Below are 532434 nucleotides of genomic sequence, written 5' to 3'. Positions count from 1 at the left end.
GTGAGCATTAATTACAAAATTACAAGCAATTTTGTGCTGCCGGTTAATATCAAACAGTGTATTCTTAATTTTTTTTTTTGTAATCCTCAATGGACACACACGATCAATAAATTAACCAAGTGATGGATGTTTTTATATTTTTATTTTATTTATTTTTATTATCCCATGCTGTCCTTGTGTATATGTAGACATAAAAATGTAAAATACATCAAACGAAAAAAAATAAATTAAATCAAAAAGAATATAATAAAAGATAAAAAAATTAAATACATATATGTAAAGGTTATAATACGTATAACGAGATGTATAATTAATTTAGTAATTTATGATGTTTGTACATCAGTTGTTGCTTGCTACATAAAATATATTTTTTTTTTTTGTGTTAACTAATTTTTGCTCATATCAGACAGTTTTTTAAAATTATGGTTCATCGAAATTCGAATGTTGTGAATATACGTTTATCATTGTTATACACTGTTGCTATGTATCATGTCTAATACAATGCAAAATTAGATAATAATAATTACACATAATTAAGATATATGAAGACAAAGATAGATGCTTGTATTGTCACTAGTTAATTTATCAAAATAAAGTTTAAATATATATAATTTTATTTACATATGATTATTGTTAAAGCCAATGCCCCAAGTTCATTATTAATAAAAATATTTTTTTATTTTAATCAGTACTCACTTATTAAATATATAAATATGTCAAAAATTTAATCAATACTAATTATTGTGTATTGAAAAAATTAATATTTGCCAATTTTATTTTATTTTAATTAATAATTTTATTGATAAAATTTATGAGTTTATTGTTTATAAAAATGACAATTTGATTTTGATAAATTGTTTATAAAAATGTCTTGATAGCTTTTAATAAAAACAACGGATTTATGAATATATAATTAAGTGAATTGATTAATTAGTTATTTTATCAGCTGACGTAGAAAAAAAAACAAACAAAAACGATTTTTGCCAGACTACACTGTTATATAAATGTTAATGAGTTCTTTAGATAATTAGTCAATAAAAAACATCCGATCAACGTACTTCGTAAACGTGGATTATTTTTATTTTAAAGTTATATAAATAAGAAATTTTAATTTTAAAAGAATTTCTTGTTGGTGTTTTAAATAAGTGAAGCAGTATGTCTGAATTTGATATTAAAAAGATAAAAATTCATGAAGGAAAAAATGATACAGATTTAATTAAAAATATAATTAAAGAAACTGAAAGTGATGATCCATTTTATATTCTGGACATTGAGGACATCATTGAAAAACATAAATTAATTGTAGAAAAAATGCCACGAGTAGTGCCTCATTACGGTAAACAAAATTCTTCTATAATATAAATTTTTTATTTACCATTATTTATGATGAAATATTTTTATTATTAATTATTTTTAGCTGTTAAATGTAATCCCGATCCAACAGTGATCCAAACTCTTGCAGCTATGAATGCAAATTTTGATTGTGCATCGAAGGTATAAATATTTAATTCTCTATTAAATTCATTATTTATTGATACTAAAACTTTAAATAATTATTTTTATTTTTTCTATTTAGCAAGAAATACAGTTGGTATTAAAAATGGGTGTATCAAATGATCGTATAATATATGCACATCCTGGAAAAGCTCCGAGTCATATTAAATTTGCAAAAAAAGTTGGTGTTGAAAAAACAACAGTTGACAGTAAAAGTGAAATATTAAAGCTTAAAAAATTATATCCCGAATCAAAGTAAATATTTTATAATAATAAATTTAAAGGTGAATAAATAATTAAATGTTTTTAAAAATATTTTTCATTATAGATTATTAATAAGAGTAGCTCTTGATGGTTCAGCTGATCAGTGTGGAGTGAATTTCAGTGAAAAATTCGGTTGCGAAGTGACAACTGAAGCAATTGAACTAATGGAATACATGAAAAATCTTAAAATGACATTACTGGGTTTTTGTTTTCATTTGGGAAGTCCTTGTTTGGATACATCTTCATATGGAAAAGGAATAAAAGTGTGCAATAATTTGATAAATATTGCCAAAACAATGGGACACATTGAAGCTAATGTTATTGATATTGGTGGTGGAATTCAGGGCCAAGATACTGATTATTTAAACAAGGTAATAAAATTAAATTGTAAAAAAATTAATTTACATATTTTATCTATATTTTATTATCATTGAATTATTTTTATTAAAGTTGGCATTATCTATTAATGATGCATTGAAGCACGTTGACCCTGAAATTGAAATAATAAGTGAGCCTGGAAGATACTACGTTGAATCAGCTTTTACATTGTCAGCCTGTATTATTGGTAAAAAAACTATTAAAAAAGATGATAATATTGAGAAATTTTATTATGTTAATGATGGTACTTATGGAGCTTTTATCGAAGAATTACTAGACATAAAACATCGAATTCCCAATTCTTTGTATTGTGTAAGTATCAATTGTTTTTTATTGATAAATTTATTATTTTAATAGCAATGATAATAAAATTTAAATGGATTTTTATTAATTAGCAAAGTAATAAAATGTTTGTATCAACAATTTGGGGACGTACTGCTGATCCATATGATATTCTTGTTAAAAGTACACCAATGCAAGATTTTGAAGAAGAAGATTGGATGATTTGGAAAAATATGGGAGCTTATACATCTTCACTTGCAACAACATTTAATGGATTTATTCCAGCAAGTGTTTATCCTTTTATCAGAAAATCATCTCTGTAAGTAAATAATATTTATTCAATTAATTTATAACTTTTAAATTTATCTAATTAATTTTATTCTTATTGATTTTTTTATATAGAAACTACGTATTGAATGAAATGAAAAATAATATTCATTAATAATATAAATATTAATATATGAAAAATATTTAAAAGAAATAAAATTACCTTCTTAATTGCAAATATATATTTTATATTTAAAATTTATTCATCTGTCATTATTTAAACATGGCGTGAATAAATATTCAACTGTCGAGATAATAAATATTAAAAATTAAAAAAATAAATAATTTTTTATATCAATATTAATATATAAAAACTGGCAGAGAGTAAACTTACTTTGATATCATGTGTATTTGTAAAAAATCGAAAAAATAAATAAATATTAATTTTTATGGGCATCGATATTATGAATAATTTGTTAACGTGTATAAAGAATTATTATAAATCCATGATAACGTTTGAACATAACATGTGAATGTATATGGATTGAGAGAAATTATTGTATGCATTGTATACCAGGGGCGATATTATTTCTATATGTGATATTCAGATAATCCTAACGTGAATTAACATGTGGTATTTCGTATCGTGATTGTACTTTTTGAATTCACTCGTTACAGTATATTTCAAGATGAAATAAATCGTATTAAAAAAACGAAAAATGAAGCCTCGCTTCGATTTATTTGAATTTATGTATGTTGTTGACCCATTGCTAAGTGACTTTCTTTTTTGTTGCATTAATAAATTGAAATAGTCAGAAAATGTAAGAAATATAGAACAGACAAAGAGGTACTTGAAGAATTAAGAAAAAGTGCCATTGCTTTTTTTCCGGAACTATTTTGAAAAAACCATTAAAATTTATAGGAAAAACTGAAGTTTTGTATACCGAAGAGGTATTTCGTAATGTGGAAAATTTATCTCTTTTCTAATTTTCTGATACTCTGATATTTTAAAACTTCAACTATGTATTTTCTTTTTAAAAAAGACAAGTTCGTATCAGAAACATAGGATAAGCAAAGAAGTTTTTGATATTTAATGGACAATATAACCGTGTGGAATGATTTCAAATAGTATAAATATATATTTTTAATTTTTTAGCTTGGAAAATAAAATTCAATTTTAATTTTGATAAATGATCTAAATCTCAACAGGATATAAAAAAATAAATTAATTAAAAGTCGAATATTCAAAATAAATTTACATAAAAATATAAATTGTTGATAATTTTTTATTTTTTTAATTCTTTCATCAACAATGTGAGAAATTTCTCACAAAATTTTGTAAACAAAGTTGGAGGGTGTTTGTATCAGTCGTACCATATCAGGAAAAGGAAGTAAGACAAGATACATGTGACTTTTCAAAACAAGAGGCAAGGTACATAATGTAAAACTAGAATGAAGAAGGAACATTGATCACAAAACAAGTATATACAAAGATTAAGTATCGTTGAGTAAAACAATGTAAATCGTTGTGAATAACTAGTAAATGCGTTTGTAATGTCATGTTGTGATTGAGACACGTAGAATAATATACAGTTTGTTTGATTAAACTGATTACATCAAGTCACTTGGATCAAACAGAATTCAAATATATATTTAAAAAAAAATAAACATGTAATGTATTCGGTAAAGTAGACATTCTTAAAATATAATCAATTTATTTTATGAAAAAAAAGGACTACTAATTTATTTTAAAATTATAAAATCATTAAAAATATTTTTTAAATTTAATTTTTCAATATAAATTTAAATAACATAATTTTTAATAAAATAAATACTATAAAATCATTCAAACTTGAAAGAGTAAAAGTAAATTTATGAGGTAAAAATAAAAAAAATTTATAACCAGAAGCAAGTCGTTTTCTTGACGGCCTGTCAAGATTTACTACCATGATATCACTTGGTTCCTAAACCCTTTCTAAGATTGATGCTTTGTTAGACTTATATTCCACACTGTCAATCTCATTTTCTACTAAACTCTTTTTGTATTTTTATTCTTATTTTTTTTTTTATAATATATATAAAATGGAACTTTAAAAAATATATTATGTGTTATTTATTGATCTAATAATTTTACCTATTAGTGTACATCATATTTGTAAGCTCATAATTTTTCAAAAAAAAAAACAGAACATTACTGATGAATATTTTATCATTCAACGTATTATTATTTAGAGTATATATATATTTTTTTTTTACTTTGTTTTATATTTATAGGCTTTTTGTGGACATCAATCAAGTGAGATCTATGACCAAACCAAACTCACCACGTACCTTCCAATTTATTTTACCCAAGGTCAATTTTACAAGCTCGTTTTTTAAGTGTACACAAGTATATTATATACATGTCTTTTTACATACACAAAAGTCAAGTAAATTCAATTATATAAACTTGTGACAAACTGAAAAAATAATTTAAAAAAATTATCATTAATTAATTGTAAATAAATCAATTCAAAATTATAATTACTGTAGAATACACCAGAAGAAACCAATTGGAAGTTTTGTAATAAATTCAAGCTCCAGGCAATTGATATTGCAACAGCATCATACAACATGAGGTCCTCTATTTTTAAACAAAATCTTGTTCAAAAAATAAATACATCCTCAAGGACACATACTCGTCCTTGACTCTAAATAACATGAAATATTTTTTATTCATTTTATTCACACATGTGTAATGCCAAAGAGAAGCCTACAATTAATTTTACGGCACTCCAAACGAGACAAGAAGTTACAAAAAAAAATCCATAATAATAAGATATAAAAAACGAAAAAATAATCATTATCAACATGATCAATAAATCACAAGTATACATGTAAAAATCAAGTTTATTTTACCTATCTCTCACTTCGGGGATTCTCTTATTTTGAATTAATTATCGTTACATTTTTAAACATTGTATTTTAATTTTTATTATAATATTATTACTATTTTTTTTCTTTTTTTAATTTCCACTCTGTTGAGAGAAGATTGTTATGCAAATATATTTTCATGGTGTAGGAAATAATGCAGTGGTTGGGATGTTAAAATAACCAAGGGAAAAATATTCTATCATAAAAGAATTTTTTTTTTCCTCTTTTAATCTTTGTCAGGGTTAAAATAACCAGAGATAATAATAAAAAAAAAAATAAAGATAGAAAAAAAAAAACTATACATTTAAACAAAATAGATGAAAAAAAAAAAAAAAAATTAAAAAAAAAAATTTGTACCATGTAAATGACGCAAAGAAGAAGTTCAATCGGTGGTTTGGCTACTGTGATTATTTGTAACCGGATGTTAAAATTGTAGTCAACATCAGCCACATGCTGGTAATACCAGCAAGGATAATTGACTATAACTCAAAGAAAATAAAGCGACAAACGGTATACAAAATATCTATATTCATATATACATTTTATTTTATTTTATTCATTTGTTTTTATTTTTAATAACCCGAATGAATTAACCTTTCAACCTCTTATGTATCATCTTATGGCTTCAACAGTTATTTTAACATATTTAATTTTCAGTATATGTAAGTAGGTAATATCCTTGACAAGGATTAACCTAAACATTGCTACTTTACAAGTATTAAACAACTGTAAATATATTTTTCTCAAGATTTGAAATAAAAAAACTATTAAACAAAATTGATTATAGTTTTTTATATTCAAAAATTTTTTTTTATTGAAGATAAGTATTTCGGTTAAATCTGCAAACAAAGATTAAGACTTAATCCTTGATGTAAATTTTTTAACAATAATTTTAAAAATAATCATACAAATATAAATAATTTATTTTAATTTTATTCTTGATAATTAAATTTACGTGACAAATTGTTTTAGAAATATTTTTTGTTATTATTATATTTGAGTTGTTTGTTGTTTTTAAAAAGTTTATTTTATTGCTTTATATATTTTTCAAAGTACAAATAAAATAAATTAAATAAAAAGCTTTTTTCATTCTCTATGCTTGATCCATAAATCTCAAAGGATTATGCAACTAAACGCAAATTGTTTTATTAGCAGCACAAATTTTTCAAAACCATTTATATTCCAGCTGTATTTTTTTTTTTTTTTATATTTGTAAATTTAATTTATTTGTCTCTATATTTTATATGGACATTTACATTTCATTTAGACCATTATAAATGAATTAAATTTAAAAAAAATTTAAAGGTAAATTTTTTTGAATTATGACAGGTTATTTAATGTGGAAATATATTTTTACGAATTTATATCAAGAGTCAATAATTCATTCACAATTATTATACAAATGTATATATATAATAATAATTTTTAATAATTGCAGGAAGTGCAAGGTACTCATCCATATTTACCATAATAAAAAAATTAATATAAAAAATAAAATAAATATATACCGGTGATTGCACCCTGCCATCAAACTAAATAATATTCAACCTCTGAAACAACACACAAAAGAATATTCATAACGAAAAAAAAAAAATAAAAATATAGACAATAAAAGTTAACCTCGTTGAGAGTAAAAATTTTAAAAAATTTATTCATAAAAAAAAGCAAATAAATAAATAAAAAAATGAACGAGTTTGTGAATATAAAAGGAATTAAATAAAGGGAAAGAAAAAAAATTTATTTTCATACATTTAAATTGAAATAAATGCAATAGTTTGTCATGAAATTTACGCTTTCAAAGGACTGGTTGAGTGTAATTTATGTCTGTGATTTAAAAAATTGTGCATTCCTCACTAATTGCAGTTTGAAGCTCCATATTAAACTCGTAGAAACTGAATTTACATAGCAGCTTATAGTGTGGTTTCTTTATTGTTTTTTTTTTGTTTTATTTTATTGATCTTTTTAGTTTGTTTTTTATCAATGTAGATGTTTTATGTTTATATACCCATTGAGACAACTTTGACCAAACATGTATTAAAACGAAATAATTTTTATTTATTTATTTGTTTTCTTCATATACTACAGCAGTTATACACAATGTTTCGTTTTATTTATTTTTATTATCTTTGTCATCACCTTTGGTTACACTATGAGGTCGTGGGAAAGAAACGTTATGCTCGTGTCCTGTTTGTCGGTATATATACTGAAATCCTTCGTGAACTTAATCTTATCACGATTTGATTCGCCTTCGTGGTGGTCAGCTTGCAAACTTTTTATAAAAAGAGTTTTTTTCGTCACAGTATTCATTTTCTTTTGGCTCTTATATACTTTTCAGTTAAATCGATTCGTCACTCGGTTGACAGGACTATTGATCTGACAATATCAATGCACTATATAACTTTTTGATTTTAATTTAATTTTTTTTTTCAGCAACTAAGTGCAAAAAAAGATTGTCCAAAAAAATTACCTGAAGCTATGAAGCTATATTTTTTTCCAAGGAAATAAATTCAATAAGAAATAATTTAAGAAAAAAATCTGAGAGATATTTTTTTTTATTCTTGAGAAATAAATTAATTTAAAAGAAAAAAAAAAAAAAGACAATATCACTTGTAAAATATCGATAATAATTAATATTTAAATACAAATTTATTTGTTATTTTAAAAAAATTTTTCACATATAAAACTTATTGTATTATTATTTTGTATTTTATTTTTTCAGATAAAATTGATATATAATATTTTAAAATCGTGTTTAATAAATTTTAAAATCGATATATAATCAGGGGTTTTAAATAAATTGTAAGTTAAGTGATCTAGATGACCCTCATCATCATCCTAAACACAAACTATAATTTATTTATAAACCGCAATAAATATATACATAAATACGTATTTATTTTTTTTGTTTTTTTTTTTTTTTACATGACATTTAGATACTGAAAATTTACGTCATGTATCATATTGAAATGGGATGACAGATTTCATGTTAAAGGTTAATCGATCACTAATGATGATTCTTGTCGACCTCGACGACCACACAATGTCAAGATAATATTTAAAAACCGGTATGGAGTTTATGATTGATCATTCAAAATTAACATGACGCACTATACGTTTATTTAAAAAAACGTAGCTAAATTTTTATATCATTTTACTAAAAATGAACAAAAAAAGTGTAAATAAAATTTTTAAAAATGTTTACTTTAATTTTTATTCTACTATTTTTTTGTTTAAATAATATATAAAAATAAATAAATAAATAAAACACTGTAGCAAACAAGAATTTAGTTACATTTTTTTCAAAATTTAAAAAGCTATTTTTGCACCGACACCGATAAATATAATAAATATATTTAAGCAACTGATGAAATAAATAATTCAACAGTGAACAGAATTTTTCGTTGCATGGTATATATATTTTTTATTTTCGTTTGTTTATTCTTATTATTATTATATCCCACCGTTTAGCCATGCCAAGCAACTTCAAACCTTCACCGCCTGTAATCACATAAAATTAGTTCAAAATTAGGTACCACATCGTAATAAGTTTTGCCTTTTAATCAGCAACCAACCGATGACCACATATGCCACCTAATACTCCTACAGATCATCCCGCGATCATATATTTTATTTCTTAAAAAAAATTTTTTTTTCCTTTTATTCTGCTTTTACTTTTGATTTATCTCTTCTTCTTCTTTATTTTTATTTTCGTTTTATTTTTATTCGAGGACATGAACAAAAATTTACACCCCATGATGCACATCTTGATTTCTTCTTAATCTTTTGATTATATATTTTTTTTACATCTGACAAGTCTGCAAAATTTTATAAAGACTCGGTCGTTGTCTTTTGTTCAACACAACGATGTATAATATTTAATGAAGACATTTATTTTCGCAATAATAAATTTCGATGTGACACGATTGGATGGTGCGAAATTCCAATCTTAATAAAAATTCAACGTTGTTAAAAGTATAAAAAAATATTTTTAATTTTTTTTTTAATATAAATAAAAAAGTCATCAGACAAACAAAAAAGTTATTCAACACCAATTTAATATAAAATTTAAGTATATATTTTTTGAATTTAATTATTTTAATTTTAACAATATTGAGCTAGAATTTTCAACATCCCGAGTGGAAATTTCAGTCCGATTCGGATCCAGGACGGATCCGGTTTACCTGATTACATATCCGAATCGGATCAGGCTGGCCGGATCCGATTCGGACTGAAAATGTAACGCAAACTAATCGAATCGGATCCGGTGAACCGGATCCGGTTACAATAAGGACACCGTGGCTAAATCGGATACCAAATTATGTATCCGAAATTACATTTAAATCGGATCCGATTTTACATCCAAAACGGATCCGATTTTACATCCAAATCGGATCCGATTTTATATTTAAACCGGATCCGAATTTTGTTTTAAAAAAATTTTGATTTAAAAAAAAAAATATATTTGCTTTTTTCAATTATTTTTTTAACAATCATAATAACAATATTTTATCTTAGAAAATTCAACCTAAACTAAACTAAAATTCCGGATTTTGCGGGGATCGATCTCGGGGCTATTCTGTTCAAAGTCGGCAACTCTATCCTATTGACCACGGCGGCGTACGTGGAATCCATAAAATCAAAAGTCCTTTACAAGTGTAGAAAGTTATTTCAAAATTACAATAGAAAAACTTGATATGATTAATACTATATATATGCAACAATGTATTTTTTATTATCAAAAAATAAAATGACATTCTGAAATTGAATTTTTTTTTTTTTTTTTTCAAATACTTCTAAGTTGGATCCGTTTCAAATTAGGGAAGCCGGATCCGGTTAGCCTTAGCCAAACCTGACTAAACCCGGAGATAACTTTTAAAAAAAATAAGTCGATTAAAGTCCGGCAATCTGGATCCGATTCGATCAGGAAAAGTGAAAAGCCGGATCGGTTAGCCTTAGCCAAACCTGACTGAACCACAGATAACTTTGAAAAAATAAGGTCCGATTAAAGTCCGGCAATCTGGATCGATTCATCAGGAAGAGTAAGGAAAGCCGGATCCGGTTAGCCTTAGCAAATAATGGATCCGAAAGTCAGGAAACCAATTATTACCTTAGCCATACTGGATCGATTCGATCAGGATCCGAATTCAATTTCCACTCGGGATATTTGTAATTACAATAAAAGCAATGAGTTTTTTTAATCAAAATATACTAGATAAAAATTGATCAGTAACGGAACTTTAAACGGCACAATATATTCTACATTAAACAGAATGTCGTATTGCAATTATAATTCTCTGTTAAATTTTTTTTTTATTATAAATAATATTTTTTTTTTTTTCATTAATAACTGTTTATTTAGTTTATGTCTCGTTAGTGATTAGTCAAACGGTTAAATCTTTGAATGAGAGTATAAAAAAATATATTATCCTTGTTGATGAACAACCAAGAAATAAAAATAATATATATATTGAAAAAATTATCAATAAAAACCGTGCATACTTGTCGATCTTGGGTGAAGTATTTCTGAAGAGATTTAAAGTGGACACGCACCATTGCTCGTTCATTCATCCATCGATTATTATAAATGGGGTCGTTGACGTATGCTTCGCAAAGTCATTGACATTGCTCTATATAATACAAAAAAAAATTAATTAATTTATTAAAAAATTGTGTATGAATTTATCTAAATGACTGATAATAAAATTAATTAATTAAATAAATAAATAAATTTACTTTGGCTTGATATTTCTTTTAATGTTTTTTTTTCTTTTTTTTTATTTTATTAGTCTATCATAGAACTTTTATATATAGAATATTTTTATTATTATTATTATGTTTTTTTTTTTGAAATTCAATTAACATAAATTTTCCTTTTATTATAAATTTTTTAATTATTATTTAAAGTTGCAGGAACAATTATTGAAAGTTGTCATCATTGATTGTCTCAATAAAATTTTTTAATAATTTCGAGAGAATCAATTTTGTTAATATTAAAAAAAAAATTTTTATCGCAGTATGTGATTTTTCATACTAGAAAATATATATAATTTTATTTAAATTTTTTTTTTTTATTTATATTAACCTTATATTTATTTATATTACCTTAGATTTTGCATGACTTGTGTAAAAAATTTATTTGTATATATCAATCAACTTCGAAGGCCTCGATCAATGTGTATTTTTTCATCTTTTCCTCATCTATTTTTTTTTTTTAGATCTTCTCTTCACATAAGTACAATATTTTTTGCTGTTTTGTCTGTTGTTTTGGTTTCAGGCAAAGACCGAGAGAATAACGATGAAACTGGTTCTTGTTTAAGCATCCGGAGGCAACCAATGAAGATGATATAAAGACAGAGAATATATACACAAATGCCTGAGGAATAATTTTTTTATTTTTTCCATCATTCTAAAACGAACCAACACTAATTAGAGATTATAAAAAAAAAAACCATAAATATTTATAGAAAAAAAATACATTTAAAAAAAGAAAAAATGGCACGTGACTCAGTTGATGATGAACAACAAATAAAATCTGAGGGTTTGTTTGTTATATCAACAAGAAATTAGAAGACATGATGTAGTGGGATCATTAGTAGGTGTGATGAATGCATGTATTAATTCCTTTGATCATCATCCAGCATCTCAATGAACTTGATTTTTTAAAAAACTAAAAAAAAAAAAAAAACAGTCTTTCTCCTTTTGATAAATTTTACAAAAAAAAAATATATAAATAATAATTAAATAAATGATGTTGATAGAAAAAAGAATAAGTGTATTTTAATTTATTTGTTTAGTATTTTTAATTTTATAACAAAGAATAATAATTATTAATTTGTTTAATATGAATTTTTTTTTTGTCTAGTAAACACATTGAAGTTATAAACAATTTTCTTTATTTTAAATTTCATTTTTTATATTTAAAACAATGAGGAAAAAAAGAATATGTTTATGATAAAATCAGGGCAGAGTTTATTCATATACCATTAACATTATTACCCACTCATCAATTTAATTGCATGAGTATATTAATTAATTCATATAAATTATAGTAGACAAGATGACTATGGCAATGATGGTATATTAATTTGCAATCATATAATTACGTATGATCATGAATTTAACCATGAATATTAACATTCAGTATACATAATAATAATTGAATAATGAAAATATTTAATAAGTCATTATTGATTTTTAAAAATTCAAGTAAAAGTCAATTTAAAATTGTCAATATTATTTTTTTTTTCTTTAATTCATTCATCAAGTTTTTTTTATAAATCAATAAACTTTTTTTTAAAATTAATAAATGTATATACAAATAGAAGAAAAAAAAATGGAATAATTAATACCTCATTTAAGATCAATATCTTTAAAATGAGTTTATAAATTTATTTGTACATAATTGCATGAATATTTTCAATCGATTTATATCAAGATGTAAGAATAAATATTTTTTATTTTTTTTCTATTTCAAATTATATCATTTTTTTTGTTTATTTATCAATATTATTTAAAAAAATTATATTACTTTTATTTTTTTTTGAGCATTCAGTTGATGCGGAAATGTATATGAAAAATAGTGAAAAAAAATAAATGAATAAATAAATAAATGATTTAAAGTTGAATTCCTTGATATAAATATAGACATGGTTGATCATATACAGTGGTGCATCCAGTACTTATGCCGGCTGTTAATAAAAATAATACAGTAAAAAGAATAATTATGATGAGGATTGGCTAGTTGATCAACAACTGCATCTTCAAGTTGTATTTATTTTTAAATCACCAAGTGCAAAATATCTGACCACATGTCCATATCATGAGCTTAGATTTATCATTGTGTTTGTAAACTCAGTTGTAATATTTATATGTAACATAACAACTACCACTATCAAATATATATTCTTGTAATAAATATAATCCAGATGGTGAATAAACAAGTCACGACAAGACACGAGTTACTTGTCAGTTATTGATGAGCATCACTGACTCTAATCATCCATTGTCTTGATATAATCATGATGATCCGTTATTTTTGCAGAAACATTTTCTCTCATCAACTTGCCCATCCTTAATTTTTTTTTCTCTTTTATTTTCTAACATAAATATAGCTAATTAAAAAGTAAAATTTATTCGACGTAATATTATGTAAAAAAATCCAAAAATAATTGATCATTACTAAATTTTTTTTGACTATATGTTAATTGTTTTATAAAAAAATATATATACAATCATTTGATTAACAAATACATAAATTAATATTTTTATATTTTAAAAATATAAATTTTTTATTTCAATAATCATGGGCTTGTTGAAGAAAAACTGTTAAAAACTTTATGACTTTATAAAGGTCTGGCAATTGTATTTTTATTTTTACAACATTAAATTCTACTATATGAATAAATATAATTTTTATTTATTTATTTAACATCTTTATAACATTTGTAATATATTCTTTAAAAATTTATGAGATAAATTCACACAGACATTTGTCGATATGATATCAAACACACAAGTCATTACACAAGTAACTATTTTATGTCCGATAAAATTATTATACTTAAAACTTCAACATTATTTTTTTTATTTTTATAAACATTTATCACTTTTAAAATTGCTAAAAAAAAAAAATTATCATGATAAATCTTTGAAAAATAAGTCTATTAAGTTGTAATATGCTAAAAATTTTATCATAAAGAATCTTTGAAAAATAATTTTATTAAGTTGCTATGTAAAAGAAAAATTGACTTGTGATAAATAAAATTGTAAAAATAATAATATTTATTAGAAAAATTAATTTTAAATATTTTTTTTTTTAGAGTAGTTGAAAAAGTAAGTTGATATATATAAAATAATATTTTTGTTCATTCAAAAAATTTATTTCTAAATTAACCATCTCTGTAATTTAATTATAATTTATATTTTTTCTTATTATTAGTATTATAAAATTAATAATATTCCTTTATTAAATAAGCTATCCAATAAATATGATATATTTTTAAAACAAATAAATTAATTTAACGATAAAAATAATAAAACAAATTATTAATTTCTACTCATGTAAATTAATTAGATGAATATTATTATTTTTTTATTATACAAAAGTATACAAATTAGTATTCTTGAGAGACTTAAATTGCAATAAATTATGTGATCTGCATAAAATAGCAAGATGGCATGCTTGATCAGAAGCATCATTGCGTTGGAGTCCAATGTGCGTCCCGTCACAATTTTTCACAGTCGTTTAAGTCGATCCTTTTATGGCAACAGCTATAGAACTCTGCAAACTTGAATAAAATAATAATAATCATACTAATAAAAATAGATTTAAAATTACAAAAAAAAAAAAAAATTAAAGATTGCGATAAAAGATTGAGACTTTTTTGCGGCTGCAATGAAAAAGCCCAGGGCAATTCTCGATTCATTTTCACTTGATTTTATTTTTTTTTCACACTTTGAATTACATTGAGAAGCATGATAAAAACATTTACTCATTTTTTTGTGGCATTTAACGAATTTTAATTTAAAAAATATAATACAAATCATTCGGGGTTATTTAATATAAAAGAAATTTAATTTATTTTTTTATTTATTTGTGAGTTTTTTATTTTTTATTTTTAACATAAGCGTAAAAATTTTTTGACATAAACGAACAAGACAAATTGAGTATCATGATTTGCTGTCTTGCGAATTGAATTGGACTCCAGCAGTGCATCGCTGAGGATAAATGTGGATGTTGTGTACTCAAGTATCTTCATTTGCGGTGAGTTGTTGAGACCGATTGCTTCAAACGTTCTTTATCTCATTACTTGTTTTTTTTTTTATTTTTTTCATTTTAACCCTCTATGGACAGAAACATTGACAATATAAAAATTCATAAAATAAAATAATGTGTTTTAAAAAAAAAAATTGAATCTTAAAAATCCAATCATAGTCATTGCATGAAAAAAAGAAAAACAAATTAATTCATGATATGTACTAGTATAACAATAATAAAATTGACCAAGTAAATAATTTTTTTTTTTATGTATAAAAGAGAAAATTGAATTTCATGTTTTTGTAAAATTAAATTTCTTGGTATTATTATTTGGATTATTTAAAAAAAATAAATCATTCAAGTATTTATACACCACTTGGGAATTTAAATTAAAATGCCATGAAAATATTAATTATTTTATATATTTATAATATTTAATATTTAAAAAATGTCCAAAGAATGATAAAAAATTTGTTAAAATAATGACTGCTATAGGATATATGTTAAAATTAAAAATAAAATAAATGAAAAGACTGTTCGTTTAGTAGAAACACACTGAGGAAACATGCTCGGCATACAAATTGAAATCGAATTCAGCACGGATGTATCGAGTATTGGGTATATATCGAATGGCCTCCAACGTTCCTTTGTACCATTTACGGAATTATGCTATCGTCTTGCACGAGTTAGCCATTATCATTCTTTGTCTTGCATATAGAAATTTTAAATTTTCATATAAATTTATATAAATAAATAGGAATATAAAAAAATAAACAAATAAATAAACTGGTAAATATGCAACAAGTAGATTTAAAAAATTAACAAAATTCATTTAGATTGTGTCTTACTGAGTATTAAAAAATATAATTAACATAAATAGCATAATAATCAGCTCAACCCATTTTCTATTAATTAAATATTTTTATTTTTTGCACGTGTCATTGATAATTTTTTTAAATTTATTCTTTTTTTTTGTTGATATTTGAAAAATAGGAATAGAAAAAAAAAAATATTACTAGTAATTTAACTAGTAGATAATAAATATTATTATCTAATATTTTCTATTTGATAATACTGCTACTGAGTTTTTTAAAAAATGAAAAAAACGTGTAGAAATAATTTTTAACTTTATCATTTTTCGAGCAGTTAAAAACTGCATGTTTTTTTTTGTTTTTGATAATCTTTTTTAAGGAATACATATAGACACGTTTCAGTTGATTGAACTCTTGTGAAATCTATGTATGTGTACAATACAATACACAACTGGTATATTTTTTAGTTCTATAATAATAGGATTTTATATTTTGATCTTATAGAATGATATAGAAAATGTATCGGAGATTATAATAATAATACTGTAAATTTATAACGAAGTCGTGACTCTAAAAAGAGAGCCAGCAAATTATATAAAACTTTAGATTTAATTCATTGACGTTGAATTTATTTTTTGCTTTTGAATATCAAGTATGACTGTAATTAGTTGATTAATTAAATATATAAAGCACTGTTATTTTATTAATGATACAAAGTTTTGTTATATAATTTTTGAACTAATTTTTATCTGGAGATAATTATTGTCGTTTATATATAACAAATAATTTGATAAAAAAAAAAAATAATTTTGTAATAGAATTAAATAATTTTTATTATTAAAATCATTGTTTATTTACTTTTTTTTTCTTGATTAAATTAATGCAAATTTAATAGACAGTAGGCAATAAAATATTTTCTTTTTTTTTCTTTTATAAATTTTAATTTCAAAGAAATTAAAAAAGTAAATAAAAACATATGCAACTAGTTGCCATTGGCTAAAAAAAAAATAATTTAAAAATAAAAAACCAGTTATAGGAACATCGAAAGGCATAACTAACGTGATCGTGAGCCAATTTATTCTTAACTTTTTTTTTTATATAAAACCTCACAATTTAAATTATTCCCGGAGGATAAAATATACATTTACATATACTTTGGTACTTGAAAATTTTCATGAATGCAATTTCAATGATGTTTGTATTCAAGTATATTAACACGTTGTACAATTTTGAATGTTTATAATGCTCAACAATTGCTCAGCAGCACGTCGTTTTATGAGTGATACTCGAAGTGTAATATACAATTTGTTTCGTTTATTTATTTATTTATATATATGATTTTTTTTTTATCGAGTCTTTTAAGTACAGGTGTAGTTGCTCGTAACTCGAGTCGTACAAATTCATTTCATATTGTGACTTGAAAAATAAAAATAAATAGAAGGCGTGTTGAAATGTCTGGTTTGAAGATTAAAAAAAAAAAAAAAATAACTTTTAAAAACTAAAGCAGTTATGTAAGCTCGAAAATAAAAAAAAATATCACTTGGCCATATTTATTATATTTAATTTTTACAATTAAAAAAAGTGTAATAAAAATTATTAATTAATTTTTTTTTTCTTATTTTTTTAATAAACTCTAAATTTAAATTACGAGCACATTGGCGCTACGCGCCTGTATCTATACCTTCTAAAAGGTTCATTGTTCATTGATTTTATAAACACAAGTATTATCATAAAAAAAAAAAAGAATGAATAAATTGACGAAAAATTTTTTTAATTTATTTATTTACACATAAATCACACATAATTCACACGTAATTTTTAGTCTAAAAACATCAGGATTGAATGTTTACTGAAAAAGTTGTGCTACCTTAATATGTCAATTTTTAAAAAAAATATAAAAAATATTAAAAAAAATTTTTTTTTTGAATTATTTCTTCACACATAAAAAACACATAATTCGCACAAAATTTTAAACCCAATCGCATCAAGATCTAATAATTATTAAAAAAGTTGTGCTAGCTTAATATGTCAATTTTAAAAAAAAAATATAAAAAATATTTAAAAAAATTTTGTTTTTAAATTATTTCTTCACACATAAAAAACACATAATTCGCACAAAATTTTGAGCCCAATTGCATTAAGATCCGATGATTATTGAAAAAGTTGTGCTAGCTTAATATGTCAATTTTTAAAAAAAATATTAAAAAAATTTTGTTTTTAAATTATTTCTTCACACATAAAAAACACATAATTCGCACAAAATTTTAAGCCCAATTGCATCAAGATCTAATAATTATTAAAAAAGTTGTGCTAGCTTAATATGTCAATTTAAAAAAAAAATATAAAAAATATTTAAAAAAATTTTCTTTCAAATTTATTTCTTCACACATAAAAAACACATAAATCGTGCAAAATTTTGAGCCCAAGTGCATTGAGATCCGATGATTATTGAGAAAGTTGTGCTAGCTTAATATGTCAATTTTTAAAAAAAAAAATATAAAAAATATCAAAAAAAATTTTGTTTACTCCCTCTTTTTTTTTGTTTTTTCGTTGCTAACGAAATAAATAAAAAAATAATAGAAAAAGGCAAACAGAAAGAAATTCGTATGAGAGTAAGTGAGAAAAAAACAATGACCAATCAAATGTCCGGAAGACCGATGATGTTTGTCCTTTTTATATTAGGATTCAATTTTTTTTTTTATTTTACTTTTTGTCATCATTTTATTGAATTGAAAAATAAAAAAAAATATCAAATTTCTATTTAGAATTTTCACCTTTTTTCTTATTACATTCTTTAAAAAAATTTATAGAATTTATTTAAATTATTCAACAAATATACCTACTTACCCACACACACACATCCATTTGTAAATTATATAAATGTATTTGAAAAACTAAAATTATCTTGTAAAGTGCCTCCAGGTGATATAATCCTCAACTAGAAAAATATAATCATGCAAATAATAAAAATAAAAATAAACGAAAAAAAAAAAATAATAATTCAATGATAAGTTGAATGTATATTCAATTTACTTCTAACTGTAACAAATTGTAAAAAAAAAAAATTTATAAATTTACTATAATTGAGATATTGAAAATGAATGAATGAATGAATTTTTTTTTTTTTTGTTAATTTCAATTTTAGATAAATCTACATAATTTATTATTGAAATTGCAAGAAATTAAAGAGTCCAGATTTGTATGGATAAAATGATTCAAGATTTGACTGTGTGTATATTGATACAATCATTGACTTTATCAGTGCTATTTGAAATATCGATACAATCAATTTACTATTCATTCAAACACGTATAATATAGCATCATCATTTTATTTATTTTTTTTTCCACTGGTGTGATACAGATGTTCGACACTAATATAAATAAAAAATTAAATTATAAAAGAAAATCAACTATTTTCTTTGTTGATATATACTATTATTTATATTCTTTGATTACAAAATGATCTGATTAAAAACTTGGTTAATTTATTTACCTCTGTTTTGCCTATTTAATCATTTTATATATTTTTTTTTTATTTATTTTTTCAATGTCAATATCTTAAGAACTGGTTGGCAAAAGCCTCAGGCATTTAAAGCTATCATAAAGAATTTTTGCTAGACTATATTTTAAATTTTTTATTTATTTATACATATGTATATTTTTTTTTTTTTATCATACCAAGATGATGCGCACACATTTATACATTAATATTTAATAAATATTGATAACAATTGTTTGTAATTATTAAACATTTTTATAACATGTTTATGTGTAAATTTTTTATTTAAATATTAAAATTTTTAATGATTTAGATTTAGATATTTTTATGATATAATAAGAGATAATTTTGTTTTAATTAAACTAAACATTTATCAAGTGATTTGAATAGAAAATAAATAAATAAAATAAAAAATTTATTTGGTTTATTATCAACGTGTTCTGGGAAAAGAGAAATCATGAATTAATAATGAATATGTGATTTTGTAACGGATCATTATTCACTGTCAACAGATAAAATTTTAAATAAAATAAATAAAAAAATAGCATTGAAAATCTCTTGATGACTGTTGAACATTGTCCATAGTCATGGACAACGTGACACATTCAGTGGGGTGTGCATTTAACTTCACAATCAACTTTATAAAAAATATATATATATTTTTTTTTCACATTCAATTCAATATATATACATCTCTTGTTCACTTTGTTTTCTTGTCTTTAACATGACCACTCCATGCTACTCTTGTTTCGTTCCACTTTGATTGTAGCAAATGATTCAAATATACCAAGCAAAAGCATGCAGTCTTTTTACTCTATTGCCATGGCAGTTATATATTTATTGGTCACATACTTTCTATGTTTTTCGTAAATAAAAAATATATAAATAAACAACAAGCATGAAAAAGCCCATTCGTAAATGTTATGTTGTAAATTTTTAGATTGTAACAGAAGACAAGATAAAAATGAAAATAAAAAAAATATACAACTTGGTGATTTTTCAACTTGGATGATTGATTATTTTGCTACCTGAACTTGAAACTTTTAAATGATTTCAAAAGACACTATCATTATAATTTTTAACAAAATGATTGATTTATCTTTTATCCTTGAGGCAAAAATTTTGTCGTGATGTCATCAACGTGGTAATTTATATTAATACTTTCTAAAATTATCACAATTTAAATCTTGATGAAAATTACTTGTAGCTTGGTTAATTTTTTTTTTTCATTAAATATTGATAGTTTCTTTTTTTTTTATTTTACGAGCAAATTCGCGCGCTACGCGAGCCTGTATCCATAATTTTTAAAATGTTTATTGTTTATTATTGTTGTAAAAAAATGCATTATAGTAGAAAACCACAAAAAAATATATTTTGCTTCTTCAAAATGTCCTTTATTTAATTAATCAAAAAAAAGTAATTTATTGTAAAAAAAAATATTAAAAATAAAAAAACCAGCGGAAAATTATGAAGTTGAAGTTTTTTAAAAGTTGAAACAATTTTTTTTACAATTTGATTTATTTCGTTAGCAACAAAAAAACAAACTATGTCTCTTTTTTTTTTTGTTTTTTTGTTGCTAACGAAATAAATAAAAAAATAATTTTTTTACATGGCAAACAGGAAGAAATTCATATGAGAATAAGTGAGAGAAAAACAATGACCAATCAAATGTCCGGAAGACCGATGATGTTTGTCCTTTTTATATAAGGGTATCTGTTGTTATTAAATTATTTAAATTCATAAAGAAAAAAAAAAACATCTCAGCTTTAATTTAAAACTCAATTTATAAAGTTTAAAAATATTAGTTTTTTTTTTCAAAAGTAGTTATAAAGTTTAAAAATACACATCCGGACATGGTTGGTTTTTTTTTTTTTTTTATAACTTGACTTTTGGCTATTATCACTTGTTGAAAAACTTTCAAGTGTTGCTTTGAAATATATGTTACAATAGTATTTTAAGTTGAACGTCTTTTTTCCTTCAAAGTTTTTTGGCTCTTACATTGTCGACAAATAACTTTTTAATTTTATTTTATATATATAAATTTTTTTACTATGTTAAATCTTTACAATTAAATTTTTATATTTAAAATTATCGATTTGATAAATTTATATACCTTTTTTTGTTATTTATATTTTTTTTTTTTTGGCAAGTTAAAAAAATATTAAAATCAACATGAAACTTACGCCTACAAAGTATAAAAGGAAGATAAAACGTCAATAAAGATAAAACATGTACAAGCTAGATGAAGATCAGGGCGTGTTGCACGACTTGTTGTAAATAATAGCTATATGAAACATCATGAGGCGGAAGTTGCAACATGTTACAGCATCAATCTAATAATGATTTATAAATGATTGGCGTATCCTGATATCGAGTTACTTTATATAAACTCAATAATATCAAAAATATTGTTCTTATACTCAATCTTCTCAACTTTATCATTTGCATTTTTGATAAATTTTTCAATCTGATATATAATGTGTACAACAACTTTCAAATATTAATCAATCATTTTACATAATTTATTTTATACAAGCATAACGGTTTAATCGATTATGTTATTATTTTTTTAAAAATATATACAATGTATATTTAATTTTATCATTAAATTATTCAGCGATATAATGAAATTTAAAAAATTACAATTTAAATTATACATAATTTATTGAATTTTAAATTCAGTTTCATTTTTGTTTTAATTTTTTGATTATTACTTTTTTTCCTATGATTAAACTGTCATGAAAAAATGCAAAGTGATAATTTTTGTGTTATCTGAAATTAAGAAGTTATAACTGACATATTTTTTAAAGCTGTAATTTAATAATGCGTGTATATAAATTTTTTTTTTAATTAGTTTATTATCAGGATAATAAAAAAATTGCTCTAATTTTTTATTCATATTATTATCTTGTAAATAAAGAAAAAAAAAAATTATGAATTAATTTTTAAAGTAAAAATTTAAGATGTAATATTTTATTTTTTAATAAATGTAATAATAATTTTTTAAATATTTTATTGAATTTTGAAACGTTTCACATAAAAAATTCAATGAGTTTTTATATTATTGAAATTCGACTTGTAAAATATTTCCCATTATCAAGATTATTGAATTTTTATTATTTTGTTATTCAACGAGAAAGATGATAAAAAAAATTATTAACCACAATAATAAAACTCATATTAAAATGAAAAAAAAAGGTTTATGTAAAATTGTAAATTTATTTGATTTCAGTAAAATAATAAATTCGTCGTAAAAATATTTTAAAACATTAAATAAATTTTTTTTTCACATGATATAAAGTGTAAAATATACAATAATAATTTCTAGTGTATTTTATCTTTCCGTTTGGACCTTTAAAGAATCGTAAAAGCAAAATGTTGTAAATTTAAAAAATAGTTTTGCAAATGTACACATTGCAAAGAGACCCATTAATTTTTCACCTCGTGTTGCTACTAAGATGATTTATTTCCTTGAATTGTCTTCTCCAATGTTTTGTCTTACCAAAAAAATATAAAACCCTAATTTTTTTTTCAAAATTATTACATTAAGTTGTCGTCCAAAAATAAATAATAAATATCTAAATTTCTCACTATGAACAAAGCCATAAAAAATTCATTTATAAAATTTGTATTTTTTTTCTAGTTTATCATTATAAATAATTAAAAATAATTATTAATAATTAAAAATATAAAATGATTATATAAATACTTTATTAAACAATAACTTGTTTAATTAATTGTATATAATTTTAAATTTTTCAAATAGAAAAAAAAAAATATTAGATACAGTGTTAGAAGACATTCTTATTATATACATAAATGAAAATTTATTAAAAATATTCAAACACGTGCCACATTGACAATAAAAAAATATATTTTTCACAGCGGAAAATCGCTTATCGATTGACATTGAATAGTACATCTGTCATTATATATATATATATATAATCAATTCTACAAGTAAAAATATTTCTTTTTTTCTGGATTTAATACACGTGTAAGAGAATTCACATCGCATATTCTTCAAGTATTCTGTATTCCGGTTATTTTGCTTTATGGACTCTTTGGAACACCACTGTAACTACTGTACATCAAGTCACTCAACTAAACTGTCTGATAAATAAATATTAAAAAAATATTTTTTTAATAAAAAAAAAAAAAAATCAAAGTAAATAACAACACATACTTCATAAGTAAAAATTGTTGGTATGTATAATATTTTTATAAATTATATATTTTAATTTTTTTTTACTATATTAAATATATTTATAATTTTGTATTATTTACTTATGTATTTTTTTTTTTTTTTTAATTTCTTTCGTTTTTTTCATGCACATTTTTTAAATGTGTATGAAAACATAATGGAATGTCGACTTCAGGGTGGTCTTGCGTGAAGTACTGTTTCAATTACATGTTTTTATTATTATTATTATAATATTTTATTTTATTTTTTGTGAGTTATTTATTTTTAAATTTTATACTTAAAAATATATATATTAATTTTTTAATTTATAAATTTATTGAAGTTGAATTTTCATTGTTTAAATTAATGAGTTTATAATTTTTATTAATGAAAATTGTTATTCGATAATAGAATCATTTTATTTCAATTATTTTAGAATAAAAAAAATGATTTTTTATATTAAATTTTTAACAAGTCAATTTGTTTTAATCAATTATTAATTTGATATCGAATTGTGATTTTTTTTTTGTTATTTTCTTTGGTTTTTTTCATAAGATTAGAAATGGAAGATGCAAAAGATTGATCGACTTAAATCTTATACCGTGAAAAATATCTGATTTGAAATATAAAAAAAATAAGTATTTGGTATCCTTCAATTTCATGAGCTTTTCATTCTCTATATCAACAAACATTTTTCATCGACTTAACAATTTATTTGTGAAAAATATTCTTCACGAATAATCGTGACAAGAGTAAACCCACACACTCAACAATACATGACTTTATAAATCATTGTGTCCGATAGAAAAAATCTATATATATTTACCAGAAAAACAATACGAAAAAACAGAAAAAAAAAAAAAAAAATTAATCGACTAGCATTTACAGTAAGTTGAGCAAATTGAGATAAAATGTTTCATATTTTTATAAAAAATTACTTGGATAATTTATAGTATAAATCAATTTTATTTTTTACAAAAAATAAATTTTTTAAAAGTTCATATAAAAAAGGAAAAACCAACGAATGACATTAGTATTAAAAAATTATTTTTGAAAAATAAATAGCATTAATTATTAATCTAATAGTATTGACATTAATAATTTATTAAATATTTTATATAACCAAGGCAAAGTGATCAATATGATCATCGACATCATATTGCTAAATTATTTATATACTATTTTTATTTATAAATTAATTATGCGTATTACAATATTATTATAATACACTTTTGTATTTCAACTTGGTGGTCCATCAAATTATAAGTGATATTTGTAATTATTATTTATTGCAATGACAACTTGTTGGATTGTTGGTTATATTATTATTTCTTTTTTTTTTTTTCTCGTGACACCACACCCCTCATCATCATCACCATCATCATCATTCTCATCATGTTTATATTATTTCTGTCATGATGGTGTAAAATAAAAAAAAAAAAAAACAATATTCTTAACCAGCTTGTTTTTCATAACCGACAGTGATTTAACACGCATCAACGACTCTTATTTTTACATGATTAAAAAAATATCATGATATGTATAAAGCCAAAAAATAATAATAATAAAAATAATAATACAAAAGGTTTTATATAAAAGTAGCAAGTCAAGTAATACCACGAAGATGATTTTTTTTTCTTTTTTGAGAATGACGACAGTTGGTGAAAAAAAAGGACTAGTACTAAATTATCTTTCATACACTGTCCTTCATGACCTTCATACACGTATTCTCGTCACGCATCGTATAATAATTCTTGTTTAACCGCACTCTCACTTTTATTAGTTATTTATTTTTTTATTTTTTATACAAAGCTTTCTGTGAAAATTTCAATTTCAAGCAAGTTGTTTTAATTTTTCTTTTGTTTTTTGTCAATGTGAACAATCAGGTATTTACAAAGACATCAAGACACTTAATATATCATGTTGCTTTTTTTTATTATTGGTATTATTTCGATTATCATAAAAATAGAGCAGTTTTTATTTGAAATTGTTAAAGATGTTGTTTTTGATATGAATTTAAGCCAAGTTGTAGGTGTAGATTTGTACTGTAATGTATTAAGCCAATTTACAGAGATTTTCTCACGTTTATGGTACGATGAACTATCGCACCGATACAATGTACCAGATTATATCAGATTGAACAATAGAGTCGATAATGGTAAATTGTCGTTAGGGCAAAAAAAAATTTTCATGTAAAAAATATTTATATAATGTTGCACAAGAAGATTACACTATGAAATAAATTTTTCGAAAATTACTACGAGTCTACGACCAAAAAAATATCTTACGATAAAAAAAACTGCTGCAAACAAAATTTATTTTTTAAAGATGGAAAAAAGAGATGCTTTTTTTGAATATCTGAATAATTTTACATACAAAATATAGTATAAAATAATTTTACAATTTATAAAAATTCATGTCAACTGACTTAATTTTTTGACTTAGATTTTTGAAAATGCAAAAAAGGCTAAGTAAAAAATTCTTTCCAATTCTTTCCAATTGTTTCAAAATTTTGACCAATATTTTAAAAGCTTAATGAATAATATCAATGTTATATTTAACCCATAAATAAAAACATGAATTATATATAAATATTTTTTTTTTAAATTTATATTTTTAATTATATTTTTTTGTTAATTAAAATTAATCTTGTTTTTTATATACACTCTTTAGTTTTAATATGTCATTGGACGTATACAAATGCTTCCACGTGGTACACATATTTTCTAAAAATATAATTGGAAAAAATTATACCCGAAATAGTTTTGTTTTTTTAATAAAAAAAATATCATAAAAAAAAAAAAAATTTATACTTTTTTCATAAAAATAATATTAAAAAAAAAAAGTTATTTAGTTAAATAATAGTAATGAAAAAAGTGTTGTTTTTTTTTTTTTTTCTCATTTCAAATTCTATTGTCTTCAAATTAGATCAAATATTTTATTTCTACTTTTTTTTTTCATTTTCATGTCACTCATGAAATCCAAGAAAAAAAAGTATTATCAATTGATAAATTATCATACTGAAATATTATTTTAAAAAATTGTTGAAAGCCTTATAATTAAAAATAATATTCCAACAATTTTTTATAGATATAATATACTAAATATACAAAAATTAAAACAGCAATTATCTGATCAATCAACAATTCCTTCGTCAGACACGCATATGTTAATTAAACTTGAACAACTTAATTTATATTTGACAAACTAATTTTACTTTTTACATATATCTTTGATGTATATTTATTGACAGTATAATTTATCACGCATACAAAACGAAAGTAAAACAATTGCCGCTTATTGGAAAAAAAATAATAATTGAATAAATAAAAATTAAATTGAATTAAAAATAAATTAAATGTGTTGACACAGTGTTTTTTTTATTTTAAAATAATATATTTAAATGGAATATGCATGAGGTTCGTTAATATGAGTCTTTATTACCATCAAAATATTTGTTAATGACAATAATAAAATTTATCATGTTGGTGGTTCAGTTGCATCATCATGAATTAAATCAAGACCTTGAATAAAATACGAAGCATATTACTTACAAAGCACACCACTATACATATTAATAAACTAGTTCTTGTACCATTTGCCATCGTTCATTTTTTTTAACATAAAAATTTTAAAAAATAAAAATTGCCAAGATACAAATTAGAACCTGTCCACGTTACCAAGGCTATACATTCGGTCTCTTTCTCACTATCCAGTCAATTTTTTATTTTTATCCTCTTCGTTTATCAACAGCTTGATGATGGTTTTTTTTTTTTTTTATATCAATCTTCAAAATATATATACACATATTATTTTTTTTCGCGCCTACTTGTATTTTATCATGATATTCTCCTGTCATCACAGGGTAAGAAAAAAAAAAGATAAGTCGCGGTCATTATTGATAATAGTGGCTTTTAAATATCTACTTCATTTATTCGTCTGGTTTTTTTTTTTTTTTTCTTTTAATTTTATTGTAAAATTCGTTTATGGCGCCTACAAAATAATACCAAAAAAATTTAAATAATAAATCAATTTATACTTGTCTTAAAATATTAATTATAATTAAAAATTATTAATATTTAATTTTTTTTTTTTTAAATAAAATATTACTTTATAAAAACAAAAATCCAATCATTTATTATTTTTTTTTTATTTTGCAGTAAAAAATGATTTGCTAGAGTGAAAATTGTCGGATTACGAGGACAAAAATGAACATTCTCAGTCATGTACGTGAATTGAATTCAAGGTAATGTCATATATAAGAAAGTTTTATATATAATATACATTTATACACATATCCACATATACACATGTACATGCGTACTCATATGTGTATGTATAATATGTATAATATGTACAGCAAGAAAACGGTAGCTGATTCAACGTTATTTTAATTTCATGCTAATCTAATGCTAATCTTTTCAAACTGGAGATTACAAAAGAAAATAGTCGACATGTTACTCTTAATTAAACCTATCACTTGGTACTTAATGTTAATGTTCAACTAGTATATTAACTAACCATGCAATATTATTGTTGATAATGTTGTTCATAATTTTTCAGTACTAATCCATTGTTACGTTATTGCATAACCATTCTCAAGCTTTTCTTTTTTTTATTCTAATTTAAATTATATTACAATTATTTTTAATTATAATAATAATAATAATAATAATAGAATATAATAATAATTAATTTAATATAAAAGAATAATTGATTATTTTTATTGACAATTATTATGATTGGTTATATCGAAAAATATAATCAGGTTAACGATAAGGAAAAAATAACCATTTTACAGGAAAAAGGAAAATCATGTTCTATTTTAACCTTAGAGTTACCTTTTTCTTATTCTCAATGGTATCTTAGAAGCATATATACATTTTTTTTTTTATGTTTTTTATTTTTTGTCCCAGTTGGTATTGCGTGACCGTCGACATGGGATCCAATTCCCTCATGAATTCCATCATAAATTTCAACCATACCAACCATATTTTTATATAATTTCTTCACCATGATGATATTTTTATTTCATAAATAATTTTTAAATAATTTAACTGTTAATTTTTAATTAAAATCACAAAGTATTTAAATTTTAATTATTTATTTATCTAATTTAATGTTATAGAAATTTATTTTGAATAATTTATTCAAAACTGCTTGAAATCAATTTACACTTGATCTTGATGACATTTTTTCAATCACATAAAATTTCCATTTTTATATTTATTATTTTTTTATGATGTGTGATAAAAATAATATAAATATTTTATTATTTATTTGACTTTTATTAATTTTACCTATAATGCATTCTGGGTGATTGCATTTTTGTTTTTTTTTTATTTTGTTTTATGAATAAAAAGGTATATAATAAACCAATAACTTATGCAAATATATAAAGAAAAAAAAATTCAAAACTTGAATCATTGGGATTTAAAATATCCCGTATGCGATTCATACTGAGTTTATGTACAATCCGTAGGCTTTCGTCTGGCTTTGGGTCCAACATGGATTATTCACATCCCACCAATTTAGAAATATATATGTATATAATACATCCTATTTTACTTTGTTCATTGCACTGGATTTCAACACTTTTATATATGAAAAATCTTAGAGTGGTATATACTTTTTGTAAAGAATTGTAATATAATACTCCATTTTCATGGCTTTATACTGCTTCCAATATCGTTTATGTATTTTATGATAATTCTAAATCATGATAAGAATGTTGCATTCTCCAAGAAAAAACACCTTACTCTATTTAAAAATAATGAATAAATTATTTTTGTGTTTTTTCGTAAAATTTATGTTATCTAATATTTTTCTAAACTTGATAATATAAATTTATTATCTTTTGAACTTTTAATAATAATATTTTAAATATTTTTTCAATTTAAAATAATAGAATAAATTTTTTCTATTATTTTAAAAGAAAAATAAAATGAAAAATGTTTTTTAAATTAATTTTTAAAAACGACAAATAAGCTAAAATTTACTTTTTATTTTTATTTATTATTTTTTCATGATGTTAATATTTTTTAAAAATTTTACTAATACTATAGAAAGATAATAAAAAAGGAAAAAAAAAAAAAATTCTAATAAAAGTCTTGAAACTAATTTTCAACTTTTTTATAAAATGTATAGTTCTTAAGAATGTAGTGTTTAATTTAAAACTTGAATGCCTTAAATGAATTGCACTGTTAAAAGTAGACATTGTAAATTTATTGATTATAAGATACATTGAAAATGCATTAACAACTGTCGGCTTTTTTATCATATCGTTAAATAAAATTCTCACTGAGCTTATCAAAGAGCTTTTTTTTCTTAATTATTTTATTGATGATACTATTTATATATATTTTATCATTAATTTGTTTAATTAAATAAGAACAATTTGAGCATCAATAAAATATCAATATCATCATTACAAAAAATAATCTTTGATACTTTATATATAAAACGTGTCCATTGGACTCAAACATGCCGAAGAAATAATTTCCTTTTTTATTTCCCTTCAATTTTGCGATTATGACAAGGAAGAAAACCGAAGCCAAATTGATTTACCAAGAAGTCTAAGAGGTTATATTGAATTAACTTTTCTAAATTGCTTGAGTTTTACGAAGACAACATGTGTCATTCAACAGCATGTTGTTGCAAATATATATATATTTTTCTCTCTTGGTTTATTTGAAAAATAACATTCGACACGGTATTTTCTGTCTCAAGCTGATGGTGCTTTCGATCAACCATCGACTATACAATTTTCAATTTTTTTTTCTTCCGTTGTTCTTTTTGTTGAGTAATTTTTTTTTTCTTTTGTTTAATCTTTTGTTTTATACACTTTATTTTGTATACACTTTTACTAGGCACCTTTGAAATCTTCCGACATGCTCGACACAATGACAACCGATAGACGCCCCCTTCAACTCGTGCACAGTGATCATCTCTTTTTTAATTTTTTTTTTTTGAACTCTTTTTGTTTTAATGTTCTTTTAGACTGTATAAAATGTCTACTGGAGCGAAAAGCAGGAAAAAATAATATACGATAAAAGTGAAATCCATTTGGTATCTTCATTCAATGTGTACTTAAGTTATTGCTTTTTTTTTCCAATGCGGGTCAATCGTAAAATATTTTCATGTGAAATTTACTCTTCTTGTGCAACCATTAAATAAAGAAAAAATCATATATCAATGACCTAGAAGTTAATGGTTAAATATACACTGTGCTCAAAAATCCATTATTTATTTATACATGTATGGCATAATATGTATTTTTTATACTTCCATACAACTTTTTACAGGTAAAAAAAATATGTCATTAAAGTAATAATAATTTTAAAAAAATATAAAGCACATGTTTAAAAATAATATTGAAAAAACATTGTTTTTTTTAAAAAATATTTAACAGCTTTGTTAAATATGACAGATGTCCAGAATTAAATGCAGTTAAGTACAACAATTTTCCATAATATAAATGCACATGACTGCACAAAATTTTTACAACAATATAAATGGCTGTGTATGAACGCCTTCAACAATCTTCATCACCTATGGATGTAATATTTACTGGACACAAAGATATAAAAAAACAAGAAAAAAAAAAAAATGACAAAATTGCTACTCCCGTTTTAAACCAGCAATTATTATGTCTGACACCATATATGAGAAAGTACAGTGTTCTTAATCCATCGTTGCTGATAATGCTGGTCGTTTAGATGAAGCTTGTCGTAAATTGACTAACGTGATATTTTTTCCCATTTAAATATGAGGGATATATATATGCTTAAGTTATAAAAAATAAAAATGAAAAAAAAATTGAATGTAATAAATAAGGATGTGATGGAACAACGATAATACTGCTAGGTAATATTTAAAAGCTCAAGAGCCATCTATGTTAGCTATAACAAATTTCAAATGTTATAATTTTCATCTAGTCATCAGTGTAATTATTATGTAAATTGGCAATATTGAAGCTGTGATATGACAAGTACAATAACTAAGATTGTCTCGTTCATCAAATTTAAATTTAATATATTATAAATCACAATACTGATTGAGATAAATAAATGATTATCTCATTACTCTTTCTAGTTACTTAATTTAAAATATGAAAAAAAATAAAGAAAAAGTTAATTATAATGAGAATAAATTTAATTTTATATTTATTCAGTGTATTTATAATTGAGAATTAAATTCATTTGCATAGTAGTATTTAAAAAATTTGAATAATTTCAATATTTTTAAAATACTGTTGAATCAAGTGAATTAATTTTAATTTAAGATGATATTGATTTATAAATACTAGACCAGTAAATGAATTGATATTTCTTAATTAAATATTTTACAAATTTTTAATAAATCCACGTTATCTGATAATAATTGCAGTCGAATTTTTGGATAATAATAATGACAATCAGAGTGTCGTAAAAAATTGCATATTAAAAAAATCAATGATAAAAATTAATAAAATACTGAGATAATAAATACATATATAAAAAAATTATTAGCTGATTTTTCAACATTTAATTTTAAAAATAAAATAAAATATTTATACATTACCTTGTTTATTTAAAAAATTAAAATTTCATAAAACTTGATATGTAAATTTAATATTTATTTGGCTAACTGTAAAATCCTATAAATCTGCCAAATGCAAAATACAAAACCACAATTCATCTCCATGTATATAATCATTGTTTAAAAAAAAAAAAAAATTTAATTACAATTATTAAATTTTTCAAATAACATAAATAATATTCATGCATTGTTTTTCAATTAAAACAAAGGAAAAAAAAAAACTATAAAATTAGTTTAAAAGGTATAAAAATAACATAATATTAATATATAAATTCAATAAATCATGGTTATTACAGTTTTAATATGTGATTAATGATAAGATATTTTATTATTGATATAAAACATTTTGACCTCCATGACAACAAATACTTTTTCATCGTCAATAAATGAGACTATCGTCTATCTCTCAATGCATACGATGCATACACATATATAAATATGTACATAAATATATTAAAGTGCTGCAAGTATATACCAATGTAAGCGCCAATCGGTCGCCAATTATGAGAGAAAATCGTTGGCCGTCGCGCGTCCAAGTTGCGGCAGATTTGTATCAGGATATAAATAAACGAGCGTCACGAGCGATGTAGCTAAGTGGAGTGGTTTCGCCTTCTTTTCTCTTTTTTTATCTTTTTTTTTCCTCTTATTCATCTTCACGCAACCTTACAATTTTCAGACTACCACTCTGGCTTTTATCTCATTTCAAATATCCGTGCTCTTCTCTGTGCATGTATGCTCTCATTTTACTTAAATCCTTTTTTCTTTCATCTCACTTGTACATTTTATTTATACTCTTACTTTTATTTATTATTATTATATTTTGTTTATATATATTTTTTTTTTTTTCAATACTTTGTGCACCCCATCATGCTCATATTGAAGCTATATAATGCCCCTTGGACATTAATCAACTGGCAATTTATGCTGATAAATCAATTTCACTGATGAAACAGACAATGTTCATTTTCATTTAATTTTATTATTGTTATTATTTATTTGTTTATTTTACCTCTTTTTTTATATATATATTTATATTTAATCAAACTGATTTAAAATATTTATTATACTTCGTTGAGAGCCGACGTGGTGATAACCTAGTTTTTCTAATACTTTAGTACAGTGGGGAATAAAGTGCGGGAAATAAACATAGCTATTGATCGGTACTTTTAGCTAAAGCATAGAATCCTGATCCAATGGTAGACTAGTCGTGAAGGGTCGGTTGTGAATTCATATATATATGTGACAAAAATACATTAAGATTTTAATCAATATTTCTACCTAGGTTACCTTGATTTTTTTTAATTTTATTATTTTTTATTAATTTCATTAATTTTTTTTATCAAGACTGCATGATTATTGTTGCATATATTTAAATTGATTGAATTTTTTATTTTACAACTTTAAATGATTATAGAAAATACATTTAAAATAATTATAATTAAATTTTTTTTTATTTTTAATTGTAATTAAATTTAATAACAAAAAAAAAAAATAAAAAAATATTATTTAATAAAATATCAGACATAGTAAAATTTTATTTTATATATAAATATGTATTTTAAAATATTTTCTTTTGGATTTGAAGTTGTAGTAGTGAGGTATAGCGTAAAAACCTCAAAGGAATGAGAAAAGTTACTTGATCGTTAAATTCATGGTGAGTGGGGTTGTGTTATTAGACCGGTGAGTACATCTATAGTTTGACGTTCTTACATATATTCTTGGCATAAACATGGTATATACTTTAATGGAGGCCGTAATATCTTCAAAATAGACAGTATGCTAAAATGGAAAATTTATTACACTTTTACATTTTTAAACATTTTTTTTTTTTTTACTTTTAATTTTAATTTATTGTTTGACGTTAATGATTTTTTTTTTTCAAAGTCGGAAAAGGCGGTGATAATCGGAATAAATAATTTTTTGCTTTGCTCCGATTTTACTTCGTAATTCTACTTCAGCAGTATGCGGAAAAAATCGGAGAAAAAGGTAGAAATATCAGAGAAAAACAGAGAAAAATTTTCACCAGGGCATTATTGTTAAAATCATCATAATAAATTGGATTGAAATTAACAAAACGATCTTCGTTTCTTTCGTATTATCATAATCATTAAAATTTTATATTTTTTCTTGTATTTTAATTTTTTTTTTTTTTGATGTTGTTGATATCAGTGGTAGTGTGTGTTTGTGGCTAATGGAGAATTGTATACTTCAAAAACTTATTCATTATTTGTATTGCTGGTTTTTATCACATCGTTTTGGTTCCGGTAACTTTATGTTTTTCTAAAATTTTTCAAGTGGGAAAAACATATTTATTGGAAATATAAAATAAATTGATTTTATATTGAGAAAAAATTTAGAAAAAATATAAATTAAATTAAAAATACACACAGTTTTGGACATACTAAAATTAAATTTAAACGAAATTTACAAAAAATTAAGAAAAAATTTAGAAAAAGTTTAATTTTAGTATGTCCAAAACTGTATATCCATTAAATTTAATTTATATTTCCATTTTATATAAATTAAATATATTTTTTCCACTTGGGAATGATAAATAATCGAGAATTCTTTTTCCTTTTTTTCTGTTATATATTTTTTTAACCAATATTAAATATTTGCCAATTCTTGAACGTGCATTGTACCTGGTATTAATGTCTTCTTGTGCCAATAACGCTATACCTGAATTTTGGTTTTTCAATTTTTTACTCGATATCACAAGAATTCAATTTTTCACCTCGCATCACAATAATTGTAAATTCAAAAAATCTTGTAATAATAAAAAATACATTTCATGTTATATCCATTAAAATAAAAAATACCGCACGCAAGTCTATTGCATTTCTTTTTATTTTTCATTTCTTTACAAGTAAAAACATTTATGTAGTTTTGTAAATATACCATGCAATGGTCATGCATACACTCGTCTCAGCAAAATTATCGTAATCGTTTCTTATTCAAAGTACCCATTAGTAAAATACTTAACAAACCGGAAACTTACAATTATCATTATCATCATCATCATCACAATCAAGTGTTTCTATTTGAATAATTTAAAAAATTTTATTTACAAAATCACATTAATTATACCAAAAATTCAAATTTTCAAATGAAAAAAAAATTAATTACTATTATTTATAAAATCTATTGTTAAATATAGATATAATAGAAATAAAAAAATTTTAATGTTAGCCATTAAAAATAAAAAACCAAATAAATAAATATAAGATGAAATAATCTGAACGTCTATCCTACAATTACAGGTTGTGAAGCTTTGGTTGCGTTACACCCTTAAGCCTTCCTTATATTCCCCAGGACAAACCAATAATTTTATATGTTTCGTTGTTTTTACTTTTTTATTATTTTTTATTAACATCTTTTATTTTTTAATCATACCAGTATTTTACATGTATTAGTCTAACTACTTTTCAGCTCACCTCACGAATACTGTGCATTCTAGAAAAGAAAAAAAAAAAAACATAAAAAAGGTTTTAAAAAAATTATAAGAATAGGTCATTGAAGAACATGAGCTTCATAATCATTTAAAGAATATTAATGTCAGAATCTCATTTACATTATGGCTTCTTGAATTGAAAATTTAAAAATCCATTATTTTACAAAACATTTTTTGTCTTTTTTATTTTTAGAATTATTTTTAAACATTTGCATTTATTTATCTGTTAAGTAATAAATTTGAAATTCAAATATAAATTTAGTTTTATGAGAGAAAGAAAAATAAATAAATAAATAACTGGCATTTTACATAGTACAACCAAATCGTCATACCTGAGTATCAGAATGCCAGGAATTTCAAGAGTCGAGTAATTTTATTTGTCCAAAATTTTAAATATAAATGTAAATTGTCGTCATGTAATCAATAACAGCACTATGAAAATAATATAAAAATAGAAAAAAATAAAAAATGATTTATTGTTTTACTGTTTTTCTAATTGTTATTATTAAATTTGAAATAATGTCATTTAAATTGAATTGAACAATTTTCAATATATAATTTAATAACAAGAAAATTGTTAATTGTTTTACAATTGTAATTCCATTAGTAAAATAATGTCATTTATCTTCAAGCTGCATTTAAAATAATTAATTTTATTTTTGTTATTTTAATGATTATTTATGTATTATTTTTTAATTTTATTTTATATATAAATTAAATTCTACGAATGTTGACCACGTACGGATTGTTTATTGTGACGTGAATATTGAAAATGCTCGTTAAAGGGCCAATTAATTTGTCAGTCAGTGTATTTTTTACAATGAAAATAAATATATAAACAATAATAATAATTATAAAATTATAAAAAGGAGACAAACGAGCGTTACAAATGGGTTAATCTTGAAGTTGCAATTAGTTCTTGGTAATAACGCATACCAACAGGTGGAATGAAACAACTAAACCATCACTTTTAGTTAGATGATGATTAAAAAAAATTAAAGATATTCAAAAAAATATCTTATATATATTTAAAAATATATTAAAAACAACTTGACGAAAACAATCAAGTCCAAAAATGGTAACATCAGACAAAATCATTTGATCGATTCTACTTAAAACTATATAAAATTTTGTTTTTTATATTGAAAAATTTATTTTTTTTTATTTTTTTCCGTTTCATTTCTAAGCAATTCTTGAAGAGAGGTCATTTAACTTGAAATATTTACACGAAGCATTGAGACAAAGTTGGTTTGACTTGTTGGTAGAGGGTTACGATCTCTGCCGCATGACGATATTCCCAACAAATTCTTTTTTTTTTTTATTCATCGTAAATCGAAAAGTTTAAGTGCTTGTTAAATCTCCACGACGTTGGAGGTATATTGCCGTTTGACCTGTGCATCTTGATGAGAACTTTTTCTGAATTATATACCATTTGATCGTCTGGTGTAAAAATGCCAATAAACAAAATCGATTTGATCATTAAATTTAAATTACCATCGAGGTGATTAATATTTTTTTTTTCCTATATTTTATCACTGAAAAAAAATTAATTATTGTATTTATATCGAGGATTTATTTGTAAATGAGAATTGAATTTAATTGCTCATTTAAAAATTGAAATATATATATTTCAAATATTTTTAAAATACAAGTAGAAAGAAAATGAATTTCATTTTGAAATGATATTAATTATAAATATACTAAAATTGGGTTTATAAATTAAAAAAATATAAAATTATAATTTTTTTTACCAAATCAATTGGTATGATGAAAACAGACTCTTACTACTTAAAAAAAAAAAAATAATCAAAATATTTAAAATCGCATTTATCCAATTTTAAAATAAATTTAGAAAAATTTAATTTTTCTTATTAACAGATAATAGAAATAATTCCATTAAAATATAAAATAAAAAAATTACATAAATCGTAATGAATAAAATAATTGATCGAGAATTTTTATGATTAAAAATAAAAAAAGGTATATAAAATAAAAAATTATATATGAATTTTTTAAAAAATTCAACTTATTGCAATGTTTCAAGGCAATTTGTTGAAATTGGAAAAGGCGAATATTCAGAATCATTGAAACGTGAGAAATATCAGTATGAAAATTGGTTGAACATATGGGTATATCTTATCTAGATAAGAAGAAAAAAATTATTTAAACATAAAAGAGTTGATGATAGAGGTCATGAGTATAATAGAAGAAGATAGAAAAACCTTGAAAATTACGAGAATAAAGTTTTGTGGAAGAGTTGGTAATAAGAGACTTTGCCGATTAGAGTTTGCATGGATTTTATATACATAAGTATATATATGTACAATTCTCTTTCTGTAAATCAATCTTGATGGAAACTACTACTATTCTTCCGACAAGCCATTCGTTGAACCGACAAACATTTTCATTAAAAAAAAGAACAAAATTCTTTTCACAAAATTAAATTTAAAAAAAAAATAAAAATCTATTCCAATTAATTTTTTTTTTTTTTTTCATTAATAAAATGTTAACATTTTAAGAAAAAAAAAAATAATTAATTTAATCCTACAACAGGATGTATATTACAAACCAAGAATATTATTATATATCTTTTCAATTTCATTATCAATATATAAATTAAAAAAAAAAAAATGTTAAATATTAAATAAATTATAAAAATTTCAATGCCCATTTATACAATATTATTGAAGGTGTATTCATTTAATAAAATAATTCATTTTCTCTCTATCGTATTATATACAACATGAAAATGAGTCGTTAATTAATAATAAATATATGCAAAGGTAGTTGCGTGACTCCAACAGTTCAGTGTCTCTATCACCAATACATATATAATTAAAATGAAAAATACATATTCATATACACAAACACCTGCTACTTTAAAAACACCATGATCGTTAATCGTGTGCACTCAATTTTTATTATATTTCATATTTTTTTTTTTTCATTAACAATTTTATGTTTAACTTACCGTGACAATTTTCTCATTTAGTTTATCATGTTTTTTTAAATTTTTTATTTTAATTTAAGACAGTTTTTTAACTAAATTACCTATTTGTTTATTTATTTTTTTTGTCTGTTGTACTTTTGGCTTGTTTTGTAAATAAAAATAATAATATAATATACATTGCGTCATTTTTATTTTTAATAAAATTGTCAGAAATTATTTTATCGATCTTGTCATTTTTTTCGTTCCATCGATTTTAATTTTCTGTATTACGATTTCAATGATCGACCACCGCTGTGAATGTCAAGCCAGTGGTCACTCTCAACCATAACACAGTATTAATTTTTTTTATTTTTTTAGTTTAAATATCATGACATGTATTTAACAATATTATCCAATAAAAAATTATATAAATAATAAAATAATTATTCATGCGTGCTTCAATAAACATATTGAATTGAAAAAAAAAAATATAATAAGCATTTACAACTAGTTGTTATTATTGTTAACAATAATGATTATTAAAAAATTTATTTCTAATTATTTTACACTCAATATAATTTTAAAAATGATAATTCTCCAAGACCAAGAAAAACTTGGCAATACTGTTAATAAGCATTTCGAGTTCGTTGATCTATCAACTACATCAACTGGATCATGTGCATTTTCGTCGGATCAACGTGGGCGTCCATCAGACGTTCATCTATTTTTTTTTTTTTTTTTTTATAAATATGTGAATTTTTTTTCATTCTTATGAATGTATTTTTTTTTTATCTCTTTTATCTTTGTCGCTCTTTTTGAATCCTACGAGTTTAAGTTGTAAAGAAAAAAAAAAATAAAGAATATGCTAGCAACATATCATGAAGTCGGAGGATAAAATAAAGCACCATCAGGCTACGAAGGCGTGGATGATAGTCTAAGTCGAATTGGTACGAGGTTGAATGCCAGTGTTATGATAAAAGAAGATGTGTCTTATCCATCGTATATACATGCACACACCAGACTCATATGCAACTTATCTTCTTTCGTATATATATAACAAAATAAAAAGAAGATAAAAAATGAAATGAAAATAAAAAGAAAAGTTTTTTTTTTTTTGCCAAGTATTATTTTTAAATTCAAAGATCATCAGGCATGGTCACGATCATCACCTCGACTGATTTATCAACAAAATGATTCGTGTATAAAAAACCACTGTATGTTAATTTGGTTGGCTAAAAAAATTTTTATGTCCCGGGTTGGAAATTTATATTTTTACATAGAGATTATAAATATTGCTGTGCTTATCATTGTCACAAAAAAAAAATACACAACAGAGCATCTCCAGACGTGATAATTGTTTAGGTCAATACATTTATTACTAAATAAGTGCAGAACCAAAAAAAAAAAAACCTGAATCTTTTTTATTATAATAATGATGAAAGCAAGTTTAACAGCTTTTTTTATTATTTTTCTTTTTCTTTATTCTACACAATTAATTTGTATAAATAAATAAATGATTATAAATAAAAAAAAACTGTTATTTAATTATATTTTTTTATATTCTCTGTTAATTAAATTCATTGAAATTCAATTAAAAATCTTAAGCTTAATTTTTTTATGTTTATGTTTTCATTGATAAATTGAGTAACTTTTTCATTTATTGTATTTTTGTTTTTTTAAATTATCATCATTTGTCATTAATTGATAAATAAAATTGAAACAAGTATTTATATGAGGAAAATTTTTTATTTTATACTTTAGTAAATTTTATTTTGTCAATTTAAAAGCTATTATATAAATGGAACCGCCATCAATGTCTAAAATTGTTTAAAAAACTAAATGACTATCAAGTATTAAATTCATTAAGTATCAATAAATTCCTTGGTGTCTGGTAGTTGAACACACATACGTACTTGACTTTACTTTATCGACTTAAATTGTTTCTTATTTTTATTTGAAATGTAGAAAAAGTATCACATGATATACCGACACCAAAAGATATACCCGCAAGAATAAGGCAATGTATATGATTTAAAAATACAAACGAGTGTGTGTCAATGGCTTTAATACTTTGAGTTTTGTTGTCGTGTCAGGTATGAAAAATTCTCTGAAGCGTCCAATTGATTTATATGCTATATAACCAATCATTACAAGAAACAAGTTTTGTTTATACAATGTTTTTTTCATGTCTCATTGACTATTTTACTTTACTCTCCATTTTTTTTTTTTTTTTAAATTCAATCTTTACTTCGAATATTTTATTTTAAAATATTTCGTATTGTACAATCAGGTTGATTAGAATTCAAACAACAAACAACATTGAAGTTAACATCTCTTGAAGATGACGAATTAATCCTGTAGAATTTTAATTATATTCATTGAATCCCAATTTGGCAATCATCTGCCATTGTTTTTGGAGTTGATTTTTTTTAATTTTATTTTACAAAATCACGTGGAGCAAGTGTTCTGTATATAATTTAATTTTTTTTTTAATTCATTTTTTTATACATTATTATCAGTTAGATTGTCTCTTTTTTATTTATCAAACTCAAAAAAATTTATTTCAATGTAAAAAATATATTACAAATAAATTAAAATATTTTTAAATATTATAAAATTATTTCTACAATTTATTTTGTTTAATTAACCTAGAAATTAAAAATTTTGAATCATGTAATATATTATAAATTATTCATTTATCAATAATGATGTTTTTTTTTTTTTTTTCCAGCCTGAAGATATAGTAGAAATAGTGATAATAATGTTGAACGAATGTTGAAACCAGGCGCCGCAATACCTTCTTTACATAAGCTGTCATATATTTATTTTTTCTCTAGACAGAAAAAAAAGAAATGAACATTACGGTAGCTTGACTCTATAAGGTGAGTGTAACGATCATCTCTACTGATAAAATATGATACGATCTGATCATAGAAATCATGATATATAATATAATATCCACAGGACATTTATAAAATAATCTCATTACTGAATTCAAGTTTATTTTTCTTCATGTTATTTCAAATAATTAGTGACGAAACTGTATATATATATAAATATATATTTGATAATCTACACACTCAGGTCTCAGACCCAACAAGAAGTATCATTTTTATATAAAAATATAATTTTATTAAATAAAATATATCAACTATAACAAATTGCAATCTTGTTGACTGTGGTAAAAATTATTTTTCGTCATCCATGAAATTTTAATTTTTTTTCTACATCATAAAAAACATGTTACATTGTAACCAGGCTATCTCATTTCATCTATCAAAGTGTGTAATTTCATGCATTTGTTATTATAAGGATTCATAAATTTTCCAGAAAATTTTTATCGTGGGAATTGCAACATCAAAAAGAACTTTTTCCATATTTTATTTATTTATTTATTTTTTTTCATTTTTCATGTATATTTGAAAAATATTTCACACTGGTTGAGTCTTATGATCAAACGAAAGTACTGAATTTCCTTAACGTTGTGTGTAGCCAATAAAAAAAAAAAAAAAAAAGCCATCAACCACAGAATAGTTGTATTTTTTTTTTTACGAGCATTTAATTTACCTACTTGTTATTCTTATGAGGGTAACCACCATCACAAGTCAAATCGAGCAAAACAATACATTTTTTTTTCTACAAAGAAAATGACAAAACAACAGTTATAATTATTATTCTAAGAAAAAAAAAGAATATAAAAAAAAATTCAACAAGATTCCTATAATCATCTATGTTGAAAAAAAAAAAAACTATAATAATAATAATAGCTATTATCAGACGATACAATTAAAGTACTGTTTAAGGAAGAAATTCCATTTGTTGATGACACTTATATGTGGTAACATTAAAAATAGACAGGTTTTTAATACAGGAAGTTGTTATATATATATAGTTAAATTGATAGCTCTATTTTATCATCACAACGTGGTTTGATCTCACGCGTATCTTTGGCTCGTTAGTTTAAAATGACCACCATGCTTGGTATTGAATATAAATATATTAAAATAAGTTGAATATATTTCCTCATTTCATATTGCATTAGAATAGCTTAATCAGTTTAATTCTTATCTCAGTATGACATTGCAATACCCAATTTAATATACATTGAATTTATTGAATAAAAAAAAAGTATTTTAATTTGACAAAATAAAAAAAAACTTGCTGTGCAAACAAAGAATAAAAAAATTATTTTAAAATACCTATAATGGAATTGATGGAAAAATAGAAATAAAAAAAAAAATGATTAAACGTGTTTTGTTCGGTTAACTGGTCACGAATCAACAAAAATATCGTCTCGCGCGTTCTTCAATTAAAATAGTTTCATGCTTCTATCTCTCGTGAAGAATACGAGAACTCTCTGAAAGTCTGAATACATGACAGTCATGTTGTCTTTGGTGTAGACCAAATTGAATTTATACATGTATATACAATACTAGAACGTAGAAAATCACTCTTTTGCTGATGGCGTGCTAGTGATCTCCCATTACTCTTTATCTGTTTTATTTATTTTACTTTTTTTTTTTTTATTTGTATTATTTTCTTAAGCAAGTAAATGTAACTGGGTAATTAATAAGATCACTGATGGTACAGTATAAAATACAACACAAAGCTGTTAAACTTGTAAATGTCTTGAGTTAATGTGTATGTGGTGCATAACATTTCATCAAGAAAATAAGGTCCTCAATATAATTCTTATACATATAAGTAACATCGATTTTTCAAAGACGATCGTTAAACAAGTAAAGCAGTGTATTGATACACGATAATAACAAACAATTTAATTTCAAATAAGAGATAATTTATTCAATGCTAAAATTTAACTGCACTCTTAAAAATATGTGATGTAATTATTTTATTTTTTACTTTAAAATTGCTTTTCAAAGATGGTATATAATTTTTTTATCATTTATTCAATTTGATCTGTATAAAAATATATTTTTTAGTGGAAAATTGATAATTTTTTTTCAAAAAAAAATGAATAAAATTAAAAATTTGATAAAAAACAAATAATAATTGTTTATTTAATAAATTTTTAATAATTTTTTTTACTCTTTATCCTTAATAATAATATGAGTAAAAAAAATTAATATTTTAATTTGAAAAAACAAAGATTATTTTCATATTAAAATTACTATTGATTTGAGAGATGAATTTTATTTTTTGATTAATTTAGTTTATTTGTCTAAGCTACTGTTATCAACTTTAATTTTTGTAATTTATGGAGATGTGTATATAGTTGGATATCCTTATCGATTTTTTAAAAACACTTTGGTAGTTTGGTACAATCTTCACTCTCATTATGAACAAACGTGATGTCTTTGTCTGATGATTGTATTCATGAAATTCAAACTAACTTTGACCATGATTTTAATCTCATTCTCTTCTGCATAATTACAATTAAGAAAATATCATATATTTTATGTACATATTAATTACAACTTTATCTTTTTTTTTTTAGCCAAAATAAAAATCATCAAGTTTATATTAATTAGTATAGTCTTGATTATCCAGTTTTTTATTAACAATAATTATAAATTAATAAATTTATATTTTTCCTTTTTTTTTTTTAATTTATTATTATAATTTTTTTAGTTGATATAAGTAAAACATGTTTGACCTTGGTTAAATTATGATAATAAAAATTTATATCATGTGTATTTTTATATGCTTGTTGAGTATAATTTATACTTGTGTATTTTTTTTTTTTTTTTAATTATTATTTATTAATATATAATAAATAACATTTTGTCATTTCAAAGCATCCCTTTTTTTTTGCCGAATTATTTTAACATTAAATATATTTACTGAGTTTAATTTAACTTGATAGTTAGTTAATGAAAAAAAATAACTAAATGATAAATTTAATTTAAAAAAAAAAAAAAAAAACTCACGTATTTGCCGGTCACGAGCGTGCTGTATAAGGGCCCTTTAAATATTCGTGAGCGGAAATGGCAAAATGTTTGTCCCTTCAGACTTTTGCCTTTTTTTATTTTTCTCTTTTCATTTTCTTGCTTTTTATTTATGCCTTTTTTGTTTTTATTCTTTTCGTTGTATATATTTTTTATTTTTATCTCATTTTATTTACAGTATATGTACATATATGTTCATGAAATATATAAGCCACTAACAACAGCGGGACGCGCGCCTCTTTCACTAATTGATCGGGGTTAGCTTCTTGTATGTATTTGTACTCCTCTACATATATGTGTATACACATACATAAAATTATTTATATATATTTTTTTAATAAAATTTTTTGTCTTTTCAATACAGTAATTAAAGATGACGAGATATTAAAGCCACGAGAGAAAACACGACGAGTTTTCTTTTTACTTTTTTCAATACAAGATGATGCACTGGTTCAACAACACTTGATTATATTTACAATATACATATAATAATATGTAAAAGTACAAAAAAAAACAAAAAAAAATTAATTCATTAATCAATTAACAACTTGGCTAGTGCCCCAAGGGATTATACTTGCGCTCATATAAGTTAGTTAATTTCTACAATATTTAATTTTGGATAAAAAAATAATAATAATAATTGTTAATTATTTTTATATATATAGTACATGACCATAAAATGTTTTTTAGTTTTTCATCATATTCATTAAATCAACATGATTAATTAATTATTATATTCAATGTTGATTGATGAATTGAATTAAATTACGAAAAATTAAATGATCAGGTGAAAAAAAAAAACTGAAATTTTTTTACGTTTTCTTTTATTGAGATATATAAAGGCTTTAAAAAATTGATAATTTAAAAAGCTAATTGATTTCTTTAATTTTTTTTTGTATAGTTAAAAAAATTATACAGTATATTAGGTAAAATTTAATATTATCTTGAATTTTAATTATAAAAATCCATCACCCAAAATTAAATTACATAAAAATTTAATTTTTTTCATGTTTACAATTTGATTGTTAAAAAAATATTTTATATTAATTTAATGTTCATCAATGTTTTATTGATATTAAACAATTTGGTTGTATTTATTTTCTGTCTATATGATCAATGACAGTTTGATTGTTGCAACAACAGAAAGCTAAATTGAATTATAAAAAAAAAAAAAAAAATATATAAAAAATTTATATTAATGAAAATAAAATTTAAATAAACACAAACATATGATAAAATGAATTATATTCATAATGTTAAATAGCATATATGTATATATATATATAATGTAAAGATGCTCGTCTTTCTATTTTCTCTTTGGTTAACGTCACGGTACATAAGGCCGATGCCCCCTGACCGTGTACCGTAGGTCAGGATGCCCGAGTAACTTAAAGCGAGAAAGACAAACACTTAAAAAAATGAAAAATGAAGAATTGTTTTCTATTTTATATAGTTAAAAATATTATTATTATTTATTTATTTTATATTTCATAATATTATGATAATTGCTTAGATTAAAGAAGCGTGATTCATGAATGACCCCCCATAATGTCAGTGAGATTTAACATGGTTCAAGTGTCAAGATATTTAAACACACTTACACTGAAATTATGATGCCTTCAATTATTTTTATTTTTTATCTGTTTAATCATCTTCGACAATATATTCAATCGATCTTCAAGAATGTTGTTAGATTTTACATGTAAGCACAGCTTGAAATAATTTTCTTTTTTTTTTTTCTTATTATTATTTTTATTATGGATATATAATAACTTTTAGTGATGAAAAAAAGAGCCTTTTGAAAATAATTTTTAATATTAAAATATTCATATTTTTTTCATGACTGGATGAAAATTTTTTAAATTTAAAAATTCATTTGTAAATTATAAAAAATGAAACATTCATGTTTTTCTTTTCTCTGTTGGAGTATTTTTTTTTTTTAATACTATGTAAAAAAATAATAATAATTTTACAGATTAAACTGTAAATTATTATATTTTATTTATGCAACGTTGATTCAAGCAAAATTTTTAATGCCGATTTGAGGTTCAAATTCGAAATCCAACCCTAGATCGACGTATGAATTTTTACCTGGAAATATCCTATTAAAAATAATGATATATATGAAAATAGAAAAAAAAAAAAACATTGACATTGCTTTATTGTTTATCTTTCTTCACCATAATCAAAACTTGGCAGAATCATAAAGTCCATTGTGACAAAGGACTCCTGCAGTTCTTTTCAACCGCGTGAATTTATTCAACTCTTATCGAAAGCCTCGAGGATCATCGCGAATACCCTGTCAGTCGTTCAAAAAAATAAATAATACATAAATAAATAAAAAAATAACCTTACAAAAATAAAACAATATTGTTCTTTTTTTATTTTTAATAATAAAAAGAAAAAAAACTATATATATATGTTTTTTTTTTTTTACTTTGTAAGTTCAGTATGAAAAAGATCTTGCTAGATATTTTATCCGGATATGTGAATTTTTTATTACATCATGACGTCAAGAGTACATTTGTGAATGTACACTCCCAAACAATATACAAAAGCCACAAAATACATACTGCTAAAAATATTTATTCTGTCAAAAACTTTTCAAAAAAGTTTCTTGTTTATTTCGTATACATTTTTAGTTTAAAAACTTTTTTAAATTCACCGGAAATAACTTGTTATGTATACTTTTATCTTGATCTTTTTTTTTTAAAGTATATCCGTAAAAATATTTACAAAAAAATACAAAAAATCTCAATCAAACTCTTGTATTATTATATTTTTTTTTTATTTTAATAAAAATTTTTTTTTATAAATAAAATTGCCAAAGGTAGAGTGACTTGAATGGGGTTGGTTTGTCTTCTTGATATTTTTTTCTCGAATTATTTTAACAATGAAATAATAATTTAATTTTACAATAAATTGTCTAAAATATATCAAGTAAAAATTAAGTATTAGATGGTGGATTCTAGTGTTGTTAATATTACTTGAATGAATTATTTAAAAAATTAATTTTTATCAGTCAATTCTTAAGCCGGATATACTTTAAGACTCGCAAAGATACAAAATGCAGTGATTGAGTGTATATATAGTACTATATAAAATAAACTAATATACACGAAGCAATGCTGATGCTGGTGAATAGTTGAGGTTCTCCAGCTGGTAGCGAGATACGACCGCCCGCAGTGAGTCACTCTTTCGATTCCAGTACACTGCATATATATATACACAGCTTTTATTTATCCAGTGTGCAAAACGGTCACCGAGCGTGATAACCCTCAGCACGATTAATTGATAGAGATACCCGTGACCTCAACTTGGCTATTCATTTTTTTTTTTATTTCTTTTTTTTTTTTGATCATCTTACTTGACCTTTTTCATGGAAGTTAAAAAAAAATAAATAACATCAAAGATACATCAGGTACAAGCCAACTTCAAGTCCCGTTACAAATAAAATTTTTTTAAATTATATTTTTTTATAACTTGGAAAAAATATAAAAGTGAAAAAATCATTTTTTCTTTTTTATTTCAGATGAAATAAAATGAAAACTAATAATAGTTTGTTAAATTTGAAAAAAAAATTGTTTATTATAATGAAAAAAAGAATTTTCTATTATCAAAATAAAAAAATATCCTGATTTTATTTGATAGATGATTATTTATTTATAAATACATGTATATTATTTTTGCTTTTAAAATATTATTTGTATCTTTTTTTTTAAATAAACACTCGAACATGAGTTGTCCAAGTCACGATGTATATAAATAAACAACAAGTTGATTTTTATTTTTGTTTATACTTATTCTAGACCAGAATAAATAAGAATGCATTTATAAAAACGACAAACGTGACCGATCATGACTGGGCTATGAATTTGTGAGAGCCATATTATTCAGTGTCGAAGAGAAATCAATGCTTATATACAAAATATTTTATTCACAAATCACAATCACGATCATATAAATAAAAATAATGAAAAATCACTTGACATTGTACACAAAGTTAAATTGAATAAAAAAAAAAAATTATTATAATTTAATTATACATGCATTGATCATGAAAAACTTCAAATCATTGTAATGGACATTGTTATCTCAGTATTTATTGATAAATCGTAAACTGGAAGTATCTTATTTTCAACATATACAATATTGAAAATCTTAACCTTGAAAATATAATGATGACTGGAATGCCAATGACATAATTTTTTTATTTATTTTTCAACAAAATGAATAATAAACTAAATGACATTTAACTTATTTAAATAAATTACACTTTTGTGTTGTTGTTACCATTATATTTTTTAACTTGTTCTTTATAAGGCTGAGCTGCCTGTCATTTACAACAAATTAGATCAAAAACCCCTCAAGGCATTTTAAAAATAAAAAAACCATATAATTTTTTACATGTTCAACAATGTTGATTATCAAGCTTACATATATATTTTTTTTTTTTATCAATTTATTTATAATATTGAAAATTTCAATGGGCATCACAATTCACATAAGATTTTATTATAAAATTGCCGAGAATTCAATCAATTATTATTGAATAATAAATTTATTTAAAATGGATTGATTTTTTTTTTTTTTTATATTTAAATAATAGCTGAAAGAATGAACATATTTAAAAATTTATATAATGAATTACTATAGAACGTTTTCGATGACTTATCGAAATGGCTGAGGGAAAATTTTCAATATAAAAATTTAATTTCTTATTTCTTATTCGAACATGTACCATAGTTGCAAGTGCACGATTTTATTTTTTTCAAAAATATATATGACTAGAGAAACACAAGTTTATCGTTAATTTTTATTTTTTATATATAGTTTTTTTTTTTTTTCATAAACAAATGCGAGATGATGGTCTAGTCTCGTGAGGTCAAAACTTCTCAGCCGTTAAAAAGCGAAAATATGTATGTACAACGAAGTCAGAAATAAAATCGTGCAGATAAATACGTGTTCATACTTTTCCTTCCTCTTCCTTTATTTATTTTTTTTTATTATTATCTAATTTTCTTTTTTTTTTAATTCATTTTCTTCTCAATCTTATATTATTTTTTCATCACTATTTTAATATTTTATACTATGTATATTTCTGCAAAAAAAAAACTTGTTTTTTTTTTTAATAATAATAATTTTATTTATTTATTTATATTTATTTATTTACTATACTTTGTGAGTGTTCTTATTCACGCATGTTTAAAATACGCCTCAGGACATTCTATTTGTTTTTAAAGTTTTTTTTTTATTTCTAACAAAAACAGATACCTCCTGGCCATAGTGTGATAAACTCTAATTTTATTTTTATATAATAATATATTTATATATATTTTATTTTTAAGTCTGCTGTATGCAAGCCATGAGTATATTTTATATCGTGTATACACGATAGTTTGAAATTTTCCTGTAATTGCATAATTTCATGTTGGGATCTAGGAAAACCCGGCAGTAATTTTAGCTAGTTATTTTATTTTTTATATATTTATTTATTTAAATTGTTTTTTATTTACAGTGTTTAGTTGATTATTATGTGAAAATACATATATTTTATGTCAATAAAATATTGGGTGATACCAATATACAGTGTTAAAGAGCACGTGCGATTTTTTTTTATATATTTATCTTTATACTAAAAGTGAGAGGAACACGTTTCTTTCACATGCAATAACAACGTTAAAAAAGCCAAACCGATAAAATAAAATATAGCCGCCCGGTAGCATTGTTATCCACTGTATTTATGTTGTTATTTTTATTTTTTTTCTTAGTCATTTTACCTTTATATATATCCTTCCAACACTCTTCGACAATCCATCTTGTTTCTCACAACCTCATCACACACACACTCTCTCTCTTTTCTCTCATCTCACACCGCAAAAACACTTGTAAAAGTTAACGACTTGACCAGTGCTCAAAAATAATTAAACACCAACATTTTTCATTGAAAAATGTTTGAATATAGATGTTCATACAATAAAAAAATATCTTCTGAAATTATGGCAATTTATTGCTCGTCAAAAGTATAATAATATTGAAAAATATATATAAGTTAAATTAGTTTCCAAGATATAATGAAATATATCCGGGTAAATAAAATGATAAATCATAATTCTAATAATTATGTTATTTTTAGAAAAAAAAAAATTCTTTTTTCATTCAACTCGTTTTAAAAAGTACAAATAAATTTGTATTTCCGGGTTGCTTTTTTTTTAAATATCCATATGTATATTATTTATTTATTATTAATATAATTTTTTAATTTTTTTTTTGAAAAATTCATAAGAAAGTTATTCATCAGATGAATATATTTATATATATTTATATTGTTGAATATAAAATGAGGATAACATTTCGCCCTCTGGGTTCTCACGAGAGTGTGGATAGCCTAAGTGTATTTATCGAGAATGAAAGTTTGTAAGCAACATTCCTCAAGGTCGTCGCTCTTTAATGAGAGCTCTTTTCCTATAGACGAGCTATCTGGAAGCTCATTGCTCAAGTGCCTGGGAAAAATTGCAAGTAATGGAAAGTGCCAGATAACTATTCACTTGCCCATGGGCAAAACGTAATCGAACATTGTCCTAATATCGACCATTTAAATATTTTTTTTACTTTCAAATTATTATTATTAATAATAATTAATTTATACAAAATATTTAATCTCTATAATTTTGTCATTTATTGCCTAATATACTTTAAGTATTTATTAAAAAAAAATAAATTATTTACTATACATATAATCATGGAAATTTTTTACCTACAATTCAAAAAATTTTGAATTAATTATTTTCTTTTGTCTGGCTATATATAGATTTTTCTACTTGATTTTTTTTTTCATTTTATTTTTTGCTTATCTAATTGAAACTTTTGTACAAATAAAAATCATAAAATTAAAATTTTCCAATTGAACAATTACTCCTTCAATTCCAAATAATTTTATCAAAACTTTTTTTCTCTAATTTTATTGTAAATAAATTCATTAAAATTCATACGTTAATAGTTTTTTTTTTTATTACAAATAAAATTTATTACACAATTTTACATTTAATATTCTATTTACACAAATGTAACAATAAATAATAATAATGCAATGAGCATGTTAATGTTGAAAAAAAATTTAAAAAATAAAATACTAATAATATTGAATTATTGACAATAAAATAATAGATACTACAATTGAATATTGTTTTTAATAAAGTCATTGTGTATACGTATGTGTATCATCAAAGTCACTGGTTATTTATTTTATTACCAAATCATTCCATATTCGGTAACCAACGACATCAAAAGACTCTCACCAATAGCTGTTATGTACCTCCATTAGCCATTAAAAATTTTTTTCATTATTACTATTATTATTATCATTTGTTAATTTTTTTTTTTTTTGCTTCTGCTTTTGCTTGAGGATCGATCGTCATTTGCCTTTATGACTTTTGCCGAGAGACTTTTGCCCACTGGGCTTTCGAGAACATATATACACGAGCGGCTACTTCACACAATTCTCGTAATTTTTTTTCCTTTTTTTATCACAACTCGAGTACGTACCTACTCTTGTAACTGTATTTAAATCTCTGTCGCTCGTTTCATGTCATCGTTTCATTATTTTTTATTTAACTTTTAATTTTTTTTATTTATTTTATTTATTCTTATATTCTGTATGTTTCTTGTTTAACAAATGGCTTGAGGCTTATTTCAATTGTAATTTAAAAAAAAAATATTATATATAAAATATCGTTAAGTGATTTTCATTGATATACTTCAAATTCTTATGATAAAAATGAAAAAAAAAATGAGCTTTTATCTGAATATATATTTGTTTTTTTTTTAAATATATATTTATCCTTGTTATATTTGTATTATAGTATCACTTTTCTATCATGTACTGATTCTTGTACCATGACAAGACACTGGTGCATCATTAGATGCGTCTTGCATTACAAATGATGTATTCAACATGGCTCACATGTATTACAGTCTTATATTCATTCATTTTATTTATTTTCATCTAGACTGGCATTGATGGTCTACTATCTTCCTTCACAACTCATCGTATTATTTTTTTTTAATTTTTTAAGATTAAATTCATATGCGTGAGTGTATGAAGGTATTTTCAATTTATAAAAAATAAATATATTTTTTCTTATCAACATATGTATATCATCATTATATTTCAACGAAAAACATCAAAGGCTGTAGCGCTCCAATATACAATCAATGTAATTTAAATAATTTTTATATTTATACAATTTATTCAAGAAATATAATTTGATATTAGTTTTTTTTGTAAGATTTTTGTAATTATAAATTTTATTTTAATTAAAATAATTATTTAGTAGTATTGAATGGTTGGATTTTCTCAGTTGGAGGTAAGAATTTTAATATTTACATGAAATTATAATAATAATTAAATTTTAATTGAGAAAAAACTTGCTACTTGCAAACTTCTAGTGATCAAGTGACATTAAAATTCCAGATGATCTTGAAAATTAGCTACTTTTTTTTCAGTATTGAGGCAATAAAGTACTGAACTTTCTAGATATATATATATTTTTTTTCCACGATGGTAGGTGAAGTATATGAAGTGTCAACTCATACACATATCACAAAACCATCGTGGCAGAAAATAAAAAATTATTAATTGCTCCCTACATTTAAAAATATTTTTTTTAGCTTATTTTTTTTTTGCATTGAGTCCTCTGAGATATCAACTAATTTGTGTGATTAATTTTGATTATGAACCCTAAAAAAAATAGTAACCAAAAATTAAAATTTGAAATAAAAAAAAAGTTAATTTTTTGAGTAAAATTTTTGAAATTTATCATGTGAATTTTGCTGATTCAAATTAAAATTAGTTTAGTATAAAAATATGATAAATTTATATTGGTATTTTTATAACCAGTTCGTTGATAAAATAAAGGATAATTTTTGTAGTTGGTTTGTAAGTTGTTTGTATGTATATACTAGCCTATGGGCTGATGATTGAAAGAGGAAAGACAGACGTAATAAAAAAAATAAAAAATGGAGAAAGGCAAAATAAGTTTTCTCTATGAAAGATTTACTAGTTCAGGTTTGTGTTGAGACGCCAGGAGTTAAGTGCAATACCAAGTGGGGTCCAACATCTTTCTGTATAGTCAGATCGCTACAATCGCGTGTTAACCTTCTCTACTGGCGCAGTATGCTTTCGTCCTTCGCGCAAGCAAGATTGCGCCAATCGTGGCGCTTACAATTTCAACCACGTGTCATCATATCGATCTAATATTTAACGCGCCAAAAAAAAAAAAGAAAAAAAAAAAAACCCCATTTATTAAATCCGTTTAAAAGCTTGAAAAAAAAATATAAAATTTTTTAAAAATTAACTTTTGACAATAGAAAAAAGTGAAAAGAAAAGAAAAAAAAATATAATTAAATTTGAATAATATTATTGTGAAAATTAAATGGAATAGAAAATTAATAGTGATTATTATACTAATTTTCAAGTGAAAAAAATAAAATTATAAATTACATAAAAGTTTCTGGATATTTTATTTTCAACACCATTAGACATTGAGTTTAAAAAAAAAACTTACACATATATATTTCTGGATAATGATTTTAAATTGTTAATCTCAAGTTATCAAGTGAAAAAAAAGATAAAAATTATTATAAATTATCTTCAATCAAGGGTTGACTTGTTAAAAGCATTAGTAAGCAATTTATGCGACCACCCTTACGTCAACTATACATTTGATTTTTTAAAGTTTATAATTTTTTATATTTTTTGTTTCACTAGTATGAAGTACAGTGAGACAGGCTCCACCTTCAAGAAGCAATAACAATGCAAAATCATTACTCAGATAGAGTACTTTGATATCACGAAACATATACATTATAATATATTCAACCGGTACTGTGCCGAGTTTAATCTTTTGATCAGTTAAAAAAAAATATCATTTAAAATAAAAAAAAAAAAAGAGTAATAATAATAACAATGAACAATTTACGTTTATAATAAATTTAATAAACGATAATAAAATATTCATCACCAATGAATAAGTTGATTTTATAAAAAGATATTATAAAACTTGAGTGAGATACGATGATTTGTGTTATATTATGTCAAGTCATTTGATGACTTGAAAACTCTTTATAAGTAATTTTTACCTTAATTATGTCTGACCAATGTAAACCAAGTAAAAAAAAACTTGATCGGGTTGTCTCACTTGAGACTAAAAGACAACTTACTGGAAAAATTGATTGAACTTTAATCAAATAAACAGTGGCTTAATTAGGACAATAAAATCCAGGGTGCAAGCACCACTTTTTTTTCTCATCTTTTCCATTTAGTTTTATCCATTTTTTTTTTTTTTTTTTTTTATATTAAGTGGTATAGAGAATCAAAAGCCGCACTTGGATATTTGTACTTGTTGAGAGCCATAAATGGATCTGGCTGGGTGGTGCGCAAAACGCGTTTATACACACACTCTGATGAACAGTTGATATCGCGTGGGTTGTCTAGCCCCTTTTGATAAAACATTAACAATTTTTTATTTTTTTAAATTTATATAATATTTATTTTTCATCTATATTAAGCTTTTCGTTAACACGCAACCAAGTGAGTGGTAATAAAAAAAAAAAAGTTTTATAATAAATAAAAAAAAAAAAAAGGTGAAGTGGTTATAATATAACATAAAATGATGTATTATTTGCATAAATACGTGGGTTTAATTTTTCTATTTGAATAATAGAAAATAAAGCGTGGGTATTTAGTACTATTGTTGATTCAATAAACAGTAAGAATTATGTGGGTAGTTTATTTCAAATTTATTTAATAATGAAGACGGAAGTTGTAAGAAATGAAAAAAAAAAATTGTCAAAAAATAAATTAAATTTAATATATATAAATGTGTATAATATATGATAAAAAATTAAATCAGTTGAAAAAAATTATTATAATATTAAAATGATGAATAAGTGGTATTTTGTGGTTATGTATTTAATTAAAATTTAATTATAAAATATAAAAAAAATGATGATAATTGTGGTTTTAAAAAATTATAAAAATATTTGTGTTATGAAGATTTTAAATTTTTAAATATTAATATATATTTTTCTTTCAATTTGTGAGGTAATAAAGATATTGTGTATTTGTTATAAAATGATTGGAATTTATTGTGTTTAAAAAGGGGATAAATTGAAAAATATATTTAATTTAGTGTTGAGATTTTAAAATAAAAAAATTAAGTGAATATTTTTTATGAATGGAACAAGGATCATCAAGCCGGAAGTTACTTGTGGATTGAGACAATAGCATGTTAGTTGTTGGTATGAAACGATTATGCAGAGTTGGACTTGCTGCAGTCCTTGCGACGGCACTTTGCGTACTTACGCTTGTTGACATGCCATTGCAGCTACCTGAATCACAAACAGATTCTCCTCCCACGTCTGGTAAATATTATCACGCATATATTTATATTTATGTAACTTAAAAATTTTTTTTATTTATTCATTATTTCTATTTATTTTAATTATCTTAAACTTGTTATTATTTTAAATTATTTTTCATGCCTAGAATCACGAGTATGCTTTCATGCTAAATTAAATTGTATTTATACTTTTTTTTTTTTTTCTACCAATTTTAATTCACTTTAATTTGTTTTAGTTGGTTTTTTTTTTTTTTTTTAATATATACCTGGAAAAAATAAATTCGATACGCCCAACAAAATTAGTCACAACTTTAGTTCACAAGATGCCGCATAAAGTATTTAAAGTTTGAAATATTATATCTCACTTGTTGTATATAAATAAATTGCCAGGTGTATATTCTTATCAAACATTTGTTGAAAAAATAATTTAAAAATATATAATTTAATTTTTAAAAAATTGTTAATATTTTTAAATTACAAATTTTATAATTTAACTTGATGTTTATTATTATTGAATATTTGCATAATTTTTATTTTTCAAAAAATCAATTTAAAAACCTAATTAAAATTATTTGCAATGGAAAAAAATAGCCAATATTGAATTTTGTCATTTGATTTATTTTATTACCTTTTTTTTTTCATTATTCATTTATATTTTTATGTTCACATTCATTTTTTATTTGTTTTTTAACATATGACTCAAGGGAATTGGATCAAATTCCATGGGATTTTGTTTATCGTTAAACAATACTGTAGAATTCATAAATATACAAATATAGTATAAAAATTAAAAACACAAAAAAATCAATTAAAAAATAGAAAAAGAAAAAGTTATTTAATCCACGGGGGCAGATTCATTACCTGTCCGAATAAAGACCTAGCATATATGCGTATATAAATACCACATCCTCATGGGATCAGAGGCAAAAACAACGTAAATATAATCAAAGGGATCGTGAGTTTTTCATCAAACGCATAAATCTTTGGTTGCCTCTGAAGTTGGAAGAGGGGATTCAGCAACTTCGTTAGCTACATATAATTTACGAACGAACAAGTATAGTTTATTCGAGTTAACCAGATGACATTGCCTCCTTCCTCTCTCCCTCTTTTTTTTTCTTTAAATTTATTTATGTATATTTATTTTTCTTTTTATTAATATTTTTTATATATTTATATTCATTTTTAAATTTTACTATAGATATATCTATTTATAATATATTAGAAAAATATATTTAAAAAAAAAATTGATTTATTAGTTTGATGTATAATTTTTTTTCTATAATAATATTCAAGATCATCAATAAATTATTATTAAATAGTTTCTCAGTTGCTTATTAAGATTCTTGATGCATTTGCTTCATCGTGAGAGTTATACTAAATATATATACACCTGCTGAGAAAGACGGGATGCACTAACGATTACGATTGATGTCTCGCATAATTGAGACGTGTGATTCAAGTGTCATCGACTTTATATTCCAACTCTCTATCATTTTTATTTTTTTCATATATATACTTGAAATACATTTATTTTCCAACAGCTGGTTATAGACAAATATGATTGATTGTTATATAAAAAATTACCTTTCATCTTAAAAACAATATACGATAAATAAAAGTCATCTAAAAGTCATTCAATATCACTTATATTTTTAATACCATATTAATAATGAAAAAGTATTTGAAACTTTGATTTTTAATATGTAGTTTTTTTTATTACTTTTTTTTCGGTATGATAAAATTGATATTTATTTATTTTTTTTTTCTTTTACGATCATACGAGATGTGAGAAATCCATTTGGCAAAGTTGTAACGCCTTTTTTTTTTTTTTCAAGTATATTTTCATATACACCTTGAAAAATAACATTGAACGTTCACGAGGTCAACGAGAGGTTTACGATCACTCATTCTCCAACGATTTGATCTAACGTACATTTAAATTTTTTTTTTTACCGGAAGCATATATGTACTTACTTTATATGTACAAAGAGATAGAAAATAGCATCAGGTCAATGCTGACTCACGGTTTGCAAATAAGACAAATATATATTTATTTTTTTTTTGAGGTTGTACATGAATCTTTTTACTCGACAGCATACAGATATATATTTTGTGTTGAATTGATCCCGGAAGTGGCCTTTAAAGCTCAAATATCAATGTGTTTTTCATACTAAATTATGATATAATATTTAAAAAAATTATTTAAATTAATTTAACAATGTCAATGAGTTAGACACTGGCCGAGTCTTTTTAATAAATAAATAAATAATAACAAAAGCTAAAAAGATTTAAAATTTTTTAAATTTACTTATTGATTATAATTATTAAAAAAAAAAAATACTAATAAAAATATTTATTTACTCATTAACAAATATAAAATTCTACAAATATAATTTATTATTTTATAAAAAAAAAAAAAAATAATAATTATAATAACCAGTCAGACATAATAATGTATCGATGATGTTTCATAATAATTTATCCATCTGAAAACCATAATTTTCATGTCACAATATAACGGTACAATCACACGATGAAAAAAAAAAAAAATAAAATTATTATATATATTTTAAATTAAATATTTATAAAAGATAAAAATGTTTTTTTTTTTCATTAGGTATTGAGCCTCCAGGCACAAGAAGTATCGTAGCATATTCATGGGCACGTAGATTGGCACTGGATTATCGTCCCTCACATGAATGTACATATAATGGATCAATATCAGAATCATCAACAAATAAATTGAATATTGTACATGAAAGTTGGACCGAAACAATATCAAATAATTTATTTCTATACAGTGGTTACTTGGATATCAGAGTTACTGGTTATCCAAGTGTCAGAGTGATTGGCGTTAAACGAGAACCCATGACATCGGGAATTCTTTTTTGCACTATTTGGTAAGTCTGATTAAATCAGTACAATTATTTTAACTTGACTCTAGTTGGCACATTTATATATATATAGTTAATTTACTTTCAACAATTCAGTATATTTATTTTATATATTTATACTTGATAATCTGATTGAATGAGTATGGTTCATGTGTAAAATAATGGTGGTCCTTTTGTTGAAAGACACAAATACGACAAAGCTGATGTATACTAGATTCAAGTGAGGATAATGAGGCACATATATTTTGTCCTCCACTGGGTATTATTCACTTGGAAAATATAAACATTAAATAACTTTACCTGCGGTTTTGTGTTTGCATGAAGATTCATCGTACCAAACAAAAAAAAGAAAATAAAAATTAAAATAATAATAAAAATAAATTCATTGCTTTGATAAAAAAGAAGAAAAAAAAAAAAATGAATGATTTTAGTTTTTTATTGTTCTGTCTTTTTGTATTTGACTACTAAGCGTAAGGGATAATTGGCTTGTATCATGGTACCTCCTCTATATGCCTGTCTCAAATGACTTTTTAATGTTTCAAACTAACATTTGCCATTGGAATCGGTTTAGCCGCGCGGTAAATTAAAGGCTTACTTGGTGGTCGAAGGTGTCTTTCTTTGGTATAATACTATTTCCTTACTGTCTTGTCGTGAATATTATTATTTTTTTTTTATTTTTATTTTTTATTTAACAAAAATAATTGCATTCTTTCTTGACTCTTGACTGGTATAGATATTCTTTGTAAAAAATATTTCAACAACAATTTACAATGAAAATTTTATTGTATAAATACCATTAATGCACTATGTGTGGTATAAAAATGGAAAAAAATAAAATATATACCATGTTACACACACTTGAACAATGTTCTATTTTCTATTCTTAAAAATATTCATGTACATTGGCCTTGTATGTTGTATTTTTTATTTATTTTTATTTATTGTATCTTGTTGTTTGTCTTGTCATTATTTCACTCCACCATAAAAATTAACTGACATACGAAAAGACATTTTTAAAATAACACTGTTTTCATAATTAAAAATACGCATGATTATTATTTTTTTAAATTTAATTTTACAGGCAAAAAGATCATGATGGAATACATTCTTATAGTATGGAAGCAATAATATCAGATATTTGGTTGGATGAATGGACAACAACATCAATTGGTTACACTGGTATACTTATAACTTGTCCACTTCCAGATCATGCATCACATCCATCACATGTATATATTGGTACAACATCATGCTATAAAAATCCTAGTCATAGTTTAATAGTCAAACAACCCCTGAATATACAAAATAAAATTGATTTTACCCTATGTGTAAAAGGTCTTGATTTTGATAAAGATATTAGTCAAAAAATCATAGCATTTATTGAGCTATCACGTATACTTGGTGCTGGTATGATTTATATTTATGTATTTAATATTCATAATAATGTTAAAAAAGTATTAAATTATTATGAAAAAACAAATATTATTAAATGGTTTAATATTAATTTACCTGGTAATTTACCTAATGATAAAATTAATAGAAGAAAATTATTTAATAAAAATATATGGATTAAAAGAAGAATGGAATTAATACCATATAATCATTGTTTTTATGATAATATTTATCAATCAAATTATATTATACCAATTGATATTGATGAAATGATTATACCAATTGGTACTATTAATTGGTCACAACTTATTATTAATGAAAAAAAAAAATTAGGTAAATCATTCAATGATTATGCATCATATGCTGTGAGAAATGTATTTTTTTTTCCAGAATTAAAAAAAATAACTAATAATAATAATAATAGTAGTAGTAATAACAATAATAATAATACAAATAAATTTAAAAGTGATGATGACGTTGCTATTGTTGCTGATAATAATAACAATAATAATAATGATAATAGTATTGATGAGGAAAAGAATGATGATGATGATGATAATATTGAATATCTCAATTATCTTGAAATTTTAAGAACATCCATTGTATCACCTGAAGGTGATTCAGTTAAAAGTTTTATTTCAACTAAACGCACACTCACTGTTCACAATCACTATGCACTTATGACTTTAAATCCATCAACAAGACGCGCACATCATTTTGATCCTGGTGATGTATTAAAGCATCATTATAGAAAGTGCGATGGTGAACATTTTGATTGTAATCTTATGATGAATGATGTTACAATTGATGAGTCAATATTACGATATGCTGAAATACTTAAAACAAGAGTCAAAAATGCCTTATTTAATATTAATGCTTTAATAGATTAATTTTATTGTAAATAAAAAAATATGTATTTAAATTATTTTTAATTATTTTTTCAATTATTTATCTATTTTATTATTATTTTCATTATAAATAAATTAATAATAATATGCATTATGACAATGCCTTGATGAAGATTTCAACAAGTGCATTGCAATGGAATGCTGAGATATTTTATAATGAAACAATTACAAATTGCATGATGCTTGTTGTTAGATGCTAGATTTAATTGTATTAAAATTGTAATATATACATCAAAAAAAAATTATATAAAATCAACAGTCAATTAAATTATGATTTTATTTATAAATTTTTATTATAAAAATTGTCACTTTTTTTATATTTTTAAATAAAATATTTTAATAAATTTTTTTGATTATTTTATTATTCAATATACATGTATATAAAAATGAAATTTGACATATTTTTTTTCCTGATTTCAATGTATTATATAATGCAAAGTATGAAGAAAAAAAAATATATAAAATTTAAATGTTCAATATGTGAGTTATTGATCAATATTTCTATATTCAATTTTTTTGTTTTTTTTTTTCGACTGTGAATATTTTTTATAATTTATTATATTACTTAAATAATTTCGATAAGTAATAAATTGATTAGAAAATTTTTTAATAAACAAAAATTAAATCTTTTCTTTAAATAATAATTTCCCTATTTTTTTTTTTTCAAATATTTAATTTTTTTCCTTCCTATCATTATCACGTGTGACACGCAATAAAAAAAAAATCAGGTCACAGAGTTATACTGTCATTAAAGTACAATCAAAGTGAATTTATACAGAATCTAAAATTGGCTAGAATACAATGGCTTGTTCGTTGGATGTACGCCAAAAATAAATAAAAAAAAAATGATAAAAATAAAAAATAAGCTGGAATTAGATATAGAAAATCCTCGTAAAGACAAATCAGAAAAAAAAAAAAAAAAATCCAACAACATGGGTGCTAAAAGAGTTGTGGAAAATTGTAAGTTATTATATACCGGATGATTCTGCTTCAAGATACTCGAAGCGTAGGGGTAGGTCAGCTTTGGTTCATATCAACAAGACACCCTTTTTTTTTATTCTTTTTTTTTTTTTTCATTTTCAATGTATGCCAGAAGGTCCTGAAAGTTATTTCAATTTTGTGTTGTGGTGTGAAATGAATTCGGGTCGAAATAACAGACATGCGCTATAAAAATTTTCATCAACTACCCTCTGGTTAAAGCACGTGGACCGACAGTCTCTCCGACGCGTTTGTCTGGAATGCTCAATAAAATTCATAAAATAATAAATCAACTAAAATTAATTGAATAAACAAAAATAGAAAAAAAAAAAAACAAATACAATTTATTAAACTAAATAAATCGACAAATGAAAATTAATTTTTAATTTGTATTTTAGTTTTATTTTTTAGTGTTTTAACGGTGAATTAATTGACAACCAAAAAAAAAAAAACAAAGACATGTTATTCAATCAGGCGAAAAAAACTCATTTTAATGGCTCATTGAAGCGAAAAATTTGAAATTAATTAATTTATAAAAATAAAAATAACGTAAATTATTTGCTTTTTTAATTTTTTTTTTTTGATAGGAAATGTTGTATCTTGTTGGTGTACAACCAAGACACGGTTCACTGAATGATGTAAAAAAAAATATATTTAATTATTTTGTAGTGAAAAAATGTAGCCATTGTTTTTATAAAAAATTTTAATTATATTATAAAAAAAATACAAATTAATTATATGAATTGTGTTGTGTTATAAAAAAAAAAAAATGAAGTTATTTCAATTGTTAATTTTCAATTAACAAAAGTGTCAAGATATGAAAGTACTCAATAAAGATCAAAAGAATAACATGAAACACAGTAGTTCCTGGCCGGAACGAGCAGTAACAGTTAAAGTACAAGTTGATTCAGTATCTCGTGCTTATAAAATACTACAAGAAGAACCACATCGTATATTGACATCTGAAAATGATATTCATAAACTTGAAAAACTTGTTTCAACCACAAAAACAAATAATATTAAATTTAATATTTTATCAAATAATGAATTTGATAATACTGAAAAAACATCAGTAAAATCATTAAATAAAAATATTGAATTTACAGATGATTTTATTAAAATTAATAATTCAAATTTATCAATAAATAATGATTTATTAATTCCAACAAAACCAATTACACCATTGATTGAAAATATATGCTCAACTGATGGATTTATAAATGAAAAAAATATCATTGTATCAGTAAATATTGAAAATAATAATGATTTAACAAAAAATATATCTACAAATTTAAACGACAATACAAAACCACCAGTTATTAAAATTATTGATTATGATGATGCTGGTACATCAAATAATTGGGAAAGTAGACACGCATGTGCAAAATGTAAATCAGATAGTTATCTTGAATTACAAGTTGATCCATTTCGTACACCAATTGAATTGCCAAAAAATAAAAAAAATTATGTTGAAAGTGGTACATTTACAGATCGTCGTTATAGATCAAGATCAACAACATATGATTTTCGTCCGGGACTTGATAAAACATTTGGTAGAAGAACAAAAAGTTTTGGTGGTGATTTTAGAGATAGAATTGATACACATGAGTTATTACCATTATCAAGACCGACAATTGATCATAGAAAAGAAATAACACTTAGAAGACATTATTATCCAGAGGGTGGTTGGGGTTATATTATTGTAACTTGTTCAGCACTTGTACATTTTATTGGAATTGGCTTACAACTTGCAGCACCAGGAACATTTCATATTTCAGCTGAATTAAAATTTCATCATCCACCTCTTCATTCAGCAGGTAAAATAATTATAAACAATAATAAATATTTATAATTAAAATATAAATTTTTATTTAAAAAAATATTTGTTTATTTGTTGATAAAAGTTTTATGATACGCGATTGATTTTCAAGTAGCTACAATCTATAAATAACACAGTAGTTAAAAACTTTTTTTTTAATTTTCTATTTTAAATAATTTAAAGGTCTTAAAGTCACGCAACGTTGTGGAAAATTAAATATATATATATAGCATGTTTTACGATAAACTTGTAGATACGAATTCATTAATAATTTTGACTTAGATGATGTGGTATAAATTACGTGGGTATATATATTTTGATACGCTTGGGGATACACTCAACTTACCATATTCCCAATATGATATTGACCGTAAACTAATATAAACTATGATAACTCGATATTACATGATATATATATTTATGTATTTAAATATAACGAAAAAAAAATAAATAATAATTTATAGTTATTCACAACACGTAATATCTAATCAAAAATAAAATTGACGCAATTACTTATGGCTCATCTGGATGATGTATTTGACGAGAAAATTAATGAATAAGTATAAAAAAATTACAGCTATCTCATGATAATGATTTTTTTTTATTTATATGACAAATAAATAAATATTGGGCTCATGTTGGCATCTTTTTTGGCGGATACACTATTAACATGCAACCCCTGGTGTAACATCCGTCATTTGTAATACATCATCTACTGAGGAAAAAAAAAAACCTTTGTAGAATTTCTCACACCTATACACTATCGAATTTATATATAAAACACAGTAACAAAAACAAAACTTGAATCATAAAAAATATTTCACGTAAATGAAAATAAAAATTTTTAAAAAAAGTTTTTTTTTTTTTTTATTGTTTGCTATAAAAAAGTTTCTATAACAATGAAAAAATAATTTATGATAATAATTTATTGCTAATTTGATAAATTAATATATAAATAAATAAATAATAATGTTTATTAATTTATTAAATGTTTAGAATATTAAATTTATTATTTTAGGTATTTTTCATCATTAATTTTAGATAGATAACTTTTTGTGAAAATAAAACAAAAAAATATAAAAATAATATTGTTGTTGTTGTTGTTTGAAACAAATGCAACAAATTTCTTGATGCTACAATGATGCAAATAATCTAAATAAATAGTTTAAATGAAATCGTATAAAAACGTTGGTAGTATACTAAATACCAAGTACTTTCGATTTAGTTAGAAATTTCTTGTCGTTTAATAGTGCCACACGTACAACAAATTATTTCATGTACAGAATATATAATAATCAACATATTCGTAATACAATTTAATGTTATGACTTTCATTGTTCAATTGAACGTATTGAATTACCTCCATTATTTTCTTCAGTATTAAACAAACCGTGGATAGGATTAAAAATAATCCTGAAAAAAAAAAAAAAATCATTTCTTTACAATTTAATTAATAAAAATACTTAACACTTGTTATTTGTAATTTTCACGTGTAAAATAATATTAGTCTAATTCAAAAAAAGAAAAAAAAAAATATTTAAATTTATTGGAAAAAGTTTATTATCAAGTTTTGTGTGACTACAAGTTTTTTCTTTGCAAATTTTTATCTTTTGTGGTAGTTTTTTTTATTTTCTTCTTCTTTTGATACATTTTTATTTTATTTATTTTTTCTTTAACCAAACTGAAGAAAAGTCTTTGGTATGTGACAGCTGACTAGATAAAAAAAAAGTTTTGTTATTCAAGTACGAGTCAAGTATAGTCAGAAGATGAAAATCGAGACGACACCAAACTCATGTCCTAAGGGACACAAAAGACGTAATTCATACATTGCTGCAGTAGAAAAAAATAATATATACCTTGAACCATGTGAAATAGTACGACGAAAAAGTGTTGATTTCAAATGGAACGTGCAAAAAAAAAAATTAACAAAAAATTTAATGAACAATGAATTTGAATTATCATCAGAGTGTTCTTCATCATCAAAAAAAGACTGTCGTAGTTTAACTAGAACACCATCTTCATTAAGTAGATCATCATCATCAATTCATGATGCAGAATTATCAGAAATTTATCTTCCATATTCTAGGGATAAACATTTAACCGATAATGATGAAAGAAAAAATTCAACAGATAAAAATGATGCATTAAATTTGACAAAATTTTCATCATCCAGCTTATCTATAAAACGTAATGATTCAGGATATTCCATATCAACATATCAAAGTATTCTTGCTCCATCTTCAAATGTACATTCTGCTGAAACATTAGATAATTTGTCATACAATAATTCAAACAACAATAATAATTATAATAAAATTGATAAACGTAGAAATTCTGATCAAACATACTCAAGATATAATCAAAATCGACAACGTAGATTATCTGATCAATCATTTATAAAGTTTGATAATTATCATGAAAATAATAAAGCTCAAATGACTAACATTTCAAATATGTCAATTTTAAAAAATAATAATACGAAAATAAATGAAGAAAATATTAATTTAATACGTCGAGATTCAGAAACAAGTATTAAAAGTTTAAGAAAAGATAGTATTTGTCAAATAACACCAAAAATTATGAGAAGAAGATTTTCTGAACAATTAATACTAGAGGGAGGATTAAGATCTGAAGCAGAATTTGAAGATTTAATTGAACAAGATACTGAAGAATCATTTACAGCAACAAATGCAAGAAAAAAAGTTACACTTAAACGACATTATTATCCAGAAGGCAACTGGGGATATGTTGTTTTAATTGTTGCAATTATTGTACAATTACTTTGTCATGGTTTACAATTAGGATTTGGAGTTTTAATGATACCAACAATAAACAAATATCATGTATCAACACTGGATACAGGTAATATATTTAAAATTATTTATATTTAATTTTTAATGTTAATAATAATTCGAAAATATTCACGAAAATTTAAAGTAAGTCATTCAATTAAAACTTTGATAATTGCTTAATAAAAATATTCAACAAGTCATAAGATAAATTTATTTTGAATTTATAAAAATAATTGATTTAATTTAAATAATTTTTATAACAGTTAATATTATTTTTAGTATTATTAAATTTATTTTTAAATATGTATTAATTTAATAAACTTATTGATGATCAAATGGCATTTAAAATTGAACATTTAACATTTATTATTAGAAAAAAAAATTTAACGTCACTGTATCAAAGTGAAGTTGGCAAAAATCCATATAAATTTAACAGAATTATTAAATACAGAGTAGTATAACTGTGAACACATTGTGATTTACGTGTTTCCCCACAATTTGTGCCAAACTCTGTTTTGATACTTACTTGAAATTTTGTATGACATTATTCCTTACAATCATCTAGCAGTTATATAAATTTTCACTATTATATATAAATTGCACAGTTGGCTGTATGTTGCCATCGAGCTTGTATACACTTTATAGATATATGTCAGTTCATAACACAGCTAATAAAATAAATTAATAAAAATGACCACAAATATAAAAAAAAATAAAATGAAAATATACTTGTCCATTTGTGGATTTATTAAAAAAATATCATAAAAAATAATATTGATGAATGAAAATATATAGCTTGTGTTATTTTATTTTTTTATTTCAGTATCACTAAATTGCTCTCTAAATCTCGTGTCATTGCCAAGACTTTGCATAAAATGTTTAATATCCGGCAAGGATATACAGTAAAAAAATAAACAAAAAAAATAATAAAAATATAAAAAAACAGGTAGTATAGGTATGATCATTTCATTTCTCCATATCTGTGACAAGAAACGTTTATTATACCAAAAAACATCAAGCACAAAACACATAAAAATAAAAACACTTTACCCCCTGGCTAGCACCATTAATCACTAGACAAACAAGGAAAAATGAAAAAAAAAAAACTAATAAATAAATCTGTTCATGGAAAATGTTTTATGTTTGTTATTTGTATTTTTAAAATTATACCTAAAAATAGCTGATTTTAATTATAAACTAATATGTCTTTTATAGTAGTAAATAAAAGAATATATATTTAATTTTTTTTTTTAGTTTAAATAGTCAAATACTTAGATGTGACAGTCTGACATAAAACATTTCATACTACTTAGCATTTAGTTAAATTTTACAGTGATAAAAAAAAAAATTATTTCAACTCTTGTGGTATAAAAAAAATTATAAATATTTTATAACAAATGAATAAAAAAATTGATCTCATTGATATTTAAATTAAGTAGCACATGCTACACGTAAATTGATAAATATGTCAAAAAATACGTATTAAAAATAATACTAAACATATTTATTTTTCCAAATGACAGAATGATAAATTACCTATTGATTTCAACTAATAAAAAATGTATATTTTTATATAATTTTCTTGAAAATAAAATACTGAATTAATATGGAACAAATATATTCAAGGTTACAAGTTGTTTAAATTTTTTTATCAATATATATAACTGCTATTGAAATATTATTACGACTTGTATTATTATAATTTTTAATTATTAAGTATACTGTTTTAAGTGTAAATACATAATAGCTGTTGTAGGTTTATTTGAGTTGAATTAATCAACACAGATGCCTTAAATTTATACATATTTTTTTATGTTAAAAGCTTTGATAAAAATACTTGATAAAATTTATTTAAGAAAATCGAAAAGTCTACTTAACAGCCAATCTTAATATTACAATTATAAGATAATCTGATTTTCCATGGCCTTGACCTAAAAACAGATAGTCTAATATAGTATCGTACCTTATTCAAACCACGTTTCAAATTATAACAATTTCAAAATCAAATAATTATTTTGGAAAGAATGTCTTTGTGGTAAAAATAAATAGTCAACATCTGTGAATATTTTAATTAAATATAATAAACATTTTTTTTTTAAATAACTTTTTAAAAACGACTTTTTGATATTTGATGGTATAAAAAATGAGAATCAATTTTTACTTCTTGGTATTGCTACTTGTAATGGACTATTGGCATCCGGTATTTCTTGCAAATATATATACTGGCACTTAAATGTTTCACTTGACGTATTTATTATCGAGACAGACCTCGCCCCATAATGATAATGATCGTAAAGTGCAAAAGTATTTGAAAAAAAAAATATATAGTACGTATATAATCAAGTAAGTCTGACATTAATGCCTGAAGCTTGAGTTGAAAATAATTTTCATTGCTTTTCAACTTTAAATTACTAAATACAAATTTAAAATAAAAAATCATAAACAAAGATTTATAAACTATTATTGATAATAGAGAAATATTTGTTTTGTACATATAATATATCAGTGGGAAATCGATTGAGACATGAGGTGTTTTTTTTTTTCTTCTTGTGCATTGACTGAGCTACTGTTGGTACAAAAACGACATGACTACTTAAAGCTCTATCTACCATTTCTACCTTGTCGACTTGAAGTAAAATGTTGAATATAGTTTCATACATACTGCCACTTTGATAAATTTAAACAATAATAAAATTTGATGTACGTACGTGATGTCGTTCGCAAAAAATTCATGCATATAATTAATTAATTTTTAGTTGACTACAAAAATTTTAATATATTTTTCTTTTAGAAATATAATATATATTTATTTTATCATGAAACGAAAATTCATTCTATTTGTATAACGAGAATATTTGTGCATTGCTTTCACGTGGTTAAAATTGAATGACCTTGGTTATTCACGTGATTAAATACTGATAATTATATGATGTAGAAAAAAAAAACGTTTTTAATAATTGAGATATATTATAAGGTGCCTAAAAAAATTACAGTTAAGTCAATAGTTTTTCTTACTGAAATAAAAATGTAAACAGAACAAATACTATTTTTTATCAAAATTTTATTTATCACTACATGTGATCACAGATGTATGTTATTTTTTCATCGAAAACGTATGAATGTCATGACATTTGGTGTATATGATCTTGAAAATTTATGTATATTTAAATATGCATAATTGACTTTGTAAATTTTATTGAATTTAACATTTGATTAACTTTTCTTAATTTATTTATACAAGTGTAAAAATAATCATTAAATAATTATATTTATACGTGAGACGATGAGCGTAGTCTATAAATTGGTATTGAAAATACTATAAAACAAGAGTCCAGATTAATAAGTGGGCTTTGCTAGATGTGAAATAAATAACATTATTGATTCGTGTGTAGATGGAATAAAGAAAAATTAAATTATTCACACAATAGAGAGGTTGATATTTTTTTATTGGGAATTATCATTTTATAAAAAATTTAATACAGTGAAACAAGGATATCTATAAATAAATATTGGAACAATTAGTAATGCTAGTTATAACATAAAAAAAATGTGGAAAATAATTGTTGTTGTGAGCATTATTTCACAGTGTACAAATGCCAGATATTTTGACAAAAAAAGTAAGTACAGTGTAGCATAAATATACGAGGTAAATAAAAACAGAGTATTTAATGAAGATCTATATTTTTTTCAGAGAATGAAACCGTCAATACTGTTTGTCCATCTGAAGGAGTTTTTGAAATAGAAAAAGAGTGTAGTAAATATTTGGTATGTACGCGAGATCGCGAAACAGGTGACATTGAACATACAATAAAAGATTGTCGTGATGGATTAGTATTTTCAAAGTATCGAAAAAATTTGTGTGTTAAACCAAGCACATCTCAACGACCAGAATGCATGGATAGTCGCAACATAAATATATCAAATGACGAATCACCAGTATGTGAAAAACAAGGATTAATAGAAAATAAAAATGACTGTGAATCTTATTATTTGTGTACGACAGATACTAAAAAAGCATGGATACTAGTAGGTCCATACAAATGTCCAAACGATAAAGTCTTTGAGCCACAACGTAAGACATGTGTGTCTCGTTCAGCAACGACTCGTGAAGAATGTAAAATTAAGGAAGAAGTAACAACAAGCTCTTCCAGCATATTGACGACCGTGACGGAACAAACTTCACAACCTTCAACTGATGAAGTGAGCGATATTGGAAGATCTAAAAAAAACAAAATTGAAGAGAAACAAGAACAAAGTGAACAAAGATCGGATAATGGAAATCCGTCTGAATTTAAAACTATTGAAAACGCAACGAATGAACCTGGAAATACCAAACCATCTGCAGCTGAAAACATTTCAAGTCCGACTGAATCTGGACAGACTAAATCATCTGTATCAGAAGATACACCAGGCGTAACTGAGCCGTCTGTAAAAAATCAATCTGAATCGATTGTATCTGAGAATACGCCAAGTCCAGTTGAATCTGGAGAGGCTCAACCATCAGTATCGGAAAATACACCGAACCTAAACGTCTCAATAGATAATAATCAATCTAAGGAATCTGAAACGTCTGTAGCTGAAAATACACCCAGCCCTAGTGATTCCGGAGAACCTCAACCATCTTTAATAGAAAATACACCTAGTCCAGACGTCTTATCCGATGAAAATAAACCTGAAGAGGTTGACCCAGAAAATACACCCAGCCCAGCTGAATCTGAAGAAGCTCCACCATTTGTATCAGAAGATACACCAAGCACCGCTAACTCTGGAGAACCTCAACCATCTGTCATAGAAAATACACCCAGTCCAGACATCTCATCAGATGAGAAAGAATCTGAAGAAGCTCAACAATCTGCAACAGAAAATATAGCAAATCAAAACGTCTCAACAGATAAAAATCAATCTGAAGAATCTGAATCACCTGTATCGGAAAATACACCCAGTCCAGACGTCTCATCAGATGAGCATGAATCTGGAAAAGCTCAACCATCTGTTTCAGAAAAATTACCTAGCCCAGATGAACTATCAGCGAAAAATTCATCTGAAGAATCTGAATCTGAATCGTCTATATCTGAGAATACACCGAGCACAGCTGGATCTGGAGAACCTCAGCCATCTGCTATAGAAAATACATCGAAACCTGACGTCTCATCAGATGAGAAAAAATCTGAAGAAGCCCAACCGTCTGCATCCGAAATTACACCCAGCCCTGCTGAATCTGGAGAAGCTCAACCATCTGTATCTGAAATTATGCCAAGCCCAGACGTTTCATCAGATGAGAAAAAATCTGAAGAAGTTCAATCATCTGCATCTGAAAATACACCAAATCCAGCTGAATCTGAAGAAGCTTCACGATCCGTATCTGAAAATACACCGAATCCAAACGTCTCAACAGATGAAAATCAATTTGAAGAATCTCAATCACCTGTATCTGAAAATACACCCAGCCCAGCAAATTCTGAAGAACCGCAAGTGTCTGGGATAGAAATTACACCCAGTCCAGACGTATTATCAGGTGAGCATGAATCTGAAGAAGCTCAATCATCTGTTACAGAAAATTCACCAAGCTCAGATGAACCATCTGCGAAAAATCAATCTCAAGAATCGTCTATATCTGAAAATACATCAAGCCCAGCTGAATATAATGAACCTCAGCCATCCGCTATAGAAATCACACCCGGCCCAGACGTCTTATCAGATGAGAAAAAATCTGAAGAAGCCCAGCCGTCTGCATCTGAAGACACACCAAGCCCACTTGAATCTGAAGAAGTTCAACCATCTGTATCTGAAATTACACTGAGCCCAGACGTCTCAACAGATAAAAAAGAGTCAACAGAAGCTCAAACATCTGCATCTGAAAATACACTGAGCCCTGCTGAATCTGAAGAAGCTCAACCACCTGTATCTGAAAATAAATCAAGCGAAAACGTCTCTATAGATGATAATCAAAATGAAAGAACTGATGCGTCTGTATCTGAGAACACTCCAAGCTCAAACGCCACCTCCGATGAAAATGAAACTCAAACATCTGTATTAGAAAATACTGCAAATCCAAACGTCTCAACAGACAATAATCAATCTGAAGAGTCTGAACAGTCTATAACTGAAAATACACCTAGCTTATCCGATTCTCTAGAACCTCAACCAGCTATTGTAGAAAATACACCCAACTCAAACGTGCATGAATTTGAAGAAGCTCAAACATCTATACCAGACAATAAATCGAGCCCAGCAGAGTCCGAAGAAGCTCAAGCATCTGTAATAGAAAATATACCTAGCCCAGACGTCTCATCAGTTGAACCTAAATCAGGAGATGATCAACTACCTGTTATTGAAAATGAACCAAGTTTAAACGTCTCAGCAGATAAAAATCAATCTGAAGAATCTGAGTCGTTTGAATCTGAAAACACACAAAGCCCAAACGCTGCAGCAAATGAAAACGAATCTGCAGAAGCTCAACCATCTATATCTGAAAATACGCCCAGTCCAAACGCTGCTTCTGATGAAAAAAGATCTGATGAATCTCAAGATTCTGTGTCTAAAGATACACCGAGCGACTCACTCGATGACAATGAATCTAGAGAATCTCAGCCATCCATATGGGAAAATACACCAAGCCCAGCAGAATCTGAAGAAGTTGCGTCACCTGAATCTCTGAATACACCCAGCCCAAACATCTCAGTCGATGACAAGGAATCTGGAGAATCTCAACCATCTGTAATAGAAAATACACCAAATCCAGACGTCTTATTAGATAAGCAAGATTCTGAAGAAGCTCAACCGTCTACATCTGAAAATACACCAAGCCCAGCTAATTCTGAAGGACCTGAACCATCTGTAATAGAAAGTACACCTAGTCAGGATGTCTCATCAGATGAGAAAAAATCTCAAGAAGCTCAACCATCTGCACCTGAAAACACACCGAGCACAGATCAATCTGAAAAAGCTGAACAATCTGCACCCGAAAATACATCCAGCCCAGCTAATTTTGGAGAGAGTCAACCATCTGTCATAGAAATTACACCCAATCCAGACATATCGTCAGATGAAAAAGAATCTGAAGAAGCTCAACCATCTGCATCTGAAAATACACCGAGCTCAGCTAAATCTGAAGAAGTTCCACCGACTGTAATAGAAAGTACACCCAGTCCAGACATATCATCAGATGAGAGAGAATCTGAGGAATCTCAACCTTCTGTTTCTGGAAATACTTCAGAGCCAGCTGAATTCGAAGAAACTCAACCATCTGCGGCTCAACCAAGCACTAATTCGCCAAGCTCAGCTGAATCTATAGAATCAAAATCACCTGGTTCTGAAATTACACCGAACCTACCCGAATCTACAGAAGCTCCGCCATCTTTGATAGAAAATACATCCAGTCCAGACGTCTTATCAGATGAAAAAAAATCTGAAGAAAATCAACCAACCGCTACAGAAAATACACCCAGCTCAGATGACTCATCAGATGAAAAAGAGTCAACAGAAGCTCAACCACCTGTACCTGAAAATACACCAAGCCCAGCTGAATCTGGAGAACTTCAACCATCTGTATCTGAAATTACACCGAGCCCAGACGTTCTATCAGATGTAAAAGAATCTGAAGAAGCTCAACCGCCTGCATCTGGAAATACTTCAAGCCCTGCTGAATCTGAAGAAGCTCAACCATCTGTACCTGAAAATACACCAAGCCCAGCTCAATCTGGAGAAGTTCAACCATCTGTACCTGAAAATACACCAACCCCTGCTGAATCTGAAGAAGCTCAACCATCTGTACCTGAAAATACACCAAGCCCAGCTCAATCTGGAGAAGTTCAACCCTCTGTATCGGAACACACACCAAGCCCAGTTGAATCTGAAGAAGTTCAATCCTCTGTATCAGAACACACACCAAGTCCAGTTGAATCTAAAGAAGTCCAACCCTCTGTATCGGAACATACACCAATCCCTGCTGAAACTGTAGAATCCGAATCGTCTGTATCAGAAATCACTTCAAGCCCAACTGAATCCGTAGAATCTAAACCCACTGTATCTGAAACTACACAAAGTTCAATTGAATCTGAAGAATCTAAACCATCTGTGTCTGAAATTACACCGAGCCCGAGTAAAAAACCCGCGGATGACGAATCAAGAGAAGCTATTGTACCTGTAACAGAAAATTCTTTGAGCTCAAGTGAGTCTGAAGAAACCAAGCCATCTGTTGTTGACAGTACACCAAGCTCAGCTGAACCATCTACAAAAAATCAATCTGAAGAAAATATTACGCCTTCAGTAGAAATTACACAAAGCCCAAATACATCTACAGAAACTGAAACGTCCTGGTCTGAAGAATCTTCAAGTTCTAGTGAACCTGAAGAAGCTGATTCACCTGAAAGCGAATCACAAGATTCAAAAAGCTCAGAATTTCCAAGCCAACAAAATTCCAGTGTACCTCAAGTATCATGTCCTCTGGGTGACTTGACAGGAGAACAAATTCCTTTGGTTTGTCCAACTGGTTTCCGCCGTCATCCAAAGTACTGTAATCTTTTCTATCAATGCACAACTACAATGGAACTTGACTACAGTATCACAGTCTTAAGATGTCCAGTCAATACTATTTATGATACAAAAAAAATTCAATGTTTACCACCTCATCAAGTCAGTGATCCTTGTAATGGCGCCGTGGCTAATGAAGACTTGTCCAGTCAAACAACTGATCAATACGTGCAATCTGTAAGTTTATGTTATCAAATAATAGTGACTTCTCTAAATCCACTGTACTCTAATTTAAATATATAATAAATTTTTAAATTTCAGCTTACTGTCAGTGAAAACATTTTATGCCCAAGCGTTGGCCATCATCCTCATGATGTAAATGGATGCAGTGATGTATTTTACAAATGTTTTTTGAACAAAGGACTCATCGAAGGCTATCTTCATAAGTGCAACGAAGGCGAGGCTTATTGGCCCATTTCACGTCGTTGTGTTGATGCCAAAGCAATTCCTCATTGTAATTAAATCTCAATCACTTGACTTTTGATTCTATGATATATAAAGATAATAATTTTCAATTAAACATATCATTAACGATATAGTTTAACTTGTAATTATTAAATTTTATTTGATATTTTTTATAAATTTTAATGTCACACGTTAATAATAAAAATTTAATTGAATTTGCTATTAATCAATGTACGAATTTATTTGTCTTTCATATTGACTGATCTGTTTGAATTCAGTCGCTTGACTTTGTGCTCCACTACTGTACATTTGTGTTAGTCAAACAAAGGAGTATTTAGCTGTCGGTTCATTTGATTTTAGATGAGCTTCTCTTGTTGAATTCCTTGGAGAATAACCTCATTTCTTTTACTGTCGTCTATCTGTCTTTTATTTCTCCTTGTCTACTAGTTGTACTGAATTGTAAAAAAAAAATATATATATATAATAATACGAGCAAGTAGCATAATTGGAACAGAAGCTTGTCTATTAACTCAGAAGCGCATGAATAGCTTTGAACTCGTACAATTTTTTACTTGTTATTATAAAAAGTTTCAATTATCTACAATGCCATTGTAACTTACAATTTTGATTGACCTAGATATATGAAAAAAAAGGAAAATAATTCATTGCATTCTAGACTCAAACAAATGATAATAATAAAACAATTGTTTGAAAATAATTTATAAAAAACCCCATCATCATAATTTTATTTTTTATTTACTCAATGCAATTTCTACAAATCAACAAATTTTAAATGTCTTTTTAATTTATTTTTGTTCATTGTATGAGCAGACGTTTTATAGAGGGAAAATATGCTCTGTTAATAATACTTTTTTTTTTTTTTTTAATTTTAAATTCACTGTTGAAAATATTAAGAGCCATTAAAAAACCATTCGAAGCTGTTTCTTTAGGAAAAAGTGTCTTTGTTAAGTTTTTACGTTTCACGACTTTTACTATAACTTTTTATATACTTCACAACTCTTTCGTTATTCCATTTTAGTAGGCCGGAAGTTATATATATATGTATATATTTAAGATGACATTAAAAATAAGTGTTGATGACAATAATTTTTTTAAAATACGATTCATGATATTTTTAAATTATCAGTAACCATTAAAAAAAATTTATATTATAAATAAAAATATAATTCAAAAGCTCAAAATTAACATGTTAAATATATAAACATCTCATGCTTCATAATTATTTTTTAATAAATAAATTTTACAAGCTCAATTGGGTTAAGTATCATTTTTTTTTTCGACAAAAAAATCTTTTATTTTTATTGAAATCATTCACATTTAAAACACACATATTGCGCGTTGGATTTTAAGACTGTCATAAATTATAACAACTCAGTGCCATCACTGTGAACTTTTCATTTACGACTTTGCAAATTTCTCGTACAAGTCCATAACCAACAGCTATGTTCATCAATTGTCACAGCTGCCAAATAATTATGGCATATATAGTTTTGCAATTATACATTTATTGATTCATCAAATTAAAGATATAAGAAAAATTTTTATATTCCAAATTAGTTCAAACAAAAAAATTCAAGTTATTATTTAAAAATAAAACAATGAAGCATATATAAATTATGTAAAGACACATGGAAAAAATAAAAATTCCAGTAAAATAAGACGAAAAAATATGAAGTGAGAATATAAATTTCGTAAAGTAAAAAAAATTACTCTGTAATCTGTTGGCATCGGTCTTTCAGTTTGATCATTTGTTTTCCAATGTCATAAATCTTGTCACTTTCTTCACTATTTTAAAATTTTATTCGAGTTAAATTTTTATTTATTTTCTTTTAAAATATTTTTACATTATATTGTCATATATTATTTAAAAAAATTTGCATAAGTATTTTACTTGTCGAATAAAATTGAATATTCTTGGCAAATCGATTGATACGAATCATTAGTGTAATTTATAGCAACATTGTGATGGAGAATAGATGTGCTGATGTATTCATTGTTATTCAGTACAAATAAATTTCATTATTTGAAATTTTATTTTGTATAAATAAATATATTTTATTTTTTCTTATGTTTCTATTTACTTGTCTTTTATTATCTCAAGAAACTAGGTGATTCTGTTGTATATAGAAACTGAGTAAAGTATAGACAAAATGCATGTGATACGTGTAAATATATGTGCAACTTTATACACTGAGACATTTCTTGGCGCAGTTGTAGTAGGTGAGTTTCATGGTGAGTCTGGCATCAGTCTGTGAAATCGCGCGTACTTCGCGGCCTCGCGGTATACACAACTTGCTCTTGCTTCCGTTTTGTATTATAAAATTCATTTTTCATTAGCAAAAAGAAAATAATATCTAAAGAAAAAAAAATTCATTAACAATCATTAAGTATATTATATATTTTTTACATTTATTTTTAATTAATTTTTAAATTTTAATTAATTAATTAAATGTTAATTGTCTTGTAATATTATCACGTGGAAATTTCATGATTATTATTTTTTTTTATCTTGATAAATAATTGAAGCTATTTATTTAATTTAATTTTTTTTTTTCATTTATTTCATTATGGCGTTTAGTTGATTAAATTTGAAAAAGTGAGATGATAAAATTGCAAAGACGTGAGAATTATTTACTTGTTTCATTGACTTAGAAAATAACTGGTGAAGTGTATTTTGTCAGTCTGGCATATTTCCAACATGAGCTTGATGCTATACAATAAAATTCACTGACACTTATATTTATCTTGTGTGTTTATTTATCATAATTGTCGGTAACTATTACTCAAACAATGTCAGATAATTTTTAGTTTGTTCACAAGTATATGGAAATCAAAAAAAAAAAAAAAAAAGACAAATAAATTTTCATATTATTATATTAAAAATATTGACAATAAAAAATTGTGTATTGTTGGAGAAAAAAAAGGGGGGAATTCGATAAAAATTAAAAATTTTGCAAACGACACTTACTGAAAAATTGTGTATATAATTTATAGCAATTTATTCTGAAAGTTGCAAGCGGGCCCTCAAAATTTATAGCATGAAAACGTTGACAATTTGGTATGCAATGTGAGAATTTAAAAATATTCAGTACTTTAATTAAAATATATACAATGATAATCATCATAAAATTGAATTAAAAAAAAAAATCTCAAAACGATTAAATCTACAAAAAAAGAAAATAAATAAATTGTTTATAAAAAATTTAAAAAAAAAAATGTTTGTGACTTGAATTTGGTAATGTCAATATCTCGTGCATTTTCTTGGCCATTATTGGGTACAAAAACAAATCAATGTACCCATGAAAAAATAAATAATAAAATTGTTGAAAAAATTCATATTATTGATGATAAAAATGAAAAAATTAAAAATCAAAAAATTATTCATAATGTCAGTCCTCAAGTCCAAGCAAGAAAACTTTTGTGTAGACATTATTATCCGGAAGGTGGTTGGGGTTGGGTTATCGCGGTGGTTGGTACACTGGTTCATCTTCTTGGTTCCGGTGTCCAACTTTCAGTTCCAGCAACCCTCACACTTCCGGCTACCATCAAGTTTCATCATCAACCCCTTCATACTGCAGGTAAATTATTACTATTTTTTTTTTTTCTATTTAATTTTTTCATTATTTTACTTGCGATATTTAGCATAATTATTTTTATCACTATACTTGAAAAATATTAATGTAAATTATTTATATTTTTGGTAAAGTATAATATACCAGTTTTTTTTTCAAGATAAGCCTCATTTAAACCTAAGCTTTTATAAATGATAATTATTCAAACTTTTTAAACTACTTTTTCATTAAACATCAAGTTTTTTTTTTCTTTAAAAAATATATAAATGTGGGTTTATATTAAAAAATTAATTATTCAAAGCAAAATAATTTTAGATTTAATAATAAATAAATTGATAAATATATCATCAAAATTTTTATGATTAAATAAATATTAAAAATTATTTATTTAATAATAAATTAAAAAATAACATTATTATTTTGAGTAAAAAATATTTTTGTGATTCATGAAAATCCAGTTTAACGTGTTAACACAATTACTGTTGTTAATTTCGAAAAAACAGCTTCTAAATTGTCCTGTAATTGGCATCTCGTGAAAGACGTTAAAAATAAATATACAATTAAATTTAATAAATATAATTTTCCACTATAAAAAATTGAATATTATATTAAATTTAAATTGTCATATATTTTATAGAATCAATCTAAAATTGTAAAATATAAATTATAATTAAGTTAAAAATGATATCAAATGTCGCACATGAATTAACAATTTAATGCTGACAACGAAATAGAAGTAAATCATCATTGGAATGCTGTAAGCATTAGACTGTCTGATTTTCCAGCATTTTCACAATATATATATATATATCAAGAGTAAAACTAGAGTGAGCGGGAAATATGATAGTTCAAAGCACACAACGTGCCGAGTTATTCAGCAACACTAGACATGGAGTGTTGTTGCGTCGGCGCGTCATCTTTAAACATTATATGCTGTATGTACATATATATATAGATATATAAAATTGATGATATATACCTATATGTACGTGTACACAAACAGGATAACATACAACTCCCGGGAGGAATCAGCGCAACGAATGATGAAGGGAGAACCAGTGGCAGTCAACAACATCTCAGACACTACACTGAAAAAAAAAAAAATATATATATAATTTAATGGTAAAAGGATAGATGATATTTCTACCATAATTTTAATTCAATACATAATTTTTTTTTTTTCTTCCAATCATCAATAGATATAGAAAAATTAAAAGAAATCATTTTTATTTATTTAATTATATTTTTCTATTTTGTTTATATATTTATTAGAAATTACGTTTGATTGATTGCCCAATACTTTGTATTTTTTTTTTACTTTTTTTTATTTATTCGATGAGCAGCCTGATGAGATAAGCTAGACGAAATACTTGTTACTAAATAAATTCAGGAAAACAAGTCCGAATATGTACGGACTCGATGGGTTGGCTCTCGAAAATCACCGTGATTCAAATATTATAATAATTTATAGAAATTATTAATTTAAAAAAAAATTAATAATTAAAGTATTTTAATAGTATTACATAGTATTTAATAATTTTTTAATTAAATTTATTAACTAAAAGACCCCAAAAGCAAATTAGTAAATTTGAAAGAAATTAAATTAATTAATTTGATTATTTTTTAATTAATTAATAGTAAAAAATTTTAAATAAAATATTGAACTTACTTTAAAAAGTATTTAATGATTGTCATGAAGTTTGTAAATTATTTAAAAAATTTCATAAATATGTCATGTTATTTTTTATTTTGTAAAAATATAGATTTATTTATTTTTATTTTTTTATTTTTGGTCCTAATGGATTCACTGGTGTTGGGTTTTATAATGTAGTACATCCTCGTCTGCAAAAATAAAATAAAATTTATATGAGACAAGAAATTCAAATATCATGGTTGTTTTGAATACCACATGTTTTTGTGCTGAGTACTTTTGGCTTTTTTTTAATAATAGATTATTTATTTTTTTCATGTGATAGAAATAATTTCATACACTTATATTTAAATAGTATAAATTAGAAATAAATATTTTTTTAAATATCAAAAATTTCACAGATTAATAAATAGTATTCTTAGAACGAATAACGATGTATTCTTGTGTTTATCAACGGCGCCAAATAAATACCATAAATTCCAATTCAATAAGCGACTGAACGACAATCATGAATTCCAAGACAATTTTTTTATTTTCTTTTAAATATACATACCGTAAATATAATAAAAAAAAACAACAAAAAGTTAAATATCATATGACATATTGATAAAATACAATATCGATGAAAAAAAAAAAAAAATAAATCTTATGAATTCGCGTTTAATTGGATGATGAGCTTATACGGTTATTCTTATATCTATGCACACGACATTATATAGGAGGAGACCATTCGAGGTAACTGGAAATGACAGATTCAGTCACTTTATCTTTTGCTTATGCTACGAACCATTCACGGAAAAGTCCGGTAGTATCTATCCAAGCATTGGTAATGCCGAAAAAAAATAAATAAAATAAATAAGACAAACTTGTCCTGACAAGAACTGGGCGCACAAAAGGCCGGATACCGCATATATATACACCTCAGGGCAATGAACAAAATAAAAAAAAAAAAATTAGAGTACGTATCAAGTTTATTATTAATAAAAAAAATAAAATTCATTACTGTTTTTAATTACATTTGAAGTATCATTATAATTCTTTTTGTTTTTTTCAATTTTTTTTTTTTGAAAACACAATGCTTAATCAATATTAAATGATAAATATTTTATTTATAAATATATAACTGATGACTGTATATAGTTGAAGGTTAATATTATTTTTTTATTATTAATTATTGTTTGTTTTTTTTTTATTTATTTTATTTTTCATATTTAATAGGCTAAGTATATAGAAATTTTTAATGTGTAGAAACAGTGATGTATTTACTGTATAGAGAGAGTCAAAATATTCTGAGTCTCTGTGTAAATTCGATGCACTAACAAAATACATGAGTCGTTGTATAAATGGCCATCATCAATCATTTAAAGTCATGATAAATGTCCAAGTTAAAATTATGTTTCATAATCATTGTAAATAACCACCTCCTGTATGTCTATAAATATTAAGTATTAAATATAACAATAAAATAAACAAAAATACAATGGATTTTTTACAGTAAATTTGAAAATATTAATTGATAAATAATATTAATTTATTTAAATATTGAAAAATTTTCATTTAATTATTAGAATAATAAAATGATTTGAACTTTTTTAATTTGAATTATATTTTATTTATAAATATAAATAGAAAATATTTTATTTTTTTTATAAATAAATTTACGAATTCAACTTCGTTTTGAATTTTTTTTTTTTTTCAATTAATCGTTGGTCGGTAGTGTAGAGCTTTTTTAATAAATGATACCAAATAACAGTACGATACCATCTGAAACTTCTATTCAAAGAGAGAAAAAGTTCAAACTCAAATGACCACTTGTCAATCGATCATTTACAATTTCATTTTGATCATTGCAATCTCATTTTATTTATAAAATTATACCAAATTAACTTTTTAATTTATATAATTAGTGGAAAATTTTATTTTTCATTTGATTTAAAAAAATTATTATTTACTTTTTAAACGGTATTTATTTATACTGGCTGATGACTATGTTTATAATAGGAAAAATAAATTTTAAATATATCTATTTATTATGTAAAATTGGATGCAGTAGGTCAAACGTTTTTTATTTTTTCTAACAGTGATATATTGCATTTGATGATTGCCGCAAATGTTAAATCACTGATTATTTTCTCATGCCTATTAAATATATCTTAGACATTTAAATATTCCATTGAAAAAATAAATTTATGCATGGAGCGTTTACTCTGATATATTGATGAATTACAATTTTTTTTTTTATTCTCTAAAATTGAAAATAAAATAAGACTTAAAAAATATTTCTCATATAAAAATTTACATGTTATTCATTTGTTTGTTATTTCAAATTTTTATTAAGTTATTTATGTCAAAATTAAAAAAAAAAGAAACATTTTTTCATACAAGTGTTTAACTATTTATACAAGTTTATTTTGTTTTTTTTTTTTTTAATCAAATAAAAAGTCAAGGACAATTTAAATATATCCCATATTTTTTATATAAGATATTTAAAGAATAAAAAATTTTAAAAATGATGAAATAAAATATTGACACTTTTAAAAATAAATATGAATAAAAAAAAATTGCATTTGAAGATAAAATGTATATACTTATAGAATGACACATCCAATCACTGTGATTGTTCAGTCACATTCACAATTTTTCGATATAAACAACACAATGAAATTGATAGCTCTAACAATACCACCGGATACGAATTTTACGAGTACTGAAAATGAGAATTTATATTACACCTATATATATATTTTTTCGTTGTAAATTTCTCAATTTTTTTTTTCGTTTTTTTTCTTTTCTGTATCTAGATTTGTCTAGTCATGTTTTTAAGCGTTTATTTAAAAAGTCATTCAACTCAGTCTGGACATCACTTACTCACTTTCGTCTGTTGGCTGTTTGAAATTTTACTACTGATTAATGATTTACAGTAAAAAAAAAAAAAAACAAATAAAAACACAAGAGCCGATATATTTAGTGAATCCAAGATTTAATCATTCATAAAAATATATAAATTTTACATTTACACAAGCTATCATTTGTGTTTTATTATTCTAACTTATTTGTTGATTAAAAATTTTTTTTTTTTTTGTCACGAATATTTTTGATTCATTCAAGTAATTTTTCTTGTGGTGTAATCGAAAAAATAGATAAAAAAATTGGAAGAATAGTTTAAGGAAATTTCAAAATTGAATAACTTGGATTTGTTGGTTTTATTATATTCTTGGAGAGTAATTTAAGACAGACACTACTTGAAATTGAGAGTGACTTCTGATTGGCATGTTACAATTTAAGCTTTCTGAAGACTGAAAAAAATTGTTTTTATTTTTTTTTTTCAATCCAATTTAGCAACGAGTCTGATGACATGACAGAATTTTTATATATCATCTTCAAAATTCAAAAGAATAATAAAAATAATATAAAAATACAAAAATGTTTTACAGTAGTCAAGAATGTGCTCACGTTGAATTTTAAAGTCAATGGAATTTGTCGTGAAACAAAATATGCATGTATATTTATTTTTTTTTTATATCAATACTAAATGTACTCTGATTTATTGCTTTTTTTAGTTAATATAAATTTAAATATATCTTAGAAATTGATCAATTTTGTAACAGTGTTTTTGTAATGAAAGCTAATGGAATTTTGACTTCCCGAAAGTGTTTTTTTGTTGAGCCACATGACGATTTAGCATTTATTATGATCATTTTTTTTCTTTTTTTTTGAATCCCCATAAGAAGTTGCTGAAAGGTTTATGGAAATAAATTTATATTCTTAAGCTTGGAAAAACCTATTCAATCTTTTTTCGATAAATGTGAAAATTCTTTTAATAGCTGTTTATTATACTTTCATCAGTAAAATATTCTTTATAAAAAAAAAAAATATATACAATGAAATGAAAAAAATAGAATACTAGAAATTTGAAAAAATAAAAAATTATAAAAGTCATAATTTGGGAGTGTCTTATTTGATCGTTTCAATTATTGCACACGAGAGACGAGAATTTGCTCGAGGGAGTACTTAACTATATAAGAAAGGGAAACCGATGGTTAGAATGACTTTTAAAAAAAATATCCTCCTCTGAGATTTGTTAAAAAAAACAAGCTAAAGTTTAGTCCAAATTTCTTGTAGCTACAAGTTTTATAAAAATTATAAAACCTCAAAGCAGGTCACCGGACTGTTGCCTTTTTTTAAAAAACTTTTAAACACTAAAAATCATATTTTCCATAGTTTTTTAAACCAAAAAATATAACTTCAATAAACTTTAAAATATTTATTTTTTACTTAAAATTGTAAAAGTTTATATCTACACTTTGTTAATATAGCATCATATATTTTTTACATATATAAAAACTAGTTTATTATTTTCTTTGTTATTGATATTACAATTTATATTTTTTACTATTGAAATTTGTAACTTGTATGACTTTGTTATATTAAAGATTTGTTTCTTAAATCATAAAAAATCATAAGCTATAAAAATAGTATATATTTTTAGTTTAATACTCACCACGTACATAGTTCAATAGCCCTGAAGAGTGAAGTAAAATCATTCTTAAATCTTTGTATATGGTGATGTTGTTGAAAATGCAGTAGAGTTAAATATTTTCAGTTTCCGACCCATCGTTTATCGTCAAACATGATATTTATTTATCTGTCAGTTTTTATCAATACCTTCGTCTAGACATATGAAAAATAGTCACATCATAAACTTGGTAGATTCTAGAAAAAAAAAATACATATAATTTAAGTAAAAGCAAGTTTTGGTCACTTGTAATTTTATCATATTATTATTGTTTTATTTAAAAATTCCCAATCAAAGTAAAATAATTAAAAATAATTATATTTTATTAGTTAATAATATTGTTATTCAATTATATATAATAATGTTATATTATTGATAATTTATTGCTTGACATATGCAAATAATTTAACAAGGTATATTTTTAGAAATTGATATAGCAGCAGGTGGATTTATTATGTGATTTATATGTGATATTTGTGGGGGACAATAACTGCACAGTCGCAGAGCACATATCAGTAAGACCAACATTGACTAGTGGCTGATCACCAAGTCTCATATCAGAATAAACAACAGTCTTCTAGCAACTCGCGTAGCTGGCACACTTGCCAATAATATATGATAACACTTTTACCCCCAATAATAGTGCAATCAAAACGCGTTAATAAATATGACATAGTAATAATTAACAAAAAATTATATTCTATTGTTTTTAAACAACTTTATTCATACCCTAAAAATTTTATTAATTAAAAAATTTTTCAAAATAAAACGTTCATGTATTAATAGATCTTTTAAACATAAATTTTTTGTTTCTTTTGTATTCAATTTTAATTAAAAACGATAATATTTACTCATTAATATCTGAGTGTCAAAAAATGACCTAAAATTTTTTAATATATGTCGAAAAAATATAGGTCATTATTTTTGAACAAACTTATATCAATTAAGTTGATAAAACTCTCGAAAATAATTACTCAAAAGTGTCATGTCTCAATACGTAAAATTATGACAAATAACACTCGACAATATAGAGCTTTAAATTAGTTGTAATTTGATTAATGATGCAATATATTTTCGACAACAAAGAATAGCATTTATTTTTTAAACAAGATCAACTGTATAGAGAAAATATATGTGACTAAAAAACGTTATAGACGTAAAAAGAGTTGTAAAATATTGGATATTTATTGCTGAGATTTAAACTGATGAATAAACGACCGGAAATATTGTAAAGAAAAAATAAAACAAAAATATTTATCAAGTTATATATTAAAATTTTTGAATAAAAAAGTTTTATGATTTTGTATAGATATATATTTTTTTTAAGTACTTGTATCAGTCACGGTGTCTAATTTTTGCCGTCCGGTTTGAGTATATATACGCAATCGTAAATCAGCTCACGCTTAGGTAGGTGGCCCGCGCGCACGAACTAAAATGAAAAAAATGATCTGTATCAGTTGGTTGGTGTCTGTGGAATCGGGCTAGTCTTTTACCCACGCGGTCTCTGCTATATACTCTACTTTGCTGGAAAATAAAAAAATAAATTTAATAGACAAAAAGACAAGTGACATCAACAAATGACAATGAAAAATTTATATATTTTTAAAATTATGAAAAAAAAAAAAAATTGTGTTGTGTTGTAGTAAAAAAAATATAATTTATAATGAACAATAATAAATCTGAAAATGTCAATAAGACAAATAGCGATGTTGTTAAAATATTAAAAACTCCATCGACATATGTATTCAAGCCGGAAATAGTAAAAGTAACAACAACAACAAAAAAAACCAATAAAAATGAAGAAAAAAATGGTGAACTTTGTCGTTTATTTAGTAAAGGTAATTGGAATATAAATGAAACAAATAAAAAAAGAGATATTATTAATTGTAAATGTAGTAGATCATTATTTTTAGCACATGATCATTCAAATGAAAATATAAAATTATCAAAAACACAAAAAAAATATTATGTAAGTAAAATTAAACAAATTGATAATAATGAAAATTTAAATATTATTGAAAAAAATCATAATACAAATTTGAATTATCAAAGTAATAAAAATCCAGAATGGAGTACAAGAAATCCACAAGAATATTATCTTCCAAATTATTGTAGTGATAAAAAAAAAGATGAGCTAAATAAATTATGTAAAAAAAATGAAATTAAAGAAAGCTCTAATGATAATATTATTGGTAAAAAAAAACAATACACAACAAATAAATGTCATTCAGAAAATTATCATCATGAATCAATGTATCGTCATCAGAGTAAAAAAAAAAATACTAATGATGATGTTAAATCAGCAGAATGTCGTTGTAATAAAATTTCATATCGTCAAGATTCACCATATCCAAGTGGAAATAACATTTTAAAAAAAGGTGATTTACATGGTTATCCATATAAATTGAATAGAAAATTTGATAGGCCAAATGATGCCACCTTATGTACATCATCAAAATGTTGTAATATTAAAAATAATTATATACATTTAAATGGTGTAGTGGCAAAAGATAATAATGATGATAAAACGTTGGAATTATTTGATGATAAAATAATGACAAATATGGGAAATGTTTTGTGTAGAAGTAGATCATTACCACAATTGTCAAATCATGATAGTGGTGTTGTTAGTGGTCAAGAAAATGCACTTGCACGACCAAATTCAAGACTTGTTGCTGATTTACGACAATTACTTACTTTAAAACAACATTATTATCCAGAAGGTGGTTGGGGATGGATCATTGTTATTGTTGGTGTTTTAGTACAAATTTTATCACATGGTATTCATGGTGCTGTTGGTGTGACACTTCAAAATGTCATGATTAAATTTAACATGGAAATATATCGTGAATCAGGTTAGTTATTTTTCGTTAATCAACATCTGAAAAAATATAAAAAGATTATTTTAAAACATTTTATAATTTTATTTGCAATTGATAATTTAATTATTTATTTTATTTATATATAAATTTAAAATACTTATCAAAATAGTATTAGAAATAACAAAATTTATGACAAAATAAAACTTTAGATATATTCAAACGATTTAATGATAAACTCACTAAAAATATAAACTTTTTTTTTTTGCTTTTAAGTAGCTTTTTTTCATGTTTTATACTGTTTTTATCAATTGGTATTTAACCTCAAGTTTACCATCATAAAATGTGTTTTTTTGTTTATCAATATGTCTGAATCTTCTAAGGCCAGTTTACAGCTAAAAATAAATAAACTTTAAACTTGTAATTTAAACAAAAAAAAAAAAAAAAGCTCAAATTTTCATAGAAACGCAAAATATATTATATTTTTTTTTTCATAAATTTTTAAAATAATAGATAACATCTTTATTTAGGTAATTTTAAAACTTGACATGTTGATATTCAATGAAAATATCAACTGGATATTTGCCAAGTAATTTTATTTTTATACTTGCATCCTTATTTTTTTTTATTTGTTAATTTTCTGAAAAATAAAAAATTCATGTGTATATTTTAGTATGTTTATAAATCAATTAATATTTTTAATTACCAAAGGAATGTAAATATAAAATCTTTAATTTATGACTGACCCAAGGCACTTTGCCATGTAATAAGTGTATTAATCAACAATTTGTCAGAATATAAATTTACCGTTAGACTTCAGATAATATAGACCTTTTTCGGTCTGTCTGTGAAATATATAAATTAAAGATGAGTATGACGCATTTATCTTAGGAAAAAAAAAAAAAAGCTTCAGGCTATTTGAAACAACAAATCGATGAGTTTATTATACCTATTTGAGTACACTCGATCACTGAAAAAAAAAACAAAAAAATGTGCTCTTGTCTTGCTGTTATCTGAAGAGAAATAAGAAGAAAAAAAATTATTTATTTGATTTTTATTTTTATGCTTGGAATTTCAAATAGACATGATGTATAAAAAAATTATTTAAAATCACTTACTGATACTTGCAAGGTTTATTTAAGGTCATTCAAAATTGACAAGTATTGGAATTTCAGTAGTAGACATATTGTAGATTAAAACTGTCGAATAATATAGTATTGATTTATTGTTAAAATTGATCAAATAACTGGTCCAAGGTAGACGAAAGCTGTTCTCTTGTCTATATAGAATAATCAATATCCAGTTACGTACTTGGTTTATAGTAAAACCGGTATTTGATAAGTCGATTAATTCCCTCAATGATAATCCATCTTACAAATTCTACTAGACATGTTCCAGACTTTTGTTTGTTTTTACTATAAATCATATATGTTCCTGAAAATAAACAGAAAAAATTATTATATCTTTTTTTAAATTATCAAAGTTCATTTATATTATTATTAAAAAATTAAAATTTTTCTTTTTAATATATTCATTTTCATTTTAAATATAAATTTAAATATAAAGGGAAAAAAAAAATTATTTATCTTTTTTATTAAACTTTAACAATCAAAATTTACAACAAAATTTGTACTTAAAAATTTTATGAAATATTAAAATGATAAAAAAAATATATATAATAAAATAAAAACAAGTGATGGTAAAATTTTATAGACTTTGCAAATGATCATTATATTTAATGATGGAAAAATAAAATATAAAAAAAAAGAGATTTCTGTTAATTTAACTCGACGAAAAAATATGAGTCGTATATTTTATAAAAATATCTCATCAGTAACAAAAATAGTATTATTTATACAAAAAAAATTTGGGTGATAAAAAATATATTTTACGCAGAGACCACACATATTTTAAATTTAATATATATTTTTTTTTTTTTTCAATATTGTTTGTGGGTTATTTAAAAATAAATTTTTCAATTAAGTTTAAAATTTGTTGTTTTCATTACATACAATTTAAAATAAAATGAAATTTTTATTTTTATAAATTAAAAATATATTTTAAAATAATATTTTTGTTTGGATAAAATAATGTAATTGACAAGTTTACTTTAAGATGTTTTTTTTTTTATTTATTTTGAATTTAACAAAATAAAAAAATAGTATCACAATTGTATTCGAGTAATGCTATTGTTGGATTTCGCTTAACCGTGTGACCATTTGATAAAAATTTTTGTCCACAATAGAAGTAGAAAATGTCCCAGAAAGCACCTCAATTGGAACTTTCTGTTTCATTCAATGGATGTTTCTTCGCGGCTCACCAGTTAAATCGATTTAAAAAAAAAAAACAAATAAAAGATCAACACAATTTTACCGAACCAATATCCAATATTCTCAATGCACCAATTCAAAAAATGAAAAAATAAAATAAATAAATTTTTTAAATTTTCTTGACCTAGAATTTGACTAAGTCACACAATAATTTTCTTCATATAAAAAATACAAGACAAATTTAGCATTTTCCACTCATGCTTTTTTTAACATACAATATCCTCAACAATATGAGCAAGCAAGCATGAAAATAAGATAAAAATTCTACACAATACAACCACGTATTTTTTGCTCAATTTTTTTTTTTTTTTTAATAAATTTAATTTAAATTTTTAAATGATAAAAAAAAATTTTTTAAATATCACAAAACACAAAATAATTTAAAATTTTTATTATTTTTATTTAAAAAAAAAAAAGTAATTAAATCAACAAATATTCACATGATTTATTTAAAATAATAAACAAATATTTGTAAAATATTTTTTTGTTTCAAACACTTGGAGAATAACCCGAGGCAATACAGTAAAATAATAAATAAAATTGTCTTAAATGTCAAAGCCACTCGATAGAGAGATAGTTTATTTTACGATGTTACCACTTCGAAGGATTGTCGTCAACTGCGAAGAGCCGTGTATATTTTTTTTTTTTTTATAAAATCAATAAATTCGTCGTTGGATATTTCTTATCCATATCGTGTGTAAGACACGCGATACATTGTCTTTACCTATCAATTTGACGAAACGAAAGAGGGAAAGAAAAAAAGGGTAGCGCGGAAAGTTTCAAGACATAGCACACATGCATATTAAAAAAAGAGATAATGATAAGGTAAAGAAATATATATCCCCATGAATTGAACGATAGAAATATTCTTGATATATTACAAAACGAAAAAAAAAAAAAAAAAGACGAATAATTTTTTCTTTCTTTTTATTTCATAAAATTTTACCTAGTCATTATAATAAGTGGAAGGGTTGTTCTTCAAGATAGTGCATATTTTTTTTTTTTTATCATTCGTCGTATAAAAAAAAAAAAAAGAACGTAAAATTGCATTCCCAGAAAATCAACCCTTCTTACAGGGTATATACTAATAATACAGAAAAAATATATGAAAAAAGAAAAGAGAAAAAAAAGTACGACTGTCTTTCTGTTAAATTTCTTTCTTTTTTTTTTTTCGGTGCATGTATTGATACACATAGTCGATAGTGTCTTTACATATTGATTTGACATACTCTAGAGAATAAAAAGAATAAAAAGCTCTACTATACCAACTATGTGGCAGTATTAAAAAAAAAATTATCAAAAAAATTATTACCACATTGAGAGTTTAATTAATTTTTGTTTTTGATCATGTCACTTTTGTCATACAGTATTATTATGCTACGTGTCTTAGGACTGTGGTATCCAGATGATGATAATATATCTAAATGGAAAAAGAGAATTTATATGATTTATACATTTTTATTATTTTTAATTATGTATACATTTACATTATCACAAATAATAGCATTGTCCAGTTGTATGAATGATGCAAATGAATTTACAAATGCAACATTTATGTCATTGACAATGTTAGCTGCATGTGTTAAAATGTGGAATATGATAACTCATCGTAAAACTATTTATAATATGATTAAAATTTTGGAAAATAATACATTTAAAATACGTGATGATCATGAGTTGAAAATACAAAATGAACAACACCGTCGAATTAAGTAAGATTATCTATTTTTAATTTTTAAATGATTTTTTAAAATGTTATTAAGATTTTAAATTTTAATTTATATGAAAGAATATTTACAATTGTGTACGGGTTATTAATTGAGTCAACAGTATCAAGTTTTACAAGAGCTTCAATTATTCGTGATATACCAGAACGAGATTTACCTTTTAAAGCTTTGTTACCTTACAGTTTGTCATCATCATTTGCTTACTGGTTTTCGTATATTCATCAAACTATTGCTCACTACTATGGTGCAAGTATTAATGCAGCAATTGATGCTCATTTTGCTTCTTCATTGATAGCAACTTGTGGTCAAATTAAAATTTTAAAATATCGTTTTCAATCAATGCATCAAATAATTGAAAAAATCAAGATACTAAATAATGAAAGTAGAGAAAAATTGAAAAAAAAACTTTTAATTGGTTGCGAGATACATCACTTGGCTATTTATCAGTTGAGTTTTACTTAAAATAATTTTATATATTTATTAATTTTTTATTTTTCTCTAATATTGCGTCTACGATTCTATTATTTTTTTTTTTCAATAAATCAAATGAATATTAAATGAAAATTTTCATTGGATTAGATCTTAAAGTATTTTTTTTTTTTTTTATCATAACGTTTATAATAAAATTCAGTAATTTTTTTATTCTTTTCAAATGAAATTATGAAAATAATATAAACTTTTCATTAAATTTTTTTTTTTCATTTAAAAAAATGTGATTTATTACAATAAAAAATATTTGAATAATTAAAAATAATATCTATGTTAAGAATGCATTTATAGGTATATTTTAATTTCATTTTTAATAATTATATTTTATATATTTTATTTCATTAATGTAGATTTGCAAAAACAACAAATAATACGTTTAAAATTCCAATATTTATTCAATACTTTGCAAGTGCTTTGGTGCTGTGTGTTAGTACATTCAGTTTGTCGCAAATAGAACCATTAAGTACAGAATTCATATCATTATTTATGTATTTAATTTGTGTATTAACTCAAATATACATATACTGTGATTGTGCCACCGATGTCTATTTCGAGGCAAGTATATTTTTATAAATGGGAAATCAAAAGAAAACATGTAAATTTATTTTTTCTTTTCTCTTGACAGTCTGATAGTATTAGTACTAGTATTTATAAATCTAATTGGACATCACTTTCTGTATCTAATCAAAAAAGCTTAATAATAATTATGGCACGTACTCTGAAACCAATTAAATATACAAGTGGATACATTGAACTGTCTCTTACTTCTTTTAACAATGTAAGAATTATTTTATATTTTTTGTATTATACATATAAAATTAATTTTTTTATTGTATTTTATTATTTTAAATTTTCAGCTTTTAAAAATGTCTTATTCTATATATAATGTACTCAAAAAACCAGGATAATTTTTTTTTTTTTAAATATTGTTAGTATAAAAATGAAAGTAAAAATAATCACAATTAATAAATAAACAATTTTTTCACTTATGTAATTTTTTAAATGACTAAATATAGTTAAGTCATTTGTATAATTTTTTTCTTTAAACGAATTATTACTATTAATTTGTTTATATGAAGAAAAATAAAAAAATTAATTTTAAAACTATCACAATCAGTAGAAAAAAAAATTAAAACTTTAAAATTTTATGTGTGATGTCACTGATACGATTAGCACTTGCCTATCACCAAGTTTTTTTTTTTACGATACAGTTACTTCCGTGGTCTTTCAATGACTGAGGAAGGTAGCAAATTTTTTTTTCTATTAATCAATAAAGCCATATGAATTTTCACAATATTTTCTTTTATATGCAAAAATTTTTTTTTCTTCATGTCAAAGAAAGCTATATTATATATAAGGGTAATTGTAGAGTACCTTTCAGCATAGATGAAAGAATAATATCAGACCTATCATTATCTATCGGATGGAAAAAAATTCACGAAATATAAAAATATTGTCGACATTTCAAGCTCTGCTATTATCATATAATAAATGTAAATATTGATTTTATTTTCTTTTACTTGAATTAATTTTTTTTTCCTTATTTCATGTAAGATTTTTTTCTTATTTTTTTTTTCAACCCTTCAATATTTTTATTTCACAATTTTATCGTCAAATATATTTTATCATTTTTCTGTCCGTTTTATTGATAAGTCAGTGAGACATGTCACTTTTATCGTACAGTATTACATTGTTTCGTGTCTTTGGATTATGGTTCTCGGATGAATATACTTATTCATGGAAAAATATATTATATTTTTTGTATAATATATTTGCAGTTTCGACTCTATATTTATTTACAATAACTCAATTAATATCATTATTAAATACTTTTGATGATCCTCAAGAATTTACAAATGCATCATTTATGGTGCTAACATTAATTGCAGTATGTGCAAAAATATATGACATGATATTAAATAGAAAAACAATAGGAAAAATGATGAAAATATTAAATGAAAATACATTTAAACCTCGGGATTCTGTTGAACTTAAAATTCAAGCTGATTTTCATTTTCAAATTAAGTGAGTAAATATATATTTAACTTGTTATATATATTAATTTTATAATTTTAATAGGCTATTGACTATTGTTTATGGGATTTTGTCAGAATCAGCTGTATCAAGTTTTACAAGAGCATCAATAATTCGTGATATTCCAGATCGTGAATTACTTTTTAATGCTTGGGTACCATTTAATTTATCAAAACCATTTTATTATTGGATGTGTTATATACATCAAATAATTGCTAGTTACTATAGTGGTATGTCTTTGATATTTTTTTTAAATTCATAAATGAATTATAAACTATTATTAATAACAAAAAAAAATTATTTTGTTTTTTTATTTTTTCATTAGCAAGTTTTAATGTTGCTTTTGATTCATTTTTTCCGGCATTACTATTGGCTACTTGTGCACAATTAAAAATGTTAAAACATCGATTTAATATTATTGATATTAATGTGAAAAAAAATATCAAGTTAAATAGTAAAAAAAATCATTGGAAAAAAGAAGAACGAGAAAAATATTCTTTAGTTGATTGTGTTAAACATCATTTGGCAATACACGAGTTGAGTTTTTTATTTTTAAATTTAATATTAATATTAATTTTTTTATTAATAATTATTATTAATTTTATAATTATTTATTGCGTTATATAAAATATGTGGTTATTGTTTAATATATAGATTTGCTAAATTATCAAATGAAATATTTTTAATTTCAATATTTTTACAATATTTTACGAGTACAGTTGTTTTGTGTGTTAGTACATTCAACTTGTCAAGTTTAAAACCTTTGAGTAAAGAATTTACAGCTTTAATTATTTATTTGTCTTGTATGTTTTTGCAAATTTATATGTTTTGTAGCTGTGCATATTTTGTGACAATTGAGGTAAATTATATTACATTATAATTTTTTTATATAAATTTAATTTTATATATACATATTTGTTGTTCTTTTATTTAGAGTGAGAGTGTTAGGACTAGCATTTATGAATCAAATTGGTTATCATTGGATTCAATTAATAAAAAAAATTTAATAATTATAATGACACGTACTCTTAAACCAATAAAGTACACAAGTGGACATGTTGTTGAATTATCTCTCATGTCATTTACAAGTGTAAGATTTATTTGATTCATTCATTTATAGCGTAATTAGTTATCATTTTTTATACTTGATATGACTTTTTTTTTTTTTTTATTCGGTTGACAATTTTTAATTAACTTTTATAAAAAATTTATAATCAATTTTCGTATTTTCATAAGTTGATTAAATAAAAAAAAAGATATATTTAATTGGAATAAATAATAATTAAAACTCTATTTTTAATTTTAGCTACTTAAAATGTCATACTCAGCCTATAACTTACTTCAACAGGCAAAGTAAAACAAATACAATAATTAACTACAAATCATGTAAATTTTTTACATAATTTTTTAATCATCAATTGATCTAATGCTGTCTAAAATGTAAAATTAAATAAAAAAACCAAGTAAATAGTAATTATTATAAAATAGAGGAATGTTTCCAAAACATAAGAAAATTTATTGTCGATTATTTATCAACAAAAAAACCTTAATAAATTCATAATAATTCATCTATAATAATTTAAAATAAATTTTCGTATAGCATAACACTTTATTTTTTATAAAGTCTATATACTTCCAATAAGTATCACGTCAACGTGCTTGAGTCAATTGAGGTAAAAAAAAAAAATTATTTTTTTTTTCTGACGATCGATAGTTACAAGTCGCAATATTTATCTTTTCTCACATTGTTGCAAAAAAAAAGCTTGTGGTATTAAGGTAATTGTCGGGTGTATATTTCATCGGTTAAAAAAATACGACAAACTGACATTATTACTTATTTATATACAGACGTATATAGAGACATTTTTCGACTTTGATAATAGCATAGGCGTGTATCTCTTATGAAGTCGCAGAATTTTTTTTTACCATATTATCTTATGGCAAAAAAAAGGGTTTACGTTGACAATTTTTTCCCTCCAATTTTACTGATATAAAAAATTTTTCTTCACAGTAATACCCGATTGCAAAAAAAAGAAAATTATACCTCACGTGTTTTTTTTATTCTTTTTTTCACTACTAGAGACTTTTTTTTCTTTTTTTCTACCAGTAGTAGCATGTCAGTCAAAGCTTAAAGAACACTTGTCAATAGCAAGTCAATCTAAAGTCGGTGAGTCCATTATTATCATTAACATCGTCACAATAATTTTTAAAATACATATAGAACAATTATCGGAAAACAAAAAGCAATAACACATACATAAATAATAATAACATATATTTATTTAAATTTGAATTCGAAACATTGTGTCATTTTTTTTTAACAGCCTTAATATATACATACATATTGTGTACAATTTTTAAAAAAATAAAACACTATCTTGATGTCAAAATATTCTGAAACAAGAGAAATTTTTTTTTTCATCTAAAATTTATATAGACTAATTCCATCAACATTAAATGATTGATTAGATTGCATTTAAAGAAATCTTTAAAAAGCTGATTATAATGTATTTTAAAATTAAATTGCTTGCATCATTTTTTCTATCCAATCGATGTATGGATGAACACGAGTATACAAAGGAGGAAAATTAGGATCCCATATGTCAATTGAAATAATTCCAACAACTCGTCGTCCGTTCATAACAGGACCACCAGAATTACCCTGCAGTATATCAATTTGAAAATCATCATACATATAATTAATAATAATTATTTTAAAATAATTGTTTAATTACCATTGTTATGAGATTAGTTGGAGATGAAAGTATCAAACAGTGTTGAGTTGGATGAAGGTAATCAATTTGATTACCATAAAATTTTGTTCGACATTTTCTAGGTTCAAGTGTTTTAACCTCAAGTTTTTGAAGATATCTTGACAAAACATTATTTATTGGATCAACTCCCCAACCTAATATATATTTTTTACCATTTGGTTTTGATGGTGGCATGTAGGCTTGTTTACGTAATCCATTGAATTCTAATTCATTTGCTAATTTAAGTATTGCTGTTAAAAAATAAAAAATAAATAATTCATGTAATTAATATTGGTAATTATATTATTAAATTATTTATTACCGATATCATTGATCCAATAATTACGTGGATCATAATTTTCATGAAATAAAATATATTTAACTTGATTAATGGTAGAAATTCCATGTTGATATTTATCATTTAGATCACTCGTGCCACTTAGTATCTCAAGATTTGCATAAAATACATAACGATCAGATACGGAACAACTTGCAGCAGTTAAAATGTGATATTTTGAAATAATAATACCACCACAAATATGAATATTTTGATATTGTATCGATACCTGATATGGATGATTCCAAATTTCAGCATTTGTTCCACCATATATTTTTTTTGGTATATTTCCATCCACAACTGATTTAGAAAAAATAATAGATAAAAAAAATATTTAATTTATCAATATAAATTATTAATAATAACAATAAAAACTTACCAGAAATAAAAAATCCTAAATATAATATTAATGTCCAATTTTGAATGATACACATGATTTTTATTAACTCACAATTATTCTAAATTATTTTTTTTTTAATTAAAAATTATATATATGATTGACTTGCGTTGAAACATTGCCTCTTATAGCTAACACTTTGCTTAAATGTATATTTGCAATTGTCTAATAAATTATATCCATGTTAAATTTCTTATCTTATCAGTGATACTATAAGTTATCACTATTAACATGGACTTTTTTTTTAATCAAATAAATAGTAAATATTAATTGTACTTTGACGAAATGTATTTTAAATTCACATTAAATGTCATAGTATAATATAAAAATTTTTAAACATTTTATAAATTTATTACCAATTTCAACATCAAAGTAACTCGTGACTTTTAAGAGCATCATTGTCAAAATTATATTTAGTAGGTAATTAAATAATTCAAATTAGACTTATCAAAAATTTTTTTTTAAAGGTTGAAACAAAGTTAATATTGATAAACATATTTGATATATAAAAAGTATATTTATCTTTATTTTTAGTTTTAAATTTGATCATTATAATATAGACTTTAGTATCATGTTATCGTACTTAACATTATTAAATGACAACTTTATTACGCAACAAATTTGACAAAACAAAAGACCAAATTGCATCGATGTTGTTCTTTAAATCAGCATTGACATAGAGCAATCGATTCAGTGATTGTCATTTATATGTATTTATTTTTTTTTATGCTAAAAAAACACACAATTCAGTGTGAGCTTGTTTTTCGTAAAGCAATTGAATTTATTTGTAATAATTTTTGTCATGAACAGACAAGCAATAATCACTAATAATAAAAAAAAATTTCTAATTAGTTTGTCAATTTAAAAACTGATAATACTGAATTTAAAAATTAAAAATTATTAACTTTACAAAGTTAAGATAAAAACATTAAATTAAAAAAAAATTTATATATACTTTTTTTATGTATTTAAGAAAGTTTAATTTTATTTATTTATTTTTTTCTTCCGGTCGTTTTTCTTTAATAATTTTTTTTTTTACTTATTCTTAATTATTTTCATCCAAATTTAAGCAATTGGCTAACAAAAACCAGACACTCAAAAAGTATATAAACTCATAAATCTGACTATATTAAATTTAATGGTTACCACATTGAAATTTTCACTTTAAGTTTTCAAATTAACGTATGATGAAAAGTAAAATAAAATTTTAAGAAACTAAAATAAATATAAATAAATAAATAATAAAATCAGTTTAAATATAAATATTATTAACAAAAAAAAAGGAAAATTTATTTATTTTATTTAAATTTAGTAAAAGGAAGATACCTCCTTTTCGCTATAATATTTTCATTCACAATTTTATATTCCCCAACGATTTTATTCACCGTCAATTTACTATGCCACATATATACATTCAAGTCTTTAGAGTGTGATACATAACACGCAAACATAATATGAAAAAAAAAAAAAAAACGAGAACGATTATTTGCCTTATTATTATCCTTGCCATTCAATAAAAAAAAAATCGGTTAAAATATGACACCATTACGTTACAATGAAATAAAAAATTTAACCCAGTTTTTCACCCTTTTGACCATTTGTTTTTTATTTAATTTTTTTATTTTCAATTTTTTTTTTTCAAGTATCGGATATCTAATGCAAGCGCATATATTATTATATCGATATTAATGAGCTAGGTCATGATAAAAAATGAACAATCATTTATCTTTGCTTGTAAAAATATTTAAATTGATGATGGAATAAATTGTTCTTAATTTGAATATTACTAAAAAATAAATAATAAATTTAATAAAAAAAAATTTATACCATCAGTATATTTAAACGATCATTTTATGTCTCTGTAATAAGGTAAAATATATATGGATATTTATAAATGGGTAATGTTGATTATAAGTTTTACAATACTTTTTTTTTTTTTTCTTGAATTTTTTTTGCCACTAAATGTTATTTATTGAGCTTGATAAAAAGTTTTTCAATGATGGAATCAGCATTGATCTTATCGTTGACAACATTTGTTATCCTTACAATATATTTAAAAAAAAAAAAATTTATACTATAATTTAAACTGGTATTATAATATGATAATAATTTTTTAAATGACAACTCAAGTACGAAAATTTAACTAAATATTTAAAAATCATGTATTTATGTTAATGAGCTTGTATTACGAATGGTAATTGTTTCTGTTATTTGCCTAACCATATGCTAAAAACTGTTATAAGATGTAAAAAAAAAAAACAATTAAATTTTCATTGAGAAAAAAAAAACAAGTAAATAAAAATTCAATGTTTTTATTCTTGCAAGCTTTTTAGATAATTGAGTCGTTAATGTTTTTTTTTTTTATCATTATTTTTCTTCTTGTAATAATTTTTTTTTTGTGAATTATTTGCACTCTAGTGGATCACACACTTTTGTCTTGAATTTTTTATATCAAAAACAATTATTCATAGTGTAAAAAAAATATAATGGTATATTTTTTTCTATAAATAGAATAATTAATTTTAATAGTTAAAAGAAATATATAAATTTTATGGCTAATATATTTATCATGGTTAATTTTTATTAGACAATAATAATAATTTACTTTTGCTTACATTTTACGAGAATTTTTGAGATGTCTCTAAGGTATATTTTACTATTTTTTTATTATTTTTTTTTTTTTTGTTCATTTGGACACAGCATTTTTTGTTTGGTCGACAGAACAAAATAAAAAAAAAAAAATTACAAGTGGAACAAAAGAATTTGCTTTTATAAGCTTTTGTGAAATTTTTCTATTTTTTTTTTTTTTTTTAGTCATTGACTTAAATCTACCCACGCAAATATACAACCACGCAATTCTGCTGTCATTTGTATGTAAATACACGACCAACTTTGTACCTCAAAACACTCATTTACAAGAAAAAAAAAAAAATAAATAAAAATTACATTTATTTCATTCTCATTGTACCCTAATGAACACTTGCCATTTTTTTTAACATTTAAATTATATATTTGAATTTTTTTAATCATGAAAAAACAACAATAACTTGAGTTAATAAATTTTGTTTTTTCTAAAACAAAATAGTTATTAATATATATTGAAATCGAAATTAAAATCAATAATTAATTAATCAGTAAAATTGTTTGAAAGTGCATCTAAAACTTTTTCAAGTAACTTGAACATTTATCAAAAACTCAACGTATAAAATTATCTCTTTCACTAGCAACGATAAAAATTTATAAAAAGAAAATAAAATTGAATAGATAAAAAAAAAATTTCTGACTTCTTATATATTATTAAATGATGAAGAGAGCTTAATAAATTTATGGATCACCCTTGTCATGATCATGTCAAAAGCAGTTCCACTTACACACCTGCCAATTTCATGAAAAAAAATTCAGTCAAAAACTTTTTAATAATGTATCAAAAGAATATTTAATCAAATTCTTCGTTTTCATAATTATAGAAATAAAATAAAATTCTTGTTTTTTAACAAAAATTAAAAAATTATTATAAAATTATTTTTTAATTATACGTAAGCCTAGTTTAAATTGTTATGTATTTGTTTTTTTTTTTTATTTTACACAATATGATAAACTTATAAAAAGCTCTACCTTACCGATGAAACCTGAGTAAGATAAAATATATATTTTAGCTGATCAGCAGATGAATTCAAAACTAGAGATTTCTGCATTTGCAGATAAAATTGTAATCTTCACACTGAGCCAAAGTTATGGTAAATTTAAATGCTAAGAATAGAAAGATAATTGAATATGTATTAAACATCTTGAAAAAAAAAAATTCAATTTGTTTGATATGTCTGACTTTACAACACAACTATGAAATATTGTCACGAAGTGACTACCTCAACTGTCGATGGATGACTGCAATGGGTTGCGTGTTTTTCATTCAATCGATAAAACTTTTTCCTTACATGAGTATATAAGAAATTGAAATAAAAAAAAAAAAAAAGTCTATCATTATGGATGGAGTAAATTTTTTCTACAAAAATGATAAGGGAGGTTTTCTGTCGATATCCAAATATTCTTCACACTGTCATTAAATTAAAAAGAGAAAAAATTTGGTAGAGGTAAAAAAAATTGTATGGACTTTTACTTATTCGAATATTCTTTACACTATCATTAAAATAAAAAATAAAAAATTTTCTTAGAGGTAAAAAAAATTGCAGGGACTCTTAGTTATTCGATGACATTGTATGACAGTATAAGTAAATTGATACTTAAGTCAAAGAAGTATAGAAACTATATCATTATAGATAGGGTTGATTTTTTTTCTACAAAAAAAATCATACGGAAGGTTTTCGAATATTCTTTGCACTGACATTAAAATAAGTATCGGGGAAATTTTTTTCAGAGAAAAAAAAAAGAATCGCGTGCATGCAATATAATACTTTGTTGAACTGAGGCTTGACAAAAAAAAAAAACTCATAGCTCCTCAAACACTCACATTTATACAACAAAAATCGAACACATAAAACATTATCTTTCATCAACTGAATATCTCAAGAATAAAAAAAAAACACTTGTCATACGTAAAACTATATTTGATATTATAATCATGTCTATGTTATCATACAATATCATGATTTTTCGTTTACTCGGACTGTGGTATCGCGAAGAGAATAATTTCACATGGAAAAGATTATTCTACAAATTTCATACTACTTTTTTAGTATCCATGTTTTATACACTTACGATTTCAGAAGTTATCAGTTTGTGTGGTTCACTTGATCCAAGTGAATTTTTAGATGCATCATTTTTATCAATAACAAGAGTACTAATATGTTGGAAAATTTATAATATATTATCAAAAAGCAAATATATAATTCATATGATAAATACATTGGAGACTGGTTCATTTAAAGCACGGAATTTAGTTGAATCATCAATACAAATTCAATTTTCTCAGAAAATTAAGTAAGTATTTTTTTTTATTGTATATGAATACATCATTCAGTAATGTGTCAAATTATTTATATAAAAGGTTAATAATAATTTTATATGGAGGATTAATTGAAATCACAACTACTACAATTATATACGGATCAATTGTGACAGATATTCCTCAACATAAATTAGCATATAAAGCCTGGTTACCTTTCGACATATCGAAACCAACATTTTATTGGATTGCTTTTATACATCAACATTTTAGTGGTTATTGTGGAGGTTCAATGATTGTTGCATTTGACACAATGCTAGTCGGTTTAATGATTTCCATTTGTGCACAACTGAAAATTTTAAAATATCGTATTTGTCATGGCCACAATACATTTACTGAAAAAAATTATCTGATTGATTGTATTGAGCATCATAAGGCTATATATGAGTTGAGTTAAATATATTAAAAGGAAAAAAAAAATATTTTATTAATAAATTTTTGATTACACTTTAGATTTGCTGAAATGTCGAATAAAATTTTTTCATTTTCAATATTTTTTCAATATTTTGCAAGCTCAATAATACTGTGTGCAAGTACATTCAAGTTATCACAAGAAGAGCCATTTACTGAAAAATTTAATAATTTATTATTGTACTTAATTATTATGTTGTTACAAATATTTATGTTATGCTATTGGGCAACTCAAGTACAGGTCGAGGTAATACTTTATATAGCTCCATATATTATATATATTAATTTGTATAATTTTAATTAATTGCTACAAATAATAAATGTATCATAAATTACTGATCAATTCATTTTCAAAATTTTTTCTTAAATACGGTAATTTATGATATTTAAGAAATTTTTTTATCATAAATATTTCGGTGTATCAATAAATATTTCGGTGTATCAATAAATACTTTGAGTTTAATATAACTACTTTAGAGTGAAAATATTATCACTGGAGTTTATAAATGTGATTGGCCATCATTTTCAATTGAAACAAAAAAAAGTTTGTTGCTAACGATGGTACGTGCTCGCATACCTATACAATATTCAAGTGGATACGTTGTCAATTTGTCATTAGCCGAATTTACCAATGTGAGCATTTTTTTTTATTATTTTTTTTCATAGAAATTTATTATAAAATTTATTTATTGTTTTTTATAGCTATTAAAAATGTCTTATTCAATTTATAATATTCTGCAGCAATCAAATTCAAAAACTCGATAGAGTATACATATATTATTCAATTTAAGAAAAATATTGTTCAAGATGTTAATCGAAATAGTATTGAAAATAATTAAACTAAGGTTTATCAAAATGACTTACTCTTTTAAACTTTCATGTAATCCATAATGTAATAAACTGATAAAAGTTTATATAGTATTGATAAATGCACTCAATTATTGATTAAAAGTATATATGCTTGAGAAAAAATAATTATACTTGATTCAACTAATATAAAAGGATTCGTTATAGGTCCGACTTGATTTTGCAAGAAGTATATTTTTAATAACGTATCAAAAGAATATTTAATCAAACTCTTCTTTTGATAATTATAGAAATAAAAAAAAATTCTTTTTTTTTTTTTAATTAATGTAAAATTATAATAAAACTATTTGTTAACTGTACGGAAGCGTATACTATAGTTTAAATTATTTGTATTGGGTTTTTTTTAATTTTACACAGTATGATAAAATTGTAAAAAGCTCTACTTTACCGATGAAAATTTAGTAAGATAAAAGATATATTTTTGCTGATCAACAGATAAATTTAAAACTAGATATTTCTGCATTTGTAGATAAAATTGTAATCTCCACTGAGTCGAAATTAGGCTATAAATTTAAATTCTATTGATAGAAAAATATTTGAATATGTATCAAACATCTCAAAAAAAAAAAAACTCAATTTGTTTGATATGTCTGACTTTACAACACAACTATGAAATATTGACTACCTCAACGACGGATGACTATGGGTTACGTGTTTTCAATCGATAAAATTTTTTCACAGTATATGGAAATTGATACTTTTGAAAAAGATCAAGAAAAATATTTATTGGAAATATAAAATAAATTTAATTTATATTTAAAATATATCATAATTAAATTTGAATTAATTTGATTATTTGTATAAATTAAATTTAATTTACATGTAATTTAGTTAATCATATGTTATATCTATACAAAAGTAAATTTATTTCATATTTTGAAAAATATAAAAAATGAAGTCAAATTTTTGGCAATGTCGAAAAATTTTATAAATTTATTTTATGTTTTGAAAAAATATAAAATACATTTACTTTTTGTATAGATATAGATTACATATGAATTAAATGTAAATTACATGTAAATTAAATTTAATTTATATTTTTTAAAACAATAATTAAATTTAATTCACATATATTTTAAATATAAATTAAATTTGTCTTATATTTCCAGTGAATATATTTTTTTCACTTGGGTACATGGAAATAAAAAGAAAAAAAAAGACTCTATCATTAGGGATGGGGTAAATTTTTCGTGCAATAACAGGGGAGGTTTTCTGTCGATATTCGGATATTTTTTGCTCTATCGATCATTAAAATAAAAAAAGAAAAAAATTCTTAGAGGTAAAAAAAAATGCATGGACTCTTAGTTATTCGATGACATTATACGACAGTATAAATCTATCATTAAAGATAGGGTTGATTTTTCTTCTACGAAAATTATTAGGGAGGTTTTTTGAATATTCTTTGCACTGACATTAAAATAAGTATCGAGGAAATTTTTTCCAAAGAAAAAAAAGAATTGCGTGCATGCAATATAATACTTTGTTGAACTGAGGCTTGACAAAAAAAAAAAAATTCATAGCTCCTCAAACACTCACATTTATACAACAAAATTCGAACATATAGAACATTATTTTTCATCAACTGAATATCTCAAGAATAAAAAAAACCCTTGTCATCCGTAAAACTATATTTGATATTTTAATCATGTCTATGTTATCATACAATATCATGATTCTACGTTTACTCGGACTGTGGTATCCTCAACATAATAATTTTACATGGAAAAGATTATTCTATAAATTTTATACAACTTTTTTAGTATCAATGTATTACGCAAATACAATTTCAAAAGTTGGAATTTTGTGTTCTTCATTTGATAATCCAAAGGAATTTTCAAGTGCATCATTTTTATCAATAACAAGAATACTACTTTGTTGGAAAATTTATAATATATTATCAAAAAGAAAATATATAATTCATATGATAAACACATTGGAAAGTGGTTCATTTAAACCACGAGATTCAATTGAATCATTAATACAAATGCAATTTTCTCAGAAAATTAAGTAAGTACGTTTGTTTTTGATTGTACATGAATACATAATTAGTAATGAGTTAAATTATTCATATAAAAGGTTAATAATAATTTTATACGGAGGACTAATTGAAATCACAACTACTAAGCTTGTATACGCATCAATTGTGACAGATATTCCTCAACATAAATTAGCATATAAAGCTTGGCTACCTTTTGACATATCGAAACCAATATTATATTGGATTGCTTTTATACATCAACATTTCTGTAGTTATAGTGGAGGTTCAATGATTATTGCATTTGACACACTACTAGTTGGTTTAATGATTTCCATTTGTGCACAACTAAAAATTTTAAAATATCGTCTCCTTCATGGTCATAATACATTTACTATGGGAAACGAAAGTAAATCTGAAAAAAATTATCTGATTGATTGTATTGAGCATCATAAAGCTATATATGAGTTGAGTTAAATATTAGAAAGAAAGAAAATATTTTTTATTAATAAATTTTTTTGATTACACTTTAGATTTGCTGAAATGTCGAATGAAGTTTTTTCATTTTCAATATTTTTTCAATACTTTGCAAGCTCAATAATACTGTGTGCAAGTACATTCGCATTATCACAAGAAGAGACATTCACTAAAAAATTTAATAATTTAGTATTGTACATAATTACTATGTTGTTACAAATATTTCTTTTGTGCTACTGGGCAACGCAAGTTCAGGTCGAGGTAATATTCAATATATAGGTATATCTATATATATATATTAATTTGTATAGTTTTAATTAATTGCTATAAATAATAAATGTATCATAAATTATTGATAAAATCATTTTTTTTAATTATTTATAAATATACAGTAATTTGTGATATTTTAGAAATTTTTTTATCATAAATATTTCGGTGTATTAATAAATACTTTGAGTTCCATATAACTATTCTATATAGAGCGAAAATATCATCACTGGAGTTTATGAGTGTGATTGGTTATCGTTTTCAATTAAAACAAAAAAAAGTTTGTTGTTAGCAATGGTACGTGCTCGCAAACCCATACAATATTCAAGTGGATACGTTGTTAATTTGTCAGTAACTGAATTTACCAATGTGAGCATTTATTTTATTATTCTTTTTCATATACAAATTTATTTAATTATTTATTTTTTTTTTTTTCTAGCTATTAAAGATGTCTTATTCAATTTATAATATTCTGCAGCATTCAAACTCAAAAACTCGATAGTATATACTATTCAGTTTAGAAAAAATATTATTTAAGTTGACAATCAAAATGTTATTGATAATAATTTGCAAAAACTAAGTTTTTTCTGTATGACTTACTCTTTTAAAATTTGATATAATCCATAATGTAATAAACTGATAAAAGTGTATTGTACTTTGATATGCACTTAATTATTCATTCAACGTAAATGCGTGAAAAAAAATAATTATATTTGTTTCAACTAGTATATCAAAGGATTCGTTATAAGTCCGACTTGACTTTGCAAGAAGAATATTTATTAAGAATAGCACCACGAAGTGACTACTTCAACTGTCAAAGAGTGACTGTAATAGTTGCGTGTTTTATTTTCCAATCAATAAAATTTACCTCTCGCAATATTTTGTCTCTATATGTTTTATAAATCATACACGATATTACAAAAAAACTGAATATCTAAGAAAAATAATTCAACTGCATATGGCAATAAAAAAAGGCTATGATTATAGATAGAGTAAAATTTTCTTACAAAAATGATAAGGAGGTTTTCTGTCGATAGCTAAATATTCTTTACACGGTCATTAAAGTAAAAGGAGAAAAAAATTTCTCAGAGGTAGAAAAAAAATGCATGGACAGTATAAGTAAATTGATACTAAAGTCAAAGAAATATAAAAATTATATCATCAAAGATAGGGTTAATTTTTTTTCTACAAAAATCATAAGGGAAGTTTTCACGTATTTTTTGCACTGTCATTGAAATAAATATCGAGGAAATGTTTTTAGCAGTAAAAAAAAATTTGTGTGCATGCAATATGATAGGCTGAGAAAGAAAAAAAAATTCATAGCTTTTCTAACACGTTTATACAACAACGTTCGAACATATAGAACATAATTTTTCATGCAACTGAATATCTCAAAAATAAAGAGACTTGTCATAGATAAAATTATATTTGTCATTATAATCATGTCTATGTTATCATACAATATCATGATATTTCGTTTTCTTGGACTATGGTATCCTGAAGAAAATAATTTCACATGGAAAAGATTATTCTACAAATTTTATACAGCTTTTTTAGTATCAATATTTTATACACTTACAATTTCAGAAATTGTCAGTTTGTGTGGTTCACTTGATGACCCAAATGAATTTTCAAGTGCATCATTTTTATCAATAACAAGAGTTGTTGTTTGTTGTAAAATTTATAATATATTATCAAAAAGAAAATATATAATTCACATGATAAACACATTGGAGAATGGTTCATTTGAAGCACGAAATTTAGTTGAATCATTAATACAAACTCAATTTTCTCATAAAATTAAGTAAGTATTTTTTTTTTTTTTTGATTGTATATGAACACAAAATTGTAATGAGTTAATTTATTCAAATTAAAGGTTATTAATAATATTATATGGAGGGCTAATTGAAATTACAACTACTGCAATTGTTCACGCATCAATTGTGACAGATATTCCTAAACGTGTTTTACCATCTAAAGCATGGTTGCCATTTAACGAATCAAAACCAATATTTTACTGGATTGCTTTTATACATCAACATTTCGGTGGTTATTGTGGAGCTTCAATGACTGTTGCATTTGACACAATGCTAGTTAGCTTAATGATTTCTATTTGTGCACAACTAAAAATTTTAAAATATCGGTTTCATTATGGCCACAATACATTTACTAATGAAATCAAAAGTAAATCTGAAAAAAATTATCTCATTGATTGTATTGAGCATCATAATGCTATATATGAGTTGAGTTAAATATCAGAAGAAAAGAAAATATTTTTTATTAATAAATTTTTGATTACACTTCAGATTTGCTGAAATCTCAAATAAAGCTTTTTCATATTCAATATTTTTTCAATATTTTGCAAGCTCAATAGTATTGTGTGTAAGTTCATTCAAATTATCACAAGAAGAAGCATTTACTAAAAAATTTAATAATTTAATATTGTATCTTGCTTGTATGTTATCGCAAATTTTTATTTTTTGCTATTGGGCAACTCAAGTACATGTCGAGGTAATATTTTAATTAATTAATTTTAAATACAGCAATTTATAATAATTTAGAAATTTTTTTTTACTAAAATTTTTGAGTGTATTAATAAGTATTTTACGTTTAATATAACTACTTTAGAGTGAAAATATCATTACTGGAGTTTATGAATGTAATTGGTTATCTTTTTCAATGATTACTAAAAAGAATTTGATGTTAACGATGGTGCGTGCTCTAAAACCCATACAATATTCAAGTGGATACATTGTTAATTTGTCATTAACTGAATTTACCAAAGTGAGCATTTTTTAATTTTTTTTTTTCGTAAAAATATATTATACAATTTGTTTACTTTTTATGTAGCTATTAAAAATGTCTTATTCAGTTTATAATATTCTGCAGCAATCAAATTCAAAAACTCGATAGAGTATACATATATTATTCAATTAAGAAAAATATTGTTCAAGATGTTAATCGAAATAGTATAGAAAATAATTAAACTGACTTACTTTTTCAAACTTTCATGTAATCCATAATGTAATAAACTGATAAAAATTCGTATAGTATTGATAAATGCACTTAATTATTGATTAAAAGTATATATGCTTGAGAAAAAATAATTATACTTGATTCAACTAATATAAAAGGATTCGTTATAGGTCCGACTTGATTTTGCAAGAAGTATATTTTTAATAATGTATCAAAAGAATATTCAATCAAATTCTTCTTTTGGAAATTATAGAAATAAAAAAAAATTCTTTTTTTTTTTTAATTAATGTAAAATTATAATCAAACTATTTGTTAACTGTACGGAAGCGTATACTATAGTTTAAATTATTTGTATTGGGTTTTTTTTAATTTTACACAGTATGATAAAATTGTAAAAAGCTCTACTTTACCGATGAAAATTTAGTAAGATAAAAGATATATTTTTGCTGATCAACAGATAAATTTAAAACTAGATATTTCTGCATTTGTAGATAAAATTGTAATCTCCACTGAGTCGAAATTAGGCTATAAATTTAAATTCTATTGATAGAAAAATATTTAAATATGTATCAAACATCTCGAAAAAAAAAATATTCAATTTATTTGATATGTCTGACTTTACAACACAACTATGAAATATTGTCACGAAGTGACTACCTCAACTGTCGACGGATGACTGCAATGGGTTGCGTAAGTTTCATTCAATCGATAAAATTTTTTCCTAACATAAGTATAAGAAAGTTAATACATTTGAAACAAAATGTATCTACATTGAAATAAAAAAAAAAAAGTCTATCATTAGAGATGGGGTAAATTTTTGCTACAAAATTGATAGGGGAGGTTTCCTGACGATATCCAAATATTCGTTACATCGTCATTAAAATAAAAAGAGAAAAAATTTCTTAGAGGTAAAAAAAATCGCATAAAGTTTTACTTATTCGAATAGTCTTTACACTGTCATTAAAATAAAGAAAGAAAAATTTCTTCGAAGTATAAAAAATTGCATGGACTCTTAGTTATTCGATGACATGTACGACTGTATATAAGTAAATTTATACTCAAGTCAAAGAAATAGAAGCTATATCATTATAGATAGGGTTGATTTTTTTTCTACGAAAATCATAGGGGAGATTTTCCAATATTCTTTGCACTGACATTAAAATAAGTATCGAGGAAATTTTTTTTCAGAGAAAAAAAAAAAATTACGTGCATGCAACGTAATACTTTGTTCAACTGAGGCTTCAGAAAGAAAAAAATTTCATAGCTTCTCCATCACATTCATACACCAATAACCAAACATATAGAACATCATTTTTCATTACATATTTGAATACCTTAAAAACAAAAAAACACTCGTCATACGTAAAATTATATTTGACATTATAATCATGTCTATGTTATCATACAATATCATGATTTTTCGTTTACTCGGACTGTGGTATCCCGAAGAGAATAATTTCACATGGAAAAGATTATTCTACAAATTTCATACAACTTTTTTAGTATCAATGTATTACGCAAATACAATTTCAAAAGTTATAATTTTGTGTTCTTCATTTGATAATCCAAATGAATTTTCAAGTGCATCATTTCTATCAATAACAAGAATAGTAATTTGTTGGAAAATTTATAATATATTATCAAAAAGAAAATTAATAATTCATATGATAAACACATTGGAAAATGGTTCATTTAAAGCACGAGATTCAGTTGAATTATCAATTCAAAATCAATTTTCTTATAAAATTAAGTAAGTATATTTTTGGATTGTATTCGAATACATAATTGTTATGAGTTGAATTATTTTTATAAAAGGTTAATAATAATTTTATATGGAGGATTAATTGAAATTACAATTACTACAATCGTTTACGCATCAATTGTGACAGATATTCCTCAACATACATTAGCATATAAAGCCTGGTTACCTTTCGACATATCGAAACCAATATTTTATTGGATTGCTTTTATACATCAACATTTCAGTGGCTATTGTGGAGCTTCAATGAATATTGCATTTGACACACTACTAGTTGGTTTCATGATTTCCATTTGTGCACAGCTAAAAATTTTAAAATATCGTCTTCATCATGGCCATAATACACTTACTAATGAAATTAAAAATCAATCTGAAAAAAATTATTTGGTTGATTTTATAGAGCATCATAAGGCTATATATGAGTTGAGTTAAATATTAGAAAGAAAGAAAATATTTTTCATTAATAAATTTTTTTGATTACACTTTAGATTTGCTGAAATGTCGAATGAAGCTTTTTCATATTCAATATTTTTTCAATATTTTGCAAGCTCAATAGTACTGTGTGTAAGTACATTCGCATTATCACAAGAAGAGCCATTTACTAAAAAATTTAATAATTTGATGATGTATTTAATTTGTATGTTATTACAAATATTTATTTTGTGCTATTGGGCAACTCAAGTTCAGGTCGAGGTAATATTTTATATATATTAATTTGTATAGTTTCAATTAATTGCTACAAATAATGAATGTATTATAAATTATTGATAAAATCATTTTCAAAAAATTTTCATAATACAGTAATTTATGATATTTTAGAAACTTTTTTTGTCATAAATATTTCGGTGTATTAATAAATGCTTTGAGTTTAATATGACTATTCTATAGGCTCAGATTATTTACACATTATTTGTATGTACACAGTAAATTTATACACATAAATATTTTATAGATTTAATTTTACATATAAATATTTTACACATAATAATTTTTACCAAATATTTTACACATAAATATTTATGTGTAAAATATTTATATGTGAAATTAAATGTATAAAATATTTATGTGTCAAATATTTAGTGTAAATGACTATGTGTAAAACTATTTAGTGTAAATTATTATGTGTAAAATTATTATGTGTAAAATTAATTGTGTAAAACTATTTGGTGTACAAAAAGATTGTGTAAAATAAAAATGTGTATAAATTTACTGTGTACAAATAATGTGTAAATAATCATTGTGTACCCTTTCAATGTGTAAAACTAACTCTAAGCCATTCTATATAGAGTGAAAATATCATCACTGGAGTTTATGAATGTGATTGGTTATCATTTTCAATTAAAACAAAAAAAAGTTTGTTATTAACGATGGTACGTGCTCTTAAACCTATACAATACTCAAGTGGATACGTCGTTAATTTGTCATTAACTGAATTTACCAATGTGAGCATTTTTTTTATTATTCTTTTTCATAGAAATTCATTATGCTATTTATTTATTGTTTTTTATAGCTATTAAAAATGTCTTATTCAATTTATAATATTCTGCAGCAATCAAACACAAACAGTCGATAGTATATACTATTCAATTTAGAAAAATAATCGAAAAAGTATTAATAATAATTTGCAAACTTACTCTTTTAAGATTTGATGTGATCCATAATATAATAAACTGATAAAATTGTATTGTATTTATATATGCACTTAATTATTCTCTCAAAGTAAATGCTTGAAAAAAAATGATATAATTGTTAAAAGATCTACTTTTCCGATGAAACTTGAGCAAGATAAAAGATATATTTTTGCTGATCAGCAGACGTATTCGAAATTAGAGATTTCTGCATTTGCAGATAATATTGTAATCTCTCCACTGGGTCGAAGTTATGGTAAATTCAAATGCTACTAATATAGAAAAATATTTGAATATGTATCAAACATCTCGAAAAAAAAAAATATTCAATTTGTTTGATATGTCTGACTTTACAACACAACTATGAAATATTGTCACGAAGTGACTACCTCAACTGTCGACGGATGACTGCAATAAGTTGCGTGTGTTTCATTCAATCGATAAAATTTTTTCCTTACAAAAGTATAAAAAAATTGATACATTTGAAACAAAATGTATCTACATTGAAATAAAAAAAAAAAAGAGTCTATCATTAGGGATGGGGTGAATTTTTGCTACAAAAATGGTAGGGGAGGTTTTCTGTCGATATCCAAATATTCGTTACACTGTCATTAAAGTGAAAAGAGAAAAAATTTCTTAGAGGTAAAAAAAATTGCATAAAGTTTTACTTTTTCGAATATTCTTTACACTGTCATTAAAATAAAAAAAAGAAAAAATTTCATAGAGGTAAAAAAAATTGCATGGACTCTTAGTTATTCGATGACATTGTACGAAAGTATAAGTAAATTGATACTAAAGTCAAAAAAATAGAAACTATATCATTATAGATAGGGTTGATTTTTTTTTACAAAAAAAATCATAAGAAAGGTTTTCGAATATTCTTTGCACTGACATTAAAATAAGTATCAGGAAAATTTATTTCAGAGAAAAAAAAAAGAATTGCGTGCATGCAATAAGATACTTTGTTAAACTAAGGCTTAACAAAAAAAAATTTCGTATAGCTTCTCAAACACTTACATCTATACAACAACGTTCGAACATATAGAACAAAATTTATCGCCAACTGAATATCTCAAAAATAAAAAAACACTTGTCAATTGTCATACGTGAAACTATATTTGATATTATAATCATGTCTGTGTTTTCATACAATATCATGATTTTTCGTTTACTAGGAATGTGGTATCCTGAAGATAACAATTCCGCATGGAAAAAAATATTCTACATATTTTATACAACTTTGATTGTATCAATATATTACACAAACGCAATTTCACAAATTATTATTTTGTTTGGTTCACTAGATGATGCAAAGGAGTTTTCAGGTGCATCATTTATAACAATAACGAGAATTCTTGTTTGTTATAAAATGTATAATATATTATCAAAAAGAAAATATATAATTCATATCATAAACACATTGGAGACTGGGTCATTCAAAGCACGAGATTCAGTTGAATTATCAATTCAAACTAAATTTTCTCGGAAAATTAAGTAAGTGTACAAAAAGTATGTTTTTTGATTGTATATAAATACACAATTGTAAAGAGTTCAATTATTTATATTAAAGGTTATTAATAATTACATATGGAGCATTATGTGCAACTACACTTACTGCACTTCTTTACGTGTCAATTTTGGTAGATATTCCTCAACGTAAATTAGCATTTGAAGCCTGGTTGCCTGTCAACACTTCGATACCAATATTTTATTGGATTGTTTTTATATATCAACATTTTAGTGGTTATTGTGGAACTTCAATAAGTGTTTCATTTGACACAGTACTAGTCGGTTCAATGATTTTACTTTGTGCACAACTAAACATTTTAAAATATCGTCTTCGTCATGGCCATAATAATAATGAAATTGAAAATAAATCTGAAAAAAAATATCTAATTGATTGTATTGAGCATCATAAGGCTATTTATGAGTTGAGTTAAATACTAAAAAAAAAAAAAAAAAATAATCTATTAATAAATTTTTATTACACTTTAGATTGGCTGAATTGTCAAATGAAGCTTTTTCAAATGCAATATTTTTGCAATATTTTGCAAGCTTAATAGTATTGTGTGTAAGTTCTTTCCAATTATCACAAGAAAAACCATTTACTAAAAAATTTAATGATTTGATACTGTATTTAATTTGCCAATTGTTACAAGTATTTATGTTTTGCTATTGGGCAACTCAAGTACAAGTCGAGGTAATATTTTATATATATTAAATATTAATTTGTATGATTTCAATTAACTGCTACAAATAATAAATGTATTATAAATTATTGATGTAGTCATATTTTTTTTTTATTTTTTTAAATACAGTAATTTATGTGATAATTTAGAAAAAAATGTTTCATCATAGATATTCCGGTGTATTAATGAATACTTATGTTTAATATAATCATTTTAGAGCGAAAATATCATCACTGGAGTCTATGATTGTGAGTGGTTATCACTTTCTATTACTACAAAAAAAAATTTGATATTAACTATGGTACGAGCTCTCAAACCTATACAATATTCAAGTGGATATGTTGTTAATTTGTCTTTAACTGAATTTACCAATGTGAGCATTTTTTTTTATTATTCTTTTTCGTAGAAATTTATTATACAATTTATTTAATTTTTTTATAGCTGTTAAGAATGTCTTATTCAATTTATAGTATCCTGCAGCAATCAAATTCAAGAACTCGATAGTATTATTTAATTCAAGAAAAAAAATTTTCAAGCTGATAATCAAATAGATAATAATTCGCAAAAACTAAGCTGACTTACTCTTTTCAACTTTGATGTAGTCCATAATGTAGTAAAAGTTTATAGTATTAATAAATGCACTTAATTATTGATTAAAAGTAAATGCTTGAGAAAAAATAATTTGATTTATTTCAATTGATTTAAAGGGATGTGTTACATGTCCGACTTAACTTTGCAGGATTTATATTTATTAAGAATATCACCACGAAGTGACTACTCCAACTGTCAAAAGGTGACTGAAATGGTTGCGTGTTTTATTTTCCAATCAATAAAATCTACCTCTTGCAATATTTTATCTTCATGTTATATAATACATACACGATATTTCGAAAAAAAAAAAAATATCTGAGAAAAAAAAATTGATACTGCATATGTCAATAAAAAAAAGGCTATCATTAAAGAAAGGGTAAAAATTTCTTACAAAAATGATAAGGGAGGTTTTTGTCTATATTAGAAAAAAAATAAAAAATAAAATTCTTAGAGGTGACACGTATTTCATGCACTTTCCGTTATGCGATGAAATTGTGAATTCATACTAACGTCAAAGAGATAGAAACTATATCATTAAAGATAGGGTTGATTTTTTTTCTACAAAAAAAAATCATAAGGGAAGTTTTCGAATATTCATTGCACTATCATTAGAATAAATATCGGGGAAATTTTTTTAGAGGTAAAAAAAATTGCGTGCATGCTGTATGATAGGCTGAAAAAAAAGAGAAAATTTCATAGCTTTTCAGGCACTTATACATTGATACACATATAGAATATTTCGAACATATAGAACATGATTTTTCGTCAACCTCGAAAATAAGAGAAACACTCGTCATACATAAAATTATATTTGATATTTTAATCATGTCTATGTTATCATACAATATGATGATTTTACGTTTGCTCGGACTGTGGTATCCCAAAGAAAATAATTTCACATGGAAAAGATTATTTTACAAATTTTATACAACTTTTTTAGTATCAGCATTTTATACACTTACAATCTCCCAAACTATCAGTTTGTGTGGTTCACTTGATGATCCAAGTGAATTTTCAAGTGCATCATTTTTATCAATAACGAGAATTGTTGTTTGTTGTAAAATTTATAATATATTATCAAAAAGAAAATATATAATTCACATGATAAACACGTTGGAGAATGGTTCATTTGAAGCACGAGATTCAGTTGAATCATTAATACAAATGCAATTTTCTCAGAAAATTAAGTAAGTATTTTTTTTGATTGTTTATGAATACATAATTGTAATGAGCTTGATTATTTATATTAAAGGATATTAATAATTTCATATGGAGGATTAGTTACAATTACAACTACTGCAATTGTTTACGCATCAATTGTAACAGATATTCCTAAACGTGAATTACCATCCAAAGCTTGGCTACCATTTATCGAATCAAAACCAATATTTTATTGGATTGCTTTTATACATCAACATTTCGGTGGTTATTGTGGAGGTTCAATGAGTGTTGCATTTGACACGCTACTAGTTGGTTTAATGATTTCCATTTGTGCACAACTAAAAATTTTAAAATATCGTCTTCATCATGGCCATAATACATTTACTAATGAAAACAAAAGTAAATCTGAAAAAAATTATTTGGTTGATTGTATTGAGCATCATAAGGCTATATATGAGTTGAGTTAAATATCAGAAAAAAAAAAAATATTTTTTATTAATAAATTTTTGATTACACTTTAGATTTGCTGAAATATCAAATGAAGCTTTTTCATATTCAATATTTTTTCAATATTTTGCAAGCTCAATAGTATTGTGTGTAAGTTCATTCAAATTATCACAAGAAGTACCATTTACTAAAAAATTTAATAATTTAATATTGTATCTTGCTTGTATGTTATCGCAAATTTTTATTTTTTGCTATTGGGCAACTCAAGTACATGTCGAGGTAATATTTCATATATATATGTGGCATTCTTAGCCAAGTCACGGGGTTTGCGGCCTGACCCTCTGCGATTTTGCTTATTTTTTGATATGTTGTAGATTTTGGCCTGAAAAAAAACCCGTATTTTTTTTCTTCGATTTTGGCGCCACCATCAAATGATATTCAAAAGCCCCTTTTTGCTGAATTTTTATCACAGATTCGAGGATAAACAAGTATTTATTTAAGTTTCAATGGGAAGTATTTTTTCGATTTTTGAAATTTTGATTTTTTAAAAATTAATTTTATTTTTTTTTTATTTTTTTAGATAAAAATGAAATTTATTGAAATTTCCATTCTTTCAGTTTTTGAGAAACCATATAGTTGGTTTTTTCACTCGATTTGTTATGTGGTTTTCTCAAAACTAAAAGAAATTGGAATTTATATGAGTAAATTTCTTTTTTATTATCACATTTAAAAAATAAAAAATAAAATTGAGAAAAATTTTTCAAAAATCAAATCAAAATTGAAAATACTTCCCATTGAGTGACTCTATTGAAAGGCTTAACAATACGTCCTCAACATAAAAATCAAAAAAGTGGCGCTTTTAGATATCATGAAACGACGTCCCCAAAATTGAACAAAATACGGTTTTTACAAAATCTACAACATATCAAAAAAAAATTTAGGTACCGTCAAATGGTTTGGCTAAGATCGCCACATATATTAATTTTTATAATTTTAATTGATTGCTACAAATGATAAATTTATCATTAATAAATCAAATTATTTTTAAAAAATTTCTTCGAATCCAGTAATTTATGATAATTTAGAAATATCTATTGTATTAAATATTTCAAGTATAACTTCTTTAGAGTGAAAATATCATCACTGGAGTTTATGAGTGTGATTGGTTATCACTTTCAATCAATACAAAAAAAAATTTGTTATTAACCATGGTACGTGCTCTCAAACCCATACAATATTCAAGTGGATATGTTGTTAATTTGTCAATAATTGCATTTACTAATGTGAGAGTTTTTTTTAATATTCTTTTTCATGGAGAAAAAAATTAATTTATTAATTTTTGTTTTATAGCTATTAAAAATGTCTTATTCAGTTTATAATATTCTGCAGCAATCAAATTCAAAAACTCGATAGTACTATACATATTAATATATAATTTAATTTACGAAGAATATTGTTCAAGCTATTAATCATAATAGTATATTGAAAATAATTAGCAAAAAGCTAAGATTTTTAGGATGACTTACTCTTTTAAATTATTATGTAATCCATAATGTAATGAACTGATGAAAGTGTATTGTATTTATATATGCACTTAATTATTGACTCAAAGTAAATGCAAAAAAAAATGATTAGATTTATTTCAATTAATATAAACAGATTTGTTATTAGCCCGACTTTTTAGAAGTTATATTTATTAACAATATCACCACGAAGTGACTACTCCAACTGTCAAAGGGTGACTGAAATGGTTGCGTTTTTTATTTTCCAATCAATAAAATCTACCTCTTGCAATATTTTGTCTCTATGTTATATAAAACATACACAGTATTACAAAAAAAAAAAATGAATACCTGAGAAAAAAAATTAAACTGCATATGGCAATAAAAAAAAAGCTATCATTAAAGATAGAGTAAAATTTTCTTGCAAAATGATAAGGGAGGTTTTTGTCTATATTAGAAAAAAAATTTTAAAAAAATTCTTAGAAGTGAAACGCATTGCATGACTACTTATTCGACAGTATAAGTAAATTGATATATACTTTTACAAAAGTCCATATCATTAAAGATAGGGTGAATTTTTTGTACGCAGAGGTTTCCAATTTAATAACAGAATATTTTTTTGCACTATTATTAATATAAATAAATTGAGGAAATTTCTTGGAGACAAAAAAAAAATTGCATGTACTGTACAAATGTATTTTTTTTTTTTTCTTTTTTTACTAGATACAAAAAAATATATAGAACTCGTATTCATTTACTAACCACCTGAGTGTTAACATATATTTTTTCAAACTAAAGTTTTCTGTTCGTATTTTTCTTATCTTGAAAGTAAATAATTTTCATTGTCATTTTTATTCTTATCATGTCGATATTATCATACAATGTCATGATATTTCGTTTACTGGGCTTATGGTATCCTGAAAATTCAATCACAACGAGAAAACTTTTTTTTTACAAATTATATACTGGATTATTGGTAGTGACACTTTACACATTTACACTTTCACAGTTAATTAAAATGTTTACTTCTCTGGATAATCCAGATGATTTTTCAAAAGCATCATTTATGTCAATAACAATGACAGCAACGTGTTTTAAAGTTTATGATATGTTATCTAAAAAAAAATTACTAGCTCGTTTGATAAATACATTGGATAATGGTTCATTTAAATCACGAAATTCAATTGAATCATCGATACAATCTAATTTTTTTAATAAAATTAAGTAAGTACCATGCAAGTACTGTATGTAAAAATAAATGCATAATTTTTAAGCATTTTATTTATTTATAATTGTTGTGTATTGAAAAATTCAAAGTTTTATAAAATAATATAATTTGTCAAAGGTTATTAATATTTTTGTATGGAACGTTGAATGAATCAACAGCTACTACAATAACGTTAGCATCAATCATTCGTGATGCTCCTCAGCGTGCATTAGCATATAAAGCTTGGTTGCCATTTGATGAATCAAAACCAATATTTTATTGGATTGCTTTTATACATCAACATTTCGGTGGTTATTGTGCAGCTTCAATGAGTGTTGCATTTGACACAATGGTGGTCGGTTTGATGATTTCAGTTTGTGCACAACTAAGAGTTTTAAAATATCGTATTCATCACGGCTATAATACGGTTACTTATGAACAAAAAAAAAATTATGAAAATGATTATCTTGTTGACTGTATTCAACATCATAATGCTATATTCCAGTTGAGTTTAAAATTTGAAGTAATACAATCTTTTATTGAGGTTTTTTTTTTTTTTTAAATATAATTTTGATTTCATTTTAGATTTGCTGAATTGTCAAACTATATATTTTCAAAAGCTATATTTTTCCAATATTTTGCAAGCTCAATAGTGCTGTGTGTGAGTACATTCAGTTTATCACAAGAAAAAACATTTAGCAAAGAATTTAATAATTTAATTATGTATCTTGCTTGTATGCTATCACAAATTTATGTACTATGTAATTGGTCAACTAACGTACATATTGAGGTAAAATTAAAAATAGAATATTAATTATTTATTAATTTTTATTTATGAATGAAGAAAAAACAAATATTTATTGAAAAAAAATTAAATATATCATTTCTGTTTACCGTTGAACACAATTTATTCAGATATATGTTCGAAAAAAATTTAATAATTATAACTATGGTACTTTGTAAAAATAATAATACGTTTTTTATTTTTAATAATTATTATATATTTTAGAATTACAATAAAAATTTCTCAATAATCTCAATATTTTAATAATTATTATTATTTTGATCAACAACCCTAGAGTACAAGTATTGCTACTGGAGTTTATGAAAGCGATTGGCCATCATTATTAATAGGTTCAAGAAAAAATTTAGTAATAATGATGATACGTACACTCAGGCCGATACAATATTCAAGTGGATATATTGTTAATTTGTCTTTAACTGCATTCGCAAATGTAAGCATTGTTAATCTTCATTTATTTTAAATCATTCTAATAACTTTTTGAAATTTTTTTATTATTAGCTTTTAAAAACGTCGTATTCGGCATACAATATTCTCCAAAAATCTAAATCGAGAACTGAATAAAACAAGTGCTGATTTTCTATGTTTTGTTTTTTGAACAATGTTATAACGAATCATTATGTTTTTAATTTATGACGTTAATTGTGTATAATAATTAAGCCCTACAAAAATTATTGTTTTTTTCATACTTAATTACTCAAAAAAAAAATTATATTTTCAGTACACCTTAATTGATAATTGTATCACTCAAAATGTTAAAAAACTTGACGATTTATCGAATGTCCGACTTAATTCTGCAGAAATTTTATTTACTCAGAAGATCATCACGAAGTAACTACTTCAACTGTCAAAGGGTGACTGAAATGGTTGCGTGTTTTTTTTTTTTCAATCAATAAAATTTACCTCCTGCAATATTTTGTCTTCATATCATTTAAAATATACTCGATTTTACAAAAAGAAAAATATTGATACTGCACATAGCAATGAATAAAAAAAAGCTATCATTAAAGATAGGGTAAATTTTCTTCAGGCAAATGATAGGGGAGGTTTTCGTCTGTATATAGAATATTTTTTGCACTATTATTAAGATAAATATTGAGGAAATTTCTTGGAGACAAAAAAAAAATTGCATGTACTGTACAAAAGTCGTTTTTTTTTTTTTTTTTTTACTTGATACAAAAAAATACATATAGAACTCGTATTCATTTACTAACCACCTGGGTGTTAACATATCTTATTTCAAACTAAAGTTTTCCGTTCGTATTTTTTTATATTGAAAATAAATAAATCGTATTGTTATATTTATCATGTCAATATTATCATACAATGTCATGATATTTCGTTTACTGGGCTTATGGTATCCTGAAAATTTAATCTCAACGAGAAAACTTTTTTTTTACAAATTATATACTGGATTATTGGTAGTGACACTTTACACATTTACACTTTCACAGTTAATTAAAATGTTTACTTCTCTGGATAATCCAGATGAATTTTCAAAAGCATCATTTATGTCAATAACAATGACAGCAACGTGTTTTAAAGTTTATGATATGTTATCTAAAAAAAAATTACTAGCTCGTTTGATTAATACATTGGATACTGGTTCATTTAAATCACGAGACTCATTTGAATCATCAATACAATATGATTTCTCTAATAAAATTCAGTAAGTAACGTGTAAGCATTTACAATTATTGCGTGTTGACATTAAATTAGAATGTTTATATTATTATAATTCGTCAAAGGTTATTAATAATTCTGTATGGAACGTTGAATGAATCAACAGCTACTACATTAACACTAGCATCAATTGTTCGTGATATTCCTGAACGTACACTAGCATATAAAGCTTGGTTACCTTTCGACATATCGAAACCTATATTTTATTGGATTGCTTTTATACATCAACATTTTGGTTGTTATTGTGCAGCTTCTATGAGTGTTGCATTCGACACAATGGTAGTTGGTTTAATGACTACAATTTGTGCACAACTAAGAATTTTAAAATATCGTATTTATCATGGTCATAATATAGTTACTTATGAACAAAAAAAAAATTATGAAAATAATTATCTAGTTGACTGTATTCAACATCATAATGCTATATTCAAGTTAAGTTTGAAATTTTAAGTAATTTTTTATTAAGATTTTTTTTTGAAATATAATTCTGTTTTTATTTTAGATTTGCTGAATTGTCAAATTTTATATTTTCAAAAGCTATATTCTTTCAATATTTTGCAAGCTCAATAGTGCTGTGTGTCAGTACATTTAGTTTATCACAAGAAAAAACATTTAGCAAAGAATTTAATAATTTAATTTTGTATCTTGCTTGTATGCTATCACAAGTTTATATACTTTGTAATTGGTCAACTAACGTACATATTGAGGTAAAATTAAAAATAAAATTTTAATTATTTATTTAATATATAAATATATAAATATGGTACTTTGCAAAAATAATAATAAATTTTTTTTTTCTTTATTTTTATCAATTATTATGTATTTTAAAATTTAAAATTTTAAAATAACTTTTAAATTTTTAAAAATTTATTGTAAATTTTAAACTCCATTTTCTTTTGTCAATAAAGACAGAATAAAAATTTCACAATAATCTGACTATATTAATAATTATTATTATTTTGAATAACAACCCTAGAGTACAAATATTGCTACTGGAGTTTATGAAAGCGATTGGCCATCATTATTAATAAGTTCAAGAAAAAATTTAGTAATGATGATGATACGTACACTCAGACCAATACAATATTCAAGTGGATATATTGTCAATTTGTCTTTAACTGCATTCACAAATGTAAGCATTGTTATTATTTATTTTTTTAAAATCAATTTAATAGTTCTTTTAAATTTTTTTATTATTAGCTTTTAAAAACTTCGTATTCGGCATACAATATTCTTCAAAAATCTAAATCAAGAACTGAATAAAATAAGTGCTGATTTTTTTCTAATTGTTATGTTTGAAATTTATGACTTTATATATCAATAATAATTAAGCTCTCAATATTTCGCTATTTTAAAAAATTAAAAATTATTTAATCAAATAATATTGTTATTTTTTTTTATACCTAATGAATAAAAAAGATTATATTTTTTATACAATTAAACTGATCATTGAATCACTCAAAATCTTGAAAATTTTACAATATTATAATTATAATTTATGTAAAAATTATAGGTATTTTTTTTATTCGTTTAATTTTTGTTTTTTATTATTTAATTTTAAACTTTGTTTTCATTTCATCGGTGGCAAAACGCCCCCGGTGGCTCACAGATATTTCTGAAATATTCACCTGTCCAAAAAATTTGCACGCGAACGTTTCAAAAAAAAAAAAAATAATTGTAAAGATCAAAATGTACATGTTCAAATAAAAAACATATACAGGTACATATTTTTTTTTTTTTTTTCAAGAGATTGAGTGAAAAAATAAGTAGTATTTAAAAGCCTCAAGCTTTGTCGATTTTATTTTTTAAAAATGAATAAAAAGTTGTTATCAACAACGTAAAAAAAATAAATTTTTTTTTTTTAATCTGTACACGTGTATTTTTATGAAAATTCAATATTACAATTTTAATTATTTTGACAAATAAATTTTAAAAAGTATCTATTAAAATAAAAATAAATAAAAAATTAATTCAAGTATTTATAACGTCGAGAGAAATAAAGTGATAACTTCAAGACCTGTCTTAACTAGCCACAATAATTTTTTAAAAAAATCAAAGTTACTTTTTTTTTACAAATAAAAAAAAATAACAAAAAATAAATATGATTAAATAATACAAGAAAATAAATCAATCACATTGGAATTCAAAAAAATATCAATGTGAATACCTTACTGTCAAATGTTGAATTATTTTTAAAAATGTGTTAATGGAAAAATAATAATTTTATAAATTCAACTGACAATTCAATTCACAACTGATTGAAAAATTTCTTGATGAATTTAATTGCTTTGAGTTAATGAGATATTATTTTTTTTTTGAAAGTTGATTAAAGTTTCTACTTATATTCAATTTAAATACGCTGAATTATTTAATACTCAACATAAATATCTATATTGCTAAATATAAACTGTCGTTGACATTTAAAATAATGTGACTATAGTTTTATCTATCGTTAACAAGCAAAATAATTATTGTAAGGGATTTAATACCATGTGTTATTTACGATCACCATTTGATTGATCAACATTTCAACTTTTTTTTTTTCTTCATATACCCACTGGCAATTGTTTTCTTTATTAAAGAAAATTTTTTTTAATATAGATAAATATATATTTATGGAATTTACCCGATGGCTTATTTATTTTTCCAGTCGTCTCATTGACATTCCCAAGAAATTTTATAACAACTAAATACAATAACTTTTTTATTAAAATATAAATACAATTTAAAAAAGTAATATATAATATCTTGAATAACAATTAAAAAACAATATAAATTTTTATTTATATATTTTTTATTAAACTTTTAAAGTTATTATAAATTTTAAATGTTGGAAAAAAAAATTAGAGCATTAAATTTTTTTAAAAATGCAATATAAGTATGAAAAAAAAAAAAATTTTAAGTAAAAAAACTTGTGTCAGATTGTGCACAATGGATATCTGTCAGATAAAAAAAACTTGCGAGAGATTTTGTGAAAAGCTTTTGAACTGTGTCCAGTGCAGTTTTCACGTTATATTTATGCTCATCTTATGTGGCTTTTATCGCACTTTAACTGAATCATGGATGGCAATTTCTAATGTATCTAAAAAATAAAAAAAACCTCAAAAGATATCTATCAAGATTTCCATTTCATAGCTTCAGAAAATATATATATATTTTTTCATCTAAATAATAATAATAATGATATTATTATATAAATAAATGTCATGATAAAAAAATCCATTAAATATATATATTTGAATTTTATACAGATAATGCGATTGATCGATTTTAAAAAATCACAAAAACGTGAATACTAAAAATCTAGTCTCACTTTTATAAAATGTACAATAATAAAAGCAATTCTGAATTTATATATATTTCTACGTATAAATTTGTAGAAAATTTTGCTATAAATTGGCTGCTATAATAACGAACGAACGAACGACTATTAAAATAACTGATAAAATTCTACACAATCTCGCTTTATATATTTTCCAATATATTATCATACAAATTTTTATGATAATCCTATTTTTTAAATTTATTATTATTTATTTATTTATTATTATCAAAATTTATATATATATTCATTTTTAAAAACTTTGATAACAATTTTTTAAATTAACGCATGTTTGAACGTATTTATCCACGTATGTATAAATTTAGTATAGAAATTACGTGTTTTTCTGGGGGCTATAATAAAACTGCTATAAAATAAATCAAATTATTTTCGAAGAAAAAATCAAATTTTTAATTATAAAAAATAGAAAAAAAATTCATTTATTTATTTAATTATTTTAAACATTATTGTAATTTAAAAAGAAAATAAAATAGAAAAGCATAATTCAATAGTTATTAGGAATAATTTAATTCAATTGAAAAATAAAGAAATAAATAAGCTAATAAATTATTTAATTAATCAATGAATAGATAAATTGATAAATTAATAATTCAATAATTAAATTAATAAATAAAAATAATATCAACTCAATTGTTCACGTAAAATTCACGTATAAAATTAATTAACATAAAAAAAAAAAAAACTCCTTTAATTAATATAAAAAAATTATGTCTATCATATACAATCCACGTGGTATAAATTGTGTTTCATTGGTCCATGATTTCCCCTCCGTATACTGAGCTTGCGGCATTCGCACATTCTACCGTTTTACTCTCAGTCAACGCTTGGCGCCGGTATCTCGCATTTGCACTGTCACATTATTATTCTCACTGTATATTTGTAGCTTTTTTTATTTATTTATTTTTACACACGATCAAAGTGAAACTAGGTAAAATAAGCATAAATTTTTATAAATTCCATGTGACATAAATTAGGTATACTTTTTGTGGATAATTATAGATGCACGTGTGAAAGTAAAAAAAAAAATTAAAAATGTGAATTTTGTGTGCTAATTATCATCAAAAAAATATAATAAAAAATTTCAAATGATTTTTAAATAATCATTATCAACACCTCTAAATTCATTATTCATATATTCTCATCACTAATTGTTTTAATACCAACTAGTACATTTTCTTATTCAGTTTTAAAGAAAAAAAAAAGAAATTAAAAATTACATTCTATGTAAAATTAAACAAAAAATATAATTATTGGTAATAAACTTTTATTAAATTTGGGTTTATTGACTATACAAACACACGGTTCACGTGATTTCAATTGAAATTAATAGCCAAGCCAGCTGCAACAATAACAATTCTACGATTTAATTAAATAATTTAAATGAATAAAGTTACCATATTATACTAAAAACCTTAAATTACAAAAAAAAAAATCAAATTTAATTCTACAAACTATATAAAATACTTCAATTGAACGAGAATAAAAAAAATTAAAAATAACAACAACAATAAAAACTATAAAATCGTCTTCAAGAAAAAAAGAGAAAAAAAAAAAAAATTTATGTGTTCAAGTCAAGAGCCAAACTGTTTTTTATACTTGATGATATTTATTTTTATCATTATTTTATTTAATTTTTTTTTTTAATCTCAGCAGAAACGTGAGAATACATTCCACCAGTTTAATAAAAAAAAAAAAAATAATAATTATATTCGACATTTAATCCCAGGTGTATATACGAGATCAATCGTAGAATCCGATTATATTTATTTAAGAAAAAAAATAATTAATTTCTTTTTTTTTTTTTTTTCATTAAAACATCCTAAGACGTTCTATCGCAAGGACAATTTTTTGATCAGCGGCAAGTTGTTTATAAAAGTATAACAAGTACTTTACTAACGATGGACAATCAAGTGAATGATATACGTAAAGACAGAAATGTAACAGTCACTCTTGCCTTATACGACAGTCGAAACAGGGCTCCCTATACACTATGCCTCATTTTCAAATAAGGAGTGGTCTATTCCAAGAGAAAATACTCTGATATTTTATATTTTTTTCCCATTATTATAATATTTTAAAAAACAATTTAATTATATTTGCAATTATATATGAAATATAGCTAGTGACACAGAGATTATAATTATCATCACACACACACAAAAGTTTAACACATTGGTACAACTGACAGTGTCACTTTGAGTGACATAAAAGTGTCGCTAAGAAAATGTTCATTAGAACTTTGTAAGAAATATATATATAAATTTAAAATAGTCAAGTTTAATTGTTGAAAAAAAAAAAAAAAATGAAAGAAATTCATCAACATGATCATCATCTTCCTGGATGTGAAGACAGTGGTGTTGCAACATCTGGTGAACTTGGTGATGCTTCATTTTGTGGTGAATACGATGAAGTTATATGCGAAATTAAAACAAGTAATAAAAAAAATATTTTAGATACACAAGATCCAAGGTATGATATGCAAAATTAGGCTATATATATTTCATTAAAATTATAATATAAATATAAAATTTGATTATAAAAAAAAAAAAATATCTTAGGTATATTGCAAAGTGTACTATTAAACAACACTATTATCCAGAAAGTGGTTGGGGTTGGATTGTCGTTATATCAAGTGTTATGGTACAAATACTTAGTTCTGGTATTCATGGAGCTACTGGTATTTTGCTTGTTGAGTCTATGAAAAAATATCAACAAAATATCATCAGTGTAGGTATGTTCAATCAACATACTCGATTGTCCTTTTTTTTTTTTTAAATAAAAAAATATTATAGATGATAAGGTTTATATAAAAAGTGGAAGACAAACATTTTGCCAAGAAAAAAATAATGATAATTTACTTGTTACGCGTTCAATGATCCAAGGGTGTTTAACTTTTGGTGAAAAAAATGAAAAAAAAAATGTGATTGGACATTTTCTCTGTGTTTTTTTTTACAAAAAATACTTTAGGATTTTATAAGACAACAATGAAATTACTATTTTTGATGAGAATACCAAGTTGAATGGTCTGAGCATCATGCCAAGTTTAAAAAAAAAAAAATGATAACATAGAGTAGCATATTTAAATTATTTAAAAAAAAAAAAACAATTGGATATATTATTACGGTTAAATTTAAATTGAAAATTTAAAAAAAAATGAAATCATTAAAGTTTTTAAATCTTTACATTGATTATATATAATTAAATTTTTTTTTTTTTTTCACACAAAAAGAAGAATAGATCAACTAATTTATAATAATTCATAAAAAAACGACTTTCATTGGCTTTACCGTATTATCGTAAGATTACCCTGATTTTTTATTCACCCCAAAGGTGTTTTTTTTTTTTTTTTTTCTTTCTCTGATTACGACTGGTTCTCGCTATTGAATCACGCGATCTGACCAGTTTTTTAAATACACATTAAACATGTCTACTATGCCGATCTTTTGATACCGATTTTTATCATTTTTTTTTTTTTTGCTCATTTATTTAACACAAAATTCGCATTACTATTTTATTTATTTATTTTTTTTATTATATGTATTTTCATTTTAAAGTATAATATATAATAGCAAGCAATTTAATTTATTATTTTCATTCAAACAGGAAGAGGAAATATAGTAAACAAGTTACAATTGATTCACCCCAACTATATATGATAGCCAAAAAAAAAAGTCACAAAGTAAATTTTAGTTCCTCACATATTTTTACGCATGGTAAATGATTTATTGTGAAGCTTATAAATTGACAAAGATAATATTATTATTTTCCTTTTTTTTTTTTTGAATTTATGATGTAATACAAAATAGATAAGATATATTACATAATAATTATTATTGATTACGATTAAAATGATGAAAAGAAAGAAAAAAAAAATTGTCATTAAATTAACTAGGACAAGATAAAAGATTAAATAATAATTGCATTACTACAAAAGGTGGTTTGAAAGTTTTCTTATCTGTCAATTTAAATCAATGTATCAGTAATTGCCAAGAGCAATATGCACTTGCGAATTGCATCGACAATTTTACTGTAAACAACGTGCCGCCCTCAATATCCATTTGCATAATGATTACAGTGCAGATGCACTTTAAATCAATGAAAAAGAAAAAAAAATTCAATACAGATTTTACTTTATTTATTGCCACTTTTTTGGATTATTTGAATAAATATATTTTTTGTCTTTTATATTTAATTAACAATATTTTTCAATATGACACCAAGTTAAGTACCTTCTCTAAGGAAAATATATATTTATTTTTATGAGATAAAAAAAAGTTTTAAAACGACAAAACTTGTCACTCCAATTGGGATAAATAAAAAAAAGTTGCAAAAGTTGTGTAATTTATTGTTTAAAAAATTGAAAATATATGAACAATATTTTGTCATTTTTTTAAAACCGGAAGAAAAAAAATAATAAATAATAATACAATAATTTAAAATAATATTTTTTATTTTCAAGATATATCTCAAAGTTCCATGAGAATATTGCAAAGTGTAAAGTCAAGAATATTGTTTTTTACTTGGCAAATATAGTTTTACTTCTCAAACAATGACACTGTTTTTTTTTTTTTTATTTCAATATAAATGATGAGTCATTAAACTTTTTCCCTAGGCAACCAATTTAAGAAATTAATCATGATACTTTTAAAAGATCAGACAATATGACATCACTTTTTCACTTTAATATCTCAATTGAAACTTAAATATTGTCGATATAATAAAATAAAGATAAACAAAATGAAAAATCAATAATGAAGTTTTATGATTTTATAAATTCAATAGACACACACACTGTAGTTTATTAAATTATAATAAAAAAAAAGCTATTCAAAGTGGATGTTACAATAAGAAATAAGAAAGTTATTTATTTATTTTTTTCAACTATTTATTTTGATGACAAGTAGAGCTTGAGTTTGTTTCGAGTCAAGCACAATTACCAACTCGTTGAATAAACTTTTCAAAAGTGTCATTATATATACATACAACAAAATATTAGTTGAGCAAGTTGTTATCCATAATGACGAGCTATTTTTTTTTTTTCTTATTATTTAACAGTTTTTTAAATGAGTTGAATTTAATGATTGATGATAAATTACAAACGCAAACAAGTCAGTTTCATTTTATATTTACCAAGAAATTGATTACATTACTGAAAAAAAGAAATAAAAAAAAAAAAAACTGAAGCAAAAGTTGAGCCTCAGCTAGTTTCTCTTAACCATATTTATTTTTTTTTTTTGTTTGAAAATAAAAAAATAAATAAAATAATATAAAAAATAAATGGTTAAATGTTTTTTTTTATATATAAAAAAAGCCGAAAAGAAAAACATTAACACAAAAGGGGTTTATTGACTCTATCTTAACTCTCAATAAAATACTTTTTTGTCTAAAACACGATTTCAGAGAAGAATTTTTTCTTGCACTATAACTTTATATCGACGAGATCATGACCACAAAAAAAGGGTCGAGTATTTTTTTTTATATAATAAAATAAAAATAAAATAAAAGGGTGATAAAGACAGATCGTAATGTGTTATATTTTTGAATGAATTGTTCAATCGTAAATCATAAAAACAAAATCAATAAAATTGTAATAATATTTTTTATCATTAAAAATATATAATCAATGAAATCATTGTTGAATTTATATTATTATCTGTGAATTTTATATGAAAATTGTCATTAATCAAATATATATTTCTCGTATCATTAGTTTTTGAACTTTGACAAGAATCACTTTCCAAGTTTTATTATTTATTTGATATGCAGATTCACTTGATAGCCCTCTCAGGTCGTTCTGGTTCGTTTAATTTTCGTGATTTTTAAATTTTAAGATGCTCCAAAAGATATGAAGTTTCTTTAATGGTCAATATAATGAAGTTTCATATGACTATGTTAAACTTAAATGACTCATAACACTAATCACATATTTTTTTATATTATTTTAAAATACAATAAAAACTTTTTTAAAACAATTATGATAATGTGAAAATATAATAAATGTAATAAAAATTTTTCAAAACTATTTTACAATAAAAAATATACTTTTGTTGTTATTTTTAAATTAAAAATTAATAAAATTAACTTGAAAAATTTCGATTTAAAAATCATTTATTAAAAACAATAAATTATTTGTACTATTGATTTTTTTTTAAAGAGAAATTTTATACAAGATCAAAATTAATTGATCGTAAAAGAGAATGGATGGAATTTTATTTTTCAAGGAATCTCAATTGATTCAATGCACTTTTTTTTATCATACCAATAATATTTGTGTGTAATAAAAGAAAAAAAAAAAATAACAGAAAACGTTCCAATTGATTAATCGAGTGTCACAAAAATAAAATAGATTGGGATATATATAAATACACAAACATCTATCGATAAACTTGGAGGAAATTGAAATGAAATTTTTGTAAAAACGGACTACCAGTCAATCTTGTGTCATGATAATTTTGATGAATGTATTTCTTTAATTAAAATAATAATAGATATAATAATAAAATAAACAAAAATATATTTTTAAAAATGAAATAATTAGTTAAAAATAAAATAATTATTATGACACTCAACATAATAAATAATCTCATATAAAAAGTTTAAATTGTTTTATAATTATATAAATAGCATCATTAATTGCACGTAATTAATGAGAATTATTTTTTTGTTTGTTCTTAGGATGGCTTGGTGCAATGTCAACAGGTGTTGCTTTACTGGTTTCACCAGTGACAATAGCTTTTTGTCGAAGAAAAAGTACAAGATTAACAGCAGTCTTTGGAGGACTTATAACTGCTCTTGGATGTTTATTTACATCTTTTGCATCGCAATTTCATCAATTATTTTTTAGCTATGGTACTGTTGTTGGTAAGTTGTTAAATAATTTTCAAAAAGTTGATGTTATTATGTTCAATTGTATTTACTAAAAAATTAAACAAAAATCTTTTTATCCATAGGTATTGGTGTTGGTATGACCCGAGATTGCAGTACACTAATGGTAGCACAATATTTCAAACGTAAACGTGAATTTGTCGAGATATTTATAGTTTCTGGTAGTGGATTAGGTATTGCAGTTATGTCAGCATTTATCAAAGGAGCTGTTAGGTATTCTAATATTATTTAAATCACTATTTTATTGCTAATTATATATCATCAAAATATATATGATAATTTTGTTTTATTATTATCCAGTAAAAATGGTTGGAGATTAGGACTTCAAGCAGTAACAGTTGTCGTATTATTAACATTTTTTCTTGGCACATTTTATCGAAGTGCATCACTATATCATCCACAACGACGTGCAATATTACATTTAAAAAATCAAAAACGTAAAATAAAAGATAAAAATAAAATTGATGATAGACCACCATTTTTTGATTTTAGTACATTAAAAAGTAAAACTGTACGAATTTTATTATTATCAACTGGAATTTCTGCATTTGGTATTAATACACCAATTTTTTATTTGGTAAATATTATTAATTTTTTAATTATAAAATAATTTATAAATAAAATTATTATTCATCTAGACAATAATTATAATAGAAAATTAATTAAATTTATTTTTTTTTAGGCTCACCAAGCTGAAGAAGAAGGACTTGGTGATACAGTTGTTGTTCTCCAAGCTTACCTTGGTCTAGCATGGACACTTGGCTGTGTTTGTTTTGGTCTATTAGTTGTTCATCACAGTGTTGAATGTAGAATAGCACGTCAATATTTAACACAAGCAGCAGTATTTATGTGTGGTCTTTGTATATTGGCATTAACAGCAGTACATGGAAATTACAATGCATATGTTATGTTTACATGGATATATGGTATTTTTTGTGGTGGTTATCATTACAGTTTAAAAATGTACACATATGAAAGAGTTCGTGCTAGAAATTTCGCTAAAACATGGGGATTTGTACAGTGTTCACAAGCAATACCAATTGCAATTGGTGTACCAATATCAGGTATTTAAAAAATAAATAATATAAAATTTTATATAAAAATATTAATAATAATAATTGTATTTAATTTTTTGCAATAGGATATATGAATATTGGATGTGGTGGAAAAGCTGGTTATTATTTCAGCTCAACTTGTGTACTTGTTGGTAGTTTTACATTATTTTTTATTGATTTACATAAAAGAAATTTATCACGTCACAAACATACACGATCAAATGGTACAAAGCATCTTTGTGTTGCTGAAAATTGTCCACAACGAAGAAGATTATCATTTAGTCAAGAACCAGATAATGATGGTACTGCAACTGGTGGTCCAGCAACAGCTCTTGTTATGGGTACTGAAATTTCACCTGGACAAGGTAATAAGCGGCCTCAAAAATAAAATCTTGTATTTTTAAATCATATAGATAATTATTGTCTTAATTTGTTTATACAGGTGAAATGATTGATGCATTGGGAGTTGATAAACCAGAGCTAACATGTATTTCAGAAGAGGGAATTGCTGATATGGATTTACCAGATAATATACTTGATGATTTAGATTATATTGGTGATTGCATAACATCATGTAACAAGGTTGAAAATTATTTGATGCTATCAGAGTTTGAAAATAATCTTATTGCTGAAATGCCAATTATAATGGATCGTAAGGGACGTAGATGGTCTTTGGCAAGATCTAAAGGTACTCAAGGGAGTCAAGGAGGTGGTAATAATAATGCCAACAAACTTGAAGAGGATGATGATATTAAACCAAAATGGCAATTGATGGCTACTCCTAATAATAGACTCATTACTGTTATTGATGAAGCTAGCACGTAAGTTTTTAACTTTTTAAATTGCATTTTACAATAATAAATATAATTATTTATTTTATTTTTATTTATAGGTCTCACATTGAAGGTTAAAATGGAAATCAACTGATTCTTCAATTAAAACAAAGGCATAATTATACTTAAAATTTTAACAAATTAAATTTCGACTGGAGTCGTTGAAAGTAAATAAATTATTTATTTATTTATTCATTTTTTTTCATGGTAAAATTGTGTATTAATTATTATGATAATATTGACATTAATTATTTTTAAATAATCTATATAATTGAGTCAAAATAATAATTCTTTTTTTACTTTATTATAAAGTTTATTATTTAAATTTTAATGTCAATATTATTGAAATAATAAATACTAATTTTTTAATCAAAAAATGAATAAATTAATAATGAAAAAAAGTATTTGTTTTTTTTTTTTTTTTTAAATTAAAATTGTTACTCAAACAATTGTTAGGCAAACGCGCAAATAAATGTTTTTATTTTAAATTTATTTAAAATTATTATTGTAAGCTATATATAATATAATATATTAGAACGTTGAATTTTTAGAAAGATCATTTCTTTCCTTCAAAAAGACAATAAATGCAATTCAACGTTCAAATAAGTTTCCTCTTCATAAATAGAAAATTTTTAGAAAAAAAATTAACAAAATTTATTAATGAAATTATCCGTCCAACAAATGAGATATTTTCCAGAAAATTTAAAATATCTAAAATCGTTAATATTCAATGTTGTTAATATAAAAAAATTTAAAAATATTATATTTAAATGTCGTAGTAAATTTGCGCGTGTTTATTATTTTTTTTTTCTAGCTAATTAATTAACAATTCTCAGTGTATGTAGTATTTCAATTGCTGATTTTAATAACAGCATTTATCTCATAAAATATATATTACATGAAAATAATTAAAAGTCATCAATCGACGCTCATTGTGCAATAATTTTTAATTAATTAAAAAATAATATTAATCGAAATTTAAAAAAACATTAGCTATGAAAAAAATTAGTAGATATAATAATTAATATTATTTACAACTGGAATAATATTAATTTTTTGTAATTATTATTATATTTTTTATTCGACAAAACCTGCCATTTACAAGAAAAAAAAATAATTATAATAAATAATGTTTGTTTTGAGATATCCATCACTGCCGAGTTGAATTTTTTCTTATATCCAATAATAATAAAATAAAAATATGTAAATTCGAAAAAAATATTCAATACATCGCTGATTTATCATAATATAATTTTCAATACGGAAAAAAAACAAAAACAAAGGAATAAACAACATAAAAAATGGCCGCAAAAAAAATTGATAATAATGATAATAATAATAAAATATCCTAGTCAATGATAGAGTAGAAAATATTTGCGTAATTATTATTTAATTTATAAACAAAATATATATTGTCAATATTAAACAAGCATGTAAATGCATATTATGTACCAATTGTAATAATGATAATAAAAATAAAAAATGAATTAAACTTACCCAAATATTGCGTCTCAATTTTTTTTCTCTTGGCATCAATTATTTGTTCAATTTATTTGTCAATTTATTAATAACACAATTAAAAACACTTGATAAGAAACTTTTTTTTTGAAAATATACTATTTAATAAATTTAATACATATATTTTTGTATTTATATTGTCAATTTGGGTTATTTATTTCATAAAAAAAAAAAAAGAAAAAACACGAAAAAACTAAACACATGAATTATCACTTTTTTAACTCACTTACTCACTCACAATAAATAAATAAACTATTCAATTAATTATATAAAAAATATAAACAACGAATTTAATAATTAAATATTTTATTATTAACACTTAATTGTCGATTTAATAAACAATTAATAAATATGCTCTTTACCGGAGCAAATTAATTAACAAATGGCTCCGAATCGCTCGAAAAAAACAACTGACGATCACCCGCCAAAAACACACGCACACAATTTTTTTTTTATTTATTTTTTTTTTTTTTTCACAAGCGCTCGATGCGTAATAAATTTGAACTAATTTAATTCGTAACGGACGTAAACAAATGTTTTGAAATTAAAAAAAAATAAATAAATAAACGTCAAACGTTAAAACTTACTCCAAAATTAATAATTAATAATAATTCAAGTACTAAAATATAAAACAAAAAAAAAATTGATTAACATTAATAAACTATAATAAAAAAAAATATTTAATATGATTATTGAATTTAGTGTTGAAAAATTAAAGTTGTATTCAGTGTATTTTCAATTAATAACCTTAAAAATAAATTAAAAATTATTATAAACATTAAAAAGTGGATTAACAATGTTGTTATTAATTTTAATGCTAAATTTTATAGAAATATTTGCCTCAAATGGTGATAAAATACTCAAAGAATTGGGTGAAAAACAATATTTAACAATAGTTGGTAAGATAAACAATTAATTTATAATAATAACTAATAAATAAAAATAAAATGTACAATTTTTTTTTCCTTAGAAAGATCAAATTCTCCAATTTATGGCACATGCTGGCACAATGCATTAAATAAATTAAAAGAAAATTGTGATAATTTAGATGAAATTGAGCGTGTATTATTGACTCTACGTATGATAAATTGTTTTCTAGATGAATCTGGTCATGAGACATATGATTGTCATGAAAAAAATACAGATTATGAGAGAAGAAAATGCATGGGTAAAATGTCAAATCGTGCATTCACAGCATACAGTGAATTTTATACTCATACAACAACAACATGTTATTATATTAGTTATGAAATGAGACAAAAACAAAGTGAACAAGCATTAAATAAATTACATGAAACATCATCAATAATGACTGATAAAATAAATGAAGCAAATGTCATACAAAGTATGATGATGGAAAGTCAAAAACAAGCATTAAAATTACAAAATGAATTATATGATCAAGGTAAAAAATTAGAAACAACAATTAAATTATCAGAAGCATCTGTTAATTCAATGGTTACAAAATTTGAAGAAACATCACAAAAACAACAACTAATGTTATCTGAAATATTTATGTATATTAAAACATTTCAAGAATGGATTATTGGTGAAGTATCATGGTTTCAATCAATATCATATTTTTTTATAGCATGTATTATTTGTGGTTTATTTAGTTCATCTAAAAAAACATCAAATGCTAGAATGCCATTATTTATTATTTTAAGTGCTAATGTTATTGTTGAAAGAATGCTTGTACAATATTGTCATAATTTACATGATAATGATAATTTACAAAATTCTAAAATACATGTTGGACAATTGACATGGTCAGTTAGATATTCAGCAATTTTATTATGTGTTATTATATTAATATATTATTATTATAAATATCGTGATGTTCAGTATGAAAATAACAGAGCATTATTAAGAATTGAAGAAAAATTAAATAAAATGGATAAATCTTGTACAAGTAATATGGAAATTGTTGAAAAAATATGTCATTCACCAAAATATAAAAAAGAAATTATTATATTTGATGATAATATTAGGATAAATAATAAAAATAATCATTATTTAACGAGAAGTTGTGTCAAGAGACTGAAAAATTAATTTTAATTATTAAATTTTAATAATTGTAAATATTTATATGTATATTTATCTAATAATTTTTTATTATATTTCATTTTTTTTTTAAATACAATTTATGGTAATGGATATTTAGCAAGAAGTTGATTAATTTGTTTGTATTTAAGATTTTTAGCATTTGGTGTTAATGTACCTTTGAGTGCTTGTTCTTTACCAAATTTTTTATTTTTTAAAAATGTTTTATAACAACTCTGAAAATTTTGTGCTTCTTTCATACACATTTTGTCTTCATTACCATTTTGATCAAGACAATTTAAAAGAAGTGATATCTCATAGAGACAGCCTTGTTCTGAAATATTAATTAATAAATTAAGTATTTTTAAAATAAATAAATTATATTTTTTGTTTTTAAATACCTTTGTTGTGTAATCCTTTTCCACTGACACGATCTCTCAATGCTAATGGTAACATCATCTTGAATGGTACTTTATTTTCATTTTGTGGTACCCTGCCATATTTTAAAAATACTATACTCGATCTCATCTTGATATTTATCTGTCAATAATTTTAATAATACATTTTATTATTTACTCCAAAAAATACATTGTTTTATTATTATTATTTTGTAGGTTACATTTTACTTGTTTCTTAGAAACATGAATGTTTTTTTTCTTATAATATTTACAGCAATTATTATTTATTGCAACTGTGATCTTCTATATTAAGCTTACACTTGTTATTAATAATTAATTAAAACCATTCATATTTACATAAATATATAAACAATTAATATTATTGTTAAACTCACCAAAATTATCTTCTTGTTTTTATTAACAATATAAAAAAGCTCTATGAGTTTTTACATAGATGGCAACATGAGTATCTTTTTAGTCGTAAAAAAAAAAAAAAAAATATCAAGGTCAAAGGAGAGAAAAAAAAAAGACAGTGATTTGATTCATGATGTAAATAAATGTAAAAACAAAACAACTAAAAATTAATATAAATATTATCTCATGTAATAGTAAACATTATAATTTTTTTTTTTTAATTAAAAAAATAACTGATATTTTCCTTGATGAATTTTAATTTCTAAACTTTTCAAAAAGTTAATTACAGAGAAAAGAATATTAGAATAAATATAAAAATAGAGTAAATAATAACAATGAGATTTGTAAGATAAAAAGTGAGTGGTCTCCATTCTTGTTCCAAATATTTATTGATGATGTTTCATGATATTACTTTTTAGCTTTGGTGCTGTTGTCTGCTACTGTCTCTCGAAAGACTCAACAAATTGTGATTTGTGACGCATTCCACATCATCCTTTAGGCCACTTCAGCCAGACACATCTACATAACCTTGGTAAACATATAATTTAATAAACCTTGATAAACAACATAAAACAATAAATAAAAAATAATTAAAAAAAAAAAACATTGTGATTTAATAGTGAGGATAACTCATCAATCTTCATTGATCTTGCTCATCTTGTTGATCAATAATTTTTCATTGATATTATTCAACCGGCTTTTTATCACCAACAACAATGTCAACAATGGAAAGCTGTAAGTTAATTTATTTTATCAATTAAAATTATAATATACAACAAATTATAAATATTTATTTCATCAACAATCATTTTTAGATTATTTTAAAAATTCTAAATAATAATTATTTTCGTTATTAACCTTGGCATATCTAATAACAACTAATTTAAAAAGAAAATTTAAAAATTAATTATTAATAAACTGTTTATTAATAATTTTCTTATTATTATAAACAATCTCAGTAATTTAATTAAATTTTTTTAATATTTGAAAATCTATTGAAAGATTAAAATAATTGATTAAACAATTGAATACATGATTGTTAAAATTAAATTAATAAAAAGTAATAATTTTCTTAACTTTTATGAATATTTTATTTTAATTATTAATGATTAAATCAGTAGTGTCATCGGCATCACGCCATTCGGTCAATAATCAACAAGTCAAATACCACGTGTTTAATGAATGCGTTAATATTTATAAATTAATGCTTATCGCAAATATACATTTTAACCGAAAATCAACTTCCGTTTTGGGTCAATGACAGTATCAATATTCATCATCGATAAATAAATTTAAAAAACAAAACTTTCTTCCAATTTAAAATTTTTAAATATCCTTTTTTTTTTTTCTTTAATTTATTCATTTATTTCTTTGTTTTTTTATTTATTTATAAAATAATAATAATTGTTATTTTTTTGAGTATTTTTTTATTATTATTGATGAATTTTTTGTATAAAAAGTACAAACAAATTTAAATTATTTTAATCATAAAAAAACATTCATTTACTTAGTCACTGACAATTTTTTTTTTTTCTTTTTTCATGACTATTATCATTTTTGTTATTAAAAATAAATTTATTTCTGTATTGGTAAACATCTAATGATAAGATACTTTTGGCTAATTGGTATCAAATTATTATTATATTACTAACAAGTAAAAATTAAATATTATTATCATGACAATGCAGATTATCATGTCCCTTCTCTTGAAGATCCTCTCATCAATTACAAGAATAAAAAGATTTTTTTTCATACCGTCAATTTCAACAACATGTAATTATTTTCATTTTAATAAAAACACTTGAATTTCAAAGTCCCCATCTATTTTTAATTTGTGCATCGACAAAGAAACAACTTTTTTTTTTCAATATTTTCTATTACGATGAAAAAATTAAACTTTTATTATATGATAATTAATTCAGAAATAAAATAGTAATTTAATTTAAAGTGAGTATATATTATTTTTAAAAAAATTCAGAATTTATATTTATATTTAGATTTCTGGGTCAGTTTTGACATGGATACTGATTACTGAGCAATTTTAAATACAAAATACTACAAAGTATTACAAAGTGGTGCAAAGTATCTTGTAATATTTATGTTGAAATACCAGATGTATCATTACAAATACTTTTTTTTTTATGATACCAGATCTGAACATTGGTTTCCAACAAAACCACTAAGAATATTATATTTTCTTTTTTTTACTTAAAACAATCTTGATATAATTATTAAAAAAAAAAAAAACTAGTTACTACAAAGTTTTAAATTTTATATGAAAATTTAAATAATAATTATTATTTCTTTAGCATTATGATGATTCATATATAAAAAAATTAAAAAACTAATCTTCCAAGTATGGGCAAATAAAAAAAAAAAAGTTAATTTTTTTTTTCTTTTTAATTCACGGCCAGTGATGCAATAAAATTGTTTTTTTTTATTTGTATTAGATTTTTTTTTTTCATTTTAACATGTGTGTGATCATACGACGAAGCATGTGTGAACGTCGCGTGAGTTTCACTGACTTGGCATAATCGAAATAATCGTACGATCATCAGTTGATTTCTAGTTGCCAAGGTGTTTGGAAGAATTTATAAAAACTCTTAATCACAATAACTCAACTATCATATTTTTTTTTTTTTCAATTACAAGTAGTTTTTTTATTTTTATTTTTCATAGCATATTATCAGAAACAATAATCATGAACGGAAATATCACCAGTAAGTTTCGATAAATATATTTTTTAATTTCTAAAGAATGAAAGTTTTTTTTTTTTATTTAAAAATTAATTTTACATTTGAAATAAATCATTGAAGCGTTTAAAATTAAAATTTTGTAATACAAATGATTTTTCTACATTGAAAAAAAATAAAAAACATCTTTAAAAATTATCTTTATTATTAAAAAATAATGAAGGTATTAAAAGTGATCAATTATTAATTATATTACAGGGACTTCGACAGAGGAGACTCTTCAGCTCATCAGACAATCACTTAAAGAAGACGAGATGGATCGCCTGGAGGGACATCATTTTGATGGTCAAATTCCTCATGTATTTATTACTCTTGGTGCATCAGGTGATTTGGCTAAAAAAAAAATTTATCCAACTCTTTGGTGGCTATTTCGTGATAATTTATTGCCAAAAACAACAACTTTTTTTGGCTATGCTAGAAGTAAATTAACAGTTAAAGATTTGCGACAAAAATGTCATCAATATATGAAAGTTAAACCAGGTGAAGAATCAAAATATGAAGAATTTTGGACTTTAAATAATTATGTTGCTGGTTCATATGATTCAGAAAGTGATTTTATAAAATTAAATAAAGAATTAGAAAATTTTGAAACTGGATCAAAAGGAAATCGTTTATTTTATTTGGCTTTACCACCAACGGTATTTGAAGAAGTAACTGTTCATATAAGAAATAATTGTATGTCAAAAAAAGGATGGTCAAGAATAATTATTGAAAAACCATTTGGTCGTGATGCACCAACATCTGAACGTCTTACAAATCATCTTGCATCATTATTCGACGAAGAACAATTGTATAGAATTGATCATTATCTTGGTAAAGAAATGGTACAAAATTTAATGACACTTAGATTTGGTAATAGAATATTTAATCCAACTTGGAATAGAGATAATATTGCTTGTGTACAAATAACATTTAAAGAACCATTTGGTACACAAGGACGTGGTGGTTATTTTGATGAATTTGGTATTATACGTGATGTCATGCAAAATCATTTGTTACAAATAATGTCACTTGTTGCTATGGAAAAACCAGCATCATGTTGTCCAAATGATATAAGGTAAATTCATATTTTTCATTTATATTTTAATTATTATTTTATTTTGTTATTATATATTATTTTTAATATTTAATAGAAATGAAAAAGTTAAAGTTTTAAAATGCATTAAACCATTGGATTTAAATGACGTTGTACTTGGTCAATATATTGGTAATCCAGATGCAATTGAAGAAGATGAAAAACATGGTTATCTTGATGATCCAACTGTTCCAAAAAATTCAACAACTCCAACTTATGCTATGGGAGTTTTAAAAATAAATAATGAACGTTGGGATGGTGTACCATTTATTTTAAAATGTGGAAAAGGTAGTTTAGTTTATTTTCTCATTTATTATGTTATAATTATTCACCTTGAAAAATTAATACTGAATAAATTTTAATATTTATAATTATATCATTATGATTAGCATTGAATGAACGTAAAGCTGAAGTACGAGTACAATATCTTGATGTACCTGGTGATATATTCGATGGTCAAGCTAAACGTAATGAATTAGTCATTAGAGTTCAACCGGGTGAAGCATTGTACGTTAAAATGATGACTAAAACACCTGGTATTACATTTGACATGGAAGAAACTGAGCTTGATCTTACATATGGAAAAAGATACAAGGTATTATTTTTTTATATTACTATTATTATTAATTAATAGGATTATAAATTTAATTTGTTTTTTATTTTAGAATTTGAAATTACCTGATGCCTATGAACGTTTAATTTTGGATGTTTTTTGTGGATCACAAATGCACTTTGTTAGAAGCGATGAACTCTCTGAAGCTTGGAGAATATTTACACCACTATTGCATCGTATTGAAAATGAAACAATCCGTCCAATTACATATAAGTACAAATCAAGAGGACCAAAAGAAGCCGATGAAATGGCACGTAATAATAATTTTGTTTACTATGGTTCATACAAGTGGAATGAACACCACTGATAATATCTTTTTTCTTTTTTTTCTTTTTATTTTTAAAATGTTTATAAGTCATAGAATTTATGATTCAATTAATTCATATTTATATATGGAAATTAAAACATTGAAAAAATAAAAAGAAAAAAATTAATTAATTCGTTCTCATGCTCTGCCAGAAGCTAGATAATATTTTTTCATAGTTTATAAATCAATGGCATTTAAAAAAAAAAAAAACAATTATTATTTTAGTAATTTTTCATCATTTTTATAAAATAATATTTGAATATTTATATTTTCATATTTTTCAATACTGTTAAAATTCGTAGATATATACTATCGACGTTAAAGAAAAAATTATTTTTTTTTTTTTGATAATACTTCAAGTGTAAGACAATTTTGTATGTTAAAAGAAAAAAAAAAAAGGAAATTATTAAATTATATTATCATTGAAATAAAAATACAATTTTCATAATATTAATTGTGTATTAATTACAATTATAAATTAATTGATATATATATATATTTTTTTAAATTAAAAATTATTATTTGTACATGAAAAAAAAGGGTACATGCCTAACAAGTTGACATGTTTTATTAAAATTTATAATTAATCTCAATAGTTTTTCATTTATAATTAAAAATAATTTACAAAATTATGGATGACATTTATTTTGCAACGAAAAATAAGTAAATTCAATTTAAAAAAAGAAAAAAAAATTAAGCATTTGTTTCTTACTTAAACTATTTGAAACAATTTTTTTTTTTTCTTTCAATAATTATAGAATTTTTAAAATCATACATTCAATAATTTCATACGTTGCACATTCATTCAACTTTACATTTTTTTATTTTTTCAATTAATTTTTTTTTCGCTAAAAAAAATTGATATATTTAAAAAGTTTCGAAATCCTCGTTCTAGTTTTTATGAATAGCAAATTACCTAGAATTTTTTTTCTTCATAAAAACTCGATTTCATAATAAAAAAAATGTAGATAATTGGTTTTCATTATTTTATACATGCACGTTTTTTATTGTAGAAAAAAAAAAAAGTTTAAAAAAACACCGAGAAGAGTATTATTAACTTCAGGTTAAATTTTTTCATATATACCTAAATATTTTAAATTTCACAATTTCTAGATTCCAATAATTTATCCCAATCAATAGCTGTTTGAAAGACTTCTTGTTGTAGCCATAATTCATAGTGTTGTTTAAATTCATCAGTTAATTCAACATCAGCACCAAGAGCTGATGTTATTGATGTATCAACTGGCTCCATTTGTTCGTCTCTATTTGAATTTAAATATCGTCGATTATTAAATTGATCAACACAAGCACGAAGTGCACATTCTTCAGCTTGAAAATCCCATGGTCTTGCTTCAAGATCTGTAAAAATAATAATTATTAAATTTATATATAATTGATTATAATTAATTAATAAATTAATTACCATTTCCATAGGCCCAATCATCATTCAAACGATGACGAACTTTAGCATAAATAACACTAATTGTTTTCATATTTGTTTTACGCCATTGTCTACCAAGATATTTTGTTTGCATTTTTAAAAGTTTTAATACATATAATTGCATCATAGCATGTCTTACTTTTAGTGTTCTTTTTAATATTGGTGCTGATTTAAATACAACAAGCATCATAATTCTGCTGTGTTTCCATTTAGTTAATTTATTTAATATACGTAATAGATTAATGCATGAAAATACATTACGCCATGAATATGTTTGACTATCACCAAGTTCTAAATTTTCAACAGTTAATTCAGGCTGATCACCAATAACACAAATTGGAAAATCTAATATTGGAATAATATTTTTAGCCTCAATATAAGCAAGAATATTTTGATTTAAAAATTTTAAAACAAGTGGTATACAATTTGCAAATACTAAATGTTGTGACATAAATTCAAATTGATAAATATGATTTAATTTAAAATGTTTAAGTAATAATAATAGAACAGCTGATACAGCTTTAACAATAATTTCTTTATGACGATTAACATCAATACCAAGTTTCATTGATTGTAATACAGTCATTGGCATTTCTTCTGGTAATACATCAGCCATAATATTAATACTATCTGTTTTAGCTTTACTTGTTGGTGCAGCAGCAAGTAGTATTTTTAATAATGCAATCATATATTGTGGAAGATTTGGTAATATTGCTTGATATAATATTTCAGTTGGTGTTTGTCGTAATGGTGGCTCTAATGTTGTCATTGGATTTCTTGCTATTTCTTCTTCTTTTTTTATTTGTATTTCAGCTAATGATGTATACATATGTTTTTTTAATGTATTAACACCCTCATGTATTGGCTGTGGTAAACCAACAAGACTATCTGTATCATTATCTAGTTTATATCCAACAAATTTAAGACGTGATACATCAAGAAATGCTGATACATCTTTTTGTCGAACTTTAGGTGTCCATGGTAAACTTTTATTTTTAATTGGCTGTTGTGGTGTATCTGGTCGTGGTTGTTGTTGTTGTTGTTGCTGTTGCTGCTGCTGTTGTTGTTGTTGATTATTTGGATCTTCATAGTATGATTGATATGTACCAACAGATGATTGATCCATATATACATTAATCATATCACCAACATTTTCATTACCACCACCACCGACACCGACACCACCACTTGAATCTGATGATTCTGATTCATCCATTGCAAGTGCTGGCTCATCAAGTGAACTTTGTTTAACTAAACTTCTACGAAATGGACGACTATTTGAATTATTATTTTTTTGATTATATTTAACAGCTTGTGTATCTAATAAATCAGCAGCACTTGTTGGTGGTGAACTTGCTCTCATTGTTCTTACAATTTCAATAGTATCTTCTTGTATTGTATCAAGACCAGCTTCATTACGATATACTTTTTTTAATTTTCTTAACTCATCAATACCACCAAGTGATACAAGTATTAATTTCCATAATAATAATAGTACTTTTTTCATTGGAAAATGTGGTGCTGAACCACTACAAAAACATGTTACCATACCTAAAAGTTTAACAATTAATAAATCCTCACCGTATGGTTGTGTTAATTCATCTTGAAAACTTTTTATATTTTCTGTATAAATACTTTTATCAAAATTTTTAGTTTCTTCTCTCATAACTTCAGTTATAATATATAATACAGATATTATAACACGTAAATCAACTGAATCAGCAAGACTAACTGCTAATTTTCTCATTGCTGAACTTGCTGCTGTACTATTTTCAATTTCAATATTTAATAATTCAACAAATGCTGAAAATACACCAGCTTCATAAAGCATCATAACATTTATTTTTGTCCAATCTTGTTGTTCTTTATCTGATTGTACCTCAGCCCAACAACCTTGTGCTAAATAAAGTATACAACGTGCTGCTTTCATTCGCATTTGTTTATTTGATACTTCAAGCTGATCAAGTAATTTTAATATCATTGATTTTTGTTGTGATTGATTTTGATTTTGCCACCAGGGTAAAATATTATAATCTGTCATTTGATCTTCAAATGCCTGTTTTAAAAAAAATCATACATTTCATTATTATTAATTAATATTTCATAAAAACTTTCAACAGTTATTTGACTTACTTTAAGATTAAGCTGAAGTTCATATTGCTCAGTATAACTATATAACTCAGCAATTTCATTGGCATGTGTATCAGCATCATCATAAATAAAATCCAAATCAGAACATTCACCTCCATCCTTTAATGAAAAGTATTCAAATATAATTTCTTTTTTATTTTCATCATGTAGGATTCAATATTTATATTATGAAAAATAAAAACATTGAAATGTCAAAGTCAAGGTTGGGCAATATTGTTTATTTAATTATTAAAAATTGTAAATAAATATAGGTAGGTATATTTATCAAAACAAAACAAATATGTAAATTGAATAATTCAATTATATACTTACATCGGAATCTTGTTTTTGTCGTATAAAATCATCATATACTTTTGGAAAAGCACGCTTTCCATTACCATTTGCATCCATTGTCAATCCTTCACCATTGGTATTATTTAGAAGAGGTCGCTGATAGTAGTAGCTTTCCTCCGCCATATCTCCCTTGTTACTTTATTTATATTTATATATATGTAGATATATATTTATATTATTATTATTATTAATATTATTATCAATTGACATTTGTTATTAAATGAATTTCAATCAAATATGATGTTGGCTAAATGTCATGACAAATGATTGATTTGTATGATGATAATTTATTGTCAGTACCAGTCTGTACTTCATCACTTTAATGACATTTGACAAGAAATAAATATGGAAGATGATGGTTTTTTTTCAGTATGTGTGCGTGAAAAAAAATGATTTTTGATTTTATCAATAATTTTTAATAACTATTAACTCACAAATGAAAGTTGTCCATTGTGTATGTATCCATTTTTAACTCATTTTTTAAATCATACTAATTCACACGTTATTATTTTTATACTCCGTTTTGTTAATTTTGTTCTCCAAAGACAATGATTTGTTGTTTTTTTTTTTTTTTTTTTTGTTGACAATAAGCTGAATCGATTTACTTTTATAGTTTCATTAAAGTTGAAAGACACTAGCGCCAAAAAAATATATCGAATAGTTTACTGCTAAAAGTCATCACTAGTAATTTTATTTAAATATTATATTTTATTTAATAATTATATTGAAGTTAATTATTTCATGAAAGGTGTAATTTAAATTAAAATTTTTATTGATATAATACAATTAAAGGAGAAATCGGATCGTGTGAATATATCGTTTCTCCGATATTCATTTTTGAAAAATAAATATCGTTTTAAAATTGTATCGCGATAGTCAATATCGAAAAGTGAATAATGAATGAATCATTACTTTGTAGTAATAATGATGATAAATTATGGCGCCTGTCATTTAATAACACCAAAGTGACAGTGTGGAATTTTATTATACTGTCAAATCAATTTAAAATTAATAAAAATATTTAAACTATTGATGTACACACAAACAATCAAAATGCCAGTCCAAAAGGATTCAAATATTGTTAAAATTGCTGTTGAAATGGCAGATCAAATGCCACAGCTTATTGAATTTAATCAAAAACAACCTTTGACAGGAATAATTCAGGTAGTTTTTTTTTTTTTTATTGTTAAACTACTATTTATTTATAAATATATAATTAACATTTTGATTTAAATTATTTTTAGGATCTTTGCAATGAATGGGATCTTACTGATCCAGAAACTTATTCATTACAATTTTCAGAAGTAAATAATCAAAATTATATAACTGAAAAAAATCGTAATGAAGTTAAAAATGGAAGTATATTACGTTTATCACATTCACCATCAAAAACAGCAAGTGATGTATTATCAAAATTAAATTCTGATGTACAAGATGATAAACAATTAGGTTTTACAAAATTAAGTACACTAAGTACAGATATAACATTTGCTCATGAATTTATAAATAAACAAGGTCTTGCATTGATAATATCACAAATTGAAACATCAAAATTAAAAGATAATTGTCTTGCAAATGCTCTACTATCATTTGTACAATTAATGGATCATGGTATTGTATCATGGGATATATTAGAACCACCATTTATAAATAAAGTATCAAGTTATGTTAATAGCCAAGCAACATCACAAGATACAAAAATTATTGGTTCATCATTAAGTATACTTGAAAATATTGTATTAAATTCATCAAGTAAATATAGCCTTGTTGAAAAAGATGTTACACTACAAAATCTTGTAATGCATTTACAAAGTATGAGTACACAAATACAACAAAATACAATTGCATTAATAAATGGTTTATTTTTAAAAGCTGATATTAATAAAAGACGTATTATTGCAAATACATTACAATCAAAACAAGTTAGAAATATATTTCTATCAAATGTATTACAATCAAGTGGTAAAGTTGGTACTGAAATGGCACATCAGCTGTATGTATTACAAATGTTAGTGTTAAGTTTATTAGAACAAAGAATGATGACTAAAATGGATCCACAAGATCAAGATGCACATGATAAAATAAAAGAATTACGTAAAATTGCATTTGACACTGAGGGTTTTACAAATAATGATGTATCATCAAGAAAACAAGGACATGCTAAAGATTATAAAAAACTTGGCTTTAAATCAGATATTAATCCAGCATTAGATTTTACTGGTACACCACCAGGTATGTTGGCACTTGATTGTATGATTTATTTTGCTAGAAATCATACTGAATCATATACTAAAGTTGTACTTGAACATTCATGTCGTGCTGATGAACATGAATGTCCATTTGGTCGTACAAGTATTGAACTTGTTAAATTATTATGTCAAATATTAAGAATTGGTGAAGCACCAAGTGAACAAAGTTGTCAATATCATACAATGTTTTTTACTCATGATAATCCATTTGAAGAATTTTATTGTACTTGTGTTATATTATTAAATAAAACATGGAAAGAAATGCGTGCAACAACTGAAGATTTTGTTAAAGTATTTTCAGTTGTTAAAGAACAAGTAACACGTGCTATGAATCGTTCACCAAATAATTTTGATAAATTTAAAAATGAACTTCAACAATTACCATATTCAAAAATAACAAATTTATGGCAACAAGAAAGAACAAGTCGTGAAGAATGGGAAAGTCATACTAAAGCTATTGTTGAGCTACGAGAAATTATTAAACCAGAAATACTTGAACTTATACAAGAACATAGATTAAAATTTCTTTTTGATGGTACAAGATTTACAAAATATACTGATAAAGGACAAAGAATAAAAGATAAATTTTGGTATGTACGTTTATCACCAAATCATAAAGTATTTCATTATGGTGATTGTGATGAAAAATCAGTTCCATCAATTGATGATCTTCTTATGAAATTACCAATTGTTGATATACGAGATTTTAAAACTGGTCGTGATTGTCCACATATGAAAGAATTAAAAGGACGAAAAACAACTCATCAATTGGCATTTTCATTAATTAAAGATCCAGTTGAAGCATCAGCTTCAAATTTAAATTTTGTTGCACCTGATGAAACAACTTATGATTATTGGGTTGATGGTATCAATGCATTATTAGGTAAATTAATTATTTATTGCTATATACTACCTTTTTAACAATGTGTATTTTAATTTTTTAATTTTTTTATTATTTTAGGAAAAAAAATGACAAGCAAAATAACAGAAAATGATCTTGAAACATTACTTTCAATGGATATAAAATTGAGACTTCTTGATGCTGAAGGTATTGATATACCTCAGGATCCACCACCAATTCCAGAACCACCAGCAAATTATGAATTTTCTTATCAGTAAATTACGACAAGCTTACATTAATAAGATTTAATAAATTTATTACATTACTTTATATATATTAAAAAAAATTAAACAGATAAATCTTCATCGTATTTTTACAAATTCAACATCATTATTTATCAAACATTTTAAAAAATAATCTAGCACCAAAGATATTTGCAATTAAATTCATAAAGAATTTTTTTTCTATTTATATATATTTGAAATTTATTTTCTACTCTGTAAACCTGTTTTTTTTATTTTTTTTATAACAAACTTGAATTTTTTATAAATAATTTTTCACACAAGTTGGTGCCAATGCTTAATAATTAAAAAAAAAAAAAAAGAATTTTTTGTATTAATATAATCCAAATAATATATATTTAAGAAATAAATTTATACTCAATATTATTAATTAACAAAATAGATTAGAAAATTTATTTACGATTAATAAAAATATAATTAAATCTAAAAAGTCAATCGATTATAATTTATACAGCAATAAACTAATGAAAAGAGAAAAAGACAGGCATCATTTTTTTAACAAAATAAGTATTTATTTCAACATTGATTAAAGTTGATGAAAAAAAAAAAATAAATCATTAAATTTTTTATAACATATGTAATATAGATTTTAATTTCATAGTGTTTTTTTTTATTTATTTTATTTTTATGCGTGTGTGACATTAGTGAGTCTTTCAAAGCACCTGAATATATGTATTATTTTTTTTTCTTACACATTATTAACAAGCTGATTATTCAAAAAAAAAGCTTTTACGTAAAAAAAATTAATGTAAAGATATTAATTTAAAGGAAAAAATTAATTAATTAATTGTTAATAAAATATCAGCAATTACATATCTTCGGACAAAATTTGATAATGTTTTGGATCAGTTGTATGATGATCCGGTGGATAAAGAAAAAATTCAATAAAATTAAGTACTGGACCACGACTAAATGGATTAAGATATTTTCCTTTTTTGTCTCTCAAGTATGAATATCTCTTGTAATTAACCATTTCATTTGTCGTTAAATTCATACAAGCATGTAGTACCTAGTTAAAAGATAAATATAAAATTTAAACAATTTTCAATTTGATAATAAAATTAAAAAAAAAAAATATAAATAAATATTTGATAAACGATTTAATGTTACACTGCTGATGAATATGGTTTGTATAATTAAAGTTAGGCTTACTGATGTGCATGTTAGAATCCAACCGAGTCCGCAAAAAATAAGCGCCTCCATCAGACCCAACACGTACATCAACTGCATACCCTCAATCGAAATGCAATAACAAGCGAAGTACAATGTAAATGTACAATTTATTGCCACACACATTACAAATAGAAAGAACCACATTCTGCAAGTAATCATAAATTTTTTATAATAATAAATTAATTATTTATTAAATATATATATCTTACCTTTATTATTTATTTATTTTTAATTTAATTAATAAAATACTTACCTATTTCTTAGACCAACGCAATTGTAGATAAAAGGACAATGATGATCAAAATAACTTACACAACGATTACAAACTAAAAAATAATATTAAATTAAAATAAATTATTCTTGTAACTATAAATTTTAATAATTAATTAAATTTTATTAATTTACCTCTACAGTGTTTTCCACGAAGTGGCCTGAAACATCTGCAACTATGACATAATCTTGATAAAATAACATTTCGTTTTTTCCATTTATCAAAGTATGGTATCTAAAAAAAAAATAAAAATAAACAATTAAAAAAAAAATTGTCTAAACATTAAAATAAAAAAATAAATACCTGATTAATAGCTCTAAAATAAGTATCACTATTTTGAGGTACATAACCAGGATCTCTTCTGTTAGCAACAATCCAAGATATCCACATGATAATATTCCAATAAATAAAACAATAATGACTACCACGTAAATAATCCCAAGTTAATGGAATGCATTTTAATAAATACATAGGATAACCCCATAATAAAACTGATATCATAAATAATAAAAGTGGTCCTTTACTATTACCAGCACCACCAAATAAAATTATCCTATTATAAAAATAAATTAAAATTCATCATGTTATACAAGTTATTAATTATTATTATAAATAAAAAAAATAATTTACCATAATTCATTGATTGGTGGTATCCATCTTGATCTACGTTTTTGTTCACTCTCAAGTACTTCAACAATATCTGAATGACGATGTCCTCTTGCCAATTGTAATGGTGTTTTACCATTTTTATCTTTTGGATCTAATTCAACTTTACTTTTTTGTGATAATATTTTAACACAATTAACATTACCAGATAAACATGCAAGATGTAATGGTGTTGAGCCAAAATAATCTGGTTTTTGTAAATCAGCACCACTGTATATTAATAATTTTATTAATTCTGGATGACCTTTATATGAAGCCCAGTGTAATGCTGTATCACCATTAATATCAGTTAAATTAGCAAATGCACCAGAACCAAGAAGAAATGCTGCTGTTGCAAATTTACCAAACATTGATGCAGTCATTAATGGTGTTAAACCTTTAAAATCAGCTGCATTTACAGCAACACCAGCCTTTTATAATAAAACAAAATTTTATATTAAAATTAATTATAAAAAGAAAAATTACATTTTTTTATTTTCTTTATTATTATTACCTTTAAAAGTATTTGAACAATTGCACTGTGTCCTTTTCTACATGCCCAATGAATTGGTCGTGGTCCTTGTGTACCAAGACATGATAAATCAACTGGTCCATTTTTTTCAACTAAATAACGCATTACCTCAATATTTCCATCTAAAGCTGCCCAATGAGCTGGTGTATAGCCCCATTTATCACGTGCACTCAATAAACTTAATCCATTTTTTTCAACCAATTCTTCTACTATTTCTGTTTCACTGATGAATTAATTTTATAATAAATAAATGAGTAAATATATTAGCTGGAGTTTTACATTAATAATTGTTAAATTAATTATTCGTTACCCCGCACGAAGAAGTTCAAATATTTTTTTTGTCTCATCACTTGGATCATGACCTGGTGTTGCTTCATCAGTGTATATATTTTCATCTGATCTTTTTGTTAAACTTGAATTGTGATTATTGTTACCGGATATTGGATTGTTGGGAAGATGTCCTACCATGTCTGGATCTGGTGATAATTCCCATACTGATCGTGCTGCACCTGGCCCTGTTACAGGGCTCACTGGATACACCTTATATTATATTTAAATTAATTTCATTTTGAAATGAAGATTATTTTTTTAATGTTAATTTATTTACCTTTGAAAGAGTTGCCAGTTCCGTATTACCACGATCAAAAGACGTTCTGGAATTATTTACTGATCTTATTTTATTAAAAAATTTGTTAATTTTAACTGGTACGGTTGGTTAACTAAAAAATACCTGGTCCAACCATAACTGGTTGTTGTTGTTCATCAAATGATTTTCTTTTAAAAGGAGATAAAAAATAACAAGTTGCAAACTTTTAGAAAAATTAAATAAATAGATAAATGATATATAATATTAATTAATTTAAAATAATATTTATTGTTTAATTTTTATTTTTTAAATGTACTTGTAAGGGATACAAGTTTAACAAGTTTAACTATGTTACACTTGCGCATTTGAATCAATAATTCTTACAAAAGATATCAAAGCGCTTGCGTATTTTAAAAATATCATAAATTAATTCACAAAAAACTAAATAACTGCAGATGATTTTTTTTTTTTTCCTGAAATCAGGTCATAGTAAAATAACAGAAATAGTAAAAAATTTTCGATTTAAATTAATATGTTTTTACAGCTTGAGATAATTATCAATATATTATTTCATGACGATGATAAATTGATAAATTATTATATCTTGACTTGTCTCGAATAAAATAAAGAAACAACAAAATTATTTAATGATGATGAAAATTTAAGGATGATTTTTGAATTTTCCAAAGACAATTTGCAAATTGTAGCAAACATCCAGAGTCCTAAAAGAAAAAAATATATATATTATTATTATTATTATTATTATTATTATTTTAATTAATATATTTAACAATGAATTTAATTAAAATTAAACTTACGATGTTTTTGTTTTTTTTTTTAAACTGCATTCAAAATACAGCTGGGGAAAAAATGGCTGTGTGCCAATATAAAAATATTTTTTTTTTTTTCCTCAATTTGTTTATTTATAGTTTGTCAATCAATATATTGATTAGAGGTTCATTATTATGTAATTTAAGATTACTCAGTGATTTGAGTAATTGAGAAAAATTATCTAATAATTAAAGTAAACAAATTAAAAAAAAAAAAATTAGTTATAAATGCGCGCAGGGGCGCAGAAAATTGTGCGCGCGAGAGAGACCAACAACGGATTGCCATATATTTTCTCTCCCTCTCCTTCTCTCTCTCTTAACACATACACACATGATAATTGATAAACATATGTATATAATCATATGCATATATTGACATCATTTTATTTGTGTATTTGTGTGAAATAGAAGCCCTAACATGGCAGCTCGATCGAAAACAATTCAATAAAAATAACTACATTAATATGATAAATTGATAACGCAAGTATTTATTGGATTAACATAAAGTGTCATTTAATTTTAACAATAATAATTAATAAAGGTAATAAAAAATTATCAATATATTTATAATAAATAACGTTTAAAATAATAACAGTCATTTGGAGCTTAAAAAAAAAAAAGTAAATATTATCATCTTTTTTTTTTTTCTTTTTTAGGGAATTATTTGTACGGTGGATATTACATACGTATTACATACACAATATTTTTATTTAAAAACTACAGTATAGTATCTTACTAAACTATTGTTTTTTTTGTGTGCTAGTAGACCAGTGTTTTTTTTCTCTCTCATTCTTCCAGTGGAATTCAAACTTTTGTAACGGTCGCCAAGTGTCATCAAGTATTTTATCAAAAATAAATAAAAATATTTACTCCAAAATAACAATTTATTCAACAAATTATATAGATTATAATAAAGAGTAAGTTGTTTTATTATTTTTAATATTTAATAATAAATAATAGATTTTTTTTTAATTTAATTTATTTGGTTTTTAGGCCAAGAGTATAGCTGTATATGTAAACAATTTTTGTCGATGAAAATATATTGAGTATTGACACTGACACAATTTGTTATTGATGATTTCGTTTTTTTTATTTTATTTGCAGGTAAATTGATAGTCAATAATGGAAGATCCAAATGAAATGCTTGTTTGTGCAACGGAATTTATAAAAGGTAATAATTTATTTATTACAAAATTTATTTTTTTAACTAAAATTTAAAAGAAAAAAAAAAACAATTCAAAAGAGAATATTTTTAATTAACTCATTGGTATATTGAAAAAAAAAAAAACGCCTATTATTTATGTAATATAATGGATTGAAAAAAAAAAATAAAGTATTAAATTATAAAAATAATTTAAGTAGGCGTAAACTGTTTAAGGGAACGTCAAGGACTTGTTAAATTGCGTTTAGATTAATTGTATAACATCAACAACAAAAACAAAATATAGAATGTGGGTTATTTACAATGTTTAATTTTGATTTTTAATTAATTTTTTTTAGATCGTTTTTACTTGGTGACATTGCAGACAGATATCAAGCCAAAAAGTACACTTGATACTCATTATTTTACAATTGATGATGAGTTAATATATGAAAATTTTTATGCTGATTTTGGACCACTTAATTTGTCAATGTTATACAGATATTGTGATAAAATCAATAAAAAATTAAAATCCATTGCATTGAGTAAAAAAAAAATTTTACATTATACAACATTGGATCCAGAAAAAAGAGTAAATGCTGCATTTTTAGCTGCAAGTTATGCTGTAAGTAAATTTATTAAATATAAAATATTATATAACAGCAATAATAATATTGATATTTTTAATTTTTTTTAAATAGATATTATACTTGGGTAAAACAGCAAATGAAGCATATGATATGCTTGATAAAAGTCCACACAGCCCACCTTATGTTATGTTTCGTGATGCATCATTTGGTACTCCATGTTTTCAAATATCATTGAGTGAATGTCTCAGTGCAATTGATAAATGTTATCATCTTGGTTTTTTTAATTTTGATGATTTTAATCAAAAAGAATATGAACATTTTGAAAGAGTACAAAATGGTGATCTTAATTGGATTGTTCCTGGTAAATTTATAGCATTTTGTGGTCCACATGCTAAATTAAATAATGAAAATGGTAAGAAAATAAATTTATAATTAAATAAAATATATAATAATCATGTTTTTTTTTTCTAGGATATCCATTACATGCACCAGAATCATATTTTACATATTTTAAAAGAAATAATGTAACAACAATTGTTAGATTAAATAAAAAAATATACGAAGCAATGAGATTTATTGAAGCTGGCTTTGATCATAAAGATTTATTTTTTGCTGATGGTTCAATACCAACAGATTCAATTGTTCGTAAATTTTTAAAAATATCTGAAAATACAAGTGGTGCTATTGCTGTACATTGTAAAGCTGGTCTTGGAAGAACTGGTTCATTAATTGGTTGTTATATTATGAAACATTATCATTTAACAGCACATGAAACAATAGCATGGATTAGAATATGTAGACCAGGTTCTGTTATTGGACATCAACAAAGATGGCTTGAAGATAAAGAAGAATATTTACATACATTAATTGATGTACCATTAAAAAATATTAATGGTAAACCACCACATCAATATGGCATATATACAAAAGCTGGAAGAACAAATGATGGTTATTTAACAGCAACAAAAACAAATAATTTAAATCATGATAATGTTTCAAGAATAATGCATCGTGTTGATGGTATTAAACTTGATGATAATAATTCACCAACAACAAGTACAACATGTACAACAAGTAGATATGCATTAATGACACAAGGTGATAAATTAAATGAAATTAAATTACGTAGAAGAGGCACATCAAGTAATTATTTCAATGGAAATTCAATTGGACAACCCTCTGTTGTAATGTAAGTATTGCTTTTTTTTGTTTCTTTTATCTATTTCTTGTTTTTCCTTTTTTTTTTTTCGTCGTTCTTTCTTTCAATCGAAAAAAAAAAAAAAAGAAAATCCATAACTTTCAGTCCGAATTTGGGACTTCTGCAAGCGAGAAACCAGAAAAGTGGATTAACACCACTTGTTGGATCAAAAAAGGACACAAATAAACGTCTACTTGCGCGTTCAACAACAACAACACTTGTTAAAAGGTCCGTTTAATAATTGTAAACTTGTTGGATTTTGTCAACTGTTAATATAAATTTTGCTTTATTATTTGCATTTCATTTTTATTTATATTTATTTATGTTTTTTAATAATTTTTTTATTTTGTGTTTATCATAAATTTACCATGTTGTATATATAAAATGAATTTTTATTATTATTAAAAAGCCTTTTTTCGTATTATTTATTATTTTTCTATATAATTAAAACAGGATTATTATTAAATATTTGTAAATTGATGATGGTAGTTTTTGAATATAAGATACTTATATTTTTATTTTATTTAAAAAATATAGAGCAACAAGAAGAGTGGCAGGAAATTGCAAGCCATCATCTTGTTTTGTTAAGCCAAAAACAATAAGTCCATTAATGACAAATAAAACATCAACATCAACATCAATTAAATCTGGTGGTAGTCCAAAATTAAGTGGACGTGTTAGAGATACATTAGCTGATAGTCGAGATGCATTATTATCATCAAGTAATCATGCAATAACACAATCATCAACACCAGGAATGGTATTGAGATCAGCTGATCGTGTCAGTAGATACAACTCACTACGACAGTAAGTTTATTTTTAAATAAAATTGTTTGTTTTTATTGCTTTCCATTAAATTGAAATACAAAGATTTTATTTAATCAATATTATTATGTAAAAAAACAGTTGAATAATTCAACTTTTATTAACATAAAGCATGATCATTTTATTTATTTGTTATTAACATTAAAAATAAAATAATAATTATTATTTTTTCTCTCAAGTTTTATCAAAAATTAACGATTATTTTCTCACAATTGTCAAACTACTTTAGTATATAATTAAAATACAAAAAATAATAATTATAAATATTTAAATTTCTTCTTATTTTTATTAATTCTACTAGTTGATTTTTTTTTATTTGTAAATATTAAAAATACTCAAGTATTGAAAACTTGAATTTTCAAGTCAATCGAAATAATCGTTAATTGTTAATTAAACTTGATGATAAAAAATAATAATATGAATATTAAACAAGTGAATAATATTTATGTTATTAAAAAAAAAAAAATCAAATAACATTATAATGACGTTATAATACAAAACAAATGATGTTAGAATATATAATGACTTAGTTGCTTGTGATAAAATAATAATGCCCCTTGATATGACTAACTAAACCATATCCTGGTTTTGCTTTCGTGTCTTGCAGTGCGCGCACTACAATTAGTACGAAAACAGCATTTATCAGATGATTAACCGATATTCTTAGTGGTGTTGGGGACGGAGAAATGATAACTCGTACTTCACGACAACAAAGAAAATCACACAGATTAAATCCAATCATCCAGTGATTCATATCAATTATCAACAACGATGCATACTACAATTCACTCTAATTATTAATAATAATAATAATAATAATAATAGTTAGCTTTAAAAAAAAAAAACAATGAATTTATTAAAACAAAAAGCTTTCTTAACTTTTAATTGTAATTTTTTTTTTCTTTTTTGTTTATTAATCTAGCATAGCTATAAGTATACTATCAAAATGTACTATTATAATATTTTTTATTTTAAAAATATTCAAATAATCATTTAATTATCATTAATTCATTTTTAAAAAATCAAAAAATAATAATTATACATACACATTACTATTAATTTAACTAAAAATCATTTACAAAAACATATTTAATTTAAAAAAAAGAAAAAACTGTAAAGTAGTTGTGATAATAATAAATATTGAATTTTTTTTTTTGCACATTCATCATTGTATATACAACAGTGTTCATAAAATATCGTTGTAATACTCACTAAGCAAAAAAACAATTATTAATTCGTTTAAAAAAATTGTAAAACTTGATAATTTTTTTTTTTTCTTTTTGTTTATAATTATACTCACGTGCAAACATAATATCAATATTATAAAAAATTATAATTTATATTAAATTACGTATTAGTTCAATAGTAATAATAAAAATCAAGTATTTACACATAATGATGAAAGGAAAAAAAAAAATACATGTAATAACTGTTTCTCATTAACTGTATTTAGATTTTTTTTCTTAAAAAAACATTAATTGTAAAAAAAAAATATATATATATAGAAAATAAGCACAGAGTATAAAAATAAAAAAAAAGCACACTTTTACAAATTTAGATATTAAAAATGTCTAGATAAAACATGTTAAATTGGTACTACATAATAAAATATATATATGATTGATAAAAATAGTAATAATTTCTGTTAACATTTTGTTAATTTATATATCTATACATTTATAAAAATAAAATACTAAAAAGACAAATAAAAAAAAATAAATAAATATGATTTATGTTTATTATTATTTAATATTTCACAACTGTACAAAAATGAAATAAACAAATAAATGTTTCGGTATGAAAAAATTTGTAATAAATATTTTATAAAAAAATATAAAAATTATCATTAAGTACAAATGATATTTATTCATCTAAATAACAATAATAATTATTATTTGATTAAAAAATATATTAAATAAGTTACAAGTGCCATCCAGTGACTTGAAAATCCAAGCTGTGACCATTTGTTAATTGTGTGAGAATAATCATAGCCAGTATTTTGAATATTTGATGTATCAAATACAAGACCCAAATAAGCCAAATGAAATACTGATAATATTAAAAATCCAATATTTATAATTACAATGAATATTGAATTTTTATTATTATATTTATGATGACATTTATTATGTTTACATTTTTTAGCAGCTATACAAGCATCAAATGTGTTAGCTAATATATTTCTTAATTCATATTCAACATATGTATAAAATCCAAGACTCAATAATACAGCAGACAATTGAAAATTCATACCATGAAGTAATGAACTTGTTAAATAAGTCAATATTATTGATATAAATTTACCAAATTTTCTCAATGTTATACGAAATACATCTGTAAAAAATAGATAATAATAAAAAATTAATAAATAAAACTTTTAATATATGTTTGTTTTTGTTTTACGAAATAGATAATAATAATTTTTATACATTGCTTGAGCCAATTGTGCATTGGAATATTCCAGGAGACAACAACTTGTACTAATGAACGTGGTAATTCAATGTCAAGTGGTTTTGTTACTGCTGATAGTGATGATGTGAATCCACCAAGTAATAATAAGCTAAATGAAGTAAATGATATAAAATAATGTGATGTTCTAAATGCTAAAGCATCTCTATAAGCCAATATCCATCTAAAAAAATAATTAAATAATTAATACATAAAATTATTGAAAAAAAAATTAAAAAAATTACCTTGAATGATAATCTGGCAATAACCATGATAAAATACAATTTGAAATACCCAAAAAAATCAAAGCAATTATAATATTTTTAATACCATTTAATATATTTGATAAAATTATCTTTATCAATTCATAATTGCTTTTTGATTTTTTATATTCTAATGAATTTATGTAGTCATTAAATGGTATCCAAGGACCAAATATACAATTTGTTGAAGAAAATATATATCCACTATATGCAAATATATTTGGAAAATTATTATCATCCATTTTATCAACAGATATACTTATTGTTTTCATAACAGCTAGCATAATAACACCTCTAATTTTATGCCAATCTTTTGGATTCATTGAAAATTCACTAAAATAATAAAAAACAATAACAAATTTTCATTTAAAAATAATACTCACAACTTACCAGTATAAAACAATTATTAAATTGAATAATAAAATTTCAATTAATCTTTTGCATTTTATTGTTATGTAAAAAGATCCATATGACAATAATACATAAAGTCCAAGTAAATCTAATGATTCTGGTACATAACGATGAATAATAAAAATTCCAATAACAATTGAAAATATATGATAAACATTATGTGACAATTTTCCTGTGAAAAAAAATAAAAAAATAATCAAAAAATTATGATTAATATTTAAAAAATACAAATAAATAATAAAGTAATTATTAAATAATAATTATCTTACTTGTTATGATAATACTAGAAATTATATTGAATAATATTGATGATAAAATTAATGGCAGTAAATATTCAGCAGTACCATAAACACTAAATGTTAAACAATATTTATACATATCATAAATACTTTCAGTTTCAAATTCTTCTTGGCCATCATCATGTCCACAAACTCGGTGATAACCAACATCATCATCACCACCTAAATATTCATATGGATTATAAATTTCATCATCAATATCATCATACACTTCTCTCAAGTCAACATCCATTTTTTAATTTTTTATTTTAATATATTTATTATTTACAATTAATTATTTATCAGTTTAATAAATTTTTCATTTAGATGCATTTCTTGCATGCCTTATTTGTTGTACAATAATAATAATAATCATAATAATAAATGAATAATAATGACATTTATTTTTTAAATTTCTACCTTATCGATGAAGTTTTTTTTTTTTTTCATTTGTTTATTTTTATTTTTATTTATTATTGTAAATGGAAAATAAGAAAGTCATTCATTTTGTTGCAAACTACAAAAACACATTGGTGTTTTTTATATTTTCATATAATTAAAAAATATAATTGATATATAATTATTAATTATTTAATTTATAAATATTTATTAATAAACGCATTTTTGTGTTTATTTATGGTGTGTTGTGTGTTTATTTTTTCAACTGTCATCTTCATTATTATATTTATTATAAAATTAATACATAAATAGTATATATAAATTTTATAAACAATAAATATACCTAAATAAAAAAAAAATATATTGTACATACAGCATACAGGTATGTCTATTGACATTTGACAACCACAACATCATCAAACTTCACAGTGTGTGCGTCTACCCATCAAAGAAAATGGTTGACGCACTAAAATTTTGCAAATAATAAATATAAATATAGGATATATCAATCATCATCATCACAATAATTAATAATGTATGTATTAATAAATTAATTAATATTAATTATAACAATTTTTCATTGTTTAAATTTGTGTGTTTTTAAGGTGCAATAATGTCAAGTGTTTTTGTCGTGTGATTTTTTTAATAATAATATTGACAGCTGTCGACGCGTCAATTTATCGGGTTTGTATTTAATAATTTAATCATTAAAATTTATTTATAATTAAAATATAATTCATTACTATATTTTTGATAAATCTAAAAAAAAAAAACTCATTGACAATATACATTTAGTGTTGTTTTTTGACAATTATTTTTTAATTTTTTTTGTTGAAAAAAAAAAAAAACGAGTATTTTTTATTTTTATATAATGTGATTACAATAAAGATAAAAAAATATATTAAAAATAATAATAATAATGAGTAAATATATATATAAGGAGAAATAAAAAATGGCCAAGGGAAGCTACCTGTCATTTTGAGGAGTATTTTTACATTAGTGTTTGTGTGTACATGCGATTGAGACGATCGTGGCTTTCCCTGGCAACAAGTGTCGATTTTCAACTCCGGAAACAATGACTTATCGACAAACAACCCACGCTCCATTATCCAGATTTTTTTAATTTATTATATTCAAAATTTAAATAAAAAAGTAAATTTTAATTAAACGCCTATTTATATATATTTTTTTTTAATAGTTTTGTTTATAATATGCGTGCTTGTTAAACAAACTTGTGGACGATCAAAAAATAATGATCATCTTGTTGAATGATTTTAGTGTAAATTTTAAATATTTAATTAAAAATAATATATAATATAAATAATAAAAATATGTTTTTGTTTCAGTGTAAAAGTGTTGGTTTTTAATTATATGAAATAATTTTAATTGTTATTGATATATGAAGTTTGAAAAATGGATAAACGACAGGATGCACTTGCTCCATTTTCATTTGGTAAGTTATTTTTATTAATTTCGTTTTTTTTTTTTTTTTTTCACAGGAATAATTATTAATTTAGATAATTAATTATGTTTATTGAATTGTCAATTATTTTATGGGATATTTTTAATTGTTTGTTATTGTCAAATTGATAATTGAATTTTATTTATTTTTTCTCATTAAATTTAGTAGTTGTGAATTTGTGGCCTCGAAATTTATGTACTTGAGAGTTAAATATATATTTTTTTTTTGTGTTGGTGTATATATATATACATTTATATTGACGTGTGTTGGTAATGTGAAGGGGTGTAAGGTGGTAAACCAGTCGAGGGTTGTGAATCAATTTCCAAACTGTGATATAAATTGACAAATAGCAACAGTATAAAATTTAAATATATTTATTATATATACAAAAATATCAAATTTTATAAAATCAATCTATTTTTATTTGTTTTAAAAAAATATAAAATCATAAAAGTTATTGATTTGTTTTTGTAAAATTCTTGTCCATGACATACAAATTTATCAAGTTTAAAAAATAACATAAAATTTATTTTTTTTTTCAGTGATTTAATTCATTACAGCAAATTTTATATTGAAAAAATGAAAAAAATCATCAAAAATTAACTGTTATTATATCATTAAAATTACAATCAAATGTAAATACATATTTTTTTGTTTTTTTTTTCATAATTAAATTAAAGTCTATAGATTAATATTTATTTTTTAATTTAGACATTTATTAATTTTTGACCTTGATTAATATTATTTTAAAAATATAAGAATAACAATAATAATTTAAATGTTATTGTTAATATCACGATAAGATATAACAACAACAAAAGTAACACAATGAATGCATCTCGGTGACCTGGTTTCTATTATAAATTCTTGTTATTCGTGCTAAAATTAAATACCTTAAAAGAGATATAAACGATAAACGTAGTTTCCATCGTACTCAATTTTATAAAAATAAAAACATTGTCATCTTGATTGTTGAATTAATATTAATTAAAAAATCTAAAGAATATTAATAAAAAATATTTTTTAAATCAATAAAACACCCATTGTCATCATGAAATGATTGAGAAAATTTAAAAATAAACTTGACCTCTTAAAGACTTGTTAAATAATAATAATAATAATGTTTTATTTTGTTATTTTTAATTTTCTAGATGATTGTCCAAACAGCGGTGAAGATAGTGATGAGGATGTGATAACTGATTATATTGGTTCTGAATTACCAGATTGTAATGATCCATCAATAATAAGCAGTGATAATTCTGTATTAAATACAAATGTAAATATGGATAATAAAAATATAAATTATAATACAAAATATGAAATGACATTAACACCAAGTGTTAATGATACTAAAAATACAACAACACAAATAAATATTAATAATCAACAAGTACCAATTGTACCAACAATAAGTATAACACCAAATTCACCTGGTTTTAATGTAACATATCCAATACTTGAAGATAATTTACAAGAATTACATGAAATAACAAAATGGATACAACGTATGAGAATAACAAAATTTGAATTACCTAAATTGAATAATAATAGAAGGCTAAGTTCATCATGTCCATCATTATGTTCACAATATTTAAAACAAACAAAAAAACAATTTGGTTTAATTGATAATATAAATAATAATTCTGATCCAGATTTAATTAATAATTGTTCAACAAATAGTTCACCAACACACTATCAAAATGGTAATAATAAAATTAAAAATGATTTATTAAATACTGATAGACGACGTAGTTGGACTGATGTTGAAAAAACGAGAAATAATAGACACAGAAATAATGTTGATGATGATTATGATGATGTACATAATCATTTACAAACTCAACCATTACGACAACGTAGTATTAGTTTGAGCAGTTTGGATAGTGACATTGATCTTGTTATTGATAGTAAAACATCAACAGTTAGTGTTGCTAATAGATCATGTAGATCACAAATAAGTACACATTCTTTAAATGAAGCTGATTTTGTTCAGGTATATTTTTTTTATATTTGAAAATAACTTGATAATTAATTGATAGACTTTTTTTATTTTATATAGATTGATTTAAAAGAAGTGGCAGCAAAAAGAAAAACCCAAAGATTAATGGAAACAAATAGTCTCTTACCCGGTGCACCAGGATCACGTTTAACACTACAAAAATCAATTTCAACACCGTCAATTGTCAGTCCAGCTGGTCAAAATAATGCTGAAACTGAAATACATAATGTACCATCAGTAACGTAAGTTTTTATATATTTTTTTTATAATCAAATTTTTAATTAAACAAACACTGCGTTTGTTTTGCTTTAATCTGCAATTTTTTAATAATATTTTTAATAGTAATTAAATTTAAACATAAAATAGAGAGACTTTGATTTTGCATGCATAGTAAAACAAAAAAAAAAAATATTAATTTGATTAATTATCAATTCATTTTTTTAAATAAAACATTATTTATTTATTTTAAATTATCTTTTTTTTTTTTTCATTTTTTTTTCTACAAGTATATACCTATATTTATATTTTTATTATTAGTTGATATATAATTAGATTATGATCATGTGTATGTTTGTAATATTGCACCAAAAAAAAAAAAAAAAAAAAAAAAGAAAAAAAATTTTTGCACAATCGTGCATGACAGCAGACGGCACGAAAGAAACGAGAAAGGTAGTGGAAGTGAAACTGAGACTGAGGATATTCATACAGCTCATGGTCATGCATATCATGAAGATTTGATACGCCAAGGATCGAGTAATGTTCAGGCATCTCTCGAGGAACTTGTGACCGAGTGAGTAAAGTAAATTCACCGAGGTTTTTTTGGTTTTTTTTTTTCATATATTTTCATTTAATCATAATAACAAGAGAGAGACAGAGAGATTGAGAGAGTAAATAATATAGTAAATAAATAAATAAACGGTCAGTATATTAATAATTATATTCGCTTATTTTTAATTTATATATATTTCATTAAAATAATTTTAACTAGCTTTAATGCTTGCAGAAAGAAAAAGAAAAAAAAAATGATATTTAAAATATTTAAATAATTAAAAGAAGTAATATAAATGTTGAAAAATTATTATTTTTTAAATAAATTATATAAATTTATGTCATTTTTACAGTGGAGTTGTTTATGATGATCATCATTCTGAAAAAAATCCACGAAGAAAACGTGGTTCTTTATTTTTTCGTAAGAAAAAGGTAAATAATTGATTTTTTTATTTTGATAAATAATTGATAATAATTATTAATAATTTTAATTTTTATATTAAGGATAAAAGTGTTAAAAAAGTTAGTCCAGATATTGGAACAACATTGAATCAAAATCAATCATCTAAAGAACAAATAACAAGTGATTTTTTAAAGTCAAAATGTATTGCAACAAAAAGTTCAATTAAATCAATATCAAATGTATCAATTGCTTCTGGAATTGGTCATGTTAAAAGAGGATCAACTGTGTCACTGCCACCACAAAGTTTAACGCGTTCAAACAGGTTAGTTTATTAAATTAAAATTTTTATATTTAAACAAATTTTAAATATTAAATATTAAATTATATATTATGCATCGAATCGTCGTTATCGAAATATTTAACGCACGCATCAGTTACACAGTCAGACTGACCCTAAAAGTCACTCTCTTATTTTCAAAATATAATACAAAGAAAAAGAAAAAAAAAATTAAAAGGATTGCTCCAAGGCTCAGCCTGACTTAACAGCTTTTTAATTTTATAAAAAAATTCATAGTTTTAATTTAAAAAAATCAAATAAAACAAATAATAATTTTATCAATAAATTAAATATTTATTTATCCATTATTATTGATTATTTAGTTTATAATATAATTTGCTAAATTTAGTCAGGTCAAATTAAATCAATATAAATTTATTAACCAGCTGCACTATAAATTTACTAATTGAATTTTCAACTAAGCTTTTTAAATGACAACAATGTATTTAAAAAAAAAAAAAACAGAGTAAAATAAAATGACCTCGTGGTAATAAAATTAAAATCATTTATCTTATAATCAATACACACAATTCGGTCAAGTAAAAAAATATTTAAAAAATAATAAATAATTGTAGTAAAAAAAAGGTAAAAAGACAGTAAGAATATTTTAAAAAGAAACGTTATAAAAAAAAAATATAATAGTAAAATAAATAGTAAGCGCTAATGCAGTGTGTGCTTTTTCCTTCCTCCGTGCATTTCCTCCCGTTGCGAACGAATACAAATGATATTAACAACAGTAAAAAGGATATAAGCAACAAGAAAACAGTTACGAGTTACAGCCCTTGGCGACGTGTAGCTACTAAACTTGGAGTCAAGTAAGTCTCCCCAGAATATATCACTGATGTGTTTGATCTTGACTTCTTTTTAATTAAAAAAAAAAAAAAAAAACATCACAAATTGCAAATACTGTTGATAATCATTATTTTCGTTGTTATTTAAACATTTTTCAATTTTGTTTTTTAAATTATTTCACAAAAATTTTGCACATTATATTATTATCTTGTTGAAAAAATTTATTCTACTTATTCATTAAGTTTATTTTTTTAATCCTGTATATATATATATTAATTGTCCTGCTATGCCTGAGCTATTATTACGCCTGCTATATGATAAATATTTTCTATCTTATAAAAGTTTTAATTTAAAAAAAATAACTAGGATCTTGATTTATTATTTATTTTTTTTTCTTATTTTTCATTTTAAATGTTCTGATACATATTGATGTTGTTTTTATTCTATAGATAAATGTATTTTTTTACAGTTGAAGCGGAAATAAAATAAATAAAAAATAAAATAAAATTCAATTTATTATATTATACTAAATGTAATAAAAATTAACATGATATAATTTATTTTTTTTACAGTCAAACAATTAATGAGGAAAAAGATTGTGATATTGCTGGACAACGTGAAATATTGAGGTGAGTGAAAAGAAAATAAAAAAACAATTTAAATAGGTTTTATAAATAAATAAATAAATAATTGTTATTATTAAAAAATAGTGGTAGTGAAGAATTTGATTTTGGTGATGATGTACATCGCATAACAGTGGATGACATTGAGGGTCTTGATCCAGAACTTGGATTAAATTGGGAAGAGCCAGATTCTTGGAGTGCATCATATGGTCGTACTGATGCATTACGTCGTGTTGATAATAATGAACGTGAAGTTAAACGTCAAGAGCATATTTATGAATTTGTATTAACTGAAAAACATCATTGTTTAGTATTACTAGCAATGGAAAGAATATTTGCTGATGGTTTACGTCGTAATTTTCGTTTTGGTATACAAGATATAGATAGAATGTTTCCACGTTTACGTGATTTAATTGATATACATTTAAAATTTTTATTAAAATTACGTAAACGTCAAAGTTCAAATGCTGTTGTACCAACAATTGCTGATATATTAATTGAACAATTTTCTGGTGATAATTCATCACGTATGAAAAGTGCATATGGTGAATTTTGTAGTCGTCATCGTGATGCTGTTGATTCATATAAATATTATTTAAATAATGAACCAAAATTTGCACGTTTTGTACGTCTTTGTCAAACAAATCCATTATTAAAAAAAAAAGGTATACCAGAATGTATATTATTTGTAACTCAACGTTTAACAAAATATCCATTATTAGTTGAGCCATTAATTAAAACTGGTACAGTTAATATGGAAAAAGAAAATTTACGTAAAGCATTATTATTAGTTAAAGAAATATTAAATGATGTTGATGCATGTGTTGCTGATAAACAACGTGAAGATAGAAAACTTGAAATATATAATAAAATTGATGCAAAATCATTTGCAACTCATCGTGGTGAAAAATTTAAAAAATCTGATATATTATCATTTAATAGAGTATTAAAATTTGAAGGTACTGCAAATTTAATGCAAGGACGTAATAAACCAACACCAGTTATGATACTTGTATTATCAGATGTATTAATATTTTTAGCTGAAACACGTGATCAAAAATATGTATTTTTTGTACCAGATAATAAAGCTGGTGTTGTATCATTACAAAAATTATTAGTACGTGAAAAAGCTGGACAAGAATCACGTGGTATTTATTTAATAAGTAGTAATCCATTAGAACCAGAAATGTTTGAATTAAAAGTTATTAAACCAAAGGATAAACAAAAATGGATTGATTCAATACGTAAAGCTGTACAAAATTGTCCACAAGAATTTGATAATGATGATTGTAATGATGATGATTCATCAATTGGTAATAATAATAATGATTTATCTGGTACATCAAAATCAGGTTATTCATCAGTATCAACAACATCAACATTAACACTTGATGAAAGACAAAAATTTATAAAAGCTAAAGAATTACGTATACAAAAAATTATTGATGATTTAAGAAATAAAGATATTAATCAAGCATTATTACTTGAAGAAAAAATATCATTACAAATTAAATTATATTATGCTGCATCATTATCAAATGATCATTTATCTGATAGTGAAAAAATTGATAAAATTGATAAAATTGATAAAATATGTAAAGACATAAATGATTATACAAAATGGACTAGAAATGAAGGTGTTGATTTAGCACAATTATGGCAAGAAGTTGTTGTTGCTGTACAAGAAGCAACAAGACTTGCAACATCATTATCATATTGTATACATAGTAGTGGTTCATTATCACGTAGTTTAAGTTCAGCTGGTGAAAGACATACTGAAGCATATATACCACCATCATTATGTATACCAAGAAGAGCTGAAACATTTGCTGGTTTTGATCATAATAAAGAACGTTATCCATGGCGTGATTTAAGTAATGTTGTACAAATACAAAATACAAATGATAAAGATATTATTGATCATGAAAAAGATGATGATTCAACAACAAATGATAATATTATTAATGAAGAACAACAACAATTGGCTGCTATTAAATTATCACATTATGTTTATAAATTATTTAGCTTAATAAGTAGTCAAATGAGTACAATTGATATATTAAATGCACAATTAACAACATTTAAAGATTGTACAAGTGGTAGTGGTGGTAGTATTGGTAGTATTCATAATATAAATAATAATAGTAATAGTAATAATTCAATTGTTAAATCATCTAATCAAAATAGACCAAATCCAAATCGTCAATTGGAAGAATTACGTAATTTACAAGATCAATTAACACGTGAAAAAGAAGCATTTCGTGCAACATCACAACAAGAAAAATTACAAATACAAGAAGAAAAAAATGAATTATTACGTTTACGTGAACAATTGGCAAATGAAAGACGTGATGTTGTTGAACAACGTGATCAATTATTTCGTCAAATTGAATCATTTGAAAAAAAAGGTGGTAAATATGTTGCATCATTACCAGCACATCCATCAAATCAGTTATCTGATACAAATATAATACATACAAGAAAATCATTACCAGACACAAAAAGAATACCAGAAAGAATACCAATCAATTTAATAAGTGCAACAAATCAACAAAAAGCAACAAATAATTTACCACCAATTAAACAACAATTACCACTTAAATTAGCAAGTGGCAGTAATAATAATAATAACAGTACTAATAATAGTAATAATAATAATAGTAGTAGTAGTAATACGAGAAATAGCTGTTCAACAATTATAAATAATAGTCCAGATCGTTATGATCGTCATACAAGAACAGGTAGTAGTCCAGCAGTTGTATCAACATCAGCATATTCATCACCAGAACTTGGTAGCAATCATAATAACGGCTCACTTGGATCAACAAGATCATTGAGATCAACAAGATCACAACCAGAACCACAATATCATCATTATCAACAACTGCAACAACAGCAACATCATCAACAATTACAACAACAACATTTATTACATCAACAACAACAACTACACCAACAGCAGCAACAACAACAACAACAACAACAAAAACCTGAACCACCGCAACAACCACTTGATGAAGAAATTATGTTTTTCTGACGACTCTTTCGTTTTGGTCGAAAAAATCAGCGTCCACAAAAACCGAAAAAAATAAAAACACCACCAACATCACCAGCAACACCATCACCAACAAGAAATCAATCAAGAGATGATCAACCGAGAAATCGTGTAAAGTCATTTTGACTTTTAAATTTTAATCTTTGCAATAATGATTAATAATTAATCTACTTTTGAGAAAAAAAAAAATTTTAAAAAAAAACAAAAAAAAAAAACCATTAAAGAGAAATAAAAACTGCAAATTAATCTACCCGAATTAAAAATGAAAAGAAAAGTATTCCAAAAGAGTATTTATGCTGTCGTACATTTTTAGCGACATTGAATTATTATAAATAAATATATATATATATATATATATGAAAAAAAAACTTGAAAAGTAGCTCATCTTGTTGCTTAGTCTCATCGTTAAAATTTGTTAAAACTGACTGAAAAATTTTCTAATATAAATAATTTGACTAGTACACCCATAAGTATAAAATACACATCACGTGTCCTTGTTAAAATTTACCTTGTTTTTTTTTTAATCTTATGGAATGTTTATTAAACAAAAAAAAAGATTATTAAAAGTGGAGGAAAGCTATATATATATATTATAAGCTGTGTGCATTTATATTCAACAATTATTATTATTTAAAAAAAAGCATTTTAAATTCAAAATTCAATACCAAAAAGATTAAAATTGCATGCTGCGAAAACTTGATCGAAAAATCAAGGAAAAAAAAACCTAATCTGATAAAAAAAAAAATATAATAAAAGACTTAATATTATTGTAGATGAAATTTTAAAAACCCAAGTTCGAAAAATTTAATAATTAAATATAAACAGCTGAGTTTTTCGTAAAAGTAATAATTAGTCTTGAAATTAAAACAAGTTAATAAAACTTATATATAAATGAGATTATAGTATTTAACTACAGAGCTGAATTAAATTTAAAAAATAATGTTAAAAATAACAAAAACATAAAAAAAAATAAATAGAATTTAAAAAACATGAAAAAACATAATAAAAAAAACAATTGTGCCTCAAATATTTAGTTTTCTCAATAGTTGAAATACTTGAATTAGATAAAACCATATTTTCTGAACTTTACAATTTTAAATGTCTTATCAATTCAACTATTCATTAGTATCATTTAAAATTTCAAAAAATATTTGTTAATGAGAAAAAAAAAAAATAATAAGCAATCGTCATTTTAAATAATACATATTATACGAAAATCAGGAAAAAGGCTGGATTATCTACTGCCATTGTTGCTGTTGTTTAAATGAATATAAATTAATATATTTTTTCTCGCAATAAACAACAAAAAGAATTAAATTATTGCATTTATTATTATGGCAATGGATTGTCACTGAGATTGTCAAATAAAAAGCTCATTAAATATATTTTATTTCATTTTAAAAACTGATAAATCAATCATCTGCAAAAATGCTACAATGTTATTTAAAAAAAAAGAGTAATAATTAAATTAGAAATAATAATATATTAGAAGTACGATAACTTTCTCAATACTAAATCGTGATGACAATAGAATTTGCTGTTATATTGTTAGTAGATAATCTATCATCGTGTCAAAATAATATACTTAAAACTTTGTTCGCATCGTTGTGTTTGCAAAAAAAATTAAAAAAAAATTGTCGTTATTGAAAAATTGTATTTATTAAGTATTAATTAATAAGTTGAACTATAAATTTTAATAAATATAATCGAAATAATATTTTAAAAATTCATTATGACAAGCTCAATGAATTTATATTTAAAAAAAAAACAGATGTGAATAAACGAACTTGAATATAATGGAAAATCATAAACAAAAAAAAACATTCCAATAATAATAATTAGCTCAAAATTATATTTAATCTTGATCTCTTAAATTCATAATATTTTTAGAATAAAAGAAAAGAAAACAATTGTGTTACATCACGTTAAAGAGGTTCAATGACATTTGATATGTCGGTTTATAATTTAACAATATATATTATTCGTTATTTAGATTAAAAAAAAAAACTCAAATGAAAATATTTGTTTGAAGTTTAAATTATTGTTAAGATTAAGTAATATTTTATCGGCCTATTTTTGCTCTTTTAAAATTAGAAAACTTTGCCTTTAACATTTATTTGCGTAAACAATCTTTTTCATGTGAAAATTAATAAAAAACTAATAATTAATAATTTTATTAATAATCATGTTTTAAAAAAATGAAATAATTGGGTATAAATTCGTAAATAAATAAGAGTATATTCACTGTGTCTTTCACAATATATATTTTATGAATCACATATTTTTGTATATTTTAATTTTTACTATTTCGAATTTACACTTGTATAAATCTTTCTCTATTGTGATATTGTGGACATTGATAATAATTGCCCAATACTTAATTTACTCTTTTTTAAAATTAAAAAAAAAAAAACACTGTGTTATGGATTGTTTGATTTGAAAAAAAAAAACAACTAATAAGCAAAAGTTTAGTATTTATCTTGCATTTATTTTTTAATTTTTTCTTCAAAGACTAATTAATCTTAATAATTTTATCAATTTATGTAAACGTTTATTCGCAATGAGCAGTGTTGATGAATATCTCTACTTCCACTTTTTTATACATAAAAAATAAAAATGAAAAAAAAAAAAAGAATATACTTAAATAATTTGCAATATGTTAACGATAAAACAGTTTTATATTATTCCTGTTAAATCGTGTATAAAAAAAATTAAAAAATCGTTGAAATACTTACATGAAAAAAAAAAAAATTAAATAAACTATATTTGAAAATAAATAAAAAACATGAATAAATTATATATATATATATTGAAGCTTATCGAGGCTTGTTACTATAACAAAAATAAATAGATAAATAACATCTTGCTGACCATTTGTCAAACTATATTTTCTATAAAGAAAAAAAAAAAAAAAAACAATTTAATAATAAATAAATAACTAATACTGTTTTTTCTTATTATTGTTGTGCTATAATGTGGAAATTTACATTTCCAAAAAGCTAGACATTCTATTTTTTTTATCATCACAAAAAACTACCATCATTTCACAAATTCATCAATAATAATATTAGCTGCCTCAAGAGAATATTTATTATAAATGTACATATGAAAAATTGAAAATAAAAATATTAATACAAAAAAAAAAAACAATTTAATAATAATTAAATACAATTTTTTTTCAAGTTTATATTTATTGTAAAAAATATTTTTTTTTTGTGTATATATATGAACGTGCATTAAAACTATTATTTTTTTTTTTTCATATTTTTTAAATTGATTGTTTTATCAAACATGAGGTAATTATTATTATTTTTTTTTTAATATGGTTTTGCACGATTTCCTTTATCACGAATGCTTGTTTTTCCATTCAATTTTGATAATGATTTTTTTTCCATTCTATTGATAATTTCTTCTGTTGGTTTCCAGATATTTAATAAGCTACTTTCTCCCCCAGTTACTAGACATCCACTCTGTAAAATTAAAATATAAGTGAAAATCAATAAATAAAATTTGTCTTTGATAGTAATTATAAAGATTTGAACGAAATTAATAACTAAGTGTTAAAATTTATTTAAATAATTTGATATCTATCATTTTCAAATGAAAAAATTGCTCTATAGAGATTCATCAAATTAAAAATTAAAATATATTTTTTTGTTTTACCTTAGTGTGATACCAACTATCACGAACAAGTTGTTCATTCTCTGTAAAATCTAAATAAACTTTAAAACCATCTGACTCAACTGCCAGTGCATTTAAATTCTCACTGTAAAAAAAAAAAATATTACCAATTAAATAATCGATTTTTAGTGTATTAAAAAAATTAAATAATTTTATCTGAATTACCTTTTTGGAGTGCTTGAACCAGCAAGTAAAAATGGTTCTCCATCAGAACGATTATGCATGTTAATTAAATAACAATTTTCAACATGTTCATTCTGTGAAAAATATAAAAAAATATAAAATATTGAAAAATCAAAATTATTTAATGCTAATCGAAATAATAAATAAATAATTACATTTAAACTTTTAGCAACAACTGCACGATCATATTTACCAAATGGTATTGCATCTTCATGATGCCATAATTGTAATTCATGTGTATGTGTTGTACACCATACATCACTGTTATCCAACCATCCAATTTTATCCTAACAAACATAAAATATAAATTAATTAGTCCCAAGTTTGATATAGATTTGTTAATTATTAAAAAATATTATTGTTATAAAATACATACCACTGATGATTCAGTATTAAGACAAATTGTTAATGCAGATTCTTCACTTGTTTGTGTTAAATCAAACATATTTATTAAACCATCAGTACTTCCAGATAATAAACAATTTTGTTTTTCTGGATGAAATGATAGACTAGTTATATCATCAGTATGAGATTCCCAATAACCACCAAGTAAATTTGTTGTAACATCTGCTGTTTTTGAATTATTATATCTAACATCCCAAAATAATATAAATGCATCACCACCAATATGTTCTGTCCCAGCAGCAAGTAATTTATCATCAATACTTATATCAAAACTTGTCAAAGGTTTTAACTTTCCTTCAGCTGAATTATCTGTTGTAATAATAAATGTATTTTGTTAATATTTATATATTGTTAAATGGTGCTTTATTTTCTTTGTATTTTATTTACCTTTAAATTCACCAACAATTTTTCCTTTAGCTCGTAAATCACAAACAGTTGTACCACCTGTACTTGTTGCAATATAAAGAATATTTTTTGATGTTGTACTGAATTTTGTGCCAACAATTGGTGATTTATTATCAGTTAATGTTGCAATTTTTGTTAATTTTTCACCCACATTGTATACAACACATGAATAATCTGACATTCCAGTACATACTCTAAATTCTGGTTCATTGCTAATTTATAAAAACAAACAAAATCAAGTTATTAATAATTTATTATTAGTTTTTAAAATTTTTAATGCTCACCTTTGTGTTCCACTGAGATTTAGAATATAATTGTCTTTTGAAGACACTGAATCTGACATTGACAATATCATTTCACGTTTTTCTAATAAAGAATGATTTTTATTAACATTATCTGGTGATGTTTTTAATGAACCATTTAGTTCATTATTCTTGGGCATTTTGATGACAACAACAAGTACTCTTTATCAACAAAATAAGAATCAATTGTTTAAAATAAAAAATAATTTAATTCAATAATTACTTGGTTTTTAAATGTGTTTTTTTTATTTTTTCTAAATTTGTTTTATGAATTGCAACGTGTTGGAGTAAATTATTTGTAAAAAAAATGGTGGTTATGTTTTGAAGACTGTTGTATGAGTCGCCAAAAATTTATTTGAGTGTACACCTTTACGACTGTGTGTGTTTACATAAGAAATTATTTAAAATACTGCAAAAAATTTAAAATAACAATGTGAACAATATACTCATATCTTGATAGAAATATAAAAGTAAAAAAAATATTAAATGAAATTATGAAAACGTAGTCATAGAAATTATGCTTAGTGAAAAACATAGAGCTCAGTAAATTGCAGTAAATCTTGATATGTTTTAAATACAATATATAGAAATAAAAAAATCCATAAAAAAATATAATTCTGAAATGATAAAAATTACTGCAATATCATTTCGAATTTCTATTTTGAATGTAAGTATATCCATTTAAAAAAGAAAAAAAATATTTTTCAAAGTATTTTGATGAATAAAAAATACTTGATTAATTTTTAATGAAAAATTTCAATTACATCGATTTATTGAATATTTAAATGGGCTACTAAAAATTGCCAAAAAAAAAATCAACATTGACACCAATAATTATCATCAATCCATGTCTTTTCCAGGTAAATTTTAGACTAAAACATATAAACTAAGATGATAAAAATCATCAAATTTATAAATATTCATATACATACATGAATCAAGTTTAATGAACATAAAGAAATAAATTTACATTAATATTCATAATATTTAATAAATTGTCATATCTGATTTTATTATCATTATCATTCATCTGTGATTTACGTATCTGTTTAATGATTCGTCAATGTGTTAATTATACTATATGCTCATGATTCTATTCTTTCTCGTTTCTCTATCAACATTTATTTATTGCAATTACTGAATAAACTAAACATAATGTCATGTTCAAAAAGTCTAATACTATGTGGTTATTGACATTGTTAAATTGGTATAACTTATGAAAAATTTCATTTATAAAACGTATATATTGACCATTAAATTAATAATAAACTTGAATAATTATGAGTCTTATGAATCCACGTTTAATTTGAAATATGTAATGATACTGTAAATAAATAATTCAATTATTCATATAATTATTATTAAATCTTAAAAATTAATTACATATATATTCATTGAATAAATGTGATATTTATATCTTATAGTATAGTACCATTAAATAAATGTATTTTGATATAGAATGAAAATTCAATATTATATATTATCATTGTATTTAGACTAAAACAGACTCGAAATACTAAAAGAACATAGTGGAACATGATAGAAATAAATTACATATCTATTTTTTAAATTTCATTCATTCGGTGCGCATGATCAGCAACGTTTACTATCGTCATCTTCCTCTCTCCCTTTTTTTTTTTCTCTCACATATTTTAAGAATAGGGTGCGCTGTTGGTAGTCTAAACATGTTTATACAGGTTTTAACAGATAAAACTGGATAAAACGTAAGCATTGAAAAAAAAGCGTGTCTGCCTTGTCTGTGGACTGTGACCACGTAAAAATTTCACTACTATGGCGGATTTTTGAGTACTAGAGAGAGGTGTACGCGAGACCTTGAATTAATTTACTATTTTTTTTTTTTTTTTTTTTTTCTAATATCCCTCAGTTTTTTAAGAAACACTGGATCCCTTTCATATAATTTTTTATTTTATTTTTTTTATCTTCTCATTGTAGAAATAAAAAAAGCAAAAAAATTTCAATAGTGTGTATGTATGTATATAGTGTTAGTGAGAATGGCGTTAGTGTGAACCAAGCGTGAATATTATATTTTTAATATATATATAAATTCATTCATTATTATTATTTAATTAAATAAATTTTAAAAAATTTTAAAAATACCAAAATGAGCCTTACAATAAGTCCATTAAAACAAGCAAATGGTATGTATATTTATTTTTCAAAAAAAAAATTAAAAACAAATGAAATTATATATTAATTATTATCAAGGAATAAATAAAAAATTAAAATTAATTTCATTCAATCGTAGTCTCATTGAATCCTGGCGTATGGAAGCGGAGTAATTCATCATCCGATGGTATTTATTTAATTTTAAAAATTAATTATTGATATTACATGTTGATAAAGCTTTATTAATATATTTTTTGACCTCATGGTTGGTTTGATTACAGATGATAATCATCATGAAAATGGTAATAGTTATAAAAAAACAAGACTTAGCTATTGTTACAACGTCATACTCGAAAGTGAATCATCACAACCAAGTGATTTAGACAGTGATAATGAATCAATTTATAGTTTGCAGGGTCAAGAAACTGGTAAGATATTATCATTAATTATTATTATAAAAATAAATAAAAACTTCAATTTATACCTATATAAAAATAATATTAACATTATTTAATTAAAGAATATGCAAGAGATACATCTGATACATCAACCAGTCCAGGCACTTGGATAACATTAAGTGGTACTAATTATCAATCAATGGATTATGAGCCAGATTCAGAGTCTGAATCTGAAGATGGAATGCTGATAACAGCTAGAGAATATGAACCAGTTTCTGAATCTGATACTGGAAATGATGAAAATCCACTGATATTTACATCGTCATCAGAAAATGAGGTAATTAATAATATTGTCTAATAAATATTTTAAATTATTAAATTGATATTTAATTATTATAATTTATAATTACAGGAATATATTGCTCCAAATGTAATATTTGAAATATTTCAGTCTGATACTGAGTATGCTGATAACAGTGATGACAGTCGAACATCTTATGACAGTGAAATATCCCATACAGACTACTGGAAATGCATCCAATGCAATGCAACTCAAAATAACCCTTTGTTTCGTTATTGTGAAAAATGTTATAAATTGAGAAAAAGTTACTTTACACCACGTCCAAAAGCGAAAGGAAAACGCGATAAAACAGATAATAAAAATAAAATTAAAAATGACAATAAAAAAGATAAATCAGAAACAATTTTATCACAAGGATCAACCGTAGATTCAGGTGTTGCATCAAATGCAAGCCAAGAAAGTCAATCGAGTTCAATAGGTCCATATAATAATATTGATAATTCAATAAATAATTTAACTGAATCAATGATATCATCACCATCATCATCATCATTATCAATATTAAGTTCATCTGTTATTAAAAATGATGGTGTTGATAATGTTGATAGTGTTGATACTGTTGATACTGTTGATTCAGTTGGTAATAATGAATCAGTTGATTTTGATGCTGTTAAAAATGTTTGTAAAATGAAAAGAAGTGTTAGTACATTGAGTGAAGGATCAATTAGTGGTCAATCGGTCATCAATTCATCACAAAATTCTAATGAAAATGACAAAAATTGTATGATATGTACTGTTGCACCAAGAGATGGTGCATTTGCACATGGTAAAGATTTACATATTTGTTGTTGCTATAATTGTGCTAAACTATCATGGAAAAAAAGTAGATATTGTCCGATTTGCAATCGAAAAGTGACGAATGTATTGAAAGCTTTTTTTGGCTGAATAAATAAAAAAAAATAAATAATGATTGCAGTTATTAAAATAACTGACAAAATGATTTGTATAATCTTTTTTTTTTTTTTTTTTTTTTTTAAATAATTAATTGGTATTAGAAAAAAAAAAAAAAAAAAAACAAATACGTTTCTGATTTCGATTTGAACACTTGTTGTTCAACATTATTGTGCAAAAAAAAATATCGGATTGTAAAATAAATTTATTATGTGCTATATATTATTGAAGGAAAAGAAAGATAATTTTTTTTTGTTTTTTTCAAATTTAATAATTTTTTTTTTTTTTTAGACTGTGTTATTGTTCCTAATCAATAAGGAATGATTTATATTTAAATATTAATAATTGATAATTACATGTTATTATTTATTTTAGAAAAAAAAAAAATGGAATAGTCAATGATGTTAATCGTCCCACTCATCAGCGTCAACTTGTGAATCATTATCACTTATTGCTGAATTAATATCTTCACTTGGCTTTGGTGGTGGAGGTATGAGTCTTGATATTCTTTCCAATGCACTCATGCCACTTCCATTAGTACCACCACTACCACCACCAGCAATACCTTTTCTTCTAAGGGATAATTTTGCATGAAGATCAGCCATTAAATCACCACCAACTGATGCTGAAGACCATCTTTCTGTTGTTGAATCAGTTGGTTTTTGTTTTAATTTAGCTTTACCAATACCACCAGCAGCACGTATCTCTGCCATTAAATTTGTCCTGTCATCAACAGGAGCAATTGGTATTTTAATATTATTTTTAGCATCAACTGTTTGATCTGTTGATGATTTTTTTATTATTGTTAATGTTGTTGGTGGTTCTGGTGCTACTGGAGGAGGAGGTGGTGGTGGAGGTGGAGGCGGAGGTAATGTTGAAGATGATAAAGGTAATGTATCAATTTGTGGTGAAATAACAACTGTTGAATTTTGTTGTTGAATCAACTCAGAAGATTTTGGATGAGAAGGAGGTGGTGGTGGTGGAGGTAACACTGCTGTATCACTTGTAACAATATCATCACTAATATTTGGAAGTTTTGATGATTCTACCAAATGATCAATTGATACATCTTCAGGAAGATCAACTTTAACAATTGGTGATGTTAATGCTGATGATGGAGCAATTGGACTTTGTGTACTGAGATCAAGTACAAATTTTTCATCATCAACAATACCTGGAAGATCAGGAAGTAATGCTGGAACATTTATTTGTGGTACCTGATTTAAAAAAAAAAAAAAACAATAATTATTCACAAAAGAAAAACAAAAATAGGCAAGTATTATTTACATATATAATTAAATGTAAATAAATAATATTTTAAATTACCTCTCCCAGTGTTGGTGCATATAAATATGATGGTGAATCAAAATCTAATGAATGCCAAGGTTGTGAAATTGAATCTGGTGCATCTTGAATTTCTTTGGTATTTATTCCAGATAAATGATGTACCGGTGTATCAGATTTCAAACATTCATTTATCAAAAGTGCACTGACTGATGACACACAATCAGCTGATAATAATGATGATGATTCTTTCATTTCAATATTTGATTTTTTATCATTTGATGATTTAACATAATAAAATTCTAATTTTTCTTTTAAATTAACTTCTGTTGAATAATAATTATCATTTTTTGTTCTATCTATTGATGATTGATTATTATTTAATTTTTTTTGTGATTTATTATTTAATAGTATTGATTTTTTATCATCATCAATATTTATTATTGTTTTGTATTCTTGATATGTTGAATTTGCTGGATATTTTGAATCTGAATACATTTTTGTTGCTTTCATATTCATATTATTCTGAAGATACTGCAATTGATCTTGTATTCGACATGTTTTTTTTTTAACATTTTTCAATCTAAAAAAAATTAATAAAATTATCAATAATCATCTGGTAGTTTTCATTATTTATTTATTATTAAATTTAACCTTTTTTTATAATCAGCAAGTCTGCCATCAATTGATTTAAAAATATATGAAGCTGCTGATTGTAAATCATCAAGACAATTTGCTATTTGAAGAATTGTATCTTCATGTCTAGCATTGTTATCAATAATTCCTGATAAAAAAAAAATAAGAGTAATCATTTGTATTTTAATTAAAAATAAATTTAAAAAAAAAAAAACAAATTAACTAATGATAGTAAAATAATTTTTTCAATTTATCAATCTTTACCTATTTCAATTTTTTCAAACATTGTTATTGTTTAACACTGACAACAAGAATAACAATTTAAATTTGACAATATATTTGTCTAACCTATAAATGTCAACAATATTTAATTTTCATGTTTGTTTGTTAATTGTTATTACGTTTCACTTCTAAGTTTTAAGTTTTTAACAACAACGTTATTTATTGTTGGACAATAGGAACGTAGTGGAATATGAGATCTATTACGTAGAGAGACAAAGAGAGCATGAGAAAAAAAGAGTGAGAGAACAAAAAAAGTACTCCAAAAGTATCAGAAAAATAAGGAGCAGTCTACTGCGAAGCAAGCAAAACGTATCTAACAAGAAAATGAGTGGCTAAAAAAAGAAAATCATGTAAATAAACTTGAAAATAAAAATAAAAAAATTCACATATATTTTTGCATCATATTGACATTATCCAAAAAGTGCTGGTAAGTTTAACATCACTGTCAAAAAAAGAAATAAATTATTATTATTATTTATCTGTTTGTTAAATTATAAACATTATTTAGAAAAAATAATATTTTTTTATTTGACTCTTTTGTCCCCTTTAATACTTAATAAATTGTCACGTATACAATACTCATTAAAAAAGCAAAAAAGAAAATGTATAATTTTGTTTTTAAAAACAAGTTTACTGTGTATAAATTTAAATATAAAAGTGTTAATAAATATGACGTGTTGTTATTGTGTGTTGAATATAAGAAAAATAAATTTTTTTTTTGTTCATTTATTGTTGGTTAATTGTTGTTTCATTTTTTACAGTGGACAATTGTCATTGAGATAAAAAAATGGCTGATAAAAATCAGGCTAATCAGCCACAACCAATTGTTAAAATTGGTCATTATACACTAGGTCAAACACTGGGTGTTGGAACATTTGGAAAAGTCAAGAGTAAAAAAATTTAAAATAATTAATTATTATTTTCTTTATTTATTTAATTTGATGTAATTGATGAATTAATTTTTTTGTTTACAGTTGGTGAACATGTGTTAACAAAACACAAGGTCGCTGTTAAAATATTAAATAGACAAAAAATTAAAAGTTTAGATGTTGTTGGTAAAATACGACGTGAAATACAAAATTTGAAACTTTTTCGTCATCCTCATATTATTAAATTGTAACTATTAATATTTATTAACTCTTTATTTTTCTTTTTAGATATTTGAATAATATATTGTTATTTTATTTTAAAATTTAATAGATATCAAGTCATCAGTACACCAACAGATATATTTATGATAATGGAGTATGTTTCTGGTGGTGAATTATTTGATTATATTGTTAAACATGGTAAATTAAAGGAATACGAGGCAAGAAGATTTTTTCAACAAATAATATCTGGTGTTGATTATTGTCATCGTCACATGATTGTTCATCGTGATTTAAAACCAGAAAATCTTTTACTTGATCACAATTTGCACGTTAAAATAGCTGATTTTGGTATGTTGATAATATGAAATTATTATTTTTATTATTATTGTTATGTTGTGTCGATTATGTTGATTATAATTGCATCATTAGGTCTTTCAAATATGATGATGGATGGTGAGTTTTTAAGAACATCATGTGGTTCACCAAATTATGCTGCACCAGAAGTAATATCTGGTAAATTATATGCTGGACCAGAAGTTGATATATGGTCTTGTGGTGTTATATTGTATGCATTATTATGTGGTACATTACCATTTGATGATGAACATGTACCAACATTATTTAGAAAAATTAAATCTGGAATATTTCCAATACCAGAATATTTAAATAAAACTGTTGTTAGTTTGTTATGTCATATGTTACAAGTTGATCCAATGAAACGTGCAACAATTGATGATATTAAAAAACATGAATGGTTTCAAAAAGATTTACCAACATATTTATTTCCATCACCAGTTGAACAAGATTCATCAGTTATTGATATTGATGCTATTAATGAAGTTTGTGAAAAATTTAATGTTAAAGAAGCTGAAGTACATGCAGCATTACTTGCTGGTGATCCACATGATCAATTAGCAATAGCATATCATTTAATTATTGATAATAAAAGAATTGCTGATGAAGCAGCAAAAGCTGAACTTAAAGATTTTTATGTTGCATCAAGTCCACCACCACCATTACCAGCACCAATTGCTGCTAGTCCAAGTGATGGAATAAGTAGTCCATTAAGACCACATCCTGAAAGAATTGCACCATTACGTGAACGTCAAGGATCATTATCAACTACACAACCACAACCACAAGGTAATCGTGGTACACCAGTTAAACGTGCTAAATGGCATTTAGGTATACGTTCACAATCAAAACCAAATGACATTATGAATGAAGTTTATAGAGCAATGAAAGCACTTGATTTTGAATGGAAAATTATTAATGCATATAGTGTACGTGTACGTCATAATAATAAACTAAATAATCGTTTTAGTAAAATGTCATTACAACTTTATCAAGTAGATTATAAAAGTTTTCTTTTGGATTTTAAATCATTATCTAGTGATGAATCTGAAGATTTTATAAGAGGTATTTATTATAATTAATTTTATTTTTATTACATTTAATTTTACATATAATTAATTATCATTTTTTTTATTTCAAGATGACTTTATAGATCCAAGTGGACCACCACCACAATCAACTGGTCATCATACTATGGAATTTTTTGAAATGTGTGCTGCACTTATAACACAATTGGCACGATAAAATAATTATAATTTTTTTTTTGTTTATTCTTTTCTTTTATTATTATTTGATAATTGAAAACGTTGATAATTTTATTATTAAATTAACTGGTTTTTAATATTTCATTATAATTAATTTTATTTTATTTCTTTTGTTATTGCCAAGGTTGAGGCATGTAGGGACTAATTGTTTATAAATGTAGCTTATGTGATTGATCAGAATGTACCTTAATGAATGAATAAAATTTACTTGATTTTTTGTTCATTATTATTTTTCATTTATTAATAAAAATTATATTATTATTTTATAAAAATATACATTTGTTTATTTGTATGTTAATTGAGTTTTTATATTTTTAATATTATTTAATTACATAATGTTGTTGGGGCTGAAGCTGGTTGTGGATTTCTGGTTGTTACTGGCAAATCTGTTCTTGCTCGTCGAAATAATAATACATGAGGTTCTGAAAATTATTTGATTAGTATATTTTTATTTTTAAATTTATAATTGTATGTAAAATTAAAATACCATACCTGGTGTATGCATCATGTAGTGAACCCAACCAGGACTTTGTTGTACTCCAAGATTTCTCCATTCAGTTTCTGTCATTAAATGAGATTTTGGTACATTTCTTGCCATATCACTTGACAGTATGACATGTCTAAAATAAAAACAAATAAATAATTTAATTTTGTAAACACTAATATCACAATATTTGTCTTAATTTTTTATTAATTTTTTTTTAAACAAAAACTAACCTGTACTCGTATTTATCATCATTATATTTTTCAGAATACTGAATTTGATCACACATGTTTATTTACTTGATTAAAATTATTATAAACAAATTATTATATTGTTATTGAAATATAAATAAACAAACACAAAATTGTATGTATAAAAGATAAACCAAAATTTAACACAATTTTTATATTTCAAATTTTAATCCACTATTATTTATTCATTAATTATTAATGAAAATAACAAATTAAAAAAACAATCAACAATTGACGATTTTATGTTGTTTGTGTATTTTTTTTTGGCGTATAAATAAACAATAAAAAAAAAATAATAACAAATTATTTTAAACCTGTTCTATTGACTGTCGGTAAATTATTTCTTTTTTTTTTTTTTCAATCAATTTTTTTTTTTTTTTCTCTCGCTTTCGTGGCATCAATTTTTTTTTTAATAATAAATAAAATATAACGGAGTTTACGTTACGATAAAGTACACATCAAAATATATTTAGAATATAAAAATTAATTACTCAAAAAGTAAGGAAAAAAAAAAATAATAATAATTTAGAATGTCAGATCATGTGATGGCTGATGACCGGTCATAAATTTTGTATTTTATTTTTTTTTTAAACACAATTACACAGTTAAATAATTCGTACATCATATAGGTAAGACATATGTGTTATCATAATAATACATAGTCACACAATTGGGTGTGTTTTATATAGTGTGTTATCTTATAAAAAAAAAATAAAAATTGAAAAAACTACTCCAAATAATATACCAATAATAATAATAACGAAAGCAATGAGAGAAAATTATTATTATTTATTAAAATAATAATAATAGCCTGGGTGTTTATACGTCTGTTTCCTGCCAACTCATCTCATTGTTTATATTTGTTTATAATAATAAGTGTTGTTGTTGTTGTCGTCATCGTCGTCGTTTTTAATATTATTATTATGATTAATTAATTTTATCATTGATTAATTATTGACACTGTGTTTGTATATGATAATCATGTAAAATATTAATTTGAGTATAAAAAAATATGGCATGTTTAATGATCACATCATCATCATTAATAACAAACAATTACATTATGTCATCTGTCAAATTATGAAAATATATTATTGATTTAAAAAAACAATATAATTTTAATCATTTTATTATCTTTTTGTTTTTATAGAATATAAAAAATGACTAGTACAATGATTAGTAGTACTCCAGAAAATTATACAAAATTTTTTGAATCACTACAAACAGATCTCAAGACATTAAGTTCGGAAACGAAAAAAAAATATCCACAAATAAAAGAGGTATAGATAAAATATTTGAATTTTATTATTGTATTCTTGATTAATAATTATGTAATTTAATTTTTAGTCATGTGAAGAGGGAATAGCAAAGCTCAGAACAGCTGTAAATAATCCTGGTGCATCAACAATATATTCAGTTGTTAATCAAATATTATATCCAGTTGTACAAGGATGTGAAAGTAAAGATTTAAAAATAATAAAACATTGTCTTGGTATGATGCAAAAGTTAATAACACAACAAGCAATTGATCAAAAAGGTGCTAGATATATAACAGATACATTATGGGGTTTAATGGAACTTGGTATGGAAGAAGTTAAAGTATTACAAACAGTTACATTATTATTGACAAGTAATACAATTGTACATGGTGATACATTGGCTAGAAATTTAGTACTTTGTTTTCGTTTACATTTTACAAAAGATTCAACAACAATAAATACTGCTGGTGCAACAGTACGACAATTAGTATCATTAGTATTTGAACGTGTTATATTTGAAGATGATGAATTAAATAAATTAAATAATAAAAATAATATAATTATTGATAAACAGCTTATAATTGATGAATTAAAAAATTTAAATGGACAATCACCAAAAGAACTATCACCATGTGCTGCTGATGCATTTTTAATGTTTCAAGATTTAGTACAATTAGTTAATGCTGATCAACCATATTGGCTTATTGGAATAACTGAAATGACACGTACATTTGGTCTTGAATTATTAGAATCTGTATTAACAAATTTTTCATCTGTATTTATAAAACATCCAGAATTTAGTTTTTTATTAAAAGAAAGAGTATGTGCTCTTGTTATTAAATTATTTTCACCAAATATAAAATATAGAAATTCCGTACCAGCATCAGTACAACAAGCAACACCACTTGATAAACCATATTTTCCAATAAGTATGAGATTATTAAGAGTTGTATCAATATTAATACAAAAATATCATTCAATTCTTATAACTGAATGTGAAATATTTCTTTCATTAATTGTAAAATTTTTGGATCCAGATAAACCAACATGGCAACGTGCATTGGCACTTGAAGTATTACATAAAATGACTGTACATACTGATTTATTAACAAATTTTTGTGAATGTTATGATTTAAAACAACATACAACAAATATATTTCAAGATATTGTTAATAGTCTTGGTGCTTATGTACATAGTTTATTTATAAATCCATCAATAAATAGTAATTTATCAGGTAATAATTCATCAAGTGGTGTTATGTCACAACAAGGCTCATCACCAACTTTACTTGCTGGTTTACCAGTTGGTCCTGGTATATCACCACAACCTGGTTTTTATTCACGTGGTATTTGGCTACCAGTTGTTGCAACATTTACAAATGGTCAAGCTAAACCAGTATATCTTGAAATGCTTGATAAAATTGAACCACCACAAATACCAGATGGTTATGGTATAAGTATTGCATATGCTTGTTTATTAGATATTATTGGTTCAATATCATATGGTATTATTGGACCACCAAAAGAATCTGGTAATTCTGATAATAATTATAATCCAACTGAGACACAAAAAAAACTTCATATACAATTAATAAATTCAAGTTGGTGTGGTCTTTTAGCAGCACTAAGTCCACTTGTTGATGCAAGTACTGATGAATCAGCAACTGAAAATGTTTTAAAAGCAATACAAACATTTGCATCATTATGTGGTTTATTAGAATTACAAATACCACGTGATGCATTTATAACAGCAATATGTAAAGCATCATTACCACCACATTATGCATTAACTGTATTAAATACAGCACCACAAGGTTCTATATCATCAATTAATTCTAATAATTTATCATTAACATCAGCTATATCAATAACACCAACACCATCATCATCATCATCGTCATCATCCTCGTCATCATCACCAACAACAGCAACAACAACACCAGCATCATCATCGTCGTCAACATCAACATCATCATCAACAACAACAACACCAGCAACAGCAGCAGCAACATCAACAACACCTGGTACAACAATACGTAGTGGACAGCAACAACAACAACAACAACAAGAAACAGCATCATGTCAATATAATCCATCAACTAGTCATTTAATGGGTGATGCACTTGATTATAGACAACAAGTTGTTGCTGTTGGTACACCATTACCAACATCATCATCACCAATTGGTAGTCAACATCAAGGACCAGTTATGTTAACAGCAAAAAATTTACAATGTATGAGAGCATTATTAATGCTTGCACATTGTCATGGTAGTATACTTGGTAGTGCTTGGCATTTAGTATTAACAACATTACAACATTTAGTATGGATACTTGGATTAAAACCATCAACTGGTGGTTCATTAAAAGCTGGAAGAACAGCAACTGATTCAAATGCTGTATTAACAACAGCTGTTATGGCTGATTTACCAGTTTTAAGTGCAATGTTAAGTCGTTTATTTGAAAGTAGTCAATATCTTGATGATGTTGCTTTGCATCATTTAATTGATGCACTTTGTAAATTAAGCCAAGAAGCTATGGAACTTGCATATACAAATCGTGAACCATCATTATTTGCTGTTGCAAAATTACTTGAAACTGGTATTGTTAATTTATCACGAGTTGAAGTATTATGGAGACCATTAACAAATCATTTACTTGAAGTATGTCAACATCCACATATTAGAATGCGTGAATGGGGTGTTGAAGCAATAACATATCTTGTTAAAGCATCATTACAATATAAATATAAAACACCATTACGTGATAATCAAAAATTACAAACATTATTACTTGGTCCATTATCAGAATTATCAACAGTTAGACATGCTGATGTACGTCAACGTCAACTTGAATGTGTATTACAAATATTACATGGTGGTGGTGAATCATTATATCATGGATGGCCATTTGTACTTGGTATTATTGGTGCTGTATCTGATAATCATAGTGAAAATTTAGTACGTATTGCATTTCAATGTTTACAACTTGTTGTTACTGATTATTTACCAGTTATGACATGGAGATGTTTACCATTGTGTGTTGATACTGCTGCTAAATTTGGCTCACAAACACAAGAATTAAATATATCATTAACAGCTGTTGGTCTTATGTGGAATATTAGTGATTATTTTTTTCAAAATCAAGAAAAATTATCAAATTCATTAAAGAAAAATGATAATAATAGTACAAATGGTACAAATTTTGTTCAAACAATTAATGTATTTCCAGATTTTCCTGGTACAATTAATATGCCAACATTTGATAAATTATGGATGTGTCTTTATGCAAGACTTGGTGATCTTTGTGTTGATAGTAGACCAGCTGTTAGAAAATCAGCAAGTCAAACATTATTTTCAACAATATCAGCACATGGTGGTTTATTAAATCAATCAACATGGCAAGCTGTATTGTGGCAAGTATTATTTCCACTTTTGGATAAAGTTAGAAATTTATCAAGTTCAGCAAGTAATGAAAAAGTTGATACAAGTGGTAATATATTAATACATCATAGTAGAAATACTGCACAAAAACAATGGGCTGAAACACAAGTATTAACATTGAGTGGTGTTGCTAGAGTATTTAATACTAAACGACAATTATTACAAAATCTTGGTGATTTTCCAAGAGCATGGTCATTATTACTTGAATTTATTGAATATTCAGCATTAAGTAAAAATAATGAAGTATCACTTGCTGCATTAAAATCATTTCAAGAAATACTATGGTTACAAAAAAATGGTGATAATAATAATAATAATAATATTGATAATAATTTAAATAAAAATAATACAAATGAATTTGATAATTTATGGGTTATTGTATGGCGTGTATGGTTAAATATTGGTATTGAAAGTTCAACACCACCTGTAAAAACAACAACATCATCAATTGATAATAACAATGATATGAATTTATGTACAAATGATATAATATATGTACCATCACAAGCATTTTTATCAGCACTTGTACATATATTTCCAGCAATATTTCATAATATTAAAAATAAATTAAATAATAATGATCTTGATAAATTATTTATGGTATTAAAAAATGTTGTACAAGTACCAGTACATGGTGAATCAACACCATATATATTACCAACAATAACTGATGTTGTATTAACACAATTACAAGATGGTGTATTACAATCAATGGAATTATTACAAAAAGAAGCATTAAATAATTATCCTCATAATATGAATAAAATGATTAAATTAATATTTATACAATTATTAAATTTTTCAAAATTATCATGTATATTACCGCCGACATATGGTAAATTAATTGTTAAAAATTATCCAACATTTATACGTGGTACATCATCAGTTGATTGGGTTACAATGAATTATGTACCATTTGGTGAAAAATCATTGTCAATGGCTGTTGCATTATATGAAAAAACAGCATCTGAACAAGTTGTTATTAATGAAAATATATTAAAACATATTATTGAAGCATTACGTGTACCATTATCAATGAAATATTCATGTCCATCATCGACGACATGGAAACTTGCTGTAACAAGTTTATTAACTGTTCTTCATACTGGTTTACCATTAGCTAGAAAATATAATGATAAATTTGAAACAATGTGGCCAATACTTGCTGATACACTTGATGAATTTTTATTTCCAAAATCATCATCAACAACAACAACAACAGCAACAATACCATCATCAACTGGAGCAGCAGCAGCAGCAGTAAATGCATCATCATCATCAACAATACCAACAGCAACAACGACAATGAATATTGAAAGAAATTTAGAAGAAATACAAGCTGATGAAGCTGTTGATTGTCAAGTTATGGAATTATTACGTGATCAAGTATTACCACATTCAAAAAATATACCACAAGAATTTATATTTAAAGTTGTTATGTTATTAAATAAAGGCTCGATACATTCAGCAACATCATTTAATAATCATGATTTATCAATTAATTGTGAAACAAAATTACGTGAAGAATTTGCTAAAACATGTTTTGAAACATTATTACAATTTTCATTGCTTGATGGTTTAAATAATGTTGCTGATTTTTCATTATCACATATGACAAATGATACTACAAGTAATAATAGTAATAATAATCCAACAACAACAACAGATATTGGTAAATTTGATTGTGATCAAGGTGGTGTTGCCGGTAGATTAGCTGTAACAGCATTATTACACAGATTTCAAGAAGTATTATATCGTTTTATTGAAGATGAAAAAAAAAGTGGTAAATGTCCATTACCAAGATACAGATTATCTGAAATATCATTTGTATTAAAAGCAATTGCAACACTTGTTGTATCATTAAAAAAAGCACCATTAAATAAAGTTGATAGATCTGTATGGATACAATTAATTGCTCTTTATCCATGTTTAGTTGAATGTAATATTGCAACAGCATCATCACAAGTATCAAGATCATTGCGTGAAGCATTAATGGAATATCATGATTTATTAAAACCACCAAGTGAAACAATATCTGTGTCATCAACAAATGGTGTTTAATAATGTTTTTATAATTTTATTTGTATTGTTATTTCTTTTTTTTTGTAAAATTATTTAATAATAATAATATATTACTGATTAATTAATAAGTCACCAAAAAAATAAATGAAAATAAGTGAAAAAACATTTTAATAATTAATATTCAAAATAAATCTATAATTGAAAAATGAAATATTATAATACTTTGTGGTGTGGATGAAAGTTCAACTATTGTTTTTTAATCATTTAGTAATAATATTATAACGAGGCCTTAGTCGAATCATTATTTTTCATCGTTGTATACGAATTCATGAAAATCATTAAATATTTAAAAAAAAAACTATAGAAAAATGAGATCAAAATTTATAATTATTATTATGAAAATTTGTGTATATGAAATTGACATCGAAAAAGTTTTTAAAATTATTTTTTTCGATTTTGTTTATTAATTTTTTTCTAGTGTGGGTGATGAATGTAAAAATAAATAAAAAAAACAATATAATTGTAGATAAATTTACATTAAAATAATTGTTAGAAAATTTAATGAAAATAGTAATAATAATTATTAAAATTATAATAACAATAATAATATTTTGAGTTGACTAGTTTAGAGATTGCAATGCTTATCAGTTTTACAAATAATTATGTATTTAGTCGCAAGTTTTTTTTATTTTATTCAGTCATTTCTTTAAAGATAAATAAATTTTTTTTATTTATCTTAATTGTTGTTTTAACAATTAAATATATAAATTAATTTTATTATTATTTTAACGATATTAATAATTTAATATTACCTGAAAATTGTTTCTTCGCTGGTGACGCAGAAAAGAATAAAAATAAATTAAAAAATACAATTTTAAATATAAATAAAATCTTCTCTATTATAAAAACGATAATTTTCATTGATCTTTTGGACATTTTATTGGTCATCGTCTTTCCCACTGATCTCTTATTATTTGTTGTATATGTATTTAGTTTTTTTAAATTTCAAATAACAAAAACACAATTATATATTTTTTAAATATTTTTTTTTTATATTAGTAATATGTTTCATTATGTAATATCATAATTTATTTATTATTAATTTAAAATTAATATTACCACATTTTTATTTATATTATTATATTCTATTTATTTTTTTCTTTGCATACTTAATATTATAGCTTAGCTGTATTGCTCACTTTTATTTTTATATTATTAATTCTATTTATATTTTTTCTTTGCATACTGTAATATATATATGTTACTAGCTAATATGTGCTGCACTACTTACGCTTTGAAATTACATTATTACTGTCGTAACATAAAATTTTTTTTCGACTTACCACGAAGTTGTCATCATGTATGCCCATTTCAATTTTATTATCATCAGAATAATTGAGTTTATTAATAATATTAAATGCTTGTCTGTATGATCGATCCCACGTGTGTCCCCAAAATGTACAATTTTGTTTATTTAATGTTGCAAATATTATTGAATCAGTAAGGTAAAGATAATAGGACGTCCATGACTACAAACAGCTTGTTCAATTGCTTCAATTAATATTTCAATAACCCAGAAGAAAAAATTAATTATTATCATCATCAATATGTATATTACAATTATAAATTATTTATAATTAATTTAAATTAACCTCACCATTTTTTGGTATACCAATAATTAAATTAACCCGTGAATTTTGAATTGTTAAACAACCTGGTTGACTTCTTCCTCCATTGAGATAATAATCTCGATGACCTATACTTAAAAAAAAAAAAAAAGTCAATTATTGAATTATGTAAAATTATTATTTATAAATTTATTATTAAACAAAATATATATTTTTAATTTAAATTTAGCCTGTTTTACAAAGTTCGATTTAAGGGATTTGGACGATTTTTTAAAACGAAGAGCGAGACAACATTTCTTCTTTGTTTTTTGTCTTTTTCGCACTCATAGAAATAGTGTGTTTCTAGAAGTCATCCGCAAGAGGTCTCTAGTGATTTTTCAATAATTTCACATAAAAATCTATTTTTTCATACTTTAATTATTAATTGTAAAAAAACTATGCTCAAAACCTCTTTTATTTTTTTTCTATATTTTTATTTTGTCTCATTTTATAACCCGATAGTTTTTTTTCATGATGTCATATTGTCGATTGGAGATATTGGTATTTTATCGGATTTTTTTTTTGACAAAAATCGCATTCTCCATAAGAGCCAATGTTAAAAGTTGTCAACTTTAAAAATTAATAAAAAAAAAAAAATCACATAAAATGTATTAGTATTTCAAAAATCTACTGTATAAATTTCATTTCTTTCTCATATTCCGAAAAAAATCGTCCAAATCTCAAATTAATTATTACATAATATTTCTATAAATAAACGGCAAATTTTGGAACTAAAAACATTTTCTCTGTCGTCACCGTGAAATCAGTCATAAGCCTCACTCTCTCGTGAACACTTGTTGAGTCGGCAGCAGTCGGCAGATATTCTTCATTCTTCAAACGAGTTTCAGCGTTTAACGTTTATTTAACCACGTTGTAAATTGTTAATTTAAAAAAGTCATTAATTAATTAGTTTAATTATTAAATAATATATTAAAATTAATTTTTTTGAATATATATATTTTATTCATCATAAGTGTAAACATGAATTATTTTCAAAACTATATTCCACAAAATTATCAGGTATGTAAAAACGTATTTCACACGGGTAGTTTATTTATTTTTTTAAAAAGTTTGTTTCTCATTTAAATAATTATACTTAAACAATAAAATTTATGAATTATTTAAAAATTATTTAAACTAAATAACTAATATAAATTTTGTTATTTTTTTTTGCTCCAGAATCCAGCATTTCATCACGTACACTATAGTTTACCATGGCCCAATTACACTGTCACCAATAGGATGTACGAATTATTAGATTCAGTGCAAAAAAGAAATGGTAATGGTGTAAATTATGCTTATTGTGGTTATGGTCTGAATAAAAAAAATTATGGAGTATTTCATAACAATTTCAATTATGGTGCTCCAAATTATCAGTGGATGAACAATAATGTCGGCCGAAATCGATACATACATCCGAATAATAAGAAAAATAGAAATTGGAAAAATGCTAGGGTCACTTCGTCATTTTCACCAGCATCATCACAATCATCCTCCCCGACACAAACATGGACATCACCGCCAGAGCAATCAGTGGCAACTGCGCAACAAGTTATCCCACATGGCAATGGTGCAGAATCATCTGATAGGATGGAAATCATAAAACCACAGCTGTTGTTTCAAGATAAAATTGATAATTCATCTGGTTTATGGATGCCAAAATTAACAGAAAAGCCAAATGCTATTGAACCATTATTATTGAATGTGGCAATAAATAAAAATGGTAAATGTAGCATTCATCCATACAAAGTCGAACTTGAAAAATTTGAAATTGCTAAGGTTCAATTTGATCCATGCTCAATCAAACGGTACAAAAATATTAATGACACTGATATGGTTTTTGTCCAAACACACAGTGATTTAATTTCACTAGTAGAAAAATTAATGAAGTGCCGTGAAATTGCAATCGATCTTGAGCATCATTCAAATAGATCTTATCAAGGTATTACTTGTCTGATGCAAATATCAACAAGAAATACAGACTATTTGATTGATACACTATCACTAAGATCTGATCTTCATGTACTTAATAAAATATTCACTAATCCAAAAGTTTTAAAAGTATTACATGGTGCCGACAATGACATATTGTGGCTTCAACGAGATTTGTCATTGTATATTGTCAATATGTTTGACACACATCAGGCAGCAATTGCATTAGATATTCCACCTGGCAAACGTAGTTTTTCAAGTTTATTATCAACTTATTGTAATATCCAGACCGACAAACAATATCAATTAGCCGATTGGCGTATTCGTCCATTGCCAAAAGAATTAGTAGAATATTCACGCATGGACACACATTTTTTATTATACATTAAAGATGTGATGAGTAATAAATTACTTTTATTAGGCAAAGGACAAGAATTGCTTAAATCAGTCTATCAAAAAAGTACTAATATTTGTAAGACTGTATATAAAAAACCAATATGTGATGATAATAGTTTTAAGCGTTTTTATAGAAAAAGTGGAAAAAAATTTAATGAACATCAACTTTGTGCATTGAAGTTGATGTATTATTGGCGTGATAAAATTGCTAGACAAGAAGATGACAGTGTAGAATATGTTTTGCCAAATAATATGATGATAAGTATTGCTGAAAAATTGCCAAATAGTATTGAAGGTATTTATGAATGTTGTACATCAGTACCACCATTAGTTTTAAAAAATATTATAGAACTATACAGTATTATTGTTGATGCAAAATGTAAGATACTTTTGACTATGTAAATAATAATTATGGCAATAATAATTATAAAAAAGATACTATTGTAAATAATGTTACTATAAATAATAATAATAATACTACTGTCAACAATAATAATGTTTATAACAATAATAATACTGTTATAAATAACTATGGTAGTAAATTGGGTCAACAAAAACCTATTTGTTTTCATCCAGGTGATTTATCAATGAGCGATGAGCCCCTAAATGTAAAAGAAAATATAACAGTTAAAAGTGGAGATATGATTAAAACAATGTTATCTTATGTATGGCCAAAGAAAGTAAATCTAACATCATCAATTTAAATTAATAATATTATCTAATATATATTTGTAATTAAAGATAATTGATAAAGTAAGTCGTGGAATTAATTTTGTATCAACAGCAATGGTATTTAAAGTTGTACCAACTGTATTTGAGCTATCATTAGTTAGTGGAATACTTGGTATTAATTGTGGTTCAAAATATGCTGCTGTTGCATTTAGTTGTGTTGGTATTTATTTTTTTTTTACACTTGCTGTAACTCAATGGAAAAAAAAATTTTATTAAATTGTTGATTCAGCTGTTACTATAATTTAATGTACAATTAATGTATTTGCAACTGTTGATGATGCACATGATCTTGGTGCTGCTATCAGTAATTTGTAAATAATAATAAAATCTTCTCTATTATAAAAATCACAATTTGATCTCTTATTATTTTTTGTATATTTCGTTTTTTTAAATTTAAAATAACAAAAACACAATTAAATATTTTTTGAATATTTTTTTTTTTTTTTTTATTAATAGTTAATATTAGTAATATGTTTCATTATGTAATATCATAATTTATTGATTATTAATTTAAAATTAATATTACCACATTTTTATTTATATTATTTATATTTTATTTATTTTTTTTCTTTGCATACTTAAAATTATAGCTTAGCTGTATAACATTTTTTTTTTTTAGAGCAATTTTAAATTGCTCACTCGGAAAATTTTTTGTCGACTTACCGAGTCAGCCTGTGTATTTATTTTATATTTTCAATATTCCGTTTTTAATATTCTTCAATATTTATATATATTTTTTAAGTTTAAATGACAATGTAAAAATTTAATCTTTAATTTGACAATTTTTTACTTTATTTTTCCTTGTTTCTTCGTCATTTTTTTAACATCTTTGTAGCATATTTTTATCAATGGTGAATTTTTAAATAATTTCTTTTATCACGCTTTATAAAGAGATAATAATTTATTTATTTTATATTTTCTTTGGATTTTTAATTAGCGTGGCAATTCACAGGCAAACGATTTAACAATTTTTCGTTTCAATTTATGATTAAATATATAATTAAGATTTATTCAAAAATTCGCCAATAATTTATGAAATTAAATTTATTATAATATTATTAGTATTTGATCAAAAATTTTTCTATTTTATTCTAACTTTATATTCTATTATTTTTAATACATTATTATTCTGTATTTTTTTTAGATTGAACAATATTTTTGTATTTGATTTTTATTTTTATTTTTTTTATATAATTCTATATTTTCAATTAACTATATTTTCTTTTCTATTTGTATATTCTAATTTATATATTTTTAAATGTAAATTTAATCTTGTTATTTAAAAAATACATTGTATAATTAAACAAGTTCTGTTTTTTTCTAAATCGTTGTTTAACTTGTCAACTTTTTATCTGTTTTAATTTGTTTTTTCACAACAAAAATGTTAGAAATTGTTCAAGAGAGTTAAAATTTTTTATTAAAAATGGTCGAAAGCATTGTTTAATTTAATGTAATAATTATTTCATACTTAATAATATTAATCAATAATTTTTGTGTCATTTGAGGAGGAAAAAACAAATAAAATATAACGGTACTTAGGCCCTATTTGTGTTTCAAAAATTCTCATTGGCAATTTCGATGGAAAATAATTTATTACAATAATGATATTTTATTATTCAAAAATTATTATTATTTAAAATCATCAATTCACTTTGGTTCATTTTTATAACGTTAATAATTAATTATATTTTATATAATTTTTAAAGTTTTAAATTTTAACTTGATTGGCATTTTTTAAAGTTATTTTATAAACATACTAATAGACGATGGAATATTTTCTCGAATAGACAATACACTAGAAACATTATGCTATACATATTAGAGGAAGATACAAAGATTTTATTTTTTTTTTAATAATTGTTATCATTGAGTTAACAATTATTTATAACAAAAAAAAATTCGTGAGCTTTGAGCCAATACTATTAAGAATTTGAGATGAGCCAGATCAATATAACTATTTTTTATTTTACAATAAGTTTATTTTATTTTCGAAATAAAACATGTCGAGCTCAACGAATTTTTTTTTCTTCATATTGCTAAAGCTAGGATCACTAAGACAGATGAAGTTCAGAATGAACCCTACAATAGATAATTCAAGTTTGTTTTTTAAATTGAAAATTTCACAAAAGCATTAACGGTGTTTGTTTGGTTTTTTTTTTTTTTTTTGTTTATATTTTTGTGATGAAGATATTGAGAAAGACAAGTATTTTTTTGTTTCGACATGAGTGCGTACAAACGATAATATCTAATTCAATCACCTGACACTGCAGCCATTTGAAAAACCTTTGAATATTTTTTAAAAATCTTTCGTTTGTATTTTTTTTTTTTTTTATTTTTTTAAATATATAATAAATATATATATTTTTTTTTCATATAAAAATTGTACGAACGCAGGTGTCGATTGTGAAAAATAGCAATAAAAAATATCTCAATTATTGGAAGCACTATCTAACACTTGTATATGTATAACAAACGAAAGTTTTTTTTTTTTCATTTTTAGATATTCGCTCGTACGCACTTATATCGTTAGTTTTTAAATTATCATCTTTTTTATTTTTTAAATTTATTTTTTATGTATTAGCAGTGATTGTTTTATATATATATTTTTTTTCATTTTTAAATGCAAAATGCATAACAAAAACAAATTATTATTATTTCGATACTTTTTTTTTTTTTTATTTATTTTTTTAATTATAATATTATTGGGCTTTTTTTTTTAATTTTTTTTTCAACACTATAAAATATTCCTCGATAACTATGCAACATTGATACGTCTATGAATTTTTTTTTTTTTTTATTTTTAATTATATTTACAAAAAACACAAGTTTTTAATGATTTTTTGGATTTTTTTTTCGTTATTTATTAGTTCTATTAATAATGTGTGTTTAATTATTTTTATGCTATTAATTTTTTAAAATATTTACTCTCAAAACATGACCTTTTATTTTCGTGTTGAAAATAAATTCATTATATTTTCATTAGCGACATTTAAAGTAACGAAAAAAAAAAACACAATTCACCTGCTTTGAAACTGATTCAATTGATTAATTGATTAATTATTTCCTTTTTTTTTTTGTTTATTAATATCTACATGCCAATGATCGGATTAAGATAATGACAATTCATTCGTTGAAATTTTTTAACTATTATTCTTATTATTATTTATATATATATATATTTTTTTTACTAAAAACATTTGTTATTTATTTATAATTTAATACGTATATTTTGTTTGACAAAATTATCCATTTTGTTCCACAGAAATGCTTCCTTAATTATTAAAATTTTCTACTGACTTTTTATTTATTAATTTAATTTTTAATTACTATTTCATTCACAATATTTTCATTTATTTATTTAAATTAGTTTTTAGTTAATTATTTTTTTTCTTTTATTCATTTTTCTAATTCGTATGAAAAATTATGTGGTAACATTTTATATTTATTCAAACTTATTGATTATTGTATTTTTTTTTTTTTTTTTTATTTATTTATTTATATAGGTCATGTTTCATAATTTTTACGTAAAAATACAAAAGTGATTATCAGTAATTCATCGTGTTTATTAAATTAATTAATTTGTTTATAATATTATTAAAATTGTTTTGACATTTTTTTTTTTTCCTTTCAAATTTTACATTTTTTTATATTTAGTATACAATAAAAATGCTCGAGCATTGTTGTTGTTGTTATTTAAATTATTTTAATTTGTTTTTAATTTTTTTTTTAAATTATTGGTAACAATGTTGTTGAGCTTATGTTGATGGACGACGGGCTGTTTGGAATTTTTGACCCGTTAAAATCTGATAGATCCACACAACAATTATTATTATTAAATTTAATCTATACAATCATTAAACAACAAAATTCAATTAAATTAAAATACTTTTTTTTTTTTTTTTCTTTTTCTTTTATATAAAAAAATTGGCATTATTATTTTCCCTGTACATTGTCGTTGATAATTATTTTTTTTGCTTTGATTATTTTTAAAATTTTTTACATACCACTCGTTTATTTGTGCTTTTTTTATACCTCTTATTTGTCATGAAAATATTATGACATAACTGTTTGAAGATGTTTTTTTTTTTTAAAAAAAATTATATTTTAACACGTGAATTTTTGTATTTTGCCACGGGATGTCGAGGGTCCTTACCAAAAAGCACGTCATCCAGTCGCCCGTAGGTGAGAAAAAGAAAAAAAAAATAAATAAAAAAATATTTATAATTAAAAAACAAAATTAACGAACTTAGTTTAAAATATTATTTATGTTGCTTCTATTACACTTTTTTATTTGTTATTTTATTCAAAAATTCAGTGTGTTTTAACACTAATGAGCGTATTTTATTATTTTTCTTGACGTCGTTTACATTTTGGTATAAAAATTATTATTATTTTAATATTATTTCAAGAAATAATACAAGTTAAAATATTATTATTATGCTGAATGAAATTTTGTGTAAAAATAAATGACAATAATGATAAAAATAATATGTAACCTGGCATCACTTTGTAGAGATCGATTGAATAACTCGTCCGACAAAACTTGATGTACTGCAGTTTAATTTCCTGTTTGAGACGCGTGTGAAAATCGAAATTGACAATATTTCTTGTTACTTGTGTTTTGTGTGTTTTGTTTTAAATTATTTTTTTCTTTTTTTTTTCTATCTTTTATGTTATCACATTATCACGGTCGATGTTAGTGTCCAGCGTTTTTTTTTTTTTTATTTTTTATTTATACGTTCAACACCAGGTAATTTTTATTTTTATCAATATTTTTTTTTTTTTCATTTCTAACTGAACAATTTCTGTCTGAATTTTTAAATAATTGATTTTTTTAAAATAAATTACACATTTCATGCAGTCCAGTTTGAGATTAAACCAATTATTAAATTTTAATTTTATTATTTTCATTTTTAAATTAAAAATAGCAATTAAATTTTCAAATTTTTTATGATTTTAATTTTCACGAAAATATTAAAACAACGTCATTATCAAAATAATAATAATAATTTTTAATTTATAACATTATTATTTATTTAAAAATAATAAAAAATTTAATTGATTGATAAATCATAGTGTTACATATCCTCTCTCATTCCACAAATAAAAAAATTATAATGGTAAAATAAAAAAAGTAATAGAAAAAAAATACTCACGTTTTCTACTTCATCACTTTTCCTTTTTTTTTGTTGAACATAATTTTTTTTTTCTTCTGTTCTTTTCATTCGCATGCACACTTTTCCCAACGGCCATTCTAATTTTTCTTTATTTTGTTACTTTCATTTATTCTTATCATACTTATTATTTTTTCTTATTATATGTAAACAATTTTTTTTTTCTCCTTTTTTTAACATACCTATATTTTTCATTCTTTTTGAGATTTTTTTTATTTCTCATCATATTTATTTTTTCATTCTTTTACGCAAAACACAAACAAACATTTTTTAATATTCACCAAGACATATCCAACTGTACCAACAACTTGAAAAACTTTATTTATTATATATTATTTTTTTTGTGCTTTTATATGATTTTTTTTTTTTTCCTTTTGATTTTATTTTTCTACACGATTTTTTTTTTACCCACCACCCAGCCATATACACACAGGCATAAACGCATACAATTTTTTATATTTAAAAAATTTTTTTTTGAGGCACGAGGAGTACACTTCAGCTGAACAATCGATACAACATTCAAACGCAATTTTTTATCATAAACTATACATTTAATATCCACACATCCACAAAAGACAAAGAGAAATAGAAAAAAGAGAGAAAAAAGAAACAAAAAAATCATAAAAAATAATATCACGATATATATTTTTTTTTTGTTTATTAAATATTATTGTTATTATATTTTTTATTCGACTACATTTTGAGCATATCCCGCGGCTTTTTTTAAAAATTACATGGTTACTTATCTTTACATCGTTTATATATTTATATTTATATATATATTTGTTTTTTTTATAGTCTTATTGGATAAATTTTCATTGGGAAATTTTTTTTTTTTCTTTCCCGATGAATATCTTGCATAGACAAATTTTTTCTCTATTTCAAATTGATAAAGTTTTTTTTACCAATTATTTTGGGAATTTTTTTTTTTCGCTTTTCATTTGCTATAATTTTTTTAGATTTACGTTCAACTTATAAAGACCCATTTTTTTTTATATTGAAATTTATTTTTATATCGTTGCGCGTGTATTTTTTTATTATTTTTTTTTGTATGGGGTTTTTAATGAATCTCATTTGGGTAAGTAAATTTTCTCGTTCACTGTAGAGTCTCTTTACGAGTATATATATTTTCTTTTTTAAATTTTGACTTGAGTGTTGAGTAATGATGATGTTGAAAAAATGAAAGAATATTTAAAAAAATAAATAGTAATGTAATTTTTTTTTTGGCAATCAAAGAAAAATAATTTTCAAAAGATTTAATGGATATTGAGAAAGTATTTTTATTTACGTAATAAATAATAAATAATTTAAAAAATCATCCAATTAAATCTAATTCAATTCCATTGTGTTTAAATTTTATTAATTAATTTTATCATTGATATATTAATTCGTTAACAATATTTATTTTTATTAATTTTCGTTTTTTTTTTTTTCATCTTAAAACTCGCATAATTATTTAATATTATGTTATTAATTATAAATTAATATATTAATTTTTATAATTTATTATTTAACGTTGAGAAATATTTATTTATCAAATTTTTGAATTTTATTATTATTCTTATAGAATTTTTTATCAATAAATAAAAAAATTAACAAAATGGCTATTAATTTTTGTATATATATTTTAATTTTAATATTTTTTTCGCTATAAATTATTATCATCTAGTGATAAGTTATTTTTTTTCGAATCATCAATAATAATTATTTTATTTAAAGCTATATAATTCATGGATATTATATTTATAATGACTTTTTTAAATCTCAACGAAGAAAAATTGTAAAAATCAAATGAACAAGTCAAGTTTTTTTTTTCGCTTTATTTTATCCTATTACCGTTGGTAATTCATAAATCATCATTTTAAAATGTCAACACAAAGCATACACTGATTAACTCATTAAAATTTTACATTACTCTTATAATATCACTGGTTGAGCTTTTCGTTTCAAAACATATCCTGGATTTTCACGTCAACGTACACTAATCGATGAAAATTACTTTTCTTTCATCATGTCTATTCCATCAATTAAACTTTTTTTCTTATTTTTTTTTTTTTATCTATTTATTTTTTTTTTTTCTATTTTTCATTGCTGTTATTCTACCAACACACGTACAAAATAAAAAAAATAAAAATAACATAAAAACTTGGTAGATAATTTTAAAAAATAAATAAAAATTTTTAAATTCATTTATTTATTTATTTATGTCAAAATATTTCAACTGAAAATATTGTTTAATCATCATGACATGGCAGTTAAAGGTTTATCAAAATAAAATTATTTTTTTAAACAAGAAAAAATATACAAAAAATAATGCTGTTTGAAATAAAAAATAAATGAAAAATAAAAGCGCGTTTGGTATTTGTATCACGAACGATATCAAAGTCTTGGGGTAATGGGGTGATGCAAACACCATTCGATTAATTCCTCAATAATGAGGTACTGGTCGAATTGATCTTGAAAGTTCTTGTTAAGAATTCTAAATGACTTTTACTCAATGGTTATAGCTGCTTGTTCAATAGCATCGTCAGAATATTAGATAAGCCACTTGAGTGCTCATAAAGACAAAATAAAAATACTAAATTTTTTCTCATATGATTTTTAATAAATCATAATAACTAAACATTGTTTTTTTTTTTTGAGCAAGTAATTATTATTAAAAAATAAAAAAACAAAATTAAATAAATTATAACTAGTTTATATTAACTACCATTATTTTGTTAAATAAATTTTAATATTAAAAAATTATTATCAATAGCCATTGAGTTTTTTTTTTGTTTTATTATTATTATTATTTTTTTTTTATTGCTTAAATTTTTGCCAATTTTTCAAATGAAAAGATTTACGAGATAATTTTTCTTTGAAATCTTTTACAAAATAATTAAATAGTGGATAGAGAAAAAAAAAAAAAATGTAGATAGTTGATGAGTCAAGAAGTTTTTTAAACTGAATTTAACAAAGTTGTGAGAAAAACTCTTTTATAAAATTTTTTTCTAGAATTGTATAAATTTCCCCAAGGGCTAACATATACATTTTTTTAATTTTTTTCCCTTTTTATTATATATCTTATGTATCATCACATCTACATATATTTTTTTCTCTTTTAATTTATTTTAAATTCATCATATTTCATTAAAAAAAAAAAACAATTCACTATAATGACTTAGTGTTGAAAAAAAATAATTCAACAATGTTTTTTTTTTTCGTTTTGAATAACGCGATTAAATTTGTCTGACAATAAATGACGACTGGTCTCAATAATGACGATAATTTCGAATATTCAATTACGCACATTAATACATACACACACAGTCATACTCATGTTGACATTTAAACCCAAACACATTGATACTAATACACGATACGATATGAAAAAAAAATAAATAAAAAATGAAAAATACGAGACAAATTTGCATCGATCATCATTAATATGATTCGAATTACAATAACGATTTTTTGATCAACGCCGTTCAACGGATGACGATAATGTTAATATAATTTAATTTTAATTTAATTATATTTATTTTTTCGGAATATTGAATTTTAATTTAATCCTAAATATTAATAATTTTTTTTATTTATTTAATAATCAAGTATTACTTAATTTATAATATCGGAACACTTCATCGTCATTGAGGTTTTATTCATTTATATTTTTTTTTTCAACAATATCTTAACGTTGTTTTTGTAACTTAAATTATTTTCCACCCTCGATTACCAGATTGATTTAGATATTGGACAAAACTGACACTTATTTGTCAGATAATTTTATTATTGATTATATTTATTATATTTATTATTGATATTATTATTATTATTTTTAATATTAAAATTATTATTTATTTATATATATATTTATTAAAAATTTTTTATATTTTTCAAGTCATCTTCAAGCCCAGCATATGAGTTAGGGTTGACAGGAGACAGCAGACAGTAGGTTTTTTATTTTTTTTATATTCTCGACTTATTCTCAAACGACCCTTGCAAATTTTCATCTTTTACTCATATATTTTTAATATATATATATATATATATATATATTTCTTTTTCAATTTAAAAAAAATGTCTTTTTTACTTTTTTTTTTTTTCTCATTTCCTGCTCTTGTGACTGTTGAGGTTTCTCATCATATTTCAATTTTACTTGGTAAATTTTTATCATTTGCCCCATTAAATTTTTCATCTGTGATATGATAAAAGTCAAAATTAAGTTGATGAATATGAACCGAAAATTAATTTAAAAAAATATTATTTATAAATAAATTTTGTTGTATATTAAAATACACTTTGTTTTTTTGAGATAATTAGGGTTAATTGAATGATTGAAAATATTAAAATTTTAATGAATAATAAATACATGTGTTATTTGTCAAGGGACAAGAGTGACAAAAGATTGAGTTGACATATCAGTCCCTTAGCACCAGTATAAATTACGTAACTGGCCTTAACAACCATCAACTGAAATTTATTAAGCTTCTAATAGTCCCCTATTCAGTATGAGCACAATCAATTGATCATAATTACGAGCTATATCTTAACTACAACATTAAATCCTCTGTATGGACTAAAAGCTTTGTCTATTTCCATCAAATAAATCAAATAATAATTGGTAATTTATATATTTTTTTTTGAAAAAAAACATGCCAAAAATAAAAGGTGATTTTATTATCATGCCAATTTACTTGGAGATAATATTTACCGATGCTTTTAATTTTTTTTTTTTAAATAAAATAACTGTAGACATTTTATGAGCTTTATTTTTATGTGTCTGACAGACTAAAGTTTATACTACTTGTTAGAGAAAAATATTAAAAATACTAGAAATTGAAAATATATTTAATTGTGATAGAATAAAAAAAGGTAATTTAAAAGACTATTATTTTGGTTAATTGTGTTGCCAAATTCAGTACGTGACAGCAATATCCTTGATGGCATTGAATTGACTAAAGACTGTCGTGAAAATTTAATTTTAAATGTGATTTAACATGCCTGTCGTGTCCACAATTGTTGGAATAATAATAAACTGTCAAGACAATTGAAAATAACAATGAATCTTCAATCAAGTATACATGACTTTTGATTAAAATTTTTCAATTATTGTATTTAATCTTTTTTTTCATTTATATTCTTTGTCATGTTTTTAAAATGGTCAGTCATATTAATTGGATATATATAAATTTTTTTTTTTAAATACTGACGTGAATGTTTATGTCAATGACAATAAAACAATATTTTATAAAAATGTTAAATTACTGGTAAATGTCGTCTGTCATATTGAGCAAATAAAATACAAAAAAAAAAAATAATATTTTTTGACTTTTTTCATTTTCTCACAGAGAACATCATCCTCTCCAAATTTATGAATAATTTTTTTTTTTTTTTGATCTATTTTACCATTTTTATTATAAAATATATTTCTTTATGCGAAATATTTTTTATTTTTCCCAACTCAACTGTCACACTTGAGCTAAAACAAGAATAAAAATAAAATATAATAAATTTTTTGTTAAAATTTCATTTCCACAAAAAATAAAAAAAAACGATAAATAAATTAAAAAAATATACAAAATTTGAGTTTGTTTTTTTGATATATCATTTTGATGATTGTATATTTACAACTGTCAATAAATCATCATTTACTATTATTTTATCGATTAATTTTTTCATCTTTTTTTCTCCATGATATTATTATTTTTATATTATAATAATAATAAATATTTCTCGTTCGATGATTTGACGAAGAATCTTCGAGACTGATGAGTATAATAATAATTCTCCACAATTTTTATTATTTTTTTAAAATATTATATTCCTTTTAAATTAACTGGCAGTTTTTATTTTTAATATTGTGCATCGACATTTGTTTTTTCCAATAATATATACAATAATATACATAAATGTATTTTTAAATAAATATTATTATACTGTTTATTTATTTAAATCCTCTTAAAATGATGATGATATTTTATAATTAATTGAAATTCATTTTTAATTGGCAATATTAGGAGGATTTTAATGTGCGACTCTTTTGCATCATTTGTGGTCCCATTTGAGTCCTTTGTGGCACATTGAACATCTTTTAAAAAATAATAATAATTTAGTAAAATGGTTTTATGGTTTTTTTATTTTTCAGTGAATTTAAATGATGTTATTTGGGACAAGCTCGTTGAATGTTTATACTATTACTATTATTATATTAATTATTTTTAATTCACTTTTTTTTATGATTAAAAAAATATATAATAAATAATTAATGATAATTATAATTATTATAGTAAATGGTTGAGCCGATGCACAGATGTCGTGGAGAATAATGTCGAGAATTTTGAAAATAAATTTTTATATTATATATATATACACATGAAGAGTTAAATTTTTTAATTATTTGAAAATATTATTATTTTACTTGGTTTTATGTTTCTTTTTATTTTCAAATAATTTTTTTATTTTTCAAAAAGTATTTTTTGTTATTTATTTTTTTTTCATTGGAAATTTGAAAGAAGAGTTTTTCTTCACTTGACACGATTTGACTTTTGAACGAGTTGTTGTCGATATATCTTCACACAGTTTTTTTTTTTTTTTTTTTTAAACTTTTATTATTTATTTTCTTTTTCTTCGTTTTTTATTTATTTATTTATTATTTTTTTATTTTAAAATTGGAGCAGGTACCACGAGGTTTTGAAGGCATAGAAAAGTGTACAATTTGTTTTGTACATTTATTTTAAAACTGCAATGTTCAACTTTCTCGAAACTTTTCACTTTAGCTATTTTATTTATTTTTTTTTTTTATTGCCTATGTTTCCTCGTGGTGTGGACTATTCCACTCCGTCTACTTCAATAGTTCACAGCCACTTTATCTCGACTCATACGACTCGTTCTCTCGTGTCTGTTGAAAAGAAAAAATACATATTTTCTTTTTTTTTTTATTATCGTTTATTTAGTATTATTTTTTATTTATTTATTTTTGTAAAAACAATAAGCTGGATGACATATTTCTTGACATATTATTATTATAATTAATAGTAAAAATAATGATAATTATTGATTCAAATTTACCTGGTGTTCAAAGGTGATTTAGGTCGGAAATATTTATTTGCTGGGCCTGGGCAGCTTACTACTGAACGATAATATGAGGCGCTGATAGTAACACTGTTATCGTTGCAATCACCGTAAACATTGTGAAGAGTATCAAACAAAGCCTGAAAAATAAATATACAATTATTTTAATTAAAAATTAATTAAATTTTTTCATTAAAACCAAATGACTTTTGATTTTTGAAATGCAATTTTGGATTTTATTTTTTCGACATACCTATCAACAACCATAGCTGCAAATTTCCAATCACTGATAACTTCAGCTTCAACATCAGCTCGTTTCATTCGTTTTGTTATAAATTGTAATTCTTTTAAAATCGTTTGTAATTCTCTTTGGGTACCACTCAATGGTAAAGACGCAGTGGTCTCTTCAACTGTCGCTGGTCGACCAGGTGTGTCACATACCGATCTATTTAAATTGATTATATGTATCAGTGAACATTGTATTTTCATGCCAACTGGTGAAATTCCATTGAGAATACATGCACATACATATATAACAAGTGAAACATACAATTTAGATGTTGATATATCAACCAAAATACACATAAATCTTTCCCTCTCTCTCTCTCTCTCACACTTCAATCTGTGTCTCATACTGGACAATTGATTTGCAGCTCAATGAATATCATGTTTCACACGAGTGAACACAACCAAAATTCTCATGAATGAATCTCTTTTAAACATTATATTTTTAATTTTATAAATTCATTTCTTTCTATTTTTATTATTAAATTTAAATTTATAAAATTAATATAGTATTTATTTTTTAATTATAGTCTATCAAAAAATTTGGGATAAATTTTTTTTTTCTTTCTTTTTCTTTTTATAAATTCAAGAACACTGTTTAACTTTAACTTTGAAATAAGTTCGTGTAATTACAATGTATAATATATCACTTAAAAAAAAAAGAAAAAAAAAAAGGTGTAAACGAGCTTGTTCATTTTCTAGAGCCATTAGTCTATTGAGTATAATAAATCACACTTAAATTTTCTAATTATTAAGACAGTGGTACTTGTTAATTATTAGTAGTCTACTTGTTATATGAATGTATTATTTATTTTTAAATATAAATTGAAAATTGATTTTATTCTGGCTCAAGTATTTGTCTCATTAAAATAGAAAGAATTTTCTTTTTTATAAATAGATAGTTGAATAAAAAAAATATTATATTTATATGTTAAACCATACCGTGTATGTGCTGATCCGATACTTGTGATAGGATTTAAAAATCTATAATCATCATTCATATCGACGACATTTGCTATAAGACTCTTGCTTGATTTATTTTGTCGTTCCATTTCTCGCATTTTATTGCTTAGTTTGATGCCTTTTCTTGTTATCTTTTTTCCTGGTCTGTTCATACGCAATACCCATGGCAACCATTGAAGTAGTACAGTCTTTATCTACAATAAAATATATAAATCAATTAATGTATAAATAAATAATTGGCTGTTAATTATTTTATTATTTTTGATTATTAAAATTCTATATACATATATCAATAGAAGAAAAGTATTTTTATTCAACAAATTGAAATTTAACGAAGAATCAAAAATAAATTGTAACAGTTTTTAAACGTGTATTATTAAAATTAATAAACATATACATTTATTGTTACGACCATTGTCTCATTAGTGATAATTAATCAACACTCAATTACCCATTGTGTCATCTCGTGATTGTCGGCGGTTCTGTGATGATAATTGAGCACGAGGACAGTCAGCACCACACTACTTGCCACCATGAACATAATGCAGTTGAAGTATGTACCTAGTTTACGAGGAATTTTCGTTTTTTTTTTTTTTTTTAAATTCGAAATTCCCCGGAAGAAAGAAAAATGAAAAATAGCGATTAGTCAGTGAATTTTAAATAAATTTAAATTCATTTCTAGAGGAGTGATTTGTGTGTGTTCGTTAAAAGCAAGCTCCGTTAAGGATTTTTTTTTTTTGCTATTGAAAAGTGAGGGTTAAAGATTTGTTGTTTATTTTTTTTTTTCGTCTGACAAATTTTTTACTGTAGGAATTTGGTTAAAGCAATTTTTTTTTTTTTTTTTTTCAAACAAAGGTGAATAATTAGTTTGGTAATTATGATTTTTCATTATTTTTTTTTGTATCACGCATTCACATCGGGGATTCATTCTGACACAAACATACATATATATTTTTAAAAAATCATTTGGCTTTTTTTTTTTTTTTTTTATACATAAAATAACAAAAATAAAAAAATAAAAAATAATATTGTGATAAAATTATTTGTTTTAATTAATTGATAGATAATAATAAAAAAAAAAAATAGTAATCAATTTAGTTAAAAATTTGAAAGCTTTATAAATAATAATAATAAATATTATAAATAAAAAAAAAGATTAAAAATATAATTAAAAATTAGTTTAGAAAAAAAGTCAAAATTGAATTGTCATTTATTTTGGTAATTAAATCGTAGCATTCTGTACGATAATTCAAGTGCGGTGACATCAAATAATATTAATTATATTTTAATATTATATTAATATTTACGGTGAGCATGCAACAACAATATAATATTTACACAGTGAAGAACAACATCAGCAATCAATTGACTACTTGTACTTATCAATAGTTGGATGCAATTATTATTTGCTCTCGTTAATTGTTGTAACGTATATCAAGCTGGCTACAATTATATCGCAGCAGTATTTTACATTTTTTAAATTATTTTCATTACCCCTTTAATATTCAATTCAATTAATAATAATTATATTCTTCTTAACTTGAATTTGTTAATTGTAAAAAAAGAAAAAAATTAAACACAATAATTAAATAACTTAAAAATAATTAGAAAATAAAAAAGTTTAAAATTATTCTACTTAAAAAATTTTCAATTCAAAGTCAAAGAGAGTTTTTTAGTTTAAAGTAACGAGACAATTTTCTTTGCATTAAATTTATGGGTCAGAGTTTCAGGTTCGTTAAGTCGCTGGATATTTTTTTTTTTTAAACATTTATTTATATATTTTTCTTTTTGATTTTTCTCAGTGTCTATATATATATTTTTTTTGAAGGAGTTTGATGCTCTCTGAAAAGATAGTTTCAAGTGGCACTTGTTGGTTGAGCGAATACAGAGTAGAGAGAAAGAGAGAGTGTAAGAGAGAGAGAGAGAGAGAGAGAGATGGGGGACAGAGAGATAAAGAGAAAAAGAGACAGAAATTTATGAAATACGTTGAGAGGCTATATGATGAACCAACATGGAATTTAATAACACTCGTATCACGAAACAGATTTTTTTTTTGTTTTTTTCAAAATTTCTTATACGTTGCCTCTGGCCACAAGATAAAGTACATATTTCACTATAAACTTTTTTAAAAAAAAATTAAATAAATAAGTAAAAAAAAAAAAAATATATTCAATTTAAAAAAGTTTAAAAATTTTGTTCGTTAAAATAATTAGAAAGATTTTTTTTTTTCTTATTTGTGGTATCATGATTTTTCAATAATTTACATGGAAATTCGAATAAAATACATAATGAAAAATTCGAGAAAATGGAAAAATGAATTCTAGGAAAAAAACTGTAATTTGATTTTTTAAATTGAATTATTTTAATCGTATATTTTTATAATATCTAAAATAATATTTAAAAAAAAATACTTGAATTTAAAGTTGAAATTTACGTCATTACTGTGACATTTGGCAAAAAAAAAAAATTTATCTCAGTTGATCTATTGTTTGAGCGAATAAATTTTATCATCATACTGAAATTTAACTCATTTCAATTTCAAATGTTCATTTCATTTTATCATGTTTTCTATTCTTTCAAATATTTCATTTGTTTTATGATTTTTTTATATTTTAAAATGAACGTCTATTCAAAATTTATCATAATTTCTTTTACCAAAGTGAATTTTAAATTAACTGTAATATGAAATAAATTAATTTTATAATTTAACTTCTATAAATCAAATTATTTTTCTTTCTTTTCATTTTTATAATTTTTTCTATTATTTTAATATTTTTTTTTCTTATTTTTACCAGCAATTACTAATTGATCTTTTATTTTCAAAATTTATAAAATTTTCGAAGCTTTGAAGTGAGCTTAAAAATTAATAAATTCAGCAAAAAGCTTAGGTAGTTCACATCATTCAAAGTACCAACATCATTGCTTCAAAATAATATATTTAAAATGTCAATGTAAAATTTTGAAATACATCTTATTATATCTATTTTAAAAATAAAAAAAAGCCCCTCAATTCAATGTGCAACTTTTATTCATATAATATAATATGTATTTGTTCAACGATAAAGTTTACGAGTTTTAAAATAATAATCTTAAATAAGTTATTAGTTAAATCAGGGGTAATTTAAAAGATAGCTGAAAATCTCCATAAATGACAAAAAAATATTGATAATAATAATAAAAAAAAAAGAGTAATAAAAAGAGTAGAATAAAAAAAAAATAATAATAATAAAATTTCCAATACATAAAGTTGAATTTCGTTTTAAGAATCTTCATGAGTTTTGACAAATTTTTTATCTATATAAATATTTTCTTTTTCTTTTTTTTTTTTTGTTATGATGAACCTGGTTATATTTTTTGGAAGTGTATGTGTAAATGTATTTGTAAAGGGTCTATTTTATATTCCGGAAATGAATGAGACATGAAAACTTTGTGATAAAATATATCACATTAGCGATAAACAGCAATGTCAGAAGCACAATAAAGCTCCAGGCTTTCAAGTAAATATCAAATGAAAAATAAAAAAGTTAAAATGAAAAATAAATAAGAAATATTTATCGTTTAAATTAAGAAACAAAATAATAAAGAAAAATAATTAAATACTCATAATAATTTTATAATATAAAAAACTTAAAAATAGTTTTAAAAATTATAAATAAAAAAAAGTATTTATAAATAATTGTAATATTTATTTAATTTTCTTTTTTAATATTATTTTTAGGTATAAATGTATTTTTATAAAAATTTTGAGAAACAAAAGACTTTAAATTTTCCGCAATCAAATTTTTATAGTAAAAAAAAAAAGCTGTAATGAAATAAAAAAATTCTTTTATGATGTTGAATGTGAAATTAAGTATTTCATTGTAGTATTTTTAAGAATAGAAACAGATGGGCCAATTCACAGCATTTTTTTTCAATTCATTTTTTTTTTTTTCTTGATCTCAGTATAACAAACTATATTGTGATTTATAAAATATATAATGTATTTTTTTTATATTTTATTATTCTTTAACAAATACGTGAAACTATTAAAATATTTATTTTGTAAATAAGAAAATTTAATCTAATAATTTTTTGTCTTTGTTATTTAAAAATTAAAAATAAATATTATATATTTTAAAAGGGAGTTTTAATTTTTTTTTTTGGGCTTTTCATAAGTTAATTAATAATGTTTTTTATAATGGGTCAATATTTATTATACAATTTCAGATAAAGCATACAAAAAGCTGTTTAATATTTGACTAAATTTAAAATCAATATCTATGAAAATATATTCAATTTATTTTTGTTAAAAATGTGAATGAAATCCTTAACTTTGATCATTTAATTTTGCTAAAATCCGCAAAGTTGAATTTAAGATTTTTTGATTTTACTTTAGTCAAGTAAAAATATTAAAAAAATATACATATAACTGTATCAATTCAACAAATGTGTTCCGGTTTAAATTACGAGTTTGACAATATTCGATAAGAAAAAAATTTATACATAAAAAAAAAAGAAAAAGAAAACAACAGCCAGTGAGTCAAAATAAATGGGTAGATTTTCATCAAAGATAAAGAAAAAAAAAAAAATAAAAAAAAATAAATAGATCCAGTCCCCGAATATTTTTCTGGGTCGTTGGTGTATTTATTTCATTTTTTTGTTCCATTGGGACACATTTGTAGTTTTTTAGGGGTTAAAAAAAGAAAAAAAAAAAAAAAAAAAACTTGAATAAAGCAAAAATAAAAGAAAGAAAAGAAAAAAGAGTAAAAGGGGAAAATACTTTGAGTTTTATGATGGTTAAGAAAAAAAATAGAGTAAATAGGGTGCAAAATATTTCAAGATCAATACTGGGGTAAATGTTCGGACATTAATACTTGCTATTGGCAGTAATAATTAGTTGAAAAACGCACAAGAGAACAATGAAGATGAACATAAACTGGCATTGTGCCAATTCATCTATATATATTATATATTTATAAGGCATTTTATAAAACTCACACAATCTCTTCTTAATTTTCTTCAATCTTTTATACCTCAAGTATTTTCACATTTCATAATATTCTCATGAGAAAAACTTTTTTAATTAATAAAAATTGTGGTTCGAAAAAAAATATGCTGCAAATTATTTGTAACATTTAACGAATTCTTTCTTTCATTTTTTTGCTCTTCAAGTATTCTTTATCGTGTAGATGATCAAAAATTAGGAAAAAAAAAAAAACCGGTAAATTACAGATATCACGTAAGAAATTGCCTCAGTACTTTAGTCAATTAACACCAAGCTATATATACTAACTTGACTTATTAAAATCGTAAATTTAAAAATGCATAAAACTTGACTATTTAATCATTACTTTAACAAATTTTATTTCTATCCAATCCTAATTTTAAAAGTATAAAATTTAATAAATCATATACTAATGATTATTATAATTATTATACCATATGAAAATTAAAAACTAAAAATTCATATTTACATAATTGTATTATATATTTATGTAAAATTTTTGAGACATGATTGATTAAAAAGTTTATGATAATAGAAATGAGGTAAAATTGTTTTTTATATATATGAGTTAAATGTCACGGGTGGTTTTTTGATAAGAGTCTGTGGTTTGTGGTTGGTTAACTTTTGAAAATATAAAAGATGAAAGATGACTGTGTTGGTAAATTTTATGTATGTATTTTTACAAAAATAAATGTTGGTTTATCTTATCGTCAAGAGTTTTTTTTTTTTTTTATTTTGCTCTCACCAAATATACACCATCATAAATTTTATGAGAAAACGTGTATTTCCGTCCTCTAATTTCTCTTTCTTCTTTACCTTTTTCACTCTGCTGTATACTAAGTCTTCTTGGCAGGGACATTCATTAACATTGTAGCACCTCTTAATTTAAGCCTATGGTACTTGTTACATATATGTACAATTTAACCTTGCTACATGAATAAATAAACTCATTTATGATGACAATATATTACCTTTTAATTTTTCTTAATAAAACTATATCAATGTCATCAATGATATTACATAATAATATGACATTTTTTTAAATAAACTAATTTTTATTTCATTTTTATTATTTGCTATTATTATTACTGCCATTATTTTTTATTTTATATACGTTTTTTTTGTTTCATTTGAAATTTTTACAATATACAAAGTGCAAATATTTTCTCATCAGGTTTTTTTACTTTTTTTATTTTCTGTTTATTCCGTGAGTTCAATGAGTCTTTATTTCTTTTGAACGAGTACATTGAAAAAAAAAAAGAGGAAAATTAGCTTTTTCATTTGCGAGTAATAGGGATTTCGAATTGCTTTGAGGAAAAAACAAAGACAAAGTCTGATCGACTAGACTTTCAAAGCAAATCTATTCAAAAAAAAAAAAAAACGCGAGAAAAAAAATATTGTTAGTGAAAAAAAAACATATATATATGTTAAGTAGAATAAAGAGAGTTAAAAATCCATAATGGCTTAACGTCAAAGAAAAAAAAAGTTGTTTTTGCTGCTGGTGGTTAATTGGGTGCCACTATGATAAGAAAACTTTTTGAAAATTATGAAAATATAGTTTTTAAATAGTGAGGAGCGTGAGTGAGCGTAGAGAGACAGAAAGAGAGAGAAGCAAAATTATATATGAAAAAAAAAAAACAAAATAATAAATGACAGTAATGTAGTAGAAAAAAAAAATAATTATAATATTTTTATACAATTAAAAACATAACTATTAATTAAAAAATCATATAGAGAAATTTTTTTATATGATTATAATTATAATTACGGAATTTATCAGGTCAGTTGAATAATGAAGTATGAAAAATATATCAACATTGTTGAGTTGATTAATCATTACTGTGCATGGCTAAATTCGTAATAAAATTTTGATTATATAATGTGCTTAATTTATACAACAACATAATGTTGATTGTTAATTTTACATTATAAAATTATTTTAAATAATTTCTATGATAATTTTCATAAAAATATAAAAAATAATAGTAATTTAAAATTTTAATTAAAAGAAAAAACAATAAAACAGAAAAAAAAAAAAAATAACAAAAAAGTTGTTTTTTCTACTTTTTAATTATAAAATATAATTAATTATTTTTCAAACTAAAATAATTTTTGAATAGATAAAAATTTATATTCAAATTGTTATATAAATAATATTTTAACGAGTTTTTTAAAAAATTTTTTTCAGCTAATAAATATTAAAACAAAAAATACACTATTTTAATTATATTTTTTATAGTTAATTTTATAAAATTTATTTGCCATTATTATTTTGTCAATGTCGTTAATTAAAATTATCAATTAACTTGATTCAGTATTTTGTATGTAATTTAATTATTTAAAGCATAAAATTTTTCATATAAATTTTAATCGTTTAAAAAATTTTTATATAATTTTGTATTACGAATTTCGATAGAATTAATGAGATTAACGTTTGTCAATTCAATTGAAGTCATGAACATTTAATTTGTCAATCATTAATTGATATCAAGTATGTTTTTATTGATTTTATTTATTTCAAATATTAACACTTATAGTTTCATCAAAAAAAAAAAAAAAACTCACTGTACTCGAAAGCTGATTGTTCATTTCTAAAGTAATTTCATTATACTTGCTAATTTCAATTGGATAACATATTCAACGTTTACATTTTTTATTTTTCTATTTTTTAAACTCATTATATATACTTTTTTATCATGTATTTATGTAAGTAATACAACTGCTGATTTTAAATTAACGAGTTTAACAAAAAGAAATATCAAATTTTTGATTGCTAAATAAAGAAAAAAAGTGTTATTTAAATTGTAATTTTTTTTTTTTCTTTTTTAATGTATCATTGTTTATAGTTTATCCTCAATTTGAATAATATGAAATGTCACTTTGTTGAGAACTAAAAAATTCAAATTTCAGGTTTTTTTTTTTTTATTGTAAAACTTGTTTACTAATAAAAAAGAGAAAAAAAATAATTGATTATTTTAAAAGTTAATTGTATATATATTCTGGTTAAATTTTTGACGTTCTTTTGATGTTTAAAGTGAACATGTGATTTCAGAGAATATATCAAATCAACGACAACCGCAACCACAAAGTTTAATTTGACCTGTCACCTGAATTTCACGTTATGAAAAATAATTTTTTTTTCAAACAAAATTCATATTATTATTATTATTAATCATGAGTGTTTGATCAATTTTTAAAAAACCTAACATTATTGTACAAAAAAAATTTTAAATATACATAAATTTGTTATAAAATTGTATATAAAATTGATTTTTTAAAGTTAGTTTTTGTTTATTTCATTTTTATTTATTTAGTTTTACGAGAGAGAAATATTATTTGATGTATTTTATGAGGCTATTTTAGTGGCATATACGTGAATCAAGTTGACACTAGACAATATTAATTTTAAACATGTACAAAATGGTATGCTTCAATAAATATTATTTTCGATAAAGCAATAAGCCATTCATACCTCATAAATAACATTTGTTTATTTAAAATTATTTATAAATATTGAAATCTTATATATTGAGTCGTAAAAAATATTAATAAAATACAAACTTTTAGTGATTTTTTTTTTCAATTTCAAATTAAGGCAGTATGTAAATCCCAAAGTAGGACGACTCTTTGGGTGCAAAGGGGCACCCTAATAACCATAGTTCAAAAAAATAATAAGCGCCCCCTAATGTCTAAAATTTTTATACTTGACTGCCGCGTCTTTAGAAGTATGAGTGTGGGCAGCCCGTATTTACACACACTAATCTACTTCAGCAGATTTTCAATGCTTCGCCCGGTACTTTTTGACTCTAAACTTTTGTCTTAAATAATTAATAACTTTCAAAATCCGTGGTAGAAATCAATGATTTTTTTTTTATTATTTTCGTAATTTAATGAAGTATAAGCTGTAGTAAAATGAAGGTTTTCTGTGAGAGCGTTTTTTCAATAGAAGGGAAAACGTGACAATGCTTCCTATGCGTGTGTAAAAAGTGCTAATTGTTGTCAACTTTGACCCTAATTATCTCACTTAAATCATGGTAGAAAATTACAAAAAAAATTTGATAAAATAGATCTTTATTTCAATTAAAAAATAAGCCTTCTTTGATCAAAATCTGTGAGAGGGAATTTTTTTTCAATATTTTGACATACCGCCTTAATACATGAATGAATATTTATTTTAAAATATTTTATTTATTAAAAAAAGTTATTTTATATTTTTTTCATTTATAATATGTATGGAATAATAAATTTTTATTATTGACTATCAATGTTTAATGTATGTTTGAATAATAATATGTTATTTTTTTAGTAGACTATTTTTTTTATATTATAATTTTGAATTTTTTAAATTTTAGTGCTTCAATTAGTTAATAATGAAAATTTTTAAATTTTAATTTTCAAATTTGAATGTATGCTGTGTAAGGGAATTATAAATTTTGTTGAATATCGGTGCGTTTACTTTATTTTATACCGTGTTTAATTTAAATGCTATATATTTTATGTACATATATGGATGTTCGAGCTTTTGAGGGAGAATTTTCAACAGTATGTTTTATATTTTTGACTTCTTTTTTTTTTTGCTATACGATCTCAGTCTATGTCAGGTTCAAATATTTACCCGATGCCTACCCATTTTTACTTTTACGTAAAAATACATGTCAACTAGCTATTCAACATTTTTTAAAAAGGAAAATATTTTTCTATCATTACTTGATACTTTTCTATTTTTTTTCTTTTCCATAATTTCATGAAAAAAAAAAAGTATTATCTTTTTACTATTAAAATAAACTTGTAAATTGAAAAAATTAAAAAGTAAAGTACTAAAAAAATTTAAAAAATAAAATCTATAATAAATAATTTATGTTTGATATTATTATTATTGTTTATAAAAAAAAATCAATCAAAATTGATTAAATAATTTAAAAACACATTAATAAATTGAATAAATAAAATGGAAATAAAAAAAAAACATTTAGCTACAATTTCTTTTTAAATTGCAGCAGTTTGTCTCGTAACGGTTATTCGATAACAAACGATGGCAAATATCTGCTCGCAGATGTTACCAATACATTTTCGATTTTTAATCTCGACAAAGATTAACGTCTTTCAGTTGGTTCAATTTGAAATTTATTTTTTTTAATTTCACATTTTAAATTTTAACGTTTTTTACAATTTTATAATATATTTTTTATATTTTTTACTAACAATTTATATTATTTAATAAATACTAGTTTAATTTGAATTTATTCATTTATTTTTTCATGTTAATGATGAATGAAAAAAAAGTATAAGAATTTTCAAATACTGCCTGAAGCATAAACTCTTTATCCTATGCATATGTCACTTGATAAATATAAATTTATATATATTTTTCTTCTATTGAATAATCTAATGGTATTTGACGTTTTAAAATATTGCTATGTATTTTTTTTTTTTTCATTTATAAATCAATCTTGTTTTAAAAAATGAATTGATGTCGATAGGCTCTTTACCTGCCTCTTACACACCGACTATTGTTGTTGCTGTGGTTTGTTTTATTTTTTTTTATATTTCAAATTTTTTTTATTATATTTTTCCTTTATCCTCTTATTTTAAATTTCATTGATTTATTTTTTTTTGCGCGCAGAGAGTAAAGCGTTGTATTGATGACGATGCAAAATGACATCATTGTTCAAGCTTTTTTAAAAGCAATATTAAAGCCAAGGCATGTTTTTGTGAATATGGCGATAGTGAAATAAGTGAAATTGGAAAAATAATTATCTTATCATTATCAATGAAATAAATAAAATAATAAAATTAAAATTTATAATAATAAATCAATGAAATTAACTAAAAATTTAAATTATTGTGAAGGGGTGAGTGAGTGAGTGATTAAGTGATAAAAAAAAAAAAAAAAAATTATATTTTTTGCGACAGTGCAAAAAGATTTATTCCTATGTGGGTGAATAAAAATTTTTGTGATGGTGATTATTAATGCATGATGCTGCTTTTGATAATGATACTATCATGGCAACTAAATTATATTACAAAGACTCTTTTCTACATGAGAAATTTCATTTTATTTAATTTTTTTTTATTTACTATAGTAAATAAAATAAAAAATAAAAAAAAATATAAAATTTACAAAATGGTTTTCTTTTTTATTTAATTTTATTTTCGTAATTTTCTATATCTGCATAATTTATTTTTTTAATTGATGCAAAATATTTTTTTATAATTCATGCATTCAATTGCATATCTCATCAAATTATTATTAAATATTATATAAATAAAAAACCAGTAAAAAAAGGTTGAAAGATAAAAAATTTTTTAAATTTTGCAGATAGAGATTTTAAGCTAAACTCATTATGAAAAAAAAAAAAAAAGAAAAACGAATCAATGGAAACCATGAATGTTTCAAATAAAAACAAAAATGATCAACAAAAAAGAAAAATAAATGAAAAAAAAAAAACAATAATAATAAAGATCAGATAAAAGAAATAATGAAAAATAAAAAAAACCAAAATGCTGATTTGAATGTCAGTACGTTTGTTGAGCGAAAAAAAAAAAATTGAATGAAAACAATTGTGAAAGGTTTTTTTCTCAAAAGCTCTATTTGACAAATTTTTTTTTATTTTTTTATTTGAAAGATAGGAGGATTGAATTTGGTGGACCAATGGTTGGTCAATCGAGGGGGAGTCTCATTCATTGTTGAACACACCCATTGTTCTGAGTAAAGTGCAACGTTCATGAACTTTCTATGAACATGACAGAGAGGATTTTAAATGAAATGTAAAATTGATGATATGATAGTGTAGAGTGAATACAAGAGATTTTGAGACTAAAGAGGATAAATAATAATAGAGAGAATTTCAAAGTTTTCCACTAGTCAACGAACATTGTGTATTGAGATTTTGCATGCGGAATTTCGTATCGTATTATCACGATAAAGAGTAAAATTTACTGAAGACAATGGAAATTTGTAACCCCTAAGGGGGGTGGTAAAAGAGGGTTACTTGATATTCAAAAGTTTCATAGTAAAAATTGCAGTATTATATTTATTCCTTTTATTTTTTGTTTATTTTTTTTTCAACCCCCAAGCTATTATGTTGTAAAGTGCCAAGGGCATGAGACACTTGCAGTGTATAAAATTTTATTTATTTATTTTTTTGGTAAATATGTGTCTTTGAAATTTTATTTTATTGAAATAGATAGTAGTAAAGAAAAAGCAAAGAAAAAGTTTTCACTTATTTTGCTATAAAATTTTTGTGAGGTCACGTTTAATGGCAAGTTTAATTGAAATAAAAAATTAAATAAATATATGATAATGAAAATGAATGGGATTTAAGTAAAATTATTTAATGGAAAAAAATTTAAAAGAAATAAATTATTGGTTGTTTTTATTTTCTTATGTTACATGATAATTTTTTCTTTTTTTTTTTTTTTTAAGTTCTGATTAAATCGATTTGCCATTAGACGATCGCTCGATAAGGGATGGATGGAATTTGGTAGGTACCTAGAAGTGGCAGCGCTTCGGAGGTTCGTGTCAACATGTGGGCCACCAGCAGCGAAAACACCGTCTGTGATAACAGGATCGTTATATCTGCAACATCCGTACTTTCGCAATTTAATTTTTTTTTTCCTTTTTTGTAAATACATATTATTTTGATAAGTCAATTGACAAACTACATGGTTATTATTATTTGTATTTTTTTTTTAAAGATTATACAGTACTTTTTTTTTTTTTACCAAGTTTAAAAGATGAAAAAGTTATTTTTAATCTTCAAGTAGAATTGGTCAATATATGTACCGACAATTCATGTGATTATTATTATTTTTTTTTTTATATTAAATAGTAAAAAAAAAAATAAAATTTCCTTTTTTACCTGGTTCAAGAGATGAAAAATAAATGATTAATATTCAAGTAGAATTGGTCAATATATGTACCGACATTTATTGAATTTATTTATATTTAATAATAATTATTTGAATATATATTTGACTGGTAAATTCATATGAATATATCAATGAAAGAAAATAATTTTTAGCCAACAATTTATAAAGATGAAAAATATATTTTTGAATATATTAATATTCAAGTAGAACTGGTCAACAAATACACCGACATATACTGAATTAATTGTAAATAATTATATTCAACTTTTAAATTCATATGACAATAAAATATTCTTTTCGTTTTTTTATTTTAATATACATTTAGTTATATACTCTTGATAATCAAGTAAATATTATTGAATGAAATATTTCAAATTAAAAAGACATTTAAAGTTGAATGTATTAGTCTAAAAATTCCTGCCCACCACCCTCTGTACGGATAAATATTATTATTTTTTTTCAGTTTAATTTTTCAACAACAAAACAGTGAATATTATTATTTTTTATATTTGACTATTTTTCTTTTTAATTATAAAATATTATTTCGTTAATTTTCATTAATTTATTTTTTACAATTAAATTTCTTTATGTGTTTTTTTTTCCACTAATAATTATTAATCTTACAGTTTTTATTTTTTTTTCTATCCCATTAATATAGTTTATAATTATTTTTCAAATTATATTTCATTGCGCTCTTTATTTTCATCACAATATCAATTTTACTTTATCGATATAAAAGTTAATTCATATATATGAATAAAAAATAAAAACTGAGTACTACAATAAAGCCGAAAATATTATTTGAAAAAAAAAAAAAAAATAAACAATAATATTTATTTTATTCATATATTTTTTAATACTATTAAAAGTTGTTTTGATTTTTTAGCCTATTATATGTATTTGTGATATCATAATTAATAGAAAACAATTTTATCAAAACATAAATAAATAATCGTCATTGTTCAAATTGCTTTTCTATTATTTTAAAAAATAAAATAAATCATAATATCCAATGAAGATTTATAGTAATAATAAATAATAATAAATATAAAAAAATAAAATATATACATATTTATTTAACAAACTCATGTGTATTTATAAATAAATATATAAAATGTATAAAATAAATAAAAAAAAACTAAAAACAAAAGAAAAAATATGAGATAAAAGATGGATGAGAAAATCCGCAACATACAAGTGATATAAATTTATGAGAGTATTGCGTTACCTTGATTGCTTTTAAATTGAAGTTTATCAGGTTACGACCTACATATCGAGTCACCATAAAACCCACACACACATATACAAATATTATTTTTAATACAACTATAATTATCGCTGTATAACACATATTCTTTGATATTTTTTATCTCAATAATTGCACTCTCATAAAAAATATCCCTTCGTGTATATTCAATTATATTTCTTCTTTTTTGGCTTTTTAAAAATTCTTTTTTTCCTATATAGATAAATCAGAGTGCTACTGTCAAAGTCAATGGTACAATTATTTCAGATTGAAAATCAAGCACGTTTCCAAGTCAATTTTATATTCATCAGTGGCTGATTTATTTTTTTTTTTTATTTTTATTATTGCTACTTTTATTATAAATAATAAAAAAACAAAACTTATTTTTCCGAGTTTCTGTATTATTTTATTTTACCTAGTTATTTTTTATAAATATATATCTGTATGTGTGGGTTGATGTGGTTGACATTGTACAAGAGTAAGAGAGATAAAAAATAAAAATAAGATCGATCGATTCTTGTTCATCCAGGGAAAAAGCATCCGTGGATTTTCACACGGGGTTAACGCTTGTTGTCACTTCAATATAGTATCGCAAAGAGGTCGGCACTGTCGTGACACACAATGAAGATATATTTCATCCTTGGTACATCAACATTGACGGTGTATACCTTTTTTTTTTTTTTTAAACTTTAAATATATAATAATAATAAATACCGAGGCTTGTGTATATTATTATTGATTCATATAAATTTGACTTTTGAAATATATAAAATTTTTAGACTTAAAAAATTCATATTATTAATAATCAAAATTAAAATTATTATTACATTTTTCAACTCTAAATAATAATTTTATGTATTTTAAAAATTAATTTTTGTATTTGTAATAAAATAATATATAAATTATTGTTAAAAATTGTTTTATGGTTTTTTTTTTTTTTTCTGTAATAGACTGTTGATTAAATGACTTGTATTATTATATATGTATACTATGAAATAAATGGTGAAACTACGATGTTCAAATTCCCTTGAGTATACTGAGGTAATTTTCCAACTTATCTTGGCAACGTAGCGATGACAACGAGAATACTGTTGCTTCGTCTATGTTGCGCTTCAATTCATCCGTCTTTTTTTTTTTATTTATTTTTTTCTTTTTCATTTTTAGTTTTAAATTTTCTTCTTGTTCAGACACTCGCAATCTGTTTGGTACCTATTTATCTCACCAACTCAGATAAATTTTTATTTTTTAAAATAAATTTGTTCAATGCCTGCATATGATTATTATCGAAATAATAAATATTATATTTGAATTGCTATTTAATTTATCAGTGTTTGATAAAAAAAAAAAAAAATATGTATCCACATTTAAATTTAAAACTTCTTTTTCGTTGGAGCTTAACTAGAGATCATGTGTGAATTTTAGGGACATAACTCGTCGTTATAACATAAATATAATCAACATGTGTGATGTGTTACATTAAAATTTAACCAGACAAGTGAAATTGATTCGTTGGGTGTTGGAATTTGAAATATATATCCATGTGTATATGTAATTTTATATACTTGATATTCAGCTGGTACATGTACATGTAGAAAGTACATACTGCACATCTGGCTTTAGTACCACACCATGTGATTACTTAATATGACAAATTTAAGACAAGGAAATTACCTGATATATGTGTGTTAAATAAATTTTGTAAATTAAGTTACTATAACAAAATATAAAAGCTTTATTTTATTTTATCAGAGTTCATCTGTGCCAAAGGCTCAACTTTTTTCAAGTTTATTTTTTTTTATCAATTGATTAATCAATTTTAGCTTGAAATATTTATTTAAAAATTGAAAAAAAAAATATATATTAAAAACACAAATAAAAGAAAATTATGTAGAATAAATAATTATTATTATTTGTATATGAAAATAATAAATTTTAAATAATGACGATGAGGTACAAAAATCAGATAAGTAAATTGATTTTTTTTTTTTTTTCATTTGATAAAGATTGATAAGAAAAAAAAAAAAAATGATAATAAAATTGTTAGACGTTGAGTTAAGGGGTCTTTGATGCAGTGTATTCACATTTATCGTTAAAAAAAAAATGTAGCTTAATCTCAACTTGATGTATCATACAGTTCATCACGAAAAGTTTGAGGGACTTTTTTCTTTTTTCCCTTATTTTTTCTTGCCTTATCTACTCTACCCCCCGCGGTCAAAGATATCCGCTTGATTCATTTGACAATAACAAACTGAAACTACTAGCCAGAGTTTATCGACAAAAGATTTTCATTTTTTATTTTTTTTCTTTTAAATTTCTTCAATTATTCTTCTTTACTGTCTTCAATATCCTGCATTTATCAAATTCCTTGGAAAAAAAAATATCCATTCATAAAAAAAAATTCTAAAATAGTAACTCTGAATATTTAATGAACATCATTATTATATTTTACTGATAATAATTATATACTTCAAATCTAATTTATAAAAAAAAAAAAATTAATATTATTATTTAATGATAATAATGATTGCAATTATTACTCAACATTACGACAACGTTGATGATAAAGAGCAAAAAAATTACAACAAAAAGTATACCACAAATTTGTTATTACAACTCACGATATATTAATTTAATTTTTTTGTAATTAGATAAAAAAAATACAGGATTATTATTTAATAAAAAATATATATATATTATCAAACTTCGTGCATAATTTGAATACGAAATATATGTAAAAAATAAAAAAAAAATTTATAAAATAGATTTAGCGTGTTTACGTGGTTGCACACGATATATATTTGATATAATTAATTTATTTTTAAAATGCACAACTCGTTGTGTAAAATTTATTAAAAAAAAAAGTAATTAATATTTTATTAAATGCAAACGTAAAAGTGAGATCCTCAGCACGAACATCATTCCAACATCAATATTCAGCATTACACTATACACGTGATACTGAAAACGTTGAGCGTAGAAGGCACAGTGTCACAGGCAATGTTCGAGAATTTATAACAAATATAATTTAATTTAAATAAATAATATTATTAACAAAATATATGTGTATATATTCAGGCATTATTTTAGCAAACTCAAAGTGATGTAATTATAATCATGTACTTATTTTGTTAATATTAAATATACAAGTATATTCAAGTGGATTTAATAAAAATATAAAAACTAAAATAATTAAGTAATTGTGAAATTATATTATAAGCAAATTTTTTAATTAAAAAAAAGAAAAAAAAATTATATATTGTGACAAATAGAAGCGTGACAACGATATTAAAATTTCTTTTTTTTTTTTTTTTTTGAGCACGTACATTCACATACACTCACACACGCACATGGCTTGTGATTTAAAAAAAAAAAATTAAATTTATAAACAAAATAGAATGATTTTTAATGTTAAAAAATTAAATTTGTTAATTTTATTAAAATTTATTAACTGGATTAACAATTAACGAAAAATTTGATAACGATTTGTCTTTTTTTTCCATTTCTTTTTTGAGAATCATGATAATTTAAAAATGGCTTTTTTTTTTACATGAAAATTATTATTATTTTATTTTATTTTATTTAATATTGCCATATTATTGTGTTTCATGCAAAAATTTATAGTGTCATAGTGAAACATGATGCATTTATAAATTTAATTTATGATAATTTTCTTTAAATTTTATATTTTTTAAAGTAAAAAATTAAAAAAATTTTATGACACTTGTAATTAGTATCACATGGAATTTTTATGGTACATGAAATATATTTTTTTTTTTTATTATTTATCTTGCTTTGAATTTACTTTGTTTGTTTTTCATTTTTTTTTTTTTTTCAATAATTATTTTATGTGAAAATAATGACACATTTTGAGAGCAAAAACGAAAACAATTATAAAAAATTACTTTGGACAAACGCCTGTATGAATATTTTCACTAAATTTAAACTCTAATTTTTTTATTTTGTTTTTTATGTTTTTTAAATATAAGATAAGCTATTTTATCGACAAAACGTAAATGCAGGGTAAGTGCTGTGAAATCGTATGTCAGCTTTCATATTTTTTTACGATTAAAAATAAAAAATAAAATGACATTATTATTATTATCATCATAATTTTTAAAAAGTTGTTTTAAAGTTTTACGACATCTGGATTCTCCATTATATTATCCTCAACATTTACCCCGCAATTTTTCAAGAAAGTTGTAATTGATCTACCACAAAATTATAATAACAAAAAACTCGTATCAACGAGCTCAAAAAAATTCGACAATTATAAATTTATTATTATTTTTTATCAACATCTTGAAATAAAATAGCATTTCTTTTAAAAATAAAAAATCATTTGCTGAATTTCTAAAATACTAAATAAATATTTTTTAAATTGTTTTTGATTTTTATTTTATTGGAATATTTTTTTGATAAATTGAAAATGTTTATTTTCTTTTTTTTTTTCTTCTCAAATGCAAATTTATTTATCACATGTAGGATGACGTATAAAATAACCAATAAAAATTATCCATATATATATTTAAAGTTATTCCATTTCAAAAAGCTCAGTAAATAAAATTACATTTTGTACGTTGCAAATATATATATTTTTTTTCCATTTCTATTTTTTTCTATTGAAATTGAATTTTTTTTTTTCCTATCAAAAAAATCAATGGTATATCTTGCCTCTAAACTCAAGCACCTTATTTTTCAAAAAAATTTCTCACCCTGGATTTACCCTATCATGTTCGATATACCGTTAAGAATATTTCCAATGAAAAAAAAAAAAAATAATATCTTGTGAATTTTTCTTTGAAAATGTCAGAAAAATTAGTATCGTTTTTCTCGGCGATTTTTAACAACAATATATATTTTTCCATTCACAGCTTTTTCAAAATCTATTTATAATAAATAAAATAATATATAATATGTATTTTATTTTTTTTATTCATGTTCTTTTTGTGATCGTCATCCGGGCAAAGAGAAACTTTGAGAGAATCCGGAGGAAAATATCAACATAAAAATATGAGATATAAGACAAAAAAAAATCAGGATATTTGAAGACAAACTTCTGAGTATAAAAATAGAATTCATATTTATAGAATTTATATATTACACTGCATGAGTAAATACTGATACTTTTTTGTCTCGAAAATCACAAAACCTTGATCCCTTGCGCTTCTATTTATATCAAATATCAAGTTATTAAAAAAAATATAACAATGAATATTGATCCTTTGTAAATTGATACAAAAGTTGAGCAAAAAAAAAAAAAATCAATAAAATTTATTTAATAACAACAAAATGCTATATACAAGACAAAAGTTTTCAATGAATAGTCTTAAATTTCAAGTCTTAAATTTAATATGAATCTATGTTAAGATTTTTTCAATTTCAAGAAAAAAAAATATATTTCATATCCATGTCTCATTATGAATATTATTATTATTATATTTTTAAAATAATAATATTTATTGATTTTAAATATTGTGCATTTGTGTGTATCAAACAGGTGAAATATTAAATTTAAAAATTGACATTATATTTGTATATTTGTTAGTCAATATTTAAAAAAAATTTAGCACAAAGCAACAGTACAAAGCAACAGTTTAATAGAATGTTGACACGTCAATTGTAAATAAATAAAATAAATAAAATAATTAAAATCAAATTAGAAAAAATGTCAAGTATTGTTTGATAAAATTTGATAGATAAAAATATTTAAAATTTTTATTGTCACATTAATTGAAAGCTTATAAAAAAATGTATATATGTAAAATAAAAAAATGAAAATGAAACTGTTTAACAAAAAAGAGATAGCAAAAAAAATGATTAAATAAAATAATATTTTAATAGTTGTATTATTGCCAACAATAGCTTAATTGTATTTGTGTGTAAACATGTATTTTTAAAAATGAATGTATATGTTGAAATTTCAATCGGAAGTATTTTTCAATTTCAAGCCTCTCATTTGTCCACTCTCTGCCTCACTATCCCTCATCAAATCAATCTTTGATCTAAATTTTTATTTTTCACTGTCCAATTGAAACTCAAATTGATCACCACTTAAAACTTGTCAAATTGACAATTCTATGGAAATTGATGTGAATTAAAAAATACTTTTTTATTGATTTCATGCTTCATAGAGTTTTTTATATTCCTTTTTTTATTTATTTTTTCATTAATTAATTTATGTTTTATTAAAATGACAATATAACAAATTAAAAATGAATAAATTGTTAAAAGATTTATAAATAAAATAAATCTTAAAAAAGAAATAAAATTAAATAAAACATGTAATAGAGAGGTAGATAAAAAAAAATTATAAAAAAATAATAAGACATTAGTTGGTTTTATGGGTGTTTTGCTTGTTGAAAAAATAATGTTACATACTGGACATAGATATAAAAAATTTTCAACAATTGTATGTATACTGTAGTTATTTTATTATTGATAAAAAAAAAAATAACCAAACAAGTAAATAAATAAAATAGAAAAACAAGGAAATAATAGTAAAAAGAAAAAAAAAACCATGACAGAGTTTTGTAGTGAAAAGTAGATGGAAACAATATTCCTGTTGGATAAATAAAACGATTGGTGTATAGTGAAAAATAAATGCATATGTATATTGAAGTTTTAGTACACCTGAACTAGTAAGAGTTGGAGTTTTTTTTTCGGTGCACATGAAGCAACCAATGTATTTTCTATACATGTATAAATAATATACATATTTTATTTAACTGTGACCAAGATGGAGGCGAGTATGGTTTAGTACATCACAGCTTAAACCTATATTCATATACGTGACTCGATTTTTTAAAAAAGTATTTTTAAAACACTTGAGGGATCAACTTTACTGTTGGATATAAAAATAAAAAAAAAAAATGAATAATACTAGATCTGATCTGATGTATTTGTTTTTTTATAAATATATAAATATTTTATTTTTTTTTCTCGTATGTATTTGGTTTTTGTTTGTTTTGAATTTTTTTTATGAGATAAATTTTTACAGGTGAGGGTAATTTCAGTTTTAATATGTTTAACAAATTTATATATAGATATATTGATTTCTTAAAATTTTTTCTCGTAAAAATGAGTAGTTGAATAATTGAAAGTTTATTGCTATATATTTTTTGATTCTTTATTTTTTTTATTGAGAAATATTTCTCTTGATCAAAGTTATAACTTATTCGCTTGCTTGATATTTGACTTTTTTTTTTTTTTTTAAATATTATTATATTTGTTCTTTTTTTTTGGACTTTTTAGAGTTTTTTATTTTTTGTTTTACAAACAGAATATGGTAGGTAATTTGTTTGAGAAGCAGTCGAGTGGATAGTGATCATCCGGGTTTTGCTCTTAGCGATTTTATGAAAAAAAAAAAAATTCATGTATTCAAAGATGCAAGCTTGCTGCATGAGCAGGCAATTGAAATTTAAAAAAAGTCGTTTTATTAATTATTTCTTCACTCATTATTTATTTTTGAGGTGATATTATTATTATTTTTTCACTTAGATAAATACATGCACGTGTACAAATACAATAAGCAAGTGCTGCAGTAATCAACAATAATTTATGATAAATTTTAGAGTAAGTAAAAATATGAAAGAAAATTTATGAAAAAGTTTAAAAACTGTAATTGTTTTTTTTTTTTTTCATGATTAAGTGTTGTTGTCATTATCGTACAGCCATTCATTCACAAAAAAAAAAATTATATTTTGTATTTGGATTATAAAAATGAATTTTTTTTTTTTTTTATATATTTTTTATTACTTTTTTTATGTGAATGTGAATTTTTGAAAAATAAATAAAAACTCAGTAAGCTTTTGTCTTTATTTTAACTGAAAATTTTGTGAAACTTGGTGAAAACTAAAATTATATTTTAATTTATATATATATCTATATAAAATTTTTATAACAAGAGAAAATTCATTTCAACATTTCATGCTACAATAGAGAAAAAGCCACAAAATTTATTTTTAATTTTAACCATCAAATTTATACTTGATTGCTTTATACCACTAATATTTTCACCAGTTTCTCGTCAAAAATAAAATTTAAATATTGAAAAGAAAAAAAAAAAACAACTAGTTTCCAATTAGCTATGAATTTTTTTTTTTTATAAAAATAAAAAAATTTAGTCATTGGTTTTGTTTATATATTTGTCGGGACAATAAACACGTATACAAAAATGAAAAATAAAAAAAAAAGCTCCATGACAAAAATTGAGACGTCTAATTTTAAAAATTAAAAAAAAAATAATTTTTATTCCTAAAAACTTGATTTGATTATTCAATTTCAGTTGTTTTTTTAGCATATATTTTTAATTTTTTTACTCAACAAGTAAATAATTAAATAAACTAAAATGAATTTGTATTTTATCAAGCGAATAAACAGACTAGTAATTTAAAAAAATAATGAATGCATTAACAGGGAAAAAAAAAAAAAGAAAGTTTGGTATTTGGATGACAAAACTTGACAAAACTCCTTCTTCAAACTTTCTTCTTATTTTATTATTATTGTGAGGGTGAAAACGTTTTTTTACACTAGAAAAAAAATGAAAAGTTGGCGAGCTTATTGAAGAAGGCGAAAGGACAAATAAAAAATAGACGCTAAGAAGGTTTCACGATCGTCAAACATTTCATTCCGGAAAGTAAACAATCGTTTACTTTTCTGATCTCATTGTTCTATACTTCATTTTTCATTTTCATTCTATTATTATTATTATTATATTATTTTACTTGTTTTTCAAAGCTCAGATTTCATATTTTTTTTTTTATATTCTTGGCACAGACATTCGAGAATGTTTCTAATAAAAAAGAAAAAAAAAAAACTTTTATTTTTCCGGATAGTTCAATGCAAATGTAAAAAAAAAAAAAAATTAAAAAACAACTTGTATGCATTTTCGTGTACTATTCTTTTCACTTCCTCATACCAAAATTATATTTTTATTTTCTATTGTTTTTGAAAAATATAAAAAAACTGTTTTATATTCATTTTAAATCAATAAAATATTTTTTTTAAATTTATTTTATAATCAAATTTTTGTCATGGAGCTTGTTTGAAATTTAAATATTTTTTTAATTTTATCAAAACAAAGTAAATCAAATTAAAAGTTTCATTTACAAAAAAGAAAAAAAAAAAAAACGAAAATGTTTGTTATGGAGATGTATGGTTACTATTAAATTGTTGTTTAAATGTTTTTTTTTTTTTAAATAAGATTAATAATGGTCAATCAAGTACCTAACAAAGGTATTGCGTCGGAGACCTGTGGCAGGGTCTCAGCAACGAGATTCAGGAACACCGTGAGCGATAGCAAAATGGTCACTCCTGAAACAACATGATCGACCAAAAATTGTCTCTTCAATAAAAAATAAATAATAAATTATTCATTAATGAATAATTATAATTATTTACTCAATAATATATTATAAAAATTGAAAAAAAACTTTTTTCCTTTTTTTATTTTTAAATGATATAATAAAAATAAAATATATAGTTTTAAAAAATAAATAAGTTTAAATATATTTTTTGTTAATAGATATATTTTTTATTGTGAAATTATTGTTACACAATACAGATCTCAATATCATATTTATTTAAAATTAATTGTAATATCAAAATATTTCTTGATTTTTTTTTTATTTTTGTCAATAATAATAATAGAGTTTTGTGTGCGCAACATCAGCTTATGGTATTATAATTTTTTTCATATGTTTGATGAATGTTTGAAGAGATAATACTCTGTACAAGTTTTGATATATATCTAAAATTTATATATATATATGATATGTGTGTATGAAGCAAGCCGTTTGCATAAAGTTATGAAACTTGAAACTTTGGGGTAACGTAATCACAGTTGGTGCTTTTGAGAATGGCACACGATAAAGTTATAAAGACGATGAGTATGAAAGAGTCACTTAACAACAACTAAAATTCACCAAAATAATTATTAATATTACTTTGAAAAAAAAAATATTTATATGTATAAGTAGTGGCTTTTAATTATTAGAAAATTGATTTACCTTTTTAGACGAAAATATTAAAAATAAAAATTGATGTAAAATAAATGTATAAAAAAATTATAAAAAGTAAATATGGATTTTATTTAAATGACTTGATATTTTAATTTTTATTATGCGTAATATATTTTAGTTATTATCATTGGTATATGATAATTGATTCAAAATTGCATAAAGCAACGTCAGAATAAAGTTGTTTAGTATACAAGAAGTTGAAACGAGAATTTGATGTGAGACACATTGGATTACTAGATTGTGTTTTTAGATGCTTGTAACAATAAAACTTGAGAGAAGATGCAGTGCAACTCTCATTATTCACAAAACAACAAAGCAACTCAGGTACACAAACTTGTTACAAAATAAATCAACAATAGTTTAAAAAAAAAATCAAACAAACAAACGTTAAAATTCAAATGTTTATTTGATTATAAAAATTTAAATGTAAACTCAATTGCTTTGAAATTTATATTTTTTTTTTTGTTATTATTATTTGAATCATGTGGCAAGTGTAAAACTTATCGCCAGCTTGTTGAATCAATTTTTATTTATCACCGATTCAGATGGTAAATTTCAAAATAATCTAAAAATCATTATTTTAAAATTTATCATAAATTTTATTATAAAATACTTGAATATTTATTGAATTTAAGTTTACAAAAATTCTACATCAAAGTCAAGATGGATTATTGAATTTTTTGTATTTTAAAATGACAAAAAATATATAAAATGAAAAAAAATGTAGAAAATCATAAAAAATGGTTTTGAAAATAAAGTAAAAAAAATATAATAATAATAAAATATAGTTTTAAGGGGAGGATTTAGTATATGTATCTCAACAATGCACAGTGAAGAATGAAAAACGGTAATCCCGGGTCCAAAACGTGAGTTGGAATACGAGCAAGGACTTTCCACAAACACTCGTGAGTCTCAGTATTTTTTTTTTATTTTATTTTTTTTATTTATTAGTTTTATTTTAACATTTTTTTTTTATATGGAACACTCTGCTTCATCTAGTTCTTTTATTTATTTATTTATTCATATTTATATATTCATTTATTGTTTTCTATTTTTTTTTTCCCTGCATATTTATATTATTGTGTTTTTGTATTATTTATTTCATATATTTTCGCCAATTTACTTTTAAATTCTCATGTAACTTTTAATTTTCAATCGTAAGTTATTAATTTTTTTTTTGCTTTATTTTTAATTTCATAATTGTGCACACTGCTATTATTTATTTCGTAAGATTATAATGATATTGAGATCTGCTTGTGTTTGATTTGGTCACTTACCTTTTGTCAGAAAAATAATACCTATTTATTCCAAAAGTTTGTGTTGTTTATTATATTTTTTTTTTTTTATTAAATCAATTCAATATGATTAATGATGATAAAATGTATTTATTTTTTTTTTGTTCCTGAGAAAGCAAGTGCTTTGTTAGACAAGGATATAAATTATTAAAATGGCTGCTATTTTTCCTGCAAGTAGTATGAATAAAAATGAAAAACATTTGATGAATTTTTTAAAATTTATTTTACGATGGTGTCGACAATGTAATTTATATTTTAAATGAATTTAATTATTTTTTAAATTTATTTATATTACCAATGATTATATAAATTAATTTTTTATTTTCTCCGAATTTTTTTTTATATGAGTTTGATTGTATTCAAAGAAAATCGATTTGTCATAAACACAGAATTTTATTTTTCACGCATGTGTGCACTATATTGGCATACTTATTTCATTCTATATATAACAAGTATATATTTGATGGACGCAATGATGAAAATTTCGAGAAAACAAATCAACAAAATGGATTATACTGAGAATAAAAAAAATAATAAAATTTTCATACTCATGATATAAAAATGAAATTTTTAATTTATCAAATGCTTGATTTATTATAAATAAAAAAAAATAAATCATTCTGTCATTTAATTATTTTTAAAAATATATAAAATGAATGAAATAAAATTTTTTTAATATTCATTAAGTGATTGTTAAAAAATGTAATTTATAAATTGAAAAAAAAAAATATTTTTTTTCCAATAAATTATTGTTATAATCAATTTTTAATTTATTAAAAAATCATAAATATATTGTATTTTCATTTTAGGTGATTTTAAAAACCTTTTTTAGTTGAAAGATAAAATTGTAAATTCAGTTGAACTAGTTTTTTTTTTTGTAATTTTAAATATTTTTTAAATACACAGTAGAAATAGTCAATAATTGGTCAGACGAATATGTCTTATTGATTTTTTTCCGTATCTCAAACGTAAGTCAAACGTAAATTTAATTTTTTATTTTTTTCTTTAACCAAACATTTGATTTTTTTTTTTCCTTTCTCACTTGGTATATTTTTCATTTCTCTAAAATTCAACCAAGCATTCTTAAAATTCTACTGCGTCTTGTCACGCGATTCAAGTGTGCTCATTTTTTAAATTTTTTTTTACACTAAACAACGCTTTAAGCTAAATTAATTTATCGTCAATCATCAATTTAATCAATGAATCACGCCTATTGTTGTCGACATTTTATCAATAAATAAAATAAACAATTGTTTGACAGATAAACAATGAAAGAAAAAAAAACAAACCTAACAAAAGTAAAAAAGAAGAAAAAACCTTATTAAATTTTAATTTATTTTTTCATTTTATTTTCTTTGCCTGATTTATTTTCTGATCAATTTTTTTATGCATCTACCGTTTTCTTTTTTTATTGCAATCAAAGCCAAGTATTTTATCACTGTCAATGAAATCCAAACAAAGCTTTAACTCGAAAGAATTAATTGGTAATACGATACAAATATATAAAAATAAAAAATAACAAAACTATTTGATACCATTGATTAAAAATAATAAAAAAAAAAATCATTACTATATTTAATTTGTGTGACTTAATTGACAAAGCTTTGATACAAAAGAAAAATAAAAAAAAGCTCTATTAAAAGATTAATTGAATGATTAAAAAAAAAATTAATTATATTGACTTTAAAATAATATTTAAATAAATTAATAATTATTAGTTTAAATATTATTATTGTATTTAAAAATTTAATTACTATGATTAATAAAATTCTTTATAAATATTTTTATCATCGGATCAATTATTTTAAATTCTATCGGTATTTTAATTAAAATTTTCCTGCAATTATTTAAAAATACACTGTTAAATATGGAATTAAAAAAAATAATAAAATTATTATTGTTATTATTTAAATAATATTTTAAATATATATTTTTTTTGTATATAAATTTTCACAACCAATTTATTTATTTAGATTTAATTTAAATAAAAGAAGCTTAATAAAAATCAAATAATAATTGCTTAAAAAAATTTCAAAAAAAAAGCATTATATTTTCTCTCTTTCTCAATATCATCAATTATGATGAACGGATATATCCTCACGCTCCATTTTTTTTGTACTCTCTCTTTTTTTTTTAGCACAAAATATTTGGAGTGATCTCATGGGCAACTTGATGATATGATACCTACTGACGTATTTTGAACCTTCAAGAAACTCATGATAAAATTATCGATAACATCAAGTCATCTTGCGCGTTAATCGCTGTGAAGTTTTATCCGTATAATTTATATATATATTTTATTTTGATGATTAATTGATGTAACCACTGAGTCATTAGTTGGAGAAAAATCAACGATAAAATTATTGACATTCAAAAAATTATACATAACATAATGATCACAGGAAGCTGAGTAACTGATTTTTATTTTTAAATATATTATTATTCAGAGCACATTTTATTTAAAAATCTAAATGTAAAATCAGTTTATACTTGCATCAATCTAAAAGCATCGATTGACTGTAAAACCACATGACTTTGCAGAATAAAACAATACAAAAAAAAATGAACAGGAGTCAATCATCCAGTACCATGCAATTGAATAGATTTTTTTAAAATAAATAAATAAACTGTCTGTGTTTTTATTCAAAATAAGCTCAAAAAATTTATCATCAAAGTAAGTTGTGAATTGATTTTTAAAATTCTTTTTTTATCTTGAATTAGTTCAATGCATTGAACTGAATCATCTGACTACTGGTCAAATCACTCATGCAGTATAAATCACTGAACACTCATATGCTTCTAAACACTATAAATACCACTCTCTAATTTTTATCTTTCCAATTTTCATTATTTCTCATTTTTTCTAATTATCAATTTTTGATTTATTTTTTTTTCTACTTGTATAAAATTATTTATTCTTTCTTTGTTTTTGTAATAAAAATTTCATAAAAAAAAAAAAAAAACAAAAAGACACTTATTCCCAGAGAAAAAATAATATTTTTATTTGCTTTTATTTTTCATATTACCAGAACAAAGAGTAATGACTATTTTTTTTCTATTTTCAGCTTCCTACGACCAACAAAAAAATATTTATATTTTTTATTTTGTTTTTCTTATAATACATAATCTACAATTTTTTTTTTTTGGATGTTGGATAAAAATAATCGTGTAATGTAAACACAATAGAAAGGATAATTGGTTATTTTATTGGATTTTTTTTTTCTTTATTCTGGTTAATGGTAGTTTTAAATGAATAAAATAAAGGTTTATATATATTCAATGGAATCAATTTGATTTTTATATCAAAACTACTTGATTTTGTTTTTTTTTTTTTACCTATTGGTGGTCTAATAATTTATAGCTGGGACACACCTATACATTTTACATAAACATTTAGAAAAAAGTTTATTATTTTATTTGCCAAAAAAAAAAAAAAAATTATAACTAACACTCACACATTCATACAAACATACAGATAGAGACTTTCAAAGAATATTGACAATATTGATGTGATATATAAAAAATTACTCTTGAGTGAATCATGAGATAAATGAACTGGGAAAAGTTTGACGATGGATAAAAGGATTTTATTTTTATATGAATTTATTTTTTTTTTATTTTGGAATGATAAAAAAAATAATTAAAATAAAATTGAATTTTAGAAACGACAGAAGTTGAAAGTTCAATACCTATTAGTGGAACAGCGTCCGACGTTGTCGGCATGCTCTCAGCAACGAGGTTCAAGAAGACTGTCAGCGACAGTAGAATGGTTACTCCTGTGAATACCGAAATTATTGTATAATTCACATCTGATAGCAATTAATGCATTATTTTAATAATCGCCTTTGATTTTGTGGACTTGATTTATTTTTTATTATATATTATATATTATTTTTCTTCTTGCGATATTATCACTTCTTCATCTTCTTCAATTTTCATTATATTTATATCAAATAATTTTTGATATTTATAATAATAATAATTATTTTTTATATTCTTGAAATCAATTATCTGATTGATGAGAATCTATTTTATTAAAATAGATTTTATTTGAAGATGGTGCTATGTATGTTATTGATGACGTTGATGAATATATTTTTAATTTTTGTTTATGTAGATTAAAGATGAATTTTTGTTTTGTTTTTTTTTTCAAAAATGTCTATTAGAGGTTTTAAAAACGATATAATATATCAATGTATAATTATATAAATAAATGTAAACACACATTCAAACACACACACACATTTATACACAAATAAATTTACATATGGATATTTATTTATTCGAAATATTCTGTTTGCTTGCTTCAGTTTGATATTGCGGAGTATCATGGTGACCAAACGAAGGATTTATGATGAATTTAACTACAAAGAGTTACTGTGTTTATTTTCAAACATAATTATTTAATTTTTTTCATTTTTATTTTTACTGTTGAATGGTTATTTTTTTAGTATTGAATTTTTCTTCTGCTGATATATATTTTCAAGCTTTTTGTATTTTTGAAAATATAAATTCTCATCAAATTATCAGCTAATGATGTATAAATATTATTTTATTTATGTATGAAAATGAGAATGAAATTATATTAAATAAACCAAACGGAAATTAATTTACCAGTTATAATAATTAATTGTACAATGATTGTGTAAAAGAAAAAAAATGAAATAAATTAATGTAAATTGAATACGACAAATTGAAATCAAATTAATAATGATAATTTAAAAATATTGTTTTTTTACTAATTAATTTTAGACTAGTTTGAGTGTTTTTTTTTTTTATAACTTTCATAACATTTATCAAGTATTTAATTAGAATTCTCATAGTCAAATGATTTTACTAAAGTTTGGATTTGCCTTTAAAGTAAAGATCTTGTGACCCTCCACGACAGTCTATATATAGTTGGTTGGAAAATTTAACATGTTCATAGATAAGAGAATATAAATGTAAATTGTCTAGTGTATGAGTTTGAGGATGTGTGTGTGTATTTGTATTGTTTCATTTGTATGTAGTGGTTTGACAAACCGAATGTAGAATGTAATTTAAGAGAAGAACAATTGGTTTAAAAAGAGAGAGAGTACATCTACACAATTTAAATGGTTTATGAATAAAATAAAGTTTTTAATAACTCCATGTTCAACGTTAAAATAAATACTGTCGTATGAGAATTTCAAGGGTAAGTAAAATTTACAAAAATAAAAAAAAAAAGAATTTGTATATTTTTTTGCAAATAAAATAATAAAAATAATGAAAAAATATCTTTATCTTTCGTTGCAAAGTATAACCATGTATCTGTCACTTTGTGAAAGCTTGTATAAACTTGATAAAATATAAAAAAATAAAAAAAAAAGTGAAAGGTTACATGAAAAGCTTAGTAACCATGTTTTTTATTTACAGTGACATGAACTTAAACTGTTATTGAAATTCCAATCTTGTCTTATGTCAAAAAATGTCAATTTTCACTCGTTTATTATTTGAAATTCTTAAAAAAAATAATATTTAGAGTTTATAAAAATTTATAAATAATTATTATATAATAGTTTTTAATATTTTTTTATGAAATTTTTCAAGCTTTATAGTGAAACTATTTTATTATCGTTAAAGTTTAGAGACATATTTAAGTCACATGTTGACTTGAAAAACAAATTTTTTGCTAAATTACTTGACATTCTATGGAATTTAAAAGTATTTTATCACTGTTGTCTTGTCTTGATGTTGAATTTGTTGAAATATTTTCCAATTAAGTGTTCTAAATTTCATGTTTCATCATTTAATTTTCTTGAACCACAAAGATTTGGTTAATTTGTTGAACCAAATTAAGGATACTATAGGACTAAATTTGAGCTTTGCCTTATTGAGTTTGCTATACTTGAGATTTGAAATTAGCTAAATTAATAGATACCATAAATAATCTTGCACAGATATCTCAATTTTACTTGTAAATAAATATTTAAATTGTTTTTCATAGAATTTATCTCTTGTCATTTGATTGAATGTAAAAATTCAATTGATTGTAATATAAATTTTTCTTCGTTAATCGAACATATGTTTGAAAAAAATATTAAACAATTATATATTGACTTAATCAAGTAAACGATAGTTTAGATAATTTACTAAACTTTGTAATATATTAATGAGGTATATTCTAAGCTATCACTATTCTCAATGATGATGACGTACATGCAGAACAAGTTATAAATGAAATTGGATTATAGTTAGTTACTCGTTGTTACCATATAACATTATTCAACCCACACACAATTGTACAAGTTTCTTGAAATAGGATTCAGTTGAGTCAAAGTTACAAGAGCTTTACCATAGGTTACACTGTATATCTAATTAAATAAATAATATAAATAAAAATAATGTGGTCAGTTTGTAATGTTAGAAGACTTAATTGTCAAATGACATGCAACCTGACATTCTAATGCGATTTGATCTTTGCTAAATAACACTGTAAAACCATTTTAATTATTATTCGATTTTCAACAATATATACATTTGTAAAAGTAATTCAAAGAATTTCAAAGGTATTATTAAATTTCTTCGATAATCATTATCTTTCAAGTACCAAATTATCTTAATTTTCATTAAAATTTATCGGATTAAATTGATCACTTTTTAATATCTTTAAAAAAAGTTTAAAATTCATTTAATAAAAAATACTATTTAGAATTTTTAAGAATGTATAAATCAATGTTTTATTTATAATTAAAATAGACTGAAATTTTATTAGTAGAGTACTGATTTTTTTAATGATTTTACAGCAGTGATTCAATAAATTTATTTGCTCGTTTTTTTTATTTTTATTTTAACGAAAGTAATACAGTGTAAAGGTAATGACAGCAATTTAAATTTTACAGTTTCTGACTCCAATTTAAAAAGCAAGCAATTTTACTATATATGCTACAAAACATCTGGCACCACTACATTTGTGGTTAAACCAATCGACCACACAATATACAACAACATTAATAAATCACCTGTTCATATGTATACGTATTTATTTTTATTTTTGAATTTTTTAAATTATATATTCTACGAAAAACAAACCAGGTTTCGAGCTTGTTCCAGGAAATTGGCTCAATAATATGTTCAATTTTATTATAATTATTATTGTAAAATTGAATGAAATACCAAATGCTATTAACAATTCGATTGATAAATATAATCATAATATTGACTATATCAAATTACTCGTTTTTCAATTTCAATTTGAGGTTAATTTACATCAATTTTATTGATTCTATCTAAAATATAAATATCGTTTATTAAATTTTTTTTTTGTTATTAAAAATAATTCGTTTTTTTTTTTTTCAAATTTAAATTTAATTATTTTAGTAAATTGAATCAAATATTTTTCAAATAATTAATTAAAAAAAATATTGCAAAAAAGTTTATACAAAAATTGAGATACTTTTTTTTAACTTGAAATGTTTTTTTTTTTTTCAATTATTACAAGTTTAAAATGTAACTCGTTTGATGACTAGTAATTATCGTAAAAAAGTAAAATAATTGTAATCGTAAAATGTGTATATGAGTTTAAATGTCAAATAAAAAAAAAGCTGTAAATTTAAAACCAAGTGAATGTAGTGACACAAATAAAATGTGCTATGAAATGTATAAAGGTTTTATTTTTCCGTTTGGCCATTTTTTTTTTCATCTTCTCTTTTCAATTTTCATATATATTTTATTTTCAACAAATCCATTGATGTTTGTAAGATGTCTTCTGTGTTTTTACTGCCTCCAGTATATCTCATTTCTCAACAGCTTTTTAACGCATTGTTTTAATGTCCCTTAAATTATTTTTAGTTTTATTACATAAAAATTCATGAAAATTAAAATAATCATGAGACGTCATCATTATGATTTTTGCAAGACTTGTTCCAATTATCCTTGATGAATGAGAGAGACAAATTTTAATGGAAAAAAAATAAATAAAAATAAAAATTTCACACTGAGTAAAAAATTTTTTAAATTCTTGTGTGAATATTTTGAAATTCTCTGGCAATACGATGAAATAACAAAAAAAAAATATATATATATACCTCAGTATAAAGTATATTTATATAATAAAAATAAATAAAAATAAAAAAATAAATAAGAAGATAAGTTCAAGAAAAATTCAAATCACGTACGCATACGAATTTTACTTATTTCACATACATGTATGTCTCCACAAACATAAAAAAATATAATAATATTGAAAGAAAAATCAGATAATCATAAAAATAATAATAAAAATGATAACGAAACACATGTATACACTCAGAGAAAAAATACTTATTTTCTGATGTTATCATGATGTTAAATCCGATCCTGTTGCATAAAAACCCATTTGAAGAAAAAAAAGGAAAGAGAAAAGAAAAAGCTGTAGTTTGTATCAGACATATATCGCGAAATTTTACGAGCTTGAACGTAACACGAAATGAGTCTTCTCGTCTAGCATCAATCATTCTTGCTTACATATATTCGTGACAAGAATGTGTAGTTTTTCTATTTACTTTATACGCATATATACATTAATATAAATATACATCAGTGCAAAAGATGTCATATTATCTGCAAAGACATATATGCACACACACTTTAAAATTTAAAAACGAATTCATATCACTGAGTCACTTTGTATACAAATTACACGAATGAATAAATGTTAAAAAAAAAAAATTTATGATGAATATTTTTACGTCAATCGTCATCAATTGGTATTTAAAAATAAAAAAATTTCAATAGAATTATAGTTTAAATAAAAAAAAAGAAAAAAAAAACTATAAAATTCATCAATAAGTGAAAATATTTTTGTTGTTTTTGTTAATTTATATATTATTTTAATGTTGTTATAAATTTTTTATATAAAAAAATTAATTTGATTAATAAAAAAAAATTATTTGTGCCTAGAAAAATTATTAGGGTATAACATTGATTGAGTCATTTTTTAAACTTTATATATTTAATTTTTGTTAATAATTTTTTAAAATAAATTAGATTAAAAAATGACTCAAATTTATCAATGAAATAAAATGCATATAAAAATATATCAATTATATATGATAAGTCAGATAAAGTGGTTTTGTTGCGCTTTAAATTGTAAAAATAAATTTAAAAAAATTTTATCAAGCAAAATTTATGATGTACATGCAGAATATGATGAATTACATTACCTAGAGTGAGTTTTTCTCCGGAATCAGGTGGTAAAGTGAAACCAAGTAATGCCATACTTGATATGAGTACACATGGTACAATGAGATTGAAAAAATAGTACAACGTCCGCCTGCGGATGTGTATTGTAAATGTGACATCAACATATGGCTCTGGACAACATTGATATGTTATTGTGTTTTTTCTTCCTGGCATTCCTGAAATTTTTTAAATTATTGTGCTCTGGAGCATTTATTTCATTACAATACTAGAATAAAAAAACGAAAAGAAAACGTCTTACAATTAATTATATATATTTGTAATTTTTATTCATTGAAGTGTTAACAATGAAAGTGAAAAAAAAAATATAATTATTTTTAAAACTATTCTGTGGTAATTTTTTTTTTTTTTCTATCACATTATTTTTTGGTATTATTTTATTTTTTTATGAAAAAGTTTTTGCGGCGAAAAGTGGATAAAATGTCTCGACTTTAAGGGGATAAAAAAAAAAACGATATTGAAAGTTATATATTCCTTATCGCGAATAACTGTGCAACTGAAAGGAAGGGATGAAATAAAAAAAAAATTCAGAAAAAAAAGGAAAACCTTTAGGAGTGAATGAAATGTCGACGAGTTTTTTTTTTTATTCATTTCACTAAAAAATATCTAATTTTATCAACAGACGTTTCTATATTGTCTGCAGGTATCTTTTTTTTTTTTATACATTTTATTCTGCAGTCACGGTTCAATTTTGTCTTTTTTTTTCTGTCAATTTGGGTTTATAAAAATATAAAATATGGTGTTTTATTTTAAATGAATTATCTATTTATATATTTATCACGTATTTGTCATGTGGAAAAATTGACTAAAAGAAAAATATGATTAGAAAATATATATGGTATTGATCGAATACATTAAAAAAATTTGAATAACTAAATGAAAATAAGTAAAAAATTAGTCAAATTGTTGAAGAAATTTGTGTGGAAATTCATTGCAATAAATATTTTCAGTTAATAATAAAAGAATTGAGGAAACTGTATATAAAATTTCTGTATATTTTAATATTTTCGACATAATTTTCTTGATGAGAATCCGCTAAATCCTCGCCTGTCTGACTCTCCAAGTAGTACGAATCTCATATAGTCAGACAAGCGAAAATTTGCTTGTTTCTACTCAGTGCAGACAATCATGGACTTGACTGTTTAAACTTATTTTAGTAGTTGGTTAAGTAACCATAATTTTTGCAGCATTAAAAAATTATTATTACAATCGTTAAATATTTTTTTACACCCGACTAAAAGCAAATTTTGAATAGATAAAAAGTATAATGAGAAAAAAAAAAATTATAAATACATGTAAATATATTTAAACGCTAGTTTTTTTTTTTTTTTTATGATATAATCTATGGATTAATTTTGTAAACTTTGTGGTTTACTGCTTGACTCAAGTTTTGATATAATATATTAAAAAAAAAAAATATATATAAGTATATATACTTTTTTCTTTTCCTTTTTGGTCTTTTACAATCTTTTTTTCATTTGTATAAGTTAAAAGTTTTTTTTATAGTTTGTTAGTATTAATTTTTTATTTTTATAGAAATGAAAGATGAAAAAGATTTTAATTTTAAAGGAAAATTCAGACGTTTAAATTATCACGCGCATAATTACACACCTGACGAGTGCGTGGCTAGTCGTAAAAGCCGCGAACTCGGGTGCAATCAGACTCACCGATGAGGTCCCATTCTCCATTTGTGATGAAATCAGACAAGTCACCTCCTCCCTCTGAGTTGAGTACGAGATCAAGCTAATAATTAAAAATTTTTTCAAGTTATTATTATGAATTAGAGTTATTATTATACATACAAAACAAAAAAAAAAAACACAAATAAAATTGCGATTATTATTATACTTCATGCAAACATTGACAAAATACAATTAATCTACATTCGTTAATTTTATTTGAACTAAAATTTAATACGCAATTTAAATTACATGCTTTTATGAAAATAAAAAAATATATAAAATGCTAAAAATTAAATTAAATATAAATGAAAAAATTAAATAAATAATAATCATAATAGTAAAGTTTGTATTATTACCAAAATTATATTTTATTTTTATAAATTTTTATTTTTAATTAACTTTATTTCATAGAGAAATGATTTTATTGTAAAAAAAAAAAATGAATAAAATTTTTTAGAGTTTCATTTTGAATGGGATTTTAGTGTAAAGTTAAAATTTTGTGTTAATTTTTTTTATTTATTAAAAAAAAGGTAATTTATTTTTTGTGACAAAACTGTGATATTGAAGCTTTAAATTTATATTTATTTTTTTTTAATTTACAGCTTGTTTTTTTATAAAAAAAAAAGTAATATTTTATATACAAAGGTAAATAACTTTTTTAATTAATGAATATAAAATTTAATTGTTTCAATTATATTATTTTATGGTGATAATATTGAATTACGTGAGTTTTGTTGTTATTTGTATAAAGTGTGAAAATTAAATAATTATATTTTCAAAAGTTAATATTTGTATATATGTATGTATGAGATTACGAACAGTATTAAATTATTATATCTGGGTAAGATCGACATTCTAATCACGTTAAACGTGCAGGTGTTTCTAATGGCCAATGTGTCAGCTGCATGAATTATTTTCAACAAGAACATTTATTGCAGAGGGGAAATACATTTTCATATTGAAATGCGTGTTATTTTCTAAGATATTCAAACGATAAATTATCAAAAATATACCTTTCAATATTAAATTTTAAATATTAAATAAAATATATATTTTATATCTCAAATAAAGGCTTAAAAATTTCTCACAGAATTATCTTTAAAAATATATAAAAAAATAAATACATAATGTTTGCACGAATAAAAAAAAAAATCAAGTGATAATAATTGATCCTTCAAATTTAAATTTTATAAAAATTAAAAATAATTCTACACATAAATCATGCAAACAAATTATTATTTTATTCAAGTTTTTTTTATGAGAAAATTTCATTGTTATAGGTAAAAAAAAAATATTAATTGTCGATTAAAGTCATGTATAAGTAAACGACAGATGTCAATGTACTTTATTATATTTCTTTTTCAATAATATATTTTTAATTAATATAGAAAATAAATTGAAAACGCTGAGAACTCATTAAAACATTGATAAAATAAAATTAAAAAAACAAAACCTCACGATTTATATGATTATTTATTTTTTTTCTCGTTGAAATTTTCTGATATCTTTAAATTGAATTCTCTATTTCAACATGTTACAATATTATTTCTACAAAATGATAAGATGTTTTTACTATTTTTTAAAGTATGTTATTTATATTTTATAATTATTCAAATATGTATAAATTTAATTTGTTATTTTGGCTAATATAGTGTGATAAAGGTTTAATTGTGAGTGAGTGAAAATGCAAACTTGCAAAACATCATCAGCCACAAATTTATAGCCATCTAGTCTGACTAAACCCGGGCATATTCACTTAAGCACAAGGCTTAGGTATGGACAATATCTATGCAGACAAGTATACGAAGAATATATACCACCTGTGTGTCCAAACCTAGCCCAACACACAACAACAACAACAACAACATTCATGTTTCACAATCGAAATTCAAACTAATGTATTTTGGCTTGTCTACAATGACCAAACTTTTAATTAATTTTCAGTAAAAATTACTACAACAAAAAACACCCATTTTTTTTCTATTAATTTACATAAACTAAATAAAATAATAATAATTTAAATTAAAACAATTATAATCAAATTTTTAATGTAAAAAAAAAAATCATTTAATTATTTGTTCTCAGCGTTTTAATTGATTTGAAAAAAAAAAAATATTTTTATTTTAATTGCCTTTCATACAATACAGATATTTTATTGTATAGATATTTTTTTTTTTTTTTTTTTTACTATCCATTGAAATATGTCGATGAAAGAGTGTCTTAAATTTAATAAAATGTTTTTTTTTTTTAAAAAAAAGTTGCAATAGAGTAAATGAAAAAAGAAAAATTGCCAAGACAAAACTTGCTTTTTTTTTTTTTTTTATAAATTTATTAATATTAACTTTTTATAATTAAATATTATAGAAAAAAATCGGAAAATATTTTTATTATTCATATTGATATTATTAAATAGTGAAGTAATAATAATAATATAAATAATAAATATATTTTCAAGAAATTAAAAGATGCAGCCAAAAAATAAATAAATAATTCAAGCTTGATTATAATAATATTAACATACAAATAAAGTTGTAAAAAAGGTTTATAATAAATACATCTTAAGGATACAAGTTTAAATAAGTGGGTAAGTAGTTAGTAGAGTCAGTTAAGGGTGTATAATGTTTGGTACGTGATTTTACATGAGTGCCCAGGCTCACGTGCACTGTAATCTGCCCTTCTATTTTTTTATTTTTATTTTTTTGTTTTTTTGTGTTTTACCCTTTTCCATGATATTCAAAAGACGGTGCGTTTAAGAGAGTAGTGATGTAAAACAAAGAAAGCAAAAATAATATTTGTAATCGTCAAGAAATTGTCTGCTGATACAGTCAGTCACAAAATATGACGATCAACATAAAAAAAAATATTTGTAATTTGTCAAAATTTACAATTATATATAATTTTTTTTATTTTTTAAATTTGTAAATTTATTTTTAATTAAAAAAATAAGGACGAGTTTTATGATCAAATATTTTTTAATGTATGTAATAATGTCATATTAAAAATTGAATTTATTTTACAGCTGGTTAACATATTGTGTTGAAAAAAAAAAATCTATATTTGCCTTGTACAAATACTCGATATATTTTTTTCCCTATTTCATGATTTAATATTAATTTAAATTTTTTTTTCAATGTATTTAAATTACTATTGATAAAAAAAAATATATACATTTATTTTTTCTAGTCGTGAAATAAGCTCATGAAAAACTGACACATGATGAATTGTTTTAATTTAAAGTTGCATATGTCGACAAGTGGAAAGTAAAGAAAAAATTAAAAAAATAATGTTTTTTCACTACACGGTAGAAGTGTGATGAACACGACGAAGAAAAAAATACCCAGGGATACAAAATTATACCCTTGTTGTGAAAAAAAAAAATAAGGGTAAAATATTAGGATGAGAAATTGAAATGCAACAGGTTTAAAACCCGTTAAAACTACTATTCGGATTTCTTAGTTTTAAGTCATTTATGATAAAACTTAGCATCAAAATATTTTATCAATGTTTTTAACTAAATTTTATACAATATTTTTTTATTTTTTTATTTTAATATAACCTATCTCAATTTTTAAATATAAACCACTGTAATTTATTGTATTTAATTCCCGAGATATGAATTTAAATTTATAATAAAACCAAAAAAAAAAAAAATATAATTACTAGATTTAAATAATTTATATAATTTTAAACTTTATACCATTTTTTTTAGGTAAACCTATTTACTAGTATTTTTTTTTTCTTTAAAACTTAATTCTTCTTTATTTATAAGTAAGTATATTTTTTTGTTTTTAAATTTTATCAAAATATGTTGTATTTATACTAAAAAAAAAAAAGGTCAAAACTACTTTGTATTTTTTTTTTTTATTGTCAACTTTTATTCCCCGAGATAAAACTAAAAGAATACCAAAGTTTATAATATGAAAGTTAGGCTGTGACGTGGTTTAGAAAATTGTCAAATTTTCGATGGATAAAAAATGATAAAAAATAAAAATAAATAAAGAAAAAATTTATATATGTGTGGTCTAGTAAGGGAGTAGATAGAAAATGGCACATTGGTGCCAAGGGTTGTATGACACTCCAACAACTTTATATGGTCTCATATTCTTTGGGGTCGATACACACACCCGGTGCACACTTTTATCATCAAGTATACATGTGTGTGCATCAGCTGATGTTTTTTTTTTTTTTTTTTTTTCACTTTTTCTTTTCAAGTCACGTGAGTACATAGAATACAGTATATATACTTAAAAATTTGTAGTATAACGTTGAATCACCTGTCGCATGAGAATACACTTTTCGTGACTTTTTTACTTTATCAATACAATTTTTATACACTCATACTGACTCACAAATAAAACAAAAAAAATATATATTGTATTTTATATTTTTGTCAATAAGGTGCAAGTGTAAATTTGATATTCTTTTTGTAAAATAATAAAATGCATAAATTTTTTAAAGATTTTTTTCTATCCTGCAAGTGTTTTTTAGTTTTTGTTTTTTGCCTATTTTCATTTTATAAAGATGATAAATTAATGCTCGTTTCAAAAGCAAAATGTATACATGAAAAAAAATAAATAAATATATTTTTTGTTATTTTTTAAAACTATAATATATAAAACGACAGAAAATTGGGGAAAAAAAAATTGTATACACTTGAACAAGTAATTACTAAAAATATAAAAAATACGCTCCAGTAAAATTGTCTAGTTTATAAACTGAATTTTTTTATAAATATATATATATTTTTTTTTTTTGACCGTTTGTGTATTTTTTTTTTTAAACAATGTTTATCTTATAGTGATAACAGTAACTACCATCAGTTTGTTGTATCTTAATTTACATTATTTAACATAAAAAAGTAATGCAATGAAAGGCATTTTTTGAGATAAATATGCAAGTTTGTACAAGGCAAATACGAAACTGAGTTTGTAGCGTAATGAGTACTCTGCACTCTTCATGAATATATCTCGTATGTGAACTGGCAACAATTATTTAATGACTAAACTTTGATTATAGTACATTGCACATTCGACATATACAATATTACGAATAAATTATTTTGATGATTAAAAGTTAAACTTTAGTTTAGATATTTTTTGTATTTTTATAATATTAAGAAAAATAAAAAACATTAATTTAAAAATATTTTAATAAGAAATCATGTTGATAATGACATAAAATAAATGTTGAATGATTTTAAAAAATTATCTCGGTCGTCTGTTGGCATAAAAGTGTCACTCTGCAGCAATGGACTCCACCAATGTGAAAGGAAATTGGAATATCGATTTAAATTTGATATTTTTTTATTTATTTATTTTAAGGAAAGCAAATAAAAGTGATTAAAAGCAATAGTATGTTTAAAAGTAGTCATGTAAAAATAGAAAAAAAGCTATTAAAATTTCAAACCAATTCGGCAAAAAAAAAGTTTTTTTTTAGGAAAAAGAAAAATTGTGAAAATTTAAAAATTGTGCGCACGTTTTGTTTATTTTACTTTTAAATATAAGGAAGAAATTAAGGAAAAGTTTAAAAAAGTTTGCAACAATTAGCCAAAGAATTTACAAATAAAAAAAAACTTGAACTTGATATTTGAATGAATAATTATTGAAATTCACTTCAATAAATATAAAAAAATAAATAATTTAATTTTAAAAAAATTGTATAAATAAAAATATATTGTTAAAACCTGAAAATAATATTTGAAAATATAAAAAAACAAAACGATTGAAAATTAAATTTTTCAAGAATTTTTTTTTACTATCAAATGACCGGAAAAATCAATTCTGCATCAATTGATTTGGATAAACAATATACTCATGTGAATATTTTTGAATTTGGAAATAAATAAATAAAAAATTCTAAAAAATAAATTTAATATATAAACCTTTGAATAACGTTAAAATAAATATTCAAAAAAAAAAAAAAACCGGATATTTTTGGCAAAAGTTAAAACGCTCAATTTAAAAAGTTTAAATAAATATTTTTGGCAACAATTAGATTAGTTTAAATTTCTTTTATCGATCATCAATATTTACTCAAGACTTTTGGCACTTAGTTTATCATATATTGCACAATTTATTTTTCAAATTTAATAAATATTCATAGAGAAAGAAAAAAATAAAAAAAAAAGGTTAAAATAAAATGGACAATGAATTTCAAATGAATAATTTGTATATCAAGAAAAAATATTTAAAAAAAAAATAAAGCGACGTTAATCGAGCGATAAACTTTGACAATCTTGGTTCAACATAAACTTTTTTATACAAGTTTAAATGTGCATGTGTTTGTAAAATTTGCCCTAGAGGTAACATCAGTTCGGGGTCAGGCAAAAAAAAAAAAAAACCAACTTTACCAAAACTTTTTCCATTTTTCTTTTTTGTTATTTAAGTATCTTTTGTAGTTTTAATAGTACTTTGGGATTTGAGACTTGAGTTTTGATGGCTGTCGTTTACTTTTCAAATTGATATTAAAAAACATCATAAGAAATTATAAATACTCGCTTATTATAATGAATTAATAATTTAATTTTTAAGTATAGACTCAACTGATGTGATCATAAAAAATTGGATATTATGTACTTTGATTTTTGGAAAAGAGAATTTATAATGTTGAGTTAAAATAATATTCTCTTCATTTGAACATCAAAGCCGATTTAATTTTAACAATCCTACATTTCCCTCGAGATATTTTTAATCTGACTAAACTCATACAAACACACACAAAAAATGCATCAAATTTTTTGTTATTATTTTTATTTTTGAATATAAAAAAAAACCATAAATAGCCGTCGTTTTTTTTACTATGCAGATTGAAGATTGAAAAATATATTTATCACTCGATGAAAAAAAAAAAAAAAAAGAAAATAATTTTTTTAGTACATCCGTGTGGTGGAGTGTTATCTTTACTTTGTTGTTATTCAATATTTTTGAATAATGATAAACTGTGCAATATGAAAAGTTCCTTGGCTATTGTATGCAATAAAAATAATCTTACTAACGGTTCAAAGAGTCTTTATAGATTGATGTACTTTACAAAATAATAATATTTTATCATAAAATAACATAGAGAAAAGAAAACTTTTATATTTTAATTTATAAAAAATCATAAACATTATGGTTTTAATATCAATATATATAAAACAAAGAAAAAATATTTCATTTTTTAAACTAATGGCATCTGTGGTTAAATGAAAATTAATTAATCTATGATGCCAAGAAATAAATGGGTTAAGTTTATACTAAGGAAATGGTGGAATCGATAGTAGAGCTTTGCAAAATATATGCCCCATGCAAAATTATAGTTTTCAATTCAGTCATAATCACGCGGTGCCTATTTTAATTTGCCAATGTATTTGTGTAATTGTGTCACATGATTTAAATAGTATTGAAAAAATTAAAAATATCTCAAGAAATGATAAACATTGTATCCATTATAGTAAATATTTGAATGTTGATAATTTCGGTTTATTTGGTGGCAACGGCCAACGAAATCCAACTAAGCACTTCATTTTTTAATTAACAAAAAAATACATATTGGAACTTCAAAACAAACGCAAAAACAAAAAAAGGATAAAAAATAAATTATTAAATTATTTAAACTGATTGCAATGATCAATAAATTAATATTTATTTATGAAAAAATTTTATCGTGGTGCGTATAAATAAAACTGCCAAACATTATCAATAGCGTTAATTTTAGACTGTCATAAATCTGTATCCCGTGAACATAAAAAAAGCATTACATCGTATCTTTAATGTCACAAAAAAATAAAAGTAATATTTTTTTATGTACAACGAAGTACAATAACACAGAACAATAATCACGTGCTGGACAAAAAACATAACAATATTTAACAATTTAAAAAACCAAGTAATCGAGGATGTGTGTTTTTTTTTTTTTTTTCTTTTAATTTATATTTATGTATTTTATAAAATTATTTATAACATTGCAGTATATACAATGTAAATTTGCATTCAATTGACAAAGCAAAAAGACATACGAGAGTGAAAAATTAGGGAGAGAAAGAGAGAATTTAGAGGAAATTTCGTAGCTTCATTGAGCGAAATAATTCATGCGACGATTTATACAACTGACAATTGTGACGGGTGTACAAGATTGATCACAAGATGTATATGTGTACAATGAACGTGAGTTATATTCACAATGAATTAACTCAGTGATTCCATTCACATGGGCTCATTCATAATCCTCCATCAAAAAAGACAATGGCTTTAACGAAATATCATTGTCAGACTAACGACCAACGATCAATATAAATTCCTCTATATAAAAAAAACTTTGATATACATTAATTTAAATTGAATAAAAACAAAAACTCAAATAAAACTTTACAATTGTTTTTTATATTTTAAAAAAAATATAATCTAATTTTAAATAAACTAATTAAATGAAGAATATTTAAAAAGACATTTTTATTATATAAAAAAAAAACATAACCACAAACTTGGAGTTTTCATTAACTTTTACAAGTTTTTGGTTAAACCATAGTTTTAATCTGTCGGATTATATTAAATACAGGAAAATATAAATATAAATTTATATTTATTGTTAAATAAAACTTATATTCAACTATCAAAATTCAAAATTTCAAGAGACAAAGAAAATTATGATAATGATTGATGAATCATGACAAAAGAGATTTGGGTTAATTTAGATTTTCTTGACATGATATTAACAATTAATTTATAATTTATATTTAACTTGTATTATCTAAATCATTAGCAACAATACAACATTAAATTTAATACGACAAAATCAAACTGACTAATTGGATTAGCTTTGATATTATCGAGCCATCCTTATTTTACTTTACGATGTCTTTAAAATTTTATAAAATAATACTCCAATAAATTTGAAACTCTCTACACGTATAATCAAAATTTTATGATTTTTTTTTTAAATAAAAAAATAATGAGCTTTTTTAATAATTATATTTGATAAATTATCAAATATAATTATTAAAAAAGCTCATTATTTTTTTATTTAAAAAAAAAATCATAAAATTTTGATTATCAATGATAATTTATAAAACTTGTTAAATTGTTTTTCATTTTTTATGTAACCACACATCCTCGATATTGTTTCCACTTGATTTATCCTTATAAAATCCATCGATCACATTAATAATAATCATAAAAAATTGAAGAAAATAATTTTTAATTATCTGCATATTTAATCTTGAAGCTATTAAGCGTTAAAATAACTATGGTGTCAATTGTGTTGCGTTAGTGTGTTAGAAAAATATACACACACATGTGAAAAGTAAATAATAAATATACAGAGATAATAAAAAAAAAAAAAAAAAACAAAGAGAAATGAGAAACATGTAGACAACAAAAGCAATGATGATATGATTGAGACAAAAATTTTATTATTATAGTCAAAATTTGATGGGTTTATTCGTAAATTGCTTCCACTGACGACGATAAAATTTGCAAAAAATTCATCAATAATAAATTGTTGTATGGATAATGAAATTATCATTATTTAATTTAATACAATGACATTAAAAATTTAATTAAAAAAGAAATATACTGTAATTTATTTTATTTAATGTATTTATGAAAAAAAAAAATATATAAATTTAATAATATTTATAAAATAAAGTTTTGTAAAAGTAGTATAAGTATACAGTATCGTGATCTTTAAATTGCATCTATATGAATTATTAAGTTGAGAGTGTTGACTGTAATTGCAAAAGTTTTGAAAACAAGAAAAGTTTGATGTTGAATGTGCCAAATGCGGTAACGCATTAGAACAATTTTGTCAAGTGAAAGTTGTCAAAGTATAAAAAGCTTTTAATGATAAAAAATAAAAATAAAAAATCTACTCAAATAAATTCATATAACAAGTTTCATCGTTGAATATTGTGTTATACATTTAACTAGTTTAATATATTGAATTTATTATTATAAATAAGAGTATGATATATATTGTGAAATATAGTTTTTAATGTGGTGAATATTGCTTTTGAAAATTTATTAAAGATGACTGTGGTAATAGGCAAAGAGTGAGAAAGAAAATTAATGTTTAAGAAGAAGATAACTCTTGATGTGGTAATTGTGATGAAGCTTATGGTATAGGTGACAAGGCTTTACGTAATTTTAGCCAATCTAAATTCGTCATTTTTGGCAGCTACTATATCTATATCATCACTCTTCTATCACTGTTCCTATTAGTTGCATAGAGATTGAGTACTTAACACAATTTCATCGTATAATTATAAAACAAAAATATTTTATTTTTCAACAAATATTATATTCAAATTCAGATGGGAATTTCATTATCATCAAGCAAATTTCTTCATCAATATTTATCGACTAAATTTAAATATTTAAATACCTTATTTTTTTTTTATTTTATGCTATGTAATAATTTATTTATATTATTTATACTAAAAATAATAATAATCTCGTATCTTGATCACGTATTTTTATATATACGACAACTTTTTCAACATCAAATTTTGCTTGCATTTATCACAGAATTAAAAACGATTTTACATAAAAATATTATGAATATAAAAATATAATAAATTCATAGAGCCATACAATTTTTACATGTAAAAAAAAAAAATATCTGTGATAAATTGTTTGAACAAAAAAACAAATCAAAAAGGATATAAAATAAATCTGCTTGATTTAATAAAACGAAAACAATACTATATTTTTTTTTCGTTAAAAAAAATACCAAAGTAAATGGGATTCATTTAAAAAAAAAGTTATTTTTTTTCAAACCTATTAACGTTTAATATAATTATTTACCCATTCGAATTGGAGTAAACATTTAAATTGAATTTATAAAATATTTTTCAAGTCGTCAGTGGAAATAATGAACCGAATCAAAGTCAATAAAATTTCAAAAAATATTTAAAATTTCAATGTTAAATTATAAAAAAAAAAATTAATGATTTTTCATGATAAACAATAGGATGCGTGTGTGTGTGTTTGTGTTTTTTTTTCAAGTGTTAGTTGGACATTGGATACCTGATATCCGTCGTAGGTCCAGGATCCGAACTTCATGTCACAGTGTTGGTCGTCGAAGGGGAACCAGGCTGATGTCAAATTTTTAAATGTTAAATATGATTTAAAAATAAAAATAATAATAATGAATAATTATAAATAATCATAATAACTCGCCTATATCCATCTTGCAAGAACTCCGAAAAATCCCAGGTGGTACATACAGGCAATTTCCGTTATGTGTGACCACCACGTTTGTCTGGTACGTCCCATCAAAACCCTCTTCCGCACTATAGTTCATTCGTCAATCAAGATCATTGTTTCAAAAAATTAAAAAAAAAAAATCATTATTCATAAACTCGTCTTCGTCAAACGTACCTTTTTTTTTTATTACATATTTTATTATTATTTTTTTTTTTTTTAAATTTATAACAATGATTTGTTTTATTTAAATAAATTCGGGAAAATTTTTATGTAAATATGCAGATTTTTTTTTTTTTAATCTGGTTAGATACTTTTGTCGTATCACTATCATTAAATGTTTAATTTTTTTTTTTTTTTATTTTTGTCATTAGGTACATCGTTAATCTGACTTTATTTTAAAAAAAAAAAAAAAAGTTTTTTTTTTTACTCTCAAGCTCGATAATCTCCGAGCATCCGAGAGAACCGTATAGAAGAGAATTACGATTACACAATAAAAAAGTAATTTAAATAAAAAAAAATTAAATAAATACAAAGTGAAATTTTCTAGTTAATCCTAAAAAAGAAATTGTGAAATATTTTTTAAAATTTTTTAAAGCTCAACGTGAATGAAAAATATTGTGTCCAGAATTTGACAGATATTTATGACCATGGATCTTCCATGTCGAGAGTTTTTATATATATATTTCTTTGCATTTATATAATTTAAAAGATGGTGGTTTTAAAATATTTTTGACTATTATTTTTTGGTATTTTTATTTTCAAGAAATTGGGTATTTGGAATTTATTGAAGCATACCATGGTAAGCAAAGCAATTTTTGTGGTTGTTATCTATTTATATTGCTTTTAACGGATGTTAAAAAACAAACCAATGACATGTGGTCCAAAAAATCAATAGCATTACACAAAAATGTGTAATATTGGTACATAAAAATGTGCTAAAAATGTCAAGTAACATAGTTTAAAAAGTTATGAAAAAAATAAATAAGAAATTTGTTTACCGAGACAAGTTTTATCGAGCGTTGATGTAATGAACTTGTTCAAACTATTTCAATTGTTTTTTTTTTTTATAATATTTATCAAAGTAACTACAATTTTAAATTGCTAAAATAAAAAAAAATATTATATTATCATCAATGAATTTCAAAATAATGTTTGTGCTTTTAAACTTCATGGAACATTAGTTTTTATAACATTTTCTTCTCTCAATTCAATGCCCACTATCTTATCGAGCTTTTTATTTATTTTTTTTTTTTTTGATCATGTATAAACAATTTTTAAATTTTTCGATAAATATCAAAATAGTTTTTAAGTTTTGAAAAATTATTTATAATAAATTAATAATGATTGCATAATTATATTACTTTAATTTAATAAAAGAAGAAATATATATTTCTTAAATTATCATTAAATACTTTGCAAGGTAATTCCAGTCTTGTCATGAAATCCAAAATTAATTTATCTAATTTTAAATAATTCAATCACAAAATCAATATATAATTTTTTTCTAATTTCAATTAAACTTGATAATATGTAATTAAAATTTTGTATTTTAATGAGTAATAAAAATTATAAATAACCATTTTTTAAATCAACAAAAAGATTTTTCTCCGTTTATATATAAATAAAGCAAAAAAAAAAAAAAGAAAAACCAAGTATTTTAATTTCAGTGTTTTTTATTATTACACTGTCTTGACCATTCTGACCACAATTAAAAATTGAAAAAAAAAAACAACACGTTGTGGTTTCCAATACCAAGCTATGTAATAGAGCCATAGTGTTATTTCATCTATACATATAACACACTTCGGTGGTTTCGGTATATTAACACAGAGAAAATATCAAAAGATAACAATCGAAGTTTATTATATAATACACGATAAATTATATAGCCAACATCAAAACCATTTCATCATAATGAAAAGCATTATGTTTATATATTTTTTAATCATCATATGTAATATCCAATCAGCTCTATTTTATAATTAACATAAATTATACAAATGATTGTATATGATTATTCTAAATTATGTTGATGAATGTAAATTTCATAACAGTGCAATAATAATCATTGTAATTGTCTAGTCAATAATAAATTTAATGACAAATATTTCAGTATTCAATTAATGATTAATAGTCATTTTAAATTATTTTCACAAAGTTATTTCAACATTTTATGTGTTCACACATAAATTATCCTTCGAAATCTATCTGAACAACGAGAATTGAAAATCATTTTTTAAATTATCTTTTTGTTATTGAAAAAATTTTTAAAAAAATATAAAAATTTCATGGTAATTGTTTTTGACATTTAGGTTTTTTTGATAATTCAAAATTGATATTATTATTTTATTTTTTTTAAATTAAATTTAATTTAATAATGTTTGACTAGAAAAAATTTTTTTTCTAATAATGATCTATTGTTTCTTTATACTTGTGAAATTTTAATCTAACCTATTCAAAGTCTATACATGAAATTGTCCACGATGACAATGGAAAAGTGAGAATGTATTTTTGGTTTAGCGTAAAAGTGTCATGGTTTTCATTACTAAAGACAGTTTTATGTACACACTCTGAGAAACATTTATAAAAAGTTATTTTTTATTTTTGTTATACTTGAACAATGACTCACACAGCATAGTCATTGTCTGAATCTATTGTCCTGTGTTTCATTTTTATTTTTTTCTATTATAAGTATATTTTTTTCTTTTATATTTCTTTTATTTAGAAGGGTTAAAAACAGCAATGTTCACTCGTGCAATGAAAAGTGACCGAGAAATGTGCAACAAGTAAAATATCTTTTTGTCATTCTCGTTATATTTTTTATTGTAAAAATAATATCACATGGTTTAACCATATCTCAACATAATAATCAACAAAATTTAAATAAATATTGTCAATTTGAAAAATGGTTATTCATAAAATTTATGATATTTTAATTATTTTTTTCTATTTAATTATTTGTATCAAAAGAAAATTAGAAAATTTTTATGTAATTTTATTTTTAACGGTATAGTTGTACGAGACGAGTTTATTTTATGATTCAAATTTTATATTATAATATTCTTTTATTTAAAAAAAATTTGAGTATATTTTTTTTTTTTCTTTAATTATATTAGCGGGAGGTTTTGCGCTGATTCTGCCAGAGGGCTCACCTCTTAATGAAATACACATCAGTCCGTACAACGAAAATAAAAATTAACATTTTAAATCAATATTCAACATATTAATTATTAATAAAAAAAAAAAGTATTATTATTATTATATAAATTGAATGTTTTTATTCGTAAATACTTTGTCTGATGTGAATTTTTTTCTTTTTTTTTTGTTTAAAAAATTAAAACAAAATTAATTTTGAGAAACGAGCCCGTGGTTGAATCTGACGATGGCCTGCAAACGAGGGCAGCCTGACATATTATTTAAGTAAACAATTATTAATATAATCAATTCTCATTCAAAATTATTTTGACAAATTTTTAAATAATCTACTAAAATTTTAACTTTATACAAAAATAATTGCTGTATCAGACTTTTTCAATTGTTTATGTGGAAATCTAATTCAATGCTACATAAAAATAATAATAATTATTCAAATTTATCAAATAGTATATGTGTGTGTGTATAATTAAAAGGTGGTCAAGTTGAAAATATTTATTGCAAGCTTTATAAATTGAATGCGTATATTGTGATGAACATTCGCATATATATTTTGCACATAAACACAAATGAAAATAATAAAAACATAAGGTGTAAATTAGATTTCACAATGAAATTTAACAATTCTACGAGACAAAGTGGCTCATTCACATGAATTGTATTTGTTTATAAATGTGAGTTGGTTACAGAATTGCATTGTATGAAATTCAACCAGACGGTACATCAAATTTATACGTTTGGCTGGACTCGCAGGATGCACAAAGTGCGTGTATATGTATATAGGAATTAAAGTGTCTTGTCTCTCGGTTTATATATATACTAATGCAAAACAGAAAATAAAATAATATTCCATGTTCATACATTGAAATAATTTATATACTTAGTTGATGATTTTTTTTCTTTTTTTTTATTTAAAAACTCATGTGACTAATGGAATTTAAAATGTTATTTTTGCAAAATTATTATTGTTTTTTTTTTTTTCATTTTATTATTCTATTTTTATTTGACATTGTATATATGAAAAAAAAAAACAAATAAATAAACTACAATGTTCTTTTTTGAGTCACAATAACTCAACCATGTTTTTTTTTTTTTTTTGAAATTTTTAAAAATATAAATTCTGGATAAAAAATAAATTATTTTGTTTATATATTTTTAGTTAAAATTTTGAGTATTTATTGATGAATCACAGAGTGCAGATAAATTTATAAAAATATAAAATTCTAGTGGACAAGACTTTAATTAAGTTGAGAATAATTTTATGTCCTTTGATAGTCAACTCTCTGTGTGTATTTTAACCACAGAGAATAAAGCAATAAGAAAGATAGAGTGAGTTTGACTGAGATAGAAAGATAAAATGATTTGGTTAGTTGAACGGATGGTACAAACAACTACAACATTAGCCTTTTGCTACTGTCAACTTTGTTGTCTCTGCATCAGACAAGCAATAATCAAAGTTTTTAAAAAATACTAAAAAAAAAAAAAAGTGAAAATAAAATTCTTCTTTATAAATTTATATCAATAACTCAATTTTTATTTAATAAAATGAAATATAAATGCATAATATATTTTTTTTCAAGTTTCAAGTTTTTTTTGATATTTAAATGTCAGTCATCAAGTCATCAAGTATATATTATTATCACTTGTATACAAATTATTTGAAGAAACTTGAATAAATAGACATGCAATTGAAACTTTATAGTTTGTGGTATATATAATTTGATGTAAATTTATACAGGACTTGGTATTCGTCAGTCTCTTTGATGGAAATTATTACGATTTACCGCAACAAATTTCACTGATCTGATATTATAACCTATGGGCTATGTTAATTAAATTTCACATTGGTTTAAAAGTATTTTTATCAGAGCAGCTTCTTTTCGATAAATAAAAATACAATTTAATATTTAAAAAAGTCTGATACAGTTGAAAAAATAATAATAGGTATTGTAAAAAAATTTCAAAATAAAAAATATATTATTGTTATCAAGTGTCAAAATAATTCGGATAATTATAGAGAATTGATTGATTATACAAACAATGAATTATAATTTTAAAAAAAATCAGTGATAAAGTATTTAATAAATACTTTTTCCCTGATTTTTTACAAGTCTCTAAATATTATTAGAGAAGAGTTAAACCCTATAAAAAACAATTATGTTTATTATTGATTAATCGAAGCAACGATTACTTCACCTGGCATGATTAACACTCAATGTTTGCACGTAAGTATGATTATTATTTTTTTTTTTAAATATTAATAATTACACTACCATTCCTTTCTACATTAAAGAAGAAAGAAGATTATTTATTTTCTTTTTTTTCTTCTTTTTTCAAACATTAATTCAAAAATATTATTTTTTTTTTTATTTATTTATTTAGTTTTTTTTTATTTTTCTTTTTCAAAATTTTGTTTGAAAAAAAATTGAAAAAAAAAAATTCAAATACAAATAAAACATTCTAGTAAGTAATATGAATGAGATAATAATTATAGGCCATCGTTACTTCGAACTTTACGATTACTTTTAAAATACAATGCGCTCTAGATTCAAGTCACGAGCTTTGACAAAATTCTCTTGTCACGTATTACAAATTAAATCTGTGTAAATTTGATTTTTTTTTAAATTCAAAAATTTAAATACAATATCACATTAACCAATAATTTAAATGTTGTTTTTTAATTTACAAATAAAAAAACATGCTTTAATGAATGAAAAGAAGAAACAACATGACAAGCGAATTTTATCAATAAGTATCTACAAAATTACAATATAATATTTCATGAGAATATTAAAAAAAAATATATAAATACTGTAAATTATATGAAAAATATAATTACAATACTTAAATTTATTTAATTACTTGTTACTTAAAATCTAAATTGTGACAGGGGGAAAAATATTTAAGTAAACTCATGCACATCCGAATGTAATACTCGATGATAATATTAATTTTTTTTTTTTTTTTTGTTGTAAATTAGAAAATTAGATGCGATGCAACTCTGTTAAATTTTTTACGTACCATTTTGTTCATTATATTGTCTACAATTTTAATTATAAATTTTTATTTATCAATAAATATTTTTGATGTTGAATAACTTTGTGATTGAAAGAAAAATACATAAGTTTTCTAAATTATTTATGTCTGAGTAAATTGTATGATTATTAAATTAATTAACAATTGATTATCACAAAGCTATAAAATTAATATATCATTTTCACGTTTTATTATCTATTTTATCTTATTTCATATCAAATATTTATAAAATTATTATTAAAATATATTTTAATATTATTTTTAATCAACAAAATATATTTTCATTGTGTCACCTCAATTAAGAGAGATGAAAATATTATTAAATTAATTGCTAATTATTTATTTTCATTTAGAAAATTATGGATTTATTTAATTGGGTTAATTTAGTTTGATAAAAAAAATTAGTATTGGTTATTGCTGTAACGAGCATGTAAATTTATATTTTATATTATGTAAACATAAAAAAAAAAAAATATTAGTATGTTTGATATTAGAGAGCGGGTTACCTGTTGTACATGAGGACATCGGGTTTCCACAGCTTATTTGGTGTTATCCTGAGGCCTTTGACACCACCGTAGTCACTTTCGTTCCACTGGAGATTGTAATCTGTCCATTCCTATAATACAAACAATATAACAAAACTATATTAATTGAATTGTATTAAAATTTTTTATGCTGTAATATATCATTGTTAATAAAATAAATTGCATTTTACTAAAATTAAAAATTTAATTTAAATGAATTTCTGAAAACATTCAGCAATTTTTTAACTTTTATATTAATTTTATATTGAAATTTTATTGTAAAATGGTTTTATCAATTTTTAATTAAATTTTTCATGGAAAAAAATAATAGTTAAATAATTGTTAATAATATTTTAAGAATTATTTCAACAATGCTGCATAAAGACAAAAAAAAAAAAAAAAAACAATTTACTAGTAAATTGATAACTCGTACATAAATTATTGTAATGACATTTTATAATAAGCACATGTTAGCACATTATTTTGGCAAGCTAACCAATATGAATCATTTCAAAATTTAAATTGAAATATATATATATGTATAAATAAATGTGCATAGGTGGTAATACAGCTACAAACATATATATACTGGTTTTAACAAAGTGCTAGACTAAAACGATCGATGTGAATATTCCTCAGTGCCATTGGTATTGGTGTTAATATCATTTAAAAGCACCATTAAAGCACCAAGAGAATCATATGTGGTAAAGTCCAAAATTATATATATATATTCAACATTGCAAATACAATCAAGCTTGAATGTGAATGCAAGTACAAGCACATTCTACTCAATTTTCACAAGAGCACCAATACTTATGTACAAACATGTAAAGTGTATCATTATTAATAATTATTATATTATATATTTTTGATATATTAATGCAATATATTTTTTTCACAATAAATTTTATCTTTATAAAATATTAAGTATAACTATAGAACAAAAAAAAGAAAGAAAAAAAAAAAAAAGGAGAAACAGAATAATCGTTTAATAGGAATAGGATAATAATTTGAGAATGCATCAGTAATGCATTTTTTTTACAATAAATATTTGATAATTAAAATTTGATTATCATTAATAAAAAATTAATAATGACTTTTATTTTTTTTTTTGTTATGTATTTTATTGGATATTTAAAATTAAAATTTAATTATTTTAATTTAAAAAAAAAATAAATAAATAATGAGTTTTTTTTTTTAATGAAAAACTTTTATACATATATGTTTATAATTAATTATAAATAATGAAAAAATTCATAAAGTTCAATAACTCAATTATAATTTAATAATACTGATAATATGAAATTTTTTATTAGTTTTTAAATAAATTTAAAAAATAATAAAGATTTAATATTATTAAATTTTTAAATATTATTTTTTTTTTGATATTGATTATTGTATAAACAAATATTTATCAATATAATTCATATAGACAAAAAATTAATTATATTCAAAATAATAATAAACATTGATTTTAAAATTACAACATTATTTTTATTTATTATTATTTATTATTTTAATTTTAATTGAATAATATTAAATTATTCAGATGAAATAAATATAACCGATTATATTACAAATTAACAATGACAAACAATTAACAAATCAGTCAATTGTCGTGTAAAATTATTATTACGATCAGTGATTTGTACCAATGTGATATATATTTAAATGATGATTATCAAATGGATAACATTTTCACTATAATTATTAATAAATTTATTGTTTTTCATTATATATAATGTATAGAGATGATTATGAATATCAATGACAATTGTCATTACTCATCAGGTATTTATGACAAGACTTTTAACATACGTGAGTAATTACAAAATCATAAAGCGAAAAATATTACTGCATTAGTAATGTGTCGTCATATCAACGGTTTAATTACGCTTCATGAACTTTATTATGTCGATAAATGTCCTCACATAATCATCAAGAATTTTGTGCTAATCTGTGGCTGATGCTTATCAATTTACACGAAAATATTCCTCAATTAAAAATACTCATGTTTATTATAGTTGAAAAATAAAAAAAAATAAAGTTTGTAAATTTTAAATAATTTTTTGATCAAGTATAAATTAATTTGAAAATTTTGCTATATAGTTATTAAATTAGTCTCACTTGAGTTTATGAAGCTGTTGTAATTTTCCGAATTTCGTGATACAATGGACTGTAAAGTCTACTTTCAAGTCCCACTTGGACTGAAACCTTTACCTTCCCCAAGGAATAACTTCAATCTCATTTGCCAAAAGAAAAAAATAAAATAAAAATAAGAATTCAATTAGATAAAAAAAAAAAAACTAAGTTAAATAAATTATAAGAAAAAGTAATTTAAATATTATTACAAGTTTGTTTTTTTTTTTTTTTTAGTGTTTATTATATAAAATAAAAATATATCTATCACGTGATGTTTCCCTTTATCATGTCGTAGTGACCCTTCCGCTCCATTTTACTTTATCCAACATCGGCAACTGGTTGCAACTCTGCTTTCACTACATCACTTTGTTCAGTTTCCGTTCTCTCATCATCACTGGGCAAACAAAAAGAGACAGAGTTTAAGAGCAAGAGAGAAAGCAAGAGTATCGAACGACCCGCAAATATTCGCCCTTGTTCCATCGAACCCATCCGATAGCCTGGACAATTGTTATATCACAAATATATATATTTTCAAAAGCTCCAGGTCAATGCCCATTCAAAAAAATACAAAAAATTTAAAAAACCGTTAGAAAATAATAACAATTTTTTTTTTGGTTTTTAAAAATTTCTCATAATTTATTATTAATTATATATTTATCAAAATAAAAAATTCATTTATTAATTAACTCAGATTAAATAATAAAAAAATAGATTAAAAATTCTTTTGAGAGCAAAGCAATACAAAATCTAGTTGATTTTCATCATTATATATTGACAAAATTTATGTGTATATACATAAATAAATAATTCAAAACGGAAGCATCGATTTTGGAAAATGTATTAGAGCTTATATCCGCCATGGCTCAATATTTGCCTTATCCATGAATAAAGTGAGAGAGAGGAAAAGTGAGAGCGAGAGAGCTTACAGCTCTCTGTAGCTTTGATATCATATCTAAAATTGCATGACACAATCAATGGAAATATAATAGCCCTGTTGTCTTCATATCAATCGATCATAAAAATAAATCAAATTCATATACAGGGTTTTCCATTTTTTCATAAATATACTAATGGGTTTTTCTTGGAAAATATTAATTTAAATTTGTATAGGCTTCAAAGAACAATGTTCAAAATAAAAATAAAAAAAATTAATTGTAAATTTCTGCAAAGAAAGTAAAGAAACTATTCTCATAAAAATTTATAGTTTATAAAAAAAGTTTCTTATGAAGTAATTGAACAAAATAATTTAATTAAATATTGAAAAAAAATAATACAAATGAATAATTATTATTGAATGATCAAGATGACATTAGAGTATATGATCAATCACGTATGTAAGATGCTATTTAGTAGTTTACACATGTTGGATATACATATATCCTATCAGTTGAGTAATCAGTAGTAGTACATGTCTTGGGTCAGACATAATCAGTATTGTCTATCATGTATATATAAACGTATTATCTGTAAGGAATGATTAATGAGAAAGATATATATACACGACATGCTTAACAAAGACGACAATAGACAGTATTACAACGTGTAAATTCAAATGAAAAAATAAAAATAAATCATCATTTATCATCAATACTGTTTTTAATGAATGAATTAGTTTTTTTTTTTTTTTTAATTTATCAATTATTGAGATATTATTGATATTGATTGAAATTGAATTAAGGTGAAATTATTAAGGTAGTTATTTTTAGTGGTCTTGGAATTTGAAGATTGAGGGGAACCACGATTATGTCAAGTGAGATCGTTGGGACTCCGATGCTTGGATCGTGTGGATCCTCAAATATGTCACTACGTTCTCAATTGATGAATATGCCTTCCTATCAATATGTGTTGGTGTAGATGTATATATGTAGCACAGGGTAAACTCAAGTATGTTCGTAAGGCCGATGAAATTATTGGCAGCCACGGGGGATAATTAGATTTATCGGGTTATGCAGTGGTACAGATTGGCTGGGTTTCAATTTATAATTCAAGTGGCTTTACTTTGCGATAGATTATTATATTCAAGGTGTTACAAATTATTTCATTTATACATCAATTTAAATTAATTTTTTAATACAAAAATATGCTACGATAAAAAATATTAGACAAATATATTTTTATATTTATCAAAAAATGAATAATAAATAATTCAAAATAAAATTAAAATAATATACAAGTTTTTATTTAATATCTTAAAGAGTTGTTGGATATATATTTTCAAAAGTACCAAGTAGATAAAACTCATTAATGACTTTAAAGTTTTCTCAAACTTTTATTTACTTAGTTTTTTTTTTTTTTTTTGTATCTTTTAACTCGTTGAAATAACCAATTCAAGTGGATTTTATTTAAAAAAAAAAAATCAAGTATTGGCTGAGAATTGAACTTGATAGACGATACAAAAATATAAAACTTATTTATCATTTTTTTTTTTAGTTGAATGAATATAAAAGAAATGAAAAAAAAATAATTTTATACAAAATTTATTAATAATTGATACTTATGAATTGATTATGATTAAAAATTTTTTTTTTTAAATTTGTATTTGCAATTGGCATGTTTGATATATGAAATATGTATAATATGAAAAATTAATTTGTAAACAGCAATCTATGGATTAATATGAATTTTTCAAATATGGTCAATGTGAATTACAATGTCAAAAATTAAATTTACGAAAAAATAATTTTTTTAAAATTTCTATTTGATAATTTACTCGAAAAAAAAAATCTACAAAATAGTATTATTTATTAATAAACTAGGTATTTAATAGATGAATAATTTTATATTTAATAATTGTCATATTTTGACAATAGAAAAAAAAAAAAAAAACTAAAACAATTGTATTTTAAAAATTTAAATAAAATATATTTCATGGTATTTTATTTAAGTTGAAAAAATAACTCTGAATGAATTTAAATAAAAAGTTAATTTTTTTTATAAAACAAGTGAGACATAATGAGCAAAAAAAAAAAAAATATAATAAAAAGTAAAGTTTGTCACGACAACACTGATGAGCAGTAGTAGTCTCTTGAGTTCACTTATGCATAAACTTGCAGAATCAAAGAAACTAAGTGTATACTATCACTGTATATATCTATATTAAAGAAAAGCTTGGTAAATTATGATTTTATATATATATATTTAATTCTGTACAAAAAAAAATTAATAAGAAAAAAAAATACTTATATAGTTTGAAATAACTCTTGAATATAAAATTTTATGATTTAAATTAATAATAAATAAAAAAATCTGTCAAATAAAATTAAAAAATAGTAGTTTTTAATCAACAAAAAATTACTATTTGAACAATCAATCAATTTATATTATCAAATTAATTAATAAAAATAAATTTTTTTAAATTAATTCTCAAATAAAATTACAAGAATAAATTATCATTTTTTTTCTTTTGTAATAATAATTGTTCTTAGGAGTTATTATGAAATGACTAATTATGAAAATTAATTAATTTATATAAACATCAAATTTCTATAATTATTTCTAGTATTTTTTTTTTTTTTTTTTTTTTGAATGCAATCACAATTTAAATAATACTACTGCTTACATATTTTACTTGTAATATAATATAGCCTGATTAAAACAGTATTTTAGTAAAATTTGTTAGTCACAACGTGATGAGAGAAAGGTCGACAGTACGTGACTTGTATGAACATAAATTCTTACATGCTTGTTACAATGATAATACAAAAATTCATTAATAATTTAATTATTTAATTTTAAAATTAAATTCTTCATAAATAAATTAAATTATGTCAATTTGTATTTATGATTAATATTTTTATTAATTAACAGTATCATTAATTATATTTTAATCAAAGATTACGAGTCACTTTTGATGGGTCATTATTAATTAATTTATTTTCAAAATAATATATTTATATTTGGCAAATGAAGGATCATTCAATAATAAAAAATTCAAAAGAATATATGTGCACTTTGTAAATCTATATAAATGTTTGTATATTAATGTGATCACGTGGTAAGATGTGGTGTATATTTTAGAGTTAAAAAATGCACTTAACTGAGATTAGATTTTTATTTTATATTTTTTATAAAAGACCATGCTCAATTGATTTATACATAGCTATATATTTCTCAAAAGTTTTGTAATTGTGTTAAAAAAATACTGTCACCGTTTAACAACTTATATACCATGACATCTAATATATTTTGAAAAGTATCTATGAGTTAGTTTTGTTAACTAGAATAACTTGAAAAATAAAAAGTCCGATTCGATTACCCATTGAACAGAAATAAAAAAAAAAAAGCTCATTCGTTCTCAAGTGGTTTATATATCTTCACGTATATATATTATATTTTTCCCAATGGAGTGTGTCTACATGGAAGATTGGAAACAACATACGACACTAAATCAAATATCAAAGTAACACTATTACCGACAAAATAAAAATCGTTGCTGTGAGGAAAAAAAAACAAATTTATATAAAAATAATATATAACATATCGACTGGCATATTGTATCAAATTTCAAACTCAATTTGACACTTATTGATTAAGTATCTTTAACAATTTAATAAGCTAAATAATTTTATCAAATTTATACATATACAAAAAAAAAAAAAAAAAATGGAATTCTTTTTTATTAAAATTCTCCCAAGAAAATGCGTTGGTAGATATTTTTTAAATTTTCCAGGCAATTAGAGAAATGTTTCAACTATTCTAAAAAAAATTTTCTCCCTGGGCCAAGTATTATTTATTGCAAAAAAATAATAAATCCTTATATCAAGATTTGTTTATAAAAAAAAAAAAAAAAATAATTTAAAAAATTGAAATTTCGGTTTTATTAATTAAAATTCATCAAATAAATTTCAGTATATTATAAGAACAATAATTTGCAATAAAAAATTAAATAAAAATTGATAATTATTACTTAAATTTTTTTATTTACTTTCATATACCCAATTTATTTAGTTTTTTTTTTTTCAAAAAACAGATTTTGTTATTCTATACGTATCGTTATATATCTTTATCGAAATGTCAATATTGTAATATTTGGCAATTTTTGTAAGAGTGTTTGTGAATGATAGAAAAAAAAAAAAAAGTGGCAATATAGTAACATGAGATATGCCAAGTTTATCTCATCCGGTGCCGGCAAGTGACAAGATGATGCATTCAGCAATTTTTTATTTTTTCATATAATACTTTCTTCAATTTTTTTTTTTCTTCTCTATTTGTATTGTGTCACCTTTTATACACACCATAATATATATAGTATATAATTTTTTTTTTTTTTTTTTCAATACTTGTCTGCGTTTCTGTGACCCACTCGTCACTTTCAAAAAAAAAAACTTTAAACCTTTTTCTTTTTTGCTCTTGTATTTATTTTTTCTCTAAAAACTAGCGTGGATTTTATAACACAAAGGTAATGGCATTTTCATAGTATCTCAACTACTTGAGTATTCTTTTCATTATATTTAATTTTTTTATTTTATTATTATTATATTTCTTTTTATCATCTTATTTTTTCTTCTTTTTTTACATTGTGCTTATTCATTTTTAATATAATATTCTTTTCCAGGTACTGAGACCATTAACAGTCTTCATTTTACATTTTTCAAGTAACGAGCATGAAAGCTGTGCAAACTCACTTGCAATTTAATATTATATTTTATTTCTATAAATATATAAGTATATAATAATTCTAATAAAATAGTTTAATTTTTTTTTTTTTTATCAATTTAATTTATTTTTATTGAATAGATTAAAGCAAAAAAAAAATCATTGTATCCAAAAGAAAAAAAGAAAAAAAACATTCATGGAATTTAAGAAATAATATGTTTCAAAATTTATTTTTGATTTTTTTTTCTAATTTATAATTGAACTAAATTAAATAAAAAAACATTTATCAAATTTTTTAGAAAACAATGAAAAATAATACTGTAATACGATAAAAAAAAAAAAAATGATAAATAGTTGTTTTTTTTTTTGTAATAAAATATAGGTTGTTCAATTTTTTGGTCAAACAGATAAAAAAAAAAGAAAACAGAAATTTTTTATTTGTCTATATTGTCTATGTATATGTGTATGTATATATAATATAGGTAGTTGTTTTCGCACACGTCCCAAGAGTCATTCAAAACCTGTTGCTGTTGTTACTTGGTCGAAAGTGAGACAGCCAAAGTTATTCTGTCTAATAAAAATATATTTACTTAGGAAAAATTTAAATACACACAAGACTATAACTGTCAAATTACTTGTATATGAATATATAATAATAATATTGTACAAAAGTGGTTCTTGAGACCCTTGAAAACGATACCAATATTCAACCGTCTCCATTTTTTTTCAGGACACTAGACAAAAAAAAAACAAATAGGAAAAAATATTTTATCGTTGGATTAGGACTTTTAGAATTTATTAGGATTCTTTTTCTATTTGTTTAATATTTTTAACCTTATAAATTATCAATGATGTTAATAAATTATAAATTTTTTATTTATTAAAATAAAAATTTGATATTATTTTTAATTTAATAACGAGAAAATAAAATATTGAAATTTATTTTCATATAAGAAAATTTTACTAGTATACATATTTACATTATCGTTGAGTGATATCCAAAAATATATGCACAGCGTCAGATGCAAGTAAGTACCTTATGATAATTTAACAAAGCCCAAGGGAAACGTGATTTTCTGTATACCCATCTAGCATAAAAATTTACTCTCATCATAATACAATCACTATTTTTTTTTCTTTATTTCTCTTGTTTTTTTCTTGATCTCGTTTCACGTGATTTCCATGCCACATCGTTGAGCACATACCTCTTGTCATTGTGTAATTTTCTTTGGCAAAGAATTGTGGTAAGGTGAATGAGTGTACCTTTGAACCTTTGATTCTCTTTTATTATTTTTTTTTTCTTTTATATTATTTTTAGTAAATTTTTAGTAAGTTTTTGGCTTTGCAATTTTCTTATTCTCCTAATATAAAAAGGACAAACATCATCGGTCTTCCGGACATTTGATTGGTCATTGTTTTTTTCTCACTTACTCTCATACAAATTTCTTTCTGTTTGCCTTTTTCTATTATTTTTTTATTTATTTCGTTAGCAACGAAAAAACAACAAAAAAAAGCGAGTAAACAAAATTTTTTTTGATATTTTTTATATTTTTTTTTTTTAAATTGACATATTAAGCTAGCACAACTTTTTGAATAATCATTGGATCTTGATGCAATTGGGCTCAAAATTTTGTGCGAATTATGTGTTTTTTATGTATGAAGGAATAATTCAAAAACAAAATTTTTTTGAATATTTTTTATATTTTTTTTAAAAATTGACATATTAAGCTAGCACAACTTTTTCAATAATCATCGGATCTCGATGCAATTGGGCTTAAAATTTTGTGCGAATTATGTGTTTTTTATGTGTGAAGAAATAAATTTGAAAGAAAATTTTTTTTTTATTTTTTACATTTTTTTAAAAAATTTACATATTAAGCTAGCACAACTTTTTAAATAATCATTGGATCTTAATGCAATTAGGCTCAAAATTTTGTGCGAATTATGTGTTTTTTATGTGTGAAGAAATGAATTTGAAAAAAAAATTTTTTTTTATTTTTTAAATTTTTTTTAAAAATTCAAATATTAAGCTAGCACAACTTTCTCAATAATTATCGGATCTCGATGCAATTGGGCTTAAAATTTTGTGCGAATTATGTGTTTTTTATGTGTGAAGAAATAAATTTGAAAGAAAATTCTTTTAAATATTTTCTATATTTTTTTTAAAAATTGACATATTAAGCTAGCACAACTTTTTCAATAATCATCGGATCTCAATGCAATTGGGCTCAAAATTTTGTGCGAATTACGTGTTTTTTATGTGTGAAGGAATAATTCAAAAACAAAATTTTTTAAAATATTTTTCATATTTTTTTTTTAAATTCACATATTAAGCTAGCACAACTTTTTCAATAATCATCGGATCTCGATGCAATTGGGCTTGAAATTTTAGGCGAATTATGTGTTTTTTATGTGTAAAGAAATAAATTTGAAAGAAAATTTTTTTTTTATTTTTTAAATTTTTTTTAAAAATTCAAATATTAAGCTAGCACAACTTTCTCAATAATCATCGGATCTCGATGCAATTGGGCTTAAAATTTTGTGCGAATTATGTGTTCTTCATGTGTGAAGAAATAAATTTAAAAGAAAATTTTTTTTTTATTTTTTAAATTTTTTTTAAAAATTCAAATATTAAGCTAGCACAACTTTCTCAATAATCATCGGATCTCGATGCAATTGGGCTTAAAATTTTGTGCGAATTATGTGTTTTTTATGTGTGAAGAAATAAATTTGAAAGAAAATTTTTTTAAATATTTTTTATATTTTTTTTAAAAATTGACATATTAAGGTAGCACAACTTTTTCTATAATTATCGGATCTCGATGCAATTGGGCTCAAAATTTTGTGCGAATTATGTGTTTTTTATGTGTGAAGAAATAATTCAAAAACAAAATTTTTTTAATCATTTTTCATATTTTTTTTTAAAATTGACATATTAAGGTAGCACAACTTTTTCAGTAAACATTCAATCTTGATGTTATTAGACTAAAAATTTCGTGTGAATTATGTGTGATTTACGTGTAAATAAATAAATTTAAAAAATTTTTCGTCAATTTATTCATTCTTTTTTTTTTTTATGATAATACTTGTGTTTATAAAATCAATGAACAATGAACCTTTTAGAAGGTATAGATACAGGCGCGCGTAGCGCGCCAATGTGCTCGTCTTATATAAAAAGGACAAACATCATCGGTCTTCCGCACATTTTCCGGTCATTGTTTTTCTCTCACTTAAAAATTTCATTCGCAATCTAATAAAATTTTGTCATTTTTCAAATTAGAAAAGAACAAAAAATTATCATCTCATATATATTATGAAGTTATTAAAATATTATAATAATATTCTAAGAAAAACGAAAAAAAAATTAATAAGTTAATTGTATTTTGACTGGACTAGTATTTATTTAACAAATTGCATTATTTTAATTTTCAAATTGAAATTGTTATTACAAATTAAATTAATTAAAAATTATAAAAAAAAAAAAAATGAAGATAATGTAATTTAAATTAAAAAAAAACATCAGTGTATTTGAATAACAATGACAATTTATATTTTAATATTTTTACTCAAACAAATATTAAAATATATGATGAATAAAAAGAAAAAATATTACTTCATTTAATTTAATTATATTGTGTTATATAATGAAAATTATATAAATAAAATTTAAAATATTTAGAGTGTATAATTTAAAGAAAAATTGTAAAATATAAATATTTTATATTTACGTATTCTACTTGATGGTATAAAATTCTACCAAAGTAGTGTTATTTTGTCTCATCATCTAAAAACGTGAGTGTTACGAAAACGTTTTCAACTTCATCTACATTTGCTAAAATTTTATAAAATATGACATACTGTGACACGTATATACATCATGCATGTACGTGATGATCAAGTAAATTACACAGTACAAAGTCATCATGTACTTTGACACATAAATTTTCATAAGCACTATCATTAATTTTTCTTTTTTTTTTTATATTTGAATCATCATATAAAAAAAAGAGAAAAACAAATATTGATAGCAAAAATATTCACTTACTTATTATATAAAATAAATTTATCAAAACATGTTATCTTTTATTTTTATTCAAAGAAAATAACAATTATTTTTTATTTGAGCTAAATCTTTTGTTAATATTAGGGTCGAGAAATAGTCAAGTAAGACAAATTTAGATGAGATTAAATGATTGAGCTGTGTTCATACCGTTAACTAAATGTATGTATATTAATAATAATATTTTTATTACATAAAAATATAGTGGGCAAGAAACGACAAGTTTAAATTACCCTCGTCATAATTGGCTCTAGATAAACGTTCTGCAAACGATCTCAACTAGCATTTGTCCCTCGAGGTTGCAATGTACTAAGATTTTTTATTTTTACTTTTTTCCTTATTCTTTTTTTTTTTTGTTTTACTATACTCTCTTTTCTTAGCTACTATATTTTTTTTATTTTTTTTTTTTCCTTTTTATTTTTCTCATGGGAATTTTTTTATCTATGCTAAAGGCATTTTTAATGCATCGATGAATATAACCCCGAAATGTCAGTTGCAAAAAAATCACTGTGTCTTTGTATTTTTTTTTTGACTATTATAGTGATTTTTTTTTTGTTTCGTCAGTTGGTAATTCCAAAACGTGGTCTCTTTATGATGAGAAAACGATGTCACATGACGTTAAGCTGTTCTTTCATCATGATATACTATATAAATATATTTTTTTTTTTATTTATATGAACAGGAAAATTTGACTGGATATTTTTTCTTGCTATTTTTTTTTTCTTGAACTTGGTAAATTTTTTTTTTATTGTTGTATTCTCTTTGATGTATGGGAATCGGGATTAATAATAAAAGCTTTGATATATGTGATGTTATATAAAGAATGATAGTTGGTTTTTTTTTTTAATTTTTTTTATATCTAAATGAATATATATACAGTTTAGAGAAAAAAAGAAAATGTATTTCATAAGACTTACCAATTTGAGCCATGCGTTCGTTGTGAGGATTTGATTTTTTTCATCCTGTTTATGAAAAAAAAGAACAAATAATTAATTTATTTATTAATAATTAATAATAAATAGTGTAAAAGTATATTTAAACTATCACCCCTTATTTTTAATTTAACGAGACTGATTTTTTTGTTGGATACTTGTATTGGAATTTTTTTTTAAATACGGTACTTTTTGCCAAAAGCCCCATATTGCTAAAAAAAATATTTTTAAGCAAAAATTTCATGAAATTTATCTTCTAGTATTTAGACAACAATTAAGTATAATTATCCTAAAATTTTCAAAAATTAAATTCAATTATTTTTATTCTTTTTCTATTTTTTCTTTTATTTTTGAGATTTTTTTCCATTAAAAAGTACAAGAATAATTGATCGAAAATTTTTTTGTATTTGTGTTTATGTTGCTTGATAAATTGTCATTTTTCACATAAAACAATAGTAATAATTTGTATTGAAAAAAAAGAATTTAAAATATATAGAGCAGCGTGATTTTTATGCTCAACATTGAATATATTATCATGTGTATAAATTGAAAAAGATATAACGAAAAAAATTGAGATAAAAAAAATAAGATATCATGATATAGCAAGACTGTTTTCTTTTGCTGAAAAAAGACGTAGCTTTGTGGTACTAGTATAAATTCAAAATTTACATTTCAAAGGAAAACAGATGCAGCACATTTTTCTATGCTCTCCATTTCTGATCTTTTATATCCATATATTTTTTTTTTATTATTTTTTTTTTTCATTTCTTTCAATGGTGGTTTTTTTATTTTTTGTTTTTTTTTTTTTGGTCTCCATATGTTTTTCTTTATCACTGACAAGACCAAGTTTTCTTATATTTACCTATTAGCTTCGTGGAGGTAAAAGAATTGCAATTTATGAAAAAAGTTTTTTGTTTTTTTTCTATATATTCATTCTTAAAAAAATATTCAACTTTTAGATAATATTAAATATATTATTTATTCTTGTCAAAAAAAATAGAGAAAAAATTTTCTTTTCTACACTCAACCAAACAGATATTTTTTGTACTTTAAATATATTTAAAAGTTTGCAAGTTATTTATTAAAAAAAAAAAAAAAAAATGTTTACTTTTGTCACGAAATTCTATCTTACAACTTTTTAATTGAAAACTTTTATTATTTTTTTTTTTTATTCAAAACAAAAAAAAAGTAAAATATCTAACAATTAAAGTTTCTCAATTACAATTCAATACGATAAATATATGAATATACTTATAGGAAAAAACAAAAATCATGTTAATAATAATAATAAATAAAAAAAAAGTAGTAGCCAAGTTTATGGTTAAAAAAAAAATTAAATTATCTTTTGTTTTTCTAGCCGAAAAAATAAAAAAAAAATACTTGACTTTATAAAATTTAGTGAAGTAGAAATTGCTCGTTAAAAATAAAATAGTGCTCGTTTATTTTATAAACTAGTCTAAAGATGTAATTCCATCGAATATTTTAAAGTTATTTTTTTCTTTTAATTTTCATTAAAAGTACATAATATATACAATGTGATGTAAAAATTATGAAAAATTATTTACAGTAAAAAAAACTTGTATATAAATATAAATTAAAACTTTCATATTTATTTTTGAAATACATGTCGTAATCTTGGAACTTAGAGTCAAATTACTTTTCAATATTAGCATAATCCAAGTGTTGGCATTATACATACTGAGTTGATGCTAATCATTCATAATATTCAATTCGAAATTCATGACCTACAAGAAAACTTTGGCTCAATCAATCTCTGCTATTTCTACTCAAATGACCTCGACATAAATCCCTCAATTCAATATTATACATGATAAAATAAAAATAACATAAAGATCAAATATAGACAACTGCAAATTTTATGCAATTCAATAAAGTAGCCACTAACAGATTCGTGCTCGTTTGCATGATTATATTCATATAGTTACATTACTCCATGCTATTATTGCTTGTTTACTATATAAACGGAAGAAAATTTATCGTTCTTATAATGTTTTGGAGTGAAATTTACTGTACTCGAAGTAATTATATAAATATCCAAGGAAGGAAGATTCAATAAAAAGTAAATTATATACCCTATTAGTAATTTATATTACAGCAACGAAATAAAATAAACAACATTATTCGTTAAAATATTTGTAAACAACAAGCAAATAAATTTAAAGAAAAATTTTACAATAAAATTTTTTTGATTATTATTGGAAAAAAAAAACAATTTATTGCAGTATTTTTTTCCCATACTGTTTTTAATAAAAATTTGAAAAACTATAGTCAACAAATTTTAAACATTATTTCAAAAGAAAAAATAGAAAAAAAAAACCTGTTGAAGGTATTTCTTTTTTTTAAAAAAACTATAAAATTTCTGCTTGACATTGATTGATTCAGCTTTATAAAAATCTTGAATCTAGTTTTTAATTTAATTTAATATTTATTTTAGTATCTAATGGATTATTATAATGTAACATTTAAAATTACGACATCAAGTGTAGAAGCATTTAAATGTAAAACGATATCAATCAAAATCTATTTATAGATGCATAAATTGAATAAATATTATTAAAAAATAAATTGAGATGATGAAAAAATATGTCAAGTAATATATTTCTAAATAATTTGTATGAATAAGTTTTTGTAAAAAAATATTGTCAACGAGTTTTCAAAGTAACCGGATACATTATAAATCAATTGTTGCAGATTAGTATCTCAAATATCTTACTTCATCTAGGTTGGTCTAATGTGCAAGTTACTTTACAAAGTTTATCGCTATAGAAATAAACTTCTAATGCATCAAAATAGTTTAACAAGTATTCAACAACATTTCCCATCAGTCATTGATCCAACAGTTCCATTGAATCAAATTTTTATTAACTATAATTAACCCAATTTATAAAATAAACATTTTCAAAAAGAAACCATAACATCATATTGCTGAAAATATTTTTTTTTTAAAAGTTTTCATTTTGTTTTTTTCAAACACATTATATGTAAAAACATGTTTCAAATTATGTCTTTAATAAATTATCACAAATGAAGATTAATTACATGTTGTCAAATTAATATTATAAATTACTTATAAAATAAATTTAGCAACATACATTTCATTTAAAATATGAATTATTATGAAAACAACTTACCACATCAATTATTTGTTGAAGGGTTATGCCAAATTTAACCTCAAGTGGTTCACTTTCATTGGCAACTGGTCGTTCAAGAGTATTGTATTTTGCCAAAAGATCATTCAACAATTGTCTCTCATGTGCACCACAATTGCTTTCTGTAAAAAATTAATAATAAAATAAATTAGTTTAATTTATACTTTAATAAATATAATTATTATTAATCGATAAATTGTTAATTTAATTTATTTTTTAATATTATTGACCATTGGAATTTTAATGAACCATCACGTTGAATTGTAATAAAATAAAACGTGCTTTAATATAACTTGTATTTATACACGCATTAAATATTACTAAATAATAAATTTAACAAGATTTCTCTCTGGACTTTTACGATTTTAATTACGTTGTATAATATAGCATTAAAATTATTCAAGCTGTTTATTATTACAGTTAATTTTATTTGTTATTTTATCATTATTCAATATTATTATTTTTATTAACTCTTATATAAAATATATACAATAAAATTTTGATAAAGAATATTCATACTCTTGTTATATGTATTCTCATTGTAAATTTATATACATTCGATAATTACAAAAAGCATCTGTATAGCCAGACAAACGTCCATTATTTTATCCCCAGTGGCTCGTTTCTTCCAATAGAGTTTGTAACTCTACTCTCGCCCGCGGTGTTTTAAACTGCCTCACGAATACAGATAAATATAAAAATAAAAAATAAAGAAAAATACAAATCAATAAATATGCTTCTCTTGGGTACCCGAATATTTGTAATACTTTTTATATACATTTTCAAAAACAAAAGATGAAAAAAGTATTGAAAAAAATCTTGCTTCAGAGTGCTTGGATTGAAAGTTTTTTTTTTTATTTTTTTTGTTACCTTATATTTATACTATTTGCTAAAATCTTGAAATTTTTTTATAAAAATAAAATTCAATGTTCCAGTTGTATTTGCAAATCCAATTTTTTTCTATTTTTTTTTTTTCATACATAAGGGTTACACATAAAATAAACTAAAAATATAAAAAAATAAAAAATAATGATGTATAGATTGTATGCATGGGGATGGAAAGAAATTGACTTTCGAATGAGCTATTGCATTTGTCATTGTAGTGGTGAATGTGTACGAGGTAACAACTGTAAATTTGTGCTTTCGATGTTACAAGAATTATTGAGGCAATACAAATCGTCGCCATTGGGGAACGATAAAGATCCAGAGAGTAGTTTAAATTTTTACGTTGTACTCTTGTATTTTTTTATTGTTTTTTTTTTTTTTTCTATTTTTCATGTCACGGAATAATAAAAGTATTGTTTTAAACTTGAAACATTATTGTCTGCAATACTAATCGATGGCTATTTTTTATCTTTAAAAAAAAACACAAAATAATTTATATAAAAATAAATAAATTGTGTAAAGGAAAAAAAAAATTGTATGCTCATTAGAAAGTAAAAAAAAAACGAAAAATTTCACATAATTTTTTTCATTTTAAATGAAAATTTAATTGACTCTTCAGGATGTTATACAGAAAAAAGTATTTTTTTTATTTTTCAAACGAAAAACAAATATTAAACTTGATGTTGAAATTTTTTTTTTAAATATTCATCACAAAGTTATTCATCTAAAAAAAATATATTTTTGTTTTTTTGAAATTAATTTTATTTGTTAATTTTTTTTTTCCCTTTCATTATCTTGTACAGATAAATATTAACAATATTAGTATATATAAACATAGATGCGCAGAATATTTAAACGCATCATCAATGATTTATATTATTTTTTTTTATTTTTAATTTCCATTGCGTCGACTCACTTGTGTCTGTGCACGAGCGCGCAAAATCTGCGCAATCTCATACACAATTAAACCGACCTAAATTACAAAAAAAAAAAAAATCTACATATATTTATTGTATACAATATAAATATAATTTTGAGAAAAATAATAATAATAAATATATGTTTAAATAAGTCAAATTAAAGCGGAAAAAAAACAAAATAAATAGTTTAGTTTTTTAAATTTTTTTTTAATGAAAATTTCAAGTTAATACGTAATTAAATAAAAAATAAAATAAATCAAATGAGATATACTAGTTTGACGATGTAAAACAATGAAGATAATCTGTAAAAACCAATGAAGCACACGATGAAACTGGAAAGCTCCATTGATCCACTACTAAGAGTCTTGTATTTCAGACTGCCTTTCGCTTATACTGCAACTTTGACAAGAGTCTGTGTAAACAGTTTCCTCTTGAATGCTGCGGATTTATACCCTCGACACCTTTTGCATATGACAAGTATGTATACACAAGATGATAACCGGAAGTTTTTTTTATTCTTGACGTACAAGACAACACACAAACACAAACACACATTATAATTATCATAAAAATAATAATAAAAAAATTTAAATAGCTTATAAGTTAACTAGCAGTAAATAACAATTATAATTTTTATAATTTGAAAGTTTTTTATGAGGAAAAAAAATGTATTTATATTTTCTTTAATATAAATTATATGATTGTTAATTATATTTTTTAATTAATCAATTTAATTGATCATTTTAAATTGACTGTGGTTTATTTAATAAAAAAAAAAAAAAAATTATTATATAATTATCGATGGATAAAAAAATATTTATGAAATGAAACTAATTTTTTAATCTTGTTTTATTTTTTTATATTAATTTTTTATTTCCACGAGGGAAATTAAATATTAATTGATTTTTAAATGATAAAAGAGGTTTTTTTTTTTGAAAAAATATTTGACAAGCTTAGTTGGTTTAAAATTTATTTGATGTAAAATTAATGAGCTGCCATGAAAATTCTTAAAAAATTCAGATGAATAGAAGAAATAGAAAGATAAAAAAAAGAAAAAAATTGTAAGAAAATTATAAAAAAGTGCTTAGTGTATAGCCAAGTGTTGACTGGACTTTTTTTAAACTGGCACATTGGACATTGCCAGAAGCTTGTTTGTTGAATAATCTAAAGGTCAATGCTAATAAAAAGTTGAGCAGTAAAAAGTAGCTCATATTGTACTTTTCACTTTCAATTTATTTATTTTTTTTTTTTTCTTTTTTTCCATAGACAGAATGACACACACACACACACGCACGTTAAAGTTTATTCATCACACTTTTTCAAGACTCTGCTCATATCGTTAATATTTACTGATGTTTGAGCAAATTAAATACCTGTTTTTTTTTTTTTTTTTAATTCCCACAAGTAGTTTGAAAATTCTACAAAGAATATTCATGAACATAAAAAGACATAAAATAAATAAATATAAAATAACTTGGAATTTAAAAATGTTAGTAATATATATTTTTTTTAGTACTATATATATTGAGAAAAAAAAAAAAACATTTACTAAAATGAATATAAAAAAAAATATAGAAAGCACTGTGAACAAGTGGTGAAAGAAAATAAAACTGTATAAGATACTCTTCAAGAAGCAACTAAAGACTCAAGTATCATCAATCCACTTGAAATACTCATCTCAATTGTCAACCAGATTCTTTTGAATAAAAGTGCATCAACAAGAAAGAAAAAAAAAAAAAAAAAAACAAATTACCCTTGCTAAAAACCAAAACAATACATTCAACTTTCAAATAATTATTATTCTTTCTCCTATTTATTTAATTATTCATTAATTAATTATAAATATTTATTTATTTTTTTTTACTTTCAATATAAATACTTGTAATGTCACTTTAATTAAGTAATTTTTGTATTAAAAAAAAAAAGTTAATAACACTCTGCATATATATACGTACAGTCATTATTTCCTTAACATTAAATTTTTTTTTTATTTTTTGTTTTTTTAAGTCATTTGCTTTTGACAGCTTTCACTTGATAAGTAGAACTTTAAGTACAAAACTTGTCACTAACTACCTTGCTCTTAAAGACAGTAATAACAACAATGAACTAAAAAACTTATTTCTTTTTTAAATAAATAAATAATATTTTTAAAAAAATAGAGTATTTTAATGCTCATAGATATAAACTATATCAGAATATAAAATAAATGGAATAGGAAAAGAAAATTTGTCAACGAAGCAAATTGCTGCTACAGCAGCTCAACTGGAATAAGTACTTTATACCAAAAATTTTCTAATAATATGCATCAATTGAATATGAAAATGATGACATTAAATGATTACATAAATTATAGCCACTAGTATTAAAGTAAATTATTCATAAAAATATTTAAATATTAAAATGAAATTTATAAAAAAAAAAAAAAGTTTTTTAAAATTGTCAATAAATTTGTATAAAGTAAAATGTAAAAATATCAAATATATTATCATAAATACAGCAATTTTAAAAATATTAATTTAAAAAAAAAAAAAAAAAAAATGGGATTTAGTTTAATAACAGTAATGGAAGCAACAAAATTAAATAGTAAAAATTGAATCGTGTGTTTTTTAACTGAACAAGAAAAAGAAGTAATATATATAAAAAGTTTTCGAGCTTTTACTCTTAAATTTCAGTTGGGCGTAGGATTCTCAGTCACGATGAGACATGAATATTGGATGAATATCTTATCTGTTTTAGTACAAAATCGAAAATAAAAAAAAAAATGAAAAAAAGTTTTAAAAATACTGGACGAATCAAATTTTCTACACTTTTTTTTTATTCTTTTCTATCATTGTTTTTAAAACTTTTTTTTTTATTTAATTTTATATTAATCCTATTTCAGTATGTTAACTTTTTCTATTTAATTTTTTTCTAGTTTATTTATGTATGCTTTGAAAGCAATGAGAGAAAAACCACAAGACAATCGCTAACCTCATGGTTACTCTTCCTGCATCGACACTAATTAACTTGAATCCAAACAAAAGCTCAACAAAGTTTAAGTTGAATGAAATTGAAAGACAAAAATAAAAAAAATAATTATATATATATATATATCGAAGACTTGAATGTGGTTTACCACGTGAGTTTTAGATTTCAGTCGTGCCACGTGAAATTATCGATTGTGAGTTGGTGTATTATAAGAGTGCCTGAGAAAGCAAGAAAAAAAACTTTTTACAAAAGAATAAAAGAAAATGAAAAAGAACACAAAGTAAATATAACAAAAAAAAATAATATAATAAAAAAAAAAGTAGAGAATACTGTTGAGAAGAAGGAAAAGCTTGTTGAGTTTCCGTTGGCACATTTTCTATAAGTTCAATTTTAATGAAATCGATAATCAACATTGTACTTAAACTATTTTATCAGTAAAAAGAAAAATATGAAAAATTAATAGAAAAAAAAAAAAATAATATTAAATAGAATTATTGAAGAAATTACAAATACAAAAAAAAAAAAAATTATATAAAAGTTTTTTCTTGATATTCAAAATTATTGCAGAGAAATATGTTTTATATTTAAATTAAAATTTTTTTTTTTTGTATTTATATTCAATAATCGATTCTACGAAATACTTGGAGTATTCTGGTATTTGAATTTTTCTGATAGATCAAGTGGAAAAAAAAACAACTTGATTTGCAACTTGAAATATGAAGAAATAAAAAAAAAAAGCTCTCAATAGTTTTCACAGAACGTTCAGTTATTTTTTTCCACTTGACAGAGAGAAAAAAAATATCATTATTTTGTGTTTTTTCATTGCTATTAAAAATTTTACATGATATATATAGACGAATATATGAGTGCCCATAGGAAAATACACTACAGTATATTGAAAATGTTCAAAGTAAAAAAAAGGTTTAGCTTGCTTTCGTTGAAGGGTTCTTTAAGCTCTCTAGAGTCCTTCAACGAAAATATTTGAACGTCTCTTTTTAACAAAAATTTAAAATATATAATTAAATTAAAAATATGTAAACATGACAAATATGCAGTATGAAAAATCAAAAGAACCTTCAATCTTTTTATATATTTTAAGTTGTTGATTCAAATAATATTACATTTTTTAAAACACTTATATTTGTTTGTAATTTTAAATATATATTTTGTGTACATAGAATTACTTTTAAATGTACAGATATAAATCGAGTTGTGATTCTTGAAATTTCTAGAACAAACATCATAGTATATAAGACCGACAAGTGTCGACCAAGAGAGTATCTTCTTCAACTTTTGTTCTGTTCACGTGTACACAATGTCAAAAGTGATATGAACCTCGTGAATGTTGTATTGAATACTCGAGTTCATTCAATGCGATTGGTTCACACAACATTACACCTCACACATAATAAACAAAGAAAATTATAATGTCAAATATAAAATTGTTATTCATTAATATATCCCCATACCTAACAATTCAAATGATTAATTTAAATTTTTGAATTTTCTATAGACTCTTCTAATGACAAATCCATACTTTGAAAATTAATCAACTTAAACTGTCAAAGTTCACAAATTATATACGACGACACCATGACACATGAGTATATAGCAAGTGCATCAAGACATCAACATAAGAAATTACAAATTTAAAGATATTTTTCAATGATTTATTCATTAGTTATAAATTTTGAATAAGCTCTTGTACAATTACATTATATACATGTAGCTTTTTGGCGCACATGAGACAAAAGCCAAACTATATGCATAATGATATACCTTTATCTATTGGATATATCGTGTTAGCTACAAGTGCTTTTGGTACTTTTGGTACTTTTCTCCATGTAAACCGACAAAGTTACTTTATCACAAGTTGAATGCAAAATTTACAGTAATACTGTATATCCATATTTGTGTGGTTTTTCTATAATGCTTCAATAGCTTCAATAGCTTCAAAATAACGTATAAAATTATTATCATATACACACAAAATAATCATTAATATATTACAATATAATGATAAAGTCAATAAAAAAGTCAAAATGTAATTTCATTTGATCTATTTTAAAGTAAAAATAACTGTCATTATTTTTTAAAACTTAATGCTTTTAATAATTCAACAATAAAATATGTTGTATTAAAAAAAAAATTATTATTATTATAAAAAAATAGGGGTGATATTTAAAAACAAATGAATTTTATAAAACAAAGTAAATCAAACAATCAAAGACCATTGTTGTACTTGTTTGAATATTTATCTAAAATTGAATATTAAATTTTTCAAATTTTTCAGATATACAATATTTACAGAAAAACAATTAAATATTTTAATTAAACATTAAATACCTTATAAATATAATTAATACTGTGGTTTATATTATCAAACTTTCTACAATGCTCACATACCCTCATGTACATTTAATGAATATTTAATTTACATACATGACATGAAAAGCATGTGTACATTTAATGTTAAATGAGTATAATATGGGTAATATTCCATTAGAGGGTCACATATAGTGATGGTAGAATTTGTGCCGAGTATATAAAAGAGTACAAAGGAAACGACCAAAGTGTTGTTCATAGTATACATGTCATGATGAAAAGTAGTCTGCCGAGAAATTCAATATATATATATATATAAATATGGCTTTAATGATAACGAGACTTGTGGCAATGTATTGATGTATGTATTCATATGATATCTATCATATATAATATGCATCACGTACACATTTATTTGCGGATGTACAAACTGTATGTATACACGTGGATATTTTTATATCAGCATCGATTGAATCAATCTCATTCTCTGTACACTTGTACATATGGACTTGTAAATTATTCAACTTTTATAAGTTCACTGACCCTTTCTGCTTATTCACCTGTGTACGAGCCGAGAAACTTTAAACAAAACTTATTGCAGAAATGTACATTTTTTTGTTTTCCTTTTATTTTTACAATTCACCTTGTTTTTATATACGTGAGTATTTATTTTTAATCCCATGTAAGCTCATGAAAAGAGTGAACAGCAATTATATACATGATGCAGTGTTTTTTATACTCAATAGGGTTTTTTTTTTTTTTTGCTTTTTATTATTATTGTAAAATAGACATGAGTTTAATGAGTAGGTGGACAGAATGATGTGGAAAAAAAAATTACCCAAACGGGTTGTATAGATTCAATAGATACTGATATATTTATGGCATGCAAAGAAATTTTCTTTTCATTCAACAATAATGCTTACAAATATAAAAAAAATGGATATTTTTTTTTTCAACTCTTTTTTTGAAACTAAAAGAAAAAAAATAACACATTAATTTTATATTTTTAGAAGTTTTATATTGGATTATTTTGATGAATAAATTTTGATGGAAATGATTAATTATTTTTGAGTTATTTTAATACTTGTAACGTGTTACTGATCACAGCGAAGACAAGTGAAAATAACGTTACAAGACAATAGAAAAGAAAAGATACTAGAATCATTGGATAAATTGAAAACAGTAGAAGAAGCAAGATACAATTTCTTTCGTATTATTTTTATATTTTCAAATGTATATGTAAAAAAAAAAAAAAACAATGGTATCTCTATCGAATGAGAAAATGACAACTTACATTTTCAAGACATCTTGAAAATAAATATCCATCGATAACGTATTGTTCTGCCAATCTAAAAAGCTTCAACATTTCACACCTCATCTGATTTCAAAGATAAATTATTTTTTTTCTTCTAAATTTCTTATGACAATGCATCGACATGTTGAATTTTTCATTTTAATTTATTCAAAATTAATGATTGTCATGAATAAGGAATTATTTTGAAATAAAAAATTTGACTATTTTCAAAAGAATAATTAAACTCATAAAAATTAATGATAAACTTTGGAATTATTGAAAATTTTTAATGTCAAAAGTTTTATAGTTTAATATTGACATGATGACATGATGACGTTAACTCAATAGAAATGTAATATGTATATATGCAAATGGGTTAGACGAGAACCCATAGAATAGATATTTTTTTATTTTTTAATTTATTCATAAACGACATAGTTGACATGTTGATGAATCAGCCAATGGCAAACCTCACATTGACCATATATATTTGACAATTGAATCATTCAATTTATATAATTGATAACCTTCAAACAACAAAATTCATTGTATACATATGTATTATCAATGATAAATTTAATTGTTTATATAAATTTATCATTGTCAATCATAATAATAAATTAAAATTTTTAAAAAATTAATATTATTTAGACTGTAAATAACAAAACAAATCAAACAATTTAGTAACAATCATCAAGGGAAAAGAACGAAATAGAGATAGTCAATTTAGATTTTCACTAAAATCTCATTTCATTCAAAAACTCCTGGGATATCAAACTAAAATTCAAAGCATTAAATAAATTTTATTTATTTGCTTTATTTTATAACTTTGTTTTACAATTTAATTAATTTTATTTACATATATTTTCTTTAGTTTAAAAATTTAGTTGTTTTTTTTCATAATATATTACATAAATTAAAAAAAAAAAAAATTACTCAAGTTATTTAGACAATCAATAGTCAATTTAATTAATACTTATTAAATCACATGACTATGTAAATATTAACAGTATATAATCGAATAGTAAATCAATATAAACGTGAATTATTCAAACACTAAAATATTGAATATATTTACGAGATGTTCTCTCACAAACTGACAACTTGAATGATTATATTGCATAAACTATACTTGAAAAATAAATATTAACTTTACAATAATTACATTTTAGTGTAAAAAAAAATATATTATATATATTTTATATTTTTATAGAACTATAGAAGAAGTGCCTTGAAATATTTTTTAATATTTGAAATGAAAAATATTAAGAATGACAGTATTTCCAAGTGTTTATTAATTATAGTGTACTCATGTGTTTAATACTTAAATCCAATACATATGTATGTATTTCCATCACTTGAAAACTCATGAAATTGTGAATGGTCTTGGAATAAAATGACAAGATGAATCTCATCAGTCACGAGAATCTAGTGTGCTGCACTGCTTGAAATGTAGCCAGAGGCCAAGAGCCAGGAAATGTCGTTTAGATAGACAGAATGAACGAAAAAGAAAGAAAAAAAAAAAAAGGTAAATAAAATTTAATAAATGAGAACGAAGATTTTTGGAGAAACTACTCAGGAAAAGTAGAGAATAACCGAGTGCTTTGACAAATACTGTGAAATGTAGTTTATTTAAAATAAACGAAACAATTAATTAATAAATTTATTATTTATTTTTTTATTTTTTTGTATTTTTTTTCAATCATACCAGAGAGATTTTTATTAAATAATAATAAAATTTTTTTTTTGCTAGATGCACTGAAGATTTAAAATTTTTTATAATAAACAAACTGGTTTTTTTTTTTCGATTTCATTTCAAATTAATTAACCGTAATTCAATTATTTTTTTAATTTAAATATAAATGAAAAATATATTTCAGTTGTTATTATTGATGTATTTTGTTTGATGAAATTTAAAAAAAAATATAAAATAAATTTTATAATAAATCAAACAATTATTTAACATGAATTTTATTATTAAATTTTTTTATTTATTTTTTTTTTTATTTTGAAATTTATGTATTGGAAAAAATGGAAAAATAATTTTCAACAGAGAGAGTTAAAATTATTTTCAAGTAAGAGTTACTGTACGTGATGGGATTACTTATAATTTTACGTATAGTTGGTAAACTATTGAGTTACAAAGAGAACTGGGAATAAGTTCATGTGAAAATAATAAAATAAAATAACGAATGTATGAAATACAAAAAGTATTAAGTATAAAATCGATTGAAGAATCAAAGAGTGAACAAGAATAGAAATAAAAAAAATAATAAAAGTCAAGAAAAAGAGTTATTCCTTTGTGAGTTAAACCAGGGAATTGCTTGCAGTGATTTTTCTGTCTTATATTTTATTTTCTTGTACAACGTGAAAAAATAATTTGACAACTTTTCTATTGACAATGTAAAATTGTAATTTTATTAAATGTCAACTTGAATTTTTATAAAATAATATTGATGATCAATATTTCAAAAGAGCAAGTAAATTTGAAATTTAAATATTTAAAAAAACAAAATAAATTTCTAAGAAGTTTGCTATAGTTAATTAAATAAATCGTTGTTATTTTTTGTATTTTAAAAATCAAAATAATCATCAAATGAATTTATCATTTTAATAACATTAAAAAATTTTAAATAAGAAACAATTTTTTACTTTTTTTTAATTAATGATTATTAATGACAGTGATTATAATATTTTTAAATAATTTATCATCATTTTTACAGTGACACAAACACTTGGAAAAAGAAGTTTTAAAAACCATAAATATATGTATATCATTCGCAGGCAAAGCTGTCATTTCCATAAAAAAAATAAACGATGAATAAAAGAAAAAAAAAAAAGAAAAGTTTTTTAATAATAACAAGGCAAGCATTTAGGACTTAATCATAATAAGAATCAAAGAACTTGAAAAGCTTTGTTTTTATTGCTTTCATACTTTTAATGAAATATTGTTAAAGTTTTTTTTTTTTTATTTTTCAAGTCATTGAAAAACAAATGATAAAGTTAATGCAGTTGTATGACAAATATTCGCGTAAAACTTGCTAATATTATTTTAGCTGAATATCATCAACGAAATAACACAACTACTACTTGACCTGGTAAACAAAACTCTTCGTATAATATCAAATATTATTCTCGTTATATATTTAAAATTAAATTGGCGATATTTGAAATATTTTGTAGAATAAAAATACTAATAAAAAAAACTTGTATTTTATAATAAAAATACAAGTAGTAAAAAAAAGTTAATATAATAAAAATTGAAGTTTTTTTTTTCTAAAAGTAAATTGCAATAAAAAAATCACAAAACAGTAAAATAAAAATTGTCATGTTTTTGTTTTTTAAAAAATTCATATTACACAAAATCATAAAATTGAAAAATGTTAAAAAGAAAAAAAAAACAATAAAGAAAATTGATCATTAAAAACAAATAAAAAATTATGTCTAAATTTCATTATTTTTTATTCATTTATTTTCTATTTTATAAAAGAATTTTTTATATTTTTTCATCAGAAAATATCTAGCCAAACTGGGAGTTTTATTGACACGAGAATTTCAGCAAGAAAAACTTAGAAAATTTTTTGTGTAATATAAATAATTTTTATATTTAATTCTGTTTTATTTATTTTACACAACTTTTTTTTATTTTTATCAACATTGTCTACAGTTTTGTGTAAACAAATTGTAGACACATGTTAATATAAAATTTGCATATCATCATTTTCGAATATCAAATTTAAATTTTATTTTTTTTTTTTGCTTGTTTGTTGATTTAAAAAAAAATTATACATGCATGTATTTATTAAAATATTGCCATCAAATTTAATCAGATTTCAATTCAAACAATAAACCTTGTAAAATAATCTGTTTAAAATTTAAATAATAATAATAAATTAAAGTTATTTGCATTTTAAATTTAAACCATCGACAAAAAAAATCATGATATATATTAATATCAATTCAAAAATAATATTTTTTGTTATTTTAATGTTGAAAAAAAATAGTAAAAGAATGAAAAGTGAATCAACAAATGAACATGCTAACCAACCAGAAATACAATTATTTACATCGTCGCATCTGGACATCGAGACATCCTTTTTACAAATGATAAAAACTAAAGAAATATATAAACCCTAGTTGTATCCTTGAAAAAGAAATACATTTCCGCACTATTGTCATTCTTATTTACTCGAATTTTTTTTTATATACACAATATATATTTGTTGGCTTGGATCCAACGAGTTCAAGTTATATATGTGCCAACTACACTAAAGCTTTTTAGTTTTATTTTTTTTAGAACCCGGAAAAAGTGGTCACTCCATTTGGATAATTTGACATGATATTTATAATAATTACAGATAAGCTAAGAAAAGAAACAAAAATATATTCAATTTTAATTTATATCTCAATTATAAAATATATTTCTTTATTCATTTTATTTTTAAGGGATAAATTTAAATAATATATGTAAAAAAAGTTTTAATTAACTTTGAATTAAATTTTCAAAAAAATATTATTATAATTGCTTGAAAATTAGTTGGCTTAATGTGAAGAAATAAATTTATCCTTACACGTATATATCAGTAGAAAATTCAAGATTATATTCTATACATGTTAATCCTTATACAAATTAGATAAGACAAGTTAATCGGAGGTTGTCATTAGTTTTCTTTGAATTACCAAACCAATTTAAAATCTACAAACACCAAAATATTATCTCAACATTATTTCATTTATTTTCTAATTATCATATCGTTCTTAAGGCATCTCTAATTTTATACTATTATCAAACAATCATAAAACAAAAATTTTTATAAATCTTGTAAATATAATTTTTATTTTTTTTGTATATAAAAATCAAAGTAATTATAATTAGGTAGAAGAGTGTTTAAACAGTATATTAATTTAATATTAATATTTAACCAAGTGCCATTGAAGCAAAGAGAGTGGATATCATGTAAATACAAGTTATGAAAATGTAAACCATTTCAACTAGAATAAATTTTCAATTGCTTCGTGTCTTTTTGTAACCACACATATGTATTTAGTACATGAAACTAAATATAATACGTTTAAATGAAAATAATATGACTGTCTTTTTATTTCTAAATTTGCTCAATTTATATTTTTTATTAAAATTTATTTATATATAATAAATAAATATGGAAAAAAATCAATTGAAATATCAAGTGAATATTCGAGTAATATACTCTTTAAAATAAATTTATGTAATTTGACCATCAACTTGACTCGAAAAATGTATTTCTTTTCTTATTCATTTTATCAAAATTTATTTTTCACAATGAAAATTCTTGATATTGAATAAAAATCTTTTCTTGCATTTTGAATTTTATGCTCAATGAAAATTTACTTGAATTTATTTTATTTTTCCTTCATGCAAATTATATTTTACTTATATTTTTTTACAATGGTATTTAAAAAATACAAATTTTTTCAAGTCATTAATTTATATATTAATAACTTTAGGTAAAATTTTTGAAAATAAAATTAATGAAATGCAGGGTTTACTCAATTTTTTACAAAACAATAATATAATAACATCTGTTGAAAAAATAAATAGATATTTAATTATACTCAAGTTATTTAATCATAAAAAGAAGAAAAAAAATTAATGTTTTATTATATCTAGTACTTTAAAAAATAATTTTATTATAACTAATAAATTATTTATAAAAGTTTTATATATAAAAAGTTTGAAGATTAGGATAGAAAAAAAAGGGTGTATATGTATTCTATGCACAAACCAATTTCAGACTTTTCTGTAGGTTTATCCCGCGGGTATTCCCAGTCCGGCAATGCCCGGGATTATTGAGATCCAATAACCAAGAGTCTCCAACATTGAATGTGAATGCGCGCGCATATTATTCTCGTACCAACAATTGTACTATATATCGTGTTTCTTATTTTTATTTTTTATTTTTTTGGTGTAAAAAAATTTAAATATATGAAAAATATTATTTTAAAAAATATTATGTTGAGTGAAATGTTTTTTTTCTTTTTCTTTCTTTTTTAATTTTACTCAACAATGGGCAATATCGCTCACAGCCTATTGAATTGAAGAAATCATGCCTACATTGTTTTTTAAAAAATTTAACAAAAAAAATATAGTCAATAGTCTGAATATTCAATGTGTTTCTAAAACCAGGTCGTTATCGGCTACCATTTTTTAATTGCAGAATTTTCATTGTTGTTTTATTTTTAACATTTTTTTTTTTGGGTTTGTTTTTATACGAAAATCAAAGAATGAAAAATTCAAAAAATTAACAGAAGAATATTAATGAAAGAAAAACATAAAGTCAATTGTCTAAGTATTGACAATGTCATTTAAAAAAAAGGAAAAATATATAGGTTGAAACTTGTTTACGTATTTTGATCGTTCACACCTCAAATCAGTGGTAACAAAAATTTTTGCACAATGCAATTGTAAATTAAAAATATTGGTTTTTTTTTTTATATAAAAGAAAATATTAGTTACAAGTATATTTTGAAAAATATATATAAATGAATATTTTGGATGAAAAAAACTCGAGTATTTTTAAATAATTATTATCGACATTTGACTCTTGAGAATTTCTTTTTTTTTTTTTTTCAAAAAAAAATATCGAAAATGAATATTAAATTATTCAAAAATGTCAAACGTTTTATAAAATTAATTTTAGACAAATCGAAAAACAAAAAATGTCTTCATATGGCTGTGTATATATATTTTATAAAAATAATTAAAAATTTTTAATAACTTTCAAGTTTTTTTTTAAATTAAAAATAAAAATATTTAAAAAAAAAAATTGAATTTGTAATTTTTATTTTTTAAATTCAGTTAATATTCGTTGGGGATATGTGAATAAGCATATATTATAAAAATCGATATTCAGATGTAGAACCAATTCACGATGCATGATTATATTATTTTTACAATAAAGAACAGGAACTGGGTGGTTAGATCGGTGCATTATTGACACTCGATAATCCACATAGTCCATTATTATTATAAGCATCTTATTTTATTTCCTGGTCACACACTAAATGTACTCGAATGATATTTATATTTATTTATTTTATTTATTTGGGTGTAGATAATAAAAAACGATAAAAAACGTAAAAATATTCTTAATTAGATCAGATGAGATTTATTAAATATATTAAAAATTATTCAACAGCCTGTAGCCATTTTCATTTATTAAAATTATATTTATATATTTTTTTCTTTTTTAAATGTATGAATTTTAACGAGTGTTGGTTATTTTAAGTGTAATATAAACTCAAGCAACATTATTTCTGTCAGTAACACCAACAAAATTTCATCGTAAAACACGGGAGTTTGAACGAGAATGTTGGAAGGGTGGTTAACATATTATGTGCCCCATTTTCACAACCAGGCAATGCCACAAGTGTCCGCGATCATAATGCCCTCAAACCCTCTTTCCCTCTTGACTTGTTTCGATTCGAATATATATATAAAAGAGTTGGAAACTAGCCATCAAATCAAAAGTGTAATGCAATATTATTTACAAAACTTTAGGAAAAACTAAATTATATATTTGAAAAATACTTTTACTCAACACTTTGGCATCTCAGCCAAAGACGAAAAAAAAAACAAAAAATAAACTTGCTTTTTTTTCTTACAGTACCATCATACTTTTTTACTTGATGAATTTTTTTTTTAATTTTTTTCCTCACGAAAATTTAAAAACTTTCTGTCAATTACGTCTGACTAAATTTATTTTCTATCACTTTGAATTTTTTATTATAATGTTAAATTAAAAAAAATTTTATATTTATTATTATTATAATAATATAAATAACTAATTTTACTTGAAAATAAACCTTTGAAAATTTTTAATAAATTTTTCATCATTTTTATGTCTGACTAAACTCCCTTTTTATCCCTTATAATTAAAAAAAAATCTTTTAAAACTAATTTTACCTCTAAAAAAATATTTAAAAAATTATTTTATATTAACTAATGAAATATTTATTATCTTAATGATATTTGACTAAAAAAAAAATTGATATTCAATGAGAAAAATTAAGATTTTTCCTCAAAAAAAAAAAAAAAAAAGTCACGAGATATTTTAAAAATCATAATAATTGATTAATAGTTTTGTTTTATTGCTTGCCTATTTGATTTTTTTTTCCATATTTAAATAATATATTTGTGCGTTTTGATATAAAGTAACACACTTACTGTGTCAGAAGGTGTGTGACCAGGGCGGCACCCTCTATTGCCGAGCATTTAATCCCGGATGGTCGTCATAGCAACAGGCATTTCTCCCTCCGTAAATTCTCCTGACTCTCTGCTTGTGTTGAATATATATACACATGTACTAGAGTCATTTCTGTATATAACCAAAACCAAGACGGAAAATATATTTCTCTACGTATACTCTTGTCTTTTACGTGAAAAAATAAATTCTTCCAAAAATTTTAGTATTTTTTTTTTTTAGGCTTACCCCATTTTTATTTTATATCATTTTTTTTTTATATATATCATCCCCTCTTTCGACCCCCAACATCTGCTTGAACTTTAAGAGTTGCTACTTGGATATTTTCTTTTTCCGTTTTATATATATTTTTTTTTATTTCTTTCCTATCCTTTATACACATTTTATATATTATTATTTTCGAAAATTCTTCAATCACAGATGCTCGATACAACTGATGATTTATATTTCAAAAAAAAAAAATGATTTATATTTAAATCAAGTAGACATATATGTATATATATTTTTGAATATAGCTACAGGCAATGTATACATATATTGAAATATGAGATGAGACCAAATCAAGTGATAGATTGAAACGATCGCGGTTAGTATAACGATCGTCATTTTACATATATATATAACCATGATGTTCACATTTCCATGTTCATATATTGTTAAATCATTCATATTTTATATATTATATTTACAGTTGATACGAATATTAAGGCACACGATATTCAATCCTTTATACATTTATGTATAATTTTCGTATAATAATAATAATACCTTTGAAGAAATAATAAACGCAAAATATAAAATGTATATAAATCATAAAATTACGCAAAATTATAACTTGTAATTTAAAAAAATAAATATAATTATTAAAAAATTTTATTATTTATGTTTAAATAATATTTTTAAATTTTTTGCTTTTTATTTAGCTTTAAATTATGAAAATTTTTATTGTTAATATTTTTATTATTATAAAAACGACAGTTTAATTGTTTTTGTAGAATTAATAATATATAAATATTAAAATATAAAATTCAAAAAAAAATATAATAATAATAAACAAAGTAGACATAAAAATTTTATGTTGAAAACATAAACATAAATAACAAAATGTTTTTTTTTTTTCATCAAGTTATTAATTATTATTATTTTATTTGTGATAAAATTGTTGGTACATATTTTTTAAAAGTTTAGAAATAAAGTGTCATTAAGCTTTTAAAAGAATGTTAAAAATTTTTTTTATAAAAATAGTGATATAAATTTTTTTTTTTTTATTACTGTCTGATTGAATATAGTGAGTCACTACTTATACTGCAGAAAAAGCCATGACTAGGTGCATCAAGAATCATTAAAATTTTTCACGTATAAGTTTTTTTTTTTTTATTTTTATATATCAAATAAAATGTCATTGAGTGCAGGTAAATACGTGCTAACATTTAACATCATAAATTCTCGTGCGTGTTAAAATGTATTTATTTTTATTTTCTTTTTTTTTTGATAATAGAAGAGACCAAAATTGCGGATATTATAGAACACAAGCCACAAAATGTAGAAATGTTCGAGCCAACTTTAACAAACTCTTTTACTACTTTAAAGCTCACGTTAAGTTAGCTTATTTTTATGTGCCAAGAATCTCTGGCACGCTTCGAGAACCAGAATGAAAAAAAAAAAAACTAAAACCATTAAAGCTCTAGTTTAAATATCTGAAAAACAATTAGAGTAAAGCTCATTTATGTCTACAAGAATTCTTGATATTCATTATTTTTATGTTTAGTATTGTAATTTCATCTAGAGGTTTTTTTTTTTTTTTTCTGTTCTATTAATAAATAATTAATTTCAATATTTTTAGAAAGCTTTAAGCACTTGATAATTGAATTATTATTTTATATTTTACATCAGGTATAATTATGTGAATACAGGATATTTATTTGTAGTAAAATAATTAGTGAACACTAATTTTAATGATCTAAAATTATAAACTAATAAATTAATAGTTGTTTTTTCTTTTTAAATTCTTATAAAATCGTTATCTGTTTTATGAAATTTTCATGGTCTGTGATGTCATGTGGAATATAAATAATCAATGTTTGTTAATGGTCAATATTTAAACCTGTTACAAGTCAATCCATTAGTGAAACCATCAACGAATTTTCCAACAAACTCGTTAACGAACAATACATAGATAAAAAGCTTTCAACCCTTATGTATATCTTGAATTAAGTACTTTGAAAGATTGTCGAAAATACAATTAAAAAAGATCATTTATTTAAAATAAATAAAATGAAAAATTTCTCATCAATCTTGTGTCAATGCACAAAAGTTTTTTTTTTTTTTTTTTAAATTAAAAAAAAACGTAACACTCTTTCACAGAGTAAGCTTTTCTGGTCGATAAGAAAATAAAGAAAAAAAAAATCATCTGATATAAAGGACGAAATTTTATCATGTTTTTTTTTTACTTTTTGAAAAGAGCTTGAAATATATAAACTTTAAAAAGTTTTTACATTGTCGTATAACTTAATATTCTGGAAAATTTGTAATTTTTATATTTCATATTTTTTTTTATTATAAAAATTTTTAAAAACTTTTGATATTGCAAACTCACCTTTTAAAGTTGGTATCTGTCATTCAATGTTGTTACATGTTACGCATGTTATCAAGTTACAAAAATAAAAATCATAAACGAAATTTGATAGTACACCGACAACGATGTTGTTTGTTTGTTTGTATTTATTTTATTTTTTCATGCTTTTATATTTATATATTTATTATTATTTTTTTATTTGTTTCAAGTATATTTGACGAGCGTGTACCTTGTTACAATAGACACTTGTTCATGCAGAAAATTTACTGCACTAGTATGCTTGAACGAAAAAAAAAACATAAAATATTCAAAGCTCATATTTTTTTACACTCATTATTATTCAATCTACAACATCACGATAAAATTTTGAAAAAATAACTATTAAAAAAATGAAATAATAATGAATTTTATGAATAAAAAATATGAATAGTAATAAAAAATTAAATAGGAACAAGTTAATAACAAACATAATATTTTACTGAATATATTATTTTTGATTTTTAAATCCCCCTGATAACTCCATGTGGTGAAGAATGAAATATATTTGCATTTTAATAGATACACTGGCTCAGGTGTATCACTAGTAAAATTCATGGATGTATAATTATACGTTGAAAAATTATTAAAATTAAAATAAAAAGATAAAATCAAATCAAAATAAAAAAGTAAGATATATGCCAAAAGAAAGAAAGAAAAAAAAATATCCATGAGTAATTAACTCCCTCAGGAGATGTGGCAATATTTTTGAAAAGTTTTTAGACTATTCCAACAGCTACTCCAAAGAATAAGAAGCAATGAAAATCATCACACACCAAGTAAAGTACAAAAAAATAAAAATGAAAATTTCAACTAGAATAAGTTTGTGAAATTTTTTTTTACTTTCATCAAAACAAAAAGAAAAATTATTTAGTTGCAGCGCAATCAGCACTTTTTGAAAATAATTTCAACTTTTTATTCCTAGTACTTCATTAAATATAGCAAAAAAAAATTTGTCTCAAAAAATAAACTCAAATCTTTGTAATTAAAAAGTAAAGAAAAAAAACAGGTAAGCCAAAAAATTTAATTAAAGAAAAATAATTCAAAAAAAGGAGAAAACATGAAACATATTTTGTGTGAGGTAAAAAAATAATTGAGCTATTTAATTTTTTCACTTCAACATAGTGTGTAAAATACGCACAATAAAATTGCTATTGTTTTTTTTTAATTTTAAATATATTTTTCATGTTTTTCATTGGACTATCGAATATTTAAATATCCTATTGTGGATACCTGTTAACCTCACGCATGAATGACCAAAGTAGGTCAGCCATATTCTTATCGGTATGTCCTCCTTGAGTTTTATAAAATTTTCTTTATTTTTTTTTATATTTTCCACATACCAGTGTCCTTCAAGTGACGATGCGATAGCAGACATAAATAAATAACTATCACGAGACGCTAAGAATTTATCAAATAATCGTAAAAAAAATACAATAAAAAAATTCAATACGTAAATACTTTTTAATCAAAATTTAGTAATAAAAAAAAAATTGAGAAATAAAATAAATTTCATTAATTTAAATATGCAAATGTACGTGGTTTAATATTGAATATGAAAAATAAAAAAAATAACTTTTGGTTTGAAGATTTTTTACGAAAAAAACAAAAGGTAATATTAAATTTTTATGAAATTCAAATTGATACTTTATTGATGATAAATAACAATGAAAATATGTATACTGATGACTGGACGATTGTATATTTATTCACGTCATAGTCATCGACTTATTGGTCTCTTAGACGTAATTGTTTTTTTTTTTTTCTTCTCATCATCTTCTTCTTTACTTTATTTTTATTTTTTCCCCGTAACCATGAGAGAAAAATCAATGCTGAGGGTTTAGACGAGGGCAGGAAGCTCAAAGAAAAGTGAGAAAGTAAGCCTGTTTGTGGGGTAAAAAAACGAATAGAATATAGGGGCTGTACAGTAGTAGTCGATAGGATGAAAAAAAAAAAAAAAAACTTGTGTATACGTGTAGGTGGAAAAGCGAAAATAAGAAATAAGAAAAACCGAGAAACGAAAATACAATAGAGCTCAGATAGAAAAATAAAAAAAAAGAAAAGCTTGTAGCTGAAAATGGCTAAATAGTGTGAGTATATTGAGAAAAAGAACTTGGTGTAATTTAATAGTGTATGTAGAGAAAATAAAATAAGTAAAATGAGACAAGGGTAGATGGTAGATTGTTGGATCAGTTGATGTGGACAAGGCAAAGCAACGTACAACCTGGTTAAGTGTTTAAAGCACATACAGAAGGGTGACATACTGCTCTACATTCTTCATACACACCAACTCATTTTATCCCATTACTATTATCTCACTCATCCACATGCAATTCATACACATATAAAATTTATCCAATAAATTTTCATGACAAATTCATTTAAAATATCATCATTTGAAAAAATTTTAAAAAAAAAAACTTATTGTTGATGATGGAAACATATTTAATTTATTTTTAAAATTTTTATTATTATTTTTTAAATTATATCTATATATACAATTGTAAAATATTTATTAACAATATGTATTTTGTTAATTTGTATAATTTGTTAATTTGTTTATTGTGTTATGCAATAAATATAATGTTTAGACTTTAGTTTTTATGGGAAAAATTATATTGAGACAATAAGCATTATAGTAGTCAAATACAAATTAGGTTAATCAAGTAGGATATACAGACTGTAATCATTGTCAAGTTATATATATATATGTATATTGTTACAATGGCTATACTAGAGTTAGGATATCGAGCTGATTATCGGTCTACAACAGTGTTATTTCAAGGTAGCCAGGCGTGAGTATAGCTTCTACCTGGTCACCCTCTGATCAGAGTGATTACACATGCTTGTGAATTTTGAGAACAATAATTATATTACTGTAAAATATTTTCTTTGTTTTAAATGTAACAATGATTGTGAAATTTATATTGAAATATTTATTTATTTAAATTTATTTTAAACAGATATTTAAATCTAGAAAATTGCATACAATTTAACACAATATATCAATAGTAAAAGAAACAATCATCACGAAAATATCAAAAAAAAAATTTATTTTGATATTTTTAAATAATATATAAATAATAAATAAATTTTATATTGGTTTCTTGTTTTTTTTTTGGATTTAAAATGTAATTACTAATTAATAACGGAATTTTTTAGTTTATAAATTGTATAACTATAAAAACACACAACAAAAGAACAAAAAAAAAAATAAATAATAAAATCCAAAGCGTGGCCATCGAGAAATAATTTTTAAATTACTTGTCCCCTGTACCGTAAAATAAATAGAAAAGAAAAAAAATAAAAAGCTATTTATTTTATATCGTATTAAAGTTAGAATATAATGAAGGAATTTTAAAACAGGTATTTCATTTTAAAATTGCAATGATACCACGAGACATCAGAAGCTGTATAGAGATTCTAACTTAAATTTATGATTATTCGATATAGAATTTTGTTTTTCAAGAAATACGGTATAAAAGTATCAGGTGTTATGAGAAAAGACTTTTGTATATACTAAAACAGTTTATGAAAAATTGTTTGAATATATTGAATAGCTAAAAAGTTGAATATTTTTATCCTGACAGAATGGACATCATAAAGTTTTAAAATACCAAGTAAAATATTGTTAAAAAAAAAAAATTAAAACAGCTATTATTCATCAGAAAAAATTTCAAAAACATAATAAACTTTAAATAATATTTTATAAACAAAGAAATAATATTTATAAATTTTTTTTTTCTCTTGATAAAACTTGGTTTATATTTTGATATTGTGACAGATAACAATCTAACGATCAAATTAAAATTGATTGATACTGAGCTTTTTTTAGACAGCTGAAATAAAAAAAAATCAACATAAAAACTTGAGAGAACAATAACGATAATGATTGATCATAAATGTCAATTTTTTATTCACATAAAATCATCACAAATATAATCACGTATTATCCATAAGTTTTTTTGTTCATTTTTTCGATATCTTTATTGTTATTTGATCAAGACTAAATGCCACAAATGCAGCCTGAATATTATTATTTTAAAAATACTCAAGAAAACGAGACAAAATTTATTCAGATAAAAAAATTCGAAAAAAAAACACAAGTGTTATCAAGTTTTTAAACTTGATAAAGAATTTAAAAAAAAATAGCTTATTTTCTTTGTGTTATTATTGATTCATTATATAAAAAAATAAAAATAAAAAAATCATCAATAGTTGATATTTGTGTTAGATTGGCTCATTTATTCTTTAAAATATGTTTCTTCCTCATCATCACCACCACTTTACTATATAACTAAAAACCACAATAACAATAAAAACAATAACAACAGTTTCAAGAAACGCCCATATTTCTTGACTCTATATGTATTGTGTATTATATAACCACTTTGAATCTGTTGACAAGTCTTGAGGCTAAATAGTATATACGAAAACTTTCATTCTGTCCATTGATATATAGAGAAAGACCCTTTGTTCGCACCTCTAGAAACTCATACAATAAACATGTAGATCTTTGAAAGCTCACAAAACCAGACAAACTCAACGATAAAATCGATTAATCCATTGTCAATAGGGCAATCAAGGGTCCAACTTACTTGAAAAACAATAAATCGATTATGAAGATAAACAAGTATTCTTGTTGTCTATATCAAAAGACATATAACTTTAACAAACAATCAATATATATATATAGTTAATTTAAATTATATAATATTTGTATTATTGTACAGTTAATTACATTTCTAATTCAAATGTAAATATAATATATATCATTTGACCTAAATTCAAACTATTGATTATTCATTTTTTTCTTTTTTTTTTGAACCAATCAATTTGTCGTTAGGATTTTTATATCTATGTTTCAAAATTTTCTATCTAATAAAAATACATATATATATTTTTTTTTTCTATAGTGGATGATGGGTATATGTAGAATATATAATATGAACAACCTTATGTTACCAACACAAATGACTTGGCATATCAGAAAATATAGATTTAAACATCCGACATATGGTGCTTAAAATTCTAATGATGTTGTAAAGCCAAAAAATACATGATACGTCTTATCATCATCATCATCTTTGAAGTAATGATATACAAAAAAAAAAATAAAAAACTAGCTTCTTGAGTTTAATGTCACAGATGATACAATGTGTTTTTTTATTTTGTTTTTTTTTTTGACATACTTTAATTTACTCATTCGTATGATGACAATAGAATCAGAATATTATATATGTTATAGTTTTTTTTTCTTGTATATAACTAAATAAATCTTGAATAACAATGAGCTTTGAATATACAGGTGAAAAAACACTCAACTATTTTGAATTTTTCAAGATTTATAATTAAAGCTAAGTAACAAGTAACTGCCTCCAGGCCTAATTATATCAAATTCTATTCTCATTGTTGTTGTTCATCATCATCATCATCATCATCATGATTTTTTATCTACAACCTATCTAGTATTTTTATTTTCAAAAAACGATAATGAAACAATTTTCCAGCTGGGGCTCTTGTCTTTGATAAATTCTGACTGATTATAATGAATCGATATATCCCTTCGGTCTACAAGAAAATGTCACTCAATAATATTGACACATAATAAAAAGACGATATAAAAAAACAAAAAAAAAATTGTACAACGAAAAAGAAAATAGAAAATTATGTATAGAAAATATCTATTTTATTTTATTTTTTTTTGTTTCAGTGGAGATTGATTGATCATTGTTTGGTTATTTTTTTTTTCTTTTTTTTTGACTTTAGATAAATAAAAAATTTATTATTCATTGACTAGATAATTTATCACTTGTAATAATTGTGAGTTAATAGAAAAAAAATTAATTCGAGTTTAATACATAAGTGATAGTAATAATAAATGTTTTTTTTTTTTGTTTTCGATTAAAATGGAAATTAAATTTGGCAGTAACAAAAGTGGTTGAATATAAATTCCCCTGTTTTATTTGTATTGTCATAATTAAATGAGTTCAAGTGACCGGAAGTAGTACTTTTGACTATTTATATATTATCCAATGAAAAATACAGTAAAATAAAAGTTAATAAATACTAAAAAATATTTGGTAAATGGTGATGCTTAAAAGGTAACAATTTGCATCAATAAATGCGCTATTTTTATCGTGAGATTTTTCATGTATTGTTGACCTAAATGTTCAATAATTGATCATCAAAAATATAAATGTACTTTTCTCTTAAAATCTCATGAATCCTATTAAATTTAAAAGCAAAAAATTGACAAAAAAAATAAATAAATAAATAAAACATATATGCCATATATAAATATTAAAAATGTGTATTTTATTTTGATAAAATTTTAACAAACTTTCATCAAAAAGAAAAAAAGCATGAAATTAAAATCTACCTCAATAATAATAAGAATTTACCATCGTGCAAAAATGAAACTGAATGTTTTACAATTTTGATTGAAGAAAAAAAAAAAGGTTTCCATTCAATATATGAAAATAATAAAATAAAACAATTGAATTCAGCCACAGCGATGGATACAATACTTCAAAAAAAATTATTTTTAAATTCATCTCACAATTTCAATACCTTTTATAAATCAAAATGTAATAAAACAAGAAGAAAAAATTAAATTAAAATTTTCATTTATTTATTTTCCTATATACAGAAAAATATAAATATAAAAAATATCAAGTTATACAATAACAGAAACACAGTAGAAACTAAGAGATGAGTTAAAAATTTTCATATAAAAAAAAAAAAAACAGAAGAAAATGAGAAGGTTTTTTTTCAGTTGTCCTTACGACATGCAATAAAAATAAAAATAAATAAAGCACTGAAAGACAAGATGCTTGTTTTCACAGTTACCAAGTTAAAACAAATTAAAAAAAAAAAAAAAATTAAATAAATAATGTTTTTAAATGTTAAAAAATAAATCAATAAATAAAAAGATTTCATATTTTTTTTTCATAAATTTCAAGCCTCAGTCTAAGTAAAATTTACGAGGTCAAAAAAATTTAATGACAAAATAATAATATCATAGAAAATAAATATACAATTACATGAAATTTAAAAAATAAATAAAATAAAAAAAATTAGTATAATTTTTTATGAAAAATAATTTCATAAACAAAAAAAATCATCAAACAAATTTATGTAAATTTTTTTTTGCTATACATTTCAATGTATTTGATTATTCCTCATGCAGTCTAGTATAATTTTTTTATTTTCTTCATTAAATTGAAGATGGTTGATGGATTCACATGAAACTTGAATTTTGTGTATCGTATAAAGTCAAAATGTTTTGAGCTGTATTTACACGGTACACTTGGTGGTTTTGTAAATAAGCCAAAAACTGCTTAAGTGAATACTTGCCAAGTATGTTGTATTTAATGTTCAAGTTTGATATAGAATAGGTCACCAGACAGTCAGGATAACATACACATATCCTTAACGCATACAACAAAAACAATATATGTTTAAATATATACAACTTTACCATGAAATTCCCATGTGTGTAATAAACACATGGAAATTTATTTTGTTTTTTTTGTCATTATTTATGAAATAGCTTGTAAAATAGTGACAAAAATAGTCGTAAATGAAAAATATGTAGTTGAAGCAACAATTTTGGCTTGATGCCTTGCTATTTGTTCAACTCAAATTTCATATATATATATAGGGGTGTGTGAAAATCACAACTATATAACCACCAATAGAATAGTTTGCCAAGTGTACTAACATCCTTTTACTGACTGTTAACATAAACTTCAATTAAGTGCAGGGCTTTTCACTTTATGAATTACTTTCATTTAAATATATACAAATTATTGTTAAAAATTTGCATAAAATAATTATAAATATTTAAATTTATTTAATTTATTTATATATATAAACAAAGTTTGAATTTTTATTTACAAAATATAGAGAAAAAACAAATAATAATCTTTGAAAATTTAAAGTTTTAATTTATTTATATATAAATTAATGATATTTAGAGGTTGAGTGATATTTAATAGATGAAATTTTGATGCATATATATATTTGTATTTAATATGGACATTTAAATTTTTAACTAACAAAAGAGAGAGTAAATGTCTGTGACAAGTAATGCCACTCAAAAATAAATTTACAATTTAAATAATTTTCAAATGACATAAGTTTTATCATGAAAATATATAAGTAAATAAATTAATATAATTATAATTAATATATTTTTAAATTTTATTGTGATATTTTATTACTATTTCTATTTTTAACTGACTAATGTTTATTTTTTATTTTTTATTTTTCATTATTATTATTCGTATTCTGCTTTTTGGTTTATTGAAAATAAAAATATATAAAAATAATAATTTTATTATGTCCGATGAATATATATATTTTTATTGTAGTGCTAAGGAAAAATATTTTTATATGCAATCCATCGATATTATTTTTATATGGACTGATATCATATACGATTTTCAAACTGTTCCAAATATTAAATGCAAAAAAAAATATATCTACCGTTAAAAGGTTTTTTTTTTTTTTTAAATACGAATATAGCAGCTAGAAAAGAATTTTGAATTTCAATGATGAAAGAGTAAAAGAAAAAAAAAAAAAAATTGTGATCGGCAACAAAAAAAATCTATATGAAAAAATAAAAAATGATATAAAAAAAAAACAATAATAAAAAGGTATATGAAAAAAATAATATAAAGCATAGAATAGGCAAATAAAAAAAATAAATAAAGTCAAGAAGAAGATGACTGGCGAGTATTGAAGCGCAGAATTTTATCGATATATAACTTTTAACAGAAAAAAAAAAATAAAAGGCTAGATCTCTCTCTGAGAAAACGCTCTATTCAATGTGTATTGTCATCCAACTTGTGACGTTATAAAAATGTCCAAGAGTCCAATTTGCAACAAATTTCTTAGCTTGTATATTTATTTATTTCTTCTATTTTTTCGCAACTTGTTTTTATTGGTCTAGCTACTTTTTGAAGCTACATATTTTTTTATAGATATGTTGAATGTGTATCTAACATGAAAAATTATATGACTCAACTTATTTCAACTTATTTTTTTATTTTTTTTCTATTAAAAAAGAAAAACATTTAACTTTGTTTTATTATATTTCATTTAAAGAAATTTATTTTATGTTGTTTAAATGTATACAGAAAGAATAGTGGTTTTTTTTTTAATGAAAAACAAAAGGTTGCAGTTTTATTTTATTGAAATCAAACAGAAAAAATATGCTTCTTCAATTATGATTATTATTTTTATAAATATATATTTATGTTTTTTTTTTAGCATGCACCAGTTGTTGCAATTAAATAAATGCATTATTAAAAAATTCAATCTTTGTTTTTGCAAGGTATCTATATTCATATAACGACTGTAATTAATTTCAGCTGACAAAATTTCACCTCGTTCTCTTCTTTTATATTAGGAACATGGCTTTTATTTTTTTATAATTTAACTTTTTGTAGGCTTTGCTAATTAGCTTGTTAGTTGCAAACGAGATTATTTTTACAAAAACATGAATGTACATATGTTAGACACAATGAGATGAATTAGATTAAATTAAAATTTTCAAAAAAAAAAAACAAATTACATTGGTTTTTATAATTTTGAAAAAGTACATTTTAATTACTTGCCCTAGATTCAAAAATTTTTTTGTTTTTAATTTTACTGTCAAATAATGAAAAATAAATTTTTTAATAAACTTGAGAAAGTCAATTCATCAAACAAATTTTATTTAAAAAAATAAACAAATAATAAAATAATTGAAAATAAAAAAAAAGTTAATATTATTTATTCTATAATTTTTTTATCTAAGCTAATAGATAAATAATTTAATTATTTAATTATTTACTTGTTGAAAGTAATTTAATTTGTCAAAATTTTATCGTCAAGTGGTATATCGTGTAATGATTAAAAGACAAAAACCCTTATTTCTCCTTAACCATAAACTAAACCAATTTATTGAAATAAATTTAACGAGGATACTTAAATATCCACCTTGTAAGAATACACTTAATAATAATATATATTCAATGCAAGTGATCATTCGTTTTAGTATCTTGTTTTTTTTTTTATTGCTATTAGCACTTTGAATTTAACTTTTGTTTTTTTTTTTTAAATAAATCAAATAAAAAGAAAAAAAATAAATAAAAAACTTAACAAACAAACACCCCAACAAGCCCACAAAATGTATATACAAAGATTAAGTGATACAGATAGTTTAAAGTATGTGATTTTTCACCTGTGGTTAGATGTTTAAGCTCAGTGTACACACATGGGTGTTGTATGTCACTTCATGAAATATATTATTGGATCTTGTAGGATTGTTGGGTGACCGTAAGTATTCTTTAACATTGTACTTGGGATTTACAAGAATTACGAGAAGTTAAACAGCTCCACCCAACCACCCAACTTATGTTACTCTATTTTTTTTTTTGTATTAGAAAAAAAAGTTTTTTTCCAAGTACAAGATTGTATTTAAACATCATTAATTTACAAAAAAAAAAAATGAAATATTTAAACTACCAACAAAGTTTACAATTTTTTTCATTTTTTTGTTTTACTTTTAACTTGATTTTTTTTTTTACCCTCAACACACATACTGTAGGGTGAGTTTTCAAATATTATTATTATTTTTTTTTTTTTGAGACTGACTGATCGCTTGCTTGCTTGTCAAAATTTTATGGAATTATGCTTCTAATATTTAAACAACACTCAAATATAATTGTCTTGAAAATTTTATAAATTAATTTTAATTATTTTTATTTTTATTTTGTCTGAAAAAATATTTCTAAGTAAAAATTTAATGAAATTATGCTTCTATTATTTAAACTACACCAAAATACAAGTATCCTAAAAGTTTTAAAATTTAATTCCAAATTTATCTTCCTAAAATTTGCTACTTTATACCTCCATAGCTAAAAAATTATGATATACTTCGAGTTTATGAATTTTCAATATTTAAAAATCAATGAAAAAGTACTCATTGTTGCAACGTTACATACATAAAATAATAAAATAAATTTATTTATTATTCTCATATATGATTCAAAGTAATAATTGCCTCATGTCACGAAGGAGACCAAAACCTCAAGTTAAATTAAGTTATATTATGATTACGTGGATGTACTTCTACACCGTTGATGCTCATTTCACTATGCGGTTTGAGCTTGTTACATCTCTAGAGAATGAATAATTTCTATGGATCAACAACTTATTCACATAAATTCATACAGTATTATAAACAAATCTCTACCCACTCAATCGCACTTATCAAACGCAATCTAATCTTTTTTGGCAATCAAATAAAACCATAAATAAAAAACATCAAAGTATGAAAAAAATAAAATTCAAATCCATTATCAAAACAGAAATTGAGTTTAAAAAAAATATGAAATAATTAAATAAATAAACAAAAAAAAAAACAAGAAAACTAATATAAATCAAAAAAATTATATGAAACGAAAAAATATTAAGAAAAAAAAATGAATAAAGGGTAATTGAGAGGTAGGATAAATATTTTGAAGTGAAGTAGATGCTTTTGGATGAAAAAGTAAATCCACCAGTGTGTCTTGCTTGGTGTATGAGGATTGTGGTAATTGAAAAACAGCCATAGGCAGTCATAAAGAAGGTCCGGAAGAAAAAAAAAATAAAGAAAAAGCTACTGATTTTTTTTTTCTTTTTTTCGGTGTTGCTACAAACCCCCTAGGAGACTTAATAGTTGAATATATGTGGAACAATACTGACATGAAAATATCTAACAAACCATATATCCACAAGAATATAGTAAAACAAAATAATATAAATTTTTTTATTTCAAAACATATCAGACAATACTGCATTTGTTAGATTTTAACTTCATTTTTTATGTATAATTTATACAAAATAAATATACATATCGAAAAAAAAAAATATTTTAAATAATGTTTTATTTAATTTACTTGTTTTTTCATGTAGAATAATTTGAAAAATTATTGAATCAAAGAAACATAAGTTCTAGAGAAATATAAGTATTTTTTTTTTCATTAGAAATTAAAATATTTTAATTAAAATTTTAAAAAATTCTATCAATCATTAAAATAGACATATTTTATTATATTTTTAAAAATCAAATTCAAATATGAAATAATGAATTCATTTTATATTTCCAATGATGAAAATTCAATAATAAAATATAAAAAAAAAAAAAATTTCTTTTACCTCAAGTCATTATTTTGACTGTCAATTTTTTATTCAGTTCAATCAATTAATTATAATTGTACCAGTATATTAACTATAAATAGATAAAATTATATATAAAATAATGGAGAATGTAATTTGAAACAAAAAAAATATATATATTCTTTTTGCGAATCAATGAAAATAAAAATAAATTTGCGTTTGCGCAGTGTTCTTTTACTTTCTCTTGTATTATTTTCATGATAAATAAAAAAAAAAGTGTCTTTAAAATAATAAAAAAAACCATATTAAAATGTCTAAATTAAATTCATATATATTTAAGAGTCAAATGTTCTGGTCAGTCATTAATTTTACTCAGGGTTTTGACGGTCATTAAATTTTGTGATGTTCAAATTTAGTATCTAACGACTTGATGCACTTTACTTTACCAGGATATCCAGCTTTCATCTTTTGAGTAATACCATGACTATCAGACAACCCGTTTATATATCTAGTCGACCAATGAACCAATCTCTCTTTCAACTATACACCACAATCATTCAAAATTCAAATAAATAATCAACTCAATTATTTAAATAAAAATATATTATATTTATATCAAGTAAATCAATATTTAAATTGAATAATTTTTCAATAAATTTATTCATCAAACTACTCGATTTTTTATGTGAATAAAAATATATAATTATCAATTTTTAGCAGAATTTTAAATGATACAAAAAAAAAATAAAAATCAAGTGAATTATTATGATAAAATTTTATAGAAATATTAAATCAAAACTCGTTAGTCTTTTTTACCACATAACCACTTGGTAACACATAAAATATTCTTCGATTATTTTTTTTTTTTTTTAATGTCAAGTATGTATTTTCAGGCATTTCCATTTTGTCTCGAAATAAAATTACGATGAAAAGATTTTTAATGAATTTAATAGAATCAAATGGTTTTTTTTATTAAATATATTATATTTTTTTTCCCTAATTTGAATTACTTTTATTTATTTGAATTATTGTATTTTAAAAGATTGATTGGACGAATTTGTTTTTAAATTTGTGATGGATAAAATATTAAAGAAGCTTTCAGGATTATAGCTTGAGCTGTTTAATCGAGCAGCTAGAAATTATATTTCTACAGACTATTGATAATAATAAAGCTTTCGGTATTGAGATTTCATGTTGATATACAAATTTCTAGGTATATAGATGAATAAGCCTAATCATAGATTAATAGTTATTTGTTGTGCTTCAATAAACGTATATTTCAATTGAGATTTCAAACTAGCTAAATATTACTTTTGAAAGGTTTATTGATCAACAGATTAAATACAAGATCAAAAATTCAGTATCCTTGCTCATTAATATATCGAGAAAAAATAAATTTCTAAACTTATGCTCACCGATTTATATAAGAAAAAAAAAAAGTAATTATAAATTTTTTAATTTAACTTTAATTTTATAATATTTTTAATTCAAATAAAATTTATTTTCTCAGCTGTATCTAATTTTTTATATATCTATTTTTTTAAAACAAAAAAAAATAAATAAAAATTCATTTTATAGAGTCTTGAAAATATATAAAAAAAAAAAAAACAACAAATTTTGATCAGTCACAATTGTCGACAGATAAAAATGCCAACAGGGCTTTCATGTCAGCTCAACAAGCAGTTTTATTTTATTTTTTCTTTTCACCAGTCTTGAGGTGGAATGAGAAAAATAAAAAAAACTCTAAGAAAATAACGAAACACTAGTTTTTTCCACGAGATAAAGAATAGATAAAAAAAAAAAAAGGGTAAATATAAATTACAAAAAAAAAAAAAAAAAAAAAGGCAAGGTGAAAACACTTACCTAAGGGTAAAGTTGCAAGAAGCAATAGAGTAAAGCCAAGGCTCAGTGTCCATGGTTGTAACCCAGGAGAAGCAAGTAAAAACACGTTTCTCGTATTTTTACAAATATTTTTCATTTTGTCAATTCTCCCTTCTTCAACCAGTCGCCACATTATTATTTCTTATTAATTTTCAATTGAAATATTCAAATAATATTATTTTCTTTTTTCTTCAACACAATAATACACATATACACACAATCACCAAAAATAACGAAAAAACACCTCACTAATTTCCACAATTAACTCAACTATTTATCAATATTTTTCATTATCATTTCGTGTTTGTTTTTTTTTTTATTTTAAACGTTTATCATTTTGTTATTTTTATCTAATATATTTTATTATTTATGCAGATGATTTTTCATATTTTCCATCTACACCTAAATTTAATGAAACCACCCACTTGCCTCCCGATTTAGCCGTCATGCCAAATGGAAAAATATTTTCAATCGACATTAACAAATAAATACTTGTGATTATTTCAAACACTAATCATCATTTATTATTTATTTTTACATATATTTATTTTTTTTGTTTCTATTTTGTCTGTATATATTTATTTTGTATTATCCAATAATTTTTTTATTTTCTTTTGTTATATTTCCGCTCACCTTGTGTTACCGACAAAAAGACTGTAAGAAAAAAAAAAATCATGAATAGATCTTGAGCTTTTCTTTTGAAACGAAATTCTTTTGTATATATTCAAGAAAATGGGAAGATTTCTCTATTTATTATTATTATTATTATTTGTTTTTATTATTTTAAAGGTGTTTTCAATTTTTTAACGACCCTATTATACGCTTATATTCTCTAATTCTCTATTTCCCAAATTTCTTCGTTTTTTTTTGTCTCTCTACTTTACTTTGACTTTTTTTTTTTATATAGGTCTCACGATCAGAGGGTGGAAATTAATTCAGTCTGATGGGGATAATAAATGATGACACTCGTGTTCTCTGCAGGGAATATTTTTTTTTTTTTTTTAATCTTTTTTTCTGTAGTCTGTTTTACGTTTATCCTTTAATTTTTTTTTTTTTTTTCTATCGAGAGGACTGTATGGGTTGAATCAATGGAAATAACTGACTATCTTTTCATTCCGCTTTTGCACACGCATACACATATTTATTAATGAGGGTGATTTTTGAACCGGAAGCTATGATAAGAGCTACAGATTTTTTTTTATTTGATCTTGTATTTCGTAATGTTTGTATTAATTTATTTGTAATATTGACCATTTATTTATGTTATCTATATAATTTATATTTATAAAAATTATCATTTCTAATTGTTTTGTCATGTTGAAATTGTTTTATTTGTGTTGTTGGAATACTACCTATGCATCAACTTGGTTTACCCGAATAATTAAAAGTTCATATATTCAATTTTATTTAATCAATGGTTAATAAATTTTATAAACAAACATACGATAACAGAATAATTAACTATTTTCGAGTTTACATGATTAGAAATTAAATTATTTAATCAATGAAAATGTTTAATTTTTATTTCTACGTTTATTTTAACGTAAAAAAATTAAAGAATATTTTTTAACTTTATATTCACGTTAATTTTTCATAGACAATATTTGACTATGAAATTTATTGAAAAATTTCTCTACTATAAAATTGTTTAAACTGTGTTTATTTTGTAACATATAATTATACTTTAAAGCTGATATTCTATCATATAGTATTGGCATTAAATTTTTTTTTTTAATCTCAATCCACTGCTAATGGATTAAGTATTAAAAAAAAAAAAAATGAAATAAATTTAAAAAATAATAAAATGGAAAAAAAAATAAAAATAAGCTAGGGTACTCATTGTTTAAATAGTCAGTTATATAGTAAAACGAGATTGAGAATATTTATTCGCATGAAAAACTGGGCCATCCAACCAGCGGAAGTACGAATCATTCCCATCGTACTGAGTATATTTACACACGACGCCTGGAAAAAAATTCTAGCCTCGATAAAATGATATTTTTTCACACGATAAAACCAATATTTAAAAATTTACAATCTAATATAAAGCTTGTTTGCTTTTTTTTATATATAAAAAAATGTATATTAAATATAAAAATGATTGTAATGGGAAAAAGAAAAAAATAATAATAAAGTTAATCAATGATATAAAAATTAATAGATAAAGTTTTTGATGATAAAGTTAAAGAAGAAGAAGAAGAAGAAGAAGAAAGTAAAAGTTTTAAAGTTTATGTATCGATAGGTTACTTTTATAAAATACATGTGGTATCCCGAATGACTTTAATTACTTGGAAACCTCAGACCATTTCACGGGTTATCGATTTTGCCTTGAGCCAGAAATTGTGGTCCTTTTCGTTGCCTAGATTTCGTGATAAGATGGTGGGTCATATAGTGGTATCACGTACTCAAATAATATATACCTCTAAATCTTTAAATAAATCTTCACATAAATTTGGCATCTTTCTACATCATTCACATAGCAACAGGATTTTAATTTTCCCTTATTTTTTTTACTACTTTAAACACTAGCTTTAATTCATTTATATTTAAAAAAATAAATTTTCCAATTTTCTATTCTTTTTAATTTAATCAGAAAAACGTACTTGGAAAATTTACTTTAAAAAATAATCAACTTATTAAATATACATTTTCTAAACTCGACAAATTTATATTTATTTATTTTTTATATTATTTTAGGATTTATTTTTTTTTTTTTTTGGCTCAACCTGCAGACACTAGATATCATTTTTTTTTTTTATCGCAAGAGAAATCTTCCCCACTTTTATATGTATTTTTTCTACACTCAAAAAATCTTACCAATCAATTTTCACTCTAAATATTATTATTATTTTTTCAAATGTATTTTTTTTTTTTCATTTTTCTTATTCGGTCATTGTCACTAGCCTCGCCTTGCCACACACAGATAAAATTTTACCCTCAAATTTAGAAGTTATAGTCATGATATTTGTAAGATTTGAAGGCTAATAATTATTTTACTATCCAACCATTAAAATTTTGTTGTTTTATTTATTTATAAAGTACACTATCGTAAATTTCGTAATAAAAAAAATATTCTAATGATAATAAAAATAAAAAATAAATGAGAAAAATATAAATGTTCAAGTAATCTAATTATATTTTATTTTTGAGGGTTAATGATAATTGAATCTGGTGACAAGGCTCGTGTGTTTGGCTTACAGGTGTCCCACATCAGTAACACACACCCCTCGGCCCACACAACACACCACTATCACCCACCTTCCACCCACTTTTGGCACTGGCCAAAGTGAATGACCCGGGCAAAAAGACAAAACACACTAGCGCCAGTGTTTTCAGATTAATCGGCCAACTGTAAATCTACATCAGAAAATCACCACGCGCTTTTTATTTTTTTTATTTAATTATCAATTTTATTATTACTAATAATTGATATTCACAATTTATTATTATTTTTAATTTTTTTTTTTTCATATATAAATATTAAAATTCATAATTTAAATATTAATGTAATTTTTTGCAATATTTAAAAATTGGAAAAAACAATAAATTATTCAAATTTAAATTGAAAAAAAAATAATCTGTTGCTCCAATAAATAAATTGTTGGGACACTAAATAATCAATTTACATTATTTTTATTTAACTATCATAATTATTATCTGAACGATAAATTAGATTTTTTTTTTCTTTTTTTTTCTACATTCAATTATGTATTGATTATTTTAAATATTATAACAACACTAAGCACAATAATATAAAAAAAAAAATTTATAATTAAACCAAAAATATATTGTTGAATGTAAAAAATATCATCCTTGTATTGTTTTTTTTATTTATTAAATTACGTTTAATTCAAATAATATTAAAAGGAAAAAAAAAAATTAAGAAAAAAAAAAAAAACAATTAAAAAATAACCAAAATGAAAAAAATAAATTTATATTTAAAAAAAATATATATTGTCTAAATTGACAAGAGTCAGTGGTAGTATTTAAATTGAGTTGCTAAATACGCGTATTATTTTTATGATAATAGTAATAAAAATTTGAGCTGCTCTCACCCGTACGAAGGGTTGCAACGTAACTGAGATGCTGTGTCAATTGTTAGGGGATGATTTTAGATTTGGTACAAAATCCTCTCGCCTAGAAAGCAGCACTCGCATGATGATATATATATATAAAAGAAAAAAAGCACAAAAAAAAAAAAGCACAAGAGAAGAAGAGTAAAAAGAGGGAGAATGAGAGAGACACCCCTGTATAGCTTGTGTCTCGTTGATTTTACGATGGGGGTCGCCTCCAACTAGACCAACTAACATTTTCATCGTGTGAAGCTGCGGACTGGACCACCACGCAAGTTTCTCCCTTCTCTTCCTGTATTATATACAATTTTCTACCCAGAATAAACCTGCCATGCTTGCCTGCTTGCCTGCCTGTCTGTCCTTGCTTGCTTTCACTCTACTCTCACACCCTTCCTACCCCTCTCATCCACAGATCAATATTCTACCCCCAACAAACCCCCGTATACACGGTGAGATGAAACGATGAAGCATCTCTTTCTCACACCATATTTTTTTTTTTTTTACTTGTTTTATTTTTATTTATTTATTTTTTTTTCTTTCTTTACTCTACTCGGTTTTTTCTTTTATATATTCTATGGGTTTTTTTTTCTTCTCGTTCACCATATTCACTTCTTCTTGGTGAGCTTGATTAAAGATTTCCGAGCTTTTATCAATGTATAGATAATTTTAAACTGTTGTATATTATAGAAATTAAATATTTTGTTATAATTTATTAAAAATAATCAAATGAAAACTGAAATTTATTTGTTTTTTTTTTTTTTATGATCAATGATTTATATTAAATTGTTAAAATATTATTTAAACTTTATAAATGTCAAACAAAATAAAAGAGAAACCAAGGGAAAAAAAAAAAAATAGAAATTAGTTTTTTTTTTTTTTTATGTTTGGCTATCGAAAATAACTTTCTATTATAATATTTAAAACACCTGGTGCTTGGGGATATACTTTGACAATATGTTTTGAATAATGTGTGATTTACTTTTTTTTTTTTAATATCTGAATATAGCTAAATCTATATGAACGTTAAATATTTTTTGATAAATCACGAAACTGTATTAACTAAAAAAACAAAGCTATTTAAAAAAAAAATCATTAATTATTTCAAGTTTATTTTAAAAAATTAAATAAATCTTATTTTAATGATAATATTTCCGTCATCAAGGAAAATTTATAAACAATATTAAATTTATTATATTAAAAACATGATGGAATTTTTTAATTTATCAATTAATTTTTTTTTTTAAATGTTAAATATTGATAATTTAAAAATTAACAAACAAAGCTCATCAATAATTTACGTCATATAGAAAATATAATTTTTTAAATTAATCACTAAAATTAACAAATAATTGTTCAATTCAATAAAAATATTAATTACAATTTTAGTTATTAATTTAAAAATGACATTAATTTCCCTCATTGAAAAAAATTAATGAAATTGATTTTTTCTATATGAAAAATATAATGAAAGTTTTCATTTTTCAATAATTTAAATTAGTTAATTATTGCTGATAACAATCAAACACTAAAAAAAAAAATTAAAAAAGGTCGGCAATGAGAATCATCAACAAGTTTTGTATTCAATTTTTTTTCCGGTTGTTGTTTTAGGTAGTTACTACTCCAACATAAAATGGATCCAGTGATACCAGTAGTATTCTGGTCATAATATATTCATAATTGTTGGTTTATTACTCAAGCCATATTGTAAACAAAGTTGACGCTGAAATTTCAAGACCCGACCGAGTCTAAATTATCACACAGACTTTCGGACATTATATAATTATTAGGAAAATACACACCATTGTTTTATACAATTTGTATGTACTTCATTTAAACAATCCAACGACAATTTGACTTTAACTTGAGTCAAGTTTTATATAAATAAAAAATGTATTTCACATATTATTCCAAATAAATATTTTAAAAAAAGCAAAAACTATTATATGTATTTTCATTTTTTTAAAATTATTTAATAATGCCAAAATTATTAAAATATACTAAACAATTATACTTATATCAAGTTTAAATTTATCAACTCAATATTTATTTTTAAAAAATAAGAATTAAAAAAAAAAATCAAAATTGTTTCTCAACACTTTACTATTTATTTCATTTAATTAAAAAAAAAAAATTACTCAGATTATTATAAATAATTGAAAATAAATTTTTTTGTGATATTTCTAGGATTAAAAAATAATTTTAAATTCTATCTAGTATTTTTAACTTTTTTAAAATTAACTATTTTACTTTTTAAAATATTTAATTTTGAAAATTGCATTAATTAAACTAGGGTGGTTATTATTGCTATGGGGTAAAGGGGAATCATCAACTGGATAAAATTATTACTATGCTTGTAATTGCACACACACACACACATAACTCATCCGGAAATTACAGCGAACAATTGCATTAAATGTCAATTGACTGGACAACGATGATATTTCTCTCGATACTTTCGATTACTAATGATAAAGAACAAACGCGAAAAATCTACCAGCCAATTGATTCTCATACTTAGTTTAATGAATTAATGATAAAATAATTTTTATTTAGTTAACCTTGACTTTTGTTAACTAAGCAATTTCAGAAATATAGAATTGAAAAAAATAAATATATAAATTATCGGTGAGTAACAAAATTTAAACTCACAACTGCGATATTTTTATAAACTTAATTTACGAATAAAAAAAAATAGAGTTATCGTTATTTGTGAAAATTAATACCAACTATTAATCATCAAGTTGATAATTTTAGTGTCCAAAGTATTTTTAGGTATTTCGTTTACTTTCAAATGTTCAAGTTATAAAACCAAGTACTTTAATTACCTACAATTGAGCATGTTGCTAGTTAACATTTCAATTCTTGGGCAAATAGAAGCTCGATGGCATTGCAGGTATTTCAAGATGATTTTCGTTTAACGATTGATTTTCAAAAAGACCATACCGATGTCTTATGCATTGAAAATATTTTGTAATAAATAAAAAAAGCCACACTGAAATCAAAAATATATTGGTGACAATATTATCAAGCATTTACCTTAAATCAGCTAATCAGCTATCACCAATTGTATCAGCGAAAGCCACCAACATGTTCAAACAGGTATATTACAGCCATGCCAAATATATTTATACAAAAACCACTTTCATACTCTCTCAAACACTCTGAAAAATAATTAAAACATAAAAAAATATTAATTATTTTGTTCAATATTCAAAAACAATTCAATGAATCATTGTGGCAAAAATAAAATACAATTTAAATGTATATAATTATGATAAAAAAAATTATTTTTTAGAGCCTGATGTCATATGGAATCAAATCAATTTCATCATTTAATTATGACAACGTAGTTTAATTTAAAAAAAAATAATTATCAGAGTTATTTTCGAGACATTAAACGAATGTTCTAGATGACGATGATGATGATGATCCAGTTGCATCTATGGAAAGTACGCCGTTAAAAAATGATTGTTGCATGTTGAAATTGTTGTTGTTGCATATACATGACGAGATGAAACTTGGCATTTGTTATTCAATAAAATTTCATCAGTTTTATTAAATAATAGTCGCATCAAAATAATAATTAAACTCATTTATTTTTTTTTTTTTGTTGTATTGGTCCAGTTGTTGATTCGCATAGAGACAATAATTATGTTTTATTGTCAACCGATTAAAACAGAGATGAATTGAATAAAATAAAAAAATATTACATAAACAAAATTTAATGAATAGATTATGACAATAGTAAAGGAAAAAAAAATGTTATCATTCAACGTGAGCAGATGTTAAATAAAAAATAAATTGAAAAAAAAATATTTAATAAATCCCAGCTCTTAATTTCGTGAAAAATAATTTTTTTTTACAAACGAACTTGTAAAAATAATCATTGGAACCACGATTATTCAACCCGGGTAAATAAAAACTGCGTAGTTTTTTTTTTTTTTGAGTAAAAAAAAAATCAAGAGCGTCTTTATATGATGCCGAGTAACGCTATGTAACAGAATGGCTGCCGTTTTCGTGAAAAAATTAATTTTGCCAATTTATCCATTAAAAAAAAATTATTGTCATTTGACCGCCCGTTTTTTATCAATTAATTATCATTAAATTAAAAAAAAAAAAAAAAAACGAATAAAACCAAATAACGGAGTATAGACTAGATCAATCTAAAAAATTATTAATCTCGCGAAAAAAAAAAAAAAAAATGATCACGCCCGCGATCTTGTCGAATAAAATAAAAATTCAATTGTTTGTGAAAACAAATAAAAATTCGAATAAATTACAATAATGGAGTAAATTAATGGAGTAAAAAAATTAAAAAAAATAAAAACACAAAGTAATTTTAGTAAGAAAAAATGATAAATAAAAAATAAATTTCCAGATAATAATTTACACGGCGTCCCATGGCAGCCATTTTAATTGCAAAATTTTGCGTCGCAATAATAAAATATTAATATTTTAATTAAAATCAAACAATTGCACATGGATTAATTGTTTAAAATCGATTGGAAATTTATTTTTAATTAGTTAAATAATAATAATGAAATATGATTGAGAAAACAATACCAAAAAAATACAGGAAAGCCCCAAAAAACAGGATAAAAAAACCAATATAAAAAAATAAAAAAATAGACTACAAATTAACACTTTCACTAGCCGGCGAATACTGAGCAACCTGAGCAATCCAGAGCAATTTCAAGCAATTTCGAGAGGACTTGAGGTCATCAGGTCGCCCCCCGCAGATTTCAGGACCAATGAGAGCTTGCGGGTGCTTGCGGGGGTCCAATCGAAATAAACACTAGCGTCATCTGTCAAACAAAATACGCAATTTACAATTTGTTTCTCCATGATAAATGTAGACGTCTCTAGCAGTGTTTTTTTTTTTTGACAATTATTTATTTATTTATTTACCTTATTATTATATTATAAAATATTTGTTCTATTAATTAATAATTATTAACTATAGCTATAGTCTAATCATCGACTATTAATTTATTTATATTGACATCATACTAGTTTAATTAATTATTAATTAATTTCCTGTATAATTGTGAAAACAATCATTGTTCTTTGAACAAAAAAAAAAATGAATAAATGACTCAACTTTTGATGACAGATCAGCTGTAGCAGCTGTATCAGTAAAACAACATTGAACAACAGTAAACAAAGATTTGTCAGTCACGATGGACACTGATTGTGCTCCACCAGAAATAACAAATATTTCTGTTGATAATAATAACACATCAAGAAGTGTCACACCTGATTCTGTATCATTAAATTCAAATTATAATGATTTACACTGGTATTACATACCTGACTCAATATTACTAAGTATATTTCAATATTTAACTCCAAAAGAAATTGTCAATGCTGGTCTTGTTTGTACATCCTGGAATCGTATATCACAAGATGAATTATTATGGAAAAAATTATTTTATAAAACATATAAAATTGAGCCAAGTGTTGGTATTATGCCAGGTATGTATTTTCATTTTTTTCAACAAAAAATATAGCCAATTATTTATTATTAAATAATTTGTTAATGTTATTTTACTATAAGGTAAATCATCATGGTTTGATGAATTTAAACGACTGACATATCACACACCATTGTTAGAAACTGAAGTGTTACTTGAACATTCACATCAAGTACTTCACGTTAGTTTTTCTCACAATGGTAAAATGTTTGCTACATGCTCCAAGGATGGCTATATTTTGGTGAATTAATTTTTACAATTAATCAATTTTAATTTGTTGGGGTCATCAAGCTTAATTTGTATATTTATTTTAGGTTTGGAATAGTTCATATCCAGCTGCAATTAAATATCAACATGATATGAAAATGTTTAGTTGGAAATATACACAATTTTCACAGTTTAATTCATCAGATACATTGCTACTTGTGTCTGGTGTACATTTTGGTACACTTCATAGTACATCTGGTGAAATTGCTGTTTTTAAATTAGCACGTAAGTCACAAATTAAATAAAAAATTAACAAATTATATTATTATAATTTTTTACAACTTGTAGTAATTATATTTATTATGATTTTATTTTTTTATAATACTAATAGTAATTATTTATTTAATAAATTATGATGAAATATTCAACTACTATATTTTTTTTTTCTTTATAAATAGATTTCTTGTTGTTAAATTTCAATAGTCATGTGCCAAAAAAAAATAGAACAATTGTGTTGACCAAGTTTAATGATAATTTTGGCATCTATTATAGATATTTGATTGTTAAAAATTAAACTATTAATTTTAAATGGATAGAAAATAAATTGATTAAGTTTTTTTGTAAATTATTTTATAGCTGGCTTTGAATTACAATGTAGAGTTGTTAATAAACCTTATGACATATTTGGAACGTGGTACAGTGAACGTCATCTTTTGAGTGGTGATTTAAATTGGCTTGCACACCTGGTTAGTTCAAGTGTGTTATGGCTAAATAAGGCTAATCAAGAATCAGCAAGTGAACATGTACCAATAATGAATCAACTTTACAAGTAATAAAGTCCAAAATTATAAATAATTTAAAATCCAATTTCCATATCTTAATTTGGATATGAAAAAAAACAATAAGGAAATGTAATTTTTATTAATTAAAATTAATTATTTTGTTAATTAGATTTTATAATTCAAATGCTGCGTCAATCAGATCAGTCATGGTTGCAAATTGTCTTTGTCCAGAATTAAATACAACTCAACAAATAAACGATCAGCCATCAACATCATCATCATCAAGTAATAAAGATGAACGTGGTAATCCAATGAGTCATAGAGATATTTATTCATCATCACCAAGTGATGATCAACCTCAAGAAGAGCCAGATATTTTACATCATGCTTCATCAAGATTACAGTTAGTAAAACAACTTTTTAATAATTATTATTTGTAATTTTTTTTCTTCATTTTATTTTATTTATTTGGGTTTTTAGATACACGACACTTGAAGGTGGCTTTATGAATTGGAAACGTCTTGGTGATGGTTTTGAATATGCAAGTCCAATACGATATAATCAAGAATATAGACAAGTTGAAATGGAAAAAGGAACAATTGATGATGAAATTGATAATGAAGAAAATGAATTGAATTCAGGTAAAATATATAAACACTTGGAAATAAATAAAATACAAAATAATTGTATTTTAATTTATAGAAGAAATAGAAGAAGAAGAAAAAAATGAAGATGAAAAGGAAGATGATGAAGAAGAAGAAGACGAAGACGAAGAAGAAGTGGATGATCTAGTTGATAATCCAGAAAAATTTTTAATATTTACAACTGGTTCACAAACATATACACCACATCAAGTTGGTTTTAAACGTATAAAACCTGTTAATTTTCCAAAAAGATTAGAACCAGGTCTATCATTACGTGAGAGACTTGCTGAACGTGAAAGAGAAAAACAAAATTCTAGTTTAAAACAAGAACCAGACTATCTTGATTACAATTCAGTTGCTGGAAAATTTGATAAAGTTGATCATTTAATTGATCTTCATGGGCATATTATTGGAATGGGTTTATCACCTGATGACAGGTAAAATATAAATAACATAATATTTTATTTAACATTTAAATAATATTTATTATATTTATTTAAGATATCTTTATGTTAATACACGACCATGGCCTCGAGGATACGTTATAACAAATCCACTACAACCACCTCCAATTGCTCAAGAAATTGATATTCATGTTATTGATTTGGTAACACTTAAAGAAGTTGGAACAATGTTGAGAGCCCACAAAGCATATACTCCAAATAATGAATGTTTTTTTATATTTCTTGATGTTTGTAATGAATACGTAGCCAGGTATATTTTATTTATTTTATCATCATATATATTATTACGATAATTTAACAGTTATATAATTTTTATTTATAAATTATTATTTCACAAGTGGTGCTGAAGATAAACATGGCTATTTATGGGACAGACATTATGGTGTTTGTTTAGCAAAATTTCCTCATTCTGATGTTGTTAATGCTGTTGCATTTAATCCACATGATCCAGAAATGCTTGTCACAACAAGTGATGATTATACTGTAAAGGTTTGGAGAAGTAGAGCTGCTGCAAAGTCACTTGGTCTTGATGAAAATGCCTACAGACGAGGACTTGAAGTACGAAAAAGACGTAAATATCATCAAAGTAATTGTAGTGTTGACTGACATGAATCATTATTTCAAATTTAAATTATCTTCATTTATATATCGTTAAATTTATTTAACAAAGAGATAAATCAATATTGTTATTATGTTTTTACATTATATTTTGTTTTTTTTTTTTTCAATTAAATTTGAAGCTTTTTTTAAAATTTAATTTATTTAAAAGAGTAAATTTGTGGTAATTTATTTTTAATTAAAAATTTAAAAACAAATGTACTCTTTTAAATTTTTTTATAACATGCGAAATTAAATTTTGCAATATTTGTTAATATTTCTATATAAATATATATATTTAAAATATAATTATGTTTACTTTGCAAACAATATTTAAAATTGTTATTTTCGTTTTATTTTTATAATTTATGCTTGCCATTTTTTTATACGTTTTATTTTTTGTAAATATGTTGATGTAAATGCAAATATACCTATATCTATTATTTTCAATGGCTGTTAAACAATATCCTCAGAATTTATTAAGTAACATGTGATAATATGTTAACAATAAAATATTAATGACATTATTGAATAATATTGTTCAAACACTAATAGTTGTTTAAATAAATAATGAATAGTATATCCGCACAAATGTTTATGACATTGTTTTGTCAATTAGCAAATAATCTTGTTAAATCAATCATTAACAAAAAAGTCAGTAGTTAGATGAAAAATAGATAATAAAAAAATGTTTTATTGTTAAATCTTCTTTGAAGCATTAATATTTTCATTTGAAAAATAAATATTTAATAAATTTTATCTAAATTTTAAGAAAAAAATTGCCTTATTTGATATATTTTTGTCTTAGAATAAATTTTAAAACTATTTCGAAAAACTTTCAAATTTATTTTTTTTATCTTGAGACTTTTATTTATAATGCATGTTTTTTAAATAATTAATAAATTATGAAATGATGATAATGAATAAATAAAAAGAAAAATGTTATGAAATAATTGAATATATAATTTTAATGTTATCCATAAGTATATCTTTTCTGCGATTTAAATGACTATTTTATTGATTAACCGGAAGCCAGGAAGCACTTGAATTTAAAATCCATTTAATATCTATCATAAGTAGCTTATATAAAAACTCAAGTAAATTAAATTGTGACTTTTAAATTTAACGAGAAAAAATAGTGATATACTTATGTATAACAATAAATTGAAAATAGGTTTCAAATTTTACCATTATAAATGTGTTATTTGTTCACACAAAATAAATATTGTAAACTCAAAAAAAAATGCGCACAAAGTATTGACCCAGTATGCACATAATTTAAATAATAAATAGAAAAAAAAAAAAAACGAATTGTCAAAAATAATTGTAGTAAGTAGATGAAAAAATAAAATACAAGATTAATTAATTTATGAAAAATCACAAAATGTTTTCAACTAAAAACTACATTTTTTCAATTTAAGTATATTTTTTTTTTCCAGTTAATTTTTTACGACGATTATCCTTTTTTTCAACAGGAATAATAATAATTATTAATATTTTATTTCATACAATAACGAATTGAATTGAGCTAATGATTTTTTAAAAATTAAATAATTAAATTTTTAAATTGGCAATAATTTCATGTTGATCCTGTTGGAATTGGTTCTGTAAAATACAATAATTGGATATATTATTAATTTTATTGTTGTATTATTGAATAGCAAAAATAAATAATATAATATGTGAAGTCTTACCAGGTCGAGGCGTAATACTGTCACTTGGTGTTATTGTTTGACCTGGAATTATTTTAATGTGACCATCTTTGTGACCATGACAATGTTCACATTCGTCTTCACTTTCGTCAGAACTACTCTCACCGAATTCTTTTGGCTTCTCATAAATACAACAACCTAATCAATAATTCAAAAAATTTATTATTCAATAATATTACAAATTAAAATCATCTTCAAAATATTCACAACTTACATTTTGATTTTTTTTTATTCATATTTTCATTATCAACTGTGCTCGATGTCCACTGTACTTTTTTACTTGATCTTGGTTTTCTTAGACACAATGTAATTGTCTGAACATCCTAAAAAACAACAAAAAAAAAAAAAAAAACAATAATGATTAAACAAAATCGAAAAATTTAAATTCTGTAAAAATATTTATTTAATTATAACAAATATATTATTTATAAACAAAAAAAAAATTAAAAATATTTAAAAAAAAAAAACACAAAACACTGATGCAAAATAAATCAACTTATTGGACAATATTATTTTTAATTAAATCATCAATATCATCCTGTGAATAGTCGAGTATATCTTCAAGAATTTCTCGAGTATGTTGTCCCAATATTGGTGGTGGTAGTCTAACTTTATTTGTTCCATAACTGAATGTAACAGGTGGACCAACAACTTTAATTTTTCCGACACTTGGATGCTCAATTTCCTTGACAATATCAATGCTTTTAACATGCTCATCATCAAAGACCTACAAAAAAATTAAAAATAAAAATAAAAATAAACCAATCAATCAATAATGTATCTTGGCTCTTCTTGTTTGTATTAAAAAGTTAATTTTCACATGGTTAACTTGCTCATATTGATTCAGAAAAAAACTAATATATTACCTCTTTGATGGAGTTGATAGGTCCATAAGGAAATGGTGATCCTTCAAATATATCAGACCACTCTTTATTTGTTTTAGTGACTAATTTTTGTCTCAATATTATTAATAATTCTTCACGATTTTTAACTCTCAATGTGTTGTTAATAAATTTATCATTATTTTTCAGCTCAGAAAGACCAATTTTATCAACAAATACTGAAAATTGTGCATCACTACCAGTACCAATAGTCATAAATCCATTTTTAGTTTTAAATGCTTCATATGGAACAATACTTTCATGTTCAGATCCCCATCTTTTAGCTTCTTTATCAGCATTCAAATAATTTGATCCAATATTTATTAAACTTGCAATTTGTGTTGATAATAAATTACACTGTATCCATTGTCCTTTATTGGTATGGCTTTTTTGTATCAATGCAGCCATTATTGCACCATGTGCATATAAACCAGTTGCTAAATCAGTCATAGCAACACCAACTTTACATGGTTCACCATTTTTAGGTCCAGTTATATGCATCAAACCACCAATTGATGCAGCAATAACATCATAACCAGGACGTGATGAATATTTACCAGTTGATCCATATCCAGTTAATGAACAATAAATAATATGTGGTGCATATTTTTCAATATCATAAAAACCTAATTTTAAATTTGACAATTTACCTGGTACATAATTTTCAATTATAACATCAGATTTTTTAGCTAATTCATATATTATATTTTGTCCTTTTTTTAAATCAATACATATACTTTTTTTATTTCTATTAACACTCATAAAATATGTTGATTCTTTATTTTTATTTGATGAAATAAATGGTGGTCCCCAATGACGACTTTCATCACCAATATTTGGACGTTCAATTTTTATTATTTCAGCACCAAGATCACCAAGTATCATTGTACAATATGGACCAGCAACAATTCTTGTTAAATCAAGTACACGAATACCAGATAATGGTGATTTATCAATTATTGAATTTGTACTATTGCTACAAGCTTGTTGATATAAAATATTTTTCATTGTTTTTAACCAATAAATATTACAAGTTTTATTTATTTTTAACATGTTGATAGTTTTTTTTAACAATAATTAATTTAAAATAATGTTAATGTTTATTTTTTTAAAACAAAAATTTACAATGTATAAGTAAACATAAAAAAAAGATAATTAAATGTGTCAAGAATTTATTTATTTGCTATCAGATGTATGTGTTTTTTTTTTTTTATTTTATTTTTTTTTGTTTATACTTATTACGTTTAAAATCTGGTTAATGATAATGTCATACCTGATTTGAATCGACGACATCTTCTTGCAAAACAGTCTCTGTTTGTGTCTGTGAACTTGAAGGACCTGCCATTTAATTATTGGAAGAAATTAATAATTAATCACAATATCTAACACTCCCGATAAATTATTTATTTTTTCTTAAAGTTTTATTTTTTTATGCATGTGTGTTTATTATTTTTTTTTTGTAATAACGATCGGACACATGTAGAAAAACGAGAGAGAGAGAAAAAGAGCAGTCTCTCTATTTTTTTTTCGACAAATCTAATATGACTAACGTCACGACAAGTGAATATAGCCTTTTTTTTTTTCCTTAAGTTGTTGGTAAAACTGTAAATCTGTAATGTCTACATATTGTTTATATATGCCTTATTGTTGTTGTTGTTGTTTGTTATCATAAATATTATTTTTACATCTAGCTAAAAATAATTAAAATATGCTAAAAATATAATAATAGCTTTAAAAATCAATCAAGTACTTGTATATAAAAGAAAAACAAATATAAAAATGTCGGTTAGTATTTTATCATCAACAATAAATATACCTATTATAAATTTACATTTGTTATTAATATTACAATTGTTTATGTTAATAAATATTAATTATTCAAGCTGGATCCAAATATACCTCTTCCACTTGAGCCAATAAAATCTAGTGCTGTTGAGGATAGAAGATTATGGGTAGGAAATTTGGATCTAAGAATTAATGAGTAAGTATAACAAATAAAATTAATGATAATATAAATTAATAAGGAAAATAATGCTAGATTAATATGTTATTTATTTTTACCGGTATCAACTATTAAAAATCCTTCAACAATATGGTGATATTGAAAAATTTGATTTGCTGTTTCATCGATCTGGACCACAAGCTGGTCAACCAAGAGGATATGCATTTGTGACGTATACAAATGTTGATGCTGCTATTAGTGCTAAAAATATACTTAACAATGCCAAATTAGGATCTAAAAATGTTGTACTTAGATGGGCTCACAATGTTTCAGAGGTAATTAATTATTATGAATATTTTTTTGTTAATAAATTTACATGAATTAATTTATATTTTAATTTTGTAGAGTGATATGAAAAAAGAAAAGCCAAAAATTGAAATTACAGCTCTTGCTGGTGCTAAAAAAGAAGATGTTAAAATAAGGTAAAATTATTAATCAAGATTATTAATATATGTTTATTTTAAATTTATTTATATTATTTTATTTCAGTCGACAAACAACAATACAAGCTATTGAAGCAAAATTAAAATTAATGGAAGAACGACAAGATGATTTTGATTTAAACAAACCACAATTTGGCATAACAGTCTCTGAACCAAGCCAACAATCAACATCAGATTGTCAAAAAACATCGTCAAATAGATACCGTTATCAATATTATAGGCATTATCAAAACCGTCCTTATTCACGTTCAAGGCCAAGAAGATAATAAATGCTTCTTTTTTTAAATTACAAAATACAAGGATTGATCCTTTAAATGAAATATAATTTTTTAAAAAAATTTTACATCAAAATCATGACAAAAATACTCCGTACTTTATAATTTTTTTTATTATTCATTTTAATTATTGTTTAAATAATATTTTAATTTTCATATAATGAGAAAAAATAACTTGGTAACGAAAAAAAAAAAAAAAAATAAGAATAATTCAATTATTTTATGCTTGAGTAATTTATTGAGATAAAATATTTTTTAAAATATTAATTTATCAAAATTTTTTTTTAATAATATGAATTTGTAAAGAGTACTTAAAAATAAAATAATAATAATTTTTTGATAAATTTTATTTTATTTATTTAGTCATGCGTTTTGATTCTTTATTGTAATGTTCAGAATCAGGATTAAGAAAATGTTTTCCTCTCATATGAAGAGGCAAAGGAACAATACTTGGACATGGTAATTGTCCAGGTACTTCACAAATACAATGTTTACTACATCCATTACCAATATTTGCTGGATTTTCTTTTTTAACAGCTGCTTCAGCTTCTTTTCTAAGTGTCTCCTTTGATTTACCAATAACATCAATAAGATGATTTATTATTTCATCATTTGTTTTATTATCAACATCAATTAACATTTTTTTTCCACTTTCTGTAAATAATTAATACATTATTTAATAAATCATTCATTTTTATAATTAATTTTAGTTGTTGTTAATAATTTAAATAATAATTACTGTAGTAACACTTGATGAATGGTGTTGGTGTCAAATTTTTATGTAAAACAACTTGAACTTTTGGATTTTTATATTGTACTTGTGGAATATTCCAGAAGACAAATTGTCTAAAACAAATCATTGACAATTATTAATTAATATTTGATTCATTTAATTAATCAATTAATATTATAACCTGAAAAATATTTACCTTGCTCCTTCATGATGATCTCCACTTGTATTATAATTCAATGAAAATATTTCAATACTGTCTTTTAAAACTAATCTTCCAGCATTTAAATATTGAAGTGTTCTTCTTACTGGAGATTTTCCTATCATAAACGGCATTTTGTTTAATTATTTGTTATTTATTATTGTGAATTTACTTTTGGAGTACACAAATTGCTTGGATCATATGCAATCATATGGATCATAAACATAAAAAATAATGTTTAACGTTGCTTCAACCAACTGGATAAAATCACTCCAAAAAAAATTTATAAAAAAAATAACAATAATTTTTTTTTTTTTTCAAAGAAATTCCAACATACATGTATATTTTTTTTTGTATTTTTTGTTTGCCTGGGTGTCTTGAGACTTGAGGTTACATTCTGATTTCTGTGCAATTCTGTGCTCCAACATACTCAACAGCTGGTGAAAATAATTGACGTTATTTTAAGATCTTGAACGATTTTTTTATTATTTATTTTTGTCGCTACGTTTTTCATTAACAACCGGCATCAGTGATAATTTAATTGTAAGTAAAAATTAACTGTAACAATTGAAAATTTATTGTTATAAATTATAAATGATTCCATATGGTTAATATTTTTTTAACTTATTATTTTTAGATTTTTCAAAATGACTGAACAAGTAAAAACTGCAAAAGAAATTCGTCAAGGATATTTGGATTTTTTTAAAAGCAAGGGTCATGAATATATTCACTCTAGCTCAACAATTCCTCATGATGATCCAACACTTTTATTTGCTAATGCTGGAATGAATCAGGTTTGTGTTAATAATAATTATAAAAAAAAAAAAAACAAATCAATTAATCAACTAACTAACTGATAAATAATTGGAATTAATGATTAATTTACAGTTTAAACCAATTTTCTTGGGGACTGTTGATCCAAATAGTGACATGTCAAAATGGGTGAGAGTTGTTAATTCACAAAAATGCATACGTGCTGGTGGTAAACACAATGATCTTGATGACGTTGGAAAAGATGTATATCATCATACATTTTTTGAAATGATGGGAAATTGGTCATTTGGTGATTATTTTAAAAAAGAAATATGTTCATGGGCATGGGAATACTTGACTGTAGTATTAAAACTTCCAATTGATCGTCTTTATGTAACATATTTTGGTGGTGATAAAAAATCTGGTTTAGAACCTGATGATGAATGTAAAAATATTTGGTTGTCACTTGGTGTTCCATCAAGTCATGTACTTCCAGGTAGTATGAAAGATAATTTTTGGGAAATGGGTGAAACTGGACCATGTGGACCATGTAGTGAATTGCATTATGATCGTATTGGTTCACGTGAAGCTGCACATCTTGTTAATCAAGATGATCCAGATGTACTTGAAATATGGAATCTTGTTTTTATTCAATATAATCGTGAGAATGATGGTAGTCTTCGTAGTTTACCTAAAAAACATATTGATTGTGGTCTTGGATTAGAACGTTTAGTATCAGTTATACAAAATAAACGTGCAAATTATGATACTGATTTATTTATGCCAATTTTTGATGCTATTGAAAAAGGAACTGGTGCTAAATCATATACTGGTAAAATTGGTGATGATGATATTGATGGTGTTGATATGGCATACAGAGTACTTGCTGATCATGCTAGAACAATAACAATTGCACTTGCTGATGGTGGAATGCCTGATAATACTGGACGTGGTTATGTATTACGTAGAATTTTACGTCGTGCTGTACGTTATGCTACTGAAAAACTAAATGCTAAACCTGGATTTTTTAGTTCACTTGTTCATGTTGTTGTTGAACTTCTTGGTGATGTATTTCCTGAATTAAAAAAAGATCCACAATCAATTATTGACATTATTAATGAAGAAGAAACACAATTTTTAAAAACACTAACACGTGGTAGAAATTTACTTGATCGTACAATATCAAAATTGGATAATAATACTAAAATTATACCTGGTGAAATAGCATGGCGTCTTTATGATACATATGGTTTTCCAATTGATTTAACACAACTTATGACTGAAGAAAAAGGTCTTAAAGTTGACATGATTGCTTATGAAGAATCTAAAAAAATTGCACAAATTAAATCACAAGGTAAAACTGGTGGTGTTGATGATGAAATTAATCTTGATATTCATGCAATAACTGATTTACAAAAATTAAATATACCACCAACAGATGATTCATTTAAATATAATTATAAATCATCACCTGATAAAAATTCAAATTATGAATTTGATAGTTGTATTGGTACTGTTATTGCAATTAGAAAAAATAAAATGTTTGTTGATGAGGCTAAATCTGGTGATGAAATTGGTGTTTTACTTGATAAAACATGTTTTTATGCTGAACAAGGTGGACAAATATATGATGAAGGATTTTTAGTTAAAATATCTGATGATAAAGATGAATCAACTGAAGTATGTATTAAAAATGTACAAGTACGTGGTGGTTATGTTTTACATATTGGTACTATTGGTGCTGGTACTCTAAAAAAAGGTGATAAATTAAATTTAAATATTGATATATCACGAAGAAAATTAATTATGAATAATCATTCAGCAACTCATGCACTTAATCATTCATTGAGACTTGTACTTGGTAATGATGCTGATCAAAAAGGATCACTTGTTGCACCAGATAGACTTAGATTTGATTTTACAAATAAAGGTGCAATGACACCATTACAAGTTAAAAATACAGAAATTCATACAAATCAAATGGTTCATGATAATAAAAAAATATATGCTAAAGAAAGTAAATTAGGTATTGCAAAAACAATTCAAGGTTTACGTGCAATGTTTGAAGAAACTTATCCAGATCCAGTTAGAATTGTCAGTATGGGTATTCCAATTGAGGAACTTGAAAAAAATCCACAGAGTCTTGATGCAACTAAAACAAGTGTTGAATTTTGTGGTGGTACACATTTACATTATACTGGACATATTGGTGATTTTGTTATTGCAAGTGAAGAAGCTATTGCCAAAGGTATTCGTCGAATTGTTGCATTAACTGGTCCTGAAGCAACAAAAGCACTCAACAAAGCTGAACTATTGCAAAATCGTCTTAATAATATTCAAAAAACAGTTGATGCTGATAAAAATGGTAAAGATTCAAAGGAACATGTTAAAAAAATTGTTGAACTTACTGAGGATATTTCTCAAGCTGTTATTCCATACTGGAAAAAAGATGAGATGAGAATGTTTTTAAAAGGATTAAAAAAAAATTTAGATGACAAAGATCGTGCTGCAAAAACAGCAATTGCAAATCTTGTTGTTGAAAAAATTGAAAAAATTATTAAGGATAATGTTGGTGTTGCTGTTTTAGTTGAAAAACTTGATGCTTTTAGTAATACAAAAGCATTGGATACTGCCTTGAAAAAAGTCAAGTCAATATCACCAGAAACTAGTGCACTTTTTATAAGTGTTGATGAAGATTCTAAAAAAATATTTGCACTTGCAGCAGTACCAAAAAGTGTTAATGCTAAAGGACTGAAGGCCAATGAATGGATTCAAGCAATTGCTACATTGATGCAAGGCAAAGGTGGTGGAAAAGCTGAATCTGCTCAAGCATCTGGACCAAATTGGACTTGTTCAAATGAAGCATTAGCTATTGCCAAGGAATTTGCAAATACAAAACTTGGAATTAAAGCAAATAATGAGTGTAAAACAACTGTAACAACAACAGCAATTAAAGAGCAAATATCTGATGAATTTATTTTATATGCTAATGAATTGAGTATTAAAAAATATCGTGCACAAATTGCTGCTAAATTTGGTGGTAAAAAAATAATTATTAAAAATACAACAGATGGTACAATTAAATTGACTGGAAATAATGTTGAATTGTTTAATGCAAATGCAATAACATTTTATTTGGCTGGTGATAAATTAAAATATTCTGATGATTTATATTCAAGTCAAATTATTCAGTGGATGGATTTTGCTGATAATGAATTATTGCCATTAATTTGTGCTAGTTTTATTAAAACTAATAAAAAAACAACAAAGTCAAATGAACTGGCTAACAAAAGTTTACTTGATACAATCAAAGTTTTGGATAATATTTTGCTAAATCAAACTTATTTTGTTGGTGAAAAAATGACACTTGCTGATGTAGCTATTTTTACAACAATGTTAACAATTTACGAGCAATCATTTGATTCATTTGACAAAAAAAAATATACCAATCTTTCAAGATGGTTTATGACTCTTGTTAATCAACCAGAAATTAAAACAATTATTGAAAATTTCAAATTTTAATTTCATATGCAAATAAAACAATGTTTTAATTATACTTTTGTATAAATTTTTAATATTTTCAAAATAATAAATAATAAAAAGTTTTTCAATCATCATTTGGTAAATTTGCTATTTCATCATTTTTTTTTTTCAATTCAATATCATAAATTACTCGAATTTCTTGCAGTAATTTTTTAATATTATTACCCATTTTTGCTGATATTGGAATGATTGGATCGCTTACTTTTTCCTTTAATTTTTCTAAATTTTCCTGCAACAAAAATGAAAAATATATGATATAATTGTTAATTAAGAGAAAATTGATTTTTTTTTGTAATTAAAAATTACCTGTGCTCCAGGAAGATCCATTTTATTTGCAATAATTAATGATGGTCTTTCATTTAATGCTGAGCTAAATTGTTGAATTTCATTTTTTAATAAACTCAATTGTTCCCATGGTTCATCTAAACTAGCATCCAAAATAAATAATAAAGCAGCACATCTTTCAGCATGTTTTAAAAATGTTATTCCAAGACCACGATTTTTGTGTGAATCTTCAATAAGACCAGGAAGATCAGCAACTATAAAAATAACATCAAGTACATGTAAAAATAAGCTATTAAAATATTTAAATAATATATATATATATTTTATTTACCAGCAATTTGTTCATAATCATCATATAAAACCATTCCCAAATGAGGTTTAAGAGTTGTAAATGGATAAGAAGCAACTTTTGGTCTTGCTCGAGTGATTGATCTGAGTAGTGTACTTTTTCCAGCATTTGGTAGACCAATCTATTGACAATAAAATTAATTAATAAATAAAAAAAACGTGGCCTTTTATAAAAACAATAATTCTTTAACTTACAAGTCCAACATGTGCCATACTTCTAACTTCAAGAACATATTGTTGATCCTCACCAATTGCTCCATATTCAGCAATTTTTGGTGACTGTTGTGTGTCAGATGTAAAAAATGCATTACCATGTCCACCAGCACCACCACGTGCTGCAATAAACATCATTTGTTCTTCATCCAAATCAGCCAAAACATTACCATCAATGTCTCTTACAATTGTACCCATTGGTACTTTAATAACAGCATGATCAGCATTTTTACCAAAACAATCTTTGTTCTGTCCAGCTATACCATCTTCAGCTTTTATTAAATTCATTACATGACTAAGATCAGTAACATCTCTTGATACCTCAAAAATAACATGACCACCGTGACCACCATCACCACCATCTGGTCCAGCTTTGTCATTTATAAAAAGTTGAAGAAAACTTATCATACCATCACCACCTTTTCCACCACATACTCGAACCTGAAACAATGATAATTTTTGTTTTATTTATTTATTATAAAACTTTTATGGTTTTGTTTCTTTTTTTCTTTTGTACTTTGGAATTAACTTGCCTGTTTAATGTCAACAAAATACTGCATTGTATCACGAGTAGATTTAGCCTTCATTCTTCTCAATGGAACAGGTGCAATATTTTCTTTGTTAAATAAACAAACAGAACAATGAATATATCTGTTTAAATTAAAACTATTAACACCAAGTTTTTCTTTGATAATATTATTTCTATTTATTGATGACAATTGTTTGTGATATTTTATTGTATTTTTAATGGCAAATAAACCAAGGCAACGAATTGACTGCATCTGTAATCAAATAATTAATTTTTTTTTTCTTTAAATTAAACAATAATTTAACAATTAAACAAAAGATTTTTGTCATTTATAAAATATATAAATATTTATTATTATTTTAAAAATTTTACATCAAGATTATCATTAACTATTTTTGTTATTATATTTTCATGAATAAAAATAACACGTTTACGATAAAGTGGTACATCATCTGCATGATAAAAAATTCTATAAGTTTTTGCAATTTTTAATGTATCTGGAAATTGATAGCTTCTTAAGTATTTTACATTTTTAATAATACGACCAGCATTATTGTATAAAATTTTAAAAAAATAATATTCATCAAATTCTTGATTAATTGTAAAAGTCATATCAAATTGAAAAATTGGTGGATTTAAATTATTTTCATCAAATTTATCAAATAAATTATCATTTTCTAATTCTAAATTTTTCATATTTAAATTTTGACAAATATCTAATTCAATAATTGATAATGATTTAACAAATACATGAACAAGTGATTGTTTTTTATGAAATTTTTTATCTAATCCACGATAACCAGTTGATGAATAATTTAAAAATAATTCATTAACAAATGGTTCAACATTATTTAATATAAAATTTCCATGTGCAGCCATTTCTTTAACTTTCCACGAGTCATTCCATTTTCTTTGGGGTTTATCAAATATAGTACCACCCTGTCCATTACAAAGTGACAATAATAATTGTCCATTTTCATTTAAATAATCATAAGATGATGTAAAAAAACCTTTTAATAAATCACGATTTAAATCAAGTCGCATTTTACTATGACAATGAGGAAAATTAAATATAATTTTATCATATTTTTTTTCTTTAAGATTAGCATGTTTATCCAAATTTGTTGCATCAACTCCTAACAAGATGATGACTCCTAAAATAAAAATTTATTTGTTATTTTCTTTTATTAATACTCCAAAAAAGAAAATTGTTTTTTCTCTTTTTGTTAATTGACATTTGACTGTGTTAATTTTATTTCAATTTTTTGATTGTTTAGATGTTTTTTTTAATTATTACAAACCATTGTTTTTTAAATAATCAATATTATCAATTGCAGTATCATTTATTGGTGATGTTTCATAACAAGAAGACGTGAGTTGAATATTCAGGTTATGTTTTTGTAATTCCAATGAAAATGTAAAATTTCCTTCGCCCAATAATAATACTTTATCATTTTCATTAAATAAAGAAAGCCTCATTTTTTAATAATATCCTAAAATGTTTATTAAACACAATAATCTTTCAACAATAACAAATGATCCCTCTTTTTTATCACCAAAAGAGAATATTATTTTTCATCATAAAAATACATTGAAAAAACATATGAAAAATTATCACAAACCTTTTTATTTTTTTACCACTGCCACAACAATTATTATATCAAATACTAATTAAATATTAAATTATTATTTATAAATAATTGTTTATAAAAATTAAAAAAAACAATAAAAAAATTTGCAAATGGCGTAATTATTTTTTTTGTTTCTTGTTTTGGCAACAATGGTCCGGGATTAGAGACAAAATAAGAAAACAATGGTCCATAATATTTTTTTCCCGCTTTAAAAATTTTATCATCATTGTTGTCATTCCAATGTTAATTAGTTTAGTGTTTTTTACACAAGTGTCCTTGTTGTTTATTTACATGACTTGTCACTAATGACACTTTAAAGGTTTCCATTTAATGAGTAATCTAAAATAACATTGTTTTTAATGAAAAAAAAAAAAAATTACAATAATGTAAAGTGCGTGTGTGCGTTGTATTTATTTTTTATTTGTTTCTTTTTTTTTGTTTATCGACATTGACATTTATAAATAAATAAAATCATGTTTTGGAGTAAATTAATTTTACAATATTATCAAAAAATATCAGCCTAAGAGTTAATGTTTTTATAAACATAAACAAAATTAGGTCATCAAATTGAATGTCAAGGTAATCAACAAAAACAAATCGCTATTTTATTTATTTTTTTAAATCTGTTTATCCTATTGTTAATTAAAATATTAAATACATAATGAAAGTTATATTTTTTATTAGTTTATTATGATTTATATTAAATAACAATTTTTTTTTGAATTTAAAATAATTATCTAAAAACAATCTATGTCTTAAGAAAAATCTAGAAAAATGTTTTCCCAAGGACTTTATAAAATTGAAAATAAAAAAAATATATATTTTTGGCATAAATTATAAAAGAGTAAAGAGTTTTCAGGTCATGACGATCGATGGGTAGATTTTTTATTTATTTAAGAAACACTACATTAGCTCACATTAGCTTGACAAATTGACTATTACAAAATGAAAAAAAAAATGGTCAATTAGGTTGTTCAATGAGAAAGTACAAAGGCTCAATATTTATGACAATTTTATTATTTGTTGTTTATAAATAAATAATACCTAATAATATTAATTTATATTTTTTTTATATATACATATTTAATGAACTATTCGACACGGTCACATAAAAAATTCAATAGAAATTCAATAAATAAAAATATTCTTACTCTATGGAGTAAAAAAAAAAAAAAAAAAACAATAACATCAATAATAAAATTATCCTTATAATTATATACAAAAATTTATAAACAATTGTTTTTTTTTTTTTTTAATTTTTAAACAATTTATAGAAAATTGAAAAAAAAATTATTTGAAATCGGTTTTTATTATAAATTAAATTTTAAATTAAAATATAAAGAATTTATAAATTATTTATTATTAAATAATGAATCATTTTATATTATGGCACAAGATAAAAATAAAGTCATCTATAAAGACGTCATAATATTAAACCGGAAAGCCTTGAGATGATGATAAAAACACATACATTTAAGAAATAGTAAATATCGAGTAATGTACAGAATAAAAAAACGAGTAAAATATAAAATAATTGATAAAATTGTTTATAGATTAATTGGAAAAATTAATATTTATAATATCCAACTTGTATCATGATAATAAATAAATAAATTGTATGAATGAAATTAAATACATGAATGAAAAACTACTTTTAGAACATGTGTACATTTATTTTTGGGGTATAAATACAATGAGGATGTGTTTAAATGAGCTAACAGATAAATGAGAATAAAAATAAATAATTAAAAAAAATTTAATCACTAAGAGGATCTTCAAGTCTCTTGAAATTTTTATTTAAAAAAAAAATATAAAATTTATTGTTAAAAATCATTAAGGTTTTTGTATTTTTTTCTTTCCTTTTTTTTTATTATTTTTATTATTTTGTTAATAAATTAGTTGTAAATAATAAATAATAATTTTTTGCAAGATATTATCTACGTAGTATTATATATTTGTTTTGTTTTTTTTTTTTTTTATGGTGACGAGTCATCGATTTGTCTCATGCCATTACTTGGATAATCGACCCAACAAAATTATAACTTATTTTGACTATGTGTGTGAGTGTAGGAAATGATTGTTTTATTTTATTATTTTATTGTACAAGTTTTCAGCTTGTTACTAATAATTGATGCGTTTACACGTTTATTATAAATTTGTGAGGGAGGAGTTTTCTATTAAAGTAACAGAAAATAAAATAATTTTTTTTTATATAAAAAGGAAATGAATTGTTTACACGCAATTGGGGTGGTTAGATTATTTTTAAAAATTAAAAATGTATTTTTAATAGACACTAGTATATAAATAATAAATTGAAAAAAATAAATTAAAATAGCATTGATAAAATTAAAGTAGTAATCATATAAATAAATAGAAGAAAAAAAATGTTTTTATTTTTTAAATTTTATTGTTGCTTTTCTAAATTAATATCTTCTTGATTTATTTATTTTTTTTCAATCTACTATTTTGATAAATCAATACACAATAAATAAAAATTATCAGCTTAAAAAATTTAAATCTTTATCGATTTTTTTTTCGCTGCGTTTTTGAATACACATGTTGCATATTCATTTATAAATTATAAATTAACTGTGACATGGATACAACAATAATCAACTCCCCAAAAAAATTTATGCTTAAGTTTATAATACTAATTTTTACTTATGAAAAAAAAAAAAGTTATTGTCCACGTGAAAGGTCACAAACGATAGTTGATATATTATTTAAACAATTGGATCGATTTTGGCCAATGTCGGTTTTAATCAATTTTTTGAACTTCCTTATTTTCATTATATTTCTTATATATATCATACATGTCTGGTATTGAATTTTACACTTGTCATTAAATTTACATTATCACTAACTATAAAAAAAATATAAAAATTATTTTTTTTTTATATTAAATATGACAGCAAAATTTACAATAATAATGATTTATTTATAAATTTATTTTATTTATTTTTAGAGCTAATTTTCATTGATAAAAATAAATTAAAATTACTCAAATTATAAATAAATATATTTCGTATAATAATATACTTATATTGTTGCTTTTAAAATTTGTAATAATAACATGACTTGATATTAATTTTACAATGGTCCAGAAAAAACCAGAATCAACAAGACAGTGTGTTTAATAATAATTTAATATGACAGCATGGGGGACAATATAATAATTTAAAAAACAAAAATAAAAACAAATTTGTTACATTGATGAGACACTATCTGTGTAAGTATAAATTTTATTATTTATTATTTTTATTGAGTATGTGTGGATAAATAAATAAAAAAAAAAAATAGTTCAATGTACTGACAATAATCTCACTGGATTTATATTATTATTATAAGAGGCACTACAACTGTCAACTCTACATCATTCAAATTACAATGTCTCTTCAAAACATCAATATGTTTATTCTCACTGATTATCGGATTTGATATTATTTTTTTTTTTTATTCATGTATCTTGTCACTAACGAGATTTAATGGCATTAGAAATTTGATAAACTATATACAAAGTGTTAGAGCCACTTAAAATTATTATCAAAATAAAATAAAAATTGAAATTCTTTATTTATTCAAAAAAATTATCTTCTGGTATGTAGTTATGGGAAAAAAAAATTATTTACATTGTTTATCAGAGAGATAATAATTTTATAAAAAAATATTTTATGTATATACATACTGGTATCTTAAAATTCACACCCTAAAAAATACAAGTTAGAAAATAAAATATTGAGCTTGTTGGTAAATTATTTTTTTGATAATAATATTTGAAAAATTATTTGTTATCATTTTGTATAATGTCAGACAAAAACATTAAAAATTTAATTAAAAATATAATTGTCAATCAGCTATGCCTCGTTTGACTGTTAATGAAAATTAAATGCGTATAAAATTTGTGAGAGTAAAAATACAAAAAGTAAAACTACAAACAACTAATGCTTCCATAATTCAAGAAAAATAAAAATAATAAATATAAATATTATCATAAATAAATTGTAAAAATATTTTTAAAAAAATTTAAAACAAAAGATTGAAGTAAAGTAAGAAAAATCTAATTAATAAAATGACAAGTAGTTAAGAAAAAAATAAAAAAAAATAATAAAAAAGGCAACGTGTGTATATTAGTGTGTCTAAATAATTTGGTGGGAGATAGTTGTTTTTTGAGAGACAAGAGAAGGAGAAGGTAAAATAATAAAGAAGGGATAGTGGGTGGGTGGGTGGTTGAATGGGTGGGAGTAAAGAGAAGGGGATTGAGACGTGCGATATTGTTGGTGATTGTGAGTACAACTTACAAGACCATACACACGAGACAACGATACCATACGAGACGTTTATTGTTATTTAATTTTTTTCATTTTTTTCTTCATTTGTATCTTGATTTATTTTTAAATAATAATAATATAATATTAAAATTAAGGCGAGGCCGGTTATATTACTTGTCATTTTATTTATCAATTTATGCAATATGTTTATTTGTTCACTGATTGTTATCATAACTGTTATAATAATTATGATTTGTTATTAAATTAAGTGGCTTTGACATTATCATTATATTAAATAACAACTTTTACACTATTTTTTTTTTTTTAATTTAAAAAATTGCAATGTGATTAATTCAGTGAATTAAAGTTTAATTTAATTTTTTTTTTTTCATGGATATTTATTCGTTATTCATCAACAATAAAAGGTATGTAATTTGAAAATTAATTTTATTTATATAATTTAATATCTCGAAAAATAGATTTGATTATTTTATTTTTTTCTTTTAAAGTTTATAAATTATTTTTTATTATTAAATGAAAATATTTAATTTAATAAATTTTTTTTTGAAAATAATTATAGATATCTAAATTTATGTGTTGTATATATATCTATTTTTTTTTTTGTAAGTATTTTTTATTTTTAATTTCGAGGGAAAGATAGAAAAAAAGAAAAAAAAAATATATATTTATATATGTGGATAAAAATACCATTTGTAGAGTTTAGATGGTACATTGAGCTTTTTCATGAAGGTTTGTGTGGTTGTGTGTATTCCTTAATTGCAATAGCGTGCATAAGCTGAATGTACTGAGAAAATACGAATGAAAAAATGATATTATAATATATATATTTAAGTGAGAGTGTGCGGATAGGGCTAGAGGGTAACGTCGTCGACCTGGCGCCTAATGCGTGTAACCGATGCTCTACTCTATTTCACTTTTTCCTGCATAATAATATGCACAAAAAAAATATTATATATATATTTCTAACAACAACAAAAGCAACAACAAAAACAACATATTTGTCGCATTACTTAACTTGAATAAAAATAAAAAAATTATTAATTAATACTCAAGCATAATACACTTGGGTTTAATTATATTTTTTTTTTTTTTTTCTTTTATTAAATGAATTTTAAAGATAAGCTATCGATTTTTTTATGTTTTTTTTTTTTTCAATTAGTTTATATTATACTGGATAATTAAATTGATGATTTGAACTTTTTTATCAGCAAAATATAATATTTTAGATTTATTTTTTTTTTGTCAATTTTTGGTGTCAGTTTTTATCAATTTTGTGGCATGCTTTGGTATTTTATTTTCTAAAATTTTTTTTTTTTTTTATTATGTATCCGGTTTATGGACGACTGCATTTGACTGTTCAAAAAACTAATAACTGTTTATTTTTTATTTTATAAATTCATAACAAAACTACACAGAAAAAAAAAATAAAAAAAAATAAAATTATTGAATGGCTGATGAAATAGTTGATTAATAAAAAAAAAATTATATAATTAAAATAAATAAAATTCTTTGTTACAGATGAAAATAAAAAAATATAAATATCCGAAAAATTATTATGTAAGTTTATTTTAAAAATAAATAATAATTAACTGAAAAATGAGTAATAATAATTTATATAATTTATTATTCAAATGATATTAAAGTGTCTGAGAAATTTGATAAAATCATACACTATTAAAACCAATGATGCCTTGATTAAAAATAAACTTAATCAAAAAAAAAAAATTATTACCATCGTATAAAAAATTACATAATAAAGAGAGAATAAATATCAAAGATATACATTGTTCTGCAATAAAATTGATAAGAATTTTAAGAGATAAATTAATTTATCTTGACGATTTTTTGTGTTAAGCATCAGTTGATATATTTTTTCATAACGATAAAAATATACACGTAGTTATTTTAATAATGTCAAAAATATTTTGATAATATTTTACATTATTAATTGCTTCAAAAATAGTAAATGACAAAAATATAAAATTAAAATTATTTTATCAAATGTGATTATATTTTTTAATTGTAAATTATTAATTAAAAAAAATAAAATACAAAAATGGATGGATCAGCAGTGCCACATTTTGAACAGGCTGCATCAGCTGCTTGTTCAATGGCAACAAAAATACTAGCACCAGTTAAAACAGAACGTCAAATATATGAAAATTCAATGCTAGAAGATGATCCAAATGGAAATTCTGTGATTACAACAAATATTAAAAATTTCGAGGATAAAAGTGTGCCTAGATGGGGACCAAATCATAAAGGAGCTCAAGAACTTGCTAATTTATACAGCACAGGTAAATAAAATAATCTTTCTCGAAAAAAAAAAATAAACCAATTCAAAATTTAAAAAATTGTCCTTGATTAAATAAATGATAAAATGACAATTTTAATCGCGACTTAAAAAAAAAAACGTAACGTTTACAGGTAAATTGTTACGTTTGAAATGATAAAATCAAGTAAAAAAAAAAGTCAAGTCATGATTTGATATATAAAAATAATAGTCATATATTTAAAATAATTATACAAACAAATAATTAATTTTTTTAGAAAAACATGTGACATAAAGAAATATGTATTTTTATTTTAATTAAAATTTTTTTTTAAAATAGGTAAAAGAACACAAGAGTGTATTAGTGTGGGAATATGCATAACATTAATGGCAGCAAATTCATTTTTCATTGTAATACGATTGAGATTGGAAAATTTTGGTTCAATTGTTATTGCAGCATTGTGTGGTATTATAACTGCTGATTTTGTATCTGGTCTTGTTCATTGGGCTGCTGATACATGGGGTTCAATTGAATTGCCAATTTTAGGAAAAGTAAGTTGATTATTTTTTAAAAATTAATATACAATTTTAAATAAGATGTAAGTGTTATTAAATTAAATTTATTTTTTTTATTGATAGAATTTTTTGAGGCCATTTAGAGAACATCATATAGATCCAACGAGCATTACGAGGCATGACTTCATCGAAACAAATGGCGATAATTTTATGGTGACGATACCAGCATTGTGTAAATTAACGTGGGATTTTTTAACTTTGTCAGAGCCTGAAATCCAGCAGAGATTCCTCTGGAGTTGTTACTGGTGGCAACTTGCGATATTTGTAGCAATGACTAATCAAGTAAGTTTTTATTTCAATAACAATTATAAAAACTGTAATATACGTATTGCAATTTATTAAAAATTAATTTGACAATAATTTATATCCTTGAATTGCAATTTACCAATAAATTTAGTGCCAAGAATATTAATAGAAATAAAATCAATTTATATAAATAAATTTGTTTATTATATTTGTTATTTTCTTTTTTTTTTTAGATTCATAAATGGTCTCATACGTATTTTGGATTACCTGATTGGGTAGTATGGCTTCAAGAACATAGAATAATACTTCCTCGACGTCATCATCGTGTTCATCATGTTGCACCACATGAAACGTATTTTTGTATAACAACTGGTTGGTTAAATTGGCCACTGGAAAAATTACGTTTCTGGTATGTTCTGGAAACAATAATTGAAATATCAACTGGATATAAACCACGTGTTGATGATTTTAAATGGGCACAAAAAAGAACATGAAACTAGAATTATTCAGTTTTAAATTTTTTTTTATATTAAGTATTTATTTTATTTTTTTTTTCTCTTCTCAGTTTTATTACACTAAGTTCAATGGTATATATAGAAAAATGAAAAAAGATTTAAAATACATTAATATATTATTAAATTATTAGTGCACTTATAAATATAAAATAATAAATATAATAAATAATAATAAATACGGGGCGGGTACCTACTCGTGCACTGATAATTAAAAACATTTATATTGCAATAATTAATTTATAATATTCATCAATTATTATCGGCAGATATGCATTCAGGAATTGCACTTATAGAATAAATAAAATATTCAATGAATGACTGACTGAAAATGATAAAAAAGAATATATATATATAATGAATAATAATTAATAAATATAAATAAATTATTGAAATGAGAATATGAAAAATTATCAAGACGAAATTATGTCAATAAAATATTATTTATATTTTTTAGTATTGTTAGAAGACCAAGTCTTTTTTTTATTACTCATAGTATTGATATTTATTTTTTAACAATTAATCACAATATATTATATTTATCGCAATAGTTGCACAATTTATTAACAAGGAAAAAAAAAGACAAATTAAAAAATATTAGTCATTTAAAGAAGTTTTTTTTCAAGTGGCATTGAAAATTATATTGGATTAAAAAAAAAAAAAATAATTGAAATATTTATTGTTTAATTGTCGCACAATAGGCCTCATATCATTTTTTATTTTTTTTTTTTTTCAATTAGTATTTGATTCATAGAAAAACAAGTCATTTAGGTTTGCACAATTTTTTTTTTTTTTTTTTTTCCTTATTGATATATTAATTTTAAAATGAATTGTGTTTGATAAAAAAAAATAAAATAAAATCATGTATTTTTGAAATAGCTATAAACATTTTGAATTTTTTATAAAAATTTTATTTGTATAATGGATTTATCATGGAGATTTTCAAAATTTATAATTTGAAAAATAAAAAAAAAAAATTGAAATTATATTTTAAGAATAGATTAATACACATTGTCAATTTGATAAAATTATAAAAGTAAAAATTAACAATTAAACGCCGTCCTACATGAAAATATAATTGTAATATATATACCTCAATTGAAAGCACACTAATTAATGTTATGTTCATTTTTTAATTATCTATTTGACAGTGTTTTAAATATTTTGTGTTACTTTTTTTTCAAAAACTTACTACTACTTCAGATAGTTTTCGTAATTTAATGTTTTTTTTTTTTTTACAATATTTAAATGAATATTGACTGATGTTTATCGAAGATTTTTTAGATCGATAATATTTTTGTTTGATAGTTTGAACAGTTATTATAATTATGATATTTTTTTTTGTTTTTAAACCAAAAAATGTCTCAAAATTACGTCAATTTATAAAGTTTATTTTTTTTATACGAAAAATAAATTGTAGATAGAAACAAAAATACGATTCAGTCAATGTAAATTTTTTTAAGTGAAAAAAAAAAAAACAAAAATTCTATGTAATTTATTATGAGTATTATTGTTATTGATTGTGTTGTTGTTATGGATAGAAAAAAAAATGAATAAAAAATTTTAAAAATTACATAAATATAATAGTGCAAAAACAAAAAAAAAAATGTTTAGATTATTGTAAAAATTCTAGTCACTGGAAGAAAAAATTTGAATGAAATTAAAACTAATTATAAAAAAATAAATAATAAAATAAAATCAAAAGAAGCTGGCAAAGTGGTTTAGATATCTTGAATAAAAAAAAATCATTTATTTATTGTAGAAAATAAGTTTCATTTTTCTCACATATACATTTTCACAATATTGAGGGTTCAAATTAAAGTAGTCTATTAAATTTTCCGTCATCTGGCCCTGATGATAATTTTTCTCGGACTGTGTACGATTTTTTTTCGTCATTTCTATGCTTTTTTTTAACATATAATTTCAAGTTTAATTCGAATAACGCGAATGACTTATTCAAATTTTACCGCCATTTTTTTTCACCGTTGATACAGCTAATATGACGGTAAATTAATCAAAAGTTCTATAACACCGTCAAAAGTTGGTATGCCTGTTGTGAAAAATTATTTATCAGTAAACTACATCATCGTGCATGGTTTGTGTCTGAATAATTAATTTATTACATATACGTAAACGGCATTTTGTTTATAAAATAAATAATAATCAGCAATAAAACAATATAAATATCAAAAATAACAACTGATCATCATCAACAATTGACTAAAAACAATAAATATATTTATAAAAACAAAATAACAACATTGTTGGATTAAAAAAAAAAAAGAGTCATCATCTAGGCGCCAACAACCAAGGTGTCTCTTTCGAGAGAAAATATATAATAAAAAAAGAAAAAAAAAAAAAAATTACAAATACAGGCATACAGGAATACAAGTATACAACACAGACAACCGGCGTTCTTTGTATTCATCATAGTATTATTCTCAATTTACTAAGCATTATCCTAAAAATTAATTAATTTTTTCTTGTTCCTGAACTGTATCATCATCATCATACAAGAACAATACAAATTAATAAAAATCATCACTGGAGATTATCAACAGCTGAAATATATTGGATGCAGTTTTTTTTTTTTTTTCTCAATAAAATTAAGATAATCAACAAAACACACACACGTACACACACCCACACAGTCATAAAAATAAAATAAAACAAGTGAGAAAGAAGAACAATACAGCGTCATTTAACAAATTGAAAAATAATAAAAATAATAAACTTTAAAAACCAATAATAAATGATTAAAAAAATTGCGACAATTATGTCAATTAATTTGCTTAAAAAAAGAATATAAATTTAAAAATAATTAGAAGGATAAAAAAAAAAAAAAAAAAGAGTGCACCAAATAAAGTGCTGCTCTTATTTAAAATAAAAAAAATAATATAAATTTTTTTTTTTTTTGAAAAATAAATATAACCATGAAGCTTGTTGACCAGGTGGTAAGGAGTTTTAAAGTAGCGAAAGTATTTCGTGAAAATTCTGATCGTATAAATAGCATTGATTTTTCACAAAGTGGTGATACATTAATATCATGTAGTGAAGATGATCAAATAGTAATATATGATTGTGAAAAAGGTACACAAATGCGTACAGTTAATTCTAAAAAATATGGTGTTGATTTAATACATTTTACACATGCTAAAAATACAGCAATTCATAGTAGTACTAAAATTGATGATACAATACGTTATTTGAGTTTACATGATAATAAATATATAAGATATTTTCCAGGACATACTAAAAAAGTTGTATCATTATGTATATCACCAGTTGAAGATACATTTTTATCTGGTTCATTAGATAAAACATTGAGATTATGGGATTTACGTTCACCAAATTGTCATGGTGTTATGAATGTATCTGGACGTCCAGTTGCAGCATATGATCCAGAAGGTTTAATATTTGCTGCTGGTGTTAATTCTGATTGTATTAAATTATATGATTTACGTAGTTTTGATAAAGGACCATTTGCAACATTTAAATTAACACCAGAAAAAGAATGTGATTGGACTGGTTTAAAATTTAGTCGTGATGGTAAAACAATATTAATATCATCAAATGGATCAACAATACGTTTAGTTGATGCATTTCATGGTACACCATTACAAACATTTGATGGATATGTTAATAATAAAGGTATTCCAATTGAGGCTAGTTTTAGTCCAGATTCACAATTTGTATTTAGTGGATCAACTGATGGTACTGTGCATATATGGAATGCTGATACTGGATTTGAAGTATGTACATTAAAAGGTGATCATCCAGCACCAGTACAATGTATACAATTTAATCCAAAATACATGATGCTTGCATCAGCATGTACCAATATGGCATTTTGGCTACCAAGTCTTGTTGATGATGCGTAAATTATTGCTGCTTTTTTTTTTTTTTTTCTTTTTTTTTTTTCTCATCAATATCATCGTCGTCGTCGTCATCGTCATCATCATCTTTATCAAAACATCAAACACTATTATTATTAATATTATTATGTTAATTAATAGTTGTCGTTGGACAATATATATATATGTGTGTGTGTGTGTATGTGTGTCAAGAACATTGAATGTACGTAAACAACATTCTTACTGTGGAATTGTCATAACTTTTTTTTTTCTTTTTTTTTTGATTATTAAAATAAAGAAAAAACAACTTTCAATAAAATTTTTTCAAGACAAGTGAAAAGTCTAATGTGTGTTGTGCTTTATTTAAACAAAAAAAAATAAATATTCTTGATGATTTTTTTTATCTTAATGACAGTGAAGAGAAAATCGAAAAGTTTGTTATCATTATTATTGATGTTAATAAATCAAGGATTATCGAAAAATTATATATTAGAATTGTTTCGTTTTTTTTTTTATTATTATTATTTATTATTTGAATGAGACTAGTTGAATTTTTCAAGATACATATTTTATTGAAACATTTATTATTTTGTTAACGAAATATTTAATATCAAAAGTTTCGTGTTTATAAATTATTTACAACAATAGTTTTGTGTAACAATAATATTTTTCATTTATTTATTTTTGTAAATACAGTCAACATATTTGCTTTTCATATATTTTTTTTAAGTCTATTGATAAAACACATTCCCTTTGTTCTTTTTGCTTGTTTATTTTTTGTTTTTAAAATCTTTGGATAATTTAAAAATTGAACTAATTTTATGAGACTTTCTACGAGAGAATGAAAAATGTTTAACGACGTTTTAGTGTGAATGTCGAAAATAATTGTGACGAAGTATATGATAAATGTACAATTTACGTTAATAGTTACAACATTATGTAAAATACTATTTTTTATATTAAAAAAAGTTATAGAAATACAAAAAAAAAAAAATTCAATGACATGAAAATAATTATAAAAAATGATAAAAAAAAAATAAACAGATTTGTCGAATTGATTTGTCATTATTAATAATTATTCTAAAAAAAAAAATCAATAAATATAATTTGAATGTAAAATAAGAAAAAGATAGAAAAAAAATTACAAAAAAATACGAAAGAAAATTAAAAAAGCAAAAAAAGTTGATCAATTTTAAGAAATAAAATAATTTAATTTAATTTGTTTAAGTTGTGGTACTGCCAATTTATAATTTGATATTAAAATGGAAAAAAAAAGAAAAAAAAAAAAAACTGTGTAAATGATTTATCAAAGAGTAACGAATTACTCAATAAAAAATTTAAAAATAAAAAATTTAGAAATAAGATATACAAATATATATAATTTAAATTAAGTTAGTAGAAAAAAAAAAAAAAAAACAAGTAAAAAACGCTATAAATAAAATATACTTTGAAACTATAAAAATATGAAAAATATATTTTTTTTTATTGAGCATGTTTTTGATACCCATTAGTTTATAATTGAATGACAATTTTTTTTTTTTTTATGGATTTAACTGGTTGAATTCCATTTTCAAATTGATAAATTTTTTTTTTTTTTTTCTCTGTGATTAGTTTATTTTTCAAAGTTAAATAACGCATTTAATTTTATTAATAAAAATTATATAAATTATCTAAAATAATGATAAAGTTTAAAATAAAAATTTAATATTAATATGCAACAATCCAAAAGTAATTAAGTTTTAAAATAAATAAAAAAATTTTTCAGATTTAAAAACAATTTGAAATAACAAATTTCGTGTCCTTTTCCGTCCGCACAAACAAAAAAATAATATAAAAAATTTTTAATTACGTGATTAAAATTACTAGTGCGATTGTAATGGACAATTATTTAAAAAATAAAAAATAACGTGTGAATATTTATGTGTATTGAAATGTTGATAGAAACGAAAAATAAAAATCGAAATAATAATTAATTAAAATATGTAGTTATTTTATGCATAAATGTCAATCTTCCATGAAAATTATTAATTGATATTATTTATACAATTACAATAATTAAATAAATATACACTAATCACAATAAAATTTTTTTCTGGAGGCACGACTGTCACCAAAATCACGTAAAAACAAAAAAACCAATAGATAGAATTTAGAATAAGCAAGTAATTTTCATTACTAAATACAGTTGATAAATTTACGAAAATAATTATTTATAAATAAATAAACACATGAAAAAACAATTTAATAAATTTTGGTATTGTCATTTTTATTGTTAAATATTAATAAATTATTATAAATAATGTTTAAACATCCAAATTTACTTTTTCTTTTTTTGCTAAATTTAAAATTCATTTTTATTTTTTTACAGCTTCAAATTAATGTATATTTATTAATAATTTAAAAAAAAAATTTTTAAACACCTTGTGTATGTTCTGATTGATATGAAAAAAATATTAATAAATAAAATTGTGTGATCATATTTTGATTAACATTTCAATATCACCTATATCCAAATATTTCGAAATTATTTCGAAACAATTTCTAGTAAAACACAGGAAAAAAAAATGATAAATAAATAACCCAGTGGTGTTTTTTTTTTTTTATTTATAATTTATAAATAAAAGAGTCCTTGAATGTATTAATTAATGTTGAAAACTTTTTAAATAAATTTTAATTTTTTTTTTTTTTTGAGGCATTTGGAGAAACCCTCGAGAGAAATTTAAAAAAAATGCTAAAATAAATTTTATAAAATCTAATTGTTTTTATTAATTTATTTTTATTATTAAAAATTAATATATTTTACAAATTATTACTATTATTGTTATTATTATTTTAAATGATATAATTTTTTTTCATCATCAGTTATTTCTGATGGTGCATCAGACATTAAATCACGACCTTCCATTGATTTTGGAAATGCAATGACATTTCTGATGCTTGGTGAATTACATATAATGGAAATTAAACGATCCATACCTGAAATAAATTAATGTTATTCATAAAAAAAATTTAATTAATGCTTGATTAATTATTAAATATTATTTTTTTACCAAAAGCAATACCACCGTGTGGTGGTGCACCACTTGACAGTGCTGATAATAAATGCATCATTTGTGATTCATTGATATTTAACATTTTTAATATTTCTCGTTGTAATTCTGAATTGTGAATACGTATTGATCCACCAGCTATTTCTGAACCATTCAAAACCAAGTCATAGTGTTGTCCACGTACCTAAAGAAAAATTAATTTTTTTAATTATTTATTCATTTAAGATGAAGAAATTGTAAAAAATCTTAACAATATTTGATACCTTGAGTGGATCTGTTTCTAATAATTCAAAATCATCAGGATGAGGTGCTGTAAATGGATGATGTGTTGACGTTAAACAACCATCATCATTTTCCTCAAACAATGGAAAATCCAAAACCCATAAAAATTCGAAACCATCTTTTCTTATTTTAATATTTTTACTTTCTAAAATATCTGTAAACTCTGTACGTATTTTTCCAAGTAATTGTCTCTGAAAGAAAAAATATATTTAATTTTTTTTTTGGGTAATTACATTTTAACAAGTAAAATTAAAAAATTTACCGCATCATTTTTAGCACCAATTGCAATAAATAAAGCATCTTTATTTTTAATTTTTAATACTGATGACAATGCTGATGAATCAAGTCCAATATTATTAATTTTTGATTCCCAATCATCAGATATTTTAATTTGTATTAATTTTGCATCTTTATAATTAGTTTCTTTGATTTTATTGAATTGATTTTTCGTTGAACTTGTTAATGAATCAGCTGCATCATTTGTAAATGTTAAAGCATAAATAAAATTATTTTGTTTATTTGTATTATTGCTATTATCATTGATAAATAAATTTGTAATATTGGTAATTTGATTAGGAATTCTTAAATCTGGTTTATCAGTACCATACAGCTCCATAACATCATCATATGTAAATTTTTTAAATGGTATATTGAAGTTTTCAGTAAAATAATTAGCACAAGAATTTTTAATAATTTCTTCAACTAAATTAATAATTCCTTGACGATCAACAAATGACATTTCAATATCAAGTTGTGTAAATTCTGGTTGTCTATCTGGTCTAGCTCCTTCATCACGATAACAACGTGCTATTTGAAAATATCTATCAATACCACCAACCATAAGTAGCTGTTTAAATTGTTGAGGACTTTGAACAAGTGAATAAAATTTATTTGGTTCTTGTGTTGGTACAATAAATTCTTGTGCACCACCAGGTGTTCTTTTAAATAATGTTGGTGTTTCAACATCAACAAAACCACAATTATCAATTAAATATGTTCTCATTTTATGTATAACATTTGATCGAATACGAAGATTATTTTGCATTAATGGAAAACGTAATGATAAATATCTAAATTGCATTTGAAGATGTTCTTTTGGCATATTATGTTGTCTTATATAAAATGGAAGTTGAGCTACTGAATTATTTTCTACATTTAATGTATCTATTTTTATTTCAATTTTTCCTGTTTTCATTTTATCATTTTCTTGACCTTTTGGACGAGCTATTACTTTGCCAGTTATTGATAATACACTTTCATAATTTAATTTTTCAACCAATTCAATTAGCATTTTATTCTGTAATTTAAAAAAATAATTATAATACTTTGTTGTTATTGTTGTTTTTTTAAATATGTAATTGACTTCATATTTACATCATCTGGAATCATCAGCTGAATTGATCCATATGAATCTCTGAGTGTTATGAATTTTCCCATTCTTTGAAACTCCATCCATCCACATAATTTTACATCATCACCAATATTATCAGCTGTTAATTCACCACATGTATGTGATCTTAAAACAAATTTATTAATTGGAGATGGTTCTTCCATTGAAGGTACAGCTAATTTTTCAACAACATCCTGACTAAAATCCACTTGGGATATATTATTTATCATTGCTACATTCTAAAATAATAAAAATTAAAATTAAATTTTTTTTGTATTTTTAATGTCAATAATTTAATTAATTTTACCTTTTTGTTATTGATAATTCTCGAGGTAATTTTGTTTGATTTTGTCAATGAATATTGACATAATATACGTGTTAATCTGGAGCTTGTCAACATGTTGATTAAATTGTTGTTTATTGTCACGGTTTCTCTCACATTTAAAACTTGAATATTGTTAGGTTAGGATTCATAAAACTTGATTGATCGTTGACACAACAAACAAAGCTGTATTTTTTTTTTGTATCAAAATACAATTTTCAAGTCAAATTAATTAATTAAAACAATAAATAAATATTATTTATTATAATTATTAAATAAAAACTATAAAATTTGATGAGAATAAATAGTTTTATTGATAAAATTATTTGAAAACATCTAAAACAAACATGGTAAGTATTTTTATTTATTTATATGAAATTTTAACTATATTGTTATAAATAAAAGTATAAAAAATTAATAAAATATTATTTATTATTAACAGTTACCATTATCATTACTGAGAACAGCACAAAATCATCCAATGGTGAGTATTTATAATTTTTTTTATTAACTTAACAATAATATTTATAAACAAATAAACAATAATTGTTGTAATTTTTTTAGCTGGTTGAATTAAAAAATGGTGAAACATACAATGGTCATTTGGTCAGTTGTGACAACTGGATGAATATTAATCTGAGAGAGGTCATCTGTACATCCAGGGTAAGCAAAAAACAAATAAATAAATATTTTTATTTCACATAAAATTTGTACTAACAATAATAATACAATAATTATTCATTCAGGATGGTGATAAATTTTGGAGAATGCCTGAATGTTACATTCGAGGAAGTACAATAAAATATTTACGTATTCCTGATGAAGTCATTGATATGGTAAAAGAAGATGTTCAAATGAAATCACGAGGTCGTGGTGAAATGAAAGGCAGAGGTGGACAAAATCAAAGAGGTGGTCGTGGAGGTGGACGAGGAACATTTGGTGGACGTGGTGGTCCTGGAGGTGGAGGTGGTGGTAACAGAGATGGTAATCGAGGTCCACCAGGTCAAATGGGAAGAAATAATCAAGGCAACAAACCCATGAACAAATCTCGACCAAAATGATAAACATTCTCTGTATTTTTTTTTTTTTCTAATTATTTAAAAAAAATAATTTATCAATTAATTCATCAGATACTCAAAGAGATATCTTATTTAAATTAAAAATTTTGTTTCATATTCATCAGTAAGTTCAATAAAATAAAATTTAAACTTAAAAAAAAATGAGGTAGCATTTATTATTGATAATTTAGTAATTTTATAAGAACAATAAAATAATATTATTAGCTTTAAATAAATAAATAAAACATGGTGAATTTAAAAAAAGTTATTTTTATATTTCTAGTATATTATTTTTCATTACACTCAAACATACTTATAATTATTTTTTTTCGATACAAGATTGTCAACTAGATTAATAAAAAAAAAAAAAAGAAGGAAAATATTTTATGTATAAATAATAGTGATTATTAAGACGATGATTTGGACATTTTAACGAGATGTATAAAGATTTACATCAAAACCACAATTATCATAACGTGTCAATTGTGAATATTCCCGTCAAGTTATAATATATCAAAGGAAATTCTTTGATTATTTCCTCGGTGCAATTTATTTAATTTATAATTAGTTTTTTTTTTTTTCAATTTTAATTTAATTCGTTAAATTATTTATAGCATTGACAAGTCTTGTCAACATAATTTTATGAAGTAAACGGTTTTATATTTAATTATTCATGCTGATTTAAATATCAGCTTAATTATTATTTATTTATCGGCCTTCGATGTATGATGCCAAGTCAATTTCTTCAGGTAATTCGGTGATGTTTACGTCAAATCTTTCTTGTACATCATTGAGAATTTTAGCATCACTCTCATCACTGACTAGAGTTATTGCCAAACCTTTTGTACCAAAACGTCCAGCACGAGCAACTCTGTGTAAATATGTGTCTGAATCTTCTGGCATATCGTAATTGAATACAATATTTACTCGTTCAATATCCATTCCTCGGCCAAACAAATTTGTGGCAACCAAGATTCGCTGAAATAATTATCAATCAATTATAATTATTTATTCAATTTATCAAAGCTAAAATTTTTTTAAGTTAATTTAAAAACACTCAGGAGAGAGTTCAAGAGTAGCATTCATGATGTGATCATGGGTGTTGAAAATATCATCATTGTGTTTACATTAATTATAATTATTAGTTTCTTTTTTTAAATAAATGATTATTACCTTTTGGAAGTCTTTAAATTGTTGATACCTGGACAGACGTTCTTCTTGTGTCATTCCCCTGTGAATACCAATTGCAGGGAAATTTTGCTCTGTAAGAAGTTGAGCAAGAGCCATACATCTTTGGACTGACTTGACAAATATAACAACCTGAAGAACATTCAAAAAAATTATTAATTATCACAGTTTAAATATATTTTTAATTTTATTTCAAATCAAATATTTACCTGGTTGAATTCCAAGACATCAAGCAATTCAAATAATTTTTTATTTTTCTCGTTTTCCTTGAGCTTGACGTAGTGCTGTTGAAGACCGTGAAGTGTGAGTTTAGCTTCATCATCAACATAGACTTCCATGGGCTGTGTAAAAAAAATTAATAAATCATAAAAAAAATTATACAATTAATTGAGAATAAATTTAGATAAAAAAAAAATTAAAATATCATTCCCACAGACTGTAATAATTTTATGAATTCTCGATCAACATTTAATTCAATTTTTTTTTTTTCCCACTTGATTATCAACAAATTGTAAATCTTTTCATTTTTTTTTTCTCTTTTTTAATTCATGAGAATTTAATTGATATTTATCAACAAAAAAAAAAATAAGAAATTAAACTCATTATTGAGTATTTCAATTGTTGATCACATTATCACACTAATTACATACGGCTCGGTGACTTCCATCACAAAGAGTAGTGCCAACACAATGTTAACACACACGCTCGGCAAGTCAGTACCAAGATGTTGTGTGTGTTTGCGTGTTTGTGTGTTTATTTGATATTGATTCACCCAGGAATGCTCAGCCATAATATCATCTCCAAACAGCACAACGCTGATGTTTATTAAATCATCTTCTCGTTCAAAAACCTCTAGTTCCGCAAGCAACGTTGATGATTTGAATCATTCAATTTTAATTTATTACCCCGAACCGTTTTAAACGCGATGTAGCATATAATATTATTCATCAATAATCCAATTCGCCAGTTGGATATTTATTTTTCTTTCTTTTTTCATTTTTAAATAAATAAAAAAATAATGAATAAATAAAATTTATATTAATGGTTGATAAATCACTGGTCCCTAGCTAATTATTATTTTTGTTTTGTTTTTTTTGTTTATATCGAAGCCCTTCCCTTGTTGGTCCTCTTGAGTCTTCTTTCTTGATATCTTCGTTCTTCAGGGTGTCTTGATTTTTCTTCATCAGCCCCCATTCGCGACCTCTTTTTATTATTTCATTTTGTTTCGATAATCGAAATTTTAATCACATCAATATATTTTTTAAAAAATTAAAAAAAAAAAAGCCTTATTTCTCCTAGCTGTTGATGATTTTTTTTCATCTTCTTTTCATAATTAATTTGAAGGAAATTTCATTGATGGATAGTTTGGCGGAGATAAGGATGGAGATATTATCAATTTTTATATTGATTGACGGACAATGATGAGAGGAAATATTAAACAAAAAAAAGGGTAAAAAAAAAACAAGAAATGTTGGATTTGTTGATGAGTGTAGGATGGTAAAACGCAAAAGAAAGATGGATGTCATATCCAAGGATTATTGGTGATACTTGGTGGTGGTGGTGGTGTTCAAGGATTAATTTTGGAACAATTATATTTGATGATAATTGTGATCAATCATTAGCTTCTAGCTAGCCTAACCCGCGTATGATAACTGATGGTATCATTTTGTATTTGTTAATATAATATTTATGGTGGTCTGAGTTCAGTCCTGGGTGTTGTAAACATGGGAACAACGTCCAGGGTTTATACGTAGTAGTAGTAGTAGTAGTAGAAGTAGTAGAGGAAGTTTGACTATTTACATCTTGCATGAATTTCTTGCAGACTGGACGAATATCCTTGGATAATGTTGCACTGAACATCATAACTTGTTTGCCATGTGGTGTGCTTCTAAATATTTCTTGTACATCTCTTCTCATATCTGTAATAATAATAAATAAATGAATATACATTGTCAGTTGTGGGTAATGGTAAAGTTAAATAAATATTTAAATGTCAATATTTACCGAGTAATTCCAGCATTTTATCACATTCGTCAAGGATAAAGTGTTTAAGATGTTTGAGATTGAGTTTTTTATTTCTTACAAGTGCAAGAATACGTCCTGGTGTACCAACAACAATATGTGGACAGGTGTTTTTTAAAACTTCCTCATCTTTTTGGATTGGTAAACCTCCAAAGAACACACCAACCTTAATAACAAAAACGAAAATTAAATTAATATTTATACAGACAGTAAACATATGAATTTATTTGTTTAATTTTAATTCAGGATAGATTGATATTCATTCATAGTTTATATGTTGTCCCTATCTATAAAAGTCATCATTTTGTATTTTATTTTTTTAAGAGTATAAATTTAAATTGTAAAATTACCTTTACTGCTGGCATGTATTTACTAAATCTTTCGTATTCCTTGCTAATCTGGAATGCAAGTTCTCGTGTATGGCACATAACAAGTACATAAACTTGATTCTCAGTCAATTCTAATTGTTGTAATGTTGCCAATACGAAAACAGCTGTTTTTCCCATACCAGATTTTGCCTGACATAATATGTCCATACCAAGTACAGCTTGGGGAATACATTCGTGTTGAACTGTTGAAAAAGAAAAACACAACACATTATTAGTTAAATTTTTAAAACTTATTTCATCAGCTTTAATTACTCAAAGTCAAATTTTGTCAGGATAGATTGATATTCATTCATAATTTATATGTTGTCCCTATCTATTAAAGTCATCATTTTATGTACATATTATTTATAATTAATTTATAAAATTTGGAGTATTAATTTACCTTCAGATGGATGCTCAAAACCACAATCAACAATTGCTCTTAAAATTTCTGGTTTAAGTAAAAAATCTCTGAATCCACTGCTGTGTATTGATACATAGGTACCCTTGACTTCTTTTTTAGCTGGTGCATCACCACTACCATCAACAACTGCCTCAGTTTGCTCCTCATCTTCGTAGTCTAAAAGATCATCATTGTCTGCCATTTTAAAAGTTTTTTTTTTGTTTTATCTTTGGGAGTACTGAAACATTATTTAAGAAATTTTTTTAATTAATTATAATGTATTTTAATTTGTATTTATTATTTATTAAAAATTAATAACTAATTATACAGTCAGGATAGATTGATATTCGATCAAGGATTATCAGTTGTCCCTATCTATTATGTTCATCATTTGTATAATTTATTTTTTAGTCATGGCGATAAGTTTTTCTTTTTTTTTTTTTGTTAAGCTAACCTCACATAAGATGCCTATATTTAAGAACTTTTAAAAATAAAAATATTTACAATTTTTTAGCACTGGTTTAGCATTGATAACATACAATCAATGGATTACGATTATTAATATATAAAAAATAATTAAATAAATAATATAAAAATCTAAAATAATAATAATTTTAAAATTGATTATGTGGCGTCTTTTTCGGCGTTGTAAAATTTCATCACAATAATTAAAGTACGATTAAAATACTTGAATTTAAGGTTAATAAAAAATAAATATCAACTAAATATAATGAAAATTTTATCATTGAATAAATGGACACTCGTTTAATTGATTATTTGTTAATTATTATTAATAATTGGATTATTAACTTACCGAATATAAATGGACGTCTTACTGACGCCGCGAGTCCAAAAATCACACAAGCAGGTCCTTAAAATGGCGACCACGAATTTTTTTTTTTTTTTTTTTTTGACCGGAAACAGGTGCTGCTAATAAATAATAACAATAATATTATCAAATAATATTTAATTATAAATAATTAAGAAACAATAATGACCGATTAATAATTTAAAAATTTTATTTATTATTTTTGTTAATTTAATGATGAAAAAAATTGTAAAAAAACAGAAATGAATTATTATACCGGAAGTACTGTGTTTTTCAAAGCAGGGATATATTTTTTTTTTAAATTAAATTTTTTCATGGCGTTCACTAGGAGTTGGTGACAGATTTACTATTGTTTACTATGACATTTACAACAAAATAAACAACAATGTGGAATATTTTGAGAAAACAACAATAACCAATAAATATTTTAATAATTAAGTTAAGTTATAATTGGTTTTGTTTATTTATTTGATAATAAAAAATAAATAATTATGTCGGCTTATTCAGTGAATATTTCTGTTGAGGCCCCAATTGAAAATCAAATTCAAGAAATAACATATGATGGACAAGAAATTTATCAAGCGTAAATATTAATTAATAAATTTTTTCAAACAATAAGTTTATTAGTTTATAAACATTTAACTGTATCATGAAAATTGTTGTTTAATTTAGAAATTTTAACCTTAAAAATTTAGTATATTGTTTACATTTTTAATACTTAATAATGATAATTTTTATTATTGTAAATTAGGCCATTAACATTGTCGGAAAATTTGTCAAAAATTGCCCAAAAAATTGACTTTAGCAAGACAAATGGTGAAGAGTCAAAAAAAATTGGAGAACAAAATGAAAATGGTGATAAAACTGATGAAGAATCTAAAGATCCAGCAACTTTTCAAGCTTCCTCTTGGCCTTGGGATAGTGTTAGATCAAAATTACGGTAATAATTTTAATCTAAGTTGTTTTTTATTTTATTTTTGACAATAAAATTTAATTGATAAATTATTGTTTCTAATTGTTTAATTTAGAAATGCCTTGACTGAAGTATGTGTACTAGCTGATGTTTTAGCAATAGCAAAAGAAAAAAGATATATGGTACTTGATCCTGTACCTCAAGAACCACCAGAAGTTAAACCAATGGTACAAGTATACGCTAGAAAAAAAGCTTTGTCTGGTGCAGCAAGTGTTTTAATGAATGGTGCTGAAAGACTACGTAATTCACAAAATGAACTTATTCGTAATCGTACAACACCTGATTTTCATATTGAATTATTACGTCTTCGTCAAAATTGGAGATTAAAAAAAGTATCAAATTCAATAATTGGAGATTTAAGTTATCGTACAGCTGGATCAAAATTTACCCAAACTGGTATGTTTGAAGTTACAAAAGCTGAAGAAGAAGAAAAACCATCAACAAGTCCTCCAGCATCACCAAATCCAAATGCACTTGTACCAACACCATCACATAATACAAAAAGTTCAGCATTACGTGTTACAATACCAAGTGAATTACAAGGTGTTGCTTATATTGAAGTAATATGTCGTAAAGATCAAGAAGATATGTGTAGTGTTAATATTAATTTACTAAATGGTAATTCATCAAGTTCAAATGTCGATGCAAATTGGCAACAAAAACTTGAAGCAGCACAAAATGTATTATTTTGTAAAGAATTATTTAGTCAATTAGCACGTGAAGCTGTACATTTACGTGCACCAATACCACATATGGTTGTTGGTAATCAAATAATGGTTACAGTATTACCAAATATACAAGTTATCATTGGTTTATGTCATAGTACTGGTAATGATAAAAAAACAACACCACCACCACCACATAAAGAAGATCATGATCATGTACTTGAACATTCACTTCATCAATTATTACGTGAAGTACATCATAAAAATACACATCATCCATTTCCACATCCATCATCTGGTCCATTAGGACCAAGTAAAAGACGTTGTCTTGCTGGACCAAATGCTGCTGATCGTTATGAATTATTAGAAATGACTAAAAGTCATACATTACTTGAACAAATAATACAACAAGCACAACATCATTTTATGAGAACAAGAACAGAATATGTACTTGATACTATTGCCAAGGAAGTTGGTGATCCATTAATTGTATCACATTGGAATGCACTTAATTCACCAACACAATCATGTGTTAAAATTAATATATGGACATATGGTTATGATACACTACATAGATCATCATTATTTATTCAAGTTGGTGAAAAAACATTAAAATGTATTGGACGTGATGGTAGAGTTATGCATATGAGTTATGAACCACAAGAATTGAGAGATCTTATTTTTTGTCAGGTAAATATATAGGTATATTTGATAAATCAAAATATTTACATCTATTTATTTTACATGTATTTATTTATGTTGAAATAGATTCATCAATATCAAATAACTGCTGTACAAGGTCTTGCTAAATGTATGGGTTGGCAATTTTTAGCAAATAGTTCAAATCATGGTCTTGGTGCTGTTGAACCATTGGGCAATGCAAGTAGTTGTATTTTAGCTTCTCCAATTGGTGATAGGTAAATATTTTATTAATTATTTTAATAATAATTTTTAAATGGAAAACAAAAATTGAATTTGTTTTACAGAATGATTGCTGTTAGATGTGAATCACAAGCTGGTGGTGTTCAGGTTGCAATTGCTCATTCACCTCGTAAAGATTTTTTTCCTGGTCAACTTGTCAGAGAAAGAAAGTGGGAAAATTTAGGTGGTTCATTTAAAGAAGTACGATGGGATAAAATGGAAGGAAAAAATTTTCTTAATAAAATGGAACTTCTCATGGCATCTCTTACTAGCTCATAATTAATTCAATTAAAGTATATTTTTATTTTTTATTTTATTTTTAACACAAATCAAATTGTGATTGTATTAAAAATTTATTTCTTTAAATATTCATTGGTATATTAAAATAATTTTTTTCTCAAAAGAAAAACTTGTGTTTTTATTAAAAAATAAATTGAAAAAAATTCCCCGAAATTTTATTTTTTAATTTGATAGGTTTTACATAAATTTATTAACTTGAAAAAAAATTATTTATTTGATAATTAAAATAATTTATATTTTTAATAATAAATTTAATAAATAAATTATTTTTTTCTTATTCAAAGTTTTTATTTTTATAAAAAAAAAATTAAAATTACAATAATGATATTTTTACAAGATGATAAATAAAAATATAATAATTTGTAGATTTGGAAAAAAAAACTGGACAAAAATTAATATTAAAAATTAAATATTCAATTTATTTATTTATTTTATCCAAATATTTTTATAAATTAAATTTTTTTACGTTGTTAATTTCTTGAATGTCATTATTACCATTTTTTTTTTTTTCTATCATTGAAATAATTTTTAATCGATACAATAAATAATCCTGCTAATAAAAAAGAAAAAAAAAAAAAAGAAAATCTATTCTCTTAAATAATACAATGAAAATAAAATAACAAAAAATGTAAAAAATAAATTTAAAGTCTTTTGTTTTTATCATTTTCTAAAAAAACATGATTTAAGATTTTGTAAACGTCCACCAGCAACATTGAATGCCATGCCAATTGTTATAACAAGTACAACATAAGCACTAAATAAACTTGGTAAATAATTACCATATCTATTTAGCAGTGTCATTGATGAGACAAAAAGATGTGATCCAACAACCCAAGATACTTGTAGCCAATTTTTATGATCAAGAGCAGAAAAAAATATAATACCCCAAAATGTATGTAATAAAATAAAACAAAGAGTTGTTGCTGCTGACATTATGAAAAAGTATTCAGTACCTTTTTCAAGACCCATTGTACCAGGTCCAACAGCATCAGCAAGTACATTAACAAGTGCAAATGCACCACTCATTAATCCAAAACCAAGACCACAAACATAAGCAAATATATGACGACTATCAGCAACATGAGCTGTTGTTACTTTTTCAAGACCACGTTCAGCTTTTCTAAGTACCCAGTACAATTGATACCTGTTTAAAAATATAATTAAATTAACATATTGACAAATAAACAAATAAACTTATTAACTAATTCATTTTTGAATCATCAACTTGCCTGAATATTTCTTGAAATAATACTGAAAATACTAATCCAAATGCAAGATAATTTTGTAATGGTACAACAGCATACCAAAGTATTGATGATAGCAATAATGATATTAACCAAAAGAATGCACTTGCAATTAAAATAATAATTCTAATTGGTTCAGCAGATACTGTAAATGTAAACATTGCAAGTGGTGGTCCAAATGCTAATAATGCACATCCAAAAAATCCCATTGCTGTCATGATTATATATTATTTATTAAAACCAACTTGATTAATTAATGAATTATAATTTATTATTATAAATTGTTTATCAAAGTTATAGGTAATCTCTTTTGTTTATTTATAAATTTTTTGTTTATCACTTGATTTTTTTTTGTTCAGTTTTAATAATTTCATTAAACAGTTAATGAATTATTTTAATAATATGTTTATCATTTTCACTAGTGCTCATTTTTATTATTTATTAATAAACCAAATTAATTGTTGATAATTATTAACAAAACTTTATATTATTATTATTTATACAAAATGACAAGATTGTCATTTGTCAGTGATGAAGCGACATCTTCAGTCATATGGGTTTTTTTTTTTTGTTTTTTTTTTTTATTTATTTATTTATTATTTGGAGCTATGTTCATGGTGTTCATACAATTTTCTGTAAATTATACATATGATGATTCATGAATCATAATAATCGCTGATAAAAAATTTCCTATGTATGTACAACAAGTCGTTCACTTAAACAATTTATATTCATTCTAACGCATTAATTTACTCTGGAAAATAAACAGTTATTTGTTGAAATAAAATTTTACAATTGACTAAACACTTGTCAAATCCAAACAATCAACATGGTAAGTAAACAATATTTTTATTATTATTGTTATTTTGTTGATGTTTTTGTTGTTGATGTTGTTAGTAGTGATATTTTTTATCTTTAAATGATTTTTTTAATTGTTTGATAAATGTTCATTTAAAACAATTACAACTAGCCAGTTTATATATTTTTATAATTAAATTAATTACATATTTTTAAATATTTTGCTCCAATTAATAATTAATAAATTAATTTTTTAGACATCAAACAGTACATGTGATATTGAGGATGAAGTAAGAAAAGCTATTCGAGACTTTAGATTTCGAAAAAGTCAAAAAAATGCTGCATTGATATGTAAGAAAATTAAATAATAATAAATATATTATAAACATAAATTTTATATTAAAATAATAACAAACTTTTTGTATAAATAATAATGGATTTTGGTTTTTTTTTTTAGTAAAAGTTAATAGACAAAAGCAGACTGTTTGTTTGGATGAACTTATCGAGGTGATTATGTTTTTTTTTTTCGTTTAGATTAAAGCTTGAAATGATAAGATAAGGAAAAAAAATGTTTATAAATGTTTGATGTATTTATAATAATAGTGCTCAATAATGATATAATTTTTTATGTTAATTTTTTGGATAATAGAATATTGAAATGGAGGAGCTTCAAGAAACAATACCAAGTCACGAGCCAAGATACATTGTTTACAGTTATAAAATGGAACATTCTGATGGCAGAATATCATTTCCAATGTGTTTTATATTTTACACACCACGTGGAATACAAATGGAGTTACAAGTTTTATATGCAAGTATGAAACTTGTGTTACAAAAAGAAGTTGAATTAACACGTTGTTATGAAGTTAGAGAATTAGAAGAACTCACTGAAGACTGGCTTAAAGCAAAATTAGTTAGATAAATAATAATTATTATAAAAAAATATTAATAAATATGGTATTTTATTGAAATTCATAGAATCTCAATAATAACAATAATTATTATTATTATTATTTAAAAATAAATAAGATATAAGATCATTAATCTAAAAATATAATTTTTGTTTTTTTTTTTTTTTTTGAAATAAAGAGTACTAATAAATTTGCAATTTAAAGAAGTTTTTTATAAATTTTATAAAGAACAATATTGTTTATTTAAAATATAAATTCTTTTTTTTAAATAAATTATAATTAATATTTTTGTAATGACATTTTAAATTGTCAATTAAATTTTTCAATAATTAGTTAGTTGTATTTAATTTTTGGAGATTAAAAAATTTGAAAAATTGATTTTAATTTTTTTTATTATGATTTTCCTCATAGGGCTGTGAGGAGTGAGGATATTACCTTTTCTACATTGAAAAAAAAGAACATACAAAAAAAAAATATAAATAATAAAATGGATTTAACTGTTGATAAAATTTTAGAAAATTATAAGTACATTTGTTGACTTTTTGTATTTAATTTAAACACTCAACATTTGTTGTTTATTTTAAGACTAGAACGTTATTTTTTTATTTGATTTTTTTAATATAAATGTAATATTAAATTACATCTTAAAAATAGTAAATCATTTTTACTCAAAGATCAAAGATCAAGTTGAAAAATGAAACAATTGTTTAAGGTTATTTATAATATTATTGTAATTCAATATGATTATATCTAAATTTTACAAAACAATGAAAAAAAAAAATTTAGAAAAATCCATTTACATTAAGTATATTCATTAATATCAAATAAAAATATTACGATTTGTTCTTTTGTTTTATCAGGAACACATTGAATTTAAAAAAAAATAAATTTACTTAAATTTTCATTTCTACAATTGGTAGAAATTATTTTAAATATTAACGAAAAAAAAAAAAAAAATGTTATATTTGATTTCAACATCAATTATTCATTGTTGAATGACTCAATTGTTTTTGACAAGTACTTGTACTCAATCTCAAGCTATCAATGATGTGATCATTCTAGAAAGAAAAACAAAAAAGCCATATTTTAAAAACCTTTTCAATAATTAAAATGAAAATTTCAATTTGCCAATTAAACTATTGAGTTATTAATTCAATTATTAATGGAGTAAAATTAAATGAATAAGTCATAGAATTTCTCAAACTTACCCATACAAATAGTAGAAAAATGTCAATAAATAGAATGCTAATTTGACATATCCTTCTTGTTGACATCTTGACAAAACATTAGCATTCAAAATACTTGTTGCATCGTATAAACCTGGTCCACTCATTATCGGTCTTGTTAAATATCTGTTGATATGATATGCAATAAGTGGTGCATTAATTAGCAATGATACCCATTCACCACTTATTAAAAATAATAAATTGAAAAATATATGAAGTGCATACTCTGGAAGAACAAGCTGAAATAACAATAATTTTTTTAGTCAACAAATTAATTATCAATCATATTATTTTACTCACATTGTTTAAATTACTACATTGCTCAATTGGATTTTTATATTCAGTTTTTAATTCATCAAATGCAATCATCTGTAATTAATATTTTACATTAATTAATTGTTATGTCAAAGTAATTTTTCAGGTTAGATAATTAAACATTAAATTATATCATAAGACACACAAATATTGGTGATGAATTTTTTTATTTTTATATTGTCAGAAGACTTTAAACTTACGTGATAAATTGCAAAAAATATTAAAAATGCATCAACTATTAATGCAATAACCAGCCATTAGTAAGTGTTGTTGATGTGTGTAATTATTATTTTATAATATTTTTTGTGTTTATTGGGTATTTTTACAATTTGTTTTTAAAGCATGCTTTGTGCAGCCATTTTGGATTACATATAAATAATGTCAGCTGACAGCCGGCAAGACAATTTTTAATTAATTTGTTTAAATAATTAAATTATCATGATATTATAGATAATTGAAAAAATTAATTATTTAAAATACAAAAGATAAACATTTACATATTTAAGTCCATTATTTACCAAAAAAAAAAATTGTTTTATGGAATTTTCATTGGAAAATATTTCAGAATAGGAACAAGCATAATTAATAATTTTTTTTCTAAATCATAGATGATCATAAATGTCAATAAAAATTTGTTTCATAAATAAATAAAAAAAAATTAATACATAAATGTTTTTTTTTTTTTTTTTTTTATTTAACCGGCTTTTGCACTGGTCATTTCCGTTTGATGAAAACACTGCCCAAATTTGTTTATTAAAAAAAAATATTATTATTAAAAAAAATCAATAAACATATCATTAATAATTAAAAAAAACCATAAAAATTATAAATAGAACAAAGAATATTTTTTAATGTTGTTAAGTATTTATTTACAAAAAAAATATGTTGATAAAAAGTCTGGGTTCGAGATAAAAACGCTCCGCCATTTTTAAACTTGGCATCTCCATTGTGTGAGCCCCGGTGTCTATTGATCCCTTCGTTTTGTGTGTGCATCATTTACTGTCGCATCATTCTGAATTATTATTTTCCATAAATATTATCATAAATATCTAATTAGGTATTTGTTTATTAGTCATCTATAGTCAACAACAATTGTGAGTACATTATTAATAATTATTTATCAATCATTTAAAGACAAACGACAAATGAAATTGTCAAACACATTTTTTGTGAAAAAAAAAAAAAAAAGAGCAAGCATTGCTGTAAATAATAATAATTAATAAGTCGTAAAATCAACCATTTTGTTAAAATTATCAAAAAAAAAAAACTAGGTATATTTTATTTGTTTACTCATAAATAGCAACAATAACAATAAATTATAAATTATTTACAGATACCGACAAAATGACACCCGAAGGATATACCCGGGTGTACGTTGGTGGTTTAAATGAGTCAATTAAAAAGGAAGACTTACAAATGGAATTTGAAAAATTTGGAAAATTAAATAAAGTATGGGTTGCATTTAATCCACCTGGTTTTGCATTCATAGAATTTTTAAGTGTTGATGAAGCTGAATTAGCATGTAATAATATGAATGGTACAGAAATAATGGGTGCAAAATTACGTGTTGAAATATCACGTGGTCGTGGACGTGGTGGTAGTAGAGGTGGTGGTGGTTTCCGTGGTAGCCGTGGATCAGGTGGACGTGGTGGATATGGTGGTGGACGTGGTGGTAACTATCGGGGTGGTAGTAATTACGGAGATAGTGGTGGTGGTGGAGGAGGTGGTGGCGGTGGTGGTTATCACTCGAGTAGTAGAGGTGGTGGTGGTGGTGGTAGAGGACGTGGACGTTATGGAGATGATTCATATTCATCAGGACGTAGCAGTGGTTATGTATCACGTGATTCATATTCACAAGACAGTTATGGATCAGGCGGTGGGGGTGGTGGTGGTGGTGGTGGTGATACTGGATCAAGTTATTATTCAGGAAAGGATTCTGGATCAAGATACAGAAGTCGTTCACCAGCTGGTCGTGGAAGGTACAATTTATTAATAAATGATCAACAAAATCATTTATTTCATATCATTTTAAATATTATCATTAATTCTTCAACGTTATTTAAATACTTGTCACAATTGACTATCAACAATTATCAACACAATAATAATTATTCTTCTTCTACAACAACTACTACAACTACTACTATATCTACAATAACTACTGCTACTTCTTGTTCAATTATAACTTCGACAATAAACGACAAACTTCATAATAATATTATTATTATGATAAACATTATCATAAAATTCATAAATGATCAATCAACAACGCATCTACCTCTTCGACATAATAATAACATTATAATAACGTCAATTCAAATAATACTACGTTTTAACTATCATCATCTTGAGCCAACTTGAATTATTATTTTTTTCATTTTAAATTGAATAACACATTTTCTCTTGATGATGATTATGATGATGATGATATTGGTTTTTTATCATTTTAAATATCCCAATCTCTACGATATATCCTGTCCGAGAAAAAGGAGTTTAATGAAAATATATTTATTAAATTAAAATTGGGAATTAATAATTTTATATCAAAATACAAACAATGGGGAGACAGAATTGGCTGATGCATGTGTTGAAATAATAATTAATGAATTTATTATCATTATATTCACTGTCAATAATAACTACGTTAATTTTTTTTAATTTTTTCTTTCAATTGTTAGACAGTATTTAATTTATTATTTATTTATTAATTGTTTTCTTCTTTTTTTTTTTTTAAAACAATGAAACAATGGAAATGTGTGTTGTGTATCTGTGTAAAAAAATTTTGCACTTAAATGTTCACAGTCATCGTCATCTTCGTGAATGCACATAAGAGAATAACTACGCTACGTTGCCAATCAGAACGACGGGCCAAAATCAGCCACCCCGCCCTCGACGACTCTACGTTCTCTATTCAATCTACGCAGCGACGTGTACATACAATATAAAAACAAAATAATAATAATTTTTTTTTTTTTATTTCTTCAATTACGATTATTAAAAAAAGATAATAATAATGATTATGTACTATAGATTGTTTCTTTGGCATTTTTTTTTTTTTTTGTTTTTCAATCAAACGGGCTTACTTTTTTTTTTTTTTAATTTTGTAATTTTTTTAGTTTTTATATTATTATTAATTAATCGATTCACGTTTATTCCAGTGAATTATATTTTGTCAATATATAATAATTCTTTTTTTTTTCTTTTTTTTCCTATTGCTTCAAATTTATTCTTCCAATTTATATATCGTTTTGATAACGATTTAAAAAAAAACATAAAAATTTATTTTGAAAAAAAAATAATGATAATTACATTTAAACCGTGTGATAGTTTATATTTTTTTTTCTTGTGATTAATTTCTTGACACCGGTAAACACGGATTAATTAAATTGATAATTAATAATAAAAAAAAAATCATAAAATTCATCGCGCACGAATTATTCACATCTTGATTGACAAATAAAAAATACAAATAATGAAAAAAAAAAAAAAATGAAATAAAAAAGTGTAAAAAATTAAAAAGTATGTGCATAAAAAAATTTGAAGACTATGGAAATAATTTCTATAGAAATAATAATCGATAATAAAAAAAAAAAAAAAAAATTAAAAAAACATGTTTGTTTGAGAAATAATATTGGCTTCTCAATGCTGAATTATGGATAATAAAATATTATCAAAATGGCTGATTGATAAATCAGGCAGATTTTCTTTAAATATAAAAATGAAAAAAAAAAAAAACAAAATTGATCTGCTGATAATTGTAATGTGACTTGAGAATTATTTGAACATAATTATTAAATAATTTATGCTCATTAAAATCGTCCACCAAATCTGCCTACCTACATATTCTTCTGCAACCCTTGTCATCATCCGGCCACCAACTTCTTCACCACTTCACCACAAATAAATTTAAAAAGAAATTAAAAAAAAAAAAACAAGAATTACGAGTGTCCATCAAGTTTCGAATATTAAAATTACAAAAAAAAAAAAAAAACAAAAATTTCTAGTAGAAAAAAAATCCATATATTTACGGTTTAATAATATTTCGCTTTATTAATAATAATTTTTTACATTTGATATAAAAAAAAACTCGTAAATTATTTAGCTATTGAAAAAAAAAAAAACTGCCATTGTCAACGAATTTTCGTATAGAAATACAAAAAAATAATTTCCAACGTTAGAAAAATATTTAGTAAAAGAAAGAAAAAATAGATTTAAATATATTTCAATTAATGAATGAAATGCTAATTATTTAATTATTGAAAGAAGAGCTGCACGACGTTCGGTATTTTGAAATAGTGCTCTTATCAAATGTTTAACTTGTGCTGATGTGAATTCATGAGCAAGTGGACCCTTGCCATCAGCCCAACGATCCTCAATATCCTTCAATGATGCCTCAAGCATTTTAATCAATTCCAATAATTTCTGCCATTTTCCAACGAAACGATTTATTGAATTTTCCTCCTAAAAAAAAATCCAAACAAATAATTACTAATGTTTACTATTTTTTTTATTTTTTTTCGAAATTAATATTAATTTTTCAAAGATTTATGCAGCATTTGAAAGACAACAAAAAGGAGACTGAATATATCAACAAGGTGATTATCAAATTTTTATAAATAAAATAATTTTTATAGTTTAAAAAAAAATATAAAAATTGTGTAGTTATTTAAAATTTTCCTACATATTTTCCTATTTATAATTAAATTAATTTAATTACCGTAAATATTGATGGAGCTCTTTTAACAACAACATTAAAAAGTGTTACTAATTCAGTGGCAATTGATGCTGGAATATCTTCAAGTGTTGTAACTCTTGTAACGAGATCTTCAATCATTGAATTTGTTATACAACCAAGAGCTTTGCAATAAATATTTTCAGGCAATACATCAGACCAGACTTTTTTTAAAAGTTCCAATTGACGAATACACTGTCTCAAGGCTCTTTCAGTGCTTGGAGGAAGTTCTGAGCTTTGTCCAAGTTGAGATAATTCTTAAAACATGAAAAACAATTTGTTAAAAAATATTATTTTTAATAGATTAATTTAATAAGTTATTATTTTTATTTACCTGAATCTCGTAGAATATCAGTGATAATATTTTTTTGATATTTCATGTGATTTAAAAAATATTCTGAACCAACTGATCTAAATTTTATTGTCAGATCGACATATGTTATGTTGTGTTTCATTAAACACTCGGGTATTTTATCACGATATTCATATGCCAGTGTCATCAAATGATGTGCAAGGTACATGCAATTATTATGGAATAATGCTGAAATTATAAATAAATTTTGTTGTCATTTTCATTTAAAAAATTAACTAACTAATAATTAATTTACAACTTTGGTTATTGACAGATAATAAAATTTAATTTAGCAATTGATAAATAAATTCATTCTAGACTGTTAGCAACAAAATAAATGAGTAAAAAAATAAAAATACGTACCAACTTGTTGAGGTATAGTTTCTAAAAATTTTTTATGATACTCTGGAACAACACCAATATACATTTCAAATATATTACGACTTGTATAGTACAATTTAACTGCACATAAATCATTACTTATCAATGCCTCTTCAAGAATACTTCTTGATAAATCAAGTATTTCTTTGGTGCTTTTACTAATATAACAAGTTGGCAATTGAAATGTATTTTTATCTAATTTATTGTTTATTTTTGTAACATAACAATTAGACAAATTATCTTCAAGTAATTCAACATCTTCATCTGGTGTATATTTAAATGAATCATGTAAATCTTTTTTCATTATTTCTCTTGCTGTGTACAAATGACCTTGGCATATTTTTTCAACATACAACTTGTCCACGTCTTTAATATAGCTTGTTAAAAATCTATCATTATCTGAAATAAATCCTGCAATAAAAAAAAAAAAAGATTACAATGTTAAAAATTAATTTAATTTTAAATTAATCATCTCACCAATGTCAACAAGATATCCTTCAACATCATAAATATTATCTTCAACTGGTTTAAAATCAAGTAATTCACTACTTGAACTTGGTATAGTATCAGCAATACAATTGTTCAATAAATCATCAGACAATTGTTTCATCAAATGTTGTCTTAATAAACCAAGAAAACAATCATCCTCAATATCACAATTTAAATGTTGATCAATAAATTGAAATAGTAATTTTAAATTATGAAGTACACTTTGATAACTGGGTTTTTCATTTTTGTTTAAAATTTTAACATGATATGCATTATTTTCAACAACAAATACAGAACAATTACTGTGTATTATTGGAGTAATAAAATTTTTCATTAATTTATTTGAAAAACTGTGTAAACAAAGTGGAAGATTGTTGACATAATAAAGTGCTTTGATGAGATCTTGTAAGTCATTTTTATCTGATTTTATTGTTAGACTAAAAGCTTCTTGATCATGATGATGAATTGTTTTATTCCAGGCAACTTGTTGCTCCCATAAAAGAGATATTTTTGTTAAAAATGTACTGTTTATTTGTGAATAATTATCTCTAAGTGGTGAGTAAAGATTTAATTGTGATAAATCACAATTTGGTTTATTTAATATTTGCTCAATTTTTTCAAGTATTTTTGCACTTTCAAAGTAACATTTATCTTCCTCATATTTATTAAATTGTTTTAATGAGTCATTTAGATCTAGTAGTTGACTTGAAAGTTGAAGACTTATGTTGGATTCTTCAAGGGAACGTGACAAGTTTTTTAATTCTTTTGTTGATCCTGATAATTCAACTTTTATCTACAATAATTAATTTAATAATAGAATTTAATAAATTAAATAATAAGAAGGATATATTTGCTGGCTTACCTGAGTGTCTATTCTAATTTTTAATGTTTGTATTTCAGATATTAACTTCTCAGCATGTTCAATTAAAACTGGATCTTTTGTTAATCTTGGAACAAAATCAATATAATTATCTTTTATAAATTCTTTTACATCATTTTTTAATTTTTCTATTTCTTTTTGAATATCATTAATTTTTTCTTTGATTTTTGCTGTCTCAATTTCACCTAAATTAATAAATAATAATTATTTTTTTTATATTATTTTAAACGAAAAAACAAAAGTTAAGAAAATTATTAATTTAATTTCATTTTTTTATAATTACCAGTTGTAGCAAGTACATCAACAACTAACGAACTCATTTTTATTAGACAAAGGTTTTTATTATGTTATGATTGTTGATGAAAAAAAAAATAAATAACAATATGTGTCAAAATTTAAGTTGTTTTTGCGTGCTGTGTGTGTATGTGTGTGTCAAACTGTCAAACCGGCGAGAGAGGTTACATATTTACGTTATTTCTTTCTCTTTTTTTTTATATGTATCTTTTTCATTAGCCAACTTGGCCATTTTAGCGCTGCCTTCGCTGATTAGAATTTAGATAATCATTCAAATATTCATTATCAGGAAAAAGTATATATCAAACTCCTTTGTCACTATTGTTTAAGTGTTTTGTTTGTTTAATGTTTATTATAAAATTTACAGGTAATAAAAAAACATAAAATAAAAATTATTCTTTTTTATATCTCAATTTATTTAACATAATTTTAGAATCTAATAGTTACACACCAACAATGAATCAAAATCAATTAAATATTGGCTTGTTGAAAAATCAAACACTAGAAATAACATGAGTTTGAATTAACAGAATCATTATCAATCGTTAAATGAAAAAATATTTTTAAAACAATGTGGAACAGGCAAAGACAATTTGAAAAAAAAAAACAAATATAAAGAGATTGTAACTTAATTGAGTAATTACTTGAATCTACTCAAAGTCAATTTTAATATCAGATGCATTAATTTATCAATTGAATATTAACATAACACACATACCCTGTGTTAAATGTAATTTTATAAATTATTCTGTTAGTGTTTCTTCTAATGTGTCCTTCGTTTTTGATACACGTTCAAGAAGTATAACAAGTTCACAGTGTTTAGTGTGAGGAAACATGTCAACTGGAATTGCTTTAACAGGAATCAAAGGTTCGCCAGTATAAAGTTTCGAACTAGGTTTAGCTAAATCAAGTAGATTTTGAACTGCTGCTTTTGGATCACAAGATATATATACAACTCTTTTCAATTTACTTGTTCTACGAAGTGCCAAAAGTGCTTGTTGATCTGTAAAATAAATAAATTATTAAAATGTCTTTTAATTTATATAAATAATTGATTGATAAAACTCACGTAAACCAGCTCTTGGAGGATCAACAACAGCAACAACATTTGGCTTACTTGCACGATTAATAACTGCTTTTAAAATACTTTCAGCTTTACCAACGAAAAATTCACAATTTTCAATGTTATTTTTTTTAACATTTTCACGAGCATCTTTTATTGCATCTCCAATCATTTCCAAGCCCAATACTTCACCACAATACTAAATAAATTTAATTTAATCAATAAGTTATGTCAAAAATGAAAAAAAATAATAAAAATACCTTTGAAAAAGATAATCCAATTGTTCCAGTACCACAACAAACATCTAATACAGTTGTATTGTCATCAGGTTTTGCCATGTCAATTGCTGCTTTGTACAGTAACTCAGCACCTTCAGTATTAACTTGAAAAAATGCTAGTGGTGATACACGGAATGTCATACCAAGAAGAGTCTCCTCAATATATTCTGAACCACTTAGATGATCAATTGATCCACCACCCTCACCACCAATATCCCTACAATAAATTAAAATTATTTATCATCAACAAAGACAGTTAAATATCAATATAAATTATTATCAACAACACAACTAACTTTTTATTTATCGTTTGAAAATAAAGTGATGTCACATTGGCTTCTTTTCCAGCATCATTATCAAAAAATTCACAAATTTCTTTCTTCAATTTGTTCAACTCTTCGACTGTCATGTCTTGAGGATTTATTGCAATCACAAGCATCAAATGATTATTACGAGTTGTTCGTACTGTAACTTGTGTCCAGTAGCCAGAATGATTGACTGGATTAAAAGGTGCTAAATTAGAATTTCTAACAAATTCTTGACAAACCTAAAAGACATTTCATTTAGAATAATAAATTGTTATTGATTTTTTAGTGAATATTATTTACCTTGACTGCTTTCTTCATACTCTCAGGTATATGACAAAGATGATCAATAGGTCCAACAGCCACTGAACCAGTAGCATATGCTGCCATTCTAAATCCAATTAAAATTTCACTTCCATCTTTACTTTTTCCTGTTGTTAAAAAAATTTTAATATATTATTTTCATCATTAAATTATCAATGTATTTATTATAATCACATACCAATTGTAAATTCACACTTGTTACGATAACCATCTGTAACATCAGCACTTAATATTGGCATTAATTCACAAATTAAACCATCATTATTTTTCTTTTTTTCTGTCAACAATTCTCTGAGTGATTCATTACTTTTAAATATTTTTTCACTCATATTATAAAGTACTTTTCTAATTTCTTTTTGTTTTTGTTCAAGCTGTGAAGTAATAAATAATATATTAGATAAATAATGAAAATTAATTTTAAAATTGTTAATTTACTAACTTGTTCAGCATAGGAAAGATTCCAAAGTGGAATTGTACTTGATTTTATTTGCTCTTCTGGTGACATTGTTGTGATTTTGTCATTTTCAATTTTGTTGTTGGATTCATCATCAATCAGTTCTAATTTACGTTTTATGAATGGATCTGGTGCAGGCTTAGCTTTCTAAATAAATAATAAAAAAAAAACATGTTAATAAATCCATACAAATTACAAGAATAATTGATTTTGTTTTTTATTTATCTTGCAATACCTTGGCAGTTAATTTTTTATTTTTCCATGTATATCCATTGATTACTTCAATTGCTTGATCTTGTGTCTCTTGACTACGAAAACAAACATATGCCCATGCACTTCCACGTTTTGCTGGTTTAACTTTACCAGATATAAGACCTAATTTTTCATTTATCAATTTTTTAAGATCTTTAACACCATAGTATTTTGGTAATCCTCTAACTTCAATTTTATATTTTTCAGATGTAAAATCATCACGATCTAAATATGCATATGGATTTTCATCGTCTTTTATTGTTAATACATTTTCTTCGTCATCATTTGTTGTCATTTCTTTTTTAATATTTTCAACTTCTGGTTGTTCATTATTTACATTTAATGTCGCTTTTTTTTCGTCATCATCATTTGTCAATTTTTCTTGTTTAATATCTTTATTAATTTCTGGTAAAGTTGGCTCTTCGTTATGTTCAATTTTTACTTTTTTATTTGATTCAACATCATTCAAATCTAATGAACGCTTTTTTGATGAATCCAGATTTTTCATCTCATTTTTTTCTTCATTTTCAGTTGAAACTTGTTCCATTACTTCTTCTTTCATTGTTAATAATAAACAATAACAACTGTTGAGCTTAGTTCTATAACACAATACACGTGTGTTTTATCAATTAACAACAAAAAGATTAGGTTATGTTGAATTATAATTTATTGCAACAAAATAAAGTGAATAATTTAAATAATTATTATTCTATAATCAATTTTCATTTGTTATTTAAATTTATTATTGGATTGTTTATTTTTAAACAATATAAACAATAGTTTTTTTTTTGTAAATAAAAACAATAACAATTGAAAATTTGCCCTAAAATTGCAACGACATTTGGAAATTCATCTTGATTTTATTTATTTTTTTTTTTCACCTGAGAGCACACCTGAGAAAAAAAAAAAAAAAATACATCATCGTTTAATTAGTGTGTGTGTTTTTTATATTTTTGTTTTCATGCTTTATTGAATTTTAAAATTTGAATGATAAAAAAAAGTAAATAATTCAAATGTAATATTTATCAAGTATGAAAAAATTAAAGTGGAAATTTATAAAGTCAAGTATTATTACAAAATTCTTTAATTGTACATAGAAAATAAAAATAAAATAACGTCTTTTTCGACGGCGTCCTGCGTCCTTTCAATAATGGATTTTAAAAATAATGAAAAAAATTCTACAAATATGCAAAAAAATAATAATAAATATGATATTGATATGTCAAATATAACTGTTATGGGAACACCAAGACCACGAGCATGTTCAACTGTCGAGAGAAAAGAGTAAATATATATATTTTTAATTAAAATTATAATTTTTATTGAATCATCAAGGTTATGTTTTGTTTGTGTATATATTTTAATGCTAATAAATCATGTTATTTTAATTAGTTTTAGAAATCCTTATGATGGTGAAGCTTATCAACAATACCGAGATCTTCCCGTGGATCAATCTGATTTATCAGATGCACATGATGATAGTTCACTTGGAATTCTCGACAATCTATCAACTCGTTCAGGTAAATAAATTAATTAGGGATATAAATTATATATTGAATTAAATAAATGTATTTATTGTTTAAAGGTTTTCTTGGTTCAGATGTTGATAATTTATTTGATCAATTATCAAATAGTGATAAAAAAAAAATTGAAATGAATCGTCAATTGGCACGTGAATTAATTGAAAAAGTATGTGTTGATAATACTTCATTATCATTTTCTCATGATACTGATAAAGAAAATAATGTTAATAGTCAAAATATGTCAAATTTTTATTCACCATCAACATTAATTGATTCATCACCATTTGATCGTGATTATTCAAATTCAGATAATCAAAAAACACTTACAAAATTATCAAATATTAGTATGAATAGTGTTAGATTTGAGCCAAATGAAATAACAGCCAGATCATCAGAAATGAGTCCAAGTCCAAGTAGAAAAAATGATAATAATAATTTTAGTTTTAACAGTACAGCTGCTGAATTAATGGCAAAATTTTCAAAAGATGATTTTTTATCTGGTTCACGTTTAAATAGTCAACTTGATGCTGATCAACAATCATATATACAAAATTATAATCCAATACCATTAACACCAACAGCTGAAAATAATAGAATGGAATTTTCATGTTTTTCTGGTGTTATGGGTGATCTTGATTTAACTGTTGAATCAACAATTGGACGTAAATTATCTGTTGGTGAATTTTTTAAACGTAAATGTGATTCTGTTGGTAATTTACCAATGGACAGATTAAATTTTGGACAAAAAATAACAAGCCCAGAACGTCCAACAAGAAATGAACCATTGGCTAATTTAACAACAACAACAAATGCATCAGAAACATCATGTATTGATAAAATTAATAAATCATTTGCAAGTACAATTGATTGTAGTACAAGAGAACAAACACAAGATGTTATTAGTTTAAGTAAAATTGCTGAAGCATTAGAAAATACAGATGGTACACCAAGATGTCTTGTTGATTATTTACTTGATTTAAAAAAATCACAAAAATCCATGACTAATAATAATCAAAATCAAAGTCAAAATCAACAACAACAACAACCAGCTAATTGTACAACAGCAACTTATACTGTCATGTCAAAACGTTCATCATTACCAAGTATGTTACTTGATAATAGCCAAAAATCAACAGGAAAATTATCACTTGATAGTAAAAAATCAAACACATTAACAAATTCAAAAATTGAAGAAAAACCATCAAGAGTATCATTTGATAATACAATTGATGTATCAGAAATTGATGAAGAACTATTAAAAAATATAAAAAAAAGTGATAGTATGAAAAAATATGAACAGCTATCAAGAAAAAATAGTATTTTACATAATAATAATAGTAATAATAATAAATTAGATACATTGGTTAATATTAAATCATCACCATTATCAACACCAATAAATACATATGGTAAATTAACTAAAAATGAAATTGAATCACCAGCAATGAATACTGTAAAATATGAAACAAATCGTTCATTTGATAAATTAATAATTGGTAGAAATGAACAAGGTATATATCGTTGTATTGTTGGTGTATCAAAAGATCTTGATATTGAAATGTTAAATGAAAGTGATCGTTGGCTTGTTTGTTCTTGTAATGTTGTATCAATTCAAGGTGATCAAGATAATGTTAAATTAGAAACACCAAAATATACAATACTAATTGAACCAAGTAAATGTCAAATTGCAAAAGTAACTGTTAAATTATTAAAAATTGGTAAACCAATTATGGCATCATTGAGTATTATTGTCAAGGATATGACAACACATGAAATATTTACTAAAAATCATATGATGTGTTTCATACCAGAAGATCCAAAAATTGAAATAATTGAGCCAGCTGTTGATGAGCTTGATTTTAATACATCAAAAATATATCCAATTAAATTGGCAAATAAATTTGATTCAAATGTGCCAATTGAATTTTTTATAATAAATGATAGTCGTCGTCAATTTACAATAAATATATCAAATGATTTAATTGTTAATACATATAGTAATGATCAAGAAACATTTTACGTTGTAACAATGACAAAAAATGAAGAATTAATTGTTGATGTACAATTAAATCATCGTTTATCATCAAATACATCACGTGTTCAACCAACATTAATTATTCGTGTACATAATGATTTACAAAATGGTATGATTATCAAAAAATATTTATTAAAAGTTGATGATATAACATCAACAAAACAAGAAATTGAATTAATAAATACACAAATACCAATGCTGTTGACTAAAAAAAATGGTAAATATTTAAAAATTAAAAATACAACAAATCAACAACAAACACTAACATCATCAGTACAAATTACCAAAAATTCTGATAAGCTTAATTTAAATTTTACAATTGAGCCTAAAAAAATTGTTGTTGATTCTGGTGAAAGTGTAAATTTTTTAATATTATACAAAGGATTGACAGATTCGTCAATTGAAAAAACTGGAATGATACGTATTAAAACAGATAAATATTCATATTGGTATACAGTTATTGGTGATAATAATGATACATCAATTATTGAACAATCAAATGATAATACACAACGTTGTGATACACCACCTCAGCATCAACAACATCAACAATTAATGCTAATAAGTTTACCATCATCACCAAAAAGTACAACATCAGATAATAAATATTCACCAAGAAGTTCAGTATCTGGACAAACAATTGCTGGTGATTCAATACCAATACAATCAACACATTCAACATTATCATGGATATCAATAAAAATTGGTAAATATGAAATAAAAGAATTTACAATACGTAATACAAGTCAAAATCGTATTAAATTACAAGCAACAATAACAGACAATGATAAATGTTTTAAATTTTTGAAAGATCGTGAATCATCAACATCAATAACATTTAGTTTATTAAAAATGGAATCAAAAACATTAACAATAAAATTTAGTCCAAATAATATTGGTGCATGTGCTGGTAAAATAACATTTCGTCATTATGAACAAAAAAATAATGATGTATTACAAATAAAAGAACAAATAGTACGTCCATCACGTCTTATTAATTTATATGGTTATGGTGGTTATGCTAAAGTAACAATAAGCCAAGCATTAAAATTAATGGGTGATCAAATGTGGTTATCATTGGGTAAATTAAATAATAATGGTAAATTAAAAACTCGTATTAAATTAGAAAATAGTGGTGATTTATCAGCATATGTTAAAATTAATTTATCACCAAAAGCTGTTTATCCTGGTATGGAAACAAGTTGGATGGTACAACCAACTGAATTAATATTAGCATCAAAACAATCACAATGGATAACAATTGATTTTTATCCAAAAAATGATGATTTATTATTATTAAAAGGTGATGTTAGTGATATGGGAATATTAACAATAACACATGGTGATGAACCAACAAGATGGAGAATACGTAGATTGTATAAAAAATTAATTGATTCTGGACAAATAACAAAAAAAAATGATGATGTTTTTCGTGATATTGTACGTCCAATATGTAAAGTATTACCTGGTGAATTACAAATGCATAATTTAACAATAATACGTGATGCAACTTGTGATTTGGGTGTTCTATGTCGTGGTGTTAATCGTCATTTGATAACATTATTTATGGAACTTAATACAGATGATACAATAACAATGTTTGATCATGATAATGGTAATGAAACACAAACATTTCAATCATTATGTAGTGATACAAGTACTCTATTTCCAACAACTGAAGATAGCTATATGCCACTTGAAACAATCAATGATAGTACAACATTTAATAATTATCATAATAACGAGTTTATTTTAACACCAAGTATTTTAACAATTGATCAATCAACAGCTAAAGATTCAACATTTATTATTAAAAGTTTATCAAGCACTGCACAACCGTTTGAAATTAAATTATCACAAAATGATTTATTGAGTGTTATACCAATTGGTGGTATGATACCAGCTAAAAGAGATGTTGTTATTAAATTAAAATGTAAAAAAATTGTTGATGTTAATACTGATGTTATTATTCATGTGTTTACATCAAATCAACAAAAATCTCTTGATGTTAAAATTTTACCATGTAGTAGACGTTAAAATTTATTCATGTAAAATTATGTTATAATTAATTTAGGCATTGCCATGACTTAATTGTAATTTTTTTTTTATTTTTAAAAAGTATTCTTAGGTTTATATGATTATATACTAAAAATTTTTTGTATTTTTATTTTTTATTGAAAAAAATTTATTTTATGTTTAATGCAATTTAAAAAGACATAATGATAAATAAATAATAAAAATTTTGTACACATGATCATTTTTTTTTGATAATTAAAAAGTATTTATTTCGAATTTTCTATTTTAATTTTTATTTGTTATATCGAAAACTGTTTTATAATTACTTCCAAGTTCTTGAATAACTTTTGCCATATTAATTGCATCATATAGTCCAGAATGTAAAGTACCTTGACGTTCTAATTTTAATCTTCTAAGCATGTCTCTTAAACTTTTTGGAAAATGTTTTTTTGCATCATAGAAACTTATTTTTAAATTAATCCATTGTTTTAAATAATTTGGCAATTGTATATTATCATATTGACATTGTGCTGGTAGCATTACTTTTAAATCCCAATCACCACATGTTACAAATGCACTTTTATTGTTATCATCATCTAGATATTTATTATCATTAAGCCAATTACAAAATTCATGAAAAACAATTGGAAAATGTTGCTCATCATTAACAGTTTCTTGCATTATACCAGTTAAATCTGTACAAAATGGTGATAATATTGGATTTATTTTTGGTTTAACATATGAATGAAATGAATTTTCAATTTTCCAATTATTTGTATTCACTGCAAGACATGGAAATTCAATGATTTCTGGTTTATTTATTGGTATTTCTTTTTCACATGTTGCCTCAAAATCCAGTACCAATAAATATTTAAATTTTTGACTAAAATCTTGTGGTTTTTTTATCAACCTTGCTGAATTACCAGTCATAAATTTAAGTGCCATTATTTATTTACTTTTATTATAATTTTATTTATATAATTAAACTGATTGTGTTGTTGTTGTTGTTGATAAAGTGAGGTTATGTTTATATTTTTATTTTGATTTATTTTCTTTTTAGCTTTGCTTGATTATTTTTTAAATGTCAATAATTGTTGAAAGTATTTGTAATCTATTCATTAATATGTCACCATTTTTAATAATATCTTTGTATAATTTATCACGATGACAAACACTTGATGACAATGATGAGCCAACACCAGTACAAGAGTTTATAACACACTGCGAAACACCGTCAATTTGACAATGAATTTTTTTCTTTTTAATAAACTTTGATAGCTCATTTTCAACAACATCAATTGGTATTAAAAATTCATCAGATATTTTTGCAAATGTTAAACTACTGTATGCTCTTAATAATTGTGAATAAGCACGTATTTTTATTTCTTTAATATAAAATTTACAGTGTGATGCTAGAAGTGGATCATTTTGTATTCTCTCGATGATGAAGTTTAAGCTATTAAAAAATAAATCATACTGACAATTATAAAATGATGTAAAAAAAATTTCAAGACTTGAATCTTCTAGATGTAATGATTCCATAAATTGTCCATTGTCAATCATATTTTTTTTAATCTCTGGTCTACTCCATGACATGGTACCAGCAATTGTCATGTATTCAATAATTTTTTTATACTCAATTAATTCATATGATTCAAATGTTGATAAACAATCTAATAATAAATAAGCTGATTTATCGAAATTACCACGTGATATTCTACAGACACCTTCATAAGCTTTTAATTTATTTTTGTAATAAAAATTTGTATTTTTATTTAAATAATCTGATTCAATTAATTTTTTTAATATTCTTATTGACTGCTTCATCAGCAACATATTCATCTCAATAAAACCAACCCTGAAGAGATTAAATCCTGCATCTAGCCATGCAGTTTCTGTATATAATGGATTTTTAATTATTTTATTTGCAATTTTAATTGCTTTACACGTTTCTCCTGTCTTTAATGATAATTCTAATTCATCCTGTAAATTTTCAATTGTCTCTGATTCATTCCAATTGGTACCTGATGATTTTAGTGAACTCCACATTTTTACATTATCATTTTTCAATGAATCATTAAACTCTTTATCAAAGTTCCAGTTTAAATCATTACAGGATTTTTCATAGTAATTTGACATATTATTTTGTTTAATTATTTCAATAAATTTATTTTTTAAATCCACATCATCTTGAAATTTCGATAAGGATAATTGATGTTTTATAAATGGTAAAAACATATAAGCTGGTGTATTATTATCATCAATATTTTCTCCCATTTTTCAAGTAAATTAATGATATATTTTTGATAATTTAATTGGTTAGTATATGGATCATTTATTTTTGTGAAAAAAAAACGTCTTTCAATTTTTTCTTTGAATAAATTGTTAATAATTGAACTTAAAATTATTTATTTTTTTACTTACTATTATTGTTGTTAAAACCTCGCCAAGATAATGAAAGAGTAATTATTTTTTGTCGTTATAATAATATTAAATTAAGTTGAAAAAAAAATACACTTGTTTATTATTTTTATAGTTTAAAATTATTTATTTTTATATTACATAATTTAGCTGCTCTACACAGTCAGCACAGTATTATTTATTTAATTATTATAAATAACCCTGTTTACATTTTTTTTTCTTTCCTATATTATTATTATCATTATTAATATTATTATTATTAACCCATAATTAATGTTGACAAAATTATATTTTAGTTTTTTTAAAAAATCATTAAGAAATCTTTTTTTTCTATCAAATTAGTATTGTACAAATCAAAGATGATTTTTGAATGGAAATTCATGTTTTTTTTTAACGCAAATTTATGCATATCATTTGAATTTTTTGATAAGAAAAATTATAAAATAGCCATGTCTATGGAATATGTTGTTTTTTTTTTTTTCTTTCAATTTAATTCAAGTGTGTTAATGTTTAATAGTCAACTGGAAATGAAAATTGCAGTAGTAAAATTACTTCTTTGTTACAAATAACAGTCGAGAAATGGTAATGGTAATGGTGGATGACAATAAGCTGAGTTTTTTGTAGGACAAGTTATGTAACTTGCCTTGGTATTACACCCAGCTACAAGATATTTGTCAATTTCAAAGATTTTAAATAATATAAAATCTTGTTTTGAAATCAACATTACCATTGAGTTTTTGAGTTGGAACAATTTTAATTTATGTATTAAATTGAACCAAGACTCAAGTTTAAAAATGTTGGTCTTTTTTTTTTTTTTTTAAGACTCTGATGATGATGATGATGATGATGATCAAAATAGAGTCGATTTGTAATGAAGGATTTTTTAACAACTGAATTTTCATTTCCAATTACATTATCATTCTCAAGACACTTGCTTTTTTTTTTTTTCTTTCGTTCGAATAGACATCTTATTTAAATTATTTTTCTTATGTTGATTTTTTCATTGTTCATTTTTTTTTTTTTTATTAAAACGCGATCATGAATTTTTATTCGAAATTCATTTTCGAAATGCCAATATTTTTTTTTTTTGCTAGAAAATTGTCAAGTCTATTTTTTTTTCTATTTTGCAAGTCAATCAAAAAAATTATGGATTGAGAATGAATATCTAATTTGTAATAATACCGATAAATTATTTACAAAAAATTCAAATAATTATTATTTAAATATTCATTCTCATTGAAAAAAAAAAAAAAAATTAATAAAAATAATATTAATGATAATAAAAAATACATATTGGATCGATTGAGTTCATGATTGATTATGAGTTATTTAAATTGATAAATTATGATATTTGTTCTATATACACAAAGCATGAAACTCATTTTTTTTTTCCAATAATATTATTCAAGACGTTATCTAATAATAATAAAAATTATAATTTTATTATTTGTTTCTAAGTCAAAAATGTTTCATGCTTTTTTTTAAATGAAAAAAAAAAAACAAAAAAAAATTTTATAACTTAAAAAACAAAATTAAAATAATAATTAATATATTTACTTGTTATACTAGTTGGAATGCTTCTTGAGGAATTTTACCATGCTCAAATAAATATTTAAATGAAGCAAGAGCATTGTCAAAGTTCCAACAATATTCAGCTAAACATTGTTCACTCCATTCTAATTTCATGTTAGTTTCTTCACTGAGTTTGTGGATCATTAATAAATCTCGTGAAGGTTCAACAATTGTGGTTGATGTTGATGATGTTGGTTCTTGTAGTTGAAGTTGTTGTTCTAATTGCTGTTGTAGTTCTTGTAGTTGTTGTTGTTGTTGTAGTTGTTCTTGTTGTTGCTGTTGCAGTAATAATTGTTGTTGTTGTTGTCGTTGTGTTTCTTCATTAACAATTAGCTTTGATATATTTTTTTCTTGTTTTGGTGTTGGTTGAGATAAACTTAATTGGTCATTTGTAATGTACCATCCAGCACCTTCACGAACAATTATAAATATGCGATCAAAACATCTTATAATTTCATTTTTAGTGTTCAATTCTTTGAAGAATCCTGTTGTTGTCATTGCAATCCTGTTTTCCTGAATAACATAAATAATAATAATTATTATTAGAATGATTAATGAAAATAATTTAATAAAAAAATATATGTAGAAATTAAATTTCAACTTACAGTGACAAGTGTAGCATCAAGTATATAATTGGAGAGACAATGTGTGGTTTGTGGTAATGATGATATATAACTGATGATTGAAGCTTTGCCATGTTTCAATAAGCTTCTTCTTTCTATTACATTTTTTGTTCGCATTAAATCACGATTGTCTTTACGATATATATCAAATCTATAATTTAAATTATCACAACAACATGGCATTAATTGATATTAGAAAATAAATTAATATTATTTTATCTTTCTTAAAAAAATACTCACTTGTACATTTGTGATGGTGGTGATGATAGGGTAATACTGAAAACAGCATTTTCATCGTATGCATCTGCTAGTGTTTGACGTGATTCACTATCGAAATATTTGATATATTCTATAAGAAATTCATTTGCAGTTTTGTATGGTTCACATGAAACATCAAAGCTTCTTATTGTTATAGGACATTGGGCTTCATCGTCAACTTCAAATAATATTGGAGGTAATAAATTTATATCATCCTTAGAAAATAAAAACGAAAACAACAACAATTAATATATTTTTCCAATATAATAAATACAAATAATTAAAAATTAAACTCACCAATTTCATTAGTCTTGGAAATATTGTCCGCAAATCCCTGTGATGAAGAAACAAAATCCAGAAGCACGGAAGCTCCAAATTAGTTGTAAGAAAAAAAAAATAATTTACGAAATTGATTTAAAAGGGATATATCAATCGACATCCATGACTTTTTTTTTTTTTTTTCCTTCCTTTAGATTTCAGCAATGAAAAGAGAAAAAAATAAAAAAAAAAAAAATGCGATCTATCCCCTGTAAATAAACAAATGTCATTATTAAAAAAAAAATAATAAATATTATAATACCCAACATATTTTTCATGACGATTTTCGTAACGCATACAAACTGGATTTCCAGTCAGGTTGAGTTCAACCAATCTAAGTCCCCTGACAGCTTCAAGTTGATTCAACAAGGTGATCTAAAAAATATTTAATGAAAAAAAGAATTTCTAATTGAAACAAATATATATATATCGATTATCATTGACTTACTTTGTTATCACAAATGTGTAAAATTTTTAAATTTGGACACTTTGATCTAAGAATACTGAGTTTATGAATACTTTCAAAATGATTTCTATTCAAATACAATGCATTCAATGTTTCAGATATATTTCCAGTAGCACCAATAATATCTAATACTTCAATCAGTACATTATTACGATGAAGAGGCAAATAATATTCTGATGCGAGATCGCAATCATTATGAAATGCTGATAAATCAAGTGAATTTTCATTAGCTACATATCTTTTGTTCATTGCTAATTTTATTTTATTTATAACATCCTCATTAATTTTTGACGGTGGACTTTGTTGAGTTACTTGAAAATGAATTTTAAAACCATCCGGTGTTAGTATTTTACGATCAAGTGATAATAATTTTTTAGCAACTTTAAAATCATCAATGTAAAATATAACATCATGTTCACATTCTTGGTACATTATTGGCATAAAAACATCTGGTTGTATTGGATTGAGAAGAAGTCCAATAAGTGTTTCTTTATCAAGCTTTTTACCAAAGTATATCTGAAATAAATAAAACATGAAGATACCAATTGTTAAAACAATAATAAATAATAAAGACAAGTTAATAATCTTACATGAATTTTATAGCAATAACCCTCACGAAGAGGTGGATCAACACGACGTCTGTTGTTGACGTAACCACCACGTCCTTTTCCTCGAGATCCAATTATTCTGGTGGCATTATTGCCATTGGCAACTGGTACCATTGCAACATCATCATCGTCTAGACAAGACTTGAGTGCTGCTAATCCGACATTTGTAATTCCTTTTTTATTGCTCTTGTTGACGCTTTTAAATGACACTCTGGGTCTTCCATTAAAGCCATTAAAGTGACTATCATTGTCAGCTCGTCTTCCATCACGATCATCATGATCTAAGTGAAGAATTTTATAATTATAAATACATGGAATTAGTTAAAGAAAGAATAAACATGTATATAAATACTCAAGGATGTGAAAAATAAATATTGACAAAAAAATTAATAGGTTATGCTTACCAAAATAATGATTATTTTTAGATCTTTTTGCACTAGCTTTGTGCTGTTTTTTACTTGATTTTTTAGGCATTTTAAATTTTTAGCTGATATATAAACAATTTAATTTTTTATTTTTTTAAAATAATAAATTGTTGATTTATTGCTTTTTATGAGTAAAAATATAACACCTCGTGGTCTCGTGGTGGAAATTGGAGTACGTCTTTATCAACTTTTTAATGAAATTTAAATGCCAATTAATTGTTAGTATAAATTAATAATCAATAATAATTGTAAATTTACTACAATGTTTATTGTTATGAATATAATACACACACAAAAAATGTAATTATTACATAACTCTGTCTCTGTGTGAATTGATGTGAACAGCTGTGAATTCAGTGAAATACGAGATTGTACGAGATTAAAATGATGAAATATGACTTAAGAATTTCTCTCCTATGACTGCATGACTTGTTTCGACTTGTTCTGATTGGTTCTGACTTGTTCAGGGGACTCATGAGTTTGCACCTTTAGGTTTTATTTATTTTAGTGTTGGCAACACTTGCAGAGTGTTTACATTTTTTTTTTTGTTTATCTGTTCTGACTTCTGTTTATTTACCGCGAAAATTTGCTAATAATAAAAGCAATTGATAAATATTGTTGAGCATTATTTGTCAATAATTTAACTAAACAAAATGACTGAAAAAAAAACAAATTTACCCTGGTAATTAACACTATTTTTATAACTTAATCTATAATTAATTATAATTATTGTAAATAGGTTAGAATTATTTATTGTTTGTTTATTAAAATTTATTTATTTATATTTAACTTAGGGTTGAAAAATATCGTCCAAAAACACTGGATGATTTAATTTCTCACGAGGATATTCTAAAAACAAGTAAATTATAAAATTTTATGCTCTATTTTATTGTTGATAAATGACAAAGATTAATAACAGCTAATATTATTTACAGTTAATAAATTTATTGATGAAAATCAATTGCCTCATTTGTTGCTGTATGGTCCACCAGGTACTGGAAAAACAAGTACAATTCTTGCATGTGCTGCTAAACTCTACACCAAAGGACAATTTTCATCAATGGTATATTAAATTTAAAAAATAAAAAAGACAATTTAAAATATCAATTAGATAAAGCTTATTAAATTTTTATTTAAAGGTACTTGAAATCAATGCATCTGATGACAATGGTATCAATGTTGTTCGAGGACAAATATTAAGTTTTGCAAGTACAGGAACAATGTACAGATCAGGTTACAAATTAATTATTCTTGATGAAGCTGATGCAATGTCAAACGATGCACAAAATGCTCTCAGGCGAAGTAAATTTATACCAAACTAAAATTTATTTATTAAAAATATCTTTGATTATTAATTTATTTTTGTTTTTAGTTATGGAAAAATATACAGACAATGTAAGATTTTGTATTATTTGTAATTATCTTGGTAAAATAATACCAGCATTACAATCAAGATGTACTAAATTTCGTTTTGGACCACTTGCACATGATCAAATAATGCCAAGGCTTGAATATGTCATTCAAGAAGAAAAGTAATTTTTTACTACTTGATTATTAATTTAACAATAAGCTGTTATTATGTTTTATTAAATGTTGATGTTATTATTTTAGATTGACTGTTACTGAAGATGGAAAACGTGCACTTATGACACTAAGTGGTGGTGATATGAGAAGAGTTATAAATGTACTTCAAAGTACGTGGCTAGCATTTGGATTAGTCAATGAAAATAATGTTTATACTTGTGTTGGTCATCCATTACCAATTGACATAAGAAATATTGCAAATTGGCTGCTCAATGATTCATACCAAATAGCATACTCAAGTAAGAAATTAATATAATACTTTATTACAAAAACAAAAAAACAAAATCAATTATTTGAATTTAATTTTTAAAATAAAATAGAAATCCAAGACTTGAAGATACAAAAGGGACTGGCCTTACAGGACATCCTGACTGAATTGCATCAATTTGTCAATAGAAGTAAGTAGAAAAAATAAAAATAAAATAAAAAGTAGATAAAATTGGGGTCAATCGAGTGAATAAATGAAAAATAAAATATAATAGTAATTTTAAATCGATTAAATTGAGTGGTCAAAATGGTATTATAATGATGACTCATTGTTGCAGTTGAATTTCCTGAAGAAATCAATATTGACTTGATAATAAAACTTGCACAAATTGAAGAAAGAACAGCTGCTGGTACAAGTGAAGCAGTTCAACTAAATGCTCTTGTTTCAGCATTTCAAAGTGCTCGTGATATATCAGTACAATAATAATTATCCATCAAATAAAAAAAACAAAAGAAAAGCTTGATAAATTTATAAGCAAAATTAATAATAAATAAATAAAATGCTCATATATATTTTTTTTTTCTTTTAAAAGCTGCTTTTTTTTTTCGTTCATTTTATAAATAAATTAAACTTGTTTACTCGTTATCTTGATGTTTATACATACAGTGTCTTCTTCATGTTGCAAACTTTAACGCGTCTTTTGAGTTGTCGTCAAATATTGTCAAAGTGAGTGGCCTTACAGAGAGACCTTTTACATTTATGCTATGTCACACATAGTGAGTGAGTGAGTGAGTGAGGTAGATGCCCTCACAAAATATATATATATTTATTTTTTCTATCTCTCTCATAACTTTTACCCTCATGATAACATCTTCGAAACGCCCGTCGTTTTGTGCACGCTCAAGCTTCAAGTGGAACAAGCCGATAATAGTCAAACGGTCTTGAGTTACCATCCACGTATATACATATTTTGATGCACAAATCCCGCGGGGCATCAATTCGTATCTTGAATTATATATATATAGATAATAAACACATATTACACCAATACTTACTTGTATGTTGATCTATGCTTTTTATCTAAAATAAATAAAAAAAAAAATTTGCTTTAAAACTGGATCAAATTGCAATAGGACAAGTGACCGGAGGCTTTTCTTGTCAAGACCATCACAGTTTTTTTTTTTCCTTTTTTCTAAACATTTACTTGACATTATTTTATTTCTAAAAATTAATGACATAAAAAATGCATTATAAATTTAAATAATTTATAATAAAAATAATTAATAGTATAAAATTACAGATAAAAAATAAAAAAAGTTTGAATTTAATTTTAAATATACTATTTCTATAATCATCAAGTCAATCAATTGTGTTTATTCAGTGTATCCTTTTATTTTACCAGCCAGGATCTGACACAAACCCATTGCTATTAATACACCCTGAAAATCATCAGATCTAGGTAAAAGACAATATATAGTACACTCCCTCAACCCACATATATATACGTTTAGAAAGAGAATATAGAAACGGATATAGAGTAGAGTGATTGAGTCGTGCTGTATTTTGCATTATTTTATGGCTCAATGCTGATCGTAGATAAAGCTTGACCCTTTGTTCTACAATTTACAAAAAAACAAAAATCAAATAATTAAAAAAAGAAACCAATAATTAGACAAATACCAAGAAAGATAAAAATATATAATAAAAAAAAAAAAAAAATCAAAGTCAATGTACTTTATACAAATGAGATGGTAAAATAATACTTGATCAATTTTATTCAAGCTTTCTTGAGCTTTTTACAGAGACCCAGCTGTAATACCTTCAGTACATTTCTATATATATGTGTGTTTTAAAATTGGGGATGACTGGAGCTCGACTGCTCAGGCCCCAGTGTAATATAGCATCAGAGTTCTGGTTTTGGCCGGGTCGTTTGCACGGCTGCTGCGCATTGCTAAAGGTATATGTCGAGAATGATCAAGACAACACAAACATATAAAATTTTCAAACATAGCTATATAAAATTTGTCGGTTCTTGTAGCATATGTATAGAAAGCAAATTCACTCATACAACTCAAGTTTGAAAATTTTGCAAGCAACCAACATCATCAAAAAGACCACGTTATCCCCACTCATCCTAAGCTTTTTTTATTTTAACCCTCTTTCTCTGTATTTCAACCCTTACCATCAATTTATTTACCATCCCTCTTCGTTTACCCTCATAATATTCTCTCCCTTTTTCTCAACCACATTTTACCTTTACAAACTAAACTTGTATACACGAGAGCAACACTGAACTAGCGAAAGCTCATCCCCCACTATGCTTTAATTTTTCGCTGTCGCTTTCGCCATTTTTTCTCTCTTTTTCTCTTCACTCTCCTTTATTCCATTTTCGCAACAACTCCCACTCTTACTGCAACTATATCCAGTCAACCAATCCTATTTCATTTATCCCCACCAATTTAAATAACGCCGCGTGGACACCACCCCCGGCTGCCCGGCCGAGCTTGCAGACCACTTTGGTACGTTGCGTGATACGAATCGTAAATTTAATTTATTTTTTTTTTAACATTATTTTTACATTGTAAATTCATTCAATAATAATAATAACTATTTAATATTGTGAAATTATAATAGTTATATTAAAAATTCATTTGACGCTTTTGATGAATGAGAAGGTTTTATTTGTTCGAGCTTGCAAGGGTTGATAGACTGAGGAATAAAAACAAATAAAAAAAAATAGTTGATTTTTTTATGAGATTTGATCGCGCGTGGCACTGACCTGCCAGACGGTCAACTTGTTCTATCCGGGATTTGTTATTTATTTATTTTAAAAAAATATCTTGTAATTATTAATTATTTTTTTTCATTTGAACAATTAATAAACTCGTGAAAATTAGAAAAATATTTTTTATTCAAATGTGAATTTTGTGAATTTTAAAAAATTATTATTGTGTTGGTAATATAAACATTAATTACTTTTATTTATTTATTTTATTTTCAATTAAAAAGTGAAGATGATAAGAGTGATGTTATTTTTAAATATTGATTATTGTGAATTATTCGAAAAAACTATTGTGTAAAAGTGAATTTTAAGCGGAGTATTTATATTTGCTGAATTTTGGACATGTAAGTATATATTTAAAAAAAAAAAAAATAATATTAATTAACAATTTATACTAAATACAAAATAAAAAAACAAATATAAATTAATAAATTATTAACATCTTTTTTTTAAATATATAACTCGTAAAAATAAATAAAAATATTTAGCATTTTTTGTTTATAAAATAAAACCAATGTTATTTACATGTATAATGTACTTGAAAAATATACGTCAAGTTTAGTATACATATATGCAGTACATAACAATTAACAAATATGTACCTGATATATAAAGTTGAGAGAATTTAAAGAGGGTTGAGCTTTCGAGGATCTCACAAAACTAGATGTGCTGAGTACGAGAAGTAAATATAATATATATATATCTGTCTATGTATATATCTCGAGAATGTATTTAAAAGCTAATATATATATACATAGACAGATAGATAAATAGATAGGCTTATATATAAATAGAAAAAAAAATGAGAAAAAATACTAGGAGAGAAGTACAGTTGTATGTGTCGGGAGGGTTGAAAAATTTCCTAGGTAAATGTCTATGATCTACGTCAAATATATGCATTCAATTCGAATGCATATAACAACATTATACATATAAAATAATAATAATAATATAAGGGCAGCTTGCAAGCTTACATATGCATGGATGCTGATGGTACAATCTGCTGTATCGACCGGGTCAAGAGTTTATTTAACAACAAATATAAATAAACCGCAAATACAAAATGAGCTAATACCCAAGATTAGATTTGAGCTTGCAGAGAAACCCTTGGATAATAATATATAAGAATTTTTATTGTTAAAAAAAAAATAATCTATATTGGATTTATATATTTTCTTATTTATTTATTTATTTTTTTCTATACTCAGATATCTTTGCGCCTGTTCGATAAAGGCTTTTTCAAGTATGAAAAGGATGACATGAAATTTCTATTACTGGCGGTCCCCTGGGGTAAAATATATACCCCTTGGCTAAAATCGATTATACACAGTCAAAAGTAGTATAAAATTATTGTCACGTTGAAAAAAAAAAAAAAGTTTTAAATTTTATAAAAAATATAATTTATTTGATGTAATAATTTTAAACAATATTTTATATTGTATTATTAAAATTATTATTTTTACAATTTTATAGTTTTTTTTTGATAAAAAAATAAACATTAATAAAATTTTTTAAATTTTAAAAACTTTAATGTTTAAAATTTTTATTTTTATGAAAATGGAATATTTTATTTTAATGTTTTTTATAAAATTTATATATTGATGATAAATAATAGTAATAAATATTAAAAGTTTTATATAATATGAATTTTTGAAAAACATAGGTCAGTTAAATTGTTGGACATTAAATGGCTGATAGTAGATGTGCAACAAGGGGATACTTGATACACGTGTTGTCGCACAATTTCAACTAAACCGCGAACAACCCTTATAAACTTAAAACCCTTGATATTTTCTATTCAGTGTGTATACTAGATGATGCTCTTCTTTCATTTCCTCATATATTTTTTTTTCTTTCTTACGAGCAATAATCGAGCTTGAGTATACACAAGGGATCTTCCCTCGCTACTAAAGAAATTCCCCTCACAAATATTCACATACTTAAACCTACCCTAACACACACATTGACATACACAAAGATTCGCGATTATCAATCCAGTTTTGCTGTTGGATTATCCCGTGTGTCGTCTTCCTGGATTTTCAACAACTTCATTTTCAAGATATATAATAAAAAAGATAAGCAGTATTATATTCACCATTTATTTGACCTGAAATTTAAAAAGAAAAAAAAAAACCAATTACATTTATTAATTTAACAATGAATTTATTAATTTATATTTTTATAATAATGATTATTATTTTTTTTTTTTCATAATTAAATAAATAATGTTAATTCAATTTTATTTTTTTAATCAATCAAGTATTCAAGTAAGAATTATTCGTACAATAAGAGGATTAAAAACCAAATTTTTTATTGATAAATTAATTATATTAAAGTATAGAAATTATGTAAAGGAATATAATTTTCATGAATTACAAATTTGCCAATTTTATTACGAGGAGAGACAATCGATACATTATCTGCTAATTTTATAAATTTAGATATAAACTTTGTGTATGATCCTTTTATACATATTACACATATAAAATTGACATTATCAGATAATTATGTATAGAATTTTAAACTTTACCATGAGGATCCTTTTTAAAATCAAATTGATTCGAATCAGCTTCAATTTAACGTCTCTTTTTCTGTCTTTTCTCTCCCTTATATTGTAGTTCTTGCATCGTTTATATACATATATATATTCATGTAAATTTATATTCAAAGTTTTCTTCGATAATATCGTCTGTGAACTCTACAAGTATATAAATATGTATAGTACATATATATATTTATCACTCTCATGGGTCATTCGATTTGTCCAAGTGAAATATTTCGGATATTCATACGGTGCCAAAGTTTCGATACACTATATATATATTCTCAATCACTTTTTCATTATACCAATAGTTTCTCAATAAAATTCTTCATATACTAGCTTCAACAAATTTCTAATCAAAATTCTATCCCATTCAATATATAAGTATTTTTCTAATGTTTCGCTGTATATCGATTAATTGCGAGTATCCCTGAGAATCATGGGGCTGTAACTTTTATAAAAAAAAAAAATATATATTAGCTGCAGCTGCGAAAGTATATTGCTGCTCACCGAGATGAACTAATGACTTGTAGTTGAGACTTTCCAAAAATTAACAGAAAAGCCCTCAAAAAAATACAGTAAAAATGTGAAAAAAAAAATTCAGAAAAAGGTTAATTAATTTTTAATTAAACCACAAATAAATGAAATAGAAAAAGTAGAATTAAATAATAGTCAAATAATTTATGTAGAAAATTTCGCTCAAAAAAATTCTATCGATATATATTTTTTAGCCATTTACAAGACAGATATTTACCATTAAAAATTATGGGTCTGTAATAATCAATAATCAATAAATCATTGTCATTTTATTTTTTTACTATTTCGACATGAAATATATGTAGTAACATATAGATTTATATGAAATCATGAAACTAAATCTTGTACAAAATTATATACCTATATATATTTTAAACCCTTTTGCCAAGTAAACCTGTTTTTCCTCATTCCTCTTCATTTACAATTCTCAAAAATCATTCCAGCATCACCTTTATATTTTCACTATCCACTAAAATCCTTTACTCTTTCCTTAGCTACACCAAAAGTCCATACATCTCATTCTGCCAAGCTTCTCTATCCGGGATTTGCTGGCGTGGCGCCGTACTTACACCCAGTTGAACCTTTTTGGGTTTTATATATACATATATATATCTTGATTCTGTATTTTCTATATCTTCCACCATCGGTCGTTCAATCTGACTCCAAGATGACTATATATACATAAACTGAAATGGTCATACATCATGATTTTATATATTTACTATGGTCTTTCAAAATTGCAGCACTATTTTTTTACTTTTTTTTATTTTATGCAAAGTTATATTAGACTACTTCTGTCTCTTCATATACATGTAGTCGTATTAAAAAGCTTTTTATTTTATTTTTATTTTATATATTTATTTTTGTATATTTACTTTTTTTTTTTCTTTTAATGATTTTGCTATTTTATTGTGCTGTTAAAAAAATAATAGCAATGATTGTTGTAAATTTTTATTATTGCAATTTGTAAAATTATTTTGTTAATAAGTTTTTTACTTGAATAAAATTGATGCAAGAATTTTATTTATTATTTTGTTAATTCTGCTTTAATTTCAAGTTTTTAAAGTGATTTTTTTTGGAATATGCTTTTCTTATTGCATAGTATAGTTTTTTTTTTTTTCTGCTAGTTTGTTTTTTCAAATTTTTTGGGTCATGAATCACAACTTGTGTGTTATTTTGAATGCAATTTTTTAATTGAAATTAATTAGAGAACTAGTTAGTTACTTGGTGCAGGAAATTTAATTTAACCAATTTTTTTTATATTTTGAAATTTTAATTATTTAAATAAATAAGATTTTAATATAATATATATTTTTTTTTAAATTTAAATTAATTAAAAAAGTACTTGGTTATTTGTTAGAATGATATTTTAAAAGATATTTTCAAGTAGGGTCTTTATTAGTGAGTGTAATTTAATATAATATTCAATTTTTTTTTGGCTTGTGATTTAAATTTGTGTGTGAATGGTATGATGATTGATATTGTTTGAAAGTTCGATGTTAATATGTATATATATCTGTGGATTATTGTAGATGGTAGATGAGAATTTAACAAATTACCTTATTCAACCAGCTGGTCTGTGGAGTTGCAAACAATTACTCTGGCTATAAAATGACACACTTGGGAAATAGACTTAGATAACTTGTGTTGGTTAATACATATGTATATGCGGTCAGAAATTATATATCAGTAGAGTCCAATTAACAACTTTATTTGTGTTAACTTTATGCTTTTTTTTAAGGTTTATAATTCAATTTTAAAACTTCTATATTGTATAGAAATTCATTTGAATCTATTTACATGCTCATCTAGATTCTAGCCATTTGGGGAATCGAAAATTTATCCAAAAATTTACATTTTTTAAAAATATATTCATCTTATTTTATATATACTAAATTTAATAATATAAAGTTAAATTTTATATTTTTTCTTTTCATTTATATTTATTTTCATTTTTTTTGGTAATATTGATAGACAGACACTTGATATAATAAAAGCTTAAAAATTTCGATTAAAAAAAAAAAAAGAAAAATAGCAAATCAATTCAAAATTGAATGACGTTTTTTTTTTTATCGAATTAAATTTTTTTTTTTTGTCAATTTTCATTTATGTTTTCTCGTTTAACTATGTATGAGTTTTTATTTCGTGAGTATTATCGTAAAACAGTTAAACTAAAATAGCGACAAATTAATGGAAAATTTGGGATACGTGACCCAATTACTTTTCATTGAAAACCATGTGATATCAAGTGAAAATTTTAATTTGTTATTTTTGCTGTGTGGAAAATTTCAAACTAGAATAATATATTTGATTAATTTTTTTCCAAACATAAATGAAATAATATAATGAAATATTTTAAAATTATAAAATCATAAGTGAAAAAAAATAAAATAAAATATAAATAACAAAACAATTAATTACAAATATTTTAACTTATTTTTTCGAGTGTTAAATATGAGGTTCAATCATCGTTCGTGCAAATATATTAAAAATAAATAAATGAAAATTATAAAATTGACTTTATAATATAAAAATTGATATTTAAAAAGGGTGGTATAAGAGTTAAAAATTTCCAGTTCAATAACATTGTTGCAAAGGGTAAAAAAAATAACGATATCGTCGGGTACTTGAAGCAAAGGAAATCCAATAATAAGTCTCATTATTGCCAGCAATGAATCGACTTTATAACTCTCAAATAAATTTTTATATTTCCAACTTTTCTTTGATTTTCATTTTTTACCAATTTAATTGTTTAATAAAATAATAATATGATTTATCGAATAAATTTTATAAAACAATTTAAAAAAATACATGTAAATTTTAATTTTTAATAATAAATAAAATTATAATTTATAAAATTAATTGAATGTTATAAATTTTATAAAACTGTTTAATTTTATACAAATAAAATTCATCGAACTCATTGAAAATTATAAGTAATATGTAACAATTAAATTTCTAAATAATTATAAATTTTAAAAAGAGGCATAAATATAAATTTTGAATAATAAATAAAATAATAATTCATAAAAATTAATTGAATATAATAAAACAATCATATTTCAAAGAATAAATTAAATTAAAATTTATAAAATTAATTGAATAATATTATAAATTTTATGAAACAATATAACTTTTTAAATAATTAAAATTTTTTTAAATTGATTAAATTATAATTGAATATTATATAAATTTATATGGTTTACATTAACTTTGTTAAATTGTCATTGTAGTTAAAACGATAAATTTGGAGTAAAAAATTAAAACAAAAAAAAAATATAAATAAATACTGCTGAGATTGCAGTTTTCGCGTCGAGTATATTTTATAGGTTTGTGATACTCTGTTGTATATATTGTTAATAATAATTTTGAAGCGAAGTGAAATTCATGCATCTATTTCTCATCCAAAAAAATATATATTCAATATTTTTTTATCATATTATTTTTTTTTTCCTTTGGCTGCTTAACATGATCAATAATTTTTGTTATTTTAATAAAGCTTTGCTGCATTTTCAAATGGGATAAATTAAATATTCATCAGACAGATTTATCACTATCACAATAGACAAGCTTGACATGTAAAATTTAAATGTTCTTAAAAATACATATAACTATTTATATTTTTTTTTTTAACTCAATTATTTTATATTTCAAACTTTAAAAATGGAATTTAATTATTGTTTTTTTTTTGTTGAATTATTTTAATGATAATACATACTAAATTGAAAAAAAAAAAAAGAAAAAGTATTGTTTATTTTAACTTTTATATTAATAATATAATTTTAGTTAAATTTCTAAATGAAATTTTGTAATAAAAAAATTTTGAGATATTTTTTTTTACTAAAAACATTGATGAATTTATTTTTAAAGTTTTAAAATATTCTTTTGTTTATTTAAAAAATTCATTTATTTTTCTTTTGATAATATTACATACTCGTGACTATCATCAGATTATTATTTTTTTCAAAAAATAATTTCATTTTTTATTATTTTTATTTTGTGATTGTGTGTAGGGATGATACTTTGGAAGGATAGTGAATCGATTGTTGAAATTTTCTCATGTGGAATTGTACTTTTCACATACATCTAGAAAGCTTTTTCACTATTTTTTTTTTTTTATTCTGTTAAAACATACATACACGTTGTACGATTGTATTATTCAGTGTATGCATTGGATCATTCATGTATATATTTATTCTTTTGTACTTTTAAAAAACCAATTGCTCTTGCGGATCGTTGGAATTTATATATATTTTTTTTCATTTTTTACAATCAAAATTAATATTCATACAATTGTTGTGACATTCTGTGTCAAGATGATAATTATTTTTTGAATTTAAATGTCTAAAATAATACAAAAATCTATGAGTTCAAAATTTTTACATGAAAAAAATGTATTATTCAGAAAAAAAATTTTTTAATGATGTGTTTTCGAATATTGCTGTCATTTCGAATGTAATTTTCTTACGAAAAATATTTAAAAATTGTTAAACAATACATGTATTATTTCTTAAATATTTAATCATCAAAATTAATTGTATAAATTTTTGACTATTACAAAATTTCTATTATGTATTTAGAGCATTTATTTATTTTTATTTTATGTTAATAACTAAAAAGCATAGTTTAAATATAAAATATTTAAAAAAAAAAATTTTTTTTTCAATTACAATCACAATAATCTTGCTGAATTATTAAATTTTCTATTTTTATTTTATTCATTAAATCATTTGTCATAAATAAATTTAAAATAGTTGAGAAATTCATGGTATAATGTAATTAAAAATTATTTATTTTTTGGCTAATTGATATTGACAATTGAGGTCACCCACTTAAAAATTATTTCAATAAATTTATTTGACGTTTGAAGTATAAACTCATACACTAGTTTCATAAATTTAATTTAATTTATTGATAATTAAAATTAAATTCAATTAACATTGATAACAATGTGTAAGGTTTTACAATAGAAGCAAATTTAATTAAAAATTCATCAAAATTGTTCTATAATTTATTGAATAATAATCAAAATAAAATATATATTTATCCTGATGAGAAATAGTAGATTAATTTTATCTATAATATTTATTAATAAATGGGTTTTTCATATTTATCTTTCATTGATTATTGGCTATATAATAAAATATCAAAAAAACTCGCGAGACTATTGTTAGTTATCGAGTCAAGTTATAATAATTTTTTTGGTCCTATAAAATCATACAAAGCCATTACAAATTTAAAAAACAAATTGTTATTATTTTGAAGTTATTAAAAAGTTATTTAATAATAAAATAAAATGACTTTATCTGATAATTATTTTTTTAATTAAAAAAATCCAGTTATATATTTGTTTTTAAATTGAAAAATAATTTTGTTATAGATATCTATACTTTTCTAATAACATTATATATTTATATTGAAATTTTAGCTTTATTTAAATAGCAACACAACAAAATATTGGAAAAATTTTCAATTTCATATTTTGATATTATGATGTGCAATAAGTTTATTGAAAATTAATCAATAAAAATTGATACTCGATAGAGAAAAAATTCCAGATATAAAATTGAAAATTTTCTTTTGAAGTCTACTTTGACAAAATTTTTTTATAAAATAAAATATTTTCAACTTTTTATAAATACCTTGTATAGATAAAAAAAATTTTCAAATATATTTTATATATTTTTGAGGAATTTGTAAAGCATCAAAACTTATAAAATATATTAAAAATAAATTAATTTAGTTTATCAATTTTATATCAACTGTTATTGAAAAAGAAAATTTTAAATTTAATTTTTCGATATATTGTTAATTGATTATTCTTTTAAATTTTACAAATTGATAATTAAACCAAAAATTAAATATTTTATTCCCTTTTATTGCCAGAGTCATTTCAAGTTAGCTGAATTATTTCAATCCTTTCGCCCTCAGTAATTTATCAGATAAATTTTTAGTATAAAAATAAAAAAACTAATCAATATAACTATTAATAGAATATTTAAAAAAAATTGCATCTAAATAATAAAGATGAGAGACAGTTACTTTTGTATATGTCAATGAAAATATTCGGGTCAAAAATTGATCGCGTAAATATTCGGATCTCAGCACGATATCATCGCATTAATTCAGCATGAAATATTCAATATAAAATTCTGAAAATAAACATTAGCAACATACTGAAAAAGTAAAAAAAAAAAATCCATATATTTTAATAATTAGCTAATTGATTTTTTTTTTTAAATAAAAAATATGCCAATATATTTGTTACTTTGAATTTGTCAATTTTTTAAATAATATATTTCGTCTACACTTTTTGTTTATTAATAAAATAATATTAAATTTAAAAATTAATATTATTATTTAATTATACTTTTGATAAATAATAATATTAAAATGATTTTGATTAAATTAAAGGGTGAAGGGGCATGTTGGTATACTGGCGTTTGCTGATCGCAGCTGGCATTGCGGCAGCCACAAATGGCTTGTCAGCTGCATCCGCTAGTTATCAAGAAAGTGCCAGATATTCAAGTTATTCTGGCAACACTGGTTATCCTGGTGAAATACATGATGACACAATTCATCCGACAACAATAATAACAGCAACAACAATAACAACAACAACACCATCAAAAGCAATTGGATGTAGACCATCTGAATTTACATGTAATAATAAACACTGTGTTGCACAAGATAAATTTTGTGATGGGGAAGATGACTGTAATGATAAATCAGATGAGCCAAAATACTGTACACGTAAGTATATATTTTTTTAAAATTTCCAAGTTAATTAATTTAAACAAAACTTAAACTTTAAAATTAACATCTAAAATTGTAAATTTCTATCAGTAGTAATTGTTGATTAGTTGTTGTTATTTTTTAAGATTCATTATTTAAATTTATTGTAAAAATAAATTTGTATTTTAATCAATCCATTGCAAAAAAAATTATTAAAAAATATTTAACCGTAAAACGTGGGCTTGATTTTGAATTTATAATTTTTTTTTTCTAAGTGAATAATTGTTGATGAATATTATTGAATGACGCTTGTCTATTCACACTTGCATATAAATGATGCTTCATTAGTTACAAGCTACCTTAATGTTCAACTATTCAACTAATTGGTTCAACCAATTTCCATGTATTCACTTTACTTCTAGCTTCTACGTTTATGTACTTGTTAAGCACTTGTAACACGCCATGACAATTAGCAACCTCAAATTTTCCTCATCGTCATCATCATTATCATCATCACTATAATTATCATCTTGTTCTTAATATTTTTTTTACAGCTTGTAATAGGACTCTTTATGGCGATGTTGGACGAACTTATGAGGTGGAAGTGCGACGACCCAGAGAAGATCGACTTCCATTTATCTGTCATTTAAATTTTACTGCTGGTGGTGGTGATCTTGGTGATTTGATTCAGGTAATTTAACAGACTCTATTTGTTACTTAATCTATCTATCTATTTTACTAACTACTTATTTTATTATTTTTTTTAACTTTTATTCAAGATAAATTGACTTGAATATGTTTTTTTTTTTTTTCGAATAATTTTGTATTTGGTAAATTACATTCTGCATCATCTAATTTTTATGTAAAAAAAAAATCAATTAAATAATTTACATTTACAAAGTCAACATGGAAAAAATAAATTTGTATTTTTTTGTAAATTTACGAATTTATCAGTAAGAAATTTGTGTTAATAATTTGAAAATTTTCCTTCAATTTAAATTTGAATTTAACATTGATTTTCCAAGTGAAACAAAACAAATTACACTGATAAATTTTCCTTTGTATTTATCTTTTCATAAAATACATCTCAAATTTATTTTTAATGATTTTTATTTACAAATTTTTATTGTAACACAATTATTAGCTCAATCAACAGACTACCTTAAATATATTTTGATGACTTTATAAATTTATTCTAGCAATTATTTTAATGAGGGATGATGTTTTTTTTTTTTTTGGATTTAATGAGCAGTTGACATTTGACACGTTCACCGTTGGACGGTTTTTATCATTTACAAATGAAGGATGCCCAGATGGTTTTATGACAATACGAGAAGAGGGTCGTCCAGCAACGGGTGGCCAATGGTGTGGCAGTGCCTGGGGCTACACAGTTTATTACAGTGAAACACATTCAATCAATCTCACTTTATATCTCGCAAGATTATCTGAGCAGGTAAGACAATTTACATGTACATACATTTTTTCTTTTTTTTTACCCTTATTAATCTACCCTTTTTATTTGAACTTTTAAATATTTCACTTGACTAAACTTCCATCTTTCATTTACCTCAAATGAAAAATAAAAAAAACAAACCCATAAATTGTAAATTAATCTTGAATAATTTATTTTTTCAATTACTTAAAAAACTAGGTCTTTAATTTATCTATTATTATTAATAATTTTATTCGTTGATATAAATATAAAAAGAATTTAAATTTTTTTCTAAACACGCTGATCAATTAAAAAAATTTTTAATCAAAAGTTTTACATTAACAAAAATATAAGCAAATAAATAAGACTTGATTTAAATATTTCATTCAATTTTTTTCTAATGAGATTAAGGTGTTTTAAAAGTTTTTTTGTCAAACGATTGAAAGAAAAAATTTCTAAAGAGATACAAAAAAAAAAAAAAAAACTTTGATATTTTTTTCAATGGTTGTTTGTTGGGTAAAAGTTTATACTTTATTATTTTGTTTGTTTATTATTTTAACTTGAAGGGTATTGGATACAACTTTGACTTCAAGTTATCATACAAGTTTTTAAAAAAAAGTGAAGCACACCTGAGATACGGTAATAATACAATGTCAACATGGCGTGGTGAACTTGTTAATGGTACATATTGTGACAGAATATTAACAAGATGTGATACAAGAGCATGTCGTTTACAATCACCAAATTATCCTGGTGTTTATCCAAGAAATGTCACATGTTATTATAAAGTTGAACATAATCGTGCACCACCTGGACATCGTGCATTACTATCAATTAGTCAAAAAAATAGTCATAAAATTCATATTAAAGATCAAGTTGTCAAGTACGATAGAAGTCAACGAATATTAAGGTTTTAAAACAAAAAAAAAAATTATAAATTATCTTAAAAAATATTGTTAATTATTGTTGTATTTTATTAATTAATATATTTAAAATTTTAGAGTATGGGAACAGTGTAATGTTGTTCAAGATTATCTAACTGTTTATGATGGTGGTACAACATTAGATCGTGTACTTGTACGTTTATGTGGTGGTGATGCAATACCGGATATTGTCAGTAGTAGAAATACAATGTTACTTGAATTTCATACATCACCATATGACAATCCATTTCATCCAGTACCATTGTCATTTCTTCCTGGTTTTGAGCTTGATGTTAAAGTATTATTTGTCGATGATAAATCAAGTACATTTGTTAATGATCATTTAAATTGTAATTTTTATATATCAAGTTATGATAATTTATCTGGTTTATTGGAAAATCCAAAACATTCATTACCACCAAATACAACATGTCGTTATCATTTTAAAGGTAAAATTAATGAAATTGTATGGATATCATTTATTAAATATTATGCTGCAAATACTGATCCAACAACTAGTATTGATAATGGTAATGAGTGTAATACTAAATTACTTATTTGGGATGGTGATCAATCATCTGATAAAAAAAATACTAAAAAAGTAAGTTTATTAATTTTTAATAATTTAATATTCAATTTGATTTAAAATTTAAAAATATTTTTCAGACATCAAAATTAATGGGTCAATTTTGCAAAGATGACATACCGTTACTTTGTGATCATAGTCTTTTACGTAATAGTAGTCGTCATACACGTCCTTGCAGTTTATCTGAAAGTTATGTATCAACTGGTAAAGATTTAACACTTGAACATATACTACGTCAAGGAAGTGCACTATATCCAATAAGTTTTGTTTTACGTTATGAATTTGTTCATAATTCAATATCATGTGATGAAATATTTTCATCATCATCAATTAAATCAACAAATAAATCAACAATTAAAAATAATAATATATTATCTGGTAAATTTACATCACCAAAAAGTGTATTTTTTTATGGTCGTGGTGGTGCACAAAATTTAAGCTGTACATATAAATTTGTAACAGATAAAAATCATAAAATTGAATTAATTTTAAAAAAAGCATTATTTGGTGATAAAAAATGTATGACATATATTGATCCACTTGTTAATCGTTGGACATGTGAAAGAAATAAATATGACATTAAAAATAATGGCTATGCTGAAATAATAATATCAGAAACACCTTGGCAAGGTATAAAACTTTATCGTGATTGTTTATGTTCAAATATAAATGATAATAATATTATTATTATTAAATCATTAACATCAAATATTGTTGAATTAAAATTTACAATAATACATATGAATATTAGTCAAGATTATAGTGATTATTTATTTGATGGTGAATATAATTTTATTGATAATATTAATGATAAAAATAAACAATCATGTCCATCAAGATTTGATGAAAGACGTTTACGTGGTACAAGTGGTGAAATATCATTAAAAAGTCCATTTCCAAATTATTCAAATGACGTTGTTGCTGTTGATGAAATACTTAAAAATACTGAAGATGTTACAGCAACACAATGTATCAATGAACCATGGCTCATTGAACCAGAAGATACAAGAATTAATTTTCTATATTTACGTACTAATGGATTTTCAATAAATAATGATAATATTCAAGATTGTAATACACTTAATCGTATTATTGTTTATTCAGCTGATAATACATATGAAAAAAGTATAATATGTCCAGAAAATAATAATGATAAAACAAAAACTGTTGATTTTTTTTCTGGTGGATGGAATTATTCAGCAATAAATGGTACATTAACTATGAATTCAATGCTACAACATTCACGTAGTTTTATTGTTGAATTTTTACAACTTGAACCTGGTTATTATGCTGTAACATGGATTGCAATAACAAAACGTGCAATGCCAGAAATAACTAATGAAAATTCAATTATTTTATCGTCTGATGATCAATGTCCATACAGGTAAATTAATCATTTTATTTTATTCTTTTCCTTTCATCATTAAAACAATGTAATTTCGTTTTTTCTTTTTTCTTTTATTGACAATTTATTGATGTAGTTACAAATTGAATTATTCATTGTCTTTCAATTTAATAATTTATTTTTCTATATTTAAATATTTTTGTAGATGTCCAGAAATACAAGCTTGTATTAGTTCAGTACTTTGGTGTGATGGTGTACGTCATTGTCCATCTGGTTTTGATGAAGAAGAAGATAATTGTTCATACAGATTTGGTGTAACACTTCTTTATGTTGCAATTGGTGCTGGTACATTGGGTATATTTTTAATATTATTACTAGCAACTGGTTGTTTAAAATATTGTTTGTATCGTCATAAAACACGTAAAAAAAAAAAAAATGTTGCATTAAATGTTAATCATTTACATGTTAATCATACACATCAACATAATGGTATTACAAATAGTAATAATAGACTTGGTGAACGTTATAGTATTACAACACCTCAAGATATGTACATGGATAATTATGGCAAAGATAGTATTTGTTGACAATACGCCATTGCTGATGTAGAAACAACTGTGTGATCATTTTATTATTTTTTTTGTAATTCAAAATCATTTCAATATTTTATACGTAATTTTATTTTTTATTTATTCGAAATAATTTATTAATTGATCACATTAATTGTATTTAAAAAAAGTCATACACAATTAAAAAATTTTACTACAAGTAAAATGGAGCAATAAATAAAACAAAAAGTACGAATTTGAAAATAAATAATCCTCGAAAATTTCAAATTTAAATTTATAAATTAAATATTATAAGAAATATTAAGTAAATTTTTACTGTATACACACAAAGTGATTAAAAATAGTTTTTGTATTTTTTTTTTAAATTTTCATTTTAAATTAAGTTGATAATTGATATTGTGCTCTTTGGCAATCCTGCAAAACTTGCTAATGAAAATAAAATAAGAAGATTTTCTTTGATGGTGTGGTGTTGATGATAAGAATGTTCTTTTTTCTAATTTTTTTTTTTTTTCGAAAGAAAGCAAAGGACTATTTCTGTCGTGCCAAATAATGATTTACTGGATTTGTGAAGTTTTTAAGATTTCAAACATGATACGAGAGAAAAAAAAAAAGCAGCATTAGTAATTAAATTGAAAAAAAAAAAAAGGAAAATAAAGTTTTGAGGACTGAGGGCTGTGCAGAGTTGCGTGAACCAGGCTAAGGGAGGGATTGAAAAAAATCAATAAATTTGTTTGTGTATGTATGAAACAATTTAAAAGAATTTTTTTTTTTGCAAATTGTCACTCAGACTAGATCATTATCTTCTTAAAATAATATTAATAATAATAATAATAACATTAATAATAATAATATGAAATTGAGCGAATGAAATTTCAAATGCTCAGCAAAAAAAAATGATATATTAAACGATAACGAAAGAAAAAAATTAACATTTTTAAAAATCAATGAAAAATTTAATTCTATCAATTTTATTACCATACAAAAATTTAAAAAAAAAAAATACAGTTTCATTATTGAAAGAATGTCAAAGCATAGAGATGAAGAATGTAAAAACAGATTAAAAAAAAAATCCAATTCCAAAATAGAAAAAAATTCAATACTCATATTCCAAAGGATAATTTATTACTGATATAAAAGTTTTTTTATTTTTAACTCAATTTTCCGTCTTTATGAAAAGCTCAAGTATATTTAATTATTTATATAATCATATTATTAACAAATAATACCCTCAAAAGCAATATTGAATTAAAAAAAAAAAAAAATTCTTTTGAATAATTATTTTTATCTTTATAAAAATAAATTTATATACATATTTTTTTTTTTATACTGAGTTGAATATTTTTTAATTAATTTATTTACATTTCTTTTAGTTGAAAAAAATAATTATAAATTAAATATCGCTGTGGAGTATTAATTAATTAAATCTGCATGCTGTGATTAAAAAAAAAATTTACCAAAAATTCACGCATAAAATATAATAAATAAATAATAAAATTACAAAAATTTCCTAATTTTCTTCCAGTGAAATATCGCATGAATCGTAATTATCAATTTGAATAATTAATTATTTAAAATATTGTAAAATTGAAACAGCAACAAGAAAATGAAATTAAAAAACATAATAAAATAAATATATATATAAAGCACAGCCAAATTTGAATGCAAATTAGAAAAAAAAAAAAAAAAAAAACGTAAATATAAATATAATTGTATATGTACGAAGTCATGTAGCACAATTGTACGAGATGTACCAGGGCTTGCACTAGTAGACAAGTAAAAAATGAAAAAAAAAATATATATATAATTATATAAGAATAATAAAATAAGTATATAATATATAAATAATAATATAAACGAAATAAAATAAGACTTAATTTACAAACACAATAAATAATAAGATAACAAAAAAATAAATTGAATCAACGTGGCCTTGATTCAACGATCATTTTTAAGCAAACACACAATGATGTATTGTAATCACGTGTTTATAATTTTAATAAAATATCACAGCGTTAATTAAATTATTTTCATTTATTTATTATAAAATATTGTATAAATTTTAAACTGAAGATTTTATTTATATTTATTTATTTTTTTATTTTTTAATTTAACCCTTTATAACCCTGATATTTCATATAAATTATAATTTATAGTTATTAAATTGTTGAATATATATTTAAAAAAAACATTTTAAAAATATTTTTAAATAATTTTACAATTATGAGGAATTATTATTAGCAGTAATTTTAAATTGAATTTCATGTGGTTTTTTTTTAAATTAAAATTAGATAATGATTTGAAGTTTAAATTATAGTTAAAGATTTAAATTTTATGATGAAACATTTGATGGGTTTTTAAATAGAACAAACTGCATGAAAAACCGACAATCGATGATCGTTTAAATAAATAAACATACATGTGTCTGAAGTTGGTAAAAAGTGATTTATTAATTTGACATGTCGAGTCAGGATTATAATGATGCAGAATTCATCATCATTGGTATCATTCTCCCCAAGATCATCTTCATCATCTACGTCATCATCCACATCATCATCAACGAATATACAAATACCAAAATCACTAGAAAAAATTGATAACGCAAATGAAATATGGAAAACAATAAAAAAAAGATTTCCAAAAACTGCACCATTATTTAATGAACTTGAAGAATCACTTGATCGTGCTAAAAATCTTGTAAAAATTATAAAAACATCAAATTATCAAGACCTTGGTATTATTATTATAAAAAAAAACAACAACAAAAATAATTAAATAATAATTTTTATTTTTAAAAACATATTTAAGTGTATATTTTTGTTAGATTAGTATTTTTCGTTTTTTTTTTTTAAGCTATTCAAGTTTCAAGCAGCACAATTGAAGATAATATATCGTTGAAGGAAGAAGATAAAATTGATGAAAAAAATGTATCAATTGATAAATCACCATGTCAGTCAGTCTATTCATCAGATGATGTACAACATTCAATGGAAATTGCTAGTCTAAAAGAGTGGGAGGGTTTTGGAAATTATGATACTATAAATCCTTCACTTTTATCTATAAAAAATACAAAAAATAATAAAGAATTACTTGGTAAAAAAATAATTATTATTTATAGATAATATATTTATTTATTTTTTGATAGTTTAACAATTAATGATAATTTAACAATTAAAGAAGCAGCAAATCAAGTTGAAAAAATTGAAGCAATTTGTCCAAATAATTCGCGAATAATTGATAATATTATTGACAAAACAATGAACACAATAGCTGTTATTAAAAATGTTGATAAAATTTGTCATTTACAACCAACAATAACAACAAAAGAAGCATTTTTTGGACCAGCACAAGAAAGAGTGTCTTCAAATGCTGAAATATTTCATAAAGAAAAAGTTAAAATTGTCAAAGAAAATATAGACAGTCCAAATTTATCACCGAGAGGTAAAAATACTGATAGAAAAAGTCCCTCAAGAATTCCAAAAAAAACATTTCGTAGTAAAATAAATTATCATATTATTTTTATTAATTATCAAAAAATATTTTATCATTTAAATTAAATTTTTATTATATTTTTTTTTGTTAGTAAATGAAGTTAAAAATCCAGGTAAAATTATGACAAATAATTATCATCAAAATTCATTGAGATCAGGAAATTCAAGGATTAAAAATTTATCAAATTTTCCAAACAACAAATTATCAAATTCTAAGGTAATATTTCATTTTAAATAAAAACAAATTGACTTGATTTTTTTTTATTCTACAGACAATTGGAGATAATAAAAGTCCAAATAATTCAGCACGTGAAAAAATAAAAAATGAAAAAAAATAAATACTAACATCAGCAAAATTATTTTAGTTTTAGTAAAAAAAAAAAAAAAAATTTCGACATTTGTCTGACAGATAAGCTTGAAAAAAAAAAAAAAATAAATACAAAAACTTATTTTTATAATAATAAAAAATGACAATTGCAAAAATAGCATAAAATTTTTATTTTCAATTATTATTTTTATTACAAAATAACCAGCAATAGAATTTTTATCTTAATTTATTTTTTTGTTTCTTAGATAAAATTATACTGTTTTTATAATTTAAAAAATGTTATTAAAATTCATGGCATTTTGGCAACAAGCCAAGGTAATTTACCGGTTTTTTTAAACGACCAATAATCATAAATAACTTTACCAAGTATAAGTATAATCATACTTGCTAAAAAAATATTTAACATATCAATTGGTTTTATAAAATATTCACCATCATTTGTAATACATATTTGTGTACGTGTTAAGTCTCTTATTGGTTTATTCAAAACATCAATATGACCAGTATGACATTTTACATCATGAATATCTTTCACAAGACTTGTATAGCTAATTAATAAATCCTAAAAGGAATTTTAAAAAAACAAATCATTACATCATTTATTCTTTTAAAAATACAAAGAGAAAAATAAAAAAAAAAAAATGAATTTCATTATTATTTAAACAAACGGTATTATTAAATTATTATTTTGCAAATTTACTTGAAAACCAGGTGTGAATAAACAATCACATGTCCAAGGATTATCACCGAGGTAAATACTAACAGCATTGCCACTTTGTAACAAGACATTTTCCAGTGCATATGTCGGTAGCTAAAATTAATTGCATTTAAAAATTAAATTATAAATAATATTCCTCGTGGATTAAACAAAAAAACAAATCAAACAAAATTATGTTTCATTTTTTTTTTAGCTGAATGATTAATGATACTTACGTCAGTCAATTTATTTCCCCGTAAACTAAAAACACGAAAATTTTCAAGCCAATAAGAACTTTCTAATTGATTGATGGATTCAATGACATTATTATCTAAATAAAGATCTAGTACTTGACGATAAACTTGATTTGTCACTAGTGGTGTTAAATCAGATATCTAAAATAAATAAAAAATAATTTCAATTATAAAAATAAATATTATTTTAGTTTGTTTTAAAATTAGATAAACCTTATTTCCATCAAGCCTAAGAGTTGTAACATTTGTTGGTATAAATTTTGGCATTTCAGTTAAATTTCTATGACTACAATTAACTGATGAAAAAGCCATTAATTGTTTTGTCGTTTGTCTTCCAATTCTTCCAACAACATAGACTAATTCACATTCACAAATTGTCAATTTACATTCTTCCTCAAGTTGCTATAATAATTTCAAATTATAAAATAATTTTAAATTAATTAATAAATATTATTTACCATTATTATTTCAATGACTGAAACAAGTGGACGACCTTCAAAGGGAATTGAACAGTGTAACTTGTCACGATCAACAATACGTCTCGATAATGAACCACTTGTCATATTTAATATCCATGTCATTGACTTGTCATTACATTTCCATGGATTTCCTTTGGAAAAAAATTCATCAAACAGTCATTTAACTACATGAAGATAATATGTATTTAAAATTAAATTATTGATAATATTTACCAGCAAGATAAATGTGATGGAGCATCATCATTTCATTTAATTCATTTGGATCAATTTTAGCCAGAGAATTATTTCTTAAATCTAAAATTCTAAGTCTTGTCAAACTTTTAAATGCATCTTTAGGAAAAATTTCCAGGTGTGTTTCGGAAATTTGAAGTTTCTTGAAAACAAATTTGTTTTTTTTTTATTTTTTTTTTTTTTGAAGAAAAAGAATTAAAAGAGTTGGATTAAAAAAGAAAAATACTTGTGAGGTTTAAGTTTTGTAAGAAGATAATGATAAAGATAAGAAAAAAAAAGAAAAAACATACCTCGAGATATTTTGCGGGTGAAAAAGTTGATGAGAAATTTGTCAAGTTGCTGTTTGCTATTATCAAGTTTTTTATATTTGGAAAGTTTGATACAAGTTCTTCAGGGTTTAGAGATAATTCTGGCCAATTACATATTGTCAGACTTTTAATTGACGTTGAACTTTGTATATAAATATTTATATTATTATTAATAAATAATTATGAGAAATTTATTTATTAATTATTGGAAATTAGAAAAAAAAAATTTATAATTACTTATTTTTCCAGTGTCCGTAGTAGCCGGAACACCACAAATGATTATTTTCTTCATCAATAAATAAACATATTGATGATTTATTGTAAAATTTATTTAAATTATTTAAACATGGATTATTTTCTTCTGAAGAATTTATTGTTAATATTATTAATAAACTGTAAATAAAAATTTGATATTAAAAAATATAACTATTATGCAAATAAATTTTTCATTTGATTAAACGATTAAAAATAAAATAAATAAACAATTTAAAAAAAATATTATTTCATTATTAAATACTTTAACCTTGGTTTTATATTTTCTATTTTTTTTTTTCTTTCGAGTAATATTAAGTACAAATAAATTCATTTTCTTGGTAAATTTAAACTTAAAAAATAAATAAAAATATCAACCTGTGACAATTAACATCCTACATGATGAATTTACCATCTCTTATCTTTTTTTTTTTTTTATTTACTTATTGACATTTTTCATTCAAATGATATACATAAATTCAAATAATAAAAGATAAAAAAAAAAATTATGAAAAATATTATTTTAAGATGATAAAATTTATTAAAAAGATAAAAAAAAAATTAACATTTAATAATTAATTGAATAATTTTTCATTTTAAATTGACAAAAAATAAATTTAATTTAATATAACAATTAAATTTTTAAATAATAATTATTATTGTTAATGTTAAAAATACTTGGGATGTGAATAAAATAATATTAAATTTGGCACGCAATGATATTATCTCAAGGTACGTATTTTTATTTTTTCAATAACACATGTGTTGTCTCTTAAATAAAATAATAATTCCCACCTGATTATATTTGTTAATATACATCAAACAATGAAAAAATAGAGAAAAAAAAACTCTCTTTTTAAAAGAATCAAAATGAATCAAATTAAATCAAATTAATTTTAATTAAAACTCACATAATTATGAAATAAAAATTCATTTTTTTGGCTTTTTGAATGTTTATTTATCTTGATAAACAATTCATTTGCCAATTTAATTAAAAATTTTATATTATTTTTATAAATATAACACGCGATAAAATTAATCCAAGCTTTAATTTATATATTATATATGTATCAGGTGTATTTTTAGATTAGCTGAATTTATTTTGATATGAATTGTCGTACTGTTCACGAGTTTGTGACAACAAGTGATACGTACACTTATGTTAATATATATTTTTTAAAAAAAACATTATTATTTATCTCACACTGACATTTTTCCCAAAGAAAAAAAAAATATATTCAAAAAACTCGCGGGTTTTTTAGTGATTTCTTCATTACCAACAGAGATAATAGTAATTTAAAATTCTAGTGAAATATTCACATGAAAATCCCTACAAATGTGTTCATAAAATTAATTATTACATGGTTTTTTGAACGCGCTTTTTTTTGTCTCTCTTTCTCTCTCTCTTGGCTCTCTTTTTTTATTTTGTGTATGTCGCATATGTGTGTGTGTTTTGTCAAGCATCCAGAAACCACGATTTTTTTTTGTCGTTAACGCTTCAACGTATTTTTTTTTTCAATTTTCAATAAATTGTCATTAAATTGAGGTATAAATTATTTATAATTAATTATCAATGTTATATTATATACTAAATATACTTAAATAATTTATCATCATTTTTTTTTTTTGCAGTTATAATGTCAGGTATCGCGAGTGCCAGACTTGCCGAAGAAAGAAAAGCATGGAGGAAAGATCATCCATTTGTGAGTGATATTATTTTTTTTTTTTTTTTTTTCATATTTCACAATTTTAATAGTATTTTAACGCGGGAAAATTAATTATCATATTGTTATTAATTATAATCAGCTTTATTTACATATTTTTTTTTTAATTCAATTTTTCATTTTTAAATATAAACAATAACAATTTGTTTATGAATATTTCAATTAAAAAAAAAAAAATATCTACATTTATGTCAGTGGTGAACACTTGTTTGCGCACTAACCTAACTTTTTTTTCTCTTTCCTTTTTGTTGTGTTGAAATTTTATTAACTTGTAAATTATTTGACAATAATTAATGTTATTATTGTTATTAGGGCTTTGTTGCACGTCCAACTAAAAATCCAGATGGTACATTGAACTTGATGAGCTGGGAATGTGCAATTCCAGGAAAAAAAACTGTAAGTTGTTTGATAAATATTTTCGATAAATTGTATTTGGATTTTTCAATTATTAAATAATTATTTTTTTGTTGATGAATATATTTAGACTCCATGGGAAGGTGGTCTTTACAAATTAAGAATGATTTTCAAGGATGATTATCCATCAAGTCCACCAAAATGCAAATTTGAACCACCATTATTTCATCCAAATGTTTATCCATCTGGTACTGTTTGTTTGTCATTATTGGATGAAGAAAAAGATTGGAGACCAGCAATTACAATTAAACAAATTCTTTTGGGTATTCAAGATTTATTGAATGAACCAAATGTCAAAGATCCAGCTCAAGCTGAGGCTTACACTATTTACTGGTAATTAATTTTTATTATTATAAATTTGATTATTATAATATTTTTCATTTATTTGATTGGTTGTTTATTCTTTTAGTCAAAATCGATTGGAATATGAAAAACGTGTAAGAGCACAAGCAAGAGCAATGGCACCACAAGAGTAAGCATTTTTTGTATTTATTATTTATATTTTTTATTATTTATCGAGGGAGTTTTAATGTACCAAATATATGGCATCATTTAACTAAGTAGAAATTATTTTGTTGATTAAAAATTTTCATCATTTAATTGGTAGTAAAGGAACAAAAGAAAATTAGAAATAATTTATAATTTTATTTATTTTTTTAATTTACATTTTCATCACTTTGAAAAGACTGGGAATATTATTTTTGGTATTAATAATTTATTTATATGCTAAAGGTTATTGGATTTAATAATAAATCTTTATCTTTTATATTTTTTCTTGAATTATTTAGGGAATGTTAAATTACATCAAAACTCTCTCGTAAATTTTACAAAATATTTCATCATCTTATTTAAATAATTAAAAATAACAAATGAAAAATTTTTTTTTTACTAGAGAAATGGGCTTGTGAAGTGAAACTGAAAACAGCATACGATAAGATCAAAAACATTTCGAGTTTATTACAACAACAAACCGATGTTTCAAGAGAAAAAAAAAATAAAAAAAAAAAAACAACTTGTGACTATCTTTAGATATAGGAAAAAAAAAAAAAAAACATACAATAAAAATATTTAAAATTAACACATAATCACAGGTATCCAGTATCAATAATCCGAATAGAAATAAAATAATTTTTTTTTTTCAATTTCTATTTCAATAATATAAAAACAATTCACTTTTTTTTCTCTCCAATATAATTAAAGTAAAAAAAAAAAAATATTTTTGTATTCGTTATAACTTTTTTCTTTTTTCAATTAAAATAAACAAATGTTTTTTTTTTTTTTTAAATCTCAATTAGAAGTTTGTACAATTCAAATGTAACTTATTGAAATTAAAGTAAATTTAAAAAAAAAAAAACAACAACATGATTGCACAATTTAGTTGAACATTAATATATCAAAAAAAAAAATAAAATTAATATTCCAAACATAATTTTAAATTTGTATTAGTCATTAATAATTATTCGTAAAATAAAATATCTTCAAAAATAATAATATGTTTTGATGTTGCTGATTATTCATGTGTTATCAAATCTCATTCATGTGCAAGTAAATTTTCAACTTGGCTAAACATTTTTAATGTAATAAACCAATCATTGACGTTTGGCAATTTAAATATTTATAATTTTCTGTATAAAATTTGAATATTTATCTGAAAATAATCAATAAAATATTTATATATTTAACAATAAATAAATAAACAAATAAATATAAATAAAATAAAAGTTTATTTTGTTATCAAATTGATAAACAGTGTTGAAAAAAAAGAAGGGTAATAATAAATTGTGATTAAATTGGATCAAAGTGCGCCTGTTCACAGAAAAAATTGAGGGAGAGAAGAAGAATAAGGTTCAATAATCGTAACATAATTTCGCGCGCAGCATAATTCACATTGCACCAAACTACCAGTATATCCCAAAAATATTAAACAAGTAGTACTCAAAATAAAAAAAGGACATTGAATTATTTATCATTTAATAATTGTACATTAAAATATAATTGAATGATAAATAAAAATGATACCTACAAGTGGAAAAATTCATAAATTAAATACTGGACTTGTAACAGCTTGTGTTGTTGGATTAGCATTATCATATTATGCATACTACGTTGAAACTTCTAAAGAAAAAGATTCTAATTATGAACCATTGTGTGACATTAGTGAGCATGTTAGTTGTACCAAAGCTTTCATGTCAAAGTAAGTTATTAAAAAATGATAATTTTATTTAATATTATACAGCAACAATGTTATTTAAATAATAACTAACATTTTTTATTTTGTAGATATGGAAAAGGCTATGGATTAATTTCTGAAGATTCAATTTTTTATCTTCCAAATAGTTTGTATGGATTAGGATTTTATGGACTCGTTGCAATAATCAGTAAGTTGGAAATTAAATATCATTAATTTCATTGATTAAAAATGATAATTGAATTTTTTTGTTTTATATTTTGCAGGTGTTTGTAATAAATATTCTCATGCGGTTTTTTTACTTATACTCGCTGTACTTTCAAACATTGGTACTGTATACTTGACCTGGATATTACACCTACTCAATGACATATGCATAGTTTGTGTTGGTACCTACACTGTTAATGCAATTATTCTCATTTTGAGTTATTCAAAATATCGTATTATATCAAAACCAATTATTCAAAGATCAGCCAAAAGAAAAAGACATTAATTTTTTTTTTTTCAATTATTTATTTATTTCATTTAACAAACATTTTTAATATATCATCAACGAACCACTGTATACGGCTGTGTTATACATAAAAATAAATAATAATATTCCTTCAAACTTGTATTTAATTAATTTATTTCTTTTGTTAAAATAAAATGTCATTTTAAAAACAAAAATTATTAATTCATTTAAATTGTTAGATTTTTTTTTTTTTTATAAATATATTATTAAACAGCTCGATTTTATTTATTTAATAATATAAATTAATTTAGAAATATATCTATGATAAAATTTTAAATAACAACAAACAAAAATATTACATAAAAATTTTTCGATGATAAAAAATTAAAGAAAACATAACATCGAGCTGATTGAGACAAAAAAAAAAACTTGTTAGCCTGAGTAAATTATTTTTATTTACATCATTAAAAAAATTAAATTTTTTAATGAAAAAAAAAAAATCTTAATTTTATTTTTAATAATAATCATGCCTAAAGAGGTCTCGATTACTTCGACTTATACTAGCAAGAATTCCAGGACTTTTTAGTGGAGGCGTTTCGTCCAATCTATTCAACTGTGTATTTGACTTGTATGGAATTCTGTGGGTGTTATCACCATTAATATTTTTATTATTAATATTATTATTATTATTATTTGCCTCGACATTGAAACTTTTACTACGTAATAATGATGTTTTATAATTATTATCATGTTTAACTGTTGAATATAATGTACTTTGAATTGACGAATTACCAGAACTATTTGAATTTTTATAATTTTGTAATTTATTATTACTATTTTGTAAATGATTATTATTATTTTTTATATTTTTTATATTTTTTAATGTTGGTGATGTTACAGAATTTTTAATTGATATATTAATCATACTGTTGTAGTGTCTTGATTGATTTGATTTTGATGTTATTGGTGTTTGTATTTGTTTTGTATGATTTGTTGTTGTTGTTATTGTTGGATGATGATTTGATGATTGTATTGACATTGTATTATTTTTATAATTAAGTTTTTTAGGTAGTGTTTGTGTTGTTGAATAATATTTATTATCATTACCATTTATTAAACGACTTGTTGATTTACTAAATCTATCAAGTGTACTTGATTCATTAACACTATCATGATCAATATTATTACGTGATGATTTATAATGATTACGTTGATCATTTATTCGTGTATCATATGGACTTTTTGATGATGAATATGATTCTTCACTTATGTAATATCTGTGTGGTGTACTGTTACCATTTCTTGATTTATACTGATCATTTGATGAACTGCCATTTGTTCTAGTGACCTAAATAATTATTAATTAATTTAATAAATTAAAGTTGGGGTTTATTAATACAAACCTTGATTGTTTTTGTCACTGGGCTATTTGATGATCTTGGTGGTCTTTCTGGTGGTTTATTCATGTCAACTTCATCATCACCAATAATTTCTGGTATATTTTTATCAATAACATTGTATTGTAAATAAGTTGAATCATCATCTGTTTGTGTTAGCTGTGATACTGAACTACTACCATTTTTTTTATTACCATTTTTTCTTTCTGATGATACTGAACGTAATTTACCAACTAATTTACGAAATGATTCACCAATTTTTGATTTTGTTTGTTCAATTGGTGATTGAGATCTTGTTTTACGTTGGTTTGATTTATCAATTGTTGATTTTTTTTTATCACGTCTTACTGGTGGTGGTGCTTGGGTTTTTAAAATAACTGGTGATGGTGAACGTGATTTAACTGGACTATAATGTCGTATTTCAATTTTTTCATGACGATTATTATCTGGTTTTTCACGACTACGATTTTCCCATGTACGTTGAACAACATTAACTGGACTTGAACCACGTATTTCTGGATAGGAATTTTTTTCTTCCAACCTTGTTGTTGTTACCTGTAATAATATTTAAATCACTAAAAATTTATACATTGTTTGTTGTCTCATTGTATATCTTGGCAAGGTAATTTGATAAATCTCGTTGTAAAGGGCGTGTTAATAGCCTTTCAACAAGTACATGGTTTGCTTATAAATAAATATTTCATAATACCATTATTTTATCAGATAAAAATTAGTAAATATTTATCAACCTGTTCACGAAGTCTTCTTCTAACTGGTGGTGATGGTGGACTTGTACGTTGATTATGTGACTCATGATTTTTACGTAATGTTGTCTCATAATTTTTTGTATATGTCGTTGTATCTTTTTGTTGTCTAACATTATCACCATGATTTCTTGGATTTTCTTTTCTTGATAAACTACCATTTGTTCTTGATGTTTCAACAACATAATGTTTCGATGAATTTGCCGGAATTGTACCATTTAAATTGTCTAAAAATAACATTAAAAAAAATCAGTATAAACCAACAAAAAAATATAAAAAAAGTAGAAGAAAAAAAAAATAAATTAAAAAAGGAGAAAATAAAGTGCCTGTTTAATATTCTAAACATCTCTCGCTTTTTTTTTTTTATGCAAATTAACTTGTACATAACATAGTTGAAATAAAAATATCTCAATGCCAAAAGAAAAAAAAAAAAAAAACACACAAAATGAAAAAAATAAAATTCAAAATGAGATAATAATTGTATTTTAATGATTATTTGAAATAATAATAATAAAAATTAGATAGTTTTAGTTCAAGTTAATAGTGATTTGATCAAGACGATTTGTGTCAATCACCTGATCCTTGAAATCTCTCCGACCATTCACTGATACCGTGAAAGTAACCCGAAGGCGATCCCGATTCTCGAGCAGATATTTTACGCTGTTGTTGTTGCTGTTGTTGTTGTTGTTGATGATGATTATGATTATTATTATTATTACTTGGATTTTTATAATCACGATCACGTGGTGTACATGATTTCATAGTAACATTAATAAAACTTGTGTTAGTTGCTGTTTGAATTGGTGATGATTGTACATTATCATGATCAGAACTATGTGATGATCTTGATTCACTACCAAAATGATTCTCTAGCCATTTTGATGTTTCAAATTTTCTAGCTTCATCTTCTTCTTCTGGATCAAGGGGTTTTTTAGTCAATGCATCTTTTCTATTCATTGGATTTGTATCACTTGGTAAACCTAATTAATAATTGTTAATTTACAAAAACAAAAATCACAATAATATTGTTATTTACATATTATTTATTGTTGTAAAAATAAATAATTAAATGATGATTATTATTATTTAATTTATATAATATTTACCAGCTGGCTTTGGAAGTCGAACTGTTCTCATTGTATCTGGTGGTGGTGGCCAATCACCAATACGTTCACCTTCAGTTATCTCAGATACATATCGCATTTCACGTGCAATTTTTTCACCACCTGATATATAATCAACAACGTCTTCTTCACGTTTTTTTAAAAATCTTTGTGATGATTCTTTTTTAGTTTCTGATGTATCATCATTGTTAATTGCATTTTCATCAGCTGGTACGTCTCTAATCTTGTATTTAAAAGACAAAAGAAATAAATTATAATTTATAAAATTAATTTTATTATCGGCAATACATTAATTACCTCCTCGTGTTCAACAGTTTTTTTTGTTTCAGTTACAATTTGACCATCAGGCTTGAGTTCTTTACGTTCCAAGGTTTTTTCCGTGTCAATGACTTTGTTGGATTTTGTTGTATGCTGTAAAACTCTTGGTCCTGTTTTAACAGCCAATTGTTTTGATGATTCAGCCAGTGATATTCTTATATCACCGCGATTATTTTTAATTGCTTGTTGGTATGCCTAATAAAAAATTATTAAATAACAGTTTAATGATTAATGTACTTTTGATTGTATCAAGGAAAAAATGTGATGTGGATTTTTTTTTTTTTGATCAAGATAATCTTGAGGACAATGCACTCTTCAATCTAAATATAAATATTATTTAAGAAAATAAATATTAACAAACTTGCTTGACAACAGAGAAATAGTTTCATGTTTAAAAATGATTTGTTTTTTTTTTAAATTTTCTTGTTTTTCAATTATTTTTTTTTTTAATAAAAATAAGTAATATCTAATACCTGGAACGAGGAGCTAAGCTGTAAGATCGAAGAATCACGCAAACATTATTATCAAATATAAAACTGGTTTTCTTAGTCCTCGGCAAGGTCGAAGAAATGGAAGATTAATATATTTATTTTACCAAGGGCAAAGTGGTTAGTCGAGCGTACAAAATAAAATAAATGCAAAAAAAAAAAAAATCTTATTTATTTATTTATTTTAACAACAACAAAATAAATAAATAAATAAAATTCAAAAAAGAAATTTAAAAAACAACAAATATTTCGATAGAAAAAACTAAAAATTAAATTTCGAAAAAAAAAAAATCGAAATAGTTTAATAAAATTCTAATCAATTTACAGGAATAATAAAAAATAAATAAAAAAATTTAACAACTAATAAATAAAATTACACAATCACAAATGAATGTTTAAAAAAATAATATTTATGTCATAATGACAATTTAAATTACGAGTAATTTGTATGATTTTTTTTTTGAATTAATTTTTAACTATTGAAAATTATTGTTAACCGAGGATGAATCACGTGTGGCCGAGACGTGGCGACTGCGGTCGTGGCATCTTCCCTGGGTGAAGGGAAGTGCAAAATCAAAAGATCATCAGGTGAATTCCCCTCCAACTTAAGTCTCAACCGCAAGATTTATAATTTACCTCGAGCACTCTCTCGCAAGTAATATCTATTTTACTTTTGTCTTTTTCATTAATTTTTTTTTATATATTATTTCTATACAATCATCATCAACATCATCATCATTATAATCAAAAGAAAATTTAAAAACTCAATGAACCAACAAAAAGTCATTTCTACTAAAGTAAAATTAAAAAAAAAAAAATTGTATTCAATTTTTGTTGCTAGCTTTATTAATTTTTAAGTTGAAAAATAAAATATATATTATTTTTTGAGATAAAAGAGAAAGAGTACAATATATCTTGTCTTTTTTAAAAGTTGAGAATTTAAAATGTAGACAGGAGAGACTTCTTGAGAGAGAGATTCTTGGCTGGATGAGAAGCTTGTATTCCTTCTGGCATATTTTGCAATATATCTTGTTGAATATATATTTCTATCTTTTGTTATTTTCGTTTCACTTCATCCTTCACCAAGATCTATTCTATTTATAAAAAATTTTATTTGTTCAAGTATTATGTTTAATGTACACCTATAAGACTTTCCTTAGTTCTTTCATGCAGAACTGTCCATTCTAATCAACAACTCACTGTTATTATCATTTTTTTTATTTAATTTTTTTAATTTTTTCTGTCACGCATATTTTGTCCTCTTCAATTTCTAATTTTTTTTTTCTATAATTATAGATTTTTACATCAATTTGAAATAAATATTTTCCAACATAAATTATTATTATTAAATCATTCATTATTTTTATAAAATTATACAACTATTTGATGATTAGTTTGAAAAATTTTTGATTAATTTTCATGGTTTTTTTTTCAAGTCAAAATTATTATCATTAAAAAATCTAAATGTGTAAATAATTTGAACAATTTTAGAGCTAATATTTGTAGTTTTTTTTTTTGAGTTGATAAATTTACCTCATCGGTGATGTCACCAAGTTGACGACGATCTTCAGTTTCAAGTAACTCTTCAGTTTCTTCACGAGATCTAATGACTGTTTCATTGAGTTCTTTTTGCACCACAATACCACCAGATTCTTTTCCATCAATTGGCCATTCAATTTCCTTTGGATCATCACCATTTGTTTTTCTCTAAATAAATTATAAAATAATAATTTTATCAATAATAAGTATTATGTAATTTTAATAATATAATATTATTGAATTTTTATTATTATCTCTGTTGAAATAAATCATGTATACAACTATTTATATTTACAAAATTCCAGTATAATTATTACGTTAATTATCATCAAATTTATTATTTCTTAATGTGATTAAAATAAATGGAAAATTAACTTGTAATTATTTAAATTATTATATATATAATTTTAAATGAAAATTATTATTTATGTATTTGTTGATTTACAAATAATAAATATTATTTAATTTATTTATTGTTTCTTTTTTATTAAAATTAAATAAGAAATATAAATAAATAAAAACCTCTTGAGTTGTGTGCTCTTGTTGCTCAACATCTTCAGTGGTATTTGTGGTGACAAGAGGACCAGAATCTTTGACAACTTCACCATCTTCAAGTACAACTTGTCTTTTAACTCTCGTTTCAATTTGTCGTGTTGTCGTTATTTCTTTTTTTTTTCGTGTTTCCCATTCTTCTGTAATTTAATAATTAATTGTTTTATTTTTAATCTCAAACAAATCTTTAAAATTATTATTTTTAATTTATTTACCTTCTTTGATTGTTGCTATTGAATTTTGTGGATCAAACTGTAATTAAATTTGAAATTAAAAAATATATTTAGTTTATTTTTCAAATACATAAGTAGGTGTGTTTTTCAATTGAAAAAAAATTATTTGCTTAAAATAAACGTCTCTAATTATTGTCAAAATCTTCAGAGAATTTTAAACACAATTTTTAGTTTTAATAAATGAATGAAACTTTCACATAAAATTTTTAAAATACCTATGAGCCAATTAAACGACATTTTAAAATTTTTAAACACTATTTTCTACAAAAAAAAAGTGATAAAATAAAAAAAAAGAAAGCAAAAGTTTTAAAAGAAAAAAAAACATATCTATTGAATAAATAATAAAAAATAGAAGAATTTTATCTATCCTTGATGGAAATGACGAAAGGTGGGCGGTACAATTTTGCCGCGTTATTTGTTTTTTTTTTTTTTTAAATTTTTTAACGGCTTTGCAGACACGATATTAACCGGAAATGATGATAAAGAGGATTGTAATAACGTAAAACGTAAAAAAGTAAAAAAAAAAATAAAAAAGGGAAGGTGAGTAAAAAATTGTATGAAAATGAGTAAAATTACAGCAAAGTATTGTCTATTGATATAATAAAAATAAATAAAAATTTTAAACTCACGATAAGTCCCGGATGAACGGAGTTAGCTGGTGGTCGAGCTTCGTATCTGCGCGTCGAAATCACCTCCATAGTTTCGATTGGTTTCGATGATGCTAGTCACCAATCATGAGCATCAATTGGCTTCGTTCATGCGAGTCTCCGTGACTTGACTATTAAATAATAAAAATAATTTTTTTTTTCTTTTTTTAATTTAAATACTTAAATATTTAAATAAACAAAAAATAAAAAAAAAACCACATATTTATTCAATTCATTAACAATATATTATTACATTATTAAAAATAATTTTTTTCTACACAAAAATTCAAGCATATATTTAATCTAAATAGTTGTCAAGTTGAGATGACCATCGAAGGACATAAGCATGAATTTTTTAAGCACTTTTCTACCCACTTGATTCAAAAAAAATTAAATTAATAAAAAGATAACAGTATCGAATATCGATGGTCAATCAATGTACAAAAAAAATTATTTAAAAAAATAACAAGACACATTTGAATCAATGACTTGACAAGAAAAATATATGAAAAGATAGAAAAATAATATGAAAAATTAGTCACAGAGAGTCATCGTTGTGTCCTTGCCATATTAAACTGGCAATTGAATGTAATACAACAATATAATACACATACAGTCCCACACGTAATCTGTTTAAATAATTTTTTTTTTTTTTCATATTTTTTTTTTCTTTTTTATAGTGGCCGTTGTCCAGATTTGGATGCCCGGAATTTGTCACAAGGTTTTGTGTTTAATTTGACTGATTTTTTAAACAGTATAATGATCAAAAAAAAAAAATATAAAATAAATTACAATGTCAAAGTTTTTTTCATATATGGAATTATGATGGGCGTGGGATTACGTGTTTAACTTATTTTTATAATTTATTTATTTATTTATTTATTTGGCTGGTATTGTTTTTATTAATTTTTTTTTTTTTTTTTTTTGTTTTAATTTATTTTTTTTTGCCCTATTGAAAATTCATATGACGTCATAATTTGTCATGCTTATTTGCACATTAAATCGTGGCTGTTATACGACCCCGAGGACGTTTTCTTTGCATTTTTATTATATGAACACTGTGCATGATGATGTCCTCCAAATAATTTAAATTTTTTTTTCATTTTTTTACTTTGTTTTTCCTGTATTTCATTGCCTTTTTTGGCAACATGTCAAATGATTTTTTTTTTTTTTTTTTGTTCATTTTGGGTGATAAATTACGAAATTTTTATAAAAAAAATATATTGGAAATTAATTTTTTATGATAATAATTTTTTGAAAGATTTAAAATCAGACAGCTATTTTATTTATTTATTGATTTTTTAAATTTACATATTTTTATAATAAGTATTTTAATGCTAATGAAATTTTAAAAGTGTCTTTTGTCAAGTGGTGTTTGCCAAAAGGGTTTCGATGAACTTTCCAATTTCCTTAGCAGGCAACTTGTTTAAAAATGACCTCGAGGTTAATATTTATCGATGATTCTTCATCAAAAAAAAAAAAAAAAAATATACAAAATTACTAAATAGGGCATAAGTGTTTTCATAAAATAAATAATTAAAAAAATAACAGAAATAATTATAAATAAAATTTTTAAAACAATAAATACAAAATCAATATTTTCAATTGATAAATAAATTAATAATGAAATGAGTTGTTAATGAAATGAGTTATACATTAAAAAAAAAAAAAAAAAACCAGTTTAATGATAAATGCATTTTGCAGAAATAAATAATAAATTATGATAAATAAATAAAACACACGTGACCTCGCCAAGGACGTCGCCATGTTGAATGAATTAGTAATTTTATAAAAATATTTTTAAAAAATTTAATTTTCTAACGAGGTTTTCAATTGAAAATCATTAATCATGCTAAATTCAAAAATATCATGACAATTTATTTATAATTTTAATAATCAAAAAAGCATCTATATAATTTTTTTTTTACTATATTATTTAATTTTTAATATTCTCACAGTGTGTCACGGTAGTAATTCGAGTAAAAATTTCCCATGCGATATATATTTTTTTTTAAAATTTACATCTTACATAATAAAACTAGATTCAACAATGTGCGTTCTCCTTTTTTAGTTTATTAAAAAAAAATATACTATTATAAATTAAAAAATACATAAAGCTTAATTTTACCTCGAAAAAAAAAAAAAAAAAAAACTTACCTATAAAAAATTAAAAACAATATCCATTAAACACAATTACAATTATCTTTTTATTTTAAAAATCACAAAAAATAAATTTTAAATTATAAAAATATTTTTTTACACTTGAATTTTTTTTTTTTTAGTAAAAATAGATAAACTTTTAATTGATAAACAAGTATTTTATGAAAAAGGGTTTAATATAAAATTTATAAATTATGAAGGTGATGCCTGTTGTGGCGCTCATTGGCGACTGGCATATTTCTGACAGTTACAGAATGTGTAGAGCAACAAGAAGAGACGTTCCAGAGAGTTGAAAGAGGCGAAAGGTGGAGGAGGTAAAAGAGTCCGCGAGTCAGGTAGGTATTCACATACCTATATATAAATTATATTATAAAAAAAATAAAAAAACGAGTGAGAAAGACAAAATGATCTCGCAAGATCATCAAGAATCATGGGCTTGTCTCATCTGTAAATTTTTCTTCGCAAGCCATAAAATTAATTTTTTCCCAAAAAAATTTCCATCATCTCCAAACTTATCAATGAAAAAAAAAGCAACATATTTATATCAATATTTCGATAAAAAAAAAAGAAAATAAAAAAGCAGAAAATCAGGAGAATATCAGCGAAATAGTTGCTCCGTTTTATTTCGATTTGTATTGAGCATAGAAACTAAAATTTTATTGCAGCAATAAATGCAAACATATACCATTCATATTTTCTCCACGTAATATATATGTATATATATTATATATAAATATATGTATATGCAACATATCAGGAGATCAGAACAAGCAACTTGGATAACACAAATAAATGTGTATATCTATATATTTATTTAATGTCTGCATACAGGTATATTGATCGAGGTGTATTGTGTGCATGTTGTGTATATAAATGTATATTCAGTTGACGCACCTTACTTTTTACCTTATTCGAAAAAAAAATTGTGACTAATATCATCTGATAGAATAAACATAACGTTTTACTTTTTTGATATTTATTTATAAATGTTACGATTTTATATTTATTTATAAATGTCTATAATTAAAATGTAATTATTAGTCATGTTTTATATTTATTTATTTATTTATTTATGTTAAATTGAATATTGTTTTTCTTTTTTTTTTTTTTTTTGGTAAATCTGTTTTTTTATCAAGGCTTTTATTAATTTAACGTGGGAGTTTTGGTTGTCTCAAGGAAGGTCAATTTTCATATTGTTTTTATAATTTTTCGGTGGATTTATTAGACAGTCTTTCAAAATATATGTCTTTTTTTTTTGGGTTTGTATGAAAGGTTTTATAGATATGTAAAGACAAATTTTTGAAATTTACATTTTTGTAATTTTTATGGTGACGAGAATTATTGAGATGTCAAAAACTAATTTAGAAAATTAATATAAAATGAATTTTATAGTTTTTATTTAATTAATATTTAATACAATTGTTGAAATTTATTATCAATCATCAATTCATCATCATTCAAATGTTAAAGTGTAAATTTACTTTTTGTAATTTCAAATAATTCAATATATTCACGTCTCTGTAAAAATTATAACTAAAGTAGTTATCAAATAATTTTCAGTAATTAATTATTTTAATTAATTAATTTTAGTTAATAATAAAAACACGTGTGTATTATTTACATTGAAATTTAAATATCTATACTAGTAATCGATACTAGCGCCCTCAACTTATTTCTCTTCTCTCTCTCTCTTAAAACATGTGTTTTATGTTTACTTTTATTGTTGTCAACTTGTCATTGCAAAACAACCATTTTTTTATGTTTATTTATAAACACAATATTAATTATTAAAACATTTTAAATAAATAGAAACATGCTTCGTGTTGTAACAAGAGATTTAGGTCGTTCGGTTAATCCAGTATTAACTAAAAATTGTCTCATCACAAATAACCAACAATTATGTCACTTTTTAGTGTCTAAATTTTCATTTCATAAGTGAGTATTTTTTTATGACAATAAAAGAAATTTTAAATTACAAAGAATTTTATTTTTTAGTGGATTTAAAAGACAGTATCAACAAAAACAAGAACAAAAAATTATTGAATTATCTACACCAGTTATTAAATCAAAGGTAATTTTTATAAAATTATTAATAATTATAAATTTATATATTAAATATGATTATTGTTTATTTATTTATTTTTTTTTTTAGAATGAATATTTTGAAAAACGTTGTGATATAATTAAAAAATTAATAGAAGAAAAAGAGGATCCTTATCCTCATAAATTTCATGTCTCCATGTCTCTGACAGATTTTATAAATAAATACAATAGTCAAGTTAAAGAGGAAGAAATTTTAGAAAATGAAATTCAAAATATTGCTGGTAGAATAATTTCATTAGAAAAAACTGATGTAAATTCATTTGTGTATGAGGTTTATAGTGAAGGGCTCAATATCAAAGTAAAAATTCAGGAAAATTTATATAAAGATATTGAGAGTTTTAAAAAAGATACTGATAAAATTTGTTGTGGTGATGTTATTGGTATTGTTGGTGTACCAACAAAATTCAAGACTGGTCAATTGTCAATAGTACCACAAAAAATAATACTGTTGAGTCCTTGCTTGCAACAACTACCTGTTGCTAATGCTGAGCTATCAAAAAAAGAGACAAGATACAACCAGAGATACTTGGATTTAATTTTAAATAATAAATCTAGAAAAAGATTCTTTGATCGTGCTAAAATAATATCATTTGTCAGAAAATATTTAGATGAAATGAAATTTTTGGAGATTGAAACACCAGTAATGAATGCATATCCAAGTGAAAATAAAGACACGACATTTAAATCATACCATGATGATTTAAATATTGATATTTTTATGAGGATGTCTTCTGACTTGCATCACAAGGTATAAAATTATATAGTGATGTTAATTTGATTATTCATAAAGCTTTGTAATATTATTAAAATAAAAAATTTAATTTATTTTAGGCATTGATTGGTGAGGGAATTGAACGAGTTTATGAAATTGGTAGAAAATTTATAAACAAAAAGAACAATGAAACTCATCATTCAGAATTTACAACATGTGAATTTTACATGGCATATGCAGATTACAATGACTTGATGTCTATCACTGAAAATATGCTATCAGAAATGGTCAAAAAAATAACTGGATCATGTAAATTTCAATATAATCCAGATGGTCCAGAGAGTGAATCAATTGAAATTGATTTTACTCCACCATTTAAAAAAATTCCATTGATAAAAACACTTGAAGATAAACTTAATGTTAAATTACCATCAGCAAATGAGCTAAATACAATTGAGTCAAATAAATTTTTAGATGATTTATGTATAAAGCACAATGTTGAATGTCAATCACCAAGAACAACTGCAAGATTACTTGATAAACTTGTTGGTAAATTTATAGAAAATAGCTGTATTAATCCAACATTTATAATTGATCATCCAGAAATTATGTCACCACTAGCAAAAGGTCATCGTTTTGAAAAAGGTTTAACTGAACGATTTGATATATTTATAATGGGTCATAAAATTGGTCATGGCTATTCAGTCTTGACAAATCCTTATTTGAATAATTCGAAATGCATTAACGATGAAGATCTTTGTACAACTTTTGAACTTGGTTTGCCACCATTGGCTGGATTGATAATAGGAATTGATCGACTTGCAATGATACTTACAAATTCAAATGACATCAAAGATGTCATATTATTTCCTTCAATAAAACCAAACTTTCTCAACTAAATTGTAATTAATAATTATAAATAAGAAAAACATGTAAATAAATTTTTTTTTCAATTGATAAAATATTTTAATTTTGATTACGTTGTTACTATTACGAATAATTAATAGCAAGAAGATTAGAAACATTATGCATGTTGGCTGTTTACAATGCCACGTGGTACACACACATTGTCCACACATGCATACACATATGATAAAGACTCAACGAGCTCGACCACGAGTTTCTATCATTATCATATCATTCATTGATTCATATCGACGACGACCAGTCCAGCTAATGCAGTCCATGAGTCCAGTCATAAGACTCAAGCCAAGCACCTGGTAGCTCTAGAGTATATGGTAGTACATATTTACATAATACATACCGTACTCTGCCATTAATTTTGATCTTTTCATATACTATTTATATAGAAATAAAATAATTAAAAAATATTAAACTAAAACGTGGTTATAGAAATTATATTTGGTAAAAAAACATAGAGCTTAAAAATCTTGATCTTTTTTCGTTTAATATATAGAAATAAAAAAACATTAAACCAAGACTCGGTTATCACATTTTAATTTTATATCAAATATGAGTCACTACAAGAGACTACGTACATCGGACTTGAAAAAACCTTTGGCCAAAAAATGTAAAGTTCCAAGGGAAATTTTAACATTTTCTTTTAACAAAAAGAATCAGAAGGTTAGTTGAGAATGACTGCAGTTGACATGTTTGTAGATTAAATATTAATCCAATATATATTGAATATTTTTTTTAGAAATACTATCAGCATTATGCTGATGACCCCAAAAATACGACAATTGACTTTGTTAATGATGATTGCCTGGCTGAAATATTCATGCGTGTGGCAGCATGTGAAAGACCGAAAATTGCATTGGGTATGATAATTATAAGATTATAACATATCAATTATATAATTTAAAAAATTATTTAGTATATAATGGTAATTAATATATTTGTTGTTAATTTATTTTTTAGTATGCAAAAAATGGCGAAAGATCCTTAAAAAAACTTGGTCCAATGTCAGCAAACTTGAGCTCACTTATTGGCAATGTGATAGGCGTCCAAGTTCTTTAAAGAATCATAGAATACGAGTGTTACGGGGGCATGACTGGCGACACCCTCTATTCTATTTTACGAGATCACTGTTCGATAAATGTGGTTTTTATTTAACAGAGTTAGACGTGACAACGTATAGTGATTGGAACATAGTACCAGCTATTAATGAATCTTGTTATAACGTCGTAAAACTTCGGTTGAGATTGATGTATTGTCACAATATACCATCCTGGAATGAATTTTCATATCTAACTAAACTGAAAGTATTAAAAGTTATATTTCAAACTGATGATCCTTATACAAGTAGTGATTTATCTACTGCTTTAAGCGATTCATTGATAAACGTTGCTGGAACATTGACTGAACTGAGTTTGTCAAACTGGATCAGAGGCAGCAATCACTGTGATGAAATTACAAGAGATCTCACTGAGGTAAGTTAAACTTTATATCTATTACGAAAAAAAATGAAAAATATTCTTTTCATTCTTTACATATTCTTATAAATAATTTCTTTTGCAGGTGATTCCTAAACTGAAGGCCTTGAAAACAATTGAAATTTTTGGTATGGCAATTAATCCTGGTTTATCCATGTACCTGAGAAATTCTAAAATATTAGCCATCAATTTTGATAGTCCTTTATCTAAATATATTTTTAAGCCTAATATTTTTGAGGGAAAGAATGGTAAATCACTCACCAAATTGGATTTGACTTCTTGCCAAGTTTCAAATGATTTTTTATATAATATTGCCAATTGCATGGAAAATGTGAAAATATTAAAAGTATCGTGTGAACGGGTAACTGATATTGGCATAGTAGCAATATCGAAGATAAAATTTTTACAACATCTTTATCTTTCCGGTCATAGTCACGTTACTGACTCTTCAATTAAATTGCTTAAAAAATTAAAAATTTTACATTTACCTAACAGCAATAAAATTACTAATGATTCAGTCACAAAAATTCTTGTTAATTCACCACAAATGAAAGAGCTTCGTATTGTAGAATCAGCTATAACTGCTGATTTTATAAAACATGCAGAGGAAATAACTAGAAATCGTAAAAAAAAATTGAAATTAGAAGTTTCATTTATTCCTGATATAAAACAATATCAATCACCGTATCTAGACATTATTCAGAATCCACCAAAGAAAAATAAATAATCAATAAAAATTGATGATTGATAATTAATTTTTCCTTCAATAAAACAAAACTTTCTCAACTAAAAATATTTTTAAAAAACTAAAATTTGTAATTAATTATAAATAAGAAAAACATGTAAATAATTTTTTTTTTTAATTTATAAAATATTTTAATTTTAATTTTTTGTACATTGTTTATTTAAACTAGCATGAAAAAAATATCAGCATAATGAAAAAGAGAATATAAATTTCATTAAAATAATTTAAAATTATCAAAATGTCTTGTTTGCTCGGATGGAATATGGCTTCATCATAGGAAAAAGTATAACTTCCTTGATGCTAATTGAATTTGTGAGTAACATGGTAAGTCTATCAACTCCCAATCCCCATCCAGCAGTTGGTGGTAAACTGTACTCAAGTGCTGTACAAAAATCTTCATCAACAGCTTGTGCTTCTTTATCACCAGCAGCTTTTTCTTTTGTTTGTTGTTCAAATCTTTCTCGTTGTATAAATGGATTATTTAATTCTGTATAAGCATTACAAATTTCATTTTTCATAATAAAAAGTTCAAATCTTTCAGTTAAACCTTTTTCAAAACGATGACCTTTTGCTAGTGGTGACATAATTTCTGGATGATCAATTATAAAGGTTGGATTAATACAGCTATTTTCTATAAATTTACCAACAAGTTTATCAAGTAATCTTGCAGTTGTTCTTGGTGATTGACATTTAACATTGTGCTTTATACATAAATCATCTAAAAATTTATTTGACTCAATTGTATTTAGCTCATTTGCTGATGGTAATTTAACATTAAGTTTATCTTCAAGTGTTTTTATCAATGGAATTTTTTTAAATGGTGGAGTAAAATCAATTTCAATTGATTCACTCTCTGGACCATCTGGATTATATTGAATTTTATATGATCCAGTTATTTTTTTGACCATTTCTGATAGCATATTTTCAGTGATGGACATCAAGTCATTGTAATCTGCATATGCCATGTAAAATTCACATGTTGTAAATTCAGGATTATGAGTTTTATCAATACCTTCATTTCTAAATTGTTTACCAATCTCATATACTCGATCAATTCCTCCAACAACACACATCTAAAAAGAGACAAAAAAATTATATTTATAATCGATTAAATTAATTGTGTACATGTAATTTACCTTGTGATATAATTCAGGAGAAACTCTCATAAATAGATCCATGTTAAATTCATTATGTTTTGTGACAAAAGGCTTGGCATTAGCTCCACTTGGATTAGCACTCATCATTGGTGTATCAATTTCTAAAAATCCCAGTTTATCCAAATACTCTCTAACACTAGATATTATTTTAGATCGAGTAATTATTTTACTTCTAGCATCGTTATTAAATACTAAATCTAAACATCTACGATTAAATCTTATGTCTTTATTGATTGGTCCAATATTGGGATTTGGTAGTATATGCAAACATGGATTTAACAATGATATTTTACGTGGTAAAATTGAAAATTCACCAGTTTTTGTTCTTGTTGGTACACCAACAATTCCAACAATATCACCACGACGAATTTTATCATTATCTTTTTTAAATAATTCAACATCTTCGTAGTGATTTGCTTGTGATTTAACCTGGATCTTCTTACCCTCAGCATAGATATCGAAAAAAAATAGCTTTGAACTTGCACTTCTTACTGAAATAATTCTTCCTATAATACTGTGAACTTGATTTTCCAAAATTTCATTATTATTAACTTGATGACTAAATTTATTAATAAATTCTGGAAGTGTCATTGTTATTTTAAAGTCCTGGGAATAAGGATCATCTCCTGATTCTATTAATTGTTTTATTGCATTTGATCGATGATTAAAATACTCTTCCTGAAATTGATAAATTAATAATAAAAAAAATATAATTACTAGTTATAATTATTAATAAACATTATTTTAATCATTAAAAAAAACATACTCGTGGATGAATAAATTCTTTGACCTCATCTTCATTTTTATTTTTTTGTTTTCTCTTGGATTTTGATGGCTCTTTTGATTCACTGAAATTTAACAAAAAAATATTTAGTTATTTAAATTAATTGTTTACATGAGTTGCTGATGAAAATACTCACTTTTGAAATGACAACCTGGACACTGAAAATTGACGTGATTGTTTATAATCTGTAGCAAGACAATCTTTTCTAATTAGATTTACAAAACTTCGTGTTAAAATACGAAGCATTTTTTTTTTTTTTAATTAAATTTGTTCTTTCTTTAAATGTACAATATCTAGATAAAAATTGTCCTGTCAAACTTTACAGCACATTTGTTTACATTGGTTTTTACATGCCTGAATCAGCTGATTTTTTTTTTTTTAATATTTAGGTCAGCAAGACAGAAAGTTAGCTTACCGACAGCAAAACACGGCTGCCATAATTTTTTTTTTTCTTTTTTTTAGCGCGGAAAAATTTAAATGAAATTTCTGTTAAAAATGTTATAGGAACTGCTATCCATTTATTAATGAATAAATGAATAGAAGCTCCTGTAACATTTTTAACAGCCATATATCGATAAAACTGCTGGATGGGGATTAGGAGTTGATAGATTCACCATGTTACTTACTAACTCAATTAGCATCAAGGAAGTTATACTTTTTCCTATGATAAAGCCATAATTCGTCCGAGCAAACACTGAGACATTGATAATTTTAATTAATTTATATTTTAAAATTTCCGTTTTGATCGCAAAGCGAAAAAAAATCCATTTATCAACATGAATTAGATAACCACGTCAAGTATGAGAAAAAAAAAAAAGTGGTTTTAAAATTATTTAAATAAAGTAATAAGTCATCTTGTAGTTTCACGAGAAAATCAGCACATATTGGTACTTTTCACTTATTTTAAAATTATTCAAAAGTGCCAGTATGTACTGATTTTCTCGTGAAACCACAAGATGACTTGTATTGAACTTGAAATCAATGAAACTTTAAAGCACGTGCCATTTTGAGTGCAATGAGCATTTTAGACCAAATAATACATATTGACGTTATTAACACTTACCGATATACCATCTAATCGTTGAATATAGGTAGGTATATATCCAACATCTACAGTCACCATGTTGAGAAAATTATAGTTGAATTCCACTTGTTGATAGCATGATAAAATTATGATTGAACTCTACTTGTTGATACTATGCAATAACAACTGCTCATTGAAGTGGTTTCACGAAAAATGTGTTGATCTGAAAAAAACCAGGAAAAAACTTCGATTTAAATTTCTTCGAATTTCTCCGCATTAATCCATATTTCTCCGATTTACTCCGCTGCAGTACTTCGATTTTCTCCGCATATTGCCGTGTAGTAGAATTTCGAAGAAAAATTCGGAGTAAAGGGAAAAGTTATTTCTCCGATTATGAACAATAATCTTTGCTAATTTAATTAACAAAATACCGTGTTAATTTTACGGAGCATTTTTTTTTAAATTAAACTCGTTCACACCTGCTTCAGCGGATTTATTTCTTTTTTTTTAAATATTTAGGTCAACAAGACAGAAAGTCAGCTTATCGACAGCAAATCATGGCTGCCGTCATTTTCTTTTTTTTTTTTTTTTTGCATAAAAAAATTGAAATGAAATACAAAAGAGCTCCCAATACTATTTACCAAAATCATCCCAAAAATTCATTATCTGTATTATCCCCTCTTGTCTTATGCAATTTACTTACCTCTGTTATTTTCTTTTTGTAAATATATTTTTGCAAACAAATACAATTTGCGCATGATCAAAACGTAAAAAAAAAAAAACCTAACCTCTTTCCTCTCACACACACCGCCCCGATGATCGCAAGTGTTGTTTATCATCAGAACAAAAATATATCGCAATTGAGCTTCGCAGTATCTCGAGAATCGTGTTACTTGTCGTATCATTGCAAAAATAATACATATTTTTCGTTAATTAAAAAAAAACAATACAAGCAATAAAAAACGCCCTTTTTGTTAACTCTAAATGTGTTTTTATTTTTTCAAGTGTCATACTTAAATTTAAATAACAATTAACAGTTCAAAACATAAATAAACCCATATCGGCAAAAAAAAAAAAAAAATAAATAAACCATCGCAATAACGCGATTGGTTTGCCGGTGGGCAGCTGGTCTTTTTTTTTTTTAATAACAATATACAATAAATTTAAACAATATAAATTTAATTTAATTAAATTTTGTGCAGTGAAGTTTAAATATTTTTTTTTGTTAAAAGAAAAAAAGTGTTTCAAGTGTTGTCATTTTTTTCTAAACACTTAAAATATTTAACAGTGTAAAGAGTATAAAAAATAAAGAAATTAATTAATTAATAATAAAGAAAAAAAAATTGAGAAATTTGTGAGTGAGAGTGCGAGGAGAATTAAAAATAAAGTTAAAAAAAAAAAATCTGACGAAATGTCGCAGCGAGACGCGGTCATACATCTCGTTGCTGGCGGGTTGGTTTATTATTATTATTTCATTATTTTTTAACAAATTATTTACTTTTATTAATGAAAAATAAATAAATAAATAAATAACCGGTTGATAAACTGGTTGCAAAATTGCTTGACTCTCTCCTCAATTTTTGTTTTAAATAATTTTTTATTAAATTGTCCTTTTTTATTTATTTATTTATATTTATTTATATTTGTTTAATAACTTTTTATTATACTATTTTTGTCTCAGGGTTAGCGTGTAAATAACCACGACCTATGACAACATATTATTTATCAAATGGTTTTATTCCTGAGTTAATTAATTGCGCAGTTAACAACGAATTTTCTCGATGTTACCTTTTTACTTGATTTTTTTTTTTCACATTAATATAATCAACTCAAAATATTCAATTTTAAAAATTTTATATCAATTTTTTTATGTAAATAAACATGATGTTTATTTATATTATCAATTTAAAGGAAAAAAAAATTTATAAAATTGTTTATTTTTAATTTTTATCGGGTAAATAAAGATAACTTGATTGATAAAATAAATTTAAATTAATTCCTTGTCTTCCTGAAGATGTATTTTAATTGTTTATAATAATTAAGTTATTGTATTTTAATTAACAGAGCTGCTGGTACAATGGGGGCAATTGTAACATGTCCCTTGGAAGTTGTTAAAACACGTTTACAATCATCAACATCAGGATTTGTTCCACCAGTATGTAATAAAGAATTGACATCTGGCTATGGTACTTGTAAAAATTTTCCAAATCCACAACAAAGAAGAAGACTATGTACTGGAAGTTATCCAAGGTAAATTAAACAATTGTCTATTATTTAATAAACAAAATAAAATACAAGATAGCAAAAATAAAAACAATTGATATACTTGATTAAATTGTTTGACTAATATTATTTTTAGGTATGCAATGGTAGCATTATCACACTGTGGTACTGGACCACATCATACACACTCACCACCAGGTCTTGTACATTGTTTAAAATATATAATTAAATACGAAGGTATTAGTGCATTATTCAAAGGACTTGGACCAAATCTCATTGGTGTTGCACCATCACGAGCAATTTATTTTTGCACATATTCAAAAAGTAAAAATATATTTAATTCAATGCTACCACCAGAGAGTCCAATGGTTCATGTTTGTTCAGCAACAATTGCAGGTCAGTTTAGATAATTTTATAATTTTTTTATTATCATTATTGTCTTGTTAATAATACTTATTTAAATGTTGTTGTTTAAGTTTATTTTTAGAACATAATATAGTCATTCACCCTAAATGACATTTCATTGATTAAATTGTTTATTTATTTTATTTAAATATCAATTATAGCTCAATTATTATTTATTTATTTATTTGATAATTTTTTTTAAAATACTTATTATTGTTTTTGTTTTATTTATTAAATTTTATGTTCATTAAAATTTATTTGATGTTGATTAACTTGTGTATCCACTTTCAAACACATACATGTGATGAAAATCCAGTTTTTATTTAAAAGTTCATTGAGATAAAATTAATTAGAAATTTTTATAATAAAAATTTATATTGTCTTGATATTATTTTGATGTTTATCAAGTGAGTTCGTGACATTAGTTTGGTGACAAGTGTTGGTGATTATTGAATGAATGAACTTGGACCTTGGTTATATTGATGAACATGATTTCTCTGCTGGGAAGCCATTAATTTTATTTCTTTAATTTTTATATTTATTTTTTTCCTTATTGGACAATTAACAACAATCAACAAGAAATGCCAGGGCTTATTAAAAACAATTGTTCAATTTTTTAAACTTTTTTTTTTTTTTTACATTTCATCTCTTAAACTTGAATTTATTTTTTATTATAAATTTGATTTTTAAACTTTAAATAAACACATTATTTATTTTTTTTTTTTTGCTCTGGATGGTCTACGTGACCAGTTACACGATCTGCTTATTTTTTTTATTAACATTTATTTACTCAACTAGTTTTTTCATCATTAAAAATATTTTATTTTGATATTCATTTGACAGAAGAGATTTTTTTTTTTTTATCAAATCATCAACTTGTGTTTACAATGTTATATAATAAGTAGAAAAAAAAAAAAAAATTTTCTTCTAATTTAAATTAGATTTTTGTAGTAATAATAATTCATATCAATATTCGAAAATAGAATAAATATTATTTTTTAATTTATAAAAGAATTTGCATACTCGTCAGTTGAGTATGTTTTTATTTTTTTAAAAATAATATGTGAATGTATATGTGAGACATACAAATGTACGCAGCACATTCACCGATGATTTTATGTTGCTTTTCTATTTTTAGACTACTGCAAAATAACAGAAATGTTAAACGAATGAAGAAGCTAACAATTTTATCACGTGATGTTGCTTTAATGATCAAATGTAATCAAAAAGAAAAAAATATCCAATCAATTATCACAAACATCAGTCAATCTTTATTGCTTTTTATTATTATCTCTTGACATTTTTCATTTTATTTATTTTATTTATTTGGCTTCATCTTGTCTTACTTTGTTGTATTAATTTTTATTTAAAATAAATTCCTAGTTTAAAAAAAAACAACAACACAATATTTAAATTATATTCAACAAGTTTTATATTATTTATTTTTATTTAATCTTTAATTTTAAAACAATAATGGCTTTTTAAATTTATTAGTTAATAGTAGTTCAGTGCCTTGGTTTTAAAATTGTCCCTGAATAAATTCAATACCCAAATATGACATTAAAATTACCTTTGAAAATCTATCCAACTTGGCATGTCATTGTCATTAAATAAATTTGCCAAAAGTTTTTTATTTAAGCTTGTAAAATAAACAAACAAACAAATTGTTTTTTTTTTTTTTAAATTACCATGGCAGTTTTCCAATTACATTAAAGTTTATCTAAATATTTTTGGATTATCAATAGATTGATTGATTGATTTTTTTTTATATAAAAAAATAATATTGCGTAGTTGCAAATGGCATGATATTTTTTCAACTCTAATTATCCAGTTGTTAGTCATTTTTTCAATATAAAATTTCAACTATCATAAATAGCTGATGTGAATATTTAATTTCATGAACATAAAACTTCCGGTTGTTTATTTATATAAATATTATTAGTAACAATTTAAAGTAATTAAATTATTATTATTTTAAAAATTCATTAAAGCAGATGGATCAAAATAATATTTAAATCAGATAAATTTAATTACTTTATTTTTTTCATTTTAAAAATAGCAAATTTATAAATTTTTTTATATTCAGCTAGTTATTATACATTGTATTATTTATAAAAAATTTAAGTACACTTAAAGTAGGTCAATATTCAGGTGAATATATTTATGACCTTGTTTATACTTTTCTGGTTTGTTTACATTTTTTATAGATCGTAATTAAAGAATTATTATATAATTGAATTTTATTACGCAGTCATGTATTGTTATTAGTTTTTCATGTCAATAAGATTATTTTTTTTTTTTTTAATAAAAAAATAGTATAAATATCGCGTGATCCTTGTTATTTTGTATTTTAAGAAAATTACATATTTCATATTCAATTTTTATTTCATAAACAATTTTTTTATTGTTCATGATTATTTTTTAAAATGATATAATTTTATTTTTAAATATTATTGGATTATAATATTTGTTTGTCATACAAGAGGAAATTTTTTCTAACAATAATTTTCGATAAGATTATAAAAGATTATTTTAAACTGTTTTAAATATTTGATAATATTTTTGTTTATCATTAAAATTGTTTCAGGTTTTGTAACTTGCACAACAACAAATCCAATTTGGTTTATCAAAACAAGAATTCAGCTAGATCATAAAACACAACATCAAAATACAATTGATTTAATTAAAAAAATATATCAACAATCAGTAAGTAAAATTATTTTATTAAAATTAATTCTCTAAATGATTAATTTTAAAAGAAAAACAAATAATACTATTTTTAAATTATTGCCAAATTTATCTTTCAGATATTTTCAATTAAAAAAAAAAAAAAAATTAATGATTTATTAATTCATTGTCAACATATTTAACAAATTAATAATGTTATTTTTTTGTGACGCAGTTAAATCATGAAATTAGTTGGTTAATGACCTGTTGATTCAAACTGATTCAAGTAAATATTTGATAAATAATATTAAAAAGTAAATAACAATTGTGATAATAATGATATTAAATTATTTATCTCGGGTCAATTGATGTACCTAAAATGATTATTTTAAAAATCAGAAGATTGTTGCTATGAAAATAGTTTAAAGATTTTTAACTTTTAAATTATTTAGGTCAAATTCACGTAAATATTTATCAGACTATCTTCTTTATTTATTACAATTTTATTATCATTAGTCTATTTTTATTTTTTAATCATCATTTTATTATTCTGATGACCCACCAGCTCATATAGTCGTGGGTGGTAATTTTATTCGCGTTTTATTTTGTTTTTAGCAATTCTTTTTCTTTTTTTGATATTCTAAGTTTTATTATATATTTTTTTTTTTTTTTCAATAATTATTGTTGTTCAAGAAGGCGCCACTGAATTGGCCTTGAGTGTCTATCTATATTCATTACTTGCCAAGGAATTTATTTTCTCATTATTGTTACACATACTTAGGTCATTTTTTTTCAAATTTTTTTTTCCTACATAATTTTTTTTTCTCCTGTATTTAATTTTAATTCAAAACTCTTTTTTATATTTTGTAATAATTATTTAACTTTCAAACATTTCTCTTTAAAATTTTCCACTCATGTTATGAGAAATAATTTTAATGTAATTTTGTTAAAACAACTCGAGTGTATTTTTAAAAAATTCTTTAATGTCACCTGATTTAGTTATTGATAATTTAACTGATAACCAGATTATTCATTTATTTATTTTTCTTTTTCATTGTATTATTTTCCCAGGCTGTATAATTTATACTGATAAAAAAAAAAGATGCGTTTTATAATTGCTGAAATAAAGATAACGCGTTATTTATTTTTTTCATAAAACAAATAATATATTATCGATCAATTTAATAGAGAAAAAAAATTACCAAATTAAGCTAAACCTACTATTAATAATAAAAAATTATTTTATCAATGCTAATTTTTATTTTTTACTGGATAAATGTATTTTATTTTATCGTAAAACACATCATCATACGATTGAGTATTAAAATATTTTATCTTATCAATTCTTAGCTGGTGAGCTGACGTATTTGAGATTAGAAAATTATTAATATTCTTCGATAAATATCATCGGATGATTTGTCTTTTTAAATTTTTCGTTATATATAAAAAGTGATAATTCATGTTCGATTGCAAATACAATTTCATTAAATATTTTAACGAAATATTAATTGCTTTATTTTGTTTTTTTTTTAGGGAATTCTTGGATTCTACAAAGGCATCACAGCATCATACGTTGGAATCAGCGAGACAGTTGTACATTTTGTTATTTATGAAGCTGTTAAAAGTTGGCTCATCAATCATAGATCAAGAATTCCAGCAGGTGATGAAAATTCTAAAACATCACGTGATTTTCTTGAATTCATGGCTGCTGGTGCATTTTCGAAGACAATTGCGTCATGTATAGCCTATCCACATGGTAAATAATAATTTTATTTCATCATTTTTAATATTTATCATTAATTATTATCAATATTTTCATTATATTTATCATTACAATAATTACATTTTTATTTATTTTATTTATAAAAAATATTATTTGGTTTAAATCAAATGTAAAATTTCTACGTTAATTTTTCTAGCTTATCTTATCTAAACCTTGAGATTTATTTATCATTTAATATTACTTCTATCTTGTTAATTTTCTTTAATTTAAATTTTCCATTACATCATTCACTTAATAGTTTAGTATTTTTATCAAAAATTAATATAAAAAATGATCAAAAACACATGTAAATATTATATTTTAATGACAATAACTGATATGTCTAGGATGACAGAATATTTTGGCCAATTTTTCACAATAAATATCCGTAATATGTATTGAGAAATTCAAGTTGACATCTTGAAAATGCCTCATTTGTCATGTTCATGTGCTCAAGACAAATCCTTTTTGTATATTTTTAAAATTGTGTGATAATCTTAGACACATTAGTTTATTTACGCTAGTCTAGTGGATCATGCTCATCAGTCACCAATGCACACAATGTGCAAATTATAATATATCACTTGTTTATTTTTTATTCGGCATTTGGCAATTTTAATTTTAATAATTAATAATTTATATTTATAGAGGTTGCAAGAACACGTCTTCGAGAAGAAGGAAATAAATATAGAAAATTTTGGCAAACATTGAGTGTTGTTTATTCTGAGGAAGGACCAAGAGGTCTTTATCGAGGACTCACTGCTCAATTAGTACGACAAATTCCAAATACTGCAATTATGATGGCCACATATGAATGTGTAGTTTTTGTATTATCAAAACATTTTAAAACAATTCCAACGTCAAGTAATAAAAATCAACAAAATACACAATTTTATACTGAAAGAAAAACAAAAGGTGAGCTTGCCTAAAAAGAGAATCTTCAAATAATTTAAAAAAAAAAATCTTCAACTGTTATTTATTATTTTTCTTTTGTATTCTTTAAAGTAGCTTCTTTAAAATTAAAATTAATTTTCATTTTTACATCAGAATCTCCTGTTTAAAACGACAATATTTTTTAAGATGAAAATTTAATAAAAAATCTTGATTATTCAGTGAATAATCATTTTCTTTTTTTTTTTTTAAATTAAATTTATTGAGTACATGCTTTTGATATATTATTATAAGTTATTGTTAAAATGAAAATATGAAAAGAGTGATAGTATTGTGTACCTTATGAAAAAGTGACTTTTTTTTTTTTTTTGAATTATTAATAGTTAAAAAATTATTAACAATATTTGACTCTGTAAAAAAACTTTTATGACTTATTTTCTTGATTTTTAAATTATTAATATTATGATAATTTGATGATGCTTTAAAACAAGAAAATAAGTAAAATATTAAATTTCATATCAATGATAAAATGTAAATTAAAATCTACTGGTAGATATTTAATTTGTTATTCATTTAAACAACCACATTGTAAATATTTCTGTGACAAAGAGAGCCTAAAATTTTTTAAGTATTATTCAAAAAAAAAATATATATATATTAAAAAAAAAAAAAAAAAAATAACAAAGTTAACTTGTTAATGTTTATATATATTTTTTTTTATTATGATGAATTGTTTTTTTTTTTTTTGAATAATTGTTAGTAAAATATGAAAATATAAAATAATAAAAAATGGACTATATATTATAACGAATGAAAATGTTTTTTTTTTTTTTTTTTTTGTTTATAAACATTGCTCATTATGATTTAATTTTTCAATTGTAAATTATCTGAAAAATCATTTTAAAGTCTAGTCGTAAATTGCTTAATTCAAATAATGTCCAATATTATAAAAAAATATATTAAAAAAAAAAAACAATCGTTATTTTTAATCATTTAAATTTAAAATCATTTGTTTATCTTAATTTCATTTGTACAATTGAGTACAGAGGAGACAAGAAATTCTGTGATTTTAATTTTTATAATTTGTAAACAATTGATAACGACAAATATTTATAATAGTTTTTTTTTTTTTTTTATATATAGATACAGGATGATGAAAAATGAAAAACGAAAAAAAAAAAATATCAAGAAAAATAGATTTAAAGAAAAAACAATTTGTAATATGTATGAAAGCTTTTTTTATATTATGAACAAATGACAAATAATAATATTGTGACGATAACCCACTTTAAATAACTTGATGAAGTTTTTTTTTTATTAATATTAATATATAACTTGTAAAAAATAATAATAAAAACAATAATACTAAAATAAAAAATAATAATATTTATATTTTCATCGATAATAATTAATGAAAGTAAACGAAATTTAAAAAAAAAAAAAAGAAAAGTAAATGTTAGTTTAATGAAAGACTGAATTAATTTTATTATATAATTTTTTTTTGTTGAATAAGTAGTTTTATTGTGGTACCATGGAAAATAATAATTAAAAAAAAAATATGTTTATAAAATTTTCCAAATATAAATCTGTTGTTTGAATGACAGATCAGAGACCTCAGTAGATATAAAACAATATGTGAGTTTGTTTTTTTAAAAAAAAACAATATTAAAAATCAACAATTATAATTAATAATATTTTTTTTGTTGTAATTTGATTTGTAAATTGATTGAAGATTGAAATAAAAAAAAATATTTGATGAAAAATATATAATTGTATTAATGTTTTTTGTTTATTTAAATGTTGAGTTGTATAAATAAATAAATAATTTACCTAAATTGTTTATAATAAATATATTGTATAGTTCATCCCATATGCATTTGAATTTATTTATATTTTTAGAATCATCATGTAAATATTGATATCAACAAGGTGAACAGAAAAACAATAAACAATAAACACAAATTTATTGTTCACTTCATCATCCAACTTTGTGATTAAAATAATTATAATGTCAACAATGATGACACTTTGATATTGACAATAATGAAATGCCAATTATTAGAAAATAAATTAGCCATTGTTTATATTTTTGTTTTTTTTTTTTTTTCATCTTGTTGATTAGCATAATAGTTCCATCAAATGCTGCACGACTCTAGCGCCAAAAAGTGTCGCAAATCCCTACTCATTTCTGCTCCAAAATAAAAATATTATTTTTATATAAATTATATTGAAATATTTTTCATGCAATTATTGCGTATGTGTTGTATAAAAGAGACATTTTTTTTTGCACCTGTTATCACGCCAATTACCAGGAAAAAATATCCATGTTTACAACAACAATAAATAAATAAAATTTAAAAATACAAAGTGTGTCAAATTATGATAAACAATTTCACTAAATTTCAAGAAAATAAATCAATAATAATAATCATAACAACAACAATCATGTATTTATGCAAATAGTGATAAAAAAAATTCATTTATTGAAAAAAGAAAAACAAAAACAGAAAGAAGCTTGGAGTTTATATAACGATTGTGTTATGGTTTTTGGACGATGTTTATTTTCTTCAGCCGTTCGCTGTTTATCACCAAGTACAAAATTTCACAATGCAACTAGTTCTTTGATAGCTCGTGAATCTTTATTTTCAACAGTTACATTAGATAAAAGGTAAAGTAAAAATAAAAACAATTAAAAATCATCACAAAACAAAAAAAAAAAACAAAATTTATTTCAGATTAATTAACAAAATTCGAGGAAATCAAATAAGAATGTCATCATCAACAAGTGACAGTAGTTCATCAAGTGTCATCACTGATATGTCCAAAAAAAATAGATTATCATTGGAAAAATCATCGTATTTATTACAACATGCTAATAATCCAGTTGATTGGTATCCATGGTGTCAAGAAGCATTTGAAAAAGCTAAAAATGAAGATAAGCTTATATTTTTATCTGTTGGTTATTCAACATGTCATTGGTGTCATGTTATGGAACATGAATCATTTGAAGATGAAAAAATTGCTAAAATAATGAATAAATTTTTTGTTAATATTAAAGTTGATAGAGAAGAAAGACCAGATATTGATAAAATTTATATGACATTTATACAAAATATATCTGGTCATGGTGGTTGGCCAATGAGTGTATTTTTAACACCAGATTTATTGCCAATAATGGGTGGTACATATTTTCCACCAACTGATAAATATGGACAGCCAAGTTTTGAAAGTGTTTTGTTAAGTGTTGCAAAAAGTTGGTTGGATAATAAAGATAAAATATTAACATCAGGAACAAAAATATTGAAAGTATTAAAAATATCATGTGAAAATAAAAATGATGATAATAATGATGATAGTAATGTTGATAAATTAACTGATGATATTGGTAAAAAATGTGTACAACAATTGATTAATTCGTATGATGAAGAATACGGTGGTTTTTCAAATATGCCAAAATTTCCTCAACCAGTTAATTTAAATATATTATTTTACATGTATTCAAGAAATCCAAATGATGAGCTATCAAAACAATGTCTTGAGATGTGTTTAAATACTCTAAATAAAATGTCAAATGGTGGTATACATGATCATATTGGTCAGGGTTTTTCACGTTATTCTGTTGATGAAAAATGGCATGTACCACATTTTGAAAAAATGCTTTATGATCAAGCACAATTATTACGTTCATATGCAATGGGTTATGTTGTCACAAATGATGATTATTATAAAAATATTGTTGATGATATTGTTACATATGTTACAAGAGAATTACGTCATAATGAAGGTGGTTTTTATAGTGCTGAAGATGCTGATTCATTACCAACATATAATTCAAAAAAAAAAACAGAGGGTGCTTATTATGTATGGACAAATGATGAGATTAAATCATTGTTAAATAAAAAAATTGAAGGAATTAAAAAAGCATCAACATTGAGTGATATATTTTCTTATCATTTTAATATTAAAAGTAATGGTAATTTAATGAAATATCAAGATCCACATGGTGAATTAGATGGTAAAAATGTTTTGATTATAACTGAGAGTATAGAAAAAACAGCTGAATATTTTTCATGTTCAATTGATACAATTAAAGAACATCTTGAAGAAGCAAGATTAATATTATTTGAAGAACGTTGTAAAAGACCAAGACCACATCTTGATGATAAAATTGTAACAGCATGGAATGGATTGATGATAAGTGGTCTTGCATTTGCTGGTACATCAACAAATAATAAAAAATACATTGAGTATGCCAAGGAAACAGCACAGTTTATTGAAAAATATTTATATGATAAAGAAAAAAAAATATTATTAAGAAGTTGTTATAGAAGTGAGGGAAATATTATAACACAATCATCAGTACCAATAAAAGGTTTTCATGCTGATTATGCATTTACTGTACAAGGATTATTGGATCTTTATGAAGCAACAACAGATATTCATTGGTTGGAGCTTGCTGAAGAATTAAATTCAACTCAGGATGAGCTATTTATTGATTCAGAATGTGGTGGATATTTTGCAACAGTTAAAGATGAAAAAAATATTATATTGAGATTAAAAGATGAACATGATGGTGCTGAACCATCAAGTAATTCTGTTGCTTGTAATAATCTTCTTCGTTTAAATTCACTTCTGGATTGTAAAGATAATTCAATAAAAGTTAATAAATTATTTAAATATTTTTATGATACATTGGAGAGAATACCAGTTGCTGTGCCAGAATTAGTTTGTGCTCTTTTGCATTATCGTGATGCTACTATTCAGGTATTAATTTAATATTTTTAAATAAAACATTTCGAAATTGTGTCTTTATTTTTTATGTTTTAAATTGATTTCAGTTTTATATTATTGGAAAACGTGATGGAGATGATACTCAAGAATTATTAAATGTCATAAGAAGTCGTTTAATACCAGCAAAAGTTGTTATTGTTATTGATCCAGATGAGGATAATACATTTTTATGTGAACGTAATCCAATACTATGTAAAATGAAAGCACAAAAAGGACGTGCAACTGTTTATGTTTGTCGACATCGTGCTTGTTCATTACCAGTTGTTAAACCTGAAGAACTTGCTGAACTCATCGATTCACCATAATAAATATAAATTAATAAATTATTATTTTGATTTATAAATAATTTAAATAACAGTGATAAAAAAAAAAAAATAATAAAATTAATAAATTTGTACTTTTTTTTTATGTTTATTATTTTATTTGTTTTTCTTGTTTTGTTAAATTTTTGATTATCAATTGTGATTAAAAGTGATTGAAATTATTCATTAGAAATAAAAAAAAATATAAAGAATAGTTTTTCATATTCCAGTGCAACTGATAGATGAATAATAAAATACTGGTTGTTTTGTTTTTGTTTTTTTAAATTATTATAAAATTAATAAAGAGTACATTTTTTAGCAGAATGTTTGTGAATTATTATTACTATAATTATATTTTTAGGTTTATTTTTATTATTTGATTATTTTATTGTTTGATTAAAGCTCATCTTTAACAATAACTTCTTTCCCAATGTCACATACTCTACCAATAAATAAAGGAATATTACTTGGTTTATGACGAATTGCAATCATAAATGGACGATTTACATTAAATTCTTCTGGTTCTTCCAGTGATCTTTTTAATCGCATTTTAACAACTGAAATTATTCAAATTAACATTTATTAATTTACAACTCTCATTACCTATTAACAACAGGCTTTAATTTTCTATAATAAATATAATTTTTACCAGTTGCTGCTGCTGCCTCAGAGCCTTCTTCATTAACTTCAATAAATGCTTTTTGTATAACTTTGCTAACTTTTAATGGTGTCTCTGATATACCACTAAAATCAGCTGCATTTTCAAACATATTTTTAAAGCCAATCTATAAAAAACAATCAACATCAATTAACATAATTATTAAAATTAATAAAATAATAATAATAATAACAAATTAATTAATACATTTTGAAGAATTTCTTTGAGATTAGTTGTACATTGAATTTTAAATTTTGGCAAATGTAAAATAACATCACCCCTGCCAATTTCAGCATCAACAACTAAATTCCAATCGAAATTTTTTTCAATCAATGATAAGCCATCAATATCATCAGGTAATATTATCATCATACTAAGATCTTCAATCTAAAAACAATATAATTATTTAAAACACACAATTAATAATAATAATAAATAAATAAAAAAATACTTGCAGTATATGGAAGCTCAATAAATTTCGATTTATATTGTGGTAATTTTCCATAAGCATATCTTTGTTTATTAGTCATCATTGGTACTTTAATTGATGATAATTTTGTAATATAAAAATCTCTATCAGATGTTTTATCAGGATCAAATGGATGTTGCCATGTACCCTTGAAGTATATTGCATTGACTAAAATTAATTTGGTATCTTCACTTATATCATCTGTTAAAAAAACAATAAATAAGATTTAAAAAAAAAAAATCTAAATCAATAATAAATAATTAATAATCAGTATACCTGATTTTATCACATCATTTATTTTGTTATTTGTTTTTTTAATAATCCAATCATTGATGTAACCAACAGATTCAATATTATTATCAAAATTAATATTTTTAATTTCAAAATTATAATAATCAGTACCCAATGATGAAAATAGACTTTTTAATTTAACAGATTCATGACAAAATACTGAATTTGCAATTATTAAATCAGCTTTACTTGTTTCCTTAAATTGAAAATTAATAATTAATAATTATTTGCGATGACCAAATAGTATTTTCAAAATTAATAAACGTACATTTATTGATGCAAGAAGATTTCTATATCCAATATGCATTTCATATTGTGACCAATCATTTGTATTTATACTCAAACCCATCATCATTTCATTAGCTGTATTTTCTCTGGCACCATGACACAAATATGACAATGTCACATGAACACTCAGTGGTGAGAGAATAATATTTTTTGAATTTTCATAAACTTCAGTTGTTCCCTAAACAAACCAACAACAAACATAAATAATAAAAAATAATTATTTTACATAAATATAATATATTAATTATAATTAACGAATTACTTTAAAAAGATTTGATGAAAATACTCGACATGATTCTGCCTCCATTGTGAACAATGCTATCTGGCTACTATCTGATTCCATATTATTATCCAACAAAACTGATTGAATAATAAATCCAATAATCAAATAGATATTGAAAATGATAAAATCTAAAAAAACAAATGATTATTTATACGGTAATTAATTTTTAATATTTGTTATTTAATAATAAACTTACTCAATAAGTGCCAATAATTATTCAGGTATCTTGACTTGATTAACATTAAGAAATTATTTATAATTATTAAAACAAGTCATTGATAATTTATATTATTAACAATTATATATTTTTTAGACAATTATTAATGTACAATGTTTACTGTTGAACAATGAGAATGATGTGTCATTCGAGGTTGGGCTGGGTAGTTGGGTACTTGTTGCTTATTTTTTTTATTCATATTTTATTTTTTTATTTAGTTTTTTTTTTTTATTATACTATTTAGCTTACTTGGTCTGTTTACGTCGATATTACTCTTTTTTTATTATTTTTAAATTTCATTTTTCAAGTTGGACAACGTGAACCAAGATGACTTCTCAAATTCTCCCGCCTATTATCAAATTATTTCTCAAAAAATATTATAAATTGTTATAAATATAAATAATAATTATTTATAATGAAAATAAAATTATATAATAAATTTGTACTATTGTTTATTAAAATTCATAATATTTTCATATTTTTTAAAACGATTTATCATTATTAAAATTAATTAAACAATGACATTTTGATTTTTCTGTTTTTGTGTTGATTATTCTGATTTTGTTAATTGTAAAATAATTATTAATTAAGTTTTTTAATTATTTGTTTTTTATTATTATGATTGATATGTTTATGTAAATTTTTTTTAAATTGTTATTATTTTTTTTGAGGTGGTTATAGTGGCTGCGATTGGCCGCCAGCCCGCCATGATCAGTTGGCCTTGTTGCACGAACACCGGCGTGAAATGATGATTTTTACTCCAAAACACTCGACAATAATAATTTCTGTTTACCATTTTTAAGTGTCAAAGTATCTGTGTATAAAAGAGAAAAAACTCGTACGACTTACACACATCAATGATTGTTAAATAAATGTTAGATATATTATTATTTTTGAATTAAAAGTTAACTTTTTAAATAAAACGCGTAAAATTTATCAGTATGAATCAATGATTCAAGCTAAACGTATCAACTTGATTTTTATTTATTAAAAAAAAAAAAAAAACATAAAAATAGAGCTTTGTTGTTATAATATTTCTTTTGTTTAAAATATATTATTTAATTTTATATTTAAAAAAGTAAGTTTAAGTTTATTTTTCAAGCTGATTAATGATAAATTTCTGATTAATGATAAATTTCTTTGTTATAAAATGTATTTTTATTTTTTTCACAGCAAGCTGATAATTATTGAATTTTGTTTAATTAAAAAATAATTGCTTTAAATAATGAAGGGGCGTTCAATTAATTTAATTTTACAAAATGGAATTCGTGGTTGTTTAAATTCATTGGGTCAAAATGTCACGCCACGATATTGTCGTCAGGATATCAATAAAAGTCTTATCAGTAAACACCAGCTTGGGTAAGATTTCAATTTTTAATTATTATTTACAAATAAAAATTGCATCTTTATCTATCTCGTGACTTAATTATATATCATTTTTATGAAAATGAGTATTTAAATTTATTGTCAAGGTTTTCCTCAATACACAGATGTTTTTTTTTATTTATTTTTTCTACAAATGTTATTGTAATATGAAATATTTTATGAATTAAACATTTTTATTTTTTTAATCATGTTTATAAATTCTTCCTTTGATGCATTTGGATTGCATAAAATTGCTGTTTGCATACCTCTATGTGATATTTTCGTTTTGACAATGTCAGTTATTGATTCACTAATTCGTGGATCAAATGGTACAGGTTTCTATAAAATAATTATTCATTACCACATCTCCAAACAAGAAAGATATTTTAAAATAATAAATCCTTACTCTTGAAGTATATTTGCCTGAATTCTCCATATGAATTTGATAAAAATATATTTTTTCTTTAAATAAAAACGACTTCTAAACGTTTTACTATATCGTTTTTTCTTTTTTTTTTTTTGTGTGCATAGCAACGACTATAATAATTTACATGATCAACAAAAGTATCAGTTGTTTGTCATGTAAATAATATGATAAAAATAAATCTAGAGTTTTTATTATCACTGATAATACAGTAAAAAATGAAAAACAAATTTAAAAATAATTCATTATACTTCATGGTCATCAGATAAATATTATTTTTCTTTTTAATAATTAATTAAAGAATACATTAACATATATTTATGAGAATGAGGGGAAAAGAAGAAAAATGAAGATGTCTTTTAAGAATATTCAAAGAAAATAATTATCATGTGTTGATTGTTTGTTTGTTTTTTTAACTATTTGTCTTTAAAATTTTAGGCCAGCAAGTGTTCGCATGGCTCACAGTATGGTCCAGGCAAATTGGGTATCAAGTAAAGATGAAAGTCGTGAAATGATGGGTTTATGGCCGGACATTGTAAGAGACCTAACTGAAGCTGGTCGTCATCTTGATATTCCTGATGCAACAAAATGGATGGCTAAAGTCTTGCAGTACAATGTTCCTGGTGGAAAAAAAAATCGTGGTCTAGCAGTTGTTTATGCTTACACAAAGCTAGTACAACCAGAACAATTAACTGAAGAAAATTTAAGATTAGCAAGAATACTAGGATGGTGCACAGAGCTAGTGAGTTGATTTAAATTTAAAAAAAAACTCAAAATTATTTATTTTTATCTAATTGAAATTTAATATTCAAGAATCAAGCATTTTTCCTGCTTGAAGATGACATAATGGATCATTCAAAAAGTCGAAGAGGCCAACCATGTTGGTACTTGAATAATAACATTGGCCTTGCTGCTATTAATGATGGAATTATTTTGGATCAATTAGTCTATCAACTTCTTCGTACTCATTTCAAAAACAAACCTTGTTACATTGATCTCATTGAAACATTCCATCAAGTAAAAAAAAAAAAATTATTTTAATATTTAAAATACTTCTGTAAATGTTAATTACAATTTTATATAATTTAATTATTTATTTAGACAACATTAAAAACATCAATGGGACAAACACTGGATATGCTATCAACCCATTTTGGCAACAAACCAAATTTAAGCTTATTTACAATGGATCGTTACAATTCAATTGTTAAATATAAAACTGCATATTATTCATTTGTCATGCCAGTTACATTGGCCATGTATTTTGTAAGTTTAAAAATTTTTTTATACATTATTTTCCATGACAAAATTGCAGCTATAGTAATAATTATTATCATTTTTTAATAAGGCTGGTGTAACTGATCCAGAAATTCATAGACAAGCAAAAACAATATTACTAGAAATGGGACATTTTTTTCAAATTCAAGATGATTATTTAGATTGTTATGGTGATGAATCAGTAACTGGTAAAATTGGTACTGATATTCAAGAAGGTAAATGTACATGGCTTGCTGTTGTTGCACTTCAACGTGCAAGTTTATCACAAAAAGAAATTTTCAAGGTAATAATATTATTTAAAAGAAAATATTAGAAATTATTCATAGATAATATTTTATGATTAATTATTAATTTAACTAGGAATGTTATGGCTATGATGATCCGGTGAAAGTGTCACGTATTAAACAGTTGTATGATGATCTTGCTTTGCAACAAACATATTCCGTTTATGAAGAAGAAAGTTACAATCTTATGAATACTCATATACAACAAATATCACGTGGATTACCTCATGACCTATTTTTTAAATTTCTTTCAAAAATATATCGTAGAGATAAGTAAATTTTTATTACTTATTAATACAAGTTATTAATAATTATTATAATTACGTTTTTGAATATATATCATTTGATAATAATGAATTTATTTTATATATAATAAAATGATAAATATATATATCCATTATTTTTTAAATAAAGATAAATCAATAAATGAAAATTGGGCTTTTTATTTTTCAAAATATTATTCCTTGATTAGAATTTAATTTGTTTTTCATATGAAAAATAACATTGTGTTTATTATTGTCGTCACTTTCACTTTCTACTCACGTATTAATACAACTTGTTAATTATATTTTCATTTCGAAAATATATCGTTTGATAAAATAAAAAACAAACAAATCTATTAATTATTTTTTTTGGATATATTTTGTCTCCAAGCACGTTTTTATATTTTTTTTTCGTTATCTCTGTATGATTCATTGGAATGATATTCAACAGATAAAATACGTGATAAAATTTGTTTGATATCAGTAAAGTATGATGTTACAAAAATCAGTTTTGTTTTTATTTTCATTTTTCAACACACAGTCGTTCACGTGGTCAAGAAAGTTTTCATACGTAAATTGTGCTGACTCTGGTAATCACAGGTGTTTTTTTTTTAATTCTCAAATTGATCAGTGTTGCACAGTCATTCAATATTTATACACCAAGTTTTGTTTACAAATAAAATTATTAATATTTGTTTTGTCAAAGTTTTGGAATAAAAGAAAAAGGTTTTTGTTATTCAAATTAAACTTAAGTGATGTAAGTAAACACAAAAGAATTTATATTATTTTTCTTTATTAGTATAATGGAATATTTATTTTTAACCTGATTGATTTAGATGGATGATGAACATGAAGAAGATTCCAGTTTACAGAGAAAAACGAGCCAAAAAAATACGAATTATCAACATGAAATTGCACAACTTGAATATAATGTTATAAAAAATAATTATGAAAAGTCAAAAAAAGTATTAGATGGATTGAGAAAAAATTTAGAAATACAAATGGATAAACTTGAATATATATGTGATCTGGAATCAACATTAGTGGCTTTAAAAAAAGAAAATCAAGTAACAAGAATTGAAAAAACATACTGTCCAAAAAAAATTTTAGAAAATGAAATTAATGAATTAAAAATAAAAATTGTTAATGCCAAAATTGAAGTTGATAATTTATGGGAAAAACAAGAAAATGCATGTAAATTTATGCTTGGTTTTAAAAACAATACTAATCAAAAGCCAAAAAATTCTAGCTGATAATTATTAGAAAATTAAATTTATATTTATAAAATAAAATTATTGAGATTAGTAAAATTAAATTATATATTGAAATAATTTTAAGTAGCAGCAATTATTTTTGTAAATTTCATAAATTTTAAATTATTATTTACATTAATAAAAATTATCATTACAATTAATGTTTTTTTTTCATTGTTTGAATTTTTTTTTTACGTGGTTCAAGTTTTTTAGCATTATTACGAATTTTTTTTCTAACAATTTGTTTTAATTCACGACGTACATGGCTAAATGATTCTTTCAAAACAGCAGCTGATTTAAAAAAATTCTCAGCATCTAAAAAAACATATTTATAAATATACAATTAAATTAATTAAAAAATTATTTATCATAAATTTTTATTACCTTTAAATCTTGTATCTTTTGTAGTAAAAAAGAATGAATCATTTAGCTTTTCAAATCCACTTATATTATTTATTTTTCCATCATCATTTTCAGCTTTATTAAAATTTTCATCTTCATCATCAGTACTGTCATATTTGAATCGATTGCTTGATGGTAATTCATACTCCATTTTTTCTCCAATAAAATTTGTCGTTTGTTTATCATTGTTATTTTCTATAAAATATTACCAATAAATTCATCATTGTTATTATCATTTATAAATATAAAATTACAAAAAATTCCTCAAAAAATTAATTACCTGTTTCAACTGCTCCAAAACTACTGAGTAAACTAAATTCTTCTTTTCCTTTTAAAGCATCAGAAAGTTTATCAGATACTGAAAAAAAAACTTCATTTGATACTGGAACAGCAAGTGCTGCTTCTTCTTCAACTTTTTTTTTAGCTTCTTCAGCTTTTTTTTGTTTTTTAGAAATTGGTTTTACTTTTTTCTCAATTTTTGGTTCATAATCTTGATGATTTGGAGCCATTGGATCATAACGAAACACACCATTAACTCTAAAAATATATAATTTATAAATTATTATCAGCTAAAACATATGGTTAATTAATAATAATAAATTGTACTTACTTATTATCAACAGAAGTTTTTTTTGAAATTGGTTTGCCCAATAACTTTTGTAGTATTTCCATTTCTTTACTTTTTTCATTTGCAAAATCATTATCATCATTTTCATGCTGATCTACTTCATGTTCTTCATTGTCATCAAGAAATTGTTTATTTAGTTTAAATCTATCATCATTTCCAATAGTCACCACCTGAATATTACATAAATAATTAAAACCTTATGATTCATGTAAAATAATTATAAATTTTTTTAACAAAACTTGCCTTTTCTTTTTTACTAATATTGAATTCAATCCCTGCTCCACTGTCAGCACCATCATCACCATCATCATCATCAAATAATTGCTTTTTTTTCGTTTCAATAACATTTTGTGTATTTATATATGTATCAATTGTTTCATCATCAAAAACAATTTTATTATTTTGTGTATTGTTATCCTAAAATTTAAACAATCAAATGAAATTATTTTTAATAGAATTATCAAAATATTAATTATAATATTATTTAAGGTAATTAAATTTATTTTTTATTACTTACCACAGAGTTTAAAGCATCACGAATAACTTGTTCCTTAGCTTTGAATGCTTTTTTTTGTTTTTTTAAACTTGCCAATCTAATTGCTTCTGAATCTTGTAAGACAGGCTCTTGGATTGTTTTTTTTTTATAATTTTTTTTTTTATTATAATTATTCTTCATGTTTAATTATTTATTTGTTATTGTCTTAATAAAAACTATCCAACAACAATACCGTTTGACACGTGTGTTTATTATTTATTTGAAGGTTAGGTCGACCAAATAACTGTTTGGCTAAATCTCTAGATGGCAGCTTAATAGAAAAAAAAAAAAAAATAGTCCACATTCCGCATTCCGCAATAACATGTTATACAACAGCACCACAAATCCCTAGGAATTATAAACTTATTTATTTTTTTTTAACAATAAATACAATATACAACACATGGAATATTTTTCATAAAATTTATATTTTTTATTTTCTACAACATATTATGTGAGTGAATAAAGAACCGAAAAAAACAAATAACAATAAATAAATAGTATTATTTACTAAAGTTTCTGTAAATGACCGCACGACTGAAGCGCTTCCTTACATATACGCTCACTGTAAAAAGTGAACGAACACAATTCTTTTTTGTATTTGTCCGTTGGAACATCTGTGTAATCATTTTTGAAATCACAAACTTGAGAACATTTTTCAATTAAAAAGTAATTAATTAAAATTTTTAATATAATTAATATAATATTGCTATAAAAAAATATTGAACCAAAACTTGATTAAAGTAAATATACCAAATTTTTATTTCTGATACATATGGGTGAGTTTAGAAAAAAACGTAAATCAGAGCTAGAAAACACTTTTGTTAAAAAATATAAGTTTAAAAGTGAAATTTTAACACGTTACTTTAATGAAAAAAAAAATAAGGTTAGTTGAAAGTACAGTTGTAGTAAAAAAAATGCTTGTAGATTAATTATTTAATTAGTGTGTTAAATGTAAATATTCATTATTTTTGTTTAGATATACTATCCGCCTCCTGATCATTCGTACACCAAAAATATAATAATTGACCTTGTCAATGATGATTGTCTGGCTGCAATATTCATGTATGTACCAGCATGTGAAAGACCAAAAATTGCATTAGGTATGCGATAATTTAAATATCAATTGATTAATTAAAAAATTGTTTTACTTATGATAATTAATACATTTATTTTTTAGTATGTCAAAAATGGAAAAGAGCCCTTGATTATTCTTGGAGTAATGTCAAAAAACTTGAACTAACTCACTGGGAATATGATGAGTATCCAACTTTTTTAAAGAAATATCCAACACTCGATGGACAATTAAGTTTTTTAAAATCACTGATATATAAATGTGGTCGTTATTTAACAAAATTAGACTTGACAGCTTATGGTCATTGTAACATAGTGCCAGTTATTAATGAATATTGTCCAAACCTTGTCGAACTTCGATTGAGATTCACCCACATTGACCATGTGATATTATATGATGCATTTTCACGTCTATGTAAGCTGAAAGTATTAGCAATTATATTTCAAAACATTAATGATAAATTTATACCTCTTAATCTAATCTATTCATTAAGAAACGTTGCTGATACATTGACTGATCTGATTCTGTTAAACTGGAAAAAAAAAGAGCATGACCACTGTATTTTATCAGAAGAAACTGATTGTGTAAGTTAAACTTCATATTTATATTACAAAAAAAAAAATCAAAAATATTATTTTTATTTTTTACTTAATTACTTTCGTTTGTAGGTGGTTCGTGAATTAAAGGCCCTGAAAAGAGTTGATATTAGTGGTATAATACCTACCCAAGATCTTCACAATTATCTGTATCATGAGATGTCAGTATATGCTATTCATGATGCTTACTTGCACTTAATTGAGACCGTTCACTTCCAAAATATCAAAGAATTAAATTTGGTTCAATTGAAAACTACAGATGATGGTCTATATACTATTGCCAATAGCTTGAAGCAATTAACAAAGTTACACATTTGTTGGAATGATATAACTAATGTTGGTATTGCAACAATTTCAAAGATGAATTTAGAAGTTCTTTCTTTTATCGGCTCTAATATCACTATTGATTCTTCATCAATCATCTTGCTTAAAAACCTCTTGGTAGTAAGTTTTACACACAGCAATAACATTACTGACGACTGGGCCATGAAAATTCTTAAAAATTTACCAAAGCTGGAACGGTTTTTTGTTATGGACACAAGTGTAACTGTTGAATTTCTGAAAATAGCAGCAGAAATATCAAGCAATCGAAAAATTCCTTTGTATATAGGTGTTTCATTTAAGTTTGATAAAAAAAAATATGAATCACCATGTTTAACAATTGAGCAGTATTGCTTATAACAGACTATTAATATAGTATATAATGCTAGATTAATAAAAAAAAATAGATTTCCGATTTCAAAGTATAACATGAAAGTCCGTCAATTACCTGTAACAATCATAAATTAAAAAAAAAAAACTTCAAGTACTAAATTTATTTTAACTAGTAATATTCTCAAAAAAATTGCAAATTATCCAAATTATTTACATTTTAATTGACAATTTATAATTATTAATTATCAAAAATCAAGCATTTAATATTATTTTTAAAACTATTATGTAATTTTGTAACTTTAAAAAAAATGAAAAAATCATGGTGATCTAGTCGTTTGTTGGGGTAATGAAAAAATAATAAAAATAAACAAACATGTAATTTATTTAATAATAATAAGACAACATGAATTGAATTTATTGTTAATCCAAGTGTGAAAATACCGGGAAATTATATCATCGAAGACATGAGTTAACTTGAATCATTAACTTTTTTTTTTTCAATTTAATAATTTAGATTTAATTAAAATAATTCATCATCGAGATCAGTTATTTTTTAATTAAAATAACATTTTGATATTATAAATTGTTAACCAAACGAAAAAAAAATATATATATATAATAATAATAAGCCATTTATGACTGATCTCTTGATGTTGATGAAAAAATATGTTTATATTATAATTTAATAATTGTTTGAAAACGAGACCTATAATTCCATGGCCAACGTCGGCATAATAAATGAATGGCTCGAGTTTTCATCCTCGGGGAAAAATTAAAAATTAAAAATTAAAAAATGACAATAATCACTGTAACAAATATATTTTTAAAAAATGAATAGAAATGAAGAAAAAAACGAGTACATAATCACATTGTCGTCTTTTTCTCGTGATGAAATTCAAAAAAAAAAAAAAGAAATATATTGAAGAGAGGTGATTTTACATCTTGTAAAATAGTATTAAATAATAATAATAATAATAATAATAAAGTATACTATTTGCTCGTTTTGGCATTGATAAAATGCTAATAATTGTACATCTTGTAAATGAAATTAAAAAAAAAATGATATATATTGTGAATTTGAAAGCGAATAATTTTTAAACGGCTTGAACTGTAAATAATTTATAAATTGTGTAAAAATATTATCATCATTATCAACAAATAAAAACAAAAAATATAAATAAAACAGAGCAACGATAAATGTGTTGCATAAATTTTAAATAAATAATTAATGTCTATTTTATAAATTATTTATTTTAACAACAAATTTATTTATATTTAAATTTACAAAATTAAATTTCATCAGCAATCAGTACTTAGTCATCATTATCATCATTTAGATATTCTCTTTGTAAGCTTTTTTTCTTTATAAACTAATTTAATAAAAAAAATCATTGACACAAGGCTTGATGTTATAAATAATGAGGTTACAAAATTTAACAATATTTGATCATTTTTTGATGAAAAATAGATTAATTTATCAGCTGGTTTGTTGACAATTAAATTATCAGTTAGTGATTTCATTGGAAAATTGATACAACCAGCATTTTGTTTGAAATTCATCCAACAAATTTCCTCCAATATTTCAAGGCACAAATGAAAATCATCAGTTGTTGATATATTATAAAGATGAAATATAACTGATGATGCAAAAGTATCAATTTCAGTTTCTACATAAATATCTTTTTCTATAAAAAAAAAAAAAAATACCATTATTATAAATTAAAAAATAATGATTATTATTTTCGATTTATATGCTTACCTAATATTGTTTTATTGTAAATGACATTTTGATCCCACATTAAAATAACAGATAGCAGTGATTCATCATTGCTTCTGTATTCGATAAAAGTAGATACTGAAAAAACAAAATAAATAATAATAATAATAATAATAATAAGATTAAATTACTTATCACTCAAATGAATAAATGATAATATAATTAAAAGGAATTAAAGCTGACCAGTTCCATGAATTTTCCAATTATCTATATTTCTGTGACATACTTACTGCTGAGTGTTTTTTATATTCACAATGAAACATTGGATCAATTGATGGCCACATCTTTAATAAAAAGAATATATTTATTAATAAATAATTAATAATAACAAATGACATTTAAACATACCCAACTGAATAGAGAAACACAAGCATAGACAATTAAAAAAAATAATAAATATATTTAACAATGAGTAGCCATTAAAACATATTTTAAAAATTCATCAGACTAAAAATAATATATTTTTTTATATAATTTTATAAATATTTTTATACTTTTTATTAGCCAACTAATTTATGTATTTTATTTGCATTCTAGACTGCTAATTATCTAACTCAAATTATAAATAATTTATCATTGAATCTGTACATGTTTGTAATATAAATTTTCATCCAATATTATATATTACAGTAGAATTATTTATATAAGACGATTTTTCTTTTTTTTTAGACGAAAATAAAATGAAATTCTTAAAAAAATTAATAAAAATTATTTGAATTTGAAAGTTGTAAATTAAAATTAAGATTCAAAATTAAACAAAAAAAATGATGAAATGCTTATAATTTTTTTTTGGCTTATTAAATTTATATCTCTGGATAAAAATATAGTTCCCAAGATCATTTAGTCTAAATTGTTTATAATTTTGTCCTCTATCACTCAGTAAATTTTTAAGACAATCCTTCACTGCGTTTAGTTGCTGGAAAATAAATAAGATTGAAAATAAAAAATCGACACATTTGCATTTGCTACTTACTTTTCGATTAATTTATTTCTTTGGAAAAAAATATAGCTCCTGGCTATAAAATAAAAAAAAAAAAAGCTCTAATATTGTAAAAGAAAGAATTGTTAAGTGACTATTTAAAATTTTATACAATAAATATATATCTCGTCCAATAAATAATTTATCTACTCCCATTTTATAAAGTTAAATATGAAAAAAAAAAAAAAATAACTTTCAAGTCGATTATAATTATACAGCAGCTATGAACTCAAATAATGAAAATTTAAAAAATTAATTATTATTTTTAATTGATTGACATTTAAATAGAGTAAAGAAAAAAATAAATAATCCGGTCAATTTCAACAAAAGAAAAGAAAAAAATTCTTAGCTTTCTTATATTTCCAGACAAATAAATAATATAAGAAAATAATAAAAATTGTTTATCTTTTTCTCTAGAGTATTTATACATGTTTGCCCTTAAGTACCTCACCTTTTTGAGACAGTTTTTTTTTTTTATGATCAACTGAATATAATGGAAAAACATAAATACAAAGTTTTTTGTAATAAAATGAATCTTCAAATAAATTTATCGTGTGGCAATAATATTAGAAAAAAAATATAAAAAAATATACACAAAAGGTAGTGAATCAACTACCGTTGGACAGTTACTGTGTTGAATATTTTTTAGTACATAAAAGTTACACAGACCAAATGATGCCAGTATGCAATGACAAAAACAATAAAAAAAAAAATCTCTTATTATTTTTTTTTCCATCAATATGGTCATAATCTACATATTTATTCACCTTAAGTCATTTTCTGTAATGGTTTATTGTTATTTGTCATTGAACCATATTTAAAAAATTCATTAGACAAAAAATAATATATAATTTAATAAATTTTATAATCATTTTTTTATACTTTTTATTAATCAACTCATTTATGTATTTTATTTGCACTCTAGACTGCTAATTATCTAGCTCAAATTATAAATAATTTATCATTGAATCTGCACATGTTTGTTATATAAATTTTCATCCAATTATATTACTTTTTGTTTAATTAAATATTACAGCAGAATTATTTATATAAGACTATTTTTTTTTTTTTAGACGAAAAATAAAATGAAATTATTTCTGACGTCAATGTGTCATTGATGTTATTGAATTATCAGTCGAGGATACATTTATACTTTTTTATTAATTCAAAAGTTTATAAAAAAAAAATAATGATTTTCTTTTTTATAAATAGTATTCAGTTTTACTAAAAAAAAAAACAAATTTCAATTGCTATTTTTTGTTATTATTCAATGATATAAAAAAAAATGATTATTTATTGATTTTAAATATTTAAAATGATTGTAATTGATCATATAAAAATTATGAATTAATAATTTGATGGTTTTTTTTTTTTTTAAATTAATTATATCATTTCATCGAGCTCAATACTAAGTGTTCTATTTTTTTTTTTTTTTTTATATTATTTATACAATATTGTATAGTTTTTTATTTTTATATATTTGATTATTTTCAATGACGTATTTGATGTATAACAAAGTCGTTAGATTGAATTGAATGAGGTCTTTGATACGTCAACTCAAGAAGATAGGTAGTTACTTTATTGTCATGACGTTTTTTTAATGATTAAATTTTCTATATAGTTTTTAGAGCTGTATTACGTCATAATAAATATAAAGTCAAATCGACAGCTGGTATGGATGTGCCAGAAACTGAGGCTAACCAACCGTTTTGTCTCGTAACCTTTAACGTCCGGTCGATGTCCGTCTGCAATAATATATTTTTCTTCATTTTTTTTATTCACTATAGCCTAGTGAATACACGTATATTATTATTTAAAATATTATAAATTTATTTGAATAATTATTTATATTTCTTTCTTCACTTTTACTCGGATCATTGACATATTCCCTAATTTTTTATCCAAATTTTTATTATAATTTTTATTTATTACAACTGTATATAAATTTTTTTTATAATTTTTTCTCATAAAACTCAAGTCTACAAAGTGTATATAATTTTTTTTTCTTTATAAATAGCCATAAAATATTTTTTTTTATTATTTAAAATAACATCAGACAAAACAAATTTATTATTTTAAATTATTTTATTTTATTTAAATATTTTCTATTATTATTATTTTAACTAAAAAAAAAAAAGAAGGATTTTTCAATTCAATATTTATATATTCATTAAATTCATTAAAACTTTGTGTGATACTAGTTTTATTTTTATATTTTATTATTGATAATAATTTGCAATTTAAATAACATGATAAACGTGAGATTCACTGAAAATTCAAGAGGCTTTTATATAGTTTGTTTCAATGTTTAGTAATTCAATTATCCTAAAACCTTCAGCGAATAAAAATAAAAATAAATAAAACAAACAAAAATAAAAGAGAAATATCAATTAAAGTAAACACAAATAAAACGAAATGCTTTTTATCTATAATATTATTAATAATAATAATAAATTAAAAGGTTAATTTTAAATTGATAAAAGTGTTTATAGTTAAAAACCCTGTTGCGTTTTCATATGTACGAATAACGATAACCGTCGAGTACACAGTATGTGCGTGTCTGACTATTGTTTGACTTGTTCTCCTCACCGGGTGTTGTCGTCGAGTACTTTCAAACAAAATCGACCTTTTCTCAAGTTTTTCATCATTACATTTTTATCACATGCAAACATTTTATACTTTTTTATAAAAAATATTATAAAAAATAAATAAAAAATCAACTTTCAAACAGATGTACCTTTTTTTTTTTTGTTTTTTTTACTTTCAAACTTAAAATTTATTTTAAATAAAATTATTTAAATATATACCAGACAAAAATAAAACCAATTTATACCCAACTAAATTTTATAGAAAATAAATAATCAAAAAAATAAAAAAACTACAATAAATTTACAGTTAAAAAAAATTAATAAAAGTAGATAATAATTTTTGTATAAATAAATAAAAAAAAAAAATTAACATATATATATTTTTTATAAACACTTACGGGAAGTCAGGGTCACACAGTGGTGAGTAAGTACTCTGTCTATTTTTTTTTATTTTTTTTTTTCCCACGATTTGCTCATCTCCAACGTGGTGACGTCACACAACCCCCTTATGAGGGGCGCGGCCGGTGATATTGATTCAACCCCCACTTAATCAACAATGCTTTCGTTTCATTCACAAATAAACTCTGTCTCTGTTACATGCTTTAGTTGTGTTTTCCACTCCTCAAACTCTCAAACTCTCTTTCTTTAAATATATCATTTTATTTCACTTTAATATACTATTTATAAATATATTATAAATATAGTCTATTAATCCATCTTTTGTCATGTCCTTTTTTTATAATTATAATTCCACATTTGACCCTGAAGTTGATGTATAATTTTCTTGATCTTTTATACAATGTTTATTCACAAAAATCATGATAAAGATTTTTGTATTTATTTATTTATTTATTTATTTATTTATTGGTTTTGGTTTTATGATATATTTAATGTCTCAACAATGTATATATATATTTATGTTGTTGGCACAAGAGAATCTCTTGAAACATTGTTAATGCTGACATCATTGAATCAGGCTAAACATATTAAGTGTACTCAAGAGTGCATTTTCGTACAAACAATATGAGTATAATATGTTGAAGGAAATATACCAGGGTCGTGTTAAACTGTCGGGTTACCCACGTGTATTATATTTGTCCTATAAAAACACACACACATTAACTCTCAATGTGCATTAGTTAACATTGAAAATTATGTTAACTTTAATTTTATTTACACAATAATGTTGTTTTATCTTCTGTAATTATATTATTTTACTCTAAACAATTGCTATTTAAATGTGAATTTACAAATAATTTTATAATTTTCAAATGATAATTTTTTTTCCATCAAATATATACGTATTTAATTTACAATTAAATACTTTTTGTATATATATGCATTTATTCAGACAGAGAGACAAAAAAAAATGAACAAAACAAATGTATTTTTGAGCATAAGAGTATAACTTTTTTTGTTTTTATTTTCTAACATGAAAAATCTTTTTAAACAATAAAACAATATAACAAAAACAAAAGTATAATAATAATAATAATAAAAGTGATAAAATCACTTGATGTATTTATAGCTGAAGAATTTTTTTTTTTGTAAATAAAATTTTATCAAAAGAATTGATGAGATAAAATAGTCTGATATAACTTAATAATAAAATGAAAAAAAAAAAAAAAAATATATAAAATTGCATAAAAGTTGAGAGCTGTGATGAAAATTAATTTATAAAATTAAAAGTTGATTTTTTATATAAAAAAAAAAAAATAAAGTAAAAAGAGAAAAAAAAAATAATCCAAGTAGAGTAGATCAATTTGCGTGGAGACATTCATGACGTATTGAAATATAAATAAAATAATAATAATAATAATAATAAAATTTCGACATTTGTAAGGGAAAATAAAAAAAAGTAAGAGAGATTATATATATGTTGATGGTTTGTATCACAGGTGTGTGTTATACAGGTATAAAATATAACAAGTGAGTTGAGAAAGGATGAATGAATCCCGGGGTTTTGGCGCAGCTAAAGCTGAGGCCTCGATATGAGAGCCTCGACGCAGCTAGGGTGTGCCAGGAGATGGCCACTGTAGACGAGCCTGTGGGTGGTTCAACGGGGGACAAGAGAAATTATTAGTGATGGTAAAGGAATAAGAGGGGAAAAGTGCCGGGGCTTTGCCGAGGCTTGAAGGATTCAAAGAGAGGGAGCTTTGCGACTGGGAGCTTTCTAGTTTTGACGTCATCGTTCAAGGCCGTGTACGATCGTTACTATTGCTGCTGCTGCGACTGTCGTTGTTGTCATTTTTTTATTTTATTTTGTTATTGTTTTTTTTTTTTTTTATTATACATATATTATACATTGCATTTAAATTTACACTATATACATGATAAATTATTTAAAATTATTATTTAAACAACAATCAATTTTTTTTCATCACATATTTTATGATTAATAGAAAATTTATTATATTAGTAATTCTTCATTGATCTTTTTTATTTTTTATTGACTAAAACTAATACACTATATTTGATTTGTGATTTTTTTTTTCAATCACAAAGATCTCGTATGACAATGTGTATTTATCTGAATAGAAAATATTTATGGAGAAAATATTAAAGTCATTTTCAATGAATGCCTGGAATAATATTTATATGAAAATAAAAAAATTAAAGGTAACGAAAAAGTGTTTAGAAATATTTGTGAATATGTATATGTATTTGTAAGTGTGTATCAAAGGGGCTGTTGCGGAAGGGAGAATAGTATTGGTGTTGAGGTTGAGAGGTCATACGCGTTTTGCTCACTTGTGGATGGAAGGAAAAAAACCTGGCAGGAAGTGGAATATTTTTTTTCTTTTATTTTTTCCTTTATCTTGAAGTATATTACACATTTATATTTATCCTGTTATTATATCTGATGGATCGACAATATGAAAAAATATAAAAAATAAAAAAAATTTTTATTGATTAATATTATTTTAATTATTTAATTTAAATATTTAAATTATTTTTTAAATATCATTAAATTATACTAATAATTCAAAGAACTGATATGAAACTTTTTCTTTTTTTTATTTAATTTAATTTTTTTTTATTTTCGTTTACTTGTTATTATAAACCATGCCTGACACGTCGTTCTTCTGAATCTAATTGCCATTCTGGGCATTTTGGGATGTTCGTTGTGCCAACTGAATATTAACGACCCTTCAGATCATGGCCCTAACTGTAATTTTTTTTTTTTTTTCACTGCAAAAAGTATATCTGTAGATATATAGACATCGACAGGGGTGAAATAAAGTTATTTGAGTGTCTTTAAAAAAAATAAAAGAAGGAAAAAAAAAAAACAAGACAACTAGTTGATCTTGTGGCTCACGTTTGAATATTTTTAACAAAACCTCAAGTGTTTTTTCACCCTTACAATATATAAATCAAGAAAATGGTAACTTTTTTTCTGGTGTGACTAACAAACACATTGAATAAAATTTTTTACTTTAGTTTTACATCCTAAAATTAGATTTGTCACCTATTTTACGCTATTCTTTCGAGTTTTTTTTATTTCACCCCTGTATTTACATTTTTTTTTTTTTTTTGTTATTTTTGTTATGTCATTGCTGTTAGAATATAAAGTTTATTCTTTGATATTATTTCATTCTTTTTTTTTCAACATTGTAAATCTTTTGTCCATGTATTTAGTGAAAATTGTAATCTCAAAATGATTGAGTCAAACCAAACGAAAAAAAAAAAAGTTGTAAGGTAAAAATAAAATTGATATTTTTATCATGTAAAAAAATAATATTTTTCCAATTCAATAACAAAAATATCAAATTTGGTATTTCGTGTAATACATATGCTATTTTAAAATATATATATCATTGCCTTAGTAATAAAAGGTCATAAGTGCCGAAATAGCTGATTCAAAATTGAAAAAATTCGATTACGTTTATTTTACTTTTCTTTTTCAAGAAAAAAAAAAAAGAAATATAAAAAAAATACGTAAGCCACAAAAATGAAAAGCCGTATCTCGTTACTTATGCATTTTTAATTTTTATAATTATTAAAATGCAAAATACACAACTTCATAATATAATAAAAAAAATTACTCTATAAAAAAATATAAATTTTAAGCCTACAAAAGCTATTTACATAAAGTTCATGACAATGTAATAATAATAATAATGACTAGCCGTATTATTATGACGTAAATAATAATAATAAAATAATAATAAATCGTTTTTTTTTTTTTCTTCGTGTGGTTATTTTATTATATGAGTGAAAAAAAAAAACACAAATGACAAAACGCGTAAGTCCTTGGAGATACGCCTTTTTATTATTAGTGAAAAAAAAGTTACAAATAACAAAAAGACGTATATCCTTGTAAATAAAACTTTTTCTATTTTAACCAATGGGTTACATACTTTTTTGTTGTTAATTTTTGAAAAAAAACCTTTGAAATTTTGAAAAAAAAAAAATTTCTAAAAAATGATAGTTACGCTCTTTTGTTAATACAATGAAATGATATTTTTAAAATATATCGATTTTTTTTTTTTACATATTCTATATACGTACTTGTATTCTTTCATAAATATATTTTTTTTTTATTTTTAAGGAGGTCAACTACGTTTTGTTCCGCGTAGGTGTAATCGTTGAAAAAAAAAATAAAAATCAAATTTTGGCAACGTTTCATGTTTCATTCATGAGTCAAGTGTCCTAAATATATATATATATACACATGTGTCCACGTTCATAAAATAGACTTAAATATATAAAAAACAAAAAAAAAGTACATAGATGTTTTATCAGACAGTATATAGATTAAAGGATTCATCAATAATATACCAATTTTTTTTTAGCAATCTCAACCACTTCTAAATATAATAAAAAAATAAAAAAATATATATATCTCGTATATCTAATAGAGTTTTATTAAAAAAAAATACGATGGATAATTTATCTTTATGATTAATGATACATCCGTCAATTAATCAATGTTATTTATATAATAATATAAATTATAATACTGAATAATATTATTTATAAAAATTCTACGAATAGATTAAATTGTAAAAAAGGAAAAACAGTTTTTTAACAATTTAAAATAGACTGGTGTATCTTGGATAACAGTTTGTGGTATATATACAAAGTATATTGATTGAGTAATTGTGATAAAATCGTATCGTTTCGTGGTTAATCCTATTATCACCTGTAGAGAATCAAATTTCGTTTGGTGTAATTGAGAAAGTGTTATTCTCTCATTTACTATCTAACTATCTCAACTCAAAATTACTCATATATTATTACAATGAAAATGTAATTACTATGTACTATATTTTAAGAACTTTAATTTTGAATCAAAATCTAATCTTTTACAAATTATTTGGCAATTTATTTGTACGAAAATCTTTAGAAATATTAATTTTAATTTATGAAAAATAAATTGCCAAAGAATTTATAAAAGACTATATAAATTTTCATAATTTATAATTGTAAATTTTAATTTTAATAACAAAATATAGTATTTGTACTTTTATATCTTCTTTTTATGATGATATTGTATTATCATTTCGTGAAACAACATGACATGTGAAATCAAAATATAATATAAAATGACTTATAATTCATGACAGATATGATATTCATAGAACATTAGACAACGTCATAATACAACGTAAAATAATTTTGATATTTTATGTGAAATGTAAACCAAATACTGACAAAATAATACTCATGAAATGTATATAATCATTCACATGGACAATGCGTTCTTTATCATGAAATATTATACAACTGAATTGAAGCCATTTGAACGTAAATTATTTTTTTTCTCATTTTATGATGATAAAAAAAGAAAAAAATCATACAAGTATATATAAATGATATTTCAAAAATACATATTTATGAAATATCAATATATTTATGCATACGATATTGATATTTCAATAATATTTATCATATTTTTTTGGCATTTATGAGATAGATTTAAAATACTCAACGAAAAATAAAAATAAAATATAGTTTCATTAAATTTTATTCAATATTATTTATTTATATTATTATTTTTTTTACAAATATTATTAAATTTTTCATTTATTTATATTATATGTATTGTTTATCAATAAAATAACATTATTATATTTTGCGAAAAATATTTCAATTTTATACATACATCACGTTTATTTTATATATTTTATTTTTTATTACATTTATTTTTATTATCAAAAAAATTTGTCATTGGTGGGCGTGTGCTGATGCTGCTTCAATACCTCCTCCCTTATTTGTAAATAAATATATATATATCAACGCCTACATGTTTGTATTTTATGTGTCTTGTAGTATCCGAATATATACGCATTCTAGGTCGGGGTGAACTGAAATTCATTTAATACAATTATCTGTAAAAGTCCCTATGTATAAATATAATGTTGTCAAGATGATCTTTTAACATCATAAAATTGTTTTTATTTTATTTTGTTTTTAAAATGACACAAGTTTTTTAATTTTATTTATATTTTTTTACGTAGGTGTTTAGTGTTAAAGTTAAAATTGTTATGTATATTACTTTTTCTTTTTTTTTTCTTTCAAATAAATAATATTAATTTAATTTAAAAACAATATATATAATCAAAATACATTGTAAAATTTTTAAACAAAAGTTTAAATTGTATTAAAACTTATGTAAGTAAAAAAAAAAAAACGTCTACGTACATTGAGCATTGTTTAATTATTGCATTATTATACTGTCAATCACGAATGAATTTAAAGATTTTTTTTTTCAAATATTTCAAATTGATAAGCAGATAATATTGTATTGTTTAATGAATTCAGATGTCATGTTCAGTCAGCTGAAACTGATTTATTATATTAAATTAAATAAACAAAGATTATATTTTTATATGACATTTTAAAATGATGACTGATAAACAATAGCTAAAGACATTGACGTACAGACATGAAAAAAAAAAAAGAAGAATAAATATTTGTTTGTATATCAAATGAATGAAAAAATTACCAAAAAAAAAAAAAAAAAAATACAATTCAAAGAAATGGCAAGTGAATAAAGTTAAAGAAAAGAAAAAAAAAATATATAAAAATATGAAATGAATGAAGTAGATTATTAAGAAAAAAAAAAAAAAAGATTAAAACGTGATGACGATCAGGCAAAAGTTGACAGTGTCATCTATAAGAAAATTAGTATGTACGTCAAGGAAAATTGAAAAGGCGGAAGTCCAAGTATTTGGATAACGAACACGAGAATATTATAAATTAAAAAAAGGGAAAAACAATTTATATATATATGATAAAAAGTGGGGGATAAAAAGTTGTGCTTGTAAGGGGATGCGCATGGCTTTAAAATGATGATAAATATGGCGCAGCGTGGGTTTTAGTTCTGGTGAGGGCGCCAGCCTGCTCGCTCTGGTTAAACTACCCCAAGCTGTATCATCTATCCCCCGCCGTTCACCACCTCTTTTACGTGTATTATATCCCGGCTGGTGCGGACCAAAGTGCCACCACTACCCCCCATATACAAAGAGACATTCTTACTCTCTGCTACAGCACCTTCAACTCAGCTGCTGTTGCAGATTGATAAAATCTCTTAACCATAAGCATACACACAACAATATATATTTATATAATAATTTGAAAATTCATCAAGACATTTAATATATTATTTATAAATTTAATTAAAAAATTTATAATTGTGCTATTCTAATTATCTATACAAAGTTTTTTTAAACTTTTAACTTTTAATTTATAATTTTTACTTAATTTTTTTCATATAATTGAAATGTAACTTTAATGTGTCAGTGAAAATTAATTATATTTGTGATTATTTATTAGCTTTTCTTCTTCATAACTGTGTAGTATTTTTATATTTTTATTTTTCAATTTTATCAAACTGGTGATTGTTAAATATATATTTTCATAAAAATTCTTGAAAGTGCCTGAAGATAATTGTTAAAAAGAAAGAAAAAAAATTTTTTTTTTTTAATTAAACGAAAACTCGGTCTATACAGAAAAGTCAATGGCCTCATGACAACTTTCATTTTGAGCCTAAAAAAAGAGGGTAAATAAAAACATAATTTTCATCTTTTTATTTTTTTTCTTTCCATAATAAAAATGAAGCTTTAAATGTCTTAAGATAAAATATGAACAAACAAGCTTTCTTATAACAAAAAAAAACACAGTAAAATATTAAAAACTAGACTGAAATAAATACATAAAAAAAAATCATTTACGAGTTGTAATCAAAATAGAAAAAAAGTGCATTAAAAAAAGTAAATTTTGTCCAAGTATATATAAAAGTGAAGTGTTAAGTGAGGTATATATTGTGATAGATAAAAAGAGAAAAATAAATAGATAAAAAAAAATAATAAAACAAATAAAAAAAGTGCGCGAGGATTTATGTGAATAAAAAAAAAAGACGTGGGAGCACGAGGAAAGCTCATTGGGGGCAGGGGGTAATAGAAGAAGAGGAGTAAAAAGAGAAGGACGACGAAGCTGTGGACAAAGTGGAGAACGACGTGGAGAAGAAGAAAAAAAAACTATAATAAAAATACAGTTAATAAGATACAACAATCAACGATTGTAAGAAAAATTAATAAATAAATTAATATATAAAAAATTTAAAAAAAAGTATAAAAAAAAAATCAACATAAATGTGAATAAAAAAAAAAAAAAAATATATAATAAAACAAATAAATTATTATAAGTGAATTTTATTTTATTTTTTTCATCTTATTACTTGTCTAGGAAATAAAAAAAAGCAAAAAAAAAAAAAAATATTATGCTATGTCGTCATGAAATTTGCCAGTCTGAAAAGATACTGAGAATAGAGAGAGGGTGGGTGGGTGGGTGGGGAGATATAAATATATGAGCCAAGTGAAAACGATAATAAAAAGAAAAAAAAGAAGAAAAAAAAAAGTAAATATATAAATTATAGATGTAAAGAAAAAGTACATAAGAAAGTTAAATCGTTTGGCTATATCATCTTAAAATTACAAAGGATTAAAGCGTGGGTGAAGTGACTGCAGGGATAAAATATATATAAAATTTTAAAATAGTCTGATGAGAATAATAAAAAAATTTCGAAAAATAGTACAATTGATATTTATAGTTGAAGCTTAAAGGGATGGAAAGAGATAAAATTATTTTCATAAGTGTCAATTGTTGAAATACGTGACAGACAATTTTTGGTTAACAAAAAAATCAAGCTATAAATAGATAAGCAAACACAAAATAAAAAAAGTATATATATAGAATAAACAAGATAATAAAAAAAACTTTATCGAAAATCATCGACATCAAAAGAATTTATATACAATATCGTTGTTGTCATCAAAGTTAACTGTTTATTGCATCAATTGACGATCGATTTTACGGAAAAAAAAATTAAAAAATTCAGCTTAATCAGCAAAATATTAACGTTTGTACGTAACTACGAAAATTAAAGATAAAATATATATATATGAAATTTATAATAACAAATTTTTATTCACAAAAGCACAATTTATTCTGTTATATATATGAAAAATTAATTAAAATTAAAATAAATAATATTATCATGGAAAAAAAATTAAATTAACTCAATGTCAATGATTTATTATTTATTATTGATATTCACATCACGTAAATATATTTTTGATGCACTTTTAAAATACACCTGTTGATTATGTCGAAATACACGCGGTTTATGTTTTATTATTATATTATTGTCATTTATATCAAGCACGTATTTAATATTTTATATTAAGATAAAAATTGATTATCTAATTTGAAAAAAAAAATATACAAATTCATTCAAATGTCATGTCAATTAATTTTTTTTTCTAAAAAAACACAATTGTTATACTAAAAATGGAAGATTTTTAAGTTAAAAAAATTAATAAACTAATGAAATAAGCAAAAAAAAATATATAGATATTTTTTTTTTTGATTGTTATTGCTATTGTTGTTGTTGTAGTTATTATTGTTGTTAAATCTGACTATTTGTCAAATTGTTATTGCAATTATTATGAAGCTATAAAAAGATAAATAAATAAATTAAAAATTTTTGTTATTTTTTAAATACACAGAAAGAAAAATCAATAATTTATATTAATTTTGCACATCACTTCATAAAAGCATGTAATCAATAAATAAGATTTAACAAAAATTCTAAGCACCGAGTAAGCCTTTGCATGAAAGCGCACTTTTTTAAAAAAATATTTATTATTAATTTATGATTAAATTAACTGTTGCATACAACCTGAAATATAGTGCATTTATTTTTACGTTTTTTTAAATAAAAAATATTCTAAAAGATTAACCAAGTAATGCAATAATAGAAAAAGCAAATATTTAATTTGATGATTAAAAAATTAAAATTTCGTATATCTAATATACACGCACATTCATAATTAATAAAATAAAATTAATGTGCTTATACACCGTCCATAGAGATGCTAATATAAAAAGTAAATAAAAAAAAAAAAATATAATAATAGAAAGAAAAAAGAAAAATTAATATACAAAAGTATAAATTATAGACAGAAAATAAATCAAAATAACGATAAATTATATTGGATATATAAAACAAAGAAAAAATAAAATAGAAAAAAATGTAAAGAAAAAATATAGATTAGATAATCGCAATAAATCGTAAATAAAAGAATAAATTTATATAGTTTATATAGCTGTTTGTATAAAAATAAATAAATAAAAAACAATAATAGTTTGTGATAGATTTTTATGGTCAACTGATGATCCCTAAATACAAAAAAACCTTTATAGAGTAAAAATAAAAAATAAAAAGAATATATACGTATGAAAATTAAATAAATGAATGATAAATAATATATAATATACATAAAAAAAGATAGAGTATTTATAAAACTACTAAGAGGGTTAAAAAAAAAAAAAAAAGAATTCCCTTTTCTCCGTGAGAATTGAAGGTGTTTTGTGGTGGGTTTGAAGATTCTGTCTGGTCGAGAGGATTGTAATAAAAAGCATCATTGAATTGCGTGAAAAAAAAAAAAAAAAAAATAGCAAGGGATCTTGAAAAAAGGGTCGTGACAAAGAAAAAAAAAAGGATAAAAAATAAGCTGTATCAAAACGAGCGAACAAAGAAAGTATAAAAAAAAAACAAAAAAAAAAATAGATAAATGTTTTTTACATATAGATAAATGTACCTTAATATATATACAAATATGTCATAGTCATTTTATAAATATTTAAACAACAATAAATAGTACAAGCACAATTAAAATTATATATAAAAAATAATTTTATGATAAAAATTAAATAATATTAACTGTATATATTATCATTTATTTGCTTGAGTGTATATTTTTTTTAGCACTTAAATTAAATGCACCAATAGAAAAAAAAAAAACTGCACCTGCACAAGCACATTTATGGCAATCAACATCAACAGCACCAAGTCACACACCAAGTCCGTTCGTAATAGTTGATCAATTATCATTATTAAATAATTCAAAAAAAAAAAAAAAATTAATAAACACATAATAATATTTTCACAATATTTAATAATCGATATTATATTTAAAAGATTCATTTTCTTTTACAGGTTTCAATTGAATGTAACGGAAGGTCAACATAAAAGGAAGATAAAGGAAGAAAAAACCAGTGAAGTGTTATTAAATATCAAGATAAAATATATTCAAACAAAAAGCATTATATTAACTTTATTATAATAGTATAATAACTGTGCATCTACTTGATTGGTAATGAATAATTAAAAGATTGAAAATTTTCTAGAAAAATTGAAATAAAAAAAAAAAAAAAATAAGAAAATTTAGATAAAATTGGCTATTGTTTATATTCCATTATAAATTTGATGTATTTATATTGTGATTGTCATTTGTTTTATTCAATATACCATTGTTGTATATATATATAAAAGTATTCCCATCACGTCTAGCCACAAATTATCAAAAAGAACAAAAGAACTAAAATAATAAAAAAAATAACAAAAACAAGAAAGAAAAAATATAATATACATATATATACAAGTACGTGCGTCGATGCCAAGATAAAACTGCGTTAAAAAGAAAAAAAAATAAAACAGAATAAGTAAAAAAAAAAAAATAAAATAAAGTTCAACTTGAAGCAATCGATTTTCAAAGTTGCGGTTAGATACTTGTATTATTCGCGTAGGTGGAAACAAGTAGTGTGTCTCAAGTGAAAAATCTCAATATTTAGTCAGCCATATAAAAATAAAAATAATAATAATATATAAAAAAAATTCAAAATAACGTTAATTAATAAAAATTTAAATAATAAAAAAAATTTATTAATTAAAAATATTAAAATTATTAATAATAAAAAAAAAATTAAAGAAAAAAAAAAAAAAAAAAAATTTATTAAAATGGCTAAACAAATGATTTGGTTACTTGGTTATATAAGTCTTGGTTTTGCATTAACACTCGGCAATCGTCCATCAAGCATTAATACAAATAATAATATTAATAATAATAATAATAATAATAATAATAATCAACGTTCACAAACAAAAATTGGTAGATATGATGTCCACTATCCACGATCAACTGTTGGTGGAATGATTGTTGCATCATCATCATCTCTCATAAATAATAATATTAAAAATAATAATAATAATAAAAATCATGATTCATCAAATACTGTGCATGATTATCGATATGATAAATACAGTAGATATGGTTATGGAAGAGACGAATCAATACCATATGATGTACCACCTGATTGGTATGAAAAAAATTATAAAAATAAATATATTAATAGTAATAGTAATAGTAAAAATAATAATAATAATAATAATTTATGGAATTTTTCAAAATTACGTAATGATGATTTATCAATATTACATGATAATTATGATAATGTTATTATGGATAAATTATCAAGTGCAGTATTAAATAATTATTATCCAAAAAAACAACAAAAAAATAAATTAATCAATAGTCATAGTAATATAGTTAATAATAATAATAATAATAATTTGGATAAAAAATTGAGAGACAATGAAAGACTTGCAGGAACAAGTTATCATGATAATATTATCAATGTAAATGATAATGAGCTTCCAGTTAAATTAAATAATAATATTTTGAAAAAAAATAAATTATTAATTGATAATAAAAATAATGATTTGATGATTGATTTGACTGATGAAAAATTACCGCTCAAAGATACATCATCATGGAATATTGATAGTATTGATAAATATAATAATAATGATTATTATTATAATGATAATCCATGGAATGATGATGATGATGATGATTCAAGATCGCACAACGAAGATTCATTTAACAGAAAATTACGTAAACGTAATCATTTACCAGATGGAAGAAGAAGAAATTCAAATGGTAATTTACATCAAAAACAACAACAGCAACAAAAGCAACAACAACAACAACAGCAACAACCAGTTTCATCACCTTCATTGACATCATTACCTGCAGCTGTTGGTGGCATGGCATCACAATTTATGCTGAGGGCTGCTCGTGGCAATCGACAGTATGATGTACCACAAATTGGTAAGTTTTTGCTTTTTTTTTATAATTAATTAAAATTAAACAATACATTAACTAGATAAAAGTGAATTAACTTTTTTTTTTTTTTTAAACTTATAAATAAATAGCCTTGATAGATTAAAAAGAAAAATGTTTTTAAAGTTTTTTTTTTCTTTAGATAAAAATAGAAGGAAAAAAAGATTATAATCATATTGTCTTATCGAAATTTAACAAAAAAAATATATAAATTTTCTAAATGTCCTGATGATGAAATACTCAATATTTTTTCAACTCAACTTTGTTTTTTATCTTGCGAGGCAAAAAAAATAAAACAAAAAAAAAAAAAAACTTGTTCTTTTTTTTTTGATATATTGTGATGGACTTAGATGGTGAATTTTATGTGAGCTTTGTATAATCGATCAATCCCTTTTAGGATCATTTGTCTATAGAAAAAAAGGTTGTAAAAAAAAAAAAAATATAAATAATCCAATGATAAGGTACAAATCATGATTTTTTTTTTTATTCGAGTATAAAGGCCTTTGTTGTTTAGCAAGTAGAATATATTATTCTAATGGAATTTTGTTGAATAACAAATATATATATAAAATTATGTTGGACATATAAGCCACTAGGGAGTAAATTTACTTGTCTCAATAATGAATACCCTATATCTCTTCATCCCTTGGACTTTTTATTCTATTATAAAAAAAAAAAAAAAAACCAATCTAATAACAACAAATTTTTATATGAATTTCACATCCAAGTTTTACCTTTTTTTATTATTCTGTCAATTTCAACTCAACTTTTTAATACCAAAAACTGTCTAGATAAATTTATGTTAGTAATATTTAATAATAAAAGAAAAAAAAAAAAGTTTCATATAAAAAAAAAACATGAATAATCTGGTAAATAGGGTCCAATGTAAAAGAGTCTTGTTGTCCGCCCACCTGTCTTCCCATGGGTGAAAGAACACATGATTTAGAGGGTTATACTTTGACTCGTTAAAAATTCTTTAAATAAATGAAATAAAAGCTCCCAAAAAAAATTCAAAATATATAAATAATAAATAGAAAAAAAAACTTTTTTTTACTTGAAAGCTTTTTTACAATAATAATAATATTTTTTTTTTATTTAATATATTTAAAAGTATTTATATGATTAATAATCAAATAATTATCACACCTTTTCAACACATGTTTTAATGCATAGAATAAATATATAAAATATAAGTAAATAAAAGATTATGGCCTCAGGTGTTTTTAGTGAACTTGTTGCTCCTTTTCACAAAATTCTCTCACACACACATATTAGTATAAAATATACACAGGGAATTTCAAAGCTTTTAACTAAAAGCACATATTTATTTATATGATTTTATATAGAAAAAAATATAATAATGTTAATTCAGCTAATTAAAATATGTGGGTAGACATATTATTTATTGCATTACAAAAAAGAAAAAAAGTTAATTAATAATATTTTTTAATTAGATGAAATTTATAATAAAATTTAATTAGATAAAATAAGGTCGTAGTATCAACAACTGAATAGAATATTAAATTTATTATTGTTGATAAATTAATAAAAATAAAAAAAGGTGAGAAAAATAAAATTTATGTTTATTTTTTTTTATTATTATTATTTATAAAGAGGCTAACTGTCATATGGGAATAAAAAAAAATAACAAGTGTACGTGGCATTTGTTGGTTAATTAATACAAAGGCATATTATTCAACTGTCATAACTGACATTATAATATTCTTATACCCTTTATACACTGTGGTAATATTTATCTACATGTAAAATTTTTTATATATTTTTATCCTCAATATTTATTGTTCAATTAAAAATATAAAATTAAAAGTGAATAGTTAAAAATTGAATAAATTTTTTTTGTTTTTAAGTATATTTTTTATCAAAAGAATTATAAATAATAAAACTTGATGATAAAGATGAGTAAAATATAAAATTTTTTAACTATGAAAACAATGTTATATACCTGCTGTGAAAATAATGGCTGTTTCTTGATATAAATATATAACATATTGAGTCAACGTGACTACATGTCACTGGTTTCATGATTTATTAAATGGAAATATATACTGCATAAACTCTTTTGACGCAAGTTAATATGTTAACAAAAGACCAGAAATATTATATCATCAATATAGATATTTCTTGATATCATTAATCTGATTTTATCATCCCTATCATCATCATCATCAACAACAACAACAACAACACTATCGTCATAGAATTAGATTTGTTTGTTTTATTTTTTTTTTCTTTGTACAATATATCGTCCTTAATTTTATGTATATAAATTAATAAATATACTATTATATTATTATTTTTTTGTATATTTTTTTATACATATAAATATAAATTTGATTGATAAAGTTCTAAGATAACTTACGTAATATCTTGTAACACGTCTACTTAATAAAATAAATTATAAGAATTTTGTGTCTTTGAATTGACCTATGTTTTTCCCTCTCGACAAAACAACACCACCCATCAACAATATATATATATATATTAATATTATACTAACATCACTAAACATCACCCACGCTTTCACCCTCTGACCTACTTTGCGCAACAGGATTTTATATTTACTTTCAGTGTTCAGGGCCGGAGGGTTTAGTTCCGTACAAGCATTTTTATTTATATCTTTTTTTTTTTTAATATATATTATTTATTTTTATATACACAGGTAAATTTTAAAAGTGTAACTGACATTTGAAAAATTAATTTTCTCTTTTTTTTATTTTAATTAATATTTATTTTTAAATTTTTTTACATGTATTTTTTTTTTTATTACATTCGAGTGTATTTTTTTTTTCAACTCTTTTATTCTCTTGATGAGGACTGGTGGTGATTTTACAAGTGCGTATAGAGCTTGTTTAATATGTGTGATGTAGTTGTGTTAAAAAAAAAAATATACTAGTGTAATTCTCATGGATTTTTAGGGGTAGTGACAAGACGACAGTGTGACATAAGCGGCGCCGCTCTCATGCGAACATTGCACTCGCGCACTTAACTTGCACAATGCACTCACTATTTACATGTATGAATATATGTATTACATATATATATTATCTAAAGCTCCAACACTGATATATACATTTTATATACCAACCAGCCATTTACATATGCATGAAAAAATTCAAAAGAAAAGTTGCATAGCTTCGCATAAATCAGGAATCATTAATGACAACTATAGAGAGACTTTATCATGCTTTATACATAACAATATCACACGTATATACTAAATAATTTACAATCGGTATTTTATTTATTTATTCAACAATAAAAAGAAAAAAAAAAAACACGAATAAACAGATTTTCTTTGCAATGAAAATTGTTTTATATACATCAGTATTTTATTTGTAAAAAATAAAGAAATTTTATCTCACGTTTAATGTAACACATAAAGCTTTTTAATTGGAATTATTTTATAACATAATTAAATTACAAGTTAAAAAAAAATATAAAATAAATAATGTAAAATAAATTTACCATGAAAATTTTTTTAAAAATATAAAAATATACGTGCAAGGTTGTTAAGGAAAAAAAAAAACATTTTATATCTCATTTGATGATAAAAGAAAAGTTTATGTTATTTGATGTAAAGCACTTTTTATATTTTTTTAAAAAAATGCATTTATCCTTTTCTTTTTTTTATGATATTTTTATTTATTTTGTTATTTTAAGTAATTTAATAAAAATATATAAATTATATTATATTTTTCGTTTTACAAACATTTATTTTAATCAATTTTTATTATATATATTTTTATATTATAAAGAGCTTTTATATCTTTGTAATGTAGGTATTAATATTAAATTGAATGGTTAAATCTTGGTTTAATTTTCATTTTATAAACTATATGTTAAAAAGTAATCAGAAGAGGCTCTCGAAGAAAAGCATTGAGTGTGGCTAACGTAGATTTTCTTTTATATACAATGCGTATATATGTGTCTTCTTCTTCATCATCATATATATACTAAAAAGCTCAATAGATGCCCGGGGATTTTCCAAACTAGAACACCGATGAATCTTTTTTTTTTTTTTTTTTTTATATTATTTTTTAGATATTCTTCCTTGTGTGTCGTGTTGACATTTTTTGTTTTCTTATTTTACCCGGTTAAAATCGATTGGCAAGATTTTTTTCTAAATTGTTATTTTATCTTTTTTAATACTTATTAAAATAACCAATTTATTTTATTTTTTTTATTTTTCAATCTTTTTTATTTCATTGTTATAACTGAAGGTATTCAGTTTATTTATTTAATATTAAATTATTTTCAGTTAAATTAAACAAGAAAATAAATCTTGAAATTTTTTTTTAAACATTATTTTTAAAATTATAATGATAATAAATTTTTTCATCTATAAATAGTTTAATATTGATCTACCTGTAGCATGTATACAATTCACATGTCAGAAAAAAAAAATAGAAAATTAGACTAGAATAATTAAATTCAGGTTTTAATGAATAAAAGAAAAAAAACTTTATAAAATTATTCAACTCGGATATTACTTTAATTTACTCTTTTATTTTTTCTATTTAATTTAATTTTAACTTTATTCATCGATTATTCTAAAAATATATATTCTGATTTATTATGTATAATAATTTTGTTTAAAATTGAGTCAAAAATATTTAACAAGCCGTGTTATTATTTTTTTTTTGTATTTTTATCACGCGATATTAATCGTGATTTTAATATTGTAAAGGCAATTGGTCACGTCAACAGCTCCTTAATAGCTTTTGCAAAACAATTTTATCTTGTATCAAACCTTTTCTTTAAATTTTTTAATTACCTTCTTTTTTTTACAAATTTATTATATTCCCCGAATAGAACAACAATAGCACCACTTGATGTAAAAATTAACAAAGCAATTATGAAAAATAAAATAATTAAACTCTTCACAAAATAAAATAAAATTTTACATGAAACAAAAAAGTAACAATAAATGCAAATATAGGTTATATAATAAAATGAACAAGTTGAATAACAAAAAAACAATATATAATAAAAATAATAAAAAAAAAACCTGTCAAACATCTTGGTCTTTGATATAACTTTGTTGATGGAAAAAAAAAAAAAAAAAGAAAATTTACCTTGTGTATTGAATTATTGTGCTTCTGGCATTCGTTTGAACATGTCAATACAAAATCTCAAACATAAAATAACAATAACAACAATCAATGCAATATACACTTGACATCAAATGACACATTTAATAATTCAATAAAATACAATACTATTTATTTTAAAATATGTAAATATGCTCAATGTGTAAAATTTTAAATGTCATCAAACATTTCGAAACAATACAATTTATATATTAATTAAATAAAAAAAATATTGATCATTAAATTAAATAAATCCAATGAAATGTCAATTTAATTTCACTATTTTTTATTCAAGTGTTAACAAACAATTGAGAGCTTTTTTTCCATCAATTGCTTTATGAACAAGTTAAATTGTTAATTCATTTTGTTGATTGTCAATAATTCTGAGAATTACTTGTTCAGTTAAATATAATTCTCACGTGTCAAATGTACATTGCGTGATTGTTCTTGACTATTTTAATAATATTACATACATGTATTGTATATATTCACTATGTACAAAATTACATGTATTAAATATTATTGATATTTCATGTATATATTATTATTATTATGTTTATTTTAAGCTTTATTGTTCACATGGGAATGCAGTAAAAGTTATTACAACTTTTATATACATGTATACGTGGTTCATGTAATTTATTTCAAATAAAATTACATGCCTATGTATAATTTTATATTCGTAAATACATTAAAAAACTTAAAATCTATTACAAAACTTTTATAATAATCCGTATTTGATTAAACTTTATCTTTGTAATATACAAATTTTCAAGTATAATCAAATTTACATTTTTTTTTATATATTATTTATTATTAGTTTTTATTATAGAATATTTCAGTTATGACGCAATGAGAATATTTATAAAAGTTTTAAAAGAAATTTTTTTTATTAATATTACAAGTTTGTTGGTTTCTTTTTTATTTTGGTTTTTGAATGGCATTGACTTGCAGTTGAAATGAAATACAAAAAATCCTAGTGGGAAGCTGATGTAACTTTTTTTAAAATTTTTTTTTAATTTACAAACCCAGTGGAGTATTTTTTTTTCAAAGAATAATTTTATATATAGGTAATATATATACAAAATAGATATTATATTTTTGAAAAAAAATGTTAAAATTATTTTTTAGAAATCTGTTGTTTTTTTTTTTTCAATTTATTTAAATTCATTTTATTTATTTTACGATCAATAAATTGTCAAAGTGTTTGTGTAAAAAATTTCAATTCAGAATTTTTTTTTTTTCAAATATGTGTGTTTATAAAAATAGATTTTTTATACATATATTACTGTTGATTTTTTACACCTCTATAATTATATTGTATACCCACAGTATATGTGAATAATAATTTTATTGAATTACAATTTCTCGTGCGTCATTCAGTAATGATTATACTTTTATAAAATACGATATCATATTGTTGTTATTATCATTTGAAATTGATATATATCTATAGAATACTTGTTGAAAAATATTGATTGTTTAAATTGTATTGTTTTATTTATTTTTTTTTTTTTTTTGATAAACTTAAAATGATTTATTGTTTCGATGTTCTCTTTGTGAAACAATAGTTTTACTTTTTAAAACGTTATTGTGATGAGTTCATTGGTCTAATTTTCAAATACAATATATATTATTTATTTTAAAATTTCAATTATATATTTATGTTCATCAACTGCTTATCTTTAAAATTTATATATAAATTTTGAGTAAATAAATGTTCTCTTTTTTATTATTTTATAGTTCATTAACCTGTTTAACATAATATCTATTTGAAAAAACGACAATAATATGTCACTGAAATCTATCTTCTATTATGATAAATTAATAGAAAACAAAGCATGAATTGTTAATAGCTGAAATATCTTATTTTAAAATATTTCTCACTATTGTTTCTTTGTTAAGAAATTCAATTGTTCAGTCATTGCATTTACTAGAAAAAAATTAAATGAATAAATTTCAATTTATAAACTATTTATTATTTATTTATTTAGTGAAAATAAATTTATTAAATATTCAACTGTTTATCATAATTGTAAAATAAAAAAAATTAATTTTATAATTTACGATAAATAATATATTTTAGTCTATTTTAAGTATTTGATTTTCAAGTCTGACTGAATACCGAGATGTACTACTGACCCCAATGAGAATTAACAAAATCAAAAAAAAAAAATTTAAATCAATAAAATTTAAGTAACCAAAATTATCACTGTCAATAGTCAAAATTATTAATAATTACTGTAAAAACTTTTTGAGTTTATTTGAAGTATTCAATAACGTTATTTAATATTTTTTTTTTCTTTTTTCAATGACAAGTTTTTAAATGTTTATTTCCACGTCTGACTAAAAACCGAGCTTTTCTACTTACTAAAAAATTAGTTCAAGTCAATATAAAATTCATTAAAACTATTTTAATGTCACATGCCCTACAAAAATAGCCAGTGGTCATAGTCATTGATGGTACTTTACGATTAAACAACCTGTTGACTAGACAATCATAAATATCAATAACAAAATAACATATGCCTCCAAAAAATTCATATAACTATTCATGATATTGACGAGGGGTTGTTTCATAGTCCCAATCATAGTCATATTTAATTGTAGTCTGGTGTAGTCATTAAACTTTTATTAATTTTTTTTACTAAAACAAAAAGAAAGTAGATTTAATGTACAAACAACATGTAAACTTTTTTTTTTTTCATATTAAATGGCTATACGTAATTATAAATGAAAAAAAAATTAGACATAAGTCGATAGTTAAACGTTATCATGATTGTAGTCATGAGTCATGGTTCTTTTTATTTTTTTGTAGTCATTGTAATAAAAACAGAAAGATATGATCACATATTTGATTAAAATTCTAGTCATGGTGTCACTAAATCTGACGATAAATAACTCATCGAATATTAATTATTCTAGATTAAATATTAAAAAATTATTTACAATAAAAATAGTCATTAAAAATATTATTTAATATTTTTTAGAGTGTCCGTCTTCCGAGGACGGAATGGAGAGATTTGCCTGTCCAACGCCAGATAGAATGGGCAGATATCGTTGTATTGATGATCATGTATTATGTGACGGTTTCATTGACTGTCCGACGGGTGAAGATGAAGATCGTCAAGCCTGCATGTTTTACAAAACTGTGAGTATCAAAAAATATACATTTATTTATTACCATTTTACGCATTATCTAATTGAATTTTCTAATTTCAATTAATCACATTAGATATTATTATTTTTCATCATTTATTCTCTTCTTTTCTTACTGCTATTTATAAAAAAAATAATATATTATATATATGATTTATGTATTTAATTAAACGTGTAATTTAACGTGTTATTTTGAAAAAAAAATGATTAAAATGCAGTTTGAATAGTTAATTTAGAACTGGGTTATTCAAGCGTATGAATATTCATTATTGGCTTTCAGACGAAGGCGCATTTGGATGTACTAGCAGACGCTCTCTTGCGATGGGTCAGAGGCCGCTAAGATACCTCTCTTGTTCTACAGAAATAATATATATATATTCATATATATATAACAAAAAAAAATATATAAATTAATTCATAACAAAATGCACAGAAAATGAAAAAAAAAAAATTAAACAAAAAATTATATATACTTCTTTGCCATATTTAAAGTCAATAATTATAAACTCGATTAATTTATTCTATATAAATGGTTTTGTTAATTAATTAAAGTAATTAAGAAAAAAAAATAACAAAAAATTAACAAGATTAAATTATTAATCAGTTCAAAGATAATCGAAATCACTACAAACCCTTTTTATCATATTTTTTTTTTTTTTTTTTTTTTTTTCATTTATAACTCGATTAAGTACCTATTTTTTTTTTTTTTTATATATACCCTGTAAATGGTTGGCAATATGAATAAATAAATGAGAATGAAAAGCTTAAAAATTACAGTGGAATCAAACTCGACGATATTACAAAACTTTATGGATATAAAGATTGTACAATGAAATTTTTATTTTTTTTTATTTCAACTATATTTGATTGGTACTATTATTATTATTATTATATTAAATTGATTATAATATTTAATTGGCTTGTAGCAATTTATTTTATTTCGCTGGTTTATTTTTTTTTGTATATCATTTTTTTATATAAAAAATAAATAACAAGTAGAATAAAAATAAATTGGAAAAATATATTCAACTTTTTAAAGTTAACTTGATAATTGGATGAATGGATTAATTTTAAATTTGTGTATGTACTTTTTGGATAGTAAAAATTCTGGTAGTTTTTTTTTTATATTTTTTTTTTATTTTAGTTTTTTTTTTTCAATCGTAAATATTTATATTTGGGAAAGGGATGGGCGTCTGAACGGCTAAACTGAGACATCAATTTTTCATGATTTTTATAAATTCTCGTTTTTTTTTTTTTTAAATAATATATTTTATCCCTTACGTAACTGCATCCCAGAGGCAACGACCCGGGAATTTTCGATCGACTGCAGCAGTTTGCCTATATGCACCCCCCCAACTCTCAATAATTTTTTAACCCAGTATTTTTGCCATTTTGCCAGAAGCTATAGTTTTACCTCTTGTCACGATACTTTGCCCTCATAACCAAATAATTTTTTTTTTTTTTCATTTTATATTAAATAATAATAATAAACAATAAAATATAACACAGTAGATATATTTTCAATAGAATTTTTCATTCAAACTATACATTGTATATATATTTCATATTTTTTTATTATTATATAAATATCTGTCTACTGTGTGTAAATCGATCAAAAAATATATATAAAAAGTACACAACATTCAAGTAGATGAAAAATCAGCAAAAATAAGTATATATCAAAATAGAAATAAAAAAAAAACTTAAGTATACCCATCAGAGTAAATTGCAAAAAATAAAGTTTAAAAAAAAAAAAAATTTCATTCACTTTGGCATGTGTTATCAAATACACGTGTCAATCCATCCAGTAAAAAAATAAAAAATATATTTAATCAATAAACTTAAAATAGAAAAAATGTAAATATATATAAAAAAAAAAAAAATTAATAGTTAATAATATATATGCAGATGCAATTATTGATGCTGACTATAATCACAAATAAATAATAAAATTATCATCAATTAATTTAACACAAATAGATGTATATTTATTGATAAAAATAAACAATCAATTAAAACAAAGATTGAAGAATAATAAAATCATGTTAAATAATAAAAAGAATCATAAAAAAAAAAAAAAAAAAAATCGCGTCAAGTATCCAGAGTTTACGTAGACAATTTTGTAATAAATAATTTACATTGCGTGTTTGAAAAGTTGCTGAGAATGAGTTGACGCAAGCAAAGACCGGTTATATAGTTATAGCAAATCTAGTAATGACATTTACAAGTAAAAAATAATGTAAGAAGGTTGATAAAAAAAGAAAATTGTAAATCAATAAATGCTATAGCATAAAATCGGGTCGACGACCGTATACTTTTTTTTTTTTTTCTTGTAACAAGTTTTTTCCTTAATTTTTTTACTATAAATTATTTCAATTTATCAATAAGTTAATTTTTTTTTTTAGCTAATTGAGCAGATGTTTTATAAATAATTTTTTTTTTTAATATAATAATTTTATTATTTGAAAGCTTGTTAATATTGATAAATTTTTTTTTATATAATTTAAAAGCTCGTACTGATTTTTTCATTGTTTTATTTCATAAATTTTTATATCTTTGTAATGATTGTTTTTTTTTTTTATATTGCCCTACTGTCCTCTATTCATTGGTAAAAAAAACATTTACGTCAATTCATGTATTAAAGGTCGTCGTCAATAGTTGGTAGGTACTTATAACCTCAGTTGAAATCAATTAAAGAAGGCCGAGGCTAATTCTGTCTATGAATACGATTACATTTGATTGGCAAGACACCAGTATTTATAAAATAAATAATATCGTTTATTTTTTTTTTTCCTTTCTATTGTTAGACTGTCATTATTTATTTGAAATTTATTTCTACATTAAGCTCAAAATAAATAAACGTGGGTGGAATAATTGTCCTATAAAAATATAATTATTATACTTTAAATAATTGAAATGACGTTATTTAAATTAAAAAAAAAATTATATATCAATTTTTTCGAAATGATTTCTAGGAACTTACAAAATTTAATTAACAAAAAAATTTAATTTCATTTATCTTGATATTAAATAAATTATAAATGTTATAATAATAATATATAATTGAAAAATATATTTAAATAACAAATATTAATATAATTAAAAATTTAATTAAATGTGTTTCATGTTAAATATATTTAAATTAATAAAAATTATTATCTTGACGGGGAAAAAAAAAAAAAAAAATACATTAAATTATCGGTGTTTTTCATTATATAATATTTTCTTGATTTATAAAAAAAAAAATTAATAAATAGATTAACATAATAATGTCAAGGTAAATTTATAAATAAATAAATGTCGTTTTTTTATTTTTTTTTTTGAGTCTTGAGTTTTATGGAGGCTGGGTCTACAAAATAAATTAACTAATTATTATATTAAAGTAAAAAATTAAATTATAAAAATGATTAAAAGTGAGTTTATTAAAAAAATTTCCTGTAATTAAATAATACGAGTAATAGATAAAATCGATTAAACATTTTGTAAAATTTTATTTCTATTTTAAGTTTTATTTAATTGCATCAATTAATTTCAATAAAATAAAATCAATATTTTATTTTAAAATATTATTAATTTTAATGATATTAATTATTTTATTTTATGCTAATAATTTATTTTGTTTGACACCATGAACTCATGACTCAAAATGTCAAATGGCATTTTTATATTTTTTATTTTTTATCACTCGTATATAAAAAGAGGTAAATAAATATTTTTAAAAAATTATAAATAACGTTGCGTGTATTCAGAATTATCAGATTTGTTGTCTACATATTTATTAATAATATAGCTGATAAAAAAATGGTTAAAAAAATTAATTAATTTGATGTTATTCTGGTGATTCAAAGAAATTTAGATAAACAAATAAAAAAAAAAAATTTATAATAATAAAAATAAATAATAAAAATACAAAGAAAAAAGTATATATTTCTTGGGACAATATTTTCACCACACCCATTTATCATGATTAATATTTTATTTATTTTTTTTAATGAAGTCCTTTTTTATTCTGGCTTGAAAAACCACGTACAATTTCATAGAATATTAATTTATCAGTTGAATCGACATGCGGTCAATTAGCTAAAATCAAGTATACTAAAATGCGACTTGAATAATTTAATGTCATTATTAAATTTGCTGTTAAAAATATAAATTAACTGTTAACAAAAAATTGAGCAGTTTATATCAAAATATTTCAATCAAAAAATAATTCATTTTTTTTAGATTTTTTTTTTTGGCTGTGATGAAATTCAACAAATGATTTGTCATAAAAATTATAATTTCTTTAAAAATTATTCACCAAATTCAACTAAATATTATAAAGTTTAAAAACCAATCATTTATTTCTATCAAATAATTTTTTTTCTTTCAATTATTCAAACGCTTGAAAAAAAAGTAAAAAAAGTTTAATTTAATTTTCCCTTTTTTAATTTCTGCACAATTTAAATAATTATATTTTTTTTTTTATAATAACTACCATAAATAAAGTTTTAAAAGTCGTAATTGTACAGTCTTTAAATCCATTTAGTTGATGTATAATTAAAAACAATTATCAGAATATAAAAGAGAAAAAATAAAAAATAATGGTCAACGATATTGTATAGTCACCATTTATAAAACAATCATAAAAAATACTATAAATAATAATACCTAAAAATTATATAAATTATCCACTAACATATAAACCATAAGCAAAAAAAAAAGCATTCAAAAAATAAAAAAAAAATTACTAATAATAATAATATATAAATAAATATGTATATGTATAAACAATAAAATAAAACTTCCAATGACTCACTAATTTAAATTTAAATATGATGAGGATTTAAACAAAAAAATTAATAATAAAGTGATTAAATTCGATTGAATAAAAATATTTAAAAAAAAACTCGACAGTTCGATACTACGTTAGTTCGAGTCGATTGGGACTTAAACAATAGCATAAAGTGTATAGGGTTTATATACCTAAAATCAAGTTCGATCGTGATAGTAGCTCACCAAGATCAGGGATCGTTCAGGCTTTCCAAAAATTTTAAAAATTAATTAAAAAACAAAGTAAGAATGAATCTAAACAAATAAATAAATTAAACACAATGAAAATGATAAACAAAAAATACTATTAATTAGATAAAAAACAAAAAAAAAAATTGAAAAATACAAATTAAATATAAACATAACTAATCATTTGAAAAGAAAAAAATAACTATATTAGTATGAATATAAGGTGTTCTAAATTGCTTGATAAAGTTCAGATGAAAAAAAAAAATAAAAAAAAATAATCGTTTGACATTAGTAGTGCTTGAATATTTGATGAATATATGAAAAGGTAAAAAAAAAAAAAAAATACTCGATTGTTATGTATAAGTATATAGTTCTGTAAATGACTGAAAAAAAAAATAATAAAAAAATATATTCTATATAAATGAAAATTTGGTACAGATATAAATAAAATTAAAAAACTTGATATTTAATTTTAAAAATTTAAAACAAAGTTATATGTGTGTATTAAACTATAAAATTATTATTCATGTTTTTCATTTTGTTTTATTTTTTTTTTGACTAAGACTGTACAATATATTTAATGAGATATAATAAAAATATATGGAAGATCTATTCATAAAGACATCCAGGTTGATGTAACTAATAAAAAAAAAATATATATATATTCTTCCCTCCTGCCCAACCCCCCTTGGATTGTTGAGTTGTGAATTGTGTTATGATAAAAAATTGTAGCCTTCACGCACCCTGCAGTCTTAATTTTCATTTGTGTCTAAAACGGTCGAACTATGATAATTGAAAATCTAATTTTAAAAACATTATTATTAAAAAAAAAAAATGGATAATCGTATGTGTATTAATGAGCCTTGACATTGAAAGAGCCAATGTCTTGATAAAAAAAAAAATTAAAAAAAATTGTTATTCTTATTATCGGTCAGTGTATATATATATATTAAAAAATTATAAAAATTGAAAAAAGATAAAAAAAAAAAGAACAAAAATAAAAAAAAGAAAAAAAAAATAACAATTTGAGTTTACGTTATTGAATAAAATATTATATGTGTGTCATTCGAATGCAAATATAAAAATGATGAATTTGTTTTTTTTTTTCCGCCGTATTCAAATACTATATTGAAAATAAATTAATAATAATAAACAATCTCATATTTGCAGTCAGTGATAATCATACCAACAATTTATCATTTAGTTAATTTGTTTAATTTTTTTTCAATAGATAATTTAATTTATAACAAATTACATAGCAAAAAAGAAGAAGGGTTAATTTATTTAGTTTAAATAACTAAAAAATATAAATAAAACGTTAAATATTAATGGAAAATTAATAAAACAAGAATATTTAATTTAAAAAAAAAAATGTCAGAATGAAGTTTATCATAATTTACATTGTTATTGAGTTTAGCTTGTTATAGATCTATAGTTATTTTGCTGCCGTGTGATGATCGACAAACTTATCAAAATATCCTCTAAAATTTAGACGTAAACTAAAAAAAAACAAATAATTGATTTTAAAATTTCAATAGGTATATAATTTAATTTAAAGTCATTCAATAAATTTTTTTAACAATTATTAATATAATTTCATTGGAATAAAATTTAATTTTTCATTTTTCATTTTATAAACTTTTAGATATAATTACAGTTGTTAATTGAATTTATAATTTTTTTTGTGATAGTTTATAGTTGTGTCATATTAAACAAATTATATAAAATTATTATTATTATTGTGTTATAATTATAATATTTTCATAGGAAGTTTGTACGATCGACACGGCTGACTGATTATTATACAGAACTGACACCGAGTGTACACGGTATGTGCATACACGTCCTATTATTATATACATATTACGACAATACATAAATCCTTAACATTTATCCTCTTGTAATTATTTAAATAATCATTTTTTCTATATATAACCCGTGTTAATAATTTAAATTAATTTTTTGCTTGTTATTTTTTAATTTTAAAAATTAGATACATTTTTGTTTAATTAATTATTACATTAATTTATTTATTCATGAAATTATTTTAAAGTTCATACTTTAATAAAACAGAACAAAAAAACATCATAACGTTTAATAAATGTGTGTTAATAAATATAATAAATTGATTTTTAATATTAAAAAATTGAAAAAAAATTGAAGTTAAATTGAATTAATAATAATTATTATGATTTTAAAATTATATGATGAAAAAATAATAGTTATTAATAGTAATAATTTGATCGAAATAACAGCCAATTACAGTGTTATTTTAAAAACTCGTATTTTACTTATGATATATATTACGATAATTAGATGAGCCCGGCCTATAAATTTTATTAAACACTTTGTGTAATATGGGTTTATTATTCACACCCATTTATAACATTCAAAAATATATTCCAACTGTTTTTTGTTAATAATTTATCATTAAATACTAATTTGTAATTATTATTTATTCATTTTTTTTTTTTATTAATGTTATTTAAATCAACTAATTAAAGTAGATTATTAAATGAAATTCAAGTTAAAATTTAAATACAACGATGGTGTTATAGGAGACAAAAAAAAAAACATTAAAAAAAAAGATAAATTATACTAATAATAGTATGAATTTTATTTTGGATACTAAATGCCTAATTTTCGATAATTAAATTCGTACAGTGTTTGTTGTTGATTTTTAAAATTTAAAAATATTTAATATATAATAACAAAACCTCATTGCAGTCTTTTACTAAAATATTTTCATTTAAATATAAATAAACAAGAGTTTGAGTATCAAAAAAAAAATGGTAAATATATTTATGGAATAAAGTATGGAAATATATTGAATAAAACATACAAAAAAAAAAAAAAAAAATCTAGTCCAATGTCATTATTGATGGTCTATTTTGACAGGGTGTTATAAAACACACGTTCGATTATTTTACCTTGCCACTTTCACATAATATAAAAAAAAATAAAAAAAAAGTAATCCAAAAATTCAAAAAATATTTAAATGAAATACGTATAAATAATAATAAAATAAAAAAACAGTCAAATGTTCTATATATATAAATGTTATCATTGAAAAAGTGAAAAAAAATTTAAACCATTTAATTTGAATTTAAATGAAAAAATGAAACAATCATCTACAGTTTTAATGATGCTTTAAAAATTTGAATTAAAAAAAAATTAACAAGTGTATGATTTTCGATATGAAATTATATATTTAACTAAAAAAAAAATTAATATATGAATATAAGCTCAAATGTGAAATTAAAAATGTGAAACTATTGACATGCTCAGTCATAAAAAATATCGATCAGAGTTCAATACTTGTTTCGTTACTTGCTCCAAATTCATTTTTTATTTTACTTTTATTCACCCTTTTTTTTCATATATAAATATTGTAAGAACTATATGCCCTGAGTATTATTTTAAAAATGAAGAAAAAAATTATCCAACGACCTGTCTATGTACGTACCTGCTTTTTCTAGAACTAAGAAATAAAAAAAATAAAAAAAAATAAAATAATAGAATGCCATTGAAAATGAAACAAATTAACGAAAAATTAAAAAAAAAAATTAAACAAAATGTACCTCTACTTACTCATTAAAACACGAGAAAAAGAAAAAAAAAAAAATCATTGTCAATAATAATTATTATTAATTCAACTTTATAATTAAAAAAATTTCCATGTTTCGATAAGAAAATAAATTGTTTGGATGATTTGTCATATGGTAAAAAAAATATTAATAATAATAAAATTAGTAGTTGTATAGTGCGCAATTAAATTCTACAATTATCAAAATTATTAAGTATATAGTATTAAAATATAGCCGATGACAATCTTCATTCAATAACGAATGTTGCGAGCATTATATGAAATGAAAAAAAAAAAAAATAATAATTACTTGAATGAAACAAAGAAAAGTAATAACATTTTATTTATTAATTTTTTTTTCATTTTATATTTTTTTCTTCTGGTGATTTTAATCAACTTATTTCATGGAAATATTCCATTCTCAATTAATCATATTAATCATTCATTCATTCAGAATAAAAAAAATAAAAAAAAAGTATATATAAAAAAAAATTTTCTAAGAATTTTTATGAAAGCTATTATTATTTTTAAAATGATTATCATAACAATGGAACAATATTTATTTATTAATATTTTTAAATATTATTATTAGGTTTTTTTTCAATTAATAATGTCTTCTTAGGAAATTTATCCCCCATCTTAAGACTGCTCACTAAAAACGTTATAATTCTTTAAATGTTTTTCATAATAAAATATATATAAATAATGATTTTGAAAAATAAAAAAAAGTTCGAATAATAAATAATAATATTATTTGAAAAAAAATAATATATATTAATTAAGATGTCATATTTGTCGATTGATAGATAATTTATTTATAATTCTCTTTCCAATGTTTTAAAAATTCAATAATTTATATGTCAATCGAATATTCAATTTAAATATTATATATATGCCATTCCGTCAAAATTTATTATAAATAATTTAAATAAATAACAATTAAATGGATTTAAAAAATTTAACTGAGCAAAATAAATTCCTTTATTTGTTAAATTACATTTTCAAAACAAAAACAAAAATTAATTATCAATATAATACATGAAAAAAACAATAGTTTAAATAATATTTAACAAATAAATTATTGTTTTTTAACAAAGTAAAAAAAGAAAAGTTCTGTTAATTTAAAAATTTAGTCTGCAATTGTTGATATGTGTTACAGAAAAATAAATAAAAATGAAAAAAAAAAAATGAATTAATAACTATAACATAAATAAATCTACAAATGAATGGTTAATGTATTGTCATCATTAATAAAAAAATAAAAATTGCATGTATATATAAAAGTTAACGTGGTTAATTTATTGTGAATTATACTAGAAAAAAATAATTGATACTACTTCAATATGATGGCTGAAAAAACAAAATAATATGGTCAAATTTAAATGCCATTCTGATAAAATAATAAAAATCTCAAACTATTATCTATAAATATTACGCGAGAGTATATATATGTATAAAAAATAAATGAATTTAAAAAAATGAATAAATAAATACATAATGCAATGCATTTGACAAGTTTTTATTAATTATTATTTTCTTTGTTTGATTTGTTGTAATTGTTTTTTAATTTTAAATTACTATTTTTGTTTTTTTTTTATTTAAATCATTACTACTATTTTTTTTTTTGCTACTAATATTGTTAAATTATTATTTTATTTCAATGCTAATTGTTTAAATTATTTCGTCTCATATTTTTTTAAATAAATAAAATAGTTTTAAATTTCTGTAAACAGTCGGCAATGTAGGCATGATAAATTTCTGTTGATAAAAATAAATGAAAATCCAACTAAAGAGGGTATCAAATTCTCATTGTTGTTAAAAATCAGCTGATCCAAAATTAATCCATCAAATTTCAACTCCATTTTTTCAGTATTGTTATTTTTTTTTTTTCCTCAATGACAATTATATTTTTGTCATTATATTTTAAACAGGTGAAAGCCTTTTTTAGGTAATTAACCTATCAAATAATCTGTGATGTTTGTTTACAATTAATATTTATTTTTTTATTTTAAATAACAACAATAGCTAAGTAAATATGCAAATAATAATATATAATATTTAACTCATCAAAGTGTCAACAAAAAAAAATCTACAATTTTGTGCCTTTATTAATTTAATTTTTAATTAATCAAATAACAATTGACAAAAAACATAAAAATACATGAAAAAATTTTGACACTTTATATCAATAATTATTATAAAAATATAATAAAAATAAATTTTTTATTATTAAAATAAAGCTTATTAAATCAGTCAAAATAACAAGTCATTTTTTAAATATTAATAGTACAAATATTTAAATAAAATATGGCTATTCTTCCTCCTGATCCAATTTACATCCTACGTGGTGATATGGGTCCAGTTCATAGTCTATTGTTTAAAATATCACCTTACTATGAGCATATTTATGCTGGTGGTGAAAATGGCATTATTTATATTTGGGATTTAAAGGTAATATTAATTTTTAAATTCTAAATAATTTCTATCAATAATATATATTGTTTATTTATATTTTTAGAGTCATCGAGAAACTGGTAAATTAGAAAATCATGATGATGATAAAGACAAACAACAGTGTCTTTCAATGCTATCATTTGATGATGAAAAATTAATAATACAAAAAAAAAATGGTTCTATTGATATTTGGATAAGTCATGGTTCAACATGGATTTTTAATAAAACAATTGAAACTGATTACTATGGTTTTTGCAGGTATTTATAATTAATTTTTACTAAATAAAAAAATAGAAATTTTGTTAATTTAATTCTATGTTTTCTTTCTATGTATTAAAGATGTGAAAAATTGTCAAATGATTTGATGCTTATTCCACTTGCAAAATCAAATGTTGGTATATTTTCATTGAAAACATTTGAAATTATTCGTAAACTTGAATCATCAAAAATACCAAAAGAATTGGGTGAAGTTATGGCTATTAAAAATTGTGGTATTGATAATAAAAATATTGTACTTGTTGGATATGAAAGTGGTACTATTGCATCATGGGATATTGATAATGGAAGTGTTAATAATTTATTGGAAAATGAATCATGTCCTATGACAATTAATTTTGATAATTACTGGATGAGAGGAATCATTGGAAGTCCAACAGATAAAATTGATGTAAGTGTAGTTTATCATTAATTTAATTTATTTACTCAATCAATAGCTAGATAAATAAAAGACAGAAACTTTTTAAATATACAATTAATTATTTTAACAGGTATTTCATCTAACAAAAAATTATGAGCTCGTTTATAAAACACCAATAACTATGAAAAATTCAGGCACATCTGTTCTTGCAACAAGAGTTGATTCAAAAGTATTTGCTGCTGGTTGTTGGGATGGAAGAATTAGAATATACTCATGGAAATCATTAAGACCATTAGTTGTTCTTGATCAACATAGATCAACTATTTTTGATATAACATATTCAGTTGATAAAATTCAAGCTTACAATAATAAAAATTTAATGGCTGCAACTGGAAAAGATGGCACAATTTCACTATGGGATATTTATAATCAATGAATCATTTTTATTTTTTTTTAAATAAACATTCAGTCACAAATAAAAATTATTTTTATTTAAAAAAAAAAAAAAACAAATACATTATTTTTATTCAGCTTTTTATTTTGATAAAATTTTACACAAATATTTCACTGTTTTTAAAACAAAAAAAAAATAAAATAATTAGGCACCAGCACTGTAATTAAAACAATTAAAAATATTTAATTTTTAAAAATAACAAACATCAAGATATAAATAATTTTTAATCAAAAAAAAAAAAAAAAAGATATCACTATTGGTATAATATAATTAAACATAAACAAATTTATTTCTTTTTTTAATTTTGATATTATTATTATCATTGCTATCATGTATTTGATGTCTACGTTTTCTGAGTGATCTAATAATACCTTGTCTTTTATTGCTATCATCGTCATTGTCATCATCACCATCATTGACATTATCGTCATCATCATGATCATGTGTATCTTTACTTGATTTTGTTGACAAAGCTGGTGATAATGATACCGTTGAAATACTTGATCTTGATACTGGATAATTTTTAATTTTACAATTTGTTAATTTATCATCATTCTTTGTTATTTTTTCGTGATTAATTGTATCGTAATTTTTACGTTTTGAAAGATCTTGAGGACTTTCAATGTTATTATTATCATTAACAATTAAATTTTCATTATTTATGTCTTTTTTTTTATTGTCAAAAAAGCTTTTTAATGATGATATTGGAATTGGTATTGGTATTGGTATTGGTATTGGAATTGGAATCGGAATTGGATATGGAACTAAAACAGTTACAGGTGGTAATAAATGTTGATTATTATCATTTGATAATTGTTGTTTTTTTTTATGATAATAATTATATGATGGTGGACCCATTATATTTTCTGAAATGATTGATGTTTTTGTATTATTATGAAAATTTGTTAAATTATCATAAATTTTTTTTGATTCAATATAATCAATTTTTGTTTTTTTATTAAACCAATTTTTATTTTTGTTATTATTATCATTTAGATCATTTAATAAATATAATTTTTCATCATTTTTTTTATCATTATTTAACATTTTTCTTACATCACGTACTTGTATACTTGGAAATGATGTATTTGTTTTTATGTTTTTATCTGAATAATTATTATTAATTTTATTTTCCAATAAACTTTGGTATTTTTTATGATTTTTTTTATATAATATATTTTTATATTCTAATGACTTTCTTTGTTTATCTTCAGCTAATGATTCTTTAATAGCATTTTCAACATTTTCATTTTCAATATCAATAATTGTTTTTTTATGATTAATTTTATTAATGTCATCTTGATAAATTGAATCATGTCCATCAGTATCAATATCAATATCAGCTTCATTACAACTTGTTGGTGGTTCATCATCAACAATAAGTGCTTCATCATCTTCTGTTTCATCTTGTAATGATCCTGGTGAACGACAATCTCTCATCCATAATTCTGGTGTTATTAAACCACCACCACTACCAGTTGTTTCATTATTAATATTACCAATGACAATTGGTATTGATGTATTAGAACCATGAAGTGCCAAATGAGTTTGTGTTTCATGACAAAAAATATTCATTTTATATTGATTTAAACATTTATCACTGCAAAATTGTAGCTGACTTTCACCATCCTTTAATTTAATTTACATTATTATTTATTATAATTAATATTTAATATTTTTTTTCATATTAATTTACCTGAAAATCAACATAACTAACGGAATGTCGAACGTGTCTACACCAATCACAAGTTCTTGCTCTTTTAAATGCAGCACGTCTACCAGCAGCAAAACAAGCTTCACTACAAAAACGTCCAGAATTATTTAAACCATCAAATGATATTGAACTACTTGATGCACTTCCAGGCTCCCATGTACCAGTACGTCCACATGTGGTACATGCCATCGAACTCGAGTCTATAATTTAGAAAATAATATTTACATTCTCTTGTTTATATTTATTTGTTTTTCATTGGTAATCAAAAAAAAAATAAAAACTCAAATATCAAAATGATTTTGTTTCATGTTATTTTCGTTTTCATTTTCTTTTTTTTTTTCGTATAACGTGTAAAACTATGTCACAATAGTCTCGAGTAACACAAGCTTTTAAATAATTATAGTTACAATCTGAAAATATCGCAGTGCCAATACTATCGGATACCCCTAGAGTAATGTTGCTGAGAATATAGCTTTTGCTCATCTGAACCATCGGAACAAGAGCTTCTAGAATTTCAAGTACTGTTAAAAATCCATTGTCAAATAATACTACAGTAATAAATTAAACTAATGATTTAAAATAATTATATTAATCATAAAATATTAAACTAATAATAAATATGTTTTTAGATATAGTAAATTATTTGATAACTTGATATTGTCTTTGGGAAATTAATCTACAAAGGAGCTACCCTAGTTATTGATGTTATCGTATATCTCTAGTAATTATCTCATTGAATATAATTTATTTTTTAATTATTTAATTAATTTTTTTTTGTTCTATTAATATTATTTTTACATTTATTGTTCTTGATAAATTAATTTAACAAGTGTGGTTTAATAAAAATAGTTGAAAAAAAAAATATTAAACTTGAATGATGATGATAAGAGTCAAGAGACATTAATTATTTTGTTAAAGTTTCATCAAAGTTTATGAAACCACATTGTGGATCCTTGTGGTATTAGTAACAAGAAGACCTTCATGTCTTTGTTGAAGACACGTTGGTAATTATTAATTGAACACTTTATAGGCTACAATCTAGGATGCTAGATGAGATAAGTTTCAATTCATCTTACTCTGTAATATCGTATTCACTCTGTATAAAAACTTTTCAAGTTTTAAAAATAAAATTAAAAAACATTTAAATTACAAAGAAAAAGAAATAATAAAATAAATCTATCATCTTGATATTTTTAAAAATAATAATATTAATTATTTATTTGATATATTACCTGGTGTATCAGAAGCTGAATCACCATTATCAGGTATTCTTGGACTTGTTGATGTTGTGGTAATTGTTGATAAATGTTCCATGAAAAATTTATCATTTTTATTTGATGGAATTATTGAAATACTGTCTGTTGATGATTTTGTATTATTAATTAATTTTTTACTATTAATTAATATATTATTTTTTATATTTTTAACATCTTTATATCTTATTGTGTTTATTGGTTTTTTAATATTTGACAGTGGTGAAAAATGATCAAGATTTAAATCTTGTGTACAACCACTGTCAACTTTTTCATAACCGTACCATCCAAGAAGTTCACTCATTGCATTTACAGCATATTCCTATTTGAAAAAAAAAATCAAAAATACATTTTTAAAATTAATTAAGCTTATATTTTTTATTCAATTATGATATTTTTTATTTTAAAAAATATTAAATATCAATTTCAATTATAATGATGGAAATAAAAAGTAAAAAAAAAAAAACCTTTATTATTTTTGTAACAATTTTTTATATAAAAATATGAATTTTACGTTAATTTAAATTTATTATTTGTTATTTTTATGATATTGTATTGCACTGATATTGATATCCAATTTTATTTTTTGTATTTTAATTTTTTAATGTATATAAATGAATCATTATTTTAATTGTGTTATTGATTTTTATTATGGGTGGAGATATTTATTCCAGATAAATGGTGATATAATACGAGAAAAAAAAAAAAAAACGTGTATATATTATATACAAATGTTGAAGGGTATGTATTATCATGGAATACGAAAGAAATATGTATCCGGACGAACATATCATGATCATCAATCCATTAGTATAACATTACCTTGGCTTCAATGAAATAAATATTTGATAACAAAAAACAATTAAATTTATACAATATTTTTTTAATATTTAAAAATTCTTTTAAATAAATAATTTTAATGTTATTTATTCAATTTAATAAAGGTTAAATTTTAAACTATTAGTAAATTAAAATTTGTAGTTGTTATAATTGAATAAAATAATTTTCTCAACTACATTTATCTTTTCATTTAAAATTAGTTTCTAAAATAATTTTTATCTCATTATTATTATTAAAAATAAGTATAAAAAATAATAAAAAAAAATACATGAATATACAATATAATTAAAAAATAAAATGAATAATAAATTCTATAAAAAATATCCAACGCATGATGGAGTATAACATGAAGGTAATTTAATAACTCGGTGTTGCGTTACTGTTATGTTATCCGCACTGTTGAGTTCAATTGAGAAGATATAAAACAGTATAATAAATGCATTTTTCTATTACAAATTTCTAGTATACATATTTGATCCTAGTTATAAAAAAAAAAGCTCCAAAAAGTTATATATTTTATTGTCGACAAATTCCATCAGAAAGCAAAAAATATAACACTTGCTGTAGTTGCTTCAAAGAATGTAATTGGCAAATTTTAATACATGAAAAATAACTGACAAGTATGTATCAAATAAATAGTATTAGATTAATATTAAATACAGTTATATATATTTAACATTGCTATTATAAAAATGACGTCAATGATATACAAATGTTGCATGCAAGGTGGTGGCCTCACTTGGTATCATATTACCAATGTTCTGTGATCACACAAATGCATGCTGGTACATTAGCTATATTATATTTATGTAACGTCACATATGTGTATTTTATATGATAGATAAACCATACAACCCTTCTTGTTTTTATATGCTTTATTATGCATATATTTTGCACTCTGGGCCATGGGGTATATATGCTCATTTAATGGTGTGGATTTACCTTGCTATGGGATCATTTTCATGAAGCTTAAATTACTGATTTATACTGTGGTTTATGCTGACTAAATTCATATTTTTTTCAAAGAATTTTATCATTTTAATTAATGTTAAAAAAATATATATAATTAATAAATATTTATAGTAATTTGTCTTGTTGAAAAATAATTTTTTTCTCATTGCCAAGCTTTGAGACAAGCTTGTGGCCTCCACAGGGGGCTATTGAAAAATTTAACAAAATAAAAAACAACGTCTGGTGTATATAAAAATAATCAAAAAATAAATCAAGTGTGTATTCACTAAAATGAAAAACAAAGAAAAATATAATATTAAAGTTAATTAATACTTGATTAATAATTAATACCTTTGAAAAATAATAAATAGATAATTATTTATGATAATAGTAACAAAAAAAAAAAAAACCTTTCGTAATGCTGAAAGACGTAAAGGTCCAAAGGGTAGGCGTTCTATTCCCGTAACAGAACTCGGTTTATTTAAATCTCAGACACGTGCTTCATACCATTCGAAATTTAAATCTACGTCACTTACACATATAAATATTTATAACCCACACAAATACAATAAAACAATAATTTTCACACATAAACTAATAACCCAAACAAAAAAACAAAAATTCTAAATATATATTTTAGCAATTTATGATGAAGTATAAGTAGTTGATAAAATGAAAAAAAAAAAAATTTCTTTTTTAATGAAATTGATATTGTGGTATAGTACAAAAATGGACCTCTTTGATAATCTATAATTATATGAGTATGATGATGATATATTTTATGTGCAGACTCTAATGTTGTTAAAAAAAAAAAATATAAATTCGCTCAGGTGAACATACAAGACAAAAGGTATAATGATGGCGAACCGTTTTGGTGTCGCATTTCAGCCTATTATGATTCCTGAATAAATCAGGCGAAGGAGATGTAACACGATATATATACCTACATATACATTTAACATTAATATATATAAATATATTAAGAGTGTAAAAAAAAACTTTCTATATTTTTGTATTATTTTTTTAAAATCATATGAAGCTTTCCAGTATTGTGAGAGTCAAAAGATAAGAACAGAGTCTGGTTTAATGTATCTCCCCAAGTGTATATATAAGTAAACACAATTTTTTCATCATCAATATATGTCTAAATAATTATGTTTAACTTGAAAATAATAATATTAATAATTTATAAATATAATTGTTTACCTTAATTTCATCTTCAACAATTATTTCTTTTTTTACAATTGATAGGTGATTTTTTTTTTGACGTAAATTTAACTTTGATGATTTATTTTTGTCAGTTAATATTATCTGTCTTGATGATGATGTTGTTGATGATGACGATGAGGATGAAGATGATGAGGATGATAATGTTGACTTATTGCTCATCACGTACACAAGATTGCTTTTAATTATTTAATTTTATAACATCAAATTGTCTCAACTGTTTTTTTACTAAATAAAATATTAATTATTAAATTTTTTTATAAATACACTAGATATATTTTTTTTTTGTTTCACAATTAACTAATTTAATATGTATTTTCACTATTTACATTGTTGTAATAAATGCTTTGTTAATTTATTATTAAATTTAATCACAGTAATGTTGTTTTTTTATTTTTATTTATTTATTTATTTGTTGATAAAATTTTTTTAATAATATTATATTTAACATAATGTATATTTAAAAATAACAAATGACGAAATACTTATTTGTAAAAAAAGAAATATTGAAAATAACGAATAGTTGAGTATTTTTGTGATACAAAACGGCGGTAAAATGTGATACTATGTTGAGGAATGATAAAAATAACTTGATAAATTTTAAAAGTTAATAGTAAATTGTATATTTTGGGAATTTGTAAATGTAGTTTAAGTGTAATACGTTATAACGAATGGAGAGCAACAATTTGGCATGAAACTGTTTGAACGTTCTGTGTTCAACTAACACGATATTTTCTTGTGGCACTGTGTTCTGCTGTACAGCAACGACGATGTTGCGCTGTCTATTTCTCATCTCTCATTTAAATCAATAAAACAATCATTTATTTATTTAATTTTTTTCAACAAACATTATCAACTTATTAATTTATATTTTTTTTTTCTTTTTAAATAGAACACTACAATTTTACTGGTTTTTATTTTTTTAAAATTATTTTTATATTATTGTGTAATCAACAAAAAGAAAAAAATTAAAAAAACTTTCGGTGGGTTTTGTTGATGAGTTTTTAAATAAGTACTTTCCGAGTACTTGAGCTTAATTATTATTTTATATTTAATAAGTTTTTTATATTTAAAAATAAATCTATGGAAAAAATTAATTTCATATAAAAATTATGCGTGATGTGTCTTTTTTTCTTTTCAATTTTTTCAATAAAGAATATTAAATTCTATAAAAATATTTAAAATAAAAATTAATTGACAAGCGCAAGGCTAATTTTGTACCATTTAATTCCATAAATCTTATCCTTATTTTTAACGATTTATAAATTCTTTTTTTTTTCAAATTTAAAATATAAAAAATTAAGTATTTTTGTTTTAAATTTGTGATGTCGATGGCCATGTGTTAAAGTAATTTACGCGACTTCCTTTTCGTCTGAAATAAAAATTACATCTTATAAATAACATGTTATAGAAAATAAATCAACAAAACGTTTCTACTGATGCAAAAAAAAAAAAAAAGAATAAGAACAGAGAGATAGGAAAGAATTAAAAGAAAGCACTATACAATAAAAAGAAAATAAAAATATATTTTATTATCACAAAGAGTATATTCTAATTTAGAAAATAATATGTTACAACAGCCAAGACTTAACAAACAATAACAAAGAAAAAATAAACAAGATATTAAGTAAAAAATAAAGAGAAATTAATCAGTCAGTGAGATTATCAAAAGTTTTTCTATTAAATAAAAGAGGAAGACTCTCCGAGATGGCAATACATTTATAACAATCAGAACATTGATGATGATTTTCCCATATTTCCAGTGGACTTCTAGGTTTACCTGTGAATTTAACATTCAACCACCACCTTACATAAACTACAAAGCATATTTTGTCAATAGCAATAAATTATTAAAATTAAAAACAAGCGAAAAAAATATGTTAACGAAAAAAAAAAATAAATAAATAACAATTAAACAAATTAATTTAAAAAAGAAAAAAAAAAACCAACCGTTATTTCTGGTTCCATTAAGCACAGTATCATCAGTTGAATTAGCATCACTCGAATCATTTTTGAAAAATCTAATGAGACACATTGCAAAAGCTCCAATCAACGGTGGAATTCCAGCCAATGCAAATGGCAATGTATAAGATCCTTAAATTAAATATAAATAAATTAAAATTGATAATTGATAATCATAAAATTATATATATATATTACCAGTATGATCAAAAATTGAACCAGCAATTGGTGCTCCAATTGTTAATGGAATTGAACACATTCCAAGTAAAAATCCAATGGCCTGAGTTGCCCCGTTTTTTCCACAAATATCAAATGCTATTGGACCAAGAAGAGAGATGAAACATCCATCAAATAAACCCATTAAAAGAGTTATTGTTAAAAGTATCGCCCAATAAGGAGGTGATGAAGGTAAAAGCATTGTTAAAATTCCAATGCTAACAAATGATATCTGTAAGTAAAATTATTTAAATTATTATTTGCTAATGAGAAAAATTAGTAGAAAAATATTTGAGATGTAAAAACCTGTTGTAGCATGATACGATCAACTCTAGGAATATCAGCAATATATCCAAATACAAGACGTCCAATACCAGAAGATATTCCAATACACATTAAGGGCAATTTTTGACTGTGACCAGAAAATTTAAGTTCAACAAATTTTCCAATATGAACGTATGGCACAAAATAACTGAAATAAAAATAATTTAATTTTTTTTTTTCATGTAATTTATATTTAAAAAATAATTACCCAAATAATGCAATTGGAATTGCACTTGCCCAAACAACGTAACGTTTACGTTTCCATATTGAAGTATCAATAATTGCTGATGATATTGATTTTTTTTTAACCATTGAATTTTCAACAGGTGTTTTTGGCAATTCAATAGCTATTGTAAAAAATAAAAAATCACCATTAATATTTATTTAACAAGCAATAATTATAATAAATAAATAAAATAAATTTAATTACGAGTAATTGGTTTGAATAATATTGCACACAACATTACGACAGATGTAAGAAAAGCTAAACTTCTCAGTGTAATAACTAAATTATATTCATGTAATAAATATTCAATAATATTTGGCATTATTATTGTAAATATTGAACTTCCAGCAGTGACAATACCATTAACAAGACCAATATATTTTTTAAAATAATGACCTAAAATAACAAGGCTTGGTGTATAAGCAAGACTTGCACCGAGTCCATAAATAACACCATAAGTCAAATACAATATTTCAACCTGATGAAAAAATAAAATTACAAAATTCATTTGATTATTTAATGGTAATAATAATAATAATATTTCAATTATAAAATAATCTTACTCTTGATGAAAACATTGAAGACAAAAGAAGACCTCCAGTTGCCAAAGCACCACCAATAAGTGTTGTCATTCGAATGCCAATTTTATCAGTGAGAATACCAGATACTGGTGACAATAGAAATGTCGTACCTATCGTTAATGATCCAACAAGTGCTATAGAAAAATAATAATAATATTTGCATTATTAAATTTGAAGTTAATGATTATGATTCATCAAAAATTAAATTAAATTTATCATAAAAAATGTTTATTCATGTTATGCATCATTAAAATAAACTTGTTGAAAAGATTCTTTTAATTGGCATATGGATCATTAAATAATGTCATAGAAAATCTTTAACAATAATTTATAATTTATAATCAAGTGATAATTTTTAAAATATTTGACTTACATGCTTTCCATGAAATTTCAGTTTCATTAATTTTTATTAATTCTTTTGTTAATTCAGTATAAATCAATGAGTATGAATTAATAACACCAAATAATATACCATTTATAAAAAAACTACCAAGCATTATTGACCATGCTCTAACTCCACCATCTGGTGGATTATGTTCATTATTTTTATTGTCATCAGCATCATCATTATCATTGGATTTTTTTTTAACAATTTTATTTGATACAATTTCAATTTTTAAACCATCAACAAATGTTTTTGATAATTTTTTATCATTATTATCAATAAATGGTTCATTTTCATCTTGTATATTTTTATTATTTATTGTTATTTTATCTTGTGATGTATCATCAGTGCTACTTTGTTGATTAATCATATCAAATTTCTTTTCGTTAGTTGGTATCGTTAAATTCAGCTCTTGTGTTTGTTCTACGTATCCTGTCACCGTCATATTAACTTGACAATGTTACGTGATATTCCTTGGATCACCAGGTTCTCATCAACTTAAAAAAATAATAAAAAATTAATATATATACATGTATCTTTGTATCACAAGTTTAACAAGTACATGATCTCGTTATAAAGTTAAGAAAAAAAAAATACTCAAGATGTGTAATGAGACACCTTGGTCAGTGGTAATGATACGGTCAATGACTCACAATGTAATAAAAAAATAAATAAACAATAGAATATTCATCTCATTTAATATTTAATATAACAATTAGTTCAAAGTTCAATAAATAATATTAAAAATCACTCGGATATTGTACTCAATTTTTATAATTTTTTTTAACAATCAATTATCATCATTTAAATTAATATTATTACGTAAATAATAATATAAATTGTATTTTAATTTATCAATAGTCATTAATTTGAATGAATATAAATTAGTGATTGCTAATTTTTTTTATATTTATTATTGATAAAAAATTAATATCAAATGGAAAAGTTTTTATTCTAAAAATAATAACCCGGAAATTTTTATTAAATAAATTTGATAATTATAAATAAATATTTAAAAATTAAAAAAACAAATATATTGTGTAATTTTTTTATGATAAAATTATGTATATTTTAAATTGAATGATTTTTAAAATCAAATGTACCAATTGATTGAAGGTCTAGATGACAACTTAAGTCTGCTGAAGTCGATGAACGTTTGGTGTGGTTGATGTGCCGGTATAAACTAAAGTCGTAACATACATCTACGCAGATACCAAGGGACAACGTTGACTTGTTATTTTTATTTTAATATAAAAATGTATACTATATCAATGTAGTATACTTTTATACCAGTTTGGTGAGTCTTATAATGACAGAATCGAAATTTATCATCAACAATCAAAGAGATGATAAATTAAAAAAATCTTTTAAAAAATTTTTATTTTAATCAACAATAAATAATAATCAAAAATATTATATATGTATGGATTATAATTAAATTAAATTTACTAATTTTATTAACAAAATAAAAAATTTTTTATTAATTTTGATTTATTCTTTTGAAATATTGTGTCATGTTAATCAAAACGATAAATTTTTTTCTAAAGCGGAACAACTCGGAGCCCTTCTTTCATTTAATCCACTTGACTTTGTCAATTAATTTAATCTAATTTTTTTTTTTTTTATTTATTTATTATTTTTAATAATCATTAGAATTTATTTTTAAAATATTTTAATTATTATTTATTTATATTTTAATTATTATTTAAACTTGGTTTTAAACTATTGTGATATTTTTTTATTTGAAATTTTGAATTGTTGGTTTATATTTTATTTATTATTATGAATGTTTATATATTTATGGATAAATAAATTATTTAAATAACTGTCGTTAAGCTGTTATCTGTAGTTTTAAAAAATTCTAACTTTTTATCAAACAAAAAAAATATTCAAATACACTAAAAATAATTATCAGTTGTTGTTAATTTTAATATTGATTTCTATACGAAAATCAATACAACTAAATAATATTTTTAAATTAGAATATTATCAGACTTTAAAAATAACATTTAATTGTTTTCTTTTTTTAATCAAAAATATACTTGAGTATTAACTGACCTTGGAGACACTTTGATGAGTAGATATTCTTTATTTTCAAAAAAAAAAATTTTGTAATTTGATAGCACAGTGGCATTGATCTAAGATCTATATGTTTACATTTGTAACACACGCGTTGTTTTAATATTTACAGAAAGTGCAAAGACATTATTATCTGTATTATGAAAATTTTTATTCAACAGTCGCCCCTCTTATAATATTTTATTATCAGTAACACACTGGAGGTCTTGGCTCAATCCCCAACCAACTAACAATAAAATGTGCTTGACAATATTAATAACTTATTTTATCAACACAAATCACTTACACATAGATCAACACAACTATATATTCCATAAAAAAAATTAAATTTCAATTTGTTTATGTCAAAAATAATTTATAATTAAATAAATTTTATGAAGTTTTTATGATGCAATTTGATACACACGTTTTTCCGGCCCTCGACCTTGACCTTCTCAATATCCATACATGGTATCATTTTTTTTTTTTTTGTACTAACTGCATGTACACACACAATTTACATACACATTTATATGATTTTATTGATACGGCTAAAATTCGCGACATTAGCGCTATCGTCAAGCGCCATTTTCATTTTAATTATAAAATTTTTTTTAAATTATTGGCGCCGTTGATAAATTTTTTTTAGATAAAAAATAATTACAATTTATTATATATGTATAAGAAATAAATTATTTAAATATTTAAAAAATATCAATATTATTTAATTATTATTTTCAATTTATTATTTATTACTAAAGTTTTAACAAAAAATTTTAAAAAAATAGCCTTTTTATAAAGACCATTGAAATTAAAAGAAAAAAAAAAATAAATGAATCAATAAAAATTTATTTAAAGTATGCTTGATTGGTTATTAATCAAATTGAATTATATTAATAATCATTTAATTTTTTTATTATAGAAATAAATTACTAAAACCTGGGTTCATGTATCAAAAAAAAAAAAAATAAGATAAAAATTATATTCAGCCATCAGAGTAGATTTATTTATCAAGTTATTATATAACAGTTATGAATATAATACTTGTCAACATACACATCTTTTACAACACATACTTAATAATAAAAAATTAATATTGTATTTTGAAATAATAATTACTTCTTATTTGAATTATTAATACAACATTAAATACAATCTTTGATATGATTTTTCATCATCACTCTGGGTTATAGTTCAATATTATTTTTATAACATACATTAGTTATTTGATCTTGTTTTGTATTCAAGCTCTTTGAACAACAACTTACAATAATTATTATGGCGTCTAAAAAATTAATAAATTCCGTTAATAATGTTGTGGATGAAAGTCTATCTGGATTATGCACAGCATATCCTCAACTTGATTATCATCCAAATAAAAGAGTTGTTCTCTCATCAAATGTAAGTATAACAAATCATTTAAATTAAAATAATTTTAATGTAGTTGTATAATAAATATATTAATTATTATTCAAGTGGAATGATGATAAATTAAATGACAAAAAAATTGGAATTATTTGTGGAGGAGGTAGTGGACATGAACCATTTTCTGCTGGTTTTGTTGGTGCTGGAATGTTGAGTGCATCAATTAGTGGTGATGTATTTGCAGCACCACCACCAAATAATATTTTACATGCAATTAAATGTGTCACTGGAAATGGTAATTAATTTATCTAATTTTAGTAATCAAGTTTTAAATTTATATTATTTTTAAAGCTGGAACAATTGTTGTTATTCCAAATTACACTGGTGATTGTTTAAATTTTGGTATTGCAATTGAAAAAGCTAAACAAAATGGTTTAAAGGTAAATTTAAAAATAGCATTATCTTAAATTTTATAAATTAAAAATTATATTTTTAAGATTTTAGATATTGTTGTTGATGATGATTGTAGTATACCAGATGATAATTTAGGCAGAGCTGGTAAACGAGGTCTAGTTGGTATTCTATTTGTCATTAAAATAATTGGTGGATTATCAAAACAAGAAATGACACTTGAAACAATTTACAATCATGCTAAAATTATATCAAACAACATTGCAACATATGGAGTTGGTTTATCATCTTGTTCACTTCCAGGTTTAATAAATTATTTTTATTATTAATTTAAAAATATAAATGTTATTAATTAATTTAATAACACAGGACAAGGAAAAATGTTTCAACTGCCTGATGATGAAATTGAAATTGGACTTGGTGTACATGGTGAAGCTGGCTATGACAGAATTAAAATGAAAAATATCAATGAAATTGTTGAAATTATGTTAACAAGTATAAATAATAAATTATCATTGAAAAGTAATGACAGTGTTGCTGTAATTATTAATAATTTTGGTGCAACAAGCCAATTGGAGCAAGGAATTGTTGTCAATGAAGTTGTCATTCAGCTCAGTGAGTTGGAAAACAATTTAAATTTAAAAAAAAAGCAAACAATTACTTAAATTAATTTGATATTTTATTTAGAAAAAATGAGTGTCAATCCAGTGAGAATTTATTCAGGTGTATTGATGACATCATTAGATAGTGCTGGTATACATATATCAATATTTAAAATTCCAATTGATAATAAAAATTTATATATATCATGTTTGGATGACACAACTGATGCACCATCATGGCCAGGATGTGTATATAGTTTTCCAAGAAATAAAAAAATTAATTATCAAGAAGACAAACATCAGGTTATTAAAAAAACTGGAAGAAAATTAGATGATAATAAAATGGAAATACTTGAGGAATGTTTAAGATCTGCTTGTGAAAATATTATTGAAAATGAAATAAAACTTAATAGTCTTGATCGTGGATGTGGTGATGGTGATTGTGGATACACACATAAAAAATTAGCTAATGGTAATCAAATTCAATCAAATAATCAATCAAAATACTTGAATGATTTTGCTCATTGTTAACAAAATAAATTAATACAATTTCATTAGAAAAATTATATAAATTTGTTTGATCATTTGATTGATTATTCAAACGATTGATGTTATAAATATATTTATAATTATTTTCCATTCAATTTACACAGATAATATTGTAATACATTAATTTTTTTAGGTATTTTACGTTCATTTAAAACACTTGAAATAGCTTATCCAGCTTCTTTATTGACACAGCTATCATGGATTGCTGAGGAATGTATGGGAGGTACATCAGGAGCTGTTTACAGTTTATTTTTTACAACAGCTGCATGCTCATTATCAAAAAGTAATGAAAAAAATGATAAATGGGATAAATTATTGTCTGATGCTTGGAAATTTGGTATTGATGGAATTATGAAATACAGCAAAGCTAGACCTGGTGATAGAACCATGGTAAATTGACCATTTTTTATTATTATTATTATTATTTTATATTATTATTATCAATACTAGGCCTTTGATAAATACAATGAAAAAAAATAATTAAAAAGAAAACTTATTTATAAATTTGAAAATACAACTTAAAATAATTACTTAGTGTTTTTTTTTTAATTTACAGTTGGATTCTTTATCACCAGCTTATAAAATTTACAATGAAAATATTTTAAATAATATTAATTTTAAAGTGGCTATAAAAAATTCAGCTGATGCTGCTAGAATTGGATGTGAAGCTACTAAAAAAATGATTCCACGGTTTGTTTTGATTTTTTGTTATTTAATTAATAATTATATTTATAATTTTAATTATTTTTGTGCAGAGCTGGTCGAGCAGCATATGTTAAACAGTCTGAATATTTTAACAACGTTGATGCTGGTGCATTTGGTGTTGTTGTATGGTTGAATGCAATATCAGATATAATTGAAAATTATGAAAATTGATTTTATTTATAAATAAAAAAATTATCAAAATCAAGGAATCATCTTTGGTCCATGAAAACAATTTCCATGTTATCAAAAATTATATAAATACATCAAGAAAACAATAAAGCACATTGAGAAATTGATTAAGATAAAAAAAAAAAAAAAATTAGAAATAATTGTTTTTTGTTTTTTCACCTAGCAATGAATAATTTTTACTCGCCATTTAGTCTTCTTTGTCTAAGTGTTCAAGTCTTTCAAGTAGTGGTGGATGACTGTGATGCCAGCCGGAATATAATTTGTCAAATAATGGATATGACAAATTATCTTTTTGCAATTTAATCAATGCCTTCTTTAGTTGACCTCCATATCCAAGTTTTTTACCAAATTCATCAGCTTGAAATTCAAAACGTCTTGAATTTATTGTTACAAATACACCAAACATCTGTTTAAACAAAGAAATCAATTAATATTTAACAAATTTCGATTAGTTTTTAATGATAAATATCTCATAAATGAATACAGTGCAATTGAATTTTAATATTGATAAAAAATTAATAATAATTTACCGTATTAAGAGGAGTAAGAATAAACATAACGACAATAATAAGACCAATGAAAATTGGTCGACAGTCTGTAAAACCAAATGCATCATACATTGGTTGATAATTAAGTAACATTGCAAATGGTACAAAATTCATAACAAAGCTTATCTGAAAACAAAAAAACAAACCAATATTAATAACAAAAAAAAAATACTAAATTAGTTAATCATAATAGCTTTTCAATTTACTTGTGCCAATGCCAATCCTTTGATTGTATGATTAAATTGCCAGTGTCCCAATTCATGTGCCAAAATAGCAACAACTTCATCAATTTCACAACCAAATTCTCTATCACTTTTTTCATTAGCTTTACAATATTCTTTAACAAGTGTATCAAATAATACAATTCTCTTGTGTTTATGAAAACCATACATATATGCATTACTATGTGATGAACGTTTTGATCCTTCAACAATATATAATTTATATAATGGAAATTTAAGTGATGCAGCAAGTTCTTCAATTTTAGTTTTAAGTTCACCCTCTGGTAATGGTGAATATTTATCAAATAATGGTGCAATAACTTCTGGATATATTATTGACATAAATAATGTCAATACAACAGTAAATATCCATATATAAAAAAAGAAATAATCACCACCATTTTGTACAATCCAAATAAAACCAGATAAAAATATTGGTCCAATTAATTGTGATACTGTAAATTTAAGTATTTGATCTTTTATAAAAAATAAACCAGTTTGTTTATTAAAACCATGTTTTTCTTCAAGTACAAATGTATTATATATTTTAAATGGTAAATCAATAAAAAATGATAATGTACTCATTATAAATAAACATATTGAACTTTCAAGTATTTCATTTGAATTTAAACCCATTAATTTTACAATATCACCACTTAAAATCCAACAATAATGAAATGAATAACATAAAATAAATGCTGTATTTATTATTGTTGAACAAGAATCATTAATATTGCCAAAAAGATTTTTATCAAGTGCATAAAGTCGTGCTTTTTGATAAACATCTTCAGTCATTATTCCCTCGAGGCTTGATGGTAATTTATCAAGTCGTTTCATAAGTTTTCTCTGTAAAATTAATTATTAATATTATTAATTAATTCATTAATTGATTAAATAAATAGACAATTACCTGACGAATACTTAGATACACTTCCCAAATGTATAAAATCCATATTACAACAAGAAGTTCTTGTAGCATATATTTCTTGTGAAAATCGTGATCCATCAAGTGCAGTAAGGACCAATTTGAAAACATTATGATGTTAATTATTTTCAAATAATTAATTAATTAATAATTTTTACTTATTTACATTAATTTATTATTGAATTTAATTTAATTTTATTAACAACTTGTTTAATATTTGCCCGGTGACGAGTTTTTTTTTACTTTTTCGTTGTGGTTAGATTGATAATAATAATAATTTATTTTGTCTATTATTTGTCACGCACACACCAACTGAAAAAAAAAAAACAAAAAAAAGTGTGTCTATTCTTGATTGGATAAAATTTCACTAGGTGGGGCTTATGACAATTTTAAATATTTTGTTTTATTATTAATTAAAATTGAAATTGTTTATACCAATTGCAGAATTATCCATCAATTTGAAGTAATTTTATTTTCTTTAATATAAACAATGCATGAAAGATTATAAATTTAAATATTTATAAATAATCAATAATTGATTAATGCAGTTGATATTGTTATTATTTTTCGTAAGGTTGGCATTTGTTAGGGTAAAGCTGGGTTTATGCAGGTTGATGTTTATGTTGGACTAGGTTTCTGGTTCATCACTGTTTTTATATAAAAAGTCAAAACAATATTGTTTCATCAGAAAGTTAATTGTTTATAAAAAATTTTGTGGATATAAACAAGTTATTAAAAATGTCATTTTTCATATAATTGTAATTACTATTTATTATATATTTATAATTATTTAATTGTTAAATTATTTTGGCATAAATTAAGCCATCATTTTGTGTGTCTTAATTAAACCAATATATTTTTTTTTTCTCTTTTTTTTTTTCCTCTATTTTCTTTTAATATTTACTAGTTTATTTTTAAAATAAAAATTAATATTTATTATTTACAAGTATTATTTAAAATTTATAAAATAGTATAAATATTTAGATATGTTAGAATTAAATTTTAATGTTGTCACTTGCCAAGTGTTATTATGTTTTTGCTAAAAATTCTAAAAATGAAAACAAGACTGATGACAAAAATAGACACTGTGATTTTACACTTGCTTTGACCGTGAATGATTTTCGTATCAATATAAATACAAAAAAAAAAAAAAAAAACAAAATTAAAAATAGTTAATTAAAAACTTGACGAGTAATTTTTATTTCAATATAATAAGTAAAATTATCTTGTTAATATTGTGGAATGAAAATCTAGGCCAATTATTAATAGCAATTTATTTAAAAATAAATATAATAATTTTTATAATTTAATTTGCTTCAGATAACAAATAATTGGTGAAAAAATAGTGAAGAATTTTCATCAAAATGCCTGGAAAAATAAAAGTAAAAATATTAGCTGGACGTAATTTACCAGTTATGGATCGTTCCAGTGATACAACAGATGCATATGTTGAAATTAAATTTGCAAATACAACATATAAAACAGATGTTTGTCGTAAAACATTACATCCACAATGGAATTCTGAATGGTACAGATTTGAAGTTGATGATGCTGAACTTCAAGATGAACCATTACAAATACGTTTAATGGATCATGATACATATTCAGCAAATGATGCTATTGGAAAAGTTTATTTAAATTTAAATCCACTTTTATTACCTGGTTTACCACTTACTGTTAAAAATATATGGACACTTGAAGCAACAATGAACTCGAGTACTGGATCACAAGGAGGTTAAATTAAATTTTAAAAAATTAATCTTAATTTTGATTACATTTATATTATTATTTTTATAGGATCTGTGATGACTGGATGGATTCCAGTTTATGACACAATGCATGGAATTCGTGGTGAAGTTAATATCATTGTTAAAGTTGAATTATTTTCTGATTTTAATAAATTCAGACAGTCATCTTGTGGTGTACAATTTTACTATTGTAAGTTTTTAAAATTAACAGACAAAATAGATAACTTATTGATGTTGTTCAATTGTTTTTTTAGCACCAAATGTACCATATGGATATCATGCTCAAGTAATTCATGGATTTGTTGAAGAATTAATTGTCAGTGATGATCCAGAATACAAATGGATTGATAAAATAAGAACACCAAGAGCATCAAATGAAGCTAGACAAACACAATTTCTCAAATTAAGTGGTGAAGTTCAAAGAAAAATTGGATTAAAAGCCTTGGATCTCGGTGGAAATGCAGTTATTGGGTATGAATTTAATTGAAAAAGAGAAATTAAATTACAAAAAGTAAATAAATAATAATTTTGTTGTATTTATTTCAGCTATGTACAAAATTTTGATTTAGAAGGTGAATCAGGAATAGTAGCACGTGGAATTGGTACAGCAGTAACTCTAATAAAACTTCAAGATACAACAAATTTTCAACCAGATAATCAAAGCTTTGAAGAGTAAGTTTTTATTTTATATCACCATAAATCATAAATGAATTATAATTATTATTTAAATTCAACAAAACTATATGTAAATTACAAATTCTTATTAATATTATATCTTTTTGTTTTTTTTTTTTTCGTTTTTTTTTTATGCATGCATGTTTTCTTAAAAATAAAACTAGCTTTAATATTTTATCAAAATTTAAAAATCGTATTGAGTTGTCAGAGAGTGATGATAGCTTACCACTTTTATCTCGTTCCCCAAGTCGTAGTCCTGTTGTATCACATCAATCACTCATAGCCACTCATTCAACTAAAATTGGTAATAAATTTCCAAGATATGATAGAACTAAAAAATCAGTAAGACCAATTGTTAGATTATCTGAGTATGGATCAAATAGTATGAGACGTCAAATGTCATTGCAACATAGTCCACGAACAAATTTAAAAAAAGTTAGTGCAATGTCAACACAATCATTATCGGATAATTTAATATGTGAATCATCATTAAAAACAATGCTTGCACTTGAAGATATGCGTGGTGAACGTACATCAGCATTTTCACGTGGTTTAAAAAATTTAAAATATCTACCAAAACGAATGATACAAATGAAAACAAAAATATCTGATTCTTTTGATGATGAAAGTGATCAAGATAGTATTTATTCAAGTACTTGGTCAATTGGTGGTTCAGATTCAACTCGTTCATCTATCAATGATCCAATACAATCATTGAGAAAAAAAAAATTTACACATAAAAAAAATGAAGGTGGTATTGCTGCGTTATTAATACGTTCAGTTCATGCTAATTTTCCACTTGACAGTGTTCTTGAAGATCGTGAAACACCAACACCATCACCAGTTAATTTTATAAATGATTTTCAAGATATTAATGATGCTTCATTACGTAAAATTACAGACAATGAAAAAGATTTAAATAATGATTTAAAAATAAAAAATAAAAAATTTGATTTTGAAAATAAACGTATACCAATGATTTCATCATCTGAGAGTGATACATCAACTTCAGATGATGACGATGATGATGATGAACCATCTGAATCAAGTACAAATTATAATATTCTTGATGATTCATTATCTGGTATTGATTTGAGTTCATTGTCAAGTGATAAATCATTTATTAAACCACAAAAAAATGATGAAATTATTAAACAAAATATTTCATTAGATCAAGAAAATAATATTCATTCAACAATTTTGATAGATAAGGTACATCAAGGTACATCAAGTGAGACTGATGATTTAAATTTAATAAAAAATATACCAATTTGTCGTGATGATTCAATTCCAGAAGGAATAATATTAGATTATGATTCAGCAACTGATGAATCATTTGTTCCTTTAATTTCATCACTATCATCAACATCAGATAATATATTAAATCAATCATCAAGTTTAAAATTAAAATATCTTATTAAACAAAATAGTTTTGATGTCAGTGATGATCCTGGTTTTTTAATAACCAGTACACCAACTGAAACAACTGAAGAACCAAAATTCCCATCAACTCAAACAACAAATTTAATTAACGATAATGATCATGTTGAATTAAATATTTCTTCTTCTCTAATTGATCTTGATTCAGAAATTCCGAATTCTTCTTCATCAAAATTACCTGTTAAAGAAAAAAAATTAGAAATAATTTCAGTACTACATAAAACTATATTACCATTAAAAATTGAAATTCCATCAACTGAAAATTCAACTGAACAATCAATTATTAAAAATAATAATTTTGAAAATTTAAAAAATACAGATAATTTATCATTATCAGCACCATCAACAGTATTATGTAATAAAAAAATTAAAAAAATATTTCATTCTGATTCATTTGATGATAAAAATTTATCTATAAAAAAAGGTAAAATTTCAAAAAAAGTAACACGTACAGAAACAGTTATATACAAAGGACCATTAAAAGAAAATAATGATAAATTAAAAAAAATAAAATCATTAACTCCATCAAGTCCAAAAATAATAATAGCACCACCATCAGAAAAAGAATCACAGGTATCATCAATAAAAAGTGATTGTCATTTACGTGTACCAATTGGTGATTCAAAAGAAGTTAATATTCATAGTCCAAGTACATTTGAAGACAAAGAAACACCAGAATTTTCATTACCAAATAAATACTCAATGGAAGCACAAATTATGAGTGAAAGATTTAAACGTAAATATCGTCAACATTGTATGCTAGATTTAATACGTACAATTGATGCTAAAATGATGGTACATCATATGCACAATAATCGTAAAGATTCAAAGAAAAAACGTCATGATAAAAATCATATTAATTTAACACCATCACCAGAATCAATTAATCGTATACGACATAGACGTAATTCACGTTCAAAATCACCTGAAAAACAACATCATCATAGTCATCATAATCATTCACATCATAATCATCAATTACCATTGTCATCTTCATCATCATCACCACTACCACATACATTAACAACAAATTCAAATAACTCATCTCACACTATAACAACAAAAAAAGAACCTCCTATAAATTTATCATCAACTGAAAATTTATCCTTTAATAACAACAACAACAATAAAACAATTTACATTGATGAAAATAAAAAAATTTTAAATGACAAATTAATCAATAAAAATATGGAAAATATTGATGAAAAAAATAACCACAATTTTACAATAAATAATAATAATAATATTGATAATTTTAATAGAGAAAATAATAATTTTAAAGAAAATTTAAATATTGATATGGCTGTATATAAAAGTCACAGTGATAGTAATTTAGATGATTTGCGTGATAAATTATTATCAACTAATATTACTAACAATGCTAATAATACTGACGATATGTGTGTGCCTTGTCCTTTGATAATTCCCAGACAACAAGAGGAAGTTTCAGCAACTCCACCAACACAAGTATTGCCTGGTTCAGTTGGTACTAAATTACCAAATTCACCTGGAATTAAACATGCAATTCCATTACACAGAAGATCAAGTGATTCTGATCTTAGTATAACTCCAAAAGGTGAGTTTTATTATTTATTTATATATTTATTTATTTATGAGAGGGTTTTTTAGCTATGAAATATATTTTTTTTTTTTTTTAAATGAATGAACAATGGCAGAGAGATTTTTAGAACGATGAGACATTTCATAAGATATTCAGTCTTATTTTTAATATGAAAAAAATTAATTAATATAGAAAAAAAGAAAAAGACTTAATTAAGAATTAAAAAACAACAACTGCCTTCAGATTAATTCATTTTTTTTCTTTATGATTTTTTATGTTTCGAAATATTTCGTATTGTTTCTATTATTGTGTGAATAGACTCATCGTTTTTAAGATTTACTATAGATATATTTAGTAATCAACTTGTTTAAAAATAATATAAAAAAAAATTAATTTAGTTTGCTTATCAGCAATTCCAATAAAATTAATGAGACAATTTAATTTTATTTAATTTATCCAGTATGAAGAAAAACAAGTGTTTGTTTCAGCTTTCTATTTGACCAGGAACAGAGAATTTTGATGAGGTTACTGATTGTCAAAATAAAAAAAAAGCAAAACGTTAATGCACGAATGTATTTTCTTTTTAGAATTAAATTATTTTTATCTTTTTGATATCTTGGTAAACTGCAACCAATAATTACAAATACAAAAAATTATTCATCAACGACATACTAAAAAAAAACAAATTATCGAAACATTATTTTATTACTTTATTTGTTTTTTTTTTTTTTCTGTTCTTCTTTCTGTTCCAATCACATTATTATCACCTGCCAGGATTTTTTAGATTCTGTCACAAACGTGAGTACCATCAATAATAAATGATGGAATTTTTCATTATATAACTGTCGCCTCGTATATAACCAGCCCTAGAAGACCTGAGGTGTTGATAAAATATTGACAAAACTCATGAATTCATTATTATCATAAATCATATATATATTTTTTTTATTTCAAAAATATATATCATCATCAGCTATGCAATGGTGTTTAATCATAAAAACTAATAACCAACATTACCAACTGTTTCCCTAATAAGCTCAGGGCTTTTAGGGTTAATCAATGTTTCTACAATCAATTATTATAAATTTATAACTTACATATTTATCATACATTTATCATAAATTATCCAACAATTACAACCTTGTGTATTCTCTGTTTTATTTCTCTGGAAAACTGGAACATTATTAAATAATGCTTTGGGAACAAAAAAAAAACATAAATAAATAAAATACCTGTATGATTTTATCTGCATGATTATTGCAGTGTTTTTTCTTTCATGTTTTGACTTGATACTTGGCATGTTTGTTTGAATATAATTTCGAAAAAAAAACTAATTAATTTGCATTGTTTATTAATAATTTTATTGTATAAAATTTTTATGTGGAAAAAATAGTATTATATTTTTTATGTATGATTAATTGTTAATTTATTATTCAGGTAATTCATTGGCTGGAAGTGATAGATCAATGGGAGGACATATGAGACCATCAACAGCAATTGTCAGAACAATGAATCAAGATGCATTGGAAATGCTTGAATATCCATTTCTTACAATGCAACAATATCCACCTGGTTTTGTTTTAAATTTAGGAGGTTTAGTTAGTGCACGATCAGTTAAATTAATTGAAAGAATAAGTAATTTAGAAGAACCAGAGGGTCGTGATGCTTGGTGGAAAGAAATAAGAATGGAAGTTAGATCTCATGCTCGTGCACTTGGTTGTAATGTTGTTCTTGGTTATACTGAAGAAATTTCAATTTGGTAAAATATTAATAACTTTAAATTAATTTAAATTAGATTAAGAACACATTTATAAGGTAAATTTAATTATTTCAGTGATGATGTATGTGTATTAAATGCTTCTGGAACAGCTGCTGTAATTAATCTTTTAAATACAGCAACAAATCAAGATCAAGAGAATGTTGTTTTAAAAGCAGCTCAACAGCCACCAGTACCACCACCACCATCAACAACAACAACAGATTCAATTGATACAGAAAAAGATAATAATAATAAAAATCAAAAAATAACAAATGAAACAATAACAATAAATAATAATAGTAAAAGTGAAGAAATACAAATTTCACAAAATCCAAATGAACATATAAAAACTAAAAAAATAAATGATTGTAATGGTGATAGTTATGTAACAATACAAAATAATTGTAATTTATGTCATTTACCATATAATGAAGCAAGTGTACCTTTTCGTGTTGATGTATCAAAATGTGGTATATGTAAACGTGCTAAAGTACCAGATGTATTATTTACAACAATTGAATTACCTGATAATTTACCAATAACTGGACGTGGTGTATTTATACAATCAACAATATGTAAAGTTAAACGTGATTTACGTGGTGAATTAAATGCCAAAGAAATATCTGATTGTTTACCATTTTTAGAATATGAATTACATAGTTTATTATTAAATAAATTAAAAGTTAAAGGTATGAATGGTATATTTGGTCTTAAAATACAAGTATCAATTGGTGAAAGGCTTATTATTGGTATTGCTGTTGGTACTGCTGTATTTTTAACAGCATTACCAGCACCATCAGTACCAAAAATATCATCAAATAATTCATGGAATAATAATGAACAAATTGTTGATATACAAAAATTATTAATTGATACTGTTAAAAAAAATCGTGAAGATTATAAATTAATAACATTATCAGATATTGATAATAATATTAAACAACAATCACAACAAACAACATCTGATACTGATGAATCAGATGATGAGTTACCAGATCTTGATCTTGGTTTAGGTACAAAAGATGCATGTGTACTTGAAGTTGATGATATTGAAGATTTAGATAGAATTAATTTATTAATTGATGATAAATCACCAGATGATTTTCATGTTGTTAATACACAAACAATTCCTGGTTTAGAAGATCTTGAAATTGTTAGAAATTTACAAATGTTTACACAAATATCACGTGCTAAAATTCCAATGACACAATTTGCATCAATGCCATCAAAATATTTTTCTAGAATATTACAAACAATATTTTTTAAATTACGAAGAATGGTACCATGTGCACTTTGTGATTTACAATTTAAAATTGCAATACCTGAACAAGATGAAATTCAATTAACAGTTATTGGTATGGCACTTGGTCTTGGTGAGCCACAACGTAAATATAAAAAATCAAAAATTATCAATAATAATAATGTTCCATTAAATAAAGATCAATATAAAAAAAATGATGATGATATGATATTTACACTTGATGAGGATCAAGTAGAGAATTTTAATGTAACTAAAATTAATTCTTCAAATGCATATTTACAAAATTCATCACTATTAACAAATTATAATCAAAAAACAAGACCAAAATCACCATCAAAATATAAAAATCATTCAATGCATCATCATAAACACGTAAGAAATTACATCATTTACATTATTTTTATAATTTTTAATAGTTAATGATAAATTTAATGATGTTTTTTAAATTTTATATACAGGTGCCTCTTAAAGAAAGATACGGTGTTGATATAACACCATTGTCTTATTTACCCAGTGGAAGAATTGAACGATACTTGGGAAATTTAAATTTTTTTTTCATTCGTGAAAGTACATCTATCAGAGAGGTAAATATACTTTTAATAAAAACTTGTTGAGCCTTTTGAATATTATATTAATAATTGAAAAATAATATATTTACAGAACGGTGGATTGAGCGGATTTACTCATAGTTTTTTAATGGAGGTATTGGCAATTGTACGTGCACATGTTACAGCTCTTGGTGGTAATGCTATGGTTTCATTTTTTATGACACAATGTGTCTTGCTTCATAGTCCACATAAAAATCAGGTATTCAAATTTATTATTTAAAATTAATTTAACTTTAAAGACTATTTTACTATTTGTTATTATATTGAGTTTTTAAATTTTTATAAATTAAAAAACGTAAAAAACAATTTGACATTGATAATTTAAAAAAAAATATGTTCGTTGTAAATTGAAGAAAAACGTTTTCCGATAATAGTTTTCCCAATATTATCGTATAGCAAATAAAATTCAATTTAATTGTCGTTCACCGGAATTAAAATGAGGAAGGAACGACATAGTGTCTAGAAATATTCATTCTATATCCGGCTAATTGACAGAAATACATTTTTTCAATTTTAATTTAAGAAACTTTATCTTATTTATTTTTTTTATGTTAAATTATCAAGGTCAATTAGAAATGTAAAATTTTCTATTTAAAATATTTTATATATTTTATAAATTCAAAATTATTTATTTAATTTTATTTAATTTTCATTATCATGCACTTGATTTGATGGAAAAATTTTTCTAATAAATTTTTCTCATATTTAAATTTCAAAATAAAATAATCATATATTTGCCTTGCTAAATTATAATTTTGAATAAATTGAATTGATCAATGATTATGTTGCAAAAAATTCGATACATTTTTCAATAAAAAAAAGCAAAAAATTTAAATTTTTTAGTTTAATTTAAGTCAAATTTTAAATTCAACAATTTATTAATTATAAAAAGTCTTCAATGTTTTTTTCAAATATTGTATTATTCATATATTAATTTTTTTTCAAATTGAAAATAATTCAAAAAAGCTTGACGTAAAAGTTTCATTGTGTCAATGAATAATTGAATAACAAAAAATAATATTGCGACAGTTGTTTATGAATACTCTTGTTGAATTACTATAATAAATAATAGTAATGAATAGAAGTACGTAGTTTCATACGTTTATTTATTTTTTATATTAATATATCAATTTATTTGTCTTATATTTGCTTTCAATCCA

General features: G+C 23.3%; 68 protein-coding genes and 2 long non-coding RNA genes across 111 annotated transcripts; 39 read left to right on the top strand and 31 right to left on the bottom strand.

The window, feature by feature from the left end:
* Positions 1 to 1029: 1029 nt before the first annotated feature.
* LOC122851547 (ornithine decarboxylase-like) lies at positions 1030 to 4412 on the top strand. The gene is made up of 7 exons (XM_044150838.1): positions 1030 to 1336; positions 1418 to 1494; positions 1577 to 1749; positions 1823 to 2129; positions 2209 to 2448; positions 2532 to 2737; positions 2821 to 4412. The coding sequence occupies exons 1-7, from the start codon at positions 1156 to 1158 to the stop codon at positions 2858 to 2860; spliced, it is 1224 nt and encodes a 407-aa protein (XP_044006773.1). The 5' UTR covers positions 1030 to 1155; the 3' UTR covers positions 2861 to 4412.
* A 51331-nt stretch (positions 4413 to 55743) lies between these two features.
* LOC122851546 (actin-related protein 8-like) lies at positions 55744 to 61572 on the top strand. The gene is made up of 3 exons (XM_044150837.1): positions 55744 to 56144; positions 58740 to 59022; positions 60098 to 61572. The coding sequence occupies exons 1-3, from the start codon at positions 56009 to 56011 to the stop codon at positions 61296 to 61298; spliced, it is 1620 nt and encodes a 539-aa protein (XP_044006772.1). The 5' UTR covers positions 55744 to 56008; the 3' UTR covers positions 61299 to 61572.
* Positions 61573 to 66226: 4654 nt separating this feature from the next.
* LOC122851540 (monocarboxylate transporter 2) lies at positions 66227 to 135705 on the top strand. Of its 6 annotated transcripts, XM_044150830.1 has the most exons (9): positions 128387 to 129205; positions 129295 to 129467; positions 133412 to 133597; positions 133687 to 133834; positions 133922 to 134198; positions 134304 to 134685; positions 134763 to 135041; positions 135119 to 135497; positions 135569 to 135705. In XM_044150830.1, the coding sequence occupies exons 1-9, from the start codon at positions 129039 to 129041 to the stop codon at positions 135585 to 135587; spliced, it is 2010 nt and encodes a 669-aa protein (XP_044006765.1). In that variant the 5' UTR covers positions 128387 to 129038; the 3' UTR covers positions 135588 to 135705. The 6 variants fall into 6 exon arrangements, with proteins under 6 accessions (XP_044006762.1, XP_044006763.1, XP_044006764.1 ...); XM_044150827.1 differs by lacking the exons at positions 128387 to 129205; positions 129295 to 129467 and adding an exon at positions 66227 to 66975; XM_044150829.1 differs by lacking the exons at positions 128387 to 129205; positions 129295 to 129467 and adding an exon at positions 78764 to 79441.
* On the top strand, positions 70195 to 76061 carry LOC122851539 (cell surface glycoprotein 1-like). Its single transcript, XM_044150826.1, has 3 exons — positions 70195 to 70522; positions 70597 to 75614; positions 75699 to 76061. Exons 1-3 carry the CDS (start codon positions 70453 to 70455, stop codon positions 75897 to 75899), a joined length of 5289 nt encoding a protein of 1762 aa, XP_044006761.1. The 5' UTR covers positions 70195 to 70452; the 3' UTR covers positions 75900 to 76061.
* Positions 75848 to 119884, bottom strand: LOC122851545. 3 transcript variants are annotated; one of them, XR_006373695.1, is made up of 7 exons: positions 119726 to 119884; positions 89540 to 89855; positions 88300 to 88483; positions 85588 to 85799; positions 81105 to 81277; positions 80415 to 80523; positions 75848 to 75923 (listed from the first exon to the last, which is right to left on the bottom strand). It is a non-coding gene; the product is annotated as an uncharacterized LOC122851545 (long non-coding RNA). The 3 variants fall into 3 exon arrangements; XR_006373693.1 differs by lacking the exon at positions 75848 to 75923 and having other exon boundaries at positions 79907 to 80523; XR_006373694.1 differs by lacking the exons at positions 75848 to 75923; positions 119726 to 119884 and adding an exon at positions 113818 to 114207 and having other exon boundaries at positions 79907 to 80523.
* On the top strand, positions 92099 to 93875 carry LOC122851543 (odorant receptor 9a-like). Its single transcript, XM_044150834.1, has 5 exons — positions 92099 to 92463; positions 92541 to 92924; positions 93318 to 93522; positions 93593 to 93745; positions 93825 to 93875. Exons 1-5 carry the CDS (start codon positions 92099 to 92101, stop codon positions 93873 to 93875), a joined length of 1158 nt encoding a protein of 385 aa, XP_044006769.1.
* LOC122851541 (odorant receptor 46a-like) lies at positions 94631 to 96358 on the top strand. The gene is made up of 6 exons (XM_044150833.1): positions 94631 to 94992; positions 95047 to 95231; positions 95327 to 95537; positions 95656 to 95860; positions 95936 to 96091; positions 96308 to 96358. The coding sequence occupies exons 1-6, from the start codon at positions 94631 to 94633 to the stop codon at positions 96356 to 96358; spliced, it is 1170 nt and encodes a 389-aa protein (XP_044006768.1).
* Positions 114944 to 116504, top strand: LOC122851544 (odorant receptor Or1-like). The gene is made up of 5 exons (XM_044150835.1): positions 114944 to 115305; positions 115382 to 115741; positions 115807 to 116011; positions 116218 to 116373; positions 116442 to 116504. The coding sequence occupies exons 1-5, from the start codon at positions 114944 to 114946 to the stop codon at positions 116502 to 116504; spliced, it is 1146 nt and encodes a 381-aa protein (XP_044006770.1).
* Positions 135706 to 137794: 2089 nt separating the features above from the next.
* On the top strand, positions 137795 to 139079 carry LOC122853539. Its single transcript, XM_044154040.1, has 2 exons — positions 137795 to 137926; positions 137998 to 139079. Exons 1-2 carry the CDS (start codon positions 137824 to 137826, stop codon positions 139077 to 139079), a joined length of 1185 nt encoding a protein of 394 aa, XP_044009975.1. The 5' UTR covers positions 137795 to 137823.
* An 80-nt stretch (positions 139080 to 139159) lies between these two features.
* Positions 139160 to 139945, bottom strand: LOC122851538. Of its 2 annotated transcripts, none has more exons than XM_044150825.1 (3): positions 139864 to 139945; positions 139472 to 139610; positions 139160 to 139404 (listed from the first exon to the last, which is right to left on the bottom strand). In XM_044150825.1, exons 2-3 carry the CDS (start codon positions 139596 to 139598, stop codon positions 139172 to 139174), a joined length of 360 nt encoding a protein of 119 aa, XP_044006760.1. In that variant the 5' UTR covers positions 139599 to 139610; positions 139864 to 139945; the 3' UTR covers positions 139160 to 139171. The 2 variants fall into 2 exon arrangements, with proteins under 2 accessions (XP_044006760.1, XP_044006758.1); XM_044150823.1 differs by lacking the exon at positions 139864 to 139945 and adding an exon at positions 139690 to 139793.
* Positions 139946 to 140011: 66 nt separating this feature from the next.
* LOC122851536 (glucose-6-phosphate 1-dehydrogenase) lies at positions 140012 to 145262 on the top strand. Of its 4 annotated transcripts, none has more exons than XM_044150822.1 (7): positions 140012 to 140238; positions 140302 to 140414; positions 140503 to 140617; positions 142834 to 143692; positions 143769 to 143998; positions 144100 to 144305; positions 144376 to 144667. In XM_044150822.1, the coding sequence occupies exons 3-7, from the start codon at positions 140599 to 140601 to the stop codon at positions 144628 to 144630; spliced, it is 1569 nt and encodes a 522-aa protein (XP_044006757.1). In that variant the 5' UTR covers positions 140012 to 140238; positions 140302 to 140414; positions 140503 to 140598; the 3' UTR covers positions 144631 to 144667. The 4 variants fall into 4 exon arrangements, with proteins under 4 accessions (XP_044006757.1, XP_044006756.1, XP_044006755.1 ...); XM_044150821.1 differs by having other exon boundaries at positions 140069 to 140238; positions 140507 to 140617; positions 144376 to 144702; XM_044150820.1 differs by lacking the exon at positions 140012 to 140238 and having other exon boundaries at positions 140265 to 140414; positions 144376 to 144702.
* LOC122851535 (striatin-interacting protein 1 homolog) lies at positions 144818 to 149175 on the bottom strand. 2 transcript variants are annotated; one of them, XM_044150818.1, is made up of 5 exons: positions 148990 to 149175; positions 148535 to 148691; positions 148205 to 148321; positions 146054 to 148127; positions 144818 to 145989 (listed from the first exon to the last, which is right to left on the bottom strand). In XM_044150818.1, the coding sequence occupies exons 1-5, from the start codon at positions 149019 to 149021 to the stop codon at positions 145724 to 145726; spliced, it is 2646 nt and encodes an 881-aa protein (XP_044006753.1). In that variant the 5' UTR covers positions 149022 to 149175; the 3' UTR covers positions 144818 to 145723. The 2 variants fall into 2 exon arrangements, with proteins under 2 accessions (XP_044006753.1, XP_044006752.1); XM_044150817.1 differs by having other exon boundaries at positions 145436 to 145989; positions 148535 to 149143.
* Positions 149176 to 149434: 259 nt separating this feature from the next.
* On the top strand, positions 149435 to 152430 carry LOC122851529 (engulfment and cell motility protein 1). The gene is made up of 3 exons (XM_044150806.1): positions 149435 to 149719; positions 149800 to 151687; positions 151766 to 152430. The coding sequence occupies exons 1-3, from the start codon at positions 149588 to 149590 to the stop codon at positions 151921 to 151923; spliced, it is 2178 nt and encodes a 725-aa protein (XP_044006741.1). The 5' UTR covers positions 149435 to 149587; the 3' UTR covers positions 151924 to 152430.
* On the bottom strand, positions 151947 to 156252 carry LOC122851532 (probable protein S-acyltransferase 23). 2 transcript variants are annotated; one of them, XM_044150814.1, is made up of 11 exons: positions 155973 to 156252; positions 155299 to 155876; positions 155176 to 155234; positions 154879 to 155108; positions 154551 to 154791; positions 154022 to 154467; positions 153695 to 153944; positions 153526 to 153625; positions 153374 to 153446; positions 153100 to 153265; positions 151947 to 152956 (listed from the first exon to the last, which is right to left on the bottom strand). In XM_044150814.1, the coding sequence occupies exons 2-11, from the start codon at positions 155309 to 155311 to the stop codon at positions 152756 to 152758; spliced, it is 1779 nt and encodes a 592-aa protein (XP_044006749.1). In that variant the 5' UTR covers positions 155312 to 155876; positions 155973 to 156252; the 3' UTR covers positions 151947 to 152755. The 2 variants fall into 2 exon arrangements, with proteins under 2 accessions (XP_044006749.1, XP_044006750.1); XM_044150815.1 differs by having other exon boundaries at positions 152535 to 152956; positions 155176 to 155221.
* A 94-nt stretch (positions 156253 to 156346) lies between these two features.
* Positions 156347 to 161579, top strand: LOC122851531 (dual specificity protein phosphatase CDC14C-like). 6 transcript variants are annotated; one of them, XM_044150810.1, is made up of 10 exons: positions 156347 to 156525; positions 156641 to 156901; positions 156978 to 156998; positions 157089 to 157155; positions 157485 to 157750; positions 157827 to 158127; positions 158187 to 158904; positions 159019 to 159141; positions 159451 to 159720; positions 160346 to 161462. In XM_044150810.1, the coding sequence occupies exons 4-10, from the start codon at positions 157107 to 157109 to the stop codon at positions 160386 to 160388; spliced, it is 1770 nt and encodes a 589-aa protein (XP_044006745.1). In that variant the 5' UTR covers positions 156347 to 156525; positions 156641 to 156901; positions 156978 to 156998; positions 157089 to 157106; the 3' UTR covers positions 160389 to 161462. The 6 variants fall into 6 exon arrangements, with proteins under 6 accessions (XP_044006745.1, XP_044006742.1, XP_044006744.1 ...); XM_044150807.1 differs by having other exon boundaries at positions 160406 to 160762; XM_044150809.1 differs by lacking the exon at positions 156978 to 156998 and having other exon boundaries at positions 160346 to 161579.
* LOC122851534 (protein-serine O-palmitoleoyltransferase porcupine) lies at positions 161168 to 163499 on the bottom strand. Its single transcript, XM_044150816.1, has 5 exons — positions 163130 to 163499; positions 162840 to 163032; positions 162432 to 162782; positions 162168 to 162370; positions 161168 to 162072 (listed from the first exon to the last, which is right to left on the bottom strand). Exons 1-5 carry the CDS (start codon positions 163389 to 163391, stop codon positions 161630 to 161632), a joined length of 1452 nt encoding a protein of 483 aa, XP_044006751.1. The 5' UTR covers positions 163392 to 163499; the 3' UTR covers positions 161168 to 161629.
* Positions 163500 to 163615: 116 nt separating this feature from the next.
* Positions 163616 to 174432, top strand: LOC122851528 (rho guanine nucleotide exchange factor 18). 9 transcript variants are annotated; one of them, XM_044150798.1, is made up of 11 exons: positions 163643 to 164072; positions 164143 to 164221; positions 164884 to 164990; positions 166151 to 166992; positions 167059 to 167240; positions 167642 to 167788; positions 168120 to 168198; positions 168271 to 168491; positions 169244 to 169321; positions 169871 to 169927; positions 170009 to 174432. In XM_044150798.1, exons 3-11 carry the CDS (start codon positions 164951 to 164953, stop codon positions 172956 to 172958), a joined length of 4596 nt encoding a protein of 1531 aa, XP_044006733.1. In that variant the 5' UTR covers positions 163643 to 164072; positions 164143 to 164221; positions 164884 to 164950; the 3' UTR covers positions 172959 to 174432. The 9 variants fall into 9 exon arrangements, with proteins under 9 accessions (XP_044006735.1, XP_044006733.1, XP_044006736.1 ...); XM_044150801.1 differs by having other exon boundaries at positions 163644 to 164072; positions 167645 to 167788; XM_044150800.1 differs by lacking the exon at positions 164143 to 164221 and having other exon boundaries at positions 163616 to 164072.
* A 1715-nt stretch (positions 174433 to 176147) lies between these two features.
* LOC122851527 (WD repeat-containing protein 89) lies at positions 176148 to 178369 on the bottom strand. The gene is made up of 7 exons (XM_044150795.1): positions 177935 to 178369; positions 177633 to 177862; positions 177217 to 177554; positions 176996 to 177127; positions 176823 to 176914; positions 176640 to 176742; positions 176148 to 176446 (listed from the first exon to the last, which is right to left on the bottom strand). The coding sequence occupies exons 1-7, from the start codon at positions 178090 to 178092 to the stop codon at positions 176294 to 176296; spliced, it is 1206 nt and encodes a 401-aa protein (XP_044006730.1). The 5' UTR covers positions 178093 to 178369; the 3' UTR covers positions 176148 to 176293.
* Positions 178370 to 179621: 1252 nt separating this feature from the next.
* On the top strand, positions 179622 to 182359 carry LOC122851504 (E3 ubiquitin-protein ligase Mdm2-like). 2 transcript variants are annotated; one of them, XM_044150769.1, is made up of 6 exons: positions 179623 to 180111; positions 180219 to 180266; positions 180361 to 180507; positions 180600 to 180814; positions 180890 to 181604; positions 182105 to 182359. In XM_044150769.1, exons 1-6 carry the CDS (start codon positions 180075 to 180077, stop codon positions 182122 to 182124), a joined length of 1182 nt encoding a protein of 393 aa, XP_044006704.1. In that variant the 5' UTR covers positions 179623 to 180074; the 3' UTR covers positions 182125 to 182359. The 2 variants fall into 2 exon arrangements, with proteins under 2 accessions (XP_044006703.1, XP_044006704.1); XM_044150768.1 differs by having other exon boundaries at positions 179622 to 180111; positions 180890 to 182117.
* On the bottom strand, positions 181975 to 184116 carry LOC122851501 (WASH complex subunit 1). Its single transcript, XM_044150765.1, has 4 exons — positions 183914 to 184116; positions 183668 to 183797; positions 183056 to 183596; positions 181975 to 182946 (listed from the first exon to the last, which is right to left on the bottom strand). Exons 1-4 carry the CDS (start codon positions 183933 to 183935, stop codon positions 182134 to 182136), a joined length of 1506 nt encoding a protein of 501 aa, XP_044006700.1. The 5' UTR covers positions 183936 to 184116; the 3' UTR covers positions 181975 to 182133.
* A 43-nt stretch (positions 184117 to 184159) lies between these two features.
* Positions 184160 to 186864, top strand: LOC122851500 (5'-AMP-activated protein kinase catalytic subunit alpha-2). The gene is made up of 6 exons (XM_044150764.1): positions 184160 to 184358; positions 184693 to 184821; positions 184906 to 185047; positions 185132 to 185370; positions 185452 to 186441; positions 186518 to 186864. Exons 2-6 carry the CDS (start codon positions 184719 to 184721, stop codon positions 186619 to 186621), a joined length of 1578 nt encoding a protein of 525 aa, XP_044006699.1. The 5' UTR covers positions 184160 to 184358; positions 184693 to 184718; the 3' UTR covers positions 186622 to 186864.
* LOC122851525 (cyclin-dependent kinases regulatory subunit 1-like) lies at positions 186859 to 187647 on the bottom strand. The gene is made up of 3 exons (XM_044150793.1): positions 187359 to 187647; positions 187134 to 187261; positions 186859 to 187063 (listed from the first exon to the last, which is right to left on the bottom strand). Exons 1-3 carry the CDS (start codon positions 187412 to 187414, stop codon positions 186966 to 186968), a joined length of 282 nt encoding a protein of 93 aa, XP_044006728.1. The 5' UTR covers positions 187415 to 187647; the 3' UTR covers positions 186859 to 186965.
* Positions 187648 to 187742: 95 nt separating this feature from the next.
* On the top strand, positions 187743 to 194386 carry LOC122851485 (protein MON2 homolog). 4 transcript variants are annotated; one of them, XM_044150742.1, is made up of 3 exons: positions 187743 to 188005; positions 188527 to 188656; positions 188724 to 194386. In XM_044150742.1, the coding sequence occupies exons 2-3, from the start codon at positions 188537 to 188539 to the stop codon at positions 194136 to 194138; spliced, it is 5535 nt and encodes a 1844-aa protein (XP_044006677.1). In that variant the 5' UTR covers positions 187743 to 188005; positions 188527 to 188536; the 3' UTR covers positions 194139 to 194386. The 4 variants fall into 4 exon arrangements, with proteins under 4 accessions (XP_044006677.1, XP_044006679.1, XP_044006675.1 ...); XM_044150744.1 differs by having other exon boundaries at positions 187815 to 187874; XM_044150740.1 differs by lacking the exon at positions 187743 to 188005 and adding an exon at positions 188026 to 188359.
* Positions 194387 to 210564: 16178 nt separating this feature from the next.
* On the bottom strand, positions 210565 to 322803 carry LOC122851499 (neuronal acetylcholine receptor subunit alpha-7). 4 transcript variants are annotated; one of them, XM_044150763.1, is made up of 16 exons: positions 318492 to 319114; positions 315657 to 316328; positions 282378 to 282517; positions 279211 to 279255; positions 266479 to 266588; positions 259757 to 259869; positions 259604 to 259671; positions 248586 to 248661; positions 246882 to 247076; positions 241410 to 241496; positions 235632 to 235718; positions 212756 to 212865; positions 212284 to 212498; positions 211310 to 211501; positions 211054 to 211196; positions 210565 to 210883 (listed from the first exon to the last, which is right to left on the bottom strand). In XM_044150763.1, the coding sequence occupies exons 2-15, from the start codon at positions 315805 to 315807 to the stop codon at positions 211112 to 211114; spliced, it is 1674 nt and encodes a 557-aa protein (XP_044006698.1). In that variant the 5' UTR covers positions 315808 to 316328; positions 318492 to 319114; the 3' UTR covers positions 210565 to 210883; positions 211054 to 211111. The 4 variants fall into 4 exon arrangements, with proteins under 4 accessions (XP_044006698.1, XP_044006697.1, XP_044006695.1 ...); XM_044150762.1 differs by lacking the exons at positions 235632 to 235718; positions 318492 to 319114 and adding an exon at positions 322784 to 322803; XM_044150760.1 differs by lacking the exon at positions 235632 to 235718 and having other exon boundaries at positions 318492 to 319479.
* Positions 322804 to 324614: 1811 nt separating this feature from the next.
* On the top strand, positions 324615 to 329041 carry LOC122851492 (F-box/WD repeat-containing protein 5). Its single transcript, XM_044150752.1, has 9 exons — positions 324615 to 325222; positions 325305 to 325462; positions 325536 to 325713; positions 326065 to 326257; positions 326380 to 326613; positions 326691 to 326851; positions 326913 to 327291; positions 327356 to 327568; positions 327657 to 329041. Exons 1-9 carry the CDS (start codon positions 324928 to 324930, stop codon positions 327922 to 327924), a joined length of 2079 nt encoding a protein of 692 aa, XP_044006687.1. The 5' UTR covers positions 324615 to 324927; the 3' UTR covers positions 327925 to 329041.
* Positions 328795 to 332124, bottom strand: LOC122851522 (E3 ubiquitin-protein ligase PPP1R11-like). The gene is made up of 4 exons (XM_044150791.1): positions 331782 to 332124; positions 329842 to 329950; positions 329610 to 329765; positions 328795 to 329520 (listed from the first exon to the last, which is right to left on the bottom strand). The coding sequence occupies exons 1-4, from the start codon at positions 331851 to 331853 to the stop codon at positions 329495 to 329497; spliced, it is 363 nt and encodes a 120-aa protein (XP_044006726.1). The 5' UTR covers positions 331854 to 332124; the 3' UTR covers positions 328795 to 329494.
* LOC122851502 (succinate--hydroxymethylglutarate CoA-transferase) lies at positions 330050 to 331665 on the bottom strand. Its single transcript, XM_044150766.1, has 2 exons — positions 330494 to 331665; positions 330050 to 330354 (listed from the first exon to the last, which is right to left on the bottom strand). The coding sequence occupies exons 1-2, from the start codon at positions 331559 to 331561 to the stop codon at positions 330124 to 330126; spliced, it is 1299 nt and encodes a 432-aa protein (XP_044006701.1). The 5' UTR covers positions 331562 to 331665; the 3' UTR covers positions 330050 to 330123.
* A 124-nt stretch (positions 332125 to 332248) lies between the features above and the next one.
* LOC122851515 (probable RNA-binding protein 18) lies at positions 332249 to 333411 on the top strand. Its single transcript, XM_044150784.1, has 5 exons — positions 332249 to 332293; positions 332392 to 332489; positions 332572 to 332785; positions 332856 to 332932; positions 333000 to 333411. Exons 1-5 carry the CDS (start codon positions 332288 to 332290, stop codon positions 333217 to 333219), a joined length of 615 nt encoding a protein of 204 aa, XP_044006719.1. The 5' UTR covers positions 332249 to 332287; the 3' UTR covers positions 333220 to 333411.
* A 126-nt stretch (positions 333412 to 333537) lies between these two features.
* Positions 333538 to 334412, bottom strand: LOC122851516 (probable 28S ribosomal protein S25, mitochondrial). The gene is made up of 3 exons (XM_044150785.1): positions 334158 to 334412; positions 333968 to 334074; positions 333538 to 333882 (listed from the first exon to the last, which is right to left on the bottom strand). Exons 1-3 carry the CDS (start codon positions 334292 to 334294, stop codon positions 333584 to 333586), a joined length of 543 nt encoding a protein of 180 aa, XP_044006720.1. The 5' UTR covers positions 334295 to 334412; the 3' UTR covers positions 333538 to 333583.
* A 174-nt stretch (positions 334413 to 334586) lies between these two features.
* On the top strand, positions 334587 to 338530 carry LOC122851487 (alanine--tRNA ligase, cytoplasmic). Its single transcript, XM_044150746.1, has 3 exons — positions 334587 to 334703; positions 334798 to 334954; positions 335049 to 338530. The coding sequence occupies exons 2-3, from the start codon at positions 334808 to 334810 to the stop codon at positions 338433 to 338435; spliced, it is 3534 nt and encodes a 1177-aa protein (XP_044006681.1). The 5' UTR covers positions 334587 to 334703; positions 334798 to 334807; the 3' UTR covers positions 338436 to 338530.
* A 52-nt stretch (positions 338531 to 338582) lies between these two features.
* Positions 338583 to 340875, bottom strand: LOC122853538 (mitochondrial ribosome-associated GTPase 2-like). The gene is made up of 6 exons (XM_044154039.1): positions 340705 to 340875; positions 339285 to 339743; positions 339073 to 339211; positions 338763 to 338995; positions 338659 to 338685; positions 338583 to 338594 (listed from the first exon to the last, which is right to left on the bottom strand). The coding sequence occupies exons 1-6, from the start codon at positions 340873 to 340875 to the stop codon at positions 338583 to 338585; spliced, it is 1041 nt and encodes a 346-aa protein (XP_044009974.1).
* Positions 340876 to 347191: 6316 nt separating this feature from the next.
* On the top strand, positions 347192 to 351123 carry LOC122851512 (plasmanylethanolamine desaturase). The gene is made up of 4 exons (XM_044150781.1): positions 347192 to 348048; positions 348364 to 348575; positions 348663 to 348881; positions 349079 to 351123. Exons 1-4 carry the CDS (start codon positions 347808 to 347810, stop codon positions 349337 to 349339), a joined length of 933 nt encoding a protein of 310 aa, XP_044006716.1. The 5' UTR covers positions 347192 to 347807; the 3' UTR covers positions 349340 to 351123.
* Positions 351124 to 351444: 321 nt separating this feature from the next.
* On the top strand, positions 351445 to 353563 carry LOC122851510 (WD repeat-containing protein 82). The gene has a single exon (XM_044150777.1). The coding sequence runs from the start codon at positions 352291 to 352293 to the stop codon at positions 353236 to 353238; it is 948 nt and encodes a 315-aa protein (XP_044006712.1). The 5' UTR covers positions 351445 to 352290; the 3' UTR covers positions 353239 to 353563.
* Positions 353564 to 355971: 2408 nt separating this feature from the next.
* On the bottom strand, positions 355972 to 358599 carry LOC122851495 (aspartate--tRNA ligase, mitochondrial-like). 2 transcript variants are annotated; one of them, XM_044150755.1, is made up of 6 exons: positions 358241 to 358599; positions 357918 to 358172; positions 356806 to 357840; positions 356525 to 356734; positions 356262 to 356445; positions 355972 to 356187 (listed from the first exon to the last, which is right to left on the bottom strand). In XM_044150755.1, exons 1-6 carry the CDS (start codon positions 358331 to 358333, stop codon positions 356039 to 356041), a joined length of 1926 nt encoding a protein of 641 aa, XP_044006690.1. In that variant the 5' UTR covers positions 358334 to 358599; the 3' UTR covers positions 355972 to 356038. The 2 variants fall into 2 exon arrangements, with proteins under 2 accessions (XP_044006690.1, XP_044006691.1); XM_044150756.1 differs by having other exon boundaries at positions 356038 to 356187; positions 357918 to 358059; positions 358241 to 358331.
* On the top strand, positions 358561 to 359393 carry LOC122851520 (U6 snRNA-associated Sm-like protein LSm4). Its single transcript, XM_044150789.1, has 4 exons — positions 358561 to 358605; positions 358698 to 358739; positions 358820 to 358918; positions 359002 to 359393. Exons 1-4 carry the CDS (start codon positions 358603 to 358605, stop codon positions 359314 to 359316), a joined length of 459 nt encoding a protein of 152 aa, XP_044006724.1. The 5' UTR covers positions 358561 to 358602; the 3' UTR covers positions 359317 to 359393.
* A 408-nt stretch (positions 359394 to 359801) lies between these two features.
* LOC122851505 (ATP-dependent RNA helicase WM6) lies at positions 359802 to 364200 on the bottom strand. The gene is made up of 8 exons (XM_044150771.1): positions 364109 to 364200; positions 363295 to 363532; positions 362874 to 363094; positions 362506 to 362689; positions 362302 to 362420; positions 360711 to 360842; positions 360487 to 360633; positions 359802 to 360291 (listed from the first exon to the last, which is right to left on the bottom strand). The coding sequence occupies exons 2-8, from the start codon at positions 363494 to 363496 to the stop codon at positions 360022 to 360024; spliced, it is 1275 nt and encodes a 424-aa protein (XP_044006706.1). The 5' UTR covers positions 363497 to 363532; positions 364109 to 364200; the 3' UTR covers positions 359802 to 360021.
* Positions 364201 to 364284: 84 nt separating this feature from the next.
* Positions 364285 to 367092, top strand: LOC122851494 (mediator of RNA polymerase II transcription subunit 17). The gene is made up of 5 exons (XM_044150754.1): positions 364285 to 364706; positions 364875 to 365063; positions 365152 to 366451; positions 366530 to 366678; positions 366748 to 367092. Exons 1-5 carry the CDS (start codon positions 364615 to 364617, stop codon positions 366959 to 366961), a joined length of 1944 nt encoding a protein of 647 aa, XP_044006689.1. The 5' UTR covers positions 364285 to 364614; the 3' UTR covers positions 366962 to 367092.
* Positions 367093 to 367574: 482 nt separating this feature from the next.
* Positions 367575 to 368527, bottom strand: LOC122851513 (gamma-secretase subunit Aph-1). The gene is made up of 2 exons (XM_044150782.1): positions 368212 to 368527; positions 367575 to 368126 (listed from the first exon to the last, which is right to left on the bottom strand). Exons 1-2 carry the CDS (start codon positions 368442 to 368444, stop codon positions 367643 to 367645), a joined length of 717 nt encoding a protein of 238 aa, XP_044006717.1. The 5' UTR covers positions 368445 to 368527; the 3' UTR covers positions 367575 to 367642.
* Positions 368528 to 368784: 257 nt separating this feature from the next.
* Positions 368785 to 371720, bottom strand: LOC122851523 (protein cornichon homolog 1). The gene is made up of 4 exons (XM_044150792.1): positions 371677 to 371720; positions 371462 to 371530; positions 371144 to 371400; positions 368785 to 370993 (listed from the first exon to the last, which is right to left on the bottom strand). Exons 2-4 carry the CDS (start codon positions 371528 to 371530, stop codon positions 370969 to 370971), a joined length of 351 nt encoding a protein of 116 aa, XP_044006727.1. The 5' UTR covers positions 371677 to 371720; the 3' UTR covers positions 368785 to 370968.
* On the top strand, positions 368810 to 369946 carry LOC122851521 (glia maturation factor beta). The gene is made up of 4 exons (XM_044150790.1): positions 368810 to 369058; positions 369282 to 369375; positions 369482 to 369531; positions 369674 to 369946. Exons 1-4 carry the CDS (start codon positions 369056 to 369058, stop codon positions 369944 to 369946), a joined length of 420 nt encoding a protein of 139 aa, XP_044006725.1. The 5' UTR covers positions 368810 to 369055.
* Positions 371721 to 372315: 595 nt separating the features above from the next.
* On the top strand, positions 372316 to 374843 carry LOC122851511 (RNA-binding protein Rsf1-like). 2 transcript variants are annotated; one of them, XM_044150780.1, is made up of 3 exons: positions 372347 to 372570; positions 372810 to 373455; positions 374279 to 374843. In XM_044150780.1, the coding sequence occupies exons 2-3, from the start codon at positions 372821 to 372823 to the stop codon at positions 374304 to 374306; spliced, it is 663 nt and encodes a 220-aa protein (XP_044006715.1). In that variant the 5' UTR covers positions 372347 to 372570; positions 372810 to 372820; the 3' UTR covers positions 374307 to 374843. The 2 variants fall into 2 exon arrangements, with proteins under 2 accessions (XP_044006714.1, XP_044006715.1); XM_044150779.1 differs by having other exon boundaries at positions 372316 to 372570; positions 372810 to 374843.
* A 361-nt stretch (positions 374844 to 375204) lies between these two features.
* LOC122851491 (centromere/kinetochore protein zw10 homolog) lies at positions 375205 to 378778 on the bottom strand. Its single transcript, XM_044150751.1, has 7 exons — positions 378594 to 378778; positions 378293 to 378495; positions 377419 to 378223; positions 376924 to 377352; positions 376543 to 376749; positions 376194 to 376465; positions 375205 to 375937 (listed from the first exon to the last, which is right to left on the bottom strand). Exons 1-7 carry the CDS (start codon positions 378628 to 378630, stop codon positions 375722 to 375724), a joined length of 2169 nt encoding a protein of 722 aa, XP_044006686.1. The 5' UTR covers positions 378631 to 378778; the 3' UTR covers positions 375205 to 375721.
* Positions 378779 to 379068: 290 nt separating this feature from the next.
* On the bottom strand, positions 379069 to 381966 carry LOC122851493 (tRNA (uracil-5-)-methyltransferase homolog A-like). The gene is made up of 8 exons (XM_044150753.1): positions 381264 to 381966; positions 381014 to 381175; positions 380753 to 380945; positions 380554 to 380681; positions 380242 to 380492; positions 379928 to 380162; positions 379674 to 379866; positions 379069 to 379607 (listed from the first exon to the last, which is right to left on the bottom strand). Exons 1-8 carry the CDS (start codon positions 381840 to 381842, stop codon positions 379348 to 379350), a joined length of 2001 nt encoding a protein of 666 aa, XP_044006688.1. The 5' UTR covers positions 381843 to 381966; the 3' UTR covers positions 379069 to 379347.
* Positions 381967 to 382200: 234 nt separating this feature from the next.
* On the top strand, positions 382201 to 386913 carry LOC122851486. The gene is made up of 3 exons (XM_044150745.1): positions 382201 to 382564; positions 382673 to 382800; positions 382866 to 386913. Exons 1-3 carry the CDS (start codon positions 382431 to 382433, stop codon positions 386873 to 386875), a joined length of 4272 nt encoding a protein of 1423 aa, XP_044006680.1. The 5' UTR covers positions 382201 to 382430; the 3' UTR covers positions 386876 to 386913.
* Positions 386914 to 387091: 178 nt separating this feature from the next.
* On the bottom strand, positions 387092 to 388112 carry LOC122851514 (ERI1 exoribonuclease 3). The gene has a single exon (XM_044150783.1). It carries the CDS (start codon positions 387797 to 387799, stop codon positions 387140 to 387142), a length of 660 nt encoding a protein of 219 aa, XP_044006718.1. The 5' UTR covers positions 387800 to 388112; the 3' UTR covers positions 387092 to 387139.
* LOC122853537 (26S proteasome non-ATPase regulatory subunit 6-like) lies at positions 387932 to 388903 on the bottom strand. Its single transcript, XM_044154038.1, has 2 exons — positions 388740 to 388903; positions 387932 to 388310 (listed from the first exon to the last, which is right to left on the bottom strand). The coding sequence occupies exons 1-2, from the start codon at positions 388901 to 388903 to the stop codon at positions 387932 to 387934; spliced, it is 543 nt and encodes a 180-aa protein (XP_044009973.1).
* Positions 388904 to 390835: 1932 nt separating this feature from the next.
* LOC122851526 (nuclear RNA export factor 1-like) lies at positions 390836 to 393907 on the bottom strand. The gene is made up of 8 exons (XM_044150794.1): positions 393525 to 393907; positions 393103 to 393401; positions 392495 to 393028; positions 392309 to 392421; positions 392026 to 392062; positions 391711 to 391943; positions 391453 to 391621; positions 390836 to 391360 (listed from the first exon to the last, which is right to left on the bottom strand). Exons 1-8 carry the CDS (start codon positions 393592 to 393594, stop codon positions 390836 to 390838), a joined length of 1980 nt encoding a protein of 659 aa, XP_044006729.1. The 5' UTR covers positions 393595 to 393907.
* Positions 393908 to 394077: 170 nt separating this feature from the next.
* Positions 394078 to 395865, top strand: LOC122851509 (replication factor C subunit 5). Its single transcript, XM_044150776.1, has 8 exons — positions 394078 to 394227; positions 394340 to 394404; positions 394481 to 394608; positions 394685 to 394847; positions 394918 to 395077; positions 395157 to 395368; positions 395450 to 395527; positions 395675 to 395865. Exons 1-8 carry the CDS (start codon positions 394199 to 394201, stop codon positions 395818 to 395820), a joined length of 981 nt encoding a protein of 326 aa, XP_044006711.1. The 5' UTR covers positions 394078 to 394198; the 3' UTR covers positions 395821 to 395865.
* Positions 395866 to 397841: 1976 nt separating this feature from the next.
* Positions 397842 to 413644, top strand: LOC122851488. Its single transcript, XM_044150747.1, has 8 exons — positions 397842 to 398463; positions 407613 to 407951; positions 408488 to 408624; positions 409186 to 409386; positions 409932 to 410275; positions 410367 to 410889; positions 410955 to 412258; positions 412425 to 413644. Exons 2-8 carry the CDS (start codon positions 407624 to 407626, stop codon positions 412804 to 412806), a joined length of 3219 nt encoding a protein of 1072 aa, XP_044006682.1. The 5' UTR covers positions 397842 to 398463; positions 407613 to 407623; the 3' UTR covers positions 412807 to 413644.
* Positions 413645 to 415209: 1565 nt separating this feature from the next.
* LOC122851508 (metabotropic glutamate receptor-like protein P) lies at positions 415210 to 416629 on the top strand. Of its 2 annotated transcripts, none has more exons than XM_044150775.1 (5): positions 415210 to 415519; positions 415639 to 415878; positions 415963 to 416226; positions 416369 to 416493; positions 416549 to 416629. In XM_044150775.1, exons 1-5 carry the CDS (start codon positions 415264 to 415266, stop codon positions 416612 to 416614), a joined length of 951 nt encoding a protein of 316 aa, XP_044006710.1. In that variant the 5' UTR covers positions 415210 to 415263; the 3' UTR covers positions 416615 to 416629. The 2 variants fall into 2 exon arrangements, with proteins under 2 accessions (XP_044006710.1, XP_044006709.1); XM_044150774.1 differs by having other exon boundaries at positions 415963 to 416280.
* Positions 416630 to 416848: 219 nt separating this feature from the next.
* LOC122853536 (protein singed wings 2) lies at positions 416849 to 419240 on the bottom strand. Its single transcript, XM_044154037.1, has 9 exons — positions 419218 to 419240; positions 418811 to 418960; positions 418556 to 418715; positions 418248 to 418407; positions 418014 to 418165; positions 417769 to 417957; positions 417538 to 417696; positions 417305 to 417415; positions 416849 to 417166 (listed from the first exon to the last, which is right to left on the bottom strand). The coding sequence occupies exons 1-9, from the start codon at positions 419238 to 419240 to the stop codon at positions 416894 to 416896; spliced, it is 1377 nt and encodes a 458-aa protein (XP_044009972.1). The 3' UTR covers positions 416849 to 416893.
* A 1029-nt stretch (positions 419241 to 420269) lies between these two features.
* On the top strand, positions 420270 to 421947 carry LOC122851519 (SUMO-conjugating enzyme UBC9-B). 2 transcript variants are annotated; one of them, XM_044150787.1, is made up of 6 exons: positions 420270 to 420371; positions 420458 to 420528; positions 420862 to 420945; positions 421034 to 421296; positions 421373 to 421435; positions 421856 to 421947. In XM_044150787.1, the coding sequence occupies exons 2-6, from the start codon at positions 420463 to 420465 to the stop codon at positions 421869 to 421871; spliced, it is 492 nt and encodes a 163-aa protein (XP_044006722.1). In that variant the 5' UTR covers positions 420270 to 420371; positions 420458 to 420462; the 3' UTR covers positions 421872 to 421947. The 2 variants fall into 2 exon arrangements, with proteins under 2 accessions (XP_044006722.1, XP_044006723.1); XM_044150788.1 differs by lacking the exon at positions 421856 to 421947 and having other exon boundaries at positions 420317 to 420371; positions 421373 to 421439.
* Positions 421948 to 422805: 858 nt separating this feature from the next.
* On the top strand, positions 422806 to 423820 carry LOC122851518 (vitamin K epoxide reductase complex subunit 1). The gene is made up of 3 exons (XM_044150786.1): positions 422806 to 423157; positions 423244 to 423341; positions 423418 to 423820. The coding sequence occupies exons 1-3, from the start codon at positions 422976 to 422978 to the stop codon at positions 423642 to 423644; spliced, it is 507 nt and encodes a 168-aa protein (XP_044006721.1). The 5' UTR covers positions 422806 to 422975; the 3' UTR covers positions 423645 to 423820.
* A 220-nt stretch (positions 423821 to 424040) lies between these two features.
* LOC122851489 (putative mediator of RNA polymerase II transcription subunit 29) lies at positions 424041 to 433085 on the bottom strand. The gene is made up of 11 exons (XM_044150748.1): positions 432825 to 433085; positions 430650 to 430798; positions 430003 to 430039; positions 429758 to 429927; positions 429230 to 429403; positions 427188 to 427403; positions 426873 to 427113; positions 426342 to 426746; positions 425752 to 425993; positions 425009 to 425557; positions 424041 to 424953 (listed from the first exon to the last, which is right to left on the bottom strand). The coding sequence occupies exons 2-11, from the start codon at positions 430716 to 430718 to the stop codon at positions 424120 to 424122; spliced, it is 2937 nt and encodes a 978-aa protein (XP_044006683.1). The 5' UTR covers positions 430719 to 430798; positions 432825 to 433085; the 3' UTR covers positions 424041 to 424119.
* A 1447-nt stretch (positions 433086 to 434532) lies between these two features.
* LOC122851498 (lysine--tRNA ligase-like) lies at positions 434533 to 438810 on the top strand. Its single transcript, XM_044150758.1, has 7 exons — positions 434533 to 434762; positions 434823 to 434898; positions 434980 to 435678; positions 435762 to 437226; positions 437303 to 437423; positions 437524 to 438035; positions 438124 to 438810. The coding sequence occupies exons 1-4, from the start codon at positions 434641 to 434643 to the stop codon at positions 436539 to 436541; spliced, it is 1677 nt and encodes a 558-aa protein (XP_044006693.1). The 5' UTR covers positions 434533 to 434640; the 3' UTR covers positions 436542 to 437226; positions 437303 to 437423; positions 437524 to 438035; positions 438124 to 438810.
* Positions 438811 to 438888: 78 nt separating this feature from the next.
* On the bottom strand, positions 438889 to 441081 carry LOC122851496 (lysine--tRNA ligase-like). The gene is made up of 4 exons (XM_044150757.1): positions 440861 to 441081; positions 440707 to 440788; positions 439920 to 440618; positions 438889 to 439856 (listed from the first exon to the last, which is right to left on the bottom strand). The coding sequence occupies exons 1-4, from the start codon at positions 440968 to 440970 to the stop codon at positions 439017 to 439019; spliced, it is 1731 nt and encodes a 576-aa protein (XP_044006692.1). The 5' UTR covers positions 440971 to 441081; the 3' UTR covers positions 438889 to 439016.
* A 1486-nt stretch (positions 441082 to 442567) lies between these two features.
* LOC122851507 (solute carrier family 25 member 36-A) lies at positions 442568 to 451561 on the top strand. Its single transcript, XM_044150773.1, has 6 exons — positions 442568 to 443200; positions 443813 to 443998; positions 444108 to 444367; positions 446964 to 447082; positions 448577 to 448799; positions 449454 to 451561. The coding sequence occupies exons 1-6, from the start codon at positions 443160 to 443162 to the stop codon at positions 449732 to 449734; spliced, it is 1110 nt and encodes a 369-aa protein (XP_044006708.1). The 5' UTR covers positions 442568 to 443159; the 3' UTR covers positions 449735 to 451561.
* A 289-nt stretch (positions 451562 to 451850) lies between these two features.
* LOC122851490 (spermatogenesis-associated protein 20) lies at positions 451851 to 455113 on the top strand. The gene is made up of 3 exons (XM_044150750.1): positions 451851 to 452364; positions 452432 to 454460; positions 454535 to 455113. Exons 1-3 carry the CDS (start codon positions 452150 to 452152, stop codon positions 454790 to 454792), a joined length of 2502 nt encoding a protein of 833 aa, XP_044006685.1. The 5' UTR covers positions 451851 to 452149; the 3' UTR covers positions 454793 to 455113.
* Positions 455114 to 455151: 38 nt separating this feature from the next.
* LOC122851503 (ovalbumin-related protein X-like) lies at positions 455152 to 457193 on the bottom strand. The gene is made up of 8 exons (XM_044150767.1): positions 456975 to 457193; positions 456758 to 456906; positions 456476 to 456673; positions 456193 to 456403; positions 455903 to 456117; positions 455655 to 455834; positions 455439 to 455574; positions 455152 to 455346 (listed from the first exon to the last, which is right to left on the bottom strand). Exons 1-8 carry the CDS (start codon positions 457018 to 457020, stop codon positions 455186 to 455188), a joined length of 1296 nt encoding a protein of 431 aa, XP_044006702.1. The 5' UTR covers positions 457021 to 457193; the 3' UTR covers positions 455152 to 455185.
* A 503-nt stretch (positions 457194 to 457696) lies between these two features.
* LOC122851506 (farnesyl pyrophosphate synthase) lies at positions 457697 to 460779 on the top strand. The gene is made up of 7 exons (XM_044150772.1): positions 457697 to 458073; positions 458169 to 458354; positions 459223 to 459526; positions 459598 to 459801; positions 459886 to 460050; positions 460133 to 460345; positions 460423 to 460779. Exons 2-7 carry the CDS (start codon positions 458221 to 458223, stop codon positions 460621 to 460623), a joined length of 1221 nt encoding a protein of 406 aa, XP_044006707.1. The 5' UTR covers positions 457697 to 458073; positions 458169 to 458220; the 3' UTR covers positions 460624 to 460779.
* Positions 460780 to 461810: 1031 nt separating this feature from the next.
* Positions 461811 to 463651, bottom strand: LOC122851484 (probable RNA-binding protein CG14230). The gene is made up of 6 exons (XM_044150739.1): positions 463410 to 463651; positions 463136 to 463309; positions 462875 to 463062; positions 462545 to 462801; positions 462247 to 462459; positions 461811 to 462177 (listed from the first exon to the last, which is right to left on the bottom strand). The coding sequence occupies exons 1-6, from the start codon at positions 463566 to 463568 to the stop codon at positions 462020 to 462022; spliced, it is 1149 nt and encodes a 382-aa protein (XP_044006674.1). The 5' UTR covers positions 463569 to 463651; the 3' UTR covers positions 461811 to 462019.
* Positions 463652 to 464421: 770 nt separating this feature from the next.
* LOC122851483 lies at positions 464422 to 465867 on the top strand. Its single transcript, XM_044150738.1, has 3 exons — positions 464422 to 464530; positions 464608 to 465086; positions 465171 to 465867. Exons 1-3 carry the CDS (start codon positions 464491 to 464493, stop codon positions 465777 to 465779), a joined length of 1128 nt encoding a protein of 375 aa, XP_044006673.1. The 5' UTR covers positions 464422 to 464490; the 3' UTR covers positions 465780 to 465867.
* A 1416-nt stretch (positions 465868 to 467283) lies between these two features.
* Positions 467284 to 467601, bottom strand: LOC122851482. Its single transcript, XR_006373691.1, has 2 exons — positions 467512 to 467601; positions 467284 to 467437 (listed from the first exon to the last, which is right to left on the bottom strand). It is a non-coding gene; the product is annotated as an uncharacterized LOC122851482 (long non-coding RNA).
* Positions 467602 to 478222: 10621 nt separating this feature from the next.
* LOC122851480 (putative uncharacterized protein DDB_G0282499) lies at positions 478223 to 494325 on the top strand. Its single transcript, XM_044150737.1, has 4 exons — positions 478223 to 479622; positions 482603 to 484556; positions 492670 to 492830; positions 493119 to 494325. The coding sequence occupies exons 2-4, from the start codon at positions 483404 to 483406 to the stop codon at positions 493176 to 493178; spliced, it is 1374 nt and encodes a 457-aa protein (XP_044006672.1). The 5' UTR covers positions 478223 to 479622; positions 482603 to 483403; the 3' UTR covers positions 493179 to 494325.
* Positions 494326 to 503296: 8971 nt separating this feature from the next.
* On the top strand, positions 503297 to 505173 carry LOC122851479 (guanine nucleotide-binding protein subunit beta-like protein 1). Of its 2 annotated transcripts, XM_044150735.1 has the most exons (5): positions 503309 to 503373; positions 503713 to 503876; positions 503944 to 504137; positions 504219 to 504546; positions 504647 to 504984. In XM_044150735.1, the coding sequence occupies exons 2-5, from the start codon at positions 503733 to 503735 to the stop codon at positions 504950 to 504952; spliced, it is 972 nt and encodes a 323-aa protein (XP_044006670.1). In that variant the 5' UTR covers positions 503309 to 503373; positions 503713 to 503732; the 3' UTR covers positions 504953 to 504984. The 2 variants fall into 2 exon arrangements, with proteins under 2 accessions (XP_044006671.1, XP_044006670.1); XM_044150736.1 differs by having other exon boundaries at positions 503297 to 503876; positions 504647 to 505173.
* Positions 504800 to 511700, bottom strand: LOC122851477 (sine oculis-binding protein homolog A). Its single transcript, XM_044150730.1, has 4 exons — positions 510935 to 511700; positions 507917 to 508259; positions 506667 to 506884; positions 504800 to 506599 (listed from the first exon to the last, which is right to left on the bottom strand). The coding sequence occupies exons 1-4, from the start codon at positions 511115 to 511117 to the stop codon at positions 505241 to 505243; spliced, it is 2103 nt and encodes a 700-aa protein (XP_044006665.1). The 5' UTR covers positions 511118 to 511700; the 3' UTR covers positions 504800 to 505240.
* Positions 511701 to 512093: 393 nt separating this feature from the next.
* LOC122851478 (monocarboxylate transporter 10) lies at positions 512094 to 517209 on the bottom strand. Of its 3 annotated transcripts, XM_044150732.1 has the most exons (10): positions 516708 to 517208; positions 515753 to 515851; positions 514638 to 515146; positions 514247 to 514398; positions 513888 to 514161; positions 513666 to 513804; positions 513440 to 513605; positions 513116 to 513365; positions 512906 to 513049; positions 512532 to 512735 (listed from the first exon to the last, which is right to left on the bottom strand). In XM_044150732.1, the coding sequence occupies exons 3-10, from the start codon at positions 515092 to 515094 to the stop codon at positions 512605 to 512607; spliced, it is 1713 nt and encodes a 570-aa protein (XP_044006667.1). In that variant the 5' UTR covers positions 515095 to 515146; positions 515753 to 515851; positions 516708 to 517208; the 3' UTR covers positions 512532 to 512604. The 3 variants fall into 3 exon arrangements, with proteins under 3 accessions (XP_044006669.1, XP_044006667.1, XP_044006666.1); XM_044150734.1 differs by lacking the exons at positions 512532 to 512735; positions 515753 to 515851 and adding an exon at positions 512094 to 512327 and having other exon boundaries at positions 516708 to 517209; XM_044150731.1 differs by lacking the exon at positions 515753 to 515851 and having other exon boundaries at positions 516708 to 517209.
* Positions 517210 to 517713: 504 nt separating this feature from the next.
* On the top strand, positions 517714 to 520665 carry LOC122851475 (PTS-dependent dihydroxyacetone kinase 1, dihydroxyacetone-binding subunit DhaK-like). 2 transcript variants are annotated; one of them, XM_044150727.1, is made up of 9 exons: positions 517714 to 518108; positions 518184 to 518367; positions 518424 to 518512; positions 518570 to 518786; positions 518853 to 519098; positions 519171 to 519557; positions 519768 to 520024; positions 520191 to 520324; positions 520390 to 520665. In XM_044150727.1, exons 1-9 carry the CDS (start codon positions 517986 to 517988, stop codon positions 520508 to 520510), a joined length of 1758 nt encoding a protein of 585 aa, XP_044006662.1. In that variant the 5' UTR covers positions 517714 to 517985; the 3' UTR covers positions 520511 to 520665. The 2 variants fall into 2 exon arrangements, with proteins under 2 accessions (XP_044006662.1, XP_044006661.1); XM_044150726.1 differs by having other exon boundaries at positions 517720 to 518108; positions 520191 to 520472.
* Positions 520458 to 522537, bottom strand: LOC122851476 (CAAX prenyl protease 1 homolog). The gene is made up of 4 exons (XM_044150729.1): positions 522208 to 522537; positions 521283 to 522143; positions 521059 to 521202; positions 520458 to 520934 (listed from the first exon to the last, which is right to left on the bottom strand). The coding sequence occupies exons 1-4, from the start codon at positions 522331 to 522333 to the stop codon at positions 520716 to 520718; spliced, it is 1350 nt and encodes a 449-aa protein (XP_044006664.1). The 5' UTR covers positions 522334 to 522537; the 3' UTR covers positions 520458 to 520715.
* A 307-nt stretch (positions 522538 to 522844) lies between these two features.
* On the top strand, positions 522845 to 531494 carry LOC122853535. The gene is made up of 11 exons (XM_044154036.1): positions 522845 to 522980; positions 523543 to 523956; positions 524020 to 524160; positions 524225 to 524441; positions 524517 to 524642; positions 524810 to 527126; positions 527307 to 527661; positions 529084 to 529405; positions 529481 to 531038; positions 531125 to 531250; positions 531327 to 531494. Exons 2-11 carry the CDS (start codon positions 523587 to 523589, stop codon positions 531492 to 531494), a joined length of 5700 nt encoding a protein of 1899 aa, XP_044009971.1. The 5' UTR covers positions 522845 to 522980; positions 523543 to 523586.
* The last annotated feature ends 940 nt before the right edge of the window (positions 531495 to 532434 follow it).

The sequence above is a fragment of the Aphidius gifuensis genome, linkage group LG3 (assembly GCF_014905175.1).
Source record: "Aphidius gifuensis isolate YNYX2018 linkage group LG3, ASM1490517v1, whole genome shotgun sequence".
Lineage (NCBI taxonomy): Eukaryota > Metazoa > Arthropoda > Insecta > Hymenoptera > Braconidae > Aphidius > Aphidius gifuensis.
Note: the sequence above shows the minus strand (reverse complement) of the source record. Positions and strands in the feature narration are given on the sequence as shown.

Coding starts and splice junctions, on each gene's coding strand:
- LOC122851492 (XM_044150752.1), top strand. CDS start 324,928: ATGGACACTGATTGTGCTCCACCAGAAATAACAAATATTTCTGTTGAT. Junction 325,463..325,535: donor CCAAGGATGGCTATATTTTG/GTGAATTAATTT, acceptor TATTTATTTTAG/GTTTGGAATAGTTCATATCC. Junction 326,614..326,690: donor CATGCTTCATCAAGATTACA/GTTAGTAAAACA, acceptor TTGGGTTTTTAG/ATACACGACACTTGAAGGTG.
- LOC122851490 (XM_044150750.1), top strand. CDS start 452,150: ATGCAAATAGTGATAAAAAAAATTCATTTATTGAAAAAAGAAAAACAA. Junction 452,365..452,431: donor ACAGTTACATTAGATAAAAG/GTAAAGTAAAAA, acceptor AATTTATTTCAG/ATTAATTAACAAAATTCGAG. Junction 454,461..454,534: donor ATCGTGATGCTACTATTCAG/GTATTAATTTAA, acceptor AATTGATTTCAG/TTTTATATTATTGGAAAACG.
- LOC122853537 (XM_044154038.1), bottom strand. CDS start 388,903: ATGTGGAGTTCACTAAAATCATCAGGTACCAATTGGAATGAATCAGAG. Junction 388,311..388,739: donor TTATATACAGAAACTGCATG/GCTAGATGCAGG, acceptor ATTTTTTAATAG/CTTAAACTTCATCATCGAGA.
- LOC122851504 (XM_044150768.1), top strand. CDS start 180,075: ATGAGCCTTACAATAAGTCCATTAAAACAAGCAAATG. Junction 180,267..180,360: donor GAGTAATTCATCATCCGATG/GTATTTATTTAA, acceptor GTTTGATTACAG/ATGATAATCATCATGAAAAT. Junction 180,815..180,889: donor CATCGTCATCAGAAAATGAG/GTAATTAATAAT, acceptor TTATAATTACAG/GAATATATTGCTCCAAATGT.
- LOC122851483 (XM_044150738.1), top strand. CDS start 464,491: ATGTATGTACCAGCATGTGAAAGACCAAAAATTGCATTAG. Junction 464,531..464,607: donor AAGACCAAAAATTGCATTAG/GTATGCGATAAT, acceptor TTTATTTTTTAG/TATGTCAAAAATGGAAAAGA. Junction 465,087..465,170: donor TATCAGAAGAAACTGATTGT/GTAAGTTAAACT, acceptor TTTCGTTTGTAG/GTGGTTCGTGAATTAAAGGC.
- LOC122853539 (XM_044154040.1), top strand. CDS start 137,824: ATGTTGTTATTAATTTTAATGCTAAATTTTATAGAAATATTTGCCTCA. Junction 137,927..137,997: donor ACAATATTTAACAATAGTTG/GTAAGATAAACA, acceptor TTTTTTCCTTAG/AAAGATCAAATTCTCCAATT.
- LOC122851506 (XM_044150772.1), top strand. CDS start 458,221: ATGAAGGGGCGTTCAATTAATTTAATTTTACAAAATGGAATTCGTGGT. Junction 458,355..459,222: donor ATCAGTAAACACCAGCTTGG/GTAAGATTTCAA, acceptor TTAAAATTTTAG/GCCAGCAAGTGTTCGCATGG. Junction 459,527..459,597: donor TAGGATGGTGCACAGAGCTA/GTGAGTTGATTT, acceptor TTAATATTCAAG/AATCAAGCATTTTTCCTGCT.
- LOC122851489 (XM_044150748.1), bottom strand. CDS start 430,718: ATGGAGGTGATTTCGACGCGCAGATACGAAGCTCGACCACCAGCTAAC. Junction 427,114..427,187: donor AAACTGTTGAACACGAGGAG/GTAATTAATGTA, acceptor TTTAAATACAAG/ATTAGAGACGTACCAGCTGA. Junction 424,954..425,008: donor CAGTGACAAAAACAATCAAG/GTTTGTATTAAT, acceptor ATAATTATTTAG/GTCACTAGAACAAATGGCAG.
- LOC122851476 (XM_044150729.1), bottom strand. CDS start 522,333: ATGTTTTCAAATTGGTCCTTACTGCACTTGATGGATCACGATTTTCAC. Junction 521,203..521,282: donor AAGGATTGGCATTGGCACAA/GTAAATTGAAAA, acceptor TTTTGTTTTCAG/ATAAGCTTTGTTATGAATTT. Junction 520,935..521,058: donor TTCTTACTCCTCTTAATACG/GTAAATTATTAT, acceptor TTGTTTAAACAG/ATGTTTGGTGTATTTGTAAC.
- LOC122851526 (XM_044150794.1), bottom strand. CDS start 393,594: ATGCCTAAAAAATCAAGTAAAAAACAGCACAAAGCTAGTGCAAAAAGA. Junction 391,944..392,025: donor TTCCAAGACTAATGAAATTG/GTGAGTTTAATT, acceptor TTATTTTCTAAG/GATGATATAAATTTATTACC. Junction 391,361..391,452: donor TTGATGCTACACTTGTCACT/GTAAGTTGAAAT, acceptor TATGTTATTCAG/GAAAACAGGATTGCAATGAC.
- LOC122851511 (XM_044150779.1), top strand. CDS start 372,821: ATGACACCCGAAGGATATACCCGGGTGTACGTTGGTGGTTTAAATGAG.
- LOC122851508 (XM_044150774.1), top strand. CDS start 415,264: ATGATGCAGAATTCATCATCATTGGTATCATTCTCCCCAAGATCATCT. Junction 415,520..415,638: donor ATCAAATTATCAAGACCTTG/GTATTATTATTA, acceptor TTTTTTTTTAAG/CTATTCAAGTTTCAAGCAGC. Junction 416,281..416,368: donor TCCAAAAAAAACATTTCGTA/GTAAAATAAATT, acceptor TTTTTTTGTTAG/TAAATGAAGTTAAAAATCCA.
- LOC122851536 (XM_044150819.1), top strand. Junction 143,999..144,099: donor TATTTTAAAATGTGGAAAAG/GTAGTTTAGTTT, acceptor CATTATGATTAG/CATTGAATGAACGTAAAGCT. Junction 144,306..144,375: donor CATATGGAAAAAGATACAAG/GTATTATTTTTT, acceptor TTTTTATTTTAG/AATTTGAAATTACCTGATGC.
- LOC122851527 (XM_044150795.1), bottom strand. CDS start 178,092: ATGCCCAAGAATAATGAACTAAATGGTTCATTAAAAACATCACCAGAT. Junction 177,128..177,216: donor TTAATACTGAATCATCAGTG/GTATGTATTTTA, acceptor TATGTTTGTTAG/GATAAAATTGGATGGTTGGA. Junction 176,447..176,639: donor ATAGTTGGTATCACACTAAG/GTAAAACAAAAA, acceptor TTAATTTTACAG/AGTGGATGTCTAGTAACTGG.
- LOC122851520 (XM_044150789.1), top strand. Junction 358,740..358,819: donor CAGCACAAAATCATCCAATG/GTGAGTATTTAT, acceptor TAATTTTTTTAG/CTGGTTGAATTAAAAAATGG. Junction 358,919..359,001: donor AGGTCATCTGTACATCCAGG/GTAAGCAAAAAA, acceptor TTATTCATTCAG/GATGGTGATAAATTTTGGAG.
- LOC122851513 (XM_044150782.1), bottom strand. CDS start 368,444: ATGACAGCAATGGGATTTTTTGGATGTGCATTATTAGCATTTGGACCA. Junction 368,127..368,211: donor TTATTTCAAGAAATATTCAG/GCAAGTTGATGA, acceptor ATTTTTAAACAG/GTATCAATTGTACTGGGTAC.
- LOC122851541 (XM_044150833.1), top strand. CDS start 94,631: ATGTCACTTTTATCGTACAGTATTACATTGTTTCGTGTCTTTGGATTA. Junction 95,538..95,655: donor CATCATTTGGCAATACACGA/GTTGAGTTTTTT, acceptor TTTAATATATAG/ATTTGCTAAATTATCAAATG. Junction 96,092..96,307: donor CTCTCATGTCATTTACAAGT/GTAAGATTTATT, acceptor TTTTAATTTTAG/CTACTTAAAATGTCATACTC.
- LOC122851496 (XM_044150757.1), bottom strand. CDS start 440,970: ATGCTTCGTATTTTAACACGAAGTTTTGTAAATCTAATTAGAAAAGAT. Junction 440,789..440,860: donor TCCAGGTTGTCATTTCAAAA/GTGAGTATTTTC, acceptor GTTAAATTTCAG/TGAATCAAAAGAGCCATCAA. Junction 440,619..440,706: donor AAGAATTTATTCATCCACGA/GTATGTTTTTTT, acceptor TATCAATTTCAG/GAAGAGTATTTTAATCATCG.
- LOC122851488 (XM_044150747.1), top strand. CDS start 407,624: ATGTTGGTATACTGGCGTTTGCTGATCGCAGCTGGCATTGCGGCAGCC. Junction 409,387..409,931: donor TCGCAAGATTATCTGAGCAG/GTAAGACAATTT, acceptor TTTAACTTGAAG/GGTATTGGATACAACTTTGA. Junction 410,890..410,954: donor ATAAAAAAAATACTAAAAAA/GTAAGTTTATTA, acceptor AATATTTTTCAG/ACATCAAAATTAATGGGTCA.
- LOC122853535 (XM_044154036.1), top strand. CDS start 523,587: ATGCCTGGAAAAATAAAAGTAAAAATATTAGCTGGACGTAATTTACCA. Junction 523,957..524,019: donor GAGTACTGGATCACAAGGAG/GTTAAATTAAAT, acceptor TTATTTTTATAG/GATCTGTGATGACTGGATGG. Junction 531,251..531,326: donor AAAGTACATCTATCAGAGAG/GTAAATATACTT, acceptor ATATATTTACAG/AACGGTGGATTGAGCGGATT.
- LOC122851532 (XM_044150814.1), bottom strand. Junction 154,792..154,878: donor TTTGAACTTCTTCGTGCGGG/GTAACGAATAAT, acceptor TTAATTCATCAG/TGAAACAGAAATAGTAGAAG. Junction 153,266..153,373: donor TGCGTTGGTCTAAGAAATAG/GTAAGTATTTTA, acceptor GATTACTTGCAG/AATGTGGTTCTTTCTATTTG.
- LOC122851486 (XM_044150745.1), top strand. CDS start 382,431: ATGGATTTTAAAAATAATGAAAAAAATTCTACAAATATGCAAAAAAAT. Junction 382,565..382,672: donor TCAACTGTCGAGAGAAAAGA/GTAAATATATAT, acceptor TATTTTAATTAG/TTTTAGAAATCCTTATGATG. Junction 382,801..382,865: donor CAATCTATCAACTCGTTCAG/GTAAATAAATTA, acceptor TATTGTTTAAAG/GTTTTCTTGGTTCAGATGTT.
- LOC122851514 (XM_044150783.1), bottom strand. CDS start 387,799: ATGGCACTTAAATTTATGACTGGTAATTCAGCAAGGTTGATAAAAAAA.
- LOC122851475 (XM_044150726.1), top strand. CDS start 517,986: ATGGCGTCTAAAAAATTAATAAATTCCGTTAATAATGTTGTGGATGAA. Junction 518,109..518,183: donor GAGTTGTTCTCTCATCAAAT/GTAAGTATAACA, acceptor TTATTATTCAAG/TGGAATGATGATAAATTAAA. Junction 518,513..518,569: donor CTAAACAAAATGGTTTAAAG/GTAAATTTAAAA, acceptor TATATTTTTAAG/ATTTTAGATATTGTTGTTGA.
- LOC122851547 (XM_044150838.1), top strand. CDS start 1,156: ATGTCTGAATTTGATATTAAAAAGATAAAAATTCATGAAGGAAAAAAT. Junction 1,750..1,822: donor AAATTATATCCCGAATCAAA/GTAAATATTTTA, acceptor TTTTCATTATAG/ATTATTAATAAGAGTAGCTC. Junction 2,130..2,208: donor ATACTGATTATTTAAACAAG/GTAATAAAATTA, acceptor TTTTTATTAAAG/TTGGCATTATCTATTAATGA.
- LOC122851540 (XM_044150827.1), top strand. CDS start 66,549: ATGACTAACATTTCAAATATGTCAATTTTAAAAAATAATAATACGAAA. Junction 134,199..134,303: donor ATACACCAATTTTTTATTTG/GTAAATATTATT, acceptor ATTTTTTTTTAG/GCTCACCAAGCTGAAGAAGA. Junction 134,686..134,762: donor AATTGGTGTACCAATATCAG/GTATTTAAAAAA, acceptor TTTTTGCAATAG/GATATATGAATATTGGATGT.
- LOC122851538 (XM_044150825.1), bottom strand. CDS start 139,598: ATGAGATCGAGTATAGTATTTTTAAAATATGGCAGGGTACCACAAAAT. Junction 139,405..139,471: donor AAAAGGATTACACAACAAAG/GTATTTAAAAAC, acceptor TTAATATTTCAG/AACAAGGCTGTCTCTATGAG.
- LOC122851484 (XM_044150739.1), bottom strand. CDS start 463,568: ATGAAGAATAATTATAATAAAAAAAAAAATTATAAAAAAAAAACAATC. Junction 462,802..462,874: donor AAAACTTCTGTTGATAATAA/GTAAGTACAATT, acceptor ATATATTTTTAG/AGTTAATGGTGTGTTTCGTT. Junction 462,460..462,544: donor TTTTGGAGCAGTTGAAACAG/GTAATTAATTTT, acceptor AATATTTTATAG/AAAATAACAATGATAAACAA.
- LOC122851494 (XM_044150754.1), top strand. CDS start 364,615: ATGTCGGCTTATTCAGTGAATATTTCTGTTGAGGCCCCAATTGAAAAT. Junction 364,707..364,874: donor GGACAAGAAATTTATCAAGC/GTAAATATTAAT, acceptor ATTGTAAATTAG/GCCATTAACATTGTCGGAAA. Junction 366,452..366,529: donor GAGATCTTATTTTTTGTCAG/GTAAATATATAG, acceptor ATGTTGAAATAG/ATTCATCAATATCAAATAAC.
- LOC122851544 (XM_044150835.1), top strand. CDS start 114,944: ATGTCTGTGTTTTCATACAATATCATGATTTTTCGTTTACTAGGAATG. Junction 115,742..115,806: donor CATCATAAGGCTATTTATGA/GTTGAGTTAAAT, acceptor ATTACACTTTAG/ATTGGCTGAATTGTCAAATG. Junction 116,012..116,217: donor CAACTCAAGTACAAGTCGAG/GTAATATTTTAT, acceptor TAATCATTTTAG/AGCGAAAATATCATCACTGG.
- LOC122851539 (XM_044150826.1), top strand. CDS start 70,453: ATGTGGAAAATAATTGTTGTTGTGAGCATTATTTCACAGTGTACAAAT. Junction 70,523..70,596: donor CAGATATTTTGACAAAAAAA/GTAAGTACAGTG, acceptor TATTTTTTTCAG/AGAATGAAACCGTCAATACT. Junction 75,615..75,698: donor CTGATCAATACGTGCAATCT/GTAAGTTTATGT, acceptor TTTAAATTTCAG/CTTACTGTCAGTGAAAACAT.
- LOC122851528 (XM_044150800.1), top strand. CDS start 164,951: ATGGATAAACGACAGGATGCACTTGCTCCATTTTCATTTG. Junction 166,993..167,058: donor ATGAAGCTGATTTTGTTCAG/GTATATTTTTTT, acceptor TATTTTATATAG/ATTGATTTAAAAGAAGTGGC. Junction 167,241..167,641: donor CATAATGTACCATCAGTAAC/GTAAGTTTTTAT, acceptor CGTGCATGACAG/CAGACGGCACGAAAGAAACG.
- LOC122851522 (XM_044150791.1), bottom strand. CDS start 331,853: ATGGCAGGTCCTTCAAGTTCACAGACACAAACAGAGACTGTTTTGCAA. Junction 329,951..331,781: donor ATGTCGTCGATTCAAATCAG/GTATGACATTAT, acceptor GTTGTTTTTTAG/GATGTTCAGACAATTACATT. Junction 329,521..329,609: donor CAGTATTACGCCTCGACCTG/GTAAGACTTCAC, acceptor TGTATTTTACAG/AACCAATTCCAACAGGATCA.
- LOC122851512 (XM_044150781.1), top strand. CDS start 347,808: ATGGATGGATCAGCAGTGCCACATTTTGAACAGGCTGCATCAGCTGCT. Junction 348,049..348,363: donor TGCTAATTTATACAGCACAG/GTAAATAAAATA, acceptor TTTTTAAAATAG/GTAAAAGAACACAAGAGTGT. Junction 348,882..349,078: donor TTGTAGCAATGACTAATCAA/GTAAGTTTTTAT, acceptor TTTTTTTTTTAG/ATTCATAAATGGTCTCATAC.
- LOC122851501 (XM_044150765.1), bottom strand. CDS start 183,935: ATGTTTGAAAAAATTGAAATAG. Junction 183,597..183,667: donor CTTGCTGATTATAAAAAAAG/GTTAAATTTAAT, acceptor AATTTTTTTTAG/ATTGAAAAATGTTAAAAAAA. Junction 182,947..183,055: donor ATGCACCAACACTGGGAGAG/GTAATTTAAAAT, acceptor TTTTTAAATCAG/GTACCACAAATAAATGTTCC.
- LOC122851500 (XM_044150764.1), top strand. CDS start 184,719: ATGGCTGATAAAAATCAGGCTAATCAGCCACAACCAATTGTTAAAATT. Junction 184,822..184,905: donor AACATTTGGAAAAGTCAAGA/GTAAAAAAATTT, acceptor TTTTGTTTACAG/TTGGTGAACATGTGTTAACA. Junction 185,371..185,451: donor CGTTAAAATAGCTGATTTTG/GTATGTTGATAA, acceptor TTGCATCATTAG/GTCTTTCAAATATGATGATG.
- LOC122851487 (XM_044150746.1), top strand. CDS start 334,808: ATGACTGAACAAGTAAAAACTGCAAAAGAAATTCGTCAAGGATATTTG. Junction 334,955..335,048: donor CTAATGCTGGAATGAATCAG/GTTTGTGTTAAT, acceptor ATTAATTTACAG/TTTAAACCAATTTTCTTGGG.
- LOC122853536 (XM_044154037.1), bottom strand. CDS start 419,240: ATGGTAAATTCATCATGTAGGAT. Junction 418,716..418,810: donor TACGGACACTGGAAAAATAA/GTAATTATAAAT, acceptor TTATATACAAAG/TTCAACGTCAATTAAAAGTC. Junction 418,166..418,247: donor CCATCACATTTATCTTGCTG/GTAAATATTATC, acceptor TTTTTTCCAAAG/GAAATCCATGGAAATGTAAT.
- LOC122851479 (XM_044150736.1), top strand. CDS start 503,733: ATGGCTATTCTTCCTCCTGATCCAATTTACATCCTACGTGGTGATATG. Junction 503,877..503,943: donor TTTATATTTGGGATTTAAAG/GTAATATTAATT, acceptor TTATATTTTTAG/AGTCATCGAGAAACTGGTAA. Junction 504,138..504,218: donor GATTACTATGGTTTTTGCAG/GTATTTATAATT, acceptor TATGTATTAAAG/ATGTGAAAAATTGTCAAATG.
- LOC122851543 (XM_044150834.1), top strand. CDS start 92,099: ATGTCACTTTTGTCATACAGTATTATTATGCTACGTGTCTTAGGACTG. Junction 93,523..93,592: donor CCACCGATGTCTATTTCGAG/GCAAGTATATTT, acceptor TTCTCTTGACAG/TCTGATAGTATTAGTACTAG. Junction 93,746..93,824: donor CTCTTACTTCTTTTAACAAT/GTAAGAATTATT, acceptor TTAAATTTTCAG/CTTTTAAAAATGTCTTATTC.
- LOC122851531 (XM_044150808.1), top strand. CDS start 157,107: ATGGAAGATCCAAATGAAATGCTTGTTTGTGCAACGGAATTTATAAAA. Junction 157,751..157,826: donor TTTTAGCTGCAAGTTATGCT/GTAAGTAAATTT, acceptor TTTTTTAAATAG/ATATTATACTTGGGTAAAAC. Junction 158,128..158,186: donor TAAATTAAATAATGAAAATG/GTAAGAAAATAA, acceptor TTTTTTTTCTAG/GATATCCATTACATGCACCA.
- LOC122851529 (XM_044150806.1), top strand. CDS start 149,588: ATGTACACACAAACAATCAAAATGCCAGTCCAAAAGGATTCAAATATT. Junction 149,720..149,799: donor CTTTGACAGGAATAATTCAG/GTAGTTTTTTTT, acceptor AATTATTTTTAG/GATCTTTGCAATGAATGGGA. Junction 151,688..151,765: donor TGGTATCAATGCATTATTAG/GTAAATTAATTA, acceptor TTATTATTTTAG/GAAAAAAAATGACAAGCAAA.
- LOC122851503 (XM_044150767.1), bottom strand. CDS start 457,020: ATGTTAATCAAGTCAAGATACCTGAATAATTATTGGCACTTATTGA. Junction 456,907..456,974: donor TAATTATTGGCACTTATTGA/GTAAGTTTATTA, acceptor TTGTTTTTTTAG/ATTTTATCATTTTCAATATC. Junction 456,404..456,475: donor ATCTTCTTGCATCAATAAAT/GTACGTTTATTA, acceptor TTTCAATTTAAG/GAAACAAGTAAAGCTGATTT.
- LOC122851525 (XM_044150793.1), bottom strand. CDS start 187,414: ATGTGTGATCAAATTCAGTATTCTGAAAAATATAATGATGATAAATAC. Junction 187,262..187,358: donor GATGATAAATACGAGTACAG/GTTAGTTTTTGT, acceptor TTTTTATTTTAG/ACATGTCATACTGTCAAGTG. Junction 187,064..187,133: donor CTACATGATGCATACACCAG/GTATGGTATTTT, acceptor AATAATTTTCAG/AACCTCATGTATTATTATTT.
- LOC122851502 (XM_044150766.1), bottom strand. CDS start 331,561: ATGTTAAAAATAAATAAAACTTGTAATATTTATTGGTTAAAAACAATG. Junction 330,355..330,493: donor CTATCAACTCCATCAAAGAG/GTAATATATTAG, acceptor ATTTTTTTGTAG/GTCTTTGATGATGAGCATGT.
- LOC122851498 (XM_044150758.1), top strand. CDS start 434,641: ATGCTTCGTGTTGTAACAAGAGATTTAGGTCGTTCGGTTAATCCAGTA. Junction 434,899..434,979: donor CACCAGTTATTAAATCAAAG/GTAATTTTTATA, acceptor TTTTTTTTTTAG/AATGAATATTTTGAAAAACG. Junction 435,679..435,761: donor CTTCTGACTTGCATCACAAG/GTATAAAATTAT, acceptor AATTTATTTTAG/GCATTGATTGGTGAGGGAAT.
- LOC122851509 (XM_044150776.1), top strand. CDS start 394,199: ATGACTGAAAAAAAAACAAATTTACCCTG. Junction 394,228..394,339: donor AAAAAAACAAATTTACCCTG/GTAATTAACACT, acceptor TATTTAACTTAG/GGTTGAAAAATATCGTCCAA. Junction 394,609..394,684: donor AAGGACAATTTTCATCAATG/GTATATTAAATT, acceptor TTTTATTTAAAG/GTACTTGAAATCAATGCATC.
- LOC122851493 (XM_044150753.1), bottom strand. CDS start 381,842: ATGAAAGAAGAAGTAATGGAACAAGTTTCAACTGAAAATGAAGAAAAA. Junction 381,176..381,263: donor ATAAAAAATTAACTGCCAAG/GTATTGCAAGAT, acceptor TTATTTATTTAG/AAAGCTAAGCCTGCACCAGA. Junction 380,682..380,752: donor CAAGTGTGAATTTACAATTG/GTATGTGATTAT, acceptor TTTTAACAACAG/GAAAAAGTAAAGATGGAAGT.
- LOC122851515 (XM_044150784.1), top strand. Junction 332,490..332,571: donor TTGGATCTAAGAATTAATGA/GTAAGTATAACA, acceptor TTATTTTTACCG/GTATCAACTATTAAAAATCC. Junction 332,786..332,855: donor GGGCTCACAATGTTTCAGAG/GTAATTAATTAT, acceptor TTAATTTTGTAG/AGTGATATGAAAAAAGAAAA.
- LOC122851485 (XM_044150742.1), top strand. CDS start 188,537: ATGACTAGTACAATGATTAGTAGTACTCCAGAAAATTATACAAAATTT. Junction 188,657..188,723: donor AATATCCACAAATAAAAGAG/GTATAGATAAAA, acceptor TTTAATTTTTAG/TCATGTGAAGAGGGAATAGC.
- LOC122851518 (XM_044150786.1), top strand. CDS start 422,976: ATGATACCTACAAGTGGAAAAATTCATAAATTAAATACTGGACTTGTA. Junction 423,158..423,243: donor ACCAAAGCTTTCATGTCAAA/GTAAGTTATTAA, acceptor TTTATTTTGTAG/ATATGGAAAAGGCTATGGAT. Junction 423,342..423,417: donor TGGACTCGTTGCAATAATCA/GTAAGTTGGAAA, acceptor TATATTTTGCAG/GTGTTTGTAATAAATATTCT.
- LOC122851534 (XM_044150816.1), bottom strand. CDS start 163,391: ATGGATGTTGACTTGAGAGAAGTGTATGATGATATTGATGATGAAATT. Junction 162,371..162,431: donor TTGCCAGATTATCATTCAAG/GTAATTTTTTTA, acceptor TTATTTTTTTAG/ATGGATATTGGCTTATAGAG. Junction 162,073..162,167: donor GCACAATTGGCTCAAGCAAT/GTATAAAAATTA, acceptor TATTTTTTACAG/ATGTATTTCGTATAACATTG.
- LOC122851523 (XM_044150792.1), bottom strand. CDS start 371,530: ATGATTGCATTTGATGAATTAAAAACTGAATATAAAAATCCAATTGAG. Junction 371,401..371,461: donor AATGTAGTAATTTAAACAAT/GTGAGTAAAATA, acceptor TTGTTATTTCAG/CTTGTTCTTCCAGAGTATGC. Junction 370,994..371,143: donor TTTTTCTACTATTTGTATGG/GTAAGTTTGAGA, acceptor TTTTCTTTCTAG/AATGATCACATCATTGATAG.
- LOC122851491 (XM_044150751.1), bottom strand. CDS start 378,630: ATGAGTTCGTTAGTTGTTGATGTACTTGCTACAACTG. Junction 378,496..378,593: donor TGATGTACTTGCTACAACTG/GTAATTATAAAA, acceptor TTATTAATTTAG/GTGAAATTGAGACAGCAAAA. Junction 375,938..376,193: donor GAGCTCCATCAATATTTACG/GTAATTAAATTA, acceptor ATTTTTTTTTAG/GAGGAAAATTCAATAAATCG.
- LOC122851480 (XM_044150737.1), top strand. CDS start 483,404: ATGGCTAAACAAATGATTTGGTTACTTGGTTATATAAGTCTTGGTTTT. Junction 484,557..492,669: donor GTATGATGTACCACAAATTG/GTAAGTTTTTGC, acceptor AATATTTTTTAG/AGTGTCCGTCTTCCGAGGAC. Junction 492,831..493,118: donor CCTGCATGTTTTACAAAACT/GTGAGTATCAAA, acceptor ATTGGCTTTCAG/ACGAAGGCGCATTTGGATGT.
- LOC122851516 (XM_044150785.1), bottom strand. CDS start 334,294: ATGCCGTTTATGATAGGAAAATCTCCAGTAAGAAGAACACTTCAATAT. Junction 334,075..334,157: donor GATCATCATGAAGGAGCAAG/GTAAATATTTTT, acceptor GATTTGTTTTAG/ACAATTTGTCTTCTGGAATA. Junction 333,883..333,967: donor ATTCATCAAGTGTTACTACA/GTAATTATTATT, acceptor AATTATTTACAG/AAAGTGGAAAAAAAATGTTA.
- LOC122853538 (XM_044154039.1), bottom strand. CDS start 340,875: ATGCGACTTGATTTAAATCGTGATTTATTAAAAGGTTTTTTTACATCA. Junction 339,212..339,284: donor GTATGGCACATGTTGGACTT/GTAAGTTAAAGA, acceptor TATTGTCAATAG/ATTGGTCTACCAAATGCTGG. Junction 338,686..338,762: donor TGGATCTTCCTGGAGCACAG/GTAATTTTTAAT, acceptor TTTTTGTTGCAG/GAAAATTTAGAAAAATTAAA.
- LOC122851495 (XM_044150755.1), bottom strand. CDS start 358,333: ATGTTGACAAGCTCCAGATTAACACGTATATTATGTCAATATTCATTG. Junction 358,173..358,240: donor GAATTATCAATAACAAAAAG/GTAAAATTAATT, acceptor TTATTATTTTAG/AATGTAGCAATGATAAATAA. Junction 356,446..356,524: donor TAGAAACAGATCCACTCAAG/GTATCAAATATT, acceptor ATTTTTCTTTAG/GTACGTGGACAACACTATGA.
- LOC122851505 (XM_044150771.1), bottom strand. CDS start 363,496: ATGGCAGACAATGATGATCTTTTAGACTACGAAGATGAGGAGCAAACT. Junction 363,095..363,294: donor TTTTGAGCATCCATCTGAAG/GTAAATTAATAC, acceptor CTTTTTCAACAG/TTCAACACGAATGTATTCCC. Junction 362,690..362,873: donor AATACATGCCAGCAGTAAAG/GTAATTTTACAA, acceptor TTTGTTATTAAG/GTTGGTGTGTTCTTTGGAGG.
- LOC122851477 (XM_044150730.1), bottom strand. CDS start 511,117: ATGAGCAATAAGTCAACATTATCATCCTCATCATCTTCATCCTCATCG. Junction 506,885..507,916: donor TTCAGCTTCTGATACACCAG/GTAATATATCAA, acceptor TCTAAATTATAG/ACTCGAGTTCGATGGCATGT. Junction 506,600..506,666: donor TTAGTTATGTTGATTTTCAG/GTAAATTAATAT, acceptor ATTAAATTAAAG/GATGGTGAAAGTCAGCTACA.
- LOC122851478 (XM_044150731.1), bottom strand. CDS start 515,094: ATGACGGTGACAGGATACGTAGAACAAACACAAGAGCTGAATTTAACG. Junction 514,399..514,637: donor TGAAATTTCATGGAAAGCAT/GTAAGTCAAATA, acceptor ATTTTTCTATAG/CACTTGTTGGATCATTAACG. Junction 513,606..513,665: donor ATTCCAATTGCATTATTTGG/GTAATTATTTTT, acceptor TTTTTATTTCAG/TTATTTTGTGCCATACGTTC.
- LOC122851519 (XM_044150787.1), top strand. CDS start 420,463: ATGTCAGGTATCGCGAGTGCCAGACTTGCCGAAGAAAGAAAAGCATGG. Junction 420,529..420,861: donor GGAGGAAAGATCATCCATTT/GTGAGTGATATT, acceptor TATTGTTATTAG/GGCTTTGTTGCACGTCCAAC. Junction 420,946..421,033: donor CAATTCCAGGAAAAAAAACT/GTAAGTTGTTTG, acceptor GAATATATTTAG/ACTCCATGGGAAGGTGGTCT.
- LOC122851499 (XM_044150763.1), bottom strand. CDS start 315,807: ATGTGGCGACTGGTTGAAGAAGGGAGAATTGACAAAATGAAAAATATT. Junction 248,662..259,603: donor GGACCTACGACGGATATCAG/GTATCCAATGTC, acceptor TTTAATTATTAG/CTTGATCTCGTACTCAACTC. Junction 211,197..211,309: donor GCAGCTATGGTTGTTGATAG/GTATGTCGAAAA, acceptor TTTATTTTTCAG/GCTTTGTTTGATACTCTTCA.
- LOC122851535 (XM_044150818.1), bottom strand. CDS start 149,021: ATGGATACATACACAATGGACAACTTTCATTT. Junction 148,322..148,534: donor GACAAAAACAAGATTCCGAT/GTAAGTATATAA, acceptor TTTTCATTAAAG/GATGGAGGTGAATGTTCTGA. Junction 145,990..146,053: donor TGATTGGGCCTATGGAAATG/GTAATTAATTTA, acceptor TTATTTTTACAG/ATCTTGAAGCAAGACCATGG.
- LOC122851507 (XM_044150773.1), top strand. CDS start 443,160: ATGTCGCAGCGAGACGCGGTCATACATCTCGTTGCTGGCGG. Junction 443,201..443,812: donor ATACATCTCGTTGCTGGCGG/GTTGGTTTATTA, acceptor TTTAATTAACAG/AGCTGCTGGTACAATGGGGG. Junction 447,083..448,576: donor AAAAAATATATCAACAATCA/GTAAGTAAAATT, acceptor TTTTTTTTTTAG/GGAATTCTTGGATTCTACAA.
- LOC122851546 (XM_044150837.1), top strand. CDS start 56,009: ATGTTAGTTGTTGGTATGAAACGATTATGCAGAGTTGGACTTGCTGCA. Junction 56,145..58,739: donor AGATTCTCCTCCCACGTCTG/GTAAATATTATC, acceptor TTTTTTCATTAG/GTATTGAGCCTCCAGGCACA. Junction 59,023..60,097: donor ATTCTTTTTTGCACTATTTG/GTAAGTCTGATT, acceptor TTAATTTTACAG/GCAAAAAGATCATGATGGAA.
- LOC122851510 (XM_044150777.1), top strand. CDS start 352,291: ATGAAGCTTGTTGACCAGGTGGTAAGGAGTTTTAAAGTAGCGAAAGTA.
- LOC122851521 (XM_044150790.1), top strand. Junction 369,376..369,481: donor AAAAAATGCTGCATTGATAT/GTAAGAAAATTA, acceptor TTTTTTTTTTAG/TAAAAGTTAATAGACAAAAG. Junction 369,532..369,673: donor GTTTGGATGAACTTATCGAG/GTGATTATGTTT, acceptor TTTGGATAATAG/AATATTGAAATGGAGGAGCT.